General features: G+C 49.9%; 2 protein-coding genes and 1 pseudogene across 21 annotated transcripts; 1 reads left to right on the top strand and 2 right to left on the bottom strand.

Moving 5' to 3' along the window:
- Nucleotides 1–34,364: 34,364 nt before the first annotated feature.
- Nucleotides 34,365–290,837, top strand: TTLL11 (tubulin tyrosine ligase like 11). Of its 5 annotated transcripts, XM_036856232.1 has the most exons (10): nucleotides 34,365–34,950; nucleotides 71,152–71,223; nucleotides 83,871–83,967; nucleotides 90,629–90,762; nucleotides 130,272–130,847; nucleotides 142,448–142,543; nucleotides 143,288–143,403; nucleotides 238,324–238,575; nucleotides 245,802–245,908; nucleotides 281,480–290,837. In XM_036856232.1, the coding sequence occupies exons 1-10, from the start codon at nucleotides 34,522–34,524 to the stop codon at nucleotides 281,770–281,772; spliced, it is 2,172 nt and encodes a 723-aa protein (XP_036712127.1). In that variant the 5' UTR covers nucleotides 34,365–34,521; the 3' UTR covers nucleotides 281,773–290,837. The 5 variants fall into 5 exon arrangements, with proteins under 5 accessions (XP_036712127.1, XP_036712128.1, XP_036712129.1 ...); XM_036856233.1 differs by lacking the exon at nucleotides 71,152–71,223; XM_036856234.1 differs by lacking the exons at nucleotides 34,365–34,950; nucleotides 71,152–71,223; nucleotides 83,871–83,967; nucleotides 90,629–90,762 and adding an exon at nucleotides 105,207–105,509.
- A 16,120-nt stretch (nucleotides 290,838–306,957) lies between these two features.
- Nucleotides 306,958–307,748, bottom strand: LOC118897149 (annotated as a pseudogene).
- A 4,795-nt stretch (nucleotides 307,749–312,543) lies between these two features.
- LOC118896682 (DAB2 interacting protein) lies at nucleotides 312,544–506,181 on the bottom strand. Of its 16 annotated transcripts, XM_036854840.1 has the most exons (18): nucleotides 480,765–481,015; nucleotides 480,577–480,604; nucleotides 415,874–415,977; nucleotides 395,678–395,835; nucleotides 341,063–341,216; nucleotides 339,267–339,365; nucleotides 337,822–338,376; nucleotides 334,585–334,729; nucleotides 334,351–334,495; nucleotides 331,258–331,494; nucleotides 329,572–329,773; nucleotides 327,497–327,675; nucleotides 324,548–325,436; nucleotides 323,765–323,917; nucleotides 321,353–321,549; nucleotides 316,370–316,457; nucleotides 315,453–315,523; nucleotides 312,544–312,973 (listed from the first exon to the last, which is right to left on the bottom strand). In XM_036854840.1, exons 2-18 carry the CDS (start codon nucleotides 480,596–480,598, stop codon nucleotides 312,715–312,717), a joined length of 3,657 nt encoding a protein of 1,218 aa, XP_036710735.1. In that variant the 5' UTR covers nucleotides 480,599–480,604; nucleotides 480,765–481,015; the 3' UTR covers nucleotides 312,544–312,714. The 16 variants fall into 16 exon arrangements, 15 of the variants coding, with proteins under 15 accessions (XP_036710735.1, XP_036710734.1, XP_036710732.1 ...); XM_036854839.1 differs by lacking the exons at nucleotides 480,577–480,604; nucleotides 480,765–481,015 and adding an exon at nucleotides 505,960–506,181; XM_036854837.1 differs by lacking the exons at nucleotides 480,577–480,604; nucleotides 480,765–481,015 and adding an exon at nucleotides 482,047–482,234.
- Between the last annotated feature and the right edge of the window lie 3,054 nt (nucleotides 506,182–509,235).

Raw genomic sequence — 509,235 nt, 5'->3', positions numbered from 1 at the left:
GAAGTAACAGACTAAGATGGGATCTGGGCTGTTTTCCATACCAAGAATTACATAAAACGTAGTTTCTCCACTAGCCAATTTGCTGGGGGAGATGGTGGCGTTTTGGTGATTTTCTTGAGGTAGATCTAATCACCGGGGCAGTTCATTCTGGACATATCATTAAAATGAGAAGGGCATTTCAGGCCTTGGTTTTAAATAGATCACCCACTCTGCCTTTTGAAGGACATGATACAGAAGAGATTCAGGGATTTTGTCATCCACATCGAAATTGTTTCATGTAGCTTTCTTGTTAATTGAGTCTGAGTTTGTTCAGAGGATTATTAAGAAGGCTTTGATCTTGGGACTTCCCTGGTGGCGCAGTGGTTAAGAATTCGCCTGCCAATGCAGGGGGCACGGGTTCGATCCCTGGTCTGGGAAGATCCCACATGCTGCGGAGCACCTAAGCCCATGAGCCACAACTACTGAAGCCCAAGCGTGTAGAGCCCGTGCTCCACAACAAGAGAAGCCACCGCAATGAGAAGCCCGCGCACCACAACGAAGAGTAGCCCCCCGCTCACCACAACTAGAGAAAGGCCGCGTGCAGCAGCGAAGACCCAACACAGCCAAAAATAAATAAATAAATAAATTTATTAAAAAAAAAAAAGAAGGCTTTGGTCTTAAAAGTTAAAGGAGGAAACCTTTGGAGATCATCTTCTACTTGAACTGCCTTCTGATTGGGCCAAGCCCAGTCTGAAGCCCTCTGCCGTCGTGGGTTCAGGCTGGCTGACACGGAGGCTGGCTGCGTGGAGGGCTGGGGGGCACAGCTCACCTGTGGAAAGAGGCAGCAGCACTTGGAATACCAGAGGGGACCTGAGCATCGGATGCCAAAAGGGCAGGACTGGGATAAACAGGATGCACGGAGTCAAAGAGTGGTTGGGAGACAGACACCCTAATAGAAACATCTGCAAAATCTGTGAACAGGCAGTTTGCAGAAAAAAAAATCAGAATGGCCAATCAACTGTGAAAAGATGTTTAACCTCCCTAGTAGGCAGAACAATGCACATTAAAGCCACAGTGAGATGCCATTTTATTAGCAAAAATGTAAAAGGTTGATGATGTCAAGAATTGACCCAGATGTGGGGAGATGGGTACTCTCCTACTGATCCCGTAGGAGTATAAACTGATACATTGATATATTATGCTTGGAGGATCAAAATATAAAGTGTGTATACTATTCCACACCTGTAAACATTCATACTACAGAAGTGCTGATTCAAGTATTGTAAGATGTATACAAGGATGTTCACTATGGCATTGCTTGTAGAAATGGACAGAGAGAGGAACAGCCTACATCAGCAGTAGCAGAGCAGTTGAATGAGATGCAGTAGGGCCACACAATGCAGTCCTGGCAGCCAGTAAAAAGATGAAGAGACTCTCCATTGGCCCAGGAAGATTGCTATAAGCTACGACTCCTTGTATGTCAGACTACATGGTGATTATCTGTCTACTGATCTACCTTCCTTTCTTGACTCGAGCTTCTCAAAAAACAGGGACTAGGTGTATTTTATCTGTGACAGAAGCAGAATTACAACCTGGGCCTGACTGGCTCCAGATCCTGTAGTCTTTGCTCTGCTCCACTCTGAGCTGTCAGCTTGGAGTTGGTGAATCGGACGATGGGAAATGGAGGTCTGACTAGGGACAGGAGAGAAAATGCAGAGGGAAGTGACTTGCCCAAGGCCGCACTGCTCTACGCTTACTTGACAAACAGGATTCCAAAGGCTGCTTTAGAGTCTGGTGACTAACGAGAAGGTTCACTCCTAGTGGGATGGAGAGACACACGTCACTTCTCTGAGAACTGAAGATGACAACAGTGCTTCTCTTCTGGGGTGGTTTTGTTGATTGGGCAACAAGGTGACTGTGCTTCCCCCGGCACCACGTCGGTGTGCAGTGAACGTGACCCTCTCAAGTTGACAGGTGCACCCGGCCGTGGGCTGTGGGGCAAGCTGGACGGTCAGTGGAGCTGGGGTTTTCTAGAGGAGCAGGAGGGGGAGGGCTGAGGGAGCACAGTGCCCGCTGAAACCAGCCCCCTGCGCCGCGTTCCCTGAGTCAGCTTTGGGCTAATTGGTGGACGATGACGCTAATGAAAAGGCCATGTTCCTGGACAGAAGCGCCCACCCAGCTCCCAAGCCTGCAGACAGCTTGAACCAGTTGTGTGGCTCTCATCTCCTGCGGAGGAGTCCAGCCTGCTGGCGAACCGGGGACGCCAGGTCTGGGCTCCAACTCAGTGGCAGGTCCAGTGCCGGGAATGGAGCTGGGGTGCCGGGCCACCTCCCAGAGCATCAGAATCGGGAGGAGCTTAGAGACCAGTTTCCCTTTACCTTACAGGTGGGGAAACTGAGGCCTGCAGATGGGAAGAGCTCAGGGCAAAGTTAGGATGGAGCCTGGACTTCTGATGTCCCCGCCCTGGACTACCTGTGGGGTGGCAACTGGATGCTAAAGAGTTGTGCAGAGCTGGAGGTGTGGACAGCAGAGAGGAAGGGCTCAAAGGCAGGGGCAGCAATGTGAGCAAACACAGGAAAAGATGGGGAGGCCCATGGTGGCAACAGTAAGAACAGGAGCTAACATCTACTGGGTGTCTGTCTACTCTGCCGGGCACTGTGCCCAATGCTTGACATCTGTTGGCCTATTTATTCCTCGTTTGATGCGACAAAATAGGGATTCTTGTTATTGCTATTTATTTGTTTATTCCTATTTTCCTTTATTTCAGAAGAAACTGGAGCTCAGAAAGGCCACGATGTTGTCCCAGGTCACACAGCCCATCATTGGCAGAACTGGGATTTAAACCCAATTTTGTCTGACTCCAAAACTGTAGGTCTTCACACATGGTACATAGATAATGCACACAGAAATGCTTGGCACTCAGTAGGCTTGAAGAATGTGAGTTGACTGTGTCCAGGATTCAGAGCCGAAGTCACATTTTCAAATGCCTACTAAGTACCAAGCACTCCCTGAAGTATTGTCTAGGTACAGTGTATTCGCTGCTCCTGCTGCTTCTACTACCATCGTTATTACCTTGTTTGATCTGTGTGCTAGTTCTGCTGGGTGAGGGTCGGATCCCCAAGTTTTAGATGGGGAGCTGAGGCCCAGAGAAGTTAGGTGACTGGCCCCCAGAAACACAGCCGCCTGGTGACAGAGTGAGGCATCGGACTCCCAGAGATAAGCATAAAGGATGGCCCGGCCAGGTCTCAGGAGGTGGGGAGGGATGGGGCAGGACCAGGCACAGGGCAGCAGCCCCTTCCTGGCTTCCTGACAGCGCTATTGTTTGAAGCCGGTTCTTGGACATCCAGGAAATGGGCGACATCACTCCCAACAAAGGAGAGGAAGCTGCTTGAATGTTTCAGCTCCACCTCGTGCGCTGGCCCTGGGGCTGGAGGTGGGAGCCCGGCCAAGGCTGCCTGACCCCTCAGCTCAGCCAGGACGCCCAGCCCCCACCCTCATGTCGGGCAGGCTCTCTCTGCTCTCTGCTAATCCAAATCCAAACCCTTCAAGCCCCGACCAGCAGACCTGCCTGCCTTAGGCAGCGTCCCCAGAGCTCCACCAATGCCCCTGAGTCCTGCTGGACGGGACATCTTCCACCACACCCCCTGCGGGATAGATGTCTGTGCCTTTAATTCTGGGTCCAGGCCTGGCTCTGCCTCACAGGACCTCAGTTTCCCCATTGTATGGAGGCAGAACTGGTCAGGTAGGGTGTGGTTCACCTCAAAGGGCTCTTTCATCCCTGATGCTCTGGAATTCTGAGTCTAGGCATCTTTCCTGCCTGGATGAGGAGGAAGGGGTGCTGTGGGCAGCACCAGGGGCCCCAGAAAGAGGAGGAAGAGGAGTTCTAGGGAGCAGAGCTGTCACTGAGAGTGGGACAAGGCAGCTGAGTAGAGTGGGAGTCGAGGATGGTCTTTCTACTGGGCTCTGGAATCAGATGGGCCTGGGTTCAAATGCCAGTTCTGCTACTTCCTGGCTGTGTGACCTTGAGTAAGTCGCTCCACCTCTCTGAGCCTTTGTCGCCTCACCCGTGAAATGCACGCAGTAAGACCTGCTTTGCAGAGTGGTTGTGGGAATAAAACGGGGTCACGGGCGTAAAAGGGGCATGGGGCAAGCGCATGGTGCCTTTTCCCTCCCTTCAGTGACTTTTCTGGCAGGAATTGGAGTGGGATGGAGCAACAGACACTGCAGCATCCTAATTAAGAAACTCAGGCTCTGGTGGAGCTGGGAGAACAAAGACGCTGTTCTGTTGCCTGACTTGCCTGGAGTGTGCGTGAAGCCAGGCCCCTCGGTTGGTCAGGGAGGTCTGTGCCTGGCATTTGGCAAACTCACCGGTCAGTGTTGCCCAGGGTTGCAAGGTCCCTTGAGCTTGTCTTGCTATAGAATGGAAACCACAGGCTGTATGAGTGGGACGTGCCCTTGGGGTCATCTAGTTCATCTTACAATCTAGAGCACCTGTTAAATGAGGCCCAGAGATGACAAGTGACTCCCTCTCTTCTGAGGTCACAGGGCCAGTCAGGACTGGAACCCAGGCCTCCTGCCTCAGGGTTCTATCCACTGAGGAGGGCTCTGGGATCGGAGGGGCCTCCCTTTACTCCCCAGCACCAGCCCAGGAGATGAGAGCCAGACTCTTGTCAGGAAGTAGAAGCGAGGCAGGGTCACCTGTTTGTGCTGGCAGAGAAAGCATGGTCCCGAGCCCCATCCCTCCCAGAGAGCCTTTCTCCTGGGAAGCCCCAGCATTCCTGACCTGCCCCATCCAGCTGAGCCTGGTGACTTTGGCCCTCCTCTCCACCACTCTGACCTCAGGCTCCTCTTCTGTGAAACAGATGTTAAAAATCCTCCTCAGGGGCTGCTGTGAACCAACAGATAGGAAGCACCTTGAAAGGCGAGGGGTTGTTTTAGACCTTTAATTTTGATAACAGCATTAGTTGAGCACCTAACATGTGCCATATTATTGCCCCAAACCCCACAGAGACCCTGTAAGGGAGGCATCTCACGGATGAAGAGAGAGGTGCAGAGAAAGGAAGGATCACATAAGGGACCAGTGGCTTATCTGAGACCAGAATTCCAGTCCCTGCTTCCAGTTCAGGGGAGCCCTTTCTCAGATACTCTCTGTCCCGTCCTGGCAGCCCTACCACCCTGGGGGTGGGGGAGGGGAGGACAGGAGAAGAGAGGAAGGCGGGTTAGGAGCCCCCTCCCCAGCCTCCCATCATAGGGAACAAATCTCCAGGAAGCCCAGCAGGTGGCCAGGTTCCAGCACTGATTGCAGAAGATGGCACGAGGGCCCGGTGGTTGCCATGGCGACTTCCTGAATTGCAGGGCCTGTTCCCGCTGAGGCTTTGGGAAGTCGAGACATACCTGGGCAGCCCCTGACCCTGGCTGGGCCTCTCTGTGGGGGAGGACACATGGGCACGTGGCACGTCTGCTCACATAGAACCCACACATGCGCGTGAGCCATGGCAGCAGCAGGCGTGTAGCCGTAGCACACGCACGGGCCTAGGATGCCGAGATCCACGTGTGGCTGACTGCAAACCTTGCTGGCAGTGAGTGGGGCCTCTAGTGATGAGAACAAGCAAAGGAACAGAGAAATCTGGGAAGGATTTCTTGGCAGAGGGAACAACAGGGAGGCTCTAGAGGGCATGCCAGTGAGCGGCTGGAGGAGGATGAGGTTGGCAGGGCCAGGTCACGTGGGGCTTCGCATGCCTGGCTAGGGAGCTTGGACCTTCACCTGGAGGTACTGGGGAGCCAGAGGGGGCTTGGCAGCCAGAAAGTAGCACGGTTGGACCTGAGATCCCTCCAGCAGCCCATGGCGGATGAGTCAAGGGGCAAGAATAAAGCCAGGGAGAGCAATGCGGAGGCTGAGCCTCCTTACATGACTCTATTTCTTTTAAATTAGCATTTATACTTTCTAACACATACCATTTATTTATTTACAATGTCTGTTCTTTACTGTCTTGTCTTCCCACTAGGGTGTCAGCTCCCAAGAGCAGAGGGGTTTATCTGCTTTGTTCACTGATGTATATCAAGCACCAAGAAAAGCGCCTGGTACACAGATGCTCAGTAAATACTGGCTGAATGAATGAATGAATGAATGGGGATCCGGACAGGAGGAGTGGCAGAAGGGATGGAGAGAAGTATAAGAACTGAGAGAGATGTGAAAGCTAAAAGGGTTGGCTGGATTAAGGTTGAGTTGGTCAGTTGGTGGCCGTATACCTGAGGCCCCTTCTGAGTTGGTGGGCGTGGCCCGTGCAGGTGCTATTCTAGCTCAGGAATGAGACTGTGGCATGATTCCACGTGGGATGCAGGATGCTGGGGCCACAAAAAACTGGAGGACCAGATGGGGAAACTGAGGTAGATTCCACATGCTATGCACTGGCCCGAGAGCCCTGGGAGACTTAGGGTCACAGTAACTGAACGTCTGGGGTCTGCCCCTGACCCCTCTGGGGCTGGGACCTGCAGCCTCTTCCAGATCACTGCTTCGCAACAGAAATACAACACAGGCCACACATGTGGGCCACGTATGTCACTTTAAATGTTCTAGTAACACATTCCCAAAGGAAAAGGTGAAGTTGGTTCAATATCTCCACAATATTATCATTTCAACAAGTTTTCAATATAAAAAATATTCATGAGATATTCGATGTTCTTTTTTGGTATAAAGTCTTTGAAAACCGCTGTGTGTTCCACACTGACAGCACACCTCAGTTTGGACTAGCCACATGTCAAGAGCTCAGTAGCCATACGTGGCCAGTGGCTACTGCCTTGGACGGCACAGCTCTAGGTCCTGGAGTCCACCCACTGGAAGTGAGGTTCTGGGTGGAGCTCAGTCTGTAGAGGCACCTCGGGGACACCAGCTGATTGGGGCTAGGGTGGGGAGGAGGGAACCACAAAGGTCAATGCGCAGCCTTTTTCTTTTTTTTTTTTTTTAATTTATTTATTTATTTTTATTTATTTATGGCTGTGTTGGGTCTTCGTTTCTGTGCGAGGGCTTTCTCTAGTTGCGGCAAGCGGGGGCCACTCTTCATTGCGGTGCGCGGGCCTCTCACTATCGTGGCCTCTCTTGTTGCGGAGCACAGGCTCCAGACGCGCAGGCTCAGTAATTGCGGCTCACGGGCCCTGTTGCTCCGCGGCATGTGGGAATCTTCCCAGACCAGGGCACGAACCCGTGTCCCCTGCATTGGCAGGCAGATTCTCAACCACTGCGCCACCAGGGAAGCCCCGCAGCCTTTTTCTGTTGCTTTCTTTGGGTTCAGCCCTTCTCACTCACTGGCTCACGTGACAGAATTTTATTGAGCACTTACTATGTGTGAGGCACTGGGCTAGGTGCCAGGGCTAGAACGAGTGAGGCGGGCACGGAGCAGTGAGCTGGGAGCCCTCTGAGCCCTCTCCCCTGGGCCCACGTTGCATGGGTCACCTGGGTGCAGGTCACAGATGCAAGTAAAGCCCCAGGGGGGAGGAGGTGGAGGTATAGGTGGTGTCTGCAGAGGGACTTCCCGAAGGAAACCCAGGCCCCTGGGCTCTACACCTCCCTGGAGACGTGCTTCCTCTCCCTCCTCCTTGATCCCTCTCCCCCAACCACCTGAGCTCTGATGCCCTGGACCTCGGAACCAGTATTTCCTGATGAACCTGCATTCCGGCCGTCTTCTTTCTGGGTCTGTCCAGCAACCTGGCCAAAGTGACAGTGACTGGTGACCACTGCTGACCTGCTGGCTCCAGAGGCTGGGCTGGGACCAGCCTGGATGCCCGCAACCTGAAGGTGCATCTCGTACCCAGGCAGCAGCAGGGAGGGACACGCACTCCGCTTAGTGGGTTCAAGTCTGGACTCCTCTTCTACCAGCTGGTGACCTTGGGGAAGAGACTTTGACCCTCAAGTGTCTTTGGGTTCTGCCTCCATAAACGAACAAAGTAGCCTGTCCTCCAGGATGAGACCACACAATGGCCCTGAAAACACATGGTCCCAAATAATGGTCACCAGGGCTTAGGAAGGGACGGTTTTTCGAGAAAGACCAACTCGTGTGAGTTTTGCTAAGAAACCCGGACTGGGTCGCCTCCAGCAGCTGGGGGCCTGGCAGGGGTTCCGCAAGTGAAAGCTCTGAAATGAGTCTGGCGTGGGGACTCGGGGGCTGAATCTGGTCCAGGGGGTCTTTTCCTTTGAGCTCTCCTTCACCCTATCATTTACTGAGCACGAAGTGCCAAGTGGATGCCGAGGCGGTTAAGTAGCTCTTCTTTAGAGATGAGGAAACCGAGGCACAGGAAGGCTTGGCGAGTTGCCCGAGGTCTCCCAGCCAGGAAGCCGCAGGGCTGGACTTTAAAGCTTGGCCTCCTCATTCAAAGCCACTGCCTCTGGCCACTGCCCAGCACACCGAGGTGCCCATTGGCTGTCCCCGGGAGCCGCTCGCGGCAGCTGCCTCACGGAGAGCCCAGGTCCCCGCGGACTGGGGTCAGCCCTGCAGCAAGACACACAGGAGCAGGGAGGCTGCAGGGAGGGTGCGGCCGGATCCACAGGTTGAAGACTGTTCCTCCGGGCTTCCTGACTTCGTGCCTTCCCCGCGGCCCCTTCCCCGGCCGCCTCCCTTCCTGGCCTGGCGCTGGGGTGACCAGTGGGTGGGGTGGTATCCGGGCTGCCGGGTGCCGGGTCTAGAGCTGTGAAGAGGGTGTCTACGCAGACTGATGGCCTGTCAGTTGGCTGCCGGCACATCCTCAGATTCTTTGTGTGCAGAAGAGGAGGGGGTGGGGGTGGAGTGTTGAGTGGCGGGTGGGACATCTCTGTGGCCTGCTGTCTCTTTTCCATTTCCTGTCCTGGGTCTCTGTTTCTCCATCAATGCAATGCGTCTATCCAGCTCTGACATGCCGTTACCTATGTAAAGCTGAGCTGATTAGCGCTTTGGATCTGAAATTCTGGAGGCCTTGGGGTTTCTCCCGATGGAGGGAGCAGCAGGGGCTGAGTCTCAGAGCTGCCTGAGGGAGGCACTGGGGGCTGGGCAGGTGAACCCCCAGTTCCACAGGGGCTGCCAGGAGGGCAGAAGCTGCCCTCTCCCCGGTCTGGGCACCCTGGCCCGCTGTGCAGGGGAAGTGGAGCTGATGGAGGGGCGGCCAGGGAGGAGGGGACAGACAGAAGTTGTCATCTGTCCTGAAAGAAAGAGACCCCACCCTGTGCTTGGGCCACCCCTACACACTATCCTGCCAGGTCACCCGGCCCCAAAGGGCCCATCCACAGACAGACAGACACACAAGAGTCACACAGCTCTACACACACAGCCTCCCCTCGACCACATAGCCACACTCAGTCCCTGTCACTTAGCCATCGCTGGGCAGACAGAGCTCCACGGTCTCACAGGGAGCCAAGCAACCACGTACACGATCACAGCCCATCGCACTCATGCAGGTGTATCTGCGGATGGACCTGTACACACACGCTCATACACACACACACACAGACCCAACCACACAGGCGCGAAGCCCGTACAGTCACACGCTGACTTGCAGAATCCCCGGGTGCCCTGGGGCCCGCAAACCCAGGCGCATGCAAGTTCATACAGGCACGCAGGCCCCGTTGTGGGTGAGCCCAGGGCGGTGGCCAGCTCCTTGGAGAAGCGCTTTGAATCCTCACAGACACAGTGTCACAGGAGCCCACCTGGGTGGGGCCTGGGACGATGAGGAGCCTTCTGTGGGCCCCTGATCCCCTCTTTCAAAAGAGGAGCTCAACGGCCCCTCCCTCGGCACTCCCCAGCACCTCCAGCCTCAGCATCCAAAGCACTAGGCATCCTTTCTCTTAACTGACGCCCTGTCTTGTTGTGCGGGGTACAGTTAGCGCCTCCCCAGGGGAGCAAGCAGAGGCTGGGAGGACAGGATTCGAACCCGAGGCGGGGGGGGCTCCCCAAACCCATGCTCTCCCTCGCCGCCCACTTCCCAGTCTGCCGGGCCGGGGACCCCGCAGTGGGCTCCGTGCCCTCCAACTCCAGCACCCTAGGGCCTCCGGGCACAAAGCCACGTGGCGCCGCTCGAGGGGGCGCGCGTGGGAGTGCGCGCGGGGGCCCGCGCCTCCGGCCAAGATGTTCCCTCTCCGCGTGATTGACAGGCTCGAGTGCCGAGAAACAAAATTGTTTATGCGCTAATGAATAAGGCCCTGATTGCAAGATCCTGTTTGGAAAATTATAGTGCGGCGGCGGCGGCGGCGGCCACGGCGGCCCAATTACAGCCCGCGCTGCATATTCATTTCGTGTCTCCTTTGCATCGAGATGAACGGGCGGCCCCGCGCCCTGCAAAGGCGGCGCCAAATTTAGTCCCAGGTTCCGCACTCCTCCGCGCCATTGTCTGCCCCGACCACCTGCCTCCTGCCGGCCTGATTGTCGGCCACGCGCGTCCGCCCCGGAGGCATGAGGAGGGAGGCCCAGAAAGTTCGCCCTGCCCCCTCCTCCTTGCACCCCTCTCTCTGTCCTCTACCTTCCTCTGTCTCCCCGTCTCTCAGTCTCTCCTCTTCTCTCTTCCCATCTCTATTTCTCTCCCCCTGAGTCTCTGCCTCTCTTCTCTCTTCCTTCTCCGTGCGTCCGACACACTTTCTTGGACTCCGTCTAAGCCTCTAACTCCGTGTACGCGAATTCCATGGACTTTTTTCAGCCCTGTCACTCTTCCCCCTTCAGCTGCAGAAATTCCCAGGGTTCCTGGGTCCTTGGGAACAATGGGGGCAGTTATGGGGACCTGTCTGTTCTGTGGAGGCCCTGGAAGTATGAAGTGGAGCCCGCTCGGCCTTGGCTTTGAGGATGGGCTGGCTTGGTCAGTCACCAGAATTGGCCTGCTTGGGAGGAAGGTTCATCTCTGTGCTGCATACTTCCCTCAGAGTATCACCTGCACACAATCTGCAGTCCAGGCACCTAGCCTGGCCAAGCTCTGCCGTCACACCTCAGTGCCTTTGCACATGCTGTTCTCTTGCTGCCACACTGTCTTGTCCTCCAAGACCCATCCCAAGTATGGTCCTAAGGAGTCTTCCTTCTCCCTGCCCACCTAGGCAATGGGACAGCTTCCTCCCCCGGGTACCCTCGTTTCCAGGCATGTCCCTCTGTTATAGCAGTGGGCAGGGGTACTCGTATGTCATTCTCCAGGCGCCTGACTTGTGAGGCCTGGGGACTGGGGCTGAGTCTTCCTGGTACCCTAGTGCCCGGTTCAGGGCTGACCAAACTAACATACCTCCTCTGTAATATGGGCATATAGTCACTCATCCTTGTAGGGTGTCAGCGGGCAGGAGTGGATGTGAGGCTAGGAGGGAGGGTCTGGGGCGCTCTGGGCCCACATGGGCCCCACAGGCCAGGATCCGCTGTGTCTCAAAGCCCTGGGCCTCAAGCCAGCAACAGGCACGTTTACCCTTCTCACTGACTAGGGTCATTGCCCTTGTCGACAGGTGCCTGAGGCCCAGGTGTGGCCAGCGAGTCTCATGATGATGGTGATGGTGGCGGGGGCTTTTCAGAGGGTGAGGCCTGCACAGGGTGAGGCTGTGCTCCCTGCTGTCCTTTCCTGGGGCCTCTGGGGTGACAAACACGCTCTTTTCTGGGGTGGGAATTGGGGGACCCAGATGTGTGCAAAAATGGACGACTGCATACAAACTGGCCTGGACAAACCACCCCCTCAGAGACACACAAAGTAACACACTCACACACATACACACACACAACACACGCGCACACACACTCCCTGAAAAACCCACACCATCTGAGACACGGAGGTAGGCTGGTCCGAGGGGCCGTGTATGGGGTAGCACCGCCCTCTGGTGGCCATTCTGATAATCTCTCTGTCAGGCCCAGACCGGCTTCCTAGAGCCACAGCTGAGCCATAATTGGGGGCACCCAGACCCAAGATACTGGGACTCCCAAGGAGGAAAAAGCATTTAAGTGTCCCTGAGGATGAGGGTTTGTTCAGTTCTGGTTCCCCACCCCTATCCAGGAGCAGAACTTGCTAACATAGGACCTGTCCAGTGATGGCAAGAGGTAGGGAGTTCCCCATTGTGGGAGGTGTACAAGCTGAGCTGGAGCCACCTGCAGATTGGTGGCCTTATGGTGGCCCTAGTGGCAGAGTGGACAACTTTGGAAGTCATCACCAGCTTGGGATGATATGTCCAGCCTTTTCCCACCCTCACCCAGTCTGAACACCCTCCCATTCAGTTATTCAGTAGCCATTAAACTTTGAGAACTTCTCAGCACCTGGAGCAGCAATGTGAGATCACGGGTGGTGGGAGATGAAGTCACAGGGGGTGGCAAGGCCACCTCCTGGGGACCTTCAAGGCCAGTCTTAGGAGCATGGACTTTATTTGGGGGTATCAGGGATCTGGGGACAGGCTCAGACAAGGAAGCGACACGATCAGATGAGAAGAGGCTTCGGGTGGGAGAGCCAGCTGGGAGGTGCAGCGGTGGCCTGGACCAGCACAGGGACGGCAGTGGGGTGGTGAGAAGGATGCGATTCCAGAGCTGTTAAGGAGACTGAATCAATGGGTTTTGGTGAGGGATTGGCCATGGTGGGAGGGAGCCGGAGGAGGTGAGCATGATGGTAGAGTCACCTTGGGGGTTATCAGTGCTGGGCGGTGGGTTAGGGGAGAGATGATGAGAACGATTTGGATCTGGGGAGCCGGAGAGCCCAGGTGACATTTGGGGAAGGTATCCAGGAGGCAGTTGGAATCAGGTCTGGTGACATCCTGGGAATTGGAAGGTTATTGACAGCTGGTTGAAAGTAACAAATAGATGAGGTCACCCAGACTGGGCCTTCACCCTACCTCCGTTAGTCAAAAAGAAGGATGCTAAATTGTACAACATAACACTTACATGTATTATAAAAAAGTCATCATCACCAAATGTATGGGTTCATAGAAACAGACATTTTCCTCCTGGTCTTCCTTTTATGGTGCTGCTGGTCTGATGGCACCCTGAGGCCGTCTGCCTGCCTGCCTGCCTGCTAAGTGATCCAGCTCCAAGGCCAGGCAAGAGCTGGGAGGCCGGAGGCTCAGGAAACATCAGGGACAGAGGGGAGCAAGAGGCCCACAAAATCTGAGAGGAAACAGTCTGGGAGGTGGGAGAAAAACCAGGAGAGTCTCTCTTCATCAGGGCCAAGGAGAGAGAATTCAAGAAAGAGAGTGTGATCAGAGAAGGCAAGGGGGTGAGGACTGAGGACGTGCCCCGGACATGGCAGCAGGGCCGTCACATGGGCTCAGGTGCAAACGCTCACTCAGCAACAAAGAGCTGGTTGCCCCTCCAGGGGTCCCTGCCCAAGGGAGCCAGCCCGGGATAGGGAAACTCGGGGGCCCTTTCACCTTGAAGCTCCTCCACACTGAGAAGTAGGGCGTGGATGGTACCTCAGGGCAGGGATTGAGGGGAGCTGGCCTGGGAGGGAGAAAAGTAGACCAATACATCTATGGACCCACTGCAGGGGGTAGCTGAGTGGCTGAACGCCTGGCGGCAGTCCCTCCTCTGACCACGAGGGGGCAGCATGAGAACAGGTCACGCCTTGGCCCAGCATCTGCATCTAAGGACAGCATTTCCAGATCCTGCGGGGTGATCTTGGGCTCCCTGGGTCTCCGTTTCTTTCCCTGCAAAGTGGGGCGGTTGGGCATTACCAGAATGTGAGCGGGACGCAGAGTGCTGGCCTGACCGAGCCACGAGTGTGTGCAAGGTCGGCATAGCAAAGACCCACGAGCGTGGGCCTCCCTTCAGGCCACTGTCTTGGTGCTTAGCTGAGCCCCAAGGAGCTGCATCTCAGGGTCCACGGCCAGTCAGGCCTGAGCCAGCGGGATGGCACCCACCCACCCAGCTCATCTGCCCACTAGCCGCTCTCACCCAGACCTCAGCCTTCTGCATCTGCTGCTGCTGCAACCAGACCTGAGGGGCTGGGGCCACGGCGGGTGCCCCAAAGAGAGGAGAGAGGCAGGTGCTGGGGTAGGCTCAGGTAGGAGGGGTGTGAGCTAGAGACTATTCAGACCAGAAGTACCTCCTTCTCCCTATTCTGATACATCACCCGCCCGTGCGCAGCCTCCCACCTATCCCTGCCCACCTGCGGGGGCGGCCTTGAGTACCTTGAGGGAGCTGAAGCCAACAGTTTGTCTGGGCCCTCCAGGGTCTGGGGTCCCTGGAGTATGGGGGCAACGCTGGCCTTGCTGGTGATGGTGGTGCTGGAGTTGTGCCTTTGGGCATCTGTTCCATCCATGGTGGGTCACTGCCTGGTCCGCCACGCGCGGTGGGTGTAGGTCCTCACTGCTGTGCTGTGGGCTCCGCACACACAGAACAGACCATGTGTACCGACGTGGGGGCAGGGCGGCATGAGCACAGCCCCTCAGGTGGAAGCAAGTGTAAATCGCTTGGCCACACGCGTGCTTGTGCAGACACGCACACAGGCCTAGATCAGTGAACACGAAAGTGTGGACATTGGTAGGTCTGTAAAGGCCTGGGGGAGGGAGCGTCACCTTTTTCTTGGGCCGGAAGACATGGCAATGGAGGGTGTCTTGGGCGCCATCTTGGGTGATGTAGACAAACGTCTTCAGGTCCAGAGAGTCATGGCACACATAGAAGATTCTGGAGGAGGAGGAGGAGGTACAAAGCATGACCTACACCTGGCAGCCACCAGGCCTGGTGGGAGCTGGGCCTGAGCTGGTCAGGTACCCAGGGGCTGAGGCTGAGCTGGGGCCTCCAGACCTGTGGATGGGGTCATGCAGCATTAGGGCCGAGCCCTCATCCCTTGGCAACTCTGACCTCTGCAGAGAGATGGGGGATATGAGAAGGGCCAGGCCATGTCCTGGGGTAAGGTTGTGAGGTCCCAGGCTCCCATGCAGGAAATGAACAGACCCAGCCCCAGTGCAGTGAGGGCAGGAGCCATTAGGGGGTGCCTGAGTTCACCATGGGAGTGGGGCCTCCTCGGGACACTAGGGCAACTGTCTCCTGCAGGGAAGCCATCCAGCCCTGACCTAAACATAGTCCTTGACCAGAGCCAGCACTGGCCTTGGCCTTGGCCCCCGAAGGTAGAAGGACTCCAGCCAGATCCTGGCCACAGGGAGTTCTAGGAGGGAAGAAACCCAGGCAAAAGACCAGAAGCTTCCCCAGTTCCAAGAAGAGGGCCAAGCTAGCTGTGGCCAGGGTGCTTGGAATGTCCCTTCTCTGGGAACCCACTTTGGGGCTGGCACTTTGCAGCCCATTTCTCATTTGATCCCATCAAACCTCATACCAGGTGAGTATTGACACTCCCATTTTGGAATTTTAAAAGTTGAGATAGAATCCACCTACCATAAAACTCACCATTTTAAAGTACACAATTCAGTGCTTTTTAGTGTATTCACAGAGTTGTGCAACCCTCACCACTGTCTAGTTTCAGAACACTTTCATCACCGCATGAGAAACCCTCTATCCATAACAGTCACTCCCCTTCCCCCAGCCCTTGGCAATCACTCATCTAACTGTCTTCTATGGATTTGCCTTTTCAGGACATTTCACTCCAAGGGGACCATACGATGTGTGGCCTTCTGTGTCTGGCTTCTTTCAGTTTTCAAGGTTCTGTGCTTCTGTTTATAAAAGAGGAAACTGTGGCCCAGACAGACAGAGTGACCATCCAAAGTCTCTTGGCAACCAGGAGTCAGGGCCCTATACAGTGTTGCCCTTTTAAGGGCCTCAGCCTGGGGTTTGTGGTGCCAGGAGCTGTGGATAATGGAAGAGCTCATACCCCATCTAAAGGGCGGCATAACTCAGCTGGGACTGTTTTTTGCTACCATGTGTGAGGGAGAATATGGGGTCAGCATTGCCTGATACTAACATTAGCAAATAATGATAAAAACAGTAACAGCTAACATTTTGAATGCTTCTTTTGTGTCTATGGCTGTTCTTTTATTTATTTTTATATATATATATATATATATATATATTTATTTATTTATTTATTTATCGCTGCATTGGGTCTTCATTGTGGTGCGCGGGCTTCTCATTGCGGTGGCTTCTCTTTGCTGCGGAGCACGGGCTCTAGGCGCACAGGCTTCAGTAGTTGTGGCACGTGGGCTCAGTAGTTGTGGCTCGCAGGTTCTAGAGCGCAGGCTCAGTAGTTGTGATGCACGGGCTTAGTTGCTCTGCGGCATGTGGGATCTTCCCGGACCAGGGCTTGAACCCGTGTCCCCTGCATTGGCAAGCAAATTCTTAACCACTGCGCCACCAGGGAAGTCCTGGTGTTCTTTTCTTTTTTTTTTTTTTTTGCCACACCACATGGCTTGTGGGATCTTAGTTCCCCCACCAGGGCTCGAACTTGGGCCCCAGCAGTGAAAGCGCCGAGTCTTAGGAACCAGGGAATTCCTAGGGTCGTTCTAAAGAAGTGATTTGTAAGCATTTTCTCATGTAGTCTTCATGACAATCCTGAGGCAAGCACTATTATTATCCCCATTATAAAGGTGAAGAAACCACAGCACAGAGAGGTTAAGTAATTCAGCCAAGGACACACAGCAAGTTAGTGGCAGAGCTGGGATTGGATTCCACATAGTCTGGCTTCACAGATCCTGCTCTTATCACCTGTACAGGTGAACTATCTCTTACAAATTTTCAGAGGAAAGCAGTAAATACAGATTTTAATGTGAAATCTCAACACTTTTAATGTTTCTAAATGTTGCTAAGTAATCACAGCTGTTTTTCAATACTGTACAGCCTGGAAAGTTTGGTTTAACACAAAGGGAGGGGTGGACACCCACCTCTGGCTTCTTCCCCGACAGCAGCCACTCTACCCACCTCCTTCCTCCAGACAGTTCTGGCCGAGGCAGGGAGAGCCTGTCACCGGGCATCCTGGGTCCAGCCAAGGGCCACGCTACGGCGGGCCACCCTGCACCTGGCAGTGTGACTCCAGGCCAGGCCCTGCCCCTCTCTGAGTCCCCATATCCCCTCTGCAACCTGGAGAGAGAATGTTCTTTCTCACAGGATTAAGTGTCATAACTCGGCCTAGAGTAGCGACTCAGTAACTGTTAGCTGCCTCATAATCAGCTGGAGATACTGCAGGGCAGCGTTTGGGCTGGAGAGGCTCATCAAGGACAATGATAGCGTTAACTGAGCACTTAGACAATTCCAGACACGGTGCAAAGCACTTTCCACACATTACCTCGTTCAGCCTTAAATCGCCCTGCTGGTTACAAGCCTAGGGTTTTTTGGTTTTTTGGGTTTTTTTAATCGGAGTATAATTGCTTTACAATGTTGGGTTAGTTTCTGCTGTACAATGAAGTGAATCAGCTATATGTATACATATATCCCCTCCCTCAAGCCTAGGGTTTTAAGCCAAGCAGACTTCCTTGAATCTGCCACTTCTTAGCTGTATGACCTTGGGGAGTTACTCAACTTCTGAATGTCTTTATTTCCTTCTCTGTAAGATGGGGAGAATAATACCCACCCTTAAGGCTGCAGTGAGGATTCAATTAATTAAAACCTAAAACACGTAGTAACTTGGAACATATTCAGTGAGCACTTACTGCAAGTTAGCTTTTCTCCTGATCACTATTAATTCCCATTTTTCTGATGGGGAAACTGAGGACAAAGAAAACTAAGGGACTTGTCTAGGGCAGTGGTTCTCAACCAGGGGTCCTTTTACCCTTGAGGGACATTTGTCAATATTTGGAGACACTTGTGGTTGTCACATCTCAGAGGGGGCTACAGGGACGCTGCTAAATGCCCTACAGAGCAGAGGGCCGCCCCCGCAACACAGAATTACCCCCGCCGCCGAAGATCGAGAGGGCTGAGGTTGAGAAGCCTTAGTCTGACGTAGTAACTCCACTAAGAAGTGACACAATCAGGGTCTGAGCCCAAGCCGGGTGGGGAGGGGGTGGTGCAAGGTAGCCATGACTACCGCGCTCTGCTGCCCCTCGGGGTGTCCCATCTGTGAGTCCTGGGCAAGAAGTGGTCTCCAAAAGAAGAAGGTCACGCAGCCCAATGTCAGGAGCAGAGGCAGGACTGGGTCCCAGGTTTGAGGCCTCCCAGCCCCAGCCTTCCCCCGACAGCCCCTGCCCCTGGCACCAGGGAGCAAGGCTCACGTGATGCATGGGTGAACCCCACTCTCAGCAAACCCCACCCACTCCAACCTGCACCTCCAACCCGATCATTTGAAGGGTGATGCTTTGCGCAACAAGAGTGGTATTTTGCCTTCAGACCCACCGGTACAAGGCCTCTGCAGGGCCTCTGGGGGTGGCTCTGAAGAGGCTGGGATTGCTGCTGGCTGAATAGCAGCCCTGCAGTCCCCAGCTGGGCAGCTGCCAGGGAGAAGATGACTTCGCTCCTCAGGGAGTCTGGGCTAGATGCCCCAGGGAACTGGCACGAAACCTCCATCCTGGGCTGGCTGGCAGGGGGTGGGGGGCTGCAGACAGACCCCTGCAGGATCTGGTGGGCTCATCTGCCTGGCACTGAGCCTCTCTGTGCAGCCCCAGAAACGAGGAGCTCCTGGGAGACAGACCAGGAAACAAGGCAGAGGGACTAGGGTCACGCAGAAGGATGGCCAGGCTTTGCGGAGCACAGAGCCAAGAATGACCCGTGTTTAGCTGAGGAGAGGCCATTGGAGCTGGGCTTTGAGGGGCAAGAAGTGGCACTGAAGCAGGAAAGCCAATTGGAAGGGAGAAACTGCCAAGGCAAGAGTCAGGAGAGGGGAGAGCCTGTCTGGGGATTGTTGGGAGCCCTTTGGAGGACAGGCAGCTGGGGAGGCCAGAGCTGCAGAAGGCCCTCGGTTCCAGGGAGCAGGTGTGGGCTTATCTGAAAGGAGGTGGGGGACCCAGGGCAAGGGTAGGAAGAGGGGAACTGAGTTCAAGTTCATAGGACTTCATAACCCAACTCCACTACTAGGAGTTCACAGGGTACCAGGCACATGGCAGCCATGCAGGAAATGGTCTTATCCAGGAGGGCGTGGCCTCTGTTCTTCCCCAGGCCAGGCCTCCACAGCGGGGGGGTAGGGGTGGGTGGCCACCCTCTACCCTACACCAGAGATGCCACCAGGGCCAGGACTACGGGAGTGGAACACTTTGGAGAAAGCAGTGATTTTTCAATCCTTTAGCTCAGGCAGTCTCTGTTTTTGGTGGAACAGGTGACAAAAAATGAAAGAGGAAGAATGAGAGAGAAACAGAGTCTGAGGCAGAAAAAAGACAGACACACAGAGAGACACAGAGCAAGAGAGAGATAAGTAGATAGGACCATTGCAAAACATGCAGAGACAGAGAGAGACATACACAAAGATGCAGAGAGATGTGGGAGGGGGCGGGGCATGGGGACGCAGCAAAAGAGAGGGCAGGGAGATGGAAACGGGGATGGAAAGGGAACCCCAGCAGAGAGAGGCAGAGGAGAATTGCCTGCTGTTGCATCACTACCCCAGCTGAGATGTGAACCACGCCCAGGATGCGCAGGTCAAGACCCTGCCAGGGCCTTTGCCTGTGAGTGTGTTGTGGGGTGGTGGAGGCTGCCCTCTCTTCTCTGTAGTGCTGAGCCAGCTCCCCCCTCTCTATACATGTCTTCCCCATCAGGGCTCTCTGTGCTCCAGGATGGCCCCGCTGAGATTTGAAGATGGAGATAGCCATTGAGTTCCTCAAATCTCCATCGTGCATTTACTGAGCACCTACTGTTTGCCGGTCACTGTGCCAGCATCGCCTCCCCAAGCCCTCTGAACCACTTTACCAGGAACCTGAGGCTCAGAGAGGTTAGGCTGCTGGCTCAAGGTCACACAGGAAGTAGGCCCTGAGATAAAATTCAGATCTGCCTGTGATGATCCAAGGATTTTTTTTTCCACTGCCCCCTTCATCCTCCAAATCCGTGGTTTTAAACGCCTGTGCCTCAGAATGTGCTTCAGTTTGTCTCAGTATTTTTAGGAATTTTCTTCCTCCCCCTTCTCCCAGGTTTGGTTGGAAAGGGAAGGGAGCATGGAGGGGGAAGAGATGGGTTCAGAGGGGGTCTCCTCTGCCTCCCAAATTTCATCTGGATCCTTCCGTGGAAGCCTGGCAGTTCCCCAGGCACCCCTCCCTCCCTCCCCGCAGTCCCCTGGCCTCTTAAGAAGCTGGAGGAACAATTGCTAATCAGCTTCCGAGAGAGCCTGGGGAATAAATGGAGGAGCGCCTGGATTGCTGGCAGCTGGTCGCCTCCCCACACAGCAGCCCTGGCGCTGGCGCCTCGCTCCCCTTCTCAATTCCAGCTTTGCCTCCTTCTGACTGGTTTTCTCAGGTCTCTTCAGGGTTCTTCCTTGACCTGATGAAGCCACAGGGGTTGACAGATGTCCCCTGCCTGACATACCCCCTTCCTTCACTCACCTCCCCCCCGGTGAGGCCCTCAAAATGCTCATTATATTTTCATCTCTGAGCCTTTGCACACTGTACTCCTTCTGCATGGACAGCCCTCCTCTGGCTGGCAAACTCCTACCCACCTTCTAAGATCCAGCTTACACGTCACCTCCTCTAGGAAGCCCTCCTAGGCCTTTCCCGCTCCTCCAAGGCAAACTCCCTCCTCTGGGCTCCCATAGCAGCCCACACTGCAATATTCATGGCACAGTCCTTCTCTCCAGTGCCCAAGGCAGGACCTGGCCATGTGGGCAGTCGGTACGGCAGCGTGATGTGTGGGAAGAGCACAGGAAGTGGGGTCCAGTGGGTCTAGTCATGGCTCTGACTCATAATGGGGCAAATACTAACTTGAGCTGTTTCTCTGACCTGCCTTTATACCTCCCAGTCCTCCTCCTCCAGGTCTCAGCTTCTCTGTCGCTTCCTTGTGCACACTTCTCTGACCCCTCCCCTTCATCTACCCTCCTCATCCCACTAGGAGTGACTCATTCGGTGTCCCTGGGCTCCTCTAGGGCAGTGGCCCTGACTGCGTGGTCACCAGTGCATCCCCATACCTGGTGCACGATGCGTTCATGCATTCATCATGGAATGAATGAATGAATGGATGAATGACTAGAACCTCAGGCTTCTCATCTGTAAAATGGGGATAGTAGTAATTCTGCCCTCCCAGGGCAGCTGTGAGCATTGGCTAAAATCAAAGTTTGCTTTTCACCAGCTCTCAGTACTCACCTCTCCTGTGACTGTAAATGTTGATTGAAGGGAACCTGGTTCCCCCGAGGTTGTTCTAATGGGATTCCTGCAGGCCCAACACCTGGAGGCTGTCTTGGAGGAGCAGCCTGAGTGCTGGTGGGGCAGGGGTGGGGATGCGGAGGGGCCGGAAGATTGGTAGAGTCAGGCTGGAGGTATAGGCCCAGGAGCCAGACTGGCAGCTCTCCCCTTCACAGCTCCAAACTCCAGACGGAGCCCCAGGTCATAGCTGCCGATGGAGAAAGAGAAGGGTGGAGGAGGGCCACGCGAGACCAGCAGAAAGGCTGGACTGTGGCCTGTACACGTTGGTAGAGCAGCTAATGCTCCCCCGACCCAAGGTGTCACAGTGCGGCCCCTCTGTCTCCCGTGTTCTCTCCCCCCCACTAGCCTGTGAGCCCCAGAGCACGGGGGGCCAGGGGGTTCTGCTCAGCTTGCGCCCCCGGCTTCAAGCCCAGCATGCAGTAGGGAGTCAGCACAGCTTACTGAACGAAAGAACGAACCAAAAGCCAAGAATGATGGACACCTGGAAAGCTGAGTGCCGGTGATGGGCCAGCATCCTTGGGTGGGAAGGACGGGTGGGGTGGTGGAGTCTAAGCCCTGCTCCTACGTGGGCCCCAGGGTGGCCCCTGGCCCAGGGCTGCTGCCGCCAAGAGGAACTCCATCCTGCCTGCCAAATCTGACCTGGCCCTGACAACACGAGTAGCATATGAAGTGGGAATCAGGAACCAAGAGTATCCCCAACGGTCAGTATAATACAAATATTAATATGCCACTAAGTCACATTTGCAGGACACTTTGTATTTTATTGACATTTCCTCATTTGGTAAGAACTATTCAAGGTAGGCACAGTTGTTCCCACTTAACAGCTGAAGGAACTGAGGCTCTGAGGATAACAGCTGTGATGGTGGAGCCCAGGCCTGTGGTGGCACAGAGTTGGCCCCAATCCGGGGGCCCCAATCCTCTTGCCAGGCCTGGGGCTTCCCTTCTCCCTGCTTCCGTGGCAGCTGTGGCCTGGGGCTCAGTCTTGGGTATTGGGTTTTTCTGGGTGGGGCTCTTTCTGCTGAGTTATTCCTGTGGACTCCAGCCAGGGGAGGGCTTGGGGCGGGCCAGGTGGCAGGAGTGGTGGCAGATGTGGCCAGTGGCATCAGACCAACTGAATTTGAACTCAGGCTCCACCGCTAACTGCGTGAGCCCCGGCAGGTTGTGCAACCCAGGCCGGCTGCAGGCCCCCCATCTGTCTGCTGGGGATGAGAACGGGGTCTCTGCCCTTTGCCCAGGCACCTCCCTCCTCCAGGAACACCCTTCCCACCTTGCCCACCCGGGTGTGAGCTCAGATGCCAGTCCTGCGGGCAGCTTTTCCTGGCCGTCTTTTCAGACTGACCCCTCCCTCCCTCCCTGGTGTCCTGGAAATCCGTACTTCCTGTCCTCAGCTCTGTGGGGTTTGCAGTGTGCCAGGCACCGCGCTGGGCTCGGAGGGTGTGACACAGGGCCCTGTTCCCAGGAGCTTGCTCACACACCTTGGGGAGAGGCTGACATTAAAATGCAAGGTCAAGGGCTTCCCTGGTGATGCAGTTGGGAGTCCGCCTGCCAATGCAGGGGACAGGGGTTTGGGCCCTGGTCCAGGAGGATCTCACATGGGCCTGTGCGCCACAGCTACTGAGCCTGCGCTCTTGGAGCCTGTGAGCCGCAGCTGCTGAGCCCGCGCGCCGCAGCTGCTGGGGCCTGTGCGCGTAGAGCCCGTGCTCCGCGACAGGAGAGGCCACCGCAGTGAGAGGCCTGCACACCACGGCGAAGAGCGACCCCCGCCCGCCGTGGCCGGAGACCCAGTGCAGCCAAAAATAAATAAATAAAATGCGTAAGTTTTAAAAAAGGGGGAGAAAAAAAATGCAAGGTCAAGTGTGACTAGGACGATGAGAGGGCCAGGGTGGGAGCCGCTCTGGGGTTCAGGGGCGGCTGCCCTGAGGAGGGGGCTTCTGTGAAGAGGCCTGGAGGATGAGTGGAGTTGGCCTGAGGAGGAAACTAGGTGTGTCAAGGCCTTGAGGTGAGAGAAAGAGCCCGCACGTGGGAAGAGCTGCGGCCTTAACGGGGACTGGAGCCGAGTGAGGATGCCGAGGCGGGGGGTGGGGCCAGATTGCCCAGGGCGTGTGGCCACCCTCAGGTGCTCCTGCGGGCGTGGGGGTGGCCACGTGAGCTCGGGGTCCTCAAAGCACAGTCCTCGCTCAGAAGCCACTTGAGGATTGGAAGCAGGCAGCAGCCCCAGGGCAGGCGCGGCCCCAGGGCAGGGGCGGCTGGGCGTGGACGTGGGGCTGGGGTGCAGCCTTGCCAGCCACCGAGACCACCACGATCCAGGTCTGATGGGTCCTGGACGAGACCCCCAGACCCGGCCACCGAGGGCCTCAGCGCAGAGGAAGCCCCGTTCACGCCCTGACCTTGGGAGGGAGGGGCAGCGTTGGCCAGGGTCCTTCTGAAAATGAGCCTGAAGCCTGGGATGGCAGGTGGGGCAGAGCAGGCTGCAGGGAGATGGCTCTAGGCGGAGCCTGGAACGGCTGGCCCCGCCCTGCCCAGTCCTTATTTTTGGAGGGTGAGGTGGGTAAGGTCCCTGCACGGAGGTCCCAGCTGCTGCCGTGACTGGCTCTGAGACACTTGCCAAGTAAGTGGCTTAGCTTTCCTATTGGCAAAACGGGGATGGTCTCAGTGCCCACCTCCCAGGGCTCGAGGGAAGATTCAGTGACATAGAGCAAGTCACGTAGTTCGCGCAGCACCTGGCACGTGGGAGGTGCTCAAAAAGTCACCTGTTGCTGTGACTCAGACACGGGTCTGCTCTCAGGAGCTCACAGCCTCTCCAGGGGAGGCTGCCCCGCCAGGAATAAGCCTGAAATCAGGGCAGAAGAGATGAGGGTGCACCCTTCTGACTTAGTGGATGTAGAGAGAGAAGAGGATGTGCAGGCAGGGTGGGCTTTCTGGAGGTGGCAGACTTGAAGCTCAGCCTTGAAGGACTGATGGGATTCCCACAGGCAGACACTGCTGGAGGCATCCCATGAGACCTGAACTGTGATCTCTGGGGGCCGATGTGGGCAAGAGGATTTGTCCGAGCCCCCAGCCAAGCCCCTCTCCCCTCTGCCCCTCCCGAGCCAGCCCCCCCCCAACAGGAGGAAGAGAGAAGGCTTGTCAGGCACAGGGGGCCACGTGGGGCGGTGCTTGGGGGGCACAGCGCGCCGTGTCCGTGGACATCAATACCGGGGTGGGTGGTGCAGAGCTGATGGGGAGGCGCCCCAGGTCGCCCCTGTCTGTAGGAGTCGGTGGGGAGGGGGCTTCTCCCCTCTGCTCTCAGCCTTCCCCCAACCCTGGCCCCCTCTCCCCTCCCTCCTGGCTCTTTCAGATTCTCCCTGGCCTGGAGCTGAATAGGCCTCCGCCAAGTCTCTATTCTTGGGCCTTAACTCTGCTTCTGGGGTCTCATAAGCTAATAAAAGTGAGTAAAAGCAAATAGGTTACCCACTCAGTGAGTGGTTATATTGGGCCTGGCCTCTTGGTAGGAATGCTACCTGGATTATCTGGTTTAATCCTCAACAATTTTCTCAGTCCCATTTTACAGGCAGAAAACTGAGGCTAGAAGATGCGTCTGTCCCCCTGCCCCTCGGCGTCCCTTTGGAGGTTGGCAGCCAGTGTTGAAGGCCCCCCACCTCCTCCAGACTCCTCAGCCACACCTGCTTTCCCCTCTCCTCCCACCCCGTCTCCCACGGGCTTTCCCAGCCCACCAGCGCCCACCCCCGCGGCCCCTGGGGTCCCCTCTCTCACACCCACCACCAAAGGGCTCCACTGGGAGAAGAAACACAGACCAGGAAAAGTTGAAGGCAGGGACAGTACTTGGCAACCCCGACATGCAGGCCTAACGTTGTTGTGACATAAGTGGAAATTTAGTCTGGGAGGCTTCTCGGCTGGCCCCCCTGACAATCCAAACTTAACCTGTCCCAGACTGACCCACTGTCGCCCCCCAAGCCCGGTTCTGCTTCCGGCCCATTGTAGTGAATGACACCTCCATTCCTGAGTGGGGCAGCCTGGGGTCAGCCTGGGATTCACCCCGATTTGCTTTCTCACTCGCCTCCCCAGTTTCCTCACAGACATCTCCAGGTCCGCCCCCTTCTCTCTGTCCCCACGGTTCCAAACTATGCCAACACTCGGAACAGTGCCTGGCACGTAGTAGGTGTTCAGTGAAAATTCCCTGAATGAATGAACAGGTTGGGGTCTCGCCAGCTGCCCGCAGACTCTCTCCCTCGAATCCATTCTCCACTTAGCAGCCAAAGTGACACGTGGGCCACGTCAGTCCAGCACCATCCTGCTCTGGTTCCGAACCCCCAGTGTCCTCCACCCCCCACTGAGTGCAGGATGGTGTTCACTCCCCCCTCCTGGCTCACAAGACCCTGAACAGCTGGCCACGTCCACCTCCCCAGCCTCCTCTCCCCACACTGTGTTATATATAGAGATGTTCCAGCCATGACATGGTGTGCGTAGGCAGCCGACAGCGCCAGGCTGTTCCACGCTTTTATCTTTGCACATGCCGAGCCCTCTGGCCGGAAGTCATCCCAGACTCTGCCCTATCTGCCTGGTGAACTACCGGCTTCAGGAGCCGGACCCAGCAATCCCACTACTGGGCATGTACCCTGAGAAAACCGTAATTCAAAAAGAGTCATGTACCACAATGTTCACTGCAGCTCTATTTACAATAGCCAGGACATGGAACCAACCTAAGTGTCCATCGACAGATGAATGGATAAAGAAGATGTGGCACATATATACAATGGAATATTACTCAGCCATAAGAAGGAATGAAACTGAGTTATTTGTAGTGAGGTGGATGGACCTAGAGACTGTCATACAGAGTGAAGTAAATCAGAAAGAGAAAAACACATACCATATGCTAACACATATATATGGAATCTAAAAAAAAAATGGTCATGAAGAACCTAGGGGCAAGATGGGAATAAAGATGCAGACCTACTAGAGAATGGACTTGAGGACACGGGGAGGGGGACGGGTAAGCTGGGACAAAGTGAGAGAGTGGTAGTGTATATATGGACATATATACACTACCAAATGTAAAATAGATAGCTAGTGGGAAGCAGTCGCATAGCACATGGAGATCAGCTCCGTGCTTTGTGACCAGCTAGAAGAGTGGGAGGGAGGGAGACACAAGAGGGAAGAGATATGGGGATACATGTATATGTATAACTGATTCACTTTGTTATAAAGCAGAAACTAACACACCATTGTAAAGCTATCATACTACAAGAAAAATGTTAAAAAAAATAAATAAATAAAGTTCATCCTGGCGAACAGGCTCAACTTGGCCACCTTGCATGCCTCCCTTGTACAGCGCTTCAAACTCTGCTGTCATGTATGGATGCACCTGGCCCCTCAATGCACGGGCTGCATCCCCAGGACCTTGTTTTATTCATCTGTGTGTGGAAGGAAGGAGTGAAGGAGGTTTCTCAGTGTCAGTTAAACCGGAGGCACAAAGGCAGCCAAGTCCAGGTACCTGAGCAGGCATCCTGTACGTTGACCTTGACCACGAGAAGGTCACTCTTCCAGCTATTCACTGATACATGATAAATGACCCTAAAGCAAAATTGCTTAAAATAATGGCAATTTATTGTTTTTCCTGGTCTGAGGGTTGACCGGGCTCTGCAAAGAAGTTCTTCTGCCCCGTGCAGTGTAGCTGAGGTCACTCAGTGGCTGCATTCAGCTGGGAGCTCAGCTGGCGCTGGGGCTTCTCATCCTTGGCGGTCTCTCCATGTGGCCTCTCATCACTCTACAGGGCATCTTGACAGCATGGCGCTGGCTTCCATCAGAGACCATTCCAGGGTGACCCGTCCTAGTGTGTAAGACCCTCTTAGGGGTCACATCACCCTTTCTAACATTTCATTGGCCAGAGCAGGTCATATGTCCATTACTTGGGCTTCTTCATTGGGGTCATCCATGTAACTGTCCACCACGGTCATGCTTCCTTTTGTAGAAATGGCCCCAAGTACAACTGAGAACCCTCCCTACCTGTCAGTTCAAGGCAAGCTGAGTTAGTCGAAGACAGTTTGAAGTGGCTTCTGATCCTCTTGCTTTGAATCTAAGGCCTGACCAGAGTTGGGGCCTGTCCCATTCACCGAGGCTGGGTCTGCAGGTGAGGCCGTCAGGGAGACCCCCAGCCCCAACCTCTGTGTGGAGCGTCCACCTTACCCCTGGGAGCCTGGGTCTTTGAGAACAGCCCCCTCCCATGGGACACCTGTCGCTAAAGCCAGTAGAAAATGGAATGATACTCTTTGTTTACTGCCAGGATGGGGAACAGAAGGGGGTTCCCCTCAATGGAGGGCTTTGCTGCTTGGAGAGGGCAGGTGAGAAGAATCTTTCCCCTGCTTCCCCACTCCCCATCTGCCCCTTCCTCATTTCACTTTCTCTTTCCCCATTTCTGATTCAGGGACTTAGGCTAAATGACCTTTAAGATCCCTTCCAACATCCCATGTTTATTCTTCCATCATCATCCATCCTTTTGGCATCAGGTTATTCTTTATTTATTGAGTGCCTAGCATGTACCTGGGCACTTTATCTGCCCTCACACTGGAAGCCCCTGGAGGCCACTGAGCTACCTGAGTTTCACACACTGTCCTTTAAAGTGTGATTCTGGGACCTGGGGCTCATCACCCTGGTCCCTATCTGAGGTGGTTGTCATGAGACAGTTCACTAAACATTTCCAGCTGTCCTCCCTTATCACATGGGAGGGCCGCCTGTCTTCTCTGACTCTGATGTTATGCTTACTCTGGTCAATGTGTATGAGCAGAACTGTCATGCATCACTTCCAAGTGAAGCTTTAAAAGCCAGTGTGTAAGTCACCATGTCCCCTTTCTTCCCACCCATGGTGGTCATAGAAGCACATGGTAAAATGGAGCTTCTGTTAGACTATGACCTTGAGCGATTACTATATCCAGAGCCCCTGCCCTGGATATGTGGTGAGTGAGAAATAGGCTTTTCTGTTAAGTCACTGAGATTTGGGGAATGTTTGTCACTGCAGCATAACATAGCCTATGCTGACTGATACCTACACTCAGGTTCAACACAAGAGACCACAGGGCTGCTGCAGTCACTTGTCTAGCCCTCATAACCAGCCTTTTTGGAAAATGGCAAAATATTTTTCAAGCTCTTTCAAAATCCATTTGATAAATTCCATGGAAGTCAATATGGGTCTTGGTGGTTAATTGGTTATGGAGGGGTGGGGGAAATGGAGGAGCCAGGCTCCAAAAACAGAAGGAAATCCCCTTCCTTAATTCACCCCTAAACCAACCAGGAAAAGGATTTCTTCTCGCATTAGGCCACTTGGGAACATCAGGGATTTATTTTTCCCCTTCCTCTCTCCCACACTCCTTCCTTCCTCCCTCCCACACTCCTTCCTTCCTCCCTCCCTCCATCCCTCCCTTCCTTCCTTCCTTCCTTCCTTCTTTTCCTCCTTCCCTCCCTCCCTCCATTCTTTCTTATTTACTTTTCTTTCTTTTCTTTCGTCTTTTTTAAAACATTGTTTTCCAAAGTTGGGTTAAGATGGAATTCTTGGTAGTGTTTTTTTTTTTCCTAGTACAACTCCACTGATACACTTCAACAGGCCCCACTTCCTGACCGGGGTGAGGCATTTTGATTGCATACAGATGATTGCTTTATAAAATATTTTAAAACCCTGACAGCTCTCCAAAAGAGAAGGCTGTTGTTAGAAGAGTGCAATGGCTTTCAATTTCTCTTGACCTTTAAGGAAAAGTAATTTGAAATGTGGTGTTTATTTTCTGCCTGCACCGAGCACTTGAAGAATGCAAGATGGCATCATGTTGTCAGTTATGTTGTTTCCAGCTTAGAGCTTCACAAACCTGGCCGTTATTCTATTACCTGCAGATAGAATCTCCTCTTCTCCAGGGGGCTGGCATGAGAGTCCAACAAGGGAAGCAGGAAGTCCATTCTCTAGGTTTCACGCTGATGGCACCAATGCATGGTGCATGGAGCCAGGACCCCAAGACTCAGCATTTCCACACCACCTTCTTCACCAATTTATTAAAATGTCATACTTTTTATGAGCATCCTGGCCAACCTCCTCACTTGGCATGGGGCAAATGGAAACCCAGAGGGCACAAGGCCAGGCCAGGGCCTCTCAGTGGGTTAGGACCTACCAGGAGGTGACAGCATGATAGAATGGCGGAATGCAAAGAACTCGGGCTTAGCGCTGGGTGCGCTGAACTTTGGACTTCAGCTCTGTCACTTACTCACTAGGTGACTCTTGTCTCAGCTTCAGTTCCCTTACCTCTAAAATGGGAACCATAATGATCATCAACACTCATAGACCACTACGTGCAGGAACTCTATTTCAACTCATTTTTTACAACTGCACTCTGAGTTAAGTTCTATTTTCACCCCACTTTTCAGATGAGGAAACTAGAGGCCAGAGGAGTTATAAGACTTGCCTGAGGTCACAAAGAAGAACACACACTCCAACCCAGCCATGTGGGGAAGAGTGTACTTTTCTCCCTGGAGAGTTGCTTGGGAGAAGTAAAATGCTAGACTACACAACAGGGCTTGACATACAGGTGTGCTTAGTGAAGAATGGCTATTATTGTCATTCAAAAAGATACCACCTATTTGAGAAACAGTTGACCCAGAACTGCACATGAAGCCTTTTGCTCACTCATTAAGAATCATCACTCCAGGGACTCCAGTGCTCCCAGGTGCCCTATCACACCTTGTCTAAGAAGAGGAGATTTTGGATCTGAGCCTTAAGAATAAACAGCTCACTTGGCAGACGGGGCCAGTGGGAGGATGCACCAGGCAGAGCAAGCAACACTGGCAAAAGCCTACGAGGTGCAAAAGTGTGTGTGGTTGCAAGTAGAGCGGGGTGGGGGCTGCTGGGTTTTATTCACATGCTTGTTGCCAGGGGACCTCCCCTGCCCCTCATCCTCCTTCAGCCTCTTCAAAAACCGGACCTCATGCGCCACCTGGTGGCGTCCTCTGATGCTAACAGGGCAGAAACTACCAACGGGAGTAAAAGCTGCCCACATCCCTGTCCCCTGTCCCTTCCTGTCCCTTCCTGTCCCTTTCCCCGGAAATGGACTTGCTATAAAAGTGACAGAACAACAATCAAGAAACATTTTTTTATTTAAAAATTACATTTTTCCAGTTATCAAAACAATGCATGGGCATTGTAGAAAATTGGGAAAATACAGAAAAGTTTAATAAAGAGGAAAATAGTCTCCCTCAATTCCATCACCCAGAGTAACCACTATTAATATACTGGCATATCTGAACCCAGAGATTTTCTCTGCATGTAATTTTCATGTAATCCACATATGCTGAGGATTAGTGTGTACCTATATTTAGGTATAAATACATATACATATATATGGACTCAGTTACGTTTAAACATACGTGGCTTATTTTTGTGAACAAAGGGCTTGGTGTGAGGGGTAGTGTGGGTGTTGGGAGCTGGGTGCTGGTGTCAGATCACCCTGAGTCTGAATCCTGTCTTTGCCTTTACAAGCTGTGTGACTCCAGCAAGTGACTTCTCTTCTCTGAGCAGCGATTTCCTTCACCATCTGTAAAATGTGGCAAATAATGGGACTTATCCCAGGGCCGCTGAGAAGCTTAAATGACACAACGTATGCAAAATGCTTAGTACAGTGCCTGGGGCAGAGAGGTTTCTCACTGATATTAGGTTACCACGGAAAGCTTAGTCTGCCTTTCTGATTCGTAGCAGAAACCTCTAGAAATGGGATGAACTTCTGGGTCCAAAGGTAGGAAGAGCCTCCAGGTCGATACAGTTTGCCAAAACCAAGAGGGAAAATTTCAACCAAGATGGCATGTCTCCAGCACCACGGCTGTTCTCATTTGTCTCTATCTTCTTCCAGGTCCTGTTTATGCAGAACAGTCTTTAAGCATTGTTGATTACGATGCTTGCACCAGTTCGCTTAATGTTACATCACCAGGATACTGTTTATCCTAAGCGGCTAAAGCTGTCATTGACATTTGCTATAATTTGCATATGTATTTTCTTATTATTGAATATCTGAGCAGTTTAATTTTTCTTTCATTCATTCATTCATTCATTCACTTGCTCATTTATTCATTAGTTTGTTCATTTATTCATTCATTAGCAAATTCATTCATTCATTCATTCAAGAAATGGTTATTGAGTGCCTACTGTCTACCAGGCACTGACTGGGTGTTGGGATATGGTCAACTAGAACAGGACAATCCTTACTTTTGGCACTTGGAATCTGGTGAGACAGACCGTTACAAGTAAACAAACAAGTAAAACTCTGACTATAAGCTGTGGTGAGTGTGTGAAGGAGAAGGAGAGACCTACTTCTTTATATATTTGTGTATTTTGGGAGGTGGTCCTGGTCCCTGATTCTCACCTGCTCTTTGCTCCTCAACAGCCGTAACTGAAGCTCCCTGTGAGGAGTCCCATGTGGGGTAGGATTTTCCACCAGCACATTTTAGAATTTCCTGAGAAGTCAGAGGTCAGCACAGCATTCAAAGACCTGACAGGGAGCTCCAATGGGCCTTGCCTCCTGTTCACCCTTCCTCTAAGGCTTGTGTTTCCACCAGTCTAGTCTGCTAGAAAAGGCTTATGATTATCCCCCCTTTTTTACAGGACTAATAAATTTTATTTTTTTCTTCCAGTTTTACTGAGATATAACTGACATAAGCAGTGTATAAGTTTAAGGTGTGTACAACTTAATGATCTGATTTACATACATCACAAAGTGATGATCACAGTAAGTTTACTGAACATCCATCATCCTATATAGGCACAAAATTAAAGAAATAGAAAAAAATTTTTTTGTGATGAGAACTCAGGATTTAACCTCTTAACAACTTTCATATATAACATACAGCGGTGTTAATTGTATTTGTCACGTTGAACGTTACATCCGTAGTACTTATTTATCTTATAACTGGAAGTTTGTTATCTTTTGACTGCCTTCATCCAATTTCCCCTCCGCCAAACCCTTTACCTCTCCCCCCTCCCACCTCTGGTAACCACAAATCTGTCCTCTTTTTCTATGAATTTGTTTGTTTGTTTTTGAAGTATAATTGAATTACAACACTACGTTAGTTCCTGGTACACAATTAGTGGTTTGATATTTCTATACATTTCAAGCTGATCACCATAATTTATCCCCTTCTTAAATTTACTTGTACTGTACCTTTTCCTCACCTCCCTCTCAGGACAGGGCTTCCATCAGCCCTGGGAGCCTTTGAACCAATCAGCAAAGGTGCTCCTTTCTGGTGGACAAAGCCTCAATGGGTGAGGCTAGGCAGGCAGAGTACAAGTTGGATTTCAGCCCCTTTCAGGCCCCATGGGTCACCTGAATGACTGTACACGCTGCCGTGCCCACAGCCTCTGGAATGACCACCCCACCTACTTTCTTTCTTTTTTTAAAAAAATAAATTTATTTATTTATTTTATTTTTGGCTGCTTCGGGTCTTTGTTGCTATGCGCGGGCTTTCTCTAGTTGTGGCGAGTGGGGGCTACTCTTCGTTGTGGTGCGCGGGCTTCTCACTGCGGTGGCTTCTCTTGTTGCGGAGCACTGGCTCTAGGCGCATGGGCTTCAGTAGCTGTGGAGCACAGGCTCAGCAGTTGTGGCTTGCAGGCTCTAAAGCGCAGGCTCAGTATCTGTGGCACACGGGCTTAGTTGCTCCGCAGCATGTGGGATCTTCCCGGACCAGGGCTCAAACCCATGTCCCCTGCATTGGCAGGCGGATTCTTAACCACTGAGCCATGAGGGAAGTCCCCCACCTACTTTCTAACTAGCTGATTCTTACTCCATCTTGAAGACTCAGTTTATATTCTATCTCGTATATGAAGTTTTATCTAGCTTTATAATTTACAGTAAATCCTCCATTCGTGGAACTCCTAATTTTTCTTTTTACTCTTTGCCTCATTTGATACTTAACTGCATACTGCCTTGTGATTCCTCTCGTTTTCCTCTCTTGTATCATTATTTCATCTGCAGAGGGTGGCAAAGTTCACCCGTGTGGGCTGTCACAGCTACTGTCCTCAGTGTGGGGTGCTGCTCTATCCTCCCAACCCCATTCCCTGAAAAATCAAATGTGGTTCCCTAAGGTGAGAAGGGAAAGCCCTCTCCTTGGGTTGGCTTTAAAAATATATGGCAACCCAAAAGAATAGAGAGCAGGGACTCAAATAGGTATTTGTGTACTCATGTTCATAGCTGCATCATTCACAATAGCCAACAGGTGGAAACAACCCAAATGTCCATTGTCAGATGAACGGATAAATACAATGTGGTCCATTCACACCATGGAACACTATTCTGCCCTACAAAGGAATGAAATTCTGATAATGCTACAACATGGATGAACCATGAAGGCATTAGGCTGAGTGAATAAGCTAGATACAAAGGGACAAATATTGTATGATTCCACTTCTATGAGGTAATTAATCCAATTCATATAGACAGAAAGGAGAACGGGTAGTTCACGGGCTGGGGGAGGGCGGTCGTGAGCCAAGAGTTTAATGGGTACAGAGTTTCAGTTTGAGAAGATGAAAAAGTTCAGGAGATGAATGGTGGTGATGGTTGCACAACAATGCGAATGTATTAACGCCATTGAAGTCTATACCTAAAAATGGTTAAAATGATACATTTTATGTTATGTGTATCTTACCATAATTTTTTAAAATGACAATATGAAAAGGCTTGGTTAATGTCCTCAACTCAACCGCGAATCTGCAGGCTTCTCCACGGCCTCCCTATGCCATTGGGAGCTCCCTGAGAACAGGGAAACGTGTCTCCCCTCTCAGTCTGGGGCTCTCCCAGGACCAGAAAGGGATTTCTTCAAACGGGGAGCTAATCCTTGAGAGCTTGGACTTGTCATGTCCATCATCAGACTGAGGTGCTTCCTGATGGTGGAGTTGCCTAGAACGGGTGAGGCTGTGTCTCCTCCATCAGACCGGGAGTTATCCCAGTGAGTGTGTACGGGGTGGGGAAAGTGGGCTTCGTGTTTGAAATTGTTGTCTCTCCGGCCCAGCCCCTGGGCTCAGGAGCCCCGCAAGCGCCCAACGGTTTTCTGCTCTCAAGCTCACCTCCAGCCTCTCCCCTCCAAGTTCCGCGGGCTCAGAACGCCGGCGGGTTCTCCGGTTGGGCGGGCAGAGGCCGCTTCCGCCCTCTTCCAAGATGGCCGCCTCGTCTGCGACAGGCACGGTCACGTGAGCACCCTCGCCTATGAGGTCGCCGGGGCTGGGTCGGCGATTGGCCCTTCCCGGGCCCCGTCCCGAGTCGGCGACTGCCGTTGTCAACTGGAGCCTGAGCGATCATGGCAACGGGCTCGGGCGGGGAGCGCGTGGCAGCTGCGGCAGCGGCGGCAGTTTGGTCCCGGGCCGGGGCGGCGGAGCGGCGGCGGCGGCGGCAGCACTGGCGCTGGCACCGGCCCTGAGCACCATGCTGCGGGGCAGACCCGAGAGGGAGCTGGCGGCCTGGTTGGAGGCGGAGGCCGTGGGCGCGGCCAAAGCGCATGCGGCGAAGGAGCAGGTCCGCGTGGACCCGGGCGCAGCCGGGGAGCCGGAGCGCAAGGCGGGGGAGGAGCAGCCCAAGGAGCCGGCCCCGGCGCAGCCCCGCGCGGCCGAGGAGGGCGACGCCCGCGTCCCACCGCGGCCGCCGCCCACGCTGCCCATGTACCAGACGAAGCCGGCGTCGGCGCAGGGCCTCTCCCCGCACGGGAAGTCCAGGAGCAAGAGCCGTAGCTGCAAGCGGAGCTCGGACCGGTCCGAGGAGTACTGCTCTCCGCGGCCTGTCACCGTGGACAGCTCCAAGGCCAGGACCTCCCTGGACGCCCTGAAGATCAGCATTCGCCAGCTCAAGTGGAAGGAGGTGAGGCCCGGCCCGGCCGCGTGGGCACAGGGGGGTGGACTGGACGACCTCAGAGGAGACGGACGGCCCAGGCCAGGTCTGAGGGCCGAGCGCCTGCTGTGCGCCACGCTTGTCAGCCGCAGACTGCTCATCCTTCAAAGCCTAGCCCCCAAGTCACTTCTTCAACACGGCTCTAGACCCCTCCAGGTCAAGTTAGCCACTCCCTTCTCTGGCTCCCCTGCAGCTCCCCTCCAGCTCCATGGTCTCCAGCCATCAGCGCTGGCCTCCCCACATGGTAGATATTTGTTTATATGTCTGCCTCCTCCACCAGCTTGTGAGTCCCCGGAGGGCTGGATCTTCTCTCTCTCTCTTTCACTTCTTCTTTAAGTTATATTTGTTTAGCATTTACTGGGTGACCCTTGGGGCGGTTGAACCGTTTGTACTTTGGAGGCAGGCGGACTAGGGTCTCAGCACCCTGCCACTTAGCTCTGTGACCTTGAGCAAGTTGCTTCACCTCTTCAGCCTGTTTCCTTCTCTATAAAGTGAGACTAATAAAACCTATCTCATAGTTTTCTTAGTATTAGAAGACTCACCGCTTATTGTAGTGTAGCCCAAGTGTGCAATAAATGGTAACTAATCTTACCACGTACTCCTCTCTCTCTTCCACCATCACTATCACCATCACATCACTGTCATCAGTGTAGGCACTGTGTTTTATGTTTCAGGGCTTGGCTTATAGCAGGTGTCAGGAAGTGGTGGGTGAACGGGTGAATGAAGGAATGGGTTATTTGTCCCTGAACTCATTTTAGACCTGGTGGGGGCTGGGATGAAGCACCAGTGACATCCAGAGATATCTGTTGCAGTTGGTGGAGTGGGTAAAGCCATTTGACTTTATTTGCAGCACCTAAGGTTATTTAATGTGCTTTTGGGAGTGTCAGGATTGTGGTTTGGGGTAGTTGAATTTGGAGGCTTGGACCCAGATGGTCTGCTGATGGGACAGGATCTGTAGCAGGCAACACGAGGACGCAGGTCCTTAGCCCTGGGTCTTAGCTATGGTAGAAGTTCAGGAATGGTTTAATGAAGTTGGAACATGCAGAGAGATGGCCACAGAAAGGTTTGATGAGGTCAGAGGGTTGATGTCCCAGCAGAAGGGGTCGTGTGGTTTGGAGGGCAGTCAAGAATCAGGCAGGGCAGACTTCCAAGTAGGGAGGTGTTAGCCATTGGGAAGTCTGATTCCAGGGGTCAGGGCCCCCCAGCCTTGGGGCTTGGGGTTCAGGGGAGGACTTTGATGCCTATGAAACCTGGAGAAAGTGAGGGAGGCTCCCAGTACTAGGTGTCTGGGTTTCGGACAGGGTCCCAGGTCCAGACCAGAGATATGAGGACCAGAGCAAGATAAACCTGGAGAGCCTGTCAGTACTATAGTCCTAATGAAGGGAGGATCCAGGAACTGAGACCAGGCCACAGAATTAAGGAAGACTGATTGGCCCAAGCCTGTGCTTAGCTTAGCCCTGGGGAGGAGGGAGACGCAAAACTGGCCAGATCTCAAGTGATGGAGCCACACGGACTCAGAAATCAGCAATCACACATGCTGGGCCAAGTTCATTCACTCATTCCGTAAGTGTCCATAGTGTCCACTGGATGCTGGGCCCTGCGAATCAAAGATGCTTAAGATGTAACCCTTGCCTTCAAGGACCTCCAAGTTCAGTAGGAGGTAAGACACAAGTAAAGAAATCATTGCAGTAGTTACAGGGCCTTTGCTGCTGCTTCCTGAAATGCTCTTTTCCCAGCTATTGGCATGGCTTACTCTGTTACTTCAGATCTCTGATCAAATGCCACTTCCTTGGAGAGGCCTTCCCCCAAGATCCCTCCACTCTTTTTAATTTTTGTTTTTCATAGTACTGAACTCTAGTGACATTATATTTTGTATTGTTTATTGTCTGTTTCCCTCAGTAGAATGTAAGCTCCATGAGGGCAGGGGCTTTTGTTTTATTTACTGCTGTATCCTCAGGTGCTTGGCACATGGAGGTGCTCAATAAATATTTGTTGACTGGATGAACACCTTATGTGATGAGCATTTCTCTCTCTGTGTAAAGGCGTACATGCTATAGGAGATAGAGGGGGGCCATGTCAGGGCCATGTACTGGAGGAGAGAGCCCTGAGCTGAGTTCTGAGTGCTGAGAATGAGTTGGCATTATTTAGGGGTCGTCGACTTTGGATCCCTGGCCGAGGGAGTGGGATGGACCAAGCAGAGGTGCATTTGGGGCTTCGCAGGTAGTTCAGTAGGGCTGAGTCATAGAGTGGGGGGCAGAATGGTGAGAGAGGGGGCAGGAGGGGTGAGCAGGGGTCAGATCATGTGCTATACTGTGGAATGTGGACTCTTTTGGAAGCCTACATGAGCCACTACAGAATCTTAAGCGTCTTCTGTTTATCTGCTGTGCTACTTTGGCAAGTGAGTTAAATTCTTTAGGCCTCAGTTTGCCTGTCTGTAAAATGGGGTTGGGTCAGTGGTTCCCAGTCTCCTTACTGCTGTAGCCACGTAATGGTAATGTGAGTCTATGTGTGGCCCTTGCACAGGTGAACCCAGTGGGGTGAGCAGTTTACAGGGCGCTACCTCCAGCCCCAGTCCTGCCTGTTCTGCTCAGAAAGCATGTTGGCATGTAAGTGGAGATGCTCATTCTAGTATATTTTAAAACATAATTCACTCACAACAAGACTTTACTATTAGACATGTGATTATTTACATAGTCACGCTTCCCTATTCGTCTGTGAGGTCCCGAGGACAGGAGTGGTGTCTGACTTGTGTCCTTGATGCCCAGCAGATGGCGGGTGATCCATAAATGAATGAATGAATGACTTGCAACAGAGCTCACATCTCATCTTGATGCCATAGAATGTGGAGTTTGAAAAGTGCCAGACTGGGTAAACTTTGAAGTTCCTTCCAGCTTTAAACAATGGTCATGGTATTCTTAGTACCTACCACAAAATTGGCTGCGCGACAAGTAACATATATATAAACTGGGTACTAACAAAATGTAAACACAGCCTCCCCAGGCCTCAGTTTCCCCATCTGTTACAGGGGTGCTGTTGGAAAAGGTCACCTCTAACGCTCAGCACTGATATTCTAGGAGCAGGAAGTCTGCTGGGGGCTGGGTTGCAAGGAACTGAGCTGCAGTGTCCCTTGTATGTCATGCTGTGCTGTCACTGCAGGATTTGGGAGTCCCTAGCTGGCTGGCTTTGGCAGGGGTTGGGCAGCAGCCCAGGCAAGAAATAAGGTTATGAGCACCAACCAGTGTGAAAGCTCTGTGTCTCCTTTTGCGAGTGAGCAGTGAGGAGCTCCACCATCGGGCTATTCAGCAGGGCAGCGCTGAGCCAGCATGGGCGTTCAGACGTGTGCTCAGCCACAGGGCACAGTCTCCCTTCTTTCTCCGCTTTTCTCTTTTCTGCACACACTTAACGACAATAACGGTAACAGTGATAACGAACAGCAGCTGTGACGGAGCCTTCCACAGCTCTTCCCCCGTGCCAGGCACTCTTCTAAGTGCTTTACATATAGCCAAGGAGTTGATTCTCCCAACAACCAATAAAGTAAATGCCCTTTTGTCTCCATTTTACACAGGAGGAAATCGAAGTACACAGAAGTTAACGTATCCAAGGTCCGACAGCTGGTAAGGGGCAGAGCTAGCATTTGAAAGAGGTTTCCACTTGAAACCAGCCTCCCATTCTGTGCCCTTCCCACTGCTCCCTGCTGGCTGATACTGGCGGACCCTGGGTCAGGGGTGGCATAGACATGAAAGGGAGTCCCTCCTTGCCCTCCAGGGATAGACGTGCATATAGACAATTGCGGTCCAGCCTGGGAGTTGAGTGGGTAAATGGCATTCCACACAGAATAGGAGCAAAGGCAGGGAGATCCGGGTTTATATGCAGGATGGGGTGATGGTGGCTTAGAGAGCGCGTGGAGAGCAGAGAGAGATGAAGAAGGAGCCAGGTTGGAGGACGTCGAAGGCCATGCTGAGAGGCTTGCACTTCTGGCTGAATATAACCTCAGATTCTTGCCATATATAGACCGAGCTTCCCTTGCCCATTCTGTCAGTCTCAAGGGCCCCACGCCAACTCTCTGAAACGATTCAGTTGTCAGTTGTAACTCCAGTCAGGTCTAATGCAATGGTGCCCACCATGCTAAATTTGTTTCTCAAAGGACAATTCACAAATGTTAGCTCTGTAAACTTGTAGGTAAGACGAAAGTTTATTCTAGAAGAGCAAAATCATGTTTATAGAGTCACCGTGAAGTTGCAACATGAGAGGGATGGTTCCTGGCTCATAGTAGATGTTCAATAAATATTTACAGAATTGTATGGTCCTCTTCTAATCGTGTGAGCCTCTCTCCCCGTCTCCTGTATATTTTTGCAATTCTGACACCCTCATTAGAGAAAACCTTAGGGAAAAGACACCATGGAGGATAGATGCCACTGTTGTTGTGAGCTGCCCTCCTTGGAGATGTCGGTTGTGTATATGTGCGTAGTGGTGCCATGGGCATCAGCTAACGTGAACGAGGGCGCTGAGAGATTTGATAGAGGGACCTTTGTTGGTAATAGTTGGCATAAGCCCCATCCCAAGATCTATTACAGTGTGAACTCTTTGTTTGAGAGTGTCCAAATCAAGTGCTGTTTTCTGAAATGTATCCAGCCTTTCTTCAGAACATATATATATATACTTATGCTATCATCCTATTTATAACTTGTACTATGTTAGTTACTGTTTATGAAATATCATATTATGTGCTAGGCATCATTCTAAGTGCTTTATACTCATTAAAACTTGTGTAAAATGTTTATTATGGATTATTTTATTTAATCCTCACAGCAACCCTCTGAAGTGGATCCCCTTATCATTTCCAATTTACAGATGAGGAAACTGAGGTTGAGAGGAGGTTAGTTCAGGGTTGAGCCCAAGTTCACACAGGTAACAAGTGGCCGAGCCGTCCAGGGCCTGTGCTTGTAGCCAGTATGCAATCCTATACTGTCTTCTTTGCTAATCCTTTGCTAAAATCCACCCTGCAAGGAGTTACTCTATTTTCATTATTCCCAGATAACAATTGAAGAAACTGAGTTGGGCACAGCAAGAAAGTGGGAGGGTCAGGGTTCAAACAGTCTGTCTTGTTCCCAAGCCCACTTTTCAGTATGTTTTATCATCCTCCACTTCTTAGCCCTCCCATTCCTCATCTGACTCATAACTCTGAAATGGCAGTGGTGTCACTTAGAACCAGGAGGGTGATATTGCAAACAGGACTTAAAGTAAAGCACATTGAAATATATCCTGCCTGGCAGAGGGAGCATTTGGTGTCTGCACCTTGCAAATCCTATCTCATTGCTGCCCACGAGGGAGAAGAGATTCTGGTGCATTTGACTTGCCGAGTGGCCTTGCTCCTCTGCAGGATGTGAGCCTGCTGCATGAACTGCTGTGTCTCAGACTCTTTGTGGAAGAAGGCAGATTAGAAAATGAAGAATTGGGTAGTTTAACATTCCTCCCTTTCTCACTTTAATGATAGTCATCGCGATTTGCTTTCCATGTTTTGAAAACAGCATTACATTTAGGGACGGTTTATAGCCTACTCCATCGAATGTTCGCCTTCAGTAGACACGTTATTTTAACGCCTAGTCTACTAGAATTTTTCCTTTGCAAGTTAAGCTTGTCACACCATAAAAATCACAATTCACTGCCACTCTTATATAATATATATAATAGCTTCATGAATCCACACTAATGCCTTACAGAGTCCTTTAAAAGACAGTAAATTCCAGGAGCTCATATTCAAGTTCTATAACTACTACAAATAAAAATTTTGGTTTTTAAGCAGGTGTTAAAATTGTTAGAGCAGTTTTCTGTGTTATATAAACATGCCCTCTGTTGTAAATAGCCTTGATTTTCTTAGCATTCTGGATTCTGGTTTTGTATCAGCAGGAGTTGAGTGCAAAAATTCAATCATACATTTTCTTTTTCTTTTAAATCTGTTCCTTGAAAAGAACATATTGTAAAAGTAATCGGCCACTCTTTTAAGTGGCTTCTCTAGAGGGAAAGTATTGTGTTCTGGAGCTAGTGTGGACTTTGAATTCAGACAGATGAGTTAAAAATCCTTGCCACTAATTACTTGTGTGACCAAGCCAGTTGGGCACTGCATACAGAACCACTCTGAGCGTCGATTCTTCAACTGTGTCGGTGGGCTAGTGATGCTTCTCTTGCAGAATTCTTGCAAGATTAAATGAGGGGATGTATGTAAATTGCCTTAACCCAATGCTTGGCACATTGTATTCAGTTAAGATTACTTCTCCTTCTATTGGGTAACTATAGACAAGGGTTATTTGATCTATATATATATATTTAAACTAGAAAACAACTAGTATAGAGTTTCATCTGCGTATATAGGTTACTGGTTAAATAGACATGACCAGCTCATTTGAATCATTTAACAAATACTTTGAGACCTACTCTGTGCCAGGCTATATTTGGGTTCTTGGGATACAGCAGATAACAAAAGCACCCAGAGACCTCTGCAGGATAAGGGAGAGTTACATTTTTTGCATGAATGTCAATGTGATATAGTTTAGGTTTAAATTTTTTTAAATAACACTGATTTAAAGTTCTTTTCTTTTAAAATCAATTATACTTTTAAGGTTTCATGAGTTTAACTGAATTTTTTTAAAATTTATTTATTTTATTTTTTTATTTATTTTTGGCTGCATTGGGTCTTCGTTGCTGTGCGTGGGCTTTCTCTAGTTGCAGCCAGAGGGGGCTACTGTTTGTTGCGGTGCGTGGGCTTCTCATTGCGGTGGCTTCTCTTGTTGCGGAGCATTGGCTCTAGGCACGCGAGCTTCAGTAGTTGTGGCACGTGGGCTCAGTAGTTGTGGCTCTCGGGCTCTAGAGCACAGGCTCAGTAGTTGTGGCGCATGGGCTTATTTGCTCCGCAGCATGCGGGATCTTCCCGGACCAGGGATCGAACCTGTGTCCCCTGCATTGGCAGGCGGATTCTTAACCACCACGCCACCAGGGAAGCCCCTTAATTGAATTTTTTAAAGCCTCTATTCTGGACCTTGTGCCTGTCTTATCATACTCTGGTATATTAACTATATATGTCACCATGGGAAACTTATTTTAGCTATTCAAGTGACATCAGTACTTAACTTTTGTGTTCATAAAACAAATAAGGAGGTTGTTGATGTGAATGTATCCGTTAGCTGTATAGAAGAGAACCAGATTCCCTGGGCTGACTCCTTACTTTCATCCCTAAGGAGCCCTCCCCACTGACCCTGGAAAGTCCATACCAGGCATGGGTTTGAATATTGGCTCTGTGACCCTGGACAAGTTCCTTTACCTCTCTGAGCCAAAGTTTCCTCATCTCTAAGAATGAGCATAAAAACATGGTAGGCTTGTGAGGATTAATTCTGAAAATCTTTGAAGTGCCCGGTGCTTTAAAGTAAGAATACCTGTTGGTTTGGCTTTCCCTCCGATGAATTTCTATGACATCTTAATTCAATTTTATAATAGAAAATTGATTGGTGTGAACAGGCAAATAACCTTGCTGTTGCTTTAATCAGTTTGGAACCCCTCCTTTCCATGTGGCTGCTCCTCCACAGCCCAGTCACTCCCTGAGATCCCTCCACGAAGGCTGTGCTTTTGTCAGAGAGAACGATGATCTTGTTTCTCTATTCCAGATGGACTAACATCTCTCCTTCCGCATCACCTCAAATCGGGCCCTGCCTTAACAGCTGCCTCGGCCGCCATTTGTGTACCTGTTTGTTTCTCTGGGTGTTTTGGAACCGTTATCTAGTAATTTTTATAAATGCTCCCTAAGTCCTGGCAGGCATTGCTGACAGCTCCTTCTCTTCCCCCATCTGCTTCTGTGTCATCTGAGTAAAACCTTCGCATCCTTATTGGAGCTGGAAGAATAGGGCGGTTTGTCTCGCATGCTGTCATCCCTAAGTATAGTGTTACTTTTCAAAGAAGCCCTTCAGTCCCTCTGCCTAGAACTCTTACAAAGGCCAGTTTTCATATTTTGTTCGTTATGGTCACAGGGGGATTTTATTTCTCTTTGTGTCAGAACTGTGGTTATTGGAATTTTAAAAAGCAACAATGTAAAAATTTCTGGACATCTTAGATTATTTACAAATACCTTTTGTTCAAATTCCAAAAACAATATGTGCTTATGAAAATTTATACAATTCCCAAGTATGTAAACTCAAACCCCAAAGTCCCCTCGACCCCATTCCCTGCCCTTCCCCTCTCTCATTCTCATTTTCCTCTTAGGGTAACCCCAAGACTACAGTTTGGTATGTATCTTTCCAGATTTTTTTTTTTTCTTTTTCCTGTATGTATCAGGACCACTAAATTGTGCTGGAGTATCAAACAACCACAAACTATCAGTGGCTTACTACAACAAAAGTTTCTTTCTTGCTCCCACCTAGGGGGTTGATGAGATTTGGTATGGGGGTGGGGCGAGAAGGGGCTCCCGCCATCTTGGTTATTCAGAGACCCAGGCTTCCAGCTCAGCACCTGCTTCAGTGAGTCACTGAGAGGAAGGGAACATGATAAATTCTGCACAGGCTTTTAAGCCTTCTACCCCGAGGTGATTCTGCTTACATTTCATTTGTCAAAGCAAGATACATAGCATGGTGAACTTCAGAGGGGCTGGGGCATGCAGTCCTACCGTGAGAGTGCAAAGAGGAGAATCAGAACATCCTGCTGATGACCACCAACTACACATCATATGTAGAGATACAAGAGATACATATATAGTATAGAAATAGAAATAGAAACAATTTTCATTTTATTTTAAATGCTGACATTGTACAATATTTATGGTATTTGGCAAGTTTTTCTTTAGCAATACCTCATGGACATCTTTCTCTGTTAGTACATACGGATTCATTTCATTTTAATAACAACCAAAGAGTCCATTCGATGGATGTACCACCATACAATGTATTGATGGATGTGTTTCCATATTTTTTGTCTGCTGTTACAAAGAATGGTGCAGTAAACATCACTGTGTACAAATGCTTCTGTAGGATAAATTCCTAGGAATTGTTGGGTCAGAGGATACGTGTACTTTGTATTTTGATACTGTCAAGTTGCCGCCAGCAGTGTTTGAAAGTGCTCGTCCATGCATATCCTTTCCAATACTGTGTACTATTAATCTTCTAAATCTTTGCCAAACTGATAGGTAAAAATATGTGCTTTTAATTTACAGTTTTGTAATTGTCATCAGGGTTTGGCTTTTTGTATACGTTTTTTAGTCATTTGTACTGCTTCATCTGTGAAATGCCTAAATGTCTTTTTGTTCATTTATCTTTTGGGTTGTTTATGTTTACATTTTGTTTGTTTATGTTTTTCTTATTGGTTTGTAAATATTATGGGTAGTTACTTTTTGTCTCATTTGTGTTGTAAATCTTTTCCCCCTGTTGATATTTAAACATCTAATAATCATTTGCCTTGCATGATCTACATTATTATAATTTAAAACATTATTTTCTTGCTACTTACTAAAAGCAGTCTTTATTTATTATTGACTTAGCTTAAGAGGGCAGAAGAAACATGCAATTCTGTCTTCAGGTACTATTAAACTCCTAGAGAATTAAGAGGCAGTGTGGAGGGCCTTAGAGTCTTACATTTCCAGGAACTAGACATTTTATGTGGAACTGTCACATATATTTATCTAAGTTGACTTTTACGTTGTGCAGTAAGCATGGTAGACCTTATTATTTCTGTTTTACAGATGTCAGTGTGGTGTGGAGTTAGATTTGGGTATGAATCCCCACCACTATTTGTTCTGTCACACGGGGCATCGTGATACTTGTTTTTTAGGGTTGGTGTCCCATTTTAATAACATATGTAACCTGTATTCCAAAGTGAGAATGCACTAAGTGTGTGGTCTGTTTCAACTCTCCCACCATTCAAAGTTGTTAAGTGACACACAGCTCAGAACTCGAGGGTGGTGTCCTGGCTCTCAGGCCAGGTCTTGTTACAGTGGATCATACTGTTTCTCTAAGTAGAGTATGATTTCCTGGCTCTTAGAAATAAGACCACTGGAAATTAGTGTTTACTGAAGGCATTCAGTGCAGGACTGGGCTTTGAGCCTGGCTGTTAGTTTTATTTAAAACCACATTTAGGGCTTCCCTGGTGGCGCAGTGGTTGAGAATCTGCCTGCCAACGCAGGGGACACGGGTTCGAGCCCTGGTCTGGGAAGATCCCACATGCCGCGGAGCAACTGGGCCCGTGAGCCACAATTACTGAGCCTGCGCATCTGGAGCCTGTGCTCTGCAACAAGAGAGGCCGCGATAGTGAGAGGCCCGCGCAGCGTGATGAAGATTGGCCCCCGCTTGCCACAACTAGAGAAAACCCTAGCACAGAAACGAAGACCCAACACAGCCATAAATAAATAAATTAATTAATTAAAAAAAAAAAACAAAAAACCCCACATTCATCACTTATGTAAATAATCCTTGGAGACTTCCCTGGTGGCACAGTGGTTAAGAATCCACCTGCCAATGCAGGGGACACAGGTTTGATCCCTGGTCTGGGAAGATCCCACGTGCCACGGAGCAACTAAGCCCATGCGCCACAACTACTGAGCCTGCGCTCTAGAGCCCGTGAGCCAGAACTACTGAGCCTGCGTACCACAACTACTGAGCCCGTGTGCCACAACTACTGAGCCTGTGTGCCACAACTACTAAGCCCGCGCGCCTAGAGCCCGTGCTCCACAACAAGAGAAGCCACCGCAATGAGGAGCTGGCGCACTGCATAGAAGAGTAGCCCTTGCTCACCGCAACCAGAGAAACCCCGCATGCAGCAACGAAGACCCAATGCAGCCATAAATAAATAAATAAGTAAATAAACACACCTATTTAAAAAAATAATAATCCTTGTACATTGTTTAAAATATTAAAATTTTGCAAAAAATAGAAAAACCCATTTGTAATCCCACCACTGAGATGCAATGACTGTTTTTTTAAAGGTTTTAATATTTAAATAAAAACCCAATTAAACAATGAAACATTATTATTAGTAACTAAAAACAATTCAAACCCCTAAATATTTATAGTGCTTGTTTTGCAGTGGTGGGATTCTCTTTTTTTTTTTTTTTTTTATCAGAGTATTTTATTTTTAAGTTGAAGTATAGTTGATTTACAATATTAATTTCAGGTGTACATCATAGTGATTCAGTATTGCAATGACTATTTTTATTTTGAAGGATTTCATTTCAGTATTTCTTCTAGGCATAAATTTTTATATTTTACAAAGCTGATATAATTTGTTACGTTAACATTAATGCCCACATTATAATTTAAACATTTCTTACACTATACAAATTTTTCATAAATGTCATTTTAATTGCTGCAAAATATCTCAGTGAAATATTTTTCATTATTTTCATATTATTAAATGTTTAGATTGATTCACCTATGAAAAAAATTTGTGGTTTACTTTTTTCCCTGTATTTCACATTGATTTAAGACAACTTTCCAGAAATGAAATAATTAGGTTAAAGGGCATATACATTTTAGGGCTTTGGAATGTATTGCCAAATTGCTTTCCAAAAAAGTTGTAGCAGTTAATATGCAACAGTGTATGAGAGTTCCTGTAAGTGCTTGCTTTTGAAGAATATAATGACAAATATTGGAGAAGAGAGTGAAATAAATGAATCTTCTCTCTGTCTTTACCAAATCTAATTCTAATAATCAGTGCCTAGCTCAGAGCAGGGCATTTTGACATGGCTATTTTGGTGTAGTCATCACATCTAAATTGAAATAGCCATATCAAAATGTGAGCCACTTTTGAATTTTCAAATAATGTATTCAGTGGACATGTTTGAGTTTCTCCCCATCATCGACCCTTTCCCTGCATCTGATTCCTTACCCCATCCCTGTTCTTCTATAGATGAAGTAAGACTTAAGCATTTTATGTACAGTTGAGCAAAGAAACTGCTGGAAGTCTCAATAGGTTATTTCTTAGATTTTGTCAAAAATATCTCGTATGAGAAAAGGATACATTAAGAGCTGTGTTCAAATGTCATATGCCATCATTAACCATTAGGGAAGTGAATATCAAAACCACACTGAAATACCACTTTGTACCCACTAGGATGTCTATAATAAAAAAGACAGATAATAAGTGTTGGTGAGAATGTGGAGAAATTGGAACCTTCATACTGGTAGGAAAGTAAAATGGTGCAGCCATTTGAAAAACAGTTTGGCAGTTCCTCAAAATGCTAAACACAGAATTACCCCATGCCAGCAATTCACTCCTAGGTATACACCCAAGAGAACTGAAAACATAGGTCTACACAAAAACTTGTACGCTAATGTTTATAGCATCGTTATTCACAATAGACAAAAAGTGGGAACAACCAAAGGTCTATCAGCTGAAGGATAAATAAAATGTGGAATATCCATACAGTGGAATAGTATGTGGCCATAAAAAGGAATGAAATACTGGTACATGCTACAACATGGATGAGCCTTATAAGCATGTTATGTGAAAGAAGCCAGGCACAAAAGACCATATTTTATGTGATTCCATTTATATGAACTGTTGAGAATAGGAAAATCTATAAAGACACAAAGTAGATTAGTGGCTGCCTAGAGCTGGGGGTGAGGGAGGCTTTTGATGGGAGAAGTGGGGAGTGACTGTTAGTTAGATTTCTTTTTGGGGTGATGAAAATGTCCTTAAATCAATTGTGGTGATGGTTGCACAACTCTGTGACTATACTAAAGAATGTTGAATTGTACAATTTAAATGGGTGAATTGTATGGTCTGTGAATTATACTTTAATAAAGCTGTTGAAAAAATGGCATATGCTTATCCAGTTCTCATCATTGAACAGAACTTATCTCCTGGGTAGTAACTGGAAATATGTTTCAGGAACTTAAATCAATCAAGTGCCCCTGTTAATTCTGCATGTTAATTCTGTGTTGCCAGATTGCCTATCAGTGGTACACGGGCTCCTTGGACACTGGTATCTAACAGAATCTTGCCCTGGTGGCATAAAGTAGTGGCAGCTGTAACAGCACTCCAAACTTTCATCATAAGAGGGAGTTTTTTTTGGGGGGCAGGGGGTGGAAATTCAACCATTTGCCTGAAGAATAAAGTTAGGGCTCATTATGGAGGCTCCATATGAAGCCTTCCAGTGAGGCAGTGTAGCTTGGCAGTTGAAAGTATGGGCTTTGGAGCCACACAGATGTGGTTTTGAAACAACACACTGTATAACACTGGGAAAATTTTACTCTGAGCCTCAGTTTCTTTATCTATAGAATAGGCATAATACAGTCACACCTCATGGAGTTGTTTGTTGCCAGAATAAAAAGATACAATCATGTAAAGTACTTAGCCTATAAATACCTGGTACGGTTGAATATTTTTAAATTAACATTTGGCCCTAAGCTTCTCTAGACTCACTTCACATATTCCATGCCTTGAACTTTATCTACTGCCAGCACCGCACTGCATGTGGTTATCTTGAACCTTCGTGCTGTGCCATTCCTCTTTACCTTTGTTCATATTTTTCCTTCTCCTTACTTAGAATGTCCCCTTCCTTTCTTTGGCTAACTCTTACACATTCTTCAAGGATCTCAATTTGATTAGTTTTTCCAAAGAAGCAACTTTTGGCTTATTGATCCATCTCCATTGTATCTTTGTTTTCTATTTCATGGCTTTCTGCTCTTTATTTCTTTTCTTCAACTTTTTGAGGTTTATTCTGTTCTTTTTCTGACATTAGGTTGGATGCTTAGCCTATCATCTTTTCTAATGAAAGCATTCAAGACTACAGACTTGTCTCTAAATACTGCTTTAGCTGCGCCCACAAGTTTTACTATGTAGCATTAAAAAAGTCACCTTTTAGTTCTACGTATTTTAAATTTTCATGAAAATTTTTTCTTTGACCTATGGGTTATTTGAACTGTGGCTTTTTAAAGTTTCTAAACATATGAGGTTATTTCTACTTATTTCATTATTAATTTCTAACTTAACTGCAGTGTGGTTAAAGGATGTTCTTCCTTTTTTAATCCTTTCCTCCCTTCCTCATGCCCTCCATCTTCATTTTGTTTTCCTTTTTTTTTTGCTTTATAGCCTAATATATGGTCATGTTCTATGTGTGCCTGAAAAAAGTGTGTATTCTCTAGTTACTGAATGCAATATTTTACATATGTACATTAGATTAACTTGTGGATTGCACTCCACAAATTTTGTAGTCCTAATATTTTTGTCTGATCTATTCATTACTTGAAGAGGTATATTTACATTTCCCTGTATGATTATGGATTTCATGTCATTTTACATTGAGTTTTTTCTTTTTCCATTTCACCCTGTACTAGTCTGGAAGTTATACATTCTGTTTTTATTCTTCTACTGGTTATCTTAGAAAATTTAATATGTATATAATTTTGCAAAGTCTGAAGTTAGTATCTTCACTCTCCTCTTAACAAGACAAGGATCTTAGGATGCTTTCATTGTGGTTGCATCCCTCCTGACTTATGTGCTTTTGTTGTCCAATATTTTACTTCTATCTTACTTTATCCTTTTTTTTTTTTAATTTTTTATTTATTTATTTTTGGCTGTGTTGGGTCTTAGTTTCTGTGCGAGGGCTTTCTCCAGTTGCAGCGAGTGGGGGCCTCTCTTCATCGCGGTGCGCGGGCCTCTCACTGTCGCGGCCTCTCCCGTTGCGGAGCACAGGCTCCAGACGCGCAGGCTCAGTAGCTGTGGCTCACAGGCTTAGTTGCTCCACGGCATGTGGGATCTTCCCAGACCAGGGCTCGAACCCGTGTCCCCTGCATCGGCAGGCAGATTCTTAACCACTGCGCCACCAGGGAAGCTCTATCCTTTTTTTTTTTTAACTTCACCAATTAGACCTTATTTTTGTTTTACATAGTCTCGGTGTATTTTAGGTTTACCCACATGTTTACCATTTTCTTTGTTCATTATTCTGTTTTACAACTCAGACCTTCCTTCTGAGATCGTTTTCTTTCTCCTGGAGTAATCTTTTAGAAGTTCCTTTAGTAAGGGACTATTTGTAATAGGCTATCAGTTTTTATTTGTCCAAAATTACCTTCATTTTCCCTCACTCTTGAGAGACAGTGTCGCTGCACATATATTGCTAAGTTGATAGTTTTATGATCTCAGCCCTTCGAAGACATGCCGCTGTTGGCTCACTTCCATTTCTGCTGTTGAGAAGTCAGCTCTCAGTCTGCTTTTTTCCTTTGCTCGTAAAGTGTCTTCCTCTTTCTGGCTGCCTCTAAAATCCTTTCTTTGTCTTAGATGTCTTCAGTGTCATTATGACTCCCTAGGTGAGGATCTCTTTTTATTTATTCTGCTTGGGATTTGTTGAGAGTCTTGTCTCTGAGGTTTGTTATCTTTTATTAATTCTGGAAAATTCTCATCTGTTTTCTCTTTCAGTATTATCTCTCACCCAATCTTTCTCTTCTCTCTTCCTGGAGTAATGAGTTAAGTGTTTGTTGGACCTTTTTTTGATAGTGAGCTCGTGTTCCCTGCAACTTTAATCTCTGATAATTCTTTGAGGTTTGGGCTTAAAGTGAGGATTTTCGTCTTTTGCAGATGCTTCAGAGGGCTCTACTACCCCAGAACACTTAAGACTAAAGTTTAGGTCTCAGGCTTTTTAGGTTATTGGCGTAGCTGAATTCTGACTCCAGGCTTGCATCAGGAAGGTGTTATGACGGTGTTCTGAGAGAGGAGACTCCTTTCCTTCTCTTTCCCCTTCCTGAGCCACGGCCAAGACAAGGCAGGTTTTCTTCTAGTTCACCCTCATAGGATATGGCTTTGCAGATGGTCTGGCTGGATATGGGAGTTTCCAATGTGATTCTTGCCTTGCCGGCAGACATTCAGGGGCCAGACCACATGCAGAGGTTAGACCATTGCCTATGTACAGGGAAAAAGATAATTACACTTACCTTTTAAAAAGTTCACCCCAGCTGCCCTACAGAGAATAGATTCCAGAGTTCCAGAGGGGAGGCAGAGGCAAGTTTGGATGCTATTGTAGACCCCAGGGGAGAGACGGGGCTGCCTGGGACAGCATGGTGCTAGGTGGGGAGGGTTATTGATTGAGATGGTCTGTCTCTTCCCCTAAACTGTAAGGTATTCAGAGTGGCAGGGAGCTTGTCTTATTCATCTTTGAGTCCTTCATGCCTGGCACAGAGAAGGCATTCAGCAAATGTTAATTGAATTGAACTGTGTAATCAGTAATGGTTCTAGCGCTGTTTTTTTGTGACTGTTTTCTTTAAAGGGAAATGACATAAAGGCATTCCAGGCAGTGAACTCATCCTATCTCTGGCATTGTGAAGCTCAAGCCAGAAATAGAGAGCCAGCTGTTTGTCAGCCCCTGCAAGCCTTAGGTTTTGGCCAGGTTTACTTTCCATGATAGCATAGCTTTCTTTAGCCTCTGCACTTGTTCCTGTCTTACGGAATCTCAGACTCTATTTGAAACTACCTACATAAAGCCTTACCATCTTACTGGGCTTTTTCTCTAGGCAGGTTGCAAAGATGTCCCTCTAATAGTATAACTATGAAACCTTCTGACTTCTAAGACATTCTTTTTGGGAAAAAGTGTTCTGTGTCTAAGGAACAAATGGAGAGGCAAATGGTCCCTGCTGGGTGACAGTTTAATGAGCTTCAGCTGGCCGCTTAGGACTGTTCTAAGAGTGTATGCATTACTGTTCCATTAGAATGTGTAGAAGTATTTCTAGAAAGTACAGTGAAATAAAGCATACATATACGATTTTAAATTCTGAGGCCTTGAAGATCTTCATTTAAACAAATATATGTTGAATGTCTCCTGAGCCCCAAGCCCCGTGCAAGGCACTGGCAATAAAGACACAGTCAGACACCGTCCCTGTGCTTGAACCAGGATCACTCCTGACCCATACTGTCCTTTTGTGTGAACTAGTAAAAGGTGCCCCCTCTTCAAGGAAGAGAATATTAGTCAATATAGTATTTCCATTTCAACAACAAATTTGTTACAGCAAATGGATTATTAAGGACAAATGAATATTAGTTATTAAATAATATTTACATGGTACCATAATGAAGTACTTACTGAATTAACCTTAGAATTCAGAAGTATTCTGGCACAGTAGACAAACATCAGATGATTGAACTACAATATGAAACTTCAGATTTAACTAGTGCACTAATACCAATGAAGGATATTTTTGAAAGTTGAAAGTAGGGAATTCCCTGGTGGTCCAGTGATTAGGACTCCACGCTTCCACTGCAGGAGGCCTGGGTTCCATCCCTGGTCGGGGAACTAAGATCCTGCATGTGGTGCGGTGTGGCCAAAAAAAAAAATTAAACAGTTGAAAGTAGTCACCAATTATACTTCAGATGTAAAAGTAGATCTTATTTAGAAATACAGTCTATTTTAGATTTTATTAGATCAGCAAAGTCTTTTGATAATCTGGTTTGTCAAAGGGGAACAATATATATTGTCCTGTTAAAATGAGACACTTGACTACCATATGCCAGAAAATTCTCATCATAAATATAAAATGGCCCAAACAAAATCATCTGATGATGTTTATTTACCAAACCAGGATATTTCTGAATTCCTGGTTTAAATCAACAAGTACTTTCATTACAATAATATGTAACTATTATAACTAATATTTGTTATCATGAATAATACATTTGTTGTAGAGTAAAATATATAAATATAAAATATGAAAAGTATTCCAGATATTTAAAGATGCCTGTATGTGCACGGCATCACTGCATCCTTGTGCGTGACTTAAAAGCCACACATGGTGGCCTTGGGAGGCCCAGTCTTGGGGGTGCAGAGATAGCTGATGATTCCAACGCGCAATGCTGAGAGTTCTATTAGAAGTGTGCACGAAGTGTGCTGGGGGCCAGAGGGAAGCAGGCCAACGGGGAGGTATGGCAAATGCCGGTGTGTGTGAGAGGCACTCAGGTGAGTAAGGTGCATGGTCTTTTGCACATATTTCGGCTGTTGGAAGCCTGGAAGCCTTCTTTCTGGGTTCCCGCTGCATCCTGGAGAGGTGAGATAGCTGAGTTCCAGATTGGTGGGGTTCTGTTTTTAGATGGACTGTGTAGATCTCTCCTCCTGCCGACGTCTTCCGTCTTCAGGTCTCTGCTCTCACAGCATGAATCAGCTTTATTTTATGGCTTGTTAACTTTTCTTTCTTTCCCACCAGATTTGGAATTCAGCTAGCTCAAGGGCCATATCCGTCTTGTTTGTTATTGGCTCCTCACACTTCAGTGCACAATGCCTGGAATACTATATAATAAGCTTCTGACAGATCTTGGCTGAGATGATTTTTTCATTCATTCCTTGAACATCTCCTGAATGCTTATTTTGTGCCATGGACTCCGCTGAGCCCTGGGCGAGCAAAGAAATGCCACCCCGTGGGTCTCTCCCGTCGGGGAGCTCACTCTGGCTACTATGGCCCAGTGGAGGAAGGGCAGTGTTAAAGGGGGCGTGGGCGCAGCCGACTCCGATGCAGAGCCGGTGGGGGCCTCTGAGCTGAGTGTGGAAGGCAGAGAGAGGGGGTTGAGCAAGGTTTCGGGGTGTGGCGTCAGGACAAGTATTCAGACAGGGCCAGCAGGCACGGCAGCGTGGTGGTAAGCTACAGCGCTGGGGGCTGCGAACATTCCCTCTGGCTGGAATACAGGATTTGAGGAGAGGAGAGCGCGGGATGCTGTGACCTGAGAGCCGAGTCGTAAAGGTCGTAAAGGTCCTAACTGCACACTGAGAGCTGGGGAGCCACGGGAGGGATTTAAACAGATGTGTGTGTGTGTGTGTGTGCGCGCTTCTTCCAAGGCAGAGAGACGGAGACCCAGGGGGAAGCCAAAGGCTGTCTTCACCAAAGCAGTGGGGAGAGATCTGTGGTCTATTCACATCTTCAGAGCCTGGGTACCACGCTGCTATTTAATAAAGGCCTCATTGCTTGATGGGCCATTAAGTAACCAAAGATATATTTCAACCTCATTGAGGAGGAAGACGCAGAGTAAAATCAAATTCAGACCACGTTGAAATAAAAGAATAAAGAGGCAATTCACATGCACGGCTCTCCTCCTAAGGACAAAGGGAAGGGGACGAACATTATCCAGGGTCCGCCCGGGGCCAGGCACCGGTTAGAAGCTTCCGCATTGGTTTTCTTGCTTAGTGCCTGTAGCAGCCCCACGTAGAGACGGTGCTGTGCCTTTTGTAGGTGAGGACCTGGAGTGCCGGGGACGTCGGCCACTTGTAGGTGGCACTGGAATCTCAGCCCTGGTCTGACCTCACCATGCCCGCTCCTCCCATTGCACCTGCCTCCCCGGGCAGGCTTCTCTCCACCAGACAAGCCATGATTCACTTTTGTGCAAAGGACGAATGGTGTGGAGGTCAGCAGCCTGGGCCCGTGTAGACCTGCACTGCCCAAAGGCGGGAGCTCGTCTGTTTGCCCCCGGCCCTGGCAGACGCGGCCGGGGGAGGCTGGCGGGTTCTTGCTGCCCCGAGCAGGGTGTCGCTGGCCTTTTCACCACCCTCCCACTGCTCTCCCTTTTGTCCGTCCTTCCCTCTCCTCTGCTTGTCTGGCCCTCCTGGAAGATAGATTTGAATCCATCCTGAGACCTTTGCTGATTAGTAATGAGCAAGTTGATGGAGACTTCCTTGTGGTCCCTCCTCAGGGTGTCACATTTAAATGGATGATGGCATCCTGTGCAAGAGACGAAGGGCTGAGGTGCCTCTGGAGGGATGATGGGCCGCGGGGTCAATGTTCTCACGTCCATAATCCCCACTCACATCCCGGCAGAGCATTTAAGGCCCTTGTTCTCTCCCTCTGCTCCCCAGTGACCTCACCGTGGCCAGGCCTTCTCCCCGCATCCACGCCCGGTGCTACTCCATCCCGACAGCCCCAGTCAGTTTGATGCCACCACCCTTTGCTCTCACTGATCTCTCGGCCTGGAATAGCTCTTGTCCCCCCCACTCCCTGCTGGCTGGACGTGGAGCCCCACTTCAATGTCCAGTCAATTCCGAGCTCCGCCGTGAGGCCTCACCCTCCCCGCAGAAGCACCTGCTTCTTCTTCTGCGTCCTCAGAGCCCTTGGTATGTCCCTCTGTACAGATTGATTTTCATGGGGGGTAATGATTTGTTTATGGATGCTGAACCCTGAGCAGTTTGAGGACAGAGATAGTGGGGTGTGTGTGTGTGTGTGTGTGTGTGCGTGTGCTTGTGTGTGTGTGTGTGTTTGTGTGTGTGTGTGTTTCTCTAGAGCCCAGCCTGGAAGAGCATGAGCGTGCCAGCCTTGGCCTCAGCTGCAGAGGGGCAGAGAGACAGAGTACGTGAGGGAGTGAGTCCAGTCCTATGTCTGTCTTGTTTCTGTCCTTCTGTCTCTTGCCAGGAAAATCTGCTTTTATCTGGAGGTCATGCTACCAGGCCTTCTCTGGGGTTGTCCTGTAGGGGGCTGTTGCCCTACAGGACAATCCTCTGCCACCCTTTACCCACCCTTCCCATCGCCAGCCTCCCCTGTCTTCTGTCCCGACACCAGTGAACACTTGTCATGTGCCCTTTGCTTTGCAGTGTCTCTGACTTTGACTCAGATACTCGGGGGGGTCTCCCCACTGCACAGACAGGGACTGTCCTAGTCATTGCTGGATCCCCAGCCCCTAGATCAGCACCTGACACTTGTAGCTGCTCAGTGATGGCTGTGGACACACCGTGCTCTCAAAACCCAAAGCACTTGGCTTGTTCTTGGTCTTGGTTTTCTTTATTCGCCGTGTGTTTTTGTTAGACTAGGCTAAGCTGTTGTAACAAGCAGACCCAAATACGTAGGGGCTGAACAGAATGGCAGCCTATTTCTCGCCCTTGTAACACCTGGGTAGTTATTCAGTTTGGTAGGGTGACATTTGGAGACTCAGGATTCTCCAACCTGTGTCCCTGCCACCCGTGAGGTCTCTGCATCATCAACAGCCAGTTCCCAGGAGAGGAAAGGGCGAGGGGGAGCACACATGTCACTTCTGCTCACATCCCAGTGGGTGGAACTGGGGCACGTGTCACACTTAATTGTCAGAGGAAACCAGAGCTGGACAGTTGTGGTAAAAACAGATTTTCTTGGAGAACTATTGCAATTAGGGAAAAGAGTCTTCAGTATGCAACTGGGCTCCATTCCAAATACAGTCAGGACAAGTGGGGATTGGTAGCCAAGGAATTTGATTAGATATTGAGGGAGATCAGATATCAGGGGTGGGGCATTCTTGCTAAACTGCCTTTAGCAGGATTCTTGCTAAAACCGCGATGCAGTGATGAACACGGAAGCCCAAAGGTGGAGGCCTAGTTGGGAAGAGGGTTCAGAGGAGCCTGATGGAAGTTCGGTCAAGGAGAGAGTCTTTGTCGCTGCCAGGGAGACTAGCATTGTGTCCAGGAAGGAGAGGAACTGGATTTTGGCGAACTTCCCGCAGTCTCTGCCACAGTGCCGTGTAGAAAAAGGATGTGGAGTTTGTCAAAACTCCTGGTTCAAATCCAGGTCTGCTCTTTGCTAGCTGTGAGGGTCTGGATGAGTTACTTAACCCGTCCAAACTTTGAGCCTCAGTCTCCTCAGCTGAATAATGGGGGAGAGTAACCCCAACTTAGAGGATGATTGAGAGGGAATGTAAGGAAAGCCCCAGTGGTACATAAAAGGTGTCCAATCCATTGTGACTATTATAACTGGTCGTATTACCTTTGTTGTTACCATGTATCTCAATTTTATTGATTGACTAAAAATTTAAAAATATGCACATGGCAAAAAATCTGCATAGTATGAAAGTATAAACACAGAAAAATATGTCTTTCACTCATCCCACCTTCATTTCCCTTCCTCAGAAACAACCACCATTAGCAGTTTCTTGATATGTTTCCAGAGATTTGCAAACACAAGCATATGTGTACAAACAGCCTTTTTTATTTACCTAATGCTTTCACATGATACACTCTATTCTACACCTTTTATTTAACAAAATAACTTAGCTATTGCTTCATATCAGTATATATTGATTTACTGCATCTTTTTTTTTTTTTTTATGGCTGCATAACATTCTGTAGTAGGAGTGACCCATCATTCACTTAGGTTCGTGCCACACCGACACTCATTTAGCTGTTTAGGGGGCTGTTGCCACCATATCCTTGTATATATCAATATGTCTTTGTGCCCTTGTGTGAGAACAGCTGTAGGATGAAAATCTAGGATTCGTACGTTGCATTTAATTCTCTTCAAAAATAGGATTTAAAATTTGGAAGGTTTTTCACTTGGGTAACTATTGTGGAAAGAAAGATTAGAAATTAGAGACCTCGCTTGTCATGAGAAGGTGAGATAAAATACATTGTTTCTTTATTTTTAAAACCTTTGCTAATACAGACCCCTGGTCCCTCTTCCCATGGTGCCTTGGATTCCAGATTTTGCAGCAGGAATATTTGGCCGATTTATAAACCGATGCAAATCGGCTGTTAGCTTCAGAATGTATTTCCCCACAAAAACGAATTGTCAGCCAGCTTTCTGAACCCCACACTTGTTAAAGAAGTTAGATTCACCACAGTAGAAACAAAGTCCACTTTGTTTTGTTTGTTTGTTTTTGTGGCTGAGAAGCAAACACCGTGGAGTGCTTTCTCTGTGTTTGATACTTTTTCATAGATGGCCTTATTTAATGCTTGCAAAGCTTTGAGGTGAAAAATATTATCTCTGTTTTCCAGACAAAGAAAGGGATAGGTTCACAGATGTTAGGTAACTCGCCCAAGGTCACGCAGAACCAAGATTTGAGCTCAAGTCTTGATGACTGTACCACTCTGTGGACCTCTCCTTCTTAATTAGGGAATTCAGAACTTTCCTGAATGGCAAAGAAGTTTTACCTGTTGCATAAACATCTGCTGATTAGCAGTGCCTCTTAAAGATGCTGTGGCCTTGCTGAGCTTAGTAGAGAAAGAGGGTCTGTTATGGCCCCAAGTTCGGTATCTGACATGCTTAGAACTTACCTCATTAATCAGGCAACTCTCGGGTGATGGTCCAGTGTCCACTGTCGGCTCTGCTGGTTTCCACCTTTGAATTGTTTCTACCCTCAGTTCTAAGGCAAGATTGCTCTCTGCATGACCCTGGACTCTGGCTCTGTGATTTGTGTCCTTCCCTGGTGTCCTCCCCACACCCTTTATCCAAATTGTCTTCTTACTGTGTCTTCTGTCTCTTAGCAAAGGAAAGTTATTTAAAGCACATTCTAAACTGCATGGCATTATTTATTTATTTTTAATTTTTATTGAAGTATAGTTGATTTACAATGTTGTGTTTCTGGTGTACAGCAAAGTGATTCAGTTGTATATATACCTTTTCATATTCTTTTCCATTATGGTTTATTACAGGATATTGAATCTATTTCCCTGTGCTATACAGTAGGACCTTGTTGTTTATCTATATTTAGTAGTTTGTACCTGCTAATCCCAAACTCCTAATTTATCCCTCCCCCACCCCCTTTCCCCTTTGGTAACCATAAGTTTGTTTTCTATGTCTGTGAGTCTGTTTCTGCTTTGTGAATAAGTTCATTTGTATCATATTTTAGAGTCCACATATAAGTGACATCCTGTGATATCTGTCTTTCTCTGTCTGACTTACTTCACTTAGTATGATAATCTCTAGATCCATCCATGTTGCTGCAAATGGCATTTTCATGGCATTATTATTACTAATGACCCACAACCCCCATCGCCACCACTTTGCTCCCCTCGTTCTCCAGCTTTCGAGCTGGTGTCATCTCACCCTGAAGTCTGCTCTTGTTTTTGGAACCTTGGTTCAGTTCTCCCAGCTCCCAGGAAATCTATTGCCTATAAACAAAATTAGCACCTCAAAGCTCCCTCCCACCCCCACTTTTTAAAACATCCAGAGAACCACGTTAGAATTCAATCTACATATACTGGGACGCCCCGTTTTTCCACCATAGCTTAGAATTAGTGCCTTGTCCCTGTGACTCTCTATTTTATTAATTTAGTATATCTTTATTAACTCTTGTTTCCATATTAGTACAGTCTTCTCTTGTTGGGCTATAAATCCACCCCTGTTTTATTATTTATTAACAAACATTTAAGGGGCTGATCGAGTCAGACCACCACCTCCATTATCTCACACATTCCTCAGAATAACTCCACAGAGAGGGTGTTATTAGCCCCCTATGCAGTTGGGTAAAATGAAGCTCAGAGAGGCTCATTAACTTGTCCATGTTTCATCTAGTAAGTGGTAGGCCTGGGATTTGAACCCAAGTGTTTGGATTCTAAATCCATAACCTCTGCCAGATGAAAGCCAAGGCTTGTAGTTTCTTATTATCTTGTTGCTTCAGTTACTCTATTCAACTCCTTAATTAGTGATGACTCCAAATTAGCAGAATGTTACTGAGGCTTCTGGTGTGGGAATGGGTCTTGTTTTGACCACAGTCACAAAATCTATACTGAGAAGACACTACTTAAATCCAGAATGAGAGACAGTAAAAATCCACAGAAAATCTGGAAGAGAGGGGGACCATTTTTATGTGACTGGCTAACCGATTGATCTCTAGAGGGTCTTTATTTATTTTTTGTCCATTCCTTTGCTTCTTGAAAGGCTAAATTACTTCAAGGAGCTCCACCCAGTTCTTCAAAATGTCCAGGAGGGACTCCCCTGGTGGCGCAGTGGTTAAGAATCCTCCTGCCAATGCAGGGGACACAGGTTTGATCCCTGGTCCGGGAAGATCCCACATGCCGCGGAGCAACTAAGCCCGTGCGCCACAACTACTGAGCCTGCGCTCTAGAGCCCGAGAGCCACAACTACTGAAGCCTACGCACGCCTGGAGCCCGTGCTCCGCAACAAGAGAAGCCACCGCAGTGAGAAGCCTGTGCATCGCAGCAAAGAGTAGTCCTCGCTCGCCGCTACTAGAGAAAGCCTGCGCACAGCAACGAAGACCCAACACAGCCATAAATAAATAAATAAATAAGAGAGAAAAAAAAATGTCCAGGAGGGCTTCCCTGGTGGCGCAGTGGTTAAGAATCCGCCTGCCAATGCAGGGGACACGGGTTCAAGCCCTGGTCCGGGAAGATCCCACATGCCGCGGAGCAACTAAGCCCGTGCGCCACAACTCCTGAGACTGCGCTCTAGAGCCCACGAGCCACAACTACTGAGCCCGTGTGCCACAACTACTGAAGCTCGTGTGCCTAGAGCCCGTGCTCCACAACGAGAGAAGCCACCGCAATGAGAAGCCCGCGCACCGCAACAAAGAGTAGCCCCCTCTCGTCACAACTAGAGAGAGCCCGCGCGCAGCAACGGAGACCCAATACAGCCAAAAATATATAAATAAAATAAATAAATTTATTTTAAAAAAAAATGTCCGGGAGATTGCAGTTAAGTAAACTCCCAGCGTGTAGGGTTTTAGGTTTTCCAAAGTCTGAACTCGGCATATCCCAAACTTGTCTGGTCATAAGAAGCGCTGGGGCATTTGTTAAACTTTGATTTCCCGGTAGGGGTAGGACCTAGGGAATCTTTATTTTTTTTAACAAGCCCCCTTGGGCCGATTCTTCTGATCAGACTAGCTTGGGAAACACTGAGTATCAGCGCTGGGAATTAGGTCCTCCCTGTGGGCTGTCCCCTTTAGATTTGAAGCGCAGCTGGTCACATTGTATTACAGTGGAAGGGACAGGAATTCTGGAGTCAGAAAACACAGGAATCAAAACCCCAATCTGACCACTGATAAATTGTGTTATCTTGGGCACATAACTGAATGTTCCCAGCTCGAGATGTCTGCTGCCACTTCCTCTGCCTGGAAACAGGAAATTGTTTCCCTTTCTCTCCCCACCTCTTCTTGACTCCTTTGTCCTCTTATTCTTTTTTTTTTTTTTTGATCTACAATTTTATTTATTTATTTATTTTTAATTTAATTTTTATTGGAGTATAGTTGATTTACAATGTTGTGTTAGTTTCTGCTGTACAGCAAAGTGAATCAGTTATACATATATGTATATCCACCCTTTTTTAGGTTCTTTTCCCATATAGATCATTACAGAGTATTGAGTAGGTCCTTATTAATTATCTGTTTTATATATAGTAGTGTGTATATGTCAATCAATGTGCCATTTTATCCCTCCCCCCCTTTCCATAAGTTTGTTTTCTGCACCTGTGACTCTATTTCTATTTTGTAAATAAGTTCATTTGTACCTTTTTTTTAGATTCCACACATAACTGATATTATATATTTATCTTTGTCTGACTTACTTCACTCAGTATGACAGTATCTAGGTCCATCTATGTCTCTGAAAATGGCATTATTTCATTCTTTTTTATGGCTGAGTAATATTCCATTGTATATATGTACCACATCTTCTTTATCTATTCCTCTGTCGATGGACATTTAGGTTGCTTCCATGTCTTGGCTATTGTAAATGGTGCTACTATGAACATTGGGGTGCATGTAACTTTTTGAAGTATGGTTTTCTCTGGATATATGCCTAGGAGTGGGATTGCAGGATCATATGGTAGTTCTATTTTTCGTTTTTTGAGGAATCTCCATACTGTTCTCCATAGTGGCTGTACCAATTTACATTCCCACCAACAGTGTAGGAGGGTTCCCTTTTCTCCACACCCTCTCCAGCATTTATTGTTTGTAGATTTTTTTGGTGATGGCCATTTGTCCTCTTATTTTTCAGCTCTACAGCACATGCCCAGATTCCCCCCATACTGGATCACTCATAATTATTTTTGTAATCATTTTTAGGTGTCTGGCATTCCCCACTAGACTCTAAGGTTCATGAAAGCAGGAACCATGACTCTCATGTTTATTACTTGTGAATATTATGTTTAATATTTATCATTTTATTATTATGAATCTCATGTTTATTGTTGCATACCCAACACCTAGCATAGGGTGGTATGAATGACCTCTGAGCTTTGCTTTCCTCTTCTGTAAAAATGGAAGAATATGATCTATCCATTGGGGTACTGGGAGATTAAAATGAAATAGTGAGCATGAGAGCAACTGGCATACAGTAGGCATCTCATAAATGTTAGTTTTTGCCTTCCTTTGGAGGACCCACTTAGGGTTACTGTACTGAATAGAATAGATTATAACCAAGGCTTTAAAGCTGTTTGCTTGACACTCTATTCTAAAAAGTTTCTAGTATTCTTATTCTTAAGGTTTTAGAGTTTAGTCTTCTTTCCCCACCAAGTCCAAAGACTCTTCCATCAGACTTTTAACTTTGTTCTGGTGACCTGTTTTGAGGTCTCTAATAATTTTACTTGATTTCCTGTGGGTAGCGTATCTTTAAGCTTTCTTTATTCAGTTCAGTGCTGAGAATGAAAATATGATTGTAGATTGAATGAATATTTTAAAAAGATCATGGGTGGTAGAATGGGTTTCAAAGGTAGCTTTATGGAATCTCTTTTCCTGGAATTCTTTAGAAGAGAATAAGAACACTGACTTGTGAAGATTTCTTCTAATCCTTTGGCTGTGAAATCCAGGCTGATGTTATTAGGTGAACCACATTCAGAATTTTATTTTTTTCCCTACCAGTTAGGAATAATTTTCAGATGTATGACTACCTTTCAGATGTAAAGTACAGGAGAAGGGCTTGATATTAATAGGCCTTCCTCCACACATTGGCAAATGGAAGCTGGCCCAGTGCTAGGATGACCAACTGTTCCAGTTTGTCTGGGAATAAGGGGGTTCCAGGGGCGCTGGACTTTCAGTTTTAAAATCAGGACAATCCTGGAAAAGCTGGGGTGAATTGGTTGGCTATCCTACTCAGTGCAGAGGAGCTTGCTGGAGGAATTGGAGTAACAGTGAAGTAAACATTAGCATGCTTTCCTGTTGTTTAAAAAAATACAGGAGCCACAAGAAGTTAAAACTGTCTTTTAAAAATTTTTGTGAAAGTTTTTGAAAATTAATTTAACTTTTAAAGCCACTAAACTAGATATAGGTGGTCTTAAATAATAGTAATATTATAAAGTATTAATATTAATAAGTAATATTAATAATAATTTTAAAACTCAGTGATAGTCATTTAGAAACGGGACTTCCCTGGTGGTCCAGTGGTTAAGACTCAGTGTTCCCAATGCAGGGGGCGCGGGTTCGATCCCTGGTCAGGGAACTAAGATCCCACATGCCGCACGGCATGGCCAAAAAATTCTTTAAAATTAAAAAAAAAAAAATGAATGGTATTGTATTATAAAACCCAATCCTGTCTTTTCTGCACCTGAATGGCTATAGCTTTGAATGGCTACCATTTCCTAGTGTTAATCATTTTCACTTATTTTGTGAATAGTTTATCTTTGAAGTATTTTTTCTAGTTAAATATCAACAGTAGAACTGATATTATCATTGATGAATCTTGAAAACAGGTCAGTTTTGAAAGAAGGGCCTTAACTCACATAAATGTATTTTATCACTTAATTCTCACAAGGTAAAATTTAAAATTATTTTAATGTGTTTATGCCTATCTTTTTCCCTAAAAGCATATACGTAGCTTTCAAAAGTACTTATACATTGTTATAAATTTAAAAAAAATTTAGGTGAAGAAAATCAGGGCAAAGGAACAATAAAACAATAAAAGTGGTATAATAAGATGAAATCAGGGAAAAGTTAGCATCTAGAAATGCATGATCTAAACATCTTACAGTTTTAATGATGGGACAACATCAAAATTTTAGTTCACAGAACTCTCTGGTTACCAAGGGAAAAAATGTCCGAAATTCTAAGTCATGGTGGCCGTAAGATAGAAGAGGTTGTTGAAGAGAAGTGCAGCTTTTCCTAACACTGAGGGCTGGGAGAAATTTCCCCAGAGGGCTTTCATAAAGGAGCCCCCATGTGGTTGGCATCCCTCCAACAGCACCCTTTAATCAATACAGTTTCAAGGTTTTTATGAGATAGCGCCCCCCAGTGCACTCTGAAGGTATAACAACCAAGTGCCAATAAGACTGGTTACTACATTTAATACAGTGGTCCTTCCCTGGGGCTGGGCTTCAGTTTCCTGGCAAGCTTTTCAGCATGCAGATTTCGAGGTCCCAGCCCACCTCTGTTAAATCAACAACTCTTTTGAGAAGGTCCTGGATAATCCTGATAGAGAACCACTTTAGAGTTTTTTTAGAGAGAGGTTCAAGGAGGAAACCCAAATGTCCAATAAATATTTGAAAAAAAATTCAGTTTCACTAGTATAATCATGAGGATACAAATTAACACAATGATGAGATACCATTTCACATTGATTAGACTGGCAAACATATTCAGCAGTAGCTAGCAGAGTTGAAAATGTGTATACTCTGTGATCCAAACAATTCCACTACTAGAGAAATTCTTGTTCATGTGCACAAAGAGATACAATGAGGATGTTTACTGCAGTGTTCTTTGTAATAAGGAAAAATTGGAAAGCACCTATATTCCATCAATGGTGGGATGCATAAAGCAATTTATGATGTGGGTTGAACTGTGTCTCCCCACTCCCTAAAAGATATGTCCAAGTCCGAACTGGTATCTGTGAATATGACTTACTTGGAAAGAGAGTCTTTGAAAATCTAATTAAATTAAGGATCTTGAGATGAGATGATCTCAGATTAATGGGGCCTAAATTCAATGATGAGCGTCCTTATAAGAAACAGAAAAGGAAAAGACACAGAGACACACAGAATGAAGGCCACGTGAAGACAGAGGCGGGGATTGGAGTGACACATCTGCAAGCCAAGGAACACCAAGCGTTGCCTGCATCCACCAGCAGCGGGAGAGAGGCATGGGACAGCTTCTCTCTCAGAGCCCTCCGCAGGGACCAACACTACCAGTGCCTTGTTTATGGACTTCTGGCCACCAGACTGTAAGGGTATAAATTTCTGTTGTTTTAAGTCATGGTGGCCCTTGGAAAATAATAAAATGGAGATCTTCACCCAAACCACAGGGATACCTGGATGAGGGTATAGTTAGAGGTTCTCCCTCAACCAAGAGAACAGAATCACGGAGCTAATAATCTTCCACCATGCAGTTGAAGCAGTTTTGTCCTGATTTGAGGCTGAAAGAGCCCTTGGAGAACAACTCCCCCCACTTTAAAGATGAGGATGCCCAGACAGAAGAAGTGACTTGCCAAGACCCCAGAGTTCCTAAGGGGCAGAACTTGGATTTGAACCCAGGTCCGTCTGACTCCAAAGCTTGTGTTCTTTCCGCTTCGGTTGTATCCAGTCCTCTCACATGGCAGCAAGGGCTAGAGGAGCGAGCCCAGATGCTGGAATTGCAAGACTGCGCTAAGTCTTTGCTCTCCCAGGCCCTACCAGCATGGCAGGGAGAAGGTTAACTCCTCTAACCTTCGGATTCCTCTTCCCAACAGACAGCGAGACTAACCTTGCTCCCAGAGCAGGGTTACAAACTCTGGATTGTAAGGCTCAAATAGGATAATATATGTGAAAACGTCTTTAATAACTGTAAATCACTATACTATTGATACAAGTAGTAGTTAGTACTGTTATTATCTATTCTAGCCTCAGACTAGGAAAGTGAAACTCAGACAGTGTGAAAGACAGAATCCTAAAATAACCCCTAAGGACCTTCCCACGTGTATAATCCTCTGCCCTTTGCGTGTGGGTGGGACCTGTGTATATGATGAGATATCACTCCCATGATTATGCGACATTATACTGCAAAAGGGAGATGTCCCTCAGTGGGCCTGACCCAATTAGGCGAGCTCTTTAAAGACAGTTTTCTCTGGCTGGTGGCAGAAGAGGAAGTCAGACAGATGCGATCCGGCTAGTCTGGAAGAAAGCGAACACCACATTCTGAGCTGCCTACGGGGGTCACTATGGCAAAAGACTGTGGGCAGTCTCCAGCTGCTGAGTGCGGTTCCTGGCTGACAGCTAGACGGAAAATGAGGACCTCAGTCCTCCAGTGGCAAGGAGATGAATTCTTCCAGTCAGCGTGGAAGAAGGCCCTGAGCCAAGACAAGAACCACAACCCTGGCCACACCTTGATTTCAGCCTGTGATGACCTGAGCAGAGGACCCAGCTAAGCCACGGTGGACCTCTGACCTACAGAACTCTGAGCTAATAAATGGCTATGGCCTGAAGTCACTAGGTTTGTGTTAATTTTTTTGTACAGCAATAAAAAACTAGTAAGGGAGATGAAAAGTTTTTCCCTGTCTCATAGAGCCATTGAGTGCACATGTCTGTGTATCCCTCCAAGAAACTCTGAGCTTCTCTAAGGCTGGAACTATATCTTACTCATCTCTGGAGTCGGACTGGCTGGGTTGGTCCCTGGCCCTGCCACTTACGAGGTTGAAAATGGAGGCAAATTATTTTACTTCTCTGTGCCTCATTCTCCTCATCTGTAAAATGGGTGTGATAACAGTACAAAGCTCCAGGGTTGTAAGGCGTGTTAAATGACTTTGTGAACTGTAGAACCGTGCCTGCACACAGAAAATGCTCAGCACATGTGGTGGTGGCGGTTTCGTTATATCCAAGCACTTAGCCCAGTAGCTAGCATATAATAGGCACTAAATTAATGTTTGTTGAGTGGATGAATGAATGAATTAGAATTAGAATCTTGGTCTCTTGATTCTTAATCCTACAATATTTCTACTAATCATTATTTGCAATAGGATACAGATTTTTTCCAAAGCTAATTTTACTGGCCCAATTTCTTCAGGGTGCACTGGGAAAGCACTGGATTTATAACACTGTGAAAATAGAGAGGTGCTTAAACTGATACCAGAGTGCTTAAAAACCTGCGCTCTGTGGAAGCTGACCGAAAGCCGTGAGTAGGCTGGCTTTGTCTTAATAAACCTTGTCGTTTGATCAGGGTGACATATACTTAATGCAGTTGCCTAATTATCTGGTCATCAGGGAAATACCAGCTGTCATTGCCAACTGAGCTGGGCCATCAATATGTTCTGAGTTTATTAAGTAAATTAAAAGGTGTGGCTTAAATACTTAAGTAGAGGAATAACAATTCTCATCTCAAGGAGCTAGTGAAAGCAGGACTTTCTGCCACAGCTACTGGCTGTGCTGAGCTGTGAAAAGTGAGATTTGTAGCTTGACAACACAGCTCATCATCAGAGACAAAAGGAGATTCCAAAATTTGATAAAGGATCCTCATATATTCCCGCATCTCCCATCACATTTAGATTGTTATTGCTGATAATTCCTTTTAAAATTCTAAACAGTAAGGTGGCCTCTAGCTGTGAACTAGCCCATCACTCTTGAACTGGCCCATGTTGAGGGCTTGCATGTCCTTTCCCACACCTATGCAGAGACAGACATGTTGATTATTATCAAGCCTTGGGCTGCAGAAATGAATGACCAAATTCTGCACACACCTGCTGTATGCTGAGCAGTTTCACATCAAGATTTGTTCTGAGGTTCATAGATTCTGGTTCCACTCAATTCCCCTTCTGTTGCAAGACCCCACAGTCATGCTTTATTCCTCCGCACTGAACTACATGCCGTCTGTTCCTCCAGCATCTATTACGTGCCACTCCTTCCCAGGCACTGGGCTAGGCACCTGGAATTCAGAGATAACTGAGATGTTGTTCCTGCCCTGGAGAGACTTCTAAGCATGCTCCCTCATGCTCCCATGCCTTTGCACACAGGGCTCCTCCAGCCTAGACTACCTTCCTGGCTTCTGGGCTTGGCAAGTTCCAGCTCATCTTTCAAGTTTTTACCAAACCACAACTTTCTCCCCAGGAGAATAACTCACACCCTGCTTCATGCTCTCATAGACCTTCGACCCTCATCTGCTGGAGCGTTTGCCACTTTGCATTGTGATTTATTTACAACTTCCAAATACAAGGACAGAGGCTGTGCCTCATTCTTCTCTGAATTCCTAATGCCTGACATAGAGTTGATGCATAAATTGCACTGATACTTGAATGAAAGACTAAGTTAATAAAAGAGGATAACTATTCTTATGTAAGGTGTGTAGGAGGGTAGAAGTGGGGATGGAGCCATAGAATAAATGTGCTTTTCTAATATCTCTTTTGCCAGTAGGGGGAGAGATGTGCTTATAAATATCCCATCATGCAAGCCTTTAGGATCAGTGGTCTGAAAGGCCAAAGAGAGGCTCAGGGTCTTTCTGTATGACCTCTCAAATTTATAAGGAGCCATTTTACTTCAAGTAAGAGTGGGTATGGGACTTCCGTGGTGACACAGTTGTTAAGAATCCGCCTGGCAATGCAGGGGACAGGGGTTCGATCCCTGGTCCGGGAAGATCCCACATACCCACGGAGCAACTAAGCCCATGCGCCATAACTTCTGAGCCTGCGCTGTAGAGCCCGCAAGCTATAACTACTGAAGCCTGCACGCTCTAGGGCCTGCATGCCACAACTACTGAGCCTGCGTGCTGCAACTACTGAAGCCCGCACGCCTAGAGCCCATGCTCTGCAACAAGAGAAGCCACTGCAATGAGAAGCCCGTGCACCTCAATGAAGAGTGGCCCCCGCTCGCCGCAACTAGAGAAAGCCCGCGCCTAGCAACGAAGACCCAACGCAGCCAAAAAAAGAAGAAATAAAGAAAAAAAAAAAAAAAACCCTACAGTGAAACTCATTGGAACTTGTTAAAAAAAAAAGTGGGTATGACCTTGATTAACTTGAATCATGTGACCATATGGCAGGCTATTTTCTATTTTTCCCTTGACTACTTTGTCATTCCCTCTTCCTTTTTTAGGGGGTATGGGGGAGGAGTTGAGGAGTGGTGGTGATTATTTATTCACAGGTTCACACCTACAGGCAACGCAATTCTGCCCTCTCTGAACACATTTCAGTGCAATATTGGGGTTGGAGAGTTTAGTTATTTGTTCCTGGTACCCACTGTCCAGGACTGCTAGGAAGAGTCCTCTTCCCTCTCTGCTCCTGGACCTTTGCTTTTCTTTCTCAGCAACCACTCCAAAAACGCACTCAGTCTTTCTTCAGTTCTCTCTTTTGTGACCCACGAATTTGCACCTCCTGCTTTGACTTCTCTCCATTCCCACTCCTGTATTTCTAATCCCTTGTAGGATAGTTCCAATTAGATGTCCTGTCATCCGTTGAAGCTCACTACTTCTAAAAGTTAGCTGTTTCTCTCCCAGGTGTACTTCCACTTTCATTCACTCTATTCCATCAGTGCCCTACCGGGCACTGAAACCAGGAGGTGAGGGTTAGGACAAGCAGGGGCGCCCAGGTGGAAGGTGCTGTGAGTCAGAGTACTTTAGCAGAGGCATTTCAGCACTCTGGAGAGCTCCTAGCGGGGCCAACTCCCCGACTCCGGCCCCTCCCCTGCACCTTCCCTGCACACAGCAGCCGTCATATACACCTCCTTGTCACTGGAAACTTATGCTTGTTACAGGAACCTTATTCATTTCTTCCAGGCTTAGTTCTCTGGGGACTGAAGACTTAACGGGGCTGGATTCTGTCCTTGCTCTATCACTTACTGGATGCACTCCCAGAGACTGAGTTATCTAATTGCCCTGAGCCTCAGTTTCCTCTTCTGTAAAATGGAATGGCAGTATGTCTACCTATTTGAGAGTGCTGTTGTGAGGGTGAATTGAGAGAGCACACATAAAGTACGCAGCACATAATATAAATTCAGTAAATAGTAGTTACATTTTTTATTATTATAGAAATTATCAGTACAATTATATTAATTCTTCTTAGTAACATGTGATGGTACGACTCAAGGCTCTCAGGGCAGTGGCATGTCTCTGGGAGTTTACAGGCTGGTTTTGTAGGTCAGGAGAAACAAATGAGTTTAGGGGGCAAGTAAGTCCTCTGGGAAACTTCTTTGTCCCTTGGGTACATTATTAAGACAGCAGTGGGTGCTTTAGGGTTAGCCCAAGTCATAGTCGGTTGTTGGAAAAGAAGAGCAGGCGCTTGTAGATTTACAGAATAGGAAATGCCCTGTATGTGGCAAACAGGGAGACAGGCCCAAGAGATCCAATAATGCCCAAGGCGGCTCAGCAAGTTGGTGTCCACAGACAGGAGGACTGGATCTCCAGGCTGCTGGCTGCTCTTTGCTAGGTCTTTGCATATGCTGTTGCTTCCTCCCGTGGGAAGTCCTTTCCCTGTCTAGTCTGGCAACTTCTCTCTTTCTCACCAAGAGTCAGCTCTCTGAGCCTCAGTTGCCTCCTCTGTGAAATGGGGACACCCTGCTATTCACCAGGCTGTGTGGAGATTAAAAGTGACAGTGTGAGGAAGGAGCTTAGCTCTGACACAGGCATATAGTAGATGCTGTGTAAGATGTGGCTGTAGGCATTACAATGATCTGTTCATGGGTCGGACTCAGCCGCTGCACTACGAGCTCCCTGAAGGTAAGGACTGCATCCTTTGTCTTCTTGTTTTCACTCTGCAACTTTGTCTCCTACCACTAACCCTCTGCTCCCATAATGTGGCACCTCTCAGCACTCCCTGAGTGTGTCACCCGGCTCAAACGCATGACTTGCTTGTATGTTGAATGAATTGATGTTTCAGCTAGACATGGTGCCTTTAGACCGGCTTTCTGGTGGGAGTTGCCATTGTGGAAAGTATTGAACTGACCTGGGTAGCTGGTCAACTGGGGATGAGCAGCCCTAAGAGCTGTCAGGAGTGACTTTGGGAAAAGTTTGATATCCCAGGTGGGAGGAAGTGCTGCTGGAATGTGCTGCTGGAATCAGCAGACCTGATTTGCTTTGTTTCCATTCCAGTTAATAAACACATTTGAAGTTTTGATGTGGAAGAGACTGGGTAGTCTGAGGCCTTGTGGTGAATTGATATCATTTACTCACAGTGAAGGAGTAGCGAGCAGGGAGATTACTATGGAGAATTTTGCAAAGCATGTTGGAGTTAATTTATAATTGATATTGGAGCTCTTTTCCATAGGCTGAATTATGATGGGACGGAGGAAGAGTCATTAGTGTGGCTATTTTGTTGTTTGTGTCACCCTTATGAATTGGAAAGTGGAAAAAGAAAATCATGCTAAGACGGTATCTAATCTTTTCAGAGCTATTTGCTAAATAAACTGGAATTTTAATTAAAACTGCAAGCCAAGAAGTAAATCACTTTAGAAGTTTGTGAAGTTTTTCTTTTTCCTTTGCCTAATATAATTACCACTAATAAAGGTTCTTTACGGGTGGGAAATCAGACACCAGAATAAATAACTGGACGAGGTGGCTATGGGGCAAGGAAATTATGAAAGGGGCAAGGTTATCTTCCCCTCCTGCTAACGTGGGCCTTTTTTCTGTGGTTAAATTGTTTGGTAACCATTTTGATCTCATTAAAAGTATTATGATGAGAAGCAGAAGCAAAGGTGGACGACAGCCCTCATCACTGCAGCTCCTCCAGCTTTAATTCATGTGAGTCAATTATAATGAATGGATTTAATAAAAAATACAACATGCTTTGGTGATTAACTCAGCGAAGAACACATGGCACGCTTACTGGGAGTATCATATTTGCAATAACAAAGAAGTGAACAGGGAAGGAAACTTCATAGATCACAAGAATTGCTGCTTTCCAGCAGAAGGTTGTTAATTACTTATCCCCTTGCTATATTTATTGGCTCTATTAGAGGATGAGTAATTATTGTCTTCCCCGGAAACCCACTGGAGCCAGACGGCGCCTCTATTAAAGTAGGAGTCTCCTCAGAGTGCCAGTTATGCCTGCGGGATCCTCTCCAGTCAGAGTCTCCAATGACCAGGAGCGTGGAGCGGGTGAGACAGGAATGTCAGCCCACGCGGGCACAGGACACGGGTCTCCTTTAAAGTGCAGGGGCTGTCAGAGCAGTTCTTCCTCTTAGAAATGCTGATGTGCTCTCACTTCCCCGTGCCTTCCCCCACCCCTACTTCCAGAGCACCCTTCTTCTCTGGGCTGGGTCATCCCCGCACCCCATCCCCTTTCTCCCAGCCTTGGCTCCCTCTTGGGTCTGGCTGCCCCCAGTCTATCTCTACCTCCCCTCCATTCTCCATCCTAGCAGGGTCTGCACAGCCCTGCTTGAGCACTTCCTGGGCTCTCTTCCACCTGCAGAATCAAGTTCAAGCTCCTCAGCCTGCCCTGTGAGCCCCTCACGATCAGTTGGGCCGTGTGGACCTCTCCAGCTCTGTCTCTCTACTGACCCTGGGCTGCGGGCACCCTGCGCTCTCCCAGACGCCCTGCCTGGCATGCACTTCTCTTTCTCTTCATCTCTGCCTGGCAGACCACAACTTCACACCCAGCTCAAATGGTCCCTCCTCGGTTAAACTTCCCTCACCTGGAGCAGGAGCGGTTGCTCCTTCTGGGCTCTGACACAGCACTTTGTCACTCAGAGCGTGTTTATCTGTTACCGAGCTGCCTCCACCCCCAGGTTGGCTCCTGCATTCCTGGAGCTATGTCTGATTCACTGTTGTTTTTCAAGAAGTGGATTTGTGCAGGGCCAGCCTCTGCTTTCTCTACCATCAGGGAAAACTGAGGACTCTTCCTCTCTGCCCTTCTCACCAAGGGACTTAATTAGGTGACGAACAATCTAAGCAACCCGCTCTCAATATTCTAAATTGGACTAATTTAGCTCCTACTATGTGCCAGGCTGTTCACAAACATCCTTTCGCTTACGGAGTTGTTTTTCATCTTTACCATACCTCCTGTGAGGGAGGGTTTGCTGGTCCTCTTTCTCAGGTGATGAAACTAAGGCCCTTGGTAGTTACCAGGCCTGAGATTTGAATCCAGGTTCCTGAACTCGAGTCAAAGAGCTTTTGTGCATGTACAGGCTTTCCCTAGAGTTAGATGCACACACAGGAAGACCCGCATGGCTCTAAATGCCCCGAGCTAATGTATGCACGTTTAACCTTGGGCTAGTCCTAGAGAACACCCCTGTCTACCAGCTCCTTTGGGTAATATCTTACCAGCCAATAGGTATGGGAAAGGGTGATGGGAAAGGATGGAAGAAAAGAAGGAAACTAGCTTTTTTTAAATACCTACTGTGTGCCAGGCACAGTGCTAAACACATTATTAATCCATCTAATAACCCAATCACATTGCCATGATTGTTCCCACTGAGGAAACAGGCTTGGAGTTGCCCCACGTGTGGGCTTTCCCTGCAGCCCCATCCGAAGATGCTGCCATCAGGAAGCTGGCAGGTCCCTCACCAGCACGGGGAGGCCTTTTCTCATCAGCCACATTTTCCACTGGCAGGAGGGAGCCTGGAATCTCCCCGCGGCCCCTCAGTTGGGTCTCTTGTCATCTGTCTGGGAGGAGAGCGGTGCTGTTAGCTGGGATGCGAGCAGCAGAGAAGAAGAGTGAGCTGGTCTCCCTCTCTCAGGCTCAAAAGGGGCTCCCCTTCTTTTGATACGCTCATACTTGGCAAATAGAACCGTGTTCCATCTGGGCGCACCCTTCAGGATTTGGTGGGTTTCCACCAGAATTTTCACCGTTGGCTTGCTTTCTTGATTGAAGAAAAGAGTGCTAAATTTTCAGTCCATCCTTGAAGGGCAATTGTTCAGTCCTTTCATTGTCTTAACTGGCCTTCTTTGGACTCTTCTGTGCTCCATTCTTCCTTGAAGTGTTAATCACAACTCATTTTTTAATAAATGTATGTGCTCAGCTGTTTTTCATAGATTAATCCATCTATCCATCCATCCAGCATAGTGCAGTTGAAAGAGCATAATCTTTGGAAATAGACCGACATGGCTTCAAATTCTGGGTCTGCCACTTATTAGCAATGAGATTTTATTTTTTCATGTCAAAATGGAGGCATATATGTAAGATACCTGGCACATAATTAAGTGCTCAATAAATAGTAAGTATTATATTCATTGTAAGGTTATTCGAGTCTTAAATTAGTTCATTCTCCGAATGCTTCCTTTCTCTTGGACCCTGTTCTAAAACTGGAATGGTGTATTCATTATCTATTGCTGCGTAACAAAGTTCCCCCCAATTCAGCATCTTACAACAACACACATTTATCTCACACAGTTTCTGAGGGTTAGGAATCTGAGAATGGCTTAAAGGGGTTCTGGCTCAGAGCCTCTCATGAAGCTGTAATCAAGCTGTCAGCCAGAACCATAGTCTCTGAAGACTTGACTGAGGCTGAAGGATCCAATTCCAAGCTCACTCACATGGCTGTTGGCAGGAGGCTTTTTTTTTTTTGGCTGCGTTTTGGATCTTCGTTGCTGTGCGCGGGCTTTCTCTAGTTGTGGTGAGTGGAGGCTACTCTTAGTTGTGGAGTGTGGGCTTCTCCCGGCGGTGGCCTCTCTTGTTGCGGAGCACAGGCTCCAGTAGTTGTGGCCCATGGGCTCTAGAACGCAGGCTTAGTAGTTGTGGCGCATGGGCTTAGTTGCTCCGTGGCATGTGGGATCTTCCCGGACCAGGGCTCGATCCAGTGTCCCCTGCGCTGGCAGGCGGATTCTTAACCACTGTGCCACCAGGGAAGCCCTGGCAGGAGGCTTTGATTTCTTACCTCTCCCTGGGCTTCCTCAAAGCGAGTGATAATGAGAAAGAGAAGAATAGGAGAGAGAGAAAGAGAGACAGAGAGACAGAGATTGAGAGAGAGAGGAGGGCACGGTCTTTGTATAAAGATGCGCTTCAGAAGTGACATTCCCTTACTTCTGCTGCTGCTACTGGTCACATAGATCAAGCCTGTGACAGTGTGGGAGGAGACTACACAGGGTATGAATTCCAGGAGGCAGGGATCAGTGGAGACCATCTTAGAGGCTGCTTCCCACCGATGGGTAGGTTGGGGAGAGGGTAGAAAGAAGAGTAAAATGTCTCTACCCTGAAGCATTCTGTTGGGTAGGGAGTCAGTCATGTAAACATAAACACCCTACAAGGCAGCGGCTGGACCACAGGCATCCACAAAGTGCAGAGAAATCTATTAACTCTGCTTAAGGGCATTGTGGAAGGTTTCCCAAGTACAGGTCCACCGCGGTGTTGGTGTTCTTATTTAAGAGCTGTCCTAATGATGCTTGATATTTGGTTGGCATCTTTTTTTTTTAATTTTTATTTAATTTTATTTGTTTTTGGTTGCATTGGGTCTTCATTGTTGCGCGCGGGCTTTCTCTAGTTGCGTCGTGCGGGGGCTACTCTTTCGTTGTGGTGTGCGGACTTCTCATTGCGGTGGCTTCTCTTGTTGTGGAGCATGAGCTCTAGGCGTGCGGGCTTCAGTATTTGTGGCACACGGGCTCCGTAGTTGTGGCTCGCAGACTCTAGAGCGCAGGCTCAGTAGTTGTGGCACACGGGCTTAGTTGCTCCGCGGCATGTGGGATCTTCCCGGACCAGGGCTCGAACCAGTGTCCCCTGCATTGGCAGGCGGATTCTCAACCACTGCGTGGTTGGCATCTTTTTTAATAGAAGTTACTCATTGGAGTGATTTCCTTGGACATTAAAAATAATAACTATCCCATATAACAGCAACTATTTACAAAGTGCTTTCCCAGGCATTACCTCAGTCTACATAACGGCCCGGGAGGTAGACAGGTTTTATTGTGGCCATTTTCTTCCATTGTAGATAAGCTGCTGAGGCTTAGAGGGGCAAGGTCAGCGTGTCAAGGTCTCTGGCAGGAGTGTGGTGCGTCAGGGGCTTGAGCCAGGGTCTTCCTAGTCCAAGCATGTTGCTCTGGCTGCTACACCTTCCTTGTGTCCCCCTCCCCTGAGTGTTTGGGGCCCCTCATTTTAAAGCAGCAGTTTGGGTCATTTCCCCCCGAAGATGCTTTACACATATGTTTGCCCACATCAAAGCTTATTTGCCACTTTTATGCCCAATCACTTGAAAGGTTTTCTGTTCATGAAGAAGCTTTATGAAGAAGGTCGTTCCCAGAGTATAGAAATGTGAACTGTGCTTTCATCAGCATTCACTGTGAAACTGCATTTTACAAAAATCCCTCGGGAGGGTTTCAACTTGCTCTTTGAGCCGTTAGAAGAGTGACCAGCATATCAGTTCCTCAAGCACAAATATGCTCAAAGGACGTATGCTCAAGTTCTCATTAGAACTTGGCTATTTTGCAAGGTTTTTTTCTCTTTTTTTAGTCCTTCTGGGCCAGAGGGAAGAGGATTTTGGGTCCACACAGCTATATGCACTGGGGGAGGAAGTTCCTTTGTGGCAAAGATGGTGGCATGTGGGGTGCAGGGTAGGTTAGTTACTATAGTCCGTGAGTGACAAATGACCACCGTAGCGATCAGTTCAAGACCAGTTGTGTGCGGTGGTTAAGAGCCTGGGCCTTGGGCTTCCCTGGTGGCGCAGTGGTTGAGAGTCTGCCTGCCAATGCAGGGGACACGGGTTCGAGCCCTGGTCTGGGAAGATCCCACATGCCGCGGAGCAACTAAGCCGTGAGCCACAACTACTGAGCCTGCACGTCTGGAGCCTGTGCTCCGCAACAAGAGAGGCCGCGACAGTGAGAGGCCCACGCACCGCGATGAAGAGTGGCCCCCGTTCGCCGCAACTAGAGAAAGCCCGCGCACAGAAACGAAGACCCAACACAGCCAAAAATAAATAAATTAAAAAAAAAAAAAAAAGAGAGCCTGGGCCTTGGGATCAGACAGACATGGACGTGCTCCTGACTCTGCCCCTGCTAGCTCTGTGTCCTTGGGAGAGTGATTTAATCTCTCCAAACTTTGGTTTCTTCATCTGTAAGTAGGTTAATAGGAAACCCCTTCTCATGAGGTTGTTGTGAGGATTAAATGAGGTAATATATATAAAGAGTTTAACATAGACATGGAAATAAGCATCGCATAAATGCTAACTTTAATGATGATGGTGATGAAAGTGTATTTGAGTAGCTGCTATTCACAGGTCCCTTTATTCAAGTGTTCATTCATGAAACATGCTGCAGATCTTGCTAACAATGGTGTCTGTGAACAACTAGGGGCTTCAGGGAGTCTTTGAATTCTCCTAAAATCACATGGAAAATTCTGTGCATATGTGTGTTTTCCTGGAGAGAATCTCAAAGTGATTCTTGACCTCACAGAGGTTAAAAATAAAGTCTCTGGCTTGGTGTTAGAGATACACAAGATTAGGAAGGTGTCTTCATTTTCAAAGAGTCCACAGAGTGGGAAAGCAGACAGACTGACAGACGAGCTGCTGCTGAATGACCTGTGAAGGGTGTAAGTGATGGAGGCCCCAGAGAAGGGAGAGCTGGTGAGACAGCTTCAGGGATGGTCAAGCTGAGTCAGAAGATCCCAGGCGAAAGGAATGGCATGCAGAAACTCAGGCCAGAAAACAGAAAAGTGCTGTACACTTAATGTCAAAAGTAGTCTGGCAGTAACAGTGCAAGTGCCCAAGGTGTCCATGGCCCAACCTCAAGCAAACGGGTTGGCAGAGGGGAGTTTGGGAAGTGTCTTTGAGACCAGGCTTGGAGCTTTGATGTGGGAAGAGTTTAAGCGAAAGAGTAACATGGTCAGAGCTTTAAAAACACATCCCTCTGGGTGTCGAGTAGACAGGAAGGGGAGACTTTGGGGGGGCGGGGAGGAGGAAGGTTGGGGAGGAGGCTGGTGTGGTCCTCATCCCAGTGAGAAAGGAGGCCCCGAATTAAGGCATTGGGGATTAAGGAAGGAGAGGAAACTTAAAAATAAATGAGGAGATAAACCAGAAGACTTGCTGACCAGCGGGATATTGGGGAGGAAGAGGGCGTCAGAAGGGTTCTCAGGATTATGCTTCTCATTTTCCTTGGGCCTAAAGCCCACTGGATGCCTGGTTACACATCACTGGGGACCTGAGACCGTATGTCCAATTGTTGTGGTCCTAGAAATTTGTAGTGTTATGAGGGACATAAGGGTTACACATGAAATACTTAACAGTGCAGGCAAATTATAAGCATGGTACGACGTGCTGAAGAGATCAGCAAGGTGATCACTGAGGACCGAAGTGGCTCCGAAGCGCTCATGTCATCACGTCTAAGTTCCCGTCTTGCTTGACCTCCAGGCACACTCACACTGTTCCCCTTGCCTTTTAGGGCTCATGCTCGCTCTCTCTCTGGTCCCTCTTACTCAGCCTGCCCAGCGAGTCATCTTCCTCCCCCAGGACCGACCTACTGTTCCACTGGGCACTGGGGTGCAGGCCCGCGTGTGCGGCCTCTGCCTCAGTCTTCAGCCCCGTCTCACACTCCTTTCCTCTCATCTGCTGTGCTCCAGCCACCTTGACCTTCCTGCAGGGTTTCCTGTGGGCCCCAGTAAGTCCCGCCTCTGGGCTTTCACACGCTTGTTCTCTCTGCCTGGAACACTCTTCCTCCTCACCTTGTACCTGATCTTCCTTCCAACCTCGGCTCTAATAGCCCTTTCCCAGGAATGAAGTGACCGTTTAATTTGTTGCCCGACCTGGGATACGTTTGAAAGTGAAAAGAGGCTGGTGGACACGTGGTCTCCTGACTCAGGGTGCCCTCCTCTGACTTCCCGGATGTGCTCAGTCCCCTGGGCTCTCCTTGCTCTCCGGGCCTCATCTCACAGCCCTCACCGGGCTTTGTAGTGATACACTGGTGTGACTTTGATTCAACCCTTTCTCCCCATGGACTGTGCGCTCCATGAAGGCTGACGTGTTCCCGTGTGTCTTTGGCACCTGAGACACCTTATGCCACTAAGTAGGTTCCTCACACTTAATGAGCAAAACACTTAATGATGAACTCAGATTCGTATTGTTCTGTGGCGCGTACAAAGCACTTTCATTTCCATTATCTTGTTTGGTCCCTGTCACTACCTGGTGGTTTCCTCATCTCAGTGTACCAACGACACAGAGGTCCTGGTTACTTAAGCTCTCATAGATAGTAAGTGAACAGAGACAAGTCTAGAACTCTCAGGTCTTCTGACCCCAAATCCAGTGCTTTTTCCAAAAGGGTTTGAAGAAGAGAAAAGGAAAGATGATTCCCAGATTTAGAACCCAGGTAACTGGGAGGATGGTGGTGAACTTGAGAAAAATGGGGACTGGGGAGTCTTAGAAGCACTTGTCAATTTTCAATTGCCCTGTGAAAATCCACGCAGCATTCCAGGCTCCAGAGAGCTCAGAATAGAGCCATGAATGACCCCTTAGCCTGGGGGGTGGGGTGCAAGCAGAGAGTTTTGTCGTCGCTGTTGTTTTACTGTAAAATATACATAACATAAAATTTACCATCTTAACTATCTTTAAGTGTACAGTTCAGTGGCGTTAAATACATGTTGCTGTGCAACCATCAGCCACCATCCATCTCCAGAACTTTTTTCATCTTCTCAAACTGAAACTCTGTACGCGTTAAACAATAACTCCCCATCTTCCCTCCCCGCAGCCGCTGGAAACCACCATTCTACTTTCTGTCTCTGTGAATTTGACTACTCCAGTTACCTCATAGAAATGGAATCATACAACATTTGTCCTTTTGTGTTTGGCTTACTTGACTTAGCATAATGTCTTCAGGGTTCATCTATGTTGTAGCGGGTGTTAAAACTTCATTCCTTCTTAAGGCTGAGTAATTGTACAGTGTGTGTATATTCCACATTTTGTTTACCTATTGATGGATAATCAGCAGACACTTGGGCTGTTTCTACTTTTTGGCTATTGTGAACAATGCTGCTGTGGACATTTGTGTACCAACATCTGTTTGAATCCCTGATTTCAGTTCTTTGGGGTATATACGCAGAAGAGGAATTGCTGGATCATGTGATAATTTTTGTTTTCCGTAGTGGTTTTTAACATTCCCAACGCGCAAGGGTTCCAATTTCTCTACATCCTCATCAACACTTGTTATTTCCTTTTTATTATTATTTTTATAATAGTCTTCCTAGTGGGTGTGAAGTGGTTTTGATTTGCATTTTCCTAATAATTAGTGATGTTGAGCATCTTTTCATGTGCTTATTAGCCATCTGTATATCTTCTTTGCAGAAATGTCTATTTAAGTCCTTTGCCCATTTTTTAACTGGGTTGTTTTTGTTGAGTTATAGTTTTTAAAATATATTCAGAATACTAATCCCTTATCAGATTTATGATTTTCAAATGTTTTCTCCCATTCCATGGGTTGCCTTTTTATTCTGTTGACAGTGTCCTTTGATGCAAAAATTTTAATTCTGATGAAGTTCAATTTATTTATTTTTTTCTTTTGTTGTCTATGCTTTTGTTGTCATATCCAAGAAATTATTGCCAAGTCCAATGTCATGAAAATTATCCCCTATATTTTCTTCTAAGAGTTTCATAGTTGTAGCTTTTATGATTAGGTCTTTGACTCACTTTGAGTTAATTTTTGTATATGGTGTAAGGTAAGGGTCCAACTTCAACTTTTTGTATGTGGATGTTCAACTTCCCAACACCAGTTGTTAAAAAGACTGTCTTTCCCCCCTTGAATAGTCTTGTTATTCTTGTTGAAAATCATTTGACCATATATGTGAGAGTTTATTTCTGGGTTCTCTATCTTATTCCATTGGTCTGTATGTCTGTCTTTATGTCAGTACCATACTGTTTTTTAAAATTTATTTTTATCATTTTTGATTTAGAGATGATTTAGAGATGCTTTAAGTTCACAGCAAAATAGAGCAGAAGGAAGAGAGATTTTTTCCCTTATAATCACTACCCTCACATATGCACTATCAAAAAAACAGTACACTAAAATGGTACATTTGTTAAAATCAATGAACCTACATTGCAGATTCTTATCACCCAAAGTTCATAGTTCATTAGTGTTCACTTTTGGTGGTGTACATTCTATGGGTTTAGACAAATGTGTAATGACATGTATTCACCATTATGGTATCATATAGAGTAGTTTCACTGCCCTAAAAATCGCCTGTGCTTTACCTATTTATTCCTCCCTCTCTCCTAACCCCTGGCAACCACTGATCCTTGTACTGTCTCTGTAGTTTTGCCTTTTCCAGAATGTCATATAATTGGAATCATACAGTATGTAGCCTTTTCAGATGGGCTTCTTTCACTTAATAATATGCATTTAAGATTTCTCCCTGTCTTTTCGTGGCTTGATAGAGCATTTCTTTTTAGTGCTGAATAAAATTCCATTGTCTGGCTGTTCCACGGTTTATTTATTCATTCACTTACTGAAGGACATCTTGGTTGCCTCCAAGTCTTAGCAGTTATGGATAAAGCTGCTATAAACATTTGCGTGGAGGATTTTTTGTGGACATAAGTTTTTAACTAATTTGAGTAAATAACAAGGAGCACAATTGCTGGATCACATGGTAAGAGTATGTTTAGTTTTGTAAGAAACTGCCAAACTGTCTTCCAAAGTTGTTGTACCATTTTGCATTCCCACCAGCAATGGATGAGAGTTCCTGTTGCTCCACATCCTCTTCAGCACTTGGTGTTGTTAGTGTTTTGGATTTTGGCCATTCTAAGGTGTGTAGTGGTATCTCATTGTTGTCTTATGCACTGTTTTGATTACTGTAGCTTTGTTATAAGTTTTGGCATCAGGAAGTGTGACATTTCCAAGATTGTTTTGGCTATTTGGGATCCCTTGATATTCCATATGAATTTTAGGATGGATTTTTCTATTTCTGCAAAAAAAAAAAAAAAAAAATGGTCACTGGAATTTTGGTAGGGATTGCGTTGAATCTATATGTCACTTTGAGTAGTGTTGACATCTTAATAATATGAAGTCTTCCAATCCTTGAACATGGGATATCTTTCCACTTATGTGTGTCTTTCATTTCTTTCGGCATCATTTTGTAATTTTCATTGTACAAGTCTTTGCCTCGTTGGTTAATTCCTAAGTATTTTATTCTTTTTGATGCTATTGTAAATTGAATTGTTTTCTTAATTTCCTTTTTGGACTGTTCATGGTCAATATATAGAAAAATAACTGATTTTTCTGTATTGATTTTGTATCCAGCAATTTTTGTGAATTCATTTATTATTTCTAACAGTTTGTGTGTGTGTGTGTGTGTGTGTGTGTGTGTAATCTTTAGGATTTTCTACATATAAGATCATGTCATCTGCAAACATAATTTTACTTCTTCGTTTCCAATTTGGATGCTTCTTACTTCTTTTTCTTGCCTATTGCTCTGGCTAGAACTTCCAATACTGTGTTGCACAGAAGTGGCAAAAGTGAGTATCCTTGTCTCATTCCTGATATTAGAGGAAAAGCTTTCAGTTTTTCACCATTGAGCATGATGTTAGCTGTTTAAGCAGTTTTTAAAAAGATCTTAAAAAGACGTGGGATTATGAGGTCCTGGGACCTACTTAAAATTGTGTTTCTCTGTGTTCTCGGTACCTAGCACAGTGCCTGGCACAAAGAAATTACTGAATAAATTGATTTAGAGAAAGATAGTTTCTCAAAACTGAATGAGCTACGGGCTCTGAATGAAAGGTTGATTTAGGAATCATGAAAGTGCCAAGAATTGCAAGGCGATCATAAGGGTGATAAGGAGTCCTCGGTGATCCACTGACATGGAGCAGGTGTTGCTCCTGCAGTGTGGGCAGCAAAGCCACTTGGATCTTAGTAAACTTTGCTTGGATAGTCTGCTTTTTAGAGGAACCTCCCTGGTTAAGTTATTTTTCCCTCCTCTATATTAGCATTTAATAGCTGGAAGAAAATAACATATGTTGTATCTCTTTGTATTTACGACTACTGAATTAATAAATTCAGTCCATTGGATGCAAAGAAAATGAGTGAAGTGCTATAAATTATAGATGGAAGTTGTTAATGCTAATAGAGTGTGTACTATATGTCTCACTTTGGCACAGTTTTGAGATAATGTGAATGATTTAAAGGCCTTGAGTCTGTTTGCCTTCATTTTAATTTGGAATCGTTGGAAAGCATTGAGTCACCACCATTTCGTTGGTAATGCTGTGTTCTCTCACTGGAACTTAGCCCTCTCAACTTGGAGCAGATAAAAATTCTGATTAACTATAGTCTTAGGATGGGAAAATTGGATGAGTTTATTTAATGTGTTGACATTTCTCTTCATTTGGACTTTTAACAAGCAGGTTCGAAATATGAACTAACGTGTCCTCACTCTTTTCCCTTAAGGAGGGTCATCTGAGTTACACATTTAAAAAATGCATTGTGTAAGTGCAGAATTTGTTGAGAGGCAGCAAGATGCAGTAGAAAGAGCAGGCCCTTTGGTCTCAGCGAGGGATTTTCTGGTTGCAAGTAATTGAAACCCTATAGCTTGGGCACAGGGGATGCATTCTATGGGTATGAGGCTGCCTTACAGGATCCAAGGACAGAAGGCACAGCCGGGCTCCGAAGGGTCTGGGCCGAGGACCTAGAAGCCCTGGGAACTGAGGCCACTCAGTCTGTGTTGCCAGGGCCACATGGCCTCATCTCTGCTTTTCTCTCTGCACCTGCTCCTTTCTCCTCTCTCAGCAGACTGGCTGCCTTTGCTTCTCTGTCAGGCTGTGCACACGGCCAAGCACAGCTGCCGGGCTCTGGCTTTTGATCACTTCCAGTGCAAGGGCCGGCAGAGGCTGCCAGGCATCTCTGATTTCCATATTCCTGGAAGAGAGAATCTGGTTATCTCATCGTGAGTCAGAGGACCATTCCTGGTTTGTTCATTCATTCATTCAAAAAGTCTTTGTTGAATGCCAGGAACCGTTTTAGGCACTGGGGAATATATCCTGCCCTTGTGGACCGTATGTATGTGTGTGTGTGTGTGTGTGTGTGTGTGTGTAAGAGACAGAGGAAGAGAGAGAAAGAAGTATGGTTTGGAATTCAGCCCTGCATTCAGATCTTGACTTTTCCCATTTCCAGCTCTGTGCAGCCTTGGGCATGTTACATTACCCCTCTCAGCCCCAATTTTCTCATCAGTGAAACGGGCATCATGCTTTCTAGGATGGCTATGAGGATTCTGACAAAAGGGTGCCTGTAAGGTCACTAGTATAGTGCCCGCCACGCGGAATCAGAACTCTGCCTCGCAGTGGCTGTGACCCTGAGACAGTTACTTAGCCCGTCTGAATCTGTTTCTTCCCCTGTAACCTGGGAAAGAAGGTCAGCAACTTCACATGCTTATTATGAGGATTAAGTCATGTGATGTGTGCCAGGCCGCTGGGAGTTTGTACAGAAGAGACCCTCGGTGCCGGAGCTGCTCTTCTTGTTCCCGTCATTAATCACATTTCCCCTCTTTCTTCTAGTTCCCATTTGGCCGACGCTTGCCTTGTGACATCTACTGGCATGGAGTTTCATTTCACGACAGTGACATATTCTCCGGTCTAGTGAACAAGTTTCCAGGTATCCGCTGTTATTGTTGGCATTTAAAAACGTTTCCAGGGCTGAGCCTCAGGGTACGCTCTTCGGCAAAAACACGACAGTGTTTTGACATCAAACTGGAGGGCTCTTAATTGGGAATGACTGCCTACACGCTGCCTCAGTGCCGTGACCTTGGGAGGCAAGGTGATCAGGACTTGACCCACCAAGGGCTTAAAGACTGGAGGTTCCAAAACGTAAAAAGACAGGCTCTTCCGGTCTAATTCCACTGGCGGAAGAACGTGACTTTCACCTTTTGCATTTCAGATATGATATGGGGGTGTCATGAGGGGACTATATTCTCAAAAGGCAAAAAAAAAAAAAAAAAAAAAATAGACCATTCTCAAAAGGCAAAAAAAAAAAAAAAATAGACCAAAAAAAAAACTATAGCACTCACCATAGTTTCTGGAACATTTCAATGACTCAGGGAATGTGCACTCTGAATACGTCTACGTGTGCGGCTTGCCCAGGTAGACCGTGAGCTCCTGGGAGGGGCCGTGCCTCCTGCACTTCTGGATGTTCCCACGGCTCCTGCAGTCCTTCCAGACACACCCGAGGCCTTCCGTAACTGCTGATGGCAAATCGGAGGCAGCCCTAGTTTGATGCCCATTGGAGGGAAAGGAGAAAGCAGGACCTGAAAGCAATAAAATGAACCGTTTCCCCTACAGAGTTAGTCTAACATTAATAAAAGCTGCATGTTGCACTAAAATAATAAACAAACAAACAAATAAATAAAATAGACCATTTCATTTTCTATTTAATTTGCAGGAGACGGAAAACAGACGTACTAAAATTCTGGGATGGTATCACAGAAATGGGGTTCGCAGCTTCCATTTTCTTTAAGTATCCTATTTGCAGGTACCATTTAAAAATCGAAATACACCAGTCTCCGTACTGGCAACAGGAGCTGCGGACAGCCTCTGCCTTTAACCTGAAGGCATTGTCTAGTGAGACTATTGTCTAGTGAGACTGCAAGGGGGGCTCGGTGCCACATAGGTGTCACAGCCAACACTCTGAGACGCCCCCTCACTCCACTCCCAGCCTGCTCCCCATCATATACCTTTCCGTTTTACTTTTAATCTCTACCACCCTCTTCTGCCATGATTACTATTCATTATTTTGAATGGCTAAGTGAAGAGGGTGGTTAAGTTAATTGGGCATGTGTAGGGAGAAGGGGACATTTGGTTAATCTGGGTATGATCCCAGCCAAAGGGGTCCCACTTATTTTCAGAAGTTTTAACATAACAGGCACAAACCATATAGGATACAATAATATATAATTTTTAAAAAGCACATCACCCTGAATCCCATCCCTCATTTAACAAAACCACAAGGTGAATATTTCTAGAATTTCTCTCAAACCTTAACCGTGTTTATGTATCACTTTTACGTAGTTGCAGCCAGAGTGTAGTTGTTTCCTCTAGTTGTTTCATTTACGCTTATTTTTAAGAGGAGGATCAACTTATTCTTTTTCTTTGGCATTCCATGCCACGTCTTTAAGAAAATACCTCTCAGAAAACCCAATATCCATACGTTATACATTGGCAAGTTATGCCATGTCCACTAGTGGGTTTTTCAACTAAGCAAACAGACCACCATGGGCCACTTGGCTCAGATTTACTTACAAGGATACAGGACAGGAAACACAGCTTGCCAGCCAGTCAGTGTCATACATTTCTTCTCAGTGGCATCATGGCAAGGGTTCCAGAGCTAGTCTTTGGCTCCTCAAGTGAAAGCTCAGGTGCAAAGAGACAAGATCCACGTTGGTGGATGTGGGTCTACCTTGACTTAGAAACCCTCTAGGAACCAATAGCTCACATAGCTCCTCCACAGCACAGCTTCCAGGGTCCCCACCAGGGTCATGCTAAGTTACAAGATTCCCTACACTCAGGAAAGCCCAGAGCTGTGGCTTCCTACCAGGTATTTATGCAAGATGCCAATAAGGGATCATTTTAACCATATGCTTTGTTGTCAAGTCACACAGCTAACTTTCTCCCTTTAGTGGTTTCCTGGGGAACAGAGCTAGAAAATTAACCCAAGTTCAGATTGGTTCTTAGAGGAGAAAGTGTTTTGTCAGAGAACAAGGAGGACTCTTGCAGCCAGGGTTCTTGCACAGTTTAATGGGAGAGCTATTATTTTCTCTGTCTTGCTGCTCATAAAAGATGACGTTTGATGCCACTAAAAAGGACTTATTGGGATATTGGGAGAACATAATTTGGAAGAGAACAACTCTTTGAATATGGACAGAGTTCCCAAGACATGAATTATCGAATGAGGCTTCACTGACATGTTCCCCATTTGCTCACTCCTCATCTGATGGCCAAGAGTAGGAAGGAAGGAGTCGCTATAGCTCTACATTTGGGACGCAAATAGAAATACAGAAAAAAATACACTCAAAGGGCTAGGTTCATTAAAGGTGATATAAGAATATTCATTCTAAAGAAGCATGTTTACCCCATCTCATATTCCATGTGCCAGTGATAGGTACGTACAATTTTCCACTTTACTAACAGCAAGTAATTAGCTCCAATGACAAAGCAGGCCTCTAGGCAGTGGACCAGGGCCGCCACACCCTTTGCCCTGTGAAAGACAACAATCCTTAGCGATGGGGTGATTCCAGAATGGTCTGTCCTTTGGCTCCAGTTGGCGTCCATGCTTATCTTCTGTCTCTGATATATCCCATTATTCTGAAGATGCATTTTGTATGCATTGTGTATTACTTAGAGCAAGTTCTAGTGGATGTGCCAGGCAAGGATAAACACTTCACATGCTGAATAAACTGAAAACTTTTGGATACACATATGGAAGTAATTTATTTCGTTCGTGTCAGCACATTAGATTTTAGCCACTTTTCTATGGGCAATTTCCTTCAAGATATGTTATTATATCTTAACTGATGAATTAAGACTTTCACTAAAAATAATCTGATTTAGATATGTCTTTGCCTTAAGAAAGCCTAGAACCGTCAATTCTCAGCTTTGCAAGCAACTATTTTTTTGCTGAGTTTCTAGGTCTGAGATGTATGGCAACACGTGGCGGGTGGTGCCTGAGAGCCCACCCTGAGGAGGGGACTTTGTCAGAGGAGGAGGAGGCTCCAGGGAGGGATCTCTGGGGACAGCCATCTGCCAAGCACTGGTCTGGGCTAGGGATACAAAAACAAGGAGAAAAGCACGTAAAGAGAGAAGTCAAATACAAAATAAGCGCGTGCCAGAGGAAGCTTGGGATGCTGTGAGAATTTGGATCAAGGGCACGTGACCTAACCCAGATTTGCTTGGGGGGCAGGCAGGGCGAGAGATCCTGGAAAAGAGGATTGAATGTGAACTGAGCCTCCAGGGATGGATGGGCCTGTCCCCCATGCAAATCAAGGGAGCAGAGGGGGTGCAAAGACATGGAATGCTTTGCACGTTGCTCGTTCAGCAAAGGGCACGTGGCCCATGCTAGTTAGAAAGGGTCAAGTTTGATAGGGCAGTGGAGAGGTGAAAGGCAGGGCCCAAAGTTCACCGGGAGCCACTGAGAAATTTCTAAGCTAGAAAGTGACGTGGCCCAGCCTGCAGTTTGGAAAGATCTGCCAGAGGGGATGCATTGGAGGCAGGGGTGCAGGTGGGGGGTTTGGGGTGGAAAGGCTGAGAGAGGAAACAGCTAAGAGGCCACTGCAGTATCCAGGATCTGAAAGTATCAATGTTTGCTTGTTGTTTGGTGGTTTTAATGTGTTTTTGCCAAGAATTATTGTTATAAATGAGACTTGGATTGAATAGCACTCCCAACATAGCTCAGATTGTGTGTTTGATTTGTTTTGTTTTGTCTTAAATTGGGTTAAGTAGGCCTGTGTGGGCAAACCTGAGGATCAGACTCCTGCGTAACTCCAATGGGCCGAGACCACCCGAGGCCTTGGGGCTCCAGTGAGGCAGACAGAAGAACCCAGGCCCAGAAGCAGTGGCAGGAGGCAAGCTCTTGGGTGAGAAGCTCCAGCCTGAGTTAGGGGTTTTTCCCAACCGATAGGGGAACGGCCACAATAGGGACATCTAGGAACAGACCTTCTTGAGAGGTGCAGGTAGACAGTCAGCCTCAAAAGAACCTGTTAGTATAGCAGGAGCCCAGCCACTGGGCTCAGGTCACAGGAGGACTCCAGCCCTTGCAGGGGAGGCTTAGGGGGAACAGAGGAGGAACATCGGAGACTGCAGGGCAAAGGCATCGCTGAGGCAGCCACTCAGGCACCAGGAGCCAAGGACCGGTGACCAAACTTTGGGGACAGGCAACAGAGCCTCAGAGAAGTAGTTAAAATCCTCCTTATCTAACTGGACTACAAAGAAAGGGTCCAAGCTCCCCAAAGGGGAGCTAATGGTTGGACCTAGAGCTTCTACCTCAGGTCAGAATGGGTCCCAGAGCCTGGGACAGGGGTCACAGGGAGGGGTCACGTGCTGCAGCTGCTTGGAGAAGGTAGGCAGAGTCTGGAGCCAGCAGGGCCTGACAGTGACCTCCCTCTTTACAGATCTACTCTGGAAGCATATGCTCTGGCGCAGCTACTCTTGTCCGCATCTTACTGAGAGATGACAGAGCCCACATCTGTCTCTGAGCCCCTGCCAGAGGCACGGATGCTAGCAGCTACCACATGGGGGCTCGTGAGGGCTCAGAGATGCTTTCCCCTGCAGCTTAAAGATGGCAGAGGAACAAAGGTGTCAGTAAAAGTGGATTGAGGGAGGTTGACACTGCTGCCTTCCAGAGACAGGCATTGCGGCAGGGTTCGGGGTGAGCCGTCTACAGCCTGTGGCTCAGAAGCATGTGGGAAAAGTAGCCACTGGCTTGAAGGGATGCTTCTTAAGTTGGCTGGTTTTTGTAGAGAACTATCTGGAGACAGATGCAGATGTAAACTCAGAGACAGATCTGTTAGCCGGCGTAGGGGCTGGTGACCCACATGACAAAAGGAGCCATCGCAGATTTAAAATGAATACTTACTCCATTTGCTGGACATTGGTTTTCACAAAACTTCTCTGGAGCATTCGAACCACACTCCTGTACTCACAGCACTCCTATGTGTTGTTATGTGTGTCCTTGTGACCTGCCGAGGGATTTCTGAAAGCAAACCTTCTCCTGTCACATTGCCATTAAAACTCGGACAATACCACAACACTGTTTGGCCAGGGGACATCACGTATTTGCTGTAAGGTGCTGTGTTGCAGTCAGTTAAGCAGGTTTTTAGTTTAATACTATAACTAAAATGTGAAATACAACTAAAACGTTTCCAAAGAAGTTGGAATTTCGTGTACTTCAGCTCTAGTGTTTATAACTCAAAAATTCTAATTTCATGGGGGAATAAAAAGAAATAGCTGTAATTTTCCGGACTCATACTGATTTCTTGGGAAGTTCGGGAAAGCGTCCTCAGTGAGTTTTCTCTAATATCGGAGAAGCTGTGTTAGAGCACAGTTTATTAGTGCCTTTAAAGCTCCTTTATTTCTTATTTAATCCTTCTCTATCTCCTTCTAAACAAGAACTAAGAACCTAGGCACTGACATCTTGAAGTTGCCATCTTTTAGATTTTTATTGCTCTTTTTAATATGCTGAGGGAAGCAAGAAGTAGATTATTAAAACCTTCATTCTCAATGTTCACCCTTTGCTTCCTGAATGTAGTTTAGAGAAACCTCATGCATTCTGACTTTGCCCATTTGCAATGCAGTAATTTGGACATGCCAAGCTGACATGGAACTTTGTACTTTCTATTAAAAATGACTTTGCTAGCAAATTTCTAGTTATTGATGGAACTGTGTAGCCCCTTTCAGGGTGAAGCCCATTTTTAGTCTCCATTTTTTTGAGCAGTGATATTTGCCTTAAGAAATAAGCATGCTAAAATTTTAAATAATTTTTACCTATTTGCCTAAAATTTGCTAAGATATATACTCCGTTTCTTTTCTTGTCAGCATTTCTAAAGATGTGACAAGGAAAAAAAACTACCCTTTTAAAATGTTTTATAAGTGAGACATTTCCATCCCCTCTGGGCAAATTAATGAGATCTGATCAATGTCAGTTTCAGTACTCATAACTGAAGAACTCCTACAGATTCCATTTTTTCCCCTTAAACTATAAATTATGCTGTGCTAACCTCTCCGCTTCGTGTCCTTATTTCAAGGAGACAGATGTTCTGCTGAAAGGTGTGTATTTTTCTGTTTTATACCTTTAATACTCATGAAAGATTAAAACAAAGCAACTTAATTAAGCTTCTCATAATGTAACCAGAGTCCACGAGTTAATATTCTCCAGGGTATAAGATGGAAGGAATCCCAGAGGTATATGTGGTGGCCCAGAATTAGAGAGGATATTAAGTTTTAAGTGCAAGATATAAATTCTTCTCTTTATTTGTTATCTAGGGGGCTGACAAAGAGTGGAATAATAAACTAGGTGGAAACTCATTCTTTTAAATTGATGCTTCATTTTTATGAGAAAAAAATATCCATCTATTCCAAGTTTTTCATTAATTTGCTAGGTCTTTCCAAACCATGAATCACTGCTGTGGGGAACCACTCAGACCTTTTTTTAAAATCCTGTCTGAAAAAGTGAATATGTCAGGTGGGTGGTTTTAAAAGTCCCCAATAATGGCTGTTTTATAGCTAGTGGCCCACTGTTGTTAAAACCTCACAACTTCTCTTCTCCCCAGGCATGACGGAGATGGTGCGTAAAATTACTCTGAGCAGAGCAGTAAGAATCATGCAGAATCTCTTTCCTGAGGAGTACAACTTCTACCCTCGCTCATGGATTCTGCCTGACGAGTTCCAGCTCTTTGTGGCTCAGGTAGGTGGCACTCCGTCCCCATGACCCTTGAATTCCATGATGGTTGCAACTTGGTCCTGGGTCCTGTGTGCTGGGAGCTGGGGCAAGGGGTCCCCAGGAAGCTGAGACTGGTTTAGGGGGTGTCTTAACAGGACACAGCAGATGTTGCCGCGATCATGGCAGCTTGCAGAGTTGAACGGGTAGGATGACAGGCAGGTAAACTGAAGAAGTGGGTCCTGACACCAGGAGACAGGCCTGAGGATGGTATCAGGAGCTAGATCATGGGGTCAGGGCGTCTGCAGAGCTAGGGAGTCAGACCTGGAGCAGAGTGTTGAGTCCACATGCGGACTGGGGCTGTTTGGGTGAATCCCAGAGGTGTGGTCTCCCTGGCATCTCGTGGCATGAAATGTGGGAGGTTGGGCTCTCATTCAAGACCAGTGAGTAGGTCTGACAAACTGAGGGGGAAACCTTTTAAGTGTCCTGCTTTAAATTTGTTCCAGAATCAATTTTCAAACGACCCATTCCATATCCAAACAGTAAACAAAAACAGCTTGAAGTGGTAATTTTGAAAAGGAAGCTCTCTATGGAATGGTGGTCACATGGGTCTGTATACATTTCTTAAAATTCTTTGAATTATCGACTTGAAATGGGTGCATTTTGTTGTATGCAAATTATGAGCACAGTTAATTAAAAAAAAAATAAACGATCGGCTGGTCCCTATACTCACCCCTCAATCTCCCACTTCTGCGGCTTTGCTCACGCGACTGTCACTACGTGGAATAACTTTCTGTCCCATTTCTACAACTCTATATTTAAGTATTCTGCAAGACTGAGTTTAAATGAGATAGATACCAACTGTGTCTTCAAAATCAGATAAGTGAGAAGAGCATTGCTCTCGTCCCCAAAAGTTCCTCTGTGCCTTTTTGCCATCATGCCTCACAACCCCCAGCCCAGGCAACTGCTGATCTGCATTCTCGTTATAGATTAGTTCCGCCTGTTCAAGAAATTCATATAAATGGAATCATACAGTATGTACTCTCTTGAGTCTTTTTTTTTTGAGAATTATGTTTTTGAGCTTCATCCGTGTTGTTGTGTCAGACGTTTGTATTTTTATTGCTGAATAGTGTTCCATTATGAATATACCCCAACTTATTTATCCATTCACCAATGGATGGACATCTGGGTTATTTCCAGTTTGAGGATATTATAAATAAAGCTGCCATGACTATTCACATGCAGGTCATACACCCTTCATCTAGCTTCTCCTAATATTAACATCTTGTATAATTACTGAAACTGGGAAATTAACATTGATTTAGTATTACTAAATGATCTACACACCTTGTTTGCATTTTTCCTGTTGTCCTACTAATGACCTTTTTCTGGTACAGCATCCACCCCATATTCCCTCATTGCCTTTAGTTTTTATTTCTCCTTAGTCTCCTCTGAGCTGTAACAGTTCCTCAGTCTGTCTTTGTCTTTCATGACCTTGATTCTTTTGAAGAGTACTGACCAGTTATTTCTTTAAGAGTGTCCCTCAACTTGGTTCTGTCTGATTTTTCTCATGATTAAATTCAGATTACACATTTTTGGTAGAATACCACAAAAGTGATTCTGTGACCTTCTCAGTGCAGCATATCAGGAGAGATACATGATGTCAAGATGTCTTAATTCTGGTGATGTTAATATTGATCACTTAGTTCAGGTAGTGTCTGCTAGGTTTCTCGACTATAAAGTTACTACTTTTCCCTTTGTAATCGTTAAGTATCTTGTGGGGAGATATTTTGAGACTATGCAGGTAGCCTATTTGTCTCATAATTTTTTTAAAAAACAGCTTTAACTAAGGTACAGTTAAACTGCAAATATTTAAACTTTGCAGCTTGCTATGTTTTGATATATATATAAAACCCCATAAAACCATCATCACAATGAAGATAATGGACATATCCATCACCCGCAATGTTTCCTCATGTCCATTTATAATCTTTTTGTTCCTCTCCTCCCTGCCCTCTACCTTCCACTGCCAGGCAACTGTGGATGTGTTTTCAGTCAAGATTAGTTTGCACTTTCTAGAATTTTATATAAACAGAATCATACAGCAGATACTTTTCTGCGTGTGTTGGGGGTGGGAGGGGTCTGGCTTCTTTCACTCAACATGTTTTGAGATTCGGCCGTATTGTTTCATAAATAATTCAGTCCTTCTTATTACTAAGGAGTGTTCCATTAAATGTATTTACCACAGTTTGCTTATACCTTCAATTGCTGCTGGACATTTGGATTGATTCCAGTTTTTAGCTGTTACAAATAAAGATAATATGAACATTCATGTATAAGTCTTTGTGTGAAAATATGTTTTCATTTCTCTTGAGTAAATGCATAGGAATAGAATGTCTGGATCATATAGTAGGTGTCCATTTAATTTTAAAGAAAGTACCAATCGTCTTCCAAAGTGGGTTGTGCCATTTTGTATTCCCATCAGCAACTATGACCATTCTAGTTCTTCCACATCCTTGCTGACTCTTGGTAATAGTCAGTCTTTTTAATTTTAGCCATTCTGACAGGTGTGTAGTGGCTTCTCATTGGTTTTAATTTGTATTTTCCTAATTATTAATGATGTTGGGCTTCCCTGGTGGCGCAGTGGTTAAGAATCCGCCTGCCAGTGCAGGGGACATGGGTTCGAGCCCTGGGCCGGGAAGATCCTACATGCCGCAGAGCAACTAAGCCTGTGCACCACAACTACTGAAGCCCGCGTGCCACAGCTACTGAAGCCAGCATGCCTAGAGCCCGTGCTCCGCAACAAGAGAAGCCACCACAATGAGAAGCCTGGGAACTGCAACGAAGAGTAGCCCCTGCTTGCTGCAACTAGAGAAAGCCCACACAAAGTAATGAAGACCCAATGCAGCCAAAAATAAATAAATAAATAAATAAATTTATTTTTAAAAAATGGTGTTGAGCAATTGTTTATGTGCTTATTTGCCATCCAAATATATTCTTTGATGAAATATCTATTCACATCTTTCACCCATTTAAAAAACTGAGTTATTTTTATTGTTGAGTTTTGAGAGTTCTTTATATATTTTGAACACATGTATTCATCAGATATACCCATTGCAAATATTTTCTCCCAGTTTGTGCCTTGTCTTTTCATCCTTTCAACAGTATCTTTTGAAAAGCAAGTTCTAAATTCTGATGGATCAGTTAATTGATTTGTTCTTATATGGATCATGCTTTTGGTGTCATATATCAGGAATCTTTACCTAACCCAAGTTCACAAAGATGTTCTCTTATGTTTTTGCCTCCAAGTTTATAGTTTTAAGTCTAGGTCTATGATTTGTTTTGAGTTAGTTTTTTAATATAATGTGAGGTATGGATTCACTTTTTCTTGTTTGTTTGTTTTACATGAGATATCAGATAGCTTCAGAAATGTTTGATGAGAATACTAACCTTTCTCCCCATTGCCTTTGCACTTATGTTGAAAACAGTTGCTCAAACATGTGTTGGGTGTATTTCTGAATTCTCTACTCTATTCTATTGGTATATTTGTCAATCTTTATGCCAATACTTCACTGTCTTTGTTATTACAGCTTTATAAGGAGTCTTGAAATCATGTAGTGAAAGTCCTCCAACTTTGCTCTCCTTTTTCAAAGTTGTCTTGGCCATTAGAGTCTTTTGATCTACCTTGTGAATTTTATTTATTTATTTTTATTTTTTTTGAATTTTATTTTATTTATTTTTTTATACAGCAGGTTCTTGTTAGTCATCCATTTTATACACATCAGTGTATACATGTCAATCCCAATCGCCCAATTCATCACACCACCACCACCAACCCCCCGCCGCTTTCCCCCCTTGGTGGCCACACGTTTGTTCTCTACATCTGTGTCTCAACTTCTGCCCTGCAAACCGGTTCATCTGTACCATTTTTCTAGGTTCCACATATATGCGTTAATATACAATATTTGTTTTTCTCTTTCTGACTTACTTCACTCTGTATGACAGTCTCCAGATCCATCCACGTCTCCACAAATGACACAATTTCGTTCCTTTTTATGGCTGAGTAATATTCCATTGTATATATGTACCACATCTTCCTTACCCATTCGTCTGTCGATGGGCATCTAGGTTGCTTCCATGACCTGACTATTGTAAATAGTGCTGTAATGAACATTGGGGTGCATGTGTCTTTTTGAATTATGGTTTTCTCTGGGTATATGCCCAGTAGTGGGATTGCTGGATCATATGGTAATTCTATTTGTAGTTTTCTAAGGAACCTCCATACTGTTCTCCATAGTGGCTGTATCAATTTACATTCCCACCAACAGTGCAAGAGGGTTCCCTTTTCTCCACACCCTCTCCAGCATTTGTTGTTTGTAGATTTTCTGATGATGCCCATTCTAACTGGTGTGAGGTGATACCTCATTGTAGTTTTGATTTTCATTTCTCTAATAATTAGTGATGTTGAGCAGCTTTTCATGTGCTTCTTGGCCATCTGTATGTCTTCTTTGGAGAAATGTCTATTTAGGTCTTCTGCCCATTTTTTGATTGGGTTGTTTGTTTTTTAAATATTGAGCAGCATGAGCTGTTTATATATTTTGGAGATTAATCCTTTTCCCGTTGATTCGTTTGCAAATATTTTCTCCCATTCTGAGGGTTGTCTCTTCGTCTTGTTTATGGTTTCCTTTGCTGTGCAAAAGCTTTGAAGTTTCATTAGGTCCCATTTGTTTATTTTTGTTTTTATTTCCATTACTCTAGGAGGTGGATCTAAAAAGATCTTGCTGTGATTTATGTCAAAGAGTGTTTTTACTATGTTTTCCTCTAAGAGTTTTATAGTGTCCAGTCTTACATTTAGGTCTCTAATCCATTTTGAGTTTATTTTTGTGTATGGTGTTAGGGAGTGTTCTAATTTCATTCTTTTACATGTAGCTGTCCAGTTTTCCCAGCACCACTTATTGAAGAGACTGTCTTTTCTCCATTGTATATCCTTGCCTCCTTTATCATAGATTAGTTGACCATAGGTGCGTGGGTTTATCTCTGGGCTTTCTATCTTGTTCCATTGATCTATGTTTCTGTTTTTGTGCCAGTACCATATTGTCTTGATTACTGTAGCTTTGTAGTATAGTCTGAAGTCAGGGAGTCTGATTCCTCCAGCTCCATTTTTTTTTTCCCTCAAGACTGCTTTGGCTATTTGGGGTCTTTTGTGTCTCCATACAAATTTTAAGATTTTTTGTTCTAGTTCCGTAAAAAATGCCATTGGTAACTTGATAAGGATTGCATTGAATCTGTAGATTGCTTTGGGTAGTATAGTAATTTTCACAATATTGATTCTTTCAATCCAAGAACATGGTATATCTCTCCATCTGTTGGTATCATCTTTAATTTCTTTCATCAGTGTCTTATAGTTTTCTGCATACAGGTCTTTTGTCTCCCTAGGTAGGTTTATTCCTAGGTATTTTATTCTTTTTGTTGCAATGGTAAATGGGAGAGTTTCCTTAATTTCCCTTTCAGATTTTTCATCATTAGTGTATAGGAATGCAAGAGATTTCTGTGCATTAATTTTGTATCCTGCAACTTCACCAGATTCATTGATTAGCTCGAGTAGTTTTCTGGTAGCATCTTTAGGATCCTCTATGTATAGTATCATGTCATCTGCAAACAGTGACAGTTTTACTTATTCTTTTCCAATTTGTATTCCTTTTATTTCTTTTTCTTCTCTGATTGCCATGGCTAGGACTTCCAAAACTATGTTGAATAACAGTGGTGAGAGTGGACATCCTTGCCTTGTTCCTGATCTTAGAGGAAAGGCTTTCAGTTTTTCACCATTGAGAATGATGTTTGCTGTGGGTTTGTCGTATATGGCCTTTATTATGTTAGGTAGGTTCCCTCTATGCCCACTTTCTGGAGACTTTTTATCATAAACAGGTGTTGAATTTTGTCAAAAGCTTTTTCTGCATCTATTGAGATGATCATATGGTTTTTCTCCTTCAATTTGTTAATATGGTGTATCACATTGATTGATTTGTGTATATTGAAGAATCCTTGCATCCCTGGGATAAATCCCACTTGATCGTGGTGTATGATCCTTTTAATGTGCTGTTGGATTCTGTTTGCTAGTATTTTGTTGAGAATTTTTGCATCTATATTCATCAGTGATATTGGTCTGTAATTTTCTTTTTTTGTAGTTTCTTTGTCTGGTTTTGGTATCAGGGTGATGGTGGCCTCATAGAGTGAGTTTGGGAGTGTTCCTTCCTCCTCAATTTTTTTAAAGGGTTTGAGAAGGATGGGTGTTAGCTCTTGTCTAAATGTTTGATAGAATTCACCTGTGAAGCCATCTGGTCCTGGACTTTCATTTGTTGGAAGATTTTAAATCACAGTTTCAATTTCATTACTTGTGATTGGTCTGTTCATATTTTCTATTTCTTCCTGGTTCAGTCTTGGAAGGTTATACCTTTCTAAGAATTTGTCCATTTCTTCCAGGTTGTCCATTTTATTGGCATACAGTTGCTTGCAGTAGTCTCTTAGGATGCTTTGTATTTCTGCGGTGTCTGTTGTAACTTCTTTTTCATTTCTAATTTTATTGATTTGAGTCCTCTCCCTCTTTTTCTTGATGAATCTGGCTAATGGTTTATCAATTTAATCTTCTCAAAGAACCAGCTTTTAGTTTTATTGATCTTTGCTATTGTTTTGTTTCTATTTCATTTATTTCTGCTCTGATCTTTATGATTTCTTTCCTTCTGCTAACTTTGAGTTTTGTTTGTTCTTCTTTCTCTAGTTCCTTTAGGTGTAAGGTTAAGCTGTTTATTTGAGATTTTTCGTGTTTCTTGAGGTAGGCTTGTATAGCTGTAAACTTCCCTCTTAGAACTGCTTTTGCTGCATCCCATAGGTTTTGTTTTTTTTTGTTTCTGTTTTTTTATTTATTTATTTATTTTTGGCTGTGTTGAGTCTTCGTTTCCTTGTGAGGGCTTTCTCCAGTTGCGGCGAGTGGGGGCCACTCTTCATTGCGGTGCGCGGGCCTCTCACTGTTGCGGCCTCTCGTTGCGGAGCACAGGCTCCAGACGCGCAGGCTCAGTAATTGTGGCTCACGGGCCCAGTTGCTCCGCAGCATGCGGGATCCTCCCAGCCCAGGGCTCGAACCCGTGTCCCCTGCACTGGCAGGCAGATTCTCAACCACTGCGCCACCAGGGAAGCCCCATCCTATAGGTTTTGGATCGTCGTGTTTTCATTGTCATTTGTCTCTAGGTATTTTTTGATTTCCTCTTTGATTTCTTCAGTGATCTCTTGGTTATTTAGTAATGTATTGTTTAGCTTCCATGTGTTTGTGTTTTTAAATTTTTTTCCCTGTAATTCATTTCTTTTTTTTTTTTTTTTAAATTTTTATTTATTTATGTATTTATTTTTGGCTGTGTTGGGTCTTCATTTCTGTGCGAGGGCTTTCTCTAGTTGTGGCAAGCGGGGGCCACTCTTCATCGCGGTGCGCGGGCCTCTCACTATCACGGCCTCTCTTGTTGCGAAGCACAGGCTCCAGACACGCAGGCTCAGTAATTGTGGCTCACGGGCCTAGTTGCTCCGCGGCATGTGGGATCTTCCCAGACCAGGGCTCGAACCCGTGTCCCCTGCATTGGCAGGCAGATTCTCAACCACTGCGCCACCAGGGAAGCCCTGTAATTCATTTCTAATCTCATAGCGTTGTGGTCAGAAAAGATGCTTGATGTGATTTCAGTTTTCTTAAATTTACTGAGGCTTGATTTGTGACCCAAGATGTGATCTATCCTGGAGAATGTTCCATGCGCACTTGAGAAGAAAGTGTAATCTGCTGTTTTTGGATGGAATGTCCTATAAATATCAATTAAATCTATCTGGTCTATTGTGTCATTTAAAGCTTCCGTTTCCTTATTTATTTTCATTTTGGGTGATCTGTCCATTGGTGTAAGTGAGGTGTTAAAGTCCCCACTATTATTGTGTTACTGTTGATTTCCTCGTTTATAGCTGTTAGCAGTTGCCTTATGTATTGAGGTGCTCCTATGTTGGGTGCGTATATATTTATAATTGTTATATCTTCTTCTTGGATTGATCCCTTGATCATTATGTAGTGTCCTTCCTTGTCTCTCGTAACACTCTTTACTTTAAAGTCTATTTTATCTGATATGAGTATTGCTACGCCATCTTTCTTTTGATTTCCATTTGCATGGAATATCTTTTTCCATCCCCTCACTTTCAGTCTGTATGTGTCCCTAGGTCTGAAGTGGGTCTCTGGTAGACAGCATATAGATGGGTCTTGTTTTTGTATCCATTCAGCAAGCCTGTGTCTTTTGGTTGGAGCATTTAATCCATTCACGTTTAAGGTAATTATCGATATGTATGTTCCTATGACATTTTCTTAATTGTTTTGGGTTTGTTTTTGTAGGTCCTTTTCTTGTCTTGTGTTTCCCACTTAGAGAAGTTCCTTTAGCATTTGTTGTAGAGCTGGTTTGGTGGTGCTGAATTCTCTTAGCTTTTGCTTGTCTGTAAAGCTTTTGATTTCTCCATCGAATCTGAATGAGATCCTTGCCGGGTAGAGTAATCTTGGTTGTAGGTTCTTCCGTTTCATCACTTTAAGTATATCATGCCAGTCCCTTCTGGCTTGTAGAGTTTCTGCTGAGAAATCAGCTGTTAACCTTATGGAAGTTCCCTTGTATGTTATTTGTTGTTTTTCTATTGCTGCTTTCAATAATTTATCTTTGTCTTTGATTTTTTCTAATTTGATTACTATGTGTCTCGGTGTTTCTCCTTGGGTTTATCCTGTATGGGACTCTCTGCGCTTCCTGGACTTGGGTGGCTATTTCCTTTCCCATGTTAGGAAAGTTTTCAACTATAATCTCTTCAAATATATTCTCGGGTCCTTTCTCTCTCTCTTCTCCTTCTGGGACCCCTATAATGCGAATGTTGTTGCGTTTAATGTTGTCCCAGAGGTCTCTTAGGTTGTCTTCATTTCTTTTCATTCTTTTTTCCCTATTCTGTTCCGCAGCAGTGAATTCCACCGTTCTGTCTTCCAGGTCACTTATCCGTTCTTCTGCCTCAGTTATTCTGCTATTGATTCCTTCTAGTGTAGTTTTCATTTCAGTTATTGTATTGTTCATCTCTGTTTGTTTGTTCTTTAATTCTTCTGGGTCTTTGTTAAACATTTCTTGCATCTTCTCCATCTTTGCCTCCGTTCTTTTTCCGAAGTCCTGGATCATCTTCACTATCATTATTCTGAATGCTTTTTCTGGAAGGTTGACTATTTCCACTTCATTTAGTTGTTTTTCTGGGGTTTTATCTTGGTCCTTCATCTGGTACATAGCCCTCTGCCTTTTCATCTTGTCTATCTTTCTGTGAATGTGGTTTTTGTTCCACAGGCTGCAGGATTGTAGTTCTTTTTGCTTCTGCTGTCTGCCCTCTGGTGGATGAGGCTATCTAGCTATGAGGCTAACTTGTGCAAGTTTCCTGATGGGAGGGACTGGTGGTGGGTAGAGGTGACTGTTGCTCTGGTGGGCAGAGCTCAGTAAAACTTTAATCCACTTGACTGCTGATGGGTGGGGCTGGGTTCCCTCCCTGTTGGTTGTTTGGCCTGAGGGGACCCAACACTGGACCCTACCTGGGCTCTTTGGTGGGACTAATGGCTGACTCTGGGAGGGCTCACGCCAAGGAGTACTTCCCAGAACTTCTGCTGCCAGTGTCCTTGTCCTCATGGTGAGGCAGTGCCACCCCCCACCTCTGCAGGAGACCCTCCAACACTAGCAGGTACGTCTGGTTCAGTCTCCTATGGGGTCACTGCTCCTTCCCCTGGGTCCCGATGCACACAGTATTTGTGTGTGCCCTCCAAGAGTGGAGTCTCTGTTTCCCGCAGTCCTGTCGAAGTCCTGCAGTCAAACCCTGCTAGTCTTCAAAGTCTGATTCTCTTGGAATTCCTCCTCCCATTGTTGGACCCCCAGGTTGGGAATCCTGACGTGGGGCTCAGAACCTTCACTCCAGTGGGTGGACTTCTGTGGTATAAGTGTTCTCCAGTTTGTGAGTCACCCACCCAGCAGTTATGGGATTTGATTTTATTGTGATTGTGCCCCTACTACTGTCTCATTGTGGCTTCTCCTTTTTCTTTGGATGTGGGGTATCTTTTTTGGTGAGTTCCAGTGTCTTCCTGTCGATGATTGTTCAGCAGTTAGTTGTGATTCCGTTGTTCTCACAAGAGGGAATGAGAGCACGTCCTTCTACTCTGCCATCTTAAACCAATCTCCTCACTCTATTGTATTTTAAAGAGATTTAAATAACAAGAAGAAAAAATCATACATGTACTCATGTGGTTACCATTTCCAGTGGTTTTTATTACTTTGTGTAGATTCACATTTCTGTTTTGTGTAATTTTTCTTTAGCCTAAAGAGTTTCCTTTAGCTTGTGTTAAGGATCTTTTGGTGATGAATTCTTTCAATGTTTGTATTTATTAAAGTTTATTTTGTCTTTGGTTTTGAAAGATATTTTCTCTAGATATACAATTCTAGGTTGATATATATTTTTTTTCTTTCAAATCTTTTAGTATGTTACTCCTCTGTCTTCTTGCTTGTATTGTTTCTGACAGCAAATCTGTTTTAACCCTTATCTTTGATCTTCTGTATATAACATGTCCTTTCTCTCTGGCTGCTTTTAATATTTTCTCTTTATTACTGTTTTTGAATAATTTGATTGTGATGTGCTTTGGTATAATTTTGTCTATGTTTTTCATGTTTGGGGGTCATTGAGCTTTTAGATTTGTGGGTTTATAATTTTCATAAAATTTGAAAAATATTTGTCCATTATTTCTTCAGGTATTTTTCTGTCCATCCCACCTCCTCTCATTTGAGGGACACCAATGACACATATATTAGGTCATTTGAAAGTGTCCCACAGTTCACAGTTCACTGATGCTCTGTTCATTTTTTTAAAATTTTGTTTCATTTTACATTTCTATTGTTTTTGTCTTCATGTTCACTACTTTTTTCTTCTTTAATGTCTAATCTGCTGTTAATCCTATTTGGTCTACTTTTCATCTCACACATTGTAGTTTTTATTTCTAGAAGCTAGATTTGGGTCTTTTAAAATATCTTCCATAGTTTTACTTAGCTTTTTTAACGTATGAAATGCATTATAACAACTGTTTTAATGTCATTGTCTGCTAATTCTAATTTTGTGTCCATTCTGGGTTGGTTTTGATTGATTGGTTTTTCTCTTCATTATGGCTCATATTTCCTTGCCTCTTTTCATGCCTGGTCATTTTTAGCTGGATGCCAGACTTGGTGAATCTTACTTTATTTGGATGTTGGGTATTTTTGCATTCCTATATATGTTCTTGAACTTTGTTGTGGGATCCAGTTAAGTTACATGGAAATAGGTTTGGGGTCTTGTTTTCAAAGTTTGCTAGGCAGGACTGGAGTAGTGCTCCATCTAAGGCTAGTTATTCATCACTTCTGGGGCAAGGATTGTATATGTCCTCTTCCTAATGCTCTGTGCATAATGGTGTTTACCAGTCTGGTTGGTGAGAACAGACACTATTCCAGGTTCTGTGTGGCTCCAGGCACTGTTACCTCCAGTACTTCCAGGTGGCTCTTTCCTCGGAATCAGGTGGTTTCCTCACAAGCATGCACTGATCTGTACTCAGCTAAGTATGCAAGGGAGACTCTCTGTGGATCTCCAGAGTTCTCTCTTTGTGCAAAAGTCTCTCCAGGACTCTTCCCTGAGAACTCTGGCTATCTTAGTCTCCCTTGACTCATAGTTTCATTTCCTCAACTCAGATTGTCCACTGGGCTCCACCAGAGTTCTGTATCTCTGTGCTACAGCCTGGACTCTCCCACAAGACAGTAAACTGAGACAATCACAGAGCTCACATCATTTGATTCCCATCTCTCAGGAATCACTGTTCTTTGTTGCTCGATGTCCAGTGCCTTGAAAACCATTGTTTAATATACAGTAAGTCCCCTACATACAAACAAATTCCATTCCAAGAGCACATTCATAAGTCCAATTTGTTCGTTAAGTCCAACAAAGTTAGCGTAGGTACCCAACTAACACAATAGGCTATATAGTACTGTACTGTAATAGGTTTATAATACTTTTCACACAAATAATACATAAAAAACACACAAAAATCATTTTTAATCTTACAGTACAGTATCTTGAAAAGTAAAGTAGTACAGTACAACAGCTGGCATACAGGGGCTGGCACTGAGTGAACAGGCAAGAAGAGTTACTGACTGGAGGAGGGAGAAGAGGTGGGAGATGGTAGACCTGAAGGATCGTCAGCAATAGGAGATGGAGGGCAAGCTGCAATTTCATTCATGCCTGATGTTGATGGCACAGGTTCTGGTTCCTTGCTGGATTCAAGTCTATCTACCCTCTTGAAAAAACGATCCAGTGATGTCTGGATAGTAGCTCTTTTTTTCTCATCATAGATGACACCACTGTGTCACTGGATTGCATTCTGAACAGCTGCTGCAACCTTTGTGTACTGTTCTACGTTCGGGTCCTGTGCCTCAAAAACTAACAGTGCCTCCTCACATAAAGAAAACCCCCTTGCCATTTCCTGTGTCGTGAATCTCTTCAATTCTTCAGTTACTTCTTCTTCCTCTTGCCTCTCTTCGTCCTTTCTCTGGGCCTCCAATTCCATCAGGTCTTCATTAGTAAGCTCCTTGTGTTGCACAGCAAGGAGTTCAGTGAAGTCGTCCTCTTGCAGATCTAGCTCCAGCTTCTTGCTGAGGGTCACCAAGTTGCTAAAAATCTCTTTGGACTCCTCATCCTGGGCAGCCACCATATCTGCACTCGCTGCCTCTCCACTTACTTTTACGTTGTGAAGGTTGGCTCTAGCCTTGAACCGATGAAACCAGCCATGGAAGGCATTAAAAGATGCGCCCTCTGATTCTTTGCCATGTTTCTTCTTCAGGTCTTCATAAAGGCTTTTAGCTTTCTCTTGAATCAGCATTAAGCTGGGGGGACTCGACGCTGATGCTGATCCTGCATCCGCACACTGAGAAGTTTCTCCATCTCCTCCGTCAGTTTTCCATGCTTCTTTGATATTATTGTCGACATCATCAGCACAGCAGACTTCACATGTTCCATGATCTTGTCCTTGTTCTTTAGATTCATGCTGATGGTTGAACAATTCATGTTGTAAGAACAAGCGATGTCTACCATCTTTTTGCCTTGCTCCACCCTCTCAATTATTTTCACTTTTGTTTCCATCGTTATCGCTTGGCGCTTCTTAGCAGTACCAGCTACGTCACCGCTGCTTTTACGCTTGCTTTCGGACATCCTGGGCTTGAAATAAAGATACTGTACTACTGTACTCTATACCGTACTGTACAGTGAAGTACACAAAAGCACAACCACTTGTAGAGGATGCACGCACGTGACAATGTATGCCAGACACGTGAACTAACTTACGTGACTGGACATGTGAATGCATGTTCACATCTTTGAAAGTTCTCAGCTTGAAGGTTTGTATGTAGGGGACTTACTGTATTTTGTCCATTTTTTGGTTGTTTCGCTTGGGAGAAGCTGAAGGTTCTTAGAACTGGAGAGTTCTCTAATATAAAGGAGGATTTCTTTGTTTCTAAAAGAGCACTAATTTGGAATCTGCTGATTCAGGGTCTGGCATAGGCGGAATAAGACTATGAGACCCCACCTTAGCTGTTTGCTGGAAACCCCCGGCCCTGTCACTTATTCCTCACTTATGTCACTGCTGCATAGTATTCCATTGTATGAATGCACCATAACTTTTAAAAGCATTCCCCTATTGATGAACATTTAGGTAATTCTCATATTTTTTTGGTTCAACAAATAATGCTGTAGGGAACACCCTCGTACAGGTATCTTTATACACCTGTGCCAGCGTTTCCTTCAGATAGAAATCTCAAAATAGAATTGCTGTATTAAAGGATATGTGCATTTACATTTGTGACATGTAAAGCCAGGCACGAGGCTTCAATAACAGCACACTTAATTGTGAGGTTAAACAATGTCTTCCCAGTGCCTTGGAAGTGAGCGCTCAGAGGTGTGTGTTTTGGGGGGTGGTGCTCTGGGATTCCTGCCAACAACAGGAAGAGGTGTGAGTAGCTATAAAACATTCTAAAACCTGACAATATGTGGGTATTTTATTTCTTCCGTCAATTAGGATTAAATTTACTTTGTTCAAGAAAGGGGGAGATCCGCATCCCTACCCCCCATCCATTTGCAAAACTGGTACCCAGATACAATCAGCAGGTGGCACTAGGCAGAAGCAAGCAGGATTCTCAGTGGAAATTTTTGTGAAGTCTAGAGGAGGATGTTGGCTTTCTTTCCAATTTTCGCAGATGGCCAATAAAAAAAATTCCTTAGAGTTTATTTTGCATATGGTCTTCCATCTGGGTATTTGAGAAAAGTACAGTTTTGTTATCACAACAGTATTTATTATGGTGAAGGAGTTTGCACTTCGTAGCAGAAGAATTTTTCAGCAAATCAAGCCCAAAACTTGGTCAATAATGGTTTGCGGTTTCTTGGGGGGAACCGGAAAGCATGGGGTCCTTCCGTTTTCCTCTCCAGCTTCATCCTCAGTTAGCTTTTATTGATTCAGCTCCTCAAGGCTGAATGAAACACATTATTTGCAAAAAACCCCAGAGAACAATGTTCTCCACTGGATTTAGGAACTGGGAAAATGTGCAGTTCTAAGTGGGTCAGAGTCAAGCAGAAAGAAAACCTGCAACCTGGAGCTTATATTCCTTGTCCTGATTCCACGCTTGCCAAAGAACCTTCTGGTGAGTAGATTATTTGAATCACTTTCCTTCATATATACAAGATGCTGATATGGCTGACTTCGGACCACCTGATGGTTTATCCAGAGTGTGAGGTTTGGACCTCTGCACGCGCCTTGTAGAGCCCCTCCGACCTCTGCGGCCTCATCTTGCACCATTTCCGACCTCTTCCTCTGGTCTCCTTCCATAGTCAACTTTGTAGGCACTCAGCGGCACCCCAGCCTCTGCCACCTCTGCATTTTGTACACGCCTCTCCCTTTGCCTGGGGCACTTGCTCCCACTTCCAAGGCTGCCTTCTTTCACCTGACCTATTTTTCCAATTCTTCAGAACACTGCTTATCTTTTACTTTCTCTGTAAAGCCTCCTCTGCCCCCCATGCCTGAGGGGGTACCTTGTTTTCCTCTCTTTAGGGTACTTATGCCTATCACACTGCTTAGTGACTACACGTCTAATTATCTTCCTTTCCTGCTCTAAGTACCACAAGGGCAGCGAGTGACTGGGTTCATCTTATTTACCTTTGTATCGCCGGTGCCTATCACAGGGCCTGTGCATAGTTGGAACTCAAGTATATTTGCTAGATTGAATCGCAGATTAGTACGCAGATGCTATGGTTTAAAAATTTCGTCCCTTGTGAGTTTAGTCATCAAAAGTCAGCTTCTCTGCGGCCAAGGGTATCAGCAGGACCCAGCCTGTCACTTTACAGGAGTGCGGGCCAGAGTTGAGCCATGAGGAGCTCACCGAAGCGATGCCAGCCAGGAACAGCTCCGGGTGGTCGGCCGCCAGCCTTTCCCTGTGGTGCCCCCAACCCCACCCCCACCCAGAGCCCTCAGACTTCCTCAGCAAGCTCGGGAGCCCATGCAGAAGCCAGAACGCCTCCTGCTGGTGCGGCACGGCATCCCGAGAGGCTGAAGCAGTGGCCCAGGGTTGTGAATAACTAGTAAAAGACGGAGGCGAGGGGACTTCAGCTGTCAGAAGAAGGCAGGTGATTCAGGGCCGCTGGCAAAGACTCTGTAGGAGCCATGGCTTCACCTCCCCATCTGCTTCAAGTTTTCTTTCCTTTGTTGCCCAAAATAGAACTTCACCTCCTGCTTAGATATGTCATGCTGTTCTCGTGCCCCTCGCTTAACAGCTCGGTTTGTTTATTGGAAAACTGATATCATCTGAAACTCGAGATGCTGCTCCTCTCTGGACAAGCATCCTTAGGTCCTGTTCATCAGGAAGTCCTTTTAAATAGCCCAGGGGACAACTGGCGTCTGTGCAGTGCTTTGCAGTTTACCAAGCGCTTCTGATAGACATGACCTTTTTTGCTTCTCACTCAATTTGGGGAGGTATCATTACCTCCAATTTACAGATGAAATAATAGAGATTCCGAATTGAAGGTACTTGCCCATGGTTATAACATGACTCTACAACTGCTAGCACACTTAGATCTCTGACTTGGTTTCGTTCAGACATTTTCTGAGACCTGCTAAGTGTGCTGGGATACAAAACAAGTTAGATGTATCCTTGCCCTCATGGAGTTTCCGGTATAGAAGGGTGATCACTCACTGATTCATTCATTCATTCAGACATTTATTGGGTCAAGATCCCATTTTCTTCCCACTGCATCATGTTCTTATTCATCACCTTACAGATGAGAGAGCTGAGATTCAGGGGGTTAAGTAACTTGCCCAGCGTCACATGGCTTATAGGTACATGTAGCCAGGACTAAGACCCATGTCTTCTGACTCTGCCATAATTTCCTTTAATGCCAACAAACATTTACTGAATCTCTTTTATGTGTCCAGCACTGGTGGACTGGAGAGTCAAAGACGAAAGATGGGCTCTCTGCTTAAAAGGGAGGGCCCTGCTTAGCAAAGGAGATAGATGGTATAAGCTGATACAGGCTGTGATGGAATTAAGCACAAGTGCTATGGGAATCGGAGTAATACGCGATAGGGAAGATGGGTGATGGAAAACATCAGAAAAAGCTCCTATGCAATCAATTAATGTGGCATGAAACACTGGGCCAGAGTTAGGACACCTGGGTTCAAGTCCTGGCTCCCCCTGTTTATTTTTCTTCCCCCCTCCAGCTTTATTGAGATGTAATTGACATATAACATTGGGTCAGTTTAAGGTATACAACACGATGATTTGATCCACGTATGTATTATGAAATGATGGCCACAATCAGGTTAGGTATTACATCCATCACCTCAGATAGTTACAATTTTTTTTTGTAGTGAGAACATTTAACATCTAATCTCTTAGCAATTTTCAGGTATATAATACAGTATTGTCAACTACAGTCACCACTCTGTACATTAGCTCCCCAGAACTTACTCGTCTTATAACTAGAAGTTTGTACCTTTTGACCAATATCTGCCCATTTCCCCCATCCCCCAGCCCCTGGCAACCATCATTCTACCCTCTGTTTCTATAAGTTTGACTTTTTTTTAGATTCCACATACAAACGACATCATCCAGTATTTGTCTTTCTCACTATCAAGTGAGAGAATACAGTATTTGTTTTATTTCACTTAGCATAATGCCCTCGAGGTCAATCCATGTTGTTGCAAATGGCAGGATTTCCTTCTTTCCTGTGTCTGAATAATATTCCTCTGTGTGTGTGTGTTTGTGTGTGTGTGTGTAGAAAACTCTAACTTGGATATATATATGTCACATTTTCTTCATCCATTCATCCATTGGTGGACACTAAGGTTGTTTCCACCTGTTGGTTATTGTGAATAATGCTGCAGTGAACATCGGGATGCAGATAACCCTTCAAGATACTGATTTTAATTTATTCAGATATATACCCAGGAGTGGAATAGCTGGACCATATGGTAGTTCTATTGTTAATTTTTTGAGGAACCTCCATACTGTTTTCCATAGTGACTGTATCAATTTACATTCTCACTAACAGGTGTGAGGTGGTATCTCATTGTGGTTTCGATTTGCATTTCCTTGATGATTAGTGATATTGAGCCTCTTCTCACATCCCTGTTGGCCATTCGTATGTCCTTTGTTCGGAAAAATGTCTTTTCAAGTCCTCTGCCCATTTTAAAATCGGATTTTTTTTTTTTTTTTTCTATTGAGTTCTATGAGTTCCTTATGTAATTTAGATATTCACCCCTTATCGGATATATGGTTTGCAAATGTTTTCTCCCATTTCATAGGCTGCCTCTTCATTTTATTATTTCTTTTGCTGTGCAGAAGCTTTTTAGTTTGATATATTTCCACTTGCTGATTTTTGCTTTTGTTACTTGTGCTTTTGGTGTTATGTCCTGGTACCGCCTCTGGCTCTGGGAACCTGGCCAAGTCATCTGTCCCTTCGCCCCGAGGCTTCAGTGCTTCCTCTGCAAGAGGAAAAGATTGTAGAGCATCACCAGGTCCCTTCCAGTTCTAATCTTTTGTGATTCTGTGAGTTGGCTTTCCTGGACTTCCATAAACTCCCCGTGGGAGTTAACATTCTGCACAAATTTTTGCTGCCAAGGTTTCAGGTGGAGCACAAAGGGCCTTTTGTAATCATTCATCTTGCTAATGCCGGGTCAGCGTAGCCTGGGGCGTGGGGAAGTGCTGGTAATGAAGGCTGCCCTACAGCTGCATCTGGACCTGCCCTTCAAGGCTGGCCGAGGCCCGGCACCCAGGGCAGTGAGAGTCTCCTCACCTGCACCCACCCTGTCCCAGGAGGCTGACTGAAGCTGTGTCTGCACCTTCCTTCCCGAGTCGTCCTGTGTTGTGGGCAAATGTTGGCTAAGCCAAGACATCCTTCCTGTTGGTTCCCTCCAAAGCACATTCAGAAAGATTCACGTTTGCCCAGGCTCTCGCACCTCTTGACTGTTTCTTTTGCCGAGGATTCCCTCCCTAAGTTTGTCCACTTGCCAAACTCTTACTGAGTTTCCCTGTGTTAGAGCTGATGTCAACAAATCTATGAAGACCTTTTCTGACAACTCCTCTCCCCCTCCCTGTCCCGCTCTCCTGCCGCCCTGACCCAGGGACCCCAATTCTATACTCTCTCTCAATTATAGAACCCCCAAACAGCATTTTCTTTCAGTGTTCCTGGCTGAGAGGGAGTGAGGCAAATGTTTGGGGTCAGTATAGAACTAGGTTAAAACCCTTCCTCCATCACTCTCTCAATATGTACCTTGGGCAAGTCAATCACTCTGAGCCTCGGTTTCCTCATCGGTAGCACCGTAGGGATGCTATGAGAAGCACACTGTACCCCTCGGTGAATGGACCTTAACTTATCTGCTGTCCCTCTTAGACTGGGGGCCCCGGGAAGCTGGAAACTGGTCACATGCATCTCCATCTGCCCGATGTGCAGCCCAAAAAGGACCTGCAGGCATTTGTCTGATACGAATGAACAATGAAAAAGGTTTGGCGGTCTTAAGATGGAAATTTAAGCTGGAGCTAAGAATGCTTAGACAGAGCATTCTGGGTGTTTCTGGCTTATGGGAAATGTGGAAATGGACTTATTTTAATTTTTAATAGAAATCTAGTCTTGAGACTAATTGTCTCATTATTTGATGATAGATCATTTAGGAGAGGAAAAAAGCTAAGACTTCTCTTTGACTGAATGGCATTTCAGCTTGGCTTAACCTTTTTTTCCCCTTAGATTCCCCACCACCCCTCCCCGCTCCCAAGACAGCCCTATGCATTAATACTTTTTAAGAGTAGAAGCTCTATTGTTTAATTTTCTAAACTTCAGTTGGGCCCCAAATACATTTAGTGTTTTGAATCACAGCTATTTTAATCTTGCTACTTTGCAGTACTGATTTACTATTATGTGGAATTTTGAGATGAATATGATCATTAGAGGACCATTGCTTTAATGTGCTTTTTTCCCTCTAATGGCACGCTTTATAGAAAAAAAAAAAAAGTGAAAGAGGTAAACATTTTTCTGGGAGGCTATTTTAAAGGTCAAGAAAACCCTGCTTCCCAAAGCGAGTAAAAGGTCATCTTTCACCCTTCAATTTCTGTCCTTCCATTTCCTTCTGCAAAAGTTCTTGGTGATGTCGCCTTAGTCACTTGAGTTGAGATGTCTAATTTTCTACAGGAAAATGGTGGAGCCAATTTTGACTTCAGTGCCTTTTTCAAAGAGAAATTATGAAAATTGCTCTTGCCTGTCTGTACCTTCTTTCCTCATCTCCAAAGAAATGAAAAAAAATGCTCCTATTCTTTTGCTCAACTTCCTTTCTGTATAATTGCTTCTTGGAGGAGACCTAATGAAAGGAGAAGCAAAGTAGAGATTCGGATTTAGAAAGGGGTCGTAATTGAATTCTCCGGCCTTGTTAACGAAATCATTCTCTTGTCCTTTCCTGTCACCCAAACATACAGCCCTGCTTCTCCCCTCCTTCTGAAATTAACCCCGTATGTTTTCTAGGAACATTAGAAGAACAAGATACAAGGATTTCTTTGGCTGGGGTGGATCTAACAGCAGTATTTCTCCATCCTCTTGGACCTAGTGTTCCCCTTCTGTTTTCTTTTAACGTTTTATTTTGATAAAATTTCAGACTTACTGAAAAATTATAAGAACAATACAAAGAATTTCTATACATCCTTCACTCAACCCCAAATCTCAACATTTTTCCACCTTTACTTTCCCTCTCTCTCTCTCCCTCTCCTTTTTGAGAGTAAGTTGCATATATGATACCCCTTTATCCCTAAATGCTTCTGCGTGCCTTTCCTAAATAAAAGAGCATTTTCTTTCATAACCACAGCGTAATTATCAACATTGTGAAATTAACATTAATCCGACACTATCATCTAGTCTAGTCGCGTCCAGATTTTATGCAGATTTGGACCATCGTCCCACTAACGTATAGCACCAGAAAGTCCCACATCACACTCTCCATCTAATTGTCATGCCTGTTTAGTCCCCTGGAAGCTGGAAAAGCTTCTTTGTCTATGTGTGTGTTTCATGACATTGGCATTTTTGACGGGTACAGGCTAGTTACTGAGTAGACTGCCCCTCAATTTGGGTTTCTCTGGGTCTTCGTCATGATTAGATTTGGGATATGCATGTTTGGCAGGAATAGTGCAGAAGCAGTGCTTTGTTTTTCACAGGGATATCATCTCTGGGGGCACATGATGTCAGTGTGTCTTATTACTGGTGATGTTAACTTTAATTGTTCGGTTAAGGCGGTGTCTGCCAGATTTCCACTGAAGAATTACTATTTTCCCCTAATTAATATAAGTATCTTGTGGGAAGATGCTTGAAGACTACCTTCTATGCTGTTACTCCTCAAACTTTCACCCTTTAGTTTTAACCTCTGTTAATGATTCTTGCTTGAATCAGTTATTGTGATGGTTGCCAAATGGTGATTGTCTAACTCCATCGTTCCTTCTAGACTTGTTAGTTGAGTTTCTACTGCAAGGAAGAACTTTGCCTTCTCATTTATTTATCTATGTATGCATGCCTATTAGTGTGGACTGGTGGATTCTTATTTGATTCGATGGATTATAATCCTTTACTATCATTACTTATTTCAATGTTCAAAGTACCCAAGATTTGGCCAGTGGAGGCCCGTGTCCTGTCAGCAGTCCCTGTGACTCTTTTGAGCACTCTCTTACTTCTGCCCCAGCAAGACGTTCCAGGCTTTTCTTGAATTCTCCCTGCCGCAGCCTTGGAATCCTCCAACTCTCCAAGAAGCCCTGGTTTCTTTTGGTGGGTGCTAAGTGTGCTCATTGCTACAGGGTTGTCATTCCAATGTCCTTCTCCTTTTATAAAAAATATTTTGTGACATTATCTTTACTATCCTGACATGAAATACAATCAACCTACACACATAGCAAACAAACAAACAAACAAATCCACCCTAAATAATTCTCTGAAGGAGAAAATAAGGAAAAGTTCTGTATGTTATATGTTTCAATAAGTAAATACTTTGGCACTGTTACACTAAAAGACATAATGCAGTGGTTGAATGCTTGCGCCTACCTGTAATGAAGAAATTTGGATATAAGAAAAGTAAGGCGATTTGATTAAACATTATGGGGTCTCTCTCTCTCTATATATATATATACATATATATATATGTGTATATACACATATATATGATATTTCTTTATTTTTGACATTTCAAGCTATTTTTCATATGCAATCACTGCATGTTGTATGAGTGACTCAGGTACTATAAACCACCATGTCATCAGTCATATGACACTTCTGAAATATTGAACAACTCTTGACAAAATTCCAGGAAAAAAAGGGCAAAGTATAAATTTCCCTCCGTTTACATGATTGTTGCATCCCTGGAAAATTCTGATGTTCCATTTAAATCATGTGGAAAATTCTTTTTGTTTGCATGTGACATAGAGTTGGGTTCTGGGCTATCTTCATGTTCTCTATAAATAGGTCTTTCACTTCACGACTGCCCAGTGCACTACAGTTGGGCTGCCCCTGCCCACCGAATGCCAGCAATACTCTGCCTTCACTGTGATAAGCAAACACTCTCCCAGAAATTCCCCAAACCCTCCCTAGATGGCAGTACCAGCCTCACTGAGAACCATGGATGCATCTATGTGGAACAGACGTATCTTCATCTCTCCTGCTTAACAAACACAAATCCTGTTATATTGCTTGAAGGTGTTTAATAGTTAACACTTTCCAGAATTACGTCTAACATGACAGTTTCCCTGATTCCCACCTTTCTTTCAGAATGAGGATGGCCCTCATCTGTTTCCCTGCCTGGGTGGGGAAGCAACCTCAGTCACCGCCTTGGGCCGTCAGAACAAGCATGCAGGGAGGGTGTCGGCAGGAGGGAGGAAGGTCTGTGCCCTCTGAGAGCACAGCCCCATCCTTCTGGCAGTCTCGTCGTAACCCTTGTTCATCAGAGAGTGTGTAGAAAGAATGCTGGTAGCCCTAAGCAGACAGACACCTCCATTGTACAGATGAGGAAACGGAGGCCCAGAGAGGGAAAGAGACTCGGCCAAGTCACAGAGTGAGTCAGAGACACTGATTAGGCCTAGAGTTGAAGAAGTTGGTACCGAAGAACCATAGGGATTGGAAAGGACCTGAGAGGGCATCCAGCCCACACCCCTCTGGGTGAATCCCCTCCGCACCTGGACACGTGATCATCTTCAGAAGTGGGCAATTTAATATTTTTCTAGGCGGTTCATTCTACCTTGAGACTGCTGTAAATTTTAAAATATTCCTGAGTGGAGACCTTTCTACGTGTATCTCATCCTATCCTACGTGTATCCCTGCCCCTGCTGGATGCAGTTTGCCTCTCTTGGTCCCGTGGAACATGTATGTTCCCTGTAGACCCTAGGACAGCCTTTCCAAAATTTCAAAATTGTATCCATGTCTCCTGAGCTCTCAGTCTGTGGCATTGAACTTGGCACTGAGATTATTGTGATGAACACACCTGACATAGTTCTTGTACTTGCATAGCTTTTAGTGTAGTAGGAAGGCAAATACTAAACAAGTAGTGACACACAGGGTGAGGCTAAATACTCCCGTTTCTTTTTCCGAAGTGATCTAGTGGAAAAGCTTGGGTTCTGAAGCTGGCCACACTTGCAGTGATACCATCCATAGCTACACCTGTGGCCTTGAATTATTTCTACAGCCTCTATAAAATTCAGACAATGATTGCCCCATAGGGCTGTTGGCTGATGAACACAAGATAGAGGATTAAATAACGCTGCACAGCACCTGGCACCGGATGCTCAAGAAATGATCATTTCTTTCTCTTGTTCTTTTCCTTCCCACTGTGTGACATGTTTGAAGCAGCTTCTAGATATTTAGACAGGGCTTAAAGCTCGGAATAAAATAATTTATCAGAGTAAAGACGCTCAGACTTATCTCTGCTGCTCTCGACCTTTGTTAGATAACCATGGGATGCTTTCAAAATGATACCGGCAAAACACTAACAAAGAGATCATGCCTCTTTGGATTCAAGTTGAAGGCAAAAAAGTAAATGGTCTCGGATTAACTGTTGTATGTTTAATGTTATAATATATATATTGACTCATATCACCATTGACTAATGTCACCATATCACCATATCTTATACATTGAAATTACAGTCAGTCCACATTATTAATCTGAATATATGTGAGCTGCTTCAGCGTTCTCCAAGTGCATTATAATTTTTAAAGTGTTCCCTGGTCATGCACATCTGGGAAATGCTGGACTAGAGAGGTTTATTCTGATCTTCATTTGATGGATGAATATATTTATGCTGTAGTGTTACAAACCCTACTATTTCTTAGACATATCTCTATGAGCTGTTTAGTTGGTGGGATTGTATCCTGAGATCCTGAAATGCTGTTCTGTCGAGGTTGTAGCATAGCTATCCTGACTTTATGGGTCATAGGTGAGGCATCCCCTAGAGAGGTTGGTCTTTCCAATATCAACATCAGGGGATCTGTTGGCCAAGCCTCTGGGGAATCTGGCTGTGCTCCTAGGTCATGGGAAAACACTGCCTTCTGCCATCTGAGGGCACGTGGAAGAGCCCTGTCATGCTGGAATGAGAGTGTCTGTAAACAGAATGAGCTAGTAGCTCACCTCTGTGTTTATTTCCCTTCTGCCCCCTCTGAGTCATTAATAAAGTCTTTAGAGCCTGGGCGCATCTGGGCTTCAGGGAACTGAGTAGAGTTGGAGCCCATGCTTGGTTCAGAGCATTAAAGGCAATCAAACTCCCCTCCTGTCCTAAGTCCATTGTGGTGGGGACAGTGCCTCGTGAGATAACCCCAAAGGGAAGGTGGATTTGGGGGGAACAGTCGGGCAGCCTGTTCGCACACAGAGAGACGGCCTCCACCGCCCCTCTCTGGTTTATTAAGGAAGCAGGGAAGTTTCCTTACAGGTGACCACCGAGGTCAGGAAGGGGACACTGGGCCAACATTGCCTGTGAGCCATCCAAGAGCTTAGCCAAAAGTCCTGTTGTCCAGTGGCCACCTGCTACCATTGAAATAAAGCTGGGAGGGAAACAGACTGTTTATTTAAGGAAAAGTGGCTTACAGAGCTGGCCTTTAGGGCACAGTGGGAGTTCCTTTGTAAAACTCAGCCCAGCTTGCCTTCCAACCATCAGGCTCACTTAGAATGCCACAGAGCTGCATGGTGATCAAAGCCGTGTAAAAGTAATTCCTTACATGTCAACACCTTCGTGCTTCTCCTTGAAATTTAAACCAGCGGTTGAAATCCTGGGGCTTGCGGGAGATCTCGTTCTCACTTTCCTGGTGTAAATGATCAGGGCTTCCTGGATAGGCACTTGGCTGCCGGGCCACATTCTCAGAGGAGACTGGTTTCTTGGTTTGTCGGTTTCCACCCAGTGCCCTTGTGGCAGAGATCAGAACGGTCACCCCGCAGCGTCAGCACCGCAGTGCTGTCCCGGCGGACCCGGCGACAGTCCGTGCCATTGGGACTTAGGGCAGCGAGTGCCCAGGTTCATGCCCCTGGTCCCCGGAGTCACCTCAGACTTCCCTGCCTCCTCCTCTCTTGCTGTTTACCCTTCCTGCCTTCCTGGCATTTTGACTCATCACTTCCAGCTGTGTGATTCACAGGTCACCTGACTTCTCTGAACCTTTTATTTGTAACAGTATTAAAAACAATAGCATGCACATACACAAAAGATACTAAAGAATAAAGCAAAAAATAAAAATATTTGTGGCGAAATGGGTGAAGGTGGTCAAAAGGTACAAGCTTCCACTTATAAAATAAATAAGTCTTGGGGATATAATGTACGGCATGGTGACTGCGGTTAATAATACTGTATTGTATATTTAGAAGTTGCTGAGACAGTTGATCTTAAAAGTTCTCATCCCAAGGGGGAAAAAAAAATTAACTATGTAAGGTGGAAGATGTTAGCTAGACTTATTGCAGTGATCATCTTGCAATATATACAAATATCAAATCATTATGTTGTACACCTGAAGCTAATATAATGTTATATGTGGTTATATTTTAATTTTTAAAAAGCTTATAAATATATAACTTATGTTTAACTAAGAAACGATAGCTAATAAACTGAAAACCTGGTAGTCCCTACCCCCAAAAAAAGATAATAAGAGTGAACACTTATGTAGCACTTAATATATGCCCAGCACCATATTTTAAGAGACCTTTACATACATGAACTCAAGGGTCCCCAACCCCCAGGCCAAGGACCGGTACCGGTCTGTGGTCTGTTAGGAACTGGGCCACACAGCAGGAGGTGAGTGGCGGGCAGGCGAGCAAGCGAAGCTTCATCAGTATTAACAGCCGCTCCCCATCACTCACATTACTGCCTGAGCTCCCCCTCCTGTCAGATCAGCGGCAGCACTAGATTCTCATAGGAGCGTGAACCCTACTGTGAACTGCACATGCGAGGGAGGAGCTGAGGCGGTGATGCTAGCGCTGGGGAGTGGCTGCAAATACAGATCATCATTAGCAGAGAGGTTTGACTGCACAGAGACCATAATAAATCAATTGCTTGCAGACTCATATCAAAACCCTATCAGTTTAAAGATGATACAAATAGATGGAGAGATATACCATGTTCTTGGATTGGAAGAATCAACATTGTGAAAATGACTCTACTACCCAAAGCAATCTACAGATTCAATGCAATCCCTATCAAACTACCACTGGCATTTTTCACAGAACTAGAACAAAAATTTCACAATTTGTATGGAAACACAAAAGACTCCGAATAGCCAAAGCAATCTTGAGAAAGAAAAACAGAGCTGGAGGAATCAGGCTCCCTGACTTCAGGCTATACTACAAAGCTACAGTCATCAAGACAGTATGGTACTGGCACAGAAACAGAAATATAGATCAATGGAACAGGATAGAATGCCCAGAGACAAACCCACACACATATGGTCACCTTATTTTTGATAAAGGAGGCAAGAATATACACTGGAGAAAAGACAGCCTCTTCAATAAGTGCTTCTGGGAAAACTGGACAGCTACATGTAAAAGAATGAAATTAGAACACTCCCTAACACCATACACAAAAATAAACTCAAAATGGATTAACGACCTAAATGTAAGGCCAGACACTATCAAACTCTTAGAGGAAAACATAGGCAGAACACTCTATGACATAAATCACAGCAAGATCCTTTTTGACCCACCTCCTAGAGAAATGGAAATAAAAACAAAAATAAACAAATGGGACCTAATGAAACTTAAAAGCTTTTGCACAGCAAAGGGAACCATAAACAAAACGAAAAGACAACTCTCAGAATGGGAGAAAATATTTGCAAATGAAGCTACTGACAAAGGATTAATCTCCAAAATTTACAAGCAGCTCATGCAGCTCAACATTAAAAAAAAAACAACCCAATCCAAAAATGGGCAGAAGACCTAAATTGACATTTCTCCAAAGAAGATATACAGATTGCCAACAGACACATGAAAGAATGCTCAACATCATTAATCATTAGAGAAATGCAAATCAAAACTACAATGAGATATCATCTCACACCGGTCAGAATGGCCATCACCAAAAAGTCTACAAACAATAAATGCTGGAGAGGGTGTGGAGAAAAGGGAACCCTCCTGCACTGTTGGTGGGAATGTAAATTGATACAGCCACTATGGAGAACAGTATGGAGGTTCCTTAAAAAACTAAAAATATAACTACCATACGACCCAGCAATCCCACTACTGGGCATATACCCTGAGAAAACCATAATTCAAAAAGAGTCACGTACCAAAATGTTCATTGCAGCTCTATTTACAATAGCCAGGACATGGAAGCAACTGAAGTGTCCATAAACAGATGAATGGATAAAGAAGATGTGGCACATATATACAATGGAATATTACTCAGCCATAAGAAGGAATGAAACTGAGTTATTTGTAGTGAGGTGGATGGACCTAGAGACTGTCATACAGAGTGAAGTAAGTCAGAAAGAGAAAAACAAATACCGTATGCTAACACATACATATGGAATCTAAAAAAAAAAAAAAAAAAAAGGTCCTGAAGAACCTAGAGGCAAGATGGGAATAAAGATGCAGACTTACTAGAGAATGGACTTGAGGATACGGGGAGGGAGAAGGGTAAGCTGGGACAAAGTGAGAGAGTGGCATGGACATATATACACTACCAAACGTAAAATAGATAGCTAGTGGGAAGCAGCCTCATAGCACAGGGAGATCAGCTCGGTGCTTTGTGACCACCTAGAGGGGTGGGATAGGGAGGGAGACGCAAGAGGGAGGAGATATGGGGATGTATGTATATGTATAGCTGATTCACTTTGTTATAAAGCAGAAACTAACACACCATTGTAAAGCAATTATACTCCAATAAAGATGTTTAAAAAAAAAAAAACCTATCAGTGAGTGGCAAGTGAAAACAAGCTCAGGGCTCCCACTGATTCTGCATTATGGTGAGTTGTATAATTATTTCAGTACATATTACAATGTAATAAAATAGAAATAAAGTGCACAATAAATGTAATGTGCTTGAATCATCCCGAAACCACCTCCCCCAACCCCGGTCCTTGGAAAAATTGTCTTCCACGAAAACGGTCCCTGGTGCCAAAAAGGGTGGGAACTGCTGCATGAACTCATTCAGTCCTGAAGATATCCCCTGTGAGGTAGATATATTATCCCCATCATATCCATGAGGAAACTGAGGCAGAGAACTTAGGTGCTTTGCCCAAGAACACATAGTAAAAATATCTTTTAAAATAAAAAAAAAATAAGAAAGAAAAATCAATATCAGTAGATTTCTCAGAGCATAGCTGTGGGGATTAATAAAGTAATGAATGTAAGGCATATAGTAGGTGCACATAAATGGTGGTTACTCTATATTATTATTAATTACATTTTAAAATGTTAAGTGGTGAGCTTTCCTCGTAGAACTGGTACGTGAACCCTGAGAGATGATATGGTTTAGCAGAAAAAGTATAGCCTTTGGGGTTTTGAACCCACACCTGGGTTCAGATTCTGGCCCCCCTACGGTACAACCTGTCTGGCCTTGGGGAAATAACTTACCCTTTAAGTCCCAGTTTCCTCACCTGTGATAGGGTGGCGATAACAGTATTAGGTTGGACCATATGAAATTGCTGATATCCCTATGGCTGTTTCTGACCTACAAAAACAGCAATTTCATCTGACTCACCCTTTAATGCCTACCTCATAGGGTTGCTTGTAGGGATTGAAAAGCATACATGGGACCACCCAGCACAGAGCCTGGATTGCGGGGCTTCAGGTGACTTAGGAAGCCCTTCCAATATTAATAGTTGAGGAACACGAGAGGAGTTGAGGTCGGTACAATGTGTAAAGAAATGTCAGAATTGGGGGACTGGGTGCGGGTGGGTGATGTGGGGGAAGGTAGAAACTAGGGTGACTCCCAGATTTGTGGCCTGGGGACATGGTACTATCTACTGATACAGGGAGCGCAGGAGGAGTAGATGTGAGGAGAGAGACAATGGATGAGTACTGGCCACGTGGAATTTGTGGTGCCTGTGGAGATGTCTAATTATATGGGACTGGAGCCCAAGAGAGAAGTGTGTGCCAGAGACAGAAAACAGGGAGTCAGCTGCATCCAGGGCGTATGGAACTGAAGTCCTGGGCTCAGATGAAATCACCCAGGATTAGCATTTGAAGTCATGTTTCCCGTGATCGCGGACCAAACACAACAACATTGAACAAAGTTGAGACGGTGAGTCGGGTTCCAACCAGCATTTGCTGAGTCTCACACCATCCAGGTTCCCTGCTAGGTGGGGAGAGGACGGGCAGGGAAATCTAGACATGCAGGAGTCATCTTCCCTGTCCTTGAGGACTCAGCAGTTAACTCAGCTTCTCTTTTGTAGGGTCTTGGAGGGTGGGGGAAACCTCTGGTTACAAAGTATAAAAGTGAAAATGCTATTACCCATCTTGTAGGACTGGATCTCAGGGATACATCCTGACATGCCTAGCCCGACCCTTTGCGCTCATCAATACTGCAAACAGCGATAGTGTTTTAGCCTAAAGAACATCTGGGGGGAGGGAGGGAGGACACCTGGTCTGAGTGTTGCAAAATATGACGTTGATCTTCTTGTATTTTTTTAAAGTTCAATGTAAAGTGTGGCAAGAATGCAAGGGACAGACATAACGACTGTGGTGTTGGGAAGGAGGATAAAGCTGGGGCTGGTGGTCGGAGGCGCTTTTGATTATAACGTGGTTGTATGTATTTGCAGGTGTGTGTATTTAGCCCGTTCATTAGCAGGAAACCCTCAGTATTGGAGAAATGTGTTTAGCTGGAAGGGGGCTTACTCAGCAATCGAGTGTTGTGTGTTCCAGGTGGGATCAGCTGGGATGCCCTCTGGAATCTCAGTAGGAAACTGTGGGGAAGAGAGGAAGTGGGGGTGTGAAGCTGGTGAGGCCAGGGACTCTGCTGGGGTGAGCCACACAAGAGCACGGAAATGTGAGGCTGCCATCCAAGGGCACCAGCCGACAGCTGAGGGTCAGAGACAGGCCCGGTCACCAAGGCAGCGCTGTGGACAGCACAGGCAGGCGTTCAGACTCCAGCCAAGTAGGTCGGGGATGAGCCTCAGTAGGGAATCTGGAGGACCATCAGGGAACCGAGGCAGAATAATAAAAATGAAGTAAAATGAAATAATAAAAACTGATCCTGTGTTAAGTACAAATGGAAGACATTATTGAATCCTCACAGTATCCATAGGAAGCAGGCCCTATTCTTCCAGTTTTACAGGTAAGGACACTGAATGCAGACAGGTTAAGTAGCTTGGCCAGGGTCGTCCAGCTAGGCGGTGTCTAGGAGATGGGAACCCCTTGCCCCGGCTCTGTGCTCCCCACAGACACTCAAGCACAGGGACCTGGTGGAAGTGAAGGGCAGCTGCAGCCTGGGGGCCCCCGTGTGCTCAGGGATCCCCAAGGCCCGTAGGCTGCAGCTTCAGGCTCGTCCTCAGCCGGCCTGGTTAGAGCCCACGTGTTGGGGGGTGAGAGGGAGTTGGGGAGCGGGTGGGGGAGGCCAGACAGTGAGCCGGCTGTCCTCGTGTTCCCACTCTCCTCACTCAGCTCCAGCAATAAGGGGTCGGTGTTGAGGGCAGACCTGAGAGGAAAATGGGCAGTTTCATGAAATGACGGGTTCCTTCCTATTAAGCAGGTTTTATAGTCCCAGGTGTGTTCTATCCATAGTGGCTTTCTGATTGCTCACTAATGATGGATAGATTATGGCCCACATAAAGTTGCTGTTCACTAAAAGTGGGATCCATTACTTTACGTTGACAACAGGCTGGGTTTGGGGCAAAGCTGGTGGAGAGGCTCCTCTCTCATCATCAGAAGCGCCAGCCTCCCTAGCAGCCCAGTGATGCCGTGTCTGCCTTCCAGGTAAATCGGAGACCATCTTCAAAAGAAAGGACAGGTGAGCCCAGGGCTGCTGCTTCGGTTCTGCCTTCTAGCTGGGTGACTGCAGGCTTCTGACTTTACACTCTGGGCCTCAGTTTCCTCATTCGCCCCAGAATGGAGATTCGAGGATTAAGTAAGGTGATTTCTCTGGAAAGCAGTGAAATTTATTATAACACCAAACAAATGTGATGTTACTTCGAGAGAGGACTTACTCCCAAGGACTCTTCGAAAGACCTCTTCAGATGCCGAATCCGTTAGTGTAGAAAGAACTTTGGGTTGGAAATCTGGAGATTTTATGTTTTAGGAATGCCTCTGCCACTAGCAGTGTGGCCCTGGGCAAGTCTCCAGTTTGTTTGTAAAGTGTGTGTGTGTGTGTGTGTGTGTGTGTGTGTGATGGTTCCTGGCGTGCAGGCTGGGTGTGAAGGCACAAGGCAGCTCTGGGGCTGTAGAGAAGCCCTCTTCTAACCCTGGGGGCCCCAGCAAAGGCGAGTTGAGCCCCATCAGCTGGGCTGTCACTTTGCTTTCCCACAACTCTCTCTTTACTCATTCTACCTATTAAACAGAAGTTCAACTACTTGGAGTTTTCCCAAAGAACATGGTTGTCACGGAAAGATCTCAGACTTTAGACTCTGACCAACTTGGTTTCAAATGATAACTTTATGCTTGTTAGCTGTGTGACGTCAGCCCTGGGACTCCACCTCTCTGAGCCTCTATTTCCTTGCAGGGTTGTTGTGAAGATTCGGTAGCTCATGGCTGTAAAGCACAGAACACAGAACATGGGTTCTACAAATGGTCATTTTTCCCTTTCCTCTTTCTCATTAAGATAATTTTGTTTCTACAGGGGAAGTTCGTTTATCTGGCAATCATTAGTTAGGTATGTACTAACTAATGTCCCTGGGGTTCATAAATGCCATAGTAATCAAGCTTCCTAATAATTTCATTTCAGAAAATGTTCATTGAGCACCCACTTTTCTGGGAATAGTGAGTAACATAAGGCTTGGTCTTTATCGTCAAGGAGCTCATAGTCAAATGGGAGAGAGAAAATAACAATGAATAATAATAATAGCCCACCATATGTTAGCCCTGGCAAGTCTCATTCTTTAACTCGTGTAATCCTCACAACAACCCCACGGCAGAGGCACTGCTCTTACTCCCATTTTCCAGCTGAGCAAACCGAGGCACAGAGAGGTCAGAAAACTGTCGAGGGTTCCACAGCTAGTAAGGGGCAGCAGCGCTGGGCTTCGGAGCACTGCAGGCAGAGTCCGTGTTCTTAGCTCCCACAATATACTTAAAGATGCAACTATAATACACCATAGCTATAGACCTAAAGACACACACACAGTCACATTACAGCGTGATGGGGATGTTTGCCATGGATGGGTTAAGATGTCACAGCCACGGGAGCACAAAGGACAGACTCGACGGGCCATTCTGGAGGGTTATGGGCTAGGAAAGGATTCTCAGCGGGAATCTTTGAGCTGGGCCTTCGGTGCTGAGTCAGAGCCCTGCAGGAGAAGAAGGAGGAGGGATGCGGGGTGTGGGGGGGGGGAGGCAAGGCTTAGAGGCGTGCAGAGGGGTGGGCGGGAGGGGCGGAAGGGGCAGAAAATGAGGCTGCTGAGATGCACCTGAGCTGCGGCCGGCCAAGGAAGGAGGGCCTTTTAAGCCACTCCGCGGAGGAGTTGCACTTGAGTGATCAGCTGTACCTCCTTGGGCCTAATTAACGTTATTTCTTTTAAACTGTTCAAGTAAATCCAGGACGCTCATCAGTAGTAAAACAAACAGGCTTTTTTGGTTGTTGTTGTTTGTTTTGTTTTACCATTTAGGTTTTCTTAATTGGACCTCTTCGAAAGCCAGGGAGTGGGGAGTGTTTGACAGGTGCAGTGATAGTTACTCCCATGGGGCCCGTAGCTCCCGTACTAGCCACTGGCCTGAGGGGTTTCTTTGGATACTCTTCCTTCAGTTCACCATATTCCATGTCTGAGTTCAATCTCGGAGTCTGAGGCCTGCCAGACAGGAGTTGTTACTTTTGCTAATACGGGGAGAGTCGCCGTATCAACATGAACCATCTACATGAGAGATTCGGCGGCACAGTCTTGTTCCGATGAACAGTGAGCGGCTTCAGGGAGGAGGTGAGGTAAAATCCTAAACTGGCTTTGTGGCTACAGGTGCTCAGTTAGTAGTCAATGAGCTGAGCTGCTTATCTCCCCCTCCCCCCAACCCCAGACCCACTCCTCTTCCTGTGTCCCCTAAATCTGTAAATGGTACCATCCCCCCACCCTGCTGACAACCCTCTCTTTCCCCTTCACCTCCATCCAGCCACCAGCTGCCCCCGAATCCACCTCTGTACCATTTCCGCATCCCAGCCCTGGCGCCGCTGCCCAGCTCAGGCCCTTGGGCCTCGGATGGCCCTGTATCTTCCTGCAACTAGTCTCCTCCCTGCCAAACCATCCTCCTCACGGACGCCAGAGTGATATGGGTGCCGTGTCACCCAGTGGTTGAAAATCCACTAGTTGCCTACAGATCAAGTACACACACAAGGTGTCTGGGAATCTTTTCTGCCCGTTCCCGCCTTGCGTTCCCAGGTTCATCTCTCCCTCTCCGTACTTTCCCTGTGTAACCTGGCCCATCACGGAAGCTTCCTGCATCATCCGGGGGCCTGACCACGCCAGACCTCTCTCGTTCCTCCTAACCCCCTGCCGGCGTCCATTCAGGCTCGTCCTCTCTGCCCACCATGTCTACCCACTCCAGTCCAGCCGGAGGGATGTTTCTCCGGAACACATCAAATTGTGTAATTAAGTTCTCAGAACCCTTCAGGGGCTCACCATCACTTCGGAACATTGTCCAAACTCCCCTAAAATGATATTCAAGACCCTTCCTATCAGGCCCTGCCTCCTCTCCAAGCTTGATCTTCTTCCATTGCCCTACTTCACACACATCCCGCATTCATTCTAGACGTGGGCTCAGGAAACTGACTGCCTGCATTCAAAACCCGGTTCCACGTCCTTTAGGCTGTGTGATCTTTGGCAAGTTACTTAACCTCTCTGGGCCTCTGTTTCCTTATCTGTAAAATAGAGTTGTAGAGGGTTAAATGAGATAATACTTCGAACAGCACCTGACCCATAAGAAGTCCCCGTTGGTGTGTGCTAATGTTGTTGTTTTTGCTGTGGTGATCTGGCCCCTGTGAATCTCCCGAGTGGGATTTCCAGGGCGCGTCCCACTCCACTCACTGGCTGTTCTCCAGCCATCAGAACGTATGTGGCTCTCTCCTGCCTTTGCAAAACCCCACCCCGGCAGCACGTTACCTGTTCTTCCTCCCCGCCTCACCTGTCTGTCTCCCACCCTGCCCCTTCCTGCCTGGCCCTCGGAAACCTGACTGTAGAGCGCCTCCTTCTCGCCTGCCTCAGAAATCGCCTGGCACACTGGGAGTAGGAATTTGCCTCCACCAGGTGCGAGGCTGCCTTGGCTGAGGCTGGAAGGGGCTGCTCCCTGCCCCCTGTCCAGCATGTACTCTGTGACATCTGCTTGTCTACCAGAGGCTTGTTTTTGCCGAAGATCTGCTCCCTGTGCCCGTGACACTAGGGGTCTCAGTTGCTAAGATTGGATGCAAATCCACCCGCGTGACAGAGGACTGCTCTCACTGGCTTTGACTTCCCTGGTGTTGCAGACATGGTATTTCTTCAGCAGTTGTCCTCTTACCTGCCCCTCGCTGCTAATAATGTTTTGTGGCTTGGTATTCAGTGGCTGAATTTCTCTCCTGAAATATTTTAGCTTGCTTCTCCCAGATGACCAGCTGACTTCCTCAGGTGCCTCATAAATCTCCCATCCAGAGCTCCTGCTCTTGTAGATCATCCCAATGCGCTGGTCACAGCAGCCCAGAATCAACCCTCTGCTGATTAATGTCACTTGCATGTTTGTAACACAGCCTTCCACTGTGGTGATGTCAAGATAAATGATTGTTCAGAACCTGTTAGTTGGCAGAAGCCAGGGACCTCAGTGTGCCCCCCTTTATTGTAGAGGTGAGTACAACAAAGCCCAGGAGGTTAGGTGACTTTCTCACAGTCACACAGTCAGAAATTACCTAACTAAATTGGGACTAGAATCCAGATTTTCCGGTTTTCACTTCAGTATTCTTTCTAACTCACCAAAAGCTATTTCTTTTCTTTTTTTAATTAAAATTTTAAACAACTTAAAGTGGTAAAATATGCATAACGTAAAATTTACCATCTTTACCATTTTTAAGTGTACAGTTCAGTAGTATTAAGTATATTCGTATTGTTGTACAACCATAACCATCATCCGTCTCCGGAACTTTTTCCGTCTTCCCAGACTGAAGCTCTACCCATCACACACTCACTCCCCATTCCTCCCTACTCCCAGCCTTTGGTAACCACCATTCCACTTTCTGTCTCTATGAATTTGACCACTGTAGGTACCCACACAAGTGGAACCATATAGTATTTGTCCTTTTGTGTGATGGCTTCTTTCACTTAGTGTAGTGTCTTCAAGTTTCATTGTAGCGTATGTCAGAATTTCCTTCCTGTTTATAGCTGAATAATACTCAATTGTATGTATGTACCACATTTTGTTTATCCATTCATCTGTCAATTGACATTTGGGTTTCTCCCACCTTTTGGCTGTTGTCAGTAATGCTGCAGTGAACATGGGCGTTCAAATATTTGTTCGCCAAAAGCTATTCCTTATGAAAATATAATTAGAGATACTTGCTGCTACCTACTGTTGCCACTTGTATTTTTTTCCTAATGGTGTTTGGAAAATACAAAAAAACACACAGTGAAGAATGTAAAAGTTGCTCATTTTATGTGGTATATACTTACAGGATTTTATGTTCATGTTGCCCATGATTTTAAAAGTTTTATACAGACTGAGAGAGAATTTTAACAGGTAGGCCAATCTGTGTATTAGGGAGAACACTTGAAATATATTTAAGGGACAGACAGCATAATAACTGAGTATGACCTTGGCCAACCATGGCATTTTGGAGATGAGTTCATTCAGAGTATGAGCTTATCTTAACAGTAATACAGAGGGAACTTCTTGTGGTGGTGCTTCCTTAAGACTATTTTAACATCTTCTTTTAAAAACATTTTTGTTGGAGTATAGCTGATTTACAATGTTGTGTTAGTTTCAGGTGTACAGCAAAGTGAATCAGTTATATACATCTATCTATCTATCTATCTATATCTCAACTCTTTTTTTAGATTCTTTCCCCATATAGGTCATTACAGAGTATTGAGTAGAGTTCCCTGTGCTATACAGTAGATCCTTATTAGTTATCTATTTTATATATAGTAGTGTGTATATGTCAATCCCAATCTCCCAATTTATCCCTCCCCGCCCCTCTTACCCCCTGGTAACCATAAGTTTGTTTTCTACATCTGTAACTCTATTTCTATTTTGTAGATAAGTTCATTTGTAGCTTTTCTTTAGATTCCACATATAAGTCAGACAGAGAAAGACAAATATCACATTTTAACATCTTAATAGAGTATCTTACTGCTAAGAAGAGTCCAATTTTGAATGGGGGTCTTTCCCAGTCACATTTCTTAAATATCCACCAGGGGGCAGTAAAAGACATAAAAATTTTCAACAGGGCCGATGAGTGCCTGGCAATCAGGTCACTGCATCCTCTTTGCATCTCTCTCAGCTATCCGTGCATACAGTTATAAGATGATGAATTTCACATCATCTCATTTCACAAGAGTATGTTTGGGTGAAACTGGCGATACCATCAGCTGTAACCCAATTGCAAGTCTTCCTCACATTCAGGCTAACGTTAATGCGTAAAACTTCATTCAATGTGTTGGGCCCAGATTGTATTTTTATTTAATTCACGTTAGTCCAGCGATTCTCAAATGGAGTGAACATCAGAATTACCTGTCATGCTTTTTCCCAGATACACATGCCCAGGTCTCATCCCAGATCTAGAAAATCAGAATTTCTGGGGCTGGGGCCTAGTTATATAGACTATCTTTAGATTCTGGCCCATGAGGAGGGGTCACTCTTGAGTAAAACCTCAGAGGAAAGTGAATGTGAATTCTGGAATTTTTTTTTCTCTTTTGAAAATAGAAGTTGCTGAAGGGTCTGGTGGCTTTGGGAACCACATGCAGAACAGCTATGAAGCTTTCCCATAAATGGTGCCTGTAGTAGACCAAGCCAGGAACCCAGACAGAAGATCTGGAATTGAGGCAGGCCTGGCAAACTCAGGATCTACATTTACAGTTCCAAGAAGGCCATGCTCCGGGGCCAAACTGTTCAGAGTGAGGCCAGAGCTCAGATATTGTCTGCTATATTAAGAGAATCTTTCCTATAGTATTCAGGGAAAAGAAGCCTTTAATTTTACCTTAGCATAGGTAAAGATGGCACAGAGGACCTGCCGTGAGGTCAAAAGACTTCAGTTCTCATCCTAACCATCCCACTAGCCAGTTAGGGAACCCAAGGCAAGTTACGTCACCTCTCTGAGCCTCAGCTTCCCTGTTTGAATTATGAGAGGATTAGATGCCATTGATCTCTGAGGATCCTTCCACTTCTAAAAATTCAATGATTCTATTAGTATTAATAACCTTGATTTGTATGGTTCTACTCCGGCAAAGAGCAGAAAAAATATTCAGTAATGCAACGAATGACAGAGACTATTGACCATGTAGTTTAATTTATTTAAGGCATATGCACTGAATTCAAAGGAGAAAATATTGCAGCCAATAATATATTGAACTGTTAGTATCTTCAGCATAGCAAAAGCTTTCCAGAGGGAAAAATTACCCATTAGTGCAAACTTGACGTTTTTCACTTTCTGATCCATAACTGCCATCTCTCCAGTATGTTTATATTTACTGTAAAGGGCCAAATGTATGAATGCTTCGGATGAATATTAAATAACTACATAAGCATCAAGGTCATTGTCGCAAAGAAGGCTCCGTGGAGGGCCCTGGGAGGCTGGCATTGATATCCTGTGAAGTTCCATTCTCGAATCCTGCTGACAAGGGGAAACAATTGGTGTGGACCATTATTAAAGCTTTAAGTGTTTCTCCATTGTTAAAGATCTTTTACAAGCCCGGAGTAACTGATAGTGCCAAAGGAATTGGCAAAAGCTTCACTTAGAAATATAGGCTGGTCAGAGAGATAAGTAAAACCCAGAACACAGTTGTCCTGGGTTGGGCATACGCAGCAAAGGTGCGTATCCGGTCGAGTCCAGCTCTGAGGCAAGCCGGCACCGCTCTGAGTTAGAGTTCAGAAAGGAAGGAAAGCTTGTTCAGGGGCTCTTTCATACCAGAAGCTGCAGAGAGAGCCGCTCCCTCTTTCCAATTCACCTTTAAATTTCCCCCAGCTTGTCCCCCAGGACAAGCGTCCGGGGCAACTGGGTGTGTGTGAGTGATGTAGACCCGCAGATCCAGACTAACTGCACTGGTCAAGTGCCCAGGATAACTACGTGGGTGTCCTGCTGACCTGGAGCTAGGAGGAGAGCAAATCTTAGGATGACAGAATCCAGTTTCAAGAGATCTCAACAGATTAAAGGATTGGCTGAGTCATGATGAACTTAATGAGAGATATAGATGGTAAGCTAACAGCTCCCGTGCAGCCGATCTGTGTAGTGCTGTGTTCTGCCCTGTGCACATTTCAGTTGATTTCCTCTTTACAATGACCCAGGGAGGAAAGGTTTTTATATCCCCATTTTTAAAACGAGGAAACTGAGACATGGAAGTACAGAGGAGGGTGCAAGCACTTCAGAGCCCTCGATCTAGATTCCAATCCAAGTTCTGCCCCTCAGTCTACCGGCAAGTTACTTCATCTTTAAAAAATAGCACTAGCCAGGCTTTATGGCTGCCTTTCATGTGTCAGGTTCTGTGGGCTTCGCCCTTTGCATTTATTATCTCATTTAATCCTCAGAACAATCTTTCTCCTATTTTACAGATGAGGAAGGCACAGATAAGTCACTTGCCCAAGGTCACACAGTAAGTAGCAGGGCCAGGATATGAGCCCAGACAGTCTGACTCCCAGGCCTGTGTTCTTCACAGGTACGGTACCGTCTCGGTTTCCTGTACCGTGAAAAGGGAACAACCGTGTGTTCTGTGAGGGTTAGATGAAATGACTTATGTAAAGTGCCTCATGTAGTCGCCACACACGGTAGGCATCATAGATAGTGCTAGACTCTCATCATCACCATCTCTATACCGTCATCAGTTAAATCACTCGCTCGGGGTTAGAGCTAATAACTGACAAAGACCTGGCACTCAAACCCAGGTCCTGTGACTGAAAATCCGCTGGACTGTGGGGGACAAGATCGGGGGCAGTTTTTAGGTCACTGTCTCAGTGCCTCGTACAGTTTTTACCTCCCCGGTAGGTGCTGAGTGAGTCCTCACATAGGTGGGGCCTGTTTTTCTCGCTCATTCACCAAACATTTGACGAGGTCCTGCTGTGTCTCGAGGGACCGGAGAGGACAAGAATACAGTGCTAACCATCCTTTTTCTCCCCCCCAGGTTCGAATGGTGAAAGATGGGGACCCCTCCTGGAAGCCCACTTTTATTGTGAAACCTGATAGTGGTTGTCAGGGTGACGGAATCTACCTCATTAAAGACCCCAGTGACATCCGCCTGGCAGGGACCCTCCAGAGCAGGCCGGCGGTGGTCCAGGAGTACATCTGCAAACCTCTCCTTATCGACAAGCTCAAGTTTGATATCCGTCTGTATGTCCTACTAAAGTCCTTAGAGCCCTTAGAGATTTATGTAGCCAAAGACGGACTCTCGCGGTTTTGTACAGAGCCGTATCAGGAGCCGCACCCCAGAAACCTGCACCACATCTTTATGCATTTGACCAACTATTCGCTGAACATCCATAGTGGTAACTTTGTCCATTCGGACAGTACTAGCACAGGCAGCAAAAGGACTTTCTCTAGCATTCTTTGTAGGTTGTCTTCCAAGGGTGTTGACATCAAGAAGGTCTGGTCTGATATCATCTCCTTGGTGATTAAGACTGTCATTGCCCTGACTCCAGAGCTCAGAGTGTTCTACCAGTCGGATATCCCCGCAGGGAGGCCGGGGCCCACGTGCTTCCAGGTAACCATCGCCAGTTCCCAGCCTGAATTCTTGACCTTGATGGGGGCCTTTGGAGGGCTCCCTAGCCTCGTGTGGGATGAGGGATGGGGGTGGGATGGCCAGAGGGATGGAGGGATTGTTGCTGCCATGGGCTTTGGCGTGAAACCAGGGTCCAACTTCCTGCTTTCTATTTGCTGGCTGTGTAATTTGGAGCAAGTTACTTCTATTTTCCTACCTGTAAAATGGGACCAAGAGTACCTCCCTTAAAGGATGCTTGTAAGAGTCAAACGAGGTGTATGGAAAACGCAGTGCCTCCCGTTCATTTGTTCATTCTTTCTTCTAGCAATTTTTACCACCTGCTTAGTAGGGGCCAGGCACTGTTCAAGGCAGTAACTCAGGTCCCTGCTGGCTGATGCAGAGAGTCTGCTATTGTGGGAGACAAATAAGTTAAAAAGTAATTAGTATAAAGTGTCACAAGTGCTAGAATAGAGTAGGAAATGTACCGGGCGCTGTGAGATTGGGGGACCGTCTAACATTTTCTGAGCGGGAATGAGGGTGGCTGGGAAGACTTCCCAGAAGCAGCAGCAGTTAAGAACCTGGAGTAAGAGTTAGATGGAGCAGGTGAGGCTGCCTAGGGCTGGGGAGACTAAGCGTCCTAGGGGAGAGATGTTTGCAGCCCTAGAGGTGAGTATGGCTGGAGGGTGGGGTTTGAGGCAGAGATATGGAGGGAGATGAGGAAGATAAGGTGGGAGAGATAGGTAGGAGGTCTGTCGTGGAAAGCAGTAGGGGCCACAGGAGGGTGCTAGCCCGGCACCGATGCACTCAGGTTTGTGTGTTGCAAAGAACAAACTGGCCGCAGGGTGGAGAGTGGATTGTGGGGAGACTGGGAGCGGGGTGGAGGGGGGAACTGGTGAGCCGACTGCTTTCCTACGAGCAAGAGAGGATGCTGGCTTGGATTGGGAAGGGCTTGGTGGAGTTGGAGAGAATAGATTTGAGAGCCATTGAAGAGGTAGAATGGCCAGACTTGGTGATTGGCTGGGGCTGGGGGACAGTGGAGAGATGGTGGCAGGGGGGGAGTGGGGAGAACCCAGACCAACTCCCAGGCTTAGGCGCTTGGGTGGATGGAGAGAAGCCACCGGCGGGGGACCAGCTTGTAGTGGCAGGGGGGTCAGGAGTTGGACTTGAACATGCCTTTGAAGGACCTGCGTGACACCCAGGTGGGGAGGTTGGGTGGACATTGGGCATCTGGGCCTGGAGTTTGGGAGAGAGAGATCTGGGCAGGAGAGAGATTGGGAACATCAGCGTTCAGATGGTCACTGAGCCCTGAGCGGCCACAGGGTGAGAAGAGGCCAGGAAGACCCCCCATGAACACTGCCATTCAAGTAAGGGACAGGCAGGGGGAAGGGGGGCAGCAAAGGAAGCCAAGAAGAAGTGGCTTGAGCTATAGAAGGGATGTCAGGAGAGGAAGCAGCCTAAATGCTTGGAGAGGAAGCACGCAGGGGTCAGCCGTGGCAAACGCTGCTGAGATGTCGTGTCAGACCCGAACGGAAAGTGACCATTGCACTTACTGACCCGTGGGGTGATGGGACAGGGTGATGGTAGAGGACGAAGCCAGTGTGCGGGCGGGGAGGAGATGGGAACGGGGGTGGCGCATTCTTCCAGATCCTTTGGCCATAAAGGTGGTGGCGGGGGACTCGGCGTCCAGGCGCTTGGTAGGCACAGTTTCCTGCCACCAGATAAATCGGAATAGGGAACAGACGGTACGAAGGAACACCTCTGGGACCCTCTCCATCCAATCTTTAAAGTTATTTTGTAGCAGTTAGTATATAAGAAAGAACACATGGAACATGTATGTGAGCTACAAAGCAAAACCACCAAATCATCATCCCCAGCCCACCTCCCAACCCAAGATCCCCAATTACCGTGCTTCTCCCCCATCCCATTTCTCACCCCGAGGTAATCATGGTCCCAAATTTTATGTTTATCATTTCCTTGCTTAAAAAAATCCTTTTTTTATACGTGAATGTATCCCTAAGCAGTATATTGTTTTGCTTTTCTTGGTTTTGAGCTTTATAAAAATACTACGATCAAGTCCATAGTCTTCTGTGACCTTCTTTTCCGCTCTGTGTTGAGGTGGGTCGTTGGTGCTGTTTCATTTGCTCTGCTGGGTCTTCCATTGTAAATACGCACACTGGGTTCATCAGTTCTTCTGTCAATGAGCATTTGAGTTGTTTCTGGTCCTCTACCTAAGGCTGTGGCAGGAGAGAAACGGGTAGCGTGGAAGGAAGGGGAGGCAGTGGGGCAGCGTCTCTGATGGGTGGGGTGTTCCTTCAGCAGCAGAAGAGGAGGCTAGTCCCAGGGTGCGGCCCCAGATCCAGAGAGGTGACCCGGGCGGCTGGACACCCGTCAGTGGGATTTTCAGGCGGGGTGGCAGAAGCCTTTGCAGGGGGAGTTCAGGCAGTGATCAGTTCCAGGAAGGGCTACTTGTCACCCAGAGATCTGTCCTTAGGCACTTGGCTCCAGGTTCTCGTTCCCAGGCAGGATGTCTAGCTCAGCCATCAGGCAGGTGGCTTAGGGCCTTAGAAAGGGGAAGTGGGCAGAGCTTAGAGGCAGGACCAGAGAAAACAAGTCCTGGCTTGAGCCATCAGAAGGTTAGGGCGAAGGAGAGAGTTGCAACGTGGAGGCATCCAGGGGTCATCCCGGGGGACTGTGTGGTCACATCTGTTCGACAGTGACAGCTATTCCAGGAGTATCATGTGGGCCGGCATGCGTGGCCAAGCCACAGAGCCCTGGCACAGCGAGGGTGCAGGGTGGAGGGCCAGGGCGGTGGTCTTGCTGCTTGTCTTGCTGTGGACAGGCGGCATGGGGCAGCCGTGGGTGGAACCAGGGGCCCAACTGCAGGGCAGACAGGGAGGGAGCCGCTGGTTTGGACAGATCGCGTCTAGCAAATGGAACCACAGCCCTGTGACCGTTTTCCACTGCTTGACCACACTAAGTGCCGCCAGGCCTGGGGTCAGGAGAGGAGCACAGGGCCGGAAGTAACCCTCCAGGAGGATCTCGTCCTCTTCCCAGCGGTTTCTTCACCACCCTGGGCGCGTTTCTTCACCACCCTGAGCCTCTGTTTCTTTCTCTGTGAATCCCCTACACTCACTTCCCTACCTGCCTTCCTTGGAGTAGTGTGAAGTAATGAAGGCGAAGGTATAAAGCATTAGATGTTTAAGATCTGTTTTGTCGTATATTTCAGATCCATAGTGATTGAGAAAGCAGTATCTTTTTCTCCTTGGATTCCTCTCTTGCTTTCTTTAGTCTTATCACTTGTTAAAACACTTGTTAGTTTGGGTCTCAAGCACCTGAACTAACTTGGAACCCAAAGACTTAGGGACGACGTATGGTCTGCCATTGCCTTGCTGTGTGATTTTATATTAGTCACTTAACTTCTCTGTGCCTCAGTTTCCTCACCTACCTCACAGAGTTGTTGTGTGACTCACACAAGATAAAGATGATGAAGCGCTTTGTGAACTCTAATGTTCTGTGCATACATAATGAATTGTTTCTTTGTCATGGACGCCCGTTTTGCTTGTAGCCTGGGCCTGGCCCATATTGTAGCATTCCTGGACATACACTCGAAGCCAAGGAAATTACATTTATCGTAAACATGTGACCGTGACCCCTTTCCAATCACAGCCGCAATAACTACTTGGGAAATTGTGATGGCCCAGAGCAGGCGCTGGCGCAGCCCGGCTGTGGGCAGGTTTCCTGTAATCTGTTGCCTAGGAACGTGGCTGCCCTGTCGTTCTGGCCTGTCCCCCGTCATTGCCCAGGCAGCGCCAGCAAGATATCCCCCTGTCAGTCTTCTTGAGGGCAGCTCTGGGACCCTGGCTTAAAGAGCCAGGTCCGTCTGGGTGTAGATGATTCACGTGGCAGAAATGCACACACAGAGGAAAGGTTGCTAGCTCAGCTTTCGTGGACATTCTATCCCAATTTCATCGCTCGGTTTCTGTCTTCCTCTAGCTCTGGGTCCACTTCTCTCCTTGGCCACGATCCTTTCCCTTCAGTGTCAGGAGGAGGCACCTTCCCTAAAGGCTGAGGTGCTTCTCCTTTTCCTTCTTTGCTCTTTTGATCTCCTCCCTCCCCGTCAGCCCCAGACACCCCACAGGAAGGAGGCGAAGGAGCAACCTAGCGGTCACGCACGGGCTTGGGTTTTGTTCTCGGATGCCCTGGGTTTGAGCTAACCCCAGCTCCTCCTTCCAGCAACTCTAGCTGGAGAGCTTGGCAAGTTAACCTTTCTCTGCCTCAGTTTCCTTATCTGCAAATAGAGATAATATTGTATTTGGACCGGCCTCACAGTCGTTGTGAGACTGAATGAGAGAAAGCTGTGTGGAACAGTACCCAGCCCGTAGGGATCCCTTAATGAATGATAATTATTATTACATTGTTCGTTATCTGTAACAACACTCGTTCTCAAACTGGTCTGTGAAGAAGCGCCTTGAGCTTACGGGGAAACCATGAAATATTCACATTTCCAACTTAATGGAACGCCGGTATTCCAAGGACCACAGTTTGAGAAACAAGTCCTGGCACTGGTTGCCTCTCAGCCTGGCCCCGGCCTCGCTTCCCCATCCTCCCTGAGCCCCGCGAACCTGCCGAACAGAGCTGATTCCTGTCTCTTGGACATCACAGGTGTTTCCCCAATTCTGCCTGTTTGTTCTGTCTTGGCCTGCCGTGCTCTCTCCTCTTCTCCCTCCTTTTTGAAATTCAGTGCTGACAAGGTGCTGCTCAAATCCCACCTTCTCTGTAAAGCCTTCCTTGACCACGTCTGACATTTAGGCTTTTTTCTTCTTTTAGACACACTTGCTGGTCACCCGCCGAGACAAGCCCTGAGCTAGCGGTGGGACATGTGGTTGTGGACAAGATGCAGTCTGTCCCTCAGAGGTGCACAGTGTAGTGGGGGAGACTGCCACGTGGGAGTAATAAATGCTATACGGGGGCATGTACAGGATTCAGGCAGAGCACAGAAAAGGGAGCAGTTAACTTTGCCAGTTAACCCAGTCAAGGAAGGCTTCCCAGAGAGGAGATGCGTAAGCTGGAGCTTAAGGCATGGAGAAGAATTTGCCAAGCAGAAAAAAGTGAGCGACACCACACCCTCCTGGTTTCCCTCCTATCTCACTGGCTGCCGCTTCTCAGCCCCTTCTTCTGCGCCTGCCAGCGAAGGCGATCCCGGGGACTCCAACTCCTCTCCTCTTGTCTACAATCGCTCCCTAAACGATCTCTTCTAGCCCCATGGCTTTAAGTACCAGCTCTGTGCTGGTGACTCCTACATTTGTATCTCCTGTCTTGACTTCTGCTTGAGTTCCACACTGGTCTATCCAACTGCCCACTTTAATTTTCTACTTGGATTTCTGGTGGGCATCTCACACTTGACCTGTCCAAAATCAAACTCTTGATTTCCCTTCCAAACTTACTCTCCCACTGTCTTTCCTATTTTAGTAAAGGAATAGCATTCAGTTACTCAGACCAAACCACGCCCCCCCCAGCCCCCAGTCTTTATTTCTTCTTTTCTCCTCCTTCCCACATTTAATCCATAAGCAACTCTTGCAGATATACTTTACAATGCATCCTAAATGTAACCACTTCTAACCAACTCCCCTGCTTCCATCCCAGTCTAGGCAGCCATCACCTTGTACTTGTATCACTGCAGTAGCCTCCTAATTGGTGTTCTTTTTCCCACCCTTGCTGCTTGTAACCTATTTTTCTCACTGTAGCCAAAGTGATTCTTTTAAAACATGTCAGATCAAATTACTTCCCTGTGTAAACTCTCCAATGGCTTTCTCGTTGCACTTAAAATCCTGGCTCCTTACCATGGCCTACAAGATGCCGCCTGATATGTCCCTTGTCATTCTATCTGACCTCATCTCCTATCTCCCTCTTGCTCACTCCTTGCTGTTTGTCAGAAGTGGCCTTTGTTCTCGCCATTCCTCCTGCCTGGAAGGCTCTTCCTCATCTCTTCAAATAACTTGTTTGCTCACTTCATTCAGTCCCTGTTCATACGTCACCTGCCAAGTCTTTTGCTTCTGGTCATGGTGGAGTAACAAAGACTGGACTTAGCCTTCTTTACAAAACAACTAGAATAACACACAAAATACATGAAATAAGTGTTTTCAGATTTTGGACAACACATAGCTATGCATTGTGATCCCCGAGGAAAGGGGGAAAAAGCCAAGATGTGTCTCCGGTTGCCTCAGCTTTCTGTCTGGAGGCAATCTCCAGAAGATGGGGAAGGGGGGCACCTAAACAGAGCCTTGTGATATCAGTGAATTGAGGAAATGGAGATCAAAGTTCAGGAATGCCGAGGTGGCTGGAATTCTGTGGGCACAATTCTGAAATGTAGGGACCCAGCCAGGAAAAGAGCTCCAGGAACCTGCGTGGGATCCCTGTGCATCTTTGCCAAGTGCTGGGCCATTCATGTGTGGCGGGTTAATCCACAAAGCTGAGCAAAGAATGACCAGGGAACTGAGAAGCTGAACTACTTCCAGGGCTCACACAGAGCAGGGAGATGTTCAAGCTCCAAAGAGTCAGTGTGGAGAGTGCTTGGTGGTTACTGGACACATTCAATGGAGACTCCAGAGAAGTTCTGCCTTAATGGACTGAAGCTTCACTGGAATGAAAGTTACTCTAGGCCCAACCTAGTAAAGCTTGAATAATAGGCCTTGAAGGTATCAAAATAATCTGCAAATAATTGACTGTCTAAAAACCTAGCACTTTTTAAAAGAAGACAAAATCCAGACACTGAGCATTAAATGTCCAGCTTCCAATAAAAACCCACTAGGTATTCCACAAGGCAGGAAAAGGTAACCCATACCTAAGGAGAAAATCAATAGAAACAGACCCATAAATATTAGAAATAATGAAACTAGTAGGAAAAAGATGTTAAAACAGCTATTACAACTATGTACAAAAATTTAAAGTAAAATATGAGCTTAATGTAGAGAGAAATGGAGCTATTAAAAAAGAACCAAATGGAAACTTCTAGGAACCAAATGGAAGAAAATATCTGTAATGAAAATTTCACTGGACAGGATTAACAGCAGATTAGATACGGTAGAAGAAATGATCAGCGAACTTGAAGACATAGCAATAGAATTTATTCAAAATGAAACAGAGAGAGCAAAGTGACAGGAAAAATAAATGAACAGACCCTGAGTTACCTATGGTACAATATCTAGGGTCTAACATATGTGTAATTGGAGTTCCCCAAGCAGAAGAGACAAGGAAGATACAGAAGACTATTTGAAGAAATGGCCACACACACAAACGTGTGCACACACACACCAAGGCTTATCATAATCAAATCAGTGATGATAAGAAAATCTTAAAAGCAGCTAGAGAGACAAATTATGTTCAGAGGAACAAAGAATAACCAAAAAGTTCTCACCAGAAACTGTGCAAACCAGAAGAAAATGGGATGACAAATGTCACCTTCTTAGAAAGACCTTCCCTGACCACCAAACTCTCCCCTCCATCCACTGTATCACACTCTATGTTCTTACCTTGTTTTAATTATTCACTTGCTTGTGGACTCTCTCCTAGAATGTAAGCTCTAAGAGGGCAGGAGTTAAGACATACCTTGTCTTATTTGCTGTTTGATCCCCAGTGCCTAGAATAGTACCTAGGGTTTGGTAGGTGCTCAGTAAATATTTGATAAATAAAGTTGTCTTTCAAGTAGAAGAGCACAAAGGCAGAGAGCAGTAAAGCCTCCTAGAGCTACCAGTAGTTTAGCACAATTAGAGCCCAAGATGTGCAGCAGTGAGTGGGAGAAAATAAAGCTAGAGTCTGAGACAGACTCTGGTCATAGGGGAATTTGCAGGACATGTTCTGGAACTCGGACTTCCTTCTGTAAGCAGGGATTTTTAGGCAGATGAGTGCTAATATTTTATTTGCCTTTTATAAAAATTACTCTGGCAGCCCCCTGTGCCAGGTGAATTAGAGGGGCGAGTTTGAGAGCAGGGAAACTAATGGGGAAGGTATTAAAGTAGTCCAGGTGAAAGATGGTGCAGGCTTGATCTAGACTAGGAGCAACAAGGGATGGGCCATATCTAGAAAGCTCTTTAGAAGGTAGAATGTACAGAGTTGGTGAGCAGCTAGATGTAAAGGAGGAAGGAGAAATGTTGGCTGACTGCTGCTGACACAAAGTCCCTCACAGGCTACAATTAACATGTCCAGACTGCAGTCATGTCAAGGCTACTGGGGAAAGATCCCTTCCCCAACTCACTCACATGGCTGTTGGCTGGGACATCAGTTCCTTGCCATCTCACCCTCTCCACAGGGCAGGTTACAACATGGCAGCTGGCTTCCCTCAGAGTGAGCAAACGAGAGAGTAAGAGAATGCATCCCAAGATGCCAGCCACAGTCTTTTCATAACCTAATATTGGAAGTGATATGCCATCATTTCTGCCCTATTTTGTTTGTTAGAAACAAGTCACTAAGTGCAGCCCACACTCAAGGAGAGGGGATTACATAAGGGTGTGAATACCAGGAGATGGTATCATTGGGACCATCTTAGAAGCTGCTGACCACAGATAGTGAGTTTGGATATGCTGAATTTGAGGAGTCTGGGACCTCCCAGCTGGGAATACTCTGGATGCAGATGGATGTGTAGTTCTGGGGCTCAGGAGGGAATCCCCTCTCATTGAAATGTAGTTTGGAGCCTTTGCATGAGTTTACAATTAATGGCTCAGGGCACTTTTCTCCCCAACTTGCTTTGGAAGCCTCTAGAGGTAAGGGATGAAGGGCAGATATCTTTAAATCCCCAGGGCACCCCTCAAGTAGCAACACATAATTGCTGACTGAATTACTTGGAGGGGTGGAGAGTATCACATAATTGAAAAGTTCTCTTTCTCCATTTGACATTTCCTGCTCTACCACCAAACTGGAGAGAGGTTTTCCCATTTCTAAGCTGCAGGTTTCTAGTCTGCAAATTGGGTGCTAGACTAAATTAGTAGTTTTTAAAAATATATATATGTTTTCCCCCTGGGAACCCCAGGATGTAAAAAAGGTAAAAGTTGGTATGATCTGGCCTCCCCAGTGCTTCCCAAAAAAGAACCTCATTTCGAAAAACTCTGAACCAAATAAACTCCTGATTTTCTGCCAGCTCTGACATTCTGGGATCTTATGATAGTATCAACCCTAAGCTCCTCCTGGTTCTGTGATTCTGTTTCTTGAGATCCATTGGTGCTCCACATTTCATTGAACTTTTGAAAAAAAGTTCCTCTTTCCTTGAACTTGTGAAAAAATATAAAGATGACTTTCATTAAATACTTACTATGCGTCAGGTACAGTGCAAGATATTTTACATCACATTAACTTTATTTGCTCCTGTCTCCCCGACTAGAGTGTAAGCTCCATGAGGGCAGGGGCTTTGTCCAGTCCACTCCTTTATCTCTAGAAGCTAGAATAGTTTCTGGGACATAGGAGGCAGTCAGTATTTTATGAATGAATGAACTAAGGTAAATACTATTCCTATTCCCATTTTATAGATGAGGAAACTGGGGCTTAGAACTGTCTAGCTAGTGTGAGAGACCAAGCTGGGATTGAAGCCCAAATCTGGCTCCAAAGCATTCCTGTACAAGACCCAGCACATTCAACTACCTGCACCAAAGTTTAGGTTCTGGAAAATATTATGCTACTGCTGTGTGCAGGTCCCTGTGGCTGATGAGGTTTTGCCACTCCCCTTCTCCAGCTTTCCTGTAGCTGTGCATGCATAAAACCACTGTGCACTGAGCTGAGAAGAGTCCCCCAGGCTGAGAAAGTACAAGTCCAAACTTCTAATGTAGCGAAAAGTAAGCGTCGATGACTCAGGATGATAAACTGCAGCCCTCCATTCTCTGTAGCCTCATCAGCATCACGTGTCTCAGGCCAGGTCTGAAGTTAGACTGATGATGTCACCAGAGTCTCTTAAAGGCCTCATCACTCATATCCACTTGTCATATATTATTAAGCAGATCTATAATACATGTAACATTTTCTACTGCATTTCCATTCCTTTCTTCTTATGACCAGGGAAAGAAAAATAGAGTGAGGATGACTTTTCCCAACTTTTCATCCTTATTGCCCTTTACTGAAGAATAACCTCATCTTGAATTACCCCCCGAAATGGTCATTCGGTCTCTGATTTCATTAATAAGGATGAAGCTACAGTTTAATAATTATCATTTAACTAGTGCATGTTCTATATAGACAAGTAAATGGATTTTCCCTCATCTTTTCTTCTTGAGTCCACAGAGGAGGAAATGCAGCTATATCTTTTTTCTTTCCTTTATTCTCCACATTAGTTTTGGGAACTTTGGGATTATATCACTCACATTAGGAGCTCTCTACCTTGTCACCTCCTAGAGACATAACGAGAGTCCTCCCAAGAATCTGGTGGCCTTATAGTCCGAGTCTGAATCCAGTTAGCACCTGCAGTCTCAAGGGTGAGGAGATGTTATCTCGATAAAGGGTTGTTTCAAGCAGAGGCAATGAGATACACAGGGTGGCTTACCCTGATCATGGGGCCTGTGAGGAACTGAAAGAGGCCAGAAGACAAAGCCTCACCTGAGGCAGCAGCCTGTCAGATTCAAGAGCAGACGGCTGGCAAATGATGCTGGACTTAGCCTTGGATGCAGGCTGGCTGCATGGGCGTGCGGGCTGTGCGCTCAGGGTCCCACACTCCAAAGGCCTCCACGCTTGGTTTAATGCTCTGTTTCACCATCATGAAGTTGTTAATACTTTTTGAACAACAGACCCTGCGTTTTCATCTTGCACCGGGTCCCACAAACTATGTAGCCAGTTCTGCTTGGGTGTGAAGTCCAGCTCTGTCATTTACTAGAGACGCAGTCTCAGGAAATCCACTGGCCTCTCCGAGACTCAGTTTCTGGTTCTGTGAAATGGAGAGCACGATCCCTACGTCAAATATGCTGTCATGAGGATTAAACGAGATTCTGAATAATTGGTGCGTCTTATCATAATTGGTGCCTAGTGGGCGCCTAATAAATATTCCCTTCCTCTTAGGTAGGAGGGTATATCAGAATTACCCAGGGGATTTATTATTGAAAATACATTTGCCTGTGTTCCACTCTGGAAGTTTCTGACTCATAGGTGTGGGCTGGGGACGAGCAGTGGTTTTGAAAGGGGTCCTTAAGTGATGCTGATATATACCCAAGGTTCAGAAAGATAGCCTTGGGTTTTGTAGAGATCTAGCTAAGAATCAACTTAATAGAGGAGAACAGAAGGAGAGGGAGAAATTGATGGACTACCACTGATCCTTAACATAATAAAAAACCTGTTAAAGAAGAAAGAGGTCATCATCTTACCACCGCACTTCAGACGACACCGATGGTGCTGAAGTGAACCATGGGACCTCATCCCATTACCAAGGCCCCTATAAAATTTTCTGCTGTCCATTTGGCCCGACAAGTACATCTAGAGGAAGAGGGCCTGTGGACGAGAGAAGCCAGGGTCAAGGCCCAGGCTGGGGGTGGGGTTGGAATTAATTTTCACCTTGATTCCCCTAATACCATACTCGATTCCTGCAAAGACACTGTAGCTAAAGGGAGTAATTCTGAATTATGTTTATACTGCCCCAGATTTTAGGCTTTGACATTCTTCTCATGAAAAATCTGAAGCCTATACTACTTGAAGTAAATGCAAACCCCAGCATGAGAATCGAACACGAGCAAGAAGTAAGTATTTTGAGTATCTCATTGAATATATTACCATCCAACTGAATGTTCCCACTCTCCTGTTGCTCCCTTGGCTAAATGAGATTCGACATTCTCAGATTTGCCCAGCAAAGTTCTGTTCAAGCCTACATGATTTCAGTTTTGTTGAGCTCTGAACATTGTCTATTAATATAAGATCCACCCGACCTATGGTAACTTCCCAGCATGCCATTCTCCACTTCTTAATATCTGCAAATGTAGAAGCAGCTGAGCCTTTCCATCAGTTTTGACATGAACTAATTAGTTAGCCTCAGGAGATGAACTAATTGAAATTCTACGAATATGATTTAGCCATGTCGACATGCTTGAATCACTAAGATAAATAGTACATTTAACAGTGGTTATCTTTTTCTCCCCCCGTTCCCCCCGCCACTTAAGAATGCATAAAAAAGACTGGAAGGAAATACACCAAATATTAATACTGGGTTTTGGGGGGATTATATGGATTCTTTTAATTTTCTTCCTCTCTGCCATCTTTCCAATTTTTCTACAACGAGCACATATCATTTTGATAATGAGAAACACATAGTGCTATTTTTCCCCTTCATGTATTTTGTTGATTTGTAAAAGGAAACTGACATTTTTCAGGTAGAATAAAGGGAGGCTTTAGAGAATTCTAACAGTACAACCACTGGGGCTTGTGCTGGTGGTCAGTTGGTGCTGAATCACTCTCTCCACTGTAACATGGAATCCTTGCCCTTCAAGCTCTCTCCAGGGGTGTTTGAGAATGTCCCCAGCCTTGTCGATGAAGAAGTGAAAGTGGCCGTCATCAGAGACACACTGCGTCTCATGGACCCATTTAAGAAGAAAAGAGAGAACCAGTAAGTATTTTTTATATCATTTATTTCTATCAACTCTGCTTCCTGTGTCCTAAGCAGGTAAGTTAAGTTCTTAAAACATGTTAACATTGAGAGTGAGATTTATACCTTAAGCAGTCTGATAAATCATAGTTTCATCTATGAATATCAGCCTCCAAATATAGTGACTCAAAGTCAGGAGATGGAGACCTACAACATGAATCTGACACTTGGGGTTCAGCGGATGAATTTCTAGCCGATTGTTATCTGAGTCTGGAAAGTCTTCTCTAAAAACCCACTCTCCCCCAGTGATAGCATCTCCCCTCACTCACCATTGCCCACCTGGTGCTTCTCTGTGAAATCCTCAAGAACAGGGAGAGAGTACAGAATGCCAGAGGAGAGGGCCACAGGTAACTTGGACGTGGTAAGGATCGCTTCCTTTTAATTTTCTTCATGATGTTTACATTCTTGCAATATAAGCTTTTTGTTTCAAAACCTGCAGAACCAATTATTGAACTTGTGGCAGTTCTGTAATATTTGCAACAGTTATAATTCTTCTCCATCCTACCCACCCAGTGGCTGTTACACTGGGATATTGATGGGAGTATGTGCCCTGCCCCTCCCTCCATGGAATCACCCCTGAAATGAATGACATTTCACTTGGGTATTTTGTTTGCTTTGTTTTTTTTTTTTTTAAATTTTTTTTAATGTATGTATTTATTTATTTATGGCTGTGTTGGGTCCTCGCTTCTGTGCGAGGGCCTTCTCTAATTGTGGCAAGTGGGGGCCACTCTTCATCGCGGTGCGCGGGCCTCTCTTATTGCGGAGCACAGGCTCCAGATGCGCAGGCTCAGTAATTGTGGCTCACGGGCCTAGTTGCTCCGCGGCATGTGGGATCTTCCCAGACCGGGGCTCGAACCCGTGTCCCCTGCATTGGCAGGCAGATTCTCAACCACTGCGCCACCAGGGAAGCCCCGTTTGCTTTGTTTTGTTACCAAATTCCTGGCTTTCACAGAGTAAGTGTTGAGTGAATATCATTGTGCCTCTTTTAGGCAGAAAAATCAAAGGCAAGCAATCCAAACAGCACTCCTGGTACCCCCGACATATCAGATTGACTCAAATGCTCCCAGACAAGTAAAGCACTTGTCAACTATGGTTCAGGAACGTGAGGAACGCTGACTTCTCTAAGCAAGTGGTGTTTTGCAGGTTCCTCTACTGCAGCCCCTCACCAGCTGGGCTCAAGCCCACATATTGGTAGAATCACCCGCAGTAGCGCTTCTCCCCTTGGCCGCACATTAGAACCATCTGGAGAGCTTTCATAAATACCAGTGCAAGCACCCACACATCTAGAGATGCTTTTAATTAGCCTGGGCTGGAGGCCTGGCCACAGAAATAGTTTAGGTTCCCTAGGTGATTCTATCATGTGGCCAAGGTTGAGAGCCACTGCCCTACAGGAAATGTCACTCGGAAGGAGCATTTGGCATATTCTGAGTCAGGCTGGATGGTGCCTGCTCGGCTGAGTTCTCTTCCAGCGCCTTCTTTGCTGTGTGAGGCACAGATCCATGGCCAGCAAGTCTCGCTGAGAACGCTCACCTGTGATTCACGTGGGCCGATCCTGCCTCCACTGACTAGGGCTTCAAAGTGGTGGCATGTCAGGTCTGCAGAATCCTCAGAGCAGCTCATGGCAGCTGGATAATGGGTCTACGCATACACGCATGCAGCTGCTATTTTTAGCCATCCCTAAGGAAAAGCAGTGGATTAATTGCAGTTTGGTCAGATTCATTGTGATATAACTCATTTCTCAAAAATCTACTCTCTGATTGTTATTGACCTCACCAGTAGAGGTTAGGTCTTGAGAGACCGTATTGCACTGCGGGGAGATTTTGGTGGCTATCCACGCCATTGTGGCCCAGGGGGATACTTTTAAAGATGACCTTGACACAGCCTTCTGATTCCTTTGGTGGGAACAAGTTCAAAGGCCATTGTGTGGCCTGAGGTTCCTTAACCTCTGCCACCAAAACCAGGAAGAGAGATAAGGGTACTACTGTATTTTTCACATTAGATGGCCTCAACATATGATTAGCTTTCTTTTTCTGGTTCTAGTTGTTTTTCTTCACCAACACCTGGCATTCGGTATGATCCATATGAGCTGCAGATCTAAAATTTAAAAGCAATTTAAATGGGCCCAGGACCATTGGGAAGGATGGGAAAGGCATTTTACGACTTATCAAGTCATAAGTAGCAGCACCTCATTTTTAATTTAAAAAGCATCGACTTTTTTCGTTTTTTATTGATAATCAGGAACAGTTAGAGCTTCAAGAACTTGACTTCAATTTTAATAGAAAAACGCTTTCACCTCACCCTTTTCTTACCTACAATAGGAGGGTGTATGTTAATAGCTAATTGTCATTTACTGATGTTTTTCCTTAATTACACCATTTTTTTAAAAAAACCCAGCAATGATTGTCCATGAAAGAATTTTGTAATCTGTAAAGTGAATTTTTATGTAAAGAATTATTATTATCATTTTGATAACTTTACCATACAGACAAAAAGGCTGAAATTATTCTCAACTCTTAGAAGTGTTTCAGTATAACATGGAGAAGTACCATATTTGTGCCCACAGATAATGCACAGTGTTGTAGTGCTGAATTGTGTGTTCCAGCCTGGGTCCAGGTCACTCCAACTGCGGGAAATGATGTCACATGGACTTCTAGGCTGGCAGTTAACTTTAGAAGCTGGAGTTTCTTGTATTTGAATAGGATCCAACGTAAACAGTTAAAAACAAATGGTATCCTAGCCTTCCCCTTCAACTCCTTAGCAAAAGAGGGTCTGATGTGTCCTTCATCAGTTCTTTCCTGAGTACACTTTGTCAGCAAGACTGCTGAAGTGGGCTTTCACTTTTCCTGCACAGACTAAAGAAAAAAGGTAGATAGATGTCCTGAACTCCTCATATCTCTAAACCGCTCGGGGAAGGTGCAGAGGGGGACCTTGGAAGGGCACCAGACACGTGTCTGTGCATCATGCATCTTCACACGCCCCGGAAGGGCAGGTAGACTGGGGTCAGTTCCTTGGTGGGACTGAAAGCAGTCCTCATGCCTTCCATGGGGAGAGGAACTCGCAACCCTGCTGAGACCCATCTTGCCATAGTTGATAGAACTTTCTCTTGAGCTGAAGAGACTGAGATTCAAATCCTGACCTTGTGGACGTACAGAGGTATTCTGAGCCCCAGTATCCTTTTCTATAAAATGGAAATAATGACATTTAAATGAAACAATGTGAAAGACTTTTACTATATAGTAGGGACTTAATAATGCTTAGTTTACTACTCAACAATAAAATTATCTGCTAGAATTTGAACAAGCAAAAAGTAGTGCTTGGTTACCATGATCTTTTCTGGTATACTTAAAGCAGACTTTCGAGTTTAGAACCAATGACATATCCTAAAACCAAAGCTGTTAGATGACTGTGGGCTAGACTTGACAGTGGAGCTGGCTGCCAGCGGAAAGTTTTGTTTCCAAGTAGCATGATGTCACTGGCCCAGGCAAATTTATTTGTTGGGTTAAGAGAAAATACATTTGGCCCCTGAAGGAATAAAATAGCTGTCATATGAGAGCTGTTTTGAACTATGATGACCTTTTGTAATATCTGGTGACTCTATTGATTTACATACTAGGGTTCTTTGGAGGCATTGCAGGGACAGGGGAAGGGGGAGGCTAAAAGGGGAGGATTCTAGAACCATCATATATCTCTACACACACATATGGAGGTAAAATTCACACAGTATAAAATGAGCCATATAAAAGTGGCATCTAGTACGTTCATAATGTTGTGCAACCATCACTGCTTTCTAGCTCCAAAATGTTTTGTCACCCCAAAAGGAAACCCTGTATCCATTAAGCAGTCATTCCCCATCCCCACCTCCACTAGCCTACTTTCTGTCTCTGGATTTACCTATTCTGGATACTTCATGTAAATGGAGTTTTTTGTGTCTGGCTTCTTTCACTTACCATGTTTTTGAGGTTCATCCATGTGGTAGCATGTATCAGTATTTTGTTCCTTTTTATGGCCAAATAATATTCCATTCTATGGATATACCACATTTTATTATCCATTTGTCACTTGATGGACATTTGGGTGGAAGTCATTTCTTTTTCAACCAGAGGGGAGCTGGGATGACCTATGTTATGTTTTGGCATTCTAGAGATTTCCTTTGAGAGGAAAGGATCTTTTCTGCTACAAGAAGTTTCTAAAACCTCTGGTTTAATCCAACCCCCTCATTTTATTGATAGAAGCACAGACTATTAGAATTGGAAGGGACCTTAGAAACCATCACGCCAGCCAGCTCCCTGGTTCAAGAACGTCCCTCCCAAGCATCCCAGGCAGAGGAGAAGCATGTGTCCTGACAAGGCACTGGACTTGGCATCAGCCAGGTCTGGGTTGAAGTCCTTAATCTCTGATCATTGCACTATGAGCTTGGCCAAGTCGTTTTATTCTCAGATCTCATCTTTGAAATGGGGATCAAGGGATCTCCTTGGCTGGACTGTCACGGGCATCATGTGAAATGACACATATGAGAGACCCTCAGAGCATCTGAGAGGATTAGACAAATGCTAGTTCTTAGGGTCACCATGTGGTCCATCAGGCTGCTTTAAAGTTATGCTGATGGTGACACCTAAGTCACCAGCTCCTGAAGCAGCCTATTTGAGTTGTGTACGTAATGATTCTGCCCGTCTGAATCGTACAAGACAAAACTAAGATGAAGAAGGTGGGTCATTTGCTGAAGGAGGAAATCAGGGAAATCAACAGAAAATTTCCTCTTTTCTCAAGGTATTATTTGGGTAGCCCAAGCCTTTCTTTGTAAACACTTCTATCAGAAGCAGAAGTGAATAAATTGCATTCCTCAATTATTTTAAAAACAAGGTGATTATTCCATCAATTGATTAGTTTTTGGAAGGTCGGTTTACCCCCGGGGGAGCCATTTTACTAGTATTTTGCTCCTTTTCCTGTAGATGTTTCTGGTAACCACCTTCCTTTCTCAGGAATCATAACCCTTTAGGACCTGGAGTAATATAAATAAAGCCAGGGACAGGCTTGGAGTAATCTGAGAGGATTTTCTTGATGCCACGCAGTGCCTGGGAGCTGGGGAGTAGACTGCTTGCCTCTTATTCAAAAGTGTACACTTGGAACATGACTTATGTAAGGCACAGAAGCCCCTTTTCCCACAGCACCGGTCCATGGTCCTCTCCCAGTTTCCCTTCCCTCCTATCACCATGACAACCAGGTTTATGTGAAGGATGGAGTCAGCCTGCCGGGACAGCTTTGGCCCTAATTCAGAGACATTTGTCCTCTGAAGGCTTCACTGGGAGCTCAGGCTTCACTCTGATCTTGACTCCAAGTGTATCCCTTGGATCTTGTGCCATGTTCAGAAGCAGTACATTAGGTGAATCCTCAATTAGGTTGATTCTACATAGAATCTAGGATAAAGGCAAAACATTCTAAGAGAACAGAGATCAAGAAATCTCCCAGTGGTTCGGTTTCACCGCTGGGGGCTTATAGTTTGACCAAGGAATGTAACTCTGTCCTGTCCTGAGGAAGAATATCGAAAACACATTAATTAGAGGTCTCCAAGCCCAGATCTCTGCCCCTTAACTTGGCAGTATGTCCGACTGAAATACCCTCAACGATAGAGAAGAAGGGTTCCTAAACTATCTAGACTAAACATGCCTTTGTAAATGTAGAACATTATCTTTCTTACTTTCCGGAGTATTCTTCTGGAAACAGGCATTCTTTCAGGAGAATCATCCGACCACCCCGTGGATGGAATGGCCCATCCACGTGTGCACAGCTGACATTTTGTTGAAATTCTGGGGCTTTGTTGACCGCTAATGATTTCTTTGTGGCAAAACGCTACAGATGAGCACACCCTGACCCCAAGCACCTCTGAAGATTTCACATAAATCAGGAAGGAGTCTGGGTCACAGAGAGATGAATATTTGCATATTCATTTGGGTTTCATTTTACACCATGCCAGTATTACAGATACTGATTATTTAGAGCATTTATTGAGCACTTACTGTGTGCCAGGGAGAAGACTACGGAAGTGAATTAGCTCACAGGCCGGTAATGGAGGTAAGACCCACACATAGTATCTACGGGGTAGAAAGTACAAGGTGCCCTAGACATAAAGACAAAGTAACAAGGGAAAGATTATTCCCTGATGAGAAGAGTTAAAAAAAAAACCCAAAAAACTGACAAGGAGGAGTGGCACTGGGCCTGAGGTTTAAAGGATGAGTAACATTCGGAACAGGCAAATGGATGGAAGGATTCCCCTGGTGGAGGACACAAAGGCACGGGGCTCTGTTGGGGAAACGTGAGGAGATGAGTCAGCTGCTGAGACAGGTGCATGAAGGGGATTATTGGAGAGAAGGTGCCAATGGGGAGGTAAATGAAGACCCAGAGGCCAGAGGTGGGTGGCCTGGAGTACATCAAAGCTCGTCTTCAACCTGAGTTGAAAACGTGAAGGCCTTCGGGCTGCCTGTGATCCCTGAAACGACACAAAATCTTATGTCTATGTGTATTTTTCCTGGACAAAAGGTCAGAAATTTCATCATATTTTCCAAAAGTTAAGAACCCAACAGTCCTATTATCATTAGAGGCTCCAGGGAGCTAGAGCGATTTGCCCGGGGTTGGGGTGTCGTGGCTTCAGGATACATCATACCCGCCGTACCCGGAAAGGCTTCACATTTCAGATGGCAGTCAGCAAACTAGAAAAATGTGTGCATTTTCACATAAGAACAGACAGGAAATGACTAATGATACACGCATTATTTTATGTGCACGAAATAAAACCAGACAGCTCTCTTCCATTCGAAAACGTTTAAGCGTTAAGCCAGAAGTAACCAGTAAAAGCCTCTTTTGCATGCAGTTTGTTGAGCAGGAACCATTTCCTAGACTTATGGGGAAGGCGGATTTCCTGAGCTGATGTGAGAGTGTCGTTTCAGGGACCATTAGACTGGAGCAGGGCCCCTCCGCCGGCAGGCAGGCCGGTTCCCCCTCTCACCGGGGTGCAGAGCAGATGGGAACTGAGATGAGCATATGGCCAGTCAGTCAGCATTTTGGGGAAACGGCAGAGCGGAATTCTGCGTGGGCCCTTCCAGAATTATTCCAGGTAGTGATGGGGGAGCAAATGTGTTTGGAAATTTCCTCATGAGTTGCTCCAGTGAGCCTTAACTGTTCATGTGCTTTTAAATGAGGCGTTGTTAGCTTTTTGGAAGGAGGCATTGCGGTCTGGGCTTAGGATCAAGGTTTTGATACCAGTTCTACTTGGCCTCAGATAAGTCAGTATACTTCCCTGAGCCCAGTTTCCTCATCGGAAAAAAACCAAAAGCAAACAACCTCAAACAAGCGAAACAAGAGAAGGAAAGGCAATAACAGTAGCTGCTCTGCCTCTTTCACAAGGGACTGTTTGTTGAGTGCTTACTGTGTATGTCACAGTGGTGTTTACCTTTATTCCCATTTTGTCCTCACAACAGCCATATGCACTAGGTGCTATTATGACTTCTGTATTAAGAGGACACTGAGGCCTGGAGAGGTTGAGTGACAGGCCCAAGACCACACCAGTTATAAGCAACAGACTGGGATTTAAAGCCAGGTGTGTCTAGCTCTCGCCTTGAGAGAGTGGATGAGAAGGTATTTAGCACACTAAGGAGACGTGCACACACAAGGCATTATCCTTATCGGGTTGGGTTCGTGCCTTTGGCCAAACTTTAAGGCAGGGACTCATCCCTTTAGCTTCAATCACTGAACACGAGTGGGTGCTTAGGAGTGATTGATCATCTCCTGTGAGGGCTCTGTGGCCAGCTAGGCGGCTAATTCATATTCAATAATCTTCAAAACCGTAATGAATAAAATGTAAGCCAGTGTGCAGAGAACACCAGCTTAAAGCAAGATCGACACGTGCCACAAGACAGAACAGAACCAGACAGAAAATTATTCGTATGCAGTCGTGAGTCCCAGACTGGGAACATGCTAGAAGTTCAGAAGAAGGCAGGCTGAACCAAGGATGAGGTGGAATCACAGGAAATTACTGATACTCGATCTTTTTTTTTTATTTGACTTACAAGAGTGGCAGTTTCCTATGATTCAACTGGTGGCTGGCCTGGAGTGGTCAAGGCAGCCTTCCTGAAGGAGGTGGGGCCATCATTTGCTTGGGCTTGGTTCGGTGAGGAAAATAGAAATAAGCTTGGGGGAGGAAGGATGGAGGCAGGAAGCTGGGCCAAGGGGTTAGGCAGGGTGGGGGAGGACCGCCAATCATGCTTCCAAAACGGCGCTTGGGGCTGGAGAGGACAGATCCTGCTTCTCTGCTACACGCTTCTTCTTAAATTTTTTCTTATTATAGAAGTGATATGTGCTCATTGTAGAAAAAAATGGAAAATACTGAAAACTGTGTAGCATGAAATAAAAATATCCCTCAAATTCAACCACCCAGAGCTAATCATTATTAACTTTTTAGTTCATAAAAATGGTATCGTTTTCTGCTGTCTATATTGTTTTATAGTTGAGGCCATACGATCTATATAATTTTTGTATGCTGTTTTTATTTTTCTCCATTTTATGTGACAGTAATTTCCCCTTCTTATTAACAGTTCTGTAAGCATCATTTTCATCAGTGGCTGGGACTCTGCCTCCGTATTGGTGAATGTTTAGTTGATTTCCAGCATCTTGTGCTTAAAGCTCTGTGTGCTATTTAGAAGGCTGTCTTAGGCTAGAGAGAGCCCATGAGGAAGCAGGACTGGAGATGCACATGTGTGTGTTTTTTTTTTAATTAATTAATTTATTTATTTATTTTTGGCTGTGTTGGGTCTTCGTTTCTGTGCGAGGGCTTTCTCTAGTTGCGGCGAGCGGGGACCACTCTTCATCGCGGTGCGCGGGCCTCTCACTGTCGCGGCCTCTCCCGTTGCGGAGCACAGGCTCCAGACGCGCAGGCTCAGTAGTTGTGGCTCACGGGCTTAGTTGCTCCGCGGCATGTGGGATCTTCCCAGACCAGGGCTCGAACCCGTGTCCCCTGCATTGGCAGGCAGATTCTTAACCACTGCGCCACCAGGGAAGCCCCCTGCACATGTGTTTTTAACGCACAGGTGGGACAGCAGAACGGTGAGAGTAGGGGCCCTGGAGTCGGATGCTTTGGGGTGAATCCTGGTGCTGCCATTTACAGCTGTAAATGGTACAGAGTTTCCTCCCCTCTCTGTACTTTGGCTTCTTCATCCATAAAAGGGAGTTTGCAGTTGGATGTTTTTAAATCTGCAAAGCAATGAGAAGTTCTTAATTTGGAGGGAGAGAAAATGCTGCTTATTCCTAAGAGAGTAGCTGTCGTGGGAAATGTCCAATATGAATGTAGTATTTAAACAAGTCAAACAATATATGTAACCTGGGGAGGTTTTTTTGTTTGTTTGTTTTGTTTTAAGGAAAAAATGTGTGAAGGAGGAGGTGGTAAAGTAAGTGGGAATTGATCTCCAACAGCGACAGGTTGATCTTTGGCTGACAGGATGGATTTTTTTTTTTAACATCTTTATTGGAGTATAATTGCTTTACAATGGTGTGTTAGTTTCTGCTGTACAACAAAGTGAATCAGCTATACGTATACATATATCCCCACATCCCCGCCCTCTTGCATCTCCCTCCCACCCTCCCTATCCCACCCCTCTGGGTGGACACAAAGCACCGAGCTGATCTCCCTGTGCTATGCGGCTGCTTCCCACCAGCTATCTATTTTACATTTGGTAGTGTATATATGTCCATGCCACTCTCTCACTTCGTCCCAGCTTACCCTTCCCCCTCCCTGTGTCCTCAAGTCCATTCTCTACGTCTGCGTCTCTATTCCTGTCCTGCCCCTAGGTTCTTCAGAACCTTTTTTTTTTTTTTTAGATTCCATATATATGTGTTAGTATATGGTATTTGTTTTTCTCTTTCTGACTTACTTCACTCTGTATGACAGTCTCTAGGTCCATCCCCCTCACTACAAATAACTCAATTTCGCTTCTTTTTATGGCTGAGTAATATTCCATTGTATGTATGTGCCACATCTTCTTTATCCATTCATCTGTCAATGGACACTTAGGTTGCTTCCATGTCCTGGCTATTGTAAACAGAGCTGCAATGAACATTGTGGTACATGACTCTTTTTGAATTACGGTTTTCTCAGGGTATATGCACAGTAGTGGGATTGCTGGGTCATATGGTAGTTCTATTTTTAGTTTTTTAAGGAACCTCCATACTGCTCTCCATAGTGTCAGGATGCATTTGATTTCCCTCTAATTATCTGCTACATTAAAAGAAATGAAAGCTCAAAATCAAAGCTGGTTTTAGCAATCACTTGAAAGCCCCTGGTTATCACACCAAATGGTGGGCAATATTCTCCAGCTGCTTTCTTTCCTTTACTTTTTATTCAATTTCCATTTGTTCCCTTCACTTTTTAAGCAGCAGAAGAGCCCCTTGCAACTCTCATCACAGAGGCTAATGTGAGGGGGGAAGAAGGTGGAATCTGAAGGTTCAGAGCGGTAGGATCCGCCCCCAAGCTCATCCTCCGCTGGGTGCTCACATCACAGCGTGAGAATCAGCGGGCAGCTGGCTGCTCAGTGTGTGCACTTCCTGTCGCCGTGGAGCCTTCATTTGATTGGAGAGGCTCTCTTTCTTCCTCCAGACTGTCCAGGCCTCTGCAGCACCAGAAGCTGCTAAGACATGCATGAATGAACTCGTGCACACACGCGTGGATGGGCTCGTTACGTGTGGGTCCTGGGCTGGGTCAGGGATGACTGTACACCTCTGTGGGGTGCAGGGTGCAGTGGAAGCACCAGCTCAGCAAGGTGAGCAGGACGGAGGCAGTGAGAGAGGCCTCAGCAGAGAAAATGAGTCCCCATGAGGGCCTGAAGGCAAGACAGAGCACGGGGCTCTGAAAGCACAGAAAGAACTCCAGCCAGGTGGTTCATAAAAGCTACAAGCTGGAAACAATCTAACTGTCCACCAAAAGAAAAATGCACTAATCCTGGGTATTCACTCACGGGAAGACTATACGTCAATGGGAAATGCGTGAATGATGTACTTCTGTGCATTGGTATTCAAGTTGAGGAAAAGAAGCAAATCATAAAAGAATATCTACAGTATGGCTCCAGCTCACGACAGGCAAAACTAAACTTTGTTTTATAGAGATGTAACCCTACAAAAGCAAGGAAGAAGGATCAGAGAGTTTAAGATGTTTACTTCCGGACGGGGGTGGGGAGAGGGAGCGGCGAGGGGCACAGGTGGGCGGTTGAGATCCTGGCTATGTTCTGTTAACCCAGGTGGTGGAGGCACGAGTATTACAATTATTCTTTAAATGTATGCACCTGTTTCATACACTATTCTGTATGCGTGGTGTACCGCAAATTTACAGGTAAAACAAAGAAGTCCCGGGTGGCAAGATTATAGTGCGTAAGCAGGGAGGGTGTCAGGAGACAAGGCCAGGTGCTGCAGGATCTAATGGCTTAGTCCAAGCATTTTGCTTTTCATCCTAAAAGCAATGGACAACTTTTTTTTTTCAATTGAAGTATAGTTGATTTACAATATTGTGTTAGTTTCAGTTGTACAGCAAAGTGATTCGGTTATACATACGTATATGTATATATCTATATTCTTTTTTTGGATTCTTTTCCATTATAGTTTATTACAGAGATACTGAATATAGTTCCCTGTGCTATACAGTAAATCCCTGTTGTTTATCTATTTTATATATGGTAGTGTACATCTGTTAATCCCAACCGTGGAAACGTTTTAAATAGCAGGGTGACATGATGAGATTTATGTTTTAAAAAGATCACTTTGGCTGCAGCGTGAAAACCAAACTGCCAGGGAGGATGTGGAGGCAGCTAAGAGGTGTGAGAGATGGTGGCTGTGTGGATTAGGTGGCAGTGGTAGGTGGAGAGAAATGTTGTATTCAAGAGGCATTTAGGGACTTCCCTGGTGGCACAGTGGTTAAGAATCTGCCTGCCAATGCAGGGAACACGGGTTTGAGCCCTGGTCCGGGAAGATCCCACATGCCGGGGAGCAACTAAGCCCGTGCGCCACAACTACTGAGCCTGCGCACCTAGAGCCTGCCCTCCGCAACAAGAGAAGCCACTGCAATAAGTCCACACACCGCAATAAAGAGTAGCCCCGCTCGCCGCAACTAGAGAAAGCCCGTGCACAGCAACGAAGACCCAACGCAGTCAAAAAAAAAAAAAAAAAAAAAAAGAGGCATTTAGGAGGATGGGTGGATAGGACTTGGGGATGCGTTGGATATGAGAGGTGAGAGTGAAGGAGGAGTCAAGAAAGGGGCTGGTTTAGCAACTGGGAGTGCCAGGGAGCCCTGGGGACGTAGCAGCTTTGGGGGGACGTGATGCAGGGTCATGAGACCTCCAGGTGTACTGTCTGCTAGGTAGCTGGCCACGTGGACTGGGGCCTTACGAGGGGGTGGGGCCGTTATGGGGATAGCTGTTCCCTAGAGTAGACTGGCACGTCCACATGGGCACACCCGACACTGTCTGTCAAGTGATTTCAGTGGCAACTGTGGCGAAGTGGGGTGAGCCGGGGCAGGGGGTCTGGGTTCAGATCCCGACTCTGCCGGTCTTCCTGACCTTCTTTAACTCCGTTCCTGGCATCCTGCTCAACAGAGCTCCACCCTGCTTGCTGGCTCAGTTGCTGGGCACAGAAACATCCTGTCTTCAAGGCACCTTTTACAAACCATCACGCTGTCTTAATTTACTTTTCGGCTTTTGGAGCCGTGCAGGTGCCTTGGTGTCCTTCGCAAGCACTTGGCCCCATGCCCTGGCGGGAAGGGTGATGGAGGAAGTAAGCTCGGGGGAGGGCGGGCAGGGAGGACCTCTCTGCAGCACCTGCTTCACGGGGCTTCCGCAATCAGCCTCCTCTTCTACTGGTTATCATTGCCATCGTCACCTCCACACCTGTTCAGGGCTCTGCAGCTCACAGAGTCGTTTCAGAGCCAGTGGTGCATGCAAAGTAGGCAGGGTACGAGTCATTACCCCATTTTACAGGCAAGGAAACCAAGACTCAGAGAAACAATGGGACATTCCACAGGCTTGGGGCTCTTGGACTCTACACGTGACAAGAGGTTGCCAGGGGTGGGAACGTTTGCCTGTTTGTGCAAATCTACCAGCCAAGGCCTCAGATAGGTCGTGTATCTACACGTCATGACTTCGGTAGGTGCCGTAAGGGATCGAGACTGGGGTCTGTCCTCAGAAGCCTGATTAGGAGGTAGGTCTGGACACCTTCTGCAGGGAGGAGAGAGTGAAAGAGAATAAAAGAGCCCAGGGGATGGCATTACCATTTTTAGCTTGAAAGGTGGTTATGTGGAGAGGGGATAAACTCTCTGCAGGCCCCAATGGGCAGAACAAGGAAACATGGCTGAAATTTGCAGAGAGATTTAAGCTCAAGTCAAGGAAGGAAAAAGAAAATCACCACCACCTTACTTTGCCTGAAATGATAATGGTTGACTCAAAGTAGTAGTGAGTAGTGAGTTCCATGAAGCTGGAAGTATTCAAGCCAAGACTAAATGGCCGCATGTAGGGAAGGAGCACCAGCTCTGGGATCAAACAGACATGGGTTCAGTGCCTGGTCGTGTGACCTTGGACAGGTCACCTAACCCCTCTGAGTCCCGGTTTCCTCATCTGCACAGTGGGATGATGGTGCAGGTTCGTTGTGAGGATCAAGTAGGGGACAAAGCATATCTCTGGGCACACTCATTCTACAAGTACCTCTGGAGTCCCAGAGGTGCATGACGTCTGTTGTCTGGTTTAATCGTCACCAGTTTGCATGCAGGCCTGTCTCTAACATTTGTGGGGCCTGAGAAAGAGAACACATGGAGGTCCCAACCTCCTGCCAGCCCTCCTCCTCTTCCCACTCCTGACTCCATCCACCCCTGCAAGGCACGGGCATCTGAATCACCTGGGGGGTTTGTTAAGGCCCAGATGGCTGAGTCCCAGCCCCAGAGTTTCTGATTCATTTGCATTTCTAGCAGGGTGCCAGGTAATATCAACGCTGCTGGTCCAGGCCCAACACGACACTTTACGAACCACTTGCCTGCCAGTCCCAGGTCTTGGGTCTGTCCCAAACCACTTGAGGACTCAGGGCAGTGGCCCCTCAGCCCCTGCTGGGGTTTGGCACCATGGGGGTGGAGCAGTCAGTAGGACTCATCCTTATACAAAAGAGATGGACATGCCCCTGGTGAAGGCAGCCACTGGAGGTAACTTGCCAATAACACAGAGACAGGAGCCCCCAACTTAACATAACTCTAGTCATAGGTGTCACGTACATTGCATGTGATCACAGGACTGAGAAAGCAAAACAGGGCCACTTCATAAATGCATGTTTTTATTCATCTGTTTCCCTTCCCTGCCTTTCTGTGCGGGTTTCTCAGACAAGTAAAATATTAAATGATTGTAAAATCTAACCTTTAAGGTCAAATCACACCCTTTTAAAAGAATTCTTCTAATGAGGGAAAATGTTGCATTATTCTTTTTGTCTCTTCATTCTCTTCCAGCTGGTTGGCAGGCAAAGTCCTAGATGATTTCTTAATTTTGACTCAGCCTTTCTCTACAAGAGAACAACTGGTGGGGAAAATTTCTTCTCTAGGCAACAGCAACATTTCTGTCTCATTTGTTTGGTTTTGCACTGTAACATGACAGCTTGTGGGGCTGCTAATTCGAACTTAGGCCCTTCTAGGAATGCATCGTTCGTGAACAGGAAATTTATCAGGTTGCAGATTTTAGCCATTTAATTATTAAAAATGGGAATGCTTCCTTGCCTCATGAATATTTTAAAGTGGAGCAATAGACAAATTGTGTTTCACTCCCAAATTTCATTGTAGTTTGGAACCACTTCATATTTCAGCCTTTCAGCCTTATCCGATTGCCCCGAAGCTGTGAGCTCGATTTTTCTTCAGGGAATTTGGTAGCAGAGTTACTTTGTTCCAAATCATGAAGTCTGAGACTTTTATAGGGAACAGGTTGTCTTAGCATATTTGGTTTGTCCTTGCATCTATAAATGTCCTTGCATCTATAAATGTCCTTGCATCTATAAATGTCCTTGCTGGAAATAGAACTTGAAGTAATACTTTCTATAAAGTGTACGCAGCGTTGTATAGTGGAAAAGACAAAGGATTCAGGAATCCAGCGGGCCTGGGTTTGAATCCTGACTCTTCTCTTGCTCACTGTGAAATGTAGCGCAGTTACTTCTCAAAGTCTCAATTTCTTCATCTGTAAAATGTGAAATAATAGCAATGACTACTTAACAGGATGACTGTGATCATTAAATGAATTAAAGTACTTAAACACATAGCATAATGACTGGACATGTTAGGTATTCAATAAGTGATAGTTATAATTATCCTTATTGTTGTTATTCTATAAAGTGCCTATCACACTGCTGAGCACGTAGGCATTCAATAAATGGTATTAGCATTATCATTATTATAATTCTTACAGGTGCATATAGATTAAAAATACAGTTTTCCACCATGAGAATTACATGTGTTTTATTTTTTAAGATATTTGAGCCAACAGGAATTTATATAAGTAAATGGACAGCCTAATGAAATTTAGCAAGACTAAGGTAAATCAACGGTACTCATATAGTTTAATCAAGATAATCCCTGATGCAAAATGTTTGTTCAATTTTTGCCTCAAAATGAAAGTGGGTTCCATAGATTTTCAGGAACTTCTCCTCTTTGCTGTGCACGGGTTTGGAAACCTTAAATAAGAGCAGTCTTCCCATGGAAGGGCAGCTCTGACCGTGGGAGAGGACCTGGGCTGGTGGTCAAGGTCCTGGACCTCACTCTGAGCTTGACCTTGGGCAAGTCCCCACACTTCTCCGGGCCATGGTTTGTTCATCTCTAAAATCTCTGTGGTGTGAAAATGCTGCGCTTCTCTAAGTGCATGTGATTTATTCCCTTTAAAAAGAGGGATACAGAAAAAGGGAGATTTCATCCTTTAAAAACCCTTAGACTCTGCCCATCTTACCAGTTGCTTTTAAACCACTAGGTATTAGGTGCCAGATATTTGAGGGTGGCTTAACTGGAAGTTGTGTTTATTATCTGGAGTGTGTTTATTATCTGGAGACTGTCAAAAACACTAAATGTGTTTTTGACAGTCTCTCACCATCCAGCTACTTGCTTCCAACCAGAATGATTTGCTTCTCCACTGCATTCAGAAGAGACAATTTAGTCCTGGTTACGAACGTTAATTAGTTTGAAGAAGAGAAACAGCATTGCGTTTCTAAAAGTACTTCTGATACCGAAGGCCATTTTTTGTTGCTGTTATAATCTGGGTGCTTCGTGAGGGTGACAGTACCTGGCTCTGCATTTATTCTCTGCCCAAGTTCAGCTTTAGCATCTTTGAAATTGGGGAACCAGTGCTTATAATCAGGGGGTAGAATGGTGCTCATCTCTGTGCTGAGTTATTGTAGAAGTGGCCCAGTGTCTCCCATGGTTTCAATCTTAAATCTACCAGTTGTTTGTGGGCAACTTTTCCTCTGGTCTCAGAAGCCTGTTGACGTGGCCTATGATAGCACAACAGTGTGAATGCATGGCATCGGAGAGGTGGACATACAAGTATCACTGCGGGCCACAAAACATAAGAAGGGGAAGGCACGCTGGAGTGGGAGACCTGGGTCCTAGTTTGGCAGTGATGTTGACTTGCTTCTCTGTTTGGAGCCTGTGGATGCCGAGGTAATTCAGTGTGGCTCCTCTGCACAGCTCTGTCACCTGGCCTTTCTACATTCCTTCACCGAGGGGCTTGGGCTTGATTGCTGAGGACCCTTTCTGTTCCAACATTCTGTTGTCTCAATTATTGATAATAACAGTAATAAGTCTCAGGCTTGTTATTTAGGTAGAATTCTGGCAGCAGGTAAATCTCTGGATGAGTTCCAAATTATAGATGGCTCCAAAAAGTGTGCTTAGTTTTTGAGCTTGGTTATTCCCCACATAAGGTTTATTGTTGGCTTTTTTTTTTGGAGGGGGGTCTCCATAAACTGATTCTTGACTCCTTAGTAGTTGAGAAATGCTTTGGTTTTTTAAATTTTTATTTGTATTGAAGTATAGTTTAATTACGATGTTGTGTTAGTTGCAAGTGTACAGCAAAGTGATTCAGTTATACATATACTTATTATTTATCAGATTCTTTTCCATTATAGGTTATGACAAGATACTGAATATAGTTCCCTGCTCTATACAGTAGGTTCTTGTTGGTTTTCTATTTTATATGTAGTAGTGTGTATCTGTTAATCCCAAACTCCTAATTTATCCCTCCCCTGCCCCTTTCCCCTTTGGTAACCATAAGTTTGTTTTCAATGTCTGTGAGTCTATTTCTGTTTTGTAAATAAGTTCATTTTTTTAGATTCCACATATAAGTGATACCATATGGTATTTTTCTTTCTCTATCTGACTTACTTCACTTAGTGTGATAATCTCCAGGTCTATCCATATTTCTGCAAATGGCATTATTTCATTCTCTTTTATGGCTGAGTAGTATTCAATTGTGTATATGTACCACACCTTCCTTATCCATTCATGTGTCAATGGGCATTTAGATTGCTTCCATGTCTTGGCTATTGTAAACAGTGCTTCTATGAACACTGGGGTACATGCATCTTTTCAAATTCGAGTTTTTGTCTTTTCTGGGTATATGCCCGGGAGTGGGATTGCTGGATCATATGGTAACTCTATTTTTAGTTTTTTAAGGAGTCTCTATACTGTTCTTCATAGTGGCTGCACCAATTGACATTCCCACCAACAGTGTAGGAGGGTTCCCTTTTCTCCACACCCTCTCCAGCATTTATTATTTGTAGACTTTTTGATGATGGCCATGAGAAATGCTTTGGTTAATTCTCTATTCCAGGCTCTTCGTGGCATTCAAATTGCTTTACGTATTATCTCAGAATTGGTAGGGGCATGGCATTTTCTTGATTTATGATGCTGTCATTTGAGGTTGGGTTTTCTCTTTCAGTTTGTTTCACATTTGAGTTATTTTTGGTGATATCACCCCATTCTCCCATTTTTCTCTTCCTTAAACTATGGGTCCTAATCTGAAGTAAAGGAATTACATTCATACAGCAAATAATGTTTTGGGCTATTTATCGCATATGTGCTGACATTCATGCTGTCTTTTCTTTAGGAAAGAGCTCGGTGTTTTTCCGAGCTTTATCTGTAAAATGAGGATCAAAATCATGAGAGCCCTTGAAGGAGGCCCAGTCAGCCGCCTCCTCTCTACCTAAATTCTGAATTAATTGAGAATAAGACAGAGGAGTAAAGAGCGTAAGGGCCGAAATATCACCTTCATCGTGGAAAAGGTGATGCTGAGAATGTGTCTTATGTCCATGGGCAAGTGAGCCTCCTGATGTTGAATCCAGAGTGAGACTCGTACAGGGTTGGGGAACCAGCCCCGCCCCTGGTGAGCAGCAGAACCTGTCTCCCCAGAGGAAGGGAGGAAGGACTGAGCTGCTTTCACCTGGTTTCTCCTTCCAAATACAAGGCATTTAATTTCCTCCGGCGAGTAGAGCAAGGGTGGGGCAGTGAAAGGCCAAAAGTATTACCCTAAGTCACTCCTGTCACACGGAAAGAAACATCAGGTGTGGGAAAACAGTGCCTCCCCAGCTCCCCTCCCCCCCCCCAAATAAAAACAATCACATTTACCTCACAGAAAGCAGAGGAGCAGGGGTCGAAAGAACAAACTTTGGAGTCCGATAGACCCAGGTTTCCAACCCTAGTTTCCACTGACAGCCTGTGTGATCCTAGATGAATTCCTCCACCTGGCTCAACCTCACCTGTCAAATAGGAGTGATGCCAGGTCATTGTGAAAGTTAAGCCAGATAATCCACTAGAATGCCAGGTACATGATAAGTGCTCAAGAAAAAATAGAAAGTCAAAAGAGAAGACTTAAACGTCCTCTGTAAATTATACAATTGTATATAAATGTAAAAAAGTATTATCGTTGATGGTGGTGGTATTAGTGTAATACTGAATTCCACTTGCTATGCAATACTGTTAGCGCTCCCGATTTAGGCTGATTGAAATAGGCTGGGGTACCGGCTGGCTTGTTATGCATCTCTTTTCACTCAGCTCTTACAAAGCAGATCCACAAGCCAGAAAGAAAGAAGAAATTAAATTAACGAGAAGCTTCCATGCAGCAGAATGACCATCCCTCCGATCTCAGCTATTTTTGTAGATTCTCCTGGAAGCCGTCCTGTAATTCTGTAGCAGCCATTAGAAAGTATTCACTCCTTTTAATTTATGCTGAAAAATCATTAGTGGGAATTTGACACAGGCCTGGAGTGTTCTCAAGCCCATATTCCACCGTCAGGCTTCGAGGGACAGCTCCCTTTTGCTTCGAGCTCTTGAAGTGCACACGGGAAAAAACCAGGGAGAGTCGGGGAGACTGTTGTTGTTTCACCCTGCCTCCTTCTTTGTCCTTCTCTGTCATCATCATCCACATCACATTTATTGAGTGTTATATGGCCAGCTACTTTCTTGTTTAATTTTGACTATAACTCTATGAGGTTTTTATTATCTGCGTTTTACGGGTACCACGTTTGCCCACCGACTTGGGCAGAGTCGGGATTTGGAGCAGGTGTGGCTCATTCCAGAGCCCATGGTCTCTTCCTCGGAACCCTTGGTGACAACCTCAAACCTGGAAGGAGGCTTTGGAGAGGCCCTTGCAGCTTCTGCATCACGGACACTGGGCAGGAGCCAGCAGAGTGCCCACCCCTCTTCCTGGCAACTCTTATTGCTAAGATCTAGCACAGCCTCATTTCTGGGTTTGTTTGAATAGCATTTGTTTTTCTCCCCGGACCAGGGAACGTGCTGTCTGGAAGGCCCATGTCGCACCCTCTGTCCTCGGGGCAGGCCCTTTCCTCCGCTCTGGTGGAGAAAGCGAACTCTCTGGCGCCAGGTGTGAGGATGAATCATTGTGTTTCATTCAATTCTAAAAAAATTTATGAGCCTTTGCCAGGCCCAGGGGTGGGAATGAAACAATAGCACCCATCTCATGTGGCTGAGTGATGTGGGCAACAGTGGCTGGTGCCCGGGGACCCCCGGGGAGAGCAGCTGTGGTGTGGTTATCAGTACGGACCAGCTCGGGGCCTTGGGAGCTCCCGGGGGGGCCAGGAAGGACACCTGCACATATGATTCCAGCACCGTTTGGTGACAGCAACAGCACAGGGCACAGGCTGAGAAGAGGTTGGCTGGATGGGAAAGGGTGGAGATCAGGCCGGGGAAGGGTCCATAGCTTTGTCAGTTCGGGAAGCCGCGCAGCCTGGGGCACAGGAGGCTTGGGGAAGACTGGTAACCATCCTCACTCGTGGGAACGTCCTTTCAGGGGGGAGCGCATTTATTCAGTAGGGCTCCGGAGGGAAGAGCTAAGACTAACAGAATGTACCAGAAGGCAGACCTTAGATAAATCTTAGCAAAAGCTTTCTAATAATCAGGGTTTTCTAAAGTGGAACAGGGCTGCTCGGGACCCTGCTCTCTGTCACGGAAGGGCCCAGGCAGAGCCAGGTCAGACAGGAGGTAGAGGAGAGAGCCTAGGCTTTGGTGGCAGAGACCCAGATTGGAACCAAACCTGTACACGTGCTGTGTGACCCCAGGCAGGTCCCTTGCCTCGTCTGAATCTCCCTTTTGTGCGGTGATCCAATGACAAGTGTGAAAGCGCCCGATGAACTGTGAAACACTGTGCAAAATGTTAGTTTATGCTCCTTGTGGCTTCACAGCAGTTACTGGTGAACATGTCTTACTCGTCTCCTAATGGTGAAACGTGTGTTGATTGAATTCATTAAGGTACAAATTATTTCCCCCCTAAAACCGGCCCTGGAACTTGAATTTGCATCTTATCCTTAAAGCCTAGTACATAGTAGGCACCAACTTAAAATGTGTTGAGTGAATGAATGAAGGAGAGATGAAATATGTTAATTACTGCTACCCATGTGGTCATCGTTGGGCTACGCACGCTACATAAATCTCATTTAATCCTAAACACAGTCTTGTGAGATGGCCCCAGAAGACAGAGTATCCAACTCAGGACTGTAATGGTGATGGTGGCATTGGATGGGAGGCTAGCCCAGCTGGCCTGTGCGTCATTCTCATCTGTGAGATTCCACATTTCTGGGGCAGCTACCCTCTTGGTGAGAAATGTTTAGCCCTATGACCGGGGTAGGCATGTGTCCATTTGGACCCCAGATGGCCCTCAGCTTGCATTATTAGGTCCCACTCCTGCTCCTGTACCATGTTGTCTGCATTAACTTCCTGCAGACAGTGGGGGACTCAGAAAGCAGTGCTCCACGACTTCTGGGTGGTCCTGCAGTGTCACCCACTCAGGAATGGTCGAACCCACTCCAAAGGGTGTGGCAGCCCCAGGGGTGCGGATTCTGCAATCCTGAGCATCATTGTGATGAGCGGTGGTTCTGCCTCTTCCTAGCTCTACGACTTTGGGCAAGTTGCCCTTCAAGCCTCAGTTTCTGTATCTGTAAACCAGGAGGATACCTACCTCATACAGTTAAGGATCATTGTTAAATGCTTGTTTAGTCCAGTGCCGGGCAATGGCAGGGCTCAGAGAGTGGCATAGCGTCACTGTCATCAAGTGACTGTTCGATTTCTCGGACATGGTAGACATCCTTCAATGATCAGTTGCTACCGTATATAATTACTATAACTTGCCGAATTATGGAAACATACATAAAACCATTTTCTCCATCAGTGTAATACTCAGGTGCACAGTTTGGGGGCAGATATTAAATAAATGAAGACCAGAATTTAAGTCAGCGACAATTCCCTTCTTGCCAGAAGTATTTCCTTTTCTCAGCACAGATAGACCTTGGAGATTCGGTTCCAGACCACCAAAATTAAGTGAATATCGCAATACAGCGAGTCACACAAATATTTTGGTTTCCCAGTGCACATAAAAGTTACCTTTACATTATACTGTAGTCTATTAAGTGTGCAATAGCATTATGTCTTTAAAAACAATGCATATAAAAAAAAACAATGCATATACCTTAATTAAAAATACTTTATTGCTACACTTTTGTTATACCTAAGGATTAAATAATTATGTGGTATAGGACTTGACATGTGATCGTTGTTCCGTAAATGTCTGTTCTAGTACCATGTATGAAACGGACTAGCTCAGTGCCTGGCTGCAAAAGCAGGCACTCAGTAAACAGGAGCTTCCTTTATTCCTTTTCAATTTATAATCTCCTTCATCCTCTACAAGCATCGTATCAGCATAATGAGGCTTTATAGCTATTGAGCAGTGCTGATAGAGGAACACGCTGTGAGGGGAAAATGCCGCGCATCTTTGTTCAGTGGGGACCACGTGCAGCTGAGCTCAGCCGTGGTGGCAGGAGACCATGCGGGGGCAGGTAACTTCTGTTGACCCCTCCTGTTATTCCTTAATAGGAGGCTCCAATCCAGCCTTCCGATATTGGAAGTCCGCACACCCAGCAGCTGAGGCAGAAACAGGGCTGCTGGATGGATGGCTCGTTTCAGAGAACGTTTCCTGTTGCGCCCTCACTGGCGGAGACAGGGAGCACCTTCAGACTCCTGGTTCCGCTTAACTTTTCCTTTTCACTGCCCCTGAGTGCGGGGCACCCAGCACATAGCAGCGTGCAGAATGCATCAGTACCCAGGTGGCGTCTGAATAAAAATTCCAGATGTATGTTTTCCACACACTTGAGGTTTGTCTCTTCAAACTCAAAAACTTTTTCAATTTGAACTGTTTGGATTTGAAATCCTTCCAAAACGCCCACTTCCTGAAATCAAAAGAACATAATTTCACATTTTTTTCCCCTCTTTTCTTGGTGCTTTGGAATTGAGGGGTGCCGTGAACTGGCTCTCAAAAACCAGAATGGAACAAAACTCCCAGTGTTAGCGTTTGCCTATTTCCATGGTATAAGTATTCCTACTATTACTCGTTTCAAGCTAACGATGGTTTGTGACAACCAGCTTGGAAGATTCCTGAGACCTGAGCTCCCCACTGCAGGGGGCAGCATGGCAGGTAGTGAGGACACAGGCCCTCAGACCTGGGCGGACCTGGCTTTCATCCTGATTTTTCCCACTTGACAGCTGGGTTCCCCGGGACAGGCTACTGAACCCGAGTTTCTTCATATGAACTGAGGTGAAAATGACCAACCCAGGGCAACGGTGAGAACTCGACAAGGTGGCATAAGTCAGGGGTCCCAAACTCCAGTGCTCTGGGGACCAAACCGGTGACATGGTGACCACAGCAGGCTGGCGGGCACTCGGGCAAACACCTAAAACAGTGGTTCTCAAGCTTGGCTGGGGAACTTACCTGTGCCTGGGCCCCACCTCAGACCAATTCAACCAGAATGTCTGGGGGAGCCAGTAAGTGGAATGTTGTTATAATTTCTAGAAATTCCACAGAGAGGTCAATTCCCATGACAGGACTTGCTTATCACGGTATTAATCGTGGACTACTTTCTTTAAAGGACTTAGACGTTGACTTTTTAAATAATTTCCTCTCCAATATTACCCTAAATGGAAACATTATACTCAGGGTGAGTTTGGGAAAATTGTAAGTATAGTTTGATAGGGATGGAGGGGGCGGGGTGTATAGGAAGCAGAGGGGATGAGGTAGAATGGTTGGCAGTGGTTGGATTATAAAGGGCCTTGAATGCCAGGCCGAGGAGGTTTTGATTTGCCCTGTGGGCAGAGGGGAAGACCCTGCAGACACAGCAGGGGAGGGACAGTCATGAGGGTCATTCATGGTTGGCCCATTGAACAGATCAGCTCAAATCACTCATCCTTCAGAGCAGTGCCCCTGCCACTGCTGCGCCCCCATTTTGTGTTCCTGCCCTTTATCCATTTGCATAATTTACCTTTAATTATTTCTTTCATGATTTTCACAGTCCAAACTGGCAGGGATGGTCTGATGCAGGGTGGAATTAACTCCTGGGACCTCAGAAGACCTCCTTTGTTCCTCTTATTAACTTGAGTATTTTTCAGAGAAGATTTTATTAAAAGAGATCATCTGGGGTTTGTTTTCAGCTGCATTTTCCAGAGAGAGCATGGCCAACGACTGCCCTTGTACCTGACTCCCATCTGTGTGTGCACTAGTAAAAGCAGGTGTCACTCAGGGCTTAGGGAGCAACAGTTTCTAATTAGTTGCTTGTTAAACCACAGGCCTCCAGGTTGGACTGCTAACATTACTAGTTTTTCAATGAGGAAACCCTGATGGTAGTTTTTTTTTCACCCTGAACCCAAACATATCCAGTTCTTTGCTGCCACATTTTTCTGAGATTGTTGTCAGATTGTTGTTGTTGTTGTTACTGTTACGTGTTACTATTTATGGCACCAGGGGCGGAGCTGGGTCCTCTGCAAATATTATTGTCTTGTTGAATTCTCACAGGATCTCTGCAGACACTGTCTTCCCAGAAGAGGAAATTCTGGTCTCCAAGAGCTGAGTCACTACCCAAGGTCACACAGCCAGAATGGGTCAACCTCAGCCCTAGGCTGGGCCCTTGGCCATGTTCTTTGCTATAACCTCTTCTCTGTGATGTTGATATCCACTTGCCTATGTTTCACTGTCCATCTTTTATGACATAGGAATGTATATTTTAGTCCAATAGCATCTGGAATATAATGAGAATAATTTTTAAATGTAGCTGAAAAATATAGTACAGATGTAAATTAAATACCACTAATACTTCCCCTGGACTCTTGTCATTCCATTTGGGTTCATTTAAAGGAACAAATTCAATATTTCCCTACTATAGCAGTGAAGCTCCAAATTCTAAAACTACCCCACGGGCAAGAGTTTAGTTCTTCAGTAATTATTCACGGTGTAACCAGCCTTCCTAGGCTGTATTTATCATTTCATTAATTTGGTCAGAGTTTGTTCCTCCTTCCAGGAAAATGGTAATTGCATAGAGTCACTTTTGACTCAGAATTTCAAAGCATCACATTAACTTGGTTTTTTTTTTTAACTCTCTCACTGTTAGCTGTTTACATTTTTATAGTCTAAGGATAGATTTTTTTATTCTTTGATCAGACATGAAAGAAGAGATGGGCGGGATTATGGAGTCATTCATTCATTTATTCAACCAACATTTTCTGAACACCTCCTGTGTGCCGGATGCTTTTCTAGGGGAGGGGCCAGAGCCGTGAAACAGCCCCATGAGGTCCTCTCTCATGGAGTTTGCTTTCCAAAGGAGGGGCAGACATTCAATAAGCACACAAAGAAAAAGTAGGAAAAAAATGCTATCGTGCCACTGAGCATGGTAATGGGATAGCGATGGGGGCAGAGACGTGGTCCTTTCTCTGAGGTGCTCTCTGTGCACGGGGGGGAGACAGATGTTTCAACAAATGGATTCAAACTCTGGCTTCTGGGCATTTGTGGGTTTAACATTTACAGTCTTGACTATTCTTGGGCAATATGGAGATCTGTGAAATGCAGCCATTTGTCATTTTGCTGGGGCGTAAGTTACCTTTTATTGTAAAGGAAAAGGTGTTTGCCTCCTGGTAAAATAATTTGGGCATCAACAAGTAGGTGAGGTGTGTGTTTGAGGGGAGTGGTGAGACTTTCCTGTGCTCATGGAATCAATCCACAGAGGTCTCATTTCATTTATGAATTCAGCAAACCTTTAACTTAGTGTCTGTTACCATCTGTGTACCTAAGAAGGAAAGCTGGGCGGCTCCATCCCTGTCTTTGAGAAAGGAGAGAAAGATGCACAGATACTTATAATACAGTTGGCCCTTGATGGTCACGAGGAACACTTCCAGAGACATTTGTGAATCCTCAAATTGACTACCTTTAGACAGAAATGAACCAATTGCTCATTGGTCAGCTGGACCCATTCACTAGTTAAGTGACTTGCTAACTCACACCTGCCTCGGGGAAAGGGTGATTCAAGGTCATGCAAGGTGCTTTCCCTATGTCATCTCATTTCATCTTGGCGACAGTCGTGTGATCGGGATTCTCATCTCCACTCGCACGACCTTACCTGCCAGGCCTTCAGGACTGCCAGTGCCAAGGGCCTACCGTGGCCCATCCTAAGTTCTGTAGCACAGGCATGAAAGGCTGTGGGAACACGAGCAGTTCAGATGCTGGGGGTCCTTGGATGCCCCTTCTCGAAGGAGCGAGCACTAGACTGGGTCTTGCAGAAGGAGAGGAGCTCGTCAGGTGGAGAAAGAGGAGGTAGCAGGCAGAGGGAGCCACTGTGCAAAGGCATGAAGTATGAGAGCGCGAACTATGTTCGGGCAAAACAGAGATCTGGAACATGGACGGGGTGGGAAGTTGGCAGGAGATGAATTTGGAAAGGAGGGTTGGAAGCAGCCGAGGACAGGCCGGAGCATTTTTGGAGGCGGGGTTGACAGGATTCCTGCTGGCTACGGTGGAGGAGGGAGGGAGAGAGGAATCAAGGATGCTCCCGGGTTTTGGCCCGAGCCACTGGGTGGAGCCTGGGAAGATGGGGTCGCCGATCCGTATCGCACAAATATCTCTTGGGGGACAGTCCCCATGATGTACTGGAGAGTGAGGGCTAGAAGGCTGTGGGGCCAGTTGACAGATGAGAAATGAGCACCCTTACCCAAGGCATCTGGCAGTGGAGCTGGCGAGAGGGGAATCCACCAAAGAGACCCTGCCTGGCTCGACTCAGCAGACCGGGGCGGGGTCACTGGGATCTGGAGGACTCACTCTTGCTGGGGTTGAGAGTGAAATGATTAATTGAGGTCAGGAATGCAGCCGGGAGAATAGATTTCAGGGGAAGGAAGGAAGTCCAGTTTGGAACAGGTTGACTTTTATTTTATTTTAGTTTTTGGTTCAATTTGTATTCTTATTTTTCTTATTTTTAAAAAAATTTTTATTGGAGTATAGTTGATTTGCAATGTTGTGTTAGTTGGGACAGGTTGACTTTAAGTTACCTGGGGGACTTGCAGGTCGAACAAGTCTAGAGGCTTTTGGAGAGGTGTGACGAGAGGCATTTTAACACGGGCTGGGAAGCCAGACGACAGGTGTGCAAACTCCGCTCAGTCAGCTGAGTGGCCAGAAGGAGGTACTCAGCCTCAGTTTCCTCTGTGTTTAAAATGGGGGCCATTAGCAGCACCTACACTACAGATTGAGAGGATTGTATGAGAGATACACACATATGAAATTAGCAGGGCGCCTGGCACGCTGTCAGCGCTCAGTAAATGTTGGCTATTGTCATCCTTGTCTTTGTCACTCCCGATTTCATGGCCATCAGTGCATCGGGGGTAGTTGGGGCCACTGCAGAAGATGAGATCCGCCAGGCAGAGCGTGGTGAGCATGAGAGGAGAGGAGAGGGGAAAAAAGCAGCCTCCACCTCCATTTCTTGCAGAAGCCAGTGCAAAGGCATGTTCTGGTACCCGGGGCTCACTTTTGTGATGGATGTGACTTGAAAGTTTCTCAAAATCAACTGCAGTTTTAGAAGGTAAGGAGTGAGCCACCGTTTGTATCTGGCAATCCTGTGGTCCCCCTTTCACGAGAGCTCTTCTGAACACACGAGTAGGATAATGACAGGCTCAGCACAGTAAAAATGTTTTAATGCAGAAAAATGAGTGTGAACGTCAGAATCTGAAATGCATTAATTTTCAACATTGTGAGATTAATTGGCTCCCAAATATAGCCCGCTCCTGCCATAATTGGGCTTCTGGGGAACTTCCAGCTTTCCTGTTACCTTTTGCCAACATTTCTGGGTTCGATGGTGAATCGTGTTTTAAGAAGTTAGTCATCTAATTAAAGTTATATTTCCGGTTTATATGAAATAGAAGAAGAAGGAATCAGCAAATATTGATATTTTATGGTGCCCGTTTCATACCTCGTGGTGACACAAAGGGTATCCAGAGAGGAGTAAGAGCTCAGGCAGCTTGGGGTCTGCAGGTGGAGGTAGCCTGGAAACAATGAAATCAACTCAAGGTGATAAGGGGTGATAGTCCAAGCTGCTGTCAGTGCGCAGAGGGGAAAGTGTCTCCCTCTACCAGGAGAGTCGGGAAGCATCTCCAGAGAAGGTGACATTTGACTGGGGCCTTGAAGGATGTCAGGGAGAAAAGGGGAGGATGCCAATCTAAGCAGAGGCCAGTTAGGAGAATGTCGCAATGGTCCAGGGAGAGCCTAGGAGATCTGAATCAGGCAGTGACCCTGGGGACTGTTTGGAGAAAGCATTTACCTCTCCTGTGGTGGCTGATGGGGTGTGGGCACGTGGAGAGGGATAAATCAGGAAAGAGAGAGGAGGTCATGGATCACAGATGGGTAGAACTCCAAAGGAGGGAGAGATGGGGAAACAGAGAGGGATTGAGCATACAATTTCATGTAATTTAGAAGTAGGATTTATGACCATCAATCAAACACATATTCGGAAAATCTAACATAGCTGTTACAAGCTCTACGCTGGTAAGCTGTGCTTTGAGACTGGATTAAATACTTGACCTGTGTCATCGTTGAAAACCTGAGAATAAGCCGGGTTGTCAGGTCCCAGTAAGGAAGGGAGGCAAGCCAGGCTGCTTGGAAGGGTGCAGGAGGGAAGGCCAGTGTCCCTTCTGGATGAATTACCTTTTCAGGTAGTGAAAGAGATGCACTCACCTCTCGTCCCCACCAGCTCACTCCCCTGCCTCCCTCTGCCCACTGCTCCCTTCATCCTCCCTGTGCTGAGCAAAAGTAGAGCCTGCTCTGATGAGCTACTTTTCAGAGCTGTCACCACGTCTGCGGGGTGCCTGACCAGCAGCACAGTCTGGGCTGGCCCGAGAAGAGAAGTAGGGGACACCCAGGTGCACTGGGGATTTCTTTGGTGCTTGGCCTAGGACTGGAGATTTGTCTTGTCTTCTCTATTATGAAACTAAGAAAAAAAAATTTTTTAATGAAATATTTTAAGCATTCAGAAAACAGTAGATATTTATGCACTCCCAAGATTCTGCAGATGTGAACAATGCTGTCTCATCTACTTCAGATCTCTCTCTTTTTTTAAAAAAGAAATCATTTACAGATACGGCATCCCTTCTCCTCCCCCTCATCCCTGTCCCCAGGAACCACTGTGTTTTTTTTACTTTCACAATGCATGTATGTATTTGTAAACAGTACATAAGTATGGTTATTTTATCTATCAATTTTTATATACATGATATTGTACTTGTATGCTTTAGCAACTAGCCTTTTTGTCTAACATTACGTTTCTGATATTTATCCAATATGATGAATTTGGATCTACACTGGATCTGTATTATTTAGCTGCTCCATAATATTTCATTTAATAAACCACAGTTTATCTATCACTTTCTTGTTAGTTTATTCTTACTAAGGAAAAGTCAGGTTGCTTCTCATCTTTGCTGTTACAAGCAGTGCTGCAGCGAACACCCCTGCACACGTGCAAGAGTTTCTCAGAGGTTGGCACCTAAAAGTGGAAAAAGGCACCTTCTTTGTTGCTGGTCATTTTCTAACATCAGACTTTACCTGTTCGGTTTGCTGCTATATCCCTTGTATCAATACCTATAACAGTGCCTGGTAAATGGTCAATAAACATTCATTAAAAGAATGAATATTGACAAATTACTCCCCAAAGTGATGGCACTAACTTACACTCCCACCCAGTTTGTAGGACTATTTCCATTTCCAACATTCTTTTTTAAAATTTTAATTTTATTGGAGTGTAGCTGATTACAATGTTGTGTTAGTTTCGGGTGTACAGCAAATTGATTCAGTTATACATATACATATACTCATTCTTTTTTCAAGATTCTTTTCTCATATAGGTTATCACAGAATATTGAGTAGACTTCCCTGTGCTATATGGTAGATCCTTGTTGATTATTTATCTTATATATAGTAGTGTGTGTATGTTCATCCCAAGCTCCTGATTTATCTCTCCCCTCCAAGTTTCCCCTTTGGTAGCCATAGGTTTGTTTTTGGTATCTGTTAAGTCTGTTTCTGTTTTGTAAATAAGTTCATTTGTATCGTTTTTTAAGATTAGATTCCACATACGAGTGATATCATATATTTGTCTTTCTCTGTTCGACTTAACTTAGTATGATCATCTCTAGGTCCATCCATGTTGCGGCAACTGGCATTATTTGGTTCTTTTTTATGGCTGAGTAGTATTCCACTGTGTATATGTACCACATCTTCTTTATCCATTCCTCTGTTGATGGACATTTAGGTTGCTTCCACGTGTTGGCTATAAATAGTAAATAGCAATGCAATGAACACTGGGGTGCATGTATGTTTTCGGATTATGGTTTTCTCCGGATATTTGCCCAGGAGTGGGATTGCTGGATCATATGGTAGTTCTATTTTTAGTTTCTTAAGGAACCTCCATACTGTTCTCCATAGTGGCTGCCCCAATTTACATTCCCACCAACAGTGTAGGAGGGTTCCCCTTTCTCCACACCCTCTCCAGCATTTACTGTTTGTAGGCTTTTTGATGATGGCCATTCTGACCGGTGTGAGGTGGTACCTCATTGTAGTTTTGATTTGCATTTCTCTGATAATTAATGATGTTGAGCATCTTTTCATGTGCTTTTTGGCCATCTGTATGTCTTCTTTGGAGAAATGTCTATTTAGATCTTCTGCCCCATTTCCAACATTCTTGCCAACACTTGGTTATTAAACTTATTAACGTTTGCCGATCTAATACATATTAAATGGTGTCATATTGTTTCAATTTGTATCCCTGTGATCATTAATGAGATTGATGGTCTTTGCATAGATTTTGGGTCATTTGCATTGCTTCCTCTATGAATTACCTATTCATATCCTTTGCCATTTCTGTTTTCTTACTGATTTGTAGAAACGCTTTATTTAGTTTAGATTAAAACCCCTTAATGGTTATATGGGTTATACTTATGCTCACTCAAGCTGTAATTTGTCTTTTACGTTATTTTACTTTGCCTTTTAATAAACAGAAGTTTTCCATTTTATGTAGAAGAATTTATTGGTCTTATTATTTGTTTGCTAAGAATGGTAGTTTTATTCTAATTCCTAATTCTAATTCCTTTCTAGTCCTAATACTTTTTATTTCTCTTTAAACGTCTTTTTGCTTCTAACGATTATGGAAGGCTTGTCTTGCTTCTGATTTTAAAGGGAATGCTTCTAACATTTCACCACTGAGTATGATGTCAGCTGTGGGCTTTGGTAGACATCTTTTATCAGGTTATTTTATACCATCCTTGCAAGCCTACAATAATCACTGGTAATGAATGATATATTGTTTTTTCATCTTTACTGGATTTGTTTCCAGATATTCTCTTTGGTTCTTTCATTAAATTTATTTATTTTTTCTTTCCTAATCATTTTTCTTCCCTTCTGGTTTGGTTTCCTTTGTTTGAAATTTTAATTATTTGAAACATACTTGTTTCAGGATCTTGTGGTTTGCCTTGTCTTTTTTTTCAGGGAGGGCCATCTCTTCATGCTTTTCACACTGAGTCTGTCTTTTGCTTCCATTGGCTTCCATGTATTAAGCAACTACTATATGCCAGTAGAGTAGGGTGGGGAAAGGCCGAGTCCCTGGACTCCAGGAATTTGTCACATGATTAGTGCTCACTGTTTGCAAATCCCTTGCCCAGCAGGGATCCAAGAGCCCAGGATTTGGAGTCTGATGAATCTGGATTAAAATTCTGGCTCCATCAAGTATTAACTGTGTACTATTAGCAAGTTACTTAACATTTTAAAGCACCCAGTTAACCTCTTCTATTGAAGTGAGCTAATAATAGCATCTACTTCATAGAGCGCATCGGAATGCGTGTGCTATAAAATCCGGAGCACAGTATCTGGCACGTAGTGAGAGCCAACCAAAAAGAGCTGTCGTTGTTTTATTATCCGTGTCCATTTTCTCATTTGATCTGCACAATTGCTTAATGAGATAGATTATTATTACTCTTTGACAGATGTTATAGGAGCATGTGGAAACATTTAGTAGAGTATTATTAAAATGTTGATTTTTTATTAATGTATGTAAAAGAGCTTTGATAAATGCAAAACACCATGCAGATGGAAAGGAATATCATTCTCTGGAATGGTTTAAACCCAAATTCTTATCGGCATATAGAGGTGTTGTTACAGGAATTTAAAATCATACAGAAGACCCAGAGAAACAGCCTAGCATGTCTGAAGAGGAGGGAACAGAGAAAGGATTGCAAATTTCATTTAATGATAATATTAGGTGTTACTATTATGTTTTAAAAAGCCTATAGGATGATGTAAATATTTCAAAAGTATTTGCATATAGTGCCAGCTCATTGAATGTATGAATAGAATGTATGAGAAGGAAACACACTAAGAGTGATGACCCTTGAGTCATCTATAAGTAAGGTTATAGATAATTTTAATTTTTTCTTTAAGTTTTTTTGTATTTTCCACGTTTCTACAATGAGCCTGCTCTGGGAAGGAAAGGAGGGAGCCAGAGCCTGCCTGTCAGACCTGTGTGAGGGCGGCTTGGCTTCAAGTCTCAGAGGACTTGGGGCTGATGGGACCCCTGACTTACTGGCGCGTGCGGGAGCTGGGGTCCTTAGAAACACAGCCTCTGGGCCTCGGAAGGCAGGAGAAAAGTAGAATCTTGTCTTCTCTCTTTCTACAACCCAACTAATACTAATGGTCTGGATTGTATATCCTCTTGTGAGCCTTTGATGGTTGGGCTGCTCTCCAGCCTCTTACCTTTGGTTCTCCAAGCAGGGAGGGTCTAACTGCGCTGGCCAAACCATCCTTTGTGCAGGTATCTTTTGTGTTTTGGGTTTTCTTAATTTTTTAATTTATTTTTATTTATTTTTTTAAAGCACTTCAAAGAGGCTTTAATCAAAATATTTAGAGGATATATCTTCTCCAATAATTTTAGAATCACCATTTAAAAACATCTTTCTATGCTTACTTTACCTATTCACAAAAGTAAATAAATTTCTGTAGCTTAATCCAAACTAATAACTACTGGCATTTTATTTTTCTGTTTGTTAACTTGTTTTAGATTTGTTGAGGTTTATTTTTATATCAAAGGATAGTACAAAGATTTACCATACACCATTAACCTAAATACGATAAGTTTAACCTTCTGAAAGTGCAATTGCTTGCTCAGAGATAGATCTGCAGGTAGTTTTGCCGCATAAGGCCAAATTGCCCTCCTCAAGGATTCCATCAAATTACAGTCCCACTAACAACGTGTGAGAGTACCTGTTATCCCAGGCTTTGGGGAACATAGCGTATTGCCTGCTGATCTTGAGTTTTGATGCTCTAATAGTTGAGAAATGGATCGCAGTGTAGTTTAATTTGTGTTTAACTATTCTGAGTGAGCTTGAACATTATCTCATATGTTTAAGGCCTTTCTAAGTGAACTTGAACATTATCGCATATGTGTAAGGCCTTTCTAAAATCATTTTATATTGTTTTCCATAATTTTTTTCATTTCTCTATCATATCTCTGGTCTTTTTTCCCCTCAACTTTTAAGAGTTATTTCATATTGTTCTTTTTTTTTTTACATTTAATTTTATTTATCTTTTACACAGCAGGTTATTAGCTATCTATTTTACACATATCACAGTGTATATATGTCAATCCCAATCTCCCAGTTCATCCCAATCCCCCCACCACACCCCTGTTTTCGCCACTTGGTGTCCATACGTTTGTTCTCTACTTTTGCATGGTAATTCATTCAGTCTCAGCCAGTCACCGATTATACAAGTTACTACCTGAGGCCGCTTTTCTCAAAATGGCCAGTATGGGTCAGTGTACCTGGAGGCTTTTGGAGACTTGGTGCTCTGTCCAGGTCTGGGCAGCTGGTTCTCACCCAGCTCTCACTGGGAGCCAGGCACCGTACTCTGTGCATTACAGGCTTGATTTCTCTGAGCTCTTCTCTCAGTTCATCCAGGTACCTAAGCCAGAAACCATGGCGTTTCCCATGAACTCTCAATGAGTCCTCTTGAGTGCGCCTCCTAGAGAGCTCTTCTCATCCAAGTCACCATCCTCTCTGGTTTGGCTAACTCTAAGAGTCTCATAACTTATTTTCCCCTCACCCAGTCTTTTCTCCATCCATGTTATTCAGCCCGAGGGATCCTTTCAAAACTCAACTCTAACTGGTTTAGGCTCCTGCTTAAAACCCTTCCCATGGCTTTTCATTCTCTCATGGGCTACAGATAAAACCATTTTAAATGCCTGCCAAGGCTTTGCATGATCTAGTCTAGACTAGTGGTTCTCAAAGTAGGTCCTGGGACCCTCAGGGTTCTCCAGGGTCTTTTCAGGATACCCGCAGGGTCAGAACTATTGTCATCATCATAATACCAAGATATTCTTTGCTTTTCATCGTGTTGACTTTTGCAGTGATGGTGTAAAAGCAGTGGTGAGTAAAACTGCTGGCTCCTTAGCACTACTGAAGACAGTGGCACCAAACTATATTTGTCACTGTGTTCTTCACTGCCTCCTACTTGCTCACAGTTTGAAACAAATGAACAAAAAAACCAGGTTAACTTAAGAAAGTCCTTGATGAAACAGTACAAATTATGAATTTAATTAAATCTCAGCCCTTGAGTATGCTTCTTTTTAATATTCTATGTGGCAAAATGTCAAGTCAGCTTAGAGCAATTCTGCTGTGTGTGATTGTTTGGGTGACAAGCTGAACTAGCCCCTTTTGTCGTGGAATGATTGGAAAGTTCTTTTTCATTGAAGGAACGATTGGCAGACAAACTATAGTTATTCAGATTTGGGCATTTGGCAGACATTTTCTTGAAACTAAAAGAAGTGAGTTTCTCATTTCAAGGAAAACAACCAACAGCATTTGCTGCCAATGATAAAATTAGAATGTTTATGCAAAAAATTAGAATTTTACAAAACTTGTATCTGCCACCATGAGCTTAACAGCTTTGCAGTATTTAAAGATTTTTTTTCTAATGAGATCAGTGGCACTATTAATGAAGGCAATTTTCTGGTTTCATATAATGAGTGCACAATATTTGGAAGATCTGTATAAACCAGTATTCTCCAAATGTCCAATGCATGGTGGTGTAAAACTCTGCATAAGCAAAAGATCCACTTGCAGTGTAGGATAGATCAATAGGTTTTCCTAACATGATATGAAAAATTCATTGATCTGGTTTTGCCTTCCACATTGCGACTGACCTTTAAGAAAGCGCCACTTGACAAGATTTTGGTGTGTGCCAGGTTCCCTTCATATACTTCAACCTCAAACATATCACAGCAGATGCTGTAGACACAGATAGGAGAATCCAACTCTCTTTCATTAAGCCAGACATTGAAGAGATTTGCAAAAGACGTTAACACAATGCTACTCTTTCACTATGTTTTTGGTGATGTTTTGGAAAAAATATTTTTCACAAAAAAATGTTATTAGCATTAACATGTAATGAGTTTACTATTGCTATTTTTAAATGAATATTTTTTAAAGTTGTCTGTTTTAATTTCTATTATGGTAAACTGATAGATGGTAAGTATAAAGGACTCCTGAGATCCCAGAATTTGAGACCCATTGATCTAGACCCTAGATTTAGAGATCCAGATCTCTAGCCTCTCCTTACATCATTGCTAATATCCCCTGAGCTCTCTCCAAACTGTCTCCTTCCCATCATTTCATCAGTTCCTCCAGCCTGACTCCCTTCTGCCCCGGGGCCTTTGCACATTCACTTCCTTTTGCCTAAACTGTATCTGTTCCCTATTCTCCAATATTCTCTTATTAACCTCTACTCACTCTTACCATCACAGCTCAGGAAGGCCTTCTCTTTCCCTGTAGCCATCGTATCCATTCTGATTCCCTCCCTCCCATAGGCTCCATGTTAATATATTTCGTCTGTGTTCTTTAACCCTTGCCTTCAGACTTAAATTCTGGTTATGTCCCTCCTTTGTCATTTCCCCTTTGTACCTATTTTAAAAGTACCACCTCCTCAGTTGTCTGTTGTATTCTGGTAATCACCACCTGTCTGATACAAAAAAGAGGAAAAACTAACCGACATTTCAATGCTAAGGGAGCCAACTGATCAATCTTTTCCCTGAGATTTCATACATTTTTAAGAGGGTTCTCACATCCTTCTTAACACGCTCCGGTGTAATTTACTCTGTGCTTTTTTTCAACTCAGGAAGAAAAGCATCTGCATTTTGTCATTAATGAGGCCGATTTTCCTGTCTCTTGTAGTTCCAAATCCCTGAAGTATATGCTTATTTTTTTTGTATCTGCCAAAGTTCCCATTTTAATGGTACATCATCTTTTCTCTGAGCTCCAACCCCTTGAAGTGTAAACTCAGACCTCACCTATCCTCAGGATCAGAGGGAATTAGCCTTATTATTCGATTTTTCTTTGCAAAGAAAAAAAAAGTGGGTTATCTAGATCTATCAGCCTGCCGTCCTGCTCTGAAAGGTTTGACAAGATTTTCTTTTTGAACTGCTAAGAAAGCCTTTGTAACAGCATAGTCTATCTGTGCTGTCGGTGAGGAAGGTCTGGGAATGAAGCTTCTGGAGGCTAATGATGCTGGGCAAGCCTCTTTTCCTCCTGGGACCTGGTTTTCCCATTTGTGAAATGAATGGGCTGCATGTTCACTAAAGCTCATCCTGCCCTAAGACTGTGTCATCCAAATGCATCCTGAGAACCTGGTGCCCTCCCCGGCTGTGCTTGCTACCGAGGAGGGCTACAGATGCAGGAGAAAACAAGCCTGTGTTTCCAAAGAAGAGTACAGTGTCTTTGGAAACGAAATATTTAAATCTCTGAAAACACTGGCTGCAATATAGAATGATATTCATTGTATAATACAGCTGACCCTGAACCACGTGGGTTTGAACTGTGAGGGTCCACTTAGAGGTAGATTTTTTTCAATAGTAAATTCTGCAGTACTACAGGATCCATGGTGGTTGAATCTGGGGATGTGGAGGAACCTAGTATATGGAGGACCGACTATAAGTCATACGTGGATTTCCCACTGCTGGGAGTGTGGGCACCCCTAGCCCCCGAGTTGTTCAAGGGTCAACCGCATTACATATGTGTATCTATATATTTTTTATACACACACCTTGTGCCAAGCCCTTTGCTACCGTCCTCCTGGGCCAGGGTGGAGGCAGATGAGGAGAATATGAAGGTCAGGAACTCACAGGGTTGTAGTGGAGACAAGTGAATATCCAGCGCACTAGACCCTACAACTCAACGTGCAGGACACAGGCTGTAAGAAAGGAGAGAACAGGAGGCCCTCCGAGTGTGCAGACATCACTGAGAAAAGCTGCACAGGGGGATGGCAAGAGAGGAGCCAGGATTGGCCCCAGAATTTCTGTGCTGAGTGCGGTGGCGCCGGTGGAACCCTCTGGAAAACGGGCAGCTGGACCGAGGCGTGGGAGAGGTAGACTAGTCCGATGGGACAAGGCCCTCTAAGAGGATCCTCTGCCATGTTTTGAGGCCTATTTCCAGTGTTTGCCAAATTGTTTACAGTTCACGGGCGTCTTAGTTCTATCTGAAGTGGGGGATTGAATATTATAGGCTGGAGAGGCAGGAGTGGGATGGTGTGGGAGCATGAAACTTGAGAACCTATGACTCCCCCTCCAACAAGAAGTCTGGTAAAAGAGCAGCTAATTTTAACCTTTCAGCCACTTAGCTTCCTCCGTGTCTATTGGGAGAGGTTTGCATGCCCGCGAGGGGCTCCGAGGACATCAGCGGCCTGGTGCTATTAGCATGTGCTCTCTGCCCCGAGCGCATTAGATCATTACCGAGTGCTCTCAGCGTTTGACAAATGGGACAGCTGCTGCTCAGGCGATTTCTTCGTGAAAGGCTGAGCCAGGTGGAGTGGGAAGATAGCCGGCCTTACCCAACAGGGAAAGCTAATACTAATCATTAGGTCTTTGAATCTTGCCATGTTACCAATTAATGGTAGAATAAAGTGAAACCAGCAATTAGATGGATTCCAACCCACTGGCTGTGCTTCCCTGTTTGAGTGCCTCCCGTCTCCTGACTGTGTAAAGCTGAGTACAGATTCAGTTACTAGGAAGAAAGGCAGCGAGGGATTATAACACTTTTAATGTTGATGGCTGCCATCTACTGAAAACATTAAATGAGCACTTGCTATGTGCTAGAGTCTGTGCTAGGAGATAGGCATTTATATATAAATTTATCCTCACAACTGCCCTGTGAGGTGTGGATAGTGTAACACTTCCAGTTTAAAGATGCAAAGATCAAAGCAGAGGGACTTCCCTGGTGGCTTAGTGATTAAGAATCCGCCTGCCAATGCAGGGGACACGGGTTCGACCCCTGATCCGGGAAGATCCCACGTGCCATGGAGCAACTAAGCCTGTGCGCCACAACTACTGAGCCTGTGCTCTGGAGCCCGCGAGCCACAGCTACTGAGCCCATGTGCCACAACTACTGAAGCCCGCGCGCCTAGAGCCCGTGCTCCGCAACAAGCCACTGCAATGAGAAGCCCTCACACCACAAAGAAGAACAGCCCCCGCTCGCCACAACTAGAGAAAACCTGCACACAGCAATGAAGACCCAATGCAGCCATAAGTAAACAAACAAACAAATAAATAACTTAAAAAAAAAAATCAAAGCAGAGAGAAATGTAGTGACCGCCAGGACCACCTGACTGAAGGACAGACCTGGGACTTGAACCTAGGCTTGCCGACAATACAATCCAGGCTCTGACTTGCTCCCTGCTGTTCACTATACACTGGACGTCATGCTGGTTGCTTATACGCACCCGTCTCCTTTTATCCCCACGCCACCTTGCAGGGTGCAGAGGTGGTATTCATTCTGAATTCACCCATGAGGGGAGAGAGGCGAGTTGCTGGCCGGAACCCACTCGAGGGGTCACAGGCTGAGCCCTTGTCCGCCTAATATAGGTGTCCTCTCCACTCCCTGGGACGTCTTGGCCGTGTCCACACTGGGGTAAGTGGCCTGGGGCCTTGAGGGCTGAGGCATCCACATCTCGGTACGCCTCTAACCTATAAGCAGGGTTGTGACAGCAGCGGCCTGGGAAGTTAGGAGCCCTGGCCCTTCTGATCCTTGGCCCAAGATTCTGCCACTGCCGGCCTGCTGGCTGGCCCTGGTCAGCCACTTCCTCTCTCTGCGGCAGGGGGCCTTTGAGGACAAGTGTTCTCTGCTGCTGATTGATGTGGGCATGAGTTTAATATCACCACCTGTAAACTTTATCTTTGAGTGGCGTGTCTTGAGATGAGATGTGGGACATGGTTTTATAAAAATGTAACTGAGAAAATGAACCAATTTGTGTCTGTACTTCCCCCAGATTATCACTTTGGGCTATTTTCTTAAGTCCTCAAACTGTTTGAGTAAAAGAGTTCCTAGGGGCGAAGTATCTTGAAGATCTGAACGCTTTTCTCTCGCCCCTTGAGCCCGGTTACTGCTACTGCATGTTTTACCCCACAATCTGGAAATCACAGTGACATGGTACACCTTGGAGTTTCATCCTGGTCCAGATAGGACCGCTGCTTACTTATCTTTTGCCTTGAACTTACTGTGTGGTCAGAGTTGGTTTCCCTGAACCTCAGTTTTCTCAGCTGATGGAATTATATCAGGTTCTCTCTAAGGAACTCTTCTAGAGCTCAAATTCTGTGATTTGTTATTTCTTGCCTTCCCATTTCTCTCATCTGGGGAATGCAATAGTCCTTGTAAGTGAATTCGTTTCAAAGTACAGGTACGCGTGCCACTAATCTCCAAATTTCAAGTTTAGTCACAGAAAATTGGAAATCTTTTCAAAGGCTTACACACATTTGTTTGTTTGTTTGTTTTTTAATTTATTTATTTTTGGCTGTGTTGGGTCTTCGTTTCTGTGTGAGGGCTTCCTCCAGTTGCGGCGAGCGGGGGCCACTCTTCATCACGGTGCACGGGCCTCTCACTGTCGCAGCCTCTCCCGTTGCGGAGCACAAGCTCCAGACGCACAGGCTCAGTAATTGTGGCTCACGGGTCCAGTTGCTCCGCAGCATGTGGGATCTTCCCAGACCAGGGCTCGAACCCGTGTCCCCTGCATTGGCAGGCAGATTCTCAACCACTGTGCCACCAGGGAAGCCCATTTGTTTTCTTAACTACAGTAGATATTAAACATTTTCTTGATGAATTAGTTCATCATTTTGAACTGAAACTGTACGACCTTACTGCCCAAGCCCACCCCCTTATTCTGCAAATGCCTGAAGGAGCAGAGTCTCAGTCACACAGCTGGAGAGGAGCACAGTGTGGGTCCTCAGGGCCTGCCTTGGGCTTCCAGAGCACCTTCTTCCTGTCTGTCTCATTCTAATGAATTGTTGCCCTGAGACCTTGTCTGTATTGCACAGGACGAGCTCAGAGAACCCACTAATCACTGTTAAAGGAGTGAGTGAATGAGCTTGTAGCCCCATAAACGGCTCTGCTTCGCGGCACCGGTGCCTGATTTGAACTTCTGTCCACTCCTCCCCATCACATCTTCCACACGCACTCCTTGGCCGGGAGGGAAGCTACGGATACCCCTGGCTCTCCTAAAACAAAACGATTGAATTTTATGGAAACTCTCTGCAGTTCTGGGCCCTCTGGGGCTTGCTTCGTGTTTGGAGGCTATGTTTTGATAGTTGAAATTGTCTGAAAGTGCATGTTCTACTGAAAATCACAGAGGTTGTCTCTAGTAGGCTAAAGATTTTTTTTTTTGTCCAAATGAAAAGACATGAGTCATTTTATACTAGTGTGACAAATGTGTGTTGTATGTATATATAAAATTGCATAAAAGTTTTAAAGAGAATCTATCATGACTGCAAAGAAGTAGCGTCACATTTTCTGGAAGTTGTAGTCCTTACCAGGGAGTGGTTGATTGAGAGGTGGTTCTGGAACAGAATTATCGATCTTTCTAAATCACAGACCCCATGTATCCCATGCCCCTCTCTACCCAACCCCCCCTTCCGTGGTTCTTGATCATCTACTGTGATCCTTGAAGACTGTGGTCCCTGGAGCATCCCCACTGAAATCACCTGGCTACATATTCAATAATATCAAAGTCTCTTGGTTTGAGGCTAGAAACATGCATTTTAATAAGCTCCTTGGGTGATTTCTTAAGCACACCAACATTTTGAGGGTTATCGGCCGCCACGGTGAGATCCAAACCCAGTTTCACGGGATATGCAAGATCCTCCGTGACCAGGTCTTGCCCCCTTCTCCACGTGACCTCCCACCACCTCCCAGTCATCCCGACTGTAGTAGCGGATGATGGTAACTGATGACCCAGCACTGCAGCTGCTCTCCCTTCTCTTCAGAGCATGCCTTCAACACTTTCTCTGCCCAGCTGACTCCTCAACTTCCATCAAGGTCCTATTCACGACCATAGCCCGCAGAAGTCTTCCCTGCCTTCTCTTAGCTTCAAAAATTGTCCATTTTCTGTGCTCTTGTAACACTATTTTTGCCCCCAACTTATTGGTCTACATATCCTTTTCACCCACGGACAATAAACTTCCTGGGGACAAGGAAGGGACCCCATACGACTCCAGTGCTGTGCCTGGCACTTAGCAGGAACTCCATCAATGCTTTTCTGAGATCTAATGATCCAAAGGGTTGGATCAGAGTTCAGGGAGAGGCAGTTTGTAGAGGATCATGGTGCTGACATTTGCTGAGCAAAAATTGTCCCTGTGAAGGTCAAATTCCAGGGGGAGGTGTAAAGAGTGACAATAAAAATGACAATAAAAATATCTATCTATTGTCTACCATCTATCTATTATCTATCATCTATATATTATCTATTTATCTACCTATTACCTACCTATTATCTATCTATCTATCTATCTATCCAGTATCTATCTAGCTATCTATCTGCATAAATAGACACACAGAGCATATGCTCTGTGTCAGACACTGCTGAGAGCTCTCTAAGCACTATTTCAATTAATTTCTACAACAGTGCTGTAGGGGGAGGCACTACTGTTTTCTCCATTCGGTGGGTGAGGTGACTGAGGCTTTGGGACATGCTGTGGTGCGCCTAAATCTAGCTACACTGGTAGATCCAGGACCTAGTCTGTCTGATCGCAAAGCTGCTGCTGCAGCCTGGAGGAGAAAGAGCCACTGGGGGGAGATGCCAGGCCGCAGGGTGACTGGGGAGGGGGACACAGTCCACTGACCAGCTCTGAGACAGGACATAAGCTGCTTCTCCCCTGGCCCCGAGCATCAGATTCCTGGCCCGTGCGACAGGTGATGGATGCCCCCTTGGAGGGCTTGGTGGGGGGTAACTCCTCTCTGTGGCATCCTTAGCCTGGCACCTGGTACCCAGCTGACACAGAGTAGATGCTGGCTGTTGTTCCCACCGTGGGGCGATGCTGAGAATGAAAGGAATCAATGAACATAGTATTTCCTTAGTAAACTGGATGGCACTGAACAGGAGAAGGGAGGCGTTGTTTTCAGATTCTAAACCAAAGGTAGGCCAGCAGAGACCAGGGGACCCAGTGGAGAGAGCACGTGGGCAGCAGTGAGAGTTTTGAAGCATCTGGCTCTCCCTGCCCCACGCCTCCTGCTGGAAATGGGACGGGGGGCAGCACAGGGCCGGTCCTGGCAGTGGACCCCAGACCCGGGCCCCTCTGAAGCACAGCCGCTTCACATCTAAAAAATCGTGGCTACTTCCTGGCAGGCGTGTGTGAAGGGGAACTTCAAAGTGTGTGTCAGGATCCCCTTATGGTTGTAAAGATTAAAAAAACCCTCAAGAGACAAAATCACCTCAGAGCCTTCACATGGGTAAACTGGTATCTTTTTGAGAGGAACGCAGAACCTGAGAGAGATTGATATGACAGGATTCTCAGAGCTCCCGTGGCACAAGAAAAATGGGAAGGAAAGATGAATGCTTTATCTTCTGAAGAGCGGCCCGTGCCTTTCATCCGGAGATTAGAGGCCCTGGATGCCAGGCTCCCTCCCCCTAATGGGTGACGATCTTCAGCAAAGTAGGGGGTTGGAGGAGGGGAGCGGGGAATTCATTCGTTCCACAAGCCCGCCCTGCCCTGAGCGGACACTGCTCCAGGCCCTGGACTCGGCTCTGTGCACAGATTCAGAAGACCAGTCCCTGCGGCTGCGGCCCACATGGTCTGGCCCAGAGGCAGCCAGGGAGCCCGAGAAGAGTCTTGGTACAGGAAGCTGTGGGCACCTAGGGAGGAAGCAGCTTGCTCTGCCTGGGAGTGTCCGGAGGGCTTCCCGGAGGAGGCATCCCTTGAATTTGAAGTATGAATAGGTGTTTACGAGAGGAAGAGAAGAGGGTGGCCCAGGCAGAGGGGAGGGCAGAGCAGAGGCCCTGAGTCATGAACACACCTGGCGTGTCCAGAACACGGTGAGGAGGATTGTCGGGATGAGGCGGACAGGGCAGCCTGGAGGCCGGTGAGGTTGGCGGAGAGCCGGGCAGTGGGAGGCCTCGCCCACCCGGCCTCGGAGCCTGGGCCCCGGGGCTGAGCCCCTGGGCTCCAAGCAGCCAACCTGCACGGAATGACACGGAGTCATTTTCTCTGGGTTAAAAATATAGTTTTTTCTAAGCTCCAGCCTTGGGGGAAAACCACGCAGCCTCTTTTGTCATGTTCTTCGGTGCCTCGGTCTTTCCTTCAGAAATGCCACGGTAGAAGATTGGAACTGAAATTCTGCTGGATGTATTAGAGATGCAGAAAAAAGAGGCTTTCAGAGATAAGCCAACCACCCAGGTCTCATTGCGCCTCTCCTGCAGCCGAGCCTGGTCTTCTCGTCATAATGAGAGAGAATTCTTATCATAAGACAGGATCCAATATAGTTGGATTAAAACAGGTCGAAAAGAAACAAAATCAATATTTTGCCATTTGTTTCATTATGTAGCGCCTCCACACCTGCTTTGAGACACTTTGGTGAGCGCTCCGTCCCTTGTAACACATGACAGTCTCAGGGAGAGTTGGAGGAAATCTCCAGAACAAATTTTAGATGATAAAAGTAGCTGGGTTTGATGATTTTGCTCAGGTTAAAAAAAAAAAAAAAAAAAGGCTCATTATCCCCACAGGTATTTCGGCAGGAAATTGCCTGGGCCTGTTTTTTCTCTCTTCTTTCTGGAAGTGCCCAATTTCACTCTGACCCCTGCCTTCCCATCAGGGCTCTCCCCAGAGCTATTCCCTCCACCTGCCATCTTCTGTTTAATTTTCAAACTTTTTGTCCCTCCCTGCAGAACCCTCACCTGTCCCCCCAGCCCTGCGTCTTGATTTGCCAAGTCTTTTTCGTTTTCCTCTGAAAGGCTGCTTCTCAGCATCTTCTAACTCTGAATTTACATTATGATGAAAACAAACAAGCCAGCAAACAACACGCAGCAGGGTAGGGAACTCAGGAAATGGAGAAAAATACCACGGCTTGGTCTCTGCCCCCCTCCCTGCCCTGCCTTGTAAATCAGCACCATTATGGAGCTGGGAAGGGAGGAAACATTCTAGGGTCCAATCCAATGGCGCCGCTAGGTGCTGAGCACCTACTACGTGCCAGGCCCTGTGTCCAGTACTGGGAGCCGGAGAGGTGGATGCCAGCCCCAGCTGGGTTAGGGTTAGGGTTAGGGTTAGAGTTGTCTGGGAAGACTTTGTGCAAAACCAATCGCTACTCTAGCATGAAAGCAAATGCCACTGAAGGAGCAATTCTCTCACTTAAGGACCAAAACCAGAGCGTCACTTCCCAAGAGCTAAGGGAGGCTGTGTGACCCCGGAAAGAAAGCTCCAGCTGGAGCCGGACAGACCAGGTTGAGCCCCGAGTAGCTAAAATAACGCTAAAAACAAAATTTTGAAAAAAATGAAAAAACAAAAAACCCCACCTCCAACCCCAACTTCTACCAACAAAGTTACTGCTTCTCTAGACTCTGTCGACTTACGGGTGAGCCTTTAATATCTTCTTGTCATGTACAAACTCTTTGAATTCTTCCGTGTTTTTTTTTTAAATTTATTTTATTTATTTATTTTTGGCTGAGTTGGGTCTTTGTTGCTGTGTACGGGCTGTCTCTAGTTGCGGTGAGCGGGGGCTACTCTTCGTTGTGGTGCGCGGGCTTCTCATTGCGGTGGCTTCTCTTGTTGCGGAGCTCGGGCTCTAGGCGCACGGGCTTCAGTAGTTGTGGCTCGCGGGGTCTAGAGTGCAGGCTCAGTAGTTGTGGCTCACGGGCTTAGTTGCTCTGCAGCATGTGGGATCTTCCCGGGCTCGAACCCATGTCCCTTGCATTGGCAGGTGGATTCTTAACCACTGTGCCACCAGGGAAGCCCCCTCTGCCGGTTTTTAAGTGACGGTGTGGCCTGAACTTTCCTTCACATCACTATGCCATCCTCCTGATCATTCTTAGTGACTAGATTCTATTCCAGGGGGAAGTTGTACCGCCATTTCACCCATCACTGGACGTTTATGTGGTGGTCAGCTTTGTTCTGCTCTGAATAAAACCCAGCTCTGGAATGACTGGGTCAAAGGGAATGCTTATCTTTAAAGATCTTGCTGCAAAGTGCCATTCTGCTTTTCCGAAGGGCTGTCACCACTATCTTTGCCACCATTCATGCCTGTGTGTGCCCCCTCCCCTGCAAAGCATTAGGTGCTGCCTTTATAAAACTAGTTGCCAGTTTAGGGTGCAGAAGGTCATTTTTAAATATACATGTCTTCGGTTGTTAATGAGTATGAACATGTTTCCAGGTAACTGTTTATGTTTACTGTTTATATTTTATTTTATGGGACTTGGAAAATTATCTGCCTATATCTCTTGTCCATTTAGCCATTGGGATTTTGAGGTTTGACACACACACACACACATACGCACTCAGCACAGATATTAACCCTTTGCCCCGAATCCTGAAAACCCTTATTTGGATGTGACCAGGCAGAGGTGATTACAGACCCCACTTGACAAATACACAGCAATGGGTACCTGTTTGGGGCACAAATTTCTGGAAGCCCTCTGGCAGCCCCTGCCATCACCTGTGATAGTGATAGGGAAAGTCACAAACTTGCAGTTAGCAAACAAGGTCTTTCTGCTGACTCCAGGGGAACTGGAATGTCCCTGTGGGCTTTATGTCTCCACTGGCCCTAGGTCAGCTTGCTTCCAAGGTGGTTACTGGTCTAATGTAGCATTTTGCAAACTTGAGGACTCCCAGGCCCCAAGAATACTTTCAGGAACTCCAGTGAGAAAGGCCACATTAAAAACTCAACAGTTGAGGTGATTGCTTGGCTCCAAGGCTACAGATAACTAGCATAAATGCACACAAAGGAAACTGGGGGACAGCACCATACTCGTTTTACATTTTTTTAAAAAGAGTATCAATAAAATGAAAACAGAAGGGTAAAATCCTTGAGGAGTACTGAGGGATCTTGCAAGAAACGCTGGTCTGAAGGATATTTCCTAAGGATTAGCATCACCCCAGTCAGGATAGATACACAGCTGTTCCCACTCAGCCGGTTCAACCTAACGGGTGGGGTTCCTGACATTTCCTGTGGAACCAGGAGGTCAAGTTGAAGAGCACCTTCAGCAGCAGCTGAAGTTTAGAGAGCACCGACTGTCTGCCAGGGTGCTTGCTAAGCTCCTTAAAGATGATATCTCAGAATCCTGGAAACACAGATGAAAAGGGCTTAGTGTGTGAGGGTGTCTGGCTTCCCTGGCTTCCTCCCTGAGCTCAGAGACGGCTCTCCAGGGCGGACCATCAGCCTCTCTTATCCATTTCTCAGCTCTCCTTCCTTCTAATTGATGAGGCAGCCCTGAACATCTAAAGTTTAGGATTACCCCCTTTACCTGGCCCCAGGCTTTGTTGCAGGACTCTCTACCCTTCTCGTCCCTCTGCTTTGCTCCCACTCTCTATTTTTTTTTTAATAAATTTATTTATTTATTTTTATTTTTGGCTGCATTGGGTCTTCGTTGCTGTGCGCGGGCTTCTCTTGCTGTGGAGCACAGGCTCTAGGTGCGCGGGCTTCAGTAGTTGTGGCTCGTGGGCTCTAGAGCGCAGGCTCAGTAGTTGTGGCGCACGGGCTTAGTTGCTCTGCGGCATGTGGGATCTTCCTGGACCAGGGCTCGAACCCGTGTCCCCTGCATTGGCAGGCAGATTCTTAACCGCTGCGCCACCAGGGAAGCCCCCCACTCTCTATTTTTGATACCCTGTTCCCTCTTTGTCTCACCATCCCCACTCGGCGTGCCGCCTAATTCGATGACTAAAGCTGAAATTCTCAAGGTGCTGAAAAAGTACACGGAAATAAATCAGCAGGTGCCGGAATTCCTCCTAAGGGGGACTCAAACCTGGGGAGGGATTACTGAGGTTTAATTTACACAACAGCTTTGCTTCTGAAAGGGTGTGTAAATCAGTCCAGGGGTAATAGAAAGACATTAGGAAAAAAAATTGTTACTTAGAGGAATCCTATGGCGAGCTCTTTTGTAAAACAAATCTTACTGATCCTTCAAGGTCTGGCTCTGATGTCACCTCTTCCTTGAAGGTCTCTCTGATAATCCCCTCTCTCCCCTACCTGGATTCATTACTCCTTCATATCCAAGTGCCCTTAGGATACCGGTGATGCCTCAGCCCAGCACGTGATCCAACGTGCCTTGTGATATAAATAGATCTTGGCACAAAAAAAGGTGTGAAGTGAATGTTTTGTTGAGTCAATGAAAGAAGGAACCAGTGAATTAGACTCAATTCCCTGAAGGAAAGAAGTATATCTGATTTAACTTTTTTTTTTTTTTTTTTGCACACAACCAGCAAGGGTCTTCCACTAGGAGCTCCCTCTTCCACTGCTCAGCAGATATTTGGATGAGTAAACAACTGAAGACAAATTAGCCTCTCTTAATTTATCCCTTGTGTAACAGCAAAGAGATAACATTTTAAGATTATGAGAAATTTGTTGGCAGAAATCAAAGTAAATCAAAAGCGTGAGGATGCCTTACAGGCAGTTCACATATTAACTGGATGTCCTGTTCTCCTTACCTTCCCCAGGAAAGGGGTCCTGGGCCCTTTGTATTGGGTGAGAGTTTCCTCCTTTGAGAACAGTTCCTCTCCTATGATGGGGCTGCTCACATTCATATCATGCCTGAGGCTGAAATGACCATGGTTCTATTTTGGTGGCATAAACATGGGGGCTATAATCTTAGCTACTGGTCTTTGTGTCAGAGCAGACCCACAACAGTTTCCAGAGGGAAATCTTGGCCTTGGCCACAGATCCTCCCTTGGCCCACTCCTGTTGAGATGGGGTGGCCATCTCTTCAAGTACAAGTCTTCTTAGATACATCAACTTAAGAAAAGGATTTCAACCCTACCCTTTGGTTTGATTGACTATGGAAGAAAATAGCTTGGGTCCAAATTTGCAAAACAGGCTGTCTACATCCCAGTGATTTGCTGCCTAGTGACATACATAATAATTTACTAGGATATGTGTCTAGATCAGTGGATCAAGCCAAACCATCAGAAGGCTTTACTCTTGTATACCATCGTTCCACCTGCCTTTCTTGACTCTGCTTTGGTACTTGACCTGCGGTGAGAGACTTTAGAAGAAGCATTGATTTTATTTATTGTTATTTTATTTATTATTATTATTTATTTATTTATTTATACGCGGGCTCAGTAGTTGTGGACCGCGGGTTTAGTTGCCCCTCAGCAGGTGGGATCTTAGTTCCCCGACCAGGGATCGAACCTGCGTCCCCTGCATTGAAAGGCGGATTCTTTACCACTGGACCGCCAGGGAAGTCCAAGAAGCATTGATTTTAAATTTACATTGTATGTGTAAAAGACTTAAAACAGCGCTTGGCACATACTTAAATAGTACTGAGGTGTCAGCTGGTAATGTTATCGTTGATATCACCGTTTGTGTTATTGTCGGGATGTTGTTGAGGACATCATGCCCTACATCACTTGCTGTCTCACCACGGGGGAAATTACTCTCCAGCATCAGTTCCAGGAAAAGCTGGGCTTTTCCTTGAGCAACTGGTATGTCTTCTGTATTGTAACATCTGTTGTCAAAGTGCATCTTTCAGCTTTTCTGTGTCCCTCTTTCCTTTGGCTATCAGGAAGCTTGGGGCCAAATTTGTGACTACCCCACTCCTGCCAGCACCTGTGAAGACCCTGGAAGCCTGTGTCTCTCTGTGCTTACTTCATCCTTAACCTTATCTTTTGATCCTACCCAAGGTCTTCCTCTATCCCTATTTACACGTGGATCCCTATTTAAAGAAAGCATTTTAGGGCTTCCCTTGTGGCGCAGTGGTTAAGAATCCGCCTGCCAATGCAGGGGACACGGGTTCGAACCCTGGTCCGGGAAGATCCCACATGCTGTGGAGCAACTAAGCCCTATGCGCCACAACTACTGAGCCTATGCTCTAGAGCCCGCAAGCCACAACTACTGAGCCCACGTGCCACAACTACTGAAGCCCGCACACCTAGAGCCTGTGCTCAGCAATGAGAGAAGCCACCCCAATGAGAAGCCCGCACACCGCAACAAAGAGTAGCCCCCACTTGCTGCAACTAGAGAAAGCCTGAGCACAGCAACGAAGACCCAACACAGCCAAAAATAAAAATAAATAAAATAAATAAATTTATAAAAAAACAAAAAGAAAGCATTTTATCTATCTATCCACCTATGTGTCATCTATCCCTGTAAGTCACTACATAGTCTTTTTTAAAAAGAACATGTATGTGTTTCTTTTTTTCTAAAACCAATATTTTAAAGTATTTCAAAGGGATGAAGCAACCCAAGTGTCCATTAACCAATGAATAGATTACCAAAATGTGGTATATTCCTACGATGGAATATTATTCAACCTTAAGAAGGAAGGAGATTCTGCAGTATGCTACAACATGAATGAAACTTGAGGACATTATGCTGAGTGAAATAAGCCAGTCACAAAAGGACAAATACTGTCTGATTCCACTTATATGAGGTACTTAGAGTAGTCCGAATCTTAGACAGAAAGTAGAATGGTGGTTGCCAGGGGGTTGGGAGAATAGGGTGTAGAGTTTCAGATTTACAAAAGGAAAAGAGTTATGGGGATGGATGGTGGTGATGGCTGCACAACAATGTGAATGTACTTAGTACCACTGCACTGTACACTTAAAAACGGTTAAGATGGTAAATGTTATGTGTATTTTAATACAATTTAAAAACCCACAATGTTTTAAAGTATTTCAAAGAGATGAAACTCCTGAAGTTATATTTGCCATCTTTAAAGTTGTCTAATATTGATTTTATTAAGAAACACAAAAATGGATACTCTTAAATTTATAATGCATTAAATTAGCCCCCTTTTTCTCCATCATTTGGTCTAACTTCTGATCTTTGTAAAATATTCCAGTTTAATCGACACAATTTTTATTGACACATACCATTTATAGAGAAAAAGTACATCATTTATAAATGTACTGCTCAATGAATTATCATAAAGTAAACACTTTGGGGTAACCAAACCCAGGATGAGAAATGGAACATTGCCAGAACCTGAGCCCTCCCAGACAGCCCCCTCCCAATCACTACCCACTGCCGCCTCCCCATAGGTAACTGCCATCCTGATTTCTCACCCCATATGTCCTTTTGCCTGTCTTTGAACTTTACATATAAATACAGTCGGACAATATAAATTCTTTTGTCTCTGGCTTCTCTCACTCAACATTACATTGGTGATATTCATCTGTGTTGTTGCATGTAGCAGGAATTCATTCATTTTTATTATTGTAAGGAATTATATTATGTGAATGTACCACAATCTATTTCTACATCGACAGGTTATTTCCAGTGTTTGGCTATTATTTTGTGTCCTTTTGGGGAACAAGATGGGTAATAGAAGAAATCAAGTTAAATGAGTGAATGAAATGAATGTGTTTTTTAAATTATGCCAAATGATGCCCCTCCACTCCCAAGTGGCTCGGCCCTGGAGCCTGAGGGCCAGGTCCCTCCCCTAGCTGAGCTCCTTGAGAGCATCTGTATTGTCCTCAATGCCATCTGCCCCAGACCCGGCTTGGGTGGCACCATTTGTTCTTTCATTCATTCAACAAATAAATATTAAGCATCTCCCATGTGCATGCGTCGTTTTGGAATCTGGGAATACATCAAGCATGAAAACAGATGATAATTGCTACTCTCGCGGAGCATGTTTCTAGTGGCGTAGACTTTCCCCACCTCCACCCTGATATTTCCCGTCACTCTGTGACCCGTGTGCAGGGCCCTTCCCTGTAGCAACTGCTCTGTTAGGCCTCGCGGAGTTTCACCCTGCACGTTCAGCCCTCAACCAAGGATGCTTGGAGCACCCCTGCCCCCATCCCATACAAAGACTCGTTCCTCACCAGACACCCTAGCTCCCCGGATGCTGATCTCTGCTTCAGCAGCTCAGAGGGATGCTCTCTACATCTCTGGCCCGTGGTCTAAAAAGTGCCTACAGGCTGAAGACTGGGTACCTGGGCCTCCCCTCATGTTTCCCTTTGTTCAAGGATCACAGGCCTGTACTGCCTGCCGTCCCATGTCTCAAAACACTTTCCTCAAAAAATGTGCCTCGTTTCATAGTTGTCTAGGACAGGAGTGTGAGTTTGCTATCACTCTGTCACGGCCCAAAGCACAAGTGTATGCTTATCTTTTTAATGGCCTCATATGATTCCATTACGTGGGCAGAACTTAATTTTAGTGGATTTTTTAAGTGCCATTTATTTCCTATAGAGCAATAAGAAATTTAAGGTTTAGAGATTATACTCATTCTTGCCCCTAACTCAGGCTTGCTTCACCAGGTTCTGTGGATTGCTTTTCTTTCTTTCTTTTTTTATTGTGGTAAAACATACATAACACAAAATTTGCCATTTTAACGATTTTTAAAGTATACAGTTCAGTGTCATTAAGTATATTTGCAGTGTTGTACAACCATCAATTCTAGGAGATTTTAAAGGTGAGAGTATTTGTTTCAGTTAAAATTGACTTCTGGCACACAAGAGAAAGTATTTGTTTGAATAAATATGTGATTGAATCCTGTCACTGGAAAGAACGTTTTTGAATTTGTTGGGATGCTTTTGGCTACAGGCAACTGAAAACCCAGCTTAATTTGGCATAAGTAACAAGGAAATGTATTACCTTCCATGAAAAGGTGTCAAAAGCTAAAGTAGCTCTGAAGTTGGTTAGCGTGGGGCTTTCATGGGCACTGAACACCCAGGGGCTTTCCATCCTTTTGTTCTTCCATCTCCAGCTCGGGGGCTTTGTCCTCGGGTTTGTTCCCCTCCTAGTCTCAGGATGGCCGCAGCTGTCTCAGGTATCATATCCCAAAACAGCAGCATATCAAGACAGGAAAGGGGACTATACCTATTCATATGTCTTTAAACAGTGAAGAAACCTTTCTCAGAAGCCCCCCAGTAGATTTCTCATCACATCCTATTAGCCAGAATTGGGTCACTGTCCCAAGCTTCAACCAATATTGACAAGGGGAATGGACCCGCCTGGGCTCAGCCTCCTCTGAAGCACATGGCCTTGAAGAAGAGCATGGCTACCTAAACAGAATGTGAGTTCTGTTAGGAAAAGGGAAGGGAGGAAATGGATCTTGGATGGGCTGTCAATCATGTCTGCAAGAGCTTCCCAACCCAAAAGTAAATCTGCCTAGGTTCCAAGTAAGAGACATTTACCTGGTGAGAAATTAGGTTTGTCCAAATAAAGTAATAAGAATCTTAACTGGAGATTAAGTTTCCTAACAATTTTTCCAACTGTCTGACTGTCATCAGTTACAAATCAAATTCTAACACAGTTAGCCGTCTTCTGGGCTCACATGAGCTCATGATTCCTTCAGCTGGGATGCCATTTCTTCCCTTCTTATTTCTGGCCATCTTTTCAGGCTCAGCTCAGAAGGCATTTCCTCCAAAATCCTTCCCTGAACCCCAGAATCAAAATGAATTTTTCTGTTTTCTGTATTTTCCTTCATTCTGTTTTGTATAATCACTGTCTATCCAGGCTTTTATTTTTCTTTATTTCTGTGTTTTAAAAATTATAAAAGTAATAATAATTTTTCCTTGTAAATAACTTAAACAATATGTGCAGTGCATAAATTGAAAAGGCAAATCTTCCCATTCAGCTTTTCCCTCAATCCCAACCCTACTTTCCAGTGATGACCACTGTAATCAATTTGCTTTTATCCTTCCAAACTTTTTAATGTGATATTTAACCTCCATTTAAATTCATTTTGTTATTGCAATCTTTATAAAAATGGAATCAGGCTATGTATTATAATATGCACATGTCATTCTGTGACTTGTTCTTTTTACCTGTCAATATAGTGAAAACATCTTTAGTATCAGTAAATCCGGATCTAGATATTGTTTCTATGGCCTGAGTGTTATTCCAGTTTGGGGGCTTAACATACTTTTTATGACCAGTCCCCTGATTATGGGGACTTAAATTATTTCCACTTTTCCACGTTTCAAACAGTGCTGCCAGGAACCCCCTTGTGTGTGTGTGTATGTGTGTGTGTGTATGTCTTTGTCTACAAATAACAAGATTTCTACAGGATAGATTGCTAGAACTGAAATTTCTGTGTCAAAGAATATGTAATTTTAAAATTTTGATAGCTACTGCCAAATTTTATGAGGGTGTTTTGGGACCAGCTGCTGCTGGTATACGGTAACTGCCAGGCTTTCAGACTTTATAAACTAAAAAAATTAAAAAAAAAAAATTGTGGAGACAACATAAAGAAAATAGCCAACATTTTCTTTTTCCAGGTAAGGACATTAAAAAGAAAATTAAGTGCCAATCTTTAGCTTGAACCATGTGAAGTGGACATTTTTTTTTAACATCTTTATTAGAGTATAATTGCTTTACAATGGTGGGTTAGTTGCTGCTGTATAACAAAGTGAATCAGCTATACATATACATACATCCCCATATCTCCTCCCTCTTGCATCTCCCTCCCACCCTCCCTATCCCACCCTTCTAGGTGGTCACAAAGCACTGAGCTGATCTCCCTGTGCTATGCGGCTGCTTCCCACTAGCTATCTGTTTTACATTTGGTAGTGTATATATGTCCATGCCACTCTCTCACTCAGTCCCAGCTTACCCTTCCCCCTCCCCGTGTCCTCAAGTCCATTCTCTACGTCTGAGTCTTTATTCCTATCCTGCCCCTAGGTTCTTCAGAATCATTTTTTTTTTTTTTTAGTTTCCATATATATGTGTTAGCATACGGTATTCGTTTTTTTCTTTCTGACTTACTTCACTCTGTATGAATGACTCTAGGTCCATCCACCTCACTACAAATAACTCAATTTCGTTTCTTTTTATGGCTGAGTAATATTCTATTGTATATATGTGCCACATCTTCTTTATCCATTCATCTGTCGATGGACACTTAGGTTGCTTCCATGTCCTGGCTATTGTAAATAGTGCTGCAATGAACATTGTGGTACATGACTCTTTTTGAATTATGGTTTTCTCAGGGTATATGCCCAGTAGTGGGGTTGCTGGGTCATATGGTAATTCTATTTTTAGTTTTTTTAGGAACCTCCATACTGTTCTCCATAGTGGCTGTATCAATTTACATTCCCACCAACAGTGCAAGAGGGTTCCCTTTTCTCCACACCCTCTCCAGCATTTATTGTTTGTAGATTTTTTGATGATGGCCATTCTGACTGGTGTGAGGTGATACCTCCTTGTAGTTTTGATTTGCATTTCTCTAATGATTAGTGATGTTGAGCATCCTTTCGTGTGTTTGTTGGCAATCTGCATATCTTCTTTGGAGAAATGTCAATTTAGGTCTTCTGCCCATTTTTGGACTGGGTTGTTTTTTTGATATTGAGCTGCATGAGCTGCTTGTATATTTTGGAGATTAATCCTTTGTCAATTGCTTTGTTGGCAAATATTTTCTCCCATTCTGAGGGTTGTCTTTTTGTCTTGTTTATGGTTTCCCTTGCTGTACAAAAGCTTTTAAGTTTCATTAGGTCCCATTTGTTTATTTTTGTTTTTATTTTGCTTTCTCTAGGAGGTGGGTCAAAAAGGATCTTGCTGTGATTTATGTCATACAGTGTTCTGCCTATGTTTTCTCTGAGAGTTTTATAGTGTCTGGCCTTACATTTAGGTCTTTAATCCATTTCGAGTTTATTTTTGTGTATGGTGTTAGGGAGTGTTCTAATTTCATTCTTTTACATGCAGCTGTCCAGTTTCCCCAGCACCATGTATTGAAGAGGCTGTCTTTTCTCCATTGTATATTCTTGCCTCCTTTATCAAAGAAGGTGACCATATGTGTTGCTTTATCTCTGGGCTTTCTATCCTGTTCCATTGATCTATATTTCTATTTTTGTGCCAGTACCATACTGTCTTGATTACTGTAGCTTTGTAGTACTGTCTGAAGTCCTGGATCCTGATTCCTCCAGCTCCGTTTTTCTTTCTCAAGATTGCTTTGGCTATTCAGGGTCTTTTGTGTTTCCATACAAATTGTGAAATTTTTTGTTCTAGTTCTGTGAAAAATGCCATTGGTAGTTTGATAAGGATTGCATTGAATCTGTAGATTGCTTTGGGTAGTAGAGTCATTTTCACAATGTTGATTCTTCCATTCCAGGAACACGGTATATCTCTCCATCTGTTTGTATCATCTTTAATTTCTTTCATCAGTGTCTTATAGTTTTCTACATACAGGTCTTTTGTCTCCTTATTAGATTTATTCCTAGGTATTTTATTCTTTTTGTTGCAGTGGTAAATGGGAGTGTTTCCTTAATTTCTCTTTCAGATTTTTCATCATTAATGTATAGGAATGCAAGAGATTTCTGTGCATTAATTTTGTATCCTGCAACTTTACCAAATTCATTGATTAGCTCTAGTAGTTTTCTGGTAGCATCTTTAGGATTCTCTATGTATACTATCATGTCATCTGCAAAGAGTGACAGTTTTACTTCTTCTTTTCTGATTTGGATTCCTTTTGTTTCTTTTTCTTCTCTGATTGCTGTGGCTAAAACTTCCAAAACTATGTTGAATAATAGTGGTGAGAGTGGGCAACCTTGTCTTGTTCCTGATCTTAGTGGAAATGGTTACAGGTTTTCACCATTGAGAATGATGTTGGCTGTGGGTTTGTCATATATGGCCTTTATTATGTTGAGGTAAGTTCCCTCTACACCTACTTTCTGGTGGGTTTTTATCATAAATGGGTGTTGAATTTTGTCAAAAGCTTTTTCTGCATCTATTGAGATGATCATATGGATTTTATCCTTCAATTTGTTAATATGGTGTATCACATTGATTGATTTGCCTATATTGAAGAATCCTTGTATTCCTGGGATAAACCCCACTTGGTCATGGTGTATGATCCTTTTAATGTGCTGTTGGATTCTGTTTGCTAGTGTTTTGTTGAGGATTTTTGCATCTATGTTCATCAGTGATATTGGCCTGTAGTTTTCTTTCTTTGTGACATCTTTGTCTGCTTTTGGTATCAAGGTGATGGTGGCCTCATAGAATGAGTTTGGGAGTGTTCCTCCCTCTGCTATATTTTGGAAGAGTTGTAGAAGGATAGGTGTTAGCTCTTCTCTAAACGTTTGATAGAATTCACCTGTGAAGCCATCTGGTCCTGGGCTTTTGTTTGTTGGAAGATTTTTAATCACAGTTTCAATTTCAGTGCTTGTGATTGGTCTGTTTATATTTTCTATTTCTTCCTGGTTCAGTCTCGGAAGGGTGTACTTTTCTAAGAATTTGTCCATTTCTTCCAGGTTGTCCATTTTATTGGCATATAGTTGTTTGTAGTAATTTCTCATGATCCTTTGTATTTCTGCAGTGTCATTTGTTACTTCTCCTTTTTCATTTCTAATTCTATTGATTTGAGTCAATGGCTAATGGTTTATCAATTTTGTTTATCTTCTCAAAGAACCAGCTTTTAGTTTTATTGATCTTTGCTATCGTTTCCTTCATTTCTTTTTCATTTATTTCTGATCTGATCTTTATGATTTCTTTCCTTCTGCTAACTTTTTGGTTTTTTTGTTCTTCTTTGTCTAATTGCTTTAGGTGTAAGGTTAGGTTGTTTATTTGAAATGTTTCTGGTTTCTTGAGGTAGGATTGTATTGCTATAAACTTCCCTCTTAGAACTGCTTTTGCTATATCCCATAGGTTTTCAGTCATTGCATTTTCATTGTCATTTGTTTCTAGGTACTTTTTAACTTCTTCTTTGATTTCTTCAGTGATCTCTTGGTTATTTAGTAGTGTATTGTTTAGCCTCTATGTGTTTGTATTTTTTACAGATTTTTTCCTGTAATTGATATCTAGTCTCATAGCGTTGTGGTCGGAAAAGATACTTGATACAATTTCAATTTTCTTAAACTTACCAAGGCTTGATTTGTGACCCAAGATGTGATCTATCCTGGAGAATGTTCCCTGTGCACTTGAGAAGAAAGTATAATCTGCTGTCTTTGGATGGAATGTTGTATAAATATCAATTAAATCTGTCTGGTCTATTGTGTCATTTAAAGCTTGTGTTTCCTTATTAATTTTCTGTTTGGATGATCTGTCCATTGGTGTAAGTGAGCTGTTAAAGTCCCCCACTATTATTGTGTTACTGTCGATTTCCTCTTTTATAGCTGTTAGCAGTTGCCTTATGTATTGAGGTGCTCCTATGTTGGGTGCATATATATTTATAATTGTTATATCTTCTTCTTGGATTGATCCCTTGATAATTATGTAGTGTCCTTCCTTGTCTCTTGTAACATTCTTTATTTTAAAGTCTATTTTATCTGATATGAGTATTGCTACTCCAGCTTTCTTTTGATTTCCATTTGCATGGTATATCTTTTTCCATCACCTCACTTTCAGTCTGTATGTGTCCCTAGGTCTGAAGTGGGTCTTTTGTAGGCAGCATATATATGGGTCTTGTTTTTGTATCCATTCAGCCAGTCTATGTGTTTTGGTTGGAGCATTTAACCCATTTACATTTAAGGTAATTATCAATATGTATGTACCTATTACCATTTTCTTAATTGTTTTGGGTTTGTTATTGTAGGTCTTTTCCTTCTCTTGTGTTTCCTGCCTAGAGAAGTTCCTTTAACATTTGTTGTAAAGCTGGTTTGGTGGTGCTGAATTCTCTTAACTTTTGCTTGTCTGTAAAGGTTTTAATTTCTCCATCAAATCTGAATGAGATCCTTGCTGGGTAGAGTAATCTTCGCTGTAGGTTTTTCCCTTTCATCACTTTACATATGTCCTGCCACTCCCTTCTGGCTTGCAGAGTTTCTGCTGAAAGATCAGCTGTTAACCTTATGGGGATTCCCTTGTATGTTATTTGTTGCTTTTCCCTTGCTGCTTTTAATATTTTTTCTTTGTAGTTAATTTTTGATAGTTTGATTAATATGTGTCTTGGCGTGTTTCTCCTTGGATTTATCCTGTATGGGACTCTTGGCGCTTCCTGGACTTGATTGACTATTTCCTTTCCCATATTCGGGACGTTTTCAACTATAATCTCTTCAAATTTTTTCTCAGTCCCTTTCTTTTTCTCTTCTTCTTCTGGGACCCCTGTAATTCGAATGATGGTGCTTTTAATGTTGTCCCAGAGGTCTCTGAGACTGGAAATGGACATTTTTATTTGTCAAAATAGTCTAATATTTGCAATTTCATACGGTTTAACTTAATACCATCGGCATGATTTCATAAAAGAATGGACACACACGCTCACATGCTCACACATTCACACACACACACACACCTCATTTATTTTCTCATTTAACCCATCACATGGGTGAACACTTAATCTCATGTCCAGGAATCGCCTGCATAGAATCATTGTCCAGCAGCTCCCTCCCCCAATGGCCACCAGTGTCCACCCAGTCTGTCACAGGAGAGAGGTCTTGGTCACGTGAAGAGTAGCATGGTGGGGTGGGAATGGAGAAGAAACAGCGTCTGTTCCTGTTCTGGGTCCCTTGCACTGGTTTTAAGCAACTGTGGGGGTGAGGGGTGAAGGGGGTGAGAGGCAGAAGCTGATGAATCTGGGTGAGAGTGCCAGTGTGATGCCTGACACAAAGGGGACCACAGGACCTCCCCTAGTCCCCTCCCCATCTCGCCACAGAAGGCCTGGAAGCTTAGGGAGCATCAAGAACCAGACCTCCAGCTCAGCACTCACGTGACAGCCCAGCCTGGAAGCGAGGCCCCTCCCAGCAGCCTTGTGGGCAGTGGAAATGGCCCCTTGGGAGCCTGTTAATGGGAGGAAGCACAGGAGTCTGTGCATGATGATGAGGGCTTGGCCCTGGTCACGGGCGCTCCTGAGGTCTTCATGGGAACCTCTCTGGAATACCTGAGTGATGTGCTGGGAGGGCCGGAGCAGGGTGGACTCTGGCTCCGTTACTGGGCAGGTGGAGAGCTGCTGAGATAGTAAACACACGGGCTTACCGTTTTATCTGAAGGCCCTGCCTGTAAACTAAGCTCCCTGAAGCCACAGCCTGTGTCCTCTTCAACTCTGATTCCATGCCCTGCCCCAGGCCTTGCAGGTAGTAGGTGCTCGGGGAATTTCCTTGTGATGGTCTAGGCCCTATTCTGGGGGTTGGAAAACTGGTCCTGTAAAGGGCCTGATAGAAAACATTTCAGGCTCTGCTGACCATACTGGTTCTGTCTCATCTAGGTAATTTGGCCATAGATAATACATTAATGAATAGATGTGGCTGTATTCCAATAAAACTATTTACAAAAACAGATGGCGGGATCTCCCTAGTGGCACAGTGGTTAAGACTCCACGCTCCCAGTGCAGGGGGCCTGGGTTCGATCCCTGGTCAGGGAACTAGATCCCACACGCATGCCACAACTAAGGAGCCCACCTGCCGCACCTAAGACCCAGTGCAACCAAATAAATAAATAAATATAAAAGAAAAAACCAAAAACAGATGGCAAGTTGGTTTTTGACCCAAGGGCCATAGTTTGCCAACTCCTGCCCTATATGTACTGTCAGGGAAAGAACAAGAGCAGCCTGTCTTAGGATCAAATGCCACCTTCGTCCCTTACAAGCTGTGTCCCCCAGGTGAGTACATCACCTTTTTGAGCTTTAGTTTCCCCAAATGTAAAGTGGGGATAATAGTTGCCACCTTCAGGATTGATGTAGAGTTTTAAGTGAGATAGTGCATGCAGAGCCTGGGCATGGAGGTGGACAAGGGGCTCCAGCACTGCTAGTTTTTTTTTTTTTTTTAATTGGGGTATAGTTGCTTTACAATGTTGTGTTAGTTTCTGCTGTACAGCGAAGTGAATCAGCTATATGTATACATGTATCCCCTCTTTTTTGGATTTCCTTCCCATTTAGGTCACCACAGAGCATTGAGTAGAGTCCCCTGTGCTATACAGTAGGTTCTCATTAGTTATCTAATATTTTATACATATTAGTGTATATATGTCAATCCCAATCTCCTAATTCATCCCACCCCACCTTTCCCCCCTTGGTGTCCATATGTTTGTTCTCTATGTCTGTGTCTCTATTTCTGCCTTGCAGACAGGTTCATCTGTACCATTTTTCTAGATTCCACATATATGTGTTAATATACGATATTTGTTTTTCTCTTTCTGACTTACTTCACTCTGTATGACAGTCTCTAGGTCCATCCACATCTCTACAAACGTCCCAGTTTCGCTCCTTCTTATGGCTGAGTAATATTCCATTGTATATATGTGCCACATCTTCTTTATCCGTTCGTCTGTGGATGGGCATTTAGGTTGCTTCCAGGACCCAGCACTGCTAGTTTTAACAGAGCACGAAACCATCCGGAGCCGCACAGCCCAGCTGTCTGTCCCCAGGCCTGTCCAGGGAATAACATGAAAGAGCAGGAGGCAGGATTTTTAAGGGCTGACGGAGTGAAATGCTTAGGACTTTGATTTTATTTCAACACGAGCACTGGGCAGAGACATAATGTCCCTGGTCCTCCCTACCCACAGCCTTCAGGTGTCAGTTGAGTAGCATCCTGGTTTCATTACATCCATCACAAGCAGCTGAAGGTTTCCAAAAACACAGTCCTAGACAGATGTTGAGCCTGTCTGGGGATTAGAAATATCCTTTTCCATTAAGCATAAATTAACTTAATCACCAGGTATGAAAGATAAGCAACACAAACAACATTCCCTGCAGCTTTCATTAAAATTAAAATTCTATTTAAAATTTAGCTTGTATTTTCTAGGACCTGAACCCCTTCAAAGAGATCATCTTTGCTGTAAATTTTTACACTGACAGGGTGGCAGAGATGAATGGGCTGGGGACAGTGAGGTACTATGTAATTTAACTTTGCCTCCTGGTCTTCTTTTCACCAACGGATGGATCTGTACATTTTAAAGAAATAATTAGTCTCAGTAAGATCTGGTCTTTGACCATTTTCAGAAGCAGTCAGACTGATCCCAAACAAATGAAACTTGGAGTCGAGATGACTAGGAGCAAGGTGCTTCAAATCTTGTTGTTCTGATCCAGACTGTAGAAAGTGCTCCTAGGAGAGAGCAAACAGAAAGAGAGGCATCAACAATGCGTCAGTCGGGGACTTCCCTGGTGGTGCAGTGGTTAAGAATCCGCCTGCCAATGCAGGCAACATGGGTTTGAGCCCTGGTCTGAGAAGATCCCACATGCCGCGGAGCAACTAAGCCCGTGCGCCACAACTACTGAGCCTGCTCTCTGGAGCCCATGAGCCACAATTTCTGAGCCCGTGCGCCACAACTACTGAAGCCTGCGTGCCTAGAGCTCGTGCTCCACAACAAGAGAAGCCACCGCAATGAGAAGCCTACGCACCACGACGAAGAGTAGCCCCCGCTTGCTGCAACTGGAGAAAGCCCGCTCGCAGTAACGAAGACCCAACGCAGCCAAAATTAAATAAATAAATTTATTAAAAAAAGATAAAAACAATGAGTCACCTGGAGACTGGAAACGGAACCCTCCTTGGCTTGGCCTCTGTTTGTCTGGGGCGGAGAATGGGGAGAGTGGCCAGGGTCACTGTATTCCTTATCAGATTTTGAAGGAGAGACCCCCGTGAGGGAAACCCAGCAGGGTCAGCGTGGTGTTGTAGAGCGAACGTCAAAGGCATACAAACCTGCCTTCAGATCCTGGTTCTTTTTTTCTGACTCTGATCTTGTGCAAGTCTTACATTTCTTCCGAGCCTCGAGTTCCTAATCTGTAAAATTACAGATTGAATAATGAACAGGTGAATAATGCCCGCCTCCTAGGATCATTGTGAGGGTTGGAGATAATCTTAGTGTCTAGAACTCGTCACATCCCGGGTACTTGCTGAATGCTTCATATTATTTATACGTTTAAGAAATAGTTGTTGAACATCTGCTGTGTGCCAGATTCGAGACAAAGTGCTGAGGATGTAGAAAGCCGTAAAATACAGCCAACACTCTTAAGATGCTCACAGACCCAAGAGGGGATTGAGACATAGAAACAAGGGAATGACAACTTAGGGTGACAAGTCCAACAAGGTACAGAGGTGACACAGAGAAGGGAGTGGTATACTCTGGAGAAAGTGACATCTGCTAAGTTTTAATGACATAGAGAGCCTGGCACGATATATGTGCAGAGAGGGGCATTCTGAGCAGAAGGGATGGCTTATGCAAAGGCAGAGAGGCGTGCAGAGGCATTTCATAGGAGGTTGGAAGTTTATAGACAGAGTGGTTTGTTAGATGGGGAGGAGGAGCGGGGAGGGCAAGTCATGAGGATGGAGTGTTTCTTGATGTGGGTGCATCCTCTGAAGAACTTGATTTGAAGTGCCCTGGATACTCCTCAGGTGGGCCACGGAGGCCCAGCAGGGACCATGTGGTGCCCACCACCCCACCGAGGTTTGTCAAACATCCAGACCAGAAAGTGTCTCTTCCAAAAGGAAATCCCACTGTTGATTTTAATGGAGTTGCAGATTGGAGGGGAAGCAGGTGGTAGAGCCAAAAATGCACTGCAAGAGGAGGCCCAGGCAGCGGGACCCCAATCCCTGGGCTACCTTCCTTCCTACGACCTCACATAAGCCTCCTGGGATGAGGGGCGCTATGTTTTCTTCAGACGTTTGCTGAGTAAATGCTCAGATGCCCCATCTGACCACCTTTGTCCTGCCTCTCTCGCAGTGCCGCTCTGAGGACCAGGGACGGAACAGGGGTGAACATACTTGGCAAAGTCTCAGAGTTTATTCAAATATGGGTGTGTGATCATCATCGTTATTGTTAAAAAGAGCTGTACACCAATTAGAACCTGCACCAATGTTGAAAAACCAGTCTCCCCGTCCATTAAAGAATGTCTGTATGATTACCACTGACTCTCACTGAACAAAACCCAGCATATGAGGACTGCCCTCGTGGCACAGTGGTTAAGAATCCACCTGTCAATACAGGGGACATGGGTTTGAGCCCTGGTCCGGGAAGATCTCACATGACGCGGAGCAACTAAGCCTGTGTGCCACAACTACTGAGCTTGTGCTCTAGAGCCTGCGAGCCGCAACTGCTGAGCCCGCGTGCCACAACTAGTGAAGCCCGCGCACCTAGAGCCCATGCTCCACAACAAGAGAAGCCACCGCAATGAGAAGCCCGCGCGCCGCAATGAAGAGTAGCCCCCGCTCGCTGCAACTAGAGAAAGCCCGCGCACAGCAACGAAGACCCAACACAGCCATACATAAATAAATAAATAAATAAATAAATAAATAAATAAATAAATAAATAAATAAGAAATGGCAATTAAAAAAAAATAACAGAGCACTCTCTTTAAAAAAAAAAAGAAAAGAAAAAACAACCCAGCATATGCCCTTTAAAAATACAAAGAAATGCAAACCGCATAGTTACCTTTGGTGATTTGCCTTTTGAGTATTGCAAAAATGACTTATTAGTCAAAACAATAATTATATTTGAGACTATTAAAGATATCTGGGCTCTTTCCTATGTAATCTAAAAAATGTTAATTTACAGGGGGAAAAAACCCATTGAACTTGTACCTACTTATGAAACAAGTATTATCTTAAAAAAAAAAAGTTTCCCCAAGCATTTTCAACTGTCCCTACAGCTCAAAAGATCACTTTCTCTCCAAACCCACAGCCCTTTGTTTTAATGATAAATGTGTTCTAAAGAAAACCGCCGCGGTCCCAGCAGTGTTTGGTTTGAAGCTGTAATGCTGGTGCACTGTCTTCCAAGCTGTTAGACTCAGCTGACAAGGAAGCTGTGAAGGAACTGCAAAGTTTCTAAAGCACTGCACAAAATACGGGGACGGTTATCACAGTGGCAGAATGTTAAAGGACTATTTTGTGGAAGAGTATGTGAAATCAAGACACGCTGCTCACAGCAGTTAAGTAACATACTTTGGCCCAAGTGATAGCTAGATGATATCAGATGTGCCTCCTGAGAGAGTGTCAGAGTATGAGATTTACCCAAGATCACATGCACAAAGCAGATTTGTTTACCCAGGGAGCTATTGCTGGGGCTTCTTTAAACTGCTAGTGTTCAGTGTCTGCGGAGGGTAGGAGACCACAGCTCTACGTCCTGGTCCTGCACTTGACACTGTGTTGTGTGGACCAACTAGTTATCCCCTCTGGGCCTCAGTTTACTTGTCTGTAAGTTGAGTAGTGATTTCTGCCCTGCCTACCCTCCAGCCTTGCTTTGAGGATCCAGTGAGGTAATGGGTGGAAACCGGCGCGTGGAGTCCCAGAAGGGATTGTTAGGGTGTCTTTAGCAGTCCTCCTGACCTCAGAGCCTAACATGCCCCTTTCCCTTCTCCACGGCTTCCGGACATCTCTATCCTTTGGAAACATCGCTGGTTCTGCTTCTGCAGAACTGCCCCAAACCGTCTCATCCCAGGGGGCTCCTTAAGTCCCCAGGAGACAGGGTCAAGAGAATCCTATTCCAGCTCTGGCTCTGCTCCTTATTGGGTGGTTCTGGGCAAGTCCCTAGCCCCCAACTGGGCCTCATTTTCTGGGACCTGAAATGAAGATTTGGCTGAAGTGATTTCTTTTTTTTTCCTTTTTTAAAATTTGTTTATTTATTTTGATTTATTTTTGGCTGTGTTGGGTCTTCGTTTCTGTGCGAAGGCTTTCTCTAGTTGCGGCAAGTGGGGGCCACTCTTCATCGCGGTGCGCGGGCCTCTCACTATTGCGGCCTCTCTTGTTGCGGAGCACAGGCTCCAGATGCGCAGGCTCAGTAATTGTGGCTCACGGGCCCAGTTGCTCCGCGGCATGTCTTCCCAGACTAGGGCTCGAACCCGTGTCCCCTGCATTGGCAGGCAGACTCTCAACCACTGCTCCACCAGGGAAGCCCGGAACCTTGGCTTCTTTAATACATTTCAGTGAATTTGACTTTTTACTGAATGATGATTCTGCAAACTGGTTTTAGATTGTTCTGTGATGCATTGGTGCCCCTGAAGAGCCCTGTGATTCTTGCCTCAGCTTTGGAGAGTTTTTCTACTTCCTCCTCCGTTTTCAGGCTGGCAGCTGTCACTTCATGTACTGCAGATTGCGTGGTCTGAAAATCAGATTGGTGACTTTGGTAGAAGTATGGGTAAAGTAAGAGTACATAGGTGTGGAGCGAGGCCCCAAGAGGCCCTCCTTTCACTTACAGACATAAACTTGAGGGCATGACCTTTGAGATCTTGAATTTGGCTCCTCAGAGGGCTTCTCACTTGCCTTCTAGTTCTTGGTAGTGTTCAGAGTAGGTAGAGGAGGGGTCTGGGTGCCTGAGTTCTGACGGGGAGATTTCTCTACTGCCTGGTGTTCTCATGGTAATTAGCCTGGATCAGCCCTTACCCCGAATCTCGCCTCTCTCACTGCTCCATCCCCATCACTCAATTTCAGGATTGGGCTCTCGTTTGTTTACACATGCAGCTTCCTTTGAGTGGAATCCAGGCTTTCCTCTCTTCCTACCCACCACCTGCCCAAGTCTTCCACCTCTCAGCTACCTTGTGGGAGCCTCAGGAACCTGCCCTGAGCTCCCAGGGGATCGGAGTGCCCCTTTGTCCCTGTGCGCACCTCTCGATCCACACATGTGACACATGGACCCAACGCGAGGTCCTCCGTGGCTAAGACTGTCTTGTTCAGCTTTGTATCTAGTACCTGGATCAATGCCTGGCACATGTGACGTACTTGAATAGGGTTAGAAGAATGAATGAACAAGAAAACGAATGAATGAATGAATAAGATGATTGCCTGCCATGGGCTGAATTTTTTCACGCCCCCAAATTTGTGTGTTGAAATCCGAACCCCCAGTAACTCAAAATACGACCTTATTTGGACAATAGGGCATAGGGGCATTACAGAGATAATCAAGTTAAAATGAGGTCATTAGGGTGGCCCTAATCCAATATGACTGGCCTCCTTATAAGGAGAGGAAATTTGCACACAGGCACACACAAAGAGAGAAAATGATGTGAGGACACAGGGAGTAGACAGCCATCTACAAGCCAAGGAGAAAAGCCTGGAACCCCAGCTCCTAGGGGACAAGCAACAGCTCTGCTTGTCGGGTCCTCGTGATAAGCGTTCTGACTACTTGAAGGAATCGGTGACTGGATGAACAGACAAATGTAGAGAAAGTAGAGAAAACCACCATTGACGTGAAAAATGACTTTATTAGTTACGTCAGTATTTTATGAATTCCCAGCATGGTACCGTCAAAGTGGGAGATGGATCTCTTTTCTTTGCTCATGAAACACCAGCACATGGAGGGATCTTTCACAAGTACAAATTCTGCTCATTGAGCTAGGCTGGCAGTTTCTAACCTGGACCCGTGAAAGCCTGAGTGAGTGCCATTATGATGTCTGTCTGCGTTGGCACCACTCTTAACTGGATAACTGTCCCTGCCTCCCACATTTTAGAAGAGAGAAACAAAAGGTCTGATAAAATGTCAGAACTGGGAAGGGCCATGAGGTCATCTGTTCCAGCCTGCGGATTTTACAGATGGGAAAACTGAGTTCGTTAGAGGGGAGTGGAATTCCCTGGGACGCATGCTAGTCTGGGAATCTGAGTCATCGGATGCCTGGTCTCCTGCTCATCCTTCCACCCACCAGAAGACGTTTTCTCCTGCCTTCTCTTAAGCAGTCCACGTGCCCTATGCTTGGGTGCTAAGCATCCACGTCTAATCTGCACAGACGGCCCTTTTCTTTGTTCTCCCTCTTCTTCTCCTTTCTCCTTTAGGAGGTAGGTCTCATTATCCCTATTCTACAGATAAGAATACGGAACCTCAGAAAGGTTAAGTAACTTATCAGTGTCATAGGATTAATAATCGGCAAAGTGAGGATTTTATCCCCGGCTGTCTTGCTCCCAAACTTTCCACCACTCCATGCTTTTTCTTAATCTATCTTTATCCCTAGGCCTTTGACATTTTATCCCAATTGGGTAGAACATATTTTAAAATATCCATTTGGTTAGAAGTAATGAATTTTTCATGGCGAACCAGGGTATGTCTGAGAGTCCATAGAGAAATTTGCAGTAAGATTTAGCAGATTTCAAAGGTCTGACTTATCCTTGGAAGGTTACTTCCAAATGGAAATGAGTGAGCAGATAATCTAGATGTGGCCGGGGGCTGACTCGTGGTGATTGCTGGAAGGAATCTTGAATGATCTGTAGAAAACTGATCAAGTTTTGGTTAATGGAAGGTGGTGACCTCTGGTTAATGGAAGACCAGACTATCTCCTGTCCTACCCTGGTTTTGCAGGCGTACTTTCCCTCATCTGTGGATAACTGTATAATAAGACCACTGAAACCTCTATTTGTTGTTGTTTCGCCATGAGCTCTGGGAAGACAGAAAGAACTTCTTATTTCTCTCTGGATCCCATCACCCAGCACAATCCTACTATCTGGAACGTACTCCATACATATCTGTAAAATAACCAGTGAATTTTTCTTTCATTTTGGAACCATGGACATTTTAGAAGAAATACTCTCTTCTTCTGACCATTGCTCTGAGGACAGCCTGTGGGCTGGCACTGGACCTCCTTCCACTTTCCATTTTGGATCTGTCCTATACACCAGATTCCTAACGAGGCACAACCCACGTGCTTACTGGCAAGTTGAACATCAATCCTCTTCCTGTTATGAGTTGATTTCTATGCTAAGTCTTGGGAACCACACCAGCTTTTGCCTTCTAGGAGCTCCCAGCCTAGTGGGCGACTTGACAAATAACTCAAATACAAAAAGACCTAAGTAAGTGTTAAATGAGGCACTGGTGATGAGCTAGGGTAGGAAGCATGATTAATTCTGCTTGGAGAAATCTGGGGAGGGTTCATGGGGAAGACACATATTAAGAAAAATTTATTACGTAAATGGATTCTGAGCAGCTGACATCCCAAGTTCATAATCTACACAGGAAACTCAAAAATAGAGTTCACTCTTTCCAATTCTGATTGTTTAGGGTGCTGACTCAGACCCAGATTCATAGCTTTGAGAAGAAGAGTCTAAAAAATAATTAGAGATACAAATCTCAATGACTATTTCCTATTATTGGGAAAGTGACAGTGGGTCACTTGAAAATATTGCTTATCTCATCACTTCTAGTTTCACATACTCCTATGTGAAGTACTTGTAAACCCATATTTGTGTTGAAATTAATAGAAAAATGTGTCACCCTATTTTATTGTGATCTCAGTAGTTAATTTCAGGGCAAACAAAAGATTATTAGATAAAAAACTTTGGTGACTATGAATTTATTCTTCAGCAACTTACAAGGTCATAGACTAAAGCCAGATTATATATCAAGGGCCTTAAAAATGTAATACCTGTTGACTCACAAATTTCACTTCTGGGTCTTTACACTGGAGATATAATACACAATTATAAGAAAAATTCATTGTGTAAATATGTTCTTCCAAGTAGTGAAAAATGGGAAACAATCTAAATATCCATTAGCTTGAGGGAAAGTCATGCAGTCATTAAAGATATCTATAAATAATTTTGATGACACCGCAAAATGCTTACAATAAAATGTTAAATGTAAAAGGAGGGTACAAAACTGTATGTATAGTAGGATTTCAGCTATGTGAAAAAATTATATTCATAGAAGAGGATGGGAAGGGAGTTTACCAAAATATTAAAAGTGATCATTTCTGGATAGTGAGATTATGTGTGAGAGTTTTGTTCTCTTGCCCACATATTTCTACATTTTTCGTGTCTTTTACAAAGACATATGATATTACAACATTAAAACCAGCAACGTTAGAGAGAACCCCGACAAGTTGGACCACTGGGTAGGAACATACATCAGAGGCCAGCATATTCTGAGGTTGGGGGCCCATGATACAGAGAGTTAGCAGAACTTTTCAAGTGAAAGAGCATGACCAACCAAACTTGGATTCTTTTGGGTCCATGGCTACAGGCCCGTGATGGCAAGAGGAGCATGGAAGGTCAGGCACTGGCAACCAAGCATAACGACCTCCTGCTTTCATGAGCTCAGGTCATTCACAGCTGGACCCAGATAGCACGAAAGAGTGTGGACAATCGCGTCTACTGCCCTGGTGGAGGAAGCAGGCAAGGACTTGGCAGGGGGCCCTGTCAAATGGGCAGGGATAACGGTCAGGGCATCCATCTAGTGGGAAACTAGCAAATGAAACTGACCTCCTCCATGAGGATGGGGCCAGTAGCTGCTAGAGTTTGAAGTTCTGCTTAAGCATGAAAAGTCCAGGCTTACAGCAGAAAGAAAAACACTGGGGCTCAGGGGACTGAGGGTCCAAGTGCTGGGCCAGGCCTGGCTCAAGGCTGGACAGTGCTGAGCTGGCCGGTGGAGCCTCAGGACCCTGGGACTCTAGCTGTGAGGGGCTGGCTGGTGTGTCTAGTTGAGCAGTTCATCAAACGCATAACAATATATAAGAGGCGAGCAGTTGTAGATGTCCCTTTGATGATCTTTATGAAGTGTGGAAATATTCTTAGTTGTTAGTATCTTCTCCAAAGAGGAAATGTTGTTTCCAAAGAGAGCTCTGTCATGGATGTGGGAATTCAAGCAATTCGTATTTCATTTTCAGACTTAGTGTGTGAAGCTAAGTTGGGCTGTGTGTTTTACCCCATTGGATTTGGTATCCCTGAGCCGTGCTGGAAAAACCTGCAGACCCCTCACTGTTAAGTGATGGGATGGATATGATTTCATTCAAAGCAGAGAAGTAAAAATGCACCTCAGTATTTTCTTTAAATACTTTACATTTACCTAATCCTTTCAATTACACCATGGCGTCTGTTCTTCATGAGAGATTTGGGAAGTCTAGACACGGCCAGCCCAGAGAAGTTGGTGATTGCCAACAGCCAGCCACTGTTTATACCTGGTGTGTGTGTGTGTGTGTGTATGTACTTGTGTACTTGTGTGTGTGCACAAAATGAGTGTTTTATAACATTTAATAAAAATTATATATATATACAAAATCTCGTATTTTATATATACGTATACATTTATATATAATATCACTTAATCTTTACAGCAACCTTCCAAGGGAGATATTATCTATATTTTAAGTGTGAGAAAACAGAGGATCAGAAGAGCTAAGTGACTTGCCCAAAGTCACACAGCATCTAAGTGGCAGAGTTGGGATTTGAACCCAGCTCGGGTGTTTCTTCCTCTCCCGACGGGCGGAAGAGGGGCCTCGTGCTCCTGCCGTGCTGGGGTCTGCGCAGTAACCCTTGCAGGCCCTTCTGGCCCCCTCACTGAAGTCCAGGCACCTGCATCTTTCCCCTCCACATACCCTTCTATGTAACCATTTCCCTCCCCACAGATGAGATGTGTGAGTCACTCCTTTCGGGAATCATTAGAAAAAGAGGGCCGGGGGGTTGGGAAGCAAAGAAGGACAAGGAAGAGGAGGAAGGTGACGTGGGACAGTGGCTGCTACAGCTGTGATGGAGAAAAGGGTGCTGAGGGACAGTGCGGGGGCTCTGGACACCCTCACACGTGTCAAGAGGGTGCCTGGGTGAGGGGGCGAGGGGGTGGGCTCCTTGGCCTGGAGTTAGGAAGTGGGGCTGAAGCCCCCCGGCGCTAGTAACAGACAGGAGTGTGAGGGAGGCGTGTTGGAAAATTCCTCTGCATCTGAGCCCCTCACCCAAGGCAGGAACATTGCAGGCATTTCACGTTCACAGCTTCCTGTGACTCTGGTAGGATCCAGAAGGCAGAATTCAATAACTCCTGGTTATTCAGTTAGAGGTGACTGAAGCGTTAGATGGTGAAACACACTCGCTCACAAACACACACACACAAACACACACACACAAACACACACACACACACACATACACACACACACACACACACACACACACACACAAATGAGGCTCCTTGTAAACACTGCTTTGCAGCAAAGCCTGACAGATTCCAGGCATCTTGTTCAAAACGTGAGGGAGAAAGATCCCGAAAATTGTCTAGGGAGCAAAGAGTGACAACTTCTTGTTCTTAAATTTAAGACATAGAAACTTAACATAAGATATATTATTTAGTCCTCTCTCTTTATTGTTTTCTTTTGATGAACAGAGGACTTTCGTAAAGGCCTTTAATCAGTTTGTTCCCGCCTGTGGTCCCCCTAACTTTTCTTCTCCACCATGAATTCTCCCATGTTAAAGATTTTAGGAATCTGCCCTTGAGGTCTTGGGAACAAAAAAGGTTTCTGTGTCTGTGTCTCAGCACTGACTACACACTTTGGGAACTCTCTCCCTGCAGCAGATGTGAGCTCCTTGCAGGCAGACACCCTGCCTTATTGACCTTAGATCCCCTGTGCCCGGTGCACATAGGAGGTTCCACGTGTTGACCTGCTTGGTGCCAACTTAAGGACGTTTAGTACCTACGGTTTTGTTCAAACCACTTGTGCAAACGTGGACTCCAGGTCCTCACTGTTCTCTCCCCACGGGTGTTTGCAGGCCGGGCCAGGGGAGGCCTTCTGGGACCGCTGGCAGCTGCTCGGTAGAAGTTACCTGTCTTTGTCTCATGCAAAACAGCTTGCAAAAACTAGTTCATTATGCTTTCTGATTTCAGCTTTCCAGATATGTATATGGACAGAAAACACAGATTCCCTCCAGTTTCTGACGGAATGTCTTCATTGAAGCTTCAGCTTTCGAAGCTTTCCGTAGTCAGGTACCTGACGTAGCTGGAGTGACCTGTGTTGCCCATACCTGTAGCCACATCTCCCAGTAGAGTGTGGTCCAGTGGGCACCGGCAGAGGAGTGGGGTAGCAGGAGTCGAGATGGAATCAATACTATCCCGGATTCTCCCTTCATGAGTGGGAAGCAACAGGGCAGAGTGGGGAAAAGACAGGTTTGGATGACAGAGAGAGACTTGGTCTGGACCCCTCTCTTGCCGTTTATCTGCTGTGTGACTTTGGACAAATTCTTTATCCTCTCTAAGTCTTGGGGTCCTTGTCTGTCAAAAGGAGATAATAGTACCCAACTCATAGGATCCATGTGAGAGTTAAAAGTAATTTTTTGTAAAAGTATGATGACAGCTATGTTAAACCTTATGCACCACACACACGCACACGTGTGCGTACACATGGAGATGGATAGAGAGACAGACAGACAGAGGACAAATCCTGGAAAGAAAACATCGACATGTTAGCAGTGGCTGGCTCTGTGTGGGTGGTGAAACAAAGGGTGAATTTTTTTTTCCCTTTCTCTGCTTTTCCGTATCTTTAAATAGTTTTTCCATGAACATATAGTGACTTTATAATGAAAAATAGAAAGTAAACTAGGAAGCGTAAAATAGTAAAAAAGAAATAATGTGCATTAAGTACCAGGCATAAGTTGGCACCCAGTAAATGTTAGCTATTTTTTACTAATTAGTCATCATGCTTAATAATAATAATTAGGAGTAATGAGCTCCTCTGGGACCAGAGGTTGTGAATTAGTCTGTTGGTGTCGGCTGGTGCCTCACAGTGAAGGGAAGTTCTGGGTTCACTTTAAACTGCGGCCGCCCCTCACTCGTCTCCCTGATCCTTCTGCCGACACCCTGGGCTCTGGGCTCCACGCTCGTGCCGCGGCTGCGTCCCTCCACCCGAACAGCCCAGGCCCAGAGCCCCTGTGCCCGTGACCAAGGGGAGCAGGCAGAGGTGTTCTCCACGGGACTCTCCACGGAGGGGCTCGTCAAAGGAGAGCAGCAGTGTCTGTGGCAGGACGTTGCCATCCCTCTGTTGATGGTAGGTCATTTGTCCAGGGGGACAGTAAGAGTGAGAGGGTCAAGAGTCACATCTGTTTCTTCTGTTTGGACGGCAGAGAAGGTCCTTGGTGAAAAAGATGCCCTGCATCTAAAACTAACTTGATGCTGCTAGTTGGAAGATTATGAAAGTTAAAAGCATGTCCCTCTCTCTTCAATTATTAGTATAGTGATGAAAATGATTAGGATTTAGCCCAAGTGAGAGTGTTGCACTAAACAATCAAATTCCTCAGGGTCCACTAGGTTCAACCAGAGAGAAATAAAATTCCGCATTGAGGAAATAGAAAGCGAAATCCCTAACTAGCTGTGTGACTGTGGGCACATCAGTCAACCTCTCTGAACCTGTGTCCTCAAGTGTAAACTGAGAGATGGGCACAGTGGGTTCCTGAGGTTCCTGGAAGTGCTCAATTCCATGACATGCTGATTAGAAATGCATTTTATAATCACAGAGAAGTGGACTTGGAGCTTATCTCTGCTCAGCAGACAAGCTGCCAAAATGTGATGGGTGAGGCAGGAGAGGACAGGAGTTCTCCCTGGGGCTGACACTTATTGGTGTGGCGCCCAGAGGTGACAAATGACGGCAGGACTTCTGCTGGGGGCTCTGAGAACAATGGCAACAGCAGATCCTGCACAAATCCTTGTCACCCTTGTGCTGAGACGGAGCTGCCAGGGATTAAATGCCCACTGTGTGCCAGACACTGTGGCAGGTGTTACGGTAACAGACGTTATCTCTAATCCTCGGGCACCTGTGGGAGCGGCCTTGCCCAATTTCACAGGTGAAGCAGCTGAGTCTCCAGAGGTTGGCTCCCTTTCCTCACTAGGTGTTTTCTGTGCACCTACCGCGTGTTCAGGGCACGACATTTCAAGTCGAGAGAGAACAAGATGATCCTACCCTCATGGGGCAGGCGGTTTAGAAACAGCCACAGACAAGTAAATGGGCAATTATAGTGCAGTGTGAAAAGGGCTTCAGAAGAGGTAGAAGTAGGGTGTCGTGAAGCATGGTGAAGGGTGGGCAGGGGATGGCATTCCCAGCAGAGGCAACGGCACGTGAAAAGGCCCTGGGCTAGTGGACAGCAGGAGGACGTGGTGAGCCGTGTAGTCTGGCTTTAGTTTACACGGGAATAGGGTAGGACATGGGCTGGAGCAGGACACAGCCAGAGCACAAGAGGACTTGACCAGGCTGGGCGGGGGCGGGGGGGGGGTCGTGGTAAACTCTATCCTGTAGGCAGAGAGGGGCCAGTCACTGGGGTCAGAGAGGGGCCAGTGCCTTCACGCGCTCGGCCAATATTCGTTGAGCACCTACTCTGTGCCAGGACTGAGGAGTCACTAGTGAACAAACCATCAAAAATCCCTGCCTTCGAGAAACTGACATACTTTATTGGGGTGGGCAGGATGAGAGGAGAGGAAGTGGACAGTAAACAAAATAAATGAGTACAATGTCTATTCCGATAAGTGGTGCTAAGTGCCCTGAAGGAGAATGAAGCAAGGAAGGGACTTGGGGCGCTGGGGGAGCGTGGGTTACAGCTTTAAGCAGGGTGGTCAGGGAAAGCCTGTCTGAGAAGGGGCCGTTGTCACAAGCACTTGAAGGAAAGGAGAGAGAGAGCCAGGGACAGGCTCAGGGTCTCAGGGGGACGCGCTCGGATCTGCAGTTTGGCTGTGACACGGAGGGTGTGTTGGAAGGGAAGGTTGGAAGCAAGGAGACTGGTGAAGGGGCTGATGGAATTCAGGTGACCCACCAATGGGTCACAGGTGATGGCAGCTTGGATTGCAGGGCATAGCAATGGGGATGGACAGAGTGGGCGAACCGAGGTGGCAGAGGGACAAGGCTTGGCTACTCAATGCGGGGGTGAGGGAGAACTGATCTCCTCTCTCTGGCTTCTGTCCCAGGCACTGGGTGGGTGGTGATTCTCTCCTCTGAGTCGGGGACAAAGCTAGAGGCTCAGGTTTGGGGTAGAAGACCCCAAAAGATGAGCTTCAAAGTAAGTTGCCCATGCACTCCCATGTTCATAGCAGCACTATTCACAATAGCCGAAAAGTGTGAGCCACCCAGGTATCCACTGATGAATGGATAAACCACATGTGGTCGATACACACAACGGAATATTATTCAGCCTTTAAAAGGAAGGAAATTTTGACACAAGCTACGACGCGGAGGGATCTTGAGGACATTGCGCTAAGTGAAATAAGCCAGACACAAAAGGGCAGATACTGTCTGATTCCACTTATGTGAGGTCCCTAGTGGAGTTAGAGTCATAGAGACAGAAAGTAGGATGGTGGTTGCCAGGAGCTGGGGCAATGGGGAGTCAGTGTTTAATGGGCACAGAGTTTTAGTACCCATTTCTGGAGATGGACAGTGGTGATGGTTACACAATAGTATGAATGTACTTAATGGCACTGTATCCATAAAAATGGTTAAAATGGTACACTTTATGTTTACATAAATTTTATGAAAATGTTTTTAAAAAAATTTTTAAGCAGTTTGCCCCAAATCACACCACTAGCAAGTCCAGCCCACACCTTTGCCTCTCACACCCTTGCCCCTTATCCTGAGCTCTCTGCCTGTAGCTGTTCCCCATCTTCTAGGCTGGCTGGGATCACCTGGGAAAGTTCCTTGCATCTCTGGGCCTGTTTGTCCTCAGGAGAGGAAAAACTTAGTGTTCTTGTGAGGATTAGATGAGTTCATACGCATCACAGGCCTGGCAGAGAGAAAATTCTCATTACATCTCATAACATATTATTACTGTTCTTATGTCAGAACGCCCTGACTTTGGTAACAGCACAGACTAGAATCCATGGTTCAGCACTTGTGAGCTGCATGACCTTTTTTTTTTTTTTTTACTTATTATTATTTTGGCCACGCCGCACAGCATGTGGGATCTTAGTTCCCTGACCAGGGATCGAACCCGAGCCCCCTGCAGTGGGAGCATGAAGTCTTAACCACTGGCCTGCCAGGGAAGTCCCATGAGCTGGGTGACCTTGCGCAAACGACTTAACCTGCCTGAGCCTCAGTTTCCACCTATAAAGAGGGGCTGATTGTTCCTACCTGGCCGGGAGGAGGGCAACACTAAATCACACCTGGATGTCATAGCCTGCAATAAACAGCAGCTGTTACTGTGCGGACATGAGATCACAGTTTATGCAAGGAAAAAATTAACAGAGTGACATGACTAGTAAACTTAACATTCTTCTCTACTTCCGCACCATTTTATAGGTAGAAACGGCACCTCCCCTCTGGTAGCTGAGGTGTTCGCAGAACCCTGAGATGACACCTTTGTGTTGACTTCACTAACACATAGTGTCTGATTTGTCTTACAAAGGAGAACCATTCGGCCAAGTCCAAGTAACTGGGCCCCTGCTCTGGGCCTGGCCCCGAGCTGCTGCCGGAGAGCCAGCAGTGAGAAAGATGGGGGCCCCGGCTGCAAAGAGCTAATGCTGGCCAAAGGAAGAGCCAGGTATACTATCACAGCAAACTGCACCAGCAGTTAGGAAACCTGGGTTCTTCCTGACCCCAAAAACCCAAGTGCCAGGAAACCTTGGACAAATCACTTCCCATATCCAGAACTAAGTCTTTTGTCTACTTACAGAATGAGGACCTTGAACTTGCCAGTCCCTGACTTGAAGCTATTTCCTTTCTAAATGCGTTGATTCCGTTGCCCCGACGCAGCCTGCAGGATATTCAGGGGAAGTTGGACCAGAGTCACTGCCTTCTGTGCTAGACAGACCTGGCCTTGGGAGCTTAGCAGTCAGCCAGGATGGGCTTGAGCTCATGGGTGCTGGGACCCCAGTGGCAGGTTGGCGAGGAAGAGGAGGATGCTGGGGCCAAGCAGAGCCTGGGACGCAGAGACCCGGAGCCGGGGCTGGAGGCTAAGGCTGCAAGGATTAGGACAGGCGATTCCACAGCCGGGGAGGCTCTGAGCTAACTGGGAGCTGGGCATGGCTTGTGGACAACTTGTGTGTCTGCCCTCGGGGAGCTTCCTGCCTGGGGCATCTTGGGGAGTCTGCTTCATCGGCCCACGTTGCCCTTCACCTGTAGGGCGGCCTCCTGGCACTTTCCTCATTGCTGGTCTGCCTTCTGGTCCTCTCTCGATCTCATGCCACGGCAGGGTCTGCTCATTTCACATGGGACGCTGCACCCGTGCTTTCTTATCTCAGGCCAGAATGGAGTGAAATCCAGCCAAGCCGGGGATTGTTCGGGGCCTGGGAATCATTGGTACGTGCACCGGCAAAGCGCTTCCTAGTCAAATTCTCAGTAGCAAACCGAAGTCGATTAACGGGGCGGGGGTGGGGGGAAGATAGATGGCAGGTTATCGTTCAGCCACGGCTGCCATCCACATGCATGAAGTCAAGGGACCTGACTCCCTTGCAGAATTAAGCATAACTTTTAGAGGGACCGGTTTCTGAGCGCTCGCTACCTCCTACACCCCTCTACCCCCGACCACTTCCCTACAAGCCAGAGCAAATGTGGCTTCAGGTCTGGAGAAGCAGAGGACACCACTCGGGCCGCCCACGTGCAATCTATGTTCTTGAAGAGCTTGATGGGCTTCTGCCACTTAAGGAATTGGTCACATTTATGAAGTGAGAGAGTGGCATGGACATATATACACTTCCAAATGTAAAATAGATAGCTAGTGGGAAGCAGCCGCATAGCACAGGGAGATCAGCTCGGTGCTTTGTGACCACCTAGAGGGGTGGGATAGGGCGGGTGGGAGGGAGATGCAAGAGGGAAGAGATATGGGAACATATGTATATGTATAACTGATTCACTTTGTTATAAAGCAGAAACTAACACACCATTGTAAAGCAATTACACTCCAATAAAGATGTTAAAAAAAAAAAGAAAGAAATTGGTCACATTTAGAAATATTCAGCTTCAGTGAACATGTCGTGGCTGTGTATAGGAAAAACATACTATTATCTCTAGAGCCCACCTGAAGCAACAGGCTTGTTCCTGAAACAGATGTTTTGTAAAACCTGCCATGACAGGCTCTTCAGAGCTGGAGATGGGCCAGCGCTTGGCTACTGGCCTCACAAGGGCACAGACACCCCTCCCGGCTTCCTGCCCATCCCCCACACCTGGGCCAGAGGAGGGGCTCCCCGTGGCTTCTCCTTCTGCCTCTTGGGTTCTGAAGTTAAACATTTTACAAGCTTGATACTGTTGTAGACAGAGGCAGCCAGCCAGGTGTGACCTGGGGAGAAGTTTCCAACATAATGACTCAGAATATGTCGTTTGGTCCAACTAACATTTATCGAGGGCCTACTGTGAACCAGGCACTACTCTAATTGCTTTCAGGTACATTACTTCGCAGTAACTCTCTGAGGTTACCCATTTCAGAGATGAGGAAACTGAGACCTTGTCTTGGTTTCCTAGGGCTGCTGTAACAAGTTCCCACACACGTAGTGGCTTAAAACAACAGAAATGTACTCTCTCACAGTCCTGGAGGCCAGAAGTCTAAAATCCCAAGGTGCCAGCATGGCTGTGCTCCTTCCTAAGGCTTTAGGAATCTTTTCTTGCTCTTTCCAGGTTTTCGTGGTGTTTCTTGGTTTGTGGCAGCATCACTCCAACCTCTGCCTTTGTCTTCGCATAGCGTCTTCTGTGTGTGTGTCTGTGTCAGATCTCCCTCTGACTTTATCTTCTGAGGATACCTGCCACTAGATTTAGGGCCTACTCTAAATTCAGGAAAATCTTTATATATACATATATATATATACACACATATATATATATATATGTATATATATACATATATATATTTATTTATTTATTTATTTTTGTCTGTGTTGGGTCTTCGTTGCTGTGCGTGGGCTTTCTCTAGTTGCGGCGAGCGGGGGGCTACTCTTCGTTGAGGTGCGCAGGCTTCTCATTGCGGTGGCTTCTCTTGTTGCGGAGCATGGGCTCTAGGGCGCACAGGATTCAGTAGTTGTGGCGTGAGGGCTCAGTAGTTGTGGTGCACGGGCTTAGTTGCTCCCCAGCATGTGGGATCTTCCCAGACCAGGGATCAAACCCGTCTCCCCTGCACTGGCAGGTGGATTCTCAACCACTGCACCACCAGGGAAGTCCCCAGGATAATCTTGAGATTCTTAACTTGATTACATCTGCAAAAACTCTTTTCCAAATAAGGTCACATTAACAGATTCGAGGGGTTTAGGGCCACCGTTCAGCTCGGTATAGACCTTGAGCTATTATCTGGTTGTTTCCTGAAGGCCACACAGCGAGAAAGGGTCGTGTTGGGGAGTAGACCCTGCTGGCTGGCTCTGAGGGGGCCCTCGGTCAGGTCTTCACCGCCCAGACTCTATGAGACAGGCCCCTGTGCTTAAGAAACCTACATCTGGGTGGGAAGGAGCTTTGCGTGTTGGTTACGAGTGAGTCTAGCTGATCCGGGTGACCTTGGGCAAATTATGTGACCACTCTTGTGTCTCATACGGAAAGTGTGCCATGTGGAAAATGGGAATCATATTAAGAATAGCAAGGACCTCAAAAGATTGCTGGGGGTGTGGGGAATCCAATGAGAGGATCAAATGAGAGGAGGAGATCATCAAGATCCCAGGACCCTGATCCCATAGCCTCTGCCAGTAAACCCCCGTGCTCCAGGCTTCTACCTGTAGGACCCCTCCAAATATTTGAATCAGAGCCTCTGAATGGAAAAAGAACAGTGGTGGGGGGGGCTTCTGTTCAGGTCCGCAGAAACCAGGGTGAGGAAGAGGAGGAAGCCATAGGTGACTCTAGGGTTTTGAGCTGGGTTCACTGGGAGGATGAAGTTGCCAATAACAACAAGGAAACAGCAAGAAGCTGGTTGGGGGTGGGGAGGTGGGGGATGGACAGGGAATAAATTGTCTTGAGCTTGGAGGCCAGTGGGATATTTGGGTAGATCTGATTGGCAGTCGTTGGACTTAGAAGGTGACTTTTAAAAGCTACACAGAGCTTAAGAGTGAAGGAAAGAATTGAACATGTTTGGCAAGTTCAAGTACTGTCAGAGATTAAGCCTTTTGCCAGTGCAGGGGAGGGGGTGGAGGGCAGAGGGCAAACCAGAAAAGGGAAAATGAACGTTGTGTTCACACGCATTGGTTCGTGGTCACAGCACTCCATTCTCCTGCCGGCAAAATGGGCGCGCCGCTTTTCTCCCCAAGCTGTTGCTCAGGTTGCATTAGATCATGGATGGGAAATTGTTGCAGAGACTGTGCATCAAACGGTAGCAAGGGGCATCAGGCATGGGCCTCAGCCACGTCTCCCCAGATCCTGAGCACGACAGGAGAGGCACAAGGGCACCCTTCCTACCTCTGTGTTGTGGCTGAGGAAGTAGTAACCGCTCGTTCACCAGGTTTGACGTGGCCTTGATGGTGGACTCTATTCATCTTCACCAAATGAACCATATAATAAAAACTGGAATTTCTCCATTCCCTGGCGAGGGGTGGAGCCTTCCGCCACGGTTTTTGTTGTTTGGAAAAACAAGCGGAGCACTTCTCTCACGAGCCTTGTGGAGCGTTTCTGCTGCGCCGCCCTCATCCCTGGGCGCCAGCGCCCACGAGGTCCCCCTGACCCTCCCGCTTGTGTGTTTGCAGGACAGGGTAGGTCACTCAACGTTGCCATGACGACCAAGGAAGAGGCCAGCTCTGACTTCAGCTCTTAGTTTCAGGGAAACTAAGTGACAGACTCTTTTGTTTTCTTTCTTGGGGAAGGGCTGGCCCACCACCTTCCCGTTGGTATGGAAACCTTTCACTCCCACCAGGTGAGGTGGTCAAATGGGGAGATTAATTTATTTGAATGGGCATCTGGAGAGACCACTGTGAAAGGAGAAAGCGTCAGGACGCGGTGGTTCTGGCCATTATGACATGATAAGCACCCTGCTCCTCGGGGAGAGGTGGTGGGTGGGCACCGTGGCCTCTAGACCCCAGTCTGTGCGTCTCCAAATCGCTGGAATTTTTCAGCTGCCTTGTATCAAGGACCAGTGATTTGTCTGGCATTCTACGAGCTTCTTTATATTCGGTGTTACACTTAGTGCTCACTACAACCCTGTGCATTGGTATTATTGTCACGCTTTGCAAATGAGGAAACTGATGCTCAGAGAGGTTAAGTACCTTCCCCAAGGTCACTCAGCTGGCAAGTGACCGTGTTGGAGCTCAAACCCAGACCTGCTTGCTGCATAATCCCTACAACTCTTTCCACTCTGCCGTCCCGCCTTAACCTTGTACTTGAACTTACACGATCTCTCCGGAGTCTCTAGAGCCATCAGGGAGACATCGTCTTAAAAACGTACCACGATAACTAAACATTTAATACTTCTGTGAGAAACGCCACTGTAAACTGTCTGGATGCCTGCTTGGGGAATTAGGCAATGACAAGATAAATTAAATACTTTAATGGATTTTGACAACAACTCTATGTTAGGGGAATTCAAATTGCATAAAGAAGAAAGTTAGACTTTCTCTCTGGACCTGATTTCTAATATGCATGCCTAATTTATTAGCCACATTTTTTAAAATCTAATTTTGTTAGGACCAAAGTTCTTGGAGGAAAAAAGTGTTGTGGGTTGGAGGAGGCAGTTAAATCTTCTTGCAGGAGGCTGTGCTTGCTCTGACCCCATGTGCATGATTTTTGAGGGGGGTGTTCGATAAATACACGTCGAATGAATGATAACCGCTACCATTGCTTTTCTCCTTACTAAGCGCTGGCCAGGATGCTAGCCCCTGGTGTTTGATTGTCCTCCCAGTGAATCCCTCCCACACGCCGGCGATCGGGGTTCTATGTCCATCTCCAGTTTACAGAACAGAAACAGAGGCCTAAGCGTAAAAGAGCCAACTTTCCCAAAGCCATATCCCCTAGTAAGGAGTCGAACCAGAACGGCTCTTATTCTTGTGTTTTTTTAACTTGCCAAATATTCTTCCTTCCATCCTTCCATCCTTCCTTCCTTCTTCCTTCTTACCTTCCTTCCTCCTTCCTTCCTTCCTCCCTTCCTCCCTTCCTCCCTTCCTCCCTTCCTTCCTTCCTTTCCTTCCTTCCTCCCTTCCTCCCTTTCTTTCTTTCTTTCTTTCTTTCTTTCTTTCTTTCTTTCTTTCTTTCTTTCTTTCTTTCTTTCTTTCTTTCTTTCTGTAGTTGTGGCACGTGGGCTCAGTAGTTGTGGCTCACGGGCTCCAGAGCGCAGGCTCAGCAGTTGTGGCTCACAGGCTTAGTTGCTCCGCCGCATGTGGGATCTTCCCAGACCAGGGCTCGAACCCGTGTCCCCTGCATTGGCAGGCAGATTCTTAACCACTGTGCCACCAGGGAAGTCCTGACTAGTATTCTTATTACCATAAATTATTATTGTATTATTATCCTAAAAATGGCTTTATAGAACCTTAAGCTGAAAATGACACCCAGACGTCACCCTGCCCATTTTCTTGTCTTCAGGCAAAATTACAGCAAATTCTTCATGTTATTTGTCTTAAAGAATACTGCTCTTACACAGTCATTTATCAGCATGTCTTTTGTCTGTTTGTTTTTTGCATCGCCTATTAGTTGTAGAGTACTATGAGGGGAACAAACATGGATTCTATCTTTGGCAGACTCGCAGTCTCTGGGAGAAAGAAGCCGCAGACTTAAATAGCCATAATATAAGTTCAGAAGATGACACATTTCACAAGAGAGGTGCAAATGAAGTGCTGTGGGGAATCCAGAAGAGAGTATTTTGGGTAGGAGGGATCAGGGAAGGCTCAGGGCCAGCTGGCATTTGAAGTGAGCTTTGCAGGATGAGCAGGATTTGGGCCTGGCTATTGGTGAGAAGGGGTGAGTGGGACACAAGCATCCAGGCACAGGGGCCTGCATGTGCTCCTGAAGCATCTCCACGTGTAACTGAGACCGCCCAGGGAGACTGTGTAGGGCAGCAAGCGGGTCAAGGGCAGAGGCTCAGCAGACCATCTACCACGAAGGGTCCTCAGAGGAAGAAAAGCAGAGGATGGAAAAACACCAGGAGAATGCAGGGGCATAGAATGAGAGTTTCAGACAGAGAGTGGCTGACTGCATCGGATGCTTTGAAGAAGCCGAATTAGGGGAAGATCAAGGAGGTCCGTGGCAACGAGGAGGTCGGTGGTAACCTTTGAGAGAGCAGTGTGTTTGGAGCAGTAAAAACAGAAGCCAGCCACTCATCCTGAGGCCAGGAGTGACCTTCTCTAGGTCGTGCCCCACCTGGGGAGGGCTGTGATTACAGTCTCCTAGCGGAGGGCCAGCAGAGAACCCGCCCCACCCACCCTGGGCACTGCCCAACCTCACGCTGGAAGCCTGGAAAGAACAGACTCTTGCGAGTCAGACAGACCCAGATCACCATGTAGGGGGTGTGTGACCTTGAGTACGTACTTTATTTTAACTGAGCTCAGCTTCGTCTGCTGGACAACGAGAGCTATCACTTCTTGAGTGCTTACGGCATGCTGGGTACGATTCTAAGTGCTCTACATATATTAGCCCATTTAATCGTCACAGCAGTGCTATGATGTAGGTAGAATTATCGTCCCCATTATACAGATAAAGACGCCAAGGCACGAGCAGATTAAGACACTTTCCCAAGGTCATCAGCTAGTTACGGACAGGGCAAGGATTCCAACCCAAGCATGGCTCTGGGATATATGTTAGTATCTCCACCTTAAGGTCTCAGTGTGGCTTAAGCAGGATAATCAGTACACGGGAGAGCTCCTAGCCCAGAGGAGGCTCAATAAGAATTACTCCCTTTCCCTGACCCACTGCAAATTCAAAGTCGAGGCAGCCTGGCCTGAGAGAGGCCTGGGGGATCAGCCTCATGAGACCTCACTCACATTAGTGAAAATCTCATGCAGAATGACGCACACAGAATCACCTTGCAAAGTCGGGTGCAAATGCCACGAGCCCCTGGGACAGAGTCGAGTGAGAATTGTTTTGCATTCAACACCCATGCAGCAGGGATTGGCCAGCTGCCGCCCTGCAAATCGGTGACAAGTGAAATTCACAAAGCGAGCAGATTTCATCTGAAATCTGGAGGAAGGAGTATATTTGAGCAGGATATGCCTACTGAATCCCTGAATAAGGGTTCACTGGGTGCACAGTATACAAAAGGGAATTAGGATTACCATAGAAAAGTAACTGGGGTTTGGATGAAATTGAATGCCAGAAAGAATTACAGTCTAGGCAAAGGATGACTTCTATGCATGCGTTTCCCCACTTATTGTCTGGATTCATGCAGCCCTATACTTTGGTGCAGAACTGTGTTTAAGCATTAAAACGCTTTTTGTTGCAGATAGGCTCTGAGTATGTAATTAAAAGGATCCCTTCATTAGCAGAACTATACAATGCAAGCTCAAGTTGGCCTTTTTCTGCTAATTTTGGAGGTGGTAAAACAGAGGCTAATACAACCACTAATTACAACCGTCACACAGACAGTGCCTTGCTGTCGCTACTAGGAAATCTTTGTTCTCCCCAAGTGTAGACAGTATATTCCCAGTAACTGGGAGAGAAAAAGTGGAAGAAAGATTCATTCTGGCAACCAGAAGGAGGGCTGTGGCAGTGTAGGGGTTAAAAATGTGACCTCTGGGGGCTTCCCTGGTGGTGCAGTGGTTGAGAATCTGCCTGCCAATGCAGGGGACACGGGTTCGAGCCCTGGTCTGGGAAGATCCCACATGCCACGGAGCAACTAGGCCTGTGAGCCACAACTACTGAGCCCGCACGTCTGGAGCCTGTGCTCCGCAACAAGAGAGGTCGCGATAGTGAGAGGCCCGCGCACCGCGATGAAGAGTGTCCCCCACTTGCTGCAACTAGAGAAAGCCCTCGCACAGAAACGAAGACCCAACACACCCAAAAATAAATAAATAAATAAAATTAAATAAAATAAAATTTTAAAACATTAAAAAAAATTTCCAGTAGAAGTACCTGTATTCTGGATCTGTTTGATTTCTTAAAAAAAAAAAAAAAAAATGTGACCTCTGGAGTTAGGCCACTGTATTCCAGTCCCAGTCTTATTACTTAGGCAGCTGACTTAACTTCTCAAAGCTTCAGTATCCTCAGATGTCAACTGGAGTCAATCATTGTGTCTAATTGATAGAATGGACACGGGAACTCACTGAAACGATGACTATATTCACTACCAGTTATTCTGAACAGTGCCAGGAACTGCGTAGGGGTTATAGTCATAAACAAGCAAGAGAGGTGTCACCCTTCCAGGCTCCCAATCCGGTGAGAGAAACAGGCATCAAACAGACAACTGCACAAATACAAATAACCATATAGGTGTAATTGTGACAATGACTCTGAAGAAAAAAATAATGGTGACGACAATGATGATGACGTACAAGGCCTGGAATGTTATATAGAAAAGCACGGTTGTTTAACTCTAGAAGCTATGGGAAGCTTTTTGGAAAAGGTGATACAGAATCTCAGATTTGAAGGACGAGTGTTTTTCAAGTGGATACTTTGGGAAAGAGCATTTATAAAAAAGAGGGAGGAATGTGGAATGTAGACAGCAAGGCAGGCAAAGCAGGCAGAGACCAGACCCGCCGGGCCCCGAGCTCTCTGGCCCAGGGTGAGGCCCTGTCCAGCGGGCCTCGGGCAGCCCGTGCAGGCCAGCCTTGTCATTTGAAAACCATTCCTCCAGGATCCAGCGGAAAGCTAAGCACGAGCCCAGCCATCCACAGAAAGACAGGGGCCAGCTACTTAGTGGGTTTAAACAGGGACTCTGCAGCCCTTTGGGCAAAAAGATTTCTCCTCCATGCCGGCCAGCGTGGTCGGATGCGTCTGAAGCTGCTCGTTCAGAATCAGAATTTTGGCCACTCTGGTGTTTTAGCTCAATAGTGGTGTCGGTTTTTTTTTTTTCTTTCTTTTTTCAACATTCTGAACAGGAAGTCAGAACTGGGCCTGCCTTTGCTACCATCTTTCACTTGATGCCTCCCCTCAAGCAAGTGACTTTGCTTTGACTTCCCAATGTTATTTCAAAAGGAAAATGAGACGAGATGATCGCTAGGGCCCTTTCCACTCCTCAGTTTAACTTTTGCTTTATGTGGGGCGCAGCAAATATCACTATCTGTGCATGATTCTGTGACATTAGTAATCCTCAGTAGAGAACCAGGGTATCAGATAAGGGTCAGTTACCCAGCGAGGCCCGAGAAAATGAGACTCACTTATTTAGGGGGTTTATTTAATAGGTTCGGACAAGAGGGTAGGTGCAGTCTGACCCCGGGCGGCCTGCCGTGAGATTCCCCAGACGGCCTACAGGCAGTCGAAGGAGCAAGAGAACAGTACAGCGTCTAGTCACGTGGGTTGGGGGTGGGGCAGAATGCCAAAAAGTGGTTAAAGAAACCCTGTATTCTCCTGAGTTCCCGGAGGTGTGTGCTGATCTCTCCCACTGAAGCTGGGGACAAGACAGTGAGCCCCTCGAGATGATGACACACGGGAGATAAAGATGCTGGTGATTATAACCAAAGTGGCTCACAGGAATTGGGGCACCGTGCTAAGCGCCACGCATCCATTTTCTCTGTAATTACGTCAGTCCTATAGTTTAGGTACCATTATTATTCCCATTTTATATGAGGATACTGAAGCTTTGAGGTTATATGACTTGCCTGAGGTCACCCAGCTCAAGAATACAGAGCTGGGGTTCCAGCAGTGACTCGGACTACCCCCAGAGCCCACGCCCAGATTCCCCAGGCCAGCGCCTGTGGGGAGCAGCTGTCTAGTGGCATCTCCTCCCACCCTCCCCGGCCTGAGTGACAGTACGTTTCACTGTCTCTTACTGCCCGTGCCCAGAGACGAAGAAAGCAAGAGGGACCAGGGCGAAGAGACTCACTCTGGGCAGAGGGGCAGAGCAGAGAGAGCCCTGTTGGAAAAGAATCCCTTTGGGAGGTCTTTGTAAAGTGAGCTGTCAATTCGTTCATCTGGAAAATGAGAGGGCTGGGCCAGATGACCCCTAAAGGCACTTCCAGCTCGGAAATAGCCGGAGTTCTGGGTCTGTGGGAAAGGGGGCATTAGACTAGGGCTGTATGTTTGTTCTTTTGTTAATTCGTTGCCTGGCCCGACGGGTAGATGCTCGTGCAGCATCCCCAGCCTGGTGGCTCCGGGAATTCATCCCAGGCGGGGGCAGAGACCCAGTCTGCTGCTGTTGCCACTGGGGGCCTCCGTTAATTCCCACACATGCGACACACAGTGCATCAGTGATTTGTGTGGGCCTGAAACTGTAAAACAGAGACTGACTTGTTGGGCAGTCGAAATGGAACAGCCCCATCCAGATATGCGATGATTGTCACACTGAGGTCGGTTACAACTCCCCCCCGAGCCAGCAGAAACATCTGGATGCTCTACACATAGGCTGTGTTTTTGATCCTAAAGAATGCAACAGTTTTGTGCTGGGCTTAGACTAAGTGCCCTCCCAACCGCTCTCCCTCGTACGGAAGAGACTTCTCTCCCATTGAAAGGGAGGAAAAGATGAGTTCAGAGAAGTTTCGTAACTACACTGAGTTGTAACATGATGGAGTGGAAAGGGCCTGGGCTTTGAACTCAAGCAGATCCTGGTTCAAATCCTCACTCAGCCATTTAATAGCTGAGTGACCTTTGGAAAGTAGCCTAACCTCTCTGAAGCTCATTTCTCAGCAGCAAAGTGGAGCCACTTATTATACCTAATTCATAAGGATCATTGCCAGGGTCAAATGAGATGTTATGGGTAACCGACCTAACTCTCAGATATTTAATGCCTGATAACTTCTCATGTATGGAAGAGGCCATAGTGCAATGGTTAGAAACAAGGACACTGGCACCTGCCTGCCTGGCTCTCTATCCTGGGTCTACAACCTATTAGTTTGTATCTTTGTGCCTTGGTTTCTGCATCTGTAAAATGGGCATAATAATAATGCCTGCTTCGTAGGATTTTATCAAGACTAAATGTTTTAAGTTGGCAGTTCCTGGCACATAATCAATATCATCACCATTGTGTTTTGTTGTTGATGTGACACTGTGCTATGGAGGAAAGTGATTGAGGGAGGCGGAAGCGGCTAGGTGAGCATTCATAGGAACACTGCACGAAGGGGAGCCGGTGGGAATAGACCCAGCATGGATCTAGGTCTTACAGGGACTAGAGCATCAGCCAGATCCCTCATTAAATCCCTTTCCTCATCACTTTGGAAACACATGCCTCACCCGTCTATCGCCTTCTCTTCAAACAGTATAGCATTGCCATCAAGCAAATGGGGCCCCTGTGATGGAAGAGATTTATCAAATGACAGAGCCGGGCTACATGGTAGTTATGTTTATTTTTAGTGACTTCATCCTCCAACTCTTTAACTTAGCTACTGGGCTAATTTAAGGGGCTTCTTTGGTGCATTGTTGGCCGTTTCTTCTGGAATGCCAATGTGCCTTTGAAACCCCCAAGGGGCTGGGGGGGGACATGTCTTGGCCAAACGACGGGGAAAGGAGCCTGCCTACCTCCCTCCATTTGCCAGTGCCGTCCCGCTGCCCACCAGGCTCTCCCGTCAAGCCACAGGATTGCCTGGGAACGTGATCCAGGGCCTTCTCTCCCTTTCTATCCCCCGTGATCAAGCAGTTGCCAAATCCATCTTCTTTCACCTAGACCAGTGATTCTTAGACTTCAGCCCGCGTCAGAATCCCCCGCAGCGCTTGCTAAGGCAGAGCTTCTGAGGCCATAGGTCTGGGGTGGGGCCCAAGGACTCAGGTGATGCTGATGTTGTGGGACCAGGGACCACGCTTTCAGAATCCCTGAGCTTGAGTGTTCCAGTAGCTTCCTAACATCGTCCACTCCCCCCTCGATTCAGGATACACAACTGCTGGCAGATTCATTCATCTTCTCTGAACTTCTGATCTTGCCACTCCTTTCCCCCAAATCTACCACAACCTTGTCATCTCCTACACTGCCACATCCAAGCTCCCTTGTCTGACACTCAAGATCCTATAAGACCCAGACCCAAGCTGGCTTCCTGGTCATATTCCTACCTGCTCCCCTTCATGTACACGACTAAGACCCAGCAAGCCGACCTACTTCCATATGCTCCAGGTTCCATCTCTGGATGCTCACCTGGCCACTCCCACCTGGCTCAGTCATTGTTTGTGGATGGGTCTAGCCTTCCCCCACTGGGTCATGTGCTTCTGGGTAGCTGGGACTGTGTCCACCTCACCCATGTAGCCCAGGCCCCTGGGACAGGTAAGTGCTTGAGAAATGGTTCATGAACGAATAAATTATTGAAGGATGCTTCACTAAAAATGGGAATTATTTCTCTGAGAGAATTCAAGCACCTTCTCTGAAACTGGAACTTGCTGTATCTACCTTCCTATTTTGTTAACTCCCAAGAATATATACATATGTAGTTTGTACATCAGAAGAAAAGTCTTTGGTTTGATTTAAATCAAATTAGCACAAGAGCTACATAGTGAGCTAAGCCTCGGGTGTGTAGTGAGACAGTCCTGAGTACAAATTCTGATTCCACTATTGATTTGTGACATTGGGCAAGTATTAAGGTTCTCTGGTCCTCAGGTTCCTAATTTGTAAAATGGGACTAGTTTCTACCTACCTTGTAGAATTGTTTTGAGAAACCAGTGAGATCGTATATAGGTAGTAAGCTGCTTGACACAGAGTGGGTCCCTGATAAATAGTAGTGATTTTTAACAGTAGGCTTTCCAGGCAAAATAGTGGTAGGTGGTTTTTCACAAGAGTTTTAATAAAACAAAATCCCATTTTATTTGAAAGACAGTAATAGATAAAACATTCCAGGATTCTTTCCCCTATTTTAATGAATCAAGGACACACCAAATTCAATTTAAAAAAAAATACCCCAAAGGACCCCAAGTAAGCTTGATTTATATTTTCTTTACCAGTCACTTCTATTTCATAAGTCTGACTTTTCCGTTAAAATGCTATTAAGTAAAAACAGGATTTTACAGTATTTGTGATAACTTGGATCTCAGTGTGATAATTGGAATTATCTCTAGCAGAATAACCATTTCTCCTTGTTTTATTTCCTCTTATGTATCAGCTATATCTTTACTGCCTTCTTCCAGTTGAGTAAAACCACTTCTGCCTGAATTTGTGGTTTTGAGTCCATGAAAATATCTGTGGCTTTGAGGGCCCTTTTCATCCTGAGGTTATTAATTGGGATTCAGGAAGGAAGGGGAATGGTAGTCATCCAGTAAGAAATGTGAGAGGCTGTCACGGAGAAGAGAAGACAAACCCATCCTGTGAGGCTCTGAGGGTGGGTTGGGATGTGGGCTATGGACACCAGAGGGAGAACAGCCTCTGATGTGCCATCCAGAAAACCTTCCCAGCCTGAGAGGTGCCCTGGAGGTGGTGAGGTCCCCCTCATCAGGTAACCCAAGCTACGGCCACCCCCTTGGATGATCTGCCAGTCAGATGACCCACTGGTGCTAATGTCCTATCTACCTGGGAGTCATTTCTTCTCTAAAATGACATCATTGTGAAAAGGTTAGGAACTAGATAGAGGTGGTGGTTACACAACATTGTGCATTGCATGCTTTAAAATGGTTAAAACGGTGAACTTTATGTTACGTACATTAGACCACAATAAAAGAAAATAGATGACATCGTTGGACAGAATGATCTCCAAGGCTGCTGCTAGCTGTTAACATGTTATGTTTCTGGGAGAGAGCACGTGGCTTAGGGGACTGGCTCCCAGACTCTATTTAGTCAAAGACGAGCCATGTAGACAATATATGACTGACAGGGAATGGCCAATTAAATTATGGTTCAGGCATAATATGGAATATTATATGTCCATGAGAGATTATGCTCATGAAAACATACTTAATGCCACGGGAAGACACGTATGATATAATGTAAAGTGTAAGAAAAAAGGATTTAAACTACCTATGATGTGATCCTAACTTACAGATAAAAAATCAAAACATTAGTAGTGTTTATCCCTGAATTGTGGGATTACAAATGATTCTGATTCCTTTATACAGTTCTCAAAATGCTTACAAAGACCATGAATTACTATTATAATTTTAAAAAAACTATTTAAAAAGGAAAAATAAATAACAGTCCTTTGGATTTGGTAACCCCCAATGTGAACCATGATGTGCTTTGGAATAATAGGGCAGCAAGACGGAAACAGCCCTGGTTAGGAGAACTGATGTGTAATTCCAGTTCAGCCAGGGCAAAGAGCTGCTTCGCATTGTTGGGCCTCAGTTTCTCCGTCTGGAAGAGGGGTATAAAAATAACAGTGTACTGCACGTGTTTTGTGAAGAGCAAATGAGATCGTGAAAGTGGGACGGTTCTGTTGATTGAAGAGTTCTCAGCTTTTTTCTTTGTCATGGAGTGTATTTAAACTGTATATTTCCAAATCTTTCCTTTAACAAAAACTTAATGAGTGCTTTTAAAGTTAGTGATTGCCACTTATCCAGGAATTTAAGAGCTAATTTCCAGTAACAGTGCTGCTTTTTTTCTCATCTTTCTTCCTATAACCTTAATGTGAAAACATTTTTTTTCATCTGAAGTGTAACCACCTGACTTTTATTTACAGTCTTAAATTCAAGGAGGTGATGATAAAACCAGTTTAGCTGAAGGGAAGTTGCACCCACTCCATCCCGCTCCCCCTGGGAATGCGGTGCTTCTCCGGAGGAATAAGGTCCCTCCCCTTTGTAGGAGGGAGCATTTGTTGCCCCGGGACCCTCCACACTGTTGAACTTTAGAAGTGGTTTTCCTTTGCTCTTCTTTGGTTCTGCCTGTTCTCGCTTTGAGACCCACTTAGAAGGAACCATGAACAGAACTTACAGGACCTTTTATTCACACAAGGGGGTTCTCTTTCTTGGAGGCTGGCTCCTTGGACCAGCATAAAGAAAAGGTCATGAAGAACCTAGTGGCAAGATGGGAATAAAGACACAGACCTACTAGAGAATGGACTTGAGGATATGGGGAGGGGGAGGGGTAAGATGTGACAGGGTGAGAGAGTGGAATGGACATATATACACTACCAAATGTAAAATAGATAGCTAGTGGGAAGCAGCCGCATAGCACAGGGAGATCAGCTTGGTGCTTTGTGACCACCTAGAGGGGTGGGGTAGGGAGGGTGGGAGGGAGGGAGATGCAAGAGGGAAGAGATATGAGAACATATGTATATGTATAACTGATTCACTCTGTTATAAAGCAGAAACTAACACACCATTGTAAAGCAGTTATACTCCAATAAAGATGTTTAAAAAAAAAAAAAAGAAAAGACCATTTTGGCAGGGCCGTCAAGTATGCTGTTTCTCTCTCTCGAACCTCTTTCCCATTTAAACGAGCTTATGGGGTGGGTACAAAGCATCATAACCTTGATGTTTTATCTGAAGCTTACCTTGCTATTAAAAGCAAACTTTCCGGGCTTCCCTGGTGGCGCAGTGGTTGAGAGTCTGCCTGCCAATGCAGAGGACACGGGTTCGTGCCCTGGTCTGGGAAGATCCCACATGCCGCGGAGCGGCTAGGCCCGTGAGCCACAGCTACTGAGCCTGCGCGTCTGGAGCCTGTGCTCCACAACAGAAGAAGCCACGACAATGAGAAGCCTGTGCACCGCGATGAGGAGTGGCCCCCGCTCGCCGCAGCTAGAGAAAGCCCGCACACAGAAACGAAGACCCAACACAGCCAAAAATAAGTAAATAAATAAATAAATTAAAAAAAAAAAAAAAAAAAAGCAAACTTTCCCAATTCAACAAATTCAATGAAACATTTCCGAAGAACCTAATACGCGCCAGGTCCTATAGAAATAGAGTTGAATAAGATGTGGTCCTTGCCTTCAATGAGCTCACAAAACAGTGAGAGGGATTGGCATGTAAGCAAATGCAGCGCAGTTGATGAGAGGAGTGAAGAAGTCCAAGGGGCAGGAGTGGGACATGAAAGACAGTCTTCAGCATGGTCAAGGCAACAGCTGAGCTGGTTCTGAAAGTGGAACAGAAATGTGCCAGGCAGCCAGGGCTGGGAAAGTCTTCAAAGGCTGAGGCAAGCAGGTGTGAAGATACCAAGACAGCCCAGCTTGGTGACTGATGGTGTGCTTGGAAGTGGGAGCTCTGGGGACGAGGCCATTTAATAAAGAAAAGAAAAGAGCAGAAAATGGCCTTGGTACTGAGCTCAGCACCATGGGATGTGGCTCTTCTTTTCCTGGATCTCTTAGCCAGCTGGGCGGTACTTATTGGCCGTTCACACCGCGCTCAGGGTGTTACCAAGTCCAAGCTCGTACTGCCCGCTGCACGACAGGACAATAAATAGAGAGACAAGTTGTTGGGGCAAGGAATAGCGCCTTTATTCAGAAAATCAGCAGACTGAGAAGACGGTGGACTAGTGTGCCAAAGAACCATCTTCCTGGAGTTAGAATTCAGGCTTCTTTCATACTAAAACGGGAGGGGGTAAAGTCCTGGTTAGGTCAGACTCCAGAGGGGATGTGTTAATTTCTTCCTTCCTGCAGCCATTCACAGGTGGGCCTAGTCAGGAGGTTTCCTGTGAGCTAAACAAAGGTATTTTACCTTAACAGTCATCACATGGGAGGCAGGGCACCCAGAGACGGGCCATTATGTATCATTTAGGCTTATAGGCAACATCCCTTTAGTGATTAACTTGTAGCAAAAGCAAGAGAACACAAAGGTTAAAGTAAAAGTAACAGATTCAATGTGCAGTCAGATTCATTGTTTGCTATTACAAGGGTTCTGTCTCTGGAACCCACACACAGGTGGAAAGGGTTACGCCTGGCCCCCCCCCCCCCATCCACTATGGGCAGGACAAGAGACAGGAAAGCAAGGTGAGCTGCAGGTGCAGAGACAGGCACTGAGTGTGGAAGGGGGCTGGGCGTCCAGCAAGCACGGGTCTCTATGTCCAGGCCCGGCCATGGCTGGGGCGGCAGCAGAGGTCAAGGCCTTGAAGGGTACAGTGTGTCTAAGGCAATGACAAGAAATAAGGAGGGCAGAGAGGAAATCAGGAAGGGCCTTGTGTGCCAGAGGGAGGAGTATGGACTTTATCACGTAGGCACTCAGGAACCACAAAGAACTGTAGGAAGTGGACATCCCAGCCAGGTCTGCTTTAAAAGGGCACCCCAGGTGCCATGTGGAGGATGGGTCTGTGGATGGGAAAGGCCGGAGGCGGGAGACCCCATTGTTAGAGTCCAGGAGAGAGCAGACAAGGCCAGGGCAGGGGGAGAGTGGAGCGGGTTCCAGGGAACACTAAGCATGCTGTGGAGACAGAGGGAGAGGAGGGGCTGGCGTTTATTCAGATGTTTCTTGCTTGGGTCACTGACAGCTGGTGGTGACATTCGAGGAGACAGGGAGTGTGGATTTGGGGTGAGGGGAAATGGTCATGTCAGTGTGAGGTACCTGCGGGTCATCCTGGAGGGTAAACAGGTGATAGCTGGAGCTGTGTGTCTGGAGGTGAGAACATTGCAGCTGGAGGTGCAAACATTGCAGCTGGAGGTGCATATCTGAGAGTTAGTGGCCGTGAACTTTCTCGAGTATCAGGATAATTTCAGAATAAAATATCCAGACTAAGGAATCACAACAGTACGATCATTTTTTTTTGTACGAGTTCCAAATAAGAAAATAGTTAAGCCAGAAAATGCAATTGTGCCTATTCCTAGAATTGGGTAACTGATGTATCTCTGCACATTGTTCATTGAACTGTCTGTGGCTTCTTGCCAGCCCTCAATGAGATTTTTATATTTCTTAATTATTCAATTACTACCCATAAGTAGGAGTTTGAAATCAAACCCAGACTGCTTCATAATAGAGTATTCTCTTCAGTCATGAGTACAGAAAAGGAAATTGTCCATATTGGGAAGCCAGGATGGTAGAACAGAGGAAGTGTAAGTCTCTAGTCCCGGCTCTGTCCTGGGTTCAAGTTCTGGCTTTGCCACACCCTAGCCGTGTGAGCTTGGGCAGGTCACTTCTTTGAGGTCAGTTCTCTGGTTTGTACATTAAGAACAGTAATAATACACACCCCCCTCCAGGTTGCTATAAATCTAAAGGAAAGGAGAATTTGCAAGGGAAAGCAATCTGTGTGCTGTAAAGCCCGCTCTAAATGTTGGTTCTGTCGTTAACTCCTTGTGTGCTGCAGGTCTCGGCAGCTCGGGAAACCGTTAGCCTCAAAGGAAGAGCCTTCTGACAGCCATCTGGCCAGTGCCTCGGCAGGCAGCGCCAGTCCCGAAGCCCACCTGCCCTCCATCTGCCTCAAGCAGGTGTTCCCCAAGTATGCAAAGCAGTTCAACTATCTGCGCCTGGTGGACAGAATGGCAAACCTGTTTATCCGGTTCCTGGGTATCAAGGGGACAATGAAGTTGGGACCAACAGGCTTTCGTACCTTCATCAGGTCAGTGAGACCAGCTCCTCTGGCTCGGGATTCCGGCGGGGTGGAGACCAGCCCCACGTCTGGCTGGTCCCGTCTCTCTGGCTGCGCCTGGGAGAATCTGTGATGCCAGATCACGGCCCCACTTGGGGTTGGATTGGCCCAGCAGCTGGCACTGGGCCTGACACATAGTAGACTCTTGTTTGTTGAATGAATTAATGAATGTTATGGATGTGACAGTATTCACAACATTATGCTTGTGGTTGGAAAACAATTCTGCGCTACCTTGAGCTAGGTCCTTATTCATATATGAATAAGTGCCCCTTGGACTCAGACAGACCTCGTGCTTCTAAAACTGGGGTGATGTTCTCCCAGTGGTACGTGGCTGAGGGCTGAGCTTTAATGAAGCCACAGCAGAGAAACAAGCCACATCTTCCAAAGTGTCAATTTCAGGAGAGAAAAGTTAAATAATTCAGTTGATAAATAATTGAATACATTTGTTCTAATATAAAAATAATGTGGTTATATTATAGAGTATAATACAAAATTTGCATGAATTTTAAAGATAAAACATGAGACAAAGAAATTGTGTTTTTGCCACAGCCTATAAAATAAGCCATTGCCACTTAATCTCCCGAGATTATTCATTAACTTGCCTCTACCCTACCCTCTGGGATACTTTGGGGCAGTACAGGAGCACTTACTAGCTGTGTGTCCTTGGGTAAGTTAGTGACAGTCTCTGAACCTCAATGGTCCTATAAAATGGAGATGAAACTATCAATACCCTAGGATTGTATGTTATACACCTCAGAGGAACTACCTGCCAGCATCCCATGTTGCTATTGTTTTTCTCATCATTGATTTTAATATTTCTATCTGGCAACACAAAGTCACCCTGTTCATAGTTTTTTTCATGAAAGCAAATAATTAGAAGTCTTGAATTGGAAACCATTTGTCATATGCTTTTCTCTAAATGAATTTTATAAATTCTAACTCTAGCGCTCTGATACTCCTGATAGGATGGCATGAAGAAGTATCAGCAGGAATTTTTGCCATCTCAGTAAACCTGAAGTCATATTTGCACAGTGATTTTGAGAGGGGCTTTGTGTTAGTTTCAGGGGAAAAGAAAACCCCATGGAAAGAGCACAAGCTTTGGGGTTTGGCTTCAGAGCCAAGCACATTACTTAAGAGTTGTGTGGCTTTGGGCAAATTCCTTATCTTCTGTGAGTCTCAGTTCCCTCATCTGTAAAACAGGAATAATCTCTCCCACCTTGCAGGATTGTTATGAGGTTGGGATGTAATATATCATAAAGGATCTGACCCACTGCCTAGTTTATGGGAGCTGTTTGTGAAATGGGAGTCTTATGGTTATTATTTCCATGAGGCAGAGGGAATTTTCAAGAAAGTCAACAGGCACATGTTATTTCCCTGAGAAAACTACCTAACGTGATACCCTCTGACTCATTTAAGAATTGCATTTGACTTGTAGGAATAGACACCCATCTATAAATGGTTTAAAGAGTAAAATTAATTTTTTTCTCATATAATGGGAAATTTGGCAGTGGGGCTTCTCGGGCTGGTTAATGACTCCACAATGTGATCAACTCCCCAATTTCTGTCTTTGTGCTTACCCACCCTGAGCATGTGCTTCAAGCTTCAGGGTTGCCTTATGGTCACAAGATGGCTGCTCAAAATCCAGCCATCATGGTCAAGTTCCAGGCAGGAAAAAGGAAGAAGGAAGGAAGAGCAAAAGACGTTGGTCAGATGCTTCCTTTTAACTCCTAATACAATTCTACTAAAATGTAAGAGAGAGGGAGAGATTTGAAAAAAAATTACATATCACAAGAATCACAATCTCAGTTGCCTGAGGGTGGGGTGGGGGAGGGTGCAGGCAGGAAGGATAAACAAACCAGTGGGTAGGGTCTAGAAGGATGAGGAGGGCAGGGCTGTGGCAAAAAGAAAGGTTGTTGCCGGGCTAGTATTACCAAAGCTTTTGATTTTTCAAGAGAAGCTAGAAATATTGATTTTTATGTAAAATTTCAATGCATGTGTATACTGAATGTTGGCAATTCAGAAAATAATTCTGGGTTCAATCAAAGCATGGCGGCCCATGGGGCCCACCGGTGTGTTACCTCTGGTGTGAGAGGCTGAGGTACATATTAAGAGGACTGGTATGTTCATATACAATCTTGTAAAGAAAATTCCTGAAAAGAATTGAGAATGGTTCTAGCAGAGAAGATTCTTAAAATGCACTCAGACTGAAACTGGATGATGTCAAAAATATTGCTACAAATCTGTCTCTGTGTGAGAGGCTTTATGATTTTTCCACCCCTTTGTTCTCTATAATTAAGAACAAATATGAAAAAGATGGGTTTTTCATGTTTGCATGAAAAACCCATCTTTGTGACATTAGCGACTATTAGGTCCTGCAGCCGTCATTCCCAACCTGTGGCCGAGTACTGTTAGGGGGAGCGATGGTGACCGTGACAAGTGACAATGTCTTCAGGTAGGGAAGAGGCAGCCGGAGCAGAAAGGCTTAGACAGTGAGCCCCTCTCCCCTCCCTCTGTACCCACCCAGCAAGTGTCCTGAGTAATTAAGGATGCAGGAAGAAATGGAGAAAACATTGCACAACTGTTAATAGATTTCTCCTTTTAAAATGTACCAAGACATCCCAACAGCAGCTTTGTTGTAAAAGATGATCTTCTCTGCTTTCAGATTTATATCTGAATGTGTTCCGTCTTGCCAGCTAAATTTAACAGCACGCGTTTTCTCTTGCTAACAACTATTCTCTCTCTGCTTTCCACTTCAGTTTAAATTTCGCTTCATTATGAATTAATACTATTTATGCCATATGTTAAATCGAACCAAGTGCCCTTCTCTGGGGCACTGTGCCAGAGACATATTTGCTGGCTAGAGACCCTCCCTTCTGAGCTCCCACGCAAACGGCAGAAGTTGAACTTGACTTTCGTCTGTCCTACCCACTCTTTCTCTCCAAGTTCCTTGAAGAGAACTAGAGGGAACAAAATAATAAACATTCCAATTGAATTTATTTTCAGTGACCATCTCTCATAATGTGCTGCATAGATCAGCAGTTTTAGGAGTGAATTATGCTAATGCCAGTCTGGCCGTATTCTATTTTTCTTTTCCACCAAGAAATGAGAAATAATGAACTGTCATCCTCTCGTCTAGATTTAACTCTAGCTAACCAGCTTGTCGTGTCATTTCCTCAGGAGGCATATAACAGTAGCACGTATTACCATGAATTAAGCACCTCTTTTCTCTCTCTTTTTTTTTTTAATTCATAATAATTGCTGAGGTGTGGAGACATCTCTTTCTCTGAGAAATAGAAATTATCTGCTTCTTCAGTTTGACAGCTTTCTCGAGGGAAATGCATTTTTGTTATTTTCCTTCCATCGGATTCCTAATTTGGGAGGATTTCTATGTAATTCACTAAGAACCCGTTTTCTGAACACATCCTACATCAGAATTTGACATCAACTGGCACATGCTGCATTTTCCATTTCCGCAGTCTGAAGATTAAACGGTTTGCCAAAACCGGGGTTTATTTCTAGAAATGGAGGCAGCTTCTCCACACCTCGAGTGTTTGCTTCATGCTGGGCCATTCTGCTTGGAGATCCCCACTCGTGTCCTTTGTGGTTTCTAATCCTGGTCTCCTTCTAAATTAGAGAACGGTTTTCTCTTTTTCCTTTTTTTCCCCCTTCCACTCCCTTTTCTCATAAGGAGATATTAATACGCTTCATAATGGCTAACTGTGGGGTGTTATTCTCTGAGAGGCAGCATGGAGTGTTAGAATGTTCTGGAATGGAAGTGTCAGGGGCCCTACCCCCACCTCTGTCATTAACTCCTCAGTGACTTTGAAAGTTCCCCTGTTCTGTGATGATCTCTTTCCAGTAATATCATGAGATTTTTATGCCTGGGATATCAATAGCCTTTAAAAATAGAAACATTATAAACCAAAGTTGTCTTTCCCTCCCCCCCCCCGCAGATATTTAGAGAGTGGGTTGTTTTTTTTCTTTTTTAAACAAATATTGATTATTTGTTAGCTTGCACCTTAACAGAAACCTCTCCAGGAAAAATAAGCTTCTTTTCTTTCACAGAGAAGGATGAACACAAAAGAAATTCTATAAATAGGATTTTATGGAGTGGAAAAAGTTGATTTCTAAATTTCCCATGAGATGTCTCTAGTTGTTGAGAGAAAATGGGGATGATAATTTCAAATCTTTCTAATCTTACGCTCCTAATGAACTTGAATGATTTGTGATTCTCTCCATCCTATGTGCCCATATTCTTTTGATTCTGAAAACAAACAAACAAAACAAAACCTTTCTTTAAACTGGTTCTACATCATGGAGGAAGGCTGGGAGCTGTCATACGTGCCAGGCACCGAGCTAGTCCTTAAAATAGCTTTACATGGCGAGTCGCCTTATCCTCGTACAAATAAGGAAATTTAGATTGCAGAGAATGTCAATGACCTTCTCAAGGTCACATAGCAGAGTCAAGATTCAAACTCATGTGCCTTTGACTCCAAAGCTCATTTTTTCCATGTACGTTTCTAGCCTATCCTTTCTGCGGAATCTTTCTGGCTTCTCATGTTACCATATTTCTTGGACTTCTCTTCCGCTGAAGAATTTATCCTATCACTCATCAGTCATTTGAAGAACTGCATCCCAGAGCATAAGGGGAAACTGTTCAAATGATTAAGAGCTACCAAGGCCTCATGTTTTTACCCCAGATTCTGAGATCATTTCTACCCTCCGAGAGCCATATCCAAGACTGATCTGGATCCCAGCATCACTCACTGGGCCCAGAATACCACTTACACATAGTGCACACAAAACAAATTCTATACTGAGTGGGTGGATGGATGAAAAGTTCATTCCAAAATCTTAACCCTTGGAGACATTCCCTGTTTGAGTCCATTAAGAATGTTTGGTGACCACGGGGATAAACCTAGGAAAACCTGTCTCCAAGTGACCCTGGTTGTCTTACCCCCCAGCCTTATATCCCAAAGCTTCCCAACAGGGCCTCTCTAGAGGCTCCAGCCTTTCTGGGTTACCTGAGACTTTGTCTCTTGAATCTTGGGTTCTTCCTGCAGCTCTGGGCTGGGCCACCTCCCCATTTCTCCCCAAAGTTCCCAAGTCCACTACTCTATCCTCCAGGGGAGGCCTGGATGTGAATCCCAGCTGTGTGATCTTGGGCAAGCTGTGTCCCTTCTCTTGAGTCTCAGCTTACCCATCATTGAAATGGGCCTAAGAACACCTCCCTCATAAAGTGGTTATAAAGATCCAGAGAGCTAATGGGCAGGAAAGGACCTGGCATACAGATGGTGCCCAAGAAGTGCCTACAGAATCAAAATTCTTTTAAAGCATTTACTGTCTACGGCAGCCAGCATAGATCCCTCCTTCCCCTGCCCCAGTAGCAAATGTTACCATCGACTGTGTTTGCAGGTATCACTAGGGGAGAGTAAGTTACTTTTGGAAAAGGGATAAATGGAGAATCCTCTTTGGTAAATTATGACTCCTACTAAAGGTTTGACACTTCTAATTTCTACCTGTCAGGAAAAAAATAACTATACCAGTGGTCAGTTTGGTTTCCCTTTTTATACTCCATTAACCCACAGAGCAAGCTAGGCAGGGCTCCTGTCCTGTGGGGAGCAAGTGGTCCAGAGGACATGGATACGATAATTAGAGAAAACCCGTAGCCACTCCTAATGAAGCTTTGGAAATGAACAGTGCAGGTTGTTAGAATATACCTTGGGAGAGACTGGAGTGGGTCCCCAGCAGGACCCAATAGAGATAGCCATCTCGGTGACAGGTGACATGAAAAGCTCTGCATCCACTGACATGTTGTTACTGAGGCGCAATAACTGTGTGCTGATGTGCTTTGAAGTCTGCCACTGTGACTTGTGATTGAAATACAGAGCCGGAGCCCAGGAGGAAGCAGGATGTGAATTGATGGCCTGAGGAATACAGGCAGGGAAGAAAGGAAAGAAGGGAGGGAGGAAGGGAGGGAGGGAGGGAGGATGCTGTATATAAGGAGCACCAGCCTCGTCCAGGCACCGTGCTGGGCACACGTGTGCACATGTCAGCGGTGTGCATGGGTTTGGAGAGGGGCCTCTGGAATGCCCAAATCCTGCTTGCCAATCAACCCTCGACCTCTCGGGTTCCTAAGGGAGCTGTTCACGCAAGGGATGATGACAAATGGGAAACCAAAGAACCACTTTATCATAGCTGGGGCGACGGATGTGGACACATTTGGAAAGTTGAAAGCAGCATGCAGTGTAGTTCAGCCAAGCAGACAGCTGGCCCCAAGGTCTAGCTTTCGGGATTCCCAGGGCAAATCCAGCCTGTCTTCGGACTCGCCTCCCCGGCACGATCTGGTTCAGGGGGGAAGTGCCTCTGGACCACCTGAGGGCTGCCTGCATTCTGAACACAGAGCCTAAGTTCTTTTATTCAGACACTCTGACTAGCAAGCCCCATTTCTGCAGAATGCACAGGGCCTTCACTGAAAGGTCAGCCTCAGGCAGCCTCTGAAGGGGCCTAGATGGTTCTAGCTCTGAGAGGAAGAGGGAAAGTAGAGAGAGATCAGGAAGGGAACCAACAGTTGTCGTGGCCCAACCAGGTGCCAGGGCCTTGGGATGCCCTACCTCGTCTCCTCTTCACAACAGCCGTGTGGGCGGGTGTTATTATCTTCATTTAAGAGACCAGCAAATAGAGGCACCAAAGAAAGATTTAAGTAAATGGTCCACAGCCATACAGCTAGAAAAAGCAGCAGGGCCAGGATTTCAGTCCTGGTCTGTCTGAGGCCCAAATCATGCTCTTTTCAGCGTGCCTGCCCACCTTTCCAGACCACAGTGACTGTAATAAAGACTGCCTGTTTTATAGGTCAGGAAACTGAGGCTCAAGAAGGGGAAATAGTTTAATCAGAGCCATCTGCTTCTAAGTGGTAGAGCCAGGTTCAACTCAAGACTTGCCATCCTAAAGTCCCTCCTCCTCCCAGCCCTTTAGAGCCCTAATGAACCACATTACAGGAACCCACAGGATCTGACCTCAACTCACATTTTCAGCCTCCTCTCCCATGGTTCCCTGCCATTCACCCTTCACTAGTTCCAGCTGTGGGGAGGGAGGGCCTTGCAGGCGGGGAACACAGCCCGGGCAAAGGCACAGAAGCCAGAGAGGACAGGACGGGTCGGATCTGGCAGTGACGTGTCCTCTCCTGTCTTCTGCAGGAACTGCAAGCTCAGCAGCAGCAGCTTGTCCATGGCCGCCGTGGACATCCTCTACATTGACATCACGAGGAGATGGAACTCCATGACCATGGACCAGCGGGATTCAGGTACCTGATGACTGGCCTCTGCCGTGTCCTGTGGGAGGACAGAGAGGGATGGGTGGCACATTATCTGTTTCTTCTTGTTAAGGGTCAAGGTGGGGGAAAGGACGAAGGTCATCCTATTGTTACCAAACCAAACTTGGGTCTGTTCGCCTGCGTGCAGTAAAGCCAATCTACTGACTCGGAGTTGTGGCGAAGGAAAGGGCAGCATTTATTGCAGGGACAAGCAAGGAGTCCAGGCAGCTCAAAAGGTCCGAGCTCCCCAATGGCTTTCAGGGAAAGGTTTTTAAAAGCAGGGTGAGGGAGAGGTGTTGCGGGGTGTGTGATCAGCTCGTGGACATTCTTCTGACTGGTTGGTGGTGAGGTAATCGGGAGTCAACATCATCAAACTTCTGGTTCCAACCCGTCTGGGGTCTACGTGCTTGTGGGCAGCATGCAGTTAACTTCTTCCACCTGGTGGGGGTTTCAGTATCTGCAAAACAGCTCAAGGATGTGGCTCAGAATATTATCTATAGCCCTTTAGGAGGAAATAAAGGTCCTTGACTTTGTTTAATGACTAAACTATTATTATTTTGTTTTGCTTGACTGTTTTCCTTTGTTTCTGCATTTTCTCACTTCTCTGATTAAATTTATTCTTTGGAACTTGGGGAAGGCCTAGGAAGCTAAAGTTTTTCTACAAACGAAAAGCAGGTGGAGGACAGGGGGTGGAGGGGTGGGGTCTGTCCTGGGAAGGCTTGCTTACACTGTCAGCTCTAGACATCACTGGAGGGATGGAGCTGAGTTTGAATTCATGAGCACTGTCCTGACTTCTGCTCCCAAGGCTGTGCCCACCCAAATCCTAATTCCACTGCTGGAATCCTTTGCCTAAAGCTTTGATTCCATTTATGTTGGAAACAGTCACTTATTCGTTGGTTGGTTCATCCCTCACCACACATTTCCTGGGCATAAGCGGGGCCAGGCCCCGGATAGACTGGAGAGAACAGCACTTGGTTCAGGCCCAGGAGGAACTGGCTCTAGAGTTGGGAGGCAGATGAGAACATAGCAGTAGCTAGTGCGATGCGCGCTAGGATGGAGGGAAGCACAGAGAGGCTGTCAGGAAGCTCAGCAGAGGAGTTCCTGAGCGAGCGGGGCCCAAGGAAGACTTCCTGCAGAAGCCGAGTGGGATCAGCCGAGGGGCAGGGTGGCACACACCCCCTCCTTCAGGGCTGTTTGCCTGGTCTAGGCAGAGACACACGTGAAAGGCTCCGGTCACCCCAAGTAGCCTGGAGGGTCTGCAGCAAGGAGGGAAAGGAGAAGAGGCAGAGGTGGGGTTGCAGGAGCTGTCGAGGCCTTGAACGCCACGCGAGAGAGCTTGAGCTTGATCCCCTAGATCACGTGGGGCCGGTGAAGGATTCGGTAAGAAGAATCCACCTTTGGTGGATGAATTTCTGATCTTTTTCCTCCCAGAGGGGGTTTTTCTAAAAAGCCATAATAACCATACCTGACATTTGTTCAGCTCATCACAAAATTACAGCGGGCTCTCATGCATATTCCCTCATTAAACGTCTCTGCTGTGAACCAGTGCAGTAGGTATTAACGTTCGCATTTCACAGCCGAGTAAACTGCAGCTCAGGTGATGGCAAGGGGGCCACCCTCCACTCGGCTGCCTCCTTGCAAAAAGGACACACAAAGTGGGGGCGCCTCAGGGAGCAGTTTTTTTTTTTTTAAGAATTTTAAGTCATTACAACAGTCGCCTCTTTTTTTTTTTTTAATTAATTTATTTATTTATTTATTTTTGGCTGTGTTGGGTCTTCGTTTCTGTGCGAGGGCTTTCTCTAGTTGTGGCAAGCGGGGGCCACTCTTCATCGCAGTGCGCGGGCCTCTCACTATCGCGGCCTCTCCCGTTGCGGAGCACAGGCTCCAGACGCGCAGGCTCAGCAATTGTGGCTCACGGGCCCAGTTGCTCCGCGGCATGTGGGATCTTCCCAGACCAGGGCTCGAACCCGTGTCCCCTGCATTATCAGGCAGATTCTCAACCACTGCGCCACCAGGGAAGCCCTCAGGGAGCAGTTTTCTCCTGCGATAGGGTGGCGAGGACCTGAAATCAGGGGTGGGGGGAGACCCAGCTTAGAGCTGACGATGCCACTTCCTACGATCTAAGCGCGAGAAGCCGTTTCACCTCGTCCTGTCCACTTCCTCCCCCGTAAAGGGTGCCAGCAACACCAGCTCGCCGGGGTGCCGTGTGTCGGAGGGTCTGAAAGCCTGTGGGGCCCTCGTGGACAGTTCATCTTATCAGTGGGCTCCCCTTGGGGAGAATCCTGAACAGGATGCCCCCTGCCAGATCCTGCCCCGCACCCCGGGTCTGCCCTGGGCTAGAGCTCCCTGACCACAAGGACCAGCAGCCCTTCCTGCAGGTGCCGGGACTTGGGCATCGTTTGCTAAGTGGTTTCACGTTTGATAATGCGGCTTCCAGCTGCCAGTCTTGGGTGTTTCCTACGTGCTGAGCACACTGCCCGGCACTTGACACGTGCAGCATGGGCTAGAATCCTCCCAGAGGTAGACACGATTATCTCTTTCATACAGAGAAGGAAACTGAGGCTCAGAGGCACGGCTGGTGGGTAAGGCTTTAACACCAAGCTGCCACCCTCCCCTACCGGCTGCTTCCTCCTGCTATTGGTCCCAGAGTAAGATGACCACCCAGCTCCCTACTGCTCCCCTTTCTTAAATTCAAAAGCAAAACTCAGGGGATACTAATACTCACTGATTCGACAAGGCGGGAGCTCCTATCGCATCTCCGCCGTCGGAGCTCCCTTCCATGCTTCCCTGGCAACCAGGAGAGGCTGGAGATGGAACGTCTTAGAAGTAGGCAGATGAATTATCATCTCCAGGACGGAGGGCGCTCATGTGACAGTTGAGCCGCCTGCTTTCTGCTGACGCCTTCAGAAAGCGAAGACGTGTTTGCTCTGCGAGCCGAATGCGGGGCGTCGTTGCAGTAGCCTGTGGAGGGGGCCAGATGAGGGGGCAGTATGGCAGTGGAATTATTAAATATTGAAATTGATCAGGAGTAGCAGCAGGAAGCTATTTATCATGTTTTATTGCTTCAAACTAGCATTACCATCTGGCCCCATTGTTAATTCTGAGTAGCTTTTCATGTTTTGTTTGCCTCTTAAATTGCTCCCCAGCAGCGGAATCCACAGGGGCTGCCCACAGTACAGGCTCGGGTGAGGTTTTCCGGGGTCTGCAGCGTCTCTCTGTCTGCTGACCAAGCTAAGGAGATGAGAAAAATGCTAATTTTTAGAACATACAGATGCGCAAATCTGGGGCTGGGCTCTTCCAGGCCTTTCCGCCCTGCCTCAGCCCCTGAATGTGTGGAATAAAAATCCTTAGTAGTAACTTCAATTTTGAGATCACCTCCGATGTACAAATACCGCTGCTAATTCTCACACCAGACCTTCGAGGTGGGGGATCAGATCCCATTTTACAGAGCAGGATTCTGAGGTTTCCAAGAGCAGAAGTGACTCGTCTGAAATCCCATAGCCAGTGAGTAGCAGAAGCTGGATTTTCACTCAAGCCTCCTACCTCCTGGCCCAGGACGCTGTCCCCAATCCAGGGCCACACCGAGCAGGGCTTGTTCATCTGAGTGACGGGGAGGGGATGGGGCTCGCGAGGCAGGGAGGTGAAAGGTCAATTCACAGAGCACAAGGAAGGCAGAACTGGAGTGGGAGCTGGTGCCTCGTCCACGCACCTGTCTCCCTTCCTCCTTGGAGCTTATACTCCTGTTCTCCTGTTTCCATCACTTCTGAAAGGAAATAATAGAGTCCAGGGTGGGGGTCGTATAGGCAGTGAGGGCTGGGCATTGAAGCCAGGAGTGAGAAGGCTGTCTGTGCCCGTGGGCTCAGGGGCCACTGCTGTCTTAGCTGGTACAGGCCGGGGCCCAGATGCCTCCTGAGAAGGCTGCTCGAGCACCTCTGATTCTCAAGGAGAAGGAGTTTCTGAAGCCAGCCACGTTCTCAGGACCATTCAGGAAGCTACTGGATGTCAAAAGAAGTAAAGGCCTGGCCGGAGGTGTGGGTCCATGTGAGCTGGGGCAGCTTTACCTGCCCTAGAGATGCTGTGGGGCTGGCAAGAAAGAAGTCAGAAGAGGGGCAGAACATGCGCTCTCAGTCTCAAAGGGCACGCACTCACTCAGTCATTCACTCATTCATTCATTCAACAGACAGGTAATGAATGTGTTACCAGGTATTGGGCCCTACTGGAATATAAAGAATTATTTTACAGACCCTATTCTCAAGGAAAAAAAATAATAGAGATTATGTACTGAACATTTACTATGTGACAGAAATCAAAGATGCTTGTTATGAATTGCTTCATTTAACTCTCACACAGCCCTGTGAGATAAGGCTGGCTATTCCCATTTGACAGATGAGAAAGCTGAGGCTCAAAGGGGTGAATTTAAGCAAGCGTGTCAAGTCTTACAGTGGGGAGCCTGGGATCTGAACCAAGAACAGCCTGCCTTCAGAGCTCATCCTTGGCCCTTCCATTACACCCAGCGTCTCCAGCCACACAAATGAAAAGGATGCACAGTTGACAGTTGTAACAGGGGGTGGCCAGAGCTCCCATGGGGGAAGCAACAAAGGAGGGAGCCTTGCGGGTGAGGAGAGAACACAAGCAAAGCACTTAGCATGGTGGGCGACCCAGAAAAGGCGCTCGCTACTCGTCTGTATCCCCGAGGGCCTGGCACATCGACCAGAGCACGCAAAAACATCTCACTTGGTGCCCAGTGAATGTTCGATGAGCAGACGAATGCCAATATAAAAAATGTCCCCCATCCCCAAAGCAGGGCCTTCTGAGTGTGAGAACCATGGCTTATACTAGCGGTGGTCTATAGGGGTCTCCCTCTGCTTTCCTACTGTCCAGTGTAAAACGCCAGCCCATCTGAATAAGACCATCACCCCGACCCAAACCCCAGTGTGTCCAAGTGCTAATGCACCTTTCCTTTCTGGAAGCCAGCCCAGACCTTCCTTCTGCCCTAATGAGACTTTGGTACCCACCAAGGGGGTTAACCAGATTCCCGATGCTCAAGGCCCTTATGAACCTTTATTTGACCTGCATGAGGAGACCCTACTATTGAAATGGAGAAGAAAAAATGGTGTTTAAAAAGACTAGAGAGGGAAAAAAAAAACCAGTAAGAAAAAGCATACATATTATGAAATCTAAATCTCAGACCGTCCTTTTAAATAGGCTCGTTATTGATTGCTTTTTTAAATTGGACCTCAGGTGCACAGAACTGGATTAATCATAATCCTTGGTTCGTGAGACACTTCCATCCTGGTCCATGCATAGCCTGCTCTATTTAGTTAGCTTTTTTTTTTTTTTTTTTTTTAATTTATTTTTGGCTGTGTTGGGTCTTCATTTCTGTGCGAGGGCTTTCTCTAGTTGCGGCAAGCGGGGGCCACTCTTCATCGCGGTGCGCGGGCCTCTCACTATCGCGGCCTCTCTTGTTGCGGAGCACAGGCTCCAGACGTGCAGGCTCAGTAGTTGTGGCTCACGGGCCTAGTTGCTCCTCAGCATGTGGGATCTTCCCAGACCAGGGCTCGAACCCGTGTCCCCTGCATTGGCAGGCAGACTCTCAACCACTGCGCCACCAGGGAAGCCCCTTAGTTAGCTTTTTGAATTAGTTATTTTTAATAATGGGATAAGCATCCACACACTCTCGTGACCCAAAGCAAAAGCTGGGACTCGACGATCACACGCGTTTAACACGTGGCTGTCCCCCAAAACCAGCCCATTTCCCACCTCTTTCCACCTGAGGAGCCCTCAGCTGCATCCCATGCCCATCGCTCCCTAAACAGACTGTCTTCCTCTCTTAAAATGCCAGTGACTACTTAGGAGCTTGGTGGAATTTCGTAATATGCAGTCTCACACTCTGCAGCAGGCCAGTGTAATTGTCAATTGTCATTAAAAAAAAAAAAAAGATTTCAATTTCCAATTCTAGAATTTCTAGCAGAGCACAGAAATCTAAAAAAGGGTGTTATCCGCAAACTTGGGGTGTAGTAGCCCTCTCATTGCCCAGAACCAAACGAAGAAACACATTTGTCGGTGAAGAGGCAGTTACGTTATGTAAATTGCACTCACGAACACCTCCTTATCATTGAGACTTTGCTCTCTACTCTTCCCAGAGTGGAATTCACTTCTCTGTGGCGAGGGACTAGGACGGCATCAAGATTAGGCAATAAAAGGCAGTATCACTGGCATCATCTGTGAGAGACAAACATTTCACTTGCAAAGGGAACACTTGAGCCCAGCATCTAGGTGTCTGGTCCATCTAACCCACAACCGACAGCTAGGGGCTTCAGAACAGCTTTGTTCACTTTGCAGCCAGATTTTTTGCTGTTTTAAGATATAGACTAGAGGTCCTCCCAGTAAGCAATGGAAACATGATTGCAAAGCAAGAAAGAAAATGGACTGGAGAGTCTTTCCCACCCACGTGAGCACACATGCAACACCCACGTATGCGTGTTCGGCCCACAACTTGCTTGCAGAGGAGAAATCAGAGTGGCATAGTTTAATGTCTCATATGTGCTGTAGACTCTTTGACCAAAATAAGAAACATTTCTTCCACTGCTTGAAAAATTCCTGAGCTACATGCCCGCCTTCGTGGGGCTGCCTGGGTTTGACTGGCAGTATAACCAAAGCCACGGGCTCTGGGATCAGACAAACCTGGCTTCAAATCTGAGACCGGTAAATTGCAAGCTGTGTAGTCTCCGCAGGTTATGTAACTTCCTCTGAGCCTCACATTCATCTTCTGAAAAGGGGAGATAACAATGGTGCCCACTTCATAAGAACGTTGATACGGCTGAAATGGGACAAAGCAGAAAGTGCTCAGAGCAGGGTCTGAGTAGGAAATGCTCAGTAAGCAGGGGCTGCTTCTACTGATATCACCTGGCTCTGACTGCACCCCTCTCCCGGGACATGCTTCCTGGGCACCTACTCGTGCCAGGCGCTCTGCAGGTGCTGGGAACAGACAGGAAGAAACGCCTGCCTGGAGACGCTCGCAGCCTGTGGGAGGGATGGGATGTGGTGGCAGCAGGCCTTCCCTCGGAGCCGACAGAGTGCCAGGGCCTCCCCTCCTTTCCCTCCAAGACGGCCCTCACCGGCCTTTGGCCCGGATGGCTGCTATCAACAGACCAGGGTCTGGCTGCCCCGTCCTCGCGCCCCCGCCCCTTTGTCCTACACGGCACTGTCGGAGGGTTGGCTGGGAAGAGGAACCCATGTGTCCAGCTCAAGGGAAGTAGGGGTGGGGGGTGGACACTGTGAAGCTGGGGACCTTTGGCAAGAAATGCAACACTGCCAGCTTCAGGGCTGCCGGGCCTGGAGAGTCAGGGCCAGTTTCTCCCCACGTGTGCCACGGTCTCCAAAGACCAGCTTTCCCCTCTCCTCTGCACGTCTGCTCTCACACTGTGGGTGCTTCTGCCCTGGGCTGGCTGCGGCGGCGTCCAGCCCTCTTCCTGTATCACCTCTCAACCCGGACTCCACCGTCAGCCGCCTGCAGTCGCTGGTCGCACGACTACAGCTCCAGGGGAGCGAGTGAGAACCCTTCCCCCTGTGCGGCGACCCCTCCGCTCACTAGCCCCACGCTCACTCGTTCCAGCCAAGGTGGCCGGCCACTTCGGAGGACCTCCATCGGGGCCACTTGCCTCTGCCCGAAGCCCCCACCCCTCACACACCACTGCCCAGGCCCTCCTCGCAAGGCGCCGCCCTCAGGCTGGGCCAGGTCTCCCTTCCCACGGGCTCCAGCAGCTTCCAGCCCCGCTCCTCGCCAACACCGATCACAGTGCGAAGTAAACACCGTGGAATGAGTGTGTGGCATCTGCCCCTTGAGCTAGACTCACCTCCATGACGCCAAGCTGTTCCTGCCTTAACGAAGCCTAGCTCTGTGCCTGGCACATAGTAGGTGCTCAGCAAACGTGTGCGGGATGGACGAGGGACGGGACCCTGACGATCAGCTGACATCTGTGGGTGTCTGAGTCTCGTTACTGTCTCTCACCAAATTTCCTCAGTCGACTTATGCAAATCATCTGCCTCCTCTACTTTCCTCAGCTGGAATGAGCCCCAACTGAAATGTATGTGGTTAACAACGTACTGAAATATTTAAAAGTATTTTTACTTGGAAGGTTTAGCGAAGCCTCACTTATACATATACATGGATGGCCCCCTCCCTCCTCGGTACAGGAGGCGGGTTTCACGCGGTGCCTCGCACCGTGTCTGGCACGAGCGATGTTCTTCAGCCTTGAAATTATCTCAAAGTCAGATGGGCCTCCCTGGATGTGTGCCCTACACGCTTACAAAATAGTCAGTGTCAGAATTATTTTTAATAAAAGCAAGCGAGCCAACAGAAATGCCAGCTCGCCCTCCCCGCACAGACGCTTATCTGGGGCTGCTGCCGTGCAGGCCGCACCTTCTGTAATGACTGTCCCCTCGGCGAGGGTCGCCTGGAGACGTGTGATCACCGCCACAGCCCCTTCATCGGAGCACCTGATCTCCATCTTCCTGTCCATCACCTCCAGGGCATGGGAACAGGATCTCCGCCATTGTCTGGTCCTACCCCCAAAAAAAGAGACAAAAGGAAAAAAGTGGGATGAATTTTTTTATGCAGCTCTTTCCTTTTCTTCATCCCAGATCTTGCAGGAACAGCGGCAGCAGGATGGAGGTTGTGGGAAAAGCATGAGCCATGAACCAGCGAGTCAGCCAGGCTGAGTTTGGTTCCTTGCACCTCCCATCTTGGAGCCCAGGGTCGGGGGTGAGGGGGCACTTCAGCTCCAAGAGCCACAGTTTCCTTTAAAACGGGCCAGTGACATCCACCTTGGGTTGTTGTAAGGCTTTAGTTAGTAAGTGTACCCCTGGCTCTTCTTTTACTTTGTTTTAACCACCATTGTCGTTCTTGACATGTGTGCGTGCTTTCAGATTACAAAAGAGTCTTCCAATCCACTTGTGCACTGAAAGCTCACACTCCCCCTGAGCGTGGTCTTGTTCCCACGACCCCACTCAGGGAGGAGGAAACCGAGGCTCAGAGTGGTGAAGAGGGGTCCTGAGCCTGCATCTTGTGCAGCCTCAGGAAGTGACAACACAGATGAGTAAAGACGGAAGGACTACTGCCAATCCCCAAACATCCCCAGGCTGAGGCATCCGTAAGGTGGGCGGAGCTGTGTTTGGTAAGACCGTCAGGGAGACGTGACCAATGACAGACGCATCCTCCGCAACCCCTCCCCCCCATTTGCTCCTCTACTACCAAGGAGTCAGGATACAGGGTCACACAGGCTTTACTGCTACAAAGCTCTGCACTTGACACTCCTCACAGCACCGCTATTTAGAGTTGAGGAAATGAGAATTAGACCAGTTGGGGCCACCTCCAAAGGCACCTCGCTAGTAAACAGCAGTGCTTGGACAAGGACCCACGTCTTCTAACTAAATCTTCTCCAACATGGTGCCCCTTAATGTGACTGCTGGTGATTGACACAAATATGAGCTACATTTATGGATTTTTAAAAATTAATAGACAATTTTTTTGGAAAAGTTTTTTTGTTTAATAAATTTATTTATTTATTTGTTTCAGGCTGTGTTGGGTCTTCATTGCTGCACACGGGCTTTCTCTAGTTGTGGCGAGCGGGGCCTTCTCTTGTTGCAGAGCACAGGCTCTAGATGCGCGGGCTTCAGTAGTTGTGGTGCATGGGCTCAGTAGTTGTGGCTCACGGGCTTACGTCTTCTGCGGCATGTGGGATCTTCCCGGATCAGGGTTCGAACCCATGTCCCCTGCATTGGCAGGCAGATTCTTAACCACTGAGCCACCAGGGAAACCCCTTTGAAACAGTTTTAGATTTACAGAAAAATTGAGCAGATAGTACAGAGAATTCCCATATACTCCCCAAACACATACTCTTTCCTCTATAGTATCTTGCATTAGTATACATTTGTTAGTTAATAAACAAATATTAATATATTATTATTAATTAAAGTCCATAGTTTAAAGTTCACTTTGTGTTGTACATCCTATGTGTTTTGACAACTGCATAATGTAATGTATCCAGTACAGTACCATACAGAATGTTTTCACTGCCCTAAAAATCCCCTGTGTCCCACCTATTCATCCTCCCCCATCCTGAATCCCTGGCATCCACTGATCTTTTTACTCTCTTCATAGTTTTGCCTTTTTCTGAATGTCATATAGTTGGAATCGTACAGTATGTAGCCTTTTCAGTACTGGCTTCTTTCACTTAGCAATGTGCATTTAAAGGTCCTCCATGTCTTTTTGTGGCTTGATAGCTCATTTCTTTTTATCTGTGAGTAAAACTCCATTGAATGGATATGCCACAGTTTGTTAATCCTTCACCTATTTAAGGACATCTTTGTTGCATACAATTTTTGACAATTATGAATAAAGCTGCTATAAACATTTGTGTGCAGTTTTTTTTTGTGGACATACGTTTTCAAAATGGGCAAATACCTAGGAATGTGATTGCTGGATCATATGGTAAGACTACATTTAGCTTTTTAAGAAACTGCCAAACTGTCTTTCAAAATGGCTGTACCATTTCACACTCCCACCAGCAATGAATGAGAGTTCCTGTTGCTCCACATCCTTGATAGCACTTAGTATTGTCAGTTTTTTAAATTTAGCCATTGTAATAGGTGTGTAGTGGTATACCACATTGTTTTAATTTGCAATTTCCTAAAGACATATGATGTCAATCATCTTTTCATATGCTTATTTGCCATTTGTATATCTTCTTTGATGAGATGTCCAGATCTTTGCCCACTTTTTTTTCTTACTGTTGAGTTTTAAGAGTTCTTTGTATATTTTGGATACAAGTCTTTTATCAAATATGTCTTTTGCAAATATTCTCTCCCAGTTTATGTGGCTTATCTTTTCATTCTCTTAACAGTGTCTGTACAGAGCAGAAATTTTTAATTTTAATAAGGTCTAACATCAATTTTTTCTTTCATGGATTTTGCTTTTGGTGTTGTGTCTGAAACTTCATAGCCAAATCCAAGGTCCCCTAGATTTTCTCCTGTTATCTTCTAAAACTTGTATAGTTTTGCATTTTACATTTATGTCTATGATCCATTTTGGGTTAATTTTTGTGAAAGGTGCAAGGTCTGTGTCTAGATTCTTTTTTTTTTTCCTTTTAAATATGGATGTCCACTTGTTCCAACACCATTTGTTGAAAAGACTGTCCTTTCTCCATTGAATTTCCTTTGTTCCTTAGTCAAAGATCAGTTGATTATATTTGTGTGAGTCTGTTTCTGGGCTCTGTATTCTGTTCCATTGATCTAGTTGTCTGTTCTTTTACTAATACCGTGTTGTTTTGATTACTGTAACTATAGTAAGTTTTGAAGTTGGGTAGTGTCAGTCCTCTATGTTCTTCTTCTTTAGGATTGTGTTGGCTATTCTGGTCTTTTGCCTTTCCCATAAAAATTTTAGAATCAGCTGGAATCAGTCAATCGATTTTAGAATCAATATTCACCAAATAACTTGCTGGGATTTTAATTTGGATTGTGTTGAATCTATAGAGTTGGGAAGAACTACCATCTTAACAATATTGAGGGTTCCTGTCCATGAACATGAAATATCTCTCCATTTATTTAGATCTTTTATTTCTGTCATTCAGGTTTCTTAGTTTTCTTCATATGTATCTTCCATATGTTCTGTTAAATTTATACCTAAGTATTTTATTTTATTTTACTTTACTTGGGTGCTAATATAAATGATGTTGTGTTTTTAATTTAAAATTCCAAGTGTTTGTTGCTGGAATATAGGAAATCAGTTGACTATTATAGAATAACCTTGTACCCTACAATGTCACTATAATCACTTAGTTCTAGAAGTTTGTCAATTTATTGGGATTTTCTACATTGACAGCCGTGTCATTTGAGAATAAAGGCAGTTTTATTTCTACCTTTCCAATCTTTTGGTATACCTTTTCTTTTCTCTTCTTGTCTTGTTTTGTCTTGTCTTATTGAATTAACTAAGACTCCCAGGGCAATGTTGAACAGGAGTGGTGAAAGGGGACATCCTTGTCCTGTTCCCAATATTAGGTGGAAAACACCTATTTTCTCAGCATTAAATATGAAGTTAGCTGTAGGGTTTTTGTAGCTATAGGTTTTTGTAGGTTTTTCTTCATCAAATGGACAAAGTTCGGGGGCATCCTTGGTGGCGCAGTGGTTGAGAGTCTGCCTGCCAATGCAGGGGACATGGGTTCGAGCCCTGGTCTGGGAAGATCCCACATATCGCAGAACAACTGGGCCCGTGAGCCACAATTACTGAGCCTGCGCGTCTGGAGCCTGTGCTCCGCAACAAGAGAGGTCGCGATAGTGAGAGGCCCGCGCACCGCGATGAAGAGTGGCCCCCGCTTGCCACAACTAGAGAAAGCCCTCGCAGAGAAACGAAGACCCACCACAGCCATAAATTAAAAAAATAAATAAATAAAAATTAAAAAAAAAAAATGGACAAAGTTCCCCTCTGTTCCTAGCTTGCATAGAGTTTCAGGGTTTTTTTTTTCTTTTTTCTTTTTTCTTTTTTATCATGAATGAGTGTTGGATTTTGTCAAATGCCTTTCCTGCACCTATTGACATGATCATATGATTTTTCTTCTTTAGCCTGTTGATGTGATAGATTACATTCATTGATTTTTGAATGTTGAGGCAGCCTTGCATATCTGGAATAAATCTCATTGGTTGTGGTGTATAATTCTTCTTATACATTATTGGATTCCACTTGCTAACATTTTGTTGAGGAGTTTTGCATCTATGTTTATGAGAGATATTGGTCCATAGTTTTACCTTTCTAGTAATGCCATTATCTAGTATTGGGGTAATGTTGACCTCATAAAATGAGTTAGAACATATTCCCTCTGCTTCTATATTCTGTAAGAGATTGTAGAGAATTGGTATCATTTCTTTCTTAAATGTTTAGTAGAATTTATCAGTGAAACCATCAGGGCCTAGTGCTTTCTGTTTTAGAAGGTTAATTTTTGATTTAATTTCTTTAATAGATATAAGCCTATTCAGATTAGCTATTTCTCTTTGTGTGAGTTTTGTTGAATTGTGTCTTTCAAGAAATTGGTCCAGGACTTCCCTGGTGGCACAGTGGTTAAGAATCCACCTGCCAATGCAGGGGACATGGGTTCGAGCCCTGGTCTGGGAAGATCCCACATGCCACGGAGCAACTAAGCCCGTGTGCCACAACTACTGAGCCTGTGCTCTAGAGCCCGCGAGCCACAACTACTGAGCCCACATGCCTAGAGCCCATGCTCCACAACGAGAGAAGCCACCGCAATGAGAAGCCCGCGCACCGCAACAAAGAGCAGCCCCCACTCGCCGCAACTTAGAGAAAGCCCACGCGCAGCAATGAAGACTCAACACAACCAAAAATAAATTAATTAATTAATTTTAAAAAGAGAGAGGGCTTCCCTGGTGGCGCAGTGGTTGAGAATCTGCCTGCTAATGCAGGGGACACGGGTTCGAGCCCTGGTCTGGGAAGATCCCACATGCCGTGGAGCAACTAGGCCCGTGAGCCACAGCTACTGAGCCTGCGCGTCTGGAGCCTGTGCTCCGCAACAAGAGAGGCCACGATAGAGAGGCCCGCGCACCGCAATGAAGAGTGGCCCCTGCTTGCCACAACTAGAGAAAGCCCTCGCACAGAAACGAAGACCCAACACAGCCAAAAATAAAAAAATAAAAATAAAAAAAAAAAATAAAAAAAAAAAAGAGAGAAATTGGTCCATTTCATCTACGTTATCAAATTTGTGGACACAAAGTTATTCATAATATTCCTTTATTATCCTTTTAATGTCTATGGGATCAGTAGTGATAACCCTTTTTCATTTCTGATATTAGTCATTTTAATTACTGAATAGTAGTCTAGTAATCTTCTCTCTTTTTTTCTTGCTTAGCCTGGCTAGAGGTTTATCAGTTTCATTGATCTTTTTATAGAACCAGCTTTTGGCTTAATTGATTTTCTTTATTGCTTTCCTGTTTTTAATTTCATTGATTTGTGCTCTAGTTTTTGTTATTTCTTTTCTTCTGCTTACTTTGGATTTAATTTGCTCTTCTTTTTCTAGTTTCCTAAGATGGGAGTTTAGATAATTGATTTAAGATCTTTCATTTTGTTTAATATATGCATTCAAGGCTCTAAATGTCCCTCTAAGTACTACTTTCACTACATCCCACAAAATTCATAAAGTTCTATTTTTATTTTCACTTAGTTAAAAGTATTTTTAAATTTCTCTTGAGACTTATTTTTTGACCCATGTATTGTTTAGACATGTGCTATTTAATCTCCAAATATGTGGAGAATTTTCAGCTGTCTTTCTGTTATTGATCTTTAGTTTAATTTCATTGTGGTATGAGAGCATACTTTGTATGATTTCTATTCTTTTAAATTTGTTAGGTTATGTTTTATGGCTGAGAATATAGTCTATCTTGGTAAATGTTCTGTGTGAACTGAAAATAATGTGTATTCTGCTCTTGTTGAATAAGGTATTTTATACATGTCAATTAGATCCAGTTGATTGATGGTGCTGTTCAGTTCAACTATATCCTTACCAATTTTCTGCCTGCTGGATCTGTCAATTACTGATAGAGGGGTGTTGAAATCTCCAACTATAATAGTGGATTTGTCTATTTCCTCTTGCAGTTCTATCTGTTTTACCTCACATATTTTGACACTCTGTTTTTAGCTACATACATGATAAGGATTGTTGTCTTCTTGGAGAATTGACCCCTTTATCATTAAATAATGCCCACCTTTATCCCTGATAGTTTTCTTTGTTCTGCAGTCTGCATTGTCTGAAATTAATATAGCTACTCCAGCTTTTTTTTTTTTAGTTAGTGTTAGCATGATATATCTTTCTCCATCCCTTTACTTTTTATCTATGTCTTTATGTTTAAAGAGTGTTTCTTGTAAACAACATGTAGTTGGATTTTGCTTTTTTAAATCCACTCTAACAATCTCTTTCTTTTAATTAATATATTTAAACCATTCACATTTAAAGTGATTATTGCTATAGCTGGATTACTATTTACCATGTTAGTAACTGCTTTCCATTTATTTCCCTTGTTCTTTGTTTCTTTTTTATCTTCCCCTCTTTTTCTTCCTTCTCTGGTTTTAATTAAGCATTTTATATGATTTCATTTTCTCTCTTAATATATCAGTTATACTTCTTCTTTAAAAATTAGTGGTTGTCCTAGAGTTTGCAGTGTACTTTTTCAGCTAATAAGCCCATTTTCAAATAGTGCTATACCACTTCCCAGGGAGTGCAAGTTCCTTGTAAAAGAGTACTCCCAATTCCTCCCCCCTTCCCTAATAACTTTGCTGTGACTCATTTCACTTATTCCTAAGGTATAATCACCCAACACATTGTTGCTATTATTACTTTGAACAAACAGTTATCTGTTAGATCAGTTAAGAATAAGAAAAATAAAAAAGATTTATTTTACCTTCATTTATTCCTTTTCTGATGCTCTTCTTTTCTTTATGTAGATCTGAGTTTCTGACCTAGATCATTTTCTTTCTCTCTGAAGAGCTTCTTTGAACATTGCTTGCAAGGCAAGTCTATGGGCAACAAATTCCTTCAGTTTTTGTTTGAGAAAGTATTTCTCCTTCACCTTTGAAGGATAATTTCTCTGGATACAGAATTCTAGGTTTATGGGATTTTTCTTTCAACGTTTAAGATATTTCACTCCTCTCTCTTCTTGCATGGTTTCTGATGAGATGCTGATGTAATTTTTTTTCTTATTCCTCTATAGGTAAGATGTTTTTCCCCTCTGGCTTCTGTCAAGGTTTTCTCTGTCTCTGGTTTTCTACAGTTTGGATATGATATGTATAGGTGTTAATTTTTTGGTATTTCTCCTGCTTGTCATTCTCTGAGCTTCTTGGATCTGTGGTTTGGATGTCTCATTAATTTTGGAAAATTCTCAGCCATTATTACTTCAAATATCTCTTCTGTTCCTTTCTTTTTTCTCCTTCTGGTATTCCCATTGTATTTCAAGCCTTTTGTATTGTCCCACTGTTCCAAGACATTCTCCTTTACTTTATTCTTTTTTAAAAAGTTCAGTTGATTATAGTGAGGTGAATGGAGTTAGAGTCTGTCATACAGAGTGAAGTAAGTCAGAAAGAGAAAAACAAATACAGTATGCTAACACATATATATGGAATCTAAGGGGAAAAAAAAAAAAGGTCATGAAGAACCTAGTGGCAAGACGGGAATAAAGACACAGACCTACTAGAGAACGGACTTGAGGATATGGGGAGGGGGAAGGGTAAGATGTGACAAAGTGAGAGAGTGGCATGGACATATATACACTACCAAACGTAAAATAGATAGCTAGTGGGAAGCAACCGCATAGCACAGGGAGATCAGCTCTGTGCTTTGTGACCACCTAGAGGGGTGGGATAGGGAGGGTGGGAGGGAGGGAGATGCAAGAGGGAAGAGATATGGGAACATATGTATATGTATAACTGATTCACTTTGTTATAAAGCAGAAACTAACACACCATTGTAAAGCAATTATACTCCAATAAAGATGTTTTTAAAAATTCAATTTATTTATACTAAAAAACAAAAACAGTTAACCCATTTCTCCCCCACCAACCCCCCACCTTTGGCCACCACCAATTTGTTCTCTGTTATCTATGAACTTGGGTTGGTTTTTTTAATTTGTTTTTTGTTTTTGTTTTAGATTCCATATATAAGAGAGATGCACAGTATTTGTCTTTCTCTGTTCTGTCTTATTTCACTTAGCATAATGCCCTTGAGCTCCATCCATGTTGTTGCAAATGGTACAATTTCATTCACTTTTATTGCTGAATAATAGTCATATTACAATGTCTTTATCCAGTCATCCATCAGTGGACACTTAGGTTGTGTCCATATCTCAGCTATTGTAAATAATGCTGTAATGAACATGGGAGTGCATATATCTTTTCGAGTTAATGTTTTCATTTTCTTCAGATAAATACCCAGAAGTGGAATTGCTGGATCATATTATAGTTCTATTTTTAATCTTTTATGGAGCCTCCATACTGTTTTCCACAATGGCTGCACCATTTTACATTCCCACCAACAGGGCACAAGGATTCCCTTTTCTCCATATTCTTGCCAACACTCATTATTTCTTATCTATTTGATAATAGCCATTCTAATAGGCATGAGGTGCTGTCTCACTGTGGTTTTGATTTGCATTTCCCTGATGATTAATGACATTGTGCAATCTTTTCAGATACCTGTTGGCTTCTTTGGACAAATGTCTATTCAGATCTTCTGCACATTTTTAAATCAGATTGTTTGGAATTTTTTGCCATTGAGTTGTATGAGTTCTTTATATGTTTTGAATATTAGCCCCTTACCAGATATATAACTTGCAGTTATTTTCTCCCATTCAGTAGGTTGCCTTTTCATTTTTTTGGTGGTTTCCTTTGCTGTGCAAAGGAAACTTTTTAATTTGATGTTCATTTCTGCTTTTGGTGTCAGATTAAAAAGCTATAGCCAAGACCTATATCAAGGAGCTTACCGCCTATGTTTTCTTCTAGGAGTTTAATGGTTTCAGGTCTTAGTTTCGAGTCTTTAATTCATTTTGAGTTAATTTTTGTGTATGGTGTTAGATGGTCGTCCAGTTTCATTCTTTTGCATGTGGCTGGCCAATTTTCCCAACACAATTTCTTGAAGAAACTATCCTTTCCCCATTGTATACTCTCTACTCTTTTGTTGTAAATTAATTGACCATATATACATGGGTTTATTTCTGGACTCTCTCTTCTGTTCCATTGATCTATGTGTCTGTTTTTATCCCAACACCATACAGTTTTCACTACTATAACTTTGTAATATAGTTTGAAATCAGGAAGTGTGATGCCCACAGCTTTGTTCTTCTTTCTCAAGATTGCTTTGGCTATTTAGAGTCTTTTTTGGTTCCATACAAATTTTAGGATTGTTTGTTCTATTTCTGTGGAAAATATCATTGGGAGTTTGATACAGATTGCATTGAATCTGTATATTGCTTTGGGTAGTAAGGACATTTTAACAATATTAATTATTCCAATCCATGAGTACAGAATATTTTTGCATTCATTTGTCTTCAGTTTCTTTCATTGATACCTTACAGTTTTTAATATACAGATCTTTCAACTCCTTGGTTAAATTTATTCCTGAGTATTTTATTCTTTTTGATGCAATTGTAAATGGGATTGTTTTCTTAATTTCTCTTTCTGATAGTTTGTTATTAGTGTATAGAAAGCAACAGATTGTTGTGTACTGATTTTGTATCCTGTAACTTAACTGAATTCGTTTATTAGTTCTAGCAGTTTTTTGATGGAGTCTTTAGGGTTTTTCATATATAATATCATGTCATCTGCAAATAGTGACAATTTTACTTTTTTCTTTCCAATTTTGATTCCTTTATTTCTTTTTCTTGCCTAATTGCTCTGGATAGGACTTCCAATACTATGTTGAATTAAATTGGTAAGAGTGGACATCTTTGTCTTGCTCCTGGCCTTAGAGGAAAAGCTTTCAGCTTCTCACCATTGAGTATGATATTAGCTGAGGGCTTGTCATATATGACCTTTATTCTGTTGAGGTATCTTCTCTCTATACCTGATTTGTTGAGAGTTTCTTTTATCATAAATGGATGTTGCACTTTGTCAAATGCTTTTTCTGCATCTATTGAGATAATCATATGATTTTTATCCTTCATTTTATTAATGTGGTATACAACATTGACTGATTTGCAGATGGTGAACCATCCTTTGTATTCCTGGAATAAATCTCACTTGATCATAGTGTATGATCCTTTTAATGTATTGTTGAATTCAGTTTGCTAATATTTTGTTGAGGATTTTTGCATCTATGTTCATCAGGGGTATTGACCTATACTTTTTTTTTCTTGTGGCATCCTTGTCTGATTTTGGTATCAGGATAACGCTGGCCTCATAAAATGAGTTTGGAAGAGTTCCCTCATCTCCTATTTTTTGGAAGAGTTTGAGAAGGTGTTAGCTCTCCCTAAATGTTTGATAGAATTTGCCTGTGAAGCCATCTGGTCCTGGACTTTTGTTTGTTGGAAGGTTTTTGATTACTGATTCAATCTCCCTACTAGTAATTGGTCTGTTCAGATTATCTATTCCATCTTGACTAAGTCTTGGTAGGTTGTTTGTTTCTATGAATTTATCCATTTCTTCTAGGTTGTCCAAAGACACTGTTCCTGGACATTCAGGGTTTTTTTGTTTTTTTATTTTATTTTATTTATTTGTTTATTTATTTATTTATTTTTGGCTGCATGGGGTCCTCGTTGCTGTGCGCGGGCTTTCTCTAGTTGCGGTGGGCAGGGGCTACTCTTCATTGCAGTGTGTGGGCTTCTCATTGCGGTGGCTTCTCTTGCTGCAGAACATGGGCTCTAGGCGCACGGGCTTCAGTAGTTGTGGCACACGGGCTCTAGTTGTGGCTCGCGGGCTTTAGAGCACAGGCTCAGGAGTTGTGGTGCACGGGCTTTGTTGCTCCACGGCATGTGGGATCTTCCCAGACCAGGGCTTGAACCCGTGTGCCCTGCATTGGCAGGCAGATTCTTAACCACTGCGTCACCAGAGAAGTCCCTCAGGTTTGGGTTTTTTTTTTTTTTCATTCATTTTTCTCTTCTCATTTCAGTTTGGTGCTGAAAGCTCGACCTCTGTGCACTGGTGCTGAACCAAATCTTGGAGACAGAGTTTTGGATGAAGTAGAAAAGAATAGCTTTATTGTTTTGCCAGGCAAAGGGAGATACAGTGGGCTTTCGCCCTGAAAAACTGTGTGTCCCAACATGGGGGAATTTGGTGAGGAGTTTTATAGCAATAGTTCAAGGGCAGCGTTGCTGATAAGGATCTGTGTGTGTGCAGGGCCTGTATTCCTTTAATCTGGCCTCAGGTGGTCCCCTGATCTTCTCTGAAGAAAGCTCCATCAAGTAGTTAGCATCTTCCATTTGGTGGGGGTTTTAGTTCTGCAGAAGAGCTTAAATATATTGTTGTGTGTATCCCTTGAGGCAGAATGAGGACCCTGCCCCAAGGCTACACTATTGTTTCTTGGCGGCTCCTCCCTTGTCTCTGCATCCCCTCCCTTCCCTGATTAACAACTGTTTGAATCTGCCCTTTGGAACTCAGGGAAGGTCATGGAGTCTATTCCCTACAAACAAGAAACAGGGGACAGAAATGCTTCCATGCCCAGGGGCCCCACAGGGTCCTGCTCAGTTTCAAGTTTGTGACATTCCTATTGACATATCTTCAGGCTCACTGATTCTTTCCTTAGCTATGTCTAGTCTATTTCTGAGCCCATTGAGAGCTTTCTTCATTTCTGTTATGGTGTTTTTAATTTCTAGCCTTTCCTTTTGATTCTTTCTTAGAGTATCCATCTCTCTCCTTACATTGCCCATCTGTTCTTGAATGTTGCCTACTTTTTCCATCAGAGCCCTTAATATATTAATCATCATTATTTTTAATTCTCTGTCAGATAATTCCAACATCTGTTTCATATCTGAGTCTGATTTTGATGCTTACTTTGTCTCTTCAGACAATGTTTTTTTCTCATCTTTTAGCAGGTCTTGTAATTTTGGGTTGAAAGCTGGACATGATATATCAGGTACTAAGAACTGAGGCAATCAGGCTTTAAGTGTGAGGTTTTATGTTAACCTGGCTGGGAGCTGGGCTGTATTTAATGTTTGCTGCAGCTGTAGGTACCAGAGGCTTCAGCTTCCTTGGTTTTATTTTCAACCCCCAATTGTCTTTGGGTTTCCTTAAACAATCCTTCTTAAATTGTTTTGCAGCTCTCGGTTGTATCCACTGTTGTAATATTGGAGCCCTGTTGATGTGGTGGTAATTTGCTGGGGAGAGAAAGCATTTGATAATCTTATGGTTAAATCTCAGTTTCTTAGTGGGCTTGAGTACTTGGACTGAGATGTTCAGAAGTGTTTCTTAGCCTTTTTTTTTTTTTTCTTATGTGAGAAAGAAGAAAGAGAGAGCCTGCAGTTGTCTTCCCAGGAAGAGAGAGGCTAGAGTTGTCTAATTGCCCTTCCCTCAGCTCAGATAAGCCTCTGGTAAAGCAGTTCCCCTTGAGGGCAGGCCTTTGTTATGGAGAACACTCTGGGCATATTTCAAAATGATTACCTTCCCCTCATCCCTGCCTGAAGCAAGAGGGATTTTTTCTCCTATAATCACCTTGAGAACCTGGTTGGATTCTGGAGGTTAAGTGTGGGGGACCCCCTAAAACTGAGCCCCCAGGAATTTCTAACTCTCAATCTAGTCCATAGTCAGCCTCCAGCAATTCTTGAATCACCAGTTAAGTGTTTCTACCAGTTACTGGCTCTAGCAACTTCTGCTCCCAGTAAGCTGATCTCAGCTGTGATTCTCCGTATTCACTTGTCTGTCCAGTTTTTAGGGTGACAGTTTGCCCTGTGACCTTATTTCTCTGACGGATGTAAGAAAAACCATCGATTTCCAGTTTGCTCATCTTTTTTTCTTATTGTGAGGATGGGAGTGATGACTTAAAAGCTCTTTATGTGTCAGAGCTGAAACTGGAAGTCCTCTTTATGCATTTGCACTTTTCACACCAACCTGGTTACAGAGAAGAGAGATGAAGCTCAGAGAAGTTAAGTAGTGTGCCCAGGGTCACCCAGCTGATGGGTGGTAGAGCCAAAATTCTGTCTTCAGACTCCAATGGTCTTTGAGAAACTGTACCAATCACAAGCATTCCAGAAGTGTTTACCATACAGGCCCTTTCAGAGATTTTCCATGGAATTCCTGGTGAAATCTGGGCTTAATCATTTAACCTGAGAGTGAAGTGAGAACCTCATGAGCCACTTAAGCAGTTCTCTGTCTCTAAGCAAGAAAAGTAACCCAAGACGAAACCTTATCCAGCCCAGAGTCTATCACCTCTCACTTGGGGCCAACTTCAGTATTCACTGGTAGCATCCTTTAAAGTGTGCTCATCTCACTGGTGTGGAGTCATAGCCTTTAAAACTAGAGAGGCCTTAGAGATCATCTGTTCAACCCCCTTGCTTTACAGATGAGGAACACTGAGACCCTCAACTAGCTGCTGTCCATTGGCTTTCTACCTCCTCACTTTGCTCCCTTTCTTAGGTCTTTCTAGGAGTAATTTAGACACATTTCTTTTTGAAATAGTCAGTGCACAGTCACATGATAAAACCTGCACTCTGCTCCATCCTTTGCCCCATGGGAGAGGGGAGAAGGCAGATACCGTGCCCTTGGGGATGCTCTGCATCTCACCGCCAGACTTAGGAGACTTCTAGTGGTCAGGCCTCCTTGACCTCCATCAGTCTTCCCTGAGGTCTGGATAGACCAGTGGTTCTCAACCGGAGGTGATCCCCCCCGCTTTCCCCCCGGGGGCATTTGGGCATGCCTGGAGATATTTTTTGTTGTCACAACTGGGGAAGGAAAGAGGGATGTTGCTATTGGCATCTAGTGGGTAGAGGTCAGGGATGCTTTAAACATCCTGTAATGCATAGGACACTCCCCCCTCCACCAACATAGAATTTTCTGGCCCCAAATCTGAAAAGCGTCAAGGTTGAGAAACCCTGAGGTGAAGTGTGCCGGCTCAGAATCTCCACAATAGCTCTCTGTGTGCTTGAAATGGCCACATTTTCCCTTCAGCTTTCTTAAAAGACAGCTCCTGGGGCGGTGGAAGCACTTACCCGAGCCCCACCACGGTCACATGATGTAGCTGCCAATCAACTCAGGGTGAGGGATAGCAGTCTCCTGGGAAAGGTGCGCTCCCGAAGTGTTCGGTGAGACCTTACATGACTGAGGTGCTTTCTTCTTGGTAGCAGGTGGTTGTCTCTGCCCACACTTCCCCGCTGATCACGTCTGGAGGGAGGAGCAAGCCTTATATAAGCTCAGCCTCATGCCACCTTCTGTCATTTTGGCTCTCCAGGGCCTGGGGAACCCCCTCCCTCCTGAAGTCTCAAGGGAACGTGGTTCTGTTCTGAACAGGCCTGGCAGGGATGCTTGCCACCGGCAGGATAAAATCTGAGCTCTTTAGCCCGTGAAATGGGCCCGGCCAACCTCCTCTCCATCCTCTGCAACCCCAGCCCCCCGTGCCAGACCCGCTCTCCTCCCACACACCCTGTGCGGCAGCTACACACGCTACTCCGTATGGACCAGACCAACGTGCTTCCTTCCGTGCCTCTGCTCGTGCTTACCTCCCTGCCTGACTGCCTGGGCAATGCCCACATGCAAGACCCTCCTTCGTGAAGCTTCCAGGCCCCTCGCCCTGCCAGTCACACTGTCTTCTGTGTTGTTGGTTCTAGGCACACCCCCCCCAGCAGGTCTTAGCTTACTGGATTATAAGTGTTTGTGTCTGTCTGTGTCCCCTTCCCACCTGCCCCCGTGGATACTGATGCCCGTGCCTGATTCATATCTGGGGCCCAGGGCCTAGCACAGTGAAACCTTGGTGAACGAATGAGTGAGTGAGTGAATGAATGAATGAGTGCTTGGATGGAATGTCACCGCTTCTTATTCTCGGAGTGGCTACTTCCAAGACCCCTAATGATCCCCTGTTGACCGCCTGGTTACCTAAAACACAGGGCGCACGACCTCAGCTCTACCTCTTCTTCTGCCATGGATGCTGTATGATCTTGAACAAGTCACTTGCCATCTACACTAGGTACACCCACGGTAACCAGCTGCAACACTGCAGCGTGTCCTAGGCGTGGTCTCAAGAAGAGGAGGTAATAGAATCCTAACCAAGTTCAGGACTCTCCCTAATTCTCCATTTGCAGTGGCCCCAACTGGCCCCCAAACGGCACCGTTCCCAAGCGTGAGTACAGTGACAGAAATATTTTCGTGCACTAATAAAATTACCTTCTCTAAAGAAGGCAATTTGCATGTTAATGTTTTGGGTAATTCTGTGCAGCTCCAGTGCCCTCAGGGCTGCAATTTCTCTCTGACAAAGTGACAAAAATAAACTCCCACATAAAAGAGCATTTCTCTTATCTCTCATTTGTGCTCTAAAGTGACATTCTTAATATAAGTCAAGTTGAAACCCACTTCTCTGTCTTATTTTTGACACTCATCTGCCTCCCATCACCTCTCCAAGTGACAGGCCGGCTCCTCAGAGCTCTTCAGAGGGGCCTCTTCTCGAGGACAGGCGCCCCCCCACCGCCAAGGCTCCTGACTCTGGTCTTCTAGAAGGTGCAGCCAGTTAACTGGAGGGCAAATTTGGGGAGCAGGGAAGAGGGCTGCATTTTGTGGGTGAGTTAGGGCAGCCTAACTTCCCCCAAATTGCCTATTTTCTGGAAACAAAGAACTACTACAATGAGATGAAGATTCTGAGCCTCTGCCCTCCAGGGCAGCAGACTGTTTATCTGCCAGGGATGGCCTCTCTGATTACCTAAAGATAATAAAGAAAGACACTCTTGGGAATTGCCTGGTGGTCCAGTGGTTAGGACTCAGCCCTTTCACTGCTGTGGCCGGGGTTCAATCCCCAATGGGGGAACTAAGATCCCACAAGGTGCACGGTGCGGCAAAAAAAAGAAAGAAAGAAAGAGAGAGAGAGAGAGAAAGGAAGGAAGGAAGGGAGGGAGGCAGGGAGGGAGGGAGGGAAGGAGGAAAGGATGGAGGGAGGGAGGGAGGGAGAAAGAAAGAAAGAAAGGAAGGAAGGAAGAAGGAAAGAAAAAGAAGCTCAGATTTATGGGGTTTCTTCCATGTGCCAGGCCGGGCCCCTTACAGCTAAATTCTCTCACTGAACCCATCTAAGAGCCACACAGGGTAGGTAGAAAATGAGGCTCCCAGAAGTGAAGTGAATGAGCCAAGGTCACCTAGCACCATGTAAGAGGCAGACCGTGGATTTGACCTTAGACACGTGTGATGTAAAGCCTGGGTTCCTTCTGCCGTAAGTGGATGCTGAAAGCATGCTCATAACATCAATGACCCAAGCAGTGGGAAGGGAGGAGAAGACTGACATTTACCAAACACCTACTGTGTATCATGTGCTACGCCTATAGATTTCTTTTCTTTTCTTTTTTTCATTAAAATTTTAAAATTAAACAATTTTTACAATTTTAAAGATTACTTTTCATTTACAGTTATGTCAAAATTGGATATGTTCCCCATGTTGTACAATCCACCCTTGAGCCTATCTTACACCCAATAGTTTGTACCTCCTACTCCCCCATCCCTATATTGCCTCCCTGCCCTGCCCCCACTGGTGACCACTAGTTTGTTCTCTGTATCTGTGAGTCTGCTCCTTTTTTGTTATACTGTATTCACTAATTTGTTGTATTTGTTAGATTCCCCATATAAGTGATATCAGGCAGTATTTGTCTTTCTCGGTCTGACTTATTTCACTTAGCGTAATGCCCTCCAAGTCCATCCATGTTGCTGCAAATGGCAAAATTTTCACTTTTTTATGGCTGAGTAATATTCCATTGTAAATATATACACCACATCTTCTTTATCCATTCATCTGTGGCTTCCGTATCTTTATGCCTATAGATTTCATTCAGTTAGTCAACTAATGGCCTGTGAGCACCTACCACCTGCCAGGCACGGTTGGTGACAGCAGGTGCAATGACCAATAGGATAGACCCCCCCTCAAGGCCCCATGCCGTGGACAGCACAGTAGCAGAGACAGACAAACATTAAACTCAGAAATACAGAAATAAACACGTAATTAAATGTTGTGATTAGTTCTGGGAAATAAGATGACTAAGTTTTAAGGAGGATAGCAGAGAAGACCTAATATATATTGGGAGGTGGGTCAGGGAGATCTGTCAGGAAAAGTTAACATTGGAGCCGAGATCTAAGTGGCAACCAGGGAGAGGCTGAGGGAAAGGGCGTTCCGGCAGAGGGGTGATCCGCCGGCTCGAGGTGCAGCCCAGCCGCAGAGGCAGGCAGGGGCTGGATCTTACCTGGATCTTACCGCATGCTCACAGCACGTTAAGGATGTAGATTTGTTCTGAAGAGCTTAAAGCAGGGGAATACGCGGCTTGACTCGTGTTTCTAAAAGGTCACTCTGGATGCGGTGGTGTTGGAAGTGCGGAGACCAGTGGGAGGCTGCATGGGGGTCCAGGGGAGCTGTGGCCTTGCAGGCTCGGGGGTTGGGGGGATGGTGGGGGTGGGTGCAGGGTGTAAAGTTCGTGGGGTGTTGGGGGGAGGCAGGGACTGTGGGAGAGGAGTTTCAACAGTGGCTCTCAGACTTCTGGCAGGAGCAACTAGGAGGGTGGAGATATAATTTATTTAAATGGGTAGGACATCAGGAAAGCAGAATTGGGAAAGGAAGACCCGGAGATCCATTTCTAACAGGCTCTTTGAGATGCTAATGAGACACCCCAGTGGCAAAAAAGCAGTGGGGCCTGGAAAGAACGATTCGATGGCATTGATTCACAGAGGATATTTAAAGCCTAGGGAGTGAATGACAAGGAGAGGGAGAAGCTGAGCCCAGGTGGAGAGCCCTGCAGGACCCCAATACCCAGGAGAGCAGAGCAAAGCCAGCAGAGGACAGGAGAGCCTGAGCCGGGAGTTCCTAGCGAGACCAAGAAAAGCTGGGGAGAGAGTATTCAAGGAGGGAGCTTCCACGTGGACAAATGCAGAGAGCCAGCTGAGAAGAGGGGAAGGGAAGGTGGCCAGCCATTTGGCGAGAGCAGCTCGGTGGCGAGGTAGGGAACAGCCACCTGAGATGCCAGAGGGGAGGCTGTGGAGACAGTGCCTGCGCCACCATCCCTTTGGGAAGTTTGGCTAGCAAGAAGTAGAGATAGAAAGGTGACTCACGTATGCGATGTCGAGGCAGCCTTTTAATGCAGGACCGGGTGCATTTGCTGGCCAGTGAGTGCGATTCAGGAGAAGGCGAGACCCTGATGATCTTGGGGGCACTGGACACTGATGCCAGCCCACCTGCTGCTTTTCCCTTAGGCTCTGCAGCATTCCTGCCTCTCCCAGGCAGTCATCTGCTTCTTCCTTTGCCTTCTAACCCTACCTACTCCCGGTTCCGCCCCCTCTCTCCCCTCCCCACTCCTCCCTCCCTTCCATCAGATGAGGGATGAGGGCTTGCTGGGCTCTGTATCCACCTGATGGGTGGTCAGCAAAAGTCTGTGGAAGTGAATTGCTCTGGTTGCCGCCTTGCAAATCCTCTCAGAGCAAGGCCATCGTGGGGAAGAAGAGCTAGGTTTGCTCTCTGAAAAAGTGAGGCCAGTGGGGAAGCTTTGCATATTTCAGCTCAGAGGCAGAGAGCACACAGTGAGAATGGGCCTCCTGGGGAGGTGATGAGACCCCATCACTGGACGTGGCCAAGTGAGGGGCTAGATGACCACCGTCAGCAATGTCAGGGCGGGCATGCTCAGCTCAGCACCTCATGGGGAAACTACAGGAAGCCAGAGAGACAGTACCAGAAACCATGCTGTTTCTGCTGACCTGTGAATTGTGGCTCCTTCCCTGCCTCTCTGAGTGAACCTGGGGCCAGGAGGGCAGATTCACAGAGCTGGGCTCGCATCCCCACCGCCACCTCCAGTCTGTGGGGCTCCGGGTGAATGTCTTTACCTCCCTGCACCCCAGAAGCCTGTAGTGTCCAACTAATAAACAGCCCAAGACAAAAGCAAAGCTTCGCTATGTCCCTAAACACAAGTGAAAAACCAAAAGGTGAAATGGGGGTCAGAAATGCACCTGTTTTGAGGATGAGGCGAGAGGCGCCTTAGAAAGAGCTCACCGCGGTGCCTGGTACATACAACGTGTGTGCTGCGTGCCAACTACTCTTATCACTTCTTCTTCCTGAGTGGTGTCATGATCCTGTAAGGGCCTGGGTTGTGTGACCTCTGAAGTCCTTTCCAAGCGAGAGATTGTGACCACTTGCTGAGGGTTGAGTGTTGAACCTCAGAAGGTCCGTTGGAGCCATTAATCCCACAAGAAATGTCTGGAATAGCACAAAGGAGGTGCAGGAGGTGGTCACCAGCCCTGTAGCCTGTCTCCCCAGACAGTGACTCAGGAGCTTGCATCCTTGTCATGGTGGAATCAGGGGTGACACTGGCTGGGACTGGAGCCGGACCTACCAGCCACTCTGCACCGGCCAGTGGCATGACCTAAGATTGATGAAATGATGGAATAGCCGCTTTCATCTTTGGTTATGTTTGTTCTTTGGGTGCCGCGGGCGTCTGGGGGCAATGATTTTTCTCTAAGGCCTATTTACGGTTCATTCCTGACACTTGGTAATTTTTCCGTCTAGCCAAGGACAAAGGTGATGGTGACCTGCTGCTGTAATGTTTAGGTACAGTGACTGCGCACGTGCAACTTCTGTTCCCCAGCCATGCAGAGAGGCAGGAGCAAGGCCATCCCTTCTGTCCCTTAAAGGGTGGGCCTTGAAAGGTTTCCATCTGGTTTGGGGAGAGGTGGTGTCGGGCAGCAGTGGGGGGCCCAGCGCCACCACTCCCAACGGTGCAACCTTGGGCATGGGAAGCGTGACCTTGGGCAAGTGGCAAGTCACTCCTCTCGTCTGCACAGCGTGAACATCAGCAGCACCAGCCTCTCAGGGTTGCGCGTTTGGGGAAAACGCACAGCGTGAGTCCTGGCGGGCAGAGCATCCTCGATAAATGTGGTTTGTGATTCTAATTAGTATCATTTTTAAAACATTCAGAAGCCACCATCCCTCCTAATGCTTCTGGAATCCTGAGAAACGGTCCAGTCCTCTGCCCATTTTACAGAAGGGGAAAGTGAGGCCCGGAGAGGGGGAGTGACTGGCTCAAAGCCACGCTGTGCGGAGGGCACAGACCACGTGAGAATCCAGGTCCTCTAACCCCCCTTGCAGGATTTTTCCCCCTGTAATCCCAGTCAATCGGTTCATTGATTTCCACAAACGCTTTTTGAAAGCCTGCTCTGTGATGGCTGGAGATGGGGGCGAAGACTCCCCGGCCTCACAACAGCCTAGTGTGGAGACACACGGTCAGCTATTACAATAAAAGAAGAAAATGAAACCAGCGTTATGATAGCACTCCAGGCAGCGGGAGGTGAGAGGGCAGACATCAAAGTGGGGAGATGACTGGTATTTTTTAAGCACTGTATTGGGCTTTTGCTGGGTGATGCCTTGTAAAAGCCACTCTTTACAGATGAAGAAACCAAGCCCTCCAGAGGCGAAACGGCTCCCGAAAGACTAGACAGCTAGTACGCGGCAGAGCTGGAACTGAGACCAGCCCATCAGTCACTACTCCACGGAGCCAAAAGCCATCTCACAGGAACTGCCCAGGTTTCATCTCCTGCAGTGGAGCCCTTTGAGACCCCAGCCCCAGGCCTGGAGGGACCGTGGTAATGCCTGCGGGGACCGTGCAGCCGCAGATCAGGAAGAGGCTGCAAGGCATTCCCAAAACGGAGAGAAGACAGATCCTTGTGATTAAGCACCTCGGAGTTGGTGCAGCCGTCACATAGCGCTTGTGGGGAACATTCCGCTTCGCAGATAGGAACCACTAAACTAATTCAGGTCAAGGTCACTCAACTTGATTTCCCATCAACGATTCCAGACAGGAATCTTGTATACTTATGCGCTTAAAATTTCCCTATGAGACAGAAACATCTATTCCAGGTGAATAATGAGAAAGAGATTTAAAGGTTAGGGCGAGAGAAGGAATCGGCGAGTAGCTGTCCTAGCCCAGCACACCAGTTTTTGAAATAGAAGTACTAGCAAGGAAGCACAGGTATTTTTGAGAGGAAAAAAAAAAAATCTCATATTCAGTCTGGGGTAATATCCCTGGCTGTCGACAATGATTTGGATTTAATTATATCATATGTGCAAACGTGCTCTATAAACTATAAAACAATACATAAATGTCAGATGTTAAGAAAGAATGCGGTGTTGGAAAGAGAACTGTGGGTTTGAGAGTCAAGTAGGGTTTAAATGATGCCTCGTCCACTTAGGGGGACCTTGACAAGCCACTCGGCCTTTCTGGGTCTCAACTATAAGTGGGGAATCCTTGTAATAATGTCCTCTTCTGAACATTACTCCGAGAACCAGACAAGAAAACAGATATTCTTTGGAAATTGGCAAGTGCTCTGCACACGGAAGGTGTTATTCTCGTTTCCATCCTTAAGCCCCAGAGTAGATGGTGGGATTATCGGAGAGCAGCCACCAGCGCTGTCATTAAGTCCCGCGTGCAAGGTCCCCTCCCTGGGCATGGAGGGGAGCGGGCTTGGGGCCAGGAGCCCGTGGGCCCACCCTCACCAGGCTGATTGACAGAATGAGGCCACAGTCTGTCAGGGGCTGCATCCCAACATCCAGGTGGCAGCCTCCGTGAGAGCCACGTGGATGGCTACACTGGAATGTTTCAAAGGCTGCTTTCTCCGGTGAGATCCATCAACTCAAGTGAAGTTTCGAAAAGCACTCAGCAGCTTATCTTCAGGCACAGGGGGCAGGTGGGGAAAGCCTGTTTGCAAAGCCTGGCAGAGGGGACTGCACCTTCTTGCTGATATCCAGCAGAGATGGGGGGGGGCTCTCTCCCTCATTCACTGCAAGGCAGCATCGTTTCTTCCTTCTAAGTGACTGGAAGTAACACCCCGACTTGGCCATCTCTTTGAAGGCTCTTGAAGCAGCAGCAGAGTAAAGAAGTTATGAGAATGGTCCTAGGGTCAGCCACCTTACCAGCTATATGACTTTGACAAGTCTCTTGAATATGAAACGGGATTGATGGTAACACTTGCTTCATGAGATTTCTGAGAGATTCATTCAGTTAAATAACGCAAAGGCATCCCTTAGCCCAGGGCTTGCACATAATGAGGGCTCAATGAATATGAAGTGCTATTGTTTCCTTTCATCCCTTTTACTGTAATGGGTCACTGAAGCAATGTTACCAAAGAGACGCTTCCAACTCTGCATCAGAGCTGTGAGGGGTGTTCTGGCAGGGCTGGTGGAGGAGCAGGGAAGAGGGGTAGGGTCTCTTACACCTTTCCTATATAGCTCAAGTAATCTCAGAGACTTGGTAAATGGTAGGTGAGCATCCCAAGTACTGGGTGCACTGCAGCAGAACCAAGCTACGGACCAGGGTGCTATGGACTAAACCCCAATTTATATGTTGGAACCCTAACCCTCAGTGTGACTGTATTTGGAGATGGGGCCTCTAAGGAAGTAATTAAGGTTAAATGAGGTCATAAGGGTGGGGCCCTGATCCAATAGGACTGGTGTCCTTATAAGAAGAAACACCAGAGAGCTGGCTCTCTCTCTCTGCCATATGAAGGCACAGCAAGAAGGCGGCTGTCTGCAAGCCAGGAAGAGAGCCCTCACCAGAACCGAACCACGCTAGCACCCTGATCTCGGACTTCCCGCCTCCAGAGCTGTGAGAGCTGTCGTTTGAGCCACCCCGGCTATGGTGTTTTGTTACGGTACTTGGCAGCCCAAGCAGATGAAGATGGGGGAGAGAGGTGGGCAGTGGGATCGCAGAGGAGAAAGCTTGTTCTGTGCGTCCCCAAAGGTTCTTGATTGCCCAGCGCTATGTTTCTCAAAGACCATGCTCTTAACTTCTTTACTGCACTGTCTCCTCAGAGCCCTTCGATAGATGGCCAGAGGGAGTGTTCATTCCAAGCTTCCTGATCACCCTCGTGGGTCGAATCCCCAGAGCTGCAGTTACAAGTGCAGTAGCTAGGGCCTCATCACCAACAGACAATCCCCAGGGGATGGGAACAGGAACCTGCATTTCTGGCAAGGTCCCCAGGCAATTTTATGCGTAAAATGTTTGAAAACCCCGGGCCTTGAGGGGAAGGCCAGTCCCTCAGCCTGCTGTTTGGGTACCTCTTTCATGAGGACTCCTGACTCGCCCTCACACCCGCATGCACCCCGTCGGCAGCCCACAGAGCCACAGGCGTGACCCCCAGACTCTATTCAGAACCTCATCATCCCTCACCACCTCCACCACTGCCGTCTGGTCCGAGCCACTGTCAGCCCTCGCCTGGACCAGCACTGTTAGCCCCCTAATGGGTCTCCCCGCTTTCTTTCTCATGTGCCCCTGCCACCTGCTGTCAACGCGGCAGCCACCCTGACCATGTCACTTCGAAACTTCCCAGTGGCCACCCATCTTCCTCCGCAGGAAATTCGAAGTCCCACCTTGGTCTGCAGGGCCCTTGTGGCCTGGCCCGCTAGAACCTTTCAGGTCTAGACTCCATCAGTACAGACAGAGAAGGGCAGGGCCTCGCAGAGGGCAACGGAGCTCTGCCCCCCTTAGCGGTTAAGTGATGACGCTGCAAGAAACCGGGGAAGTGCGGTTTCTCAGAAACCAAGAGAGGACGTAATGCAAAGTTGGAACAAGTTCATGCTTTTCCAGCTCCATCATTAGTCTTTTAAAAATAACTGATTGAGTCTGCTTTCAATCAGAGTGTCTTAAAAGGCATTTTTAGCCCAAAGTCAAGCTTCTCGCAGTTCGGAGGCAGGCCCTTTTGCAAGCAGGCCCCTTTTTGCAGATGGTCTTTGACAGTGGAGAAAGAACAGACTGAACTCAGCAGTGGGAGGAGGTGGGGAGGGGACGGGTTCTCAAAGTGGGGTCCTGACCAGCAGCCTCGTTACCACCTGGGGACGTGTTCAAAGTGTAGGTTTTCAGGCCGCACCTCAGACCTTCAGAACTAGGAACTCTGGGGGTGAGGCCGCAGTCTGTATTTCCAACAAGCCCTCCAGGGGATTCTCAACAGAATCAGCGGTGCCTGAGGCCTGGGTTCAAACCCCAGCCCTGCCACTTACCAGTGTGTGACCTGAGGGCAAGTTATTTCATCTCTCTGGGCCTCAGTTTTCTCATCTGCACAATGGGAGTTGTAGTGAGGATCAGAGCACCAGGCGCAGTGTACGTGACCCACGCACGAGTCAGTGATGTCCACTCCCCTGCATCCCCACATATATATATATATATATATATATATATATATATGTATATATAACATACATATATATATGTATATATATAACATACATATATATAATATACATATATATAACTTTTGTCAAAGTAGAACACATATGCAGAAAGTTTGCATTGTATTTTTTCAAAGTAATGACTTCAAATTCAAATAGTAGCAAAGGGTTCATAATTAAAAGCAGCTGCCCCTGCATCACCTCTTTCTACTCTCTAGAATTTCCCATTGCATATTTTTTAATTGCACATGTTTACTATAGAAAATCAGAAAATGCAGACAAGCAAAAAGAAAACCAAGTATAACACGTTAAATCCCATTTCTCATTTTAGAATGTCTTCTTCCAGGTGATTTAGCCATGTTTTTTCCTCCAAAAAAGGTCTTCATTGTATTTTTTCAGTGTGTTATAGCTCTAATCACAGCCTGCCTCCAATTAAGGGAAGGAAACGAGTGTTTGTTGAGAAAAGGTGCTCAATTCTCACTATTCAGAGTGTAGACCAGCAGCCTGGGTACCACTGGGAAGCTTGTCAGAAATGCAGGGTCTCAGGCCCCACCTCAGAATCTGCATTTTGACAAGATCGTGGTGACATTAAAGCCGGGGAAGGGGGTGTAGACCCCAGAGCTACTGACACTTGCGGTCACGAACTGTTCCTTACAGTCCTGGATAAGAGACTCGAGCCAGCATGTAAATGCATGTGGCTTCCTTTATAAAGAGAAAGACTTGCTACAAAGTACTGCCAGCTGAACTAAGCAATGTGATTGATGAGGAGGGTGATTTACATTCTGGCCGGAGCTCCTTAGCTTGTCAGGGACCAGGGACACGCAGTTCCTGGACTCAGCACCCGTCGGTCGACCACACTTGGAGTAGCGGTGCTCTTGAGATCACACAGTTGGGAAGCTGGGGGCTGGGACTGCACTGCGTTTCTCGGGCTTTAGATCCTGGCCTCTTCACCCTGTGTGTACCAGATCCTCCCACCGACTGTAACACACACACACACACACACACATGCGCGCACAGCCTAGGAGAGCCCTGGCCCAGAGTCGGTGATTAGGAAACGTCTGTCTCCTGATTGTAGACTGAGGCCTCCATTCCCCTGTGTCTCTGTCCGCACCAGACCTCTGTTTACATGAAAAGGGTTACTGTTCTCTTTATCAACGCCTGTCAAGACCAAGCAGGGGACGTGCAGAACGTCTGGAGTCAAGAGAAGCTAAGCAAAAAAGCTTTGATGGACTTAGAAGAAGATTAAGAAAAAACAACTTTGCTCAGCTCAAGTTTCCGTCGCAAAAAGATCTCTCAGATCCCAAGGTCCATATCCAGTATTTACAAACCCCAGGCCAGGCTTCTGCCTGCAGTGACAGAGCAGGCAACTAGCACGTCTGAGCCAGGAAACAAGGCCACTGGGAAGGTGTGGATTAGTGGAGTAGGGACTGGCCTCATCCAGAATGCTGTGTGGCATTTGGTATGCCTTAGAGCCACCTTTCCCAAGAAGCCCATGGAATCCCATGAATGTGGATCACGGGGTTCATTTTAACTACGACATTAGGAAGACTCAGAACCTTTCATGCAGCACAACATAGTTAAAAGAATTGGGAGTCAGAGTTTGAATTTCCAGGCCACAATTCTCTGGCTCTGTGACCTTAGGGAAGTTGCTCGGCATCTCTGATTGTTAGTTTCCTCATCTGTAAAATGAGGCATCATAATAATGACCTCGAAAAGGCATGTCTGTGAAGCACCTAGCACCGACTCATTCATTCTTTCATTCACTCGTGTAGTCTGTCCCTCTATACTGAGTGCCTGCTGGGGACCTGGCACCGGGGGCACTGAGGTGAGCTGGAGCCCGCAGTCCAGAGGGAAGATAGAGATTGTTAAAGAACCACACAAATAAACCCTGAACTAGCCACCAAAGGTGCGACAAAGAAAAGTGCCAGAAGCCTGTACCAGGAGCTGGATGTAATCTGGGCCTCAGGGGAAGTTTAGCTGAGTAAGTGATTTTCAGCTGAGATCCCAAGGATGAGTAGGAGTTTATGAGGCAAAGTAGGAGAAGAACATTCCAGGGGCATAATGGGGACTCTTGTTAATACCTTCCAGAATATAGTTTTGGGTAGAGAAGGGGTCAGGTATATTTTACTTTTTGAGGTAAAATTTACATATAGCAAAATGCACCAATCTTAAGGTAATATAACTTGCGGCTTTTGACAAATGCACACACTCATGTAACTGACCCCCCTATGAGGATACAGAACATTGCCATCAGACTGGGCTCATCTTCATACCCCTTTCCCTTATTATAAAAGCAGTGCGATGGGTTTTAATGGGAACATCTGATGGTGGTGCAGAGGGATAAGGCTTTGGGCTAGGTTCAAATCCCAGCCCCACCGCTATCTACCCGCTGGGCTTTGCCCAGGTCTCTCCACTTCTCTGAGACTCAATTTCCCCATCTGTAAAACAGGGTTCATTGAACCTTCTTCACAGGGTTGCTTAAGGGTTGAATCTGCAAGTGGTTGCAAACACCCAGCTAGACGTCCGCATGGCAGGCACGCTGAGTCAGCCCCGTTTCGTTTCCGGAATGAAACAGCGGTGGGGAGAGAGCCTGCTGGTTGGAGTCGGGTCTTCCCGGGGCAGCGTGCCGAGCCACCTCTGCGCACACACACACACACACACACACACACACACACACACCCCACTAACCCCAGTCTCTCACCCACAGGGATGTGCCTGCAGGCCTTCGTGGAGGCTTTCTTTTACCTGGCCCAGAGGAAGTTCAAGATGCTGCCACGCCACGAGCAGGTAGCCTCGCTGATTGACCTGTGTGAATACCACCTGTCCCTGCTGGACGAAAAGCGCCTGGTGTGCGGCCGGAGCGCCACATCGGGGGGCCGGCCCCCTCACAGTGGCACCCCGCAGGAGGCCACCCCCGCAGCCCAGCTGGCTGAGGGCCGTCCCCCGCCCTGCACAAACGGTGCCCTCAAGCTCTCCCATTCCAGACACGCTCTGTCCTGAGGGCTGCTGTGTCCTCCCAGAAGAAGACTGAGCCCTTCCGAGCCCAAGAGACCCCCAGGCTTCCTGCCGGGGGGAGAGATGGCAGGATGCTGAGAATTCCCACCTGAGGTTCCCCCTAATCGTCTCCATGTTCTGCTAAGCTGCACTTCCAGAGGCTGCCTGATTCTCAACCGCCCTCCGCCCAGCACCTCTTGGTGGCCCACCTGCTTGCGAGCCATCAGCGGACATATGACATCCAAAACGTGACAGATGGCCTCTTCTATTCTGGGCTCATGGGAAGCCACAGCCGGGGATAAAACTGCTGTGTTTGGGGAAGGGGGCACCAACAACCCCAAGACGGAGAGCTGCGGAGAAGAAAGAACTTGAGGCAGCCAAGACTGGGGTCTGCTGAGGCCCCGCCCGAAGAGAATACGGTTAGAGCCCAGGGACATCATGTGTATTTCCTACCACCCATTCTGTGAAAATGAAGTGGAAACACCCAGGAGGCCTGCGCGACTCTCCCACCGCAATCATGTGCTACGTGGGTGTGGTTAACAGACCGACCTCGTTGATTTCATGAGCTTGCCTGTTGCTGCAGTGTTCCATGTGTTATTCATTAAGATATGGTTAACTAAGAGGTAACTGAGGAAGGCTCCTGGAGTCTCAGAGCTGGCAGGAGCCTCTGAGATCATTTTGTTTGACCTTGACCCCGAAGCAGGAGTCCCCCAGTCACGTGGCCTCTGATTGGAGCCCTCCATGGGTGGGGCGATCACCAAGTGTGCCCAGAGTGTGCAGGGTGCCCTGGAGGGGAGGAGGGGGCTTCAGAGGGAAGGAAAGTAAGACCTGCGTAAGGATCAGAGCAAGCGGGGGCTTGATGTCAGGAGCTGGGCAAAGGGGAGCTGTGCTCTCGCATCCACGAGACCCTTTCCCTGTCTCCCTCCATGTCTCCAGGCAGCCCCCGCTCAGAGGGGAAGCTTCAGAGGCAGCCAAAGGTAGCATTTTGGAAAATGGCCCCAGGCAAGTCAGGGTCCAGGGCCTGCTGACCACAGGCAGACAAGAGACTGCCCTTGTACAGCCAAGGTCTCCAGAGTGTTGTTGGATTTGGGGTTAATGTGGCCCTCGTTATAGGACCCTGGGGGCCCTGGACGGAGCTGACCATCAGGCTCTGAGTGAGGAGGATGAAGGGTCTTTAAAGGCATTAATTAGCACGGTGCCTGGCACACAGTAGGACTCAGAAAATGCTCACAAATGTAGGGCCGGGGGAAAGTCATTGGTGGCAGAGGTGTGTCCTAGACCAGCACAGACGTCTTCCTTCTCCTGCTTTTCTCTTCTTCTTCCTCCTCACATCCTTCCCTGTCTCTGATCCCACTGCCCTTCACCCCAACCGGTGGGAGCAGTTGCCTCAAGGTCCAGCATAGAGCCTGGTACGTCGTAGGTACTCAAAAAGTGTTGAAATGAATGGCTTGAAATCACCCTCCTAGGAATATTTTTCAACCCAAAGGGAAAGTTCTTCATCCAAGATCCCTCCAACTGTTGGCAAGTTATTTGGGGGGAGTGGGGCTCTGTTAACCCTTGCCTGACCTTCCTCCCACCCAGAAGCCCATTCTCTCAAGCAGTAAAGCCTGCCTGCCCCCGGCAGGGTGGCTCCCATGCAATGCCCCCATCCCGCTGCCTCTCCCCTCCTGCTCCTGGGGGCCCAGGGCAGACCCAAGGCCACAGCCCTTCCCCAGCCCAGAGGGCCCCAGCATTACCCGAGCCCTGCAGAGCCCATGCTGGGCTGTTAGGTGACAGGAGACTCTGTCTTTCTATAAAGAAAATAAACATCTCTGTTTTCCCAGCAAAAAGCAAGCCAGGTGGCCTCCCTTCCAAAGGTGGGAGGGGCAGGAGGAACCCAATGGGCAGCAAGCGCCTCCCACGTGGGGACATTTTAGAGGTGCCATCAGCTCCATTTTCCAGTCATCTGGGGCAGTTTCGTGACGCTGTTCCCATTTTCAGAGGGAAAACAAGGCCTGGGAGGTCACGTGGTAAGTCAGGCCTTGGTCCAGGTCTGTCGGTTGACTCCAGAGCCCCATCCCCTCTGTGTCCCCGGGTGAGTGTGAATCCAGCTCCAAACACAGACCACTGGTGGGTCCTCCCTGCTCTGGGGCTGCCCGGGGTCCCCCAGGGCTCTGCACACTGTCACAGCATCTGGTGTCATGGGCTGGGGCCATCAGTGTTCCTAGACGGTCCACTGAGAGGAAATGAGTTAGAAGAGCCTGTGCACTCTCCCGGGCCCGGCAGCCGCGCGAATGGATGGCACAGCGAACAACCCAAGTAAATGTAACCCTGCACGCTTGTTAGCAGCTGGGAGCAGCAAAGCGTCTTTTAGACAAAGTTCTAACTTTATACCATTTCTTGAAGTTGATTTCCCGAAAGCATTCAGTTGCCAAAATGGGGGCAATCATCAGGTTCCAAACCAAGCAAGCGCACTGAAATTTTTAGAAAAAAAAAAATGTATCAATAGGCTGAATTCCAGCCACATTGTTTGGGGTGATATGTGAACATCAGCTCCCAGGATGAGGACCGTTCTCTTCCCACCCCTGGCGTGTCATCTGGAGGCAGGTTGCTGGGTGGCCCCCCAGGGTCACTGTCTAGAAGGAGTCCCTCCAGGGCAGACAGGGCCTGAGAAGCCCCACGGCCCTCGGGGAGCACTGGGGAAACGAGGCTGCCATTTTACAGGAGGCCAGTCAGTGACAGAGCGGGCCCTATTTTCTCAACGCCGTTGAACAGGAAGAATCAGGGGCTGCTCCATTATTAGAGTGAGTGATAGGAGACTTCCCCCGCCGCCACGTGCCTAATAGCAAGTCCCACTGTGTTTATCCCCTTTGGTAATTGGCTGCTCGTTGTGTAGGGTGTAATTGAAGTGATCGCAAAAGCAGGGGTTTCCTTCCTCCTGGAAGAGAGATGCTCCGTGGGGATCTGGGTCCCTGTGCTCTGCCCATGGGGTCAGCCCATCCCTGAGAAGGGCCCTCGGGCTCCATCCCGGCCTCTCCTCCCCCGTCCTCTCTTGCCCTTCCTCCCCCTCCTGCTGGTGCTCCCACACACAGCCCAGCCACAGCGACCCTGTCACGGTTCACCGGCTGAGTCCCTGCAGGGCCGGCACCCAGAGTGGCTTCAATGAACGGATGCGATCAGGCTCGGTCCGTTCCAGCTTGGGCTGCGTGCAACCCCGGGCCACTGCCCGCCTCCATCTTCTCCTGCCGTGCCTGCCGTGCCCCTTCTGGTGTACCCGGAAAGCATCCTTCCCCCTTCAGTGCCGGCCTTGCCTGCTCCCCTCCTTCCTGCCTCCCAGGGGATGTGCTTGGCTTCTCTGCTGTTACGGTCAGGAGCTCTGTCCCCACAGCCCGGTCAGAACGGGGCTTGTAAAGGCGATTTGGATTCGGTGCATCTGTTGGCAGTGCTGGTCCCAACAGGCCCCTCCCCATGTGCGGAGGCAGGGCCTCCTGGAGACAGGAGCCTCCATCCCCAAACTCCTGGGTCCCTCTTCTTTGTCCTCCATCCACTCTCCCAGCTCAGACCCCATCATCTCTTGGCTGCACTGCATCAGTCTTCTGCCTCTTAACCCCCTCAACCATCTTCTGTCCCTATCAGCCCAGGGAGGACTCTCAGAACCACAGAGGTGAGCGCACAATCCCCCAGTTCAGTCAACCCTCTCTCTTCCCAGATAAAGCCCAGGCTTCCTGACCCGGCATTCAAGTCCCCTCGTGATCCAATCCCCTCCTGCCTTTCCACCCTAAATCCACGCTCAGCCCCCAGCCCTCAGGAGCAGCCTCTGTGCTCCCTCCCAACAGCCCCTTTGTGTCTGTTGCTACCACTCGGGAGAGAATGTGCCGGTTCCCACCCCCGTGGGAGGGCCACGGGGCCCGGATCTGCTCCGTGCTCTCCCACCTTTGCTGTCCCCTCTGCTGGACCCTCCCTCTGTCCAGTGGAAACTTAGTTATCTTTCAAGGCCCAGGTCAAGTGTCCCCACTGCCATCCCCCCAACCGTGAACCTCCCCCTCCTTCTACTTGTGAGAACCCGGAAAGTCCTTTGTTATCACACTTGTGCTGTGGTGGGGTGTTCGTTCCCATCAAGCAGTGAGCTCTTTCACGGTCAGGCAGGTGCTGGATTCACGCTGGCCCCTCGGGCACCGAGCCGGGGCCCTACCGGTGCCGGTTGGGACTGTTCAGAGGGCCCGGGCGAGGAGCCTGAGCTACAACATTGGTTCTCCCCAGCCCCCTGCGGATGCCCTGACGGTTTGATTTGTGAACATGTCCGTGTCCCGGGACCCCAGCAGACAGTGGTTCCTCTGACCCTGGGCGGTCTCTCCGTGTTCCTTCGTGCCCGGGCTCTGGTCTGGGCTGCGTCCCCCATGGGCACCGCCGTCTGGGAGACTAAGGGCCACCAGGCTGGATCAAGCCCACCACGGCTCCTCCATCGGGCATCCAGCCTGTCTCTCCAGCCCCACAGCATCTGTGGGGGGTTGGTTAGTTCAGAGCAGATAATCCTGATGTGAATGTAGTTAGTCAGGGTGAGTAGGACCAGGTTGGGGAGGAGCCTAGACATTGGAATGGTGTTCTGTGCCTTTCTAGAATCAACTCCCCTTCCCACGTGAGTGTACCATCTGTTTGACGCTTCACAGTTTGCAAAGTACTTTTACCTCCATCCTCCCAACGACCCCACAAAGGATGAGGATTCTCATCACCCTCTTTTCATAGCTGGGGGCACTGATGCCCAGGAGGTCAGGTGACTTGCCCAAGGCCTCCCAGCTGGTGAAAGGCAGAGCCCAGCCCCCAACGCCTTGCTCCTTTCTCGGCCCCATAACTGCTCTCATAACGGCGCCTCAATGTTCCTATAGCCCAGCAGGGAGAGGGTTTTGGCCCCATTTCACAGACGCAGAAACCCACGTCTGAGAGAGGCTGGGTGATGGCTCAGGTGGTCCTGGGGCTTAGCTTGGGGCAGTCCCACCTGATCTTTCGCACTGAGCTCTATGGGCTCCGGGTTCCTGAGCTGCACCGGGAGTGATAGCTCCTCTCTCACTTTGTCTCTGGGAACAGGAGACAAGAGATAGAAAGCATAATACACGTGAAAGCATTTTGTAAACCCAAATGCTGCTGGAATGCCATGTTATCTTCAGACTGGCTTCTGGTTTCCTACAAAGTGTAAAGGGATGAAGGGAAAAGGTTCCTCCTGGAATGTTCTAATCCATCAGGACAAATGAAGCCAGAACAGTCAGTTCCCCTCCCTCTCCACCCCGCTTCATCCTCACATAGTTGAAGACATTCACGGGGTGAAAAATGGTTTCCGCTGCTCCTCTAACACCTGGAATTTGCCTTGTGATTGGCAGGATATTACTCCAAAATAGCTTAATTTTTTTTCATTTCTTGATTAATGCCCTAAACTCTTCGGTCCCAGCCTTGAGAACTGGCTTGACTGGCTGGCATTTGAGCCCCTTCCCTCAAAACTCAGTAATGATGAGATCTCGCTCAGTGGCTGAGAGCTGCCCTTCTCTCCAAGTGAGGCAAACTCACCCTGATTGGTAATTTTGCCAATCTCCTACCGAGTTTGACAGATATGGGAGAAATTTTCCCATACGGTATATGAATTTCTCCCTCATGAAATATGTTCGAGTTTTTTTTTTTCTGTTCCAGGGGCAAAGGAGCTTTGCAGAACAGGCAACATTCAATTACCTCCATCTCTAGTAACCAGAAGTCTTGATTTTTCTATAACTAGGAAACCCACACAGCATACTGCTTATACATGCATGTGTGCATACACACACACACACACACACACACACACACACACACTGAGCACCATTGAGCTTTGGTATAAAATGGCAAAATTGCTTCTGAGCCTTATTTAGAGAGGAGAGGAAAGAGAGTCTTTGCAGCCCTGGGGTAACATAACACGCTCACCAGGAGACTTACAAGTAGAACATTTCCTCCGACACGAAGGCATTTGCTAAGATTTCAACCAGGGCGGTAGTTTTGGGCCACAGGGACATTGCCCGCCCCTCACCATGTCCCTCCAGCCCCCTCCCAGGCTGCAGAAGCAAGCAAGGCAAGGAGCTGGGAGATGAAAAGAGTCAGCAGGAGTATTTCCCTTCAGGACTTCTTGCATCAGAATGGGGAAAACGAGAATCCCAGCAGAGGCCCTGAGTGCTGTGGGAAGAGTGAGCGTCTTTGGCTGGGTCTGTCGCTCTCTAGCTATGTGATCATGGCCATGGACCAGTGATTCCACCCCCTGCCCTCTTCCTCTCCTGCACAGTGGAGATGGGGTCGTAACCTATGTAAAGAGCCTGGCACCAGGAAGTGTCTTAATAAATGTCCTTTGAGAAAAGGACCGGTCTCGATACGGTTGAACTAGACAGATGCCAGAGATCACTCCCGCCCACGTGGATGGCCCTGACAGGCCAGGCTCCTCCAGGTCTGGTGGACGGCCCCACGTGCTTGTCCCTCCTCCCTGCTGCTGCTGGACTGCAGCTTCTGCTTCTTAAAAGCCTTTAACAATTCTTTATTAAATTTTCATGGCGCATAAAGTCGAGGTTCTGTTACTTGGCCTCAGTTGTCTTGGTAACTTCGTAAAATGCAATAATAAAACAGAGCTGAGTGTCTCTGCACTCAGGCCCCACATAGAAACGGCTGCAAAGTACTGCAAAATACCGACGATTTCTTCTGCGTGATAATTAGCGACAGCAAATCTAGCAGGGTGGGCAGGGCTTGTTCATTTGGGGTCAGCTGGGGAGAAAGGGGATCCTCCTAATTTTTTTCTCCTCTAATGGCTAATGTTTGGCTGGGGAGCTAAATATTGCCTCAAGGAACCTGTGACATCCTGGGGGAGATGGAGGAAGGAGTTTGGAAAAGCCCCCAACCCTTGATCCACTGGGGACAGTCTCCCTGAGGGAGGGAGTGACGTGCCCCTAGAGCCTGGCCACCTGGTAGAGACTCTGGCGGCGCGCCTGCCCTGGGGGAGAAGGTGGCTCCTTCCAGCTTTGTGTGGGCAGCAGCCACTGCCCACAGCGCCAGGCTGGATAGGGGTCTGTCGCAAGCTCGGCCCCCATGAGGAGGCTCAGGGCAGGGCAGCTCCCTGGAGAACTTAGTGGTTCAAGCTGCTCCAAAGAGGCCACCTGGTGCTGCTGACACACACACCTGGTGGCCCTGTCCTGGCGCCAGCCCTGCCCTTGACCCTTTGGGGGTAGCCTCTGTCTGCTCTGAACATTTCTCAGCCTGTGGACCACCCGGTGGAAAGAGAAAGGCAGATGGCCTTGAGTTATAAATAAATGGGATCCCTGCCCCTTGGAAACCACCACCCGATGGCATCAGAGAGGCGTCATTTCCCACAGCCCCTCCACAGTGGGGGGCCACTCAGGCAGGCTCTGTTACCCCCGGGAACTCCTTTGTTCTTTGGACCCCTCGGGTTCTCCATTTTGTGAAACATTCAGATCCTACACATTCTTTGTTCTCCGACTCTGTGCCAGCCCCTTGGTCTTAGACGCCTGTGCCCGCAGGTCATGGCTCGGCTGTGCAGTAAGAGCTGCCACCCTGCTCCCTGCTGAAGAAACCCAGGTTTGTCACCCATGGTCCCCGCACCAGGTGCGGAGGCTGCCCCAGCAGCCTGGGAGGTTAGCACTGCCTTGGCCCATGGCAACAAGGCCAGGCATGCCTTCCAGTGGTCTTTCCATGCAGCTGCCTCCCACAGAAGCCCTGGGCATCTGGTGGTGCCCCTCAGGGCTCAGACCGCACTCTATCTTTAACCCAAGCAGCTCCAGCTTTATCTCTATGTAATGCGCTTTGTTATTAACATTCTATCCACGGCCATAGCATTTCCAACCTGTCAGTTTCACACATGGGACACTGCAAGCCCAGAGAGGGGACGGGCCCGGCCCAAATGCCCAGCAAGTTAGGGGTGTGAGCTCAGGCCTCCTCAGCGAAGGAATCTGAAGAGCAGAAGCCAGGGCCAGCTTCTAGTTCAGGGTTTTAAACTAGATTCCATGGTGCCCGAGAGCAGCTCGGCTGTTCTGTTTTTGTTTCTTTCTTTCTTTTCTGTTGTTTTGGTTGTTGTTCTGTTTTATATATTGCGGTTGCATGTAAGGAAATAGCTTCAAATGCCGTCATCATCGTCATCACTTCCAATTTTTTACCTGCGGCAAAACTGGGGGCCTGGGAGAAGTAACTTGTTTGAAGTCATGACCACAGCAGCCTCCTTCCCCGGCCGCCTGAGCCCAGCCGTGGCTCCTGGAAGACGTGCATCGTGCCGGCAACAGTGACAGTCAGGGCGGGTTCACCCCAGGGCCCGAGGCAGGAGCTGGACCGTCCTCTCTCATCCCCCATAGAATGGTTGTGGGGACCTCGGAGGCCGGTGCTGGGCTCGTTTCTCACTTGACCCCAGTCGTCAGGCAGGAGCCATGTGATCTGCTCAGACACTCAACCTCAGGCGCTCCTCCCCAGGCGCTTTCATAGCTGTGCTTCGAGCCATTTCCAGGGCCAGTGGCTGTGGCATCACTGACGGTGCTGGAGAAAAATACAGCCCAGACTGGCAGGTCAGAAGTCTGTGGGCATGGCCCAGATGCCAGCTGCAAGCAGCCACTTACTTGAAGACTCATGTCTTAGCTTTAAAAGTCCTGTAAATATTGCTTTGGGCTCCATATTATGTCCATATTTTAGTCAGGATGCTGAGCTAAACCCCCAAATCACCGTGGCTGAACACCCCTGTGGTTTACTTCTTGCCTGTGCAAATCTGACGGGGCCAGGGGGCTCTCCAGGATGACACTCCGCCACGCAGGGTCCCGGCTGCTTCCTGCCTGGGCTCCTTCTCCTCAAGGACGGCTTCCCAGTTGCCTCCAAAAGGAAGAGAAGACGGGAGGACTGCAGGAGTGGGTTGTTCAGGGAGAGGTGACTTCACCTCCACCCACATGCCCTTGGCCAGAATCTGGTCACCTGGCCCCAACCTGAGTGCAGGGGATACTGGGAAATGTGTTCTTCCTGTACATCCAAGTCGAAAAAATGAAATGGGACTTGGTGGACACATGTTACCTTTTTGCCTCAATTCATATTTGTTTTACTATAAAAATGCTTCAATCTTTAAATAAAATTGCTGCTCCAAGAAAGTGACTGTGTTTCTCTTACAGCTGCACAGAGCATCTCACCCCCACCACATACTCTCCACTTGAGAAGCACAATGTGATGCGGGGCACATGGTTTCCTAAGAGTCCAGAGTCAGGATTCTGGGAATATCTTGTATCTTCCCACTAAGAATTCCAGTCCTAAGCTCTGTGGCTTGGCTGCAGCTCAGCTCCAAGCTCTTGGGGAGCCTTCCCATCCCCTGGAAAGCCCAGTCCAAAGCAGGTCACTGACGTTTTCCCCTTGAGGGAGGATGGGGCCAGGACTGGAGAATAGATGAGGAGCCCAGACAGAGTGTGTGCCCTTCCAGGCTGGAGCAGAGCACACAGCCCAAGGCGGCCTGGCGTCTTCAGGCCTAGAGACAGGTGGTCTGGCCACGCCAGCTCTAGCTATAGGTCTGCTGAGGAGGGTCGGCCCTGCACAAGCAGCCTCAGTGCGGGGAATCGAGCGGCATCAGGGCTCCTCTGGTAGCTGGTGGAAGCCGTGTCACAACACAGGGTGATCTGGTGGGGGAATGTAACCACATTCCTCATTCACATCCCCTGAGCACATACAACGGCCAGACCATGCCAGGCACATTACATGTGTTAGTTCATTTAGTCTGAGAAGCATGCTTGGGAAATGATACTCTTACTATCTCCCCATTTTACAGATGAGGAAACTGAGGTTCAAAACTGAGATGAAGTGACTTGGCTTAGAAATGCCAAAGCCAATCTGGGATCCCGGCCTCGTGGAGACGGGATCTCACTCCAGACGGTTCTCCTCTGTGCTGCCGCGATGGGCCCCCCTTGGAAGGGCGGGTGAGTGCCGCCAACAGAGGCGGCTGAGAACATGTTGAAGTGGGAGACTCTGGGGAGACCTTGAGTAGCACCACATCAGCAAACACTTCTCTGAAAAGCCCTGGCGTGTAATAAAAAAGGCCTCGCCGGTCTCTGCTTCCTGGAAGCCACCCCAACCCAGCCAGGTTTACAGAACAGGAGGCCTTGGGAATTGCTCAGCTGGGCAGCAAAGTGATGGCGGTGGCGGGGGGAACCTAGGAGGCCAGGTTCCCATAACTGGGACAGGAGTGTGCCAGGCAGTGTGGGCAAGGGTGGCCAGTGGTGAAAACGGTGTCCATGTGTGGAGGACCAGCTTTGTCCCAGGCCCCAGAGTCACCCTGGCCATTGGGTGATATCACTCCCCTTTTACAGCTGGGAAAACTTAGGTCTGGAGAAGCTTCTCACCTTGCCTAAGGCCGCAGTAGCCTGCCCTCCGCCAGCCCACAGGCCACCAGAGAGACTCTGAGGTTGACAGCAGGGAGAGGGAAGCAGCTGCCCCCGTTATCGCAAGGTCAAAACGTCCCAGGACTCCAGCCACGCCTGTGGGTGCCACCAGCGTCACGACACCCGGAACGTCTGCCCCGACCCGGGCTCCCGGCCCAGAAATGACACGCTTGTTTCAGCCCTTTCTCTGTGCTCACACGCTGTGTGTCAAGTGGCACCTGACAGGCTGGGGAGGGACAGGAGCCCCCTTACGGCCGAGGGGGGCCCTGAGTGCAGGGGCAAAGCGCCCTTTGCTTCCTAGACAGGAAACGTTCACGCACATTCCACACTCTTTACTTGATAAAATATGGAAGGATATTAGACATTTTACAGGGGTTTCCTTTATTGAAAAAAAGCTTTTAAAGAGTTTTGATTCTTATAATGTATCTGGAAAATTCACGTTCATGGAAGTTCATTCCCCAAGGACATGGTAAAATGAGCCTCCGCTGCATGGGAAGGACACTCAGCCACCTGGGCTTCTTGTGGTTGCTGTAGTTTTTTTCTTTTTCTTTTTTTTAATGTTGTGTTAGTTTCAGGTGCACAGCAAAGTGATTCAGTTATACACACACACACACACACACATATATCTATTCTTTTTCAGATTCTTTTCCATTACAGGTTATTATAAGATATAGAATATAGTTCCCTGTGCTCTACAGTTGGTCCTTGTTTATTTTATAGATTGTCGTGTGTATCTGTTAATCCCAAACTCCTAATTTATCCCTTCCCCCCACCTTTTGCCCTTTGGTAACCATAAGTTTGTTTTCTATGTCTGTGAGTCTATTTCTGTTTTGAAAATAAGTTCATTTGTACCATTTTTTTAGATTCCACATATAAGTGATATTTGTCTTTCTGTGTCTGACTTACTTCACTTAGTATGATAATCTCTAGGTCCATCCATGTTGCTGCAAATGGCATTATTCCATTCTTTTTTATGGCCGAACAATATTCCATTGTATATATGTACCACATCTTCTTTATCCATTCATCTATCGATGGACATTTAGGTTGCTCCCATGTCTTGGCTATTGAAAATAGTGCTGCTATGAAAATTGGGATGCATGCATCTTTTCAAATTAGAGTTTTCTCCCGATATATGCCCAAGAGTTAGGATTGCTGGATCATATGGTAACTCTATTTTTAGTTTTTTAAGGAAACTCCATAATGTTCTCTATAGCGGCTGCAATAATTTTTTAAAAATATGCAGTGGAGATACACACATATATAAATGCCCATATGATATTAATGCATATATATAATGACTAAAACAAATAAAAACAGCACAAAAAGATGTACAGTGACAAGTAATCTCCCTTTCACCCCTGTGTTTCAGTTCTCCAGTCTGTCCCCAGAGGCAGCTATAGTTTCTGGGTTTTGTGTGTTCCTTTCAAAGACAGTCTGTACACATACATGAATTCTTACATATGTGTGTATCCACTAACCGGCACTCTACTTTTCACTTAACGCTGTTTCTGGGAGGTTGTTGCGGGATATGTACGTGTCAGCTGGCCTCAGGTTTTTAATGGCACCATTGTCATGACATTATGCGATGCACTATAATGACTTAGAATATTTTCGTTTACTTAAATGTCCCCCAGTTGATGCATTTAGTTTGTTTCCAGTTTTCTATTACTACATAAAGTGCCGCAGGGATTGTTCTTGTACATGTATCTTTATGCACACGTATGAGTACATCCTACAGGTCAAATTACTAGGTCAAAGGGTATATGCATTTTAAATTGCAATCAATATTGCCAAATTGCCCTCCCAAGAGGCCACACCAATTTTCAGTCCCACCAACAGTGTGTGAGAGGGCCAGATCCCCCATCCTCCCCAACAAGGCTTGTTATCAAAACGCTAACCTTTGCCAGTCCGTGGGTGAAAAAAACATGGCAGCATCTCATTACAGATTTAATTTGTTTCTCTTACGAATGAGGTTGAGAAGCTTTCTTCTGTGTTTCAAAGTCATGAGTATTTCCTCCCCTACAAACCGGCTGCTCGTGTTCTTTGCCCATTTTTCGGCTGGTCTTTTTCTTGTTGATTTGCAGCATCACTTTGCAGATGAAAAGAATTAGACTTCTGTCATATCTTTTTGCAAAATACGTGTTCTGTACGGACCATTTTTTGGCAGCCAACTGTCTCTGTACCTCAACAAATTCTCCACAGGCTGCCAGAGTGGTCTTTCCGAGATGCCACTCTGATGGTGTCACCCTCCTTCCGAAAGACACAAAACGGCTTCCTGCCACCTGGATCCAGCTCAAACTCCCCACTTGGTTTGGGGGACCTGCCCATTTGGGGCCCAGCTTTCTCCCAGCCCCCAAAAAAGGCCCACCACATGCAGCCGTGAGGGTTGTGCACTGTGCAGGGGGCAGTGACACCCAGGGAAGGACCTTGGGGGCACCCCCCGGAGGTGAGCAGCGGGGCAGCCCGCCGAGAGGCTGCCTCTTTCTCCGGTGAACCTTAGCTCAGGACTCAGCACACTTTCGACCATTCCTCAAAGCCCCATCTCTTCCATTCCTCCAGGGCTACGTCCAGGCTCTTCCTTCTGCCCCAGATGCGCCCCCTCCCCTGTGGCCTGGTAAGCTTCCTCCTCTGCAAAGCTGACCCCACTTTCGCAGGCTGTCTTGGGTCCCTCCGCCCCAGCCTTTGTGTGTCCCTTTAACCCACTGCAAGGTGATTCTCCCTCTAGGGGAGGGCTGTGTGCATTCACTCCTGGATCCCACCCCCGGTCAGAGGAGGTGCTCGGGAAATGTGTGTGGAATGACTTAATGAGGGAATGAGTGAAGGCAGCCTTCTTATATTTTTTAAAAAACTTTTTAAACTGAGGCAGTATAGTTGATGTACAATATTACTGATATATAAGTTACAGGTGTACAATATAGTGATTTGCAATTTTTAAAGGTTATACTCGTTTATAGTTATTGTAAGATATTGTCTATATTCCCTGTGTTGTACAATATATCCTTGTAGGTTATTTTATACATAATAGTTTGTACCTCTTAATCCCCTCCCCCTGTATTGCCCCTGCCCCCTCCCCTGCCCACCACCCACCCACTGGTAACCACTAGTTTGGTCTCTGTATCTGCTAGTCTGTGAAGGTGGCCTTCTGACTGCTGAACCCAGTGGACATGAGTGAGGGGTGAAGACCCAGTATCCCCTCAGCCTTCTCAGCCTAATGTAAAGTTGTGCATTTACCCGATAGGCTGTTTTTTTGTATAAATATCCATTAAACACTTTGAAAAATGCAAATAAAAAAAAAAAAGCAGCAGACTGGCTCTTCCCAGGTAGTTATAGTAGACCCTGCAAGTCTGCACCGAGGCCGTTTTATTTAGTAGGTCTATGGCTCCTTCCAGATTATAAATGAAAGCCCTTCAGGGAGCAGGTTATTCTCCCTCCCCTAAATTCCCCGGGGGTGGGGGGCATTGCAAGAGGAAGCAGTGGGCACAAACACCGCTGCCACGGGGCTCGCACAGGGGAGCGGGGGCCCAGGGACCCTTCCTGCTCTGTAGGGGCCAGTGGGATGTAGGCTGTAAAGCATCTCCTTCCTCCTAAACCCCAAACCCTCGCTGCCAGCCCCCATCTGGGCCAGCCCTCCAGCCCTCCTCCAGTGGGGAGGGTACCCACAGCTCCCCAGCCCCTCGCCATTCCCCCGGGGTGCCTGCAGGACTTCCTGCTGCTCCGGCCACCTCCACTGCTCCGTCTGCCATCGGTCCTTCCCCTGCATCCTGGGGACCTTTAAACACGTGAGTCAGATAACGAGCCTCACAGCTGCACTTCCCTGCCTGGCTCCTGTGGCCCCTCTGGATTCCCGTGCCCTGTGCCCTGTGGGGGTCTGTACCTCTGCCAGCCCTGCCAGGGGCCCTCTGACCTGGCTAAGGCCTGCTCAGCTGGCTCCCCCCTCTCCCTTCCCTGCCTCCCCCTCCCCCCAGTCATTAGCTACTGAGCACGTTCCCCGGGCCAGCACCGTGCCAACCCTGGGGAGGCGAGGATGCGAGCAAAACCAGACGTGGCCCTGCCCACCTGATGCTGTGAGATGGACGGTGGTTAACTAAGAGCAGAGAGGTGAGCAGAGCAGAGCAGAGAGGAGGCAGCACGGAGGGAGGCCCTGCGCGCAGATCCGGCTCAGAGAACGAGGACAGCGTGGGCAGGGGAGGCTGGCAGAGGGCCAGTCCTGCAGGTGGCGCAGGCCACCCTGATGATGTCCTCCTCGCCACTGGAGAGTGTTCAGAGGACACTGTGATCGGGGCTGTGGTTGGAAAGATAACTGAGGTTAGGATTGGAGGGTGGACCACGGAGTGGGACGGTGTGCCCGGCAACAGGAAGCTGGCGGCGGCCCCGGTGATAAAGGGCCATGAGAATTGATGGCGCTTCTCATGGCAGTTGTTTAATGCCCTCTCCCCTCCCTCCAGGAGGGCAGGGCCTTGTCCATCCCGTTGGCAGCCCTGGCAGCGCCTAGCACACAACTCAGTACATAGTAGGTGGAATGTTCTGGGAATGAATGAATGAATGAATGACAGGTGAGAGAGGGAATAGTAATCAAATAATGGATTTAACAGGTGGGGAAACTGATGCTCTATGTCGTGGAGCCGTGTGTCACCTGGGTGAGCTGGCGACAACCCCAGCACAGGGCAGCCCTGAAAACCCTGTCCCCTCCCACCTTGCTCACAAAGACCTGTTTTCACAACTTGTCATTTCCCTACATGCCCACAGGCAGGGACACACACTGCACCGATAGATAAATCTGGGCCACTTTTCAGCATCGTTTAACGTCCCCGGGAAGGTTGGATCACATGGCATCCAGCAGCAGCCCATTAGCTGACAGGCTGAAGCATATCATATTGAATTCCACGGCCCGCGGAGCCCGTGAGACGCCGTGCTGCTCGGAAATCTGCACTGATTTATTAGAATGCAATTGTGCTGCTCATTTCCTATAATGAACACGTTGCCCCCCTCCTCTTGCCAGGACTGTTTCCCCAAACCTCCAGTGGGAGTGGGAGGACCTTGAACTCACTGCCTGTCTATAGCTTGAAAGGAAGAGGGGATGACCTGGAAGGGAGATTGTAGGTTGGGCAGGGACCAGTGCTGGGGGCTGACTTTGAGTGCTGCTTGCAGAGAGATGGTCTGAAGGCATTGTGCTGTCCTCCTGCCCCCCACCAGCCCCCATCCTGTGTCTCCCTGCTCCCCCACCCCCGCCCCTGTGTCCCCTGGCCCTTGGTCACAGCTGCAGCAGGACCTATGGACAGGCCAGCCAGGGACTCAGCTGCTGACGCCCACAGTCTGGCCAGGGCACAACGCATCTGCCTCTGCCCTACCTCCTGGGGCCCCATGGGCCTGAGCTTCTGCCTTCGGCACGTGTCACGCACCCTGACCACTGCTCTGTACAAACTAAACTGGGACACGTCACTATATGGTCAGGACACTCAAGATGGCGGCTCTCTTGCTCTCTGTAGATCCCCTGCTCGACCAGGCCCTGCTTCTCCTACACCCTGTCACGTGAGCATCACCACCCCCTTCCCCAGCTAGAGATCGTTCTAGTCCTTAGGCTAATGGTCGTTAACCCGAAATGCGGTGAGGGAGGGGCCCCAGCCGCTGGTTTCCCTGGTGACTGATGAGCCAACCTGACGTCAATTGCCCTATAAATGGCAGCCTCCTTCTCCCTCAAGTAGCTAACATGGCTGCCACGTCCTGCCTACTGCCCACGGCGGGGTGTTGCTCCAGGATCCTCTGGTTCGAACGTGTAAGACACTTTATCCGATTAACCATTGATGTCTCTGGCTGTTTCCAGGCTCTTTCTTTGGTCTCATGGCTGGGCAACTACAAGACTTGCAGGCCTGCGGGGTGCAGCCCAACAGCTGTCAGCCAGGAAGCCGAGGAAACTCCCGTGAACGCGGAGATGTTGGAAGGTAAGGACGGGGAACCGAAAACTGTGGGGTGATCGGGGAGGCGCGGGGTGCGGGGGCCGTCCGCTAGCACTTGGAGCCCTGCGACAGCTGACCACTGTGAGAGGTGTCTTTATCTTCCGCTATACTGATGTTGTTCTGTTAACCTCACTCTCCAGTTTATAAGTAGCAGCCCCGTGCGCCTGGCTCATCTGACTGCACGGGGCTGGCTGGAGAGCACAGACACAATGTACAGACCTGGCATAGCTGTCAAACACTTAGGCGTTCTCTGGTTGGGTAAGACGAGATACCCACACCCTCCACCCCTAAACGGCTACAGACACAGGCTTTAGGGATATTAACTCAGAGGCAGGCTTGTGGCCAGTTCCCCGCAAAGCCCTGGTTGAGGCCTGTGGCAATGGCAATATACTAGAGTACCCTGGGGCTTCTGGTCCCAGCTGCGGGAGGGGGCGGAGCTATACGCAGCCTACGGTGTGTGGTAACAGGTGGAAGACATTACAAAAGTCCTACCCACGTTGTTGAGCAACGCAGAAACCCACCACTGGGGGTCTAGAACAGCTGTGTGTGACATATGGGACCCCTGTGAATATCACTAGTGACCAAGGGACGCACGCTGAAGTTGAGGAATGGGCCCCTAAGAATGCCACACGCTGCCGTTTTCACCCGCCCTACAGCCCCACTGCTGCCGACCTAACTGAAAGGCTGCTGGGCCAGTTAACCGTAGAGATGGGAACCTGCTCTCAGCTGTGGATCGGGAGGCTGACTGAAGCCCAGGAACGATCACTGAGCATCCCCGGAGCCGTCGTCCCCGTGCCTACGCTATGTTAACCCAGAGCCAACAAGTCCCCATCCGAGTACGACTCTTGACCACCAAAGGGCCGTCGACAACTATTGGCCAAGACGATAACTGACTTTTGCCCTTGCCATCCGATCTACCCCCGGGGAGCACACTGTAAGATGGCCCTGGGGCTGGCAGGTAAGTCCCTGGTGATTTGCGTTCCCTGCCCCGTGGGGAATAGGACAGATTTTTGCCTGCTGGAGAAAGCAGCACTGTGTTAGCCCTGCGGTCGATTGTTATGTGCTTGTTACGTGGCACGGCACCGCAGGCCAGGGCGATGACCACGGGGAGGGGTGGTGTTATCTCAGCATGCTGTCACCGCTCGTATTTTGCTCAGTGGTCACGATCTCCCCTGTATCGTGCCTGTTACACATCTTAGGTCCCTAGTCTGGGCGGGAGGAATCTGCTTGCGGGCTGGGCAACAGCGGCTGCCTCACTGCGAAAGGAGTCTGACTGTTGGGTCTCCAGCGAGATGCCACTGTCGTCCTGCTCTGGACTCCCAGGAAAAATTGACCGGATAAATGCCTGTCTTACGCTTGATACTCGTTAGGTGCTGCTGTCTGTATGGCACGTGTGGTTTCTGGTCGCAGTGCCCCTCTACATACCGGACCCCAGGGATATTGCGGAAGAGGGGCCACCCAGATGCTAAGGGTCGCGCAGGGGACGTAGGGGTGGAGTGTGTGGTCAGGCCACTCAAGATGGCGGCTCTCTTGCTCTCTGTATCTCCCCTGCTCGACCAGGCCCTGCTTCTCCTACTCGCTGTCACCTGAGCATCTTTACCCCCTTCCCCAGCTAGTAATTGTTCTAGTCCTTAGGCCAGAACGGCTCCACCTGCTAGTTTCTTAAAGGGAAACATCTGCCCTCGTGATGGTGATGGTCATTAACCGGAGGGGCGGTGAGGGACGGGCCCCAGCCGCGGGTTTCCCTGGTGACTGATGAGCCAACCTGACATCAGTTCCCCTGTAAATGGCAGCCTCCTTCTCCCCTGAGTAGCCAAGATGGCTGCCATGTCGTGCCTGCCACCTGCTGTACACGGTGGGGTGTTGCTCCAGGACCCTTTGTTTTGGACGTGTAAGATCCCCTGTCCAATAAACCACTGCTGTCTCTGTGGCTGTTTCCAGGCTCTTTCTTTGGTCTTGAGGCTGGACAACTGCAAGGCTTGCAGGCCTGTGGAGTGCAGCCCAACACATACGCACACTGATATACAGACCACCTGGACAGAACCACGCTCAAACACACCTGGACAGAACCACGCTCAAACACACCTGGACAGAACCACGCTCAAACACACCTGCACAGAACCATGCTCAAACACACCTGGACAGAACCACGCTCAAACACATCCCATCCCAACGTGTAGGCTGTACCTACCCACACGGACCCACGCCACACCCATCACAGCTAGTGTCCCTGGCTCTCACACCTACACACACACATACATTTGCACACACGCTTCTACATGCATTTTGAATCTCCAAGCGGCAGATAAACTTTTGTGATTAATTCCTACTATTATTGCTCTGTGGTCAAGAAATACGACCTTTCCTTTTATGAACCTACTTTGTGCCAAGCATCATGTTAGGTGCTAAGTGTACAAAGTTGAATAAACTTGGACCCTACAGCCTAATAACAGAAAACAAATTCACCTAGACAATCTGCTGTGATACCTGATGCAGCAGAATCACAGCACTTATATTTTCTCAATATATTTTTCTCTACTTAGGTTGATTCCTTTTTTGTTTCTATTACCTAAACACTGTTAGACCAAAAACATATTTTCATTGCTGTACTCATTTGCTTTTCTTGAATTACTAGTTCGAATGGGCATATTCTCACCTATTTACTGTCCGTTTGTATTCCTTCTTTGTGACTTGACATTTCATATCGTTTGCCTGCTTTTCTGCTAGTATGATTGTTTAATTCTCCAGATTTCCAATTATTTGTCTTTTGCAATATTCTTAGATAATTCTTCAAGCCGAAGTTCTAGCATGGACCACGACTTTGACTTTTAAGCACACGTGTTCTGTTTTTCGCTCTTAGCAATGATATGCTTTAATCCCAAGTTTTTCTTTTCAAAGTCCCTCCTTTTTCTTAGCAGCACACTCCCATTTATTGAAGAAGCATCATTTGAGTTACTTCAGCATCATTCAGGACCTACGGAGAGACTTCCGCAGACTGGTACCCTAAGGCTTGGTGTACCGTGGAGAGCAAAGCAAGACTCACTGCCAGCGGAGACGACAGTCCAGGAAGGAATCTCCCTGGGAATTTGCCCTCCAGGTTGGCATGCTTGTCCGTTCCTCCATACGGGCTGTGCCCGCACCCCTCCCACTGGGGGCAGGGGTCCGGGAGCAGCTCCACCTCCCCATCCTCTGATCTCAGGCGTCACTCAGAACACTTGTTAAACTTCAGATTCCATGGATTTGGAGATATAGATGCAAACTCATGATTTCTAAAATGTGTATATATATGTGCACATGTATACATCTTTGAATGTATATTTGTATACACACACACACACACACAATACATTTATTTCCTAGCTCTGTCTGCTGAAAAGGTCAAGAAGGAAGGATATTCTAGCAGCTCTCAGCTCTTGGTCTGTAATTCCATTCCCCAGAGTTCCTCAGAGAAATGACTAATCCCAGAGCTGGGGCAGGGTAAGTACGTGATGAGCCTGGGACATCTTGTGAGGCTAGAAAGTAAGGGAATGTTCAAAAACCACATCGAGGGCATGTCACAGGACATGGGCACCGGCTTGGAGGGGCTCCCAGTGGCCAAATCTGGGAGTGTTTGAGCACCAAAACAATCAAGTAGAGTAATGAATTATAAGCCCATAAAAACAGACATTTATGAGTCCACACTGATAATAGATAAGCAAATACATAGGAAGAATGGAGGACCTTTGCTACAGTAAAATTCTGAGTCAACCAGTGAAGTGGAAGAAATGCTAGAACTGGAAAGCCATCCTTTGCAACCATCCTAGTAAAGACTGGATCACTCAAGAATCATTAAGGGTTGCTAAATCTAATGGGATGTTTTGGCAATGAGCAAGATATTTGTATGATGTCGGACTATCTCCCCACAGACTGCATATTAGCTGCAAGCAAGAACAAAAAACAAAAAAAACCCCAGTAATTATACAGTGGAGACATTGGGCCACACCCTGATCAGGTGATCAAAATTAACATCTCCAGGGAGGGATAGACAGGTGTCATGTGCCTCCAGGTGTATTAGTCTAAGAAGGACTCAATATATGCTCTCTGCAGTATTTTGGCCAAGAATGAATAACTAGAAACTAGTCACAAGGAAACATCAGACAAATGCAAAACTCTATTTTTATTTAAAAGGGCAGGTGGAGGTTGGGGGAGGAATGGTTGGTTGTATTCTTCCAATGTCAATGTCATAAAAGATAAAGAGCAGTCATAGAAATGTTCCAGATTAAACGAGGCTAAAGAGACATGACAGCCGAATGCAATCTCTGACCCCAGACTGGATCCTGTGCTGGAGGGAAAAAATAGTATAAAAGGACATTACTGGTTCTACTGAGAATGTTGGAATGTGAATATTAGATGAGAGAAAAGTCTGTAACAGTGTTAAATTGAGGTGGGTAACTATACTGTGATTATGTAAGAGAATATCTCTAATCTTAGTAAATATTCACTGCAGTATTTAGGAGTAAAGGGCTGTGCCATAAGTCACCAAAATAGCAGTAAATGTTAAACATTTATGTTGAATACATGACTGTTTTAATACAAATTCAGTAACAGTGCAGTATAACTGTACCGTTCATGAGAATAAGATCGGGGCTTGGGTGCACTGTGGGGTATGCTGTGGAGACTGGCTCTTTCCCTGGCCCGGGGGCTGGTCACCAACCACACTGTGTGTACAACCTCACCAGGTTGTCCAGATTTGAGGTCTCCTGTCCACCTGCCTCTCCTGCTACCCACAGGCCCACTCTGTTAATAGCTACCAACTGGTGTCTGGGGAAGCAGTTTCAATTTTGTATATTTATTGTGTATGCAGCCACTTTACTAAAACAGGAGCATTTTTTGGTTGATTCCCAGGGAAATTCTAAGAAGATGACCCTAACTTTTGTCTTCTCTTTCTCAATAGTTTAGTTAGTTTCTTTCCTGCCTTTTTGCCTTGAAACGCAGCAGAGTCCTGCACCTAAGTCGTTCCTTACCTCATTGGGAATGGCTGTTATGTTTTACTCTTAAGGATAATGTTGGCTATTGGCTTGCGATATTCTATTTTTCAAATATGTTTTTATTACAAAAGCAAAAGTATGGTCAGAAAAAAGAAACTTAGAAAATACTGATTAAGCACAGAGATGGGAGGGGGGAATAAAAAGCCATTTATTATCTCTAGGTCAGTGTTTTGTTAACACCTTGGTATATATCCCTAATAATTATTATTTGAAGATTTTATTAGAATAATCATTATTGCTCCCAGAGCAGGTAGCATTTATCTATTATGTGTCAGTAACGGTGCTAAGTTTAGGGGTGACAAGCATTATTTCAGCAAATCCTTACAGAATACCTCTCTATAGTGTAGATACTGTTATCCCTACTTTACAGTTAAGGAAACTGAGACTGAGAGGACTTTCCCAATTTACCTAAGATCATAGGCAAATCAACAGCCATTAAGGCTGAAACCCAGGTCTCCCTTATGCCCAAGCTCTGGCTCTTACATACACTACTATCACCTAATCCAGACCTCTTTTTGCAAATAGATTTTTTTAAAACTAAGCTAGAATCCTTCTGGACATATGATTCTGTTATCAGCTTTTACACCTAATGTATTATTAACATCTTTCAATGTCATTTATTCTTCTTCTACGAATGTAATGGCTGTGTAGCGTTTTATTATATGGATATGTTTTATTCTTAAATGGCTCCATATCAAAACAAAAAATAAAAACTGGTCGTAAAATATTCAAACAATAACAGGAATATAAAGTAGAACGTGCAAGTCCTCCCTTCCACCCTGCTGAGCACCATTCCCTGGAGGAAGTTACTATTAATAGTATATGTTTGCTTCCACATAGTTCTTCTATGTAACTTATTATGTGATGTAATTTATTTAATTTTCTTTAAAGGAATGGGTATACCAATCTACTGCTTGCCTTTCATACATAATATATGATGAACATCATTCCAAATCTATCCATCCTTTTTTAATATGATTTTAAAAATTGAACGATAATTGATTTACAATACTGTTAATTTTAGGTGTACAGAAAGTGATTCAGTTATATGTATGTGTGTGTGTGTATATATATAATATGTATAAATTCTTTTTCAGATTCTTTTCCCTCATTGGTTGTTACAAGATATTCAAGACAGTTGCCTATGCTATACAGTAAATATATATATATATATATATATATATATATATATATATACACATATATATATATAATCTTTATCCATTCATCTGTTGATGGACACTTAGGTGGCTCCCATGTCTTGGTTTTTGTCAATAGTGCTGCTATGAACACTGGGATGCATGTATCTTTTCTTTCTTTTAAAATTTTTGTAGTTGAAGTATAGTTGATTTACAGTGTTGTGTTAGTTTCAGGTGTACAGCAAAGTGATTCAGTTATATGTATAAAATATATATACATATATATAATATTCATTTATTTATATAATTTCTTTTTCAGATTCTTTTCCATTATAGATTATTACAAGTTATAGAATATAGTTCCCTGCGCTATACAGTAGGTCCTTGTTGCTTATCTATTTTATATATAGTAGTGTGTATCTGCTAATCCCAAACTCCTCGTTTATCTCTCCCCCACTCCCCTTTCCCCTTTGGTAACCATAAGTTAGTTTTCAGTATCTGTGAGTCTATTTCTGTTTTGTAAATGAGTTCATTTGTATCATTTTCTTAGATTCCACATAAAAATCATATCATATATTTGTCTTTCTCTGTCTGACTTACTTCACTTAGTATGATAATCTCTAGGTCCATTCATGTTGCTGCAAATAGCATTATTTCATTGTTTTTCATGGCTGAGTAATAGTACATTGTGTATATATACCACATCTTCTTTAACCATTCATTTGTTTAAGGGCATTTAGGTTGCTCCCATGTCTTGGCTATTGTAAACAGTGCTGCAATGAACATTGGGTGCATGTATCTTGTCGAATTAGAATTTTCATCTTTTCTATATATATGCCCAGGAGTGGGATTACTGGATCATGTGGTGACTCTATTTTTAGTTTTCTAAGGAACCTCCATACTGTTCTCCATAGTGGCTGCACCAATTGACATTCCCACCAACAGTGTAGGAGGGTTCCCTTTGCTCCACACCCTCTCCAGCATTTATTATTTATAGACATTTTTGATGATAGCCATTCTGACCAGTATGAGGTGATATCTCGTAGTTTTGATTTGCATTTCTCTAATAATTAGTGATGTTGAGCATCGTTTCATGTGTCTGTTGGCCATCTGTATGTCTTCTTTGGAGAAATGCCTATTTAGGTCTTTTGCCCATTGTTTGATTGGGTTTTTTTTTTTATTGAGTTGTATGAGGTGTTTGTATATTTTGGAAATTAATCCCTTGTCGGTTGCATCGTTCGTAAATATTTTCTCCCATTTCATAGGTTGTCTTTTCATTTTGTTTACAATTTCCTTTGCTGTTATCCATTCTTTTTAATGCACAAGAATCAAGAAGTCACATTTGGCTCTTGGCTCGAGCAACTGGGAGGATGGCAGAGCCATTTTGGTGGGTTAGAAAATGAAGGGAGGAACAGGTTTTGGGGTCATATCAAACCTGATGCCAAGTGGACACAGGCCCTGTGAAGGGCTCAGGGAGCAGTGGAGCTGGGTATAAAAATGTGGGAGTCAGTGAGCAGAGAATGGATGGTATGTAAATCCATGGCAATGGTCCCTGATGCCGAGGAGGAGCCACACCTGGAGAAAGGGTGTGTGCTCTCCAGTTGTCCCCAATCCCCACCTCTCCCTGTTGTCTCTCAACACTGGGTCTGAGTGTCCTCTGATGTGGGCCTGCTTTAGTTACTCACATTGCTGCCAGGTCACTGAAGCTTTGTGCTTTGCCTTGTCAAGGGGTGTTCAGAAAAATCACCCAAACTTGGAATTAAGGCAAAAGGAGGCCAGCTTGTCATCCCAACTTGTCATCCCAGTGTCCCACTGGAATATTGTTAAGAGGACCACCCCGGGACTATTCTATCACCTGGGAGAATACATCTTTACTTGACTTGCCATTCACTACGTATGTATGTACATAGCGTGTGTATTACATGTTCACTTGTGGATTTTTGTCACCCACATTGCTAGTGGTTTTATAGCCCTGTAGGGCATTAACTAGTCTTGACTGTAGCCAGAGAACAGCACATGATCATGCTGATTGGTCTCAATGTAACCTCACCGTTTCTTACCAGGATCTCTCGCTGAGACTCTCCACCAGGAATTTTCAGGAACAACAGACCCTCTCTGCTCTCCAGAGCCATGGTTCCCATCTCCTCACTTAGGCCCATGTACTCAGCCACTGCTTCCTTCCCCTGGGCTCCTGGCTAACGCCAGCACGGATCCACACAGCTCTGGTATGTCTGGGAATTATGACGCTGTGCCCTGGAGGGGCTCTTTTTCCATCCATTGTGCTGGGTTCTTTCATCCTGAACACTTGAGTTCTTCCTCCAACTCTGGAAAATATGCTTTTATGATTCCTTTGATCATTTTCCCCTTTCCTTTTCTTTTCCCTCCTTTAGGAATTCCCAATAGTTGGATGTTAGATATCCTGGACTGAGCTTCTAGATTTTTTTCCTCTCACTCCCATTTTCTTTTTTTTAAAATTTATTTTATTGAATTACATTTGATTTACAATTTGTATTAATTTCTACTGTACAGCAAAGTGATTCAGTTATACATACATACATGTATATATACATACATATACATTCTTTTTCATATTCTTTTCCATTGTGGTTTTTTTTTTTTTAGTGCAGTATTGTCTTTAATTAAGTACAAAGACTTCCATTCATGTTGCCTAGAGATCATTTTATCCACTGCTCTGTTTGGCCGCCAGTCTCTTGTCTCTCTCCTCAGCACTGGTAAGGTGGATACCCTTTCCATGGGGAAGAGAGATCCACAGTTTGTTGCCTTTGCCAATAATGAAAATGTTGGAGAGCCAGGTGGCAAAGCTGTTGCCATTGGCATCTTTCACATGAACTACATCAAAAGAACCAGGATGTCTCTCCCGGTTGGTGATCACACCAGTTCTTCCCAGTTAGCACCTCCAGTCACCATGCACAGGTTACCAGTGTCAAATTTGATGAAATCAGTAATCTTGCCAGTCTCCAAATCAATCTGAATGGTGTCATTCACCTTGATGAGGGGATCAGTGTAGCCAATGGTAAGAGCATCATGGTTCACCAGATGAGGGATTCCTTTTGTCCCCACAAAGATCTTTCTCATTTTGCACAACTTATACTTCGCCTCCTCAGGTGTAGTATGATGAGCAACAAAGTGATCCTTGGTGTCATAGATCAGACAAAAATTCTCTCCAGTCTTGTCAATGCTGATGACGTCCGTAAAACCAGCAGGGTAGGTTATATCAGTGCGGACCTTGCCATCAATCTTAATGAAATGCTGCATGAAGATCTTCTTTAGTTCTTCTCCTGTTAGGGCATACTTAAGTCTGTTCCTTAGGAAAATAATTAGGGGGAGACATTCCCTCAGCTCGTGGGGACCGGTAGATGGACAAGGAGCAAATGCACCAGTTGGTTTATCCAGCGTCCAATGCTTTGGAGCTGCTATGCACTTCAGGTGCTTCTTGGGACCACAAGCCATGGCTGTGCTAGGCATGAAAAGCGCTCCATTGTGGTTTATCACAGGATATTGAATATAGTTCCTTGTGCTATACAGTAGGACCTTGTTGTTTATCCATTCTGTATAAAATAGTTTGCATCTTCCTACCACAAACTCCCAATCTATCCCTCTCCCACCCCACCCTCCCCCTTGGCAACCACATGTCTGTTCTCTATGTCTGTGAGTCTGTTTCTGTTTTGTAGATAAGTTCATTCTGTGTCATATTTTAGATTCCACATAAAAGGGATATATGGTATTTGTCTTTCTCTCTCTGACATACTTCACATAGTATGATAATCTCTAGGTCCATACAGGTTGCTGCAAATGGCATTATTTCATTCTTCTATATGGCTGAGTAGTATTTCATTGTATATATGTACCACATCTCTTTTTTTTTAGGTTTTTTTTTTAATTTTTGAATTTTATTTTATTTATTTTTTTATACAACAGGTTATTAGTCATCAATTTTACACACATCAGTGTATACATGTCAATCCCAATCGCCCAATCCATCACACCACCATCCCCACACCCCTGTGGCTTTCCCCCCTTGGTGTCCATACGTTTGTTCTCTGCATCTGTGTCTCAACTTCTGCCCTGCAAACTGGTTCATCTGTACCATTTTTCTAGGTTCCACATACATGCGTTAATAAACGATATTTGTTTTTCTCTTTCTGACTTACTTCACTCTGTATGACAGTCTCTAGATCTATCCATGTCTCAACAAATGACCCAATTTCATTCCTTTTTATGGCTGAGTAATATTGCATTGTATATATGTACCACAACTTCTTTATCCATTCGTCTGTCGATGGGCATTTAGGTTGCTTCCATGACCTGGCTATTGTAAATAGTGCTGCAATGAACATTGGGGTGCATGTGTCTTTGAATTATGGTTTTCTCTGGGTATAAGCCCAGTAGTGGGATTGCTGGATCATACATGTACCACATCTTTATCCATTCATGATGGCCCTTCTGACCAGTGTGAGGTGGTCCCTCATTATAGTTTTGATTTTCATTTCTCTAATAATTAATGATGTTGAGCATCTTTGCATGTGCCTGTTGCCCATCTGTATGTCTTCTTTGGAGAAATATCTATTCGGGTCTTTTGCCCATTTTTCGATTGGGTTGTTTGTTTTATTGTATTGAGTTGTATGGGCTGTTTGTATATTTTGGAAATTAAGCCCTTGACAGTTGCATCATTTGCAAATATTTTCTCCCAGTCCATAGGTCATCTTTTCATTTTGTTTATGGTTTCCTTTGCTGTACAAAAGCTTATAAGTTTGACTAGGTCCTGTTTATTTATTTTTGCTTTTATTTATTTCTATTGCTTGGGAGACTAAGAAAACATTTGTATGATTTATGTCAGAGAATGTTTTGCCTATGTGCTCTAAGAATTTTATGGTGTCACGTCTTATTTTTTATTTATTTATTTATTTGTTTATTTATTTATTTATGGCTGCATTGGGTCTTTGTTGCTGTGCTTGGGCTTTCTCTAGTTGTGGCGAGCAGGGGCTACTCTTTGTTGCGGTGTGCGGGCTTCTTGTTGCAGTGGCTTCTCTTGTTTTGGAGCACAGGCTGTAGGCGTGTGGGCTTCAGTAGTTGTGGCGCACGGGCTTAGTAGCTCCGCGGCATGTGGAATCTTCCCAGACAAGGGCTCGAACCCATGTCCCCTGTATTGGCAGGTGGATTCTTAACCACTGAGCCACCAGGGAAGCCCCAGATGTCATGTCTTATATTTAAGTCTTTAAGCCATTTTGAGTTTATTTTTGCGTATGGTGTGAGGGTGTGTTCTAACTTCTTTGATTTACATGTGGCTGTTCAACCTTCCCAACACCACTTGCTGAAAAGACTGTCTTTTCTCCATTCTATATTCTTGACTCCTTTGTTGATGATTAATTGACTGTAGGTATGTGGGTTTATTTCTGGGCTCTCTATTCTGTTCCATTGATCCCTATGTCTGTTTTTGTGCCAGTACCACGCTGTTTTGATTACTGTAGCTTTGTAGTATTGTCTGAAGTCTGGTTCTCACTCCCATTCTCTATTTCTGGAAGAATACCTCAGCTTTGTATTCCATCACTCCTATTGGTTATTTTATTTTTGTCAGCAGCCCTTTTGTGATTTTTTTTTTCATAGCATCCTATTGTTGTTTTATTTCCCTGAGGATATTCTAGTTTGGGGAGGGGGTTGTTTTTTAATGTTCTTCTCTTGCCTACATTGTCTCTATTTCCTGTTTCCTTTCTTGGGCTGGTTGTTTGGCCTTTCCCTTGAAATTTTTTTTTCTTTTTGAGCTGTTATATTTGCAAATAGGGGGCTTTGTTAGCATTAGTGAAGCAAAGGCCCGGGGAAGTTCATATCTATTTTATTCATTGGACACTTTCTTGGCTGTCTGTGCTCTTTGCATGTGCATGTGTGCATAGGCCCAGGACGCACTGATCAGTGGGTCTCATTATATAGGATGTTGGAACAGTGATGCAGTCTTTGCTTTGGGAAGTATCTGGAGGTCTTTTCTCCAAAGCCAGTTTTTTCCAAAGAAGAATGTTCCCAGTCAGGTGGGGGACAGATGCCTGGCCCTGGGCATTCTGGGAGCCATGAGGGTGCTTGTGGGCCAGGCACTCTTGAGAGCAGAAGCTCACTTCACCCCTCCCCACTGCTTTCAGACCTGCACCTGGCAGAGCCCTCGGCTCTGCCTGGTGTCCCCTCATCTGGAGCCTACCTGGCTCGATTCCTGCAGGGAGTAAATGTCCAGTTCCTTACCAAGAGGTGAGGTGGTAAAGAGGAGTTTCCTGGCTGTGCAGAACAGGGAGAGGAGGCTGTGGTCTGGTTCCCCCGTTTCCAACCTGGTACCCTTGCTCGGCCTCCCATCACGCTGGGACCGCGTAGGGCTGATCAGCTCACTTCCGGTTCATCTCGCCCTCTGCTAATTTAGTCAATGCTCTTTCATCAACCTCCATCTGCCAAAGCTTTTCGAATTCTCTTACATACTGATATCTCCTCCCACATTAATTCTGCCCTTATGAGTGATCATCTTTTCAGTCCTGTCAGTACGGTGGTGCTTGAAAAGGAAACGAGATAAATGCATGTCATCAGTATACCTTGTTTAATTGGAAGATTATTTCTTTCAAAAACCTAATCCTACTGATGTAATATTTATTTTTTAAACTTTCTGATTGATAGAAGAAAAACTAAGTAAACGTCTTTTAGTGAGCTCTAGTTTTATTGCTTCAAGGTACAGAATGTGGCCCAAACTGTTTCTTTGGCCAACTTTTTCAGGTTTTCATTTCTCGATATATGCAGTCAGCTTTGGGTGATGTTCTAAGTATACGTGAAAGAAGGTGTGTTCTCTCTAGGGTAAGAGCTTGATGTATCCCTGCTTATTAAACCTTATTAATTATTAAAATCCTCTAGGTTCTTATTGCCTCCTTGATCAGTCATAAGCAAATAATGGTGGGGTGTTAGTCTCAGATGCAATTGTATTTTTGTCGATTTTTTTCTTTTGCATTTCCAGCAGTTTTTGCTTTCTATTTGATGCTTCTTAACCCACATATGGAAGTTCATGGCTTTTGTACCTTCGTTATAAATACCTGTCAACATGAAATGATTTTTCTGTTCCATTCATTGCTATTTCCTTGAATTCTGTTTACAGGGCATCACCTCAGCAGAGGGACCAGAGGGACCAGTTTGGGAACCAGGGTCAGTGGTACAGAAGCACTGAGATGGCCCACGGGTTTGGCAGTGAGGCAGTGGAGGTGTGAAAGGCAAGCCAGGCTACAGAGGGCTGGGGAAAGGGCGGGAGGCCAGAGGCGGAGATGGCAAGTCCCTGCAGGCAGTAAGTACACTTTAAGAAAGGTTGTCTGAAGGGAATAAAACCCAGCCTGGAGCAGGTGAAGAGCAGGTGGAGACCTGGTGTTTTAAATGCTGTAAGGAGCGGGAGGGGCCGAAGAGTTCGGAGTGATGAAAGCAAGGGGCGGCCAGGGGCTGCCTCGGGAAGGAATGGGGGTCCCCTCCTCTCCTGTGGCTGCTTTGGGGAAGGAAGCAAGGTGAGAGCTGGGGCGCCTGGCTGGCGGTGAGCCAGGGTGGGGTCAGAGGGTCACTGCCACCGTCTTCCCCCAGTGGGCTAGGAGGCTGGCTCTCGGAGCAGGGAGAGCATCTGGCTGGGAGATCCGAGAAGAGGTACGGGTTTGGCTGAACCACGGTGGAGAATAGGGCAGGGAGGCCTTGCTGAGGGGAGATGGGAACCCACAAGGGCACGGTCTGAAATGGGGGTGTTTTTTTTTTTTTTCCTGCAGTGCTCACCTGTCCCCTGTGCAGGGTGCAACTGAAGGGGCTCAGGCGCTGGCTTGTTCCCAACAAAGGCCCTGGGTTCAGCCTTGCAGGTGGGTCTGGGCCATGTGTTGGGGCTTCTCAGGTATCAGAGGCTTGGGTTTAAGTCTAGCTCAGCCATGATCTGCTGGTGGCCCTGGACCACCTCCTTCTCTCCTGGAGTAGGATTTCAGGGGCTGGGGAAGCAGAGTCTGGCAGGAGCTGGTGTCTGCTGTAAGGAAATGCAGGGGCCAAGCTCTGGGAGCCTAGAAAGTCCACGCTTGTCAGAGCGAGGGCGAGGGAGAGACCCCAGCCCAAAAGAGGACAGCGCAATCCCAGATCATGCGGGGTCTCCCCTGACCACAACTGCCACCAGGGTGAACCGAGTGCTGGTAAAGAACAGTATCAGGCCACGATGCAAGAGTCACCCCTGGAAAAGCTCCTGAGACACAGCTGAATGGAGAGGCGAGTCAGGCTTAAAATAGCTAAATAAATCTTTAATATTTCTAATTGCAAATGTACAGAAATTGCACAGCCACACAGTCTTAGAACACCAACAACTTTCTCTGTACATTATTACATAGTTAGAGTCACAGCTGGAGGGAGGCGCTCCAGCCAAGACGCCAACATTTGCATTTTTTCCTTTTCACATACTTACAAAAGGGGGGGCAGGGAGGTGGAATGGGGGCTGGGGGCGGCTTGGGGGAGTGTGTAGAAAAGAGGGGCCGTTTCCCTGGACGGTCTGCCTTCCACAGACGGCCGGGGCGGGAGGGGGAGAGGTGTACCCCGGGGCAGATGCTCTGCAGGGTGGGGGGTGCCTGGAGCTCTGGCCCTGGTTCCCCACCCCACTTCTGGGTGGTCGGAAAGAGTCTTCACTTATAGGAAGTTTGGCAGTTTCCTTCACCCTAAACATAAAAGTTAAGCAAATTGTCAGGCCTCCCTGTGTTGGCAGGAGAGGGGAGGGGAGAGCCTTCTCCAGCAGGGCTGGGCCTGGGTCTCCCCGAGCAGGGACTGCCTTCCCTCCTCCTCTCAGGGACGCGGGTTCAGTGTGACCCAGGCAGGTCGCACGTCCCCACCACCCAGAGAGCACGCTGCACAGCCGACAAATAAAATGCCACGAGCAGGGAAAAACCCCATCACCCAAATCCCCAACCTCTGCCTCCTGCCCAGCACTGTTCTCTAGGTTAAAAATAAAATAAAAACCGTCGGAGAGCAGCGGTCCCAGGCAGCCCTCGGCAGCACCAGGACTAAAGGACTATGTACAACCATTAGGTGAAATAGTTACATTACAGTCAAACACCAAGAACATTTACAAAAGTCGTCAGACTTGCAATTCAGATAAAAATCTGGGAAGAGTCTGTACACTTTTACAGTTTTTGCACTAAGTAAATAAGGCTCTCGGCCTGACAGCTCCCAACCCAGGCCAAGGGCCGCCAGCACCGGCCACCGCTGGCCTCCTGAGCCCGGCTGTCCAGGCCCTGGGAACCTCCCCCCTGTATTGCTAAGAGGCGCTCAGTCCGAGGTCGCTCAACGAGGCATCGGCGGGGGAGGGGGATGCGAGAGGGAACCAGAGGAGGAGGTCACCGGGGCCAGGCCCTGCCTGTGTGGCCAGAGGAGTGGGGCAAGGCCTCCGCCCCCACGGCCTGCCTTCCTGAGGTCTGTGACCCTTGGGGGTCCTGCCCTCTCCCCACAAGCGGGTCTCTGGGCTAACTGAACTGGTTTCACCCCAGGACGGGGTGCAGTGTGGTCCGAGCCCCCCGCCGTGCTCCCCCCTTCCTGGGGGGGCTCTGGGGCAACCTGGGCCCTGGTGGAGCGTCTCCAGCCCCAGCGGCAGGAAGGGGTCTCCCCAGCTTCCCACGGCTGAGGCAGACGGGGCGGCTCCTGGCTGCGGGGTGAAAGGCCCCAGCTCCTGCCTGAGATTCCCCAGGGCCAGGGGTGGGAACAGGGAGGGACGAGAGAGACCCACGCTCCTGCCCACCTGTGTCCCGCAGGGGGCGCGGGGAGGGCCGATAAGCTACAGAACAGCCTAGAGCTGAGGGAAACCGGCCCCAGCCGCGGGTGAGCACCTCCCTGTCTGCAGCGCCTGGGTCCTCGGCTGGGCCCGGGAGGGGTGGGGCAGAGGCCGGCCGCACACTCGGGGCGGGTGCGGGCTGCTGCCGTCTTGGAGAGGCAGCGAGTCTAACATCCTCCGGGGCCGCTATTTCCCATGCAGTGCGCACGCTCAATTTAAAAGGCCCCTGTGTTCCAGCAAGCGAGCAAGCGGGCTTTTGTTTCTAATGCATACTGTGAAAGGAAAAAAAATCACAGTTATCCACCTTCTCAGGGCCTGCGGGCACTAGACTTTTTTTCAACCATCCGTCAGGAAAGCTCAGCCTGTCTCTCAGGGGGAGCACCTGCTGGCCACTCCCTGCGGGGCCACCGTGCCCGGGTACACTAGCTCCGGGAGAGGGGCAGGCACCACAGTGCCGCCTGGGCCAGCTCTGCCCAGGCCTTTGTCTTCGGGGAGCCCCAGAGCATCGGCCTGGGCCCACGTGGCAAGTGAGGGAGGTCCTGGATCTTCCCACGGGCGCAAGGGCCCAGAAGAGAGCTGTGATCCTCGCTGGGTCTACCTGACAGAACAAGTTAGGGAGGGAAGGAGGGAGGGCGGGAGCGGGAAGGCGGAGGGTCTGGGGACAGGTATGGGGGCGGGTGACTCCTTGGTTCCTCACGGCCGGGAAGGGTCCCCGCGCATGCAGGGGCAGGTGCTCAGGGTGGAGGTAGGCAGGGGTCCCGGCGCTCCGGCAGCTCCGTCCTCCCCACCCCCTCCTCCCTGCCTGCTGACCGCCCTCTCGGCTCCTGGAACTGAGGGGCCGGCCCCACAGGGCAGGGCCTGGCTGCCTGGCAGTCCTGGGGAGGGGAAGCCACGAGTAGGCCCCTGGCTCTCCGACCCTCCAGCTCTCCGGGCAGCTCCCTCCCTGGGGAGGGGTCGGGGGTACATGCACTCAGCCAGGTCAAGGAGGAAAGGTGACGCACACCAAATTCAACACCCGACAGAAACATTGCGCAGCCCCCTGTGCCTGCTCCCCGGCCTGCAGTCTCTCTGGCCTGCACCGAACGCGCTTCTCGGGGAGCGGGCCGCTGTGCCCCGGCACGCTGCGTCAGTCTCTTGCGGCTCCCTCTGCGGCCGCCTCCGGGACCGCGGCTGGAGGGAAGAGCCGAGCCTCGGCCTCTTGCCCCTGCGCTGGGGCCGCTCCTCCCCAGGCCGAGACCCTGCCCTGGGCCACCATGGTCCTCCCTCCTCGGGCAGGTTAACAACTGCTGCTGTTTCTGAACTCGCCGTTCTCAGTAATCTGCAATTTGGTGGGGTTGGTGGGGGAGATGCCGTTACGGGCTTGCATGCTGTACCTCTCTTTCAGCTGTGTCAGGGCGCTCATGAGGCGGGCGTTGGCAGCATCCAGTGAGGCGATGCGCTTCTCCTGTGGGCAAAGAGGGCATCAGCTGGGGTCGCGGGATGGCCTCCTGGGCCAAAGGGGGTCCGTGCCGGAACGGGATCTCCCTGGAGCTGTGTCCGCCTACAAGAAGCGCTGGGAGGGGGAAGGCAGGGGGCCTGGAGGATACCACGTGTGAAGGATGGGAATGGCACCGAGGCGGCAGTGGTCCTGCTGGGGAGGAGGCGGCCTCGCCATCATGGACCAAGACCTCCTTGCGCCTGCCTTCCTCATGTCTCCACCTCATCACCTGCTTCTCACCCAAAGGGAGCAGCCCCAGCAGTGTCAGGCACCAGCTCGTTCACGTGTGTGTGCACTGGTGTGTACAACACACAGGTCACAGCTACCAGTCAGCCTGTGGGGTTTCCAGACTGAGCAAGGCCTGGGCCTGGAGAGGAAAAGGGCGCAGACCTGGGTGAAGGAGATTGGAGGCCAGTCTCTAAACTGTCTCCCCTCTCAATGCAGTTGGGAAGCCACAGCTCTGAACAAGAGCTCCCTTGCTCCCTCTCTCCCCAGCCTGCTGTCACCCCCAGCCTTTCCCTTTCCCCTCCCAATAGTTTCCACTCTTTGGTCAGAACCCCTGGTGAAAGGCAACACCCCCCAAGCTGCCCCTGCAGGGGAGGAGTTGCCCCGCCCTTTTCATAGCCTGTCCTAGTGAGCTTGTGGTCCACTGAGACCCTCAAGTCTGACTTCTTGGAGCAGAGATCCTGATCTCCTATCCTCCTTAGCTTCTGCAGTGGGGTATGACTGAGGATGTGAAGAAACCAAAGTCACCCCCTCCTTATCCCAGGTCCTTTAACACCTGTGGCTGACCAAAAGGCCAGAGCCCCACACCTGGGCATCAATGATCTTCTGTTTGGAGTCTACAGCTGCTTGCATCTCCGCGTGGTCCTTCTTCAGCTCCTCCTCCACTGACATCAACCTGTTACCAGAGACAAGGACAGTCAGGCTGGCATTTGAGGGTGCAAGTGAGGAGGTGAGTGCGGGGCCTGGTGGGAACAAACCATCACACCTGCACAGAGGGGGCATACTAGGAGAGCCACTCCTTGGGCCATAGACTCACCTCCCACCCTTGCCTGGGACAGAGGCCCCCCAGCTGGCCCCCAGCAACTGACACAGGCTGAGCCTGCTCCCTCCTTATGCGTCACCCGCCCCAGATTCTGTTCCCAAATCCCCAGAAGTCCCTGGGGCTGCCCCTTTCCTGATGTTCTTCCAGGAGCCACAGGGGTGGGGTGGGAGTGGGTGTTAGATCCTCACCACACCCCAGAGCCAGGCAGGTGGTGTAACATCATAAGACCTGTGGTTTGAGTGGGAAACAAAGGCCCTGCAAGGCTCTAGAGCTTTCTCCACCCACCCTGTATTCACTGAGGCTGTGCCGGGCACTCGAGGTGGCAAGATGAAGCCACAAGGCAGAAGGGACACAGGCAGGGAGAAGGTAACTACGCTCTGCAGTGGGCAGCTTGGGGGCCATGGGGACGGAGAACAGGAAGTGGCTGGCTGTCCTGGGGGTGGGGGTGGGGGTGGGGGTGGACACACTGAGCTGGACAGCTGAAGGACAAGCAAGGTCTGCCGCCCGGGGAATGAGCAGGGAAGACGCAAGGAACACGATCCACAGAAGCTCAGAACTAGGGCCGGCGGGGGCCTGTCGCCAGCTGCTCCTTCCGAGACCCTTTCAGGTCTCATCCTGCTTGTCTCTCACGTACCTGTCAGTCACTGTTGATCACACCCATCTTCCTACTCTCTTCCTTCAGCTTTCAGGCCCCATACTCTCTGGGTTTGCATCCTAGCTCCCAGGCCACTGCTCTGCAGATGCCTTGTCCTGTCTGCCCCTAGGCTGTCAGGGCTCCACAGGGCTCTGCCTCAGCCGGCCATTCTTCCTGCTCTACACTCTTCTCAGAGGAGTTCACCTACTGCTTTATTTCTGTCTCTACCCGCACAACTTCTCCAGAGCAGCAGAGCATCTAACCCCCAGGCGAGCACTTAGTCCATTTCACAGCAGATGCACCGGGAGGTCAACAGTGCTGGGGCAGGTACCACGGAGGGCTGTCGTGAAAAGCCAATGGGATCAGGGGTTGAGGAGGAAGGGGTGTGGGATCATGCCGAGAGGGGGTTCCTTGTCATAGGAAGGTACGTCACTGAGCAAAGCCTGTAAGAAGGGGGAGTGGGAGGAATGGAGGAAGGAGGAGTGGGGGGAGAGACTTCCGCTCCCAGCTATGGTGGAATAACAAACAGGCACTGGATTTAACCTCCTGCCGTAAGAAAAAAACAAACTAGAAAACTGGACAAAATGTATGAAAAAAAGGTTTCCAGACCGTGAAAAGCAGGCAGTGCAGTACAGTACGGTGACCCCTAAGAGAAGGGAACACACGAAGCGAGCCCCACCCACTGCTGGCAGTGTCCCGGCAAGCAAAGGAGGGAAGTGATCACATGGAGTCAAGGAGACCCTGGGAGGATGGAAGGGTGGGGGAGCAAAGCTTTTGGGGGGCAGTACCAGAGAGGAGAAAATGCAGAGAGGACTCTACCTATCTCCTGAGGGGTCCCCTTGGGGCTTTGGCTGAGGACTGGTCTGCATGCTTGTGAGAAAATAGCCAGGCTGGGGCAAGAGCCATTGGAAAGGAGTACACAAAACCACCCCAAGAATAGTTTATGATCCTTCTAGGCCGTGTGGAAAAGCATACCAACACAGGAGGCATGAAGTAGAATCCCCAGAAGGAAAGTCCTCAACAGTGAAGCCAGATTAGGCCTAGGCTAAAGACTGTCCAGGACCCACCCCAACGAAGCTTAAAAGTGAGCCTCATTACAGATGAACCGGGTTGCAGGGCAGAAGTTGAGACACAGATGTAGAGAACAAACGTATGGACACCAAGGGGGGAAAACTGTGGTGGGGTGGGGATGGTGGTGTGCTGAATTGGGTGATTGGGATTGTCATGTATACAGTGATGTGTATTAAATTGATGACTCATTAAAAAAAAAAAAGTGAGCCTCAAAAGAATCAAACTGATTCTTCTAACGTCACTGTATCCCAGAACAAAGCCCCCAAATATTGAAAGGAACACAACACATCCAACAGCTACGTAAAAATCACAATGTCTGGCATCCAACCCAAAATCACCAAGCACACAGAGAAGTAGGAAAACATAACCAACCCATGACCAGGAAGAAAAGCAATAAAAACAGACTCAGAAAATGTCAGATGATAGAATTAGTAGACAAGGACATTAATACAACTGTTATAAATATATTCTACATGTTCAGGAAAATAGAGGAACACATGAGCATGATGAGAAAAGAAATGGATGGGATTTAAACAAAACTGAAAACTTAGAGGCAAAAATACGACACCTGAAATGAAAAAATACTGGATAGGATTAACAGCAGATTAGACGCTTAAGAAGAAACGATTAGTGAACTTGAAGACACTGCAACAATCTAAAATAAAACACAGAAAAAAGATGAAAAAAGGAAAACAACAGAGCATCAGTAAGATGTGGGACAACATAAAGCAGCCTAATGTATATGCAATTAAAGTCCCAGAAAACAGACTAAGGAGGCAGAACTCCACACCCACAGATCCAAGAGCTCAACAAACCCATGAAGAAAACATGTCAAGGCACTTCATAATCAAATTGCTGGCAATCAATGATAAAGAAAAAAAAACTGTAAATTAGCCAGAAGAAAAAGATACTATCAGAGTCCATTATAGCCTGGGTAAGGGAAAAATTGGGTCCACTGCTGGTTTTGGTAAAGAGCCACACCACGCACGTGCTTCCGCTAGAACAGCAGAGTTACATAGTTGCGATAGACACCATATGGCCTGCAAAGTCTAAACATTTATTATCTGCCCCTTTACAGAAAGTTTCTAACCCCTGCCCTAAAGTGACAACAAGATACAGCTAATATGCCAATAAAGGAGATAAAGTGGAATCATAAAAAATACTCAATCTAAAAGAGGGCAGGAAAAGGAACAAAACAGATGGTACAAATAGAAAACAAGTAGCAAGAAAATAAGTTTAAATGTAATTATATTGACAATTACATTAAATGTAAATAGTCTAAACATTCCAATTAAAAGGCAGAAAACTGTCAGATTAGATAAAAAGCAAGAACAATAAGGTATCTGTAACAGAAACTCACTTTATAATGAGGGGCATAATTGGGTTAAAAGTATAAATAGGATGAAAAAGGATATACCAGGCTAATACCAATCAAAAGAAAGTTAGGGCAGCTGTCCTAATATCAAACAAAGTAGATTTCAGAGCAAGGAATATTACAAGGGATAAAGAAGGTGATTTTATAATGATAAAGAGATCAGTTCATCAACAGCACATAACTAGCCTAAATGTGTACATGTCTAAGAATAGAGTTTCAGTGAACATAAAGTAAAAAACAATAGAAATGAAAGGAGAAACAGACAAATCCGTAATTATGATTAGAAACTTCATTATCCTTTTCTCAATAATTGATAAAAAACAAGTACAGAGAAAAACCAGTAAGGATATAGAAGACTTGAACAACACTATCAACCAAATTGACTTAATTGACTTGAACAGTAGGGAGGAAATACCAGGCTTGGCTGGTAGAAATAAGTGTGTCACTGAATTCAGGAGAGCATGTACCTCTCAGAGAATAGAGAAGATGAGAATGTGGTTCAATGAAAAGTGTCTCCTTTCTTGGAACCACACACGAGGTGAGCCAAGAGCAGAGCTGGAAGTTCAGTCAACAGTGGGTTTCTAGTCAGTCACCCTGGTTATAGGCCCTCTGCTCACACTAACCATGTTATAAAGAAGAAACCCACAGGTAAATCAAGCAAGCCATAATTAGAAGCAGAGAAACAGGTGGTCTGAATAGGAGGAATTAAGGAAGGATCTTTACAGTGGACAAAGCATGAGGCCAGGTGGGGGGACATCCTGACTACTGCACACCTGCTGAATCTATCCTGACGACAGGCTCTTGTACCATGTGAACAAACAAGCTGTAAGTCCACACTGTCTCCTCTTGCACTTGGTATTACTGTCATAAGGAAGGAAAGTCCACGACTGGGACCCTGTGGGCTGGTCTGAATGCTACACCTTGACTATATTCCCTGCTTGCAGACATGCAGGAGGGTGTATCCACTTTACCCGTGGGCAGAGTGGAAGAGAGAAGGGAATCAACACAGAAATAAAGATAAGCCGCCACTAAGGAAGAGAGTCGGCATTAAAGTCAATGGTCCACCTGGAAGTCTTCCCGCATAACCCACAGGCACCTTAAAACTCAACATACCCAACACTGGCATCATCTCTCTCCCTCCCCATCCCAACTGCTCTTCTTCCAAAGGTCCCCATCTCAGTAATTGGCACCATGACACACCTGGACGCTCTTGGTAAAAATCCAGGGGTCATTCTGGCTACTTCTTCCCTCCCACCTCCCACCCTCACCCACTGCATGTAACTGACATTCATTCCTTTTCCTGCCCCGGATTGGGTCCTCATTGTCTTTCCTGGCGCCTGCATCCAGCTTCCAAACTCCCCTGTGAGTGCGCACCAAGAAAACATGACTCCCTACAGGGAGCCCAGGGCCCTCTGCGGCTGCCTCGGCCAACCTCACGCTCCACCATCAACACACACTGCACCATGTGGGCCCCCCACGCTCCGGGCTACCTCCCGCCTCCAGGCCTGTGCCACACTGTCCCCACCGCCGCGGACACCCTTCTCTCTCCACACTCGGCTCATCCTGCGGCTGAGCAGCCCCGCCCTAGGATCCGGGGCCTCCTGGAGGGCAGTGGACAGGTCTGCTCCTCTGTGCGCGTGGGGCCAGAACTGGGCCGGCCGCCCTCACCTGCTGATGATGCCCTTCATCTGGATGTCCTTGTCCTCCTGCTGCCGTCGCAGCCGCTCCTCGCCCTCCTCCAGCCGCGCCTGATACTCCAGCACCAGCTTCTGGGTTGTCTCCTCCTGGCACTTGAACAGGGTCTCGTACTCCTCCAGCTTCTTGGTGGAGATTCGCAACTTGTCCTGCAGCACCGCCAGGTCCTGCTAGGAGGGCAGCGTGCCACGGGCACAGCACCCAGGACAGAGAGCACAGCCTCGTGAGCCCGGGCAGGGGCACAGGATGGGAAGCAGCCCGCTCGGAACGCCTCAGGGCCCATCACCATCTCAGTCCTCTTCCCACAGCGGGGAGACACCCAGGGAGAGGCGGCCGGGGAGACGCCCAGGGAGAGGCGGCCAGTGAGACTCCACGCCTGGCCCCCATCCGGGGCTCTCCCACCCGCCAGCCCAACCTACAGCTAGGAGGCAGATGAAGACTCAAACCAGATCTCAGAAGTAAGGGTCTTGAGCTTTGCATAATAAACAAAAGTTATAAACCTCTTGGGTACATTAAAGAGATGACAGTGCTCTGAGAGATGGGGGCTCTACAGGAGGGGAAACTGAGGCCCAGAAGGCAAATGACCCAATCACATGGGGAGTACAGTGACTGACTGATGGGGTGAGATCCTAGCCTCCCAGCCTCGATTTGACCCTGAAGCCGTGGCAAGTCGCATAGGAAGTCGGGGGAAGAGATTAAAGGCAAAGTGGTCTAGGGCTTTCTGGATCTGACTCAGCCCAGCACTCTCGGCCTTTAGGGAGGAGGAGGGATGTGTAAAGCGGCAAGAGAAGCAGTGAGCTGGGAGGCTGTGCGAGCTGAATAGAGAGCGAGGCAGGGTCAACACCCGAATCAAGGGGCTGGAGAGGTTGGGCGCCGGGTGCTGTGAGAATACAGGGAATGGGGAAGGCAGGAAGGGCCTCTCCTTGAGTCTCGGGCATCGGGAGCCAATTCACTCATCAGCACAGGACTGCCCAAAGGCCAGGAGGCAGCAAATCTGACTCCTGAAGCAAAGCTGGCCCCAGAGGAGAGCCCAGCTCCGGGAGAAACAGCCCCATCCCAGGTCTTCTGCACGGCTGGTCAGAGCGGGGTCGGGAGGGCCCTCCCTGACAGAGGCAGGACCAGGTATCCAAGGAGCTCGAGGGAACTCCAGGATTTGCCTGCGAGGGTTAATGGCAAAGAAAGAGACAAACAGCAGCTCACTGGGCCAAGGCACGAGGAAAGAGAACACTCCAGCTGCAGCCTGACCCTGGATATCATTCAGGCACTCCCTGTAATTCACCGATGGGAAGGTAGTCTCAGAAAGGCGCAGAGCCCGGCCCCAGACCCACCAAGGAGCCTGGGGTGAAGCTGGCCCTCCTTGCTCCCCAGCCAAACTCTGGCTCTTGGAGCACTGTGCCCCATGTCCCCTGGTCCCGTTCACGTAATAATGGTGAAAGCAGGTGGATGCAGTGGACCAAGGGGATGGTGGAGGCGGCGGAATGCAGCATGGACGTGGACCTGACCCCAGGCCAGCGGGAGGGAGAGCGGACACCCTGCCCTCCGTGCCCTCGCCTGAGAGGCTGCTACAGGCTTTCCTGGGGCCAAGAGGGGCGAGGGCACCCACGGGGAGTGGGGGAAGTGGCTACTGTTCTGGGGGGCCTTGCACTGGTCCTGTGTCAACCTGGGCTTTGGCCTCCAGAAGGAAATGAGAATCGGCCATGGATCCAGGGCAGCTGCCACAATAACTAAAAGAATTTTGGAGAACTGAAGCACCCCACTGCTCACCCAAATACTAGACGTTATGTTGGGGGTGGGATTTGGATGTTTTAGGACCAATATTTTTCCCCTGGAAAGAAGAAAACATCTCGGTAGCAATCTGACATCACCCCTCCCTGGCTCTCTCTCCCAGACCCTGGTGGAGACGGGGACTGGGAGAAAGCCAGGCCGCGGGCAGGCACAATCCCAGAGTGGAGGGGCCTGGCCGGGGTGCCTCTCCCTGCCGTCTCCAGGACCCGTGCCTCTGCCTCTTCATGCGTGAGGCTCCCCCCAAGGGTCTCCATGCACCTCTTTGGCACCCCTGACCCCCAGGTCCTGGATTCTCCTCAAGTCCCAGATGCTCAGAAGCTCGGCTGCCCAGTCACTTAGGGAAGGTGCCTCCTGGGGTCTGGATTCTATACAATTCCTGGGTGGGTCTCACATGCAGCCCATGTAGGAAACCTCAGGTTTAAGCTAAATCCTCCAAATTCCACTGACTGCTGTCCTCACGTGGGACCAGGGGTTGAGAGGGGACTGGTCATGTGCGGGAACAAGCAGCGCCGTGAATTCAGGGCTCGAGGGGAGGAAATTCTGCCAGCCACCTCGGGGAGGCAGCCCGCCCTGCCCCGAACTGCCAGGGTCCAGCTTTACCTTTTCTGCTTGGCTGAGCTCCTCCTTACTCCTTAGCCTATCCCTGTGGGGGGGGTCTGGGCCCAGGCCCTCGTCTTCTAACAACTGCGCGTTCATGGTCAAGAGCCAGGCGGCCGTGCGGTCCAGGGCATTGGGGCTCACGGGTGAAGGGCCCTGCGATGAAACACAGCTGTGAGGGGCTGGAGGGAGGGGTGGGGCATGGCCTTGGGTGAGCCCCAGGGACGAGGGGCTCAGAGGGAATCTTTAGCTGACCAGGCACATCTGATGCAGCCCCCCGCCCAGGCAATTCCAGGTAGCCTGAAGCAGAGTCAAGAGTCCAGGTGGCCTCCTGAGCGTGGCTCTCTGCCGCCCAAGTGAGAGCGAGTGGACCTGGCCCGGCAGGTCAGTGTCCGGCCCACAGTACATCTGTTACCCTACTGTGTGTACAGCCCTGGAGACCAGCTCAGAGCAGGAGGGGGCCTGGGGGCCACGTCAACTCCTACCCTGGGTCGGGCTTTAACAGGCTTGGAACTGGAGATGGACGGACCCCTCCCTCTTTCTCCTTGACCCCAGCTGTGTCTGAGGGAACTGGCAGAGGGACCCCCGGGCCGCAGTGTCCCTGGTTCACAGGACGCAGGCAGGGCCAGTGGGGCCGGGGGGTGGGGGGCAGGCTGGCGGGATGGGGCCAAGTGGGGCATCGTTCAGCATGGGATGGCAGCGGGGTGCGGGTGGCGATGACACGACCAGGAGCAGCACAACACGGGGTCAGGCCGCCCCCCGGCGCCGGAGCCCGGCAGCACTGACCTGCTTGTGCACCGCGCGAGGCTTCAGCTCGGGGCTGTCGCCCTTGGAGGAGGAGGACTGTTGCCGCAGCCGGGCTCCGGGGCCAGCCCAGTCGGGCGAGGCCGACGCCAGGGTCCCGCTCGAGGGCCGCGGGTACTGCAGGGTGCTCAGCAGGGTGGGTGGCGTCCGGCCGCGGGGCGCGGGAGGGGGCGGCGGGGGCGGGGGCGGCGGCTGGTCGATCCTCCGCTGGGGGCCGGCGCTGTTCTGCCGCGGCCCCGGGGGCTGCCCGCCCTTCTCAGTCAGCGACACCTGACGCCGTGCCAGCTCCCCGGGGCGCCGCCCCAGCTCCTCGGCGGTGCTGCTGAAACTTCCCAGCTTGGCGGCAGCCGCCAGCTCCTCGCTGTTGCTGTGGGAGCTCAAGGAGCTGTGGCCCTCGGAGCCCGAGTCGCCAAGGCCACGGGGAGACAGCGGCAGGCCGGCCGCCATCTGGTACACAGGGTTCTGGAAGGAGAGCGGCGCCAACAGCTGGGGCCGGCCTGGCGCGCCCTCCGAGGTGCCCGCTGTGGTCGGCGTCTGGCCTGCCCGCCGCACCGTGGCCAGCCCTGCCAGGCTCACTGGGGCCACCCGGGCCGGCCACCCGGCCACCAGCTGAGTTGCAGGCGCCTGCCCGTCGACGGCAAGGGCGTCGGGGCCCGCCGGGGAGCCCGCCTCCCCGTCCAGCGCGCGGGTGTCCTGGAGGTCCACCATGGACAGGCTCTTGCCACCGTTGGCCATCTGAAGATCAGGCTCGTTGGCTTCCGAGTAACTCGAGCTGCGGGCAGGTGAGGGCTGGACCCCGGAGGACCTTGTGACAAAAAACAAGTCCTTGTTTTCGGGGGTTGGAGACGGTAACCGGGTGAAATCTATCAGACTGCAGGGAGACAAGCACACACAGGGAAAGAAGGGGGAAGAGAAGAACTGTGAATGCGGCCAAGGCGGGTCGCAACCGAGAGCCCCCACCAACCTGCCGCCCACCCGGCCGCCTGAGCCAGGGTGGGGGGAAGGGGGGGGGGAGAAGAGGGAAGGCAGGGGAGGGGAGGAGGTGCGGGGGCAGTGAGAGTGGGAGAGTCCCGGGGCCCAGTGGCCCAGCTGCAAAACCAAACCACCGCCCGGGCAGCTGACCCTGGCAGAAGCCACCACGAAGGCGAGGGGCTGACGGCTGCTCCTGCACGGAACCTCTGCACTAGGGACCTGCGCTCCCAGTGTCAGGCCAGGCTGCCTGGCAGGCCCTTTCCCTGCTCAGCTGCATCTTGGGACAGTAGGTTCTGGGGCCTGAAGTGTTCTGGAAAATCCCCCTGACTAAATCCAAACCCACGACGCAGTGGCTCTCTGCTATCCAAGGGTCCTGCACCGAGAACTAGGGCTTCAAAGCCACGGGGGCTTCCTCTGCCTCTTCCCTCTTGTGCCTAGTCACCCTGATAACTAGGTGGGGGCCTGTGCTGAGAGAAGCCTCCACCTGCAGCCTCCTGCTGCCACCCCGGTCTGACTGGCAGGCGGGGGCTGGCGCTTCCGGCAGAAACAAGGAATCAGAGGCGGCTCCTCCAGGCGTGACTCAGGCGGGGAGGGCCTGCACCTGCAGTGGCAGGCCATACCCTCACCCCCAGCCCGGACTCCCAGACTCTCCCTGGCCCCTCCCTGGAAGCCAACTCCTTGGAAGGAGGCACAAAGCCAGGTGGGCTTTGGAGGGAAGAATGCGGGGGGTGAACAGGGCTCTGAGTGGGCTGGAGGCAGCAAGAACTTGGGGGTTCAACATGGCCTTAGAAAGGAGTTGGCTAAGCCTGGGATGGCGAGGAAGTGCCAAGTCCCAGGCGATGGGACTTAGGCAGGGTAGGCAGCAGCCACTCAGGGCCACAGCACTTGTGGGCCGAGAAGAAGTAGACGAGGGCAGCACGTGGAGCCGGGAGAAACCCAGACCAGTCATGGGCCTGGGCTGTCCTTCCACACGCCCATGTCAGGTCTCCTGAGAACCCATGTGCCCGGACACCTCTCGAGCCACCTCTCGGCTAAGGTGTGTTCCCCACCTGAATCTCTGCTTTGCCTCACTCGGAAGATTGTATGAACGGCCCCTCAAGGCTTAGAGGGACCCGAGAAGGGGCATCAAGGTCTCTGCATCTCCCGCCTCCCCCTGGGCCTCCAGTCCCTCACACCACATCCCCAGGTCCTTGGTCTCAACGCCCTCGCCTGCTAAAAGCCTGCTGCTGCCACCACTTCAGGACCAGAGAGCTCTCAACTCTGCTGCTCCAGCCTCACCCTCACTAGCTGGTCCAAGACGGCCCTGGTAGAGGAGGGGAGCGTACAAATGCGGCATAAAGAGCTCACTGTAAATGCCAAGGTCCTCATTTTGATGTCATCACTCAGAGAACACTCTGCCTCCCCCTCCACTGTGTTTTATTTGCTGGGCGCTCGTCCCAGGGCTGGGGGCTCAGAGCAAGAGCTGGGCCTCAGCACCTCTCTAGTTTCCCAGGCTCCCAGTCTCTAAGCCTCACAGAGTCACCTGAGCTCCTCCTGAAAACACACGCCCTAGAGCGTCACTTCTGGAGATTCTGATTCAGGTCCAGGAAATACCAGGAAACACATACAACCCAGTGATGTGGAAGTGTTTGGGACCAGTAATTGTTCTTCAACAAAAGATGGGTTGTCTTTCTCCAGGCCTTTGTCTGTGCTACTCCCTCTGCCTAGAATGCCTTGTCCACCAATGGAGGTATTACTTTTCCAAACTATAGCACTACAGCACTACCTCCTCCAAGAAGCCTTTCCTGATTTTTCCCAAACAGAACTTCACTACTTAGGGCCTGAAAAACACACTGAGTCTCATTCAGCTTGTTTTATAAACACCAGCGTAGGGACCTTCCACCCCAAATGAGACTGCAGGTGGCTGCGCCTTGTCTGAACAGGCACCCCGCAACACCCAGCACGCCTGGCAGCTCTTACCCGGAGACGTCGTTCTCGATCACCATCTTCTGCAGCCCCGCTGAGATACTGCTGCCGCCAGAGCCGGGCGTAGAGGCCAAGTCGTTGGTCCCTGCGAGCTGCCCACTGCCTGGGGCACTCAGTGCTGTGTGCACATCCCTCAGGATTCGAGGCAGGGGCCCCAGTTTGGATACGATGCTCTGCAAAGACACAGCAAGAGGCAGGTGTGACCCACTGGGGCCGCCTGTGGAGGCCAAGTGCGCTGTAGCCACTGTGTTCAAAACCTCTAAGGAGCCAGTCAGAAATGCAGGCCCGCCCTCCCGTGCAGGTCAGATCCAGCAGGTCTGGGAGCGGGGAGGGAGCCCAGAAATCGCAAATGACATTTTTACCAGCTCCCCACATATTTCTGGGACAGGGTGCGAGACCCACAGGGAGAAACGCTAACCTAGTCCAAGCCTTTCACCCCAGCCTGTCCTACCTCGGTTCCCCCATAGAGAGGACAGGCCACACGGAATCCCGGACCTTCCCCACCTATAACTCCCCATCTGAGAGGCTTCGGGGATGGCTCCCTCCCATGTCATCTACTCCACAGGGTGGGCTGGGGCCTGACCCACTCCGACACCTGAGCCCCAGGGGCAATGGCCCAGGCACCAAGCAGGCACCACCACACGCCTGTCAGGCAGAGAGTGGCGCCTGGGCTTGCTAAACCTCGCTACCCTGGTTTAGACCGATGGTGCTAAGGGTTCCGGGCTGGGGATAGGGGACTCTGCCTTCCCCTGGCTTATGCCCCAGCTTCCATCTAGGGTTTTGTGCAAAAAGAAAGTGTGAAAACTCGTGTAGTCAACAGAGAAGAGACGTGAGCGGCAAACAGCTCGACTTTAAATCCTGCTGCGACCTCTGTAGCTCCCGTCTGGTTGCGCGGACATGGAAGACGGTGGCAGGGCACAGGTGCTCAGTAAGTGGTGGCCGTAGACTGAATGGTGTTGGCGGCAGTGGAGGGAGAGAGGGCCTTGGCCCTCATTTCCATTTCTCCCTCCTGGGTCTCTCGGAGCCAAAGGGCAGTGGACATAAAGGAGCAGAAATGACTGCAGCAGCATCTGTTTGTAGTGAAAAGCTGGGCCTAATCTGAGCGTCCAGTAAACTAAACGGTGCAGTCACGTGACGGGACAGTCTGTGCCATTAGAAAGGTCACAGTGGCGGTGTGGCATGTACTGTCGTGAAAAGATGCCCATGAAGGAGGAGTGAGAAACGCATGCGGCACTGCACGTAAAGTTCTCACTTTAACAAAAAGGGAAAGGACTTTGCCTGTGTGTGTACTTAACATATGCACAGATGTATCTAGAAGGCTGCACACCAGAGCGCCCTGAGCGGTCACCCCTAGGGACGGGACAGGAGTAGGAAGGCCTTCCAGTCCTGGTTCAGCAGTAGCTACTTCTGTGAGATGGTCTCTCAGAGCCCTGGAAAGCAGATGTTCTGGAAGTGGATCCTGGCAGGCCCAGGCCTTGCTGCCAAGAACCTGCTCACTGTGCGAGCTGGGGCTGCTGGGGACAGTGGAACCCAGGCCACAGTGGCTGCAGCAATGTCAGAGATGTCTAGGGAATAACCATTTCAACTGATGGCCAAGGGCAGTTCTGGAAAGGTTTGCAACTTCCTGCCTGACACGTGGAGGTGTGGCATCTTCAGTCTTCTTTTTCATATCGGTGGCCTTAAAACCCAGAGCAAGGACATTTTCAGAGAAGCAGCTAAACCTGATCACACTTCTCAGGGGTAGGGAGCACAGCCTCAGCAGCAGACTCCATCCACTCAGTGCCAAGTGTGCGGAGGCACAGCCGAAGCCCCAGTACACAGAGCGGGCTCCCCTGGGCAGGGGCTGCCGCATGAACGTGGCGCCCCCCACCGAGGAAATGGGCCCCGAGATCCCCAGCGCGTGCTGACAGGGCCTGGGCTGGACCCTCGGGCTCCGGCGCGCGGCAGGGATCCGCACCGCACCGCGAACCCTCTGAGCCCCTGGCTACTCTGGGAGCTGCAGCAGCCTGAAGCAGCTCTGGTGGCCTTCGGCCCGCCCTCCGCCCCATCGCGGCCCGGTGCACAGGCACCTGCTCCAGCTGGCTGACGGCCTCCCAGAGCAGCGAGTGCAGGCTGGAGAGCTCGCGGCCCAGGTCGATGTAGCCCTCGAAGCCGGCCGTGTTGGAGATGGTCTCGGGGTTGGAGATCTCCAGCAGGAAGCGCTGCATGTTGGTCCACTCGTGCTCCAGGAACTGGTTCATGAACGACATGTACTCCTCCTTGCTGCCAAACCTGGAGCCGAGCAGATGGGGTGAGTGCCCTGGGCCCCGCCCAGGAGCCCCCCTTCGCCACTTACTCCCCAGCCAGCCAATCCACTCTGGCTCAGGGCCCTCATGGCTAAGGCTAGAGACCCTTTCTGGGCCTTTTCTCACAGGACCTGGAAGGTTCTGTGGCCCTCACTCCCCATTCACTGCCGGTCACAATCTCCTTCCTCTTTTCCCCCAAATGGCAATGGCCTGGCGCGCAGACGACTCTCAATCCGTGCCCGGCCAGGTCTCTCTGCTGAGCTTTCAGACACATTCCGCCACGGGCACCTCCCTTCGTCCTCAGCTTGGCCAGGTCTGCGGTCATCTCCGGCACCCCGAACCTGCACCCTCCTCCGGGGCTCCCTGCCCAAGGGGAGACGCCACCACCCAGCAGAGAGCTGCGCGAGGAGCCCGGCCGTGGTCAGCTCCCCCTGCGCCTCCCCCACCACCGGCCAGGCTGCTGACCTTACCTTCTAATCACCCCGTGACCTCGCAGCAGTGCCTCCGGCATCGCCACCTCCCGGGCCCAATACTCCCACCGCTTTGCCTTTACCGGAAGCGTAACTTTCTCTCCTGCCAGCCTCTCGCCAGCCAGTCCAGCTCCCTCCACCCCGGCCCCACTGCTGCCAGCCTGAACTCTGCAGGACCCTCACCCTCTCCCTTGCTCCAAGGCCCTGCCTGGCCTTCAAAAGTCCCTGCTTTCCTCTTGGGTCTCATCTCCCACCTCCCCCGGCCTGGCACTTGATGATTCAGGGACTGCACAGTGCCTGGTCCCTCCCGGGCCTGCCCCTCTGCTCCTGCCGCCCTTCGTCCTGACACGCAGCTGGGGGAGAACATCTCCTAGGAAGCCTCCCTCTCTTCTCTCCCAAAAAGCGCAGGGCCCTCCTGCGAGGCCGTGTGCCCACGCCCACCCGCTCTCTCCCCTGCTGTAGGGTTGGCTCCGGGAGGGCGGGCGGGGCCCAGAGGAGGCCCAGAGCGGAGCTCCATCCACACCTCCTGAGAGCGCCTCGATGACCCAGCCCTTCCGTTTCCACCCACTCCCTCTAAGGTACAGCGAGAACACTGAAGTGCTTCACTAGCAATGACGTCCTTGGCAGCCTTAGATGAGGACAATCTGAAACAAGCCGGGTGCCCAGCCACAGGGGTCGGCTTCAGGAGACACAGGCCCTTGTCCCTCAAAAGCATATTAGTCACTCATTTCAAAACCAAGCGTATGAATGGTAAGTACATGGGAGAATCCTTATGATAAAACGTTCATTCAAAGAAGCAGAAGGAAAAAATACCTTGTCTTCTCACCTTGGAAAATTAGGGAGACATACCACAGCGGCATGTACCTTCAGTAGGGGAGCTGGGGTGCGGGGAGAGGGTGAGGGGAAGGACTGAGGACGGCAGGGACCGGCCTGTCGCACGGCCCAGCTCTGGGGCAGACCCTGCGCCACGGACCCTGCCGTCGGGGGACACGGCACTCACTTGGCGAAGTTGGCCAGGTTCTGGGTGACCTTGGCGATGAGGGTGAGCGTGCGGGCGGTGCGGTCATCGGGGTACTCCTGCAGCAGGTTGAAGAGTGAGGGCGACATGATGGCCGGGCAGAGGAAGCGCAGGAACAGGGAGGCGCTGATGAGCCGCTCGCTGATGTCCGGCCGGCCGCGGCTGCTGCACTCCTGCCGCCACGAGGCGAACACCTCCTTCAGCTCCCGCGGGAAGACACTGTGCCGGGACACACGAGGCGGGGCTGGCCATCAGGCAGAGCAGGGACCCGGTTCTGGGTCCGATGGAGCCGAGTTCCAGCCCTGCTCCACCATGAGGGCTGTGTGAGCCGGCACGGGGAGAGCACGGGGAGAGCACGGGGAGAGCACGGGGAGAGCACGGGGAGAGCACAGGAGAGCACAGGGAGAGCACAGGGAGAGCACAGGAGAGCACAGGGAGAGCACAGGGAGAGCACAGGAGAGCACAGGAGAGCACAGGGAGAGCACGGGGAGAGCACGGGGAGAGCACGGGGAGAGCACAGGGAGAGCACAGGGAGAGCACAGGGCAGGCCGCAGTCAGGTGGATCTCTCCCCGAGGGGCTGAGTGGGATGGGACACAGGCACGGGGGAGCCGGCGGTGAGGGCCAGCTCCCAGAGGGCTTCACCCCCCTCCCCACGTGGCAGGCATCAGGGTGTAGGGGAGAGTGAGGAAAACACAGTAGGAACAGACCACCACTCCTTGGTTCCCATCCCTGCCTTTTGAGACTTACTCCCTTCACTCAAATAACGTTATAGAATTAGAGGTTTTCAGCAGAGCTCGGGGTGATCAAGAAGATGGGTAGATTCTAACCACAGGGTGAGGACATAGCTCCCCACTTTCTCAGGGGGAGGGAAATGGAGGCAGTGGCCTCCCCAGGCAGACCCGGTGAGTGGAGGCAGCGTTCCCGGCACCCGGCTGGGGGCTATCTCCTCTGGGCGTCCCCACCCTGCCACAGTGAGGCCCCACCAGGCCAAGCTTTAAGTGGCCTTCCTATCTTTTCACCCTAGAAGATGTGCGCTCCCTGAAGCCAGAGGACACCTGGCTCTGTCACTAGCTCGGGGTGCTCTGACCCAGGGCTTGGCCCTCCCTGGGCTTCGGTGTCCTCACTCTCCCCCTAAGAACAAGGCCTGCCCTGCCGAGCTCACAGAGGCATCTTAAGGCTGAGACCCCCCCAAGACTTTTAAGAGGCTTTGATCAGCTTGAAAAGCTTCTGCCCAACAAGCCCAGCACCCAGCCCAGCAGACTCTGGCAGTGAATGTGGCTGAACCAACAAGGACATGGCTAGAGAGGAAGTGAGGGCAGGTGACCTTTAGTCCTGGCCCCTGAAGTACCTGGCACAGGACTGGGCAGGGGGCAGGCGTTGAGTGATAACATCTATCAACAGCCTTGTTCAGAACTGAGAGGTGCCCCTGGGCCTCCACAAACGCCAGAAAGACGAAACAGAAAATCATTGTCCGTGGATATGTTTCCCTGTGTCCCACACCCGGTCCGCCCCGGGAACAGGGGGGCAGAGGGTGAAAGCACAGCCTAGCCCAAGGGTGGGAAGTGTGTTCCAGAGCTCAGGCTCTCTGGCTGCCCCTCTTCCCCTGGTGCCAGGGTTCATTTTCAGCTCAGCCCAAGAGGCCAGGTTGGCCCCAGGTGAGCACCCTGTGTAGCCCTGGGCCAGAGGGACCTGGGCCGGAGGCGCCCACCCCACCGGCTCTGGCCATTCCCTCTGCCCCGATCCAAGGCTGTCGTTCACCTAGCAGGCCCGCCTCTGCCTGTCCTTTGGGAGCAGGAAAACATTCCCAGGCCCTCCTGTAGGCCCAGGCCCGAGCTGGTGAATCTGCCTGCCCCCAAGGTGCTCACGGTGTGTGCAGGAAACGGACTTGGACACAGGCACAATCAGGCACTCTGATGGGAGCGGGGCTGTGAGTGAGGGTGCCCAGGAGAGGGGGGAGCTGACTATATGTGGGGACCTGAAGGAGGGCTGCGGAGGGGAGCCAGATACAGGCCAGGCTGGGAAAGAACACGATCAAAGAAAGGAGGAAGGTATGGCTGGGGGTGGGGGGTGGGAATGGGGTCAGGAGAGCGACCTGGATGGGGACGGGATGCAGGTCCTGAGCTGCAGCAGCGACCAAGGAGGAAACCTTGGCAGCTCCTCCAGTGTGAGAATAAACCCACTGCTCGGGGTTGGCGGCGCGGTCCCCTGGACAGTCACGAGGCTGTACTCGGCACCAGGTCAGCCGCCACCAGACATACGCGCCTGGGACGCTAGCCTTGGGGCTAGGCCAGCACTCCTCAGTGGCCCCAGGACTGATTCTGGCCCTGACCGCGGTCCTGTATGAGCGGCCGGCTCAGCACACCTCTGCTCCTTTCCGGGGCTGCCAGGAGCCCGCAGACCTCTGTCCCAGTTAAAGCCCAATCCGCCTCCTTTGTCCTCTACAGCCCCAGCAGGAGGCCCACCCGGTGTCCAGGCGCCCACACAGGCCCCTGCTGGGCCTGATCCCAAGCCTGGGAAGTGAGCACCAGCTCCTACGGACAGGTGAGGAGTCCCAGGTGAAGCCATCCACCCACCCCAGGTGGGTGCCCGAGCAGGGCCTTGTCAGTCTGGCTCCCTGGGCAGCCCCAGCACCTACAACAGCACCAGCTGGTGGCCACTGTTAAGCATGTGTGATGGACTGCCAGGTCCAAATCCTCACCACTGCACAAACCACGTCCTGCATATATACTCTGGAACACTGCTTATGTCTGAGAGGCCAGAAAGGACCAGGACGGGGGCCTGGCAGCCCAGCAAGACTCAGCGGGGTCAGGCAGAGGGTGGCTTCCAATCCCAGAGCCCCACTCTGAAGCCGTGTGAGGTGTGGGCGTGTCCCCTCTCCTCTCCTTATTAAACCTCAGCTCTCCCGTTCGTGAGTCGGGGATGATGGAGGAGAGCCCCTCACAGAGCTGTCCAGAGGGGACAAAGCCCAGCACTCTGTAAGCACCCGCACACAAGGACACAGAAGGACAGGGGAGACGCAGGGGTGGGGGGCCCTGGGCAGCTGAGGCCGAGAAGGGTGCGGAGGCAGCACTGACCAGTAGGAGTTGATGATCTTGCAGAAGGCCAGCTCGCAGCACATCTTGAGGTTGCCCTGGTGCTCGGGGAGGTCAGAGGCCGAGCACTTGCTCGGGTCCACTTCACAGTTCTCATCCGACTCATACAGCGCTTTGATGAACTCCCCTGCGGCCAGAGGGCAGGAGGGGGCAGTGAGGACCTGGCGAGCCTGCCCCGCCTCTGCCCTCTGCCCCCTGCCGGCCCGCACCCCCTACCTAGTGCGTCCTGCAGGTACTTCTGGCCCACCAGCTTGAGGTACTCCTCGATGGCCTTGGTGGCCAGTGTGTTCTCCCGGAAGATGAGGTGCTCGTTGTCTCCACAGCGGTCCACCTCCGACATCATCAGGTCTGTCAGGAAGTCCTGTGGAGCCAGGTGGAGAGGAGAGTGGACCTGAGCAGACTTGGCAGGTAGGACCCTAGGGTTCCAGACCCGCTCCCTGGCCAGGAGCCCCTGCTCCTCGAGGCTGCTCCATTGCCAAGCTACTGGTACCCACCGGCGGGAGCTGCCTGGGAGTGAGGGCAGGGCAGCCTGGTGAGGGGAGACGTCTAGCCATGGCGACATCAGAGCTGGGTACCGGATCAGGGACGCAAGAGCATGCTGCATGGAGCCATGGGCCCCCGTATCACAGCCGGACCCGCGGGACTCAAATCCCTGCTCAGCCCTGCCCAGGTCTGGCGGGGTGACGGGAGCAGAACTCCCCCTCCCAGTGCCATCAGTGTCGAAGGGGACAGATGGGCTGCCCTCTTCCCCTCGTACAAGCAGCTGCCACTGTCCCCCCGTGACTCTGATGGGGTCTCCCACACCAGACACGGGCTCGTTCTGTGCGGCCTCACAGGCAAGGATGAGAGAGAGGCAGTCCACCTGCCCTGGAAGGCAGTGAGCCAGTGCTCAGGTGGAGAGAGCACCGACCTCGGCTTGGGCGGGAAGGCGGCCCACGAGCCTCTCAGTCCCAGGCGCAGCTTCACGGGCAGACCCCAGGAGGGAGCCTGAGCCCACGCCTTCCCTCCTGACTGCAGGGAGGCTGCACGATGAACCTGCTGCATCATCCAGGTGGAAACTCCTCCCTGGAGCCTGCGCCTCCTCACGCCCACAGCCAGCCTTGTGACTTGGGGGACGGGCGGGGGGGGGGGGGGGACAGGCAGGAGGCAGGAAGTCGGAGACCCGGAGGAGGGTGACAGTCGGGCCAGGGGCCGCCCTGCACAGAGGCTGCAGTGGCCAGTGTGGGCCAGGGCTTCTGGAGCTCTGCAAATTCCTCACTCCGACGGGCACAGCTCTGGGGCCCTCTGAAATCACAAGTGGCCCTTGAAATACAGAACTGAACTCCGGGCCCCGGAGACCTGGCTGGCTGGCCAATGGAGAGACAGGAGGGGCTGGGGGGAAGTGGCAGTTGGCCTCTCCGGGGACCACACAGCCTGAGGACCCCTTCCTGACCACAGGTGACCTCTGGGGCCCCCTCTCTGAACACTCTCTGACAGCAGAGGTAAGTACTGCGTGTACTGCTCTGCTCATGCCCACAGGGCTTCCTGAACTCCTGGGGCAAGTGCGAGGCCCAGGCAGGGAAGAGGAGGGGCTCTCCTTAGCGCCAGGACCCAACAAGGGGGAAGAGGCACAGAACAGGAAAGTGACCTGTCCAAGGCCACACAGCTACCTGGGCCACATCTGGCCCGAGTCTCTTGTTCCCAGGCCCCGTTCCTCCCCTTGCACTGAGGCGAGAGGGGGACGGCAGGGAGCAGAATGTGCCAGATGCCCCCCTCACAGCCCTCCCCCGGGACTGCAGGGCCCTCGTCACGTGCCCTGGAGAGGCGTCGCACCTGTCAGGTCCCAAGCGGTCAGAGTTCAGACGAAGGTCACCCCAGCAGCCCGAGTTACTTCCTATCCTTCCACCTACTGCTCTCCCCACCTAAGGGCCCACTGCGGGGCTGGAGCCCTGGCTTCCACCTCCTTCCACGATGAGCACCCTGATTCTCCTGTCTCAGCTGTGAGTCTGAGAGCAAAGGTCCCTTCAGATCGGAGTCAGACTCCCAGGCCAGCCCAGCCCTCCGGGGCCACTTACTGAAAGGACAGACGCAGAGGCAGAGAGGACGCTGCTCCACCCCTGCTGCCTCCCTGGATCTCCCTCTGGAGGCAGGGCTTCCATTCACGTAGTTTCTAGCCCCCTTCCCACCGCTAACCAAGAAATTAAGAGACGGTCCCACATGCAGCCTTGCCCAGGCAGGTCGGAGGCTGGGGGCAGGGGAAGGAGGTGGTCCAACAACGCGGAGGAACCGAGTGCCGGCCCTCACAGGGCCCGTGCCGGGAAAGCGCCCCTCCCTGGTCCTGCGTTGGTCCCACACCATGAGCCCAACAGGCAGGGGCTCTGAAGGGCCCGAAGGAGGCCAGGGCCTTCCGGGAACAGATAGAGGATACGGGCCCCGATGGAGCACGTGCCCTGGGCTCTGCCTGCGGACCTGAGGCCCGGCGCCGCCTGTGTCTTCCCCGAGCCGAGGCTGAGGGCTCAGGACCTTGACTAGGGCAGTCCCTCACCCCCACCACAGGCCGCAAACCACACCACGTCCAGAGGGCAGAGGCCCAGCTCCCGGGGCCAGCACGCAAGGCCTCTGCAGTGTGGACGGACCCCACGTCCAGCCCTTCTCCACTGCACCCAAGGGAGGGGGCAGGGTGGAGAGGGGGTCTGCACTCGAGGCCCACAGAACCATACTCCACTGCGACGGGCAGGTAGGCGTGTGGAGCTTTCCAGAAGGAGCCTACCTGTCTCCAAAGCCAGGTAGGTGGGGCTGAGGTGTGGCCTGGCAGGGAGAGGCAGGTGAAAGGCGGCGAGGAGAGCGGGGCCCCTCCAGCCCTGAGGCAGGGCCTGCTGGAGGGCTTTAGACGAGCTCTGTTCCTGGGGACTCTGGAGCTGGGGACGGCTGTAGCCGTGGCGGGCTGCCCGTCAAACAGACGGCTGCAATAGTGACTGTGTGTCCCATGCGTGTGAATTGGGAGTGAGGGGGGAGTCTGGGGCTCGGACAGCAGCCTGCACCCTGGCGGTCACCTGTTGGGATGTGTCCCAAACTCAACACCTCACTGGACGTGTGTGTCTGGGTCGCTGGGACCCGTGTGCCGGCAGAGGTGGGCCTCGTGGCCTGCTCGCCTCGAGCCTCAGGGAGGGGCCGGCCCTCTGGGGCAGTGGGGGAAGTCCCTAAACCCATTTCCTCACTGCAAGGTGTGCTCCGGTCCACGGGCTCCATACCCGCCTCTGTGATCAGCTCCAACCACGGCGGAGGAGCACGAAGTCCCCACCCTCCACGATGCAGCTCTTGGGTTTAGGGAGCTCACCTGGCTGTGACCAGTGCCTCCACCAGAGCTGAAATCCATGACGTGGACATGGGGACCAGGAGGTAATCCAGCACATGTCACCCAGCCTCCCACTGGGCCACATGAGGTGGGGTCCCGCCTGAGGCCCACACACCTACCTTCACCTTGCCCGTGCTCTGCAGGATGTGCACCAGGGCCGATGCCATCTCCTCCTTGGTCTTGGCGCTGAGGATGGGCTCGAGGGCGGCGCAGAGCCCCAGGTAGTGGTTGGTGATGTGCTCGGCAAACTCCTTGTACATCTCCATGGGCAGGATGGTGATGGTCTGGTAGCGCGCCTTGATGCGGATCATGGGCCCGGGGCCCTTGCCGCTCTTGGGGTTGGGCGTCACCACCGGGTACCACTTCTCCACGAACTGCCGCCCGGCCACGGAGGCGGCGGGCAGGCTCACCAGGCCCAGGTAGCTGTTGCGCTCCTTCTTCTTCTTCTTGTCTGTCTCGCGGTACAGGTGGACGGTGACGGTGCGCAGGGGCGGCAGGTTGTGGAACTCGAAGTGCTCGCCCCAAAAGACGTTGTCAGTCTTGAGCTTGCCCGTGGTGCGTGCGTACAGCACGTCGTCCAGGCACAGCTCGCACAGGTACTTCTTCTTGGCTGGCAGGTCCTTGGCCTCAATCACCCAGAGCTTCAGGATGTGCTCCACGCGCCGGCTGTTGTCCTGCACACACGCACGGGGGGCCGCGGTGACTGGGGGCCCAGCCGCCTGCCCATCGCCCAGCCCGTAGCGGGGAAGAGCTCTTGGAACCGGGAGGGACAGGGCCCTGGGCGAGGGACAGCTCTGGAGTCTGACGGCTGTGGGGCTATGGGGCTGGATCTCTGCTCTGCCTCGCCCTAGCTCGCTGACTGTGGGCAAGTGACCATCTAAGCCTCAACTCCCTTTTTTTTATTCCCTTGGGAATTAAAAGCGAGTACAGACCAAGTAAGAGGCTAGCACAATGCCTGGCACACGGCAGCCGTTTACTGGCTCCTCTGTAGTTTGCTGGTCTGCAAAGTCACTTAGAGGTAAGACCATCACTAAGGCCCTTCCTTAGTAATGTCATGGCGACCAGGACTCAGCCCAGGCCAAGCTGGCCAGGGAGGCAGACACAGAAGCAAGTGATTACAGTCGGGGTCCCAGGAACCTGCTGGGAGAAGCCTGGGGGCAGTAGGAACACAGGAGGGTACCAGCCTGGGCCGGCGGCGCTCGCCTGGAGGAGGGAAGAGAAAGCTAAGCTGGACTCGAAGGGATGAGCAGGATTCGGTCGGGGGGGAGAAGGACAAGAGTTCCAGGCAGACGGGCAGCAGCACCCAAAACCCCAATGCTCAGCTCTCTGGCCCAGCCTCTTCAGTGTGCAGCCTCGAAGGCCGAGGCCCCCAGCACGAGTCAGCCTCTTTCAGAGCCCAGCACTACGGCCCGCTCGGGCCCTGCCTGCACGCAGGCTGCCTGCACCCCCCAGGCCCAGGCCACACCAGAGACCCCTCCGTCTGCTCCCTCACGTCGGCGTCTGTGCTCTGCTCTGAGTCTAGCCTCCACCCCCCATGCTCTGGGGACAGGGGACACAGGCCCACCTTGTTGGGATGCACCGCTCGCCGCAGGTTCTCCATCCACTTATCCCGCTCGGCCGCTGACCGGCAGGAGAAGCACTTGCTTCCCGACGACGTCGTCACCTGTGGGGGACGGGCAGGACAGCGTCACAGGGGAGGGGAAGGCAGCAAGGCGGCGTGATGGAGGACCTCCAGGACTTGGGGGGGTTTCGGCTGCCAGGTCTGACCGCACCCCAGCCTCAGGCAGGAGGCAGAACGACGACCCCCATATTTCACACTTGCGGGTGGTGCACCGAGACCTGTGGTCCCAGAGCAAGACAGTGACAGGAGGGTGGCCCAGCCCCGTGCCAGCTGGTGCCTGGTCCTGGCTCCTCACCCCTGCCTCAGTGCCCTCTGACCATAGGAAAGCATCTTTCTGAGTCCAACCTCGTTCTTCTGGAGATGGTGGGAGGCAGAAGGCACGGACCCCCACACGAGTCAGAGGGCAAGGCTTCACCCGAGTCTCCCTCTATCGGTGGAGCCACAGGCACCTAGGAGACAACCACGGGTTGGCACGAGGGTCACCTTGGTCCTCAGCTGACACCTGCTGATGATGCTTCTCTTGCCAAGTGACAGTGACAGCAATGGCGGTCACAGAAGGCTAACCTATTTGGGGCCAGACTAGAGAACTGAGAACTGGGCTGTCTGCGTGTGCTGGGCCCTGGGGTCCTGCCTGGAACCCTTACCCTACCCTCCCTGTCTGACTTGCTCATCTTCTGGTCTCCTCCAGGCAAGGAAGCCCAGCCCAAGCTGTTCCTACCCTGTTCCCGCTGTCCCCTGCACCATGCCGAGGTCTCCACCGGGGGAACCTGCAGAAGCCCCAGCACCCCCTGCCGTGGACGAGTGGGCAGGCACCAACTTCAGCCCGCCCCAGGCAGAGAAGTCGGAGGCCAGAAGAAGCCCAGCTGGGCCAGGAGTCCTGAACCAGAAACGCCACCCAGTGGGCACAGGGCTAGGGCAGATGCCAGGCACCACTCCACTCTTCCCCTGGAGCTGGGGGTGCCGGGAGGTTGCCCTATTAGTCCCAGGGTCATGCCTCTATCAGAAAGCTCTCCTAATTATGCAAGACTGTTGGGGGTGGGAAGCTTCCCAGAAACAGAGGTGGGAAGAGAACATGAATAATTAGAGAAGCAATGAGGAACTCCCAGCAACACCTGCACACCTGCGACATTAGTTGCCCTGGTCCTGGCTTGGCCTCAGGCTTGTAGGGTGACCTTTGACATCGTCTCGCCCTCTCTGGGTCTCAGATTCCCCATCTACAGGGAAGCACTGGACAGGTGATCCCCAGTAACAGCCCTGCCAGGTCGGGTGGCTGACCCTCTGCTCTCAAACCTTGGGTCACAGAACGCCGGGGCAGGAAAGATTCTGGCTTTCATCACGCAGAGGCAGGGCCAGGGCCAGAAAAGGGGACACTCCCCACTGCCCTACAATGCTCTGGAGTGGTTTTGCAGGAGGGGCGAGCAGGCCTCGAGACCGGCTCTGGGGCTTGAGCCATTCCACACACGCCTTCTCCCTTCCACCCACTTGGACCTCTTGCACTTCCCAGCATGGGGGACAGTGCTGGTCCGTCTCCAAGGAGGCCACAGAGCAGGGATGAAGCCCCCATCTCCCAGCTCCACTTGGTCTCGTAGGAGGCAAAAGCTATGACAGATTCTGGCCGCTGTCCCAAAGAGCCTGGCCCCTGCGGAGGCCACGGAGCACTCCAGGAGGGCGTCTGGAGGAGACCTGGCCTCGCAGGAAGAGGACGCCGGTACCCGCCCCGCCCCTGCAGCAGGACCCACCTCGAAGCAGTAGTCCTGGCCCAGGATGCTGCTGTGCACCGGCTTGATGACCACCTCCTCCTCCATGCTGAGGTCCAGCGCCTCCACCGCGCTGCTGGGGCTGAGCAGGGACTCGTGCGAGCGAGACTCCTTCAGCCTCGGCATCAGATGGGACCTGGGGGGAGGGCGGCAGGGTGCGTCAGGGCAGGCCTGCCCTGTCCCCTCCCTTCCCTTCTCCTCCAGGAAGCCTGCCCAGAACCCCCCAGTTGGAGGCAATCACTCCCCTCAACTCCCACGGTCCTTTCTGTCGTAAGGCAAGAGTTGCGGGGAGGGGACATCGTGGTGCCGGAGTCACAGAGACCTGCCAGTCCCTTTGCCCCAAGGCAGGACTCTGGGTAAGGGGCTCAGCCCCTAAGTCAGCGGGGTGGGCGGGCAGGTAAGGATGAGGCCGCCACTCAGGAGTTGAAAGTCAGCGCTGGGCGCAGGGCAGGGCCGGACCTGGCTCCTCAGCAGCCCGAGACCCACAGCGAAGAGCGGACCCGACCCAGGCAGCCTTCTGGGGGTCTGGTGCCTTCCCCATCCCATCCCCTCCCCTCCGCTCCAGTCCCCATCCAAGACAGAAGCAGTCGCCCTGTTCCAACATTTGTCCAGGACATCACTGCCGACAGAACCCTTCCTTTCTCATGCACCATCCCACTCCGCCCACCGGCCCCAGGCGAGGCAGGAGCGCCACGGGAACTCTGCTGCTCCTTTCTTACAGACGAGGGCCGTGAGGCTCAAAACAGAAGGGGTGCAGCCACCTCTGCACGGTGCCCGCGCGCTGAGACTCAGACAGGGTCCACAGGCTGGGGTTTGGGGGTCAGGCCAGGGTCAGCGGGTCCAGCACAGGCACAAAGAGCACAGGTAGTTCACTCCACCTGAGGCCCAAATGGAGCCTGGACCAGGACTGGCTCTGACAGACCTGGCCTTGGACCTGGGCGCACTGCTCACCTACTATGTGGCCCTAGACAAGTCACTTCCCCTCTCTGAGCCTCCGTTGCCTCGGCGCTTCACGTGGAAAGCGCCTTAGACGGCATCTGCTCTGGTGCCTGCTGGAGTCCACCTCACAAAGGCAAACGTCCCTTTCCAGAGTCAACAGGACACAGCAGTGCCCCACTGGGGCCCCCTCCCACAGCCGGGGCACAGGAAAAGCCAGAGGACCAGCCAGGCCTGCAAAGACCACCCCGGGATGGAGGCTGGGCAGGCCTCGCCCCTACTCACGTCCACAGTCCAAACCCCGGCCTCAGCTCACCCAGACCTCCTTCCCCCAACACCCTCTGCCTTTCAGCTCCTGGCCTCCGGGTCCAAGGCTCAGGCCATCATCTCTCCCCGTCTCGCCAAACAAAGACCCTCTCTCAGGTCAGTGAGGCCTGGCAGGACCACCACAGACCTCCCTGTAGGGCACATACACCCCGTAACCCATTTCCATAACCGCCTGCGGTAAGAGGGCCTGAGGTCCGCCGTGTGTGGACTCAGGAATCCAGGGATGAGCCGAACAGACCCGCCCAGAGGGCTTCACAGGCTGACAGAGGCCACCCTCTAGCCCCTATGCTTCTCCATGGCAACAGCCCTCCCTGACACGCTGTCCTGTGCTAGGCACTGCATGGGAGTCAGGGCTGGAACTGGGACCCCAGCTCCTGGGGACCTCACAGCCCAACCCGAGAGACCCAGTCGGGCTCCCCCAGCTGCTCCCCCGTGCCCAGCATGAAGCTGGCGCAGAGCAGGGCTCAGATCCCTGGAGCCGAGTCAATGCCCTCAGGCAGGACTCCTGAAAGCTCCCAGGGGAGTGGACCAGAGGGAAGCTGTGAGGCAGGCTAAAGTCAGGTTAGAACCCAGACAAACCTCCCCAGGACGCACTCGAGGCCCAAGGCCACTGGCGTGCACAGCTGTGGCGCCTCTGCTCCTCCAGAACCCTCTCTGGGAGACCGCACTGCACACACGCACTGCTGCTGCCACGCCAGGCGCTGACAGGCTTCTCCCCGTGGCAAACCCTCCAGGTCCTGCTCGAACGGCCCAGCCTCCTTCCCATCACGGCACTGACCAATGTGGCGGCTGCGTCTGCCATCCCCTCTGCTGAGATTCCACCCTGGGCCTCCCTCCATACCTCAGCACAAGGGACGCCCTGCCTCAGTTGCCGGGGAAATCACCCACCTCGGAAGGGCTGAGACCCAGAGCCCCCAGGCCCGCTGTCCAGGGCTGAAAACCCAGCCCACCGATCAAGATCGGGCCGCTTTCTGGCCCAGCCCGGAAAGCCCTGCCAGGTAAGACGCTGGGAGCTGGGGCGGGTGGAGCGGGCACCCTGGAAGTGTTATACATAGGGAGGAGCTGGTAGGCTGCGGCACCGCCTCCTGCCTGGGGCGCCCGAAAGAGCCGGCTGGGGAGAGGAAAGAGAGGCACACTCAGCACACTGGGCCTGCCCAGGGAGACCCAAGGGGGCCTTCGTTCTACAGCCCCGGAGCCCAGCACGCCCAGGCCAGACCCCAAAGCGGCCAGACCCCAAAGCGGCCAGACCCTGGAACCTGTGGCTGCAGAAGCCTCCTTTTCCTTCCCCACCATCCTGCCCCACAAGCATGCCCCCAACTGGCCCAGGCCTCACTGGGAAGGTTCCTGACAGAATGGAGGACTATGGGAAGCTCATGGCTAAGGCATTCTGGCTGCAGCTGGGCAGCCCTGACCCTCCCCACCTCCCCAGGGATTCTCTAAGTGGGAGAACCTGAAGCAGGGGCCGCACCCACCCCTGCAGCCCAAGCTCACGGGGGGTGGGGCGGTCCAGGGAGGCCCAGTGGCTACTCCTAGATCTCCCAGGTGCTTCTGGGAGAGGAGTTGAGGGCCAGGCTCTGACCACTGCCCTATGATGGGGCAGGGCCAGTGGGCCTGTGCTCTCCGACTCACATGCAGACACATATCCTTCTCGCTCAGCCTGGAGTCCACCTGCCCCCCAGCTCCCCACAAGGCTCCTGGGGGAGAGAAAGGGGCACCTATTCATCAGGGCCTGACATGCAGCTCTGGGCCCAGAGGGGAGCTGGTCTGCAGTGACCCTGCAGGGTGGGACCTCCTGGCAGAGGGGAGTGCTCCTGTGGCAGTGACTGATAAGATGACTGAGGCTCAGGGAGGGAAAATGGGCACGTGGTCACTGGACCCAGCAGGCCCACCTCACAGCCTAAGATCCACCTCTTCCAGGAAGCCAGACAGCCCCATCCCAGGCCCACAGCACAGCACCCCTTAAAACTCCACCGCAGGGACTCCTGCCCCATCAATCACCCACGGCAGGCCTCGACCCGGCCCGCCTCTGCTCCAGCCAGCGTTGTTGGGCACTTCCTTTCTCACCTCCAGCTCCTGCCTTCCCAGGCTGGGCCAGAAGCCCATCCCGGGAGGGACCATGCTCCAAGAGGGAGCGAGCGGGCACGGTGTCCCTACCCAGGAAGTTGGTGGGCGCCCACCTCCACTTGGCCAGGGCACCCAGCTGGTCACTTTCAACTGCACACAACTCTGCCAGGAACACTCATCTACCTATTTCACAGAAAGGTAAGATGGGCTCAGGGAGCAGCAGTCCCTGCATCTGCCCGAGGCCCCCTGCTGGAAGGAGGACACAGGTTGGTCTGGGAGCCCCACCCATGGCTGCCCTCTGTGGTGTGGAGGTCTGTGGTCTGACACCATCGTATGCAGGACCTCTTCTGCCCCAAGGCTGGGGTGGGAGAGAAGCTGGCCCAACATACCCACTGTGTGGCCTCCCCCAGTGCTCAGCTCAGTCTGTGACGGCATCCCCCGGGGACCTCCTGTGGTACCTGGGGACCAGAGCCTCAGTCCTTGGTGAGATGGCACCAAGGAAGACAAAATCCGTCACAGGGGGCCTCTGCTCGTGCAGGTTATCCCCACAGCCCAGGTCTGAGCTACTCCTCACAACAGCCCTGCCAGGGACACCACATTGGCTCAGAGAGGCCACAGAACCAGGTCTCACGGCAGTGCTGTGCGCTCCACGCGCCTGGCCCTCCTTACCTGGGCCAGGCTCGCCCTGGGCTGTGCTCGCGGGAAACAGCACACACAGCACTTGGCTGAATCCTCACAAGGCTGAGAGGAGGATGCCCACCGGACCCCGGCGAGGCCTGCTTCAGAGAAGGAAGGTGACCTGCCCAGGGTCTCAGCTTCCTCCTGAGGTCACCCCTGTTCGCGCCCCAACCCCCCCAGGGGCCCTTTCCTTATCTGAAAGAGAAAGAAGGACCGTCTCAAATGGAAATAAATGGTAACACGCACACACTGAAGTGCTGGAGAGAGGGTCTGCAGGGAGAGGCATTCCCCCAGGCGCTGGAGTCGTGAAGAGGGGGTTTCCCATCAAGACCACATGGGCTCAGTTGCAGCCCTGCTGGCTGGGGTGCATCTGCCTGTTCCACCTCACCCTGGGCTCCTCTTCTCCAGGGGTCACGATTCCCTCAGGCAGGCCTCCAGGCACATGCAGTCCCCTCCGCCTAGAAATCCCCTTGTCCTATCCAAACTTCAATACCCAGCATCAGAGCCTCTTCTTCCAGGAAGCCTTCCCAGACTCCCAGGGCAGAGAGCGACCTCAAACCCTAATGTTCATTAGGCTGTGCTGCGAAGGCCTGTCACAGAGCTGTCTCCTTACCAGGGAGGGGGCTCCTCGTGGGGAGGGCTGGGTCTGGATCAGCGCTAAGATTCAGAGCCCCAGAGTTCCTGGATCAAAGCCCCAACACCGCAGGAGCTGAGGTCAGCTAAGCCTGGGGGAGGGGGAGGGGGTCAGCCGGGATGAGGACAATCCTCCCTGAGCCCTCAGACGCTGTTAGTGGGAGAAGGCACAGAATGACCCAAGCGCCGGTCTTCGGGCCAGCCGCCTGCTCACGGCCAGTTCCCAAGAGCAGCACCCTGGTGCCTGCCCAGAAGCTCCAAGAAACACCCCTGCTCTTGATGTGTCCAGGTATGGGGCGCTCCCTCCATCTCTCCCAAGGCCAGGGGCTCATCCAACCCTCTGTGGCTGCACCCTCCACCACAGCCGCATCCTCCCGAGACCGTCCCAGACCCAGCTCACGCTCTAGACCTTCAACAGCCCCCCAGTCACTAGAGGCCCCGTGTCCCCTGCAGTCCCCCCTTCCTGACCTGGAGGCCTTTACCTGCGTCCTCCATGCCATGGAATCCTCACACTTCCTGGGAGGGGGGTGGTGCCACGATTCTCAGGTCGCAGACAGGAGAGCCAAGGCCACAGGGGAGGGAGGCCTGCCCTGACCTCCTCTGCCTCTGAGAGGTCTTGGTCAGGGCCTGGGGGGCAGTGGAGGAGGGGGGCAGTGCCCTCCCACCAGATGGGCCCCTCCGCCCAACATGGTGTCACTCCTGCCCTCGGCGCTCCCCTCACAGCCTACAGAGAATCAGGTCACAGTGCTTCACCCTGGGGTTGAGCCCTCCCCGAAACTCTACCCCTGCCACACCACACCCTGGCAAATGACCTAGACTCTCCTCGCCAGCGGGTCCCAGGCCAGCAGGAACTCCCTCCCTCTGGGGGGACCTCTGCCCAGGCTGTTTCCTGAACCCGTCCCACCCTTCCCTCCACTCTCTGCCCGACAACAGCCTTTTTTCTCAGCGTTCAAAGCCCAGTCCGAATGCAGCCACCATCACACTGTCCCTGGTCTCTCCAGACAGACAAGCGCTCACACCCGGGCCGGGTGGCTGAGCCCCACTCCACACCACTTTCCCACCTGCCTCCTTACCCAGTTCTCATGAGAACCCATCAGGACTGAGGTACCGCACCTCAGAAAGGCCAGGTGTCGTGCCCAAGATCGCACAGGCAGCAAGTGGCCAAGGGGGGCTGGAACCCCATTCAGCAGACTCCAAGCCTAACGCTGTCCGCCCAAGCCTCGCCTTCCCATCTCCCCACAGGCGGCCACGCAGGGCCACAGCCAGCTGACCTGCTTGCCGTGACTCGCTCACTCCAGGTCCGGTGGAAGAGCCAGCCGCGGGGCTGGCTGGGGTCGGGCAGCCGTGCCCAGGGCCCAGGAGCCCGGGAAATGTGGGCATGCCACAGGCACGGGCAGAGCCGCTGCTGGAGATATAGCCGGGCACCAACAGCAGCCCACTGTGAGGGCGGGGAGCAGGAACAAGGGGACATTGTCCTGGCTCCTGGGCCACAGCCTTATCTGATAGCCTTCCAGCCAACCCACGAGCTGTTTTTCAACTCCGTCCTTTTTTCTCTTAAAAGGTTAGTGACACAGAAGTTCAGCAAATTCCCTATTATTTCAAGGAGGGAGGAGACCTGAAAATAAAACTTGTGATAATTGAAAAGCTCTATATGACACGGGGAGGGTGTCCCCAGCTACGGGTGGGGTGAGTTGAGAGTGGGATTGGATAGCCTGGCAAGTAAGCAGCTCAGAATCTCCTTCCAAACCTCAAGGGGCAGAGGGAGCTGCCAGGCCTGCCCCCAGAGGGCGGGGCTGGGACCAGGAGAGGTCAATTCCAGCTCAGTCACACTGTCCCCAAACGGGCCAGCCTGGTTTGGTTTTTGAGGAGCGGGCACTCTGTCTCTGGAGGCATGCAAGCAGGAGCTGGGAGCCCTCTTTTAGATGCGTCGAGGTGGCGTTACCCGCGCTGCTTGGGGGCTGCTGGCGTAACAGGCAGGCAGCGGGGTAAGCCCCAGGGATAAACACGCAGCCCACACACCTGCCGCTGGCAACGGGCAGGAGGGCAGCAGGCCCTAGCGCCAAGGGTGCCCGGCTGTAGGAGCAAATCTAGTCTCCATTCCCTATAAAACACACAACCACGAGTACTTTTAACTCGTGCCACTCTCCAGGACTCAGTTTCCCCATCTCCAAGCGGGGAGAACTGACATGCCTTCCTCCCAGGGCTGCCGTGAGCGTCAACTGAGACAAGGCAAGGAGGTGCTCGGGGGGGGGCAGGGGTCAACGCCAGCGACCACACCAGTCACTCATGCAGGTCCCCGTCCTCTTTTGTCTGCTCTAGTCACTGCCTCATGCCAGACACCCCTGTAGGAGCGCGGGCACAGCTGTGAACAAGGCCGATTAAGGATTACACGCCGGTATCAAGGCTGACGTTTCTAGGGGAGATGACACTCCTGATGTTTGGGGTAACGAGACAGGGATTTTGCAGGCCATTCTCTGTTCCTTTCCCCTGACCACTCAAATCTCTTACTTTCTCCAGGCCTCAGTTTCCCCCACCTGCAAACAAACTACATCTAGCCAAATGCTCTGGGATGCCTCCAAAAAAAACCCCCCCAAAACAAAAACGCAATAAAAGCCCCTAATTTCTTGAAGTGAAAGGGAGAAAGAGGGTGTCTGTGGGTGGGCAGGAGACCCTGCTGAGGGGCCACTTTAGCCCTTCGGCCTGTGACCCCGAGACCTGGCCTCTCACCTGCACGCCTGTGTGGTCTCACACCACTGCCTACGGCCACAACCAGGCCTGGACGGGGCAGAAATCCTGGACAAGGTTGGTCTCCACGGAGGAGGTGCCCACTTGAGGGCTGGCAGAACCCGTGGACTCTGGAGTCAGGTAAGAACATGCCAACCATGTTTCCACCTGTCACAGCCAGGCAGGTCCAGTGAGCTGTGCCCACAGTAGAAGAAGCCGGGTCCCGGGGCACAGTCAGGGGGAGGGCGCTGACTTCCTGAGAATCAAGCAGCATGACACAAACAAGGCAGAAACCACCCCCACCCCCCGCCCCCCGCACACCCAGAATATCCAGCGGAGCCATCTCTTCCCCAGGCCCAGCCTTGCCCTGCTGGCCTGGGAACCGGCTGCTGAGGCCAGCACTCACTCCTGGCCCCGCTGGGGTCCCAGGGGAGGGGAGAAGAATGCAGCTGCCTGGTGGCCCCCAGGACCCTGGGGAGACAGAGCCTGTCCTTAAAAGGCAGGGAGGTTGGCCGCCCTGCCTGGGAAGGCTTCCTGGGATGACAGGGCCTAGAGGCCTGGTCTCTCTCGGCCCAGGGCTCTCTCAGTCCAAGGCAAAGGGGCAGATCCCCGCAGTCACTAGTACCAGTGTGACCCCACCCGCACACTCACACTGAGCCTGGGGCTGGGAGGTGCCCGGTCTCCTGCCTCACCCTATCCCTGGGAGCCTGTGCCTTCCGGACACCGCAGGGCTGAGTTGGAAAAGGAGAGTCCACACGCCGGCAAGCAAGACAGGAGGATAGGTTGGCTCCTCACGTGCCACGGCTACAGCGCAGCCCGAGGCCTGGCTCCAGGGGTGCCCCGTATATGCTGAACAATCGACACTGTGGCAGCTGCTGCTTTCTCACCTGCTGAGCTACTTCAGAGACTGTGACCAAACCCCCAACGTGTCAACTCCCCATTAACATAAGGGACCACATACTAACCACCACTCTTCCTCCTCCCAACCACCTGGAATCCCGTCAGCGAAACCTCCTTGCTTCCTGTTGCTGACCTGGGGAGAGGCCAGGGACATGAGGGGTGCTGCTTCTGGCCCCTGAGTTGGAGAGGCGGCCCTCAGCATCCTGACCATCCCCCATCCCACCCTTTCCAGTATAATTCTGCAGCCTAATGGAGTTTTCAAAGAACATCCAGGAACACATTTACCTCCCCACATCCCTACATCTTTTTTGGGGGGAGAGGGGAGGGCAAGGGGCACACAGAGAGAAAAGAAACAAAAAACTTTCCATCTATTCCCCCAAGTTATCCTGCAGCCTGAATAATTTCGGGTTTTTAATCAATAGCTGTCACACTTGTCAAATTACTTTGGGGACCACAAAGCAGTTTTTAAACATTCATAAACCTCAGCAGAAGAGCGAAGTGCCCTGAATTTTAAAAGAAGAGAATCTGAGGAACATTCATTGAATAGGATGAGATTTGGGCAAATCGAAAGTGAGTTGAGGGCCAAGTGCTCCTGCTGCTGCTGAGTGGGGACAGCTCTCCGTCCCTTCCTGGTCCCCAGGAGAAACCGCCGAGCCCAGCCCGGCCGCTCAGGAAGACTAAGGAGAATGACACCCCAAACCCTAAGGTCCCCTCAGCTCCCCCAAGTAAAGCAGCCCCAGGCAGGAGCACAGCAGCAGCCCCATCCGGCCCACGGCCCGGCCCTCAGCTCCTCCACTAGCAAGACTCTGGAGAACGGTCAAGGCCCCGGCCGTGCTGTCCCTTCCCTGCGAGCTCAGTCTGTGCCGGTCTCCTCCTCACGTGCGTGAACACGGCCCGTGCGTCCCCTTGGTCCCACAGATCACACCGCCAAGTGTGGGACTAGTTTCTGACTCGTTCCCCCACCCCCACCCAGGACCATAAATACCAACAGCTGCCTCAGGCCCTGGGGACCCATGACCCAAGTGGGGAAGGATGATGAAATGAAAAAGAAGAACAAACTGAAAACCAAGGCTTCCATTCCCCAAGGAAGCAACTTCCCTCTAGCTTATCTAATTCCTCCCAGCTCTCCACCTCCAGGAAGCTCTCCTAGGCTCAGCAGACCCCTCCAAAGAATGTCATCTTCTCCCCTCTTACCCCTCCACCTCAGAACCAGGTGCCGTGCCAGGTGGCCTTCCGGTGCTGTGCAAGTCGTTCATGTTAGGGTGACAAGGTGATCTGGGGACTGTCCTTCCCCCATCCCTGGGCATTAAGCTTCCTACCTCAGCCAAGGACCAGCCACGTGTCAACAAAGCCCCAGCCCCTGGCACCATGCTGGTTGATGACTGGTCTAATGTGGTGAGGCCTCCTTCCTTAAAAACAAACACACATAAAGTTCTGTGACTTTGGTCAAATTAAATAACCTGCACGTCTCAGTTTCCTTATCTGTAAAATGGGGAGGACATCACCTTTGGTGCTACAGGTGTAACCTGACACGCAGGGAGCCCTGCCTTACCCTGGGCATTCTGCCCCTTCCCACCTTGCAGCACTTCTCCTTTAAGTAGGCGCCTCCAAGTCCCCATTTAAGGAGAGACGGGCACCCTAGGTTCTAGCAGCAATGCCCATCTCCTGTCCTGCCACCACTTAGGACACGGGGGCTCTGTGGCCTCAGGGAGACGAGGCAAAGACACGAAGGGGAAGGGGCATGGGCCAAGGGAACACAGACCTCGGGTTGGCCTCTCCTGCACCTCAGTTTTCTCACCTGACAAGTGGGCTGCGCTGCCCTCCTCCCAGAGCCTGATGGAGGTCTGATATGTGAACACCCCCCCATGCCTGGTTTGAGCTAATCCAGCGCCCCAGTATATAAGTTACTGAGTGCCTCCAGCATGCCGGTGCTAAGCCTGGGGGCCTTGGGACACCAGGCTTTGGGAGGATGTCCCAGCAGGGCATCAGAGCTCTGCTTCCCAGACTGAAACTCACAGGAGACAGCCAGGAGTGCTCAATAGCAGCAAAAAAGCAGGAGCGGGGGGCTGCCAATAAGCCACAGGCTCCCAGGCCACCAGCAGAGGCAAAAACTCATGTCAAAAGCAGGGCGTGGCTGCCGAGTTCTTCCTGCTCCTAGTGACCGTGCATCTAAGCCATCTGTGGCTCTCCAGCTCCCGCCTCACCCACGACAGCCCACACACCTGGCAAGTGCACCAGCAGGCCCTGGCTCTGCGTTTAGCGGACTCCATTGCTCACGTGGCCCAGCCGCCCAACTGCAGTTAAGGAAACATGCTCTGAAGCCGTGAGGGGCTTCCAAGGCCAGAGAGTGTGCCTGACTCCAAGAGCCCACCCTCTTTCCCCACCCCCCACCCCTCCCCCGCTGACTCTAGGATAAGCTAGCCCTGCCTGTCATTTGCCACTGGCCCACAGGATTCCAACTAGCAATGCCTTAAATACAGCCTGCAAGGTGCATCCCAACCCAGCCACACTGGGCTGCGCACATACACTCAGAACGCGCCCAGCAGCAAGTGTGCCTTATCCATCAACGCCCAGCTCAAAGACCACCCCCTCCGTGCCGCCCGCCCACCCCAGCAGAACCGACACCTCCCTCCAGGGTTTCCCCTAAGCACTCCACCCCTGCGGAAGTGGAGGCTCAGGGAGGGAGGTCCAGCAGCTTGCCCAAGGTCACAGGTCACAGTTCACAGGCACCGGGGCAGGGCTGGAGGCCTGGCATCTGGGCTCCAACTCCAAACTCTTTTCACTGCCTGTCAATGCCTCAGGCTTTCACCAAACCTACAGAAATTGTGTGATTAAATGCACCAACTTTCAAGTAACTTAGAAAAATCGTGGGTCACCAGAACTCCACTGAGCCCTGCCTTTGTCACCCCCAGTGTCACCTGTCTGGAAAATGGTGAGAAGGACACCTAGCTGATAGGAGTCTGATCCACTGGCAGCACCCCAGCAGTGGCAGTGAACGTGGGCAGGACGAAGGGACACGGAGACTTGTAAGAAGCCAGGTGCAGGGCTGGCACTTCACAGCAGCGGCTCATTTGCTCCTCACAACCCCTCCACAGGACAGTGTGTGACCAGCCGAACCCCCGACCTCTCTCGTGACGGGGTACTTCCCCAGTAGAGGCTGCCGTGTCACAGGGGCCTGGCTCCGGACAACCGTTTCAAACATTTAAGCTGGAGCAAAACATACCCCAGGCTCAGACACACCGCCGGCCTGCAGGCCAACGGATCAGGGAACAGACAGAGGCAGGGAGAAGGAGGGAAACAGAAGAGTCCAGCTGGGGGCTGGGGCAGGGATGACACGGCCCCCAAAGCCCAGCGCAGCCCCACCCAGGGCAGCCCCGGGCTCGGCGACTCGGAGCAAAGGCCAAGCTCCTCACTTCCCGGTTCCCGGTGCAGCCACAGAGACCACCAGGCCTGCTCGCGGAAAGGAGCCGCTGACACTGGGTTTCCTCTCTTTTCAACACTAAAAACAGCAACACCACTCCTCGGTTTCTCGCTTTTGGTCGGGCTGTCCTAATTGCTTCCACATTCTGGGCCGGTGGTGGACGTCCACAGAGGGGCAGAGGCACCGTCGCTGGGGAATGACTGAGTCCTTCCCGAAACCGGGCATCCTCTCTGACCGGCCGCTCCCACCCGCCTCAGTTCTCCCTGGGCCCAGGAGGCTGGTCAGGGGCCGAGACTGGCAGCCTCCCTCCTGCTTTCTTTCCTGGCCTCCCTCACCCCAACCTCCGCTCAGGCCATCAGGTCACTCACCATCCCTCCGCGCGGCCACCAGGCTCTCCAGGCCTGGGAAACCGAGGGGCTAGGCCGGCCACCCCGCTGCCCGCTGTCCCCCACCGGGCCCAGCCAGTCCAGCCCTGCTCTGGTCCTAGACATACCATTCCAGCCCTGTCCGCTGGGACTGATCATGGCTAGTCAAACAAAGGCTAAGTTCCAACTCTCCGTAATGTGCTTTTAAAGGGCCAGTGTCCCACTTGGGTTGCTGGGGACTTAAAGGCACACCTCCCTTTTTCTGTACAGGAAACAAGACAGCAAAAACCCCAAAATCCCTCAAAAGTCATGATGAGATTAGAGGCCTTGGGAAGATTTTGGACAAAATGCACAAGAGTAAAAATCCAAATTTCATCTGAAGAACCCCCCAAACCCCAAAACAAGGAGGCTACATCTCAAGAAGAGTGGGAAGGGCAGAGTTTTTAAGCACTCACAACGGGCCAGCACAGCACTCAGCACTTCACAGCAGCGTCTCATTACTCCTCACAACCAGGCCACAAGACAGGCAGCAGCTGGACCCACCTTACGGAGGAGGAAGCTGGGGCGGGCAGAGGCTCCCGACTCGCCCAGGATGGCACAGAGCGGCCCAGCCAGGGCCCAGCCACGTGAGGTCAGCCAAAGCCAGGATTCTTCTCCCACCTGCTCCCTCCAGAGGCCCCTCCTGTTCCATATCGACTAGCATCTTTCCTTCAAACAAGCAGGCGAGGATGAGGAATCATTTGTCGCAGGTGCCCAAACACTGGGCTTTCAGTCTAGGCCTCAAAACCTTGTGAGGTCGGTTCTATTCTTTCCCCGTTCTCACAGATGAGAAGATTGGAAATCATGAGGCACAGGAAAGGCAAGGAGAGGGAGGAGAAAAGAGGGGGTCCGCAGCCCCTGTAGGGGTGGGGCAACCGACAGCCAGGCCCTCGTCCCTTCCCAAACAGGCTCTACAGTCAGAGGGGGTAGGTAAGGGAGCCGTCCTTCCAACCTCAGGGTTCAGGCAAGCAGACCAAGGTCCAAAGGAAGGGAAGAGGCGGGGCTGCAGGGATGGGGGCTCTCCTGGGACCCCTAGGCTCCAAGGGTGGGCAGGGGAGAGGAAAAGAGAGACGTGACTGCCTGGGCCTCAGTACCTGCTCTAGCAAGCCCTCCAAGAAAGGCTTCCTGTCCTCTCCGTCCTCCAAGAAAGATGGGTCATTTCCGGGCACCAGGAGTGGTTGGGCAGCCCATAGGTGCTGTACAGCCATCCTATCAGAAAGGCCAAGGCCAGGCGGAGTCCTCAGACCTAACTCCGCAGGGGCCAGGTCACTCAAGGATTTATCACCCTCAGTACGTTTCTACGGAGCCTGGCAGTCAAGTAAGTCTGAAGCCGTGTAGCCTGGTGGTTAAGAACATGAGCTCTGAAGCCAGACTGTTCAAATCTGGACTGTGCCACTTGCAACCTTTTGTTCTTGGACAAGTCATGTCACCTCTCTGGGACTGTTTTTGCCCTCTGCAATAATAATAGTACTCAGCCTCACAGGCTTGCTGTGAGAAGTCACTGAGTTATAGAACAAAGCCTGGCTTCCAGTGAGCACTCAATAAAGACCGGCAGGTTTAGCTAGGTTGAAGGACGCTGCCCCAGGATATGCTGGGAGACACAAAGCGGGAAACTAGCTTCCTGGGTGGTGACCCTGGGAAAGTCACATCTTTCTCTGGGCCGCAGTTTATTTCTGTAAAGAGGGGGTCCACCTGGGACCTTCAGTGACTACCAGGCAAGACCACCCTCCAGCATGTCCCAGATGCCCACCCTCCTCCAGAAGCATCCAGGTCATAAGGCCATAAAGGCTGAGAAAGGCTGGGCTGTAGCCTGAATTCTTTGCAACGTAAAAACAGCCTGCCTCTGGCCCACTCCACCCCCCAGGCTAACTGGGGTCTGCTGGGTAGGGAGAGGGTGCAAGGGTGCAAAGCCACATGGCCTGTCAGGAGGCAGTATAAGGCATCACCTCTCCAGGTAGAACCCAGCCACACCCAGGCATCTCTGGACCTCAGTCTCCCCACTCCCTAGTGAGGGGCGGGCCCTCACCTCCTCAGGTGTCTCCCAGGGGACTTGCTGCAGCTGAGCTGGCTTTCCATTGCGAAGTTTAGCAGTCCTGCAAGCCACGCCACACCTGCGGCATAAACAGCCTCCCAGAAGCTGTGGGCTCCCTGGGCCCCAAGAGCCCCCAAAACTTGATCAAGTTCAAGGTCTGCCTCTTTCTATCTTCCTGGAGCCTAAAGCAACTGGTGTGTGTGCTCGGGGAGGGGGGAAGCGGGAGAGGGGGAGAGAGGAGCACCAGAGAAAACAGGGGCTAGGAGGCAGGAGGCATGACTTGCAGCCCCAGCAGAGCATATGGCCACTATTCCTGAGGGTCAGTGGGGGACCAGGCCCCTTGCACCCACCATCACCTCCTCATCCACAGGGTTAATCAGTCAGTAAGGGGTGGCGTAATTGGGAGGTCTGCAGGGCTGAGTGGCAATTCTAGTTGTGTTACTTAGCAACTGTGGGACTTTGGGCAAGTTCTTTCACTTTCCTGAACCTCAGTTTCTTCAGGTACAAAATGAGGAAATACACTATCCTCGGAAGATAACAGGTGTAAAAACACTGGTTAACCAGATGCAGAGAAAGCATTTAACAAAACAACTTGGGAACCCAAAGACTCAAATATCTGGGTGTCATTCATTCAACAGGAGCATTAGATCTTAGGCTGTCCCCAACCCTGCACTGTCTCCCCAATAAGCCAAATACATTCTAACCCACACCCCGACCCCGCCACACAGCCAAGCACTGCGGGAGGTCAAGGTCCCAGCCACCCAAATATTCTGAAATAGACCTCAGACTTCTCCAGACGCCAAACACACCAAGGAACCTTCCAGAGCAAAGCCACCAGTGCAAACCAAGTCCAGCTCTCAGCTCTGGGAAGGGCGGAAGGGCCCTCTGAGGAAAGCCAGGTCCACAGTGCTCTTCCTTAGGCGCCCCGGACTCAGAGAGATGGGGCAGGGAGGGGGGAGGACAGGGCTGGGTGACTACAAGAGCGGAGAGTGAGCCACTACAGGGTGGTTAGCAAGCCCTCCAAGGAGAGAGGGAAACAGAGCTCAGAGAGCTATTGAAGACCACTGAGGGGGGGCCCGATCCAGCCCTCCCCAGTCCGGATCTCTAGGGATTCCGCTCAGAGGCTCCTGATGCAGGCCCAAGGTGGGGGCCCACGGCTGGTACACGGAGACCAGGACCCAGGACGTGTGAGCCCCTCACCTGACCCTCCTTGGCTTCCCGGACGGGCCGCTCGCCCTGCGCTTCTCAGGCCCTGCTGCCTCCTCTTCTACTCATTTCCTTTCTACTCAACACACCTGGCCTGACCCCAGTGCTTCTCCCAAAGGTCCCCACAGGCCTTCGTGTGACCAAAGCCAACCACAGTTCCTGTCCTCTCCGTACTCAACAGGACAGCGAGCTCCCTCCCTGAAACCCAGGCCACCACCCCCTCTGAGGTGCCTCCCCTCCCTCCCAGGCCACTGCCCTGCTTTCCCAGTACCACACCACCTTTCCGCCAGGTGCTGGAGTTTCTCAGGCTCTGACATGGGTGCACTCTCCTTCAGTAAAACACTCTCCTTTGGTGATCGCATCCACGCCTTAGCTTTAAACACCTCCAGGGCTCAAGACTCCAAAGTTTCTATCCCAGCCCTCCCCTACTCTGCCCTCCAGACTCACTTATCTAAATGCTGACACCTCACAGAACCTCAAATCTGAAATGTCCAAAGTGGAGCTTTGTCTCAGCAGCTTAAGCCAGGAGTCTCAGAAGCCAGCCACCCTCCCTCTCCCTGGCCTCCAGAACCCAATCCATCAGCAAATCCTACCGCTACCGCCTCTAAAATCTCTCACACCTGTCCACGCCTCTTCACCAGCCCTACCCCGCCTCCCCACCCAGGAGTCAGAGGGACTCTTTAGAAAGGCAAATCAGATTATTTAACTCTGGGGCTAAAAACCCTCCAGTGACTCCCTACAGCAATTTGAATAAATCCGAACTCCTCCCCAGGGAAAGAAGTCCGCGAGAGTGACCGGCCCACCCTCTGACCTCATCTGGCAATCCCCATCCCCCAACTGGAAGCCACTGCTTTCCCGCCCTCGGGGACTTTGCACTCGCTGCTCCCTCAGGCAGGAGCTCTAGTTCCACCCCCTTCTCGTAAAGGCTGGCTTCAGGAGGCCGGTGGAACTCAGTCCTCCCCCGGACCGCCCCGGCTACAACAGGTCCTGCCCCGCCCCCATTACTCCCCACGGAAACACTTGGCTGTTTCCTTCACATCATCTTGTTCGTTCAGCCAGCAAATATTTATTAAGTGCAAACAGCGAGCCAGACACTATTTTAGGCACTGGGAATCCAGGTGCTGAACAAAGCAGACAAAAATCCTGACTGATATCACCCAATCTGGAATTACTGATTTGTTTCTCCACTCACTTATGATTGCCTGTCTCTCCTGCCAGAAGGGAAGCTCTGTTGTCTTTCCGCATCCTAAGGGAGGGTCTGGCAAGAACTCAGTAAGTATTTATGAAATAAATATGCAAAAACAAAGAAGCAAAGAACAGGACAGCAAGAGAACCAAACCCAGAAAGACACAAGAAGCCAAGAGCCACGCCTTCGCTGCCTTAAGGCAGATGCCTCTCACTACCCCGGGGTCGCAGGTGAGCAGGAAGGCTTCTGTGACACCCCAACCCTCCTAGGGGACAGACTAGATGCACAGGGGCAGCTGCTTAACCGTGGAGAAGAGGCATGACTGCAGGTGTGCGCGGTCAGGGAGGGCTCCTAGAGAGGTGAAATCTGAACACGGCCAAGCCCCACCCCGCTCCCCAAACCTAGGGAGAGGCAGAAAAACAAATTTGCGTTTTAGGGCTCTGATGTTCTTTGCTCGAGTAGAAAACAAGGAAAAAACCTTGCTCCAAAAAACCTTGCTCCACAAAACCCTTTACTTTTTATTAGTGTCTGGATCAATAAAAGTTTTGGGATTAAAGCTTCCCTCCTGCAATACTAACCGTCAGAGAGACAGCCTAGGATTATTAAATCTGTCTCCAAGAGGCAGTGGCTAGGAGCCCCCACGGCTTCACCCTGCTCCTCACCTGCGCTGGGAGGCCCAGGCTAAGCGGACAGTAGCCCGAGGGCCCTCACTGGCTCCTCAGCTTGGGTTCAAAGCCCCCTCCTCACAGCCCACCTTGCCAACCCCACCAGCTCCCTGGGCCTAGATCTCCTTCCCCACAGTTTTGCCTGCCTGCTTCCACCTCCTCGGTCCTCCGCTCAGTGGGCTTCTCTCCACCCGGATCCCGAAGACTTGAAGCTCCCAGGAGGACTGGGCCTGGTTCCCAGGAGGGAGGAGCCAGTCAAGCAACCCAGCCCCCACCTTCCCCCTTCCTTCCAAGCTGGTGGGGGTCTCCCATTCTTCCCCCGAGGCCAGCGTGAAAACCAGGCTGCTCGGGAGGGGCTGTGGGGCATCAACAAGGCCCTGGCCGGAGAGTGGGTGGGCTCCCAGGGCTGGGCCCCCTTGGAGAAACAGCTCCACACCCTCCGGCCTCCACCCACAGCCATCGAGGTGCCCACCCCCAGGGCAGGAAGTTTCCTGCACCCCCTTCCCCAGGCAGAGCCACCCACAGACCTTGGCGGAGGGATAGGCCTCTGGGCTGACCCTGGTCTGGGCACCAGGGGCCTGGGAGCCAGATCTGGCTTTCGAGGACGGCCGGGTCTCCACAGAGCAGCTCCTCCGGCCCGGCCCAGGATCTTGCCGAGGTTATCACCGAGGAGTCCGAGGCCACAGAGGCCCATTCCTGAGGATGGCGGGCACCCAGGTGCCTCTCCCGGCCAGATCAGGGGACCGCTCAGTCCAGGCCAGCATCTAAGAGCTGTGACCAGGCAGGTTTCCCCTTCCCGCAAAGCACGTGCTGACTCTGTCTTCCAAGTTGAAATTTCAGAAACGACTTAAAAAAACACACCGGTGACAACGTCTAGAGGTTTCCGGATCCTCCACGGAACAAGTGGAAAATTACAGTCTTCCACACAGGTAACCACATGGCACAAACTCCAGGTCCAAGAAGTCTAGAAAGACGCACTTTCAGCCACGAGCAGGTCGCCCTCCAAAGGCACCTGGGCGGGGTGCGGGCCCTGGAACCGAGCTCCCGGTCCGGGAGGCTGGAACAAGGCTCGCAGAGGAGTCTCAGGCTCCTCCCCAAAGCGCTGACTCCGCCCAGGGTCATACCCCGCCCGAGTCCCGCCTCCGGGCCTTTGCACTTGCCGTTCCCTCTGCTTGGCCCGGGCTCTAGGCCAGGCTGGTTTCTCCTCATTCTGCTCTCAGATCAATTGTCGCGCGCGTCCTAGTAGAGGTGGTTCTAACCAAAGGAGCAACTTCCACCCCCACCCCAAGTTATCACTCAGCTTCACTTTCCTCATGGTACTGATCTGAAACAAGCTTGGGCCCCCTCCTCCTCCCACCTGGAAAACGTAGGGGCCTGTTCACCTGGTAGGCCCGGCACACCTCGGGCCAGTGCCTGGCACAAAGTAGGCACTAACAGATGTCCTGATCGAATACTAGTGTCCTTCTGGCTGGCCTGAGACAGGCCGGCCAAAGCTAAGTGGGAGCTGGGGTGACCGAAAGACTCGGGGGCGCGCCAAAACCACCTCCCCCGCATCCAGCTCCTGGAGCGTTCCAGGCTCCGACCCCGCGGCGCCACGCCCCTCGCGCTCCAGGCCGGAAGCGGCCGGCTCCGCCCCCACGAAGCCCCGCCCTCAGCCCGCCCCCCCGAGCCGCTGGCCCTGCCTTCCCAGGCCCGGCGGCAGGGGACATTCCGCGGCCAGCTGCCCCCAGCTGCAACCACTTTCCGCCCCAACCCGCCACTGTGCTCCGGACGCGGGCGGGGACGAGGCCCGGCCCACCCCCGACTGCCCGCGGAGGCCCCGCCGGAGTTCGTCGGGCTCAGAGCAGCAGTCCCGAGGCCCCCACCCCCCCGAGGGCCAGTACCCTCCCTCTCCCGCACTTCCATTCGGGCATTTAAAAAATGCGAACAGAAACGGAGGTGCAGACAAAGCCGGGGATTTGCCTACTACGGTCACCCAGTCAAACAGGGCTCCCGACTCCCTGCACCGACTCCTTGGAGCTAGACCTTTTGGGAAGAACTGGGTTCAAGCGCCCTCCCAGGGCGGTTGCTCTCCTGTATCCGGGGCTGGGCCAGCAGGACAGAGGGGGAGGGTTAAGTGCCGGAGGGAAGAGACAAGGGGGTGAGCTGCGCAGGTTTGTGAATGCTACAGGACGACAGGGGCAGTCAGACCCAGAAGCCCAAATGCTGCCCCACCCGCTGGCCTGGGGGGTTCGTTCATCCTTGGGTCACCCTGACAGGGCCCTTACTGAACTGAAAATCCCTCTGGGAAAGGCACACCCAGCCAACCTGACATTTTCGCCTGGGGTTACCCGCTTTGCCATCCTGCTTGAAAAGCCACAGCAACGTTTTCCAAGTATTGAGCCTCTACCACACACAGGGAATCACACACCTCCCTTAACAGCCACCATCTGGAGGGGCTAATCAAAGTAGAGTGGCTGCTGCATAACTTTCTGGTGCAACGGGATTATGGAATCCAATCCCTCCATGTAAATATGGATAAACAGGCCGGTGGGAGAATAGCGCCCCTGCCTGGGGTCCTGCATACTCCATAGCCTCTACGCCAGAGGCTCATAAGCCCCAGTTCAGCCCATGGTAATTTCAGCCTGATCCAGACCCTCAGCAACAACTGAGCTCCTATTAAGTGCCAGACTGTCAGGCACCTACTGTGTGCAGGTAGGCAGCACTCTGGCTGGGGCACCTGCAGGGCTGGTGAAGAGATCTGACTGTAACCCCAAAGCAGCCCCCAACCTGGGAAGTAACTCACTCTGTCCCCTGCTGTGTCCTTGCTTGGGCTCAGCTCTGTTCTGAGCACAGGTGATCCTGACCACAGGTAATCTAACAAAACCCGCCCCCCCCATCTGCATCTGCTCACACCCCCAAAGCCCAAAGAACTCTTAGCCAGAGGTGCACTTATGGTGGTGGTTCCCTTCCTTCTGAGGTGAGGTTTCCCCTCGCAGCTTCATCTGGGTCTATCCAATGTCTTAATAAAATTTCAAAACCGGGGAGAGGTGAGGCCGTAGTCACCAAGGGAGGCCCTAGGGCAGAAGAAGCCCCTTTGGCTCCCAGAGCATCCAAGGCACCAGAGATGGAGGGGACAGAGCCCATCTCCGAGCATTCCTCCAGGGCGCAGGCCCCAAGCAGGCCTCCCACTTAAACACAATAATAGCAATAAAAAGGTAAGGCAGATACTGTAACCACTTTACAAATGAAGAAATCAAGTCTAGAGAAGCTCAATCACTTGCACAAGTTGGCCCAGCCACATCTGAAAGTACAATAGACGTGCCTCGCCCCAGACAGCCATTTGTACCTATTTACTGGTCCCCTCTTATCTCCCTAATTCTAATACCCCCTCCTCCTGGGAGCCTTCCCGGATTTCCCCCAGGCAGGAAGCCACCCCCACTGGTTGATCCACACAGTTCTAATGTCTTTTTATAACAAAATAGGCCCCTGTGACAGGACCTCTCCCTCTGCATGACAGCTGTCACAGGAGGGGGTCACAAGCTAAAAAGAAACGAGCCTGTCTCTGGGGTTCAGAAGATGTACTAACCAGCTATTTGACCTTGAATAAGGTGCTTCCTCCTTACCCTTCTAGCCTCAGCTCAGGGGACTGCATAACCTCTTGCAAGCTGCTTTCAGAGCCATCTTGAATAATATGTGAAAGGGAGTGAGAACACAGCGAGCGTCCTTGGAATTTCAGAAGCTGACCCCGTAACTCCTGGTTCCAGTGCCCCCAGTGACCAGGTCTCCCTAATCATTAGGCCCCACCCACCCACTGCACACTCCTCACCTTCACACACACCCCCACCAGCCACAGGCCCTCTTCTGCTCTTCCCCAGGCATCCCTGCCCTCTCTCATGGCCACGCCTCTGCTCCCACTCATCTCCCCTCCTGCCCCAATCTCCAATTCTCATTCACCTTTCAAGGCCCAGCTTAACTGCCCCACCTCAGGGAAGCCTTTTCCCAGTGTCCCCAGGCCCAGGAGGTATGTGAACTCTCCCTCTCTTCCTGAATTCCCAGTCCTCCTCCCTTTCTCCTGGGTCCTGCTGCCTGTCCTGTCAGGCCCTCCTTGGGGTCTATTCATCTCTGGTTCTTCAAGTCCTAGGACTCAATAAATGTGTGATGGACCTCTTCTCCCAAAAGCTCAGAGCCCAGATGTCTCATGACCTTTCAGATCTGAAGGTGTCTCACCAACTGGGCCAGGCCCTGTGGGAGACCCTGGAACCTACCTTCCTCAAGGAGCTTCCCATTTCCTGGGGTACAAGGGAGCCAGCCCCAAGACTGTCAAGGAGCACTTCCAGGCAATGCTTGTATATCCCCTTGGGGAGAGAGATACTCATATCCTGGGAGGGAGGACCTTTCTTGTGACCACAGCACTGTCCTTTCCAGAGGCTGTGTAGAGGACGGAGGCCCTTTGCGGCCTGCCCAGAACTGCCTCAGCCAGAGGAGGGCGCTGCTGTAACCCACTGCCTCCATCCAGGTGAGTCTGCAGGCCAGAAGCAGGCACAAGACCGAAGAGGGATGCCCCGCAGAGGACAGTCAGCCCCCGGCCCTGGCTGTTCATGGACAACGGCTTCTGAAGAGACCACTGCTGTACTCAGCTGAAGCTGAGAAACAAACTCGGTATTAGACTGAGGGCCAACTCTGGGTAGCAGTTTCAATGTGCCCCAGCTGTTAATTTATGTGAACACATCTATGCTTGTGTGGTTTTATCATCACCAACAAGCAACAAATGTGTTCTGGCACCAGCTATGTGCCAGGCCCAGTGCTAGGTATTTTACATACATTATCTTCTTAATCTTCCAAAGAGCCATAAGCTGTGGGTATCCACAGGGATATTTTACTAAAATGAAGCTGAAGCACAGAGAGGTTGGAAAAGTTGCTCAAGGTCACACAGCTAGTTACTGGTAGGAGCTGCAATTCCAGGCCCCTCCACAACCTGGCCGCAGCCTGTCTTCCTGGTCTGAGCTGTCAGTGCTCACCATTCCAGAGCCTCTGTTCTCCGTCCCCACCCCTCAAGTTCCCCACTCCCTTTGTTTTGTGCCACGGGTGGGGGGCGGGTTGGGAGGGTGTTAATGTATATTGTCAGCCTGCAGCCTCCCAGCTCCCCCTCCCTCTCCACCCGCTCAGACCCCCTCCTCCCTCCCGAAAGGCCGGCTGGGCTCCGGCCCTCTGGCTGCCTCCCCCCACCAGCCTGGTTGCATCTACCCCATCCGCCAGGCCCCCAACCACTGTCTTGTGGTGATGACTTCAGCTGGCAGAGAATCCTGGAACCTTTCCCCCTACAGCGACGTTGACACACGTTCACTGAAAAACCGTAATGTTTCCATCAAAGCATTTAGGGGGAGTAAATTCCTACCCATGTGACGCCTCCTGGGAAAAACACAGAGTAAATTTACTCAACAGGCAATGAGACGTGGTCAGCACTTCTCTTTCTTGGTTGTCAAGGTGCCAAGTCCTGGGCAACAACCCGCGTGGTGTTCCAGGACCTGAGCGCTATCAAGGGGTGAGGGGAGGGGACGGTTCCAGTTCAGGAGCCTGTGACTGCTGCCCTGGCTGCACAGGACGCTGGGTCAGTTTGTGATCAAGACTTAGATGATCCCTAAGCCCCTGCCCAGAGACTCCAGTGCTACTCACTGAGCTCCCACCAGAGCCCGGCTTCTGTGTCTCTGGCTGGGTCACCTACTGCCCAGGCCCCAAGCCCTGTCGCCGCAGCCACCACCCCACCAGGTCTACACCAGGCCAAGGTTACACACGCCCCCTAACGTCACAACTCTGAAAGGTCAGGGAATTCAAACCTCCCTGAACCGTCCCCTTAACCCCGCCCCAACCCCTGGAACCGGCGATGGGGATGCAGGGGGGAGGCCCTGCTCCACCTCCAGGTTCTAACGCTGCCAGAAGGGGAGGTACAATGCCAGGCACTGGGACCTGGGGTTCCTAACCCATCCAGCTCCACCACTGGGAACTGGAATAACCGTGAGGCCGGAGCAGCAGAGAAGATGGAGGAAGTGAGGCGAGGCCCACAGGCCACCGCCCTGTCCGCTCTTCTCCATGTAAGCAGACAGCAATTCTGCAACAAGGCGGCGCTTACAACCCCTCCCACGATCCCCCAGAGCCCCGCTCTTAGAGGTTCGCTGCTTCTAGGGAGTGGAGCGCAAGCGTCTGATTTGATTTTCTCCACATGTTTTCTGACAATCTGCTGCAGCGCTGCCGCGTCTGACACTACTGGCCTCCACTCCGTGACGTGCGTCGGAAGGAGGCATCACTATTCCCATTTTACAGATGGGAAAACAGGCCCACCAAGGTTAAACATCCAGTCCAAGGCCACACATCTAGACAGGGAGTGACCCAGGACACGGGCAGGTCAACAAGACACGCGGTCTCTGCCCTCAAGAAGTTGGCAGTCCAGTGGGGGAGGGGTGCGTACAGCCATTAGCGCCAGAAACACACTAAACAGGCCGTGGGCCCCGAGGAAACTGCGGAAGTGTCCAGAGCAGGGCCTGGCCCAACAGAGGACCTATAATGATGGCAGGAACAGTTCCGGTTTGGGGGTAAGGAATTGGGAGAGGCTTCAAAGAGAGGAGGGCATCCCAGTAGAGCCTCCTCCTGAGATCTGGGACCCCCACCAAGCTCTGTGCCTGGCACACCGTGCAAGGGAAGGAGTGCGGACGGACGAGTTAACTGGGGGCAGGCGCCGGGCACACTGTGTCACGTTTACATCGTCACTGCCTGGCCCCAGGAGGTGTGTCAAGTTCTTTGCCTCATTTACAAGACGGGGAGACAGAAGTGCAGAGCAGTCAAGTACTCTGCTCCGAGCAACACGGCTAGTAAGGTCCCTGTCGTGTCTGGCTCAAGGCCTGCCTTTCCAGCAGGCACTTAATTTCTCTGGGTGTCTGTTTGCTCATCTGTAAGGCACTCCTCTGTCAGAATCGCCTCCACTGCAGACTACAGTTGGGCAGCCTAGGTTTGGAAGGTGGTAGCCACGTGATTCCAGACCCCCGCTCCTGCAGCCTGTTGGGTGAACGAGCAGAGGGGGCTCCCCTCCTTCAGTCAAGTTTTCCAAGGAACGGCCACCGATACGGAGTTCTAACTGGTGAGCCTGGTGGCACGGAGCCCAGCAACACAGCCAGTGGGTGCCGTTGTTGCAGGGGAAAGAGCTGAGCACAGCAAATACAGCCGTTGACCCAATTCAGTTCCGTTCTGTCTTCGAGAAAATAATTGAGTTTAAATGAATAGGTTTCCCATGTCCCCTCTGGTCTCGGGGAGGGTGGAAAAGGAGAAGGGGAGACAGGAACACTTCCCTGGGCTCACGGTTGGTTATTTTTGAGTCATTAGGCCTGTGAAAGGTTTCCTTCTTGCCTTGGCGGACAGTGGAGTTGGACATGGCTGGGAGGCAGCGAGGTGTAGTGAAAACCACACAAGGTGGACGGTGAGGATGGAGGTTTAAGGCCTAGCTGACAACAGCCTTGTGGAGCGGCCCACTCAGATCCCAGGCTCGTCATCTCTAGAATGGGAACCCTATCCCCCCATACACCCCTCCCAGGATCACTGGGAAGAGCTAGTGCAGGCTAAGCAAACTCGAAGGCCTTCTGGGGAGTAAAAGGAATCTGAGATGAACTGCAGAGGCTGGTTCTCTGCCCTGCAGGAATACAGTCCCAACACTGCCACATCTGTTTGTTCAAGAAAAGCCAGAAATCCAGATTTTTCTGGTGAATGTTGAATGTGAATGTTTTGGGAGTGCTTAAATATGGGGAACGGTTTTTTTTTTTAAAACACCAAAAAACACCTTTCACCCTCCCAGACCAAATGAAACCTGCCTGTGGGCTACACATGGCCACAAGCCACCCGTGTGCAACCTCTGACTTAGTGACAACACGTGTAAAGCCAGTTAGGACATGCTGGTGTCCTCCCATCTGTTTACTGTCTCATAATTTTCTTTGGCAGTGAGGCCAAGCCCAGCCCTGCTTGAGTGGGAGAGGCGAGGGACACCGTCCTCTCCTCAAGACCTCAAGGGAGGCTGAGGGGCCGCTTCCCCGCCCCCCCCCGCCACACACACACACACACACACACACACACACACACACACACACACACACACACACACACACACACACACACACACACACTGCGGGCAGGTACGTGGGGACGCGGGGATGGCTTTACCCTAGAAGTTAGAGATCCTGGGCTCGCCTCCTGCACAGCCCTCAATAACCTGTTAGGGTCTCAGCTTCCCCTTCAGCAGAAACGGGGGGGTTTCTGAGAGGACCAAATGAGAACGAGATAGAGTGAGCCTGTGTGTCAAGTCTCCCCAGAGAAGAAGTGCCGCAGAGTGGAAGAAGCACGAGAGTTAGCGAGACCTCGGGTCTTTTCCGCAACTGCCAGCTCTTGGCTGTGTGCGCCCAGGGAAGTTACCTAACCTCTCTGTACCTCAGTTTCATCCTCTATACACAGGAGATAAGAATCTCTGGGACACAGAGCTGTTGTGAAGATTAAATGAGATGATGACTGTCAAGTGCCTGGTAGGATGCCTGGCACGTAGCAAGGGGGCAAAAATGATAGGCACTATTATTATCGTTGTTATCTTTAGTGAAAAGCATGCCAGAGAATTCTGACTGGGTGATTACAATGATGTAGCACAGCCTGGCAAACTTGTTGTTAACAGATGAGGCCACCTATAATTAGCACGATCATTACGTATGCAAATGGCGTGGCTGAGATGCTGGAGCAGGGTGTCCTTTGAAGTGTGCTAAATAACCCCCTCCCCTGGCCGCCTGCCCTCCCCAAATCTTGTTTACACTATTAATTTCATTAGCAAACATTTTTTTAATAAAGCAAGACAGAATGCCAAACTAGTATATATGCAAATCAAGGAGGTTTAAAACCATTTGACCCCTGCTGCCCACTGCGGGAGTCGGGGGGCGGGGGGGGGAGGCTCTCTGTGGAGGCCCGCGCCCCACCTGGAATTGTTTCTGGGGGCCCATCCTCAGGCTCCTCGGTCAGCTGCAGGTCTGGGGCTACAGTTACTGTCTCCCCATCCTCTTTTCCCAGTAGGGCAGGCTGAAGACCTCCACTAACTGGCTCCCCTCCGATATGCGGAGCTGGGGAGAGGGGGCTTGGGGGTGTGTTTGGCATGGAGCAGGCACTGTATTTGGGGAGAAGAGATTCATAGCAGCTTTAATATGACTGCTGAGTTCCCTAAGAGCCGGGACATAGCATATCAGGCATATCATCATACCCATTTTACATCTGAGAAAACCCAGTCCCACAGAGATTTAGGATGTAATTTGCCCAATGTTACATAAATATTAAGTTGCAGAACTGGATTCAAACTTGGGTCAGGCCAGTCTACCAACTCTGGAGTCTGTTCTTCTGGCTCTGCCCTGAAACTGTACTTCGAATCTCCCTGGAGAGGACACAGTAAGTGAATAATCCAAAAGTGATTGCAGAGCCTTCTTACTGAGGGACCACCAGAGACTGACCCAGGTTCTGAATTGAAAAAACTGAGGCTCAGAGGTCCTGTATGTAAGTCCCCTACATGCGAACCTTTGAGGGGCAAACTTTCAAAGATTCAAACATGCATTTGCATGTCCAATCACATAAGTTAGTGCATGTGTCTGGCGTACACTGTCACATGCGTGCATCCTCTACAAGTGGTTGTGCTTTTGTGTACTTTACTGTACAGTACTGTATAGAGTACAGTACTACAGTATCTTTATTTCAAGCCCAGGATGTCCGGAAGCAAGCGTAAAACCAGCAGTGATGTAGCTGGTACTACTGTACTTCTCAAGCTACTGTACTGTTAAGACTAAAAATGTTTTAATTTTTTGTGTTTGTTTTTTATGTATTATTTGTGTGAAAAGTATTATAAACCTATTACAGTACAGTACTATATAGCCGATTGTGTTAGTTGAGTACCTAGGCTAACTTTGTTGGACTTACGAACAAAATTGGACTTGCGAACACGCTCTCGGAACGGAACTCTTTCGTATGTAGGGGACTTACTATAATTTGCCCACAGTCCCACAGGCAGAAAGGAGAAGAGCCTAGAACCCAGAGCCTCTGGCCCCAGGAAGGCTGCTTTTACATTTAGATCTTTACACACAAGACAATTCAACAATCGTCCTCCCTCTTAATAGTTGCGTCAGTATCTTAACCATGCCTGTATCCCCTGGGTCCAACACAGACCCAAGAAGACGAAAGATGCTCAGGAAATGTTTGCTAAGCTGAACTGTTTTCTTACCACAAAAGACAATGCCGAACAGCTGGGACAGTAAAGGCGTATGAAGGAAGATGGGTGGTGCTCAGGGCAAGGAAGAGAGCGGACCATCCTCTGTGGAAGAACGTGGCCAACCTCAGCTTGGGAAGGGCCCCTTTCAAAGCATTTCCCTGCTGGATGTCCGCTCAAGAGGCAGGCAGTTAGTTGTCCCTCAATATTGAAAGAAATGAAAATAGAAGTCTTAACAGATGTGTTAGTCCCTCACCTGCCCCTGCCGGCTCAGGCCACCATCATGCCTTTTCTCACGCCTTCCTTCCTTGGCCCCTGAAATTGAGGCTGGGAGAGATGAGTGACTTGCCTGAGGTCTGGGAGCGGTGAAGACTAAGACCCACACTTCTCTGCTCCTTCAACCAGGCTCACCCCACCTCCACCTGCTGGCTCTCCCATCACCCCTCCCAACTCCCCACCTGTGGCTCTTGGAAACCTAAGGGAGCCTTGATAATGACGGTGAACATAATCGCCCTCCCCCGGCCCCTACCCCACGGCCGCCTCTGCCACAGCTAAGCAGACTGGGCACCTCCTACGTGTGGACACTCTGCTAAGCCCTTCCCCTTAAAAACCAATAACCCTCACACATACCGTGGGAAGCAGGTACAACAAGTGTCCCATTAACAGAGATGCAGAGTGAAGTTCGGACAGGTTAGGTAACGTGCTCAAGGCTCTGGAGCTGGATTCAGGCAGGCAGTCTCACTCAGGGGCCTGTTCCATATAGTGGGGCCCGGGGAACCCCCAGATGGGGAGCTGGCGGGGTCCCCCCCACCTCCATGTCCTGGCCGGGAGTGTGACACAGTGTATTCCCACTCACGGCACTACATCCTGCCAGGGGTCATTCAACCCCTCCCCCTGCCTCCAGACAAGGTTGTAAATGAGCCTGCAGTGGGGATGGGCTTCGGGGACTGAGGCTCAGCTGCCCAAGCCCAGACAACATTCTTCAGAGACCACCCTAAGGCCCCGCGCTCACTGCCTCCTTGCGGGGTAGGGGCTGGGGCTCCTGGCAGTATGGCGGAGGGGGCGAGGAGACCCTCCCCCTTGAGGAGAAAGGCAAAAGGGGGCCAGGCTCTCAACTGCCAGCTTGTTCCTCCTCCTTCCAGGCCCCCTCCCACAGGCAGGGAGCTGCCTCGAAATCAGGCCCCGGCTCCTCTTCAAATCCTTCCTGCTCCCAGTCACCTCCAGGATCGAGTCCTGCCTTCCCGCCATCTTCCACTCTATCCCCTGCCACCCCCCAGGCCGACGCACACCACACGTGGCCAGCGACACACGCCACCAGGCCCGCCAGCAAGCCCTTCCCTCCTCTCCCCAGGGAAGCCTGCCACCAGCCTTCACTTCCGCCCTGTGGCCCAACCACCAACTCTGAGGAGCGTCCCTGAGCCCCAGGGGGGCCCTCACTCCTTTCCCTGTCCACCCACAGCCCCTCTGACGCAGGGTCAGTTCACCTCCTCCTCCAGCAGGCGTCCCTGAGGGCAGAGACTGGGTGTGACCGCCCTGCCCACAGCGCAGTGTGTGCCCTGGCTCCTTGAATTTGCTGCACGGGGCGGGCCAGGGTCCGTGAGCCTAGATCTAAGGGTGACCACTGGAAGGGGAGTCTCTTGGAGGCAGACCTGACCACAAGCCCCCGATCAGGTCAGGCCAGGGCCCGCCAGCCGGCTCTCCCAACCCCATTCATTAGGGGAATATGGACGGTGCCAGGCCCAATCTTTCCACGGACGCTGCACAATGGCTGTGTTGAGAATCACAGGAGATGAAGTCATTGCTCCCAGAAACAGGCTGATTAAGAAGATGTGACGACAACGCAAACAGCAAGGCTGGAGAGACACACACACACACACACACACACACACACACACTCTCTCTCTCTCTCTCTCTCTCTCTCTCTCTATCTCCCGCTCTCGCTCTCACTCTGTCGCACCGTGTGCTTCTCCGCCCTAGGAAGCCGGGCCAGGCCTGAGCTCCTCTGGGAAGCAGAGATCATGCCAGGAAACAGAGCCAGCGCAGGGAGCCTGGACTTGGGCCACACAGTGGTCTTGGGAGCTGTGGTGCCCCAGGGCGCTCTCCCCAGGGACTCCCTGGCTGGGGCGCCCTGTCCTGACCTGCACTGAAGTCCCCAACCTGCCCCCGGGCCCTCTCAGACCCCTCCAGTTCCTTTTCTCACTCCCTCCTTGGCTCCACCCCTCATCTCTTCCCGGGGTCTTCCCATACGCCCCCTTTTTGGCCCCCTCACAATTCTGTCCTCTCCTGCAGGCACGCCTGACTAGATTCTGAGGAGGTGGGAGCTTCTACTGGCTAAGACAGGGCTCTGGGCTACAGACACTGGGCAACAGTCCCAAACAGGAACCAGGGCTGGGGGCTTGAGGCTTCCGGGCCAGGCGTTTCAACAAGCCCAACTCTCTTGCTGCAGCTGTGTGACCATGAGCTAGTCTGTCCACCTCTCTGAGCTTATCTTCCTCATCTATAAAAGGCAAATAGCAAAGCACCTACGTCATGGAGTAAGATTAAGTGTAACGTGTTGATTTGTTCATTCACCAACCTTGTGTCAGGCCCTATTCTAAGGGCTGGAGACACATTAGGGAACAAGACACCAATGCCCTGCTCCCCTGGGGCCTACAGCCTAGCGTGGGAGAAGTACACAAACATATATGATCGTATCAGGGGAACTCAAGTACTAAGAGGGAACTCACAGGAGAGGAGGGTACAGGCTAGAGGGGAGAAGGAGGCTGGGTTTGACAGCGTGGCTGGATGAAGTGGGGACAGGTCACAGACATCTGGGCAAAGAGTGACCCAGGGAGAGGGAACAAGAGCAAAGATCCGGGGCTGGGGCACTGCAGGGGTGCAGGGCGGGGACGAGGGGGGAAGTAAAATCAGCAAGGCAGGCAGGAGCTGCCCATGCAGGGGCCAGGGAAGGGCACGGCGCCCGGGTGGTGTACTGTCTAAAGACTGCGCTGGCGGAGGGCAGACTGAAGGGGAGTGAGGTCGGAGGTGGAGACCAGCCTAGGGGTCGGCCTCAGGCCCAGGTGGGAGGTGACAGAGGCCTGGACTTGGCGGCAGTGGTGGCAGCACGTGAGGCGCTCGGCACGTGCCTGTCACAAAGTGAATCTTCAGTATTCGTTCCTCTTGTCCCTGTCGTCATCACCATCAACATCCTTGTCACCCCTAATACTGGCCAGGGCTCCGCTGGTCCCAAAGCTGAAGGGCTGTCAGGCAGGCCCTGGCAGAGCCCTGTGGGGCGGGCAGGGCTCCTCACCCCGTTTTACAGGTGACCAAGCTCCTTGCTTGAGGTCTCCAGAGCAGTGACAGGCGGGACTGGCACTCCTGCCCTCCCCCGCCCCACCCAGGGCCCGTCCTCACAGGCTGCGTCCCAATCCACACAGGCCTCCCCTGGGGAAAACACTAGGCTCCAAACAACAACAGCGCCCATGTTCGCATGTCGCAGGCTTCCGAGTTCTTTCCTGTCTACGTTCTCACTTGCTGAGAGGGAGGCACTTCAGGCCCCTCCACGTGAGGGACTAGGGCTGAAAAAGCACCCTGGAATCTTGGTTTAGGAGCTTTCTGAGCCCAGGCAAACACTCCCTGAGGGCCGGGCTCCAGGGCCTCTGCACGGCGGCCTGCCCAGCCCAAGAGAGCCCCAGGAAGAGACGTGCACGCACCTCTCCACCCCAGGCTGGCACCACAGCTGACTCCTGTCCCCGTCCCCAGGGGCGGGCACAGGTGAGCAAAAACAGAAAACTCAGTCCCGAAGGTCCCCTGGGGAGTCCTGTCTGCAAGAGAAGCCTGGAGCCAGCCAGCCAGCAGGCCTCCTTCCCTCTCACCCACCATCTCTGAGTTTGGGCGAAGCTGCTAGGAAACGACCATCCCTCTCCCCTGCCCCCCCCTGGAGCCACCAGGAGAGCCACGCTGTCCCCAGAGCTGTGGGGACAGGGAAGGGACGAAGGGCGTGAGCTGGGAGGGAGGGGGTCTGCGGGAACCCGGGGAGCAACCAGCCTTCCTCCGCGCCCGTCTCTCCCGGCCAAGGAGGTAAGACTAATAAGCTCGACAGCACGCTCTCAAGCACAGAGACATCGATACCGTTTTATAAGCCACAGAAAAAGCCCCGCGAGCCACGGTCAGCAGTGGTTTGGGGTGAGGGGTCTGGGGTGGCAGTGGTGTGGAAGGAGAGAGGGCACTTTTGCTTTACACTCCTCCATGATGGCTGGAATTTGGTACTCTGCGCTTGTGTTTTTAACCACCTTCATGTTAAAAAGAAGACTTTAAAGTAAAGTGAAGTGAACGAGAAGACACTTGGTGAGGAATCTGGCACGCGCTGGCACCTGTTCCTCCGGAAGGCAAGTGCCTGCCTCACATTTCTTTTCTTCTGCGCAGGCCTCGCCCAAGCCAGCTGCCGCCAGCCGCCCTGCATGCCCAGAGAGGACAGAGCCAGGGTGGGAGGAGGGAGGGCTGGAAACCGGCCACCAACCACCCCCCCCCCACCTTCAGACACACGCGTGTGGGGATCGCAGGGTCACCGCCTCTCGTCCCTGACCGCCCCACCCCCTCTGCTGCCTTGCTCGCCTTAGCACAGGCCCCGGGGGTGGACCCCACCACTCTCCATGTCCGGCTACTCCCTCAGCCCCCGGCCACGCTGGGCTTCCATCATGCGTGTGTCTCTGGCCCTGCACACAGCAGGTGCTCAATGAGAGCTTGCTGGACCAATCGCTGGTGAGCAGTTGGAAAGAAACTCAAAAATGGATATGGCGGGAGTGGCCGACAGGGGGGAGAAACAGAAAAGTTACGCCTGAACAGGAAGATACCCAGACAGGCTTTGGCCAGAGCAGCTCAGACTCTCAGAAGAATGCAGGACCCCTGCAGGGGGAGGGGAGGGGAGCCCCCTTCGGGACGTTTAGACCTTCCTGTAGACCTTCCTGTGCCCGAAGGAGCTGCAGAGCCAGCAGGAGAACAAATGCAAAGGACTGGGGGAGGTCACAGCCTCATGGACACACAGGCAGATGGGCAGCCCCCCAAAAGCTGTGTACTTACACCTCTGCTAAAGGTCAGGATACCCTGTGTCCCAGGGCTTTCTCTAAAATACTTGTGACCTTTCTTCCCTGAGCTCTTCCCTGACCAAAGCCTCTCGTTCACTGTGACAGTGCCGGGCAGAAGCACCGGGCCAGAGGCAGGCGACACAGCTGAGCAGGCTCACGGGAGCCTGGGTCAGGCCTGCCGTGTATCTGCTCGCCCAGGGCAGCCCTCGGCCAGGCATGCCGGGCTTCCACAACCGCGCGTGGCCCCATCCGTCCTGCTGCTCTGGTCCCCTCTGCTCCAGTCCCAACGGTCCTAAAAAACGGTTCTGCAGATTCCTGCAGCCACACCTCTGCCCAGGTGGCTCCCCCCCCAGGAGGCCATGCCTACTCCCCGCTGCCCATCTGGATTTTATCCAACCTTTAGGATAAAGATTTCTAACTAAAGAATATTTGGTCAACACTCATGTTTTGTTTAGCCCACACAGTGTTTGACATTTTTAAGTTTTGAATCAACTGCCAACACTTAAAGATGTGAAATTTCAAAATGTTATCCAAAACCCTCTAGATTTCTGGCTTTTCTTATAAGTCCAAAGGCCCAGTGCCATGGCGCAGGGCCTGCTGCCTCCTTAGCAGGACACACCCCCTCCAGACTGCCGGCATCCACCACATCTGCACCTGCCTCAGCCGGGGGCTCCAGCGCGGCAGCCTGCAGGACAGGGGCAGGGCCCACCACACATCTCCCAGGGACACGCCCAGCACCTGGAGGCGCACAGCAGGGGCTTGCTTACTGTGCGTGGAATAATGAACAGAGATGCGCTGCCTCGGCCTCACCCTGCCTGGACCCCCCCACTGCTGTCTGCCTCCCTGCGAGACCCAGGCTGGGACAGAACGATGCTCCTCGGTCCTGGGTCCCCCTCCCACAGCTGGGCACACCTGCAGTGGGACACTGGGGCTGCAACAAGATCCTCACATCAATATCTGATCTTTGCTTCAGAAGCCGTGTCTTCTAGAACCCAGCCAAAGGAAGAGTAGAGCTCCTGGCATCTCCCCGCCTTCAATCAAAGTGGCAGGATTCCAAGCTGGCCCACAAACACTGATCCCCAGGACTTTTATTAAACTGAAAAGGAGAAATTCGGCAGCAGGAACTAACAGAGCCAGGCTTCCTCGATGCCCGCCTGCAGGAGGCCTGCCCCCCTTTGAAGCCGGTAGCCAGCTCTTCCCTTTTTCTGGGTTTTCAAGGTCAGAGTCACATTGGCAGCAAGGGTTCTCTTTGTTCTCCTGCCTCTGACTTACCCCAAACACAGTCACTGCCCCCAACAGCCAGGTCCTCAGCAGTGGCAAAGGACGGTCTTGCTCCTGCTGGGGGCAGGGGGTGGGGGGGCAGTGAGAGCCAGCCAGGCGCTGGTCGTGCCCCCTGGGGCCCTGCTTCCCGGGAAACGGCGTCTCTGTGGGCCTGGCTTCCCTGCCAGCTTGGGAGCACCCTCTCTGATCCACAGTGCCATGCTCGACAGAGGCTGATGGGAGAGGAACAGCTGACGGCCCCCAGAGTGTGCTCCCAGCCTGGGGAGCGGGCGCCCACCAGGAGAATGGGCTCGTCCGAGCTCTGCCTCTCGCTGGCGGATGCGATGACCTCAGGCTACCTGCTTCCTCTCTCTGAGCTCTGGTTTCCTCATTTGGAAAACGGGGAAATAAATACCTGATCCCAAACAACTGCCCTCCTAATGGGACCCAGAGGAGCTTGTGAATCATAAGGTGCCATGCCAAGGTTAATTATTCCAGCGCCCGGCACAGCACCCAGCACGCAGTAGGTGCTCAATGTATCGTTCGTGGTGCAAACGTTTATTGGGCCCCTGCACCGTTCCAGGGTGCATGCAAGGTACCTGGGCCCAGGATGAAGGCCTGCCTGTGCATGGGAGGTCTACCCTTCAAGGGGCCCGCAGACAACTGTCATACCATGAAAACTGCCAGGAAATAAGGATCAGGATGCTGTGAGACCCACGGGGGCGGGGTCCTGGGCTCCTTGAGGTGGGGTGAGAGACCCAGGTCTTACAAGAGCCCCACCTCTTGGCTGCCAGGCAGCAGAGGCCAAAGTTGAGGGCTGCCCACCTGCAGGCTGCCTGGCACTCTACCCACTTCCCAACAGCCTAGCTTAAACAGAGTTGCCAGGTGTGGTAAGCAACCCAATTCTCCCGTATGCATGCACACATCAGTGCTGTGCGCACCTGGACACGTGTGCCAGGGAACTAATGGTGACACAGTACCTACGTGGGCCAGACCCCGTGCCACGCCTTTTACGTACGCTCTCTTAGTGGCCCCAACACCTGCTAGGGGAGTGGTTAAAATGATACAGACTCATGGGCCCCACCCCCAGAGAGGTGATGCCGCCCTATCCCTAAAAGGCAGCGCTCATCAGAGCCTGGGAAGTCGCAGCGCCTGGGGTCCCCATTATGGCTGTGCCCCTTACCAGCCCGTGAGACCTGGGTCAAGTTCACCAAACCTCTCGGCACACAGTCTCCCCATCTCTCAGGTCCCCGTGAGCATTACGAGACAAAGCACATGGTGCAGACGGAGTGCTCATCCTCACGCCCATCCTCCGCCTAATCCACACCCCCCAACACACACACACACACACACGCGGGCACGCACGCGCGCACGGCCGGGACCCAGCTCCCACCCAGCTCACCTCTGTCTCCTCCTCTCCTTCCCTGCTGCTTCTGCCCCTCTGAACTACTTCCCACTCCCCTAATGCTCCAAGCCCTTTCCCGCCTCCCAGGGCAGCCTCAGGTCCCAAGAGGACACAAAGGTTCTAGGCCTTGAGCACTGGGGTCACTCAGGGGCTGCCTCACTGCCCTTCTCCCCTCTTTGACATCTGATGAACTCGTCCTCTTTCAAGCCTCAGCTCCTGCCACTTCAGTGAAGCCCTCCCTGATTCCTTGAGAACAGACCCAACTCCTGTCCACCCCCTGGCAGAGAAGTGCAGAGAGAAGGGGGCAAAGCCTCCAACTCCTTGCTCCTTGCGCTCCTTCCTCACTCCTGGCCTCAGCTTCCCTACCTGTGAAGGGATCGCTGAGACTTCTCATTCTAAGCCCCCAGAATGAGCTCGCTCACAGGCTCTATTTGGGGGTGGGGAGAGCATCTCCAGGTTCACCCCAAGGTTGTGGAAGGCTGGGAAGGAGCTAGACTCAGCCTTGTTCTCCTCGGGAGGACAGGACAAGTACAGTTCAAGAGACCCCAGGCAGCGTCCTCAAGAGGCCTCGCTTGCAACTGGGGGGAGCAGACCCAATAATGAAGCACAGAAGACGCGGAGCAAAGGGAGGTCCACCTGGGATTGGGGGAAGGGGATCAGGGCAGGCTTCAGGCAGAAGGAGCTAAGGCTTGGAAGACAGGACCAAAGTAGAAAGAGCAGGGGGTAGAGGAGGATTCCAGACCAAGGGAACAACGTGAGACGGAAACCATGACACAGTGATGGCGAACGTATCTCAGTGCTACTACGCATGTCTCAAGGCGCTTGGCTCAGCATTTAGCTACAAGTCTCATTTATTCCTCTCAATCACCTTCGAGATAGGAATTGCGAATATCTCTGTTTCACAGAGTTAAGCAAGTTCCCCAAAGTCACAGCACTATGGAGTGGTGGAGCTGGGATGCGAACCCAGGCACCCGCCTGCCATGTCTGAGTAAACAGGGGTGACCAGGGCACAGAGGCTCAAGACAGTGGGGATGCAGGGAGGAGGAGAATCTGGGGACTCCCGAGAGGCTTGTTAAGACCTCAAAGTCGGGCTCTGTTTTCCTTGCAGCCTGCTCCTGAATGGCACCCAACCCAGGCCAGGGTTGTCGGTGAAACCCCTTGAGGGTGACCCGCCCACACGTGGAAGCACACAGGCCACACAGAGTCCGAGGACCCCAGCCATGCACTTCCTTTGCACCATCTGCCTCAGGGATGCAGGGAGCCGCTGCTAATGAGTGAGCGCGCTGCGGAGCGGGGGAGGGGCCGGGAGCTGCAGCCAGTCAGGAGCCGCGCCTGTCAGCGGCCACCCCGACAGGCCGGCTCCGAGCTGTTGCCAGGGCAGCCCGGAGAGTCTGCCTTCCCAGGCAGACGGACTGAGAACCAGCTGCTCTCTCCTGGGCCACCAGCTCGGCCAGCCAGGGGCTCCCCATCCAGTGCCTGGCCCTTCCAAAGCCTCAGCACAAAATGTCAGGGGCCCCGTAGGGAGGGCCACCGGCATGGAAAGCCGTCAAGACAGAAAGCGTGGGCACGTCCTCACATGATGGAGACAAGCCCTTTGTCACAACAGTCCTAAACAGGGACCAGGGCCGGGGCTTGAGGCTTCTGGGCCAGGAGTTTCAAGAACCCAGGCCCATCTTGTAGGATCACCACTGAGTGGTCCCTGCCCCTCCCCTGAGGACCCTGCAGCAGCAGGTGACCCACGGGCCTGGAGGGGAAGGGTACAGAGGGAAGGTGACGGCGGGGGTGGAGCTGAGCGGAGAGCAGTAAGGGGAAGGCGGGACCCTGACTGGCCGCTCACCAGGCCGCTCACCAGGCCACCCACCAGGCCTCCTCGAAGCATTCAGCACGGCTGCCACCGGCGAGATCAGACTAACTCTGCATGGGGAGGAGGACCGCGTAGGAGAGGCAAGGTGCCGGTCAGTTCTGCGTGCCCAGCGTGCTGCGAAGCAGGATATCGGCCATGCTAAAGCACATCCAGGTGGATGACTGACGTGTGACAAACACACGAGTGAAACTTCAGTGAATCTGCCCAAGGGCAGACTCGCAGGGCCCCTAATCGGGACTCCGAGATGTCAGGGGGAGCTGCAACAAGCCCATTAAATGGTTTTCTGTACAACTGCACCAGATGGATGCAGTGTTCCTCTCATTTAGAAGTGTGTTTCCACTAGTATGATGAGTGGCTTCAAATGTGACCACTTATAAGAAGCCCACAGGGCATGGCCATGCTGTCTGTACCTGCTCTGAGATACAGGCAAGCTCAGCAAGCCGGCCCTTCACAAGCGGCCTCTTGCGGTCCAGAACCCTGTTTGCCCCCGAGTCCCACCACTCAGTGGAAGACCCTGGCCCCCAGGCCAATGAGAAAGTTGGCAGTTCCTGCCACGGGAACCCTGGCATCACTGGGGAGTGAAACTCAGGTGCAAGGTGCTTCTCCAGGGCAGAAGGACAAAGTGGGGGGCTCACGAGAGGCCATGGGGCTGTCCTTCTGAGATGAGAGCCGGCTGAAATGTGTGTGCTTAGGGCAGGGCACAGTATGAGACTCGCCTTCACTGAAACTCTCTTCCTGGTAGTCGCTGGGGGCAAAAGAGACAGAGTCCCACCCACTGCCAACCATTAAAGGCTACAGAGACTTACTGAAGGAACCCGCTGGCTAAGCGGCCACCTGGACTTAGGAGAGAGAGACAGCAGGGATGGCCAATCGGAAATGTGTGGTGATGAAACACCAGGCTGGCTGTGGATCCCCTGGGTTCCCCACATTGGCCAAAGACCATGGTGGGAGCCACGGAAGCAAGCTCAGAGGTCAGCCCACTGTCTCCCTGCAAATAACGGAGCACCGTGAAAACAAACAGGTGCCCGTGGTGCCCAAGCTGGGGCAGAAATCGAGGGATCTAAGGTCTGGAATCCATCCATGGCCCAGGAAGGAGAAAAGGATGGGACGAGCCTTGACCTGGCTCCTTCTGCTTCACATCTGCCTGGGCCTAGGTTGGCCTGAGTCTGCCACAATGGAGGGACAGGGACTGCCTGCAAGGAGATCCAAGATTTGGTACCCAGGGTCAGAGCCATCGCGGAGACCCCGAAACACCACCAGGAGTGGGTCTGGTCTGCCTGGCTTTCTGAGGGAGGGACTGGCTCCCTGAGAAGCAGGAGCAAGATGAGAAAGCAGACCTCGAGGCACCGACCCCAGGAAGCCACTGGTGTCTCCCCCTGGCAGCACACTGCGCTGCTGGATTCCCTCTTTACCTTCAGGGCCAGCCCCACAGTAGATGCCCTGCTGTTTAGCTGAAGAACTCAGCAGACTTCCTTTGGAAGTGGGATCTGAGCAGGACAAAGAGCCCTGGCTGGGGCTCTTCAACCAGACCAAATAAACACTCAGTCTCTCGCCAGGGGGGCTGCAGTTTAAATTTGGAGAGGGCAGGGAAGAGTCAATCCGAGCTGAGTTTGGGCTGAACTGGCTCTCAGCCAACAGCAGTAGGAACGCACTCCAGACTGAGTTTCGTCTGGGTCTCAGCCGCCCACCGGCTCCCCAAGCTGGAACAGGCAGTGGTATATCCAGCCCCAAGGTTATCCTACAGCATGATAACCCAGCACCCTCGCCACCAACATCCCCCAGAGGCATGGGACCCTTCCAGAGAGGGAAGAATCCAGAGCTGCTAGCTGGAGGTCTCAATACTTGAGTGGGTCTCAGAATCACCTTGTCCCTCCACAGTGGCAGACTCAGGCCAACCTGGGCCCAGGCAGCTGTGAAGCAGAAAGAGCCAGGTCAAGGCTCCTTGGTACCCAGGGTCAGAGCTGTCACGGTGACCCTGAAACACCACCATGACTACAGATTCTGGGGCTAGTCCTAGATCTGTGAATCTGACTCTCCTAGGTAGGGCTCTGGAATCGTTCTGCCTGGTTCCCATGGCACCATGATGCTCAGCTGTATCCAGGAACCAAGGGAAGGTGAGGTGACCGTTGATGCCTCCCAAAGTCCCCTTCCCAGAGCCCACAAGGCATGTTTGGTCTTCCCTATCTGCTGCTGCCACTTCCTAAAACCCTGGGGACTTACATAGGCCCAGGTGTAAGTCCAGACTCGGCCATTTAACGGCTCTATGACCTTGTGTTGGTCTCTTAACCATCTTCAGCTTCAGACTCCTCACTTGCAAATGAGAAAATGTCCGTTTCCTAGGACTGCTGTGAGGCCCTCTTTTAGTCCCCTCGCTCCCAGACCCACTGGGTCTGCACAAGCTCTTCCGTCTGCCCAGAAGGCCCTTCCCTGCGAGCTCAGCCCACCCCTCTCCTCCTCAGGGATGCCATCCCCACCACCCTGACGGATCAAACCCTCCAGTTCAGGGCTCTCAGTGCCTTCAGGACACACGCTTCCACTGCAATCACACATTGACCTGTGGGACACTTTCATGGCGGGAGGGGCCGGGGCTGGTTTTGCATCCTCCCCCAAGCCTGGCACACGGCGGGCCCTAACTGAATGGTATCCACTCTCCCCAGCGCCAGGCCATCAGAGCTCCCTGTCCCGTCCCTGGCTCCAGCCTTGACCACTCAGGAACCCCCGCTTCCAGCCCCTCCGATACTCCCACCAGCGCCCTGCCCTGGACGGTTCCTGTCAGACCATCCGGCACCTCTGGAGCCTCACACCACCACCAGCTGCTTCCTGGGACTCGGCCCTGCGTGGCTCTCAGATTTCTCGTAGTAACGCCTTCTCGGAGTTTCAAAAGCAAACCAAGTCATTTGCCCACTATTTTCTCCCATTAATTTCACAATGCATTTGCTATTTTCCCTCCATAATGACTCATTTAGCAGCAACAGAGCAATTAGGCAGACCACAGAATATTGATTTTCTAAGTGGGAGAAGTGTCCGCACAAACGTCTCCCTATGCCTGTCTCAGGCTGTCTCCCGCTACATGATGGGGTAAACCTGAGGGGGCCGAGCTGGATCTGCTGGCAGGATTCTGGGGTCTCCAACAGACGCTCAAAAGCATGGTGTGCGCGTATGTGTGAGAGAGTGTGTGTACATGAGATGACATGATGAAATTATCATGTGACATACATGACCCCATGGAGACCTCAGAACCCTAGGAGGCAGGCACCATGATCACACCCATTTTAAAGATGACGAGACAGAGGTTCAGAGATTAGGTGACTTGTCTTAGATCACACAGGAAGTTAGGGAGCCGACACACAGACCTAGGTCTGTGTGTCGGTAGGGCAGAACTCTGTTCATCAGGGCGCCCTTGTGTGGCTTGCTCTCCATGGGACATGGGGGATGTGACATTGGGGGCAACGCAGTCCCTGCCATGGTGTGACCCAAGGAGATTCCTGAGACATGAAACAGTTGGTCTAGGTCCTGAGGTTGCACACCTCTGCCTCAGCGCAGCCTCCAAGCCTGCCTGCTGTAAACAGGTCCACCCCAGGATGCCCCTGGCCATCGGCCCTTGGAAAGGTCCGGAGAAAGACATAATGGCAAGACCCCCTTCCCTCCTCCTCCTCCACCCCCTGACCACCACCACCAGCCCAAGCAAGTGCCTGCCCAGCTCGTGGGGCACTTCAAATATCCCCTGCCTATAAAAAGAGAGGGCAGAAGAAAAGAGAGTCAGGAATGGTTTGATGAGCTGAGCATCTATGATATCTGCAAATGGCTCCCAAACCAGGCCTCGCTGCTGAGAGGATCCTATCAAACAAGAGCTTAGCTTTCCTCCTACCTCCCGCTCTCAGGAACTTACTCGAGGCAAGTGGGATGGGGGCTGTAGGGGCAACAGGTGCCCAAGGTCCTAGGGACCAACGCTAGCCTAACCCAGGGAGCAAATGGCCTCTTGATGGCCAAGGGAAAGAGCTGAAGGTCCAGCTAGCAGACATGGGTTTAAATAACAGCTCTGCCACCATCTATGTGGCTTTGGGTGGAATAATGGCCTTCTCTGAGCCTCAGTTGCCTTACCTGTAAAAGGAATAATGCCTGCTCTGACACCTCCTTAGCTGTTATGAGGGCCAAGCAGTAAATGATAAAGTGCTACATAGGGACTTACCTGGTGGCGCAGTGGTTAAGAATCCACCCGCCAATGCAGTGGAAACAGGTTGAATCCCTGGTCCGGGAAGATCCCACATGCCACAGAGCAACTAAGCCTGTGTACCACAACTACTGAGGCTGTGCTCCAGAGCCCGTGAGCCACAACTACTGAGCCCGCGTGCTGCAACTACTGAAGCCCACACACCTAGAGGCCGTGCTCCGCAACAAGAGAGGCCACCGCAATGAGAAGCCTGCGCACTGCAATGAAGAGTAGCCCCCGCTCGCAGCAACGAAGACCCAACGCAGCCAAAAATAAATAAATAAATGAATTTATTAAAAAATAAATAAAGTGCTACATAAATGTTGGCTAGCGAAGCTCAACAAAAGGGAAGGTTTCTAAGAGCTGGCACTGCCCAGCAACGGGATGGCATCTCCCCATTATTGGCGATGTGCAAGCAGACCCTGGATAGTCCATGATTATGGGAAGCAGAGCATCCTATATACCTCCTGTATACCCAGATGCACATTAGCATAGTAAAGGCTCCCAGGAGTCAGGCACTGAAGAAATTTACTTGCTTTGCTTCCCTGACCTGTTTGTTGGACTATGGAATCCCCTCATCACAAATGCCCATTAACATCTGCAAGGATGTGGTGTTCCATGGAACCCGGTCCGAGAAATTCTCCTACGGGCGCTTTGGACAATGACCAGGGGACATAGGGAAGAAAGCAAGGCCTTTTGAGTACAACCCTCATTGGAAAGACTATAGGACCTTTCCCAATGTCAACTACAGGTCGGGAGCAGACCCAGTCCTCAACCTCCCTTCCTAGCATGACAGGGAGACAAATCCATATGCCCAGAGAGAAAATTCACTTCAACGAAACAACGTGCTCTTGCCTGAAAAGTCACCATGACTGCCCTTACCCTCTGGGTCAGCAGGGCCTCGTCCAGGCTACCTGAAAGCGGGGCTAAGACTCCACAACCGTTGACCATATTTCAGAGTGGAAGAGTTTGCAGGGCCACAGAAAGCGGGAGACTGCAGGATCCCAAATCCCCTGTGTGTCCAGACCCCATCCGTGGATCCTGGAAGAAGGCAGCAGGCACGCCCAGCCCTGCCCACAGCGTTGCTGTGGCGCTGCATGGACATACCCCCTCCACCCCAGTGCCTCTCCTCTCTCTGCGGGGCTCCATGCCAGGCAAGGCCGACGAGTCCCGGAACCATGGGCTCCCTGGAAGAGCTCCGGCAAACCCATCCATAATGGTGCAGACTTTGCTCCCAGCAAGGACAGAGCTTTATTAATTATTCAGGGAACAGTGCAATTATGCAAATCAGTGGGCAGCCTCTGCCCAACTGCTGTCTTCTGCAGGAGTCTGGGGGGAGGGGGTGCCCAGAGCCCAAGCGGCTGAGTACAAGAAGGGAGCCACCCAGCCCGTGAAAGGCAGAAGAAACCCCCCACGTTCTGGGCCCACAGAGGGCTCTGACCAGAGCCAGGCCCCATCCCGCACACAGAAGAGCTAGGAGCTGCTTTGAGGAAAGATTCTGAAAACCTGGGGATGCCTTTTCCAAAAAAAGAAAATACCCCCACAGCTACTGCTAGGCCAGCAATGCCATCATTCAAGGCTTGCTCCTGTAGGCCCTAAAGGCATGGAATACTTCCAAAGTTCCCTCTTTAAAATTACGCTTCTAAGGAGAGGTAACAACTCAGATTAGTGTTTACCCAAGAACGTTCTGCAGAATACTACTGCTCTCGGGGTGGGGGACAGGAAACCCTGCATTAAACAAGGTGAAACTGGTTTCTTTACTGCAGGACCTCTCAGGGCCTAGAGTAAGGATGCCCATGCCACCTGCGGAGGAGAACATCTAGTCTCACCTCCAGGAACCAGGAACCGAGTTTGATAAACTCTGGACAGACTGCTCACAAAATCCCCTGCCAGGTCCATCATCCCTTGACTCTGAAATCCCGCGGTGTAGGTTTTCACTACTCTCATAAACAGCCATCATCAAAAATGTGAACTTCACGTGCGCAGGGCAGCTAGACACGACCACCTCAGGCAGGCTGGCAGGGTGGTCAGAAGGCCCGCCCGTGGCCCTGCCACCACCCAGCCCTGCCTCTGCCCCCTCCCCGAGGCCTGGCAATTGTGCAGGTGCCCAGAACCATCTCAGGTCCACAGGGGGCTGGGTCGGCTGGGAGTCTGGCTGCACAATCAGCAACCCCCTCAGCTAGCCTAGCCAGAGGTCTCGGTGCCAGACTCACCTGCCTACCCACACGTGCTTGACAAAGGCTGGGCTGGGAGGCCCTGCCCGGCATCATCACTGCTTTCCCTTCATCCACCTGCGCAGTGATGAAAGTGACCTCGACGTGCTGACCTGGGGAGGAAGGCTGGTGAGCCCACCCGTGACCTCTGCCACCCACCCCACCTCTCCCAAGATCATAAATCAACAGATCCAAATGCAGCCATGGCTCATGAGCTCTGCTAGGAGGAAAAGAGAGGTAGGGGCCCAAGGAGGAAGACACTTGTAATCACTGAGCAACTGCCAATGCGGGGGCAGTCCCCGAGCCGGCCCTACCCTCACAGCCTGGGGACCCCACCCACTGAGACCAGGAGGAAGGCCCACCTCCACTGCCACACACACCCCCCACGCCCCCTCAGGACTTTAGCACCCATAGTAGCCTCCTTCAGAGCTCGGGGTGGCCCCGGGACGCTGCCCCAGCCCCCTCTGGTGGCTGTCATGTTCTTTCATGTGGGAGACAGTAAAACACTCTGGAAACATCTAGGTGCAAATCCCGTCTATGCCACCCACCTACTGTCTGATAGGGGCAAGCGGCTTTTACCTGTCGGAGCCTCTGTTTCTCATCTGTAAGGCAGGGAGAGGGCAGCACTGGGCAGTAGTTAACAGCACAGACCTGGGAGCCAGGCTCCTTGAGTTCGAATCCTACCTCTGCCATTCCAGCTGTGCAATTCACATTTCCTGGTTGAAAACCAGGGATAACAACAGCGTGTAGCACGTGGGCTGTTGTGAGGATGGAGTGGGTTCCTCTCTGTGAAGGGCTGAGAGCAGGCCTGGCCCACAGGATCTGTCCATCATGTTAACTATTATACTGGAGAGGGCCTTGGCTTTGAGTCCAAAGAGACCTAGATTCTCAATCCATCACAAGGGTAATCCCCAATAAGTGATTTTACCCCTCTGAGGCCAGTTTCAGCACCTGTAAAATGGAGGGAGGATAAAACAAGGGTAGTCAAGAGGATTAGAGACGACGTACAGACAGTGCACAGTGCCTGGCACACAGCAGACGCTCCATAAATGGCAGGTAGGTTAGTGATGATATTATTGACTGAGCAGGTCATCTGGAAAACAGAGACCATGAGAATAGTGGTTGATGGCAGGGCCTTAGATAGTAAAGCCAGTTCACCTGGGTTTGGATCCTACCTACGAGCCGTGTGACTTGGGCAAGTGGCTCAGTCTCTCTGGGCCTCAATTTTCCTCTCTGTAAAATGAGGACAGTAATATCGTACAGAGTGCTGGTGTAAGGATGACGTGCGAAAATGCAGGAAAGGAGCCCGGCCCATCAAAGGTGGCCACGCAGGGTAGCGACTGGTGGGTGGTGGTGATATCGCAGCACTCAGAGAAGCTCGCCATGAAGAGTGCAGAGACGAAAGGCATCCTGTCCCACCTGCTACCATGGCTCCATCCCACGTCACCTCCAGGGACTTCATGACCTGAAGGCGGTGCAGCAAAGGCCGGGAAAGACAGGACGCTACCCTGTGCTAGGTACCTCCCCTCCAGGAATCCCAGAGTCCTGGGCACTGAGATATTAGTCTTTGTTTTGCTTTGTTGAGATGGAGAAACTGAGGCTCAAAGAGAAGCAGTCAGTTGAGCTCCGGGTGGCTGACTCCAGCACACCTGCTGACCTCCCAGCAGCTGGCAGCGCAGGGGATGGGGCCAGAAGGCAGTCATGGGTTCAAATTCCAGCTCCATGGCCCACAGGCCCAGATTCCCCCTGCCCCACCCTCCCCCATCTTTCTCTCCCAATCTCAGCGGGCATCCGGCCTCCTCAGTTGGGGGGTACAGCCTAGGCCACCTGGCTTCTCCCGGGGGCCTCTGCACAGACAGCCACTCTCACCCCTGAGCCGAGACTCTCCAGGCTGTGCTTAAAGAGCTCCACTCCCAGGTGGGGGCCAAGGGCACCTTCCAGGCCTGAAACATTGGCTAGTCCTGTCCTATGGGCTTTGACTCAGTGGACCTGGGCTTGAATCACATTACTGCCACTCACTTGATCCTGGTGACCCCAGAGAGGAGTGACTACACCTCTCTGAACCACCTGTAACTAGGAAGTCGGCAAGAGGAGCGGGCCTCAGTGGCTCAGGTGGGCCAAGCACTGGACCTGGAGCTAAGAGACAAGTGTCAACTCCAACTCTGCCCCTTCACCTTTCTGAGCCTCCCCCATCTTGCCTGTAGAACGCAGACCACAGTCATAAATGCCCTAATTGCTCCAGGCGCCCTTAGGAGAGCTAGAGCACCAGTGTGAAAGTGCTTTTAACAGCGGGGAGCCCCGGGCAAGCACAGGCGGGGCTCCTGGCACTCCTGTTGGAGGGGGAAGGTTAGTTCAAAAGACATCACAACCTTAATAAGAAAGGGCACGGCACGCTAATGGGAAGATTCTAGGCCTCAACCAGGGAATGGATCGCCTAGGCATGGGGTCCCCCAATGTGTGACTTTGGGCCAGTCATGTTCCCCTCTTGGAGTTTCAGTTTCTACATCTGTGAAATGAGAAACAAAAAACCCTCTTACTATGAGGAATCAATAAGAACATAGCAGTGCCTAGGCAAGCTGGTGATTGCTCCACCAGAGTCTAATTCTGAAGGTCTAGGGTGGGGCCCAAGAATCTACATTTTATCAGGGGTCCTGCCTGGGGCGGGCTGGTCAGTCCTGCTCAGGGACCAGGCCCTCAGCTTCCAAGACAAGAGTGGGGTTTTATCAGAGCCAATTCTGGGACTGAGTTTCCTGATGAAATCTGGGGAAGGTGGAAAGGGGGAAAGAAGGGTAATAGGAGTAGAGGGGTGGGGCTGTGAACAATCTATTAATCAATTTCCTCCCCAGCCGGAAACAGTAATTGCTGGGCGCACACATCCTTCACATGCTAACAGTCTGCAGCTGCAACAGGAAGCTTCCACTGCGAATGTCAACAAGACAGCATGAAATTAACTTCCCCTTAGTCAGTGGGCACAGGGAGCTGCTGCACTAACTCACTGCCCTCAGTATGAAAACTCCCCAGGACAATGTCGCATCAAATTAGAGCCTGTGCTACCACGGTGGCATCTATATTTCTACCCGAAGTGCTCTTTTACAACCAGGCCCTGCAAACAAGGGCTGGGAGAAAAGGTCAGGGCTAGCCGAGGCAGGCGATGGTCCCGGCGTTAACTGGGCCCTGGCCAGAGCCAGCCGGGACCCCTCAGCTCCCCCATGGGGGCTGCCCACCAGAAAAGGGAGGCAGGGGATCACTGTGACAAGGAGTAACTCACCCCTCAGAGCACCTGCTGTGGGGAAAAGTGCAAACCCAACCTTCTATCTGGGCCAATTCCTGGCCCGCCAGCCCCCCTGGAGACACGGGGAGACAGACTTGTGGCTTTTCCGAGCTAGCAGTGCAGCAGGCCCAGGAGGCAGGTTCCTGCGCTCCAGCCTGGCCTGTGGCAGTCCAGGTACAAGCGGCAGCAGGAGGGGCGGCAGGAGGTGGGGCGACAAAGCCCTGCTCAGCTGCCTTTGGGAGAATGCAAAGACGCCCTGGAGGCTGCCCTCTGGCCCCCCCCCCTCCTGGCAGTTCATCACCAGGCAGACCCCCAGTGCCTCCCCAAAGCGCAAGTGCTGTGTTCGGGCCTCCCGGCAGCCCGCCCCAGGCCGCCATCAGCCGCGGCCTTCGAGGGGACGACCCCAGGGGTCAGGTGCACGCAGGCTTCCTGAGCGGGTGCGAGTGGGGGTGTCTGGGGAACGCCCTATTCTTGGCACACCCCCAGGATCAGGCTTGACCTCCAACCTTGGGGTCACTTCTTACCCTCCCCAGGAACGCACAGAGTATTCCCAGATAGGCTGCCAGGGACCCTGCAGGAGGGATCCCGTCTCCCTCTCCTTCCCCTGGGTCCTCACCGCACCACCCGCCTGGCTCAGAGGGGACCTCTGGTGCACAACTGGTGGCTTCCACAGGGACCTGGCTTCCAGTTGCCAAGGAAGGTTCTTACATGTGCACGCCCAGTGGGCATGTGGTGTGGCCTATAGGCAGGACCTGGGAGGCAGCCCAGGCTGTGCCCCCAGTATGTGTGAGATGCTGTGTGCCCACCCACAGGCTCACACATGCCCACAGAGGACGGAGATTCCCTCTGTCCCAGGAGGGGACAGTAACACAGGCCACCCTTCCTGGTGCCCCCAGCTGGGAGGGGTAACTTCCGCATCACTCCCCTCACAGTCATCTCCTCTGGGCTCTCAGCCTGTCCTCTGACGTGGGTGGGCAGGATCACAGGTGACTCTACACTGAGCACTGAGGGGGAGCACGCCCCTGGTGGAGATCTGGTCCTCTGAGAAGCTGCCTCAAACTCTGGAATTGGGAGGAGGGGTCCCATAGGCAGCAGCCCAAAGGCCGCTAGAGGAGTAGCAAAGGGGTTAGTTTCACTGTAGAGTGGCCGGTGACTGTCCCGTCCATAGCCCAGGCCTCAGGCATGTCACCTGGCTGCTCTGGGGCCTCAGAGGGTGGGGGTAGGAGTGGTACAGCCTCATGTCAATCCGCCAGTCCGGGCTTGCTCTCCGTGGCCACTCACATACCCCACCCCAGGCTGGGAATGCGGCCCAAGCCACTCCTCGCAGGCGGATGGACTGTCGGCCAGGAGACCCAGCATTAGCAAGGGGCGCTTTTCCACTCACCGCACCAAGTCACCCAGGAGGGCGGGTGGGGGAGGAGCTAAGTGGGCCCTGCCACCTGGGAAGGAGTCACACGCCAGCCGTGGGAGCTGGATGTTTTCCTTCTTGCCTTTTCGGTCTCCCTATGATCTCCAGCTCGCTTCTGTGGCCCTCTAAAGTAGCCATTAATTAGAGCCTGGTAATTAACTTTCTGGTTCAAGTAATATTTTGCAAAGGAATTCCATTAAAGAGTCAATTTGCATATCCTCAGACATGGGACCTGGAAATAAGCAGGGTTACTCTGGGAGAATGCGAAAGGCCTCACCCACAGCACCCCTCAGGCCTGGCACCCAGGCCTGGGCTCTGCAGGCACCTAAAGGCATGAGGGGACTCAGAGGGTGGCTGTCCTGACGGCCTGGGGATATGCTGAGCCCTGGGAGGCTCTTCTCCCCAAGAAGGCAGGCAGTTTGTTCACAAAACTGGCCAGCTCGGTGGCCACACGCCCAGACACCAACTGCACACACGCACGCAGATGCGCACATGTGAGAGCGCAAACACAGAACACACCACGCACACGGCGAAACAGGATGTATGTAAACACACACGCACATGCCGATAGACACGTACACATAAGAAAACAGACACAGTAAGAACGGTAGCCAGCACTCATTGAGCACTTAGAATGAACCGTATGTCCATATTCGACCTACAAAAAGAGCCACTTCATGTGCCAACCCAACATGAAGTGCCAGGCACTGTTCCAAATGCTTTACATGCGATTACTCATCTCAGATGCACAGACATGTACAAGGACACTTACATATAACGCACACACACCTTCATGAGGGCAGATGCGTACTTGTAAGACACACAAAACCACGCACTCATGGATGTACACATGCCTACAGACACTTGTACAAAAAAAGGCTTCTCTAGCTTTTAAAACCCCAGCCTGGGGCTGATCACATTCTCACTAGCTAATTTCCACCGTTCCTAAAAATATTGCCCGGCTCAGATCTCTGGAAGATACACGAGGGAGCTGCAGATCTAAAAGGAGGGTGATAAAAATGAGAAAGCAAAAATAAATTGGTTCTTCTCCAAGTCTGGGTCATGTTCTGTGGCTTTCCCCTCCCTCCGGAGATGAGGCTCAGAATCATGTGCTCGTTAGTGGGGCTCCAGTCAGCCCTGCCCCAAAGGTGCCCATGGGGATCCAAGAACAATGCTGCAGGTGGGTCGGGACGTGGTCATGAGGCCTGGCTTCTGTAATGGTCCCACCACCACGCCTTTGACCCTGTGCCTCAGTTTCCCTGAATCTAACAGTCCCTTCACCACCTACCTATTCTGCATGGTGAAAGACCTTTCAAGGTGCTGTGTAAATGCCAGGCCTCCTTATGATAATTATCGGATTAAGAATTAAATCTGATTCCCTTATGGAGAGGAGAGCAGAGGAGGGGGGAGCTGGGAAGCATTCCTTGCAGGTAATTAATGAATTCCCAGCCATACCGCTTGGTAGACAGAGACCCATTTAACAAAGATCCACCTACATGAGGCCTCTCAGAGCTGAGGAAAGCCAAACAGGGCAACTAAGACTCCTGCAAGGGCCTTGTCAGAACGTTCAGAAGGCAAAGGACACGAACAGACAAGACTCAAAAGCAGCAGCACTACTGGCCATTAAACTCAGGAAAACAGTGTTCAATCACTAACAAGCAAGAAATGCAAATAACAAAGAATTTTTCTGCCTATACAAATGACAAAGATTGTGTTAATGATGACACCCAATGTTTTTAAAGGTCTAAGGAAACAGGTGAGCACCCTCAAAAATCATTGGGGGAGTGTATACTACAGGCTCTCGATGGGAGGCATTTTTATCAAAAGCCTGAAACTGTTCATATTCTTCCACCTAGTAATTCTAAGACTTTACCTCATGAAATCAATCACAGATGCAGATAAATGATGCATACTCAAGGATTAAATACCAGCACCATTTTTAATAAAGAAAAACTAGACATAACCTAAACGCCTAAATTACTAAAAACAAGTATGGCCTGAACATCAGATGGAACAGTGAACTTTACAAATCAATTTTTAAAACACATATAGTAGAGGTTTGCTTTCCCAGGTGTAGACAAGAACCAGGGTCATTCCACTTGGCTATTTCTTGTGTTCAAAGTAGTAATGATCCTCTGTACAGCCCCTTTCACCTTATGAGGGACAGCAACATAGAGTATTATCGCTCGAACTCAAAATAACACCGCACGATTGCATGTTATTATTCCCACGCTGCAGATGAGAAAACTGAGGCTTACCAAGATGAAGGGCCTGTTCCCCACCAATATTAACTACCGCTTACTGAAAACCTAAAACACACTTGTCTAACCGCTCTCGTGTGTTATAACTTATTTAATAAAATTTTAGAAACATTTAAGAAACGTGGAAGACCCAGTGTGAGTTGCTAAGGAAACAGTACTGAACAGGACAGACATTTTCTATTAAACACATGCTGAATATATTAATATCGTTTCCAACGACATTATTATCATCAGGCCCATTTTGCCAATGTGCAAACTGAGGCTCAGAAAGGTTAAGTGACTTGCCCCAGGAATGCCTGGCTTCAAATCCAAAGATCACATACTTCCCATTATTCCCAGAGACGAAGATGCCCAATCATCTCAACATCACCCAAGGGAAGGCAGAGAAGGACCAGGCTCTCCCTGTCTACAGCAGGGGAGGGAGCGAGTGGAGAAAACCCAGGCCTGGTTGCCCAGCCCTTCCTGTACCTACTGTCAACAGAAAACAGATTCCGTCTTCCATTTTTTCCTGTTCCTCATCAAGCTTCCTCTCCTCCCACCAAGGAATGCCTCACCCAAAGGGGTAAAATTGATTCTTGCCTACTCAGGGCCGGGTGAGGGTCCCTGAAAGCCCCCTCCCCCCACTTCCAAATTATCTCCCTCCCTAGTCTTACACTGCCTGGAATCCTACCATTAGTAACTTTCAGGTGTGGGAACTCCAGGCAACACACATACTCCCTGTAAGGGAAATCAATCTCTCACTCCACACATATCAGCCTTGGGTAACTGCACCTGGGTTGCCCGCCTGTGTGGAGGGCCAGACTCACCCAGATACACTATCAGGGAGAAAAAAAAATGAGGAAAGCACAGTATTGCCAGCTGACCCTCCTAGCTACTCAGCAACATTAATAAATAAATGAGTGACTTGGAAATTATCTTCTGGGAAGGCAGAAGCACAACATCCGAGATCGCTTTTACCAACATTAAAACAGTCTTGTAAATGAAGCAGGAACATTTCCAGCCTGCAAAACAAAAGTGCTTTTGCCAGCACACCTTTCACCTGGAAAGCCTCCGAGCGGCATTCATTTCTGTTATCCACGGGAAATGATTACCTGTTCTTGGTGCTTATTTCCAAAACCTCCAAAGGAGAAATGAGCGTTGAGGCGTCCAGTGATCTTGGAGACCGGCTGGGAACCTCCCCCAGGCTGTCTTCAGGGAAATAAGTACAAAGGCTCAAACCTGTCCTGTGGTCCTCGGGGACCCCAGAGCCCAGTTGTGCCCACCAAGCCCTGGCTGGCTTGACCCCAGCCTCACAACCAGGCCTCAGCCCTCTCCCCGCATCAGCCAACTTCAGCGTCTCCACACCTGGGGCAGACTCCTTTCCCAGGGAGCTGAAAGATCCCAGAACGGAGCCAACTGGATGAGAGAAGCCAGAGGAGAGAATCCCAGCGCAAAAAAAGAAAAAAAAAAAAAGCTCCCAGATGAGAGAATCCCAGCTCAAAAAGAAAATAACCTCCCCAGCACAGAGAGCGTGCAACAAAGCCGCTTCAGCAGCCATAAAGCAGACAGATTCATCCAGAGTCAGAACCCAAGTGGCCGCCCCTGAGTCCCCTGTGCTCCTTCTCCACATGAGGCGGCCACGGGGGCTCACATCTGCCACCCTAGAGGCCCCCAGCCCCCTTCCCGTGCCCATCTCCTCAGTGAGGCCGCTGTCTCTGCACTTACCCCCTTCCCAGGGAGAGGCACGGCAGCCCAGTGGGGTCCCATGGAGCCGGGAGTCAACGCCCTCCTCACTGCTGAGCCAGCCCAGTGGGGTCCCATGAGCCAAGCCAAAGGCAGCCGTCCCGTCTTCCCAGCCTTCAGCAGCACCACCACCACCACCCCACGGCAGAGCGGAGGGAGGCGCCTCTCCACTCACCCAGCGTTGACCGTGAGCTGGGGGGAGGGGGGTGGGGGTCGCCAGAGTTGGCTTGACTCACTCAACTCCAAACAGGGCGAATCCAGGGACTGCCCCAGAGAAACACCTGCCCAGCCATCCCACCAGCAGCCGATAAACCTACTTCAAAGCAAAGCAGCACATCAGGAGACCCCAGTCCGAGTAAAGCCCACTGCCGCTCCAAGGCTGGACAGAAGGACTTCAAACTCAGTCTCTCTGCCTGTCCGTGGCAAGTCTGGGCTCCCTTCCTGTGCCAGAGAAGCCACCAAGCCAGATTTTGTTTATAGAAAATTAATAAGACAATTCCACACCACTGTCAGTGACATTCTGCTCCAACCGCTACCGTTTACCACCGTTTCTAGAAACAGACCTGTAGTCTTACTCCCTACCCACCGCCCTCCGTGCCCCTCCGGCATGTGGCAAAGCTGACCTGAGGCCAAGCTGGGCAGGACCTGCTCCAGGTCATCTCAGCCAGGCCCTGACCTCCGGCCAGGGTTGCCAGCCGAGCGCTCGCCGGCGTCTCCATGCAGGCTTCCCGCTGGAGGGAGGTAAACATGGCATGCACGCTGTCTGCTCCCAGGAGGGCAGGCACACTCAGAGGCCGGACCGCCCGCCGTCTCTCCTGTTCCCCGGACACCCACACATGCACACAAAACTGGGTACGTACACGAGGCCCTGCATGCGGGTGCAGAGGGTCCTGACCCCCACCAAGGAAAGCGCAGAGAAGGGCATGTTCCTGAGGAAGAAAGCCAGAGGAAGGGGCCGGGCAGAGGGAGGAAGGCAGCAAACCGGGTGGCCTGCCGCCCAGACAATAACAAAGATGGGAACCGAGATTCTCAAAGACGCAGTGGCTGCACCCAGCGCTGAGCTCTGGCTTGGCTAAATCTTCCTGCCAGGGCACGCCTGGTCCCCTGGGGCACCACGGCCATCAGAAAAAGGCTGAGGGTCCTGCCTCGGGCTGGGCTTGGCAGCTGGGGCAGGAAACCAGCTGCAGGCAGTGGTGAGGATGCATTAGAGAGAGCAGCTCCGGGCTGATGGAAATTAAAGGTCTAGTAATTCTCCTGGAGAGTGGAAAGAGTACTCTTCGGGAAGATGCTAGGGGTCAGTTAAACAGTCACTCAACCTTGGGCAGGAGTTGGGCTATAACTTGTACTCCTCTGCCTGCTGGAACCAAGGGGGAGGGGAGAGACATTTTCATTCTACCTGTGCCTCCCTTACAGGGAGTGCCAACTCACCAATCATACACAGGGGCACAGCCCTCTGAAGGAAGGCAGATGCCAGGGGCCTGAGATGCTGGGGCTGAATGCCGAAAAGGCTCCTTGCTGCCCGCCCGTTCTTTCACCTCCACTTAGCTGAGCAGGAACACGTTCTAACTGGCACCAGAATCCACCACCATGCTGTGCCCAAGCAGAAAGGTGCTGGGGCTGGCACGGCTCAAGGAGGGGGGACCTGGGCCCCGAGAGGCTGTGTCCGCCCGGTGTCCCCGCAAGCGGACAGGAGGGCTTGCCCTTGCGAACTGAAGCCTGCTCCTTGCCAGTGACTCCTGGCAGGCTAAACCACCTCCTCTCCTCCTCCTCTGCCCCACAAGCCACCTCCCCTTGGAATTTCCACACCTGCTCCTGGCTTGCCTAGGAAAAGGAAACAGGGAATAGGAGGCACCCCTGGGAGTGGAGAGGTGAGGGAGGGAAGCAGCTGCCCCGGGCTGGAAAGGATGAGGCCCTTATTCCTTGGCCTCAGGCAATGCCCCTGAGCTCAGGGCCCCGGCACTGCCCGCTCTGCTCGCCCCAGCCCCCAGCGGAGCACGCGCCCTACTTACAGCAGATGTGCCCCCTAAACGGCCCAGCCCCCTGCTCCTCCCCTCCAGATGTTCACCCTTTTCCTCACCGCTGGGTCTCCGCAAAACCCAGCCGAAATGCCTTTTGTATCGGACACTCAAGGGCTCCAGAGGCAGGGGATGGATCCTGGGGTGGAGGCGCCACTTCTGTCCCCAGCTCCGGGCACTGCACCGCCCGGGAAACAATGCCCACCTCGGCGAGGCGAGGCAGGACTTCCCGGCGAGGGCACTTCCCTCCCGGCCTCGCCCCGAGGCTCGGGCACCCCGTCCTCACCCCTGGGGGAGTGAGAAGGGTCCTCCCGTCGCGCCCCGCCCCCGTCCGAGATGGCCCCACAAGTTGCCGGAGGGCGGCGTGGGGCGCCCTCGCGCTTTCGGCGCGCCCCAGCCCGGCTCTCGCTTTGTCCCCGCGCCCTCCGGGGCGCATCCCGGGGCGGCGGCGCGCGGAGGCCGGGCCGGCGGCGACGGCGGGCTCACCTCTCATTGTCCGCGGCGGAGGCGGAGGCGGAGGCGGCGGCGGCGGCGGCGGCGCTCCGGAACCCCGGCAGGATGTGGCGGAAGCTGTGGTTGCGGTCCAGCTTGGGCTGGCTCTTGGTGCGCTTGATGGAGCCCTTGAGGCGGCGGCTGAGGAAGCCCTGCGCGCGGGGCGACAAGAGGGGGAAGGGAGGCGGGGTTAGCGCGGCGGCGGCGGGCCCGGGACCCGCGCGGAACCCGCGCCCTGGCTCGGGCGGTCGTGCGGCCGAGGGCGGGCGCGGGTTCGGGCTGGTCCCTGCACCTCGCGGCCCGCGCCGCCCGCCCGCCGACCGAGCGCCGACGGCCCGGCCCGCGCAGCGCGGCCCAGCCCACCCCGCGCCGCCAGCCAGCCAGCCAGCCAGCCAGCCACGTCGCCCCCGCCCCCTAAGCCGCTGTTGCCATGGCGACGCCGAGCCGAGCCGCGCCGGCCGAGACCGAGGACGCCCGAGCCCCCCGGGCGCGGGGGCGGGAGAGCCCCCGGGGGCTGAGGGGGCGGGGCTGAAGAGGGGCGGGGACCCTCGGGGGGCCTCCGCGGCGGCGGCCTCCGCAGCAGCAGCCTACTCACCTCTTACAGTAACGAGGTCACACACCGCCACCCACCTGGAGGAGTCCACGCCCCCCTCCCGGTCCTGGATTGCCAAAGCGCCTTCCTCCACCCGCGAGGTCGATGTTCTCAGCCCGGGTGGTACAGATGGGGGAAACTAAGGCTCTGCGAGCAGGCGTCCGGTCCTCCGGGGAACGGCCGGCTAGCGCAGCTCCTGGTAGTACCCTGGACCCCTAACCTGGGCGTCTTTCCTTTCGCAGGTGACTGTCACAGTCCCTCGGGGTGGAGCCCTTTGCCTGGAACCGTTGTACCCCAGCAGGGGCAACCACCTTGGGGACAGTGTGACCTAGTATCTAGCTCAAGGAGAGGCCGAGGGGCTGAAGGGTTTGCTGAGTACCCCCATTGCGTGCTTCAAGATTTGGAGCCAGGTCTGAGGGAAGGCTGGACCTTCTCTAGAGAGACTGCTGCCTGCTGGCCCATTCATGACCCATGGTGGGTAGGGGTCCACTCCTGGGAGGACTATGACAGACCTCAGCCGGGCCTCCCCATTAGGCCACTCATGCATCTATCAGACTGCGCTGGACTCTGAGACCAGAACCTAAGCTGAGCGCAGCCCCCAGAGCTCCGGGTCTAATGGAAGAGAGAGGGAGGAGACAGAGTTCAGTACAGCAAGTTGAACCAGTCTACCCTGGGGTAGATTTGGGGGCTCAAGGGGCCACAGCCTGGGGTGTTCTGGACTTGGTGCCCTCAGGCAGTTGGAGGGAGAGGAAAACTGCAGGAAGAGGGATTCCCTGTGGGTGGAGTTGTCTGAGAGGGATTCTGGGCACTCACCCACCCCAGCCTCAATTCCAGGTGATATAAGGATAGAAGGGAATGGGGATATTAACTCATTTTAGAGTTAATGTTGTTCACGATCTGAACACCATATTTCATCCATCACACAATAAAGGGTAGGCTTGGTGGCCCTCTCTGCTCTGGGGGGAGAGTTGGACATTTGCTGCAGTCCACGCCCTTACTGGATCTGTCCATCTCTATGGCCCTAGCACCCGAGACTGATGAGAGCAAATGTTGGTTGTACACATCATCTCATGTCACCCACACAAACAGAAATGACAGAGAAACATCCCTTTCTGCAAATGAAGAAACCTTGCTCAGAGAGGTGAAATGACTCACCCAAGGACACACAGCTCTCAGACCTGCCTAATGTCAGAGATTTTCCCATAGGACCCCCCCTCTTCCGCCCACCCTCTTCAAGCTTTCCCTTTTCCCATCTTTCTGCCCCTACTTTTGCCTCCCCCTCAATCTCTCCCATCCATAGAAGGCTTATCCCTGTGGCCACCTGTCAGAATTCTGCACACCCTTCAAGGCCCAACTGAAATGCCACCTTATTCAGGCCTTCCCAGGCAGTGGAGTCCAAATGCCTCTCACCTCTACAGCTTGGTATCACCCATGAAGGTACTCTAATCAGTTGCAGTTTAACAATTATCTCTTAGGGGTTAGGGACTGCAGGAGGGACCCTCTTCCAGAGTGGTGACCCACAGACAGGACGAGGCCTAATGCAGAGGGACCACAAATGGTGGCGGGCCAGGGGGACAGCAGGCTCTCTGGGAGACACAGCATGAAGGCAGGGACCTGCACCCCTGAATAAGCTCTGGGGTCTCCCAACCTTGGCCTCTTGGCAGGTGTGGGAGGAGGGGAGATACACCTGGCTAACTTGGATGGGTTCTTCTCTCGCAGGTGTGGTTGTCAAGCAAGTTCCCCCAATGGGCTTGTACTTTTTATTGGTTTTTATTTTCTACACTGATTAAAATCTCACAATTTTTTACACTCTTGTGGTACAAAGAACCACAAAGCATGTTTCACAATTTATGGAGCTCATTATGTAGCAATATGGACGGCTTTATCCTATTCCTGAGTTTAAAAAAAAAAGTTTTCTTCCTTCTAAGAGGTTGAGTGGGACAGTATCACTTCGTCTTCCCCACCCCCACCCATCAAGGCTACACTTAATGCTCCTCTGATAAGCATTACCTGTAAGCATCCTTGAAGCCTACTCTGAATGTACCTCCCCAAACTGACCATGACCTTGGGGACTCAAACTCTCTATAATATTCATTCATTCACCGTTTGTCAAGAGCCTACTATGTGCTAGGCATAGTGACCAAGACCGACATGAACACTATGAGGTGAGCAGTGTACAGAATAACAAGAGGACAGGGAGCTCACCTGTCCCCCACCTCACCACACATACCCACCATGGAGGACCTTATGTCCCCCAGAGGACCCAGCTCAGGGCTCTACATATGGCAGGCTTAACAAATGCTCATTATCCCAGAAAGCCACAGCTGGAAGGGGACTCAGATCCAAAAGACTGTATTACAAGAGTGAATAATGCCCAGAGACCTTTCCCAAGGTGACACAGCAAGGTTAATCAAAGACCCCAGACTCCAGTTCCCTGCCCTGCTTAGCCTCATAGCTTGCTTACTGACCTCCTTCTTGGGGTGAAGGGACAAGGGTGGCTCCTCGCCCAGCCCTGGATGAAGGGAGACGAGCCTTTTCTCCTGTCCCTTCATGGGCAGGTACCAGGACATGATTTCTGGAGTCAGCTGCAGCCCTGAACTCAGGAAGAGGGACTGACTGGCCTTCAAGTCAGAAAATCTTGTTCTAGACCCAAGTCGACCTTTAGTGAGGGGCAGTGGGCAAATCACGTCCCTTCTTTCAGTAAAACAGGGTTCTCAATGCTCACTGCCGTGGACCCCACTGACAGCCCAGTGGCTGAGAGCTGGGAGCCAGAGGCAAACAAATGGGGCTCAAATGCAGCTCCATAGACCCTTGGCGGTGAGATGGTAGGCAAGGTCCCTCGCCTCTCTGTGAACTGGGTGGGGGCTGCAGTGAGGATTAAGTAGGACAGACAAAGCCATGGATCCCCTCCCCTTCCACACCCCCAGGGCCTGACTTTATCCACCTTCTCCAGGAGACCCTGACTACATACTCCAGCCCTGCTGATCAACCCCTCAGGCCAGCTGAAGTCCTCTCACACTGCTTGTGTTCAAATCTTAGTTCAGATAAGCCGTGGGAAAATTACTGGACCTCTCTGAGCCTCAGTGTCCCTATCTGTAAAATGGGTTAAGGATGATACCTTCTCTATAGGGTTGTGGGAAGGATTAAATGAGGTAAGCTATCCCCAGTAAAACAGTAAATACTAAGCAACTAAACACAGTAGTTGCCAGGTTTATTATTATTATTATTACCAAGGTTGGCTCTGATACAGCCACCAATTTTTGCCCCGAGGAGGTATGTGACCACCACAGGTGGGAGTCTGTCTGGGCTCTCTGAGGAACTTGAAAGCAACGTGGCAGTGGGGACAGGGCTGGTGTCATGCCTAGTGAATGAATGAATGTGCTTGCAAAAATTATCCTGGAGCCACAGAAAATCACTCGGTTTGGTAGTTTTGAACTCTTTTAAACAAGCACTTCTCTTCTAAAGCAACCTCACAGAGACTCCGGAGGTTCAAAGTGCTCGGGCGGGTGGAGCTGCACAGGTGGAGGCCTCCGCTTTCATTCACTGGCGCAGGGTCTGGTGTCTAAAGCTCAGCAAGGCGTCTGCACAGTCCTCGGGGACCAAGCCTGCCCCCTCCCCAGATGGCGCGCTGTGTCTCTGCTAACACAGCCCCATTCCCCTGCGCTTCTCAGGCAGCTGTGCCACTGTGCTTAGGTCAACTAAGGCCCCAGGGACTTTTGCACGAGGCTGCTGCCTGGTGTCACCACCCCCAGTCCTTTGGTGACAGGGTGTGGACAGCCCTTGTAGCCTCTGCCCACCTCGGTGACAGCTCACTCTGCCCATGCAGATGTCCTCCCTCCCAGCTAATCCATGTCAATGGTCCAAGCCCCTTGGGCTTCCATCCATGTCAATGACCAAAGTGCAAGAAAAGTCCCGAGCGGAGGACAGAGGCCCATGGGGTCTCTGGCTTGCAGGACCCGAGTTGTCGGCCGCTCCCCCATCCCTATTCTCTGCCCCCACACTGACCCCGGCCACAGTGCTGCTTCTCCAGGAAGTGCTGGGAAGCTTTCTCAAAGGCCTTTCAGAATTCCAGACTCGTGATTTCTCCATTCACCGTTTCAATCCATTCCATGTGATGACGATGATGATAAATTACCAATTTCCGGGCTCCTGCTCTGCCAGGTCGCTCTGCCCGGGGCACTCACGGAACACATCCGGAGCCCGAGCAGAGGGGATGCCTAGGAGGGCCCGATGCCTCATATCAGGAATCCTCGTGAGGACATGTGCTTCAGAAGGATGTTTGGGGTTTTCAAGTGGGGAAACAGAGCCTCAGAGAATTTAAGCTACTTGCTGAGAGTGGCGGAGCTGTTAGGTGGTAGAGCTGGGATTGTAACCAGGAGAGTTGTAGCCTCTCCTGAGCAGGCGGGGCAGGGATCCTCTTACACATGCACACGTGCCCCCCCCCCACACACACACAGAGCCGTGCGCGCGCGTACACACACACACACACGTGTCAAAGGCCAGGACGGAAGTGACTGCTCAGCCCCTCCTCCCCATGCCCCAGGTACCATGCTGGGCCGGGGGGAGAGAAGAAAGAAGGGAAGGTGGGCTTCTCCCTGAGTGCAGGGCTGTCACCTGGGGCTCACAGGTGAGGACCTGGTGGCTCAGGGAGGGGAGACTTGCCCAGTCCCATCCTCACGTGTGCATCACTCCCCATCCAGGAGGCAGCATTTGGGGGGCAATGGGTTTGTATTCCAGCAACACCACTTGGGCACCTGGGAGTCACGTGTCACCACTGGTCTCACCTGAGTGTAAAGCACTCAGCACCATGCATGGCACATAGTAGGTGCTCTACCAGCCCCCGACTCCATCATCTATTTTGTCCTGCATCCTCAATTCTGCCTTCATCACCTTCTCCCTTTTAACAAACCGACTCTGGGTCACTGCAGATGGGTGGGTGGGCCTGACCTGCGACAGTGCTCAGGATGAACGTAGAGCCCCATGGCCCTCCCTCGGCCCCGGACCAGCTTCTCCTTTGTGGCCGTTTCTAAGGCCTGCATCCAAACAGATATCCTTCAAAGAAGGAGGCTCTTGTAACAGGCATGTCTCTCAATTTCTTTCTGAGGCTCTGTGCAAATGCCAAAAGCACACCTAAATAAACAGGAAAGGCGGGGAAGATCCCATCCAGATATCACCACCTCTCTCAGCCCCAGGAGAGGAGATCTGCCGGGCTCAGAGGCTGGCAGGCAGACCTGACACCTTGGCAGGCTGGTAGGGACACCTCACTCTACCCTGGCAGAGGCTCCAGGAAGGGGCTGGGGGTGGTGAGGAGTCCTATGTTATTCTAAGATAGCAGCGTGAGAGCTGGGAGTGCCCAGAGCCGGCAGCCAGGCCAATGCCCACATGATACAGATAAGACACCCGAGGCCCAGAGGGCAGGGGGACTTTCCCAGAGTCACTGAGCAGGGCAGTGGCAGACCCATGGCAGAACCTAGGTCCCCTTTCTCCTTGCCCAGTGCTCTTTGCAATGCCAGAATGCTTCCAGAACCTCCCAGGCTCCCCATGTTTCCTCTTTCCAGGCCTCAGTCTTCCCATCTGTACTCCGAGGGCCTGAGTTGGGTGATCACCAAGCTCCTTTCCAGTGCTGGTATTTGATGATTCTCTAAAGCTAGAGCAGCTGCCTTTCACAGCTGGGCTCTCCCACGTTTGGCACTAACAGTACCAGCAATTTCTGTGGCTTTGCTTGAATTCTTCAGATGCACAATTCCTCCTGCCCTCTTCCCCTTTCCTGGGGCTCTACCCGCAGCAAGCTGCCAGGCCTCTCTGGCCTCCTCCCCTGGGAGCTATGCACCACCAAAGAGGGTCCCAGTTGGGGAATAACTCAGTAACGGTGGAATGTCAGACACTGTGACAGGTGAAAGGTGGGAGGAATTTTAAGCCAGGATCAAGTTGGTGCCTTCCCAGTGGCCACCTACTGACAGGCCACCGTAAGCCCACAGAACCCTCACTAAGCCCATGCCGGCGCTCCTTTGAACATAAGACCACCACACTCCACCTTACCCAGAGAAGGTAGCCAGACTCCTCAGATCACACAAAGAGAACCAATTCACTGGCCATGAGGACCGGGAAGGGGCTGGAGCCTGACACTCAAGGATCACTCGTGCATTAAAATATTGCCCGGATAGCTACACCCAAACATGTTCACATGGAGAAGTACTCAGGGAGAGAAACACACCCAGGTTCAAGGACATGGATGGTGCACATGTCGGGGAGGGACATGGCCACAAAGAAATGCAGGTATAAACATAACAGGTCTCCCTAGCACCACCAGATACACACACCTAAACACACAGATGCACACTGACCAGCGCACACACAAATACACACATACACAGCCATGAAACGCACAGATAAACATACAAATATACTGAGACAGGCTCACAAATTTACACATATATTCAACTGTCATCAGGTACTCACAGAGTTACGCTGACACCCAGGCCAAACACACCGGCCCACACGCGCTCATGTTCACAGCCATGGCAGGAAGGGAGAGGGGCCGGGTAAGCTCAAAGAGCCACAAGCCCACATCTTGGGCCGGAGGGGAGAAAAGGGCTCCATGTTGCTGCCGCCCCAATTTCGCCTGCTCTGCAGGCAGGGCCTCACTTTGTGCCAATCTCTGAGGACGACCTACTTGCTTCTCTCACACCCTGAAAACTGTCTTCACAGCTCCCTAAATGTGTGGTTTCTGGGTGCCTTGAGGCCTGGCAGGTTGCTCTGCAGGGCCTCACCCCTACCCAGAGCTGGAGACCCCTGCCCCAAACATCTCTCCTTCTGCCCATCACCACACCTCAAACACCACCATTTGACACACCTCTTTAGGTCCTAGGATTACCTTGACGTCTAGGAATCCCTGGGTAAAATGCAAATACCTTTCCTCCCCCTCCCCCAAGAGGCAAGGTAGTAGAGGTTTCCACCACTTAATGACTGTGGGCCTTAGGCCAGTGCCCTAACTGTCCGAGCCTGTTTCCTCTTCTATAGGATGGGGTCTATAGTAGCTACCTCACAGACTGTTGTAACGAGTCAGTGAGATCATGCATGGAAAGAACTTAGCCCATTTCCCGGCACACAGTAAAAATATTAGCTACTATCATCATCACCATCATTGTCATTGTTTTTATTGCTCAGACTTTGCTCGGTCACCAGGGGACAGCCCAACAATTAGCCAGAAGGAAACAGAAGGCAGCAACTTACAGAAGCAACTTCTAGGACTCAAAGCTCCTGTGATGGAGAAGGGGGCTGGTCAATGGCTCACTCAGGGCGTGTTTCCTGAGCCTCGCCATGTGCTGAGCCCCAAGAAGCGTTAGCTCTCTGCCTTCAGGGGTCCCATGGTCCAGCTGGAGAGGCGGCCCAGGCTGTTCCGAGGCACCTGTGGGAGCCTCCTCGCTGCTTTGGCTGTCCCCAACCCTGTCACCCTGTTCATTCTCCGAGAGCATCCAGAGGGACCCTTGGAAAAACAGATGAGACCCTGCCATGGACCAGTGCCACCCCTGGGCTCCTGGGATGAAGGCCTAGCTCCTTGGTGAGGCCTAAGGCCCCTCATGATCTCCCTCCTGGGCTCCAGCCCCAGTGGCTTCAGCGGCACTTTTGGAACTGCCAGCTCCTCCTGCCACAGGGCCTTGGCCCAGGCTATTGCCACTGCCTAGAACAGAGTCCCCCTTTGCCCGGCGGGCCCTGCACACCCTTCAGTCTCTCTTCAGTCTTCTCCTCAGGGGCCTCCCAGATGCCCTCGGATTGGGCCATATCTCCCTGCAGACTTATCACAGTCGTAGTTGTACATGCATTTGTTTCATGCCTTCCTCCCCTACAGGACTGTGGGGGTCAGCGTGGCCTGGGTCCCCAGTGCTGGACACCTGGCAGGCATTCCGTAAATACTTCCTAAATGAATAAACAAATAAAAGAGAAAAAGGAGAAAGGCAGAGAATGTGCTCTGGGAGGCCTTTTAAGAGATTCCACTTGGGGTCAATCTGGGTGGACTTGCTGGAGGAGGCAGCTTTTGAAGGCATAATAGAAACACTGAAGGTGAGGCAGTAGGTGGGCTTACTGAGATCATGTGGGGCAGGGCAGCCGTATAGGGATATTCCAGGCAGAATCACAGCACAGGCAAAGATTGTAGAGGTAGGACAGCAGCGGGTCTGGCTGACCTGGAGGGCCCCAGAGTGATCACAGGTCCCTCCGACCTCCAAGTTACACACCCGAGCCCAGGCTCATGACATGGGACATACAACCCCCTCCCCAAAGCAGAGGACACCCAGGTCAAGGGGGCCCATTAGAAACCCTGAGAGTCTAGAGGAGGGAGGAGGGGGCCGCAGTTGGGAAGCAGGTGGGGGCCTGAAGGTGGGAGGGGGAAATGAGGACAACAGAGAGACCCTCCTGGTACCTGCCAGTGCCCAGGACTGAGTGGCATCAGTTAACAGAAATCAGACACTCATTCCTAAGGTCTCGAGCAGGGATGTGATAACCCAGAGCAGCCAGGGAGTGACTCACTCCCATAAATCCTCTGGCTGGTCAACGCTTGCCTTAGCCTCGTAAGCCCACCCCAGAGGTCAGGATGGACACACACACTTCATCAGCTCTTTAAGCCCTCAGCCAGTCCTGACCTCGGGGCAGGGAGTCCAGCACAAGGGCCACATGTCTGGTGGAAAACCAACTCCATCAGGGAGCCACACCCCTGCAGCAGGCTCTCTACTGTCTCCTTCTGCCTCCTTCCAGGTCCTGTCACTGAGGCCCCGGCACCAGGCCAGTCTTCCCAGGGTGACTCACTGCTTAGCCCCCATCAGAACAACCCAGTCCTGTGCTCTGTGCACTCTGTGTGAATGAACGCTCTCAACAGAGGCTGCCTAGCAGAAGTGGCAAGAAAACCATGCGTACACTCAAGAAATCTGGGTTCAAAACCTAGCTCTGCTATTAACAATAATGAGAACTATTCCAATGCGTTAATAAGAGCAAGCCAGATGTATTTATTAAGCTCCGTCTAAGCTTCAGGCACTGTATTAGAGCTTTACATGACTTACCTTGTTTAATTCTCAGAACCCAATGTGCAGATGAGAAAACGGAGGTTCAGAGACATTAAGCTACTTGCACAAGGCCACACAGCCAGGAAGTGGCAGAGCTGGGTTCAACCCAGGTGGTCTGCACCAGAGCCCAAGACCTTCCATAATTCCATTACTGCACTATGAGGCTGTGAGCAAGCACCTTAGCCTCTCTGTGACTCAGTTTCCCCATCCGTACAATGAGAGGATTGGTCTAGATGATCTCTAACTCCCTTTCCAGCTTGGGCATGCCATCCTTCCCCTCCCTGGTGACCCATTTGCCGGTGACAACAAGGGGACCTTCTGGAGACAACAGCTTGCCTGAAGGAAGGGTGCTAATGGTGGGACTTCAACTTCAGGCCCTGTGCTGGGCCACAGGGAGCTTCTGCTGGGTCAGACTGCGCCACCCTGCCGTCCCAGGCACTTAGCTGGCCGGGGATAGCCCCAGAGCATCAAGGCAGGGAAGAGGAGCTATCCCACTTCTCCCTGGACCAGGAGGCACCAGGGAACACCAGGACCCCAGGGTGCTCCAGCCCCAGAGACCGGTGAACACTAGCGGGAGGGAGAGGGGAGAGGTGGGTGACAGCTGCATAAATCCACCTGAGTGAGCAGTGCTTTTAAAAGCCCTTTTCACTGCAGGATACAAAACGCACCGTTTGGGGAGAGGATTTTATAGGCTATTTCTCCTCCTGGGTTGATTTACCGTCTGCAGGCCAGGCTCACCTGGGCGTCCTGCCCCTGAGGGATCGATCATGGGGTGGAGGCAAGGTCAATTTCAAGGCAAGACAGCAGTGGTCTGGGTGACTTGTGCTGACCTCCTCCCACGCGGGTGGCCACTCCGCCTCAGAGGTGCAGTGGGCTCTCAGGAGCAAGGAGGTGGAAACTCACCCCCCTCTCCTCACCCCGCCCTCACTCACTGGATGTATTCACTCCCTGCGTCTCTCACATACCTTCACCCCACAAACCCCTCGGGTGCCTGCGACAGGTGAGGCCCTGCCCCAATGCCTGGGGCTCAGAGAAATCAGAAACAGTCACTGCCCTTGAGAACGTCACCACGTCCGGTGGACGGTTAAGTCACAGTGTCTATGTTCTGGAGCCTGGGGAGGGGAAGTCTGCAGGAGTCTGTGGCGGAGCACAGGGGAGGGAAGGAGCTCTCGAGGAACGGAAATGGGGAGGAAGTGTGGGCAGAAGGACCAGCCTATACGGATGCTGGGACAGGCCCGGGGGCCTCGATGCCAGCTGGGGAGCTGGATTCCACTCCCTGGCAGCCATCGAAGGCACTGGAGCGGGGCAGTAACAATCATGGCTCATTTTAGATGTTCTTTAAGCAATTCCATGGGAAAAGTTACTCATCCCCATGCAGGGCCTTGTGTCGGAAACAGATGCCATTGCTGCCGCCTCCAAAGAGGGCCTCCTGGCATTGGAAACAATTCCCACCCAAAGATTCAGATATAATTATGTCTGCGATCCAACCCAAATGCCACTGTATGTGATAGAGGCAATCACTGCATTTTCATATGGGGGTGGGGTGGGAGCAAAGGCATCTGAGCCCTGCCCCCCACACCCAGTTTCCTGGGTCCCCTAGGGGAGGGGAAGGCCTACAGGGGCCACACAGGGTGGGGTGGGAAGAGGGGAGCAGTTCCCTCCCACCAGGCAGCTTCTGACTTGTGAGGGCCAGGCCAGCTGAAGGCAGGGGCAGAACAAGATGAGGCTGAGTGCCAGCTCTGTCCCCGATTGGCTGTGTGGCCTGGAACAATGCACCTCCCCTCTCAGGGCCTCAGTGTTCTCATCTATAAAATGGAAAGAATAACAACACTGGCCGGCAGAGACTGAGCTGCCTGTTGTGGGCCAGGCTCTGTGAGACCTTCACCATCTAGGCTCTCGAGCTGAGTGAGCTTCAGCAAGTTCTTCACTCTCCGTCTGCCTTGGTTTTGTCACTTTAAACAAAGTGGGATTTGTGTTATCTGCCTCATGGTATCATGAGATGATATCCAGTGAGGGCTCAGGAGAGGGCCTGACCCAGCGGACCGTGTAAAACAGGTTTTATGACTGCCCCACCCCTGCCTCCTTGTGCCCTCATGCAGACAGCAAGGAGCTGGCAGAGCCTGGATTCGAACCCAGGTCGGCCAGACTTCATCAGAGGACAACCGTGATGGAGGGTCTATTGGTCCAGCCTGGTGACCACGGTGCAGAGACAGTGCCAGCCTGCACACTGGCCCCCTCAACCCCCTTCCTCCTGCTGGAAGGCTGCCTCGGCTCCAGATCTTGCCCCCCTCCGTGTCCCTGATGACGGTCCCCTTTCAGAGGTCCCCCAGCTCCCTGGTCAACCCAGCCCAGGCAGCTCAGCCAACAGTGCCAGGCCCAGCTGCCTACAGGCGCTCCTGATTTGAGCTGTTCCCTCTACCCGGCAGTGGGCTCTGCAGCCTGTTTAGCTGGACCCCCATGGCCCCAGGGTCGGGGTGGGGGGCACACAAACCCCTGGGATTTCCACTCTCCTCTGGGAGCTGCCGCCCAGGCAGTCACTTGCTACCCTCTGCTGCCCCCAACTGGGCAGAAACCGCCCTGCGCGGACACCTCCAACCTCCATCTGTACTCACCACCTGGGAACTTGGTCTCTGGTCTCTTAGGGACCCCTTCACCCCCTCTAGACCTTCTGGTACCAGAGCCTGGTGTCAGAGCCGAGCCCTAGAAGCTCTGTCAGGGGCAATGTCGTTTGGGGCAGCAGGTGGAGGGGTGCGGTAGGGAGGACCCGAGGCTCTGGGGAAAGGGTGGGGTAGGGTGAGCCCCGCCCACCAGAAAGAGGGGCAGAGCATGAGCACTGGCTGAATGCCAGGCACTGAGCCCTCACAGCCGCCCTGTGAGCGAGGAACTCCTGTGCCCATTTACAGATGGGAAAAAGAGAGGCTCAGAGTTGGGGACCTTGCCTGAGGGATCCCACAGAGGGGAGCCATGGGGCTAAGATTCAAATCCTGCCCCATCCCAGGTAGACCTATGAGAAGAGCCAGCACTGTATCCCCAGGACCCAGGGAGGTGTGAAGAGAGGGAGAAAGACCCCCAAACAGTATCCCACCTGCCAGTCACAGAGCCTGCATTTCCACGGTGACTCAAACTTCCAATTGATAAGGTTCCTTTCGTGCAAGGAACCTATAACACAGGGACCGGGGAGTCAGCCACTGACAACTTAGTGGGGACCAGTTTATCCATCTCCTTGCCGCCCAACAGGCTCGAGTGCAGGGCCTTACAGGGGTATCCTAGAGGTACCTCCGGAGGATACGGGGGCAGAAACGGGTGGTTGAGGGTGCAGAGGCTGTCCTTGCTTCGCCCTCCATCCTCCCACCCAAGCTGCTCGAGCCAAGCTGGCACCTCCCGAAATGAGGCAGGAGATTCCAGGGCTCCTTGAATTGGTTCCTCCCTCCACCCCTGCCCTCACGGACACCTACAAGGACATTCTAAGCTCAGACGTTGAGGGCGGGGATGGGGTCCCGACAACCTGCTTGAGAAAAGCAGTTTGCTTGCTCCCCATCCCTCATCCCCCACCCTGGTCCTGGTCTCTGCCCACGTAAGGAGCTCCCGACTCTCCCAGCCCGGTCAGGTATCCTGCTCTGAAGGACACACCGCACTCCAGGCCTGCGCCGGCCAGCTCTGGCCCACCCTCGCCTCCCTCTCCGGGGACTCCACACTCCTGTTAATTCAGCCTCCGATCCCGTTTGCTCTATGTGCTGCCATGGGTCTCCTGTCCCTCATGCTGTTTCCCATCTCCTGGCCTTCGCAGGAGCTGTCCTGGCTGCCTGTCCTTTCCCTTAACCTGCCTGGAAATGACTGTCAAGCCCCAGCTAAACCCGCCGTATTTTTGCAGGTAGAACCTACGTTTTAATCCTATTTGTGTCAGTGCCCCACACAGGCCCTGAAACACAGCTGGTGCTGATTAAAAATGTACTAAAAGAAAGAAGAAAGGAAGGCAGAGAAGCGAGGGAGGAAAGTAAGTTAGTTCACACCCACAACAGGACTCGTAGACCAGAGCTTGACTTCCATCTCTGCCGCTCACGGGCTGGGGGACCCCGGGCCAGTTCCTTCTCCCTGAGCCTTGCTCTCCTAATCTGTAAAACTAAGCTGATGAAACCACCTTCATGTTTATTAATGGGGCAGGCAGCCCCCCAACCCTACCAAATACCACAGCCTGCCCTCAGTCCCAGGCCTCGGATGCTGGCCTGGTCTCAATTCAGGAGGCGCCAGATAGCCCCTGGCCCCGTGCTCCCGCCCTGCAGACCGTACTGGCCAGCCCTGGCCACCCTGGGCTGTCGGTGACAATGTTCCCATCTCCTACTTTCCTGCTGCGGGAAAGGGGGCCTCTCCCCACAGAAGGCAGACACAGACCAAATGGACACAGACCGAAATGATAGTAATTTGCCTTTTGGGTTTAAACAGTTTAATAGCAATTAGGCTCCATGAAAGGCAGGGGAGGAGGAGGGCTGAGGGTACGGTACGGGGCCTGCTCTCCCCACCAACCCTCTCATCTGCAGAACAATGGCCAGACACTGGGTTGGGAGACTCCAGCTCAGGAGGCTCAAGCAAGGGACATCAGCCTCACAGGCAAATTCCTGGTACTACGAGGAGGAAACTGGGGCATCCAATCTGGGGTCCAGCAGGGCACCCAATCTGGGGTCCAGCACTCCTGCCTGCCGGTCTGCCACACTGCGTGGTTGACATCTCTCCACCAGTCTGTGGGCCACAGACATAGATGTGTCCCATGTAAATGTGCATTTGGGATGGGCAGTAGAAGCCTGGAGTGGTAGAGGGAGGCCCAGCAGGTATTCCAGGCAAACCTACCTTCTCTGGGCCTCAGTTTCCCCATCTGTGCAGTGACAGAGCAGGCTCATGTGATCTGGAAGCCTGACCAGCTTTTCTGTCCACCATCCCCATGCCCAACAGGAGTCATCTTAGCCAACAAGGGCTACTAATGGGGGCAGAGAGGCAGACCAGGAGGTGGCAGTGTGCTGATGAGACATCGGGGGCCTCTATGGGTAGTTGGACCCACACATGTCCATTCCCTTCAGCCCCCTCCTCCCAGGAAGCATGATGGAGGCGGGGAGAAGGACTCAGCTGCAGGGAAATGAGGCAGGAGGGAGCAAGGCATAAGGAGCACAGGACAGCAATGGAGAGACCTGGGCTCAATTCCAGGCCCTGCTCCAGATATGCTGTGTGACCTTGGGAAAGGACCCTGCCCTCTCTGAGCCTCAGTCCCTCCTCTGGAGAAGGAAGGTTTGGAGCAGTTAATTTCCAACAGCCTTTCCACTGTGGTGTTGAGGCGGTCACCCACAGTCCTGCATGTTTGTGGTCATGTACCTGTTTATGTGTATGTGAGAGAGAAAGAAAGACAGCTGAAATGTGGGGAGGGTTTGGGGAAGCCACAGGAGCAGGAAGAGGCACGAGCAGCTGGGGAAACCTAAGGTCCACATCCCAGAGATCTCCTGCCCACTCCACTCTCACTCATCATTCCCTGACTCCTGTGTCCTGTAGGGGAAAGTCCAAGGCCTCACCCACTCACTTTTCTGTCTAGGCTCCTCTCCGTCATGTCTTCAACTCATTCAACATCATATCTAATCACACAGGGCCGCTGGCTTGTTCCTATTTTGTTAGATCCCACTCTAACTGGAATACTCTTCTCCCTTTGTTCCTGACAAACTCCTACACATCCCTCAAAGCCCAGCCCCAAAGATCCTCCTCTAGGAATTTTTCCTTACCCTCGCCAGTGAGAGGTAACTGTCTCTTGTTCTGGGTTCTCATAGCACCCCAGGCACACCTCCGTCACAGCTTCAGGACCACCTAGGGTGCACACAATTGAGCATCCAGTAAAAGTGGGTGATTGAAAGGAACTGAGACCCGCTTCTAGAAGCATCTGCAATCAACTGGTACGGAGTTTATCTGCAGCTTCCGCCAGCTCCCTGGGCCTTCCCCTCCTTGACACTTCTCCTTCTCCAACTCGCAAAAAATAGCCCTGAGACCTAATTTCAGCTAAACCTTCAAACACAACTCTTCACTTTCAACTTCCCGAGGAAGAATCAATTGGCTGTCAAGTTTCCCAGAGCCTCTGCCACCTCCCACACCCGGGCCCTGACAGCTCTCCTCAAGGTCGATGGGAGGGGCCGGGGGCAGAGGAAGGAGGGAGGAAGGAGGGAGGAAGCCCACACCAGGGGAGGTTGGGTCTGGGGAGGGCGGCAGGCTGAGGGGACCGGTGACAGTCACCATCTCCTTAACTCCCAAATCAGACTGTGAATTCCTCGAACATGGGGTGGCAGGTGAGAGGGGGCAGCCTGCTGCTGCTAAGGGTCCCTGGGCTTCAAGAAGAGGGATGGGTCCATGCAGAGCCCCTGGACCCAGCCTGACAGTCTGTGCAGATCCAGGCCCCCAGCTCGCTGCCTGCCTGCCTCCCCTACCTCTCACCCTCTCTCGCTTCCAGGATTCCCTGCTGGCTGCAGAGAAGACAGACATGGGTTCGAATCTCAGCCTCGCCATCTCTTTGGAGCCCAAGAGCTGAAGGCCGGAGATGGGCGGGAGGTCCCTTTGGTCGCCTGCTCCCAGCTCCTTCCCCATCCTGCCCTCATCCAGGGGCCCCCACGGCTCTCAGGGTGCACCCACTAGGCCTGCTAGCACCCAGTGGCCCCGGGAAACCACTCCCCCACCCCCCAACTCCACCTGTAGGTAGAAGGAAGTTGTGCCAGGTAGGCAAAAGGTTCCACATCTTGCCCGGGTCACAAAGCTGCCATGAGGCTCAGCCCCAGGTCTGTGGACTTTATGGCTCATTCCCTTAGATACCGCATCAAAGTGTTTAAGCGCCTACTGTATGCTCAAAACTCGAAGTCACTCCCCCCCTTTTACAGAAGGGTAAACTGAGGCTCTCCCAGGGTCCCATGGTCTCCAAGAGGCAGAGGTGGGAGCAGCACTGAGCCCGATGCCCTGTGGGATGACTGCGGTCCCAGGCTGACTCACAAAAGGGGTAAGGGCCGCATGTGAGGGTGCAAACAGCCCAGACTCAGAAGCCCTCCCAGCTGAGTGGCGACCTCGTCAAGTCTGGCCCCTCTTGGGCCTCAGTCTGCGTGAAGGAGGTGGATAGAGTGAGTCCTACAGACCCCGACGTGGATTCTCCATTAAACTACATCATTGCCAAGGGGCACCGCTGTGAGAGGCGGTGACATCTCGTCATCCTGGTTTGAAATGGCGGCAAAGACGACAGTTATTCAAGTACAGCCTGTGACATCTCCCCTGCCTCCTCCAGGCAAAACCATGTTCCCTGGGTTCCTTCAGGGGGCTACACAGAGCAGCAGTCAGCGAGCGCAAGAGGATCTGGCTTGTGGGAGCACACGGGGGCAAGTGCAAGTTCAGGCTGCAGGGGAGAGGGTGTGCTTCTGGTCCTGCCCAGGGTCCGCATCAAGCCTGTCCCTAAGGCCCAGGTCAGGTGCACCTCTGACCTTCCCCCAAGCACCCGGTCCTCTGCCCTCCACCCCAACCCTCCCCAGATCTTTACTGTCCTGGTGCCAAAAGAGGAAATGCAATTCGGATGATAATGGTGGATTTCATGGGGTAAGCATCTCCCATGGGTCAGACCTGGGCTGGTGCGCGCACACAAAGGTCCACCAAGTCCTTCAAGGAAGGGCAGTCATTCCCTGCCCTTTACTGATGAGCACACATGGCTCAGACAGGTTGAGTGACTAACGAGGTCACACAGGTCATGCAAGAGCCGGCATTTGAACCCAGATCCCCACCTCTGAGCTCCCTAGTCCCCCCCCCAACTCTGAGCACCAGCCCAGGATAGAAACTTGACTCACGCCCCTTTCCTTAACTACTGCACACAGAAAAGTACAAGGTGCCGAGCAAAAGGACACAAAAAATAAATGTCCAGCCATCGTAGTATCCATGCCAAGCTCTGTCACTCAAGAGCTGTGTGACACCAGGCAAACAACTTCACCTCTCTGAGCCTCAGTTCCCTCATCTGTGACTGGTAGACACTAATGGTACCTCCCTCGGGGTTGCTGTGAGAAGTGGGTAAAATGACGGCTGAACACACTTTCCATCCCGCAGACCCTAATCTCACGGGACTGTGAGTCGGGGGCCTCGTGGCTCAGAAGGCTGGCTCTGGTTCTGGCTCTGAGCCACAGGTGGTTTCCATACCAGGAAACATAGTGAAGACGACACTACAGAAAAAAAGCCAAGCCTAGCTGGCAATTAAAGAACTGCAAATTATAGCAACCTCGAGGTGTGATGATACACCTATCAGAGCAGCAAAAGAAAGGGAAGCGGGTAAAAAGTGATGCTGAGGGGGTTCTGGGAGGGAATGGGGGAAGGGTCCCCCTCCTCTGGTTCCAGTCGAGCCAGAGGGGTGCAGCATGCTCCTGCGCTAGGGTCAGGGAGACCTGAGTCCAAATCTTGGCTCCACCATTATGAGCACTTGGAGCTCGGGTGAGGGACTCCACCTCTCTGGGCCTCAGTTTTCTCATCTGTAAAATGGGGTGATAAAAGTATCAGCTTCAGGGTTGTCTCAAGGTTTAAAAGAGATCGAATAGGTAAGACCGTGAACATAGTACAGGGGGTTACGTTATGATTAGTCAGCGTTCCCTAAGGCGTCCTGAAGGCTCAGCCCTGGTGCCTGTGGCCCTGGGGGTCCAGGAAGGGCAGGACTTGGCCTCTGCGCCAGCTGATTCGATCAGGGTCTCTCAGGTGCCAGCCTCCTGATCCTCCCCACAGCTGGAGACCATCTCCCAAGGGCCCTGGTCTCACCCAGGGAGGTGACCAGGAATCCTTCCTCAGCACAGGTGTCCTTCTCCTCCTCACTGCCTGGAGGCTGATCTGACCCAGAGCCTAGGGCTCAGAACTACCTCTTTTATGAGCTTGTTAAAAATGCAGATATCCAGGCTCTGCCCCTGGCCCACTGCATTGAAATCTTGAGGGGGCCCAAGGATCTATTCTGAGAGCATTTTTATGACACACAGAAAGCAGGAGAATCAGTGGCCCTGGGGAAAGCCCCGTCCCTTTAGCTGAGGACTTACCATTTTAATCATTTTTAAGTGTACAACTCAGTGGTATTATGTACATTTACAAAGTTGTGCGACTATCAGAGGCGCCACCTGACCCGGACCTGGCCCATCTTCCCAGCCTCACCTCCTACCCTGACCTCCAGACCCCTCATCTCCAGTCCCACCAAGCATTTCACCATTCCACAAACACATCAATTTCTAGTGTGCTTCCATGCCTGCCTCCATGTTTTTGCAAGTGCTGTTCCCCCTACCTGGAACTTCCTCTCTCACTGTCGCTGCCTGCCCAATTTCTAAGGAACCCTTCAAGACCCAGCTCAAAGGTGTTCCCAGGGAACACCTTTCCCAGCCCACTCTCACCTCACCTGGAACCCCCATAGCACACTGTATAGCAACAGCCAGGCCTGTGCCCTCTCTGTTCCCTCCATCAAAACCTTCTTTCCCCTGATCCCCGGAGGGCTAGCTCCTCATCCCTTGGACTTCAGCTCAACTATCACTTCCCAACCACACCACCTCAAGGAAGCTCTCCTGGTTTTCCCTATCAGTCTACTTTTCTCCTTCACAGCACATAGCTCCAACACAAGAATGTCAGCCCATAAGGTCAAGGGCTTTATCCCCCTGGTACTCTCTTGGCCAGCTCCTCCCACTCAGCCCCAGTGCAAAGAATGGTACCTGGCACACAGCAGGCACGCCATAAAAAATGGTTGAATGAATGAATGGATGAACAAATTATCAAATAGCCACCTCCCCTACAAACTGTGAGCTCCCAGGGGAAGAGAACATGTCCACTTCTCCAGCAGCTGGCAGAGCATGGACAGAGGGGCACATGGTAACATGTGAATGGGGGCAGTAAAGGGACGTAAAACTGCAGGTGCGTGGAAGGATGGTGGGGACACAGGGGGACACGGAGAGTCAGATATTAAGGTTCACTGGATTCTGTTTCCATTAAGTCATTTAGGTTTGAAATAAAAGAATGTGTGCTGGTGGGACTACTAATAATCAGTAGCTAAGATATATATACTGTACTTTGTTGATCCTAAGACATCATCAGTTGTAAGATACAGCATTATTTTATGTGCCACCAAGAAAGAGAAAACACAACAATTAAATTATGACACACCATGGGCTGTAATATGAGAGATATTAAAATGTGGAAACAAAAAGCGTGCATTCTAAGGAAGCGTGGCGTGTGTGTGCATGCATGACGGTGCGTTTATCCGACCTAACACTAGCCCCTTTCTTCCCCGGCCAGCTCAGCTCTGGGCCCCACGGCCTGCAGAGCTGTCTGTCCTCCGTCTGGCCCCTCCCTCGCAACAAGGGGCCCCCACGTGGCCCCCCGGGATGGGGCTGAGCCACAGAGAGGGGAGCAGCTGAGTGATCGGATACCTAGAACAAGGGAGGCTGGATGTTCTCCCGGTCCGTGAGGCTCCAGGAAGGGGGGCCGCGGGGTCGCAGAGCAGCACCCCATGCCAGGTGGCGATGGTGACGCAGAGATAGTTACCGTGACCCGGAACGGCGTAGCGGCTGAAGGCTCCATGCTGGGGCTCTTCTCTGAGAGGCTGCCCGGCAGGCTGCGCCGGGAGCCCGGCCTTTCTTGGGGCGACTCTGTCAACAGAGGGAGAGAGAGGGTGAGCGTGGACAGTCTAGGCCACCCAGTCAGGCCCTCCTGTCATTCCCGTCCAGGCCAGGACAACACACAACTGGTCCCCATAAAATGGTCCAACCATTGTGGATAACAGATAGCAGTTCCCCAAAAAGTTAAAGACAGAATGGCCACATGACCCAGCAATTCCACTCCTATACCCCAACGAACTGAAAACAGGGACACAGAGAAATACTTGTATGCAAATGTCAACATTATTCAAAATAGCCAAAAAGGTAGCCAAAGAAGCAACCCAAGTGTCCATCAACAGATGAATGGATAAACACAGTGTGGTAGCTCCGTACAATGGAAGGTAATTCCATCATTAAAAGAATGAAAGTTCTGATACATGCTGCGATCTGGATGAACCTTGAAAACATGCTGAGTGACATAAGCCAGACACAAAAGGACAAATATTGTATAATTCCACTTGTACAAAATACCCAGAATAGGCAAATTCATAGAGACAGAAAGGTTACCAGGGGCTGGGGACAGGGGGGGCTTGGGGAGTTATTGCTTAATTGTACAGGGTTTCTATTTGGAGTGATGGGAAAGATTTAGAAATGGACAGTGGCGATAGTTACGCAACTTTGTAAATGTACATAATACCACTGAGTTGTACACTTAAAAATGATTAAAATGGTAAACTTCATGTATATATTTCATATATATTTACCACAACTTTTTTTAAAAAAAGGTCTCCTAAAACCTGCACTTCAAGGTGCACATCTTGTGATGTGTGATAATGAGCTCCCTGTTACTGGAGGTATACAAGCAGTCCCTTCAAACACGAGACTCTATGGTTTCTAGCTTCCAATTGGAACTGTCTCTTCCTGAGGCTTTAAACTTGAGAATAGTGCAAGGGCCGGGCAGGTAACGGAGTAAAAGGTAGCAACGGCCAGCTACTCAGCTCCAGCTGATTACTTCAGCACAGCAATGCGGGGCTCAGTGCAGCCAAAGCTTCCCACGGTTCAGGAGGACCTGGAAATCTGGGGGGCGGGGGTTAGTATGAAATATTCTGATTTTTAAATGGCGACAGCTCATTCAAACCTCTTAGCCACGGCCTGAGCACGCCCATTTAGACAGCTAGGTCAGTCCACCTGGCCGCTTTCCCCCCTGGTTCCCCGACACCGGGCTTGGCACTGGCTGCCTCTTTTCTAGTGCTTGGGCTGTGGCCCCCACAGAAGCCCCCCCTTCCTGCTCCTCCCAGCCTGACCCATCCAGCAGGCCCTGGAGGAAACCCTTGGTAACCTCCTCCGCCCCCAGCTCTCAGCCCCCTTAGGGCTCCTGTAGCAAGAGCCAGGCCAGGGTAGCCTACCTACGCTCTCATTTTGCATGCACAGTGTGTGTGCGCATGTGTGTGTGTCCTCTGCTTGACAGAGGAGTAGCCTATCTACGCTCTCACTTTGCACAGTGTGTGTGTGTGTGTGTGTGTGTGTGTGTGTCCTCTGCTTGACGGTGGAACTCCTAATGCCCACGCCTAAGCCGGCTGCATCTCCACATCCCCAGTGCCCTGCACGGAGGCTGATGTGTGGGGGTTGCTTGGGAAAGACCTGTTGACTCAGAAGGAAGAAAAAGGACGGGAAAAAGGACGGGGCGGAGATTTCCCTGGTACACGCGAACACACCGGGGTGCAGAGTCAGAGGCGCACGCCCAGAAAACACACACACGTGTTCGCATCCATGTAGACACTCCAATGCGTACCAGCTCGGATCCATCCCCAGATACACGTGCACGAGTGGATGTGTGGACATGTGCACACACACAGGACAGACAACGAGGAGCAGGCTTTCCCAGAAGGCAGATCGGGCTATCGGGGGGCCGTGCTACACTTTCCGGTCCATTCTCTCCGTGCAGCCGGCTTGCAAAGGGGTCCTCAGAAGTGTGGAAGGACAGAGCTGAGCCCCTCATCCCACTAGGGCAGGCCAGTGCTGAGCCCTGGCTGGTGGGCAAGCAGGCAAAGCCACTTTGGGACTGGAGGAAGTGGGCCACCCGCGGGGATGGGTTCAGGCCCAGCTGCCCACCAGGCAGCCCTGGGGCCACCTCTTCTAGAAAAGCTTCCTCTTCAGCCCAGTGACTGCCATGTCTTAGGGCCTCTCTGCTTCCCTCGTGGTGCCTCCTACTTAGAACCTTCCTCACTCCGCTCCCCCTCTACGGTGTCTGCTAGTCACACACCAGGGGAGACCCACTCTTTTTTGGAGATTTCCCCAGGAAATCTCTTCCTGCGCCCCCCAGTCTGCCTTCATCTCCCCCCCCACCCCCAGTACCCCCTGTCACCTCCACCTGGGGGTCCTCCATAACTGTGTCCCACCCATGTGTGTGACACTGCCCTCAGCCTCCAGAAGCCTCTCAGGAACTACCCCCTCTCCCTGATACACACACACACCTGGCCACAGCTTCACTGCCCCCTGCTGGGCAGGTGTGCCCTCACACCTCTAGGCAAGAGACACACAGAGGCACCTGGCAGGACACAAGGAGCCCAGCGAGGCTGCTTCTTCTCTAAGATCAAGACTGATGTTCCCACAGCCTGTACAGATCAAGGCCATTGCCTGCTGGGTCTGAGCAGGAGGTGCTCAGGGGTTCCGTGGTCCAACCACCATTTTATAGTTGAGGAAGCTGAGACTAGAGGAAAGGAACTTATCCACTAGCTCCTAACCCAGTAGATAGATAGCAAAGACCCTCGTGGGTGCTCCCAAAGTAGCCGTAAACTTCAATTCAGACGCCCTGGGGAGTATCTCTAACCACTTCCAGTTTGGCACTGCACAATTCAAATTGATTTTTGCTCAAATAAACTCAAAATTAAAAAAAAAAAAAAAACAAAGCCCAGGCTACACCCCATCTGCATCAGAAGGTAGAAACCCAGCAAGGGGGCTGCAGGGCAGGATGGGGTAGGAGTCCACTCTTCCTCCTGCACGCCAGAGGAAGAGGAATCCAGGCACCTTTCCGGACAGCTTCCGCTTAGCCCCAGTTCCATTCTCCCTCCTGCTCCAGGGAGCCGACCCGTGTAGGCCACCAACCCAGCTTCTGGGCCCTCCGGCTTCCATGGGGTTTGGCCAACGGGGAGCCCTGGCAGGAGATCAGGGGAGGGAGGAGAGTCGCCTGGGTCAGCTGCCTCTCTCCACCAAAGCTCCCGACTACCATCAGGTCTCCTGGGTTCTCGCCTCCCAGCATCCACGCTCCCCTCCCCTCCTGCCAGCCTCAGTGGACCAGCCCCAGCTGCCAGTAGCTCTGGGGTTCTGCACTCCTCTTCACGGTTCCCCACACCCGCCCACACCTCAAATCATCCGCGTGTAAGTGCCATCTGCTTCCTGCTGGACCCCCATGGATCCACCAGGCGGAATCTTGGCTGCCTGAGAAACAGGCCCCACTCACGGAGCTGGTGGGACCCCCTTCACATACGGATGGGAAGCCGTGACATGCCTGGGGATCACGCTGAACCACAGGGGCAGAGTCTGGGCCGGGTCAGGCTCTCTTCTGACCCTACACCCCAAACAGCTCCCCCCAGAAGCCAGCAGCCAACACAAGCTCCAAACACAAAGTTAGCAATAATAACCACATGGATCGCTGGGGTACGGACCAGTGTTTCTCTACCTTTTATTCATTCCTCCTAAGGAGTCTCTTTCATTTCCTAGTTTCCCCTCAACAAAATTCTAAAACCATAGATATACAGTAAGTATCTTTTTGTCCTATATGTATATTAGGCTTTATACAGAAAAAGAGTGAGACTTTTTCACCTTCCCTTCCTAGAATCAATTTTTTTGTCCACTTAGGGGCAATACTCCCCCCATTGAGACACATTCAAATATCATCCCCACCTCACAACTTAGACAGCTGTGGGGAGCTCCATTTTCCAGATGAGTAAATTGAGGTCCTAAGAGGGAAAAGTGACTTCCTCTAAAGTTCCCCCAGGTTAAGAAGCGAGAGTATATGCTGAAACTGTTCCCCCCAAACCCACACTTAGAGGGGCTCAGAGAAGGCCGAGGATGCCTGGAGCATGGGGGAGGGGGAGGAGCACCAGGCTGGGACCAGGAGACTCGACTTAACCTTGACTCTGCTGTGTGACTCCAGGCCAGCCCCTTTCCATCCCCGGGCTCATGACTTATCATCAATCCAGTGAGTCAGGGAGTCAGAGCAGTGACTGTCTCTATTCCCCACCACCTAAAAAAAAAGGAATGGAAAAGAACCCCGCTCTTTATTTTACAAGGGCAAAGAAGGCAGAAAGCTGACCCCCTGAGTTCTATCTCTGCCTCTAAAAACACAGCTGCCTTTGGCCTTTGACTTAGTAGCAAGTCTTTTCTAATTTAAGGAAGCAGACACTGGGATGCTTGGGCTCATGCCCCGCACCAAGCTCTAAGCAACACAACTGGTACTAGCAGGACCCCAGAGAAGTTGAGTGAGTTTGCTAACATCTTGCAGGATGAAGGTGGCATCCCCAGGGACAGACCCCAGGAAGGGCGAACCGGCCGACCTCCGAGTCTCCTCCAGACCTCGGAGCACTGGTTCAGGCATCTTCCCTCGGCTCAGACTCACTGTGTGACCTCCACGTGACCTCTCGGGCTTCCAGTCTACAAAATTAGGTCACAGGACCAGCTGATCCTGCATCCCCTTTCCAGTAGGTCAAGAGTCTCTGTTTCACCAGGCAGACCAGGCTGCCTTCCTATTCTTGGAAGCCATAGTCGGAGAAACGCATTTTAACCTTCATGTGTTTGCAAAAAAAATAAATAAAATTGGTTTCATTCAAATGCTGCTGGCTTGGTTGCCATGGATACCTCCTAATCATGAAGGATGACTGTTACTTGTTCCCATGGAAACACGGAGGCCTGAGGAACATCCTGTAATTTCAGACAAGACACCAAATTTCAGTTGTCGGGTTGCACCGCCCAGATCTTACTGCTTAAAAACAGGTCGAGGCAGCAACCTCTAATACTGGCAGCAGGAGAAAAGAAGTCAGTACTATAGAAAGAGGAGGTGCAAGGCAGGGGTGTATGTGTGTGCTGGACCTCAACAGTGATCAGGAAGATGCAAATTAAAACTACCAGATGTCATTTCACACCTTTCAGGGAGGCAAAAATGAGAAAGAACAATGACCCCAAATGTTGACAGGGATGTGGGGAAGTCTTTCTTCACTGCTGGTGGAAAGAAAAGAATTTGAGAACAATTAGAAAAGAGCTAGTTGAAACTGACACACACACACACACACACACACACACACACACACACACACACACACACACATACTCTTAAGACCAGAAATTCCCCTCCTACATGTCCAGTCTAGAAAAATGCTTCAGACTTGCCCATGGAGATCTGCACAGAGATGTCTACTGTAGCACTGTTTGTAGTAGCAGAATGTGGGAAGCAACCTAAATGTCCACCAACAGGGGAATGGATGCCCCAGTGGGTGACTCCTTGGGGCAGTCATTCGGTGGAATAGGGTAGGACTCCAGGGGGCAATGTCCACGGACCCCTACAAAGGACCCAGTTCTATAAGATCGCCATGAATCAAACTCAGAAATAAGAGGTTAAGTGAAAAAAGTATGTTGCAAAAGGAAACGGAGTGCAATCCACTTATACTTTTTTTAACAAGAATGTTCACAACAGCTTTATTTGTAATAGCCAAAAACTGGAAATAACCAAAACGTCCTTCAGTAGGTGAATGGTTAAACCATGGTACATCCAGAGTGTGTGAGGCAGAATAATGTTCCCTCCAAAGAAGTCTACCCTAATTCCCAGAACCTGTGAAGATATTTTATATGGTAAAAGGAACTCTGCAAATGTGATTAAGGTTAAGGACTTTGAGATGAGAGTGTATCCTGGATTTCCAGTTGGGGATCATCTTAAATGTGCAAGAGGAAAGCAAAAGGATGGCTCTGAGGGATTCAGTGATGCAAGAAGAGACAAGAGAGATTCTAAGCATGAGAGGAATGATGGAAGAATGGGGTCACGAGCCAAGAGACGTGGGTGACCTCTATTTAGAAACTGGGAACATCCCTCAGCTGACAGCCAGCAAGAAAATAGGAACCTCAGTCCTACAACCACAGGGAACTGAATTCTGCCAACAAGGAATGGGCGATGAAATGGAGTTTTCCCTAGAGCCTTCAAAAAGCAATGCAGCCTACTAATACCTTGATCTTAGTCCCTCAAGACCCACACCAGACTTCTGACCTACAGAACTGTAAGATGACAAATCTGTGTTGTTGAAGCTAAGTTTTTTTGTTTTGTTTTTGTTTTAATTTATTTATTTTTGGCTGCGTTGGGTCTTTGTTGCTGCGTGTGGGCTTTCTCTAGTTGCGGCAAGCGGGGTCTAGTCTTTGTTGCGCTGCCCTGGCTTCTCACTGCGGTGGCTTCTCTTGTTGCAGAGCATGGGCTCTAGGCACACGGGCTTCAGTAATTGTGGCATTCAGGCTCAGTAGTTGTGGTGCATGGGCTTAGTTGCTCCGTGGCATGTGGGATCTTCCCGGTCCAGGGATCGAACCCATGTCCCCTGCCTTGGCAGGCGAATTTTTAACCGCTGTGCCACCAGGGAAGTTTGAAGCTGTTAAGTTTTAACTTGCTATGGCAGCAATAGGAAACTAATACACACGCCATGGAATACTACTCTGCAAAGAAAAAGGAATGCACGATTGAAATACACAACCACTTGGATGGATCTCCAGGGCAACATGCTTGGTGCAAAAAGCCAATGTCAAAAGGTCACATGATGCATGATCCCATTTATATGGCATTCTCAAAGCGGTAAAGTCATAGAGATGCAAAACCAACTGGTGGTTGCCAGGAGTTAGGGATGGTGGGGGGCAGGTAGGTGGGTGTAACCATAAAAGGGCAGCACAAGAGGGAGATCTTTATGGTGATAGAATAGCCTTGTGTCTTGACTGCAGTGGAGGTCACACGAATTTACACATGTGCTGAAATGGCACAGAGTTATACACACGCATTGTACTGATGTGCACAAAAGATGAGAGAGGAAGGAGGAAAGCAGACACTGACATCCAGAAGCTGACCTGGCATTCACAGCTCTGCCATGTTATTCTCCTTTTGGACATAAACAACCTCACAGGATACTAACCTCAGACAAGGCTACCATGATAAAATGAGGCGAAACAAGTCCACTTTATCATTTTGTCTAAGCCACTGACAAAAGCCAGGTCACCGCGCCACCCACAAAATACCAAAAATCTCCCCTCCTTGGCGAAAATGAGTGTCTGCTGCTTCTTTACTGATGACAGCTTTATCCTTGTGCTGCCTCTTCTCCCTGGAGATAAGATTTGAGATACCCCATCACAGAATTGCCCCCGCTTTCTGAGAGCAGCCAATCAAGAGTGAACCCCACTTCCTTAGACGTCCCCCAGATCACCCAACCAAAGCCCAAATCCTAGAGTAGGTTCTACCACACTCGGAGATGTCCCGTGGTTCCCCACAGTGTGTGTTCTCCATCACTGCAATAAATAATAGACCCAACTTGTTCAGCTGGAGGTGTGTTCCTGGTGGGTCTTTGGCTGGAGGACATTGTACTGGTTACATGAGATGTAACTGTCAGGGGAAACCGGGTGAAGGATGCACAGAAGCCTCTCTGTGCTGGTTTTGCAACTGCCTACATATCTGTAAAACTTTCAGAATGAGAAGTTAACAAATAGCCTATCTGAAATACATGGAATCATGTCTGTGTGTAAACAATTGAGATTTTCCATCCCGAGAAACTCACTGCAGAAATGTATTCATATCCAGTGCTCCCTGAGTAGAGAGAATGGCCAGCAATCTAGAGGCAAGAGGCACAGAAATATAAACACCACTGCAAAGGCTTACCATGGGCTCTTTAGACTGAAACACATTTGCTGTCTACACGATTAAACTAATATGATGCTTTACTTTCTGTTTGTATGTGTGTGCACTTACATAGAAAAATATCATAAACAGCTCAAAAACTTGGTATCAGAGATACTCTTTGGAGAATGGGATGGGCTACAGGTGGGAACCGTACCACTTGCTGAATGAAGAATAATTCAGCCTTCCAAAAACTAATAGTAAAATTAATATAGAAATAGGTGGTATGATGATTCAGTACAAATTGTACCCTCTGAATACATCTGAATAGGAAAAAGGAAAAGAAGCAAGAGAAAAAACAAAATCAGAAAACAAAACAAATGACATTGAAATCAACAGCAGCCCAAATGACCAGTTAGAGAAAGTGGATCAGAAAAGTCCAAAAATTAGATTTAGAAACAAACTTGTGGGTGAGGGAATGAAGTTCCCCAAGCGTAAAGCTGCCAATGAACTGGTGTCCCAACTTCCCCTCCCCCGCCACCGCAGGAGTGGCTGGATGAACTGCAGGAAGAGCCAAAGGTAAGATCACCATGGCAGCAGGTCAAGGAACCTTCAGAGTGTTAGAACTTTTCAGACACGGCTGTCCAGCTGATGCCACTGTGTATCTGTGTGCGTGTGTGTGTGTGTGTGAAGCACACCTGTACTGTTCTTATCTGCTCTTAACAGTTAGCCAAATGAAGAGTGAGTTTGCCAAAATAGTGCACTGATACGTTGGTAGGTCTCCTACACACACTTTTTCCAGTTCAGACTTTGGCCATCCATCTTTGTTTTTTATTTTATTTATTTATTTTTGGCTGCGTTGGGTCTTTGTTGCTGCACGTGGGCTTTCTCTAGTTGCGGCAGGCGGGGGCTACTCTTCGTTGCAGTACGCGGGCCTCTCATTGCGGTGGCTTCTCTTGTTGCAGAGCACAGGCTCTAGTCGGGTGGACTTCAGTAGTTGTGGCACGCGGGCTCAGTAGTTGTGGTGTGCAGGCTCAGTAGTTGTGGTGCACGGGCTTAGTTGCACTGCGGCATGTGGGATCTTCTCGAACCAGGGCTCGAACCCGTGTCCCCTGCGTCGGCAGGCGGATTCTTTACCACTGCGCCACCAGGGAAGTCCCCCATCCATCTTTGGAAGAAGGAGGAGACGTGGTTCTTAGAGGTTATTAAACCTTACCTGCCTGTGGTAGGCGGAATAATGGCCCCCAAAGAGCCCATCCTGATCCTAGAACCCATGAATATGTTACCTTCAATGTCAAAAGGGACTTCAAAGACGTGATTAAAGATCTCGAGATGGGGAGATTATTTTAGATGACCTGGGAGGGCCCAATGTAATCACAAGAGTCCTTATAAGAGAGAGACAGGAGCATCAGAGAAGACAGGGAAGGCGATGTGGTGATGGAAGCAGAGGTGGGAGTGAGGTGGGGCCATGGGTCAAGGCAGCTTCTAGAAGCTGCAAGAGGCAAGGAAACTGATTCTCCCCTAGAGCCCCCAGGGAGAATGCAGTCCTGCCGACACCTTGGTTGTAACCCAGAGAAACTGATTTCAGACTTCTGACCCTGAGAACTGTAAGATAAGAAGTCTATGTGTTCTAAGACACTAAATTTGCAGTAGTTTGTTCCAGTAGCAATAGGAAGCCAATACACCCACTGATCAAGGTTCAACTTATTCTAGTAAAAATGCAGGGGTAGTGACATCACATCATTGGCTGATCCAGGACTGTGGACTCTCAAGGTCCCTTTTCCAAATCGATGGCTGCCTTAAAAGGAGAAAAGCTTCCTTTTGGAAACATAATATTCATGACCCTATATAATGTAAACTTCTTTCTTTCTCCACAATGCACTTGTTATCAATCAACATATGTAAAAGAGTTTGAAAACCACGGAAGTATATGGTACCTTTCTCGGTTATTTTATAATGTAGTTTAGAGATGTTTTCAAATCTGTACATAGAGAATATTTATCTTTTGATAGTCACTCCACACACTGTGTATTTATCCTTAGTATAGATACTAAATACATTACTAAAACTTCTTTAGGGTATATAAGCTCCAACAACAGCACTCCAGAGAGAATCATGATTATCAAACCCTAAATATTCAGGTATAGAATTAAATTCACTCTATTTTTCATTTCATTCAGAAAATATAAATGATTTCTTTTTACCCCAAAACTCCACATCAAGACTTAGTGTTTGTTCAAAAACTATATTATTTTTTTTTCGGTGTGAGAGCTGGAATTAGCACTTTATTTTAAAAAATGACAAGAGAAAAGTACCTTTAAACAGTTTATAAAAGCATAATAGACTGTGTAGAAGTTGCTCTGTTTTCCTTAGAAACAAGGGTACTATTAAATTAGAACAACGTGGCTATACAACAGTCTTATAGTTTTCCAACAACTTAAAATAGGCATAAAGTTTTAAGTGTGTACATACTGATTTTTTATATATAACTTTAAAACTCTCTTTACCTTTCTGTATTTGACAGCTTGGAATTCAAATTTTAAATTATCTCTAAATAACAAGGTCCTACTGTATAGCACAGGGAACTAAGTTCAATATCCTGCGATAAACCATAATGGAAAAGAATATGAAAAAGAATAAATATATATGTATAACTGAATCACTTTGCTGTACAGCAGAAACTAACAGAACATTGTAAATCAACTATACTTCAATAAATAAATAATCTCCAAGTTTCTAATTTAATGATTTAATACTAAAGCAAACTGAATTTCAGCTCTTTGTGTAATTTTTAGCTTGAGGAACAGTTGACGCATAGATTGTACATTAGGTCCTATAAGGAACATGAAGCTATAATTTGACAAAACAAAAGAGCAGATTGTTTTACGTTCTACAAAAACACCTGTGACTGCCCTGGGAACTTGGAGGGAAAGAAAATTGATGCAAACATGAAGTTCATGCTACCAGCCATGAGTCATAGAGTCCTTTGTCTCTGACCCACGAGTCTCGTGTCTTCTGCCGGCACCCGGGAAACTCTACCAGGCTAGGTTGCTAGTCAGCAAGTAGGGTAAAATCTCCACCCTTCATAGTTATTAACAAAGAGTATCAAAAATACTTAGGAATAAATTTAACAAAACAAGTACAAGGCTAATAACTTTAAAAATATTGCTGAGAGACATTAAAGAAAATCTAAATAAATAGAAAGATACACCACTTTGAAGGACTGGGAAGACTCAGTCTCGTTAATATGGCATTTCTCCCCAAACTTATCTATAGATTCAATGCAATTCTAGTCAAAATCCTACAGGCGTTTTAAAGACACTGACAGGCTCAATTTTACATTTAGATGGCAAAGCAAAGGACCTAAAAGAGCCAACCAATCTGGAGAAAGCAGAAACAGTTTGGGGGACTTATATTACTTGGTTTCAAAGACATACTTTATAGTCTTGAAGTGTAACTGAAGTAACCAAGATAGTGTGATATTAGCAAAAGGATAGACATATAGATCAATGGAACAGAATAAAGAGTCCAGAAATAGTCCCACATATATGTGGTCAATTGATTTTTCGAAAAAAGTACAAAGATAAATTGGTGGTGGAAAAGATAGTTTTTTCAACAAATTTAGCAGCAGAACAACTGGATATTTGTATGTAATAAAAATGGACCACCAGGAAATGTGGAGAAACAGATCTAAGAGAGACAGGGACTGCACCGTATGTGTATATTTATCCTCAAGCTGACTCTTAAAGTAGGAAACATCAGCTCCAACTTTAACAGGAAGAAACTGAAGTTCAGAAACATCAACTGAAAGGACCATGACCACACGGCTAAGAAATGCAGAAGGCAGGATTCGAGCCTGGCGAGCTCTGAATCGAAGGGCTGCCCCAGGATGGGAAAGCGCCTCCATGGAGAGATAAGTGAGAGGATAACAGGTCCCAAGTACCCCAGAAGGCTGAGTGTCCACCCTGCCCTTGGCCTCTCTCTACATCTCCAGGTGCCATCCCAGCCCCGCTACATGGCAGAAAGAGATAAGAGATGCCTCATTCGACTGCATGTTTTGGTCCCCTGATATTGGGTGTGGGGAAGGGAAGAAGTCTTGAACCTATGGAACTGCGATAACCTGCTATCTCTCAAAAGGAATCAGGATCAGAGTTCAAGTTGTCTTTAAGTTCAGGATGTGGTTCAGAGTCAATGGAGGTTGCCCACTGTTTCGGGGGTGGGGTCTGCTGGGAGAGAGGCATGGAAATGACTGTGGAGGGCTGGGGTTCAGGGCACCTCCCCACCCTGGGAATCCTCAACGTAGAGCATTTGGTGGGGGCACAAGAACTCCTCAGAGGGGACGTGGAGGGGTCAGGCTCCTGGTTCTCAGAAGGTGGGAGGGAAGCGCTGAGAAGATGTGCCTCCCAGCTATGTCTCAGGATTCTGGGTAGGGCCTCCCCAAAGGACAGCACAAGTGTTCACCCCTTAGTCCCCGGTTGGCCTCATGAATAACAGTCCCGCGTAAGTGTTGCAAACTTTCAGCATCTATAGACACTGTCACCAGCTCTTCTCTAAGCCCCTCTACTTGAGTCCCTTAACAATTGCCTTTGGGACTTTCCTGGTGGCGCAGTGGTTTAGAATCCGCCTGCCAATGCAGAGGACACGGGTTCGAGCCCTGGTCTGGGAAGATCCCACATGCCGCAGAGCAACTAAGCCCATGCGCCACAACTACTGAGCCTGCGCTCTAGACCCCGCGAGCCACAACTACTGAGCCCGCACGCCTAGAGCCCATGCTCCGCAGCAAAGAGAAGCGACCGCAATGCGAAGCCCGCACACCACAACAAAGAGTAGCCCCTGTTCGCCGCAAATAGAGAAAGCCCACACGCAGCAACGAAGACCCAACGCAGCCAAAATTTTTTTTTTAACCTTTAAAAAGCAAACAATTGCCTTTGACCATCCATACTTCCTATTCCTCATCCTGACATACACGTCACTTTCAAAGAATCCCCAGTCTTCCAAAAACTCTGGGTTTCCCGGTCACTCCAAGGATTAATTACCTGGCCTGAAGGGTTCTCTCTTCCCTGAGTCTCTTCTTGCTCCTTTGCTTTCTGAGGATTTCTAGGAAATTTAGCCTGAAGTGTCACCTTCTCCATTTTTACTCCTGAGTTTTCTCCTGTGATTCTGTAGCCCCAGGGTCTATTCCAGGCCCGGCAGAGAGCTGGCATTTATCTGTACTGCTGGAATTCAGGATATAAGGACGTCCCAGCGTGGAGACATGCCTTTGCTCTTCTCCACCGTGTGCAATTTCTCTGTATCCATTTTTGAAACCCACAATGCAATACTACACATTTTGAAGCATTTGCAAATGTAGTAAAAGCGTAAAAGCACACGTGGGCAGGACATGCACCGCCTGCAGGAGGCTGGTTATCCCTGGGGAGAGCGTAGGAGGCTTTAGCTATATCTCAGGGGTCAGCACATTTTTTTCATAAAGGGCCAGAGAGCAAATATTCTAGGTTTGTCTCAACTACTTAACCCTGTCAAGGTAACATGTAAACAGCCACAGACAATATGAATAAGTGGGGCTGTGTTCCAATAAACTTTACTTATGGACACGGAAAATTTGAATTTCCGATCACTTTCATGTTATAAAACACTATTCCTCTTTTGATTTTTGTTTCAACCCTTGAAAAATGTAAATGCTATTCTTAGCTCGCAGGTCATACAAAAACAGGCGGTGGGCTATATGAAAACAGGTGGGATTTGGCCTGAGCTGTACTTTGCCGACCCCCTGCTGTACCCGAATCGTTTTATTTCTAAGAAAAAGAAAAAGAAAAGAAGAAGAAAAGAGAATCAATCATGGCAATGTTAACACTTGCTAAATCTGAGAGGTGAGTACCTGGGTGCCTGCAATGTTATTTTCTACACTTTTTATACTTTCAAATATTTTAGAATTTTCAAAAAATTCAAGAAGGGAAAAAGCCTGGAAATCACCTTCCACATGCTCCCAGGGCTTATCACTGGGTGCTAGAATTAAAGGTGATTTTTTTATTTTCTTCTCTTGCATAATGGATATTTATTACTTTATTACTTTTGTAATCCTAGGGGTTGGGGGAGACGGGGAAAAACACTAACATAAACATTATATTCTTTAAAAAAAAGAGGAGATGGAGTGATTTGGCCCATAGCTGGTGGTCTCCCCTGGGGACCATCAGTGACCCAGGAGCCTCTTCCATAACATCCCCATGAAGGGCCGCCCCAGCTCCCAGCCCCCGGGCTCCCCACTCCTTAAACTGGCCCCTCCCTCTGCAGATGGCTCTCCCTCTGGGGGTGGGACCGGAGGGCTGCATCCCTGGTTTTCTGAAGCCCAAGGTCCTGTCCCAGGAGGGCTCAGAGGCTGCCGCTGCTGCTGGGGAAGGGCCCTCAGGGCCCCAACCTGCTTGCTGCTAACATGCAGCTTTGAACAGCTTCCTAGACACCAGGCGGAACAGTGACCACACAGACAGTTAATGGGAAACCCAGGCTTCCCTTAGACCTCCACAGCCACCCAGCTTCTCCAGCAATGTCCAGTTCTGCCCGCCACCCTCACCCCTCAACCATTTGACCTCCTGCAGCCTCTAGTACCTTTCCACCACTTTCCTGAAGCTACTCCCCAAAGGCACCTCCTGCCCAGTCTGGTGCCCCCCCTCCCGCCCCTGCAGCATCAAGAGTCAGAGCAGGCCTGTCAGCCATGCCCACAGCTCTGCTGCCCCCTCACCCCAAACCCTCCCCACTTGCCTGGGCCTATCCCACCACCAGCTCCCACCCCTCTCACTGTGAGGATGACCCCTGACCTCTCTCTCTCCCCACTCAAACCCATTGCCTCTTGCACCAGGACGGCCAACATAGTCACCTGTGATCACTGATACCCACTCTCCCTGCTCCCCGGACCACATCAGTCTAGCTTGCTGGTTGCTTAAAATCATTTTCCTAAATTGCAGTCCTGGTAAGTACAGTGAGCGTGAAACCTCCTGAACTCTGCCACTCAGTAGCTGGGTGACGCTGAGGAGGTCAATTAACCAGCCTGAGCCTCAGTTTTCTCATCTGCAAAATGGAGCTGATACGATTATCTGTGAGAATGAGGACTTAATGAAATGATGCACATAAAGGACTTAGAAGGGCGCCTACACTGTGTTAAGTGCTCAAAAAATGGAAGTCGGTGCTATTATAATGACTGTTATTTTCAAAATTCTCCCTTTGATTCCGTGTGGCCTGCCAGGGGGAGTTCCAACCTCATGGCTCACCATCCAAGGCCCTGCCTACCCTTCCAGTCACACCATCTGCCAACCCGCTTACAGGACTACCTTCCCCATAAGCCCGGCTCCCTGGGGGTGGGGGCTGACTGTATCCTCCACGGCAGCCCCTGGCACAAGGCTTGCAAACAGTAGGTGGCTCACTAAAGCTCTGCTGCTCTGAACAAGTACAAGTGACACTTGTAGCAGCCTCTGCGGTAAGGGAATGCCAAGGAGCCATCTGGATGGCTCCAATCCCCACAAGTATTACATTTTATTTCTAGATCAGCCCTAATAGAGCTGCAATTAACCCCTCAGGCTTTGGATGAACAGATAATGACAACTCACCCCGCCTATAATGATACCCTATGTTGTTTCACATCTACTTGTTCAAAGTGCTTCTGAGCCCAGAGGTGTTTAGTGACTTGCCTGAGGTCACCAGCATTTATGGTGCAGTCAGAAGGACTCCCACCCTGGCCACACACCTGACCCAAACTCAGTCCCCAGGATAGAGGGATAAATGGATAGAAAACCGCTTTTCCCGAAGACTATCCCAGATTGCCAATTTACTGGTTTCCAACCTTTAAACCCAAGTTCTACAGTCCCCCAAGCCAAGCAGGACACCAAAAGGAGCCCCATCCCTGGCTGCCTGGCTCCCTCAGGCCCCACTCTCTTCCCCGCCCCTCTGCTCCCTCATCCACCAGAGGCTTTAGGGGAGCGGGCAGAGCCTCACAGCAGCCATCTCTTCCTCCCTGTGCTCTGCCTTTTCCATTTCACAGCCGTGTCAACACATCACCCCTAAAGGGCCAAGAAAAGAGAAATAACACAGCCCAGATGCCGACAGTGCTCTCCTGTCTGTCAGGGAGAAGAGAGGAGGGAAATAAAAGCTAACAAGACTTCCAAAAGCAAAATCCCCAAACCTCCTCTCGGGTACCTGGCAGCTGTCAAAGTCAACACAGGAACCTGGTGGAGGGGGGGGAACCCATCCCAGATAAAACCCAGGCAGCGGTGGAGTCTGGGATTCACAGACCAAGCACGGCTGCATTTCCAAGGGGCTGCATTTCCAAGGGCGTGTTAGGCACCCTCACGGCCTCATCTTTCCTGCTAACATACAGGCGGTCTGTCTAGACTGTGAAACCAAGCCTGTCTTTTCTGAGCACCGAGTCTACTCTTTTTATTTTTGTATTAGTATTATTTGGAGGGCTATTGCGCTTCCCCTCACTTCCTTATTTATGCAATCAGAGGAAATCACAGCACAGACAGCCACTTCCAAACTCAAGGCCACGTGGGCCAATTTCAGATGGATAATTAAATATTGAACAAACGCTGAAATGCCTCTACTGGATCGGGATGGCTAAAAATAACCACCCTGCCACTCCACGCGCGGGCATCTCTGCTGTTCCCTCTCAAATCCCTCCTCCCAGCAACTGTCAAACACAACCTTCCCAGGGAACGGCGGGTGGGGGGCGGGGGAGGGCTGGGAACCGATTCCCCAAACACCTACTTAACAGAAAACAAAACTTCAGCTCCCAGCAAGCTCCTAATGTTCCTGACCAGGAAATACTCTCCCTTTCCTGACATTTAACCAAGTGGCCTCGAGAGGAAGGTGCAGGGGAAATATCACAGCCATTGCTTTTCTTTTAAAAATAGTCAAGAGGCTGTGTGTCATTTCGAAGCAAAACACGTATGCGGTCGGGGATGTGAGCACATTTGTATCAAGTTACACAGGAATTCAACCCTTATTCCCTCCCACCAGGAAGACCCAGCAAGGAGCCCAGCTGCCTCAGTGTCCCGATCTGGGCTAACATTAGGAAAAGCAACAAACAAAATCAACACCAAAATAGGATGCAAAGCGCTGTGGATTCCAGATCTGGATCTCTCCTTAACGTCTTTACAAACCTCGGGAAAGTGGCCTTGGCTCTCTGGGCTTCAGTTTCTCCAATTGTCAAGGGGAACAGTTAGCTCCCAGGGCCACACAGGTCGATCCCTCCAACCTCCCCCATCAGCAGCTGAGCAAAGCAGGCTCCGGGCCTGTCCTTGTGCCACCAGGTTTCAGGAAGTACAGAACGCAATAGGGCAGAGAAAGAGCGCCCAGGAATCAGAGCTCCAGACCTGACCCTTTGAAGCGTGCTTCTAAGCGTGAACTTGGGAGTCCGGTGGCCTTGGGTCGAACCTTGCCTCTTCCTCCACACCCTGAGCTCAGTTTCCTCACCTAGCAAAGGGAAGTGATGGTAATGACCCCTACCTCCTAGGAGGGTTGGAAAGGTAAAAGGAGATACGAGATAGTCAGGTGAAGCTCTTGACACAGGGCCTGGCACACGGTCAGCTGGGTAAAAGGAAGCGATTACCTTCCTTGTTATTAAAGGTGATGAAGATGCGCCAGAAACACAAAGACCAAGAAGCTGACATTCCAGCAGATGAACTTGGGCCTCTGGCCTCCCTCAAGGACCTACACAGCTCCGGGAAGTGGGCCTCAAGCTGTCTGCTCGTCTCCAGGGACCTCACAACACGGGATGCTGAACCCTCAGCACAAAGGAACTTGGTGGAAAAACAGGGCTGAGTCTGTAAGACCTGTGACCTGCCCAGGGAAAGGACATGGCTGGTAGGCATGAATAGGGGCAGGATACAAGGGTGGGGGCCAGGGGAGAGCCTGGGCCTGAGGGATGGCCTGAGTCATCCCAGGCACACAGAGGGCCCAACGAGGAGGATGGACCCTCCCCACCTCAGATGCCAGTGGGGTCATTCCCCTGCCTCCCTCCTGAATTATGGTCAGGACTGTGGAAGCGGATGGCTGTGAACACTCAGTAGAGTTGCTGACTGTGCAAATCAGATAGGAGAAGGTGGCCTTATCAAAGCCAAGGCCTAACCGCAGAAGGATCCGCCTGCCCACGGGATAGCGAGGTGGTGCGTTCACAAGCCCAAGATGTGGAGTGGGGCAGAGCTGGGCTCCACCGTTTCTGAGCTGCGTGACGTTGGACAAGGCTCCCGCTCTCTGGGACACAGTTTCCTCACCTCTAAAATGAGAATGATGCCAGTATCCATCTCCAGCGTTGTTGTGAGCATTAAATAAGGCAAATACAGAGCATTAAATAAGGCAAATACAGAGTTAAGCTCACTGCCAACACTGAGCAGGCATTCGGCAAACAGAAGTCATTTGAACTTTATTACACGTCGTGAGAAGGAGTGAAGTTCCCACTACCTGACTTATGTAAAGGTCTGGAGAAGCCGGAGCCAATCCCCAAAGGAGGGATGGTGTCTCAGTAGGAACAAAGGAGGAAACAAGGCAGAAAAAAAGTGTATGTACAACTTCAGAGGTCTCAGCCTTGGGCCCTTGGAAGGACATTTAAAGACCGGGGGGAACACAAGGTACAACCAGCCCCCGCCCTCAGGGCTGTTCTCAGGCTTGTCCAGCCCCTGGGGCCCAAGCTGCTGCCCAGGGAACTCTCAGCAGGTCTCCCTAAAGCCAGGGTCCCCATGGAGAGGTCCCAGCGCCCGCCCTTCCCTACGGTGGCACCCAGGCCCTTCCCTAGCCATCGCTCCCAGTTAGGAAGCAGCCGTGGCAAACCAGCACCCTCCCCAACCATGTTGCCATCTTCCTGGGGGCCAGAGCCCTGGGTTCCATACCCCATTCTGTGAAGGTGGCCTCTCTGTGCCTCAGTGTCCCCCCCCTCTGGACATCAGGGGTTGGATCACTCAGCTGCCAACTTCGAAGTCCTGGGAGGTGACCCCCACCTCAGGAGGTCAGCCCTAGTCCTCCTGGGCACCTCCTGCCCGGGAGATTCCTCAGGGGATGCTGAAGAGCTCCTGGGAGCTCCCTCCTGAGGCCCCTCACACAGACTCCAGCATACCTCGGAAGGAAAGACACCCAGGTGGAGGGGAGTGGGACCACACAGCAGCCATGACACAGGGCCATGCAATGGGGTATGTGTGGGCGTGGAGAAGGAACTGACCCTCTAAGGAGAAAACATAGGCCAAGTCTGCAGCGCCCAGGCAGGGCCTGGCATGTGCCTGGACCCCAGGAAAAACTCAGGTGAAGACACGAAGAAAAGAATCAAAACCTCCCCTGAGTACAGGGATGGGCATTCCAAGAGGTCTCCCAACATGTGAGGCAGCAGGACAGGATTAGCCCCAATTGACAGATGGGGAAACTGAGGCCCTGGGATGTGCCAGAATCACATAACCAGCTCATGATCGAGCTGGGACTAGAGTCCGTTTCCCACTATCCACTGCCCTGTACCCCCAAAAGGGCTCTGTGCCCCAGGGCAGCTCAACAAGCCAGCCTCCCCAACCAACTGGGGGCTTGTCAAGAGCTGGGAGCCTATGCAATTCATCCCCATGTGCCCCCATGCCCAGCACATAGTAGGTGCTCAAGATGTGTTTGCTAGTTGAATGAATGGGTGGACTTTATCCAGGGCAAGAAGAAAACTTGTATTTCCCCAGCAGCCCTGGGGGTACAGGTAGGTCAGACAGACAGACAAAGCTTTTCTTGACCTTGGTGGGGGTAGGTGGGGAGGTACCCTGGCTGGTGACACACTTTTGGGGGGCAGGACCCCCTCAAATTCATGGGCCACGCCCAGCCTTCAAGCGGACTCAGGGTCACAAGGCACAACGCAAAACGGCCAGATGACCCTTGCCGTGCAAAAGTCACTGTTTCCACCCTGCCTCTGGCCATCATCAAACTGCGTGCCCCCCTCTACCAACAACAGATTCACTCTGCCCATTCTTCAGATGGAGAACTCAGGGCGCAGAGGAGGGAAGAGGCTTGCTTACTGCCCTGCTTTGGTCACACCTGGGGGACTGCAGACACTGTCCCTCACTGGCGGCCCCACCAGGGACAGTCTTAGTCTTGAGTCTGCAGCGAGCCCCCTCCCACCACCCCAGAGGGACAGTAGGGGCGGTGGGCAGGGAGCTTCCTCAGAGGTGGCAGTCTGGTCACAACCCTTTCCCTGGCTGGGCCAGCTGTGCGTCCCCACCACCAGCCAACTCTTCCCTGCACTTTCCTGTTTCTGAACAAACACACGCCTGCGTTCTCGATCGTTGTCCTTCCTTGCTCATGGCAGAGGCCAGAATGGGTGTGGAGCAAGGGCCCAATCAGGGCTGGGATGCTGGGTACCACTGCCGCCTTGGGGATCTGATGATGTCACCCTCATGGGACCAAGCCCCGCTGCAGATGGGGAGACTGAGGCATGAGGTCAGAAAGGACGAGCTCAAGGCCTCGGGGTGGCTCCCCCAGCATGAGTTACCACCTGGGGGCGGGGGTGTGCTGCCCTCAGGAGGAGGGGCAGCGTGGAGGCAGAGTCAGGGATCTGGGAGTTTAGTGGAGGGAGGTCAGTGATGCTCTAGCTGCCCCCAACCCGAGTACCTCCACCTCTCACCCTGCCAGGCAGCTCCCAGCCCCCACCCATGACTCCCCATCACTCAAGGGCCTTTATCAGGCCCAAACTACTGCTTCCCACTATTCCCCTCCACCAACCCAGGCCCTCCGCCATCCTGGGATGAACTCTGCCCACACACCCAACAGGTTTTCCAACTCCATGTCTTTGCACAGCTGCTGCTCTGTCCAGAGTAAGGACACATCCATAGCTCACACTCAACTGTGGCCCGAGTCCCAGGCAGCGCAGGCTTGCAGCTTTCCATGCCTTTGCTCTCGGTCTTTAAACAACCCTGCCATCACCACCCCCATTTACCAGACAAGGCCACTGAGGCCTGGACAGGTAACTGGCCAAAGGATGGCTTTGTGCAGAGCGGGGGCTTGAACTCTGATTTGATTCAACCACTCCCTCTGCCAAAGGAAACTACCCATCTGGTGAGACCCATTCCAAATGTCACCTACTCTGTGAAGCTCTCCCTGATTTCCCCAGATGTAACTTCTGTTCAGGGACAGTCTCCTCCCCCGTCCCTGAAGGCTGGGTGCTCCTTCGAGGCTGGGACACAAAGCAGTGACTCCTGCACAGGCGAGCCTGGGAGCTGGGGCTCAGGCGATGGCCAGACATGTATTGATTGTCTCTGGCCCAGTCAGCTGAGCAGGAGGGGGACTTCTGGTCCTCTCTGTGCCCGCAGGGATGGAGCTGGGCTGAGGTGAAGGGTGAAGGAAAGGTCACACGGGGCATCGAGCAGGGGTGGGGTGGGTACAGGAGGACTCACGGTGACCTGAGCTTAACTGGCCATCTGTACAGCTCCCATTTCTCACAACCTGAACCCATTTCCTCTCAGAATCTTCCATGTATCAATACTACTAGCCCCCTTTTACAGCTCAAGAAACTGAGACTCAGAAAAGGGAAAAGACTTGCCCAAAGTCACGGTGCTTGAGCCCAGATCTCTGATCGCCCAGGCCAAGCCTGGAGGAAGAGAGTAGCCAGAGGCCTTTTCAGGGAAGGCAAGGGGGAGGAGATCATAGGCCTTGGGAGACCCTTAAAGACTGAACTCCCAGCACACACACGTGTGCATTCCCAACCTCAGCTTGAACCCTCCCACGCACAGGGAACTCACTACTTCAGGAACTCACCACTTCCTGAGGAAGCCCTGTACATTGTTGTTCAGCCCTGACTGTGGGAAAAGTCTTCCCCATTCTGGGAGAAGCAAATGAACGTATACTGCCTGCCTGCCTCACTTATCCTCATACTGACGAGAAAACTGAAGTTCAGGGGCAACTACAGGGCCCAGGCCACACAACCAGTGCCCGGAGGGGTGGGTATTTGACCAGATTCCAAGCACAGATTTGCTCAAACCCCTCTGGGTCAGGCTGGGCACCGGCCCAGCCTTCCAGATTCCCAAGATAACCTGATGGTGTAAACTCAGCCCAGGTGCCCACTAGGTGCTCCCAAGCCCCCTCCTCCCTCCCACCCACAGGCACCTCAGTGGGTCTGAGCCTTTGCCAAGGACTCCAGCCTCCCCAGGGCCCCTCCGAAGCCCTCCTCCTTCCAGGGGGCCTCCCCCCACCTCCTACCCAGAAATGGAAGGAAGTCCCGGCCCCCACCCAGCCCCCTGGATCACACGCCTTTCCAGCTGAGGATCGTGTTACTGGAAAAAGAAAATGCTGCTTGCACCTCCCCCTCCGGGTCCTGCCTCCTGGCCTTGAAAAGAGAGAAACTCATTTCAAAGGAGGTGGCGCCCACCCACTCAGAGACGTCCTGGACAGATGTTACCCGCCACCACTCCTGTGGAGCCAAGGACCCCTGGGATAGGACCCCCTGAGGTCCACCCACGTGTCCCTCCACCCAAGAGGCGGGGGAGTCCCAGAGGAGCGAAGAGGGAGTTGGGGGGAGGTAAGCTGAGCGGCCAGGGCAGTGCGGGCAAGGGGAGGAAAGCCAGATCGCTCAGGATGATGATTCCCCCCCCCCCCCGCTGCTGAGTAAACTGAGGCACGGTGGTCAAAACTGAGAGGTGGAAGAAAGAAGCTGAACTGCGATCTCCCCTTTGCCTGCCCTTGGCAAGAGGAGACACCGGAGCCTCAGTTTCCCCACCAGGGTGGAGGGTGAGGAGAAGCTGGGGGAGTGGGAAACAAGCGGACACAGTTCCGGGCAACCCGAAGGGGCGGCTGAGAGGGTCCGGGGTAAACAGACAGCAGGAGGACCCAGGGTCCCGGGCCTCCCAGGGCATCAGGCGGTGATCCGGCGCTAGGGAGGGCCTGGGGTCAGGGGTCGGGGTGGCGCCTACCCCTGGCGGGCCGGGTCCGGCTGCGGGAGCGGCTCCTCTGTCGCTGCAGCCGGGGCCGCCTCAGCAGCCGGTAGTAGTAGGAGGGCCTCCCGGTGCTCTTCCTGGCGCCGCCCGCGGACATGCTGCCGCCCGCCGGGCACCGGGCCGGGCCTGGGCGCGCTCACACGGGCCCCATCGCCCGCTCCGGCCGGCCCGGCGGGCGTCCTCGCGTTCTCCCGCGTGCCGCTGCGGCCGCCGCCGAGGCCAAGGCTGCCCCACAAAGTCGCGCAAACTCCTCCTCCTGCTCCCGCCCTCCCCGGAGCAGCCGGCCCCGCCGCGGGGGCCGGGGACCGGGAGGCCGGACTGGCATGGGCCCGGAAAGTCAGTGCGGGAGAAATCCCGGCCTGGAGTCGGCGAGGCCAGGCGGGCCGGAGTGCCCGGGACCCCAGGCAGGTCCCCAGGACGGTCACCGCCCTCCCCTCCGCGCCTGAGAGCCCGACCTCTGGGCGCACGCGGCGTCCCACCCCGCCGACGGGTATAGACAGTGCACACCCACGTGTGGGCGCTCCCTGGCACTGGGCAGGGCGCAGGCAAGGAGACCAGGAGGGCACCGCGCTTCCGAACCGGGAACCCTCGATTAGGGTCCGAATGAGGCCGGTGCCGCAGGGCCGGTTTCTGCCCCAAGCTCACTGGGCTGAGTGTCGATCCGCAAACACACCGTCCAGCATGCCCCCCGCCCCGGCAGATAGAAAGACTTCTCTTTCACGAAGGATACTCGCCTGTTCTTTAAAAAATCGTCCCGTTTGATACGCGTATTACTTTTATATATTTACAACTAGGGTGTATATGTCAAGCACAGAAAAAGTATAGAGAACATAATGAACACCTATGTATCCCTCGGGTCTTCGCCAGATCAGAACTTTTTGCCTCTTTGATCTACATCCTCCTCCAAATGAAACACCTCAGGCGCTGTGAGGTCTCCCTCCCGCTGGGCATTTACAGCAGTTCTAGCAGGACTGCGGGCAGGGCAGAACTATCCCTACCCCTCTGTAGGGAGAGGAAACCGAGGCTACAGAAGGGAGGGTGCCAGCTCCCTCTATTACATCCTGCTGAAAGCTTTCTCCGAGTCACGCACTCCCCCAGCTCAAGAACCATCCATGGCTCCCAGAGTCCAAAAGCCACAAGTCCAGAGAACCTTCTTTGGTATTTGAGACTCCAGCGATGTATCCTCAATCAAACTACCTCCCAGCCTCACCTCCACTTCTCCCACTACTTCTCACTCCTCTTTACTCTACTCCCAGCAGGGACTGGCCTCCTACTGACTTTTCTCTGCCTGGCCAAAGTCTGTTGTTCTAGAGCCCACCTCCTCCAGCCTTCCCTGACCACCCTGGCCATTGGCTGCGGTACCTCTCTCTACCCGCCAGCCTCTGCAGCAGCATTTATTTTTTAAATTATTCTGACAACCACCTACCTCAGTTCCATCCCTTCAAGTACAGAAGGGGAAACTGAGGCCCTGACAGGAGGTCTGACTTGCCTCAGCGGCAGAGGCAAAGGGTCTTAGCCAGGGCTCTGACAAGTAGTCTTAAGGATGTGTTGGTGGGAGAGTCACGTGTGGGTCCTGAGGGAGTCTGGATGTCCTCCTCCAGCACAGCTGAAAAGGTGCCGCCCTGGAGGGGGTGGGGCAGTCGGCAAGAATCCAGACCAGGTTTTGCACCTCACAAAGGGGACCCCCTCCCTTGCTCCCTCAGCCAGAGGGGAGGGCCCCCAGGTCAGAAGCCTGGATCACAGCTGGAAGCCAGGCGCCTTCCCAGGACTAGGGGGGAGGGGCAGGAGGGGTATTGCTCCTCCAAACCCAGTCTGGGTTGTCAGAAGCTATCAACTCCCCTGGCCCCTCTCCCCAGAGCTCTGGCCAGTCCCTGGGGAAGATGGAAAACCACAGGGCCTGCAAGGACCCCATTAGCCTCCTTTGGGTTAAGCATTGCTCTGGCTCATTTTCAGTAGCAGACATTACCAGGAGCCTCTTTTACAAGTGCAGAGGCCCCTGGGAAAAGTAGCACCCAATTCCTCCATCCAGAGGCAAGCTGTGGGCCCTCTTAGCGAGCCTCCTCCAGGACACAAGAACCCAGCGCAGAGCCTCCCATTCAGCTGGGGCTCCCGCAGCCACCTACCCACACCTTGGCACTTCCAGAAAGAATAACCTCCGAAGCCAGGCCCACCAGTTTTGGGGGGAGGAGGACTCCCAGGAAGTCCAGCTCAGGGTGGGGACAAGAATCCTGTTCCCAGGGCCTGGACTTAACCTGGCCCAGTTTCCTCCCCAAAGCAGGAACTCCCTGATTGGCCAGGTCCTAGCCTTCCATGAAGGAGACAAGACACTGATCAAGTGATCAAGCTGATTAAGGCTGGGACAAGTGGTCTTAGCCTGAGGCCCCCAACTAGCAGATTTAGGTGAGTGTGTGTAGAGGGAAGGGAAAGCAGCCAGGACCTCAGCATCTCATCTGTAAACACAGTTGAGTTCCAGAGGTCTGGCATAGACTCTGTTTATGCTTGGGCTTCTCAAGTCGTTCTCTGTGCCTCGGTTTCCCTGCCTACAAGGAGAAGTTACAGACTCCTAACCTATCTGCCTTGTGGAGGGAGGGTCAGCTAATGAAGAGGAAGAAGCTTTTGCATTTCTGGCCTTCGGATGGGGTGGGCATTGCCACCCACCCAAGCTGAACATCTCCACGGTACCAGCTGGAGGACTGAGTAGGAAAGGGACAGGGTGGGAGGTAGGAGAGGAGGTCCAGGACCCCTGGGATGGGCAGGCAGACAAAGGCTGCTCCCTGCACACCCAGCAGAGCATCTGGAATCAATCCCGCTGTGGAGCAAGCCACCCACCTCCTCCCGCTGCCCCGTGGCCTCCTCCCTTCAAACAGAAGCAGCCCCCCTTCCGGAGACTGCCCAGGCTGGAGGAGGGGCACCTGAAAATGTCCCCCACCCCACCCCGACCACTTCCTGCAACAGACGCCTTCAAGGGCCAGGCCCTGCCAACCTGTGAGCCCCGGGCCCTGCAGGGAGGGTAGTCCCATCAGTGGTCTTGTTCTCCCACCTCAGTTTTGCCTCCAGAGGGTCTGCTGAATAGGCCCAGCTCCCACCTCCCCTACATGATGCTTTGTGTGAGGATCAAGGCTGTAGAGTCCATGCCCCTCAGCCTCCAAATGGCCCCAGCTCATTAAACATGCATATTTCTGGGGTTCCTCCAAGACTCTTGATTCAGTGGGTCTGGATGGGGCCTGGAAATATGCCTGTTTAGCAAGTACCAGGCAGGGGGCTGGGGACTAGCTAAATCAGATCCCACTTGACCCCACCACCACCTTCAGTGTCCCTCAAAAGCCCCCAAAGTTGAACTCCCAGAGTACCGAAAAGGACCAAACTCTGTCACAAGCAGTGAGCCCCTCTGCACCCCTACCCACTCCATGCACCCTGATCTATCTGCTCTCAGCCCCCTAAGGCTCCAGCCTCTGCCCTGGTGGCCAGATGGCTGCCATGAGGCTCTTCCTTCTGCACCCACCTGGTGAACTCCTCCTTATCCCTCAGGACCCAGCTCAAACATCACCTCTTTAAAGAAGCCTAAGCCCCCAACAGAGACACCCCCCCATCCCCGCCACACCCCACCAGTTAGGTTTGAACAATGAGGACACAGGAGAAGACCAGAGAGGGATGGACCCAAAGAATTTCCCTGCAGGCAGAGGACCATTGGCATCCAGAGGTCTGGAGGAGAATTACACCCTGTTGGGCTGGAAGTCCAGGTAAGCCAGAGGCCAGGCCAGGGCTGGGTCAGGAGGGGTCAGATGCAGGGAGGGGACCAGCCCAGTGCAGTCTCACATCTGTTAGGTTTACAGTCAGTGAGGAAGGAGCAAAAAAAGCATATAGTCAGAATTACCCTTGAAAAGCCTTAAATTGCCCATCCAGGACAGTGTTTCCTCCAGTGTAAAGTCAGATCACCCATTTCTTCAGCTTCACACAAAGCAGAAGGGCCTGACCTTTCCAGAAGGGCCATTTTTGTGCAGGAGGAAAACAACAGCAACAGCAATAATGAACATTATCTAACACAAGACTCCACTCAGGGAGGAGAGATGCTCACGCCTGGAGGGGACCACAGAGTCCAAGACCTCTAACATAGGAAGGTTACAAGTTTGGCCTCAAAAAGGCTGTCAGAGGGTGAAGTTTGGATTTAATAGCAATAAACTGTATTCAGCATTTACTGTCTGCATTATCTATGCACATTATCTCATTTAACTTATGAGGCAGATGGTCACCACCTTCATTTTACAGAAAATATTGGGGGCACAGGGAGGGTGAGGAATTTCCCTAAGGTCATACCGCTTGCACTAGGAGTCAGGATTTGAACTCAGGCAGGCTGGAAAGAGCAAAGGTCTTAAGATTGAGCAGGACTTAATGCAGAGATGGAGGAGGGGCAACAGCCTGGAATTTTCCTTAAAAGCCAGCTTTGACAAGGAACAGGAGGAGACGAGAAGGGATGGAGTCCTGACAGGGGAAACGCTGGAGCCCACCAGGCTCCACACAATGGGTGTCTGGAGGGCTCAGACCTGTCAGGTTTCCTGTCGGGACGAGGCTGGGCAGTGGCGACCAGGGGAAGTCCCCGGCTAGGCAGCCCTGCACACATCCGCCTCCCAGGCTGGTCTCAAGCTTTGAGTCGCTGGAGCCCTGGGCAGGGTGTGGGTGGGAGTGCTGCGGGGGACATTCACGGTTAAGGTCATGGGCCTCCGCCATGGGAGGTGGCCTGTCTGGCAGGCAATGACGGCTTCCTGTGTCCACTGTTCATCCGGGAATGAGGCTGGACCACGTATAGGACCTTCATTCAGATGGGGCAGGCTGGAGCGGGGGATCTTCTACACGGTGGAAGGTGGAGACAAGCCCGAGAGGTCAAGCTCGAGTGCTCGAGGCCCAGCCAGGTGTCCACCACCTCCACCAGCCCCTGGACTTCCTAAAGCCATCAACAAATTTAATGACATCCTTCACAGAAAATGGCCCACTCAGGGCCGCGATGATCCCGGGCTTAGATGGCCCTGCCCCTCTTAACACAGGCAGAACGAAGGAAGCAATCAAGCGTGGACATTGGAACACACACAGACAGAGCCTCGGGGAATGTGAGTGTTTTTTTGAAATCAAGTCACCCAAAACTGGGCTGAGGGTGAACCCTTGGGAGAGGCAGGGCTCTAATAGGGTGGAAGGCCAGTGGGTGGGGTCATTGTTTCTTTGGGCACTGTGTAACTCAAAGAAAGCCCTTGACATCTCTGGGCCTGAGGTTTCGCATGTTAAATAAAGACGAGTTATCTCTGCCCAACTCACCTCCATGGATCCCATCAGGATCTAGAAACTTCCTCCAGTCCCAAACCACCACCTCCTGCCCTCCAGAAGCCCAGAGAAGAGGATATATCTCCCTCATACATGACAACAGCCTGTCATTAAAATCCCGGAAGGTCAGGTTTAGAAGGAAGCTTCAGAGCAGGTGATGGAACCAGGGAAGCTGGGGCCCTATAGGACAGCCACTTGGCCAGAGGAGCCTGCCTAATTCATCGCAAGCCGGGATCTGGCATCAATTCTCCAAACATGGAGGTTCTGATTGCCCCTCCCACCCCAGCAGTCAGGCTGGAGCACGGTCACTCCCCGCAGATGGGGCAGTGAGGCCATGGGAGGGAGGGACTCCCCCCGAGGTCACACATGAGAGTTGGGGGTCAGTCCACCTCGGGACTTAAACAGAGCTGCCAAGACCCCCTTTCCCTCTCAATTACCTGGACCACCCCTCCCAGATGCCTGATGCGTTCTGGCCACAGGTGTCCAGCCTTCCACTCCCACTGCTCCAAAGCTCGGGGCTCCAATCCTGTGGCTGGGAGAGGCAGGGATCCACTCTCCAGGCTGAGCCCCAGACCCCCCCTTCTTACCCCCACCCTAGCAGCCGGCGTTTCAGCCCAGATGGCCTGGCCTGGAGCGACTCTCTCTGCGTACTTCCTCTCCTGCCCTGACCCAGAAACGCTGCCAAGCTCCAGGTGGGCCCACAGCTCCTCTTTCTCCCAGCCCAGCCTGGGGCCGAGGCTCCAGGTCTCCAGCCTCCTTCCTCCCCTTCCAGCTGATGGGGCCAGACAGCTCCATACCCACTGGGCAACAGGAGGGGGTGGCATATGGTCCCAGTGTGAGGTTAGAGAGCCCCCTCCCTTCCCAGGCAGACCCGCCTGGTCATCTGTGAACCACATCGTGGCTGGCACTGGCCTGGGTTCTGGGGGGAGGGGTCTCGCTCCACCCCTGCAGATCCCACTGAAGAGGACAGATGAACCAGCCCAGTAGCCAGCTCCTAGGAAGCTTCCATCTTGGAAGGGAGCTGAAAGAGTATGGGATTTGGAGTGAGGAATCAGCACTTCTTGGCTGCGTGACCTCAGCTTAGTACCTTTACCTCTCTGTGCCTCTGTTTCCACAACTATGGAGTGGGCTTGATGATACTTAAACTTTGTGAGGTTGTGGAAGGTCAAATAGCATAGTGAATCAAAGCCCTGTGGACAAACTGGCTCACATCTGCCCCTCCATGCTATTTATTTTCTCACCAACCTGTGGGCTCCCTGAGCAGAACAGCCAGAGCTGGTCAGCACAGTTACTGGCCCAGAGCAGGCTCTCAGTAAGACTGACTGGGAGAGATAGTGGCAGTGTTTTGGAAAAGTGGCTGAGTCTATCTCATCTGGAGTCAGCACTGAGGGAATTTGGAAGAGGGAAAAATCCTGGAAGACTGCCTGGAGGAAGAGTCATTGGTACTGAGCTAGAAGGCTAAGTAGGAGTTGACTGAGTAGAGAGCAGAGGAGGAGCAGGCAGCATGAGCAAAGACCCAAAGATGGAAACCAGCAAGACATATACTGGGGGCAGCATATAGAACTGTGAGGCTGGAACAGAGGATGAGGAGGGGGACTGGGGAGCAGGCTATATGGGGTATGTAAGGGTGGGATCAGGGAGAAGAGATGGGGAGATAGATCCAAGTAGGGGTGAGGCCCAGACAGCCCCTCCAAAGGGGAGAAGTAAAGTGGTAAGGAGGGAACCCTGGCCAAGGAGGCAGAGGATCAGGGCTCCAGGCCTAGCTCTGCTGCTGTGTGGCTGCGTGACTTTGAATAAGTCACAGCCCTCTCTGATCCTCACTCTGCAACTGAAAGGAGAGGCTGGCTCCACGAGGCAGGCCTGCAGGGGTGGGGCTAGGCTAGATGCCCATGAACTACAGTGAGAGCATTCAGAGTTTCCTAGCAGGTTTCTTGAGGAACCACTGGCTAAGATGGTTCTAGATGAGACTGGATACCCTTCTAATCCTTGAAGGTGACACACATGGCCCCACCTCAGGGCCTTTGCATATTCTGTTCTTCTACCTCACACACTTAGCCCAGACCTTCAGATGTCAGCTCCTTCCTGCCATTCAGGCCTCAGCTCAAATATCACATCCTCAAAGGCCTCCCCGGCCACCTTATCTCACGTACCTCTGCCCCAATCCCCACACCCTATCCCACTGCCTTGTTTTATTTTCTTCTACTTATCGCTTCCTGAAACTATCTTATCTGTGCATTCGGCTGTTCACTAATTGTCTTCCCCCAAACTTTAATGAGGGCAGGGGCCTTGTTAGTTCTGTCCCAGGCATGTCCCTAGTGTGCACAGCAGCGCTCAATAAACATTTGATGAATGAGGTGAATGAAGGGAGCTGGGCTCAAAGCCCCCCTTCTTCTTTTAAAGAAGGGAACCAGGGGCAAGGGACTTCACCTCTCTGGGCCTGGGTTTTCTCCATGTGACATGTGGACAACGAGCTACAGAGTTTACTTTCAAGCAGCAGCCTGGGGCTGGTCGGGAGGTCAGGATGTAAGTCCTGACTCTATGCAAGAGCTGGCACAGAAGAAATGAATGGATGAATAAATGCCTTTGCTTTGCTGTGTGCCTTTGAGCAAGTCCCCTCCTGTTCATAGGCCCAGCTTCCCCTCCTAGAAAATGGAGTTGCCTGGGTGGTCTTTCAGGACTTTTGGGCACTGACACTCAGAGCTTCTGTGCCCAGTCCGGAACACACACGGGAGCCACAGCAGGTGTTAGAGGAGGGGCAGGCTATGCCAGTGCCATGGTTCTCGCACTTACTGGCTTTTCCTGGAGATCCCACCCAGCCCGTAGCTGGCATCCTGAGGCTGTGTAGGTGAGAATTAAATGTAGCTTCTGCAACTGTCACCCCCTCAACTCCCCTTGAGAGTGAGAACAATGCCAGCCCTGCCCCCACCCTAGGAACACCATTTTGTCTGGAAATTCCACCACAGGGGAGGAGGAAGGGCTGGGGCCCTAGAATTTTTGTGCCTGCTCAAACAGGAAGTAGCTGAAAGTTTGGGGCCAAGGAAAACAAGTTCAGGGTCATCCTGGAAATCAGCCCCTGTTCCCCCTATGGTTAGGGACTTGCCCCTTTCCCCAGGTGGGGCTCTCCTGGTAATTAATGATTAGCACAGTGTGGGGCGGGGACGGTCCAGGACCACAGGCAAAGGCCTAAGAGGAGGCAAAATTCATCCAGCCTCATCTGGCATACCCTGGATGACAGGGAGCTCACTACTGAACTGGCTCCCTGTCCTCAGAAAGTCTGAAAGTGAAGATGCCTTCCCACAACTAGGATTTGCAGGAGACCTTTAGGGATCTAGTGGTCATCCTACTGTCTACTCACGGCTCAGAGGGCTTGTGACCTGCCCAGGGTAACCCAGACACCCCCAGCTACTCTCTCAGTTTCCAGCAGCAAATGAAGCTGTTCCAGGCACAAGTAAGGAGGAGCCAGCAGGAGAGTTGGCGCCAGAGTCTGGGCTTCAGCCCCACCCCACATCCCTGCTGGCTAAAATACCAGGGTTTGGGGGTGGAGGGTTGACCTCTGGCTGGCCTTTATTAGAAAGCCCAGAGGACATGGGAAGGGGCTCTGAGTTGATCCCAGTCCCATTGAGAGCCCTAGGGAAGCAGCCTGGGTTACAGAGCCCTTAACACAGCTCCTCTGACACCTCGGCCTTCTCTCGCCCTGTAGCCTCTGCCCCAGGAAATTGCAAGGCAGCTTCAGAATTTTCTGGGCCTGCTCTCTCTGACTTCATGTTTCTTGTGTCCTCCTGGTGCCCCCTCTCTCGTACCCACCCCCTTACACGGCCTCCTGTGCATGTACAGACCTGCCTTCCCACTCAAGCCCTATGGTGGGCTCCTTCCAGGCCCTACCGGGCCAGGCCCACAGAGCAGCCTGGAGCCCTCGGGAGATGCTGGCCGGTGCTGCCCCCTGCTGGGCTGCAGAGCCCTGGGAAAAAGCCTTCTTGGCCCTGGCAGGACCAACCATGGGGAGGCCCAGCCTAGGACTCCCAGGGCTCCGGGGATGTGCCCCCCGAGGACCCCAGAGTGGCCTGGCACAGGGTCCCAGTCTGCTGACTTAGACAAGCCTTGCCCACCCTGTCTCTGCCCCGTTCCCAGCGGTGCAAAGCGGGTGGAGCAGAACCTCAGTTCTCAGACTTCAAGGCACTTCAGTCCCCTGGGGAGCATATTAAAAATGCAGATGCCCAGGCCCACCAGGGAGAGTCTGGTTTACCTAGCCTGGGAAGAACCCAGGAATCTGCATTTTAACTAGCAGGGGTTGGGCCCACACTGCCCACACTGGCCTACCTACTGCTCTCTCTCAGGGCCCCTGGCTCTATATGGAGGCTTCTGGGAGTCTAGCCCCTGACAGGGTTACCAGCCTTTCACAAACTGCAGCCTCTTGCCTTTCTCAGCACCTGTGTGTGGCAAGCAGGCAGGTGTTCCCAGTCTCACAGTACAGACGGGCAAACTGAGGCTCAGCAAAGAGGCTAGTTTGGCCCCGTCCCATGATGAAACTCCCCGCTTCCACCTTCCTCTCTGGGCCCCCCAAATGCGGTCTAGATTCTGGGGCCCAGAAGGTCAGTTCAGGCCAGGCAGCAGCCCTGACTGGCCCCCCTTTGTCCTGGTCTCTGTGCCCTCTGACCTCAACGGGTCCTGGGCTGATTAAAATATCCCCTTACAGCCCCGATAGGCCTGGTGTCTTCTTACAGGCTGGACGGGACGCAGTCCTATCGGAGGCATCACTGCCAGCTTGGCCGTCCTCGGGAGCTGGATACTGCCGGCATAATGAGATCAGCGAGCCTTCACCCAAAGTGTTTGCAAAGACCGGCCTGGAGAAACCGAGGCCCAGAGAGGGGAGAGCCTTGCCTAAGGTCACACAGGACACGGTTATTAACCCCATTATAGTCACTTACTCTCTGCCGGGCCATATTAATTCAGCAAGTCCTTATCGCAATCCTAAGAGGTGGACATTGTTACTCTCCCATTTTACAGGCATGGAAAACTGCCAGGACTCGATCTCATGCAGCTTGGCCCCTGATGATGACCCTGTGCTGCCACAAATGGTCTCCCCTTACCTGTCCTCAGGTAATTCACCTGCCAGCCCCTTTTCAGACACCAAGAAGACAGAGCCATTTGTAAAAGAGGTGACCAGCAGCAGTAAGGCCAGGGCCTTGGCTTTCAGTCCCAGCGGGCGGTGTGTGTGGGGGGGGGGGTCAGTGGCTGCTGCCCCAGGCCCCTCCCCGACCTCACCTCTCAGCACTCCCCACACCTACCCCTCCTCAGCCGCACTGGTCCCGGCCTCCCACCACTTCTCTCCTTCGTGGCTTTGCTCCCGCCGTTCCCACTCCTAGGACACAGGACATGGGGCAGGCTTCCCCGGCTCCAGCCCCCCGTGAAGTGGGTTATTGCTAGCTCCAAACTCCAGCTTGAGTCTGTCCACCTCTCTCCTCTTCCCCGTCACTACCTGCATCCAGGTCACTGCCACCTCTAGCTTTGGGGACTCTCACAGCCCCTAACTGGTCCCCCCAAATCCTCTCTGGCCCTCCTGAGTCTAGTTTCCACAAAGCAGCCAGAGTGAGCATTTTCAAAACTGCCCTCTCTCCCAGCCACCTTGGCCTTCCTGGCCTTTGGACACTCTTTCTGGCTCATTCACCTCTCCCACGGCTCCCCCTTCCCCCCTGCCCCCATCCGGGCTGTCCTGAGCCACCTGGTCTACTCAGAGTGGGGACTCACTCTTCCTCTCCAGAGAACGCATCCCCCTTCCCTCTCCAAACTCACTGCTTCCTGAGTCATTTTCTGCAGGCCCCTGCCCCTTTCCTCCAGGGAGCCCATCGCATTGTGCCATGACATCTATTTTTTGATGATTCATCTCACATCTGTCTCTCCTGACACACTGCTGCCCCGAGGGTCAGGTCCCGTCTGCCTGGCTCACCATCATAACCCCAGTGCCCCGGCCGGCTCTGACACACGGTCACTGTCAATCAAGGGGAGGGTGAGGGCGTCATTGTCGTAGGAGCCCCCAGACCTCTGGGCCTCAGTGTACCATGACGCGCCAGGGCTCACAGCAAAATGGGGCCACATGGCCTCCGGCCCCGCCCCAAACAAGCCACAGCTCAGGACTTAATCCTCCTCCCCATAGGTTTTGTGTTTTCATTCTGTGATTTATAGCCCATTCAATAAATTTCCCCCATTATCTTTCACGTGCAGCGTGCTGCCTTTCTGCCATTTAATAATGCATTTGGCTCGCCAGGCCTCTCCCTGGAGAAATCTAAGGCTTGGCTCCGATGCGGGAGCAGGCCCACAAGGCCGCCAGGGATTCCCAGGGCTCCTTTTCAGACCCAAACCTTGAGCAGGTCTGAGCCTCACACTCAGGGCTAACTGGGCAGGGGCCCAACTCCTCCCCACTCCCTCCTTCCCTGTGGCAGGGAAGCTCGGCAGCGAGAATGAAGGCTCAGATGTCCGGTGCCCACTGGGACCCTAGTGGCCAGTTTTAGGGCTGGGCAGGAGACTCTGGTGCTTCCCCCAACCAGCCTCAGTGGTTTCTAGAGGCTCCACAGCCATGATCTTAATCTCCCTCTCTGACTCCCCAGGCAAGACAGGAACCCATGAGACCCGCTTCACACATGAAGAAACTTCTCTGAAACACAGGAAGACTGCAGCCCAGCCTTGCCTACCCCACTGGGTGCTTGCTAGGTTCAGACACAGCCAGTGGAGATTTCTGAGGGTACCCTCTGTGCTGGTGCTATACCCAGTGCTTGACTTGAACTGTCTCACCCACAACAAACTTTAGAAGCAGAAGGTACTATTATGCCTATTTTATGGATGGGGAAATCAAGCCTCAGAAAGAAGCAACTTCCCTGGGATTATTCGGGAAGAAAATGGCAGTGCCCCTGAGGAATTGCTCCTGCAGTGAGGGATGAGAAGGGTCTAGAGGCTCCAGGGAGCACACAGCTCCAACCAGAGCTACCCACCAAAAACACAAAGCGGCAGAGAGGCAGGGAGAGCTCAGGGCTGTAAGGTCCAACAGCTCAGGGGTTGTGATTCCACCCCTGGGCGTCCTCAGCTGTGTGACTGGGGCAAAGTCCCTTAACCTCTCTGGGCCTCATCTCCCCCATCTGTAGGATATAAATACCGTCCTCCCAGGACTGTCACGGGACTTGCATGAGGCAACACGTGGGAAGGTGCCTTGTAAACTGTCCGGTCCTGGGCCGCGTCACTTTTGCATGTTAGGACAGTGGCAAGAGACATCATGCAAAGACCTGCAGAAAACCCTTGGGCTCCTCCAGGCAAAGTGTAACCGGCAGCTCTGAACCATGCAGGGATGTGGCCACACAACACAGGCTCCTTCTCAGGCCACAAGATGCTTACCTCACTCTGGTACCAGGCACCTCCCATGCAGACTTGGGAGAAACTGGGCGGCCCTCCTGCTCCTGGGCGCACAAGCCCAGCACTGCCCGGCTGGCTGGGGGGTGTTGGGCAGAGGGGCGTTCCAGGCTAGCCTGGGCCAGGCCTGCCCCCGCCATCCCCTTCCCCGGCCCTCAGCTACTAGGTCTGCTTTCCTCCTCCCTCCTGCTCCTGAAAGTTTCTGCTTCCACTTTAGAGTCTCCGTGGCAACCACCTCTCTTCCTTTGATTGTTTTCCTCTCCTCAGTCACTTTACCCTCTTAACAAGCAAGTTTCTCTCTTCTTTCTGCTGAAGGGAGAATCACAGTGGGTTGGGGCAGGAGGTCTGGCCAGGAGAAAGAGGGCAGAGAGGGACAGGGCTGGGAGGGGAGAGGTGACCCCTGGGGTGCAGCCACGGTTTGCCCTCACATGACCTCGGGGTCTGAGACTGCCCACAGGGTCCTCCTCGGTGGGCTTCTTTAAAGGCGACTCTCCTGCTCAGAGGGCGAGCCTGGCTCTGCAGGGGAGGCTGAGGGTGCACAGTCGAGGCTTTGCAAGCTGGCTGGGCCTCAATCTGCTTCCCACTGTCTTGTCTTCACTCACAGATGCCCCGCGTTTGGACGGCCTCCATGCCCAGGCCCCAATCTCTCTGCTTCGGCGCGCCCTTCCTTTCGCGGGGCCCGGCTCCAAAGTACCCCCACCCCCAGCAAGGCCCCGCCCTCCCAGCACCCCCAACCCGTCAGAGCTTCTCTCCTCCCTGTGTCCGTCCTAACCCTTCTCCCAGGCAGCCTTCTGCCCTGCAGGCAGGGCGTCTGGACAGCAAAGCCAGCGTCTCCCTGGCTCCAAGTCGGTCCACAGGAGGCTGCGCTGAACCTACAGCCAGAGACACCGGGGCTTCAGGCTGGGGCCCACCCCCAGCTAGCTACGGGCCCTTCACAAGTTTGCTCGAGAACTTGATGTTCCCTGTGGTCAAACATGGATGGAATTCACTTCCTCCCAGGCCGCTGGAGGCCGAAATGAGTTTTGTGAGTCTGAAAGAGCTTGGAAAATTCTGAAGAGTTGCACCAAGTCCAGGATTATTTTTAGACACTGAATTAGTGCCGTCCAATGAATAGCCCAGCGGCCTCCTTGACCCCGCGGCTCTCACGGCTCTCCCTCTCCACCTGCCCACCTCCTGAGGCAGGTACTGCCCGTGTCTGGCCAGCTCCACCCCGAGTCCCTCTCTAGCCAGTGTTCACACCACAGTCAACGGCCAGCAGCTTCCCTGACACACACACACACACACACACACACACACACACACAGCGGCAGCAGGTTGGCTGAGGGGGCCTCTGAGGCCCACGTCAGCAGGGAGCCCACGTGCTGGGGGCAGGGCTGGGGCAGGAGGCAACACCAGAAGGCGCTCCCCCGCCGACCGGGCTGTCCAGTGCCTTCCCCTGTTCCACTACCTGCTTCCTCTCCAGGCCCGCCCCTGAGGCTGGACCACCAGGACCCACCCCCTTCCCGCATCGTCTGGGAGGCTCCCCGTAATACCTGCCAGAAGCGCTCTCCCCAGAGAAAGGTCTCCTTCTCCCCTTCCCCCGGGGCCCCCCTCCTTTCTCTGGTGCTGACAGTGAACTTCACCCCCACTGCCCGCCCAGCCTCAGACCTACACGTCACCCCTTACAAACTGCTCACAGAGGCTGCACCTGCCCAGGCTTGTGCTAGGATGGGGCTGGTTTCCATGCGCAAGGGGACGCCTGGGGCCACGGTGGCTCTGGGAGGGGTTCATGTGTACACTTAAGGGCCATTTCTCCTCCCTCCAAAGACCTGCAGAATCAGAGGCATTTGAGCAGGCTCAGAGGAAAAGGAATAAAGAATGGGAAATGTCAGAACCAAGCGGGTAAAGACAGGGCCAGCTGTGGCCAGCCAGGGACTCTCTTCTGCCTCCCCTTCTGTCCCCTATCTGCTCCCAGTTCAAGAGTCCAGGATTCCCACAACTGACCTTGGGAAACCAGGCCATTCAGCTCCCACACTGGGGTGCATGGGGGACACATCCCAGGAGCTGGCATTTGAAAACCCATGCAAGTACTGGCACGGTCCTGGGAGGGACACTGTGTGGGCCCAAGGGGGCTCCGACACAGTCCCTGTCCTCAGGGAGCTGACAGTCTGGTAGGACACGTGACCTCCCACAGGGACCCACCGACAAGGAACCAAGGCAGAGGAAGCATGAGGAAGGGAGTAACTAATTCTGACTGACAGGGCAGGGAGAAATCAAGGAAGGCTTCACAGAGGAGGTAGCATCTGGGCCAGGCCTTTGAGAAGGATTCCAACAGGTAGATGGTGTTGGGGAAGGGAGGGAACCCACTGAGGTTTAGCGGCAGCCTGGGAACCACAGAGAGACTTAACTTGGCTTCCCTTTTCCAAATGCCACGTGGCTTGACTATGGTGAGGGCTCGGGCTAAGAGGATACTGGCCCTGTGTGGAATTAACTGGGCCTCTTAGGCCAGGCAGGCGGTAAGTTTCCCAAGATGGCCCAGAAAGAGGCACTTTCCAGGCTGGTTCCTGAGACCAGAGCCTAGAGCAATGTCTGTTCTGGTCACTGGTGTCATGGGGCAATGGCCCAAGAGTGCAGAAGGGGGTGGGGACGTAGAACCTGCCAGCTCTTAAAAGCCCTAAAGAAAAGAGTCTCCTCGAGTTCCCTGAGCAGCCCATTCCGGGATTTCACACCACCCCACGGTCAGCCAGGAAGTTCTTCCCCTATCTAACCTACATCTCTCTTGCTGAAATGTACACCCACCTTGCTGTGGAGACACAGGATTAACAAAGCACAGAGGCTGAAATGCCTCACCAGGCACTCTGTCTGCAGCCAAGGTGGGAGTGGGGGTGGGTCAGTGGGCACAGACACAGCCCCACCCTCACCCCCAGCTCTGACAAGAGAGGACAGGGCCCTGTTTGTGTGCATAATTAATCTACAGGCCTGAGGAGGGCCAAGCGAGTGGGAATGTCCTCTCCCTGGGCCTCGGAAGCTTCCCTGACCCAATTTAGAAGCCGCGTTTATTGTGTTGTTCATGTCAAACCTTCCCAATGAAGTCTCTGTTCCCAGCGTGCTCATGAATTTTCCGGGGGTTTAATAGTGTACAATCTGAGAACGATTCATTAAGAAGATTAACCCCTCCCCCCCAAATATGCTTCCACATGCTCTACAAAACAGGGCAAATTTATTCTCCGGCGTCAGCAGGCTCCCACTGCCCAGAGCAGCGCAATCACTCAGAGGGGTGAAAGCTAGAACCCCTCGACCCGGGAGGGAGGGAAGCCATGTGGGTAGTGGGAGACCCCGTGAGGGTCCAGGGTGAGTGTGGGAAGGTGCGAATGGAACGCCAGGACCCCAAGGCTCAGCCGCAGAGTGAGCAGGGCCTGTGTTCCAAGACCCCGCCTTCCTCCCTCGCCAACTTTACCCAGCGCATCCCTGCCTGGGAGTGGGGGGGGGGGGGAAGGCGGGGCCCTGGGCTCCCAGCTGAATGCTGGTCTAGACACTTCCTGCTCTGGGACTTGGAAACAAAGAGGGGCTCCTAATGTCACTCTCTGAGGACCCCTCTCTTTTGCCACATCTTCCCGACACTGGGACCTCCCAGACGGAAGGAACTCGGTCAGATACCACCAGAGGTGTCAGAAATATACGAAACTTGTGCTTGATCCTTCCTGAAAGACTACACTTGAGGCGCCAGAGCAGGCCTTGCTGAGGGACAGCTGGACAGAGGAGGTGAAGACAGGGGAAGGGGCAGCTGCCCCAGCTCTTTGGAACAACAGGGAAGATGGCACCAGGCCCAGGCTGGGGGATGGACCTGGTCTCAGATGCCGGCACACCGGCCCGGCCTCCGTGAGGATCTAAAACCTCAGACTTTGCCTCTCTTCTCCCTGCAGCCCCTCCCATCCAGCGGGTCCCCAAGAGGATGATAAAAACAGTCATAGCGACCTCATACCCACCACTCCCTCTGTGCCTGGCACTGTGCTGAGTTTTAAACACATTTCACACTCAGAACAACCCTGCAGGCCTGTGCCATTATCACTGCAAGTCTCAGATGAGGAAATGAACCTTAGAGGGTGTAATCGACGTGGCCGAGGCCACGCAGCTAATAACTGACAGAACCAGGATTCTAGACTTCAGACTCCAGCGCCTGAGGTCTCAGGGACCTTCCACCCGCCTCATCCCACAGTGGGGACAACTCCCTGCTCTGTCCCCATGAGGACCCTCAGTTTGGGCTCCGTTCAGGTCTCCACATCCCCCATCAGAGGACCGCCCAGTCTCCTCACTGGTCACCCAGGCCCCAGCCCCATCTCCTCCCATCGTCCCTCCACCAGCAGCCAGAGGGACTGTCCTGGACTGCACACCTGACCACGTCTCTCCACTGGAAACTTCACCGAGGCTCCCTGGGCTGACAGCATGGGCACGAGCTTCCTTGCCTTGCATTCAGGGCCCCCAAACCACCCCTCTGCTCTCTCTGCCACCATCTCCCTCCTCCACATTCACCACGTGTACCCAGGCTTCCGGTCTCCATGCCTTGCCTCCTGCTGGTCCCTCTGGCTGATGTGCTTTTCCCCATGTCTCTTACTTCAAAATTCTCAAGGCTCAAGTCCAGTACCACCTTCTCCACAAAGCCACCCTGGGATCAGGCCCTACAGCAGAAGTGACTTCTCCCTCCTCTGAACCCCGACAGCACAGGGTCTCCTGGGCCCCTGGTACAGCCAGTTTAGGTGCAGGTCTTGCTTGCCCAGGAGCTCCTGGAGGGCAAGGTCTTCCGTCACTAGGGGCTCTTTCCCCACCCCACCCCCATGCAAGGCCCAGCACACAGCTGGGTACACGTTGCAGGCTGGTCCAGTGCAGACTAGTCCCCTTGGCAACAGGACACCTTGACCAGTGAGTGGGGGGGAGGCCAGAGCAGCCTGGGTACCCAGCCTGTGAGTCCTTCACCTTTTTCGGTGCCGTGGACTCCTATGGCCTCTAGTAAAGCCTAAGACCCCCTTCTCAGAAAAATGTTTTTAAATGCATAAAATAAAATACCAAGGATAACAAAGGAAACCAATTACATGGAAATATGATTATCAAAATATTATTAAAAATTATAGCAGTATGTGTGCTTCTTTATTAATGCCTTAAATAACAAGATACCGTTCTAAGAGCTACTATAATTTTGAAGTAGGAGGAACAAAAGCATTATTTCAAGATACCCACAAAACTATACTATGACATGATAGTTTCTGTGATTTCTATGATTTCTACAAAATCACAGAACAGTTAATGCCACTGTGGTTTATCACCTACATTTGTAATGAAAGAATTACAATTTGGAATTGTAATTAGAGGTTAGCAAAAAAGGTGGGATTTTATTTTTCCTGTCCAAGTTCACGGACACTCCAGATTCCACCCTGAGACTGCTGGGGTCCCTGGTTAAGAACCCATGGCTTAGAGGCAGGGGCTGAAGGGAAAAGAGCAAGGTTTGTCCTGGAGTCCAGATTCTGGCTGTGCACTGTCCTGAGTCCCTGACCTTTTCAGAGCTCCGTCTCCACCCACCTGCGTGGTCAGATCACGGAGGAACCAAGCCCTGTGCTCACAGTCTGCCTGTTCTGGCTTATCCTGAAGCCCCTCAGTGGGGTAGGCTTGGCAGAGCTCCTGGAGAATGACCTCTTGGAGCCACTGTGCCCCAGACAGCCTAGCCCAGGGCCTCAGGGCCCCTGGCCGCCTCCCAGGGAACTTGTTTTATGTCCCCAAAGAGCAGGGCTGACAGGTGATAAATCGCCAAGGAAGGCTGGAGTGGGCTCAGACTGTCTGCCTGGCGCCCGCCCAGCCACACTGCTGTACCCACCACCAACCTCCATAGGGATGAAAGCACCATTAATTACCCAGGAAGAAAGGGCACCATGACAACGCTCCCAATGGCTGCTCGGAGATCATCTCTGGCCACATTTTCTGAGTGTAGCGCTGTCAATCCTCCCCTCCCTCTGTCACCTCCTCTCCTCCTGGGATCCCCCAGGGCCATCTTTCAGCCTGGGTCCTGCCCTCAAAGACTCCTGACCTACCCACCAAAGACTCATGAATGGATTGCTTTTTGCAGACAGGGCCCCCAAACAGTGCTCCCCAAGGTGGTGTGGGACCCGAGAAGGCAAGGGGGTCAACTCTGTCACCTCTGACGCCTTCACCGGCACGAGTCCATCACCGAGTCCTCGGGACTCCACTCGGGAAGTCTCTGGCCTCACCCAGACCTCGCTGCCAGCTCTAGTCATCACCCCACGCCCAGGTGATTGATTCACCTGCGTGCTACCCCATACCAGTTACCCTGTGCAGGTCTGCGCCAACCGCTGTCCAGGCAAGAGCTCAGACGACCCTACTGCCAGCCCTGTGAGCGAGGCACTATTATCCCATTTTACAGACAAGGTAACTAAGGCTCAGAGAGGTTAAGTGATGGCACAAGGAGTCACAGCTGGAAACGGACAGAGCCGGAGTTTGAGCTCTAGTCTGTCTGGCTCCAAATACCCCTTTATCAGCTCTCCAGCATCCGAGTGGTCCCCCCATTCTCTCTAAAGAGTCTCTCTTAAGGAGGTTTGCCAGGCCCCTCCACACACCCTTCCATCCCTCTCCTGCCTCTGCCCAGGGGCTCCCTCAGAGATCAGACACTTGTCTCCCTGCCCTGCTGGCCCCATACCACCTCCTCCAGGAAGCCTCCCCTGATTGCAGAGTCAGAAGTCTTTCAGTCCTCCCAGCCCTTAGCAGAAGCCACCAGAAATTACCACTAGTATCACCTGTGGGTAGGGGCTAAATGAGTCTTTTCCCTCATCACTTCCACCACCATACTCTCAGCCAGACCCAGACACACCACAGGGGCTCTTCCAAGAGGAAAGATGAGGAAAGTCATGCTGGCAGATGAATGAGTGAGCTCCTGGCTCGATGCTCCTGCCAACCTCCCACCAGAGGCAGGTCTGTTCATCCGCAGGCAGGGGGTGGCTGCCCCAGGATCACCGGAATGGGGGCCCACCTGACCAGTCACCCAGGATGGCTAAGGGGAGTAGGAATTGGCATTGCAGCAACTCCCTGAGCAGAGGGGAGCCCTGGGCCAAAGGAACAAAGTCAGCAGATGCCCTGGACCCGCACATTGTTCAAGAAGAACCCAGAGAAGGGCCAGACCCAAGTTCAAGGCCAAGGAAGAACCATGACTTCTGCTCTGAGCTCACGGCGGGAAAAACAGCAGTGCCATTCCCAGTAACAACCACTTTCTCTAGACAGAAGCGACACTGGCACCTGAGCCTGATGCGGTCCACAAAGGATGCTCCCTGAAACACCCCAGGGGACCTCAGACACCTGCAGAGGGGGCCTAAATCAACCATCTCACCCTGGACTGCAGAATGTTCTATGCAGCACATAGAAATAGTGAGGTAGAGGTCCATGTCCTAACTAGGAAAACCTTTCCAAAATATCTTAGTGAAAAAAGCAATTTGCAGAATGATAGATGATTTTTTTTAAATTGTTGAACAGAATCATAGATTTCTTCCATGGATACATATGTATAAATGAGAGCTCAAAAGAGCACTGAGAAAAACACACTCCAAAGGCCCCCACTTCCGGCTGGGTCCTGCCCCACAAAGCCCACCCAAACTCTACCGGGCCCTAGCCCAGCCCCACTCCTCATGCAGGAGAAGCTCGTGACCACATCACTTCTCACCCATGATAGGCAGGAGTATAAATGACCCCAACCTTTGCGGAGGGCACCTTGGCAAAGTGTATCAAAAATTAAAATCCATGGGGCTTCCCTGGTGGCGCAGTGGTTGAGAATCTGCCTGCCAATGCAGGGGACACGGGTTCGAACCCTGGTTTGGGAAGATCCCACATGCCGCGGAGCAACTAGACCCGTGAGCCACAACTACTGAGCCTGCGCGTCTGAAGCCTGTGCTCTGCAACAAGAGAGACCGCAATAGTGAGAGGCCCGCGCACCGCGATGAGGAGTGGTCCCCACTTGCCGCAACTAGAGAAAGCCCTCGCACAGAAACGAAGACCCAACACAGCCAAAAATAAATAAATTAATTAATAATAATTTTAAAAAAATTAAAATCCATAAAATGTCCATTTTAAATTCATATAATCTTTCTCCATCCTATCCCTCAGATAAACTCTCACAAGAACAGATGTACAAGGATGTTTCCGTACCCCTGTTTGCAGCAGGAAAAAAAAATCCCTGAAAACCACATCCATGTCCATCGTTGGGGGGCCTGGCTGAATCAATTACGGTCCCCTCCGGAAGATGGAATTCTGTGCCGCCCTCCTGCAGCGGGAAGCAGAGATGCATGTGCAGACATGGGGTGCTGCAGGGTGAAGGTGCAGGATACGTGGGACAACCCCCTGGATGCACACATCCACGGATGCACGGAAACAGGTTCCTGCATAGTCTTCCAAAAATAAACAGTGGTTACTCTGGGGAGCGTGCTTGTGTGTGTGTGTGTGTGTGTGTGTGTTGAGTGGGGGGCAAGCAAGGGGAGAGGTTTAGTTTTCACTTTATACCCTTCTGGAATTATTTTATTTTAAATCATGGAATAGGCTGTTCTTATATATTAAAAAACAGATCCTGGTGCGGGATGTTGATAGTGGAGGAGGTTGTGTGTGGGGGGAGCAGAGAATACGGAACTCTCTCTACTTCCCACTCAATTTTGCTGTGAACCTCAAACTGCTCTAAAAAATAAAGTCAATTTTAAAAGGAGAATTAGAGATTAAAAGGCTTTAGACATTTGAAAACACACAGAACTTTGTCCTCCCAAGTCAGGGCTGCTCCAAGTTGAATCTCCCTGCGCCTTCATCACTCTCCGGCAAGTCCTAAGCTCCAGCCTGGCTCCCACGTGGGGAGGGGCTGGAAGGTGGACCCGCCCAATTAAAGCTCAAACTGGGGAGGCCTGTTGAGGTCCCACCTCTGAACTTCGGCTCACACTACTCCCTCTGCCTAGAACGCCTCTGTGCTTTCACTGTGCAGGTTCAAATAACATCCTCCTTGAAAGCCCATTCCAGGCACCTTCACCCCCTGAGATGCAGACTTTCTGAGGATAGTCTGTGCCCCCAATATCTCCTTGCAGCCTCCAGGGCTGGCCAGTGCCTGGCACGGCGCTCATTAAGCACGTGCCCCACTGGACACATTTCTAAAAGCCCCAACCGCTGTCTGGACATCTCTCCGGGGCCACTCGTTTTGCCTTGAATTATGACTCTGCCTTCCCTTAGCAGCAGGGAGCTCCCCAAAGGGGATCCCAGGCCCACACTCGCGATACCTGCCCAGCCCTGTAGCTCATCCAGCTCAGGCATCTCGAGGGCTAATGCCAGTGGGAGCCAGGAAGGGAAGAGAATGAGGGAAGCAGGACAGCCAGACTCAAAGGAGTACTCATGGGACTTCCCCGGTGGCACAGTGGTTAATAATCTGCCTGCCAGTGCAGGGGACACGGGGTCGAGCCCTGTTCCGGAAAGATCCCACATGCCGCGGAGCAACTAAGCCCATGCGCCACAACTACTGAGCCCGCGTGCCACAACTACTGAGCCCACGTGCTGTAACTACTGAGCCCGGGTGCCTAGAGCCCATGCTCCACAACAGGAGAAGCCACCACAATGAGAAGCCCGCACATTGCAATGAGTAGCCCCCACTCGCCGCAACTGGAGAAAGCCTGCACGCAGCAACAAAGACCCAACACAGCCAAAAATTAATTAGTTAATTAATTAATTAATTATTTTTTAAAAAGGAGTACTCACGCCCCAGCCCACAGGGAGGCTACTGGAAAGCAGGTCCACAATGGCCAGATGATCTGATTCAAGAGTAGCTACCAGATTTTAATTTTTGAAAACCTCCTGACTATTATATGTAAGCAACTCGTGCACATTTTAAAACAAACACCATACAGGTCATATCAAATAGGGCTGCATATGCCAGATTCGGGCCAGTCCGCCTGTCTCCAGTGGCCTCAGGGAGCAACAGCTCAGAATTCAGAGCAGCCGCAATGAAAAAAAGAAGAAAAAAAGGCAAAAAAAAAAAACAAAAACCCTTGATCCTGCCATCCTGTCAGCCCAAACAGCCCCAGAGCCCACACCCAAACCTCAGCACCAAGGGGGCTCAGAGACCAGCCATTCTGGAGGCAGCCCAGTTGGCTCTGTAGCCACCAGCTGTGTGGCCCGGAGCAAATGACTTCACCTCTCTGAGCGTCTGCTTCCTCCTCTGCAAAACAGGGGGGAAAATATAACAGTACCTGTCTCCGAGGGTGTTGTATGGCTACTGAGCTGTCCAGGGACCTGGGAAAGGGCCATAGCCTGTAAGGGTTCATCCTTATCGTCACCAGCAGGGACAGTTAAGCCTAGAGGAGGTGAGGGACACAGCCACATCACAGAGGGGCTGGGTGGCAAAGCCGGGGCCCCCTCTCCCTCGGCCCCCAACCATGCCCTTGATGGGGCAGGAAATGATAAGCCTCAGAGCTGCCCAGGAAGGCCTGTTACAGAGGCATGCTCTTCTCCAAACCCACTAGGTCCCCAAATAACAGAAATTAACATTCATGGAGCACTTAATACATGGCTGGCACCATGTGAAATCCTTCAGGTGAGTTCCTATCATTTCACTTTCTCAGCAATCCCGGAAGGTAGTTATTATCATTTCCCCATTTTACAGATGAGTAAACCAGGGCTCAGACAAGTGACCTGACTTGTCCAAGGTCACCTAGTAAGCGGTACAGCTTGGACTTGGCTGTAGACAGTCTATTCCAGCGCTCTCAGCAGCCACCCCAGCCCGCTCCTAAGGTGCCTTCCTTCTCTTTTCCTCAAACCCCGTGATTCCTACAGTGTGCCAGGTGCTGACGAGTCCTGGGGCCGCCAGGAACAGGACTCCTGCTCCAGGCAGCCTGGCTAGGGCCGGGGCACAGGGGCAGAGAGTCATGCACTCGGCTTGGAAGAGCTGCTTCAGGGAGGATGGGGCTCTGAGGCAAGCAGGGGGCTGGCTGCACCAGGAGGGAACCCCCAAGCTTCGAGGCTGGAGGCTGGGGCTACAGTCCAGACAAAACCAGCCAACCTGGCTTGGCCCCAGGCAGGTGAGAGAACGGCCAACGGTTTCTCTCTTGAGAGAATATGCAAATGTGGAAGGAATAGAAAGAGCCGAACAGTGTGGAGGTGAGGGAAACTCTGAGCCTTAAGGCTGGAAACCTACCCTTGGGGTTCTCCAGCCCCCAAGAAGAGGGGGTCTCTTGCCCTGGGTGAAGCTCCACTGGCCTGACACCACCCCCCTCGAGGTCATATTTGGAGGTGGTCACTCAGGCCTAGGGTGACCTATGGGCCAACATGTGTTCCCCTAAAATTCACATGTTGAAGCCCCGACCCCCAGTACCTCAGAATGTAACTGTGTTTGGAAATAAAGTCTTTAAAGAGGTGATTAAGTTAAAACGAGGCCATCGAGGTGGGGCCCATAGTCCAATCTGACTGGTGTCCTTATAAGAAGAAATTGGACACGCAAAAGGACACCAGGGGCCCACGTGTACAGAGGACAACCAGGTGAAGAGGCAGGAAGAGGGTAGTGACCTGCAAGCCAAGGAGAACAGGCCTCAAAGGAAACTATCCCTGCCGACACCTTGATCTTGGACTTCTAGCCTCCAGAACCATGAGCAAATAAATTTCTATTGTTTAAGCCACCCCGTCTGTGGTATTTTTTATGGCAGCCCTAGTGGGGTCCAGCCATGCTGTTGGAACAAGGCCCCTGGCCTGGCCATCTGGAGCTGACCTTGGGCATGTCAGGTCAATCTCCTCTGCAAAGACGGGGCGAGAGGAGCTGGCCACAAGCTTAACAGGGACGGCGTGAGGCTCAGGTGAGGCCGATAGCAGCCGGGTGGGGAGTGGCAGCCCACCTGCCCGGCAGCCCCAGTGCCCTCCCCCAGGCATCCACACATTGTCCTTAGGAATGCATCTGCCCTGGACTCCTTCTAAAGACTGTGAACATTAAAAAGCATCTGGACCTCGAAAATCAGTCCTCCAGGAATGGACACTTGGGCAGGGGCAGGGTGTCAGTTCATCCTGGTTTCCCTGCAACTATAGTGGTTTTAAAACTGAAAGTCCCAGGGAAATCCCTCCCCCGCGGCCAGTCCTGGGCATATCGAGACGGCTGGTCACCCTAGCCAAGGGTCTGCCTCTCTTGAGGCCTCCATTTACCCATTCATACGTTCATCTGACAAATATTTACTGAGGACCTACTATGTACCAGAAACCGCCAAATGCTAATGGTGAAAAGCCAGACAGAGAGCCTGTCCTCCTGGGCTTTCTGTCCTGTGAAACAAACAAAAACAAGCATTAAAAAAACTATAAATACACACACACACGCACGCACACATATATACACATGTAAGTTAAGACTCTGATGCGTGCTAGAGAGGAAAAAACAAGTATTGAGGCAGAGACTAACAGATCACGGGAAGGGTCACCCTCGATGAGACACGTGGTCCTGGAGGAAGGTCATTTCAAGTGAGACCTGAAGTGGGACATTCCAAGGAGGAGAGGGGACCAGAGGTGGACAAAACCGAAGGAAAGACCAGCGAGGCTGAAGAGTGGTGAGGACGGGGAAGGGGAGGTGAGCCGGGACAGGCCAGCCAGACCTCAGGGCCAAGGGCAGGTTACATGTGGCTCCCAGAGCAGTGGGAGGTGAGAGCAACTTGAACCAATCTACCTTAAATTTAAAAAAACCACACGCACTCTGGTGACTAAGTAAAGAACAGACTGTAGGAGAGCAAACAAAGGAGTGAGTCCGGTTAGAAGGATCCTGCAGTCACCCAGAAGAGAGGACGGCAGCCTGGATCTGGATGAAACTGGGGAACCGGGACTATGGACAGATTCATGGTTCTTCCCCATTACCCATCTGATCTTCCTCTTTAGTTCAGCGGCCACTGTCTTCGTCCCAAGAAGACCCCTGGGAATCAAAGTCAGTCAAAGCCCGGGGGCCTTGGCAATGGGACTTACCCCGCACCCCTTCCCCACACACACACACCCCACGGTACCTGTCACTTTCTCAGTCAACCCTGTCCCAGGCTGGCTGGGAATCAATCTCGTCCAAGGGGCCAAGTGACTGTGAGCTTTCCTCCCGCCTGGGGGTGGGGCTGGGGCCTGGTGGTACTTTTAAGCTATTAACAATTGACATCTGTTAATTATTAGTTTGTCCACCTCTGTTTTGCTTTCAACCACACCACTGCTCAATCCACCGGCAGCCCCGGCCCTGAGAAGTGGAAATATTACCTCCCAACAGAGAGGTGGGGGAGCAGAGCCCCCTCGCACTCTGGGGAGGGAGTGACTCCATCAGACCTAGGTTTAGAAAGGTCCCCTGGAGGTGGGGTACAGGGGGAAGCAGGAGGCGGTGGCTGGGGCATCGCCTAGTGGACAGTGGGGGCAGCGATGGAGGTAGGAACCAGTGGACAAGGGAACTACTGGTCTTTCACGAAGGAGGAAGGAGGGAAAAGAGGGGAGGCACCAGGCAGGGCTTCCCCGGCCCGGGGGGCCTGGCCAATGCAGCCTTCACCTGAAAGCAGGAAGTCGGGGCTGGGGGAGGGGTGGTTAGGGGTGGGAGGAAGTGGTTTTAGTGGAAGGAACAGGACTTCCATGTTGGACCAGTTGATGTGCCTTCAGAGCATCTGGTAAAAATCACTTCTCCATCTGGAACTCTGGAGGGAGGATTAGAGTGAGAGACTTAACGTTGGGATTGGAAGTAGTCCAGGTTCGGGGGTAGTTGACACCCTGAGCGTGATTGGGGTTCCCAGGTGAGAGGAGGGTACCCGGGGTAGGACCCTCCGAGGGTCAGAAGGCATCTACATGCAAAGGGCCAGGAGGTGCAGTGTCTGGGAAGGCAAGAGTTGGGCAGCTGGAGGCTGGTACCCACCGTGGGAAGGCTGGCTGAGGCCCCGAGCAGTAATGGTATTATAATCACCAAAGGTCCCATGTATCGGGACTTCCCTGGCAGTCCAGTGGTTAAGACGGGTTTGATTCCTGGTCGGGGAACCAAGACCCCACATGCCATATGGCGCGGCAAAGAGAAAAAAAAAAAAAAAAGATCCCATGTAGAGTTTCCTTCACGTGCCAGGTCTTGAACTAGGGACGTGATCATCTATCTCAATGACACCTGCATAAATCCTTTGGGGGTTGGTACTGTTATCCCATTTTACAGACGGGAAAGTCAGCAAAGAGTGGTATAGTCACCCAGCTGGTCTTGAACCCAGTCGGACTCCAGATCCCACACATACTTTTAACCACTGTATGGGGTTGGGGGGAGGGTCAGCATTTGCTGACTGGTCAGTGGCGGATACTGTCATTGGGGAAGGGGTTCCTCGGGGCCAGAAGGTGACCAGGTAGGGGCAGACAACTGTTCTTCCAGCTGGGAAGAGTGGGAGGGTGGCTCCAGCAACTTCCTCTAGCAGCTGGCCCTGGCGGCCACAGTAGGAGCCGCCCATCTGAGCGGAAGGACCTGGAAGGCTGCAGCGGGGGGGCCAGAGGCGGGAAGGACCTTCAGTTCTTGTTCTGCCTTTAGGATCCAAACTTAGAAAACAATGACCGCTAAAAACAATTTGATGACTAAAAATTTTGACTGTTGCTAAGTTTAGCGCCCAGGGTGGGGTAGGCACAGTGACGTACAACGTGCAAATCTTGACTTCCACCACCAGCCCGATGTCATATCCGGGTCCCCTGTTTAACTCCTCTATCTCCACACTTCCAAAGAATAACTTGCAACCCAAATAGGGCTTAGAGATCAATGAGATCCACATTCAGTATCCCATTAGTACCTAGCACCTAAGCTAGTAAGGGCAATGTTTAACCCAAAGAAATCAACCACTAATGGTGGAATTTCAGGCACCAGAGGTGGTTTACAGGAGCTCCTAAAATCATACCAGTTCTCAATCTGGTAAACAGTGATAAACACTAGGCACTCAAACTAAAACAGTGCCTGGCAGATGGTAGGCACTCAATAAATATGTGCCCCTGCAGGCAGGAGCGGTGCAGCTCACTGATGTCACAGTCAAAGGACAAGAAGGCCTTCCTGGAGCCTCAGAGTGCCAGGAACCACAGCCTCCAACAATCACCCCTCATCATGTCCTATCTCATTATAATTTATCTGTCGGTTCCGTAGGATAGTATTATGTATGGCCAGAAAGGGCTTCCAAGCACATGTATTTGGTCTTTTAAAGTTTGGAGGAGTCTTTCGACATTATTTAGTTTCAACCCAACTGTTTTCAAACCTTAAAAGCACCTATAACACCAAAACCCAGACCCAACGAGGGATGGCACCCAGGCCCTCAGAGCACACGCAGACCCTGCGTCTCCCAGCAAGGCGCAGACCCCTTTCACTAATCACCTATGCCGCTCTTTCCTGCTGAGCCAAGCTGTGGCTTCAGATCCTTCTCAGGGCCCAGGGTCTGCTTGGTTTTGTTCTAGGATATCATGTGCCTCCAATGTAAATTCCTTCTTTGGAGGAAAAAAAAGTGTCTACAAAAATCCATTGAATTTACCAGCCATTCATGACATGTGCATCGTGTTTCTGGGCTTTCTGTTGTTTTTGCCTGTTCTTGCTCCCTCTTCTTCTGGGGCCAGTGCCCCAATTTTCCCTGGGGACCCCCTTCCTCCACTCCCACTGCAGTGGAGAAACAGAGCTTAGAACTGGGTGGAGTGAGAGGAGAGAAACAGATATCACATCCTAACTCATTCAGTACGGTCTATTGCACTCCCTTGGGTTCAGTAGATATGTGAGCCCATAACATCCCTCTAAATTTGGCCAGTTTGATGGGATCTTTGCCTCTTATGCCTGAAAGAGCCCTGGCTGACCACCCCCCCCCCACCAAGCTGGGCACTGAGGGGTGATCCCAGGGTGACAAAGGGTCCCTGTCCTTCAGGAGTTTCCCAGTCTAACGGATGGTTACATAGACTCAAGGAAACAGTCACAGAACCAACTCCAACTAAGATGGTGATGGAACAAGAGAAACCACTCTCCCCTCAAAGGGCTCATCCCCTCCTGCGCTGGGCTGATGCTGAGCCTCGCAACCCCCCACTACAGCCCCCAGGGGTCCCGGACCTGGCGTCAGGAGACTGGGAGTGCGGTGGGAACTTGGACAGATCACCCTGGGCCTCGACTTCCTCATCTGTAAAATGGGGAGGAAAATGCCATGTGACCCCCAGGCAGGGAGTTGCAGTGTCCAGGCCTCACGGAGGGAGGAGGGGAGGGTAGTGGTTATGACAAAGGACAGGCCACCTCTGGGGCTGGACCCTCCTTCTCCCTGGGTGACGGAGGGGTGGGGGAGTGGAGAGATTCCACTGAAGCCCCTGTACCATGCTGCCCCCCCCCATATAAGCTCCAGGTGAGAAACCTGAGGAACCTTGTGGTCCAGGCTTTCCCTTCCACGTCTAGAGCACTCACTCATTTGAAATTGGGCCTTTTCTGGGCATTTGCTGAGGGCCATTTCTGGGAGGAAATGCCCACACTTGCCTTTTTATCCACTGAGCAAATAAACCTCCCAGTCCCACGCTGAGATCCTCCCTTCATGCCCTTCTCAGCATCCCTGCTAAGCAGGCACCCTGACCTGCCCTCCCCTCCCAGGGGACAGCAGTGTCCCGGGCAGCAGGGTGGAGAGCCAGCACCTCAGGCTGCCCAGAGGAAAGGGCAGGCCGATTCACAGCAGCTGCTCTCCTTCAAGGCTCTCCTAGGAGTCGCCACTGTCTCCCTGGCCCTCCGGGAGGCCAGATGACAACAGCCAGGGTCAGGGTCAGGCTGGGACCAATGGCCAGGACTAAATGTCCAAGGTGAGGGATGACCGAACCCATCAGACCTGACACTTGCCTTTCAGCTCTTCTTTTTCCTACAGTAAACCTGCCCCAGTTCCACAGTCAAGTGAGCTCCCGTGCAACCCATGCACTTTCAGTATGAGAGGGGACCAATTCAAAGGTAAGAACCGTATCATCTACCATACCACCCTCACCACCACCAGCAGCGCCGCTGGCCACCCACACACTCTTGAAAACGCCTTTGTGGGCATCCCCCTGCCTCCGCACCGGCACCCTCTTCTAAAACAATATTCAGCAGCTCTGAATCACCAAAATCAATTACTCCAAGAAGGAATTTAGGCAGACAGACACTAGAATAAAGACAGCAGATAATTCCCACTGTCAGGTAACTGCTCCCCTGAGAACTTCCCATAATAAAAGAGGAATCAGAAAGAGAGCACATTTTCCCCAGAAAGGAAGGGGAGACTGTGCATTGATAAACAGAAGGCTCTTCTCTTCTCTGCTGCCTCTTCTCCCCTCCCTCCGCTGTGCCTCTGCGGGACCAGAGCACAGTGGAGTCACGGAATCCACGGGGATCGCTAGGGGAGGCAGGTGGGGCCGAGTTCCGGGGTCCCAGGCGCTGGGGACAGTGCTGGGTTCCCAGAGGACATTTGACTCTCGTGTCCTTCCTTGGGCAGGGATGTGGCCTGCGCCAGGGCTCCTGTTACACGCAGGCTCAGGGATGCATGATTTGGCAGTTAACCTCTCTCTGTTTCATGTGTCCATCTCACTCCCTCAACAAGGCCAAATGCTCTTTGAGAGCAGGTCACAGCCAGCCCTTCCTTGCCACCTGGCCCTGAACACCCACATAAAGGACCTGCACTTGATCCAGGAGGTGATGGAGATGCACACAGGTTTACCTGGGGCCAGTTACTTGGTTTCCTTGACTGTCAAATGGGGAGATACCATCAAACTACTATATAGATGTCTACAACACCACATCCCCCAAGAAGGTCACAAAGCTTTGTCAATAGTTATTCCAGGAAGAAAGTGTCCTAAGGTCAGAGGTTTGGAGAGTTCTGGGGCAAACAAAGTTCGACAGATTTCTGTATTGCAGAACTTCTCAGAGCCTTTAAAATTACCACTGTGGGCTGGTACTGTACAAACGGGCATCAAGTATGCAGCCTTTTCCAAAACTCCTTTTTTACAAAGTATCTTCCAGACTGCCATTCCATGGAACATACCTGGGCCAACAACAGTTGCAGACGAAAGGCATAACAAGGATGTAATAAGGCATTTAAGGGGGACTGGCTGGGGGGGAGGCTCTAGGAACATTTCACGGAGGGCACAGTGCTTGAGATAAGTTCTGAAGGAACAAGGAAGGGCAAAGACAGGGACATTCCAAATAGAGGGGACTGGCCAGCAGGAGCCCAGAGGTGGGAGAAGCCTGGGCATGCTGTTCTGGTTGTTATCTGGACAGAATGAGGTAAAACAAATGGGGAGGGTCTTGGAGTAAAGAACACAGTAAGGATTTTTTTAAGATCCTTAAATAAAAACAATGGCTTACTTGTATGAGTACTTACCATGTGCTAGCATTATGTGTAGAACAATTCTTACAATTCCTATGAAGCAGGATCTATTATACCCCTCACTTCAGAGCCAAGGACAAGTTAAATGACTATGTCAATTTATGCAGTTACTGATTTATACAATTTATACAGTTACAGGGCAAGGACTGGGAGCCCTCAGGACATCAATATCAGAACCCATGCCCTTGGGAATTCCCTGGAGGTCCAGTGGTTAAGACTCGGCGCTTTCCCTGCTGGGGCCCAGGTTCAATCCCTGGTGAGGGAACTAAGATCCTGCAAGCCACGAGGTGCGGCCAAAAGAAGAAAAAGAACCCATGCCCTTAACCACTGCACTTCCCCGCCCCAGAGCCATGAGGGGCAGGGCAGAACCCAACGCCACCAACACCAGCAAGGTGTGAAGAGTCAGTGATTCCTCGCCATGTGACACCTTCTCCCTAAGCCTTGGTTTTGATTTACACTCCATCGGCCAGTCCTCCCCAAATACGTACAGAGGTCGTTAGTTCTGAATATTTAAAAAAGAAGTCTTATCAACCATCCTTCCAGGAACGGGCAAAACAGCATGCTGGCACCCAAAGAAACAGCGGCCAAACCATCAACATCCTCAACAAGATGTATGTTTCCCAAGCACGTGGCTGCAGCTTGATTTATGGGGCCCATTAAGCTATTCTAAGAGGGAGCAGAACTCTCAAGGCGGGAAGGCGTTGTCATCAAATATTTCAATAATCATCTCAATCACAGAAAAGAAGGCACCGGCGGTTTCCTGCGCTTGCAAAGGAAAGGAAGTGAAATTGTTTGCCTTCATTCAATCAGGTAATTAGACAATGCAAAGAGAAATTCCAGCAAGGATATAAATACTTAAAATCCCTGCGCTAGTTGGTGCGGAGAATGTCAACAACAGGAACTCTGTGGAGGGGAGGCGAGGGCGAAGAGGTGCGTCCCAAGCTGAAAACAACAGCAGGCGGGCAGCAGTTTTTAATGACAGGCGCTTCCCCTGAGCCAGCTCTGTGATAAGCACTTTACCTGCATTACCTCACCGACGCCTCAAAACAACTCGGTGACGTGAGGGTCACTATTATCCTCGTATGACACATGGGAAAACTGAGGCACGGGCAGTGAAATGACTTGCCTGAGGGCACACAATGGAAGTGACAAACTGAGCTCTGATTTCAAACCCAAATCTTCATCCATATCCTTTCTCTCCCTTTTTAAAGGCATGCCCGAGATAAAGGGGCTCTAGGGATGTACAGGTCTAAAGGGGGAAACTGAGGCAGGATTGGACATCGCCCCCCCCTCCCCAAGTGTCCTGACTGCCAGGCCTGGGGCCTCCCAGCTGACCGGGCTGCAGGGCTGCCACAGAGACCCAGGCAAGCTTGGGAGAAGTGATTTTGCAATCCTGTTTGCAGAAACCAGGGCAGCCGCCTCCAGCGCCACTTCCTCCAGGAAGCCCCCCCTGATATGTCACCCTCCCCACACCAACCTCTGGCCTCTCCAAGACTGGGCATGCTTTCTCCCTAGGAGTGGACCCCGGAGGTTCTCAGGATGGAGCGGGGAGCCAAACCTCACATTGGTTTGAATCTCTCCACCCACCCCCTTCACCCAGCAGGGCTGCTTCAACATACACTCACCTCAGCAACTTAACCGGCAAAAACAAGCTCTAGTGTAATGTGAACGCTATGCAAGAGATAAACTTCCAGCATCTTAAATCTCTTTCTCTATCATACCCTTTCTCTATTCATCCCTGTAGCTCACCGAAAAACCCACATTCAAAAACCTTTTTGTTTGGTGGATTTGAGTCACCCTGTATCTTTACAAGAAAAAATAAATAAGTAATTCATATAGTCTCTTTATATCAGACTTTTCCATACCCAAAACTGCCTTCCCAGAGGCAGTAAGTTCTGGAAAGGGCATTGGCCAGAGTATCCCAAGACCAATGTACAGTTGACTGAGAAGGCCCTCAGTAATAATAATGGAAATAGTGATAAGTAAGAACAAAATCACTAGCATTTGTTAAGTGTTTACAAGGCACAGACATTGTACTGTGTTCTCTAGCTCCATGTCTAGTTTTAGCCTAACAACAACCCTAGGAGATAAGGATTATTATTATTCCCAATTTACAGATGAGAATACTGGGGATCAGATAAGTGAGGTAACTTTGTCCAAGGCCACACAGCTGGTAGGTGGAGCAGACAGGACTCCAACCCAGGTCTGTTTAATGGACCCCAGACTAGTCCCTACCCTTAGCCTCTCCAAAATACCAGGCCCCTCTGGGGTGGGAACAAGCTGCTTGGCTCTTTCCCCACCTCCCTCCCCGAGCCCAGGATTCAGCAGCCAAAAACAGACCCCTGTTCCAAATCTGAATCAACACAGTATTGGTCACTCCGCTCAAAGGGAAATGATCCCAGCCTTAAAGGCACCTTCCGGGGGAGGATAGGAAAGGAATTAACACCAAAAAAGCCAACAGTTACAGGGGATGGAAAGAGACAGGCCCAGGAATGGCTTAATGCGACCTTTCCTCCTGGAGCTTGGATACAGCCGTACCTGCTCTCCTCTGTTCCCCATATCTGACTGCACGTGGCCAGTGCTGGACGGGGAATATGGGGGATGATGTCAATCTAGGATTCCTCATTCACCCCTTTCCTGCTCCTTACCTGCTTAATCACACCTAATTTCTTAGTATTTATGCTTTCACAATCCCACAGGTATTAGCCCAGCAGCTGGAGGGCAGAGAAGCACAGTGACTGACACCTCGAGCTGTGGAGTGGGGAGATTTTCATTTGAACTCTACCTCTGCCCTGTCCAAGCTGGGTGACCTGAAGCTGGGTGACCTCCTCTCTGGGCCTCAGCTTCCTCATCTGCAAAATGGAGACGATAACAGGACCTCACGGCTCTGTTGTGAGAATCAAAGGGGCTGATCCTTGGAAAGTCTTGAGCCCAGATACTGGCTCATGGGAAGTACTCAGAAAGTGTGAGCTGCCAGGAATGATTTTTACAGCCCAGGGAGGTCCTGCCCCTTGCAAAGAGCCAGGATGAGACAGAACAAACACTAACACCAGGTTCAAGCTCTCTCGACACAGAGCCACTCTCCTGGAATCTGTGAGATGGCACAGTCCAGGAGCTCGTCATGGCCCAGCAGCTTCCAGGTCCGCAGTTCACAGGCCAAGTACAAAGTCCCAACCCACAGGTTTGTTTTTCTTACACACACACACACACACACACACACGCACACAAAATCGACAAGTGGCTCAGAGTGCAAGTTCCCAAACCTTGGCATCCTCCCCCATCCCGAGGTGAGTAGTGATCTCATCCCTGTGACTAAGCCAACGCCAAGAGCCCTCGCCGGGAACCCGCAGGCTTGGCGCTGCTGGCTCCCAGCCCCAGGAGGAGCCGAGGCTGCAGAACCAGGGTTCACACAGAGCTGGGAATCCCTGCGCTTGGAGCTCAGAAGCAGAGTGACTCTGAAAAGCACAATAGTGTTGCAGCCAAAGACCAGGACGGGGCTGGAGATCGGGTTTGAGTCCCAGCAAACCCAGGCCTCTGTCTGCCCAACTCTAAAATGGGCGGACGACAGATTTTCAATGGTCTGAGAGATCTGGTTACCTCCCATTCTGCCCACCAGGGTCTCCCCCTATCTGGGGAAAGAGCAAAGAGCTAATAAAGGTATGGGTTAGAGGACAAAGGGCACTAAGATGTGTGGAAGGAGAGCCTGGTGGTGTGGGAGCTTGCCAGGGGCAAGGAGGCACTAGCACAGCCTGTAAAAGTTTCAATGAATCAGGCCAGGAGAGAAGAGCCTTCCCTCAACTTCAGCCACCGCCTCCTCCCTCTCCTTTAATTCCTCCAACCACGGCAAGGACAGATAGACAGACAACCAGGAGAACCTAGATTAGAAACAGGAAGAAGCAGAGAAACCCAGATATAGACTTTGCTCCAGAACCCAGAGGCAGCAGAAAATGAGACTCTCCCTCCTCTACAGTACCAGGTTGCAGAAGGAGATGTGGGGAGGGACAGGGTGTCTTCCGAGGATTTAAATAAAAATCTGCTCTACCGGGACTTCCTTGGCGGTTCAGTGGTTAAGACTCTACGCTTCCATTGCAGGGGGTACGGATTTCATCCCTGGTCTGGGGAACTAAGATCCCAGATGCCGCGTGGCACAGCCAAAAAAAAAAAAAAATCCCCCCCGCCCCCCACACAAAAAATCTGCTCTACCAAACACCATAAAAAGACGCCCATAGCAAAGCCGGGGGAGCACACCATCACACTGCACTTCTGATAAAGCAGTAACTGCTGTGCTCTGGAATCCTCAATGGCTCCCCTTTGCCCACGGTATCATGTTCACGCGCCTTATTATGACATTCAAGGGGTCCGACTTGGGGTCTCGATGGAACTTTTCTGCTTCACTCGCATCACTACCCCCACCTCCCCACACACCCCTGCTCCAGCACTTACAGCCTCCCACTGCTCCCCAACCCCTGGGGCCTTGATCCAGCCTGAGCCTTCCTTGCTGCTTTGCTTAGTAATCTACCCCTATTGTTTCAACCAACCCCCTTCCCTCCTGTAGCCTGTGGACTTCAGACTTTAATTGGGCTCCTCGCATGGGGGCCAGGGAACAGACCTAGGTTCTGCCACCAAATACTGGGTACAGCCTCAAGCAGAAATTGGGCGCACGCCTCCCCATGCTCCTTTATAAAGTGGGCAGCCCGACCTCTACCCACGTCAGCGGCTGCCAAGCCACTCGAGTGAGATAATGGAGCCGAAGGGCCCTGAGCAGCCTCAAGTCTGACACGGACCTGAGGGATTAGGATACCTATTTTTAACTCCCCACATCCTGGCCCAAAAGCAAATCCCTCACACACCCTGCAGATCCCTATCAGGGGGCCGGCGGAGCCTTTTGGGAATTCTCTCCTCGTGGAAGCAGCGCCAGCTTTGATGGATGGGAAAGGCTCCGAGATCCCGGCTCCATCCAGAGCCAGCTTCCATTATGTCTGGCTGGGTCCTCACTGCTCCCGTCAGACAGCCATTTCCTGGCGGACTCAGTTGTCACATATTCTCCAGCCGGTGACAGTCAGACAGGGTCACCAAAGATGCCGAGAAGGACCATTCACTCATTTACTTATTCATTTACCCCCATGCTCCCTCCCCTCCCCCTCTGAGGAGGTGCGACCTAGGGTGGCCCAGAGGAGTCAACCCTGAGGCACCTGTGCTAAGATGCTCAGTCCAGGGGCAGAGGGTGGAGACAGGGAGACTGAGAAAACAAAAGTGAGCAGGACATTCAGTAACAAGGGCATCATGGGAGGCGACAGGACTTCAAGGGCCCCTGCCAGCCTCTAATCGGGCAAGGGACTTGGCAGCATCTGAACCTAAAGCCAGACTATCATCAATCTCACTTCTCTCCCTCCAGCACCCTCAGCATCCCTTGAACCTTACTCCAAGATGGGTCTTTAATAGCCACCGTGACCTACAAGGAGATGGGAGCTCCCTCCTTGGGGACAGAGAGCTCCTCCCTGGTCACCTGGCCCAGCTGTGTGGGTGTTGACTGAAGCCTGTTCTCCTTGGTCCCACCTCGCCCACCTGCCACTGCCTAAGTTCACTCTCAGCAAATGATACTAGCAGGGAAAATGACCCCAACACAAGAGCCTCATTCTGAATGGTGAGCCGTCATGATGGAGAGTCTCCTTCTAGTTCAACAACCCTCGCTGAACGCAGGGACAGACAGTTTCCCTGGAGATTCTGACTGCAAAGAACTGTGCATCCCTAGAAAAGTCAAGGGAATCCCTGGGTGCCTCTGGGGCCATGTCTCTGGGCCCCCAACACAATCCGCATAACCTTGCAGACCCTTTGTAAATACTTTACAAACTTTCTTCTGAATTCTAGAGAATCAGATGAATCTTGGCTATGCTCCTTTGAGACCTGAAGTTCAGCCTGCAGGCAGGGGAGCTGACAAGGTACCCTTTTCAGACCTGGTTCCAGGCCTCTCTGTCTTTGATGCCACATAGCCAGAATAGACTTTCTTAAATAGCAAGAACGAGCCAAAGGAGGCAGAAAGTCTTTCCAAAAACCAAAGGCATCCCTCTGTGCATCCCTTGGCTGGAGCTAGCTTAACCCAGAGCCCAGACAGACAGGACCCCCACCTGTTTGTGTGGGGAAGCGGGGTGCAGGCAAAAAGCTCTGAGCCAGGAGCATAAAAACCAAGCCCGATTACAAGCCAGTCCAACTCTACAAGGCTTTATGAGCATTTACTAGACCAAGGAAGGCCCTCGCCAGGCCCCACCTACTCCGCGGGCACCGAGATGAGAGATAAAGCCGGGCCTTGCCCTCAAGAAGTTCAGAACCCATCTCGGGAGACGGACAAGCTGATGACAAAGTGTGAAGCAAGGGAGTTGATAAGAGCTACAAACCAGAACCGCACAGGGCGATGCCTCCCCCTTATTGATGAGACCGAGCAGAAGTGACATTTGTGCCAGTCCCGGAGGGGCAGTTAGAATTTGGGCAATGAAGCAGTGGTTGAGAGAGAAGAACATACAGGAGTCACAGGTGGAGCTTGAAGAACAGAGAGAGAAGAGGCAGGGAGGGAAGTGGGAGAAGGCATGGGGCCCTGATGGCCAGGCCAGAGAGCATGCGTTTGATCCCGTGGGAGGGTGACAGAGAGCCACCCCCAGGGAGGGAAAAAGAGGCATGATGGAGGGGGAGCTGAGGGCAGGTGGCTGGCAGAGGCTGCGGTTGACAAGGGCCTGCTTTAGGAAGCCAGGCTGCTGGGAGCCCGCCCTGGGCACGGAGAACAGGCCACTGGAAGCCCCTCAGTCCTGACACAGACTCCAGTTGGGAGGGGCTGGACTCAAGGAAGGCTGGGGACGTCCCACGGAGAGACATGCAGTGGCTCAGGAGGTAGATTAGAGACTATGACCTTCTCTTGGTCTCTCGGCCAGGGTTGTCCTGGGCTGACAGAGGGGCTCTACGGGGGCCCCAGCTCGCCCTCAGCTCCCATCCACATCCCCAGTCATTCCCACCATCACCTGCCTGCAGCGTTCAGAGTAAGCCACCTCACCCTGCCCCGGGCACCCTCCTGCTGCCCCCCCCGCACCCCAGCTCCCAAGTGCCCTGGACACTGAGCCCACAAAAGCCCTTCCGACTGGTTTCATAACCAGCCCCAGTGCAGCACTCTGCCCTCCAACCCCACCCAACAACTCACCCATGCCCCGAGCCCATCATGGAACCCCACGCCCTGCCCCCGGAAATGCAAAAAACAAAAAAGGTAACCTGTGTATGTCAAGGTTGGAAGGAATCTCAGAGATCTAACCAAACACCCCCCACCCTTTATAGACAAGGAAACTGAAGTTTTAAGGGACGACCAGCCCTGCCCAGGATCACACAGCCCAGTGGTGGCCCAGTCAGAACCCAGGTCTTCCAGCATCCGGGCGAGGACTATGGCACCAAAGCCACGACCACGTGGGGCAGAAAGCAATGAGGTGTGGGAGGCAGCGCGAAAAAGACCTGTGCTTATTGCCAAGGGGCCTGGGTTCAAGTTCCGACTTTACCATCTCCCCCATGCACCCAGACAGTAGAGCTTTGGACGGACATGTCACTGCAGCTTCCTGGACTCCAATGACCTCTTCCATAGAATGGGTGTTTACTAATTCGGTGCTTTCAGGAGATCAAACAGGATAAAGGTGAAACAAGTGCTCTGTGTACAGCAGGGCTAGGAGGTCGGGACTGGGACCCAGCCGAAGCCCATGCAGGCGATTCCTTTACCCCACACCCCTCCCGGCACCAGCCCTACCCAGCCAGCCGCAGGTCAGCTGTTTCTCTAGAGCTGCCCACGGACCAGCAGAGCAGCCCTCCGGGGAAAGGATGCATTTCCACTGGATTTAAAACACCAATGCACACACGGCAGACCTACCCCACTCCCCTCCCCCAGAAGCTGGAGCACAGCACTTCCTGTCTGGGAGATCAGAGGCCATCACGGGCCGTGGAGGAGGAAGAGGTGTGTGGAGGGGAGTCCTGCCCACCTGTCCGGGGTCCCCACCACCCATGCTAAGAAATCTGAGCACCAGAGCTTCATCCAAGGTGCACCAGTCCTTCTAGAAAGCAGAGGCCAGATGTCTGGAGAGATGGTGGGGAGGGGTGACGAGTAGGGCCTCCTAGGCCCTACTGTGGCAGGAGAGGCCTCACCAGGGCACTCTGTCCTCCTAGGGCCTGCCCCATAATGTGTGACATCCACCCAGGAGACTTCCACAGCCCATCACAGACAGCAGTCACCCCGTATACTGGGGGTATAACATCTTGTCCCAGGAAGGGAAAGTAACCAGCTCAAAAGAGTGAAGCCAAGGGCTTCCCTGGTAGTGCAGTGGTTAAGAATCCGCCTGCCAATGCAAGGGACACGGGTTCGAGTCCTGGTCCGGGAAGATCCCACATGCCGCGAAGCAACTAAGCCTGTGTGCCACAACTACTGAGCCTGTGCTCTAGAGCCCGTGAGCCACAACTACTGAGCCCGTGTGCTACACCTACTGAAGCCCATGCGCTCTAGGGCCCGTGCTCTGCAACAAGAGAAGCCACCGCAATGAGAAGCCCACACACCGCAACGAAGTGTAGCTCCCGCTCGCCGCAACTAGAGAAAGTCCACGCGCAGCAACAAAGACCCAAAGCAGCCAATAAATAAACAAATAAGTAAACAAACAAATAAGTAAAAAAAAAAGAGTGAAGCCAAGACTTGAATTCAGATCTCCTGGAACCCACATGCCACATTCTTTCCCTAAGCATACCTTGGGGCTGTGGTTCTCAAACTGTGGTGTGCATGAGAATGGTCTGGGGAGTTTTAAAAAGTGCAGATTCCTAAGTCTGGAGTAGAGGTGAAAGATCTGCATTTTAATAGGGGCCCCAGGTGACTGTGAGAAAAGCACTGCCAGGAAACACCACAGACTGAGACATACTCACACACACACACACACACACACACACACACACACGTGTGTGGGCACAGTGGACACGCATGCCAGCACAGGACAGAAGTAACGATAAAGGCAGATGCTAGCTTTGGGATGCAGCCTAGCTCCTTATGTGTTGTATGACCTTGGGTAGGTCTCTTAACCTCTCTAAACCTGTTTCTTCATATGTAAAATGAGGATAAGAAAAGATTCCACCTCATGGGGCTGTCTTAAGGCTGCACAGAAATAGTATGTGTAAAAGCTCTCAGTACAGGACCTGGCATATAATAAACACTCAATAAATGGTGCTGTGATCATTGCCAGACTCAGTTCAGTGTGTTGAACGCCTCAGGGAAGGAACAGAATGCCAGGCATCAGGGGACCACAGTGAATAATTGAGCCAATAAGAGATGCCTGAAGGGTTGTACTAGAACCAGTGGGTAGAAGTAACAGGGACACAGATTTCTACTCCAAACAGGAAGAATTTTTTAACAGACTGGAGTTGCCCAATCATGAAACCAGCTGCCTAGTGGGCTGCCACTCAAGGATCCCAGCAAAAAAGATTAGATGCTCTCCAGGTGGAGATGCAGCTTCGGGGAAGGAAGAATAGGGATGGGGTGGCTAGATGATCTTGAAGGTGACTTTGGCCAGGTTCTACAGGTCAGCCCCTCTCCCTATCATGCTGGTTAATTAGTGCACTTGCACTTCCCTGATATTTACAACCGTAACCTCCAGGCATCCAAATGGGATGGGAAGAGATCGGTGGTAGACAGAAGGCCTTATATCTTCCGAATAATTCATGACAAGGAGGGGGATGGATGGGGTTGTCTTAAATCTGAGGCTTACAAACCCAGTGAAATCATATGCCTTGGAGAGTATATGCATCTGTCTACTTCTCTCAAAAGGGCTGGTTAAGAGGGGCTGGTCCACACCAACTTTTGAGAGGAGAGGAAACTGAGTCACAAAGGGTCTGGGTCCCTCAGGCAGCAAGAAGGCCCAAGCTCCAGGATGCAGACTGGCAGTCCAAGGCTGTTGTCCTATGAGCCAGATGCCTTCCATGCCTAACCTCACAAAAGCCTCACCACATCCCCCTGCGGTGGGAACTTTGAGCTCAGAGAGGTTAGGAAACCTGCCCAAGGACACACAGCTAATGAACAGCAGGGCTGGGGTTTTCCGGGCTCCAAAGCCTGTGTTTGGTATGTTTTTAACTCTCAGGTGTACCGTCTTAGGTCAAGAAAACAGAAAGGCATTTGGCTTTGACATTGAGGGGAAATAAAGATGATCATTAAAAAGGATGATCCTCATAGGTGACAAGCTACCTGCCTATCCACCCTCAATCAAAATTAATTTCCCCCCTAAGTAGCAAAAGAGGGCAGGAGAGGAGAGGCGCAGTTTCCATATGACTCAAGCCAGACAGCTCAAAAGAATAGACCGTTCAGAAACAAGAAAAGCCCACGGTGTTCCTACCAGGCTGGGGATTGGAACCTAGATGGCTTTGGTCCCTGTTCCCACTCTGCTTGCTCAAGATGTTTTCTGGAGGGTAGGGTTCCAGGCAGCCCAGGAAACAGAAAAGAGATCTCACTTCAATAACCCCGCCCCCCCTGAAAATTGAGGAGTGGCTACTGGTTGAACAAAACAACACCCAAAACTTGGGTGCCCCGGGGTGCCTGGCTCCGGGCAGAGAGGAGTGGCTGCCCAAACATCAACCCCCAGGAGTAGATGAGGAAGGTCCGAGGTTTTGGGAGACGACTTGGAATTGTTAGGGTTGGGAGGCTGCAGAAAGCCCCCAGCCAACCCCCGCCGGCTGCGAGCCCCAGCTGGGGCTGCCTTCCTTGTAACACCGCGCGGTTCTCTCCCAAGGACCCAGCTGTCTAGAGAGGCGCCCAGGAAAGTTTAAAGGGTCAACTCACCACGCAAAGATCCTCGCGGCATAGGGGGCTGTAGGGTAGAAGAGGGGTAGGTAAAGCAAAGTCGCAGCCCACTCCTCAGTCAGGCACCACTATACCACCCATCAGGGTCCCCAGATCCCCTCGAACCCCGGATCCCTCTAGGACCCCCGGGGCCCCCTCATACCGACTCAGGGGGGCCTAGCTCTTACCTCTACTCGCCAGCCTGGCCGCTGGGCTCTGCCATCCCAAAGGCACCGGAGCCCGAGCAGCACAGGGCCAGAGTCACGAGGTGGCGAGGTCGCGGAGCGCAGGAAAGTTTCAGTAGCGCCAGCCAGGCGCAGCGGAGCGGAGCCGGCCAGGCAGGCGGCGGACCCCGCCAGGGAGGCGGCGGACCCCGTAGTAGCGCGCTCTGGCCGGCTCCGCGCCTCCGCCTGCGCCGCGGTGCTTGGGCTCCCGGGCTCCCCCGGCCACTCTGCCAGCCCAGCCCCGCCAATCGCAGGCCCCGGCACCCGCAGCTCCGCCCGCTGGGCCCGGACAGAGAGGAGGCGGGGAGGAGAGGGGAGGGAGCGCACCTGTTTGGCCAGTCGACCCCACTACTACCACCCGCCCCGAACGGACTGGGCAGCGCTGATCCCCTCGGCTCGCGGCACAGGCTCCCGGTCCCCACTTTTGTCCCGGATCTAGGCCGGGCCACACTCCCCCTCCCATCCCACACCAGCACGCACCCCAGATCTGGGCCGGGCCACACGCCCACTCCCCTTCCCCGGCTCAGCTAGCTTGCTGAGCCCCTCTGTGTGGCCGGACTGCGCTCTTTTCCCGGGATTTCAAAGGTAAAATCCCAGCTTTAGCCCAGGGACTATGCAGATACCAGACTGAGGAGTGGGCTGCGACTCTGCCTTGCTCACCCCTCCTCCACTCCACACTCTCCTCTCCCGCAAGGATCTTCGCGCGTCCGTTGACCTCTTAAACTTTGCTGTGCGTCTCGCCTTGATCTCCACCCGCGGGGGCCGTGGGCTGATGCTAGGTCCAGAGCTCCGGGAGAGGACGGCGAGGGGGGGGGGTGTCTAGGGTGGGGGTCACAGGGAGGGCACCTCCAGCCCTCCCATCAACAAATTATCCACCCCATCTGGGTTCGGGCAAACATCTCCAGAATGCTTGCGATCCGTTTCAGCAGGTTCCCCTATTTCTCTTGGGGTCACAGTCAAAATTAAAGCTGGACGATTTTACTGTCCCATAATCCAGATAGGAAGACTGAGGCCAAGGGGAGGCAAAGGCTTCTCAAACGAGGTGGCGAGACTAAGACTTTTTTCGAACCAAAGATGAGCTTGCAGAGAGCGCCTGACTCTTCTCCCCAAGCCCTGCTTGGGTTCCGATGCCTGCGTTCACCTTCCTTCGGCCCCTCCGCCACGGACCCGGGGTGGGGAAGGAGAAAGAGGCGCCAGCAAGTGCCTGGGAAAAGCGAGGGGCGCGCCGGCTGCGGCCCGGCCTTACCTCGGCAGCAAAGCGTGTCCTCGCAGAGCGCGCCGGCGGGAAGCCCCAGCAGCGGCAGGGAGGCCCAAGCGAGCGCGCGGGAGGCCGCGCTGCGGGCTCCCATCCCGGACGGCCTCGGCCGCTCCTCGGCCCGCGGGCCTTCCACCCTCCGCGGCACCTGTGGGGACAACGCTGTGCCCGCGGCCTCGGCCTCGGCTCCGGGGGTGGGACGTGGGCCAGGCCCGGGGTGGGGACTCCCGGTGGGGTGGGACTGTCGCTGCCGGCTCCCGGCGAGCGTAGGTCGTGCTGGGCAGGGCGCTATTTTTAGCAAGAGCTGCTCTCCCAGTTGGACAGACAGAACCAGTTAATTCGACAGCTCAGGAAAGGCCTGCACTGGGAGCTCCCCAGAACGGCAGCCGCAGCTCCGCTGAAAGCTGATCCTTCGCATTCCTACCTCGGGAGGCGGGAGGGCGGGAGGAAGCCTCTAATTCCTGAGGGAAGCCGCCATCCTCTCTCAAGGCAGCTCCTGGGTTCCAAGGGCACGCCCAGGACAGGGCTCTCTAGATCGACTCTGAAACCCGCGGGTCTTCCTCCTGCTGACCCCAGGCCTCAGACTTCCCATAAAATGCCCACCCGAGGTCCCACTCTCCCTACTGGTCTCCAGTACTGGGAAGAGTGCCCCAGAAATGGGATCTGGTACACACACTTCACTCAGGATCTACTTGCTGAAAGAAGGAAGGAAAAGTGAAAATTCTGCACCAGATGAGCTGGAGAATCAGGTAGAGGGCCTCAGAGCCTAGGCAAAATGGGATGGACAGAAAGGTGGCTTTGAAATCCTACAAGAACACCTTCTGTCTGTGTGACCTTGGCAAATCACCTCACCTCTGTGCCTCAGTTTCCTCTTCTGCATAAGGGAGTCTCAGGAACCCAAGAGACTGAGTGTGAGAAAGTCTTTGCAAACAGAAGCATGACATGGATGTTCATGTAATGAGTGATGAGAGGGACACAAGGATGAATAAGACATGGATCTGCTCTCAGGAAGCCACTAGCTCTTCTAATTCAAGGAGGTGCTAAGAGCCTAAAAAGGTACAGCTTGACCATATGATATTAGCCCAAGGATAGATAAATAGGCCAATGGGCTAGAACAGGCTGCAGAAATAGACCCACACATATATGGAAACTTCATATGCGGCAGAGGTGGTGCTGCAGGCCACTGGGGAAAGGGTGGACTTTTCTATAAATGTTCTTTTATGGAACAACTGGATGTCCATGTTGGAAAAAAATGAGATGGAATCTCTACCTCACACCATGCATAAAACAAAATCAATTCCAGGTGGATTAAGGAAACTTAAATGCAAAACTTTTTAATAGGGAAAGTTTTCTTAAAGATACAAAAGGCTTTTGAGCTTAAAGGCTCAAACTATCAAGAAAAAGATTGATACATTTAATTAAAGAACATAACTCCCGTTTATCAAAAGAAGACATTTGGAACATGATATCCCAAACATACAAAGATCTACAAACCATTTTTTAAAAGAAACAAGAGAAAACTGGATCAAAAATATGAACAGGCAATTCCAAGAAGGGGAAACATGAATGTCCAATAAACATATCAAAAGAGATTCAGCCTCACTCTTAATCAGGGAAATGCAAAATAAAACCAGAGGAAAGTGCCATTTCACACCTGTGAGATTGGCAAAAAGCAAAGGGGAGGACAGCAGAAAGTGTTGATGAAGATGTAGAGCACAGAGAACTCTCATACGCTGCTGGTGGAGGGGAAATGGTACCGCCACTCTGGAGGACAATTTGACAGCATCTAGAAGTGACGCACACACCCTAGTGACCCAGAGACTTGGCTTCTGGGATAAATCTAGAGAACTTCTTGCTCATTGCAACCTCGTTATCCTAGTAAAGAATCTAAAACAGCCTCAATGTTTGTCAGTGGATGAAATGCATAAACAAATTGTGGATAGGGCAGTGAAAATCTATACTGCGGTGAAAATGACTAGAGATTCCTTATGAATCATTAGTGGGGGGATGGGGAGCAAGTTGCAGAAGATCAAATTGCATGATATCATTCATGTAGATTTCTAAAACATGCAAAACAAAATGATACCCTATATTGCTAGGAATGCACATATGTGGTAAAAGTATAAGGAAACTTAGAGGAATGATAAATAAATACACCATTCAGGAATTTTTTACTTCTGGGGGGAGAGGGAGATGTGAAGGATGATGGGAAAGGGCTTCCCTTAGATTGGTTAGGTTTTATTTCTTGACCTGAGTGGGAGGTACATAAGCGTTTGACTTTTTTCAGAACATTTTTAAGGGTACAGAGCAAGCATGATGGTATAAAATATAAAGTCCACATAAAATCCACTCCTGCTCTGAACTTCAGCGTCCTTATTTGAATGATGCAGTCATCATACCTGTGAAGTGCTCAACACAAAGCCTGACTCATGGTGAGGTGCTCAGTAAATCTTAAAAACACGAATAGCCCGCTCCCCAGTCTCCACTGGGGCCCTTCATACCCTAGTCCCAGCCAGCTGAGAGTCCCCCACTAGAGCACCGTCATGCAACCAGGTCTCCCAAACCCCCAACCTCTGACATGCCTTCATAAACGGTTCACTCTTCCTGGAATGCCCAGTCCTCCCCTGCTCTGCTGGGCCAAGATCTGTTTCTCCTATTACGATCCAGCTCTGGCATTGCAGCCCACAGGAAGGCCCTGTGAGGTCTTCATCAACTCTCCCAGGCAGTGGGTTCCCACGGCATCCGCCCACCGCACTATCCTTGTTTATCACATTGCGGATTGTTGCACCTGGGTATGGATCCGTCTCCTCCCCGAGCTGACTGCGAACGCCGCCAGGTCACTAACCTTGTCTGAGCTACCACTGCAGCCCCACCACCCAGCTTCAGGAAGGTTTGTTGAATGAATAAAAGGGGTAAGTGGATCCAAATACTCAGAAACAAAAGAGGTCATGCCAAACTCTCAAAAGGAAAGCAATCCCGCTATATGGATTGACTGCTTGGTCTTCACTGAGTGTTCTTGGAAGGTAATGTGACCTTTGGGTCAGAGAGACCTGGGTTCACATCTAGGCTGAGCCACTTGCCAGCTGTGTGACCTAGGGCACGCTATTACATCCCTCTGAGCTCAGTTTCTGTGTCTGCACAACCAGGATGTGACTAGGGCTGATTGCAAGGGGTTCTTGCAAGGATTCGGTGAGATAACAGAGGCAAAATGCACGGCCCCATTTTTGGAACAGGTAGCAATTATGTGAATATTGACCAAAAGGAAGATGTTTTCAGGGGAGGGTGGAAGGTACCCAAGTGGGTTACTATGAAAGTTGCGCGGCTGGTGAAAGAAATGCCAGGGTGGGGTGTTGTCCAGTTCTGAACAAAAGCATGCACCTGGAGTCTGGCCCAGACTCTTCTGGAACAGTCAGAAGTGTGCTCCGGGTCAGTGCTTCTCGTGGTCCTTCCTCCTGTCCTTTGTCCTACCTCTGGGTATGGGGCTGCACAGCACTTCAGAGCCACAGACCCTCTTCCCTGTCCCCCCATGTCCACTCTGGCCCCCCCCAATCTGTTTTCACACGTAGCCCAGGGTTCCCAATCTGGACCCGTCTTTTCCTTGCCAACTTCCATCTGTAGGGGCGACAGAGCCTGCGGCACCGTCCCCAGGGACGCGTCCGAGGTGATTTACCAAATGCGTCTGCGCTCTGTATGCAAAACTCACATATGTCCACTTGTCGGGAGCTTCCATCAAGGCAAAGTACAGGCTGGCAAATTGCTTATAGTCTAGACTCTGCAAGATGAGTTGGCCGGTGTTACATGTTGTACAAGCAAACAGATATATGAAGTCGGCAGGGCTATGTGGTCACCGGAAAAGAACAATACTGTGCGCTTCATGGGCTCGGATGAGACTTTCTGAACTAATGAGCCAATCCTCTTTGATCCAGATCGCACTGGACAATGTAATGTTATCCTGGTGACATGGACGTTAGCCACTGCTGGCGCTTTGTCCCATGAAAATGGGCATTCAAGGCAGGAATCCCATCCAGCTTAAGGTCTGCCATCTCAGTGCTTCTCAGGAAGGTCACTGATGACCTCCTTGGTGGTAACACCAAAGGACACCCGTCCATCTTGATCTCACCTGACCTCTTGGCCATACTTCACCCCGGAAAATCTCCGGTGCCTTCTATCTCACCATCTTCTCCCAGTTTTTCTCCTAGTTCTTTGGTCACGTTGTCCTCTCCTTGGCTACCTCATTTTACTCTATTGGGCTACAAAAGCTGGTGTTTGAGATTGTCTGCATCCCTTTTATCCTTCCAGACTCTCTCTGCGGGCAACTTCAACTGCATCCAGACCCATGGCTTCAGCTGCTGTCCTTGTGCTGGTGATTCCCAAATGGTTATTTCCAGGCTAGTCCAGGCACTGGCTGTCATCTTTTGCCTGAACTTCAATAAGAACTGAGCTGGCTCTCTGCATCCACCTGGGCCCTCTCCCCATTGCCCCCTGTCTACGGGTCCTCCTTGTGAGGTTTTCAAAGCTCAGATCCAATCCTATTCCCTCTACCCTTACTTGAAAGCTTTCAGTGGTTTCATGTCACCTTCGTGTGGCCTACCAGACCCTGGGTGGTCTGACCCCTGCCCACCCTTCCAGCCTCCTTCCTTGCCATCTCCCCTCTCCCCTCTCTGCCTTCAGCGCCCCAGCCAGCTTCCAGGTCCCCAAATATGCGATGCTCCTTCCCATTACACAGCCGTTACACACGAGACTCCCCTCTCTGGACCACTTTCCTCTGTCCCCTCCCATCCTTGCCTCAGTTACTTCTTCCCATGGCAGCTTCAATGCCACGCCCTCAGGGAAGACTTTTCGGGTTTTGCACACTACACATCCAGGGTGTTTATTGAAGTTGGTGACTGTACCTTTACTGTGTGACCACTGGATGCATGTGTTGCCATCCCAGGGCTGGACGTCCCTGAGCACAGGGACCATGGCCGGTTTCATTCATTGTTGTATCTCTCCCCACCCCCAGCAAAGGCCTCAGCCCATAGTAGGAGCTCCATGGATGTTTGTTGAATGAATGAGTGAATCCGAGTCTGCTTGCACACCTCCAGTGCTGGGCTCTGTTTATCATGTTTGGACACTGTCCGTTGCCAGAAATGTCTACATCTCTGCACATTGATATGTATATCAAGTGTGGAGTGCTTTGCCAGGTGCTTCGTGTGTTCTCTCGCTTAGTACTCACAGCCACCTCTGCGGATGCTCAGAGAGTTTAAGCGACTGGCAGAACATCACATGGCATGGGAATACGCAGCCTGTCCTCAGACCCATGCCTGTCTGGCTGCAAATCCTGGGCTCTAGAGCCTATAATGCCACACCACCATTTTATAGTCGTACAAACCAATCAATGACTTAATCGCTTCTTCGGGCGGTGGGCCCTCACCTGATGATGGAAGTGAGATTCAAAACCACCGCGACTGAGGTATCATAGAATGAACACCCAGGCCCAGAGGCACCCCCTGGCAGGGGTGACATGAAAGGAGGGGGAGGGAAGGGAGCAGAGTGAAGCTTCGATCCAGTGTGTGCAGCGCCCTGAGGGTCACGGAGCATAAACAGTAAGACGTGTAAACCTCCCTTCCAGCTCAGAGGTGTTTGAGAATCAAATACGCAGAGAGAATGCAGCTGCAGTCAGACACTGTGAGTTACACTGAACAGGATGATGCTCTGGTTCCCAGGACAGGCCTCTTGGAGGGGCCACAGCCCTGCCTGAGTTTAATCAGTCCCCGATGCTTCGATTCTGCCTTTATAGTTTCTCTCACACTACCACCACCTCTACCCCCCGCCAGCTGTCCACGGCTTCCCTGAGTGCCAGAGTCCACGTCACTGGGACTCCCTCTGTGCCAGGCTCTGGGGTCGGTGCTGGGGGCACAGATAAACAGAACAGTGGGCCGCTCACGTGTGCAGAGGAAGAGATAAGCAACAACACTGCCCGGGGCCCGTGGAGCACCCCTGGGCGCCAACCCCGTGCGCCCCTGACGGAGGCCGGTGGGTGGCTTTGGGGTCCCTGATGCCAGCCTTGTGGGCCAGAGGGGAGCCTCCAGGAAAGTCATCCGAGGAGATGATTTCTGAGTGTGTCTTAAAGGAGCAGAGAGAAGTTAGCCAGGCGGAGAGGAAACAGCCCCTTCCAAAGCGTGACAGCGTGAGACAGCCCAGCCCAGCGTGCTCAGGGATTCCGATCAAGCAGCTGGGAGACAGGGGGCAGGAGGAAAAGGGAGCTGGGCCAGGAGGAGCCCCGAATGCCATGCCCAGGAGCGGGGACTTCAGGCAAGCTCCTGGGAGGTCTTAAGTAAGGGAGGGACAGCCAATGCTTGAGTTTTACAAAAATCCCCTTATCTGGAGGAAGAAGGTGGGTTTGTTTGTTTATTTTTCTTTTTGCCGCACTGCGTGCCATGTGGGATCTTGGTTCCCCTACCAGGGATCAAACCCGTGCCCTCTACATTGGAAGCTCGGAGTCTTAACCACTGGACCACCGGGGAAATGCTTTTTTTTTTTTTTTTTCTTTGAAGGTGGGTTTAAAGGGCACAGACTGGAGGCTGCGAAGCGCACAGAGGAGGGGGGTGACTGGGAGTGAGGAAGCGGGGACAGACAGCTCTTCAGAGGGACTTGGCTGGAAGGAAGACGAGGGATTGGGTGGTCGCCTGAGGGGAATGCTTTGGGTTGGGGTGGGGTTGGATGCTGTGATTTGCAACCTACCTCCCCGCTTCCAGAATAGAGGACTCACTCCCCAGATGTGGGAAGGCTGCTGCAAGATGGCCCCCAGCTGTCAGCCCTCTTTGGGGGTGTCCTCTGCGGAAGTAAGCCACCACACTGGAGGTGACACCCCCCTCCCGGGTGTCCTTCCCTCCTGTCTAGTGGGCGGTCAGCCCAGGGACATAAAGTCCCAGCCCCTTGACACTACTCAGGACAGCTCTAGAGGGCCATCCCTGCTCTAGAGCCTTCCCAGGCCCTACACAGGGGGGCTGAGACCTGCACTTAGACTGCGTGGCAGCTCAACTTCTCCTGCTCCCTGCCCTGCCCTGCCCTGCCCTTCCATAGGTGCCGAGCTGTCCAGCAGGCCCTGGTGGACCTCTTGCACCCCAATACATCTCAGAGCACCCCAATACGTTCTCCTGCTGCCTGGAGACCCCACCCTGTGCCTGGGAGAACTTGCTGGGTGTGCCTGGTGGGAATGACCCAGGAGAGAGTGTGACCTTGAAGCGGTCAGTGAGAGAGGTAAGCCATACTCTAGGGAGCAGGCAAGGTCTTAGGAGCAGCGAAGAGGCCGGCTCCTCCCGAGACGGAAGCAGAAATTGGAGGCAATTTGGGGTGGGGAGAGCGTCAGGATCTAGAGAGAGTCCTGGCCTTAACTTATGCAGCCAGAAGTAAGGTTGGCTGCTGAGAGGAAAGCTACATAGTAGAACAATTACCTGACAAAGTAACGACAGTAGTGCGAGAGAAGTGTTGCCACAGCAGTAGTCAGGAGTGCAGGGCCTCAAAGTGTGGATAGGAGTTCGCCAGGCTGCGTGCCCAGTGGGGAAAGTCATACCAGGAAGAGGAAACAGCTGGTGCCCAGAACCCAGCTGGGGATGCTCTGGGAGGCTGGGGTGGGATTGCCAGATGAAATACAAGATAGCCAATTAAATGAGACTTTCAAAGAAACAATGAATAATTTTTTAGTCTGTGTCCTATGCTATATTGGGGACATACTTATACTAAAAAATTGTACGTTATTTACCTCATCCCCTTCTGACCCCCTCCCTGCCAGCAGCCCACTAAGGGGTCCCCCATACTGTGGCCCAGGTACTGCTCAGATTCCGTCTTATCCCTCCCTTGCTCAAACACCTGCAGTGGCTCCCCATTGTCCAAACCCTCAACTGGTCATTTGAAGCCCTCTGTTGTCTGATCTTCAGCCACTCTCCCGACCTCATCTCCCATCCCTGAACACCCCCAGCCCTTTAACCTCCCCCCTCTGGGATTTTTGCTCAGCTGTTTCCTCTCTCTACAATTCCCTCCCCCAAGTCCATGCTTCCAGGAAGCCCCCCAGATCCCTCTGGGTGAATAGAAGTGGTCATCTCCTCTGATCAGTAGCAGTAGCACCTTGGGTGAGTCATTGCTCATCTCTGAGCTTCCGTTTCCTCGTCTCTAAAATGGGGACAATACTGCCTCTCTTAGGTGTCTGACGGGACAAGAGACCATGTTCAGAAGACACCAGACACACTCTTGAATGTTGCCCATGTCTAGATCAGTGCCAGGCACCCAGTGGGCATAGAGGCACATTTGCTGAATTGAATTGACACAAAGGTCCTGAGCTTTCATTGTTTAACTTGGAATTATCATGCCCACCAGTGGAACTTAGACAAAGTCAATTTCTTATACGAAGATGATCTGAAAAGAGATAAATAATGAAGCCACTGCAATTCTGATTGTATAATGGGTTTCTCTCCCAGTCGACAAGGAACCAAACCAGCTCCCCAAGAAAGGACCCGTTTTGGAACCAAGCATGGCGCCCAGCCTCTCCAGCTCAGAGCGGGTAATATTCACCACACATGTTTCTGTCTCAAGCCCTCCCAATCCCAGACCACAAAAGGTGATTTCCTATAGCCATTAGCATAATTAGCTGACTGTGACGCTATAGAGATGTGATTAGATGAGCCTGTGATTTTTGCACAGTTATTTGTCTCAAGTAAGTCACCTGAAGTTCATCTGCCATCAGGATTCATGGCTGCATTCTGTAATAGCAGGGAATTATTTTGCTAATAACAGAGGTACCTTGATCTAATTTAGTTTTAATGCCAGGAGGTACCCTCCCAGAATAATCAGCCCCAGGGCAATTCCAATTTCCAGGTTTGTTACGTTCTGGAGAGAAGATTCAATTCAAGGAGGCTGAAGTTACTTCTTTATCACCCAAAGTCATCTAGGGGTGAAATGGAATCCTACCTCTGCGTGCTTGCAGAAAAATGTGGGGAGAGGTCCAGAGATAGGGAGCCGGGGAGAGGGGATGGCTCCCAGCCAAGAGGAATCACTGATGGGTGAGGACAGGTCTGAATTAGGACCACAGGCATTCCCTGGGAGAACCCGAATTTTCCTTGCATTCATTATCTCATTCATTCTTTTATTCCATTTCTGGGACCTCTCTGCAAGACCTATGCTGTTATTTGAGTACAAATATTGATAACAAACCCTTAGGCAGCCCTGTTCTAGATGCTTTACACGTATTAACTCATTACATCCCGTGAGGCAGATGGGTGCTACTATTATTCCCATTCTATGGATGGGAAAGCTGAGGCAGAGAGGTTACAAAACTTGCCTCAAGTCACCCCGCTAGTAAGGGACGTGACTGGGATTTGAACCTTAGACCTTGAACTTCCTCAAGTTCACATACAAGGAAGAATCTGAGCCCGCCAGGAATTGTTCAACCCCTGCTCTGTGCTCCATTTTTACCCCTCACAACAACTCTGGCACGGGGGTGTTGTGAGTCCCATTTTGTTGAGGAAGAAACTGAGTCTCAAGAGGGGGTTGATTTGGCCAAGGTCAACACAGTAAGTGCAAGAGCTGGGGCTTGAACCTGAGATTCTGATTCTATACCTGGTGCTACTCTGGCTAAAGCCAGGACGTCACAGTGTCTTTGAACAGCTCCAGAAGCAGGCTGGGTATAATGTAATTACAGTAAGTAATTACTGGCACAGTGACCAGCCACCCAGCTCTGCTCTTTCCTTCCCACTTTGGGGCAGTTCCTCTTCCCCATCCCCCACCCCTCGCCCCAGAAATCAAGTGTCCTTTGCTGTCACCCCATGTTACCAAAGCCTACTTCCAGATTCCTACTCATTCACTCATGTGTTTATGCTTTCAGCAGAGGGCCCCGTGGTTCAGCACGAAGGGCCAGGAGGTCGACATGGCTCTGCCACCCCATTCCTCTCTAAGCCCTGCTCTTATCTGTTCAAGAAGGAGGTGTGTTCTTTGTAAACTGATTGAGCCACAGAGCCGTCATTTCAAATGAAAAAGTTCAGGCAAACCCAGAGTTTACATCAGGTGAAAGCAAGCTGCTCTGGGCCGAGCTGTGTTAGGGGACGTGGGGGTCTCTCCTATATGTCAACCTCTGGGCATCTCTTCTGACTCAATTGGAAAACCACTGGCCTGGACAGAGTGTCTTGGCTCTTGGGGTTCTTAGAACCAAGGAATCTGGGATCCCCTGATGGCAGGTGATACCCAAAATGCTGGGTGGGCAGCAAAATGCCCTCCTGACAGCCCCCACCCACCCCCTGAACACCTGTCCTGCCTTGTTGGTGGCATCAGGGGACAAATCTGAAAGGGACCTGTCAGCAAGGCCAGGCTGTGCCCAAACCCCTGGCCCTGGGGGAAGTTTTCCAGGAGTCTCAATACAGAGAAACGTTCCCTGCTTCTCCCCACAGGCCTGTGGAGTCAGTCTGTCCTGGTACATCAGCCAGAGGACAGGCTACTCCTCTCACCCAGGCTCTGCCCATTTGTTTTCTCTCTCATCCTCTCCCTTTTCTAAAACCATAGTTTTTTTGTTTGTTTGTTTTTTAATCCCTCCCCCACTCCCTCCTTCTTTCAACAAATGCTCGCTAGTCACCAGCTTTCTGTTCTAGGCCTGATGCTTCGGGGGAAATGGGCCAACTTCACACACAGAGAGACAGCTGCATCCTGGAGTGATTGGTGCCACCAATGCCCCAGGCACTCACTCACTCACTGGAGCTGGGAAGGCTTCCTGGAGGCCGTGGTGACCAAAGGGGCACTAATGCACGAATAGGAGCTAGCCCAGTTTGGGGGTCATTGCCGATGGGGAGGAGATGGACATTCCAGGCTCAGAAGAGAGGTGGAGTTGGGAGCCGTGGAAGGTGGGGTGAGATAAGTATCCTTGAAGCGCTGTCCAAGGGCTGTGGACTTGATCCTGAGGGTCACGGGGAGTCAGTGGCGGGTTTAAGCAGGCCAGATGGGGAGGCTGGACATGCATTTTAGAAGCTCGTCTGGCTGCACACAGTTGGGGGTGAGGAGACGGTGAAATGGGGCTTCCTCTCCTTTCCCTTGTCGCCTCCCCACCCCTGTCCTCCCTCAACACACAGCCGGGCTCCCCCGGGAGACACAGCCTGTGGACAGCAGGGAACTGAGGCATTGGCCTGTCCCGACCCTGGCCTGGGCCCCAGCCAGGAGGGCAGGCCTTGACCCCTTCACCCCCAGGACCAAGGGTCAGAATGAGTTCAGAGCTCCATCCCCACCGGCTGGGAGGCTTTGATTTGGGGGCGGGGCTCTGACAAGCGCCTGTGAATAGCAGCTAAAGCGGGGTAGCTTCCCCACCCCCTCCCCGCCCAGCACCTTCTCTCCAGATCCTGGCTCTGACAAGCCCCTGCCCCGGCCGAGCACCCCCACTGGGCCCGGATCACTGCCCCTCCTCCACACCGAGGCGGGCAGGGGGAGGTTTCATCCCGAAACACAAGCTCTTTTGTTCCACCACTCAGCTCGGCTCTCAGCCCTGCAACGCGTTGGTGGAGGTTTTCCTGGCACTCAGGGAGCCCCAGGTCAGCTGAAGGATGAGGCTTGGAGTGGTCAGTGAGAGGCTGGGAACCGGGGCTGGAGGACAGGCGATTTCTGACTGCAGCTCTGGGCCCTGTCCCTCCCGTTCCTCGGCTCCTGCTTACTCTGGGACAGTGGTTCTTAATCGGGGGCAATTTTATCCCGCAGGGAACATTTTGCAATGTCTGGAGACATTTTTGGCTGTCACGACTTGGGCTGGGGGTTGGGGGCGGATATGGTACTGGCATCTGGTGGGTAGAGGCAGGGATACTGCTAAACATCCTCTGACGCGCAGGTCGGTCGGTCCCCACGACAAAGAGTTATCCGCCCCACATGTCAGCAGTGCCAAGGTTGAGAAACCCCGCCTGAGGGAACAGCCCCTCGCTCTGTGTCCTCAGCCGTGACTCAGCCTTCCTTCAGGCCGGTCACCCCCAAGCTTCAGGCTGGGAGACTTGGGACACTCGTTCCCACCTCTGCACCCTGGCTCAGGCTGTTTCCCTTGCTGGGGCACCCTCCCTGCTGCCCTCCACTTATCTCAGTCTCATTTCTCTCCACCCCCTCCTACCTGTCGGGACCCTCCTCTGCTGCCTGCACCAGCCCCCGCTGCCCCCTCCCAGAAGCCGTCTCTGACTCCCTGATACCAATTCCTCCCTTCCCTGTTCAGCCACTGCCAGCTTCGGCCCTCAGTTTGCACATCTATGCGATGAACTGGCCAGGTGAATAGAGAACCCAGGCCCTTCCTGCCTCTTCCTGGCGCAGGACTAGGCAACTTGGGATGCTCAGTGCAGACTCGCAGTGGCACAGAGTGGGGGATGCACGCCGGCTTTGGAGCCAGCAAGACCAGGGTTCAAATCCTGCTCTTCCATTTCCTTGCAGTGTGACCAGGGGCAAATTGCCAAACGTCGCTCTGCCTCAGTGTCCCCCTCTGTAAGATGAGTGAAAGCTCTATGAGCAGTGCACTTTTCCCTTCCCTCCCCTTGTTCCCTGTCCGGCTGGTTTACCTCATTATGGTGCCCCCCATCTCTGGCCAATCTCAGATTCAGAACCATCTACTATTGGGGCCAAGAGGAAGAGGATTAGAGTGTCCCTCATACTTCTCCCTAGAAGCTGAGCTTGCACTGCTTGGGCTGCTGAGGACCTTGGGGAAGGGAGACCTCTGAAACTGGAGGTTCAAAAATCCAGAGGCTGGGCAGGTCCAGGTGAGCAGTGACGCAGGAATGCCACTGGGTTCCCAACCTTCTTGGCCTCTCTGCCTCTGTGCGCTCTTCCCAGCTTCCCAGCCCCCTCCTGTAGGTTTCCCCTAATGGGGCTGTGACCTCCCCAGGTAGACAGCCGCCCAGACTTAGCTGAGCTGGCTCAGGGGAGGGGTACTGTGTTGAGTAGACGTGTGGTTTGGGGTCTTAGGAATTCAGGGGAGGCAGCACAACTGCATCCCTCCCCTGCTTGGACCTATTCATGGCTCCCTGGATGCAGGATGAAACCCAAGCCCCTGAGCCTGGAACCCCTAACCTCTCCAGGTTCCTCCCCTACCTCCTCCCATCTGGATTTTGGGGTCCAGCCTCACTGAATCACTCAAAGTTTCCAGTAGACCCGTCCCCAGCCTACTCACTACCTCCTTCTGCAGGCCAAGCCCTGGTTACCTTTAAGCTCAGCACCTCCCCTGCACACCACCCCCCAGGCCTCCCTGCGCTGGGCTGTCATTGTAGCTTTGGGCCCCTGTCCTAAGCTTTTCCCTGAGGACAGGGACCCAGCCTTGTCCTTCCCTGGGCCTCCAGTGCCTGGCAGGCAGCTAGCTTGGAGGAAGTGCTCAACATGAATTAAAAGAAGTGAATGTGGGCAGGGGAAAAAGACACCCCGGCCCCCCCATCCCCCCCAGTACCCTCCTCCCCCAATTCCAGTGGCTGTCCCTTAGAATCACCTGGTGGGGGTGGGGTGGGGGGAAGGGAGGGGACGAATTTAATATTCCAATGCCCAATCCCCCTCTAGACTAATTGAATCCAAATCTCTAGGGCTGAGGCTGGGGTGAGGGTTAGAACTCTCTGGACGACTGAGATCAGACCATGTCCTCTCCCCCTTCCTGGGGGCAGTGGATACCCCTGGCAAGTGAGCTGACTCTTGGGGGAGGCTTCCAATGCTCTTTAATACCCACTGTGTGTTGCATTGATCAGAGAAGCTCTTTACCGCTTGCATCGGGTCATTCATTCCACAAACATCAGCAAAAAGTGCTGAGGCACCGAGACAGGCGGACACCTGGGTGTGACAGGGGAGCAGAGGAGGATGAGGGGTGCTGGGAGCACTTGTTAGAGAGTCCCCTGGTCTGGGGTGGGGACTGGAGGCAGAGGGTGAGGCAGGAGGCCCAGGGCGGGGCTGGCAACCGGGCCGGGGTGTGGGGTGTGAACTAGGCCGCGTGTGGGCAGGGGTGAGATGGAGACCGCAGATGTGAGGAAGGGGTGGGGGTTGTGGAAGGAGAGGGAGTCGTGCTTGGGCATCTGCGTGGCTTGGCTAGAGGAGGAGGAAAAGGAGTCTGCCCGGAAGAGTGAGAAGGGACAAGGATGGGGGGGAGGGGCGTGAGGGTGACATGCTTGCCGGCAGTGAGAGATTCCAACAATGACAAATGCAGTAATAATAATCACAGTAATAACCACCAACGTCAACTGAGGGTTAACTCTGCCTGAAAGGGTCTCAGGACTGTTTTTTAAGCATTAACTGTTTACTCCTCCTAGTAACTTGTGAGACAAGGGCTAGCGTCATCATCCCATCTCACAGACGGGAAAACTGAGGCTGGGGGAAGTTACATAATTTTTCCAGAGCCACATACTCCCTGGTAAGTGGCAGGGATTTGATGCAGGTGGGCTGCCCATCCAGGGACGCTGGCCTGAGCCACCCACTCCCAGCCCACCCCGGCAGGGCCTCTCAGCCCGGAGGAGCAGGGAGGCTGCGCCTGACATCCCGCATTCAGCAGTTAGGGCTCCTCTGGTGGCCTTGGCCAGAGCAGTCTGGGACAGGGGGTGGTGCTGAGGAGCACGTGGGTGGTGAGGGACCCGGGCGGCCCTGATGGAGCTCGGCTGTGAAGGAGCAGGGAGGCTGGGTGCGCTGCAGGGTTGAGATGTGGAAGAAGGGATGGAATGGCAGGCTCGTTGAAGGGGGAGAAGCGGCCGGTGGAGGGGCTGAGCGGGGGGTCCCCAGGCAGGCGGAGGGCGGGGGGTGCAGACCCCAGAGCCATCTGGCCTCAGCGGGGAGCTGAGGGAAGGAGGCAGAGCTGAAGTACCAACACCAGTCGACCTGGAGGGGCCTGGAGAGCCTTCGGGCGCGGGAACCTCACGCCTCTCGCTGCCCCCAAATCTGTGCAGCTGAATGGGGTGGGAGGAGCTCTGCGGGAGGTGGGGGGCAGGGCTGGAGCCTGCAGGCCCAGCGGGAGGGAGGCAGAGAAACAGAGACAGAGAGAGACAGAGATTCAGCAATACTTGAGCGGGCACCGTCCATCCCCCCCAAGCTGTCGGAGGCCCAGTCTGGGAGAGGAGCCCCAGAAGACGGGGCACAGACACCCCGACTGGGCCCACCACAGAGCTGGCCAAAGGAAAGACTGAAGAGTCTCGGAGCCGGAACCCTCCTAGGCGCCCCGGCTTCCAGGCCATGAAGTTGGCACAGACGCTTGGTCAAGGACAGTCTCACCAGGAGAGAAGGGTCTCTACTGTCCCTCGCAGGCAGGTGGGGGAGGGGTGCGGAGACCAGGTACCAGGAGGGAAACCAGGGACAGACCTGGGACAGCCCCAGGAGGCTCCCGAGTCAGACCCTGAACTTGGCAGCCTGGGCCTCGGGAGGCCAGAGCCCACCCTCCCTCCAGACTTGTCTGGCCACCTCCTGGTTCAACCTCACACTGTGTTCCAGGTCCCCTCCCTCCGCTGCCCTCGTTCTCCATGCTGAACATTCCACCATTAGTAAAGGCGGGGGGAGGCCATTTATCTGAAATTTGGGTCAAGGGAGAGAGAGTCCCGGGCAGAGGTGGGCTGGCGGCTAGGGGACAGGCACCCCAGCCATTTCAGGACCTGTGGTCCCCTGAGCGGGCTTTTCCGGAGCACAGCCTCCCTCATTCTGGTGCCGAGTCTGTGGTACTCTGGGGCGGGAGTGTGGGGCCCCCTCACCCTCACATGCTCGCTCACAGCCGAGACGGAGACCCACCTGCTAGCGCTCCATCCCACTGGCGCGGCGCTCGTGCCCTCAGCACAAGTTCGTGTGCATGTACACACACATGCACATGCACAGAGGCGTGCCGCGATGTAGGTCACCGGCTGGAGTGCCTCAGGCCTGGGGTTGTGAGGACCGAGCCATCTGGGCGGAAACTTCCAGATTGGACAGAAATGCACCCCTCCCTTCGTCTGCGTCCCCCCCTGCTCGCCTGTGTCAATCTGACCCGAAGCCTCTCTAGGCTTCTGTTTGGTTTTCCCAGAATCCCCTGGCTGAGACTGCGGAACCTGACTCCATCCAGGGGAGGGGGCATCTTCTCAGCGTGTGGATCCTTGTGCGGGGCTGCATGGAGTCTACAGAAGACACAGGGGTGTGGCCCCAACTTGAAGGCTTCGCAGGCATAGCCCGTGAGACGTCCTAGGACTAGAGGTGGTAATGACCAAGAGGGCACAGTCAAGGAGAGAATAGAGCAGCCTCAGCCAGTGGTCAGGGCTGGCTTCCTGGGGGAGGTGGCAGGACCTTGGCTGGGGAGGTGAGTAAAGGTTTCAAAAAGCCTAGGAAGGGGAATGGTACTGATGCAGCTGGGAAGGTCTAAGATGCTGCCATCCTCCACCCTGGAACTGGGGCCTCTCTGGAGGTCATCTGGAATGACCATCACAGACTCTTCTACCGAAAACCACTCGATGGCCCTGGAGGCCTTTCAGACACAGCAAGCCCAGAACATCACTCCCCACCCCACCCAGAATATGCCCTTCCACCCATGTCCCCCTCTCAGTGTGGACACCAACAGTCCTGCCACACAGGCCAGAGACCAGGTCACACTGACCTCTTTCCTCAGCCCACCCCCTCAGCCTCCAACTTTCAATCTGGCACATGGAGCAGCTCACAGTCCAGAGGTGAAGACAGGCAGGGAAGCAAATGCACTGTACTCATTGGCGTGTGGCAGGCTAGCAGGAAACCCAGGGTGCCTGGGAGCTCAAAGAAGGTAGTCAGGGAAGGCTGCCTGGAGGAGGTGACACCCAAGCTGAGACTGCAGGCTGAGCAGGAGTGGCCAGGTTGGGGGGAGGAGTAGTGGGGAGAGATGAGATGGGAGAGTATTCCAGGCAGGGGGGATTAGCAAGTGCAGAGTTGAGGATGGCACATTCAAGACAGAGATTACTTGGTCATGATGGAATAGAGAGAAAGAAGGGGTGTGCTGGAGACAAGGGCAGAGGTGTCATCCAGGAGTCAGATGGTGGACTGCCTTGACACTGTGGTAATGAGTTTAGACTCTCTCCTGCTGCATTGGGGTGCCCTGTGGGACTTTAAGATGCCTGAGAGTGGCCCCTTTCGCTGCACACAGAGGATGAGTTTGGGGGATGGGCGGAGACAGGGATCCCCAAGAGGGGGCGAGGTAGCTGTCTAGCAGTCCACTGTGGGGCGTGGCCTGAGGTGGGGGCTGGGAGATGGAGAGTCAAGGCAGAGCTGAGGACCAGTTAGGAAGTAGAATGGCCCTTGAGTGGTTCTGGTTCCTCCTCTCTCAGGTCCCCATCTTCTCATCGTGTAATGGGGGATGGGCAGGAGGACCCCCAAAGACCCTCTCCCTTGGATCTCCTCACACTTGGGGCCATTTTCTGTTTGCTCCAGTCTTCCCAGGCTTCTGAGGTGACCTCTTGGGAGGAACCCCCTCTGGGAGGGGCATAGCTCTGGCTTCCGAAGGCCTGGGGTGTAGTCAGCAGCCCAGGGCACATCCACCCAGTAGAAGGAACGAGCTGGGCAGTGGGAACAAAGGGCTGGACTTGGAGCGCCCAATGGTTGGCCCAGGGAGGCCAGCCAGTGAGAAGGTGCTGAGACACACTGGGCCTCATGGAAAAGGCCCACCAGCCTTCTTGGCATAAGGGGGACCAGAGCAGTGGTCCAGGAGCCTGGGTGTGAGTTAGGCCCCATCACTCACAGGACTGAGATTTGGGTTAGTGACCTCACCTCCTTGTGCCTCAGTTTCTTCATCTATAAAATGGGGATTAACACATGCCAGGAAATACATCAGGTGGTAGGAAAGCTTAGGGGGACCGGTCCCTGCTGCTGAGTGATTCAACAAAGATCTGCAACTAGGTACCACAAGGTAACCTCGAGGGAGGGGCTGGCTCCAGGCAGCCACCGTCCAGGACAACACAAGAAGGAATGATCTGGGAGGTGGTTACTGCTGTCCCCAATCCTCTGTTGAGAGGCGCAGAGAGCCATGTGGCCCAGACGCCGGGGAGGTGCAGCAGGATGGAAGCCCAGGCCCATGCAGGAGGACAAGGGTGAAATGTCTTTTCTTCCTGGGTTAGCTGCTCCCTGCTTCTCCCACCAGGAGCCCCTCTCCTTGAGCTTCCTCCTGCTCTGCTGGGGGCGCTGCGGGCACAGGGGCCACCCTCCCGTCTTCCCCAGGCCTCACTCCCTGGCCTTCTTGTGCGGCCAGCTGCTCTGGCTTGGGAACATCCATGATTTAAGCCCCTCCCCGTCCAGCCTCATTGTTCTTTATTGACTCTTCTTCCTGATTTCGCCTCATCCCAGAGTCCCGTGGGGCAAGAAGTGGGGTCTCCACCCCTCGTCCACCTGCCCAGCTCGGGGAGTTCAGAGGCCCAGGCAAGGCCGGCCAGCAGGACTGAGGCTCTCCTGGGCACAGGGAAAGGCTGGGGGTCAGGATACCCAAGGGGCAGCCCAGGGTGGGCAGAAGCACAGGCATCTGAGGGTCCTGGGTTTGAATCATGGGCGGCCCCACTAGCTTGTGGTCTTGGGCCCTTCTAAGCCTCAACTGTCTCATCTGAGCAATGGGGCCATTCCTTCCTCTGTGAGGAGCCCACAACTCCATGTGGAACACTTAGCACACAGCTGGGCACGTAGTAAGAGCTCAGTAAGTGGGGTCTCTGCTCTGCCTCTCTGGCCTGATTCCTTCACCTGTGAACGGACCTAAGGTGGGGCTGTGGCCTCTCCTGTTCCTTCCGTCCCCAGAGGCCCAGCCAGCTGGTCCACAGCAAAGTCCTAGAGCAAGATGGAATGAATCTGGATTTGGCATCCCTTCCCCACCCCAGGCAGGCCGGGCGGCCATCATTACCTCAATTTCACAGATGGGGAAACTGAGTTTTGCTGTTGAGTTAGCTCAGCAGCAGAGCGAAGAGGGGGCCCCAGGCTCTTGGCCCTGAGGAGGCAGAGGAGGCCTGATCCATCCACACAGCACAGCCTCAGAGAAGGGCCTAGTGGGCACTGGTTCAGAGCTCGGGCTCCAGGTGGGACAAACCGACATGACTCTCAACTCTGCCATTCGCTCACTGTGTGACTTTGGGTGAGTCACCCAGCCTCTCTGAACTTGTTTCCTCATCTTGAACATGAGAATGACAACACCAGCCTCACAGGGTCGGGGAAAGGGGAAGCGAGATGATGAATGTGAGGCACGTGGCCGGCCAAATAGCTGCTGTTTTATGGTTATTTTCTATTTGTTACCAGCTGAGGCAAGCCGCTTATGACATCTTCAGCTTCCCCCTCTCACGGGGGAAGGGCCAGGGAGTGGTGACATCAGGCCCCCTGACAGCTTCCAGCCCAAAATAGCCCTCTCTTTAGACTGACCCTCTCCCGTTACAGCGGCTTCTGCACTCACTGTCCCCAGCTGACATGACATCACCGTCACGGCTCCTGCCCTGTCGTGCTCGTCTCCTGAACTGCTCCAACAAACACTCCTGGCGAGACAGGATTTTAGGCGGTAGCTTTGGCGCAGGGACAGCTCTTGGAAAGTGCAGCAAAATGAAGCCCCAGGGCTCTGTCGCAACCTGGGTTAAACCACTGACCTCTCTGTAAGGTCGTGGTGTCACTTACTTTCCCTGAGCCTGTTTCCTCATCTGGAAAATGGAGCTATAACAGCAGCCTACCAGGTTTGTTGAGGATTCAAGTAGGCAGAGTGTGGGGCCTGGCCTGGAGTAGGTGCTCAGTAAATAGTACTGGTTCTTTTACATGCAGCACCTGGAAGTTTACAAAATCACCTCATCTGCCTCCCTACAGGGCACCCAGCTGGAGCTGATGTCCTGTGCTGGTATCATCGGGAAGAAACTGAAGGTTCTGAGCTGCCGGTTCCGCCCCCAGGGTTTCCAAAGCAACCAGCCCCTTCTGGAGCTTTTATCCTAGTCGTCTGTCTGAGCCCAACTCCCTCACCCAAGAATCATGAACTCTCCCCAACAGGTGTCCAGCCTCCCATAGTTGTATCTCATCACTCCTCTGGAGACCCCAGCCAACCCGGGAAGCAGGCAGGGCAGGACTGAGTCTGCCCATTTGTCAGACAAAGAAGCTGAGTCTGAACAAGGAGCAGGGACCTGGTCCAGGCCACCCGATGGCTGAGGCAGCCGGGCTGAGGCTCAGGCCGCAGGGAGGGAAGACGGTGCCAAGTGCTGAGTCGGATTTAGAATCTTAGATGGTCAGAGCTGGAGCATTCAGGGGTGTGGAGTGCAGTACCCTCATCGGACAGCTCAGGAAACAGAAGTCCGGAGAGGAGGAAGATGCCTGAGGGCACGAGTAAGTTAAGGGCGGGATCCAGCTGGTGCCATTCACCATTCACTCATTCATTCATTCATCCAGTGAGTGTGTATTGAGCATCTCCTCAGGGCCAGGCACCCTGCAGGACCCTAGAGATACTGCAGCAAACAAGACACAGCCCCTACTCGCAAGGATCTCAGGGTCTCGAGTGGGAGTCAGGTCAGCGAGCAGTTGATCATCTTGCCCCCTCCCTCAGCAATCACAGGCACAGAGGAAGGAAGTGATTCTCTGGGCAGGCCTTTCCATGCAGCTCTGAAGGGCCCATGCCAGAGGGGGTCAGTCAGATCTTGTCTGGCCCTCGCCCCAATTTACTTACACATGGGGAAACTGAAGCCCCTCCACGAAGGGCTCTGCTAGGGTTAGTGCACAGTCTCCAAGCTCCCTCCTCCTTGCCTTCCTGCCTGTGAATGTTGTGTAAAAGAAACCCCTGCTCCTGTGTTTGCCACTCCCCCCAGCTGTGGTCTGAGCCCTCGCTGGCCTTGCTCTAAGGGTCCCTCATCTCAGGACCCCCTATGGGGCTCTACTCAGCCCTGTCTGCTGAGATGCCCTGAATGTGCCGGAGGCCTCCAGAACATCAGTGTCAGTGGCTGGGGACGTAGCCAAACTCCTTGCAGCCCCTGAGCACCTGATGAATGGAATTAGAGCTCAGGATATCCACCCGACGGAAGGGAGTCTTGCCCTGCTTGAAGCAGGGAAGGGGGGCCCAGAGCCCCAACCCCAGCTGTGCCTCTCCCAACCCTGTCCCCATAGAGGCTCCTGGGCTCCCTAAGGAGCTCAGCTTGCCAACCCCTGACCAGAAGCATCACCCTCATTGGAAGTTTCTCCAGCCTGCGTGCCTTTGCACCTGCTGTTCTCTCTGCCTGGAATGCCTTTCCTCACCTCTTTGGCTAGGCCAACCGAATCGTCCACTCACTCATTCACAAGTATTTGTTGGATGCTTACTACAGGCCAGGCAGAGAGCTATGCTCTGAGGATAACGGCTGTCAGGGAGCTTAGAGATTAGTGGGGGATACAGAGGTTAAACACATACACATACCATAATGTGTAGTGCAACTAGGAACAGGTCCTATAAAGGAAAAGAGAGAGCAGAAGAGTGGGATCTAATTTGATGGATCGGGGGAACATGATCTAGGGAAAGCTCCTCTGAGGAAGTGACTTTCAGTGGAGACTGGGAGGAGGAGGAGGAACTAGCTCAGTGAAGACTGAGAGGAAGAGGCAAGGAAACCACGTGTGTGAAGGCCCTGGGCTGATAACTAGCTTGCTGAGTGTGAGGAAGGTCAGATCACTGTGGCTGGAGCCTACAGAGTGAGGGGGTGAGGACAGAACAGTCAGATCACGGAGGGAGGCAGAAGATGCTGACCTTGGTGATAGGACCACGTGGGTAACAGGTAGCAGGAGGGGTCCAAGAGAAGGAACCAGAAAAAGAGACTGAGAACAGATGGGAGAAAATCAGGAGGGTGGCCTAGCCCAGAAGCCAGCTGAAGAAATTGTTTCAGAAAAGAGAGAGTCATCCTCTTCTTCGGTGGAGGAGTCACCTCCACCGGGAAGCCTTCCTGGACTCCACGTGTGGGGTTAGGGGTTCCAGGGAACCCTGGCCTTCCCCATCAGAGAGCACTTACCTCTCTCTCCCAGACTAGCCTGGGAGTGTCACAAAGGCAGAGACAAGGTTTGACTTACCTCTCCAACCCCAAAACTTAGTCCAGGACCTGAAAGTAGTATTTGTTAGATGAATAAATGCAGGACCTGGGCTTAGAGAGGAAGTGACTCTGAGGCCACAGATGTCCCTTGCTTCCCTGGCCAGGATGGCCCCTTCAGCGTGGGGACATTCCCAAGGACTTCCTGGGCTCCCCTCCATTCCTGCCTGCCCCTTTCCTAAGGAACCCTCTCCTGTCCCTTGTCCTCTTCCTCTCAGTTTCCAGGCTCCTCACTGCCTGACCAGCTTCCAGAAGGCCAGCCACAGGGGAAGACAAGGATCTGATGGTGCATGGGCCCTTCAGTTAGGGTGCAAGCAGCCTCCGTTTCCAGGGCCCCTGGGCTTACCCTGCCCCAAGGCTGCCACTAGCAAACCCAGGGGACAGCAGGTCGGGATTGTGGGTTCCCGAGAGACCACTGGGTTCCAGGTGGGGAGATGGAGCCCCAAGGGATTTGGAGCCTTGCTTGGCTCTGGGTTGGTCCCCCAGACAAGGGTCTGTGCCCTCCGTGGGGTAGCATCCCCGTGCCAAGCTTCAGGTGAACATCTCTGGAGACCAGCGGGCCTGTCGCACACCCCAGACGGTCTGCCCCCACCTCCCCCCGAGGAACTCATCACTCTGAACCCAGTATCATTTGTCTGTCTCCCATTGGAGGCTGGGAGCTCTTCCAGGGCCAGGGCCTCCGTCTCCCTTTTCTCCCCTCTCCCTCTCTCTTTCCTCCCAACATTCACTAAACACAAACTGTTTTTTAGGCTTGAGTTCTTTATTCCAGCATCCCTGACCCTGACACAGAGCCTGGCACGTGGGGGTCACTCGGCGTGCGTCCACTGGCCACCTGACCGCCCAAAGACGCCAGGCCAGCGGGCTGCCAAGCTCCCCCGAGGGGTGCAGCTCCAAACGTGGCAAAGGGCCCCTCTCCCTGGAAAGAGCTGAAGCTGGCAGGAGGGAGGTAATTTGGCCTTGAATCTGTGCCCAGCGGCCAGGCCTGGCTGCGGTGGGGCTTGGGGGTCCAGAGGGAGAAGAAAACAGTTTTCTTAGCAGGGACCATGGTCCCAGGAGGGTCTGGGCCCCCAAAAGGCGGATCCAAGCTGGGGTGAGGCCTCCCTTGACTAGCGCTCCTCTCTGAGGCCAAAAGGGCCCTCTCCCTACTGAGCCCTAAAACCTGCTGGCCCCCCAGGGCCCCCCACCTCAGTCCCTCCTGCCCTCCTGCCTCTCTCCTTTGCACAACACAGAGATGGCCAGAGCGCCCCAGGCGTCCTAGCCAAAGGTGCACAGCCTGGCCGGGCTGAGCAATGGGGTCTTAGTTCCCTGTACCCCTGGAGCCCCAAGCCTGCAGAAACCGCCCTGGCCGAGCCATTCCGAGCCTTACAAGTCCCTGCCCTGGGCTCCAGACAAGTTGCTCTGTCCCAGGCAACTTTTCCCTAACAATCTGCCCGGCGTTTGCAGGGAGCCTGAGTCAGGGGCAGCTCCCCGGTGGCAGCTCCTGGGGCCCTGCAAAGCGAGGAGTGCTTACAGCCGGGCTTTAATTCCAGACTGCGCTCCTGTTGCCTGGTCCATCTATATTTATCTGCAGGATCTCACTAATTAAACTCCCCGCAGCACCCGCACCCGGCAGGCCTGGGGACAGCGAGTGAGGCAGACAGGCAGGGGGGCTGCAAACTTCCTTCCTTTCCTTCTTCCGTCCAGGAGCAAAACAGAAGCCGCCGAAACTCCCTCTCCCTCCCCCAACCCTGCCAATGCCCGTTCCAAGGGGCTGCCCCAGGCCCCGCTCCTGGAACCCTTCAACTCTGTGCCAAAATTCCCGGCACCCATGACCCCCAGGTCCCAAGACCAGGCAGTGCCCATCTTCCTCCCCGCTTTAACTCGGATTCCTGCAGCCAACAGAGAAAAGTCTGCCTGAGCAGCGGCTGAATCCCCAACTCTGCCACTTTGCCGGCGCTTGTCTTACCGAAGGAGTCGTCTTGGTCCAGGAGGGAGTCGGGCTCCATGGCGTGTGCGCCCCCAGCCCCTGGCCCCGCCTGATTTATGAACCGAGGCTGTCTCCATGAGCGTCTGGGTTTCTCCTTTTGTATTCCATCTGGCGGCTTTTCCAACTAGCTGACTGGGTATTCCTGCAAGCAGGCCCCTTTCCAGCCCTCGCCTTCATACAGTACATTTAAAGTAGCAGTAACCTCTTTTTCCTCCCCCCGCAGCCTGGCTGGAAACATTAGAAGGGACCGAGGCAGCGAGATGTCTAAAATAGGAAGACGCCGGGGACGATTGGCCTGGCTGCCCGCGATGCTGGCTGTGGGGATCTGGCCCCGCTTTGCAGATGGAAGAGCTAAGAGGTAAGGCTGAGCCTGGGCTAAGCATCTGGAAGCTGGCTCTGGGGCCCAGGCATCTGTGGGAAGGGGGGAGGCTGACCCACCCGTGGGAGGGCATGCGGGGTCCGCTCTGTTCACTGCCCAGCGCCCAAACCCCAGGGGCTTCTCCCAGGCTTTGCTGGAACCTCCCACTCAAATCTGTTCTACAGACATTTCCTGCGGTGTGGGGGATGCAGAAATTGACTCATCCATCCATTCAGTCAGACACTAAAAATTTTTCTGGAACATCTACTCGGCGCCAGACACCGTGCCAGGTGCTGGGTTTGCAGTGGGGAGCAAGTGGCAGTGTCTGGTCTCTTGGAGCTCACAGGTAAACAGGTGAGTGCAGCGCAGTGTGTGTGGTAAGTGCTGTGGGAGCATAAAGAAGGGCTGGCTCACCTGGATGGGGGAGGTGGTCAGTGAGGGCTTCCTAGAGGAATGGGCCCCTAAGCTGGGGCCTTATGATGAGTAGGAGCTAGCCAGGTGACAAAGGAGGGAGTGTGCCAGGTGGAGGGAGTGGCCTGTGCAGAAGCTTCGAATTGAGAGGGTACTTGGGGCGTTCAGTGACCCCCAAATAAGTTCTGGGTGGTTGGAGCTGCGGTCACGGCACAGGTGGCGCAGAGAGACGGAACCGTGGAGAGAAGCAGCGGCGGGTCGGGCAGGGTCTCACGGGGGTATGGTTCTCAGGTTTGACCAGGGGATGACCCACGGGAGTGACACATTCCTGGTTGTTCTTTAGAAAGGCCTCTCTGGCTACTGTGTAAGAGGGTGGACGCTCGGGCAGGACTGGACTGGGGAGGCTGTCAGGTCCCCAGGGGAGAGGGACACGTGGCCTCTGCAGGAACAGCTATGATAACGCCGGGTACCGCTCACTAAGCGGTCACCAAAGCCGGGCACCATTCCGAGCATTTCCCACATGGTCTCAGTCACTCCTCAGTGACCCCTCTGGCAGAAACCCTGCCTGTCCTGTTTTGCAGATGAGGGCAAGGCTGCTTAGAGAGGGGAAGTGGCTTGTTCGAGGCTTGTGAGTGGCCTCCAGACCAGGCCAGGACACCAGAGAGGTCACACCCTTGGTGCTGGGGGCGGGGCTGGTGGTGGCGGTGCTGGGGGAGGACAAAGATGCAGTAATTCAATCCACATCAGACCCAGAATATAGAACAGGGCCCTGGGCTTGCAGGAGAGGGAGTGTGTCTTTTGGGCCCAATCAGGGGAGGCTGCCTGGGTGAGGAGGCAACTGAACAGGACAGAGAGAGAAGAGCAGGATTTGGATGGATGAGTGGGGGTAGGCGCGGGCATCCCAGGCAGAGGGAATGGCACAGGCAAAGGCATGGAGGCAGGAAGGCAGCACGCAATGGGAATGACAAACAGCTGGGAGGATGTCAGGGCAGATGAGCCAGTTGGGGCTGGAGCAAGAGCCCCTGGAATGAAGGCCTGGGAGTGTGGGTTTTGTCCAGGGAGCTCCAAGCAGCCTCAGAAGCCCTCTATTCCAGAGAATGGCCTGCATTCCAATGGATGCCTGGGTATCCCTGCAAAGACCCCTTCCCAGGATGCTCCTTAACTCTCTGCATTTACAGCAGGAGAAAACTTTCTGTTCCCCGCAAAATCACTGGAACATTAGAAGCTGAGCCTTGGTGACCAGATTTTTGGAGACATGGATCTGGGGCTGAGGCAGAGGGGACATCAAGAGGACAGAGATGGGGGAATTCCCTGGTGGTCCAGTGGTTAGGATTCCGCGGCTCCACTGTAAGGGGCACAGGTTCGATACCCAGTTGGGGAAACTAAGACGCTGCATACCGTGGGGTGCAGCCAAAAAAAAAAAAAAACAAAAATCGAGTATCTGTCAATAAAAAATTTTTTAAAAAATGAGGAGGGAGATGGGAGACAGAGAGAGATAAGCCAGGAGGCTGGCAGGAGGACCCAGCCAGGGGTGGCAGGGAGGGAAATACCCACCTGGGCCCCTCCCAGCGACCCACTGCTGCCCAGCTGCTCCCAGAGCAGCCAGTGGCTGCTGACGTGGTTGGCCCAGCCTGACAGAGTTGGCCCTCCTCTGTCACCCTGCACCACCCCTCCTTGGATGACAGATCCCAGCTCCCAGCCTCCCGCTGCCTTAATGACAGGGAGGTCAGGCCCTACCCAGGCAGCTGCAGGCACCAGGCTCCCTGGATCTCTGACTCAGTGGGTGTGGAGGGCAGGCTGCAGTGGGGCGGGGGGCATCTAGGAGTGGTGGATCGGGCCCCTGGACCACAAGTCAACAGGTGAGTTCAGGTCCAGTTGCACCACCACCACTTCCCCAGCTCTCTGGGACCCCAGGGGTTCTGGGAGTTCCAGGATTCCAGGAGCTATGGGGGCCCATTTGCACATAGGCACTGTGGTCCTTTTCTAGTTATAGTGTGATGGGGCTGAAATTGACCACCTAGGTTTCCAGACTCTGCTGCTTAGTAGAAGGGTGACACTGAGCTAGTTACTACACCCCTGGGAGTCTCGTTGGCAGAATGGGGCTACTCCTGGCCCTTCCTCATAGAGTGGTCGTGTGGATTAGATGTGATAAGGTGCATCAGGGCCTTAGGGCAGGACCAGGTGGGTGAGTCTTAAGCACTCAATAAAGGGTAATGCTCATTCTTATCCAAACTTTTATCATCTCCACAGTTTGTAAGGGAGGTGGGGGGAATATAGGCCCATTTTACAGATGAGGAAACTGAGGTTCTGAAAGAAGGGACTTACCTTAAGGGCCTCACAGTGACGCTCAGGATGCACCAGGCTGTGCCCCCAGAACCAGCTGAGAGCAGGAGGTGGGGCTTGGTGGGACGGGGACCTGGGCCCTGTTCTGGCTGTGCCCCCAGGTTGTGTGAGCCTGGGCCAGGTGCTTCCCTCCCTGGACCTCG

This window comes from Balaenoptera musculus, chromosome 6, assembly GCF_009873245.2.
Source record: "Balaenoptera musculus isolate JJ_BM4_2016_0621 chromosome 6, mBalMus1.pri.v3, whole genome shotgun sequence".
Taxonomy (NCBI): domain Eukaryota; kingdom Metazoa; phylum Chordata; class Mammalia; order Artiodactyla; family Balaenopteridae; genus Balaenoptera; species Balaenoptera musculus.
This window is presented reverse-complemented; position numbering and strand designations above follow the sequence as displayed.

Excerpts from the sequence above, each read along its gene's own strand:
- LOC118896682 (XM_036854836.1), bottom strand. The coding sequence starts at position 438,799 with ATGTCCGCGGGCGGCGCCAGGAAGAGCACCGGGAGGCCCTCCTACTAC. Across the intron at positions 338,377-339,266 it reads GAGCGGTGCATCCCAACAAG|GACAACAGCCGGCGCGTGGA; the intron begins GTGGGCCTGTGT and ends GCGTGTGTGCAG. Across the intron at positions 321,550-323,764 it reads AGCTCAGCCAAGCAGAAAAG|CAGGACCTGGCGGTGCTGCA; the intron begins GTAAAGCTGGAC and ends CTGCCCTCCTAG.
- TTLL11 (XM_036856232.1), top strand. The coding sequence starts at position 34,522 with ATGCTGCGGGGCAGACCCGAGAGGGAGCTGGCGGCCTGGTTGGAGGCG. Across the intron at positions 142,544-143,287 it reads GAATCGAACACGAGCAAGAA|CTCTCTCCAGGGGTGTTTGA; the intron begins GTAAGTATTTTG and ends TTGCCCTTCAAG. Across the intron at positions 143,404-238,323 it reads AAGAAGAAAAGAGAGAACCA|GTCTCGGCAGCTCGGGAAAC; the intron begins GTAAGTATTTTT and ends TGTGTGCTGCAG.